The 576,716-nt window shown below is 44.4% G+C and overlaps 19 protein-coding genes and 4 long non-coding RNA genes across 43 annotated transcripts in view; 13 read left to right on the top strand and 10 right to left on the bottom strand.

Annotated features, from left to right (window-relative positions):
- Window positions 1–45,134, top strand: part of esrrga (estrogen-related receptor gamma a) — a 176,189-nt gene extending 131,055 nt beyond the window's left edge. For 4 of the 5 annotated variants that reach the window (XM_029125355.2, XM_029125354.2, XM_029125353.2 and 1 more), the window contains 4 exons: window positions 14,334–14,444; window positions 16,377–16,559; window positions 38,388–38,657; window positions 44,632–45,134. In XM_029125355.2, the coding sequence (XP_028981188.1) occupies window positions 14,334–14,444; window positions 16,377–16,559; window positions 38,388–38,657; window positions 44,632–44,876 (809 nt within the window). In that variant the 3' untranslated portion in view covers window positions 44,877–45,134. The remainder of the gene's footprint in view (window positions 1–14,333; window positions 14,445–16,376; window positions 16,560–38,387; window positions 38,658–44,631) is intronic. The other variant, XM_020053881.3, reaches the window with a different exon arrangement.
- Window positions 45,135–54,850: 9,716 nt separating this feature from the next.
- ush2a (Usher syndrome 2A (autosomal recessive, mild)) lies at window positions 54,851–271,664 on the top strand. The gene is given in 85 exon segments (XM_034297424.1): window positions 54,851–54,953; window positions 55,841–56,715; window positions 61,645–61,810; window positions 74,555–74,693; window positions 77,282–77,345; window positions 77,477–77,578; window positions 78,202–78,388; window positions 80,224–80,423; window positions 83,562–83,783; window positions 85,808–85,901; window positions 95,642–95,837; window positions 96,552–96,682; window positions 97,710–97,840; window positions 97,842–97,906; window positions 103,880–104,169; window positions 105,269–105,677; window positions 107,243–107,432; window positions 111,839–112,002; window positions 113,649–113,807; window positions 114,085–114,313; window positions 115,104–115,372; window positions 117,057–117,332; window positions 119,000–119,169; window positions 120,646–120,790; window positions 127,663–127,769; window positions 127,929–128,052; window positions 136,618–136,748; window positions 140,799–140,925; window positions 142,830–142,931; window positions 143,083–143,271; window positions 143,710–143,840; window positions 144,086–144,362; window positions 144,435–144,671; window positions 145,366–145,446; window positions 147,323–147,508; window positions 150,747–150,884; window positions 155,609–155,770; window positions 158,827–158,986; window positions 166,604–166,766; window positions 166,912–167,059; window positions 169,412–169,563; window positions 170,336–170,483; window positions 178,089–178,265; window positions 184,729–184,876; window positions 185,825–185,967; window positions 197,550–197,764; window positions 197,944–198,113; window positions 198,336–198,591; window positions 202,307–202,635; window positions 204,569–204,691; window positions 205,175–205,338; window positions 205,498–205,707; window positions 207,101–207,303; window positions 207,415–207,527; window positions 209,796–210,000; window positions 210,747–210,915; window positions 211,282–211,497; window positions 223,576–223,799; window positions 224,983–225,129; window positions 225,244–225,475; window positions 227,931–228,128; window positions 230,004–230,158; window positions 233,084–233,288; window positions 242,368–242,475; window positions 243,086–243,269; window positions 245,935–246,092; window positions 247,801–247,959; window positions 248,204–248,366; window positions 249,792–250,009; window positions 250,147–250,283; window positions 258,807–259,034; window positions 259,797–260,135; window positions 260,317–261,327; window positions 261,874–262,043; window positions 262,644–262,968; window positions 266,587–266,796; window positions 266,893–267,131; window positions 267,210–267,427; window positions 267,527–267,703; window positions 267,813–267,896; window positions 268,017–268,246; window positions 268,818–268,889; window positions 269,117–269,188; window positions 270,019–270,201; window positions 270,783–271,664. Coding segments are annotated over 84 exon segments (16,260 nt in total). The 5' UTR covers window positions 54,851–54,953; window positions 55,841–55,993; the 3' UTR covers window positions 270,873–271,664.
- Window positions 271,665–272,631: 967 nt separating this feature from the next.
- On the bottom strand, window positions 272,632–286,823 carry kctd3 (potassium channel tetramerization domain containing 3). Its single transcript, XM_034297474.1, has 19 exons — window positions 286,319–286,823; window positions 285,674–285,727; window positions 285,474–285,519; window positions 284,658–284,731; window positions 284,476–284,534; window positions 284,154–284,234; window positions 283,707–283,847; window positions 283,049–283,139; window positions 282,869–282,953; window positions 282,198–282,303; window positions 280,891–281,006; window positions 280,710–280,797; window positions 280,482–280,598; window positions 280,220–280,390; window positions 279,927–280,082; window positions 278,530–278,626; window positions 278,157–278,350; window positions 277,326–277,464; window positions 272,632–276,424 (listed from the first exon to the last, which is right to left on the bottom strand). Exons 1-19 carry the CDS (start codon window positions 286,387–286,389, stop codon window positions 275,752–275,754), a joined length of 2,559 nt encoding a protein of 852 aa, XP_034153365.1. The 5' UTR covers window positions 286,390–286,823; the 3' UTR covers window positions 272,632–275,751.
- A 575-nt stretch (window positions 286,824–287,398) lies between these two features.
- On the top strand, window positions 287,399–297,109 carry LOC105015730 (nuclear receptor-binding protein-like). 5 transcript variants are annotated; one of them, XM_020054195.3, is made up of 18 exons: window positions 287,399–287,493; window positions 288,985–289,336; window positions 289,440–289,562; window positions 289,924–290,028; window positions 290,188–290,277; window positions 290,417–290,457; window positions 290,579–290,673; window positions 290,822–290,905; window positions 291,020–291,078; window positions 291,221–291,319; window positions 291,451–291,583; window positions 291,696–291,786; window positions 291,922–291,972; window positions 292,967–293,102; window positions 293,222–293,275; window positions 293,391–293,454; window positions 294,956–295,011; window positions 296,264–297,109. In XM_020054195.3, the coding sequence occupies exons 2-18, from the start codon at window positions 289,136–289,138 to the stop codon at window positions 296,357–296,359; spliced, it is 1,578 nt and encodes a 525-aa protein (XP_019909754.1). In that variant the 5' UTR covers window positions 287,399–287,493; window positions 288,985–289,135; the 3' UTR covers window positions 296,360–297,109. The 5 variants fall into 5 exon arrangements, with proteins under 5 accessions (XP_019909754.1, XP_019909756.1, XP_019909755.1 ...); XM_020054197.3 differs by having other exon boundaries at window positions 287,403–287,493; window positions 289,091–289,336; XM_020054196.3 differs by lacking the exon at window positions 287,399–287,493 and adding an exon at window positions 288,124–288,256 and having other exon boundaries at window positions 289,091–289,336.
- A 1,378-nt stretch (window positions 297,110–298,487) lies between these two features.
- LOC105015732 (keratinocyte-associated protein 3) lies at window positions 298,488–302,377 on the top strand. Of its 2 annotated transcripts, none has more exons than XM_010879088.5 (7): window positions 298,488–298,662; window positions 299,588–299,772; window positions 299,866–299,925; window positions 300,843–301,040; window positions 301,649–301,783; window positions 301,870–301,983; window positions 302,286–302,377. In XM_010879088.5, exons 1-6 carry the CDS (start codon window positions 298,650–298,652, stop codon window positions 301,960–301,962), a joined length of 684 nt encoding a protein of 227 aa, XP_010877390.1. In that variant the 5' UTR covers window positions 298,488–298,649; the 3' UTR covers window positions 301,963–301,983; window positions 302,286–302,377. The 2 variants fall into 2 exon arrangements, with proteins under 2 accessions (XP_010877390.1, XP_010877391.1); XM_010879089.5 differs by having other exon boundaries at window positions 302,245–302,331.
- Window positions 302,378–305,543: 3,166 nt separating this feature from the next.
- On the top strand, window positions 305,544–328,756 carry LOC105015733 (frizzled-3). Its single transcript, XM_020054462.3, has 9 exons — window positions 305,544–305,797; window positions 319,528–319,724; window positions 320,043–320,508; window positions 320,636–320,935; window positions 321,416–321,667; window positions 324,078–324,226; window positions 325,301–325,412; window positions 325,512–325,699; window positions 326,061–328,756. Exons 1-9 carry the CDS (start codon window positions 305,558–305,560, stop codon window positions 326,290–326,292), a joined length of 2,136 nt encoding a protein of 711 aa, XP_019910021.2. The 5' UTR covers window positions 305,544–305,557; the 3' UTR covers window positions 326,293–328,756.
- A 5,573-nt stretch (window positions 328,757–334,329) lies between these two features.
- Window positions 334,330–340,016, top strand: LOC114840978 (gastrula zinc finger protein XlCGF17.1-like). Of its 5 annotated transcripts, XM_029125762.2 has the most exons (5): window positions 334,330–334,459; window positions 335,443–335,613; window positions 337,173–337,422; window positions 337,648–337,949; window positions 338,185–340,016. In XM_029125762.2, exons 1-5 carry the CDS (start codon window positions 334,457–334,459, stop codon window positions 338,305–338,307), a joined length of 849 nt encoding a protein of 282 aa, XP_028981595.2. In that variant the 5' UTR covers window positions 334,330–334,456; the 3' UTR covers window positions 338,308–340,016. The 5 variants fall into 5 exon arrangements, with proteins under 5 accessions (XP_028981595.2, XP_028981591.1, XP_028981592.1 ...); XM_029125758.2 differs by lacking the exon at window positions 337,648–337,949; XM_029125759.2 differs by lacking the exon at window positions 337,648–337,949 and having other exon boundaries at window positions 335,549–335,613.
- A 553-nt stretch (window positions 340,017–340,569) lies between these two features.
- On the bottom strand, window positions 340,570–342,803 carry LOC105015736 (transcription factor Adf-1-like). Its single transcript, NM_001310995.1, is given in 2 exon segments — window positions 340,570–341,623; window positions 342,609–342,803. Coding segments are annotated over 2 exon segments (600 nt in total). The 5' UTR covers window positions 342,742–342,803; the 3' UTR covers window positions 340,570–341,156.
- Window positions 342,804–343,138: 335 nt separating this feature from the next.
- On the bottom strand, window positions 343,139–350,460 carry heatr4 (HEAT repeat containing 4). The gene is made up of 17 exons (XM_020053847.2): window positions 350,430–350,460; window positions 348,521–349,280; window positions 348,165–348,346; window positions 347,924–348,070; window positions 347,593–347,796; window positions 347,289–347,432; window positions 346,679–346,855; window positions 346,297–346,466; window positions 346,061–346,165; window positions 345,827–345,945; window positions 345,563–345,743; window positions 345,305–345,374; window positions 345,000–345,189; window positions 344,823–344,901; window positions 344,575–344,728; window positions 344,338–344,399; window positions 343,139–344,059 (listed from the first exon to the last, which is right to left on the bottom strand). Exons 1-17 carry the CDS (start codon window positions 350,455–350,457, stop codon window positions 343,928–343,930), a joined length of 2,904 nt encoding a protein of 967 aa, XP_019909406.2. The 5' UTR covers window positions 350,458–350,460; the 3' UTR covers window positions 343,139–343,927.
- A 1,130-nt stretch (window positions 350,461–351,590) lies between these two features.
- LOC105015836 (transmembrane protein 151B) lies at window positions 351,591–357,192 on the bottom strand. The gene is made up of 2 exons (XM_010879275.4): window positions 356,751–357,192; window positions 351,591–353,497 (listed from the first exon to the last, which is right to left on the bottom strand). Exons 1-2 carry the CDS (start codon window positions 356,853–356,855, stop codon window positions 351,920–351,922), a joined length of 1,683 nt encoding a protein of 560 aa, XP_010877577.1. The 5' UTR covers window positions 356,856–357,192; the 3' UTR covers window positions 351,591–351,919.
- Window positions 357,193–357,790: 598 nt separating this feature from the next.
- On the top strand, window positions 357,791–370,666 carry rpap1 (RNA polymerase II associated protein 1). 2 transcript variants are annotated; one of them, XM_010879101.5, is made up of 25 exons: window positions 357,791–357,880; window positions 359,815–359,990; window positions 360,095–360,243; window positions 360,508–360,600; window positions 361,006–361,183; window positions 361,373–361,537; window positions 361,628–361,834; window positions 362,361–362,476; window positions 362,568–362,666; window positions 362,760–362,861; window positions 362,959–363,126; window positions 363,215–363,394; window positions 363,522–363,656; window positions 363,767–363,937; window positions 364,258–364,415; window positions 364,570–364,740; window positions 364,858–365,053; window positions 365,237–365,346; window positions 365,617–365,809; window positions 366,096–366,233; window positions 366,993–367,135; window positions 368,859–369,630; window positions 369,844–370,020; window positions 370,130–370,186; window positions 370,346–370,666. In XM_010879101.5, the coding sequence occupies exons 2-25, from the start codon at window positions 359,819–359,821 to the stop codon at window positions 370,493–370,495; spliced, it is 4,200 nt and encodes a 1,399-aa protein (XP_010877403.4). In that variant the 5' UTR covers window positions 357,791–357,880; window positions 359,815–359,818; the 3' UTR covers window positions 370,496–370,666. The 2 variants fall into 2 exon arrangements, with proteins under 2 accessions (XP_010877403.4, XP_010877402.4); XM_010879100.5 differs by lacking the exon at window positions 357,791–357,880 and adding an exon at window positions 357,993–358,122.
- Window positions 370,667–371,281: 615 nt separating this feature from the next.
- LOC105015739 lies at window positions 371,282–373,619 on the bottom strand. The gene is made up of 3 exons (XR_828397.3): window positions 373,183–373,619; window positions 372,508–372,612; window positions 371,282–371,356 (listed from the first exon to the last, which is right to left on the bottom strand). It is a non-coding gene; the product is annotated as an uncharacterized LOC105015739 (long non-coding RNA).
- A 12,608-nt stretch (window positions 373,620–386,227) lies between these two features.
- Window positions 386,228–401,734, bottom strand: LOC109616686. The gene is made up of 3 exons (XR_002197928.2): window positions 401,502–401,734; window positions 386,380–386,726; window positions 386,228–386,281 (listed from the first exon to the last, which is right to left on the bottom strand). It is a non-coding gene; the product is annotated as an uncharacterized LOC109616686 (long non-coding RNA).
- A 17-nt stretch (window positions 401,735–401,751) lies between these two features.
- Window positions 401,752–459,542, top strand: ltk (leukocyte receptor tyrosine kinase). 4 transcript variants are annotated; one of them, XM_010879103.4, is made up of 29 exons: window positions 401,752–401,987; window positions 419,835–419,924; window positions 423,328–423,483; window positions 423,810–424,038; window positions 426,335–426,474; window positions 426,586–426,714; window positions 429,864–430,013; window positions 430,703–430,803; window positions 431,017–431,177; window positions 431,406–431,500; window positions 433,334–433,432; window positions 433,835–434,009; window positions 441,659–441,809; window positions 442,002–442,121; window positions 442,385–442,601; window positions 443,082–443,264; window positions 443,833–443,931; window positions 445,514–445,666; window positions 445,821–445,934; window positions 448,941–449,127; window positions 449,384–449,474; window positions 453,288–453,352; window positions 454,470–454,599; window positions 454,992–455,089; window positions 455,634–455,726; window positions 456,002–456,103; window positions 456,235–456,369; window positions 456,788–456,878; window positions 456,964–459,542. In XM_010879103.4, exons 1-29 carry the CDS (start codon window positions 401,933–401,935, stop codon window positions 457,960–457,962), a joined length of 4,608 nt encoding a protein of 1,535 aa, XP_010877405.2. In that variant the 5' UTR covers window positions 401,752–401,932; the 3' UTR covers window positions 457,963–459,542. The 4 variants fall into 4 exon arrangements, with proteins under 4 accessions (XP_010877405.2, XP_010877406.2, XP_019909895.2 ...); XM_010879104.4 differs by having other exon boundaries at window positions 445,824–445,934; XM_020054336.3 differs by having other exon boundaries at window positions 442,445–442,601.
- Window position 459,543: 1 nt separating this feature from the next.
- Window positions 459,544–470,593, bottom strand: itpka (inositol-trisphosphate 3-kinase A). 2 transcript variants are annotated; one of them, XM_010879102.4, is made up of 7 exons: window positions 469,912–470,593; window positions 464,279–464,378; window positions 463,796–464,009; window positions 461,664–461,868; window positions 461,131–461,232; window positions 460,673–460,744; window positions 459,544–460,525 (listed from the first exon to the last, which is right to left on the bottom strand). In XM_010879102.4, exons 1-7 carry the CDS (start codon window positions 470,323–470,325, stop codon window positions 460,316–460,318), a joined length of 1,317 nt encoding a protein of 438 aa, XP_010877404.1. In that variant the 5' UTR covers window positions 470,326–470,593; the 3' UTR covers window positions 459,544–460,315. The 2 variants fall into 2 exon arrangements, with proteins under 2 accessions (XP_010877404.1, XP_019909897.1); XM_020054338.2 differs by having other exon boundaries at window positions 464,279–464,375; window positions 469,912–470,325.
- Window positions 470,594–473,166: 2,573 nt separating this feature from the next.
- On the top strand, window positions 473,167–474,944 carry LOC117595606 (agglutinin-like protein ARB_02240). Its single transcript, XM_034297426.1, has 3 exons — window positions 473,167–473,245; window positions 473,603–473,688; window positions 474,258–474,944. The coding sequence occupies exon 3, from the start codon at window positions 474,366–474,368 to the stop codon at window positions 474,942–474,944; it is 579 nt and encodes a 192-aa protein (XP_034153317.1). The 5' UTR covers window positions 473,167–473,245; window positions 473,603–473,688; window positions 474,258–474,365.
- A 4,566-nt stretch (window positions 474,945–479,510) lies between these two features.
- LOC105015743 (gap junction alpha-10 protein) lies at window positions 479,511–482,260 on the top strand. The gene is made up of 3 exons (XM_010879107.3): window positions 479,511–479,811; window positions 480,282–481,810; window positions 482,209–482,260. Exons 2-3 carry the CDS (start codon window positions 480,329–480,331, stop codon window positions 482,245–482,247), a joined length of 1,521 nt encoding a protein of 506 aa, XP_010877409.1. The 5' UTR covers window positions 479,511–479,811; window positions 480,282–480,328; the 3' UTR covers window positions 482,248–482,260.
- Window positions 482,261–482,876: 616 nt separating this feature from the next.
- Window positions 482,877–515,861, bottom strand: LOC105015744 (transcription regulator protein BACH2). 2 transcript variants are annotated; one of them, XM_010879110.3, is made up of 6 exons: window positions 515,769–515,858; window positions 515,575–515,669; window positions 491,672–491,947; window positions 487,888–489,408; window positions 485,900–486,106; window positions 482,877–485,692 (listed from the first exon to the last, which is right to left on the bottom strand). In XM_010879110.3, exons 3-6 carry the CDS (start codon window positions 491,933–491,935, stop codon window positions 485,198–485,200), a joined length of 2,487 nt encoding a protein of 828 aa, XP_010877412.2. In that variant the 5' UTR covers window positions 491,936–491,947; window positions 515,575–515,669; window positions 515,769–515,858; the 3' UTR covers window positions 482,877–485,197. The 2 variants fall into 2 exon arrangements, with proteins under 2 accessions (XP_010877412.2, XP_010877411.2); XM_010879109.4 differs by having other exon boundaries at window positions 515,575–515,861.
- Window positions 515,862–521,288: 5,427 nt separating this feature from the next.
- On the bottom strand, window positions 521,289–528,548 carry LOC105015746 (mitogen-activated protein kinase kinase kinase 7). Its single transcript, XM_010879114.5, has 15 exons — window positions 528,169–528,548; window positions 527,948–528,030; window positions 527,517–527,627; window positions 527,206–527,271; window positions 526,980–527,025; window positions 526,455–526,593; window positions 526,231–526,355; window positions 525,955–526,083; window positions 525,619–525,749; window positions 525,426–525,513; window positions 524,481–524,614; window positions 524,150–524,285; window positions 523,942–524,003; window positions 523,648–523,763; window positions 521,289–522,932 (listed from the first exon to the last, which is right to left on the bottom strand). Exons 2-15 carry the CDS (start codon window positions 528,011–528,013, stop codon window positions 522,761–522,763), a joined length of 1,521 nt encoding a protein of 506 aa, XP_010877416.1. The 5' UTR covers window positions 528,014–528,030; window positions 528,169–528,548; the 3' UTR covers window positions 521,289–522,760.
- Window positions 528,549–528,635: 87 nt separating this feature from the next.
- On the top strand, window positions 528,636–546,063 carry rab3gap2 (RAB3 GTPase activating protein subunit 2 (non-catalytic)). 2 transcript variants are annotated; one of them, XM_010879111.5, is made up of 34 exons: window positions 528,636–529,132; window positions 530,768–530,844; window positions 531,002–531,125; window positions 531,486–531,567; window positions 531,837–531,884; window positions 531,996–532,071; window positions 532,180–532,281; window positions 532,369–532,468; window positions 534,826–534,924; window positions 535,131–535,279; window positions 535,730–535,809; window positions 536,966–537,055; window positions 537,235–537,374; window positions 537,611–537,806; window positions 538,023–538,166; window positions 538,308–538,390; window positions 538,484–538,548; window positions 538,650–538,740; window positions 538,920–539,044; window positions 539,568–539,784; window positions 540,030–540,127; window positions 540,248–540,353; window positions 540,456–540,616; window positions 540,710–540,884; window positions 541,050–541,214; window positions 541,311–541,417; window positions 541,905–541,971; window positions 542,059–542,129; window positions 542,254–542,289; window positions 542,896–543,042; window positions 543,261–543,476; window positions 543,561–543,869; window positions 544,206–544,370; window positions 544,822–546,063. In XM_010879111.5, the coding sequence occupies exons 1-34, from the start codon at window positions 529,024–529,026 to the stop codon at window positions 544,972–544,974; spliced, it is 4,173 nt and encodes a 1,390-aa protein (XP_010877413.3). In that variant the 5' UTR covers window positions 528,636–529,023; the 3' UTR covers window positions 544,975–546,063. The 2 variants fall into 2 exon arrangements, with proteins under 2 accessions (XP_010877413.3, XP_010877414.3); XM_010879112.5 differs by having other exon boundaries at window positions 528,638–529,132; window positions 542,896–542,970.
- A 252-nt stretch (window positions 546,064–546,315) lies between these two features.
- Window positions 546,316–555,384, bottom strand: iars2 (isoleucyl-tRNA synthetase 2, mitochondrial). Its single transcript, XM_010879115.5, has 21 exons — window positions 554,831–555,384; window positions 554,434–554,556; window positions 554,124–554,277; window positions 553,828–553,976; window positions 552,996–553,045; window positions 552,683–552,883; window positions 552,466–552,581; window positions 551,673–551,842; window positions 551,444–551,534; window positions 551,205–551,356; window positions 550,866–551,026; window positions 550,522–550,624; window positions 550,298–550,391; window positions 549,156–549,264; window positions 548,972–549,074; window positions 548,714–548,839; window positions 548,380–548,618; window positions 548,111–548,256; window positions 547,802–547,992; window positions 547,515–547,659; window positions 546,316–547,101 (listed from the first exon to the last, which is right to left on the bottom strand). Exons 1-21 carry the CDS (start codon window positions 555,089–555,091, stop codon window positions 546,956–546,958), a joined length of 3,030 nt encoding a protein of 1,009 aa, XP_010877417.2. The 5' UTR covers window positions 555,092–555,384; the 3' UTR covers window positions 546,316–546,955.
- Window positions 555,385–558,257: 2,873 nt separating this feature from the next.
- On the top strand, window positions 558,258–559,451 carry LOC105015748. Its single transcript, XR_828398.2, has 2 exons — window positions 558,258–558,404; window positions 558,823–559,451. It is a non-coding gene; the product is annotated as an uncharacterized LOC105015748 (long non-coding RNA).
- A 6,509-nt stretch (window positions 559,452–565,960) lies between these two features.
- Window positions 565,961–567,225, top strand: LOC109616642. The gene is made up of 2 exons (XR_002197882.1): window positions 565,961–566,062; window positions 566,554–567,225. It is a non-coding gene; the product is annotated as an uncharacterized LOC109616642 (long non-coding RNA).
- The last annotated feature ends 9,491 nt before the right edge of the window (window positions 567,226–576,716 follow it).

Below are 576,716 nucleotides of genomic sequence, written 5' to 3' on the forward strand. Positions count from 1 at the left end.
GTAGGGAGGGAGTCAGGGAGGGAGTCAGGTAAATAGTGAGTGAGGTAGGGAGGGAGGGAGTCAGGGAGGGAGTCAGGTAAGTAGTGAGTGAGGTAGGGAGGGAGGGAGTCAGGGAGGGAGGGAGTCAGGTAAGTAGCAAGTGAGGTAGGGAGGGAGGGAGTCAGGGAGGGAGTCAGGTAAGTAGTGAGTGAGGTAGGGAGGGAGGGAGTCAGGTAAGTAGCAAGTGAGGTAGGGAGGGAGGGAGTCAGATCTCAGATGCCTTTCCTACGCTCTTCCCCAACCTCTAGGTCCAGACAATGTTTTTCACATACTGTACACACACATACTGTACACACACACACACGTACACACACACATGCCTGCACACACTCAACCTGTATTCTAGTGTCCTGTTAAACCAATCCTTTTTTTGTATGAGTTCTATCCACCTTTACCGCATTAAATCCTATTTAGTCCCTAAAAAGAACCACAAAACGCTGCTCTGCTGTTTGCCCGTGTGTGTGTGTGTGTGTGGTGGGGGTTTGTTTCTGTGTTTGTGGCCTCCGCCATCAACCTAAACCTACTCTGTCACGCCAGCGTTGCAGATACCCACTGCCCCCCCTTTATACACACGCATGCATACACACAAACGTGGATCACACACACACACACACACACGCCTTGCAGGTACCCAAACCTTGTCCACTGTTGCAGACAGCCACGGTTTACCCCATTCCAAATGCATATCCATCAGAGACAGTGCTGTTCTGTCTGCGGTCACTTACACAGTCAGTCTGACATGAGCAGAACCTACATTTAATTTGTGTGTGTGTATCTACGTATGTGTGTAGGTGCGTGTATATGTGTGTGTGTGTGTGTGCGTCTGTTTTTCTGTGTGTGTAATTGTCACTCTCATGTTCTGCAAGCTGCTTCTCACACTGTAAGTCAATCAGGTAGATATGTTAGACAAACACACATACAAACACACACACATGTACACACATACACGTACATACACAAAGAAAATCGAACATATACAGAGACACATAGAGACACTCCCAGATACACAGACACACGGTCTCCCCTCATTCCTCCTTGTAAACAATACGGCTGGATATAAAAGGAGGGATACACACCCCACTGATCATACTGTGGAGAGCCGGAGTCAGAAGTCAGGGTAAGAAGTAAACATCAAAATCTGAAAGGGATTGGAAGGTTTAGAGGTGGGATTAAAACTCAACGGATTTATTAATGTTTGAGTTAAGTTTAGAGTTTGGTTTTAAGGTTAGGGTTGTTCATACATTCTATATGGTTAAGGTAAGGGTTAAGGTTTGGGTTAGGTTTAGGTTTAGGGTTGCTCATACAGGGATGTGTGTGTGCTATGCGGGATGTGTGTGTGTTGTGAGGGATGTGTGTGTGTTGTGAGGGATGTGTGTGTGTGTTGTGAGGGATGTGTGTGTGTTGTGAGGGATGCGTCTAGCGGTTTGATGTGGCACATCCTCCCCTGAGCAGCCAGACAAATAGCAGCCTTTTGTGTGTGTGCCCGTGGCCTCCCTCAACACATACATCACCACGGCCCTCTGTGGCAACCCCATTTGTTGTAAAGTGCTTGAATTTAATACTGGGGTCCCGCTCTACATATGAATAAGGGTCATTTGGAAAATTGATTCATCAATTTTCTTCTTTTCCCCCCATGTCTCTTTTTGGGAGGCGGTCGGGTGCGTGTGGGGAGGGGAGAGTTAAACTACAACAATGAAAAAAGGTTGTTTGACATGAAAACAGCCTCCACTGTGTCTGGCTGCTGGATCACTGCTATGGTATTGTTACTTGTTGGAGGGATATCACTTTCTCTCTCTTTTCTCTCTCTCTCTCACTCTCTCTGTCTTAGCATTTTGACTTTTATTACTTTAGCTTGACCCTTTCAGTTAATATACAACTTTCGCAGTTACCCTTAATGCGTCAGAAATGCTTTGGCGTTTACATTCACAGACAATACAACACCTATGTAAATTTAGCATTCTCATTGAACTCTATGCCTTTAGCTTAATATCGCCATTCCATTTACAATATCACTTTGGTATAGCAATGGCCCTACATTTACAATACAGTTAGCGCACCATTCCCTGTGTTTGTGTGTGTGTGTGTGTGTGGCTGGGTGGGTTGTGTGTTGTGTGTACTCTGTAATATGATAATATAGCCCCTAAAGGGGGTTAGCCTCTCAGCCTGGTCCTGCTAGTGATGTCTGGGGACGTTCATTGTGCCTGGCTAGTTCTGTTAGCGTCACGGCTAACTCACGTTGTCATCACCCTTGCTGCTGGGAGGGAAGATGGACAGTGGGGGGCGGGGGGACGGAGGGGGGTCTTGGGGGTTATTTGTGGCGGTCCAGCAGCTCCCCCCTCGAGGGGAAGATCTGACTGAAATTAGCCCTGTCCCGCCCCGGGGGGAGAGATACAAAGAGGGGGAGGTGGGAGGAGGGGGTCAGTAAGCCAAATCAGACAGGATAGCCTTTTACCTCCACCCCTAACCTCCCCTACGGCATGACACCACACACACACACACACACACACACACACATCAGCCTGCCAATGATCTTGATCTCTCTCTTCTCCCTCCTTTCCTTCCAGCACCTCCTTCCTCCACTCAAAAACCTTTCCTTCCCCTAACACCACCTCTCTTCTTGCCCCACCAACCTCTCCTTTCCCATCACCACCTTTCTACTCCACCCAACAACCTCTCTTTCCCCAAGATGCTCTTCCCTCTCTCATGTCTGCCCCCATGGCAACCACTGCCACAAATCCCCTTAAAGTAGATGGCCATGTTTCCCTTCTTATTGCCACACACACTAAACCAACCTGAAATGTATCCCCTCTTCATACCAACCGACTTGCTAAACCCGCTTTACCACAGAAAGGGAGAGGAAAGGAGGGGAGAGGGGGGATGGAGGAGAAGAGGGGATCGGAGGGGTGAGGAGAGTGAGGAGTCTGTGTGGAGAGATGAGATATTTTCTGAAATTCATTCCCCTGAGTCTTGCTTAGGAGCGAAGCAGGAGAGAGTGTAAGAGAGGAGGCAGTGATGGGAAATGTACACCTCTTTCACAAGTACAGAATTAAGACTACTTACTGTCTCAATGTGTGTGTGTCTGTCTCTCCGTCTGTATGTGTGTGTGTGTGTGTCTGTATCGGTTTGTGTGTGTCTGTGTCTGTCTGTCCATCTGTCTGTACGTGTGCATGTGTGTCTGTATCGGTCTTTATGTGTGTGTGTCTGTCTGTCCATCTGTCTGTACGTGTGCATGTGTGTCTGTATCGGTCTGTATGTGTGTGTGTGTGTGTGTGTGTGTGTCTGTCTATCCGTCTTTATGTGTGTGTGTGTCTGTATCGGTGTGTGTGTGTGTGTGTCTGTCTATCCATCTGTATGTGTGTGTCTGTCTGTCTATTGGTCTATGAGTGTATGTGATTCAGACAGCAATGCAACACATTCACACACACTCACTCATGGGACCAAAGGAGAGGATATCGCCCTGTCCAACTGCTACAACTAAACATGTTCACTCACCTGTCTTCCTCTCCCGCTATTTGTCATCCAATGTAAGTGAGGCTGAAGACATGGACGAACAGGAGGAAGGACTGTTAGGGGGAGACATGGCAGGTGGAGGTCCATCCGTGTCATCTCACTGCCTTCTCGTAGTCTCATTCATTTAGTGTGTCATTCTCACACACGTACATCCTGCCAGCCTGTCCTCTCTGCTTCACATGCACACACTCCCAATTAGTTAGATCACGTGGTGGGTTAACACTACTACACACACACACACACACACACACACACACCCCTGCGGTATTCCCCCTCTGGCAGTGGCTGTCCGGCAGCGTTTAATGAGGTCATAATGATGCGTCAGCCAGAGAGAAAGGTCGAGGGTGGGACTAGCGAACACGTTCTCCCCTGGCTTCCAGCAGAACATGAGACACACCTCAGTCTCCCTCTACCCCTTCACTCCCTCTACCCCTTCCCTCCCTCTACCCCTTCAATCCCTCTACCCCTTCACTCCCTCTACCCCTTCACTCCCTCTACCCCTTCCCTCCCTCTACCCCTTCCCTCCCTCTACCCCTTCACTCCCTCTACCCCTTCACTCCCTCTACCCCTTCACTCCCTCTACCCCTTCCCTCCCTCTACCCCTTCACTCCCTCTACCCCTGCCTCTATTAGGGGTACATAGCCCCCCCCCCCCCCCCCCCCCGTTTGTCTTAAGGGTCTCTTTAGGGGCTGTAGAGTGGGATGAGGGAGATTTAAAGGGTCCTCTGTTTCTCGTCACCCCCTAATAAAGCTGTGTGGTCCAGCCAAGCAGGGGTTTTAGAGACATGGAGGGAGGCTCTCAGAGCATTATGGCTGGATTTGCTTCCCTGTCTGCTAACAGCCCAGTAGGAGCTACCCTCTGATATGAGTGTCTTAGAAGTAGACACTGGAAGGCATCCAACGTGTGTGCGTACATGCGCGCGTAAGAGTGTGCATGTGTCTTTCACAGATCCGATCTCTATCTTCTGAACACCCAGCATTCTGAAGCCCAAAAACGGGATGTTTTTATCCAGTCACACACATTAGGGGTTGAGCATTTGGGCCAGAGCTGGGAGGGGCGTGTGTGCCCATGACTGCTGCTTTCAGTGTGTGTGTTTTTTTGTTTGCGCGTGTGTGAGTGTGTGGGTGTCTGTATCCTTAGCCTAGCAACATGCAGGATATTTATCCGGAAAAAAATCTATTTCTTCCCAAACAGCTAAGATTCAGGGGATAATTTTCTCTTCTAAGAACAGAGAAAGAGATAGATAGATTGGAGTAGAGGGGTAATTAGATGAAGGGTGGAAGGGGCTAGTTAGTACAATATAGAGAGAATGGGCAGGATAGTTCTAAAAAGAGTTAAATATAGTTTAAAAAAAGGGAGAGGTCACTAGTTAAGAAGGTTCTCCATCCCCATCGCCATCTAAATGGCTGCCAGGCGGACACATTGAACACATCGAAACACTGCGAAACACGTACACACACAGCCATGCCCACACACACACACACACACACACACACACACAAAGCCACACACATAGCCACACACACACACACACATAGTCACACACACACACTCACACACACGGCCACCAGCCCACGGGGTAGTGCTCCAATGATCTGTTCTCATTTCAGCTCACGTCTCTGCCCATGAAGACACACGCACACCTCTATTTTCATCCCCCTCTCCCTCCCTCCCTCCCTCCATCCTCAGTTCCTTGTCGTTTACCAGTCGTCACAAGACAGGGAACAATATGTCACTTTTATACACTACAATAAACACCAGTATGCTAATGGGAACTGTTAAAGGAGTGGGATATTGAATTAAGTGTGTGTGTGTGTGTGTCGATGATTCACGTTGGATATTGTTAATTCTCTCTGACTTCCCTGCCTGTCTTTCTTTAGGCCACATAAGCCTTTGTCTAATTCTATCTATTCAGCCCAACACACACACACACACACACATTGTGTAGATTTAAACAGGGGCCATTGTCTAAGCCTATCTAACAGTCCATCAGACGGACAACCCTGATAGGACCTGTCCTGTGTTATTACATCAACAATAGAAGAGGGAGGGAGGGACACCCAGTTCACACCTCAGCCTCATAACAACATCAATTACCATAAAACTACGGACTGGCCTGGTCTGACCTCTCTCTCTCTCTATATATATATATATCGTAATCTCTCTTTCCATCTCTCAATCTCTCTCTCTTTCTCTGTCTTTGTTAAATTGCCCTCCGTTTCTTTCTGTCTTTGTCTCTCTTTCTCTTTTTGTCTCTCAGACAAGGATACCCCCTTCTCTCTTGGTCATTTTATTTTCTTTCTCCTTCCCTCTCTCCTGGGTGGATGTGCGAGAGTGTGTAGTGTAGATAGGAAACTATCCATGCATTCATTTTAACTAAATGATCTGACTGTCGTTTTATTGGATGGGTGAGGAGGCTTGATATTATAGAGGTAAATAGATACATAAATAGATAGACAGATAGACACATTTCCTCATAAATTCTTTGATTGCTAGTATGGCTCCTCTTTAAACACCAACACACAAACACACACACACACCAACACAAACACACACACACACCAACACACACACCAACACACACCAACACACACACACACCAACACACACACAGGTCAGCCTTTCACCCGAATGACAGTCTTCCGACGGTCATCTGAAATCAATTCCGTCTCCTCTCCTGTCTCTCTCTCTTTCTCTATTTCTCTTTGTTGTTTTTTTCTACAAAAGCACAAACGTCTCAATGGCATTTCACACACAATCCTTCAATTTTATAACGCACACACACACACACACACACACACACACAGTGATTCTTGGCTGGGGTAAAATCCATGGTGATCGGATCAGTGTGGATCGTAATATGTTTCCTCAGCAATATTCCCACGCTGGGAATGATTCTCCTTCATCACAGTGTCTATTAAGGCAGCGGGATATCTGACAGCCTGTTGTGTTGTTTGTGTGTGTGTGTTTGTGTGTGTGTGTTTGTGTGTAGAACGTCCCACTGCCAGGCATCACCCACCAAAATGGTCCAACCAGGTGCCATGCAGGTCTGTGTAAGTTTGTGAACAAAGCACAAACCTGGTGGTTTGTTGTTGTCCCGGGACTAGAATAAAAAATAGATGTATTCTGGGTTCTAATACATGTCGCTGAGAACCACTTCCTAAATGACAACATGATAACTGCTCCTGAAGGCCGAGATGGCCTCCTGAACAAACGTATCGGCAGCTTGGGCAGCTCAAATTGCATTACAAAATAACTGGAATTTTCTATAAATTCCTGGGCGTTCCTAAAATCCTGAATGATTCCCGGAACTAGCAAGGAGTAAGCAGAAATTCTGTGATTCACCAACCAGGATTGTGGAAAGACCAGGGAATAAATGAGGATGTTGGAGAGGAAGGCGAGAGGGATGAGAAGGGATGATTGGGATGGATGAGACAGAGAGAGAGAAGGGATGATAAGGATGGATGAGACAGAGAGAGAAGGTGTAGCTTGTTGAAATGACACTGTAATTACAGTTGGATAAGGAAAGCAGAGCAATTCAGCCTGTATTTTTCTTCTTCTTTCATATCTCTCTCTCTCTCTGTCTGTGTGTCTCTCTTTTCTTCTCTTCCATTCTTTCTTTGTCTCTCCTTTCTTCTCTTCTTCCATTCTTTCTCTGCCCCTCCATTCCCTATACCTGGACATTACCCACCCCCAGCCCTCCTCCCTGCTCCTCCTCTGTCCTGGTCATACTTTACATTTGAAGGCTCATTTGTTAGGAAGGAATGGTCTCTTTCTCACTTGTCTTTTCCCTCTTTTTTTGGGCTTTGGAAATATAATTTTTAATTTGATTCATTTAGATTAAATCATTAATCAGGAGTGCGAGTGAGTTAATTTGCTGGAAAATGAATGAGGTAGTTAGAAGGTTCTTTATGAAGTGAGCTCACTGTGTGTGTGTGTGTGTGTGTGTGTGTGTGTGTGTGTTTGTGTGTGTGAGAAAGATAGACGGAACGGGAGAGAGAGGACGAGAGAGGGGAAGAGCAATACGTGAGAAAGGAATGGGGGGAGGGTCCTCTCGCTAAATTACCTCTCAAATGCGTGTTACCATATTTGATCCATATTTGTGTGTGGCGCATTGGTGTTCATTTCATACCTGATACGTGCTGACGTTCCTCCACCCCTTCATACCAGGCAGTGTGTTAGCTCCCCTGGAGTTAAGAGCCTCTTGACCGTTTGGTGACATGGGCCCCCTCTGTACCTGTTCTGTCAGCCCTTCTGCTGCCGTAACACACACACACACACACACACACACACACACACACATGCACACACACACACACACACACACACACACATATGCACACACACACACACATGCACACACACACACACACACACACACATTGCCCTGCCGTGGCTCACATATTGGAGGTTAAAGCGCTCTGCCTCTCTCTCCCTCTTACTCTCTCCTTCTATCATACTCTTCATCTTCTTCTGCCTCTGAGAGGATTTTGTAGATGTGTAGAGATGGATACGTATGGCAAATGCTGTCAGGGATGTCAGAGCCTTGTTTCTGAATGATTATGTGATGGAATCAGGATGTGGAGCAGTGAATTCTGTGTGTCATCTGGTTTGGTGGTGATCCCACATCCACACGCTCTCACCACTTCCTGGTGTGTTTGCTAAGTCTCCCTTTTCCCAGGAGGCAAATCCTTATCTGAGAGCAACTGGAACGCAAATGGAAATCTTTCCCTCCTTCATAACATCCTGGATCCTACCTGCCTACACGAGCACAAGGTTTCACAAATTAAAATTGGAATGTGACGTTTCCAGACAATTACGACGTTTACAGGGGGGAAATGAGTCTTATGAGTCTCAATGTGCACACCTAAACCGTGACATCCCAACCCATCACCTGTGTACGGCTGGTTCAGGTTATTCTACAGAATTCTACTGGGTGCCAAGTAGGGCTGCAGCGGTACACATATGCATTACTGTTCGGTACGGGGTGCTATTCACGGTTCGCACAAGAAGCCCATTACATGATTTTTTTTTACACAAAATAAATAAATAGCTACTCTATGTTCAATGACTGTCTTCAATAAATCAGATTGATATGAATATATTCTGTATATAGTTATTCTGATTAAATAAGAGTCAACGCCCATGTCGTAATTAATGTAGGCATTTTTGTAACTTTTCCTACTTATTGAGCCTAACCCAGAACACAGCTTGATCTACAACGGCGAGTGGTGGTGATGAGTTAATAATAAAGTCCTCCAGCTTCATTTAAATCTCCAGTTTGGCAACATTCTGGCTTCCCAGTGGGCTACACAAAGGATGTACAGAGAACTGTTGATAAAACATTAACTGAATATGTCGCCACTGCTCAACAAAAGTTACCCCACTGCTAACACTTCTGTCCGTGTTGCATCTTTTGCCAATTAGTTTGGATATTTTTTTTCTCTGTGCCGAAAACATACCGTACCGTGACCCTAGAACCGCAGTACGTACGGCACTGTGGGTTAGGCGTACCGTCGCTCCCCTAGTGGCAAGTGACTCATTCCAAGTTAAATTTAGAGTGGAGGTTGAGAAAAAGATTCAAACAGAAAAAGAACTTGGTGTTTGAAACTCCTTGGAGTTGGAGTCTGCAGCTTCTCTTATGGTGCTGACAGTTACCAAATCATCACCTGTACGAACTACCAATACAGACAGGAATTTGGCTCATCTTATTGGCCATACATACTGCTCCTGCACAAAACACAGTGTTTGGACATTAAGACTTTCCAAAACCATATGCTGGACAAATAAAGCCCTAAAAACACTCAGTGGACATAGTAGCCGGGCCTCTCTGCATTCTGTATGTGTGTGTGTGTGTGTGTGTGCGCTAGAAGGAGAGAGGGAGAGGAACCTGTAGCGCCAGCTTCAGGGATTAGTTCCAGTGTTTAGGCTAGGAAATAATCTTCACTGGATAATTCACTGTCCCCATCCGTCTTAAACACGCACGGCACCCGCACACACACACACACGCACACACACACACACACACACACACACATGCTAACCATTGATGTCTTAATAAGCAGTCTTTACTTGCTGAGCGGAGAAGGGTTTTTTCTCTTTTGTACATTTGGTTTGTGTGTGTTTGTGTGTGTGCGTTTGTTTAGGTTTTGGTAACCGTGGTGTTTGTGATTGAGGCCCTGCTCTGTCTTTCTGAGTGCCTGGGTCCTACCTCAGGCCTCCACGGGACCCAGGACGCACCACTCTGCTGTCTGACACAAACTCCCACTGGGCCTCTAATAGAATAGACAGGCAGGATGGAGAGAATGGAAGAGGAGAATAAAGGGAAGGAATGAGAAAACAGAGAAACACACACAGAGACTTTGCAGCTAAAACAAATCAGACTCCTGGAAAGCAGGAGAAGACCTTCCTGATATGGAGAGAGGAGTGGAGAGGACAAGGAGAGGAGCGGAAAGGAGAAGGAGCGGATAGGAGGAGAGAAAAAGACTGTTAGAACAGGTTGATATCCCCATGTATCTTTTCCTATACTCTTCCTCTCAACTCTTCTGTTTCTCTCGTTTTTTTCTGTATTTCCTGATATAAAATAGCTCATCTCTTGGCTTAGCTCGGGGCATGATTAGGATGCCTTTCGACCGGCCGAGTGTGTGTGTGTGTGTGTGTTTGCATGTGCATGATAGAGCTAAGGTGGGGAGATAAGGCTTTATTTTGTAGCGGTGGGGGCGTTTTTTCACTACAACATGAGGCTGTTCGCTTTTCAGGTGGATATGGGAAGAGAGGACAGGGGGATTAGAGAGGAAATCAGAAGAAGGGAAGAGAAAGAATAGAGGAGGGGATGAGAGGAGGGGAGGAGGTCAGAAAGATGCTGGACCAGATGAAAGGATGGATAGGGTATTGACAGAAGTCTATATAAGGCTTGGCAGGAATGTTGGGTGTGTATGCAGGCCCTAAGTGGCACAATTCCCCTAGTGTTTTAGCAGACACACACACACACACACACACACACACACAGTGACATGATTCCCCCAGCGTTTTAAGACAAACCACAGTGGTAAACATGCTCTCTGTCAGCCAACGCTCAACACATACTTAGATAAAATCACAGAGACTTGTCTGTTTCACTTACTCTCTCACTTTCTCTCACACACACACACACACACACACACGCACGCACACACACACGCGCAGACACACGATCGCACTCTCTCTCTCTCTCCCTCTCTCCGTCGCCACATATTGTTTAGGTAAGAGGGTGGCTAGCCTTGTAGTCCGGGGGGCAGAGCGGGGCTGAAGACTTGCTGCTCGTAAAGAAAAAGGAAAAAAGAGAAGGCGTGAAGCTCGCGCTTTGTATGCTTAGAAGCCTTGAGAGCAGGAGAACGGGTGTATTTGTCGGAGGAATGTCCCCAAAGCCCTGCGTCTGTATGTTTCAGATGGGGGTGCACGCACACTTATCAGATCTGTTCATCACCCTTACCTAGAATAAAGCCACCCCCACTGCACACGTGCACACGCACGCTTTCATGCACACGCACACTTTCATACACACGCACACTTTCATACACACGCACACTTTCACGCACACGCACGCCTCCCCTCCTCTTCTCTGTTCCTCCACTCTCCAGCTCTCCAGGTTTGTGTGAATTATCTGTGAGAGTTAGTCCCTCCCCCCCACCTTATTCTCTCCCTCCCTCATTTCCTCTCGCTCCTCCTCCCCTCCCTCCCTCCCCTCCCTATAAATTCACTAGACGCCAGAAGGGATTCCACCACAGCTATGAAATCCTAAACAACCTCTGTAAGGTCTTTATGGTCATCTGTGGTTTTCTAGTAAAGGCCCAGAAGAGGAGGATCATTTAAAGGCAGAGCCAGAGGAAGCTCCAGTCACACAATAGGCCTATCTGCCTTCTTAATTAAAACTGTAAAGTGTCTTGTAATCTGGCTCAGATTTATAACACCATGAAATGAAGTTTTGTTTCAGTCAATACTCTTGCACTCTCTCCATTTTCTCACTCTTCCATTTTAGCTCCTCTCTTCCTGTTGCCATTGTCTCTCCCTCTCTCTTTTAGTCCCAATAATCTCTCTCTCTCTCTGTCTCTCTTCCTGTCTTTCTCTGGGTTAGGACACCTATACATGTTCTGTGTTGTGTAAATGCGGTCTCGCTGTCTCAGCCTACACTTGCATGTAGAACAGATAGGTCTGTGAGTGTGTTTGTACATGTTTGCATGTGTGTGTGTGTTTGCGCTTAAAGGAGGCTGTAAAGTTTCCTGGCTTTACCCTGTCTTGATAGGGAACCTGATCTGTGTAATAAAACGCCCATAAATCGCTGGGGAAGCCGTCCTCAGTTCGGATTAGATCAGTCTCTGAAACATCAGTTTGTGCTTTGAAAACCGGCCACAACGGACAGATTTCTGCAGCATGGGTTTGAATCTGACATACCACTCATTCACCAAAAACCCTCTCTATCTTTTACCATTTACCTGTCAAATAAAGCATAAAAATGTGCATGCTCTTCAGCTTGCTGGGTGTTTGAACACAGATGCTGTAAAATGCAGGTTCTGGCTCTGATGGTCGCAGGTTACATCCCAGTGTCAGGCCAAACCCACTGTTACATCCCAGTGTCAGGCCAAACCCACTGTTACATCCCAGTGTCAGGCCAAACCCACTGTTACATCCCAGTGTCAGGCCAAACCCACTGTTACATCCCAGTGTCAGGCCAAACCCACTGTTACATTCCAGTGTCAGGCCAAACCCACTGTTACATCCCAGTGTCAGGCCAAACCCACTGTTACATCCCAGTGTCAGGCCAAACCCACTGTTACATCCCAGTGTCAGGCCAAACCCACTGTTACATCCCAGTGTCAGGCCAAACCCACTGTTACATCCCAGTGTCAGGCCAAACCCACTGTTACATTCCAGTGTCAGGCCAAACCCACTGTTACATTCCAGTGTCAGGCCAAACCCACTTTTACATCCCAGTGTCAGGCCAAACCCACTTTTACATCCCAGTGTCAGGCCAAACCCACTGTTACATCCCAGTGTCAGGCCAAACCCACTTTTACATCCCAGTGTCAGGCCAAACCCACTGTTACATCCCAGTGTCAGGCCAAACCCACTGTTACATCCCAGTGTCAGGCCAAACCCACTGTTACATCCCAGTGTCAGGCCAAACCCACTGTTACATTCCAGTGTCAGGCCAAACCCACTTTTACATTCCAGTGTCAGGCCAAACGCACTTTTACATCCCAGTGTCAGGCCAAACCCACTTTTACATCCCAGTGTCAGGCCAAACCCACTGTTACATCCCAGTGTCAGGCCAAACCCACTGTTACATCCCAGTGTCAGGCCAAACCCACTTTTACATCCCAGTGTCAGGCCAAACCCACTGTTACATCCCAGTGTCAGGCCAAACCCACTTTTACATCCCAGTGTCAGGCCAAACCCAGGCTAAACCCACTGGTCACTACAGCTCTTTCCAGCTTTCTAGCTATGGCACCCCCTCTCAACCCTTAACCCTTATCTTGACTGTTACACCTTAACTTAAGCCTTAACCCTTATCTTGCCTCTTAAACCTTAACATGTAATCCTTAAACCTTAACCATTAACCTAAGACTTAATTATCTTACATTATTTTTAGCTGACCTTTACATCTCAACCCCTGACCCTTTACCATTACCTTGAACCTTCAGCCTTTAGCTGACTCTTCGTCCTTAACCCTTAATTTAACCATGCAGCCCTTAACTTAATCATTCAAACCGTACCCTTAATTTGACCAGCAAACCTTGAATTAAACCAATTCACAAAACTTAGCCATGTCTGAGTATATGCAAGTGTTTTTTCATCTGAGGAAGATAAATGGTGTGTGTGTGTGTTTGTGTGCATGCATTTCTGTGTGTGTGTGTGTGTGTGTGCACGTGTGTGCACGTGTGTGTGTGCGTGTATGTGTGTGTGTGTGAGAGAGGTTCTTTTTCAAACTTGCAGATTCAGCCCGTTGTCTCTGACAGCAGGGAGTTCTCAAGGGAGAATAGAATTTGACAGTGAGCGGAATCTTCCACTACACCTCCCTCTGGACCTCTGGTCCAGACCGTGTTCTGTCTCTCTCTCCTCTCTGTCCTGTTTCTTTCTCCTCTCTCTCTCCCTCCTCTCTCTCCTGTCTGCTCTCTCTCTCCTGCCTTTCTCTCCCCTCTCTCCTTTAAATCTCAGATCTCTCCTCTCTCTTTTCTCTCTGACCTCTCTCTTTCCACTCTCTCTCCTCCCTCTCATCCCAACATTAAAAGTGGGCCTCACCCTATCCACCTTTAAGTGGTAACCACGGAAACAGCCAATCCCCGGAGAGCTGTGCATAATTAAATTAGGGTTCCTTTGTGTGTCAATTAATTAAAGAGAAAGATAGGTCTTTAGGGTGGAGAGACCAGAGAGAGAGAGAGAGGGAGATGCTGAAAAAGAGAGAGAGATGGGGAGGAGAGATGAAGGTGTAGGAGAGATGGGGGAAGAATTTTTGCTGTGGGTGGGGTGGGGTATTTTTGCTGGGGGTGGGGAGGGGTATTTTTGCTGGGGGTGGGGAGGGGTATTTTTGCTGGGGGTGGGGAGGGGTATTTTTCACTGCTATTAAACCTTGACAAATGACCGACAGGCTGAGGCCACAGGACACTGGGATAATAATCACTGCAGCAATCACAACACACACACACATGTATCCCCAGCCTCTCTCTTCCCAGGACGAGGTGCACGCACGTCTGCACGTGTTTGCATCGGTCTGGTGTGTAACTGTCCGTCTCTTCGTCTGTCCACAGGGGTGCGGCTGGATCGGGTTCGTGGCGGCAGACAAAAGTACAAGCGCCGGATAGATGCTGAGAACAGCCCTTACCTCAACCCACAACTGGCCCTGCCGCCTAAAAAGCCATGTGAGGATGGACACAAACACACACACACACACACACAGACATAATGCAGGTTCTCCATAGTTACAGTATATATGTATGATTCTTCCTGGCCGGGTTTTCTGAAAGAGAAGTGGAGTTGAGAGACAACATTTTCACATGAAAGATATAGTGTTACAGTCTGAGATGGAAATTGAGTTCATCAGAGAGCAAGGCAGAGAGGGAAAGAGAAACGAGAGAAAGAGAAAAGAGAAAAAGTGAGAGAATGAGAAAGAGAAAGAGAGAGAGACATGAAGCAACAGGGAAACGGAGAGAGGGAGATGGAAAGAGAAAGAGAAGCCTAATCCGGATTAAATCCAATCTGGCAAAAACATCAAACCAGTGTTACCACTCTTTCTTTCTTTCCATCGTTCTCCCTCTCATTCTCTCTCAGCGGCTCTCGGCCGGTCATTGGGCAAACCCAGGCGCTCACTCCTTCACACACAGTGCTTACCAACTCTGTCCCTAAGCCCTTACTTAATGCTAGCATATTCTCATGGAGCTCAGTGTGCCCTGCTGCGGATACTGTAGCTGGGGAAATAATCAGAATAATGATTGGAGGGAAAATCCCATTAGGAATGTGTCTTCATCCCCACTGTTCTACTGCCAGTCAGCACACAGGCTTTACACCATACCCTCCATCCAACCAACCATTCCTCCTTCCATCCTGCCCTGATCTACTGCCAGTCAGCACACAGGTTTTACACTATACCCTCCATCCAACCAATGTTTCCAATATTGAATAGAAGTTGTTGATAAATCAGAATTCTGTCTTCGCTAGTCTTCACCGATTCGACACTTAATGTATTAACAGATGTTAGCCATTATCCAGTCCCCACTAGTGTTCAGATGAGAGTAATATCAGTCAGTGAGACACACCAGGGCTGAACACTATAGACCAACACACAGGCCTTGATAGATCCCAGTGTAACCCAGCCATCCACATTGATTAGCCACACATAACAAAGGATGGGGCTTTTGAAATGGCCTGGCATTGATAGTAATTAAGGAAACATTAAATAAGATTTAGCCACAGACTGATACAGATCTAGTCTAGCTCAGTCTTTCTGCCCTTTCTTTCTCTCTCTTTCTTTTTTCTCCCTCTCAACCCCCACTCCTCCCTCCCAGCCTCCCTCTCAGTCTCAGTGCTGGTGGTATATGGGATCCTTCACTCATCATGGTCGTCTGTTTGCATGATTAAGCAGCAGATTCATTTGAATACAGGAGTGAGGCTGCCACTAATTGTCCGTAGCTCATCTGCAGATGTGATTTCAGTGGAATTGTTTTATTTAACTTTCCCTGCGTGCTGTGTGAGAAACACTCCCCATTCCTACAGAGCACACCTTTTCAATCTGAGATAGTTAATTAATCATAGAATCCTTTGAAATTGTACTGCAGAAAAAGGAACATTTAAACAAAAGGAATCTACCTATTGTTTATGTGCAATGACATGCTAGAGGCAGTATTGTGATGTAGTCAAGCTGGTAGTCATGGTATTGTGTGCTGACTGTCTCTCTGTTGTGATGTAGTCAAGCTGGTAGTCAAGCTGGTAGTCATGGTATCGTGTGCTGACTGTCTCTCTGTTGTGATGTAGTCATGTGGTTGTCATGGTATCGTGTGCTGACTGTCTCTCTGTTGTGATGTAGTCATGTGGTAGTCATGGTATCGTGTGGTGACTGTCTCTCTGTTGTGATGTAGTCATGGTGGTAGTCATGGTATCGTGTGGTGACTGTCTCTCTGTTGTGATGTAGTCATGTGGTTGTCATGGTATCGTGTGCTGACTGTCTCTCTGTTGTGATGTAGTCATGTGGTAGTCATGGTATCGTGTGGTGACTGCCTCTCTGTTGTGATGTAGTCATGGTGGTAGTCATGGTATTGTGTGCTGACTCTGTCTCTCTGTTCTCTGGTGGTTACCAGTTCCGTTTGGCTGCCTTGCAGATAACAAGATCGTGTCCCACCTGCTGGTGGCTGAGCCGGAGAAGATCTACGCCATGCCGGACCCCACGGTCCCTGACAGCGACATCAAAGCCCTGACCACGCTGTGTGACCTGGCTGACCGCGAGCTGGTGGTCAATATCGGCTGGGCCAAACACATCCCAGGTACGGGTTTGAATACACACACATCCACTCATCCACACACACACACCCACTCTAAGACCATCTCAGGTGTGCATCTGATTGAGCTGAGAACTTGCAGGGTACAGATATTAAGCACGCTAAGCACATACCACACACACACGGACACAGGTACACACACACACACAAACGCCCATGCTCAGCTCAAGCACACACAAAATTCAAAAAATCAACACCAAGGCTGTGAACCATGTCTTTTCCCAGGTAAGACCCTCAGATGCTTCACCTCTCAGATCTTGTCATGACCCCTGACCTTTACTCCGACAAAACCTCAGGAGTACCTCTGACCCCTAAAGAGATTCAATATAATGACACTTATACCTTTGGCACGTGGATGAAAATGTAAACTTTTGAGGAATTTCATCCCTCATTCCTCTCCTCCTTTCTCTTGTCCATCTCTCCTTTTTCTGCTTCTCCATCTCTCCTCCTTCCTCTATCTCTATCTCTCTTCCTTCCTCTCCTCCTTCCTCTCCTCCATCTCTCTTCCTTCCTTCCTCTCCTCTATCTCCCCTTCTATCTGTCAATAATCACTGTTCCGTGTGTCTTCAGCAGACCTTTCTGTAAGCTCCTTAACACAGCCAGCTTGTTTACTTTTAATCTGACTCAAAGTTGTGTAGGTGTGCATACGTGTGTGTGTGTGTGTGTGTGTGTGTGTGTGCGGGTGTTTGTAAATACATTGCTGGTTCTGTGGTTTGACTGGTTTTGTCTGTGACGAGCTACGAAGAGGCAGGTGAACTCAGATTATTTTGAGTGTTACAGAGCATCGTCAGATTAACACAGGATAGATGAGGGTGGGCAGACACTCTACACATAGATTTTGTACAGGCATTCCCATCAATGACGAGATGCATTGATAAACCCACGAATACACACACACACACACACACACACACACAGGTGTGTGTTTATAGACTAGTACTTTGCTGTCATGACTATAATCAGACAATACACAGAGTGGAATTGTGAGCTGTAAAGATTGTCTGTGTGTGAGCAAAGATAGCTCCCCTGCTCTCCAGCGCGGAGAGATTGCTTGGTGCAGAGAGATGATAGTGTGATTAGACAGAGCAAGGCAATTCTGCCTTGATGGAGGAGGATGGAGGTCTTCATCTCTCGCTCCTCTCATCTGTGTGTGTGTGTGTGTGTTGGGGCAGAGTGTGCCAACACATCATCATGAAAACCATATGGATCTAATGCTGTCTAACACACACACACACACATTACTGAGGGTATCTACTGGTTACACAGAGCAGGACTGAGGTTCATCTCAGAGTGAAATATACCTCCTCAATATTTTCCATAAGCTACTTACCCACAGGTCATCTGACCCTGTGTAAACACACACACACACACACACACACACTAACAAACATTACCCACAGCCCTGCTCCACCTCTGCTTTCCTCAACCCCCTCCTTTCCTCATGACCGCAGTTGACTACCTCACACACTTTAGCGTGTCTGGACTTTCTATGCTACAGTAATTTTTTTAATCAAATTGATGAAGCCACCTTGCCTGCTTTCTCTGCCGTGGAGAGAGAGAGGGGGGGAGAGAGAGGGGGAGAGAGAAGGGGAGAGAGAGGGGGAGAGAGCGAGAAAGACAGGGAGAGTGGAGAGGAATATAAAGGAAAATAAAACTAGAACGAGAGAGCGGGCTAAACCATTGCATGGCTCATGATCCGGTCGTGCTGTCGCTAACAGTCGTAACAAAATGTCAGGCGAGCGCCACAGCTAATTTCTAGTCATTAGGTGTCTGCCGTACGGGCAACAATTTGTTAGGGTGGTTAGGAGGCGCGCTGACACCTCGGAGCTCCAGACGCTTAAGAGCCGACGGAGGCGCGGAGAAGGCAAATTGTAAACTAATTTAAACATCACTCAGTGTTACGAAGGCTGCCGCAGAGAGAGAGCGAGAGAGAGGGATGGATAACGAGACGGCCGCGTGTGTGTGTGTGTGTGTGTGTGTGTGTGTGTGCACACGCGTGTCGTTCGTCGCACTTAAACACACTCCGCTTCTCATCACGCCAGCCCCCGCGACATGCCACTACACACACACGCTCTCCCATCTGATTTGTTTTGTAATATGCTCAGGCTGGGATCCTTTAGGAGAGAGTGTGTGTGTGTGTGTGTCTCTGTGAGTGTGATCATTTACATATTGATATGACCTATGCAAACGTGTGATTTGCTATTACAAAGGAGACATGCTGACACACACACACACACGTCTGAGTATATATGGGATGTTGGCATTCCAACAGATGCTGCTTTAGGAGGATGATATGAAGTGAATGTGTAGAATTAAACATGTGAATTGCCTTGACTCTACATATAATGTGGATTAGTGAGGAATCTCATTTAGGGGTTTACCTCATTCACACTCACTTCGCGGGCATATTAGTCTGCGTGTCATGTCTTTGTGTAGGAGGACGGGCTGGAACGGGGGAAGGAGGTGGAAAGCAAATATTTAAAAAGGATAAAGGATAAAAAGAAATAAAAAATACCATTCAAAACAGCTTTGATATGTCAATAGAATTACTTCTTTCTCTCTAACCTGCCCCCCCCCCCATTCCGCTTCTCTCTCTCCCTGCCAAATATTCTCTCTGTATTAGGTCATCATAAAAATAAAAGAATGAGTGCTGTCATGCCATGGCGACATGTCTTATCTGCTAAACAATGGCAGGGACTGGTACTTGACGTGTTGGGGACATGAATGGATGGCGGTCTCCAACACTGCCTTTTCACCACGACGGCCCCTACCAACACCACCCAAACCTTTATGGATGGACAAATCGCTCAGGCTTCTCCCATTCTGTGACTCTATATCTCTGAACCTTTTCTCTTTTCTCTTTCTTTCGTTCTTTCTTTCTTTCCCTTTCAATTTGTCTGGGCAGGGGGATAAGCACGTGCTAACACAATATGATTGAGCTGTAGAATGGAGGCCTGCCTGCTTTAATCTCCTTTATGTAGATACTGAGGCTCTCTCCGAGGCTCTGACACAGTCCACTTCATTTCTACCCCTGCTCCCCCTCTCTCAGTGCTGTCCCGGGTTTCTGTAATAGTGTTTGAAAGAGCAGTGAGGGGCAGTGAGAGGGGGAGGGGGTGGAAGAGAGAAGGTGTGTGTGTGTGGGGCTGGGGGGGGGGGGTTCCCTGGTCTGATGCCAGAGTCCTGGGGGGTGTGTGTGTTAAAGTGATTATGGTTTTGGTGTTCAGTAACATTGTTGTGTAGCGAGGGATTAGAACATGGCTGTTGACGAACCTCGTTAAGGAAAGAGCTGCAGGTGCCTGTTCTAGCATGTCTCCACGAGTGTGCACGAGTGTGCACGTGTGTGGGTGTGATTAAGTTGTCACTATGATCGGCTAACCCCTATCTTCGGCTTAACGCACCCGCATTCGCTAGAGACAATAAGCATTAGAGGAAATATCCAGGAACAAAGCCACCTTCAGGCTAAACGCACGTACACACAGGCATATATACACACATATACACACACGCATCTTGTTGATGAAGTGTTAACAAGGTGATTCATAAAGGCAGGGAGGGGGGGAGGCAGAGGAGTAGGGGAGATAGAAGAGGAGAGGCAGAAGAACAGGGGAGACGGAAGGAGATCAATATAGTGTAGTCACTATATGTATCGGAGTATGTTCTCCTCCCTCAGGAAGCCTTCAGAGTACTAGCCAGTATCTTCTCACTATCAGGACGGATACATGCATTAACTCCTCCCACTCCTACACTGCCGGTCAGTCCAACCAGTCAGTCAGTTAGGCAGTCAGTCAGTCAGTCAGAGTGTGTCCTGCCACAGGGTACCTATTGATTAATAGAATGCCTCAGCTCCTTTTAGCAAATCAAATGTTCCGTTTGGTCTGGGTTCTCTGCTCTGTACTCCGCTGGGAAGCACAACTGAATTAACTTACACACAAACAGACGTGAGTGTGTGTGTTTTAGCGCGAGGCAGACAGACAGACAGACTGACGGACTGACAGACTGACAGACAGACAGACAGATAGATATGTGTGGGTAGGTTACTGATGATGTCAGTGTCTCTGCCTGTGGCTGCTCATTAATGTCTGGTGATGTCATCAATCTGTAAATTGGTCGTTAGGCTCCACGTGAGGCTGGCAGTAAATCACTGGCCCTGTGAAACTGTGCCAAACCCATTCTCCCTCCCTCACCTCGCTCTCTGCCTCGCTTTCCCTGTCTTTCAGCCTAACTTGCCCTCTCTCCACAGGTCTCAAAATGATATCACTCTGTCTCCAACTGCTTTTTTAGAACTCTTGACAGCCGACATTTCTTCACATCTTCACCTCCCCTGCACATTTCTTCTCTCAGTATTTTCTCTTTTGGCCTGTTTTACCTCGTCGCTCTTTCTCATTCCTCTGTCCTCCTCATTCCTCTGTCCTCCTTTTCCTCATTCCTCCATCCTTCTCCTCTTCCGCATTCCTCCATCCTTCTCCCCATCCTCATCCCCAATCATTCTCTTCTTCATTCCTCTGTCCTTCACCTCTTCATTATTCCAAAATGTTTGTCCTTTTCCATATTCCTCTGTCCTTCTCTTGTTCCTAATTCCTCTGTCCTTTTGCTCATTCCTCTGTCTTTCTCTTGTTCCTAATTCCTCTGTCCTCTTGCTCATTCCTCTGTCTTTCTCTTGTTCCTAATTCCTCTGTCCTCTTGCTCATTCCTCTGTCTTTCTCTTGTTCCTAATTCCTCTGTCCTCTTGCTCATTCCTCTGTCTTTCTCTTGTTCCTAATTCCTCTGTCGTCCTACTCATTCCTCTGTCTTTATCTTGTTCCTCATTCCTCTGTCCTCTTGCTCATTCCTCTGTCTTTCTCTTGTTCCTCATTCCTCTGTGATCCCCTCTTGTTAACGTTCAGACTCCTCTTTCCCCTGTAAGAATTTAAATTATATTTTAAATTGACTTTAAATCTTTTAATCTTTCTTTCCCATTCCATTAAATTACCTTCCATACCATTTTCTCCACAATCCCTCTCTGGGTCTTTCTGTCTCAACCTGTAATAACACTGTGAATAGAACCAATTGCAGTTGAAGTGGTTAGACATGGTACAGACACAGGTGCTAGTGCGTGTAGCATGCTAACTGTGCCAAAGTTGTAATGGTACGGTCAATGCTAATATGGCTAGCATGCTAACTCTGGCACAGGTCAATGCTGTGATGCATGTCCTCATTCTGTCTGGCAAGGCACAATAGGTCCGCTGTGACAACTATCTCATGCTCCCCATCTCGTGGTTACACACGCTATCACACACACACACACCAACACACAAAGTAAAACCTCATACTCCTGTCCCCTTTATTCACAGCTACAGTATCAGGGATGCACCACAGCCAGTCACATGACACAAAGGCAAGGTGACTTGTTTCTCTCACACACACGCACACGCACACAGTCACATACCTACCTGGGAAGATTGGTTGAATTATTTCCATATTTAGGTTGGAGATTTAGCCTATGTATAATATTGAGTTACACAGTGTTATATTTGCTAGATATTGTGTGTTGCATGTGTGTGTGTATGTGTGTGTATGTGTGTGTGTGTGTGTTGTCTGTGTCAGAGCCCTGATTAGTATTTATCTGCTAACTCCCTGTGCTGTCTGATTCCACATGGATTCCTTTGAGCTGTACGCTGCGTATCTTTGACCACATTAATCTGGGCACAGGGAAAGATAACACATTTAAAGAATGACGCGTCGTTTTCAAGTGTGCCGCGGTCTCTTTGCCGTGCAAACAAACACACAGTGTTTGCGGATGAATGCAAATATTGATTAAATCTAATTATCAAAAGAATATTTGATATCAGGTCTCGGAATGTGGATTAAGTTTAGCATTCTTATTATATAGAGTCTCTGCTGTTGATTAACCAGGTCTGCCAATCAGTCATCACGGAAATATCGCACATTTTTTCTCTTCCCTTCGCATTTGGTCTTTCTCCTTTTCTCCTCCTGTCTCTCTTATGGTTTTGTTTCTATCCTGTTTTTTTCATACTCTGTTATATGGTAGATTATCAATATTTCTCCTGCTTCCTGGGAACACACAAACCCATGTTGCCACACACACCAAAATCACATTTTGCCTATGTTTACACAAACACGCTCACCCACAAACACCCACACACACACACACACACACACACACACACACACAGCAAAGGTATATTAGGTGTGTGTTGACTGTCTGTGTCCGTTAACTGTGTTTACTTCATCTCCACATCATGACTCTGTCGCGACACATTTATTTTGCAAAGTCGAGAGCATCCTGACACACACACGCGCACACACACACACCTTGTTTATCTACCTCATCAGGTCACACTTCAGACCTGACACACACCCTATGCCTGAAGATTAGAATGACCTGACACGTGCACACACCTTTCTCCTGTGTGAACTGTCTCCAACACACACCTGTCACCTGTCTATGTGTGTCTGCATCAGGTTGAAGCCTGGGACAGCGGGGTCCGGGCCAACAGAGAGAGGCTGCCCTGTGTGATTGCCTGTGTGGAAAAACAAGGCATTATCGCTCATTTCTTCTCTCTTATTAGTTTGATTACATTTGCAAATCAAATCAATCCATCAGAAAGCCCAGGACCGCATCAGTGCAATCTGAAGGCCTTGGTAATCTCCATCTAATAATATGCAAATGTGTCACATCGGTAAGTAACCGATAAATCAGTGGCGTGTCTGCGCCAATCATTAAATATCACAATGAACCGTCCATTTTTACTATTTTCAATTTGCTGATATGCTGCTGGAGTATAAAGATAGATGGTTGTAATTACACACAAACCAAACTCCATTTCAACTCATCTTCCCCTCATGCACCAACACACACACTCCCACACACAGACACACACATACTCACACACACACATAAACACTCTCACACACACACACACACACACACAGCAGATGTACTGCGAGGTGGAACAGGCTTGTCATCGCATCACATTATTTCTGCCGGTTCATGCAAAGTTCACAGACAACCACCAAATGGCCATCGTCTCTCTCTCCCTCTCTCTCTCTTTCCCCTCCTCTCTTCCCTCCTCCCATCCCTCGCTCCAAAATAATAGTTCAGAGGGGGCATCCTTTCCATCAGGGAACAAGCAGGCAGGAAAATGGGATTGGAGCGAAACTGTCGGCCGGCTGTGAGAAGTTATAGCCTAACCAGGGATCTCCTGGATGTGTGTGTGTCTTGTCCTGGTTAATAATGATGTGAATGATTATGGATGTGTTCGGGGACGGAGGGAGGCCTCCGCTGAACCTCAGTGTGTTTCTTATGAATAAAATGATTGGACATATTTTAGCACCGGCCCTCATGCTTAGGTGACTTTGAGAGCCACGCGTAGCCGACTGCACCCCGCGATTCAACACCTGTTAGGGACTAAAGACGTCCTAGTGTTCTCTTTATTATTCATTTCACATTACTGTACTTTAGCTAATTTTGTGATTTTGTCGTAAAGATGAAAACACGTGGAGAACAGTGTGGGTGATGATAGAGGCCCTTACAGGACGGTGACTGAAGAGACCCAGTGTGGGTGATGATAGAGGCCCTTACAGGACGGTGACTGAAGAGACCCAGTGTGGGTGATGATAGAGGCCCTTACAGGACGGTGACTGAAGAGACCCAGTGTGGGTGATGATAGAGGCCCTTACAGGACGGTGACTGAAGAGACCCAGTGTGGGTGATGATAGAGGCCCTTACAGGACAGTGACTGAAGAGACCCAGTGTGGGTGATGATAGAGGCCCTTACAGGACGGTGACTGAAGAGACCCAGTGTGGGTGATGATAGAGGCCCTTACAGGACGGTGACTGAAGAGACCCAGTGTGGGTGATGATAGAGGCCCTTACAGGACAGTGACTGAGAGATGTGGTTGGCAGCTAACAGCTCTATTGTTAAGGTAATACAGACAGCTGTTCATTGTTATACTGCTGCTGTACAATAGGGCTTTACTGGTGCTGCTCCTGAACTCTGTTTTACTCTCCCCTCTCTCCCTCTATCCTTTTCAGCCTTTATCACTCTATTTCCCCTATCTCTCCCCCCTCTATCTCTCTTGGTCTCTGTCTCTATCTCTGCTCTCTTTCCTCCTTTCTCTCTATTTCTTTCTCAATAATAGTGGTTTCAGCAGAAACGTTTTTCAACTCAGTGTGGTTAATCTCTTAATTATAGAGGATGTCTTGTACCTCAAACACACACACACACACTGACACACAAACCCACACACACACACACACCATTCCATACCAATACCCCTCAATGGCCAGTCACACAGTCCCTCTCTTTCTTATTCCTTCTTTGAAATTTTAATCCAGATTCTAATTCTAATAGAGCTCCAGTGTGGAAGCTGTCCAACATATCCTTTTTCCTCCTCCCTTCATCCGTTCGTTTGAAAGTCCTTCTATCCTTTTGTGTTTCAACAGCAGCGCGGCTCTTTTCAGCTCCTCCAGGATGGGATATTGCCACTGGCTTTCCCTGGCAGGTCGCTACCCTCCTCCTCCCCGTCAGCGTATTCCTTTCATTCTCCTCTCCCCTTCTTTTCATCCCCCTCTCCCGGTGAGGCGGAGGACTGGATGGTCTCATTCAGATGGGGGGTGGGGGTTCTTGAGGTGCCTGGCAGAGCCCACCATGGTTATACGGGAATTGTCTGCGCCCTCTCCCGATGGCCCTGGTTTGATCAGCGTACGGGGCTACAGGAGCCATCACCTGGTTTGATCAGCGTACGGGGCTACAGGAGCCATCACCTGGTTTGATCAGCGTACAGGGCTATAGCAGCCATCACCTGGTTTGATCGGCGTACGGGGCTATAGCAGCCATCACCTGGTTTGATCGGCGTACAGGGCTATAGCAGCCATCACCTGGTTTGATCGGCGTACGGGGCTATAGCAGCCATCACCTGGTTTGATCGGCGTACAGGGCTATAGCAGCCATCACCTGGTTTGATCGGCGTACAGGGCTATAGCAGCCATCACCTGGTTTGATCAGCATTCAGGGATACAGCAGCCATCACCTGGTTTGATCAGCATACAGGGATACAGCAGCCATCACCTGGTTTGATCAGCATACAGGGATACAGCAGCCATCACCTGGTTTGATCAGTATACAGGGCTACAGCTACCATCACCTGGTTTGATCAGCGTACAGGGCTACAGCAGACATCGCCTGGTTTGATCAGCGTGCAGGGCTACAGCAGACATCCTCTGGCTGGCAGTTTGATGAAGATGTATATTGCTTCAGTGTGTGTGTGATTGAGACGGCTACGAGGTGGCTGTGTGTCCTCCGCTCCCACCTGCCTCCACACATTACGCCTTGTTTTGTGTTTCCCTGTGATCTGCATCCATCTGGAGATGCTTCGCTGGGCTCACACACACAAAGGCAGACACACACACACACACACACACACACAGAGAGACACAGACACACACATAGACTCACACACACAGACACACACACACAGAGACACACACAGACACACATACAGACCCAAACGCAGACAGACACACATTCAGACACACACACACAATGAGTAGACACACCTATCATTCTCTATTATTGTGGGCCCCCTGCACACACAAGCTCTGAACACACACACACACGCAGGCACACACAGACACACACAGACACACACACACGCTGGCCATTGCGGTAGCGTTTATGTGCAGGTTTCTATTTAATCTTGATCTGATGTTTCATCTGTGGGCAGCTGTATTGTAGCTGGCTGGGTGGCTGGGAGCTGGGGTTATTGTCTGAGCTTGACACATCAGTTTGGGTGTACTCCATCAAGCATGTGTGTGTGCATGCTCGTTGGTGTGTCTGGCTGTGTGTGTGTGTGTGTGTGTGTCTGTGCGTTCCTTCTTGACTTGCGTGAGTGTGTGTGCGCGCCCCATCCAGCCCGCCATGTGTGTTTCGCCAAACCATTGGCCAGATCTGATGATGACATACGATCTCTCAGCCTCCGTAATGGCTGTAAAATTTCATAATTACACGTCCTTTATTGCCATGCATAATGACCCTGAAGCAGTATGGAACAATTAATTAAGATTTTCAGCCATGGCTTTTTCAGAAATTAAAAGGTGCTCATGGCGGTAGAATGGGGTAATGTCCCGTCTTGAAAGCATTAAGGCCTCCTAGAAGAGAGGGGCTATCTCTCTATCTCTTTATCTCTCCCTGGCTCCATCACCTTTCTTTCTCTCTCTCTCTCTCTTTTTCACTCTCTTTCCATCCCCTTCATTCTCTCCACCCCATCTCACTCTCCGCCTCCCCTCTCTCTCTCCATCCCCCATAGTCTCTCTCTTTCTGTTGCTTAATCTCTCTGCCCCCCCCCCCCCTCCATTGTCTGTTTCTCTCTTCAGTGTTTGTCATGGCTGATCATATTTGAGAGTTTTAATCCTTAAATATGAAATTAATCCGGGCAGGCCGTCGATTCTCATATTGAAGAGATTAGGGAGTTTATTTCTAATACAAACACACACACACAAATATAATCTCAAATGGTTCTGTAGGGTTATAAATGGTGTGTGTCTTATTATTGTGGCTACAGTTAGACGGGTAGAATATTGTCGGAGGATCATGTTCTTAAAGGATAACCCCGATATTGATCGATAGGCTGTCGGATTCCAGTTAATTGATCAGTAAGGGAAAATGATTTAATCCCTGTGAATATATGTCCTGGCATCCCCTTGGAGACAAACACACACACACACTCCCTCCCAAACACACACACAGGTTCATATAACCTGAGCCCTTCACCCCTGTCTGCCTGCCAGACATTTTGGCCTTGCTCTTCTCTCCTTATGTTTGGAAACACAGGGACAGACGTCCTGTTGTGCTGTGTGTGTGCTGTGTGTTTGTGTGTGTGTGTGTTTGGGATAGAAGGTGTGAGAACGTGTTGAGATCAAATATGTCTGCCGGCATGTAGATGCAGCATCTTAGCGTAAACACGTGCATGTGTGTGTAAGCTTCTGAGTCGTGTGTACACATCCCTAATTCCCCCAACAGAAATCCCACCACACAGGGTCAGTCCTGCTGACATCAGCACAAAACTGACAAGGGAGAGGGAAAGAGGGAAAGAGAGTGAAGGAGGTGGAAGGAGAGGGAAGGAGAGATGGAAGGGGAGGTGGAAGGAGAGATGGAAGGAGAGGTAGAAGGAGAGGTAGAAGGAGAGATGGAAGGAGAGGTAGAAGGAGAGGTAGAAGGAGAGATGGAAGGAGAGATGGAAGGGGAGGTGGAAGGAGAGATGGAAGGAGAGATGGAAGGAGAGGTGGAAGGAGAGGTGGAAGGGGAGATGGAAGGGGAGGTGGAAGGATAGGTGGAAGGAGAGATGGAAGGGGAGGTGGAAGGAGAGGTGGAAGGAGAGATGGAAAGGGATAATGAAGGGGAGGTGGAAGGAGAGATGGAAGGAGAGATGGAAGGAGAGACGGAAGGGGAGGTGGAAGGAGAGATGGAAGGAGAGGTGGAAGGAGAGGTGGAAGGGGAGATGGAAGGGGAGGTGGAAGGAGAGGTGGAAGGAGAGATGGAAGGGGAGGTGGAAGGGGAGGTGGAAGGAGAGATGGAAAGGGATAATGAAGGGGAGGTGGAAGGAGAGATGGAAGGAGAGATGGAAGGAGAGACGGAAGGGGAGGTGGGAGGGGAGGTGGGAGGGGAGGTGGAAGGAGAGATGGAAAGGGATAATGAAGGGGAGGTGGAAGGAGAGATGGAAGGGGAGGTGGAAGGAGAGATGGAAGGAGAGATGGAAGGAGAGGTAGAAGGAGAGGTAGAAGGAGAGATGGAAGGAGAGACGGAAGGGGAGGTGGGAGGGGAGGTGGAAGGAGAGATTGAAGGGGAGGTGGGAGGCAGCTCTGTGTTCTCAGGCCTGGTGTGTAGAACAAAGTCCTTCCACACATGAAAGCATCTATATGGTCATTTGGCTCTCTGTCACAAATATACAAATGGACACAAACACTCAAGCACACCAAGAGAAATACTGACACGTTGATTCTCATCTTCTCCCTCTCCCTCTCTCCCCCTCTCTCTCTCCCTCTCTACCTCTTCTCTCCCTTGCTGGTTCTCGTCTTCTGCTTCACCCTTTTCCTTCTCTCTCCACCAGACTCTACCTCTTCTCTCTCTCTCTCTTCCTCTCACGTATCTATCTTCTCTCTCTCCTGTCTCTATCAAGTATGACAAAGGCTCCCAGGGAGGGAGAGGGGGTAATTAAAATGTAAATATTGATATTTTATTATTTCAAATGGCTCCTCTGCAACCATCTTAATGTCACTCCATCTGGCGTCTCCACGGAGACGGAGAGCTTTACTGTTGCCGGGGGACCTCGGCGACCAGCTCAGACCCCGGCAACCTGCCTCAGTGACGCCGCCAGAAGCCGCTGTCTGTCGTCCTTCCTAGTCTAATTAAGTCCGAAAGTGGAGCGAAAGCAAAAAACACACAGACGTTCCTACATGCACACAGACACACACATTCTCACACACATACACCTAGACAAGCACTCGCTTACACACACCCATTCTCACACACATACACCTAGACAAGCACACGCCTACACACACACAACTACACACACACACACAGGAATGTTTAGCATGAATCTGCAGTGCAGATTGTCTGTAATGTATTCAGTTAGTAAGGGGTAAGATTGATAATTAGTAGCAGTATTGGAATGAAGCAGGTCTGTCTGTCTCTGTACCTGATTAGAAGAGGCTGCTGCTCTCCGCCTCCTTCAGGCTACGGGAGAGAGAGGGGGTTGGAGAGATGGAGATAGAGGGGGTTGGAGAGATGGAGAGAGAAGAATAGATTTTGTTGCCTAGACAGTAAACACATGCCAGTCTTCTTGTCACTATGTGAAATGTATAAATATGCATATATGTTCAATCTGATCTTTCTCGGATTTCATTTGTATTTCATAGACATTGGATGAGAGATCATCTTAATCCCAAGTTATCTTTAATTTTGTGTTTTAATAAGATGACTACATTTTACAGTATGATATAAACATGTTGTATGTGTATTCCTCCACCACAGAGATGTCTATCATATTACCATGTGTTTCAGTTCTCTCAGTAATGGAAATATATTACCCAGTTCTACCATGGTCTCTGTCTATCTCTCTTGTACTCTCACTCAGCTTTACTGTGGATCTTCTCTCTCTCTCTCAGTCGGATGACAGAAAGGACCCCTGAGTGTGTTTAGGCTATCCCTGAGGAGAGCCTTTCTTAATGTTTATTCACTATGGGTCAGAGGTCAGGGTAGGATGGCCCTAGACACTGGTCCAAGGTCAGTCTGGTGGGAAAGGGTTAGATCTGGCATGGGTCAGGGGAGGAGCTGAATCCAGAATGTTCTTTGTTGAGAGTGGGGATCAGATGGGAGGGGATATGTTTTGCCAACGCCCACACACGCTGTCACGTTTGTCTTTCTTTCCTTGTTGGGACCTGAGACATAACCATGCCCCAGAAATCCATGTTCCTTATTTCATAGGCATAACTCTAACTTTAACCATACCCTAAAATGTACCTCATAAACCTTTCTGCCTAAACTAAACTTAGCCATAACGCCTAACCTTAACTGGCAATGCCGGAATCAGAAAATAACCCCAATTACAACATGTTGCCCAACTCCTGAGCCAGACCTGCCAAAACACCTTTTTCAGGTTTCTACCTAAATCCACCTAAATCCACCTAAATGTGGATCACAGACATTCAGGGGCATAGGTTTCATTATACATGAGTGGGACATGACCACCACACTTTTTGAAAATGGCATTTTGTCCCCACCACTTTTAATCAACAACTGTTAATATAAGAAAAGCTCAAACTGTAGAACGTTGCAGTGGCAGTATGGTAAGCAATTGTGTCATTCAAATCAGACTGGTTTTAGGACCACACGCAGGCACTTTGCTTGCGGTACAGTAGTTGCTGGATAGGTCTGGTTACCGTAGTAAAGGATACATTTGCAGCTAGTAACAGTAAGCTAGCTGCCTTTACCTCTAGCTAATTACCTCCTGTAACGTATGAATGAGGTAGATATTTATCTTATGTTTTTCTAAAACCGGCAAGGTGTTGTTAGGCTAACGTTATATTTGAATGATATTGGTACTTGCAAAATATATATTAGCTTGCCAGCTAACGTTATTTCGCTAGCTAGCAAACAGTCTACATTACACTAAGTTCACCTCATTCAAAGCTAGCACCGTATGACACCAGAGGACAGAGTGGTACAGCTAGCTAGCTATGAGACATTAGAAGATATAGCTAACTAATTAGCTTAATAGTTGATCTCATAAAAAGTTGGCTAACATTGTAGTTCCCTACATAAGTAGCTGCATTTGACATTTCAACCTACTGTGGGTCTTGTAGATCAAACATTGACATCTGGTTCCGCAGTCAATGTCGCTCAAGTTGTTCATGTAATATTAGCAGGATCAGAGGGTGACGTGAGAAGGTCCTTGTCATAGCAGGATCAGACAGCCAGGGAGAAAAGTTCAACGTGGAGCTGAGGGGAAATGTCTTTAAAGGTGCATAACTTAAATACAATTAGATATGTTATGTGTAGCCCATATCTTGAATGTTCGTATTTATTACCAGAATCAGAAGGATGTTGAGTCAACCAGTGTAGTCATGCATGAGAGTGGTGGAGCTTGGGAGGTGAGGTTGTGAAATTCAAATGCAGTACTGGCTAAATGTACATTTAGATCACATATCAACCACACACATTGAAATACAGAGGTCTGTAGTAGCTCTTCACTAAGAGCACACATCATAGAAAATAAGTTAAGTAAGTAATATTAAATTAAATGGAAGGAGGCTGTATTTTGCATGTTGTAGCAGAATCAATGAAATGTGTCCAATAGTGCACATACAGCATATGGCCAAAAAGTGTGTGGACACCCAACCATCACACCTCTATGAGCTTGTTGGCCATCCCATTCCAAAACCCAGGGGCATTTGCAAAAACATTTGTCCCCATTGGCGTAGCTATCCGGGGTGTGGTTGCATCAGGGCCCGCAGTGGGTGGGGGGCCCCGTGCTTGACCTCTATAAAATAGTTTTTTGTAATTTTATTTTATATTGTGTGTTTCTATGTGGTTATCGTAGTCAGACCTCAGGATCAGCTTTCCTTGCGTATATACCGCTTCACGATTTTTGGGGGGGGTCCATGTAAGACAGCTTGCAGCCCGGCCCGGCGTCACCACGCTACACCAGTGTTGTGGTTTTCCCCTTCACATTTAAAATCAAACCTACCCCCCTGCAGACATTCATAATCACACAGCGCACACATACTTACACAGCATTCACACAGTCACAACACACACACAATCTCGCACATATACTCAAACACACACACACTCCCAGAAACACACAGTCACAACACACACTCACTCCCAGAAACACTCCTGTACTTGAAGGACCCAAGCATCCCTGCTTCAAGGAATGTAAACGTGTCTGTATCTTCTCTATCCTTTTCTCAACCGCTCTCCCCAAAATCTATCCCTGAACTGTTAGGTCAGGTGTGTGTGTGTTTCTCTGTGCTTCAGATAAGAAATAAATAAAACAAGATCAAAGCAGTCATCAGACCGGGCCTTCAAAGACTATAGACGCTTAATACACACATATAGACATGCGCACGCACACGCACAAAACTTGTCTCCATACATAGCAGATACACACACACACGCTCTTAGGAGCGAGTCTTGAGTGGAGGGGAGGGGTAAAAGGAATGGTTAGGACTGTCTGGGGGTTGGACTCCACAATGTTCAATGGTCAGTCCGACTTGATATGTCTACCCAGCATGCCCTCTGGCATGATCTCTGCCCACATCTCTGTAGTGACTTCAGAGAATATACACTGGATTGGTTTCATCACAGGAGAATTCCTGGCGTACTGAAAAACTGCCTCTTCATAGCTGCCAAAGCTGAATTTTTGATCAGTGTCTATGTAATTCTATTCTTTCTCTCCCGTTGAATTGTAGATATTCTTATCAGATATTACTTTTGAAATTGTGACGGGTTTTGTCTGTATCATTGTTCTTCTAAATTAGCTGTGTCTGTTTCCTGTGTCCTCATCATCACTTCCAGCCTCGCTCCGTAATTGGGTCAGCCAGGGTGTGTGTCTGTGTAATTGTGTTTATGGCTGTGTGTGTGTGTGTGAACCACAGGAGGTCTGCCATTGCCTAGCCAATCACATGGTGTGTGTGTGTGAGTGTGTGTGTGTAGCTATTCTGGAGTGTGTCTCTAGACACACACACACACACAAACATGCACATGCTGTACACAAACATACATGCTGCAAGACATACAAGTTAACCTTTCATCACGAGTCCTGCTTGGGTGGTATCTCTTGCCCCACAGGCAGGAAGTTAGGTCATTATTTGTGTCAGTGGTGAAGGTATAGCCTCAGTGTTCAATGTTCTGACATGACTTTTGACCAGGTTTAGTTATTGTCCCTAAATCCTAATCTTCTACATTATTCCTAAACCCTAACCATAACCTGTGACCCGAAAATATATATCTTAGGAACACAGCGTTTCACCTGCTGCGGCAGCTTGACAAAGGGAAGAATTTGTTGCAAACGAATCACATCAGCTGTGTAAATAACAGACAATACAAAGCTAAAACATTCACAATCTTGTCAGGCGCTGCCAAAGCTGCAACAAGGGCCTGCTAGAATAGGCAACTTTATGAGCCCTGAACGCTTTTAGTGGAATGTTTACAGTGGGAAGCCCACACAGTGATGGACCAAGACAAATAATACACAAGAAATACTGGATCCGTGTAAAACAGGCGCCTCAGTCTGAGTGGTGCCGGATCCTGTTCTGAGCACTGCCCCTACCCTAACCCCTTACCCTAACCTTAACTTTTAGCCTAGGTCTAAGCCTGAACCCCGACTCCTGTGTTACTCTAAGACTTCACAGGTCTGTGAGCAGTGTGTCTGAACTGGCCTTAACCCCCAGTTGACTGTTAGTCTCTACTAGCTGGCCTCCTGTGTTGTGACAACCGAGAAGTCAATGACTTATTAGTGCTGCGTTGCGTTGCTGGTCTCCACAGAGTGTGAAACTCAGCCGTGTGTCACGGAATCACAGTAGATCCGGAGTACGCACTCTCCTAGTACTCGGTCCTGTCACATTATTGACGCTCAGAAACACAGACACACATACACATAGACACTCAAACGCGCACAGACAGACAAACACACACACTTGAGCATCATGATCAGTTATCAGCCACACGCTATTTCCCCTGCAACCATGAGAAACCCACATATAGCGTGGTAGAGACTGGTGAGTGGGCGGTTTGTGCACGTGTGTGTGTGTGTGTGTGTGTGTGTGTGTGTGTGAAGTGGGTTCTATCCTGAGGGGTTGTGTGTTTGTGTGTGTGTTGGTGGGCGGGTACACAGGCTGTTCAGCTGTCTGGGGTGTTAACGTGCAGTCAGGACTGATTTGGCAGACACACAGGCTGCAGGGTTGTGGGACAGACGTGTGTATGCGTGTGTGTGTGTGTGTGTGTGTGTGTGTGTGTATCGGTGCCCAGTAGAATGTAAGTCTGCATGAATGCACCTCAGCCTCTTCTGTCAGACCTTCTTGATGTGGCACAAACATGAATGTCATTTCTGTTTGCAGGTAACAGACACACATACATCCTGTACCCACACATACACACACTTACACGTACATGAGAACATCCGTAACCTGCTCATACAAGCACATGGAACATATATTGACAATGACACATGAGCAAACAAACTAACAAAACCAGATATAGGCTGTACTCACATACCATGCCCGACGTATAGAGCAGTTCACTGAGCCAGGAGATGGAGGAGAGGAGGAGGACAGGAGGGAGGGAGGAGAGGGGAGGGGATGGAGGAGAAGGCAAGGCCTACAGCAACAGCCCTCACTGAGCTTATGGTCATCTTTATAGAAAGCTGACTTTTGTGTGGCGTGAAGATGGATAGACTGGGTTTTAATGAAGTGGACACTATTTATCAAGGACACTGGTTTTAATTGAATCTCACCATCACTCATTAGATCACCTTATCAGTCGATTTCATAATCTTATCTAGATTAGAGTACACACATGATCGCTCATGCACGCACACACTCCCACACACACACACACACCAAAGGTTCCTATTTAACAATGAGAGACGAGGCAGAGAGACACACACCACACACACACACATCACACAGATGTCTCCGTAACAATGCAAGCCGAGTCACACTTGACAGGGAGGAAATGCAATTAGAGTTTAAAGAGTAGCTCTTTTGTGAAATGAAATCACAGGTATAAAGGGACCCCGGAATTCCTCGATCTCCCTCTCTCTCCTCCCCTCTCTCTCACTCTCCTTCCCGCTCTCCCCACGTCAATACCCCTCCCCCTCCATCATCAGCACTAAATTCACATTGATGCTCCTTTTCTTCGCCGTATCGATTGGCAATGAGAACAGAGATGCGTATCTGTTAATGAATGCGTCCTGAAGCAGTATTAGTATTAATCAGGCTGATAAGAAGAATTGGATGGCAGCACGGGGATGACAGCACGGGGAAGCCGAGCTACTGCCCCTGATAACATCATTGATGGACCTCAATAAAAAAAAGAAAAAAAGAAAAAGAAAAAAAACGTTCCTCCTTCCACTCAATAAACTAATCATGGTGCTTTTAATTATTGGTGTGGTTGGAGGGAGAGGAGGAGGGAGAGGAGAGATGGTTGACGATTGTCTGTGGAATGAGTAAATCTAATTATTTACCAATAGCGGTGTGTGTGTGTGTGTGTGTGTGTGTGTGTAGGGGGTTTGGTGGCGCACAGGAAAACCCTGCAGGCTATGGAATCAGTCCATCTGCCATGCCACAGCCTCCCCCCTCCACCCTTTTACAAAAACACACACAAACACTTCCTCGACTTTTCCTTACTTTGCCTCTCTCTGAGGTGGGACACAAACCAACTCGACTGTCTCTCCTCACCAAGGAGCTTCTACTGAATAACCTAACACTACTGTCTCTCCTCACCAAGGAGCTTCTACTGAATAACCTAACACTACTGTCTCTCCTCACCAAGGAGCTTCTACTGAATAACCTAACACTACTGTCTCTCCTCACCAAGGAGCTTCTACTGAACATCAACTCACCAATCCTCTTCATTTGGTTTCCAACCCTCCAGCACAAACCCACGTCTCCCTCCCTCCTTCCCCATGCCGGAGGAGGTGTTATACCTGTTTTGTGTGTTAATTTGAGCCATGCCAGCCTCCATCTCTTGTCCCTTCCCCTCCAGAGGAGTGGGGTATTAAAGACCCCCTTAAGAAATTCATCTTTAATCCCTTCTGATGATTTTATTAAGTAGTAGTGGAGGTGCTGCCACCTGGCTCGCACTGCTGCGTGTGTGTGTGTGTGGATGACACACCAACAGTGTTCCAGCCCTCCACAGCCCCTAATGTGATCAGAGATGTCACCAGTAGTGGATAATACATGAACAGTTGTTATAAACAATAGCCTGGAACTCCAACATAATGAGCTGCCTTGACACTAGTGATCAGCTCAGGAAGACAGTAAGATGACCCACTGCTCACACACACACCTGCCCTCTCAAATACACACACACACACCTGCCCTCTCAAATACACACACACACACACACCTGCCCTCTCAAATACACACACACACACCTTCCCTCTTAAATACACACACACCTGCCCTCTCAAATACTCACACACCTGCCCTCTCAAATACACACACACACCTGCCCTCTCAAATACACACACCTGCCCTCTCAAATACACACACACCTGCCCTCTCAAATACACACGCCTGCCCTCTCAAATACACACACACACACCTGCCCTCTCAAATACACACACACACCTTCCCTCTCAAATACACACACACACCTGCCCTCTCAAATACACAAACACCTGCCCTCTCAAATACTCATACACCTGCCCTCTCAAATACACACACACCTGCCCTCTCAAATACTCACACACCTGCCCTCTCAAATAAACACACACCTGCCTTCTCAAATACACAAAAACCTGCCCTCTCAAACACACACACACACACCTGCCCTCCCAAACACACACACACCCTGCCCTTTCAAACATACACATACCTGCCCCTCAACCAAACACACACCTTCCCTCTCAAACACACACGCACACACTTGCCTCTCAAATACACACACACCTACCCTCTCCAACACACAAACACACACACACACACACACTTGCCTCTTAAACACACACATACTTGCCTCTCAAACACACACACACCTGCCTCTCAAGCACACACACCTGTCCTCCCTAAAACACACACCTGCTTCTCAAACACACACACACACCTGCCTCAAATAGCACACACACACTTGCCTCCCAAACACACACACCATATAATCTCCAGAGGATTTTCTGCACAACAGATGTTAAGATTTGCCCATTCCCACTGTTGAATGTCTCAACTGAGAGCACACACACACACACACACACACACACAGAACACACACACACACAGTGCACTGAAATGGAACCAGACCTCTGACAGGTGTGCATCTGGACTGCCCCCTCCATGTTCCTTCATAAGGCTCCTCTAGACACACACACGCAGGTGTGAATGACCAGGTATTTGAGCAAAGCGGGGAAGAGGACAGCTGGGAGGAGGCTATGAGTATGCAGGTGTTCCATTAGGGAGAGAAAGAGATTTCCATGTTAGTAAATCTGTTCTGTAAGATCATACCCATTCTGACATCCTCCATTTGGGTCCAGAATATACATAATAAACACGCTGTCATCAGAAATAATCTGCAGCCAGGGAGTCTCATCACATGGTGAATATCCAGCCTGTTTATCCTCTTATACTGATGGAGATCTACAGTGAGATGTACAGGAAGAAGACAAAGGCATAGATAGATAGATAGATAGATAGATAGATAGATAGATAGATAGATAGATAGACACAAGAGAGAATGGAGTAGACAGAGAGGAGGAGTCAAGAGAGACAGGAGTAGACCGAGAGGAGGAGTCAAGAGAGACATGAGTAGGCAGGGAGGAGGAGTCAAGAGAGACAGGAGTAGACAAGGAGGAAGAATCAAGAGAGACAGGAGTAGGCAGGCAGGAGGAGTCAAGAGAGACAGGAGTAGGCAGGCAGGAGGAGTCAAGAGAGACAGGAGTAGGCACGCAGGAGGAGTCAAGAGAGACAGGAGTAGGCACGCAGGAGGAGTCAAGAGAGACAGGAGTAGGCAGGCAGGAGGAGTCAAGAGAGACAGGAGTAGACAGGGATGTAGTTTTTAGGCTAGCCATTAGTGTGAGGGGTGGGGATGGCTTGCATTGATCCATGGTGTGTGTGTTCAGGGGGAGATAAGGCCTCTCTGTCCCCAGAGGAGAGCCCTGGGCACTGGGCTAGTAAGGCAGAGGAGGCCCCTGGTCACCATGGATATGGGGTAGAGAGGCTGAAAGTACTTCCCCTGAATTCAAATCACGCATCAAATAGCAGTGGCCTCTTCCCCAGACCAGAACCACGAGGCACCAGACCCAAACGCCATCACAGCGCCACCCTCCATCCCGACCCTAAGCCTGTAAGAATGCCCCATCGTCATTGGTTTCTGACGACACAGATCGTGACCCTGCATCTACCGGGGGATGTGAGCCACTAGGTGGATTCTAACTCATGGGTGGAGGTTTTTCAGCCAGGCATGTCAAGTCTGTCCCTCCTCCGACCCACCGACAGACCCGCGTGGGGGAAGGCGGGACAGTGTAGTCCCCCCCGACTGTCCTACCGAGGCCGCAGTGAGTTTAACCCTTTACCTCCGCTCCCTCTCCCCTCAGGGTTCTCCACGCTGTCCCTGGCGGACCAGATGAGTCTCCTGCAGAGTGCCTGGATGGAGATCCTCATTCTACGGGTGGTGTACCGCTCGCTGTCCTTCGAGGACAAGCTGGTGTACGCCGAGGACTACATCATGGACGAGGACCAGTCTAAGCTGGCGGGCCTGCTGGACCTGAACAACGCCATCCTGCAGCTGGTGAAGAAATACAAAGCCATGAAGCTGGAGAAGGAAGAGTTTGTCACTCTCAAGGCTATCGCTCTGGCTAACTCAGGTGTGTACAGAGATGTGGTGTATCACAAACACACGCGCACATACAGCCTAACACACACAAACACACACTGTCCAATTCGTACTAACTCCGATGGGTTACTTCCTGAATAGCTTTTGGCCACCACAGTAAAATACTTAACGATATTGTAGAAAAACAGTTGGCCATAAAATCCCTGCAGTAATGTTATTTCATAAAAGTGTGTTTGTTTCCAGTGTTGTTAACGTCCTGAGCAGGACTGCTTCCACCTGATCCCTGGAATATCACTTCCATTTTATATATCAAATCTGATATTACATTTACCACTGTGGTAAAACATCACGAATCAGTCCCAGCGGTGTCCTGCTCCTGCTCTTACTGTAAAAAATATAAAACCAAAATACAATAAAACTATCATGTAGTGAAAGCTTTTTATCCAAATTGATGTAGAGCGTGAATAGCCCAAGTTCTGGTGTAGCTTGTACACCAGAACTCCAACCTTCTGAACTGCTGGTTCTCAGAACATCTGTGAGGACTCATCTCCTCACCGCCTCCCATGACACTCATAAGACACTCTGTCAAATAAGTGATTTAAAAACATGCACAAAACAGACACAAACCCACACATTCAGTACATTAAGACACATACGGCACACCTTACCATTCACATACACACACACACACACACACACACACACACAACACACCTTACCATTCACATACACACACACACAACACACCTTACCATTCACATACACACACACACACACACAACACACCTTACCATTCACATACACACACACACACAACACACCTTACCATTCACATACACACACACACACACACAACACACCTTACCATTCACATACACACACACACACACACACACACAACACACCTTACCATTCACATACACACACACACACACACAACACACCTTACCATTCACATACACACACACACACACACACACACACAACACACCTTACCATTCACATACACACACACACACACAACACACCTTACCATTCACATACACACACACAACACACCTTACCATTCACATACATACACACACACACACACCTTACCATTCACATACACACACACACACACACACACAACACATCTTACCATTCACATACACAAACACACCCTCAGGATTCATACACATATGACAGACCTTACCATTCTTACACACATGACACACCTTACCATTTACACACTTATGACACACCTTACCATTCACACACATATGACAGACCTTACAATTCACACACATGCGACAGACCTTACCATTCACACACATTCGACAGACCTTACCATTTACACACACGTGACAGACCTTACCATTCACACACACACCACAGAACTTACCATTCACACACACCACAGACCTTACCATTCACACACACACCACAGACCTTACCATTCACACACACCACAGAACTTACCATTCACACACACCACAGACCTTACCATTCACACACACACACCACAGACCTTACCATTCACACACACACCACAGACCTTACCATTCACACACACCACAGACCTTACCATTCACACATACACACCACAGACCTTACCATTCACACACACACACCACAGACCTTACCATTCACACACAGACGACAGAGCTTACCATTCACACACCCTATTCCCCACCTTCTCCTAGAAGCACAGCAGTCGCTGTCCCTTTTAATTTAATTAGCATAGTGGTCTCCTTAGATGCCTGTTAAATAAGGTGCGATCATTAGGACCCTGTGTGTCAATAACCGCCTCTGATGTCGTCCAGCATCGACAGCACCGGCTCTCCCGCCCTCACCCCCCACATCCCCCTTGGTGACCCCATCTTTGAACTTTATCTTGGTTGCCGGCCAGTAGTTTTCCCTTTAATTACAAGAAGGAAACTGTCAATAGAATCTGTTAAATGGGACGCAATGGACGGCTTGAATGGGAGGGCGGCTATTTGTTGAAATTCTCCTCCGCTCAACGTATTGACAGTTTGTTTTCTGGGGCCATATGTGCCGATCAATCTCAGGACCCAGCCACGCTGAAAAATGAAAGAGCAGATTGCTTCTGCTGGCCGCAGGATAACAGCTTACTATTTGGCAAGCGAGGAAATGTGGGGGATGAGTGGACAAAACAGTACGAAGCGGCCCCTTTGCCAGAAAGTGCACCCTAGAGAGGGCTTGGGCGTGTGACTCTTTAGAGAAATGTGTTTTTTAATTGATTTTGTATTTAAGAGTTCATCCATGCTGTCGATGATACAGATGGAGACTGATAGCAGCTGGACTCCTTAACTACAGTTCAAGTTGCAGTTTTCCTGTGGAGTGGATGTGTGTATTATTTTCCTGCTCGGGACACATTAAATACACTCTGGAAAAAAGAACCTGCTTAATGGTTACTGTTAGAAATGTTAAAAAAAAACTAACATGCATTAATAATACATTTGAGATGGGCAGAAACTAATGAAGTGAATGTTTTATCAAAACTATTAGATTGTCTGTTTGGTATAGAAACATAGGGGCCATTTATATAGTGATTACTATCTGTTTGCTATAGAAACATAGGGGCCATTTATATAGTGATTACTATTTGTTTGCTATAGAAACATAGGGGCCATTTATATAGTGATTACTATTTGTTTGCTATAGAAACATAGGGGCCATTTATATAGTGATTACTATTTGTTTGCTATAGAAACATAGGGGCCATTTATATAGTGATTACTATTTGTTTGCTATAGAAACATAGGGGCCATTTATATAGTGATTACTAGCTGTTTGCTATAGAAACATAGGGGCCAGTTGTCTATGGGCATTACTATCTGTTTGGTATAGAGGCACTGGAAGCCTGTGAACAATGCAAAAACAGAAAGCTAGCATTAGCATTTTGAAGGGCAGGGACACTAATTAATTCCTTGAATGCTAATCGTCTGCATTAATGATGGGAACCCTTAAGAAATGCTCTGGAACGTGATTCACATGTAATGGTTTGTGTGTATGTGTGTGTGTGTGTGTGTGTCTGTGTATGCGTGTCTGTGTGTATATGTGTCTAAACCAGTACCTGTTTAACCCCACTGCTCATTAGCAACATACTACATTAATAGAACACAGTTTTTCCTGCCAATTTACTCTGGGTCACACGTATTTCTACTTGTTATAATTGTCAACCTCTCTTTGGAGAAGTGCATCACTTTCCTATAAAGCTAAGAAACAGAAGTTATTCACACAATTAGCAGGACATGTTTGACTAGCATGTTAATTTAACTAACAGTCAAATCACATTAAGTCTCCTGTCACCTTAAGAGTTAATTGAATTCTCATTGATTCACTACTCTTACTCGTGGCATTTTATCTAACAGCAGTGGATGAACACAGTACAAAATGGTGGCAAATGTTTTGATCAGCAGGATAAGATTTTTACAGAGAAAAACAGCCACCATGTTGGAACCGAGCTATGTATTTAGGAATGTACAGACATCTTTACACCATTCTAAAGAACATTCAAGTTTTACAATTAAAATTATTTATTGTTAGTACTTGCAGTAGATACATGATGTGGTGTCATAGATACAGAATATTGTTAGTAATAACAATGACAATATAAAGAAAAATACTATATATTTTAGAGCATTTTTCCGTTGCTAAATAAAGACATTGGGGAAAGATTTGAAACCAGGCCTGGGCCACTGGACCCTAATAGGCCAGTATATATGGTTCCAGCCCAAAGTTTGGACACACATAATCATTCAAGGGTTTTTCTTTATTTTTACAAATTTTCACATTGTAGAGTAATAGTGAAGACGTTAAAACTGAAATAACCAATGGAATCATGTAGTAACCAAAACAGTCTAAAAACAAATCAAAATACATTTCAAATAGTAGATTCTTCGAAGTAGCCACCCTTTGCCTTGATGACAGCTTTGGACACTTTTGGCATTCTCTAAACCAGCTTTGTGAGGTGGTCACCTGGAATGATTTTCCAACAGTCGTGAAGGAGTTTCCACGTTATGCAGAGCACTTCACTCTGCGTTCCAGCTCATCCCAAACCATCTCAGTTGGGTTGAGGTCAGGGGATTGTGGAGCCCAGGTCATCTGATGTGGCACCATCACTCTCCATCTTGCTCAAATAGCCCTTAAATAGCATGGAGGTGTGTTTTCGGGTCATCGTCCTGTTGAAAAACCAATGATAGTCCCAAGAAAGTTTCATATTATTATTGGTGTCCTTCAGTAGTGGTTTCTTTGCATGACAGACAGAAAGTAGTAATGAAAAGTTAGAATTTAAAGAGTACCACAGTCTAGTACTGTTGATATCTACAGTATATCATGCGGCCCACTCACGGATCCTACAATTATATAGTGGAGATACAACGTGTGTGTGTGTGATAGTTAGATTGATAGCACTGCTGGCCATGCAGCCCAGTAAAGGTGTGTGTGTAAGCAGTTTCCTGCCAGGGGCTCCTGTCGGATCACAGGTCACTTTTCACACAGCCAAAGCCCCTGTCACACACTCACTCATACACACTGTCTCATACGCGCACAGCCAAAGCCCCTGTCACACACTCACTCAGACACACACTCACTCATACACACTGTCTCATACGCACACAGCCAAAGCCCCTGTCACACACTCACTCAGACACACACTCACTCATACACACTGTCTCATACGCGCACAGCCAAAGCCCCTGTCACACACTCACTCAGACACACAGTCACACACACACACACACAGCCAAAGCCCCTGTCACACACACCCATACACACGCGCACACACACACACACACACACACAGCCAAAGCCCCTGTGACGGATGACTGAGAGCTTGCTGTCAGAATTCTGGATCACACACACACGCATACACACGCGCGCACACAAACACACACTCACACGCACACAGAGGTAGATTACTGACCTAAATGCATAGCAGTGTTGTGGGGTCCACATCAACGCACATCTAATGAACCGAAACTAGAACCACTAATGACTAATACTAGAACCACTAAAACAAGAACCACTACAAGTACTAGAACCACTATTGACTAATACTAGAATCACTAGAACCACTACAAGTTCTACAACCACTAATACTAGAACCACTACAACTACAAACAATACTAAAACTAGAACCATTAATACTAGAACCATTAACACTAGAACCACTATAACTACAAACAATATAAATACTAGAACCACTAATACTAGAACCACTATAACTACAAACAATATAAATACTAGAACCACTAATACAAGAACCACTACAACTACAAACAATACTAACACTAGAACCACTAATAGAACCATTAACATTAGAACTCTTAATATTAGAAGAACCACTGACACTAGAACCACCAACACTAGAACCCAGCCACAAACCCTCTAGCTATAGGACAGCAGACTAAAACCAGTCGTTAGAGAGAATTTGTGTTTGTGTGTGTGTTTGTGTGTGTGTGTGTGTGTGTGTGTGTGTGTGTGTGTGTGTGTGGACCGTCCTGCCGCTGAGTGCATGGTCTTAGTGATCTCCTATCAATAGTTGACCTGTGATTATTATTTAACATGCATGTTCCATTGATCGTCTGGATTGATCGGGTGTCTGCTCTGAAGGCCAGTCTGCATTAAGTCATTATCCCTGGGGGAACACTGCTAAGGACAGGCTGTACACATACACAGGCTGCTGGGACACACACACGCATACACACAAACAGACACACACATACACAGACACACACTGTGAATGATCTGGTAATATAGGATGTTCATCCCACATACCTTGACTTTTTTCTTGGACCGCTATGTGCGCGCGCAGGATTGGAGCAGTGAAAAATGTCCCTGTAGCATTACCCTGTGTCTCTCTTTCTCCCTGTGTCTCCTTTTATCCCTGTGTCTCGCTTTGTCTGTGTGTTTCACACTCTCTGTCTCCGTGTCTCTCTCTTCCACAGTGATTACATGAAGCCCAGTGGTTTTAGTGTGTGATCCTCTCTCCCCTACAGACTCCATGCACATAGAGGACGTGGAGGCCGTGCAGAAGCTCCAGGACGTGCTCCACGAGGCCCTGCAGGACTACGAGGCGGGCCAGCACACAGAGGACCCACGGCGGGCAGGCAAACTGCTGATGACCCTGCCCCTGCTCCGCCAGACGTCCACCAAGGCCGTGCAGCACTTCTACAGCATCAAGCAGGACGGCAAGGTCCCCATGCACAAACTCTTCCTGGAACTGCTGGAGGCCAAGGTCTGATTGGCCAACCACGTCCACGTCCTCCAATATTTTGGTCACATCATGGCTCCTCCCATCGACCCCTGTAACCCCACATGACCCTCGAACACCCGAATCTGCCGCCCACTGCGAGAAATGGACGGGACTAACCTCTGACCTTTACCCACTGACCTGTGTCATAGGGGAGACACTAACACTGAGACGGCACCTCGGCTGGACAGTAAACATGAAACAAATCAGTTACCATGACAACGGGACTGTAAACTATTGACTATTGACCACAAGTCACTTATATATATATATATATATATATATATATGTATATATATATATTTATATATATATATATATATATATATATATATATATATATATATATATATATATATATATATATATATATATATAAATAAGAATGATTAACAATGTGATTATTGACTATTGAAAATGTTTAAACAGTGACTTTAAAGAAGACAAGAAGGTGACCGCTCTGGTCGTCTCAGTAAAAGAAATACTGTAAAGCTTTCTCAACTTCTCAGTTTCCCAACGCAGTTTTCACAGGACGTGCTGTTGAAGAAGTAAAAAGGAACTGAACAAAGACTTTTGTGGACGATTTTCACGAAGTGTACCGAAGGAGACTCGCCCTGCCAAAGGAGGGAGATGCATTTACTGTCAGACCCCAATACTGATACCCCCACTGGGTCACCAGGCCCCCTAATGACTAGCACCAGAGCAGTCTGAGGAACAGTCTTGCCCACTCACTGCAGTCTGGCCTGCTTTACCACAGTATTCACACACACACACGCACACACACACAGACACATAGTGTGCCAGCCTAGTACCAGATCGTTGTCATCGCCCCAGCCTTCCCTTTGGGTTTGTGGTTTTAATCACTTGCAGCCATCTGACACCCTGTTTGCCCTTTTCTGTTAAGTCTTCCAGAGAACTGGTAGGCATGACCTATTGGTTTGATTATTATTGGAACCTTTTCAGGGAGACACTGAAGCTTTAGTCACTCATGCAATATGACAGGTACGGGAGTGCTGATGGGACGGACTCGTTTATTTATTGTGGTTTTCCCACTTGTTTGGTCTTATTTTTATTGAAATAAATAAGGGTGTAAATATATGATTCGGTCATCATATATGGTCTACATTATTATTTTGTTCTGTTTATATTGTGTTAATAAGAAATCAGTAAATATATGTTTTTTTCTATCAGCTTTACCACTTTCAGCAATTATAAATGAATATATATGGATCGACTTTTATCTTCTCCGAGCAATAGTCATTTTAAAGGAGGGTGCATATTAACGTGTATGCAATTAATGTTTGTGCCAGTCTTCATTGGGGATATTAACATTTCTAACAGTTGTAGCTTCTCTCTCTGCGCTTGCCATAGGCTATTAGATTACATACTCGTAGAATCAAACTAACCCAAGGCTAGGGAAGCACCGTGAATGTGGACGCGAGCAGGTAACTCATGCATTTGACACTAAAGAACGCCATTGTACCAAGAACAGCAGTAATCTGTAGCTGAGATATAACACTGAACTAGCACTTAGGGAAGCGGTGGGACCTATGGAAAGAATGCGTTTGGGATTCCGTCCAGGGTTTTTGTACACAGATTAAGAACGCCAATATCCGTAATCTAGATGATGATGTAATCTAATATAAAATGGTAACTGGTTCCAGTTTAAAAGCTAAAGAACAAGTCAAGTAACCTTCGTCACTCTCTATAACGAATATGTCAGTATTATTAGTAAGGGGTATTTTCTGAACCTTCTTAACCATTGTATATTGTAAATTAACAGATTATAATTCTAACCTAAGACATTTTATTGGAACAAAACAAAGAAGAAAAAAAAAATACAAAAACAGAAAAATGTAGTTAAGCCTCTCAGTGTTTCATGTTTGCTGTGCTTTTTCTCAAAATGTTCCGTTTGTTGTTTTCTTTTATTTCAGTTTTCTTCCCTTTCCTTTATTATTCTTTCTGTTGCGTTCAACTCAGTATTGTGTACTTTCTCGTGGTGGTTCCAGTTCTTGTGCTGTGCGCTTTTTTTTCGACACAGGGTAGAAGTAGAGACAGCTGTGGATGTACGGACCCTCAGGAGATCAGGCTGGCGTGTTCTCACATACCTACCTACCAACTTACCAGGAAACATAGCTCTTCTTCCTAGCTGGTTCTGTTAGATCAACTGATCCAACATTATCATCATCATAATAATAACCTATACTGATGTAGAATTCAATAACAAGTATCTAGGAAGACAACATATATAAAAAGGGATAATTTATGTAACTCTTTCTTGTAGAATACCAATGTATATGTTAGGTTATAAATATGAGTAAAAAATACATTTGAGTATTTCCGAACAATAGCTGACTTTTTTTATTACCCTGCTGTACATATTGCCTTCCATTCAGAAACAGCTACGTTGTAACATTATCTAAACTTTTTGAGGTTGCAAAGGGAAATTCAAAACAAACAAAAAAAAGGTTTTGTCTTGTTTTGAAGTTCAACCTGTTTCCAAAACTCTCGCTTTAACTTTGTGTGCTTACTAAAAAAAAGAAAGAAAAAAAAGATTGACTAAAATGTTGTTATTTTCTAGGACTAATGGGGGGGTTTGTTTCTAATTACTTTTCTTCCTTTGTCCTGTTTGTCTATTCATCATTGGCTAAACAGAAGGAATTGAGCATGGTTTGGAGTTCTTTATTGAAGGTACTTTACTAAATTCAGACCTGATTGAATATAAAGAAAACCATACTCACTCTGAATGTTAAAGCTGTTTTTCAAGGACAAGTGTGGTTTCATTTTGATATCTAATGGCAGTTTATAATAGAGCAGCTAGATATGTGTCACTTTGAACTTGGTTAACATCTGACAGTGTGAAAAGCGCTATGATTTGGCTTCATCTGCAGTTCTGCATTAAGACCTGAATATTCACTAAAGAGGAAGACAGTAATGTGAAAGCTGTTGTCGGAAACATTTTGTCTGGTCTATCATTTCCATACATGACTCCTGGGAGAAAGGTGCTGTTTCTTCTCTATTTGTTTTTTGTTTTTAGTTGTTGTTTATGTCTAACTGTTTGTCCATTTTCAAACCAATACTATGTACTGCCCAATAAAAGGAGCTGAAAGAGAACGCAACAACCTCTAAGAGGTGATTTAAGCTGAACGCGACCTTTGCCAGTAGGTGATAAACCATCACGAGGGCATAGTAATTCTAACCACCATGTCGTGCGGTAAAACGTCGACCTGTTCATATCAGTCTACCGGCAAAGTAAGGCTGATTAGCTACACATTATTGAATGTTCAATATTCTTCAATAACCCCAAAGTTACTGTAACAACACATAATAATTCTCACAACCCCAAAACTGCTTGTGTCAATCATTGCCACGGACGCCGTTGGCCGACCAACCTAATTCTAGCAGCTTAAATCACGCTGTGATTTTGCTCTGTCTCTTTCAACACCTTCTATGGATCCTCTTTAAGATTGACAGGGGAGTGTTATTTAGCCATAATGAACGAGGACGTTTTTTTCTCCCAATGTGGTTTTTTGCCGTTTAAAGCAATATGACTGAGCAACAGACGGAAGGACAGATGTTGCACTTTTGTGTTTGAATTAGATCAAAATGCTGTATCTATTGGACTGTTTTGCAATTAAATGGTAGGGAATAAGGACATGTACAAACAACTGCTATTTTGCGTGAGAAGAAAAGGAGGAAAATAGTGAGTGTTAGTGCAGTATTTATTAAAGCTGAGGTGTACCTTATACCAACCAAACACACCTGGTTGTCTGACCTGCTAATGGACAAAAGCGTAGAGCAGGAATTGAGGTGGAGAAATAAAAACATATAAAAATCATAATTGAGAAAAAAAGAAAGATGGGATAAATCTTCCGACGAGGAGTTGCTGGGACGCTGTGTAGTGAGAACCATGTCCGTAGTTCTAGACGTGCCCTACATCCGTTACCAGTATATTTTTGTGACGTGTATCATACAGTGTGCTCCAAAAATATGTCCATTTGTGTAAATGTATTTATTTTACATTGTATATATTGTTCAATGCAAAAAGAGAGACCTATGATTCTGTAACTACGATCAGTTCAGATGTGTTACTCCATTTATGCCTTTCAGATAACGGTAGAGCAATATTAAAACATGCTTCCAGTTTTGACCTCTTCCTCTCTGCCGTGTGCTTCTTTACCACGCACAAATGGTAATATTCCAAACACAACACATTCAGAATCCACCACATGCCTGTGGCATCAGATACAGAAGAAATCATGGTGTGTCCTTGTCGTGCACGTGCAAAGACACACGCGCACATTGTCTGGGCCAATGTGACAGAAACTACAAGGCTTCAGTAGAAAGAGATGAAGGACACTTCCGAAGCACCCAGTTCTGCCAGGAGAGAGAGACAGAGAAGACGGACAAGGCCTCACTCCGGACTGACTCTGGCGCTTCTCACAGCCAAACCCCCAGCATTCAGACACGTACCACCCGGGGAGATGAACGGTCCTCCCTCCCAGGCCATGTTAAGTGCTGCATACATCCAGACCTGTCGGTTCCCTAGCTCTGCTTTCTCAACACCAAGCAGAAGTAATGGGCGCAGATATTTAATGTTCTGAAGCAGAAACGTTTAAGCCTTTTTGAACCGAGAGCGTGGAGACCTCAAGGCAAATATTTTTCAACAAGATGACATCAGTAGATATTAACAGCGCCCAATGGTGCCGGAGATACGTTGCTTGTTTCCAGTTTTCAGCCTCGCTGTAGCACATACATTTTCCACCCCTGCTTCGGAGTTTATTTATTTTATTTTATCTTTCGACCATTGATTCATTATTATGATACAATAAAAGCTACTTGAGCATTTCAGCTGCAGTGCTGTTATCGTTAACCTCGTGGAACGCTAATGACAACCACGCTTGACATTGCTAATGACAACTTTAACTCTTTACCCCCAGACCTTCACATCTCTAATGGCAACTTTAACTATTTACCCTCAGATATTCACATCTCTAATGACAACTTTAACTATTAACCCTCAGATATTCACATCTCTAATGACAACTTTAACTATTAACCCTCAGATATTCACATCTCCAATGACAACTTTAACTATTAACCCTCAGATATTCACATCTCTAATGACAACTTTAACTCTTTACCCTCAGATATTTGCATCTCTAATGACAACTTTAACTCGTTACCACCAGATAGTCACATCTCTAATGACAACTTTAACTCTTTACCCTCAGATATTCACATCTCTAATGGCAACTTTAACTCTTTACCCTCAGATATTCACATCTCTAATGACAACTTTAACTCTTTACCACCAGATATTCACATCTCTAATGACAACTTTAACACTTTACCCTCAGATATTCACATCTCTAATGACAACTTTAACTCTTTACCACCAGATATTCACATCTCTAATGACAACTTTAACACTTTACCCTCAGATATTCACATCTCTAATGACACATTTAACTCATACTGGCAGCTTTTAAGTTGGCAATGCCGCCGTATACTTTGATGTGATTTAAGAGTATGTTTATCCGTGGGGGGTGGTTGAACTGTGCAGTGTGATGTCTGCCCCCCCCCCCCCCCCCCACAGTAATATTGGGGTGAGGCTCCTGGGGTGTTATATCTGTTATGGGGGCTGTTATCTGTGAGGTGCTAATGTGCGCGGCTTCACACTGATGCCGTTTTGTCACAGAGTGCGGCCATTTTACGTCTCAGTATCAACGCTAAGCCTCTCCTGGGCTTCACAGGCCTGGTCACATACACAGTGGTAATGGCCTTTAACAGTTACCCCTCCCAGGACACACACAATCCAACCTAGAAAAATCACTTTTTGGTGTGTGTGGATAAAGAATGTGTGGCAGCATGTAAGGTCCTGCATGTCTTTTGGAAGTGTCTTTCTGAGGAGAGAGTTGTAAATTATAGTTGTAAACTCTGAGTAGACATTTGTCAATGTTTTGGATTATCAATGATCTATGTATCTGTGTATTTCGATTCTTTTCAGACATTTCTACGCTCTACCTGACAGGACCGTGAGGAAAGGCAACGGAGACAGCTTAGGAGTAATGAGACAGATTCTAAAGAAGCTACAGTGTATATGTGTACCAGGGACAGAAGCTTAGACCACTGGACCAGCCAGGGACACTTGATTGATGATTTTAAGCAAAAGAACAAATAAATTGCCCCATTCATAACTAAATTGGCATGTCGTAAAAGTGCACACCACTTTGAACTCTGTCAAAGCTGTTACCCCGACGTGCACACAGACATAGACAAGGGCAAAATGTCTTGATTCAGAAGAGTTTAGAATGCCGCCACTGTGATTACAATGAGCTTGCATCATAACTTAACATTAAGTTGACGTTAAACCCACAGGAATGAGATGGTCTTTTCATGGACGTCAAAGTCTTTTCGTGGACCGAAATAATCAATGCCTCCAGAGGATCTGTGAGTGCTGCAGTTATCCACTCTTCTCCGGGTCCAGCTGTCTGTACGGTCAGTTTTAACCAGAATGACATTCTATCACATTCTGTCTGTCTCTTTCTCTTTTCAGTGATCATCCCACCCCTCCACTCCATTTTTCTCTCTGTCATTTCCTCTTATATATCTCTATCATTCCTTTCTTCGTTCCCTCGATCATTCTCTCCTTTATTTCCTCCATCACTCGCTCCGTGAAGGCTCTAATGGTTTGTGGCTGGCTGGGGGAAAAGCCTCGGGGAACGTTGAGGACTACTTAACACTGAAATGTTAACTAGTGGATCACTCACTGGTAATTAATGGGCTTTAGAGTAAAAGGCTGTTCGACCATCTCCTACCACCTCGCTCTCTCTCTCCCTTTCCATCCCTCACTCTCTCCCTCCCTTTACCTCAGGATTGAAATGGATAGTATGGCCGAGGGGGCTGAGTTAGCCGGCATAAGAGGGTCACACCGCCAGCGTTTATTTGCACTTAAATGTTTTACTCTCCATTCGATGGGCCATTAATTTAGTTAGTGCACTTTTATAAATAGTTTGGTGTGTCATTGTCAAGTGAATTAGTGGCACTTTAAACCCTTCACTAGGGGCCCCTACAGCATCAGAAACGGCCGTAACCATTGGGTAGATAGGCCCTGACTGGCTCCCCGGGATGATGCACTTATTGTAAGTCTCTATGGATAAGAGTGCCCGCTAAATGACTGAGTGCTAAATTGTAATTTTGAGACTATCCTTTTTACAGTGTTTCATTAAGGACAGGAGTGTATCTGTAGGCCGCATAGCTATTGACACTGACACATGGCCCCCAGGATGGACGGTCGTTTATTACCGCGCACTGGCCACCACGACAAGCTCAACAATCAATTACTCTTGTGCATTTTCCCCCGAAACGCCACAAAGATGTTGTCCAAATGTAGTGTATTTTTTTTGTTTTGTTGTGTTTTATAAACCCCGTAATGTATTACATTCATAATGGAACATTCCAAACTCATAATTGAGGGGCAGGCACAACTGGACAGAACAGCTTAGACCGGGGGAAACTTGACAAAGCTGAGATAACTCCAGTGGACTCCAGAGTCACGTGGCTGTGTTTTAATTTCCCTAAAACGCTGACGAGCCGGGGAGGGAGAACGGCCAGTCGGAGCCTGTGTGAAGGCATAAAAATGGCCGCCTTGCACTTTCAGCAGCAGGTTAATGTCGACTGTGCGCTGGGTGCGGAGGTGGGGGGTTAATTCGGTCCCATGGAAACTCAGCAGGAGGGGGATTTCTGAGCACGGGCCTCGGGGGGGGGGGTGAACGTCTGATCCCTAATACAAAGCTGAAAACACACAAACGCTCTGGACATACTGCCTCTGGTATTATTAAATCACCGCGGGTACAGCAGTGGCATTTGTGCGTTGTTTCCGTGAAATGTCTGTTACTACTGTTGGTGGCTTACATGAAAGGTTTCATTAAATAGCTCTCGTAAATACGGCCAAACCCAGTGTTTATAATTCCACGTGTGCAATTTGAATGTGGACGCGGAGGATTTGTAATTATACATGTTAGGTAGGTGCGAGGATAAAGAAATGAGAGCTAGTCCAACAGTTGACAGGAGTAGAAGTGGGCGATGAAAAAATAGAAGACTTAAGAGGAAAAAGAGAGATAAAATGAAAGGGGGGGGGGCAGGGGAGGGGCAGAATATGGGCTAATGCAAACACAGGACTGATTGGGTGACTATCTCCATGGACCATGGTGGAGATAATGTTAATACCATACCATTCCCCTACCTACAGAGAGAGAGAGAGACAGAGAGAGCGAGAGAGAGAGCCTGGATGGGACGCGACTGACAGACTGAATGACAGACCGAGGGGCTTAGGAAATCAATGGCAGCCAAATCACAGCCTGACGTCTAATTCAGTGGCACGCTATCAGGGACTAGATAAAAGTGCTGTGGAACGTATAACATTTCCATAGGCCTGCCTAATATTGTGTTTGGATAAAACGAGGCCATCAATTTATTCTACTTCTCTTAATCAGTATCCAGCAAATGACATTCATACATATTCATGATTATTTTGACAGGAAGGAAACGGATAGGCGACATTAGGCCTACATTAAATATTACTCCGCTGGTTAAGCCTACACGCGGAAAATGATTTGGTGATATGAAGTTAATATAGCTAATGAAAATCAATGTGTTTTTATTCGGATCCTGGGTTAAATGAGTGTTAGCGCTTTAACTAACAGAATTACAATAATAATTCACTAGTACAATATACTGCACATGGTACGAACACATTTTCTATAATATTGTGTTTTTCATCTTTAATGGCCAATTGAGAGTTCAAACTTAGCTCCAAGTGTCTGCTGGTTGGTACATAGACCTCCAGGATTCCATACTTACCAACTGAAGAAGAGGAAGAAAGAAGGGGCATAGCATGGGAGGAGGAGAGGAATGATCGAGGAGGGCAGTAGGGAGGGAGAGGAAGACAGAAAGAGAGAAAGGAAGAAAGGAATGAGTAGGGAGGCCTCGGTGGATGTAATATATTAATAGCTAGGGCCTCCCTCTTCCCCCCCTCCTCCCTCCCTCCCTCTCTCCCTCCCCTTGGCTGAGCCCCTAGCTGCCTACCCTGCATGGTATTGATTATTAGGCAAGTGCAGTAATCTTCTTAAGGTCATTAGGAGCACTTAATTAAAAACTAGTTAGACTGCTTTTGTTCACCAAAGCAATTGCAGCTGTTCAAACGCGATTAGCTGATAACAAACTTGTCTGGAAATATAAGGGCCATTTGAAAAAAAATTTTTACATAATTTGAATGCCTAACTCTCTGCCTTGCTATAATGTGTGTGTGTGTGTGTGTGTGTGTGTGGGGGGGGGGGGGCAACAGTATTTCCCCCTTATGTATAGCTTATGGAAACTAGTTTGTTAAACAACCTACAGCCCATGGGCAGGTGGTGGTTAATCTTTAATGACAAAATAAATACTTGTTGGTTGAGGTATTTTTTGTTTTTTTGTTTGACAGCTTTGTATATTGGATTTGCTAAATCAAGGGTGCAGACACTCAGGTTTCAGGGCAGTCAGAGTGGCATTGTGGAAGGTTACTTGACCTCAGTGGCATCAGTGAGCATGATACATTTTGTGAATCGCCTTCTTTCTTCCTGTATCTTAACATACCAGTATGCCTTTAACATAAACTTAGTGTAAGGTCCCAATGTCATTTCCCCTTTTCATGAATTTCTTGATAAACTGTATTTATTTGAGTTGAGTTGAGAAATCTTGGCTGCCATGGTAAATAGAACAGACCCCGCAGCCCACTCACTTCGCAGTTACAATCCTCTACCCAGCTAATTGTTCCAGCTGCAACACCTGAACCAACCGAGTATTGGTCTGTAGTGTCCACACCGGGGTTACCATGACGACCACGGGTAGCGTTCCTTCCTACGCCACGAAACTAGTCTTGTTAAATCCCATACGCACCGCTCGCGCTCAGGGGGAGTGGGTAATAGAACACTAGTCATCTCTCCTTCGCTACAGGCAGGGGGTAATTAGCGGACTCACATTAGACTGTCATCGGCCATGTTTGTGCTTTTATCAAGGATATGACTGGTGGGTATTATTTCAGGGTAGCTGGTAAACTCAGCGGATAACCCATTTTTGTGTTTTTATTACTGAAGTTCCTCCTTGCTACTTTGGTACTGTCTGGAGCAGCGCGCTGACCAGATGGCAGCTCGCTGTAATCAGCTTTGCGTGAGGACAGTTTCCACCACGCGCTTCCTGAGTGTGGTAAGATAGGTGCGAACTCGCTGACTGAAATTTTGATTTTTTTATATCTAAATAAAAAAATATCGATACAATACTAGGCATAGTATAGATTGTGTTTTTGGAAAAGGCGCATTATGTTATTAAACGACGGAATATTGAGCGTGTTTATGTTGGAGTGACTGTCTGCAACTTGTTGCATGATGTTGGCTGTGCGCTGTCGCTGGAAGCCGTGAAGCTTGGATAGCTTCCACTATTAGCGATTGTTATGTTCTGCGGATTGACCCTTTATGCGATATTCACATTCATAGAATATTACATTTTTAATATATGTAAGTTGTGTACTAGACGCGTTAATAACGTAGTAATTCAACATCAAACCCTATACACCTTCATATCAGAAAGACATGGATATTGGAGCTCGGCTAATATATCAGCTTCTCCTAAGCCCCAATTTCCCCAAATCTCAGAGAAATGGGGCATTTAAGCATCACAGAGAATTGAGGAAATCCCTAGATATAACAGCAAACAGGACACGTTCTGTTCAATTCAACATCAGGCAGAAAGGAAATGTTCCAAATCTGTTTAGCTTCCCCTCCATCAAACCAAACATAATAGCCTTGGGCAGGGACTAGGCTGCATCACATTTCCCTCTAGATTCATTTTATGTCTGACTTCTCTCCTTCTCGTGTTCTCGCCCTCCCTCTCTCCCTCTACTTTGTATTTTTCTCTAGGTCTGTGTTGGGGTGAAATCCAAGCTATCATGTGAAGGCTTTGGTTGAGAGTGTATGTGTGTATGGATTGTGTGTGTGTGTGTGCGCGTTAAGCTACGCTGCCTTACCAAAGGCAGTGGTCTGTAAAATGTCAGCTCTGGGACCGTGACCATCATGACTTATTCAGTGACTCGGCTTCTGGAGGCTACCAAATCAGACGGACCGAGCCGGACCTTACTAAGCGCAAGGAAGAAGGAGAAGAGTGAGACAGGAAGAAAAAGACGAAAAGGAGCGAGAGGACAAAGGCTGGTGATAGAGGGAAGTGAGGCCCGTTTGAGAGTGGAGACAGAGGACACAAAAGGAAGTGGAGGGAGAAGTGGAAAAGTGGGGCAAAGGGACATAAAAGAAGAGCTAAGAATTCCTTCCTTACTCTGGCTCCATATCCTGGTCCTCTGCCTCACCTTTGACCCCACAACCTCCCAGGGTCACTTCCCCCGGTTGGAGAACATCGGAGCCCACAAGCCCATCACCCTCGCCCCGGCCCGCTCCACCTGCGGCTACCCTGAGCGCACCACTTTCTGCCTGAGCTCCACCTCCCAGGAGGAGCTCCATAACTGCCAACAGGCCTTTTGCAACCAGGAGTGCCCTTACCGCTCCTCCACACCACCGTATGCGCCTCTACTACTCCCCACACACTGGGGGACATGTGTCACCCAGGACGGGCTCGACTCTAGCCCCTGGTCAGAGCGGGTGGGAGAGAGGGATGGATCCAGCCGGAGTGTGATATTCCGCGTGACTCAAGGAGGTTGTGTGGCCTCCCCTCCTTCTCAGAGTCTGGGCCATCAGAGCTCCTTCACCTTGGCTGTGTGGATCAAACCTGAGGCTCCTGGAGACATGTGAGTATGAGTGCTGTTCGTCTTTTCTTTCTTGTCTTTCATGCGTTCATGTTGTTGAATTGCTCATGGTATGGTGGTGTCCAGACATTAGAAAACAAGTAGACGTTGAATGAGGACAGAACATCCAGAGCACCACAACATAAACAAAGACTGAACGGTATTTGAAATGTTCCTTAGCCTTGGAGTAGTGGTGTAGACAAATCTTTCATTGCATCATACAGGGTCTGCAAATTGTCTGCCAGTATTTTCTGATAACATACTGCATTCATCTTGCCATACATTTTCACAAGATTCCCCATGCCTTTAGAGCCCACACACCCCTAAAACATAACTAAGTCACCACCATGCTTCACAGATTCAGTGGGGATTCACTATAGGTCTTGTTGACCTCTCTCCATACATAGCGCTTATGGTTGTGACCATAAAGCTCTATTTTGGTCTCGTCACAACAAATTACAGTGTGCCAGAAGCTGTGAAGTGTGTCATGGTGTTGTCGGGCATATTGTAACCAGGCTTTTTGTGGCATTGGTGCAGTAAAGGCTTCTTTTTGGCAACTCGACCATGCAGGTCATGTATCGCCGTATTGTGCTCCATGAAACAACCTTTTTTTCTTTTTTCAGAGCATCCTTTATTTTTCCTGAGGTTACCTGTGCGCTTTTCTTTGTATCCTGAACTATTCTTCAGTTTTGACTGAAATCTTTCTTGGTCAACCTGACCTTGGCTTGGTGTCAAGAGATCCCCTAAAGGTCCACTTCCTAATAAGTGATTGAACAGTAAAGACTGGTATTTTCAAGGCTTTTGATATATTTCTATGTACTTTTCAATCTTTATAAAGTTTCATTATCTTGTTACGCAGGTCTTTTGACAGTTCTTTTCTGCTCCCCATTGGTCAGTATCTATCCTGCCAAGTGCATCCACGTGAGAGCTAACGTGAGAGCTAACAAACCCATTGACTATTTATATACATACACCAATTGCAATTTAAAAAGCCACAGGTGTATGAAGGACAAACAGGGTATGTAAACTATTGATCAGGGCCATTTGGGTGATTTCTGTTATCATTATGATTTAAAAAGGAGCCAAACAACTATGTGATAATAAATGGCTTCACATGATCACTATCCTTAAATAAAAGACCAGTTTTTTTGCATGATCAGTCATATTTTCAAAATCAATGCCAAAATGGGTATGCAAACTTAGGAGCTCAACTTTAAATATGCTTATACTTGTACATGTTTCTGCACTCCTGTATTTGCACTTCTGGTTAGACGCAAACTGTACTGTTCAATGACAATAAAGTTGAATCTAATCTAATCTAAATGCTGTGGTCTGGTAAGGGAGTCACATAGATAGCTCTCACGGTACCAGTTACTCACACATCTCTGGTAGCTGACTGGCAGCGCTCCATCCGTCAGTCACGCCGGGCCGTGTTCATTTTGAATCCCTGTCACACCTGTTGTTTGACATGTGGCAGTCCAATATGGCCGCCATCAAAGAGGCTAGATGAAAGGCTCCGTGTCAGTATACCCGTCTGACCCCTTTCCCTCCGAACACGTGACCACTGACCACCACAGACGCCCACAGTAACGTTCACCACACGGGATGTGGACTGCCTATTCTGTGACCGGCAAACAGCCTACAGTTTTCCAGCCTGGGTAGGATGTCGGATATTCAGATACAGGCACTGCTGGTGTTCTACCACTGCCACGCAGATAATGAAGAGACATACTACAGTCACTAGATTATAAATTAAAGTAACAACACAGGAATTCCAGGGATCACTACTGCACATGTGTGTGTGTGTGTCTGTGTGTGTGCATGCTATAATATCTGCAGCTGTTTCCAGTTTAGATCAATGAGAAGAAAATTGCCCTTTGTTTGTCCACTGTAAAGAAAGGACATCAACTCAAAGAGCACTTTGTTTTCCCTCCACATAGGAAGGTAGTAAGAGGAGAGGGGTAGAGGAGGACAGGGGAAGTAAAAGGGGAGAGGAGGACAGGGGAATGAAGAGGGGAGAGGAGGACAAGGGAGAGAGGAGGTGAGAAGAATGGCGGGGAGAGGGGAGCAAAGGTAGAAGAGAGTAGCAGAGAGGCCAGAGGAGAGGGAAGATAAGACTGGGGAGAGGAGATGGTACAGGAAAGAGGGGAGTGGATCGGAGGGAGAAGCAGAGAGAGGGGAGTGGAGAGGGGAGCAGCGAGAGGGGAGCAGGAAGAGGGGAGGAGAGAGGAAAACAGATGGAGGGGAGTGAAAAGGGGAGCGGAGAGAGAGGAGTGAAAAAAGGAGCAGAGAGAGAGAGAAGCGGAAAGGGGAGCAGAGAGAGGGGAGCAGGGAGAGGAGAAGCAAGAGAAAAGCCCAGTAATCAAAAATAGATGATTGCCATGATTATTGTTGTGGATGTTCAAGTGCTGGTACTAAGTTGTAAAATAATGTTTGTGTGTAGAAGAACCCCAGATGATCAATCTATAGATTTATAGATGTCATGAAAGGATAATTCACTTTTTCCAGTTTTTATACTGTTATATTTAACTTAAGTTGTACGTTGATTATCTATTTGGAATTTGCACTTTTATTTTAGATAATGTTGAAGGTATAGTCTGTTTATAGCAGATTGAGAAGTAAGATCATGTTGAAGGTGTAGTCTGTCTAGCAGGTTTAGAAGTAAGATAATGTTGAATGTGTAGTCTGTGTCTAGCAGGTTTAGAAGTAAGATCATGTTGAAGGTGTAGTCTGTGTCTAGCAGGTTTAGAAGTAAGATCATGTTGAAGGTGTAGTCTGTCTAGCAGGTTTAGAAGTAAGATAATGTTGAATGTGTAGTCTGTGTCTAGCAGGTTTAGAAGTAAGATAATGTTGAATGTGTAGTCTGCGTCTAGCAGGTTTAGAAGTAAGATCATGTTGAAGGTGTAGTCTGTGTCTAGCAGGTTTAGAAGTAAGATCATGTTGAAGGTGTAGTCTGTGTCTAGCAGGTTTAGAAGTAAGATCATGTTGAAGGTGTAGTCTGTGTCTAGCAGGTTTAGAAGTAAGATAATGTTGAATGTGTAGTCTGTCTAGCAGGTTTAGAAGTAAGATCATGTTGAAGGTGTAGTCTGTTTATAGCAGATTGAGAAGTAAGATAATGTTGAAGGTGTAGTCTGTCTAGCAGGTTTAGAAGTAAGATAATGTTGAATGTGTAGTCTGTGTCTAGCAGGTTTAGAAGTAAGATCATGTTGAAGGTGTAGTCTGTGTCTAGCAGGTTTAGAAGTAAGATCATGTTGAAGGTGTAGTCTGTGTCTAGCAGGTTTCGAAGTAAGATCATGTTGAAGGTGTAGTCTGTGTCTAGCAGGTTTAGAAGTAAGATCATGTTGAAGGTGTAGTCTGTGTCTAGCAGGTTTCGAAGTAAGATCATGTTGAAGGTGTAGTCTGTGTCTAGCAGGTTTAGAAGTAAGATAATGTTGAATGTGTAGTCTGTGTCTAGCAGGTTTCGAAGTAAGATCATGTTGAATGTGTAGTCTGTGTCTAGCAGGTTTAGAAGTAAGATCATGTTGAAGGTGTAGTCTGTGTCTAGCAGGTTTCGAAGTAAGATCATGTTGAATGTGTAGTCTGTGTCTAGCAGGTATTGAAGTAAGATCATGTTGAAGGTGTAGTCTGTGTCTAGCAGGTTTAGAGGTAAGATCATGTTGAAGGTGTAGTCTGTGTCTAGCAGGTTTAGAAGTAAGATCATGTTGAATGTGTAGTCTGTCTAGCAGGTTTAGAAGTAAGATAATGTTGAATGTGTAGTCTGTGTCTAACACGGCCAGAGAGAGAGATGTTTTATTCTCCACTTCTCTTCCAGATACCTAGAAGTATGCCAGCCTCAGGATAGAATGACACTAAAATAATGTGCACTTACCCTAGATGCTCAAACGAAACACACACGCACGCACGCATGCACGCAAACATACACACACACCCCCCCCCACACACACACACACACAGTACCTACTTTTCTAGTTGTGGACACACATTTCTATGTAAGTGACACACACACACAGGAAGACTGGCCCAATTCTAACAGCCATAAATGTTTTCCAAAAAGTTGTCCCTTCCCCTCTGCCCTTCCTTTGCTTTCTCAAGTCAGTTGGAGTGAAATGAATAGGCAGGCTGGATAGGACCAGACTACACACACACATACCCACACACACACATACTCACACACACACACACACACACACACTGGTGATTTATTAGGCGTGTTGGCCTGTGTTCATAAAAAGCCAGAGTTTCCCATAAAATGTGTTTGATGGTGTTTAATATGACACAGAGTGTGTGGGTGGCCGCCCCTCTAGATCACAATAAGAGCAGGGTGAAATCATGTTAAATATGGATATTACGTGTGTAAATGTCACAGTGATCCTCATGGGTTTCTAATAGTGGATCTTCCCCCCTCTGGAAACTCAGTCACCCATGGATCAGGGGTCTTATTCCAACCCCTGGCCCTGTTCCGGGCGTAAAGAACTTCCAGCATAGCCCCACTTCCAGCCCCACTTCCTGCCCATTCCTGGCTCGAACCAGGAACCCCTGCCTCACGCACTTCATCGAACGCTTCTTTTGCTTGCACCACTCAGAACCTAGAGCCTGAGTGGCACGAACTTGGACGCTTGAAGGGATTCCATGATGTTTGGGATTTTGTCAAATGTCTTACCTGCCCAGAGTATCTGAGGGATTCACACACCACATGCTACAGCTTGTGGTTTCATCTCGGTAAAACCAGATTTTCTAATTATTCAGACAGACAGACAGCTTGTGATGATTCCTTGATTATTTCATGTGCCTTAAGGATGGCTTAGAACAACCGACTGCCCACAGTTTAGTTTTTGATCATGTGGCACAGACAGAGAAGAGTTCAGAGGAGAGCAAGGTGTGTGTGCTTGTTCCTTAGCCTTTCTTTCTGTCTGTCGGTCTGTCTCTGGTCAGGATGGTGCTGGAGAAGAGTTCAGAGGAGCGCTTGGTGTTCCTGTTGACCGTCTCTGAGTCTGTGGTCACTCTACGGTACGGTCAGTCCGGTGGTCAGGTCGTCTCTATGACCTTCAGCACCAAGGGCAGACTCACAATGGACAGATGGACCCACCTCGCTCTACAGGTAACTGCTACCTTACATATCTACCCTAAACTAACCTACCCATTGACATACTGCACTACCCAAAACTACCCTACCCTAAACTAAGCTACCTAAAAACATACTGCCCTACCCAAAACTACCCCTACCCTAAACTAACCTACCCAATGACATACTGCCCTACCCAAAACTACCCTACCCTAAACTAACCTACTCAAAGACATACTGCCCTACCCAAAACTACCCTACCCTACCCTAAACTAACCTGTACCAAAGACATACTGCACTACCCAAAACTACCCTACCCTAAACTAACCTACCCAAATACATACTGACCTACCCAAAACTACCCTAAACTAACCTACCCAAATACATACTGACCTACCCAAAACTACCCAACCCTAAACTACCCTACCCTAAACTACACTACCAAAACACAATACCCTACACTAAACGACCCTACCTAAAACAAAATACCCTACCATAACTACACTACCCTACCCTAAACTACTCTACTCTGAACTACCCTGTTCTACCCTGTCTTAATATATATTGTATCCATGTCCATGGCCACTTTTCAGCAGCTAGGCAGTAGGAGTTTTGATATAAATGTGTTAACTGAGAACCACAGCATGTCTGTGTTAACCCGTGTCACTAGTCATCTAGAGGCTGGAGCAGACATGTGGACGGGACGGGGTGTGGGTTTATACTGGGAAACATCTGCTTGGGACCAGCTGTGGGGGCATAGGCACAAACACACAAACACCTACACACTCGCAGGTACAAACACAGAGAACTACATGCACAGGCTCACATTAATGCACACCCACAAAACACCCCCACACACACACACACACATATACACTGCCCTTCACACTATATAGTATGTGCATCTACTACTGTGAAGAATAACAAGATTTAAAACTTGGAATGGTTTGAGGTAATCTTTATACAGTATATCCCTGATTCAAATGTGTTGTACTACAATCAAAAGGATATTAATACAGTTACCATGGAAGCCATTGGCTCTGTTTACATAGATTAGGGTCTTTTTTTTTTTAAATGACCTGACAATTTGTGTTTTCAATGGAGACCCAAGTATTATTGTGATCCAGGCCTGTCTAATACAGACTCTCCTCTTGGTTTTGACAGCTCGTGGGCTAGCTACCAGGCACTGTGTTATGCCATACTGCTGTTATGTCTGTCTTTATCTGCCTGTCTGTCAGCCTGCATGTCTGGCTTCTGTCTTCCTGTTGGTGTTGTGGTGAGGATGAGATCTGTTGTGACCAAACGGAGAAGAATAACGTGGTGCTTCTTGCCTGTGGCTAACCTGACCTCTGTAGGCCCAGATACTGCAATGGTGATGGTTCGTTTGTAGGCCCAGACACTGCACTGGTGATGGTTCGTTTGTAGGCCCAGATACTGCACTGGTGATGGTTCGTTTGTAGGCCCAGACACTGCACTGGTGATGGTTCGTTTGTAGGCCCAGACACTGCACTGGTGATGGTTCGTTTGTAGGCCCAGACACTGCACTGGTGATGGTTCGTTTGTAAGCCCAGACACTGCACTGGTGATGGTTCTTTTGTAGGCCCAGACACTGCACTGGTGATGGTTCGTTTGTAGGCCCAGACACTGCACTGGTGATGGTTCGTTTGTAGGCCCAGACACTGCACTGGTGATGGTTCGTTTGTAGCGCAGCGTCAATGCTCCAATACAAACATTATACAATAAAACTACTAGGTAATTGAGTAGCTTCAGAGGCACTTTACATGTGTAGACACACACACACACACACGCTCACATGCACGCACACATCCTTGTCCTTTTGACGGATTCAAAAGATGAAAACGAGATGAATAAAAAAAATACAAAAACGGTCAAACAGAATACAACATTACAGCCCTGCTTGGAGGAAGGGGCTCCGGGGAGAACAGAAGGAGAACAGGAGGAGAAAAGGAAACTGCCATCCCTAGGTGCATGTCCGATGTGATTATGATAACGAGGGAGTGAAAAGAGGAGAGGAAAACGCAGCCTGGAGGAAGGAGAGAGTGATGGAGGGGCGGGAGGGAGGGAGGGAGGTGGGTGATGTGACTCCAAGGCATTTTGCTATTGGGGGGTTTCAAGGGCTGGTGTGTGTGTGTGTGTGTCACCTCACCGACCTGACTGGTCATGACAGGGGTTATTGTTGTTAATTTGTCGGTGGGACAGGCGACTGCTGTAATACACATAAAAGCTGGTGATGAGAGTGGGATGTGGGAGTGAAGGGAGGGGTTAGGCGGGGCAAGGAGCGAGAGGATTCATCTAGATTTACATTAGTTCTATAAATTCTATCATATCTTTTTTCAAATAATTATTCTACTATAATTATTATGTAAAATGTGTGTTATTTTTAGAATCAACACTTTATTTGCATCCATATATCCTGATGTATCCTAATATGGGTGAATATCGATAACATTCGGTCAAAATTTGTATATCTTTTTTTATCTTTATTCATTTTTCTCTATAAAAGTGTGGGAATTTATGATTGGGAAATATAGGGTAACATAATCAAACACTTGAAAATAGATAACTGTTGTTTTCCAATCTAAAAAACTGCCTCTGTCAGGACAGGTGAGGAATACTGGCAGTTTTTGTCACTTAGAACACACGGAGGGAGAGAGAGAGAGAGAGAGAGAGAAGGAAAGAAAAGTAGAGAGAAAGACAAACGAAAGAGCAAGGAAGTGAGAATGAACAGAGTTAAAGATGTAAGTTCCACCAGAGTTTTCAGTGTGTCAGTGATGGAGGGTGCCTGAAGGTCCCTTGAGGCTGTCTCCTTTGTGCCTGTCTAAATCAACGTTATCATATTGGTGTATTTCAGACATCCTCCACTGCAAAACAGCCAACATTAACATTTAACTGGCCTTTCATATTGACATTGCTTTCCATCAGTGACTGAGTTCAAGGACATAATAATAATAATAATTATTATTATCAACATAATAGTTATTGGCATTTATATTCTACCAACTGAGATACTCAGTTTGCTTTACATCCAATTCCTTCGGGATTTACTCCATCAGTCAGGCCTTAATGTTTGAGTGGGTACATGGAAGCCCTCCTGAGTAAAAGCTCTCTGCGTGTATGACTCTCAGAACATGAGGAATAAGCGTCCAAATCCAACTAATCGGCCTGAATGCGAAGTGCTACGTCTGGCAGCTCATCACCGGATGAATACCATCATCTACGGTGAAGCACGGTGGCAGAAGCACCATGGTATGGGGATGCTTCTCAGCGCCAGGGACTGGGAGACTGGTCATGGTTGAGGGAAGAATGACTGGAACAAATTACAAAGAGGTCCCAGAAGAAAACCTGATCCAGAGCACAAATGACCTCAGACTCTGTAATTGTGGGCTTTTGTGTGTTGATTGAGGGCAAAAAAGAATAAATGTAGTTGCTTATAAATTAAATGTATAACTGTCACGTTTTGACACCTCATATGGATCATGGACACCTGTTCTGTTGCTTTATTGTCCTCGCCTGTTTCCCTGGTCACTGTTCGTATTTAATTGTTCCTCTTTTCCTAGTTTCTTTTTGGTCTTTTTTTGATTTATAGTCATATGTAACATTGTTCTGTCTCATCTAGTTGTCTAGTGTTTGTTTTGATAAGTTCTGGTACTTTTACTAAATGTCCTTTGTTCTCCATGCGCCTGTGTTCTGCCTCCTTAGCATTACAATTACAAAACGAAATGTGGAGAAAGTGATGGGGACTGAATACTTGCTGAAGGCACCGTGAAACACACCTAATTTACCACTAATGTGTATCACCTTCATGGGCAATGCAGTTTTCACCACACACCTGCTTTGTGTTGGGGAGGTGAGGAGTGATATTGCTGTATTGTTAGGTAGACTTGATAAGAATAGGGCCAACTTTGTGAATTGAGTCCCATGCAAAAGAAGGCACACCCTTCACAGGCCAATCAGTCACCTTCAAAGGCTAAGCAAATGTGCACGTCCAGATTATTGTGTATGGGAGTTGTTTTAGAATGGCGGGTGACCAGAGTGGGAGGTTCTGTTAATGATCTTGCCTGCACATCTTCTTGCCCTGGAGTCATGAAGGACCTCACAATCCAGGTCCTCTCGGGCGGATGCACATCCAAACCAGGTGGTGGGGAGGTCAGGATGGAGTCTTCCATTGATGTGTAGAGCTGGGTCAAGATAAACTGGGCAACAAAAACAATAAAAGACTGCTTCTACAAGTGGGCCATTCTAAAATTTGCCTTCTTGGTTGTGGCTTTGATGTCGGCCTCCCACGTGAGGTTGTGGGAGATGGTTTACATAAGTTTAGATGATTCAGGCGGATCTGTAGCTGAGCCTTAAGCCCTAGCAGGAAAGGTGGGGGGGGGGGGGGTTCTTGAGGTCCACCACCACCTCCACGGTTTGACTGCATTGGGCCACCAACCAGTCGACCTCTCAACGATACGTGAACTCACCATCGTTAGTGATAACACCATTCAGATCGGTATCATCCTAAAAATGTGCGTAGTTTGACAGGTTCTGGAGGTACGGTCACGGTGATGAGGGATGAGGGTTCTGAAATGTGCTTTCCCATCTTTACGTGTTGCATCCCTGTGCTCAGTAATCCACCGATAGAGGGAGCTGGATACGTTTAGCTGGGAGAGTTTATGTTGTAGTAATTATGTAGTGTTAAACAGTCCCCTTGTGAACATCTTTGGGTTGTTGAGGTGTCGGAGGTTGTAGTGTAAAGCCCATGTTAAAAGAGTGTTATGGTCATGGTTTGATAGCATTATGGTCATGGTGTGGTAGCATTATGGTCATGGTGTGGTAGTATTATGGTTGTGGTGTGGTCGTATTATGTTTGTGGTGTGATAGGGTTTTGGCCATGGTGTGGTCATGGTGTGGTAATGTTATGGTCTTGAGGTGGTAATGTTATGGTCATGGAGTGGTAGTGTTTTGGTCATGCTGTGGTAATGTTATGACCTTAAGGTGGTAGGGCAGCAGATACATTGACTGACATTGTAGCTGGCTTACTGGGTGCCTGGAGTTTCAGGTAACAGAGTGAGATGAGGACAGTCAGGTCAGGTGAATGAGAGCCGCTGAATGAGAGCAGCACAGACTACCTGAACACCGGATAAATGCACAGGTGAGACTTGCCTGGAGGGCAGGAAGTGTTGGACTGTACGGTAGCTTTGTTGACACATGTTTCTTAACACTGTGCGTTTGTCTCCAACTGGACAATAGTGAGCACAGAGATCCAGCGCTCTGCTCTGCTCTCTCTTATTTTCTCCTTTCTCGCTCATCTTCTCTTCAGGGTGGATGTGGCTGCTCAAAGAAAGTCCGCCGAGCCATCGTCTACCCTTCATCCCACAACCTTAATGAACATTTACACGCGCAATTAGACCTGCAGCCCCCCAGTCCAGGAATATAGTGGATACTCTGAGACACCAGTTCATTAGACACACACTGGAGGAATGGGGAGAGATCAAGAGATCTCTCTGTCTCTCTCTCTCTCTCTCCAGGGGATGTTGATGTTGGCTAGGATGTACGGTCTCAGGCCCCCTGCCCCAATGTGCACATGCCTCATCACCTCGCACTGTATACCCTCGCACACCCAGCCAATCAGCCCCTACTCCCTCCAGCCCTCCGTCCCGTCAGCCCAAACACTCGTCCCCGCCCCCCACCGCTGCGTTCCCCTGCCCCCTGGCCTGAATACGAGGCGGCATTGGCTGGTGGCTCTGAAGGAGGGGGGGGGCGTGGAGGGGTGAAGAGGCCTTGTGGCACGTCGTCGTCATGGAAGCCAGAGGTTTACGCCCCGGCCTGTTAGTGACGCTCTGCTAAACTGGCGCACACGCACGCATTAACGCACACGCACGCATTCACACACACACACACACACATGCATTCACACACAAGTTGGTGTGTTTAATGGTATTTTCCACACAGCTCACATAACTCCCTGCCACGTGTCGGACTAGGCAGGACCTGCTATGCTTAAGTCAGAAGGAGAAATGAGGAGGAGAGAGGGAGTTGGGGAGGAGGGCAGTTTGGGTGGGGTTAAGGGGGTTCTACCTGGCATAGGGTCAGACCCACTCCCTCCCCCCGCCACTCTCGCTGTGCCCACATGCCACCCAGAATGACAGAGACAAATTGACAGTCTGACTGAAGGTGAGGTGTGTGTGTTGGTGTGTGTGTGTTGGTTTGTGCATGCCTGCGTGCGTAAAGTGTGTGTGTGTGTGAAGGTGAGGCAAGGTTGCGGCGGGCGAGAGAAGCGGGCACCTTTACGCCAGCCCTCTGTCCGCTGGCAGGGGAGGAGAGAGGGCATTGGCCTGGCATAAATTACACTCATACACCTTCAGAGAGAAAGGGGGAGATAAGAGAGAAGGAAAAGAAAGAATGAGAGAAGGGAGAAAGAGGGAGGGAGAGAGAAAGGACAGATTAATTCAGATATATTTTGTCCAGCTTCTACTGTTACAGAACATTACAGAACAGACCATTACATAACATTACAGAACAGATCATTACAGAACATTACAGGACAGATCATTACATAACATTACAGAACAGATCATTACAGAACATTACAGAACAGACCATTACAGAACATTACAGAACAGATCATTACAGAACATTACAGAACAGACCGTAACATAACATTACAGAACAGATCATTACAGAACATTACGGAACAGACCGTAACATAACATTACAGAACAGAACATTAAAGAACAGACCATTACATAACATTACAGAACAGATCATTACAGAACATTACAGGACAGATCATTACATAACATTACAGAACAGATCATTACAGAACATTACGGAACAGACCGTAACATAACATTACAGAACAGAACATTAAAGAACAGACCATTACATAACATTACAGAACAGATCATTACAGAACATTACAGGACAGATCATTACATAACATTACAGAACAGATCATTACAGAACATTACAGAACAGACCATTACAGAACATTACAGAACAGATCATTACAGAACATTACAGAACAGACCGTAACATAACATTACAGAACAGAACATTAAAGAACAGACCATTATATAACATTACAGAACAGACCATTACATAACATTACAAAACAGATCATTACAGAACAGATCATTACATAACATTACAGAACAGACCATTACAAAACATGACAGAACAGATCATTACAGAACATTACAGAACAGATCATTACATAACATGACAGAACAGATCATTACAGAACATGTCAGAACAGACCATTACATAACATTACAGAACAGACCATTACAAAACATTACAGAACAGATCATTGCAGAACAGAACATTACAGAACATATCATTACAGAACAGAAAATTAGAAAACAGAACTTTACAGAACAGAACATTAGAGAACAGAATATTAGAGAACAAACCATTAGAGAATAGAATATTGCAGACCAGAATGAGACAAAGAAGCCCAGTCTCAGGCCCTGCGTAGATGGGTAAACTGACACAGGGCCCTCTGGAGATGGGTGAACTGCCACAGGACCCTGTGGAGATGGGTGAACTGCCACAGGGCCCTGTGGAGATGGGTGAACTGCCACAGGGCCCTGTGGAGATGGGTGAACTGCCACAGGGCCCTGTGGAGATGGGTGAACTGCCACAGGGCCCTGTGGAGATGGGTGAACTGCCACGGGGCCCTGTGGAGATGGGTGAACTACCACATGGACTGTGTTTTAGATTTGAATGGCTCTGTCTTGTTTCTAGTGTTTTAAAGCATCATGCCAGCTAACAGACAGCCACAGAGCTGTAGGCCTCGCAGACATTTACACATTACCCTTCATATTACCCTTCACATTACCATTCACATTACCCTTCACATTACCATTCACATTACCTTCCAGTCATAAGACATGATGTGGCTGCAGATGGATCAGGGTGGCAGGCTGACTGGGAATGACCACACCAACCTGCTTGGAGGGATGAGGTTGTACGTGGGACCGGGAGGTGATTGATTTCTAATCAGAAGTTGACAGATTTGAAAGTCTGTGTGATTTGTTTTCCGGTCCTGTGATTTGTTTTCTATCCTGTGTGTTGAATAGATACGTCCAACATGTTTGGATTGAAGGGACAGGTCGCGGTCAGCATTAGGGATGTGGTGTCATGTGTTGGGTTAGGAGTGGTTCTGGTGTAGCGCTGGGCCAACCTACAGAACCTGCTGGGTCTGAACCACAGAACATCATCATCTGGCAGCCCATACTGCTCCTGTCTGGTTTCTGCCTGACTACTGCATGGTTACCGGGTTACTGCCTAGTTACTATGTAGTTACTGCCTAGTTACTGCCTGCTTACTTGCTTAATGCCTGTTCTTTTACTGTTTCAGAAAGGGTTAGGGGTATTTTTAAGCATCTCCATTGAAATGTTTTTCTCTCAATTACATCTCAGTATTTTAATCATGGATTCACACAAACACACTACACACACACACACAGAACCTCCATACGTGCCCTAGGGAAGGCACTGAATATGCATAATAAATGTGTGTGTGTGAGGGGGGGGTCAACATTTCTCCTCATCCTCTGTGTAGCTGTGACGAGGCTGGCATCAAGATAGAAATAGAGGCTATAGAAGCCCCAGAATGGAGGTCAGTTGAGAAGAAGAGGGGAGGAATGACAGAGGGGTGAAAGGTGAGAGAGAGAGAGAAGATGGAGGGATGGAAGTCTGCCGTCCTGACCACACAGCCATGGTGCACTGCATCCCATCTTGTTAGTGCAGATGATTTCTGCGTGTCCCCATCCCACCATAAAAGAATGCGGGGGTATGCTTTGTGCTTACAGGAAAAGTCTCCCTGGAGTTATAGCCTTTATTAAAGCACTGACACGTCCTCTTATATATGTGGGACTCTTCCCTCCACCCAGAGACAATTTTCTTTTCTTAAATAAACTGTCATGCTAGTGTTAATATATGGCCCGGGCTCTCACAGCGCTATGGGGCGGGCGGTGATATAAAGCATGTATATGCTGAAGTGGTAATTGTATCTTTAGTGTACTTGAGTAGAACAAATGTGTTTCTCCCATGGCTGTGCTAATGTGATAAAGGGAAAATTGGCTGTTCATCAGAGCTTCTACTGAGACGAGGGACAGGAGAAGAGAGGGAGTGAAGAATAGAGAGAGAGAAAGAGAGAGAGAGAGCGAGGCCTTGCGTCTTCCTAGTCTGTATACTTCCTTTACAGCATTTATATCCACCTTGTGACATTATTCCACCTTTCTATATGTAGTCTCCCCCTCTCCCCTCCTCCCCTCCTCTCCCCTCTCACTCTCACTCTTGTCTGTCTCTCATTCTCTCCTTCACCTCTCAGTCAGTGATATTTCCGCTGCTTTTTTGGCCCAGCTATATAGTAAAACGTGATAATGTAACAAATTACTAACAGGAAAACATTTCTGCTTCATTTAAATGATAAGGCAGTCACACCAAGCGGACGGGACCATAAATAAAACATGGACAGGGTTGTGTGTGCGTGGGTGTGTGTGTGTGTGTGTGTGTCGTTGCATTGCCTCAACCAGGTATCAGCTGTGGGGCACCAGCACAGGAGGATATCTCCATCCCTCCATCCCTCTATCCCTCCATGCCTCCATCCCTCCACTGAGTGTCTCTCTCCGCTCTGACAGCTCTCACTGCCCTGGAATGAGAGTGTGTTATCAGTGAGTGGGGTGTCAGTCACAGTGCAAGAGGAGAGGGGGGTGAGGCAGGGGTGAGGGACGGGTGAGGGGGGGGGGAAGGCGGTGCCCTTCTTTATGAGCTGGGTCAGAGGAGGCTGCGGAGCCTTGTTTGGAGTGTCAGGGACACAGGCCTCTCTATCTCCTGCCCGCGTGTGTGTGTATGTGTGCGTGTGCGCGGCAATGTTTGTGTGTGTCAGGTGTCTCTATTGAACTAGTGTCATCTGCAAGGCAGCAGGAAAGGGCATCTATTCAAATGCTCCAGTAATACCCACTAATATCATACATCCTAATAGAAATCTTAAGCTGTCCTCCTGTTCCCGGCCTGTTTGCACACTGATGCATTTACACATCCTTAGCTGAATGCATTTATTGTAACACGCTCTGAATAAGACTGTCAGCTGAAGTGCAGTAATGCACTCCCTGTGTGTAGCATAACAATCCAATGAGAGGGTTTTTATCCTACGGTAGATTTCCCCTAATGTATCAGAGAATACTTCAGCCGATTGATTATGTTGTATTGTTAACCGGGGGCTTCAAACACCGAATGCTGATTGGCTGGAAGCCATGCTCTGTAAGACTGTATACCATGGGTATGACATCACTTTTTATCGATCTAACTGAATTATTGGTCACATACCACAACCCTTGTGCCTTATTGTTGAAATATGAACTTCTCCGTCCGGTAACACACGAAGAATGTATTGCATAGGCCCACGATTAACAACGAAGGATGTGATTCTAGCCAATAGCCACCGTGTTTGGTCCAAAAGTAAACAGAAAGATTGTTGGTGGACTGAGAGATCTGTTAACGTTACCGAGATGCGGATGAACTTCTCTGCTCATAACACTCGTCCGCGGCTCCGCAGGTGATAGAGTCGGGATTGAGGCAGAGGAAGAGCGAGAACATGTCAAGGAGCCTACTGTTATTATTCAGCTTTGTGTAGGTGAATATACCATTTATACCTCATTTAGTATGAAAGGCTCTCTGGACACTGATTAGGGCTGATTCCAGCCCACAGTCCACTCTCCGTCTTTCTTTCTTGCTTGTATTTCAGTACATGTAGGGTATAAATTAAAATGTTAAATCATTATTTAAAATAAGCCACATATCAATCTCCTTCTTCTCTTTTATTCTAAACACTAGTGTAGGATGAAAGAGGTCCAATCGGCACAGAGACAATCCTCCTGTGACTTCTGCTCTCCACTGATGGAAAAATATTGCATGTAGTGAGGACTTATAAATGTCTAGTGTTGCACAATAATGGAGAATTTCCTCGACGTTGTGAGGCACAGGAAGTATTACATCCTCCTTTTTAGGATTTCTGAGAATGTTTTTCAGACCCCCCCCACCCCCGAGTCCTAGAAAATGCCCACAGACAGTGAGTGTAGTCCCAATAGAGCACAAACTATTATAAAAACTGTAAAAACATGGATCACAGGTGTTCCCACAGCAGGAACAGCCGTATCATTCACACTGACATTGAGCCTCAGCTATGGTTACTACCTAAATGTCACTTCCTCAGGTTTCACAAACGCGCTCTCAGCCTCTCTGTTTCTGTTTTTCCTCTTTGTGTGTCTGTCTGTGTTGGTCTCTCCCTCTCTGTCTCTGTCTCTCTTGTCCTGTCTCTCCCTGTCTCTTTCTGTCACTCGCTATGCTCTGTCTGTCCCGGGTCACGTTGATGGTCCATATGCCTGAGCGCACACACACACATTTAGGAAGCTGTTTGAATGTCAGTGGTCGGTGCTCAGTGAGTCATTAAAAGCTTTCCACTGATGCTGGCCAGGCCTCAGGTTAATCTGGGCATGTGAAACACACTGTTCTACTGCACAGATACTACAATGCAGTAACAGTGAGAGAGAAATGAGAGAGACATATGAGACAAATGTGAATAATAAAAACATTTGACACATTTATTTAGATAAATTATTTCCTGTGTTTCAATGTGTGTACAGGATATTGTTTGGACAGTTTGCGACAAGTCGCGTATGTTTCACATATATTTCACGTTCCAAATAATTTAGACGACGGGGGAATTTAAGGAAGGAGGCAAGCAAAATACAGGTGTTAATCTGGTCCTCTCTACCACACCTGCTGTGAGGAGAAAGAAGAGGAAGAAGGACAAGAAGTGGAAGAAGAAGACGAAACTCCTGTCTCCTCGAGGGTTTTTGAAGTAACAGTAGTTGGGAAGAAGAGGAAAAAAAACATTTCCTAAAACTAACAAAGGAGTGCTGGCCAGAGTTTCAAAGGGGTGCGTGGCGCTAAGCAGGATGAAGCTCTTCCCAATTCATTTACATCACCTTGACAACGCTTCAGATCTCCACGCACGCCATTGGCTGGTTACAGATTCCGAGAGCAGCCCTTCTCTATACCTCCTTCTCTTTCTCCTTCTTTCCGTCTCTCCCTCTCTTCCGTCTCTGCAGTCTTCAATCAGCCGTCATGAAAGTGCCAGGCTTAAGTAGTCTCCAGACAGACAGGCAGTTGTCGAGTCGACGCCGCCTTGCCTTTATCCCCAAAGGCGTTTTGGGCCAGACTTATTTCCCCTGCACCTTTTTCAACTCTCTAAAGAAGCGAGGAGAGAAGAGGCTGATAGAAAACACATGTGAGAGAGAGGGGGAATGCGTTGGAAAGAGAAATAGAGGCTTTATCTGTGCTACCAGAGTGCACGCTGGCAGACACAGCATGAGAGGGAGAGGGGGACAGTCGGAGAGAGAAAGAGAGGGACATTGAAGTTTTCTAAGGTCTATAAGCGTCTTTTTCCCGAGTTTTGATCTGAAGGGAAGCAGTCGCTTTCACTCTGTCTGTGTTTTAATATTCATGGCCGGGGTGCAGAGTGGTTTTGGTCAACAGGAAGCTCATTTGTGGATGAGGTTTTAGCCTGAGGGGGGATGAACTGGAAGATTATCCCTATTTATAATTCACTCCCAGCGTCTAACTGACTGGCAGACTGAAGGCTGAGTGCTGCTGGGCTACACAGTTAACACCCCTCCCTCTGCAGGAACTTCAGGAGGTTCTGATTGGCACACGCACATAGTGTGCATTCTGATTGGTTCACAGAGTGTTGTTGATGTTTCAACAGGTGCACGGCAAAAGTGTTAGCCTCTTCCTGGATGGGCTAGAGGAGGACGGCACGCCCTTTGACACCCGACCCCTGGCCTCACCCATGTCGGACATCAGAACAGACGGCGCCATCATGAGGGTCGGGCTCGGCTCCAACGGTAACAACAAGATAACACTGGATGCGTACATATCTACAGTATGCGGTACTCTGTTGCCAAGGGATGCACTATGTAAACGCCTGTTGCTAGGAGCGAAGTTAAACATGCTTGTAGATCCGTTGAACCCAATGGTGGACAGATACTGCGCTAGAGTATGGAAGCATCACACAAGAAAGGCTTTTAAACAGTCAATCAGATCCTTTTGATTTCCTTTACGCCCTCTCTCAGAGTCAATAGAAACACAGTGCAGACGAGCTGCTCTACAGAGAATATGACCTCTTTCTGTTGCGCAACATAATTAGAAGTTGTTTCCACTAGAGTCTTCCTGCTCATCTGCTATTGAACGGGTGATTTGCACCCAGATAGCATTTGATCAGCACATGATCGGATCAGCATTACTGCGATCCATGTTATTGATGAGCTGTATGTATCGTTCACCCACACTAGTCTGTGTTGTCTCCAGAATGCTGATCAGTGGATTTAATCATTAGAATGTGATCAAACTGATTACATTGATTGATTAAAGACCAAAGGAAGATGCTTGGGTTGGATTTTTGTCATGAAAAACCCTTTGAATGATCTCTGTGGTAATGGTCTTTGAAGACAAAGTAAGAATTCTCCCACCATGCCTACAATGAATACAATGTGCATCCAGGCTGCATTCATAACTATCTTGATGGTTTTAATTATTTTTCATGTAAGAGAACAAAAAAACACTACAGAGACAAGACAACAAGAAAACAAAAAAGATAAACGTAACAAAAACCAAACAATAACAATTCAAGATAGCAACAAAAAAAGATTTAAAAAAAACATAAAGAAAACAATGAATAACAAGACATAAAAAAATCATAAAGCTTTGTCAGGGCTGATCTAGAATTTCATTGTTTTTTGTCCAAGTCAGAACTTCTTACCAGTTTCCCACTTAAGATTGTCACTTATTTACATCAGCTTTGGTTACATTCCCTCAACCATGATGGACAATGGTGTTCACTCATGAATGAAAAATCAGAAGAAAATAAAAACACGACAAAGGATTTGGCAATCGAAGAGAGTGAGAAGAGAAAAAAGAGAACTGGAGAACGGGGGGGGCGGGGGGGGGGGGGGTTAGAGAAAGGCTTTTAGCGCATCATCACAATGCTCAGTGTTTCAGTGGGCTTAATCCTGTTTCCACACGCTAAAGAAGCCCTCATCCAAAGCCCTGGGCTGTACAGATCTGTTCTTCTTCCTCCTCCCCTGTCTACATCTCATCTCTCCACACACACATAAACATGGCAGGCCTTCTGACGCTGTGAGGCCTTCTGAAGATGTTCGCTGTAGTTGTGACAGGTGTGGAACAACAGAAGTTAGCTGGGCATGGAGCGAGTCTTTGTTGGGGAAGAGGAAAGACCAGACTTAGCTGGACTGGGAAAAGGCATGCCTCTATATCTCCTGTGCTCTTAGTCTCTCTGTTGTAAATCTCTCCATGTGTTTGGATCCACTCATGTCCTGATGCTGAACCCTCTCGGATGCTCTCCTCTGGTTGCCAGCAGGCTACTGCAGTCTGCTACTGCTTGTCTACTGATACTGAGAGGACATACACGTGTAGCATCTTAATTTGACCCAGTCTGCTACTGCTCCTCCACTGTTACTGAGAGGACATACACTTGTAGCATCCTAATTTGACCCAGTCTGCTACTGCTACACTTCTGTGGAAACATGGCCAATGGAATAAGAGTCTAGAGTCTGGTCGTATGAACAGAGATGAAGTACCCAGGTCTTCCTAAATTCTCAGCAAAATGACGATGACAGAGACCAATAACAGGGACAAGGAGACAGAGGAGAGACCCAAGGATAGAGAGACAAAGAAACAGAGTGAGAGACAGCAAGAAGGAGAGACAGCGAGAGGACAGACAGAGTAAAAGAAGGGACACAGAGAGAGAGAGAGAGAGAGAGACTGAGAAAGAGAGGGAGCAAAAGAAAGACAAAGAAAAGGAGAGACAGACAACATGGGGAGGAAATTACAAAGACATGTAAGGTCAGAATAACCGGGAGGTTATCGGTGTATCTCTCTGTGGTTGTTTCTGTTCCGAGACCTGTCAAGTGACACATGCTGAGCCTACAGACCGGTCACATGTACATTACTCTGCTAAAGAAACCAAACAGTCCTCTGATCAGTAACCTGTACATTACCCTGCTAGAGAAACCAAACAGTCCTTTGATCAGTAACATGTACATTACCCTGCTAGAGAAACCAAACAGTCCTCTGATCAGTCACCTGTACATTACTGTGCTAGAGAAACCAAACAGTCCTCTGATCAGTTACCTGTACATTACCCTGCTAGAGAAACCAAACAGTCCTCTGATCAGTCACATGTACATTACCCTGCTAGAGAAACCAAACAGTCCTCTGATCAGTGGGAATAAAAGGAAAGATCCCCTGATCCAGTGGGAATAAAAGAAAAGATCCTTTGATCCAGGGGGAATAATAGGAAAGATCCACTGATTCAGTGGGAATAAAAGGAAAGATCCCCTGATCCATTAATGACCTTGGATCTGGCTACATTGACCTGAAAACACACTCTTCTGTTCTGTCTGCTCCTCACCAGGGTCACACCAGTTCATAGGCAGGATGCAGGACCTGAGGTTTTATCCCAAAACGCTCACCAACAGGTGAGAGGGAGAATGGGGCGTTTGATACGATTTAAATGGAATGAATGTAATACGGTGTTGCATTGCCCTTCATGTAATTAGCTTCTGCTAAGTATTCTTTTGACGCCTGAGCCTGTGTGTCCTCCCTCCAGAGAGGTGGAGGAGGTGTATTCAGGCCTGCTGCCCCCACTCCACGTCCAGTCAGAGTGCCGCTGCCCCCCCAGCCACCCCAGGGTGCACCCCCTAGTGGAGAGGTAATGTATCAAACACTATGGATGGATGGATACATACACTGGCGATGTGCACAGGGCCTTGCAGGGATATTCAAACCCCTGACCAGAATTACATTTTGTTTTGTTAAAAAAAAGAAACGGTCACTCAAAATGCATTATTGTTTGGTGGCATTGGTTTTATGTTAGGAAACATTTGTGAGAAAAAATATGAACTGAAGTGTTGCTTGCATTAATATTCAACCCACACAAATGTAAAATAAACATATTTCGCTGCAATAACAGTCATTTTGTAAGAAATGTCTGTAGCGGTTTTGTACCAAGTGCCAGAGTGAATTTTTCTGGTGTTCAGGTACTGTATTCCCAACGCGGTGGAGGACACCACTAATAAAATATCGGATTGGTGTTCAGGTACTGTATTCCCAACGCGGTGGAGGACACCACTAATTATATATCTAATTGGTGTTCAGGTACTGTATTCCCAACGCGGTGGAGGACACCACTAATAACATATCTGATAGGTGTTCATGTACCGTATTCCCAACTCGGTGGAGGACACCACTAATAAAATATCTGTTTGGTGTTCAGGTACCGTATTCCCAATGCGGTGGAGGATACCACTAATACAATATCTGTTTGGTGTTCAGGTACTGTATTCCCAACGCCGTGGAGGACACCACTAATAACCGTGTGTTGAGGCTCAATCTGGACGCCCACCCTGTCAGCTACATGAATGACCAGGACCTGGGAACATCCTGGGTGTCCAGTGTACTGACCGGAGAGGAGGACCAGGGACTGACCATAACGATAGACCTGGTCAGCGGACAGTACCAGGTGACTGGACTCTCAGTTTTTACTGTTTGTTTTGTAACTAACAAATATTGAACAGCATCTGATTACCAAAGCCATAAGCAGTTGTTCAAAGTAGAACTAGTGAAATGTGTTTGAGGTATTGCTGTGTGTGTGTTAGGTTAGAACGGTGTGTGTTAGTTAGGTAGGACTGTGTGTGTGTGTGTGTTAGGTAGAATGTTGTGTGTTAGACAGGACGGTAAGGTTTGGACAGTACAGCAGGCTATCTGTCTCTCTGCACCTGTGATGGATGTTTGTGAGGTGATCTTCAGCCAGAGGAAATCTGAGACAGAGGCTTCATCCTCCTCTGTGTGTGAGCACAACAAAGCGCTTTACAGAGAGATAGGGGAGGGGGTTATGGGAGTGTGTGTGTGTGTGTTAAATTTGGGGCTGTCCCGACACGGCTTCTCAGCTCAAGTCCCCAGATAAAACATTGCCATCTCCTCTCTGAGACTGTGTGTGTGTGTGTGTGTGTGAATAAAGCAGTGTAGCTCATTGGACTCCATGCTGTGTGTGTGTCAGTGTCCCAGTGCTGTACTGATAGTAGATTACCCAGATTCTCCTTGTGTGCTGTCTGACTGACACCCACATACACACACCTACCAGGAATGAGTCAACATTTTCTCCATACTGCCATTTTTGTTTTAATTTCCTAAAAAATAATTTTAAAGTTACCGCCCGTGTAAATAGCACTTTTCACCGACTTAAACCCAAAGAAATCTCTGAGCTGGCCAATCAAATCAATTTCCTTCCATCAACACTGTGTATGATTGGCACACGCCCGCCTCGTTCCTTTGTGCTGCTCCCACAACATTCCAATATATAGACAAGCTGCTTCATTTTCCTAATTCTGTGATGTCCAGTCAGTGATTATGACCCTGCACTGTCAACGACTGGCCAGCAGGACTGGGAGAGTCCAAGATCTCACTGCTAGGAGACACACCTTGAGTTGTGAACCCAAAATCCACCACTGAGCTTGCCAGAGCGCAACCTGCCACAAGGAGTCGCTGCACAGTGATTTGACAAGGCTGCCATGATTTTTTTTGTTTTGCTCTTCTGGGGGCCTTGGGATTGAGGGCATGTGGACTGGGGGCCTATTGACCTGGGGGCCTGGGTGCTTGGGGGCCTGGTTGTTTGAGGGTCTGGGGGCCTAATGACCTGGGGGCCTGGTTGTTTGAGGGTCTGGGGGCCTAATGACCTGGGGGCCTGGTTGTTTGAGGGTCTGGGGGCCTAATGACCTGGGGGCCTGGTTGTTTGAGGGTCTGGGGGCCTAATGACCTGGGGGCCTGGGTGCTTAGGGGCCTGTGGGTTTGGGGCCCGGGGTCTGGGGGCCTTACATCTGGGGGCCTAAAGACCTGCGTGCTTCAGCCACCAAGAATTCTGGTCCCATGCCTCCATATCTGAAATTACCATGGCACTATTGTATCATTTCACTTCTCATAGTATTCACGGATAAATGTGATTACAGAACATACATATTTAATGTTGGAAATCTGTTTCAAATTTTTTTTGGACCAAACTGAAGACAAATTCATGTACATTTATCCCAACCAGCGACCTCCCCCATGTTCATAAGACAAATACATGTGCATGCATCACCAAGTATTATGCTCTTAAATGACAACACACTCTTTGTTGATAAAAGTCAACAGTATAGTAGGAATATATAAACGAATGGATTTGGTTTCTCAGGTCTTTTATGAATGATAACATTTAATATTTGCAGGCAACAAAATCACATCCTACTCCAAGATTAGCGAAACACTACATTTCATAGGTTTACATTTACAACATTAATGTGTATTTCCTGTCTGGCATAGGTTTTTTATGTGATCCTGCAGTTGGTCAGCCCCCAGCCAGAGAGCTTGCGCATCCAGAGGACCAAAGGCAACAGCAGCAGTAACATAGAAACAGAATGGCTAGACTGGCAATACATGGCCAGGAACTGCAGCCTATTCGGTCTGCTAAACAATGGACCTCTGCTGAGACCAGACTCTGTCAACTGTCTACAGTTTCCTACGTAAGCGCTCACTGTATACTTCAACTGTCTATAGTTTCAACTGTCTATAGTTCAGTCGGTCTTTAGTTTAGTCTGTCTATATTTTCGTCTGTCTCTAATTTCTTCTGTCTATATTTACGTCTTTCTATAGTTTCGTCTTTCTATAGTTTCATCTGTCTATAGTTTCATCTGTCTATATTTTTGTCTCTCTATATTTTCGTCTGTCTCTAATTTCTTCTGTCTCTAATTTCATCTGTCTCTAGTTTCAACTGTCTATAGTTTCAACTGTCTCTAGTTTCAACTGTCTATAGTTTCAACTGTCTATAGTTTAAATTCTGTCAACTGTCTACATTTCCCCAGGTGAGGAGTCACTGTAAAGGCTCAACACAGCTGTCCTGTCCAATCTGTGTCAGGGTGGCCTCTTAGAGGCTTTAGGTCTGATAAGGACAGTGCCTTGAGGGATAGTAGCATAGTGCTTGGGAGCTTTAAGGAGCAGTTCTTGAAGTAGACTCTGAGCATGAGTTTGCATGTGTGCGTGTTGGGGGTGTGTGTTTTGTTAGTGTGTCTGTGTGTGTGTGTGTGTGTGTGTGTGTGTGTGAGAGAGAGTGGGAGTGAGAGAAGGAAGCTTTCCTGGCTAGACTTGGCAGAGTTCCTGACAGAGCGTTCCAGACTCCAGATCTGCCTGGAGACGCGTTGCGAGCAGAGCAGGGCGAAGTACTGAAGGACTGAAGGAGCTCGGCTGGGAATTTAACACAGAATCACACAAACACACTTCTAGGATCTGGAAGTGTTTGATCTCTGCCAATCATAGCAGTGGAATCCCACAGTGCTTAGGTCACAGGGTCTCTCTTTCACCTTATTGGCTGAACATAAATTCCTCTTTGAAATGAAGATTAAAGTGATGATTGTAGATTTCATTTATAGCAACACTGGGTTGGACGCGCACCGTATCCTATTCAGTCATTCAATAGCTACTGATGTTATTTGCAGTAGTTGTTTCATGTTAGCTACAGTAGTTGTTTCATGTTAGCTACAGTAGTTGTTTCATGTTAGCTACGGTAGTTGTTTCATGTTACAGCTGTTGTTGTTAGTTAGGCTGTTGTTGTTTATGTTAGTTACTGTAGTTTTATGTTACATTAGTTTTAGTTTTATGTTACAGTAGTTGGTGATATTAGTTACAGTAGCTGTTGATGTTAGTTACAGTAGATGTTGATGTTAGTTACAGTAGTTGTTGATGTTAGTTACAGTTAGTTACATGCCTCTTTCTATTTTAACTGTTGGATTCAAATCAATCAAAGTGAAGTGTCAGCCCTCCTAGGAAGAACCAATCTTTGAGTGATTTCTGCATTTACAGAGGCCTCTTAGACTTGTTGAAGAAATGACATTAGATTAAGGGTGAATGGTACATTTTGGGGTTAAAGTAAGGACCTGAGATTAGGGATGAGGTTGGATTTTGGAGATGAGGTCGGTCAAAATCGGATATTTAAGGGGAATACATTTTAATGTCCATGTTTGGGTGTGTGTGTGTGTGTGTGTGTGTGTGTGTGTGTGAGTGTGTGTGTGTGTGAGTGTGTGTGTGTGTGTGAGTGTGTGTGTGTGTGTGTGTGTGAGTGTGTGTGTGTGTGTGTGTATTTGTGTGTGTGTGTGTAAACCGGTTGATTGTGTTTGGAGCAGATGCTTGCCAAAAATGTAAACACTTACCCCCCCCCCCCCACCCCCTCGCACAATACCGACACCAGTGCAGACCTAGGACACAGGCACAAAGACAGAGAGTGATGAGACAGACTGTAGTGAATTATGCAGTAGGGGCAGCACCTGTCATTTCTTCTCTGAGGTAAAATGACAAGTTACTGGGACAGTACTCTCACTAATGCCCTCTGAATGAACCTGCACACACACCTGAACATACAAAAACACACAAACACACCTGAACACACCCACACACCTGAACACTCATACACCTGAAAACACACACACCTGAACACACACAAACCTGAACACACACACACACCTGAACACAGGTACACCTGAACACACACAAACACCAGAAGACCCACACACAAACCTGAACACACATACACCAGAATAAACACTCACCTGAACACACAAACCAGAACAAGCACACATTTATTTATAAAGCCCTTTTTACATCAGCAGATGTCACAAAGTGCTTTTAAAAAACACCTGGCCTTAAACCCAGTGGAGCAAACAACAGTAGTGTTGAATTTCAGTGGCTAGGAAAAACTCCCTAAGAATGCCAAAATATAGGAAGAAACCTAGAGAGGACCCAGGCTCAGAGGGGTGACCAGTCCTCTTCTGGCTGGGCCAGGTGAACATATTAAGATTACAATTGTAATAATTGATAAATGCATGTGGGGTGAGTCAAGAGTCTATTTAAACCTAGTCAGAAGCATAACCTGATGGACAAGGACAGGGACAACACAGGGGAGGGGGAGTTGTCAGCACAGTAGCAGCTGAAATCATCAGGCATCGTCTCGATCTGCAACACAACCAGGAGGACTCTGGACAGGGACAGCAACGGGTCCCCCAAGCCAGGTACTCCGCAGATGTGGGCCAGGAAGTTCAAGACGGGAGGAGACTGGGAAAATTCAGAAAATGCATTCCTCATATCAACAAGGATTTAGAGTGGAGAAGGAGAACTTAGAGGAGAAGGAGAACTGACCATACTCCCCCAGCACAATAATATAGCAGCGTAAGACCGTGGGACTGAGACAGGGGGGTCCGGCGACACTGTGGCCCTATCTGGGGGAGGCCCTGGACAGGGCCCAACAGGCAGGAAATCAATCCACCCACATTGCCAAGCATCACCCAAAGGGACACCCACCAACAGCAACCACCCTGAATGAGGGCCGAGTATTGCCAGCAGAGTACAGCCCAGTTGCACAAGTGTGCGTCTGAGGGCAATACTCCACCCCAAACTGCCCAAACAATTATTTCCATGTAAGGCTGCATTATTCACTGGAAAGTGTTGACAGCTTCATCTGCACTCATAATTAAAAAAGTGAAATTTGGGCCAATACTGGGTGTGCACGCGGGTGCATCTGACTGGGACAAGACGTTAACCCACTAGCACACACACACACACACACATACACGTTATACACGTTATACATTCTGTAATGTGTGTGTGTGTTTCAGAGACGTCCCGTACTCCCAAGGTAACATCACATTCAGTATCTTGACCCCCGAGCCCAACCTGCGTCCTGGCTACAACGACTTCTACAACACCCCCGTCCTGCAAGAGATGACTCAGGCCACGCAGGTCAGGATCCATCTGAGCGGACAATACCACACGCAGGAGGCAGGGGTGCCCCACCGCCACCGCTACTATGGAGTCAGTGAGATCACAATCAGTGGAAGGTGAGACGCAGCTCCTTCTGCCTGTCGGGGTAGCCGACTCTGGTCCTGGATAATTTCAGGTACTGGGCAAAGTGAACCCATTGATCAGGTCTGTGATACCCCACTGGGTACCCCCCAAGTGTTACCCCATCACACAGCAGATAACTTTTCTGTGCGAGTGATCATGTTTTTCTGCCACGAGAAAATGACCAGGCTTCCGGGACAGTTTCATGTTGTCATGTGGTCAGAGGTCATGGGTTTGTGGCCAGGGAGCCCTGGCGTGCCGTCCCTTCAGATGCCTGTATCATATTAGTTTATTAGGCCCTTTCAATCAGCCCCCACATTAACCAAGGTCAGGCCTTTGACACACACTCTGCCTAGTGTTTGTCGGTGGACAGTAGTGTATTGTTATCAGCCCTGTAATTCAGTATTGTAATGTATTCCTCCTACTGCGGGCCGCTACAGGCACTCAATTAGTGTTGCGCTTCTTTTTTCTCTCCTGCCCTCTGTCCGTCCCTCTGTCTCTTTAGCCGTGGTTTGGTGTTCCCGCTTTCTCTAGAGCCGCAGTCCTCCTGTTATTCTCCTGTATGCACTTCTTCATTAAACACCCTCTGCTCTTATGACTATGGTAATTATGTCATTATAAAGAAGGCAGTAATGTCATCCCTCCCACTCCCTCTTCTCCATTTCGCTTTCTCTCGTACTCCCCATTTCTTTTTCTCCTTAATCTCTCCTCTCCTCACTTCCTCTGTTGTGTTTTCGCTACACCCGTGTCTATTTTCCCTCCTGTGTTCTCTCTCTTTCTTTGCCTCACTCTCTCTGAGTGGAGTAAGCGTCCGTTGTAATTATGGACAGGTTATATTAAAGAGATTTTGACATACTCACATCTTCCCGTGGCTTCACTCAGATTTTCAGCTGCATGCCAACCAACAACCTCTTCCACTTTCTGCCCCACCTCATCTTTCCCTCTCTCTCCTTCCCTCTCTCTCTTCCCATCTCTCTCCCCTTCTCTCACTGTCTTTACCTCACTCTCTGCACCCCCCCCCCCCCCCCCCCCCTTTGTCTCTTTCTTTGTCTGTTTTGCATGTCAGACACGTGTTTAGGTTTGCAAGATTTTGCAAACTTTCCAAAATACTAGTTGGAGGGTTTCTGGATTTGAGTAAAACTAGAGGATCTGAGGATTCTCAGGATTCTATACACAGCATGTTGGAGTTGTGGAGGATATTGTTCTGTTGTTTTGGAGTCAAGTTGATATTTGGAATTGAAATGTGCTTGTGTGTTGTGTGTGAGTGTTGAGGTTTTTAAGCACCTCTCTATTCAGATGTGGTAACACTAAATTTCTTTGGTTGGGGGAAAGAGGGGGAGAGAGTTAGGAAAGCGACAGCATCTAAATGTGTGTATGAATAATTAACGCAGTGACCTGCATTAGTGTGTGTGTGTGTGTGTGTGTGTCTGAAAGAGAGAGAGATTGAGACATGTCAGGTAGGATGTCGTACATTACAACAGGAGTCTGATATTTCCACTGGCATTTATAAATGTTGAATGGGACATCCTAGTAGTGAAATGAAGAAATAGACAGAGAGAGAAGGAAGAGCGAGAGGAAGGAGAATTAAGGGAATTGATAGGGAGTTGAAATTAGTGATTACTACATTGACTCTAACTAACTAAAAGCAAAAACCTCTGGATGTTGAGGTCCGCATGGTTCTATTGAAAATGAATATTCATATTGATGGGGGAAAGAAATTGAAAAAAACTTGAAAAATAAGAAGATTTTACCTGGAAATGTAGCTTTTTAATTTTCCATATTTCAATAATCCTCTTATCCTTACTGAAAAATTTAAGAATAGGAGGATGCCTAAAATATTCTGTTGATCTGAACAATGTATTCCTGTTGTTTATAGTTTATATTGTGACTAAAGTATTTTAATTTCAATGTATTTCACTCAGATTCCCGAAACTCATTTGAAACGTTCATTTGACATTTTGCCTTTCCCTTCCTCTGTTTGTGTCTCCCTCGGTCTGTCTGTCACCCCCTCTGCCTTCAGGTGTGAGTGTCATGGCCATGCTGATGACTGTGACACCAGTGGGGCTCCGTACCGCTGTTCCTGTCTGCCAGAGAGCCATACAGAGGGTTACAACGTGAGTCACAAAGACACACACACACACACACTCACTCACTCACAGACACACAAACTCACGCACAGACACACACACACACACTCACAAACTGACACACACACACACGCACACACACACTCACACATGCACACACACACGCGGGCCTAATGGAGTGAATAACTACTGTTGCCTACAAGACGGTAGAGGGTGAATGGTGAAAGACGGTGGAGGGGGGGAGAAAGATGGTGAGAGGGAGGGATGAAGGAGGTGTAGAGGAGAGGGAGGTGGTAAAAGCTATGGTAAGTGGGACATCAATGTTGGTGGCTGTAGCCTCTAGCGTTGGGAGGGGGGTTTGGAGGATACACCAAAAGTCAAAATGCAGTTGTAAGAATTCTGTAGATGGTGTTTGTGGCGTACCGACCGTGTCTGGGGAATTAGATGGGGGCAATACAAAGCGGCCCAGGCCGGGCGGATAGATGGGTGGGACCGGGCTGCCTTGTCTCGTCAGGCTCTTGTGACTTCTTGTGGTATGTCAGGCATCTGCAAGCTCAGTTGTGGTCGCTTGCTCATAGACGATCTGTTCAACTCCAGCTGCATTGGTGCTGGTGAGCGCTTCCTGGTAGAGTGAGACGCATTATAATAAGCAGAACTCTATATGGTTGTACCAAGACCGTGACATCTTAAAAATGACGCAGCGAGATAGCCAATTCCATACAATAAATGTTGTCAGCATTCTCTGGCAAATCTGAGTGTGTTCAACTAGCCAGTTTGTTGAAATCCTCTTAATGGTCTTAATTTAAATGTAAAAGAAGTTTCTGGAGAAAAATATCTAATCTATAGAAAGCTATTTGCAATATATACATATTTAGTATTTATTTTAGTAATATTACTTTAATAGACCTCTTTGTAAAAATTGCATTATTTTTTATTTACTACTTTTGCCATTTTGTCTTCATAATGTGAATATTGGGCTTTAACTGAGATTACCTGTGTCCATAAAATTCCCAAGGGAAAAGAACAGACCATGTGAGCCTCCATATGCAGGTTTTTTACTCCTGATGTAGGAATAAATGAATGTAGCGATCTCTTGAGCTTAATTTCAAAGCAACATTAACAGGCAATTCACTATTAATTGCCTAATTCCTCTTCTCTCTTACTTTCTTAGATCAGCACTGCATGTTTCAGTTGATGACATTCAACACATGCAGTAGCTTACCAGATTGCTAATTGACAGCTGCAGTGGAATATTGAATCACACGGAAACCACATTTTGGAAATAGCCTGCATGAAACCATCTAACAATGTATCAAAACAATTTGCAACAATATGCAGTCACCTTGGCCAGTAAGATAGCTACAGTACTCAGGAAGTCTTATCTAGTTGGCTTGTGAGCATAGCAAAACATTAATTTGACCACAAAAATTCACACTGCCATCAGAAAGATAGGAAAGAAATAGTCCGATGTTGAACTAAGTTACCAGAGTCAGGGACAGAAATAACAGTGGAGTCCCCTGGTGGCAATACATTTCGTCAGGTTCACTGTGTTGCTGTGTAAAGACAAATGTGCAGAAATGCACCATCCCTAAAGAGCCTTGTGCTGCTGCTGGCAGCACAGCTAGCTTGCCTGTCCAGAGCAGGAATATTCCAGATCCAATGTAGATACATTTCAATAAACCCGAGGCAGCAAAAGGCAAAGGGCGAGGCGACCACAGCACAGCATTTTATGGCTAATGGCTAACATTAGCTAGCTGTCACTCTGCTTAGTGGGTTCCTCTTTATGGCTTTGACAATAGTGCACTGTGGGTAGTTATGAAGATTTACAACAGCATATTATTTTCTGAACCCCAGAAAGTTACTTTATTTTTAGTTATTGGTAACCAGATCATGATTAAAACTATGTTAACTGAACACACTAAAATACCATGAAACAATTCTGGATTTTCCCTTAAGTATGCAGTCTTGGATTTCCACAGAGCCTGTTCATTGGTTGGGACTTGTGTAGCACGACCTGGACCTGCTACATCATTTATGAGGGCTGATGAATGAATGACGACGAGGCCCAGGCCTCTGTCAGACTCTGTGTGGGGTTGTTGATGTTGTCACTGACACACAACTGCCTCCCAGACCCAGATGGTGGACATGTAAACTGCAAATACCGCCAGATTTACCCATACCCTAACCCTGAACCCTGTATGGGGTATTCCTTTGGTACACTCGCTGACGCTCCTGTGGGATACAGATTGTTTTATTTATTGAGGAAAAATGTCTATAAGACTTGAAAACTGGGAACGATCCGGAGGCAAATAGATGATACAGATGATTTTAACTCCTGAAGGTTCTGAGTTCAAATCCGTGCAGAGACAAATGTTTTTTGTTTAACTTTTGAAAGCGTTTCCCAATCCCAGGAATGAGACTAAGTTGGTATAGTCCGGTACGGCGTCCCCACGCAGAGTAAATAGTGTACCGGTAAAATATTAGTCTATCAAAATAATTCAAAGGAAATGCCAAGAAAACGTGAGACTGTGTGGCCCTCCACTACCCTCCTGGGTCCCAATCCAAATAACGTCTCAAATCGACCAGAACAATGACACTCCCACAGCATGCACCTCTAATGCCCCCTCTCTCCTACTGTCCCCTCACTCTCCCCCCTCTCTCTGACTCTCCCCTCACTCTCCCCCCTCTCTCCTACTGTCCCCTCACTCTCCCCCCTCTCTCCTACTGTCCCCTCACTCTCCCCCCTCTCTCTGACTCTCCCCTCACTCTCCCCCCTCTCTCCTACTCTCTCCTCACTCTCCCCCCTCTCTCCTACTCTCCCCCCTCTCTCCTACTCTCCCCCCTCTCTCCTACTCTCCCCTCTCTCTCCCCCCTCTCTCCTACTCTCCCCTCACTCTCCCCCCTCTCTCCTACTCTCCCCTTACTCTCCCCTACTCTCCCCTCACTCTCCCCCCTCTCTCCTACTCTCCCCTTACTCTCCCCTACTCTCCCCTCACTCTCCCCCCTCTCTCCTACTCTCCCCTTACTCTCCCCTACTCTCCACTCACTCTCCCCCCTCTCTCCTACTCTCCCCTTACTCTCCCCCCTCTCTCCTACTCTCCCCTCCCTCTCCCTCTCCATTCTCCATCTCTGTATCAGTCTGGGGTAATTCTAACAAAGCTTTCACATTAAGAACTAAAGGATTTCTGACTAAAGATTTACATTCATAACTAACAGGTTGTCAACTAACAAATGTACCTGTTTCGAATAGAAAACATACTCTTGAAGTAAATCTGTGTTTGTGTGTATTTCTATGCATGTGTGACTGTGGGTGCGTGTGTGTGTGAGTGTGTTTAGGTCTGAGAGCTTCTGTCAGTGTAATATTGGGACATACAACAGCCGGCTGTGGGGGGGTTATTAGCTATGAATATTGTATATGTCCTGTACAGTTGGATCGAGGCCGTTCCGTCTCCACCGCCCCGCTCAGCTGAGGAATTTCCACAGTGACATTAAAATGGTTGAGATGGTCAGACATCTGTCAAGATGATCAGGGGAGACGAAAGAGCACAGGGTCAAGACACACACACACACACAGTATATGCTAGACATCCGCATGTGCACACACACACACACACACACACACACAGTGTGCAGAATCCCAGGTGTATACATAATGTAACATCCACATTCTTATTCTACTTCGGTTATGGTTGGAGGTAGGTGACACCAAGTCAGGGGACGATGAGGAAAGACACGAGGAAGAGTGGCTGGCTCTAGGTACATTAGAAAAGAGAGAGGCAGAGAGATGTACTGAAAGAAAGAGTGAGAGAGGGGCGGAAAAAGTCTGAGAGAAACAGAAGGAAGGAGCGCAAGGCAAAGGGAGCGATCTCAAGGGATTAGACCAAGGTTCTTAATTGGTGTGAAGCATGTAGAGTGCTACTGTGCACCCCCTTACAGTATTCAGGTTGTAAGATCACTGGACACCTACATAAGGCTATGAATGAACTAAGAAAACACAAATTGAAAAACCATTAAAATGCAGCTCAAATGTATTGAATGCATATTTAATTGAAACAATTGCACTTAAGACAGGGAGATGTGAGGTTAAAGTTGGATGACTTTCCTTTATGTCCTGAAGAAAATGAAAAACAATGCATGCAGGGCCGAAGTAGGCTGAAATCCAGATCAAATCTTTTTGGTGAAATCCTAAATCCAGTAACCACCTCTCATGTCATTACTAAGCCTTGCAGTACCAAGAGTTGAGTGAAGGAATCCCTGTTCTAAAGTCTCTGATTGGAATAAACCAAAGGACAACACTGTCAAAACTATGTTAGTTTGGAAAACAATTCTGTGTAAAATAAACAGTTTCCCATGGCAAATCTTTTGATGGTAACTGATCAAAACCATAAAAGAACCGTGACAAAGTGCAGGCACTGTGAGCCTTATAGAAGACACAGGAATCTGACTCCCTGCGGTGGAAAGACAGAGCAGTCACTACCAGAGCAGTCACTACCAGAGCAGTCACTACCAGAGCAGTCATTACCAGAGCAGTCACTACCAGAGCAGTCACTACCAGAGCAGTCACTAACAGAGCAGTCACTACCAGAGCAGTCACTACCAGAGCAGTCACTACCAGAGCAGTCACTACCAGTGCAGTCACTACCAGAGCAGTCACTACCAGAGCAGTCACTACCAGTGCAGTCACTACCAGAGCAGTCACTAACAGAGCAGTCACTACCAGTGCAGTCACTACCAGAGCAGTCACTACCAGAGCAGTCACTACCAGAGCTGAACTTCCTGACAATAATATGAAACTGATTGAGAGTTTAATTTCCCCAGATTCCAGGCTTCAGAGACCTTTTTGATGACAAACAGCAGCTCATTCTTTTGGTGGAGGACACAGAGCTGGTCAGCAGCACACTGCATGTCCCCACAAACCCCTCAAAACATTCCTTATGTCGTTGTTTTTATTGTGATATGTATGTTTTTTTTTGTATTCCCTTTAATATTTTTCTTCTAATTATCCCTTCCCTTGTTAACCTTCTTGATTATGATTATTACAAAGCATACTCTTTCCAGAGTAAGCGTTTGACAAAATTTACATTGTTACATCATGCCAACAAAGCAACCTGAGAGAGAGGAAGGTAGTGTGTGCGTGCATGTGTGTGTGTCTGGGTGACGTAGGCCATGTCTGTCTGTGTGTGTCTCATCCACAGTGACAGTAAGTAGAGGCCAGGCTCTCTGTTGGCAAAGCAGCTAAAGCAGCAAATTTCTACCTGCGAGAAAGGTTAACTTTCATACACACACATACACACACACACTTGCGTATACACACACCGACCGCACATACATTCACACGGATGCCACGACCTTTCCAGGGGAAGCGTGAAATTGGCCCTTGGTTTCAGAGTGGGGTTAGATAGAATCACGACCAACACAGTCTGAATGTTGACATCTCCATTAAGCTAAACTCACACTCAGCTGCTTTCCTCCAGCAGTTTAACACAATGTGATTATTCCTATACCTTTCTCTCAGTTTAGCATTATCAGTTACATACCTCATCTCTCAGTTAGAGATTTACGGTAATGTCCTGTGCTAGGTAGCTCTGATTGCAGTAACTAGTCACTATTTTGGCAGTTTTTTCTGTCCTTATATTATATAGGGGAAACTCACTTAATTCACTGCCATATGTGGTGATGAAACAGCTGCCATGTTGTTCCCTTATATAACCAGACGTCAGTGACCTAGTCATTATGGAGAGGATGCCCAGGAATAATGTGACCTTATGTGATGGCCAAGAACTTTAGTATCTCACAATAACATACATTCCACAAATACCAGGAAGCACTATTGATTTCTACATGAAGAATGTGTGCTGCAATCCCAATCAGCTATAGCTCGACACATCTTAATTAGAACGGGGACAGAGGAATGCCTAAAGAAAAGAAAGAAAATAACATTTATCTTTCATTTGCTATGCTAATGCGTGCTGCTCACATAGGCAAGAGAGGGGGGAGGGATGTGAGGGACGGAGGGAGAGACAGAGAGAGAGAGATGGAGGGATGGGGAAGAAAGAAAGACACGTATAGTGGGATTTCTCTTGGAAGTGAGGAATGAAAAGCAGCTTTGATTTGTGAAGCGGTGAGGAACAACGAGAGCCAGACAACGCATGCTAATGGAGGCCTGTTTCAACTGGCCAGGACGTCTGCCTGTGAACACACACCTCCCCAGACTACCCGTGTAGTGTGTGTGTCTGTGCGTGCGTGCGAGTGTTTGTGTGTGTGTGATGTCTCAGGAGAATCTCCCCGCTGCTTCATCAGATCCACTTAATAATCACCCAACAGGGGAACAACTGTCCAGGATCTGTTCAAACGCATGCACACACACACACACACACACACATACACACACAAACATGCACACCACGCACACAGACAGACATTCACACACACACACAGACACACACAGACATACACACACACAGACACACATAGACACAGACATGTACACACAGACACAGACAGACATACACACAGACACAGACAGACATACACACAGGCACACAGACACACACACACAGACATACACGTACGGACACACATACACACAGACAGACATGCACACACTGACACAGACAGACATACACACACGGACACACACACACACAGACATGCACACACACACACATATAGACCCGGACACACACACACAGACACACACACAGAGATATGCACACACACGTACAGACACACACAGACACACACACACACAGACACACACAGACACACACACACACACACACAGACATGCACACACACACACACACTGACACAGACAGACATACACACAGGCACACAGACACACACACAGACATGCACACACAATATCTCACAAAAGTGAGTACACCTCTCGCATTTTTGTAAATATTTGATTATATCTTTTCATATGACAACACTGAAGAAATGAGACTTTGATACAATGTAAAGTAGTGAGTGTACAGCTTGTATAACAGTGTAAATTTGCTTATCCCTCAAAATGACACAACACACAGCCATTAATGTCTAAACCACTGGCAACAAAAGTGAGTACACCCCAAAAGTGAAAATGTCCAAATTGGGCCCAAAGTGTCAATATTTTTTGTGGCCACTATCATTTTCCTTAACCCTCTTGGGCATGGAATTCATCAAAGCTTCACAGGTTGTCCTATTCCACTCCTCCATGACGACATCACAGAGCTGGTGGATGTTAGAGACCTTGCACTCCTCCACCTTCCGTTTGAGGATGCCCCACAGATGCTCAATAGGGTTTAGGTCTGGAGACATGCTTGGTCAGTTCATCACCTTTCCCCTCAGCTTCTTTAGCAAGGCAGTGGTCGTCTTGGAGGTGTGTTTGGGGTCGTTATCATATTGGATAACTGCCCTGCAGCCCAGTCTCCGAAGGGAGGGGATCATGCTCTGCTTCAGTAAGTCACAGTACATGTTGGCCTTCATGGTTCCCTCAATGAACTGAAGCTCCCCAGTGCCAGCAGCACTCGTGCAGCCCCAGACCATGACACTACCACCACCATGCTTGACTGTAGGCAAGACACACTTGTCTTTGTACTCCTCACCTGGTTGCCGCCACACACGCTGGACACCATCTGAACCAAAAAAGTTTATTACTGGTTCCAGTAATCCTTGTCCTTAGTCTGTATGTTTTCAGCAAACTGTTTCCGGGCTTCCTTGTGCATCATCTTTAGAAGAGGTTTTCTTCTGGGACGACAGCCATGCAGACCAATCTGATGCAGTGTGCGGCGTATGGTCTGAGATTGACAGGCTGACCCCCCACCCCTTCAACCTCTGCAGCAATGCTGGCAGCACTCATACGTCTATTTCCCAAAGGCAACCTCTGAGTATGATGCTGAGCACGTGCACTCAACTTCTTTGGTCGACCATGGCCTGTTCTGAGTGGAACCTGTCCTGTTAAACCGCTGTGTGGTCTTGGCCACTGTGCTGCAGCTCAGTTTCAGGGTGTTGGCAATCTTCTTATAGCCTAGGTCATCTTTATGTAGAGCAACGATAATTTTTTTCAGATCCTCTGAGAGTTTTTTGCCATGAGGTGCCATGTTAAACTATCACTGACCAGTATGAGAGAGTGTGAGAGCGATGACACCAAATGTAACACACCTGCTCCCCAGTCACACCTGAGACCTTGTAACACTAACGAGTCACATGACAACGGGGAGGGAAAATGGCTAATTGGGCCCAATTTGGACATTTTCACTTAGGAGTGTACTCACTTTTGTTGCCAGTGGTTTAGACATGAATGGTTGTGTGTTGTGTTATTTTGAGGGGACATCAAAGGTACATTGTTAAACAAGCTGTACACTCACTACTTTACATTGTAGCAAAGTGTCATTTCTTCTGTGTTGTCACATGAAAAGATATACTCAAATATTTGCAAAAATTTGAGGGGTGTACTCACTTTTGTGAGATATTGTACATAATTGAAGCCTTTCTAATCAGATTAAAATGAGGAAACATTACTTCTTGTACAACTAAAGGATCTCCAGATGAATATTAATAATATATATTCCTTAGCTTGCCAAAACAGGACTGCTTTCTTCAGCTGACAACGACAAAGGAACTAACTGACAGAATGTGAAGCAGGCTAGATAATGCCATCTCACTGATGCCTGTGTGTGTATGTTTTAGGTGTGTACATTCTGTGTGTTTGTGTTCTGTGTGTGTATATGCTGGGTTTGTATATCTTGTGTGTATGTCCATTGTGTGTATGTTCTCTGTGTATGATCTGTGTGTGTATATTTTGTGTGTGCATGTTCTCTGTGTGTATGATCTGTGTGTGTATGTACAGTATGTATATGTTGTGTGTGTTCGGATCTGTTCTGTATGGGCTGACATCCGTGTATTACAGTGTATTATATCCATGTATTATTCAAATCTCTGTCCAGATGTTAGTGGGTGTGTGGTTGTTGTGAATAGTGCTCGTGGTGGTCCCTGTATTTGTTGGGGTGCCCCCCCGCCAACCAGAGGCCTATCCACACAGCAGGATGCTCAGCCCCAATCTGCCTCGTTGAGTCTTCCTCACCCCGTCTCTCACCCTACACCTTTTCCCTCACTCCCCACTTCCCTCCATGTCTCAGGCAGACAACGGCGTAGCACAGGTTGGTGTGTGTGTGTGTGTGTGTGTGTCATCAGGGAACCCCTTGTTTTTTAATACATTATTAATCATTCCATTTGATGCTCCTCTTGTCCACCCTCATTTGTTCTGACTGCTGAACAGAATCAAAGACCATCGGCTCTGCAGCAGCAACGGCAGAATAAAATCCTGCTCCCTTCTCCTTCTTCTCCGCCTCACACCTCGACATGCTTGTTTTGACATAAAAGTGGCCTATTTTACGGCACTGTTGTTGAAAGTCACTTTTAATTTCTCTTCCTGATTTCCCTGTGGCGGGTCCGTACGTTTCTCTGTTAATACAGGAGAGTGAGGCCTGCACTTTGATGTATTTATAGCATGTTGGCAACACAATGTATGGTCTCCCTGTCTAATAAAATGTACACACGGGAATATGTGGTTTGTGTTCTTTTCTGCTGTGTTGTTCTCTGTCGTAAGATGTCACCTGTTTTTTTATCACTAAAAGATGTCTTTTGAAGCAACCGTTGTGTTTTCATAGATTAGAACAAAACGCTTACTTACGGTGACGGAAAATGTGTTTGATGTGAAATTGTTTCTTTCGTTTTGTTAATTAATGTGTGTTTGTGTGTGTGTATGTGTGTGTGTGTCTCAGTGCCAGCGCTGTGCTCCTCTCTACAACGACAAGCCCTTCAGGTCAGGTGACCAGGTTCAAGCCTATAGCTGTCAACCATGTGAATGTCATGGCCACGCCCTCTCCTGTCACTATGACATCAATGCCGACACCCACCCCACCGAACACTACAGGGGAGGGGGAGGGGTCTGTGACAATTGTTCACACAATACTACAGGTATTTCACCAGCACGTACACTCCCTTTCTCGCATGTACAAGCATTTCTGAACACACTTTCACACTGACACAAATTTCCCTGATTGTACAGAGGAGACTGATTCCAGGTCCTCTGTACTTTATATAATAACGAAATGATTCAGAAAATGTCTTCAACTGCCACACCATCCACTCCCTATCCTCACCCCTCCATTCACTTTGACATCACCCCCTCATCTCCCCCTCACCCCTCCATTCACTTTGACATCATCCCCTCATCTCCCCCTCACCCCTCCATTCACTTTGACATCATCCCCTCATCTCCCCCTCACCCCTCCATTCATGTTGACATCATCCCCTCATCTCCCCCTCACCCCTCCATTCACTTTGACATCATCCCCTCATCTCCCCCTCACCCCTCCATTCACTTTGACATCATCCCCTCATCTCCCCCTCACCCCTCCATTCACTTTGACATCATCCCCTCATCTCCCCCTCACCCCTCCATTCACTTTGACATCATCCCCTCATCTCCCCCTCACCCCTCCATTCACTTTGACATCATCCCCTCATCTCCCCCTCACCCCTCCATTCACTTTGACATCATCCCCTCATCTCCCCCTCACCCCTCCATTCACTTTGATATCATCCCCTCATCTCCCCCTCACCCCTCGATTCACCTTGACCTCCTCCCTCATCCCCTCCCTACCCTAACCACTTTTGCTTCACCTCCAGGCCGAAGCTGTGAGTCCTGTGTGAGTCAGTTCTACAGAGAGCTGTCGGTTGACCCCGAATCTGAGGACGTGTGTCGACCATGTGACTGTCACACACCTGGCACCATCAATGGCAGTCTGGAGTGTGACCCAGTAAGCTCTTCCTCTTCGTCCTCTCCCCTGTCCCTTTTGTGGGCATAATCACTCACATTGATGGACACCCTTTTTTTGTCCTCTAACTCCACCTTGGTCTCTTATCATTCTTCCTCATTTCTTCTCTTCCTCCTAAATGCCAGGTTAGCTTATCTTCTTCCTCTCCTCTTCTTCCCGTTATTTACTTTTTCCGGTTCACCTCAGACACTTTGATACGGGTGGGAGGAAGTGTCTACATATGTTGTAAAGGAAGTGTTGGTGTTCCTACAGAAAATCATGTGGTTTATTTAGATTATTGTAATCATTTGCAGATTTTTCTTCAAGTGTACCTTTTTGGTCCCTATGTTGTCATAAGCCATTTTGTAATTCTCCAGATTGCTTCCAATCTTGAAAATTGAACATAGGATCAAATGTCGTCTGACGTATACCTCGGCAATCTGTGTTGCTTCTTATCGCATCAGTCACTTTAATTAGGAAGTAAGTTGAGCCAAAGCAGGAGGAGAAATATACCTTAATCTTCGACCTCAGTCAGCTTGCAGGGTCCCAACCTGCCAGTAGTAGTCGCTAGAGTGGGATGGCCCGTCACCTCCAACAAGAGAAGAGAAAAGTGCACGCTTGGGAGGGAGATTATTGTCTACAATTTTGTAAGATTGGTTTGTATGCCATGCACTTCTAATGACAGACCAATACAAACAACTAACCAACCAAACAGCCTCTTAGGTGCTATGACCTGCCTAACATCATCCTGCACCCCCCCCCCCCTCCCCCCCAAATAAGCGAGGTGAAAAGTATCCCAGTAGGATGAATCCTAACTGCCCATCCGTAACATGCTCCCACAATGCACCACTGGTCAGGTGGACTAATTGGGAACGTCTTCTTTCCATTCCCCACCCTCCCATCTCTCCACATCAACGCAACGCCCCCCCCCCCCCCCCCCCCCCACACCCCTTCCCTTTTCATCTCTCCTACACTTCCCCCACCCCACCCAATCTCACCCTCCCCTCCCTCCTTTCACCTCCATTTCTAGGTTGGGGGCCGGTGTAAGTGCAAGAGGCGTGTGTCTGGCAGGCGGTGTGACGCGTGTCAGGTCGGATGGTACGGTCTGCAGCCGTGGAGCCCCGAGGGCTGTCTGCCGTGTGACTGCAGCGCTGCCGGGACCCGGGGCGGGGGGGGGCACCTGTCACCAGCAGTCAGGACAGTGCCACTGCAAGACACACGTAATCGGTACGTAGCGGGGTAGCACGTCCAGGTGATGTCTCCAGTTAAGAGGATTCATGGGAGGGCCCATTTCATGGGTCCCGTGTCTGTTCCTTGCTGGTACTCCCGCTCTCTGTCGCTCTCCTTCTGTCCTTCACTCCCTCCCTCCCTCCCTCCCTTCTCTCCTGGTCGGTTTCTCTCTGTGTCTCTGTCGTTCCTGCCTTTACCAGCGTTCCCTGTCGCCACTTCTGTCTCTCTCTTTCTCTCTCCAATTCCGCCTCTCTAAGAGAACGGGGTGGGACAATTGGTTGAACAACGTTTATCCCGTATGCAGAACATTCCACATGCAGTACTGTTCATCATAAACATGTTTTTTTTTTCTCCATATTAATGGAAAGTAAGGACATCATTTATTGGAAGTAACGTGAAGAGTAGCTGGTATGTAAGATGTATTATTAGATTGTTGAGAACTCAGCACATTCTTGGTCAATTTGTCTGTTTTTTTTTGGCTTCTCACACACACACACACAGGCATGGACGCACATGCGTGCAAACACACACACACACACACTCCTTTTCATGAAATGTCTTACTTGAAGCAGCCAAAAGAAAAAAATCCTCCTCTTCCCGGCCATTCCTTCCAAGCCTTCCCAGGTCCTTTGTGATAAATCTGCTTCGTTTTCCCCCCGAGTGTCTTTGAAGACTCTCGTATGAAATGCAAAACGAAAGCTACTCACCACACCATGTTTATTGCAAAGCCAGGATATCAAGGGCTACCTCATTCTGATTCTCTAATTCAATGCCAAGTTGATTAGAACAAACGGCCTTGGCCCCGCGTCATTTTCACGCTTCTTACAAGACCCCACTCTTTTTGGTTTGTTTGTTGCTCCCACAGGTATTTTTCTGAAATTAGATTTGATTATGGCAATTTATTACTGGCTGGCTGTCTGAGGGAGCAGTGGTGGCTTTATAAGGACAGAATTTATCAAGTGGCCAAAGTGCAGTGTGTTCATAATAGACTTTGAAATGTTTGATGTATGATAGTATTATACTGTTCGGTGAGGAGCAGGAGGGGCCAGGGGGAGGGGTGAGGGGGGGTGATACATGGAAACTATAGAGATACACTTGTGTGCGCTCTCATGTACACACACACACATACAGGAAGATGGATGTATACACACACACACACACTTCCATTTATGTATTATTTAATGGTAAACAGTAGTGCTGACCTAGATAGTTACATGATTACTCTTATTTAATAGTAACTAAGCCACGAGAACATAAAACAACTATAACTGTAGCAACATTAATACAGACAAACTCTGCCGCTATCCTTGTTGAATTAGTTAGTTGAGTGTTAATGGCTGAACACGGGGCTTGTGGAGGTAAGGAAGTACACAACTGATCACTATCCACACTAAATTACATATGGAACACTGAATTACAAATGGAACACTGAATTACAAATGGAACACTGAATTACAAATGGAACAAAACAAACTGTTAATGTAATCATTTTGTGACTCCAGTTAATTTGCCTTTATTATTCTAATGTAAACCCAAGCTAGTGAAGATATCCTTTTCAGTGTGAATTCCGTGCATAACAAAACAAACTTGAATGTGGAGAGAATAAAGCCAGTGGAGAGCTGTGACCTAACACTGCCTCGAGTGAACTTTTTTTTTTTTTGATTAGCCAGCAAAAGTCTGTTAATGCAAATGTTAGTAAAAATCTGATGGACTGCCCTTAATCTTCGCTAGCTAGCGAACATTATACTAATTCCAAACGTCAAATATTTTCCTATTAATTCATTGGTTTTAGAAATCATATTTAAATCCACAGTAATATACATTCAAAAAAATCATCAGCTTCCATTAAGGATGCTTTGGGTTTAATACTCAGTTGGACATCAGTTCTCAATCAAAAGTTTAATACTCAGTTGGACATCAGTTCTCAATCAAAAGTTTAATACTCAGTTGGACATCAGTTCTCAATCAAAAGTTTAATACTCAGTTGGACATCAGTCCTCATATCAAAAGTTAGATTATGATTATATTTGCAGCCCATGAATAGGAAGGATTATTTCATAAACTCCAATTCTGTAACTATGAAACCATAATAACTAGAGTACCATCCCATTCTGTGATCAGAAAAACCACGATAGCTAGATCACGATTCCATTCTGTGACTACAACAACCGTGATAACGAGATCACAGTTCCATTCTGTGTTCAGAATAACCACAGTAACTAGATCAGAGTTCCATTCTGTGGCCACAACAACCATGATAACTAGATCATAATTCCATTCTGTGACCATAATAACCACAATAACTAGATCACAGTTCCATTCTGGGACCATAACAACCACAATATCTAGATCACAGTTCCATTCTGTGACCAGAACAACCACGATAACTGGAGTCCGTCTCCAAGACAGAGACAGTCCTATGTATTCCAGACAGGGTGTATATCAAGGCATTATTAGTGCTGTATCCATCACCATCACACACTGGCCCGTTGTTCATTTGCACCATATCCATCACCGTGCCACATCACACGTTTAACACACCGGACCAACCGGCAGTTTGCAATATGGGTCGGCGGAAATACATTAATATCTATAAATTCATTAAACAGGTTGTGGGCATTGGGGTGGGAGCGGAGCTGAAATGCCAAGTGGCTGGGGCTCTGGTACTCCAGCGTCTAAACGGCATTGCCCTGGGGCTGCCAGGCTAACATTAGGGATAGATTGCCTGTCAGGGAATAGCTATGGCATATTCTAATAACCAGCGCTGCCCGTGCATATTTTATATACTTTAATACAGCCCCAGAATGACGCGAGTAGGAATCCATGTAGACTATACTCCACTTATAGGGACTAATACCACCCTCTCTCTACCGCGCTGTTATTTTTATACAAGTCTCTCTCTCTCACTCTCCCTTCCTTGTAGTTGTTAATTTATTTATTTTCTCTCAGTGAAATTAAGTGCTCTGCCCGAGGAGGGTGATCCATCATATAAAGACGACCTGGGCTAATGATGGCATTTTTCTGACTTTACACACACTCAGGAACACACTCACAAATGCACATGTACACAAATGGAAAAACGCATGGCACGCTTTCTTCACTTATTTCCGTGTTTATTTAGCGGTCCTTCTCATTCTCCGCTTCTGGAGTCTGGAGGGTCATGTAGTGGTGGTGGAATCTAGAGCCTGGTTATGTAGTCTGAAGAGTGGTTGTGGAATCTAGAGCCTGGTTATGTAGTCTGAAGAGTGGTGGTGGAATCTAGAGCCTGGTTATGTAGTCTGAAGAGTGGTTGTGGAATCTAGAGCCTGGTTATGTAGTCTGAAGAGTGGTTGTGGAATCTAGAGCGTGGTTATGTAGTCTGAAGAGTGGTGGTGGAATCTAGAGCGTGGTTATGTAGTCTGAAGAGTGGTGGTGGAATCTAGAGCGTGGTTATGTAGTCTGAAGAGTGGTGGTGGAATCTAGAGCCTGGTTATGTAGTCTGAAGAGTGGTGGTGGAATCTAGAGCGTGGTTATGTAGTCTGAAGAGTGGTGGTGGAATCTAGAGCGTGGTTATGTAGTCTGAAGAGTGGTGGTGGAATCTGGAGCGTGGTTATGTAGTCTGAAGAGTGGTGGTGGAATCTAGAGCGTGGTTATGTAGTCTGAAGAGTGGTGGTGGAATCTAGAGCGTGGTTATGTAGTCTGAAGAGTGGTGATATAGTCTTGAGGCTTGTAATGTAGTCTGGAGGGTGATGATGTAGTCTGGAGGGTTGTGATGTAGTCTGGTGGATGGTGACATCGTTTGGAGGGTTGTGATACAGTCTGAAGGATGATGTAGTCTGGTGGATTTTTGTGCATTCACCTGCAAATAAAAATGACATGTTCTTTGAGATTATTGCTGCAACAAACGGTCAAATCACAGAGCGATGGATGCCTATCAAAGATATTTTTCTTGGAATTTATAGAGGTTTTCAAAATGCTGTGCCCGTTTTTGATTGGGAGGTCTTTCCAAATTTGTTTTGATTGATTGCCCCCTCTATTTTTTCATGCCCATTAGTTTTATAAAGGGATTTTGTCCTTCGCAATAACTTTTTAAATTGGCATAGTTGGTAAATGAGGCGTTTATACTGGTTTACAGGGTCTCTGTGTTTTTGGTTTGACAGAAGTCTTGGCTGTTTTTAAGAAGTTGAACATTTCTTTCAGACAGTTTGATTAATTTCTTAATCAGTTGCTAAGTGGCTAAACTAATACCTGCTTTGTCTTTCCAAGTTTTCAAATAAAGGGTATTCAGGACAGGTGCCAGAACAATTTATTTGAATTGGCATATCTATTTTATTACTTCTTACCTGTTACTTTATTTGATATTTTATTCAATTGTATTAATTAATGCCTATACTGTTGAGGAAGTTTGGGAAACCAAGCATTCCATTGCCAATAACATGTTAATGTGTAATGATAAATAAACATCTTTTATTTTTTTTACATCTTTAGATGTTTTTTTATAAATGTGATTATGGAATGATTAGAAATGTTTGAAATGAGTGTCATTCATCTCAAAGTTGACTACAGTTTCCTACATTTTTCATGTGTCAATTTGGATTGATACATAGGTCTGTGTCCGTGTCGGTTGGGATTGATTAAACACACAGGCAGTGTATGCCTGCTCAAAACACAGACCTTATTGGAAGAAGATGAAACAATCCCCAATGGAAAAAGAAAAAAAAAAGGAATGTTGAAATAAAGTAAAAGCGGTTTTGCCGCTAAGTATTATGGGGGTTATGATGCGTTTACTATTTCTCTCTGTTGTCTCCTTAGATCTCTGTTGTTTCCTTAGTTCTAACCTTTAGGTTTCCATTAACAAAGCTGTGCTACCTGACTATTTAAACTGATCCGGAAAAGAGACTGAAAAATGAATACACATATAAATGACTCTTTCTGAGTTGTCAGTTTATTTTTTCATCTTAAGCCAGATGTATGTTTTCCTTTTCCTTTCTGATTAATTCAATAGATCCTTTTTTAACTACATTTTGTCTCCTGAATCTCTGCCATATTTTACATCAAGATGTTGCACTGAAGGTACAGTGAACCTCCTGTAATTATTTGAAGGAATGTTTGTACGTGTCCTCATGTACAAACCATTAGTTAAAGAGCAGAAACGTTTAATGCTTTAGCGCCTAATGTGTAAGGATGCTATACTGTGTTAAGAAATGGAAAGCTGTGAAAACTGTGGAAATATTTGTTATCGTTGGGAATTTTCATGTGTTACAGCAGGTTATGGACATACATACAATATTCATAAGTAATAATTGTAAGCTTTAAACCCTTACACCAAATGCATTTATTTTTATTGTCTTTTATGTATAAACGACAGGATATTTCTCCATCAGTATTATCTAGGCCAGTGGTTCAGAGTTTATGCCTGGGGTTTTCTATTCTACCTGTTCGTTAATTGCATTCAAGAGCAGTGGGGTGACTGGGGCCAGTAGTGATGTAGAGCTTGGGGCTCCTTGGTTGTTGGGGAAGGGTCCTGGGACTCCTGTAGTATTGGTCCGAGTCTTTGGGTTTTGTATGGGCATTGGAGGGACTCCCTTTGTATGAGTATTGGAGGGTTCTGTCTTTCAGAGCTTTTGTCAAGAGTCTTAGTCTGTTCCTGCTAAAGTGCACATAGACATGTGACACATAGACATCCTAGTGTTGATCCTGTCTGTGACTCGCTCAGTCACGTCTGTCCTAGAGAGAAGAGTGGCAGAGAGTGACATTGGCTGATGGGAACTCTTCAGTCTCTTCAGTAGCTTCTTGGTGGCCAGCATCCGTCTGAGCACTCCCATCTTGAGGGACATTTATTGTTTTATTTAAACTCAGTATTAGAATGGTATTTTTATCAGAAGTGTGACAGTTACCGCCGTTGCTGCCTCAGAATTCTCTCTTTTTGTCTTTGTTTTTCTTTCTGTCTTCCCCCGTCTGTCTGTCCTTCAATCTGTTTCTATCTACCAGGACGTACTTGTGACAGGTGTGACTATGGCTACAAGCTGTTGAACTCCTCCCACCCTGATGGCTGTGTGGGGTGTGACTGTGACCCGGTGGGGTCCCTCAGTACCTTCTGTGATCCGGTGGGGGGCCAGTGTGAGTGCCGGGCGGGTGTGAGTGGCCAACGCTGTGACTCATGTGCCAGAGGACTGTATGGCCTCCACCAGGGGGCCTCCTGTACCCCCTGTCTCTGCTCACCGGACGGGACGGTGCCTGGGACTGTGTGTGACCCGGAAACTGGGCAGTGTGTGTGTAAGGTCAGTGTGTGTGTAAGGTCAGTGTGTGTGTAAGGTCAGTGTGTATGTAAGGTCAGTGTGTGTGTAAGGTCAGTGTGTATGTAAGGTCAGTGTGTGTGTAAGGTCAGTGTGTGTGTAAGGTCAGTGTGTATGTAAGGTCAGTGTGTGTAAGGTCAGTGTGTGTGTAAGGTCAGTGTGTGTGTAAGGTCAGTGTGTATGTAAGGTCAGTGTGTATGTAAGGTGAGTGTGTGTAAGGTCAGTGTGTATGTAAGGTCAGTGTGTGTGTAAGGTCAGTGTGTATGTAAGGTCAGTGTGTGTGTAAGGTCAGTGTGTGTGTAAGGTCAGTGTGTGTATAAGGAAAGTGCATGTGTGAGGTCAGTGTTTGTGTAAAGTCAGTTTGTGTGTAAGGGCAGTGTGTGTAGTGTGTGTGTAAGGACAGTTTGTGTTGAAGGACAGTGGCCCTCATTTATCATTATTGCGTAGAAACGGGCGTATATGTTGGCGTAAGATTTTGCTTACACTCCTCTCACCACCTGAATTATGAAACTGTGCGTACCTTTAAAATCCAGGTGTACGCAATACCTTCCCTTGATAAATGCCACGGCTGAAAACGATCGTCATTAGAATAACACGCCCCTATATATTCAAGTCTCCGCTTCCCCCACGCCCTCATTTTACGCCATGGACACATGGAAGACGGCAAAAAAGAGAAACTTCTCTGACGTGGAGATTGAGACAATCACCAGGGAGGTAGAAAGAAATAATTATTATTAAAATATTTTAGTTTGTCAGTGCGTTAGGATTTTGTTTTCTGCGCATTTCCGCACTAACTCAAAACGTGCGTACACCACCTCCTGAGCTGGCGTAGGATTTGAGAGTGCCGTACGCCAACGTCCTTATTGATGAATCTCAAAGTCACCGTGGTTTTGGGTGTACGCCAGTTGTACGCTGGAAATTTGGTGTACGCACTTTTGATAAATGAGGGCCAGTGTGTGTAGTGTGTGTATGGACAATTTGTGTGTAAGGACAGTGTGTGTAGTGTAAGCTGTTGACAGACTTAGATTAAATGAAAAAATTTAGTGGGTTTATTTAAACGATGTTTTTCTTCCCATTACTTTAGGAAAACACAGAGGGTCGTCGCTGCGATGTGTGTCGTCGTGGTTACCACAGTCTGGACAGGAGGAACTCTTTGGGGTGTCTTCCGTGTGTGTGTGACTCCCGTGGCACCCTGGACGGTGGGGTGTGTGACCCGGTCACAGCCTCGTGCCCCTGTAGAGATGGGGTCGAGGGGGCACAGTGCACACACTGCTCTCTACACTACTACAATGTGACCTCCGACCTCTACAACAATACCACACATGACCTCTACTACAACTCAACCTTTGACCCTCTAGGGGTATCCCAGGGGTGTGTTCCATGTGTGTGTGACCCTACTGGGACGGTGGATGGGACGGTGTGTGACCCGGCCACGGGGCAGTGTGTGTGTGTACCCACACGTTACGGACGGGATTGTGGTCAATGTCGCCCAGGTGAGGTTGTGTGTGGTCTGGTGAGGTTGTGTGTGGTCAGGTGAGGTTGTGTGTGGTCTGGTGAGTTTGTGTGTGGTCAGGTGAGGTTGTGTGTGGTCTGGTGAGTTTGTGTGTGGTCAGGTGAGGTTATGTGTGGTCTGGTGAGTTTGGGTGTGGTCAGGTGAGGTTGTGTGTGGTCTGGTGAGGTTGTGTGTGGTCTGGTGAGTTTGTGTGTGGTCAGGTGAGGTTATGTGTGGTCTGGTGAGGTTGTGTGTGGTCAGGTGCTGTACTGAAGGTTTGCATCAAGTACTGTATACATTGTAGTAATATATTATAACTGTATACGGGAAGTACTGTATACATTGTAGTAATGCATTATAACTCTAGAGGAAGTACTGTATACATTGTAGTAATACATTATATCTCTATAGGGGAAGTATTGTATACATTGTAGTAATGCATTATAACTCTAGAGGAAGTACTGTATACATTGTAGTAATACATTATATCTCTATAGGGGAAGTATTGTTATATTTAGTAATACATTATTACTCCATAGATGTAGGGTTAGGGTTTAGATACATCAAAAACACTGAGGGTGTTCTGAGGGAGTTCAGCACTGGGAATGATGACAAGCTGTCCTCCTGTTTACCACCACACTGTGGGCCCTCCCCTTTCATTCCCTTTGTGTGGGTCTCCTCCACTTCCTCCACACTCTGTCAGGTTCTTTCTTTCCCTGATGGATGGATGGATGGATGGGCCCTGGCCTGCCGCTTTCTGTCCTTGGCTTCTGGACATGTTTTTGAGTGTATTTGTATGTGCGTTTGTGTCTGGGTGTGTGTGTGTGTGTGTGTACATGTGCTTTGTCTGGGGGAATGATGATGAGTGCTTGGCATTCACTGTGGGCATCAGCGTTTAGCTAGCATAGCTACAGGCCATCCCTCATGTGCCCCATGCCATCTTACCCATGGGCGGTTGGGGCTCCGTTGCCTGCTGCCAGTCCCGGTCAACTGCCCCTTAGGGGGCCAGACCGTGGCATCCCCTTCTACTTCTTCACCTCAGTGTCTGTGTGTGTGTGTGTGCGTGTGTGTGTGTGTGTGTGTGTGCGTGTGTGTGTGTGTGTTGGCCAGTATCAGTGGAGCCAGTAGTAGCAGCTGCTGTATTGTGTTAGTAATGGAAATGAACAGTCCGGCAAACACACACATACACACACTCCTACACACGTATACGCACACACACACACACACACTCCTACACACTCTCAGGCCCTATGGTAATTAGGAGACGACCTATCCAGTTTAAAAGGAAATATTATTTTCCAAACGTTATCATTGATTAAATTAGGATCGTTTAAACATTCTCCTGGGTCCTCACTGCTGACTGTTGCATAGTCATAACTTGTTTCATAGGATCAGGTATTCCCAGTCTGTGTAATCTTATGTATTATGATCTGACGGGTAGAATGGATCCCAGGTCAACACTACCACTCTGAGACTCTGAGACGGTGGTTGGGTTGGCCAGAGTTGTGTTGGCTCCATGCTTTTCGGACTGTTTCCACTGGTTAAGGTTTGTCTCTGATATTTCAGGCTACTTCCTCTCTGAGACGGGGTCCGACGAGAGGGCGTGTGTGGAGTGTGAATGTCACCCAACGGGCTCGTCCGGGCCGCTGTGTGATGGCCATACGGGGCAGTGTGTGTGTGTTGATCTATCGGTGGCAGGACGGAAGTGTGACCAGTGTCCTGAGTTTCACTACGGCTTCAACCCTGGCCTTGGCAGGTAAGACGCATGACTGACACGGTCACCCACAGCACGTACTGTACCAAACCACACTGACCTCTACCACAGACACCCACAGCACGTACCGGACCAAACCACACTGACCTCTACCACAGACACACACAGCACGTAATTGGACCAAACCACACTGACATCTACCACAGACACCCACAGCACGTACCGGACCAAACCACACTGACCTCTACCACAGACACACACAGCACGTACCGGACCAAACCACAGTGACCTCTACCACAGACACCCACAGCATGTAACTGTACCAAACCACACTGACCTCTACCACAGACACCCACAGCACGTACTGTACCAAACCACACTGACCTCTACCACAGACACCCACAGCACGTACCGGACCAAACCACACTGACCTCTACCACAGACACACACAGCACGTAATTGGACCAAACCACACTGACATCTACCACAGACACCCACAGCACGTACCGGACCAAACCACACTGACCTCTACCACAGACACACACAGCACGTACCGGACCAAACCACAGTGACCTCTACCACAGACACCCACAGCCCGTAACTGTACCAAACCACACTGACCTCTACCACAGACACCCACAGCACGTAACTGGACCAAACCACACTGACCTCTACCACAGACACCCACAGCACGTACCGGACCAAACCACACTGACCTCTACCACAGACACACACAGCACGTAATTGGACCAAACCACACTGACCTCTACCACAGACACCCACAGCACGTACCGGACCAAACCACACTGACCTCTACCACAGACACACACAGCACGTACCGGACCAAACCACACTGAACTCTACCACAGACACCCACAGCATGTAACTGTACCAAACCACACTGACCTCTACCACAGACACCCACAGCACGTAACTGGACCAAACCACACTGACCTCTACCACAGACACACACAGCACGTACCGGACCAAACCACAGTGACCTCTACCACAGACACCCACAGCACGTAACTGGACCAAACCACACTGACCTCTACCACAGACACCCACAGCACGTACCGGACCAAACCACAGTGACCTCTACCACAGACACCCACAGCCCGTAACTGGACCAAACCACACTGACCTCTACCACAGACACCCACAGCACGTAACTGGACCAAACCCCACTGACCTCTACCACAGACACCCACAGCACGTAACTGGACCAAACCACACTGACTTCTACCACAGACACCCACAGCACGTACCGGACCAAACCACACTGACTTCTACCACAGACACCCACAGCCCGTAACTGGACCAAACCACACTGATCTCTACCACAGACACCCACAGCACGTAACTGGACCAAACCACACTGACCTCTACCACAGACACCCACAGCACGTAACAGGACCAAACCACACTGACCTCTACCACAGACACCCACAGCCCGTAACTGGACCAAATCACACTGACCTCTACCACAGACACCCACAGCCCGTAACTCGACCAAACCACACTGACCTCTACCACAGACACCCACAACACGTAACAGGACCAAACCACACTGACCTCTACCACAGACACCCACAGCCCGTAACTGGACCAAATCACACTGACCTCTACCAAAGACACCCACAGCACGTACCGGACCAAACCACATTGACCTCTACCACGGTGGATACATCATTAGTCAGTCAATAGATGTAGCATTAGAGGCTCTCTGCTGTCAGTGGGAACATATGGCTTTGGAGATCCAGGTAGTTCTAACACAGCACTGCCGACCACGGGACACTCATCTGTTATACACCATTCGCTCTCATAATGATACATCTCCATTTTTCTGATCATTTAGGTGTGTGTGTGTGTCTGTGTGTTTGTGACTGCGCGCGTGTGTGTGCATGCACAATTTGTTTATGTGTGTTTGTGTGTGTATCCATGCACAGTATGTTTATGTTTGTGTGTGTGTATCCATGCACAGTTTGTTCATGTGTGTGTGTGTGTGTGTATCCATGCACAGTTTGTTTGTGTGTGTGAGTGTGTGTGTATCCATGCACAGTTTATTTATGTGTGTGTGTTGCTGGATGACCTTCATGGCTAACTGTGTGTGGTGTATTAAGGCAGAGATCTGGCTGTGACTGAGATCTCTTAGGTGTGCGAGGACCATACGCTGTGTTTTCATTACATCATCATCATGTCTCTCTGGCCGTCTGCCTCGGTGTCTACACACACCTTTTTACCCAACCTGCAGAGAGGTAGAAATAAAAAATAAATCAAAGAGTGAAGAAAGCCATGTAGATGGAGAGAGATTAACCTGTAGACGAAAGAGAAAGAGAAATGGAGCCAGAAAACAGAATGAGGTTGTGGAGGAGAGAGAACGAGAACAAGACAGAGACAGAGAGAAACAAGGAACGGAGTCAAGAGAGAGAAGGAATGACAAAGAGAGGGGGAGAAAGAGATGGAGTATGAGAAAGAGAAGAGGTGAAAAAGAGGGTGCGAGAAAGAATGGGTTGAGAAAAAGAGAAGGGGAGAAATTATTCGTCTGGGAAGATGCAAATGCTTGTCTTCAATACATCAACAACAGGCGTCCTGGACAGCAGAAACTGTTAATCCATACACATGGTGAGGAACGGGTGGGTGCTTGTAAGCGTGCGTGTGTGTGTCTGTGTGCGAGCGCTTCTGTGTGTGTCTGTGTGTGTGTGTGTTAACGATTGGTTGAGCCCCTCCCTCACTGCGTGTAAGGATGAAAAATGAAGTCTTTAAACTGATTACTAGGGAAGACTTTCCGGTATCAGGAGGCTGAACACACTAAAGATTTCTTTATCTAAATATTATAAACTCATTTATCCTCAGCCAATCAATAAGCCCATGCATCTTATTTGGTTTGTCCTGCTCTCCGCCGTGCGGTCCCGTTGATCCAATGGCGTTCGGTTAAAACCTCTCTGTACGGCTATGGGATATCTCCTGCCAGAATAAATGACAGAATATTAGGTCTGCCTAAAGCCTTGTTCAGGTAATCATTTAACCTTGGGGGGGAAAATGAGCTTTTCTTTCTCAACAGAGTGGATTATTATACACAGTTATTATAGGCCTGATCTGTACACACACACACACACACACACACACACACACACACACACACCAACACAATGTCATTAAGCTGTTTACCTCACAGAGCGGTGTAGTTTACTCGAGCCTCAGAGTAAATTCAGAATAATCAGTTTCTTATTCTGATTTATAGTGTCTGCTCCTCGGTCTTTATCCTGTGTGTGTGTGTGTGTGTGTTTATGTGTGTGGCTATATGTGTGTGTGAGAGAGAGAAGGAGCGAGAGAGGTCGCAGACCCCATTCTAGGAAATGCAGAAAAGATGCAAATACGGGTATAAGGGATGACATTTATTACATTTGTTACAACAAGACCTGCACGCATAGCAGGAGGTTAGAATATTCTACTGTGGCGTGAACACACGCACGCACACACACACACACACACACACACAGGAGAGTTAGTGTGATGCCGGGTGTTTTCTTTCTCCTTGGGAGAGGAGTGAAGGTCGAGTCGTGGAGGCGAGTGGGAGTGTGTATGGACGTGTGTGTGGGTGTGGGTTGGTGGAACCCCCAAAGCTCCCTGCAGTTGACAGGACAAATTTGCGGCTCGTTAAGGGGCTGTGGCTTTTCACGCCACGAGAGGGAGGGTGTCAGAGCGTGTGTGTGTGTGTGTGTGTGTGTGTGTGCTCCGTTTGCATGTGTGCTTGTGTTTAAGGGTGTCAGATTGTGTGTGTGTGTGTGTGTGTGGGTCTGTGTGTGTGGTTGATGTGCATGTGTGTTTGTGTTTAAGGGTGTCAGATTGTGTGTGTTTGTGTGTGTGTGTGGGTCCGTGTGTGTGGTTGATGTGCATGTGTGTTTGTGTTTAAGGGTGTCAGTGTGTGTGTGTGTGTGTGTGTCTGTGTGTGTGGTTGGTGTGCATGTGTGTTTGTGTTTAAGGGTGTCAGTGTGTGTGTGTGTGTGTGTGTGTGTGTCTGTGTGTGTGCTTGGTGTGCATGTGTGTTTGTGTTTAAGGGTGTCAGGCATTTGGCCTGCCGATCACCCAGTCAAAGCATCCCAGTGGGATATCACCAACATTGTGACAGAAATCCCTGATCCCTACACACACACACACACACACACACACTGGGGAGGGGGTGTATAGGGGAGTGTGAAGGAAGGGGAAGGGGGTGTTAAGGTGAAGACCTAGCGACACCTCTTTCCATCACCCAGCACGCATATCCAAGCTAACACACACACACACACACACGGACACGGACACACTGTTCCTGTGTGAGCACAAGGTTAGCTTGGATAGGTTGGACATTCACTTTTGTAAATTTCCGTTTGCACATTACATTATGTTGACTTTCTTGAACCTGAATGGTAATGTGCCGGACCACTGTCGTCTCTACTGCCCAGGTGCCTGCCATGCGGGTGTGATTTGGTCGGCGGGGTCAGCAGGTCGTGCCACCCAGAGACAGGAAGATGCCAATGTAAGGCCTTGGTGACGGGGGAAAAGTGTGACCGCTGTGTACCTGGAGCCAGTCACCTGGACCCAGACAACAGCCTGGGCTGCAGCAGAGGTACTGGAATGCGTGGCCGGCCACGCTTAGGCCATGTTTCCAACATGATGCAGTGCTTAATTCCGAAAAAAAAACACTCAAATAAACATGTATCTACTAGAGAGATGTAGAGCTAACGATACATTATCGAGAACCAGTAGGTAAGAAAGGGGAGTGAATTTCTGCTTGATTGTAATCCTTCACTGTGCAGTTTTGCAGTGAAGATCCTTCATTTTGTTGCATTTTAAATATTGCTAAACGTTTTTGTGTTTGAAAGAGTTATATTTCTGAGTCTCTTTTGTGGTAACTAACGTTAACCTTATTCTTTACCCAGCCACTTTCTATGAAATTAAAGGCAAGCTAACTAGCTACAGTACTAAGTTTATTGTTCCGGTAATATGCTATCGCTCGTAGCTACTCTACTAGCATTTTATAACAGTGAACAAGTTTTATTCCCGTCCTGCCTCCAGTTATTTCAGTATTAAGTAAGCTGCTGGACGTAGGTGCTCAAAACATGCCCAGGTCTGAGCCTGTGAGAAATGCAGTTTGATGCAGTGTTTAACCTGATGAATGATAAAGGAGGATTGACAGGGAAGCTAGTTGTTATGAAGTGACAGAACTCAAATCCGCCACTAGATGGCAGTGAAAATCAAACTACTTTTAACAATGATATGTACTTAGGGTTTCCGAAATTGTGGCACCTGAACATTTGACAAATCGCATTTTAGTTTACCCCGACATTTGAAATGCTGTGGTCATTCATAGGCATGGTCTGTGCAACCAATTAGAGATTCCACTTAAAGTGCACTGACTGCCTCAAATTAGATTCACAATTTGGTAATTAATTTTAACAGAACAGAAATTAACCTGTAAAATAAAGTGTGATTATTTCCATTGCCCAACTGTTTGTCAGATATGCAACCATTTTCTGCCACTCTGGTCTGGAACGGTCTTGTTCTTCCTTTTTGGCAGCAGGCCTTAAAAAGCACCTGTCAGAACACAGAACACAGAGTGCCTCTACTCAACACTCAAGCTGGTCAACGTTTCCTGTGATGAGTTGCTGCAGTACACATTTGTGTGTGTGTGTGTGTTTGTCATTGTATGTGTTTATTTGTGTCCGTGTATGTGTGTGTGTCATAGGATGTGTGTATTTGCATGTGTGTGTGTGTCATTGGATGTGTGTATTTGTGTGTGTGTTAGTGGGGGAAAATTCCACCTCCTGTCCTTTCTTAGTCTAGGTGCTTTTGAGTTAGATGCAAAGGGGGACACTAACTCTGCATGGATCACACACACACATATACACACAGACACACACACACACACACACACATACACATGGACATACACACACACACACACACACACACACAGGCACACAGACACACACACATATACACACAGACACACACAGACACACACACAGACATACACACAGGCAAGCAGAAACACACACACACACACGTTGAGTTAAACTCACAGAGAGTACTCTGGGGTGCTCTTAGCATGTTAAGAGACTCCACATGGATCAAATAGAAATTAACCTGCAGTGTCCCTGTGGTGTCTCTGAGACTTTCCCAGCAGTTCATAATGTTGTTTTTATTTCGCCGTGTCTCCTTACCTTCACGTTTCACTTCCATTTCAAAATCCCCTCCGTCTGTCCCTCCCAGCTCCTAGCCAGCAGCCTGGCCCAGAGGGGTTAGTCCTGAACTCCACCTCCATCCGTCTGACCTGGGACCCCCCCGATGCCCCCAACACAAACGCTCTCAACTACACACTGCTCCGGGATGGGCGAGAGATACACACCTCACACACACACTATCCGTTCAGTAAGTGCACACTACACCATGGAGTAGGTTTGTATTGTTTAAAAGGGGGGGGGGGCGTCAGTGTATCCCAGGATTTTCACTCTTTTCCAGGGGGGTCACACTGACCTGTCTGTAATAATTCTACACCCCTGCTACACACTCACTCACTCACACTGCGTCTTCATTAAGTATACACCACACACATACACACAGTGCCGTGTCAGTAAGTAGACACAAACACTTCATTCACATGCACACACACACACACACACACGTGACTCTCTGATGTGTGTCCTAGGGCCTGTAACCTATGTGGACGGTGGTCTGAGTCCATACGTAGACTATTCTTACCGTCTGGTGACATCTAATGTTAACGGTCAGACGGCGAGTGCCCCGGTCAGTTACCGGACCCTGGCCGCCATACCGGACCCTGACCATATCCACCTGACCCTGGTGGGCCGGCCTGGACCGACAACAGCCAGCCTCAAATGGACCCGACCGCAGAACACAACGGGACCACTGGAGAGGTAGTTTGGACTCATTACGTACCCCTGTCTCTGCGTTCTGTATGTGGGCTCTAACTCTGGGGTTCCTACTTCTCCGGGGAACCCCAGCCCTTCCGGGTATTTTAGTTACTCTAGAGTGAGCACCCCTGATTCAATTCATCAAATCATTAAAGCTTTGATCTAAAATGAGTTGAGCTAGTACAGGGAAACAACCACGCTGTCCTAAGTCTTGGAGTCCCGGGCGATTCGGAACCACTGTTCTACCTAATGTCAACGGTGAAACAAACACCAGGAACAATAGTGATGACCATTCGAGGCTTCATTACCGTTCTTCTAGCAGCTGGATAATATGGTAGCAGCGCTGACTCGGATTTTCCTTTTTCAAAATTAAAGCCATCATTGAAATATATAAGGCAATATAGTTATCAATCTTGTCGGTATATTTTAGGTTTAATGTCTGTTCCAATGTTGCTCTTGTTAACTACATTGCCTTAAACTTCAAGGATGGCTTTAATTATAATAAAGAAAATCTGAGTGCTGCCACCATAACGTCCTGCTGCCAAAATAACGCCAATGAAGCCTCGTTTGACCATCACTAATGACCATCACTAATGACCAACGTACTATGCAGAGATGCTGAGAGGATTAGATAACAGCATGACGGTACCTATGACCTGTCCCATGATGGAATGTTCCAGGTGGAATGTCTGACCATATTTCTTACACCTTTCTAATCTCCCCATGTGTCTACAGGGTAGAGGAGGGTTTTGGACAGGATTGTACTCTCTCTCTTTTTCTCTCTTTGTGTAAGGTTTGTGTTGGTGTCAGTGGAGGCTGGAACTGGTACGGAGCGTGTCCACTACACAGGGCTAGACACCCAGGCTGAAGCTACTGGCCTTTCCCCCTACACCCGCTACAACCTCACCCTGCAGGCCTGCTCTAATGGGGGGTGTACCTCCACCCCTCCCTTCCCCCTCCTTACTGCCTCCACCTCCCCACAAGGACAACCCCCACCCATGGTCAACGCCACGGGACCCCACCAACTGCATGTTGCTTGGGACCCCCCTGTCCGGCCTAATGGTACGACCTGAAATGTCAGTTCAACCACTGCCAATTCCTCTGCGTTGGTATGATCCTACATTTTAGTTGCAGCATGTCTCTGAAGTTGCAGAAATCAGGTTTTTCAGTTATCGCAGTCAGTGGGTTTCCTGGAATCAGGAGGGAATAAACACCAGATTCAGGAATTCACCAGCTAGGTTTTCTGGAGTTCAGTGGAGAGGCGATGTCCATTCCAGTTGAAATCAGAGGGGCTTGTAGCCTATTTGAGCTTGTCCTAGAGGGAGAACAGAGATCAAATTACGATGAATATTGTCTGCGACCTGTGCTTGTGATGTCCATTTGGTCTTGGTCAAGGTGCGTGCTGCTCTTTTCTCATTGGCTAACATATCCATCATCCGGGATCAGAACGTTTTGCCTGGGAAGTGGATGGGCATTTCCTGGATCGAGATGCATCCTCTCTGCTCTCCGGCCAACGAACACCTCCCATTGAGAAAGCATTGGAAAATAATAAGAGCTCAACTCCAGGTGCCAGTTTGCTGTATCCTGAGGACCCTAATGGAGCAACACGCGTTCACCTTATTGTCCCCGGAGACCGGCGCTCCCTGTCGTGTGTTTGGTGAACACAGAGTTCTGTGGAGCGCCTCCAAGGCTCCTTATTAAGCCGTCTGTAACCACTGGCACGCTCCAACGTTTTCATTTACCGCGTTACATTACATCTCTCCCCGAGGCACAGTCAAACGCGTGTTGTTCTACGAGACGCTGCCACTGAGATCATTTCTCATATTCTGTTTTTAGTCCATGTTTTAAAAGCAGCCTTGCCTATAACTGTTACAATAACTGCCATGTTCAACTGGCTGCGCTGAAAGCAGACAAGCCACTCGGCGGAGGATGGAGTCTTTGAAGTGGTAGACTGATTGTGGGCATCAGGGAATGCTGAGCGAAGGGGAGAGAGACAAAATAGAGGGAAAGGATAGAGAAATACATACTCAAGTGTGAGAAAGAGAGAGGAAATCGGGAGAGGAGAGAGTGAAAAGGTAAAGACAGATGGAGAGGAGTGAGAGGAATAAAGTGGGAAGAGAGAGAGGAAAGAGAGGTGAATCAGAGGAGAGAGAAGAGAGAGAACTAGAGGAGAGAACTAGAGGAGAGAACGAGAAGAGAGAATAGGGAGATAGAGGAGAAGAGAGGAGAAAGAATAGAGAGATATAAGAGGAGAGAATAGAGTGATATAGGAGGGAGGAGAGAGACTAGAGAGATACAGTTGGAGAGAGGACAGAAATATTTTAGAGTAGAGAGAAGAGATATAAGATAGAGAACAGAGAGAGAACTAAGAGAGAGAACTAGAAGTATGATTGTTTCTATCGTGTTGTGCTCTGCCTGCCTGCCTGCCTGTCTGCCTGCCTGCCTGTCTGTCTGTCTGCCTGCCTGTCCCAAGCCCAACCCTCTCCATTCATTAACTGCCACACTAACCCTGATGACTAATGTGGATGTGTTGATGAGGTCTGATTCTCCTGTGGATGGAGATTAATTGAAGAGCATAATGACATCAGCTACATGGTGGTGTTAGGATGGGGAATCAGAGTGTCCTGTGCTGCAGTCACTGTTGCTGTGTATTAATGTAGGGAGGTCTCTGAATCTGCCCGGTCTGGGGCTGAATAATATCAAATTAAATGTTGTCACAGTCCCTCCCTTGTGTCTGCCTCCGTAGGTGTTATTATACGCTACGAGCTCTTCATACGAGGGCCAATGGAATCACAGAATGCCACGAGCCCCCCGCCAGAGCGCAGAGTGTTTGCGAGCGCTGGTTGGCTGGACCCACGACTCACGTCTGGCTTGGCCAACGAGAGCGCTCTGCCTCCTCCTCTGGGTGACGCCGTGGTAACGGACCTGCAGGCCTTCTCCACCTATCAGCTGAGAGTTCTGACCATCAACATGGCCGGCAGTGTGACGTCAGTCTGGACTACAGCTCGGACACAGGAAGGGGGTCAGTCAGACACACGTGCACACACTCAGAACACCACGCACATTCTCTTATTATGATTTACGCATTAATCGTTTGTGGTTGCAGGTCTTTGCACAAGGGTTTAAACCTAAACAGTTCAGGCTTCATTCAAACTGGTTTGAGATAGTGTAGAAATAAATAATAAATACAACACCATTTAAGAAGCCTAGTATCCCGGCGATGGGCGATGATGTCTGGGTGGTGTAATCTATGGACTGAGGGTCTTTTGGGCCGAGGATCTTTAGGACTGAGGGTCTTTAGGACTGAGGGTCTTTTGGACTGAGGGTCTTTTGGACTGAGGGTCTGAGGCTTGTGGGTCTCGATCCCAGCGCTGCGCCGTGTCATTTTAAGTTGACCATATAATAGGTCTTTATTAGATGTCTCGGTGAGCAAATTGCTATTATGGAGGTCTAGATTTAGTAATCATCCTGCATGCACACACACATGCGCAAAGACAGGCATGCACACACACACACACACACACACACATGCTCGAGACAGACAGAGAGAGAGAGACAGTTCCTCTGTTTCTTGAGTCCTGTGGGGGTGTGGTGGGGTCTGTGACAAACAGGAGGGATAATGGCTGGTGGAAGACGTGGGGTGGAGGAGGGAAGGGGAGATGGGGGAGACGGAGGAGGGAGGAAGAGATGGGGGAGATGCAGGAGGGAGGTTTCTCATTAAAGCACTATAATTCCAAAGAGATGAAATGGCTCATTAGACTAGACTGTGCCCCCAAACAATACTCACAGCCCTCTCTCTGACTGTAACACAATGAATCACATTACACACTGTGTGTGTGGTGTGTGTGTGTGTGGTGAGTTCAATTGGTGTGTGTGTGTGGTGTATGTTTGTGGAGCATGTGTGTGTGTGTGTGTTTCTTACTGCTAGCCTGCCTCCACATTTCACACATAGCAGGTAAGTCTGGTATGTTCAGTGGTTTCAGAGAAATGTGAGAGATGGGGTAGAATTGGGGAAGACACACGTTTAAGATTACGGTTGTGATGTGGTCTCCGGTATGGTGTGTGTGTGTGTTGTGTGTGTGAAGGTGTGTGTGTGTGTGTGTGTGTGTGAGGGTGTGTGTGAGAGTTTTGACTGAGGCTCATTAAGCAGTGTTGACAGCTCCTGCTGCTCTACATTTGCATCTGACATCCTTAGGATGGTATTTTGCAGCATGTTTGGAGCGTATTCTGTACAGAGGAGGTGCTTTACAAGTGCTGTCTCTCTTTTCTGAAAGTGGAAAGCAACTAGGGGTAATCTCAATTTATTTTTCCTCTCTCGGTCTCTGTCTCAAAACGGATTCTTTATGGAGATACTTCATCTCTTTCTCTCCCTTTGTCTCTCTTTCTGTTTTTCTGTCTCTCTTTCTGTCTTTCTTTCTCTCTCTGTGTGTTTCTGTCAAGGTAGCTGCGTCAGGTCGACATGTTGTGAAAAACATTGTTGTATTTTTTTTACACTGGGCGTGTTTCTATTTGACAACATCAAGCCGCTGTACTGTACAGTTATTACCTGTCAACCTGTGTTCGTTGAAGCCCTTCACAGCTGGTTCAGGCGATATTTATAGGACCGCTGGGATTGAAGTATTTCATGACAAAAGGAAAGACTTGGAGGGAAATGACTTTGAATGTGTCTGAGTGTGTTTGTTCTTACAGCTCCAGTGTCTATGGCTCCTCCCGAGGTGACAGCGGTGTCTTCATCATCCCTAAACATCACCTGGAGGTCAGCGCGGAGTCAGGAAGCCAGAGGGGAAGTCACGGAGTACAGGGTTAACATGATCACTGAGCAGAGCTCAAACCCTTATGAACCTCCGGTTATCGAACAGGTAACCAAACACACACACACAGACATGCACAGTCACACCTGGTAACACACAACTGCGCGCACAATTACACGTGAATGTTTGAATGGTTTTTCCTTTCTTGTGAGGACCTACAAATTCCCATTCATAATCCTATTTTCCCCATGCCTGATCACTAATCGCAGTTGTAACTTTTACCCTAACCCTAACCTGTATAAAAGTAAGTAGAGTACATACTAGACCAGTACAAAAAATTGCCAAACGTCTAATCCCTGTCTGCTATTAGCTTCATAGGTACACATTGATTCTACTTCATTTCCCATAAAATAAATGGATCTTTAAAACACCCTACTCCTCTCAGACAGAAACAGCCAGACATATCAATGCACAGACAAGACGTGTGCTCGCCGGCTCAAATATATACATGTCCCTCCTCAGGTAGCTAACCTCTGAAGGTTATGATGTCACCACCTACACCACTAATCCCATCATGCATTGCCCCGTGTCACCGTATCTCCTCAGAGTCCCTCCGGCTGTCTTTAACGAGCTCGTCCTCGACAATACCTGGTCTTAATGAGCTTTCTTTATCTAGGCGGTAATTAAGGTGATACGTGGTGTGAAAGTGCGCGGTGCTGTACAGGAGGATCAGTATCGCTGATGCAACAGGACAGGGATGTCTACTCAGCTGGCGCCCAGGGAGGTCGACTCCTCCCAGCGCCGTCCTAACGGGACACTGGTTCCCCTCATGTTTGGCCTCCTCAGGTCCCCTGGTCCCCCCCCCGCACCCCTATGGCCAGGCAGATACCTCTGTACGGTTACAGCGCCTGTTTGTACTGGTATTGAATTAGATGTGTACAAAATATAGAACATCCATGCTGGAGGCCTTTGGCGGTCCGTCCGGACCACTGCCTCCGTGGCACATGTACTGCTTCAGCATGGGTTCGAAACCGGTCCGCTGCGTTGTCAGGAAGAACTCTGGTCGTCAAGGCGGCAGTGAGGCCTGAAATGCATCCATACGTTTATATTTACTGGGCCATTTCGATGTGTCCGTAAGCTCTGTTGAGCCATGATTGTGTTAGCTTGGGTCTTGGCCAGGTGACCTAACCTGTTTCCGTCCATCAAGATTCCTTGGCACAGATCATTATCACTGGTCATCTGATTCATAACTGGGGGTACCTGAACAGCGCAGCGGTAAAGTCGCATTAGCCCAGGGGTCCCGGGGAGGGCAGCACAATGGGCCAGCTCCATATGGATTTGAGGGGTTAGTGATCAAATATGGCTGCTTGCATCGTCCTGCTCTAGCGACTCCTTGTGGCGACTTGGGGACCTGTAAGCTCCAGTCTAGACTTCTAGATTGACCAAGCAGCAGGAGAAGGACCAGAATTTCATTGGATTTGCTTGAGAAAACACACACTTATTTCTATTGAAATTATATGGCCTTTAAGGGTCATGTGTGGTTATGTTGTGGTGCTTCCATCCCCTCTCATTGTGTGGTCCCAGGTGCTGTATGTGACCAGTCCATCAGAGCAGGTTTTCCTGGCAGAGGGACTGGAGGCCTACAGCAGATACAGCTTCACCGTGACTCTGTGTACCCGACTGGGATGTGTGACCAGCCCCCCTGCCTCTGCACACACACTACCTACAGGTACCACACACACTACCTAAAGGTACCACACACACTACCTAAAGGTACCACACACACACTACCTACAGGTACCACACACACTACCTAAAGGTACCACACACACACTACCTACAGGTACCACACACACTACCTAAAGGTACCACACACACTACCTACAGGTACCACACACACTACCTAAAGGTACCACACACACACTACCTACAGGTACCACACACACTACCTAAAGGTACCACACACACTACCTACAGGTACCACACACACTACCTAAAGGTACCACACACACACTACCTACAGGTACCACACACACACTACCTACAGGTACCACACACACTACGTAAATATACCACACACACTACCTACAGTTACCACGCACACACTACCTACAGGTACTACACACACACACTACCTAAAGGTACCACACACACTACCTACAGGTACCACACACACACTGCCTACAGGTACCACACACACTACCCACAGGTAATACATGCAGGTAACACACATTACCTACAGGTTACATACATACTACCTACAGGTAACTCGTGCACACTACTGATACTGGTAGAAGAAGGCAGTATGTATGCACTGTCCCTGTTATAGTGATACTGGTAAAAGGTCACTGTATGTATGTACTGTCCCTGTTATAGTGATACTGGTAGAAGAAGGCAGTATGTATGCACTGTCCCTGTTATAGTGATACTGGTAGAAGAAGGCTGTATGTATGTACTGTCCCATTTATAGTGAGACTGGTAGAAGAAGGCTGTATGTATGTACTGTCCCTGTTATAGTGATACTGGTAGAAGAAGGCTCTAAGTATCCACTGTCCCATTTATAGTGATACTGGTAGAAGAAGGCTGTATGTATGTACTGTCCCTGTTATGGTGATACTGGTAGAAGAAGGCTGTATGTATGTACTGTCCCATTTATAGTGATACTGGTAGAAGAAGGCTGTATGTATGTATTGTCCCTGTTATAGTGATACTGGTAGAAGAAGGCTGTATGTATGTACTGTCCCATTTATAGTGAGACTGGTAGAAGAAGGCTGTATGTATGTACTGTCCCTGTTATGGTGATGCTGGTAGAAGAAGGCTGTATGTATGTACTGTCCCATTTATAGTGATACTGGTAGAAGAAGGCTGTATGTATGTATTGTCCCTGTTATAGTGATACTGGTAGAAGAAGGCTCTAAGTATCCACTGTCCCATTTATAGTGATACTGGTAGAAGAAGGCTGTATGTATGTACTGTCCCTGTTATGGTGATACTGGTAGAAGAAGGCTGTATGTATGTACTGTCCCATTTATAGTGATACTGGTAGAAGAAGGCTGTATGTATGCACTGTCCCTGTTATAGTGATACTGGTAGAAGAAGGCTGTATGTATGTACTGTCCCATTTATAGTGAGACTGGTAGAAGAAGGCTGTATGTATGTACTGTCCCTGTTATGGTGATACTGGTAGAAGAAGGCTGTATGTATGTACTGTCCCATTTATAGTGATACTGGTAGAAGAAGGCTGTATGTATGTATTGTCCCTGTTATAGTGATACTGGTAGAAGAAGGCTCTAAGTATGCACTGTCCCATTTATAGTGATACTGGTAGAAGAAGGCAGTATGTATGTACTGTCCCTGTTATAGTGATACTGGTAAAAGGTCACTGTATGTATGTACTGTCCTGTATGTACTGTCCCTGTTATAGTGATACTGGTAGAAGAAGGCTGTATGTATGCACTGTCCCTGTTATAGTGATACTGGTAAAATGTCACTGTATGTATGTACTGTCCCAGTTATTGAGGTATGGAATAAGAGGTAATTTACATATTAATATGAATTAAGAGACCATAATGGAACGTGTCTGTCAGGGAATTAACTACCTCTGGATAAGAGTGGGGGGCAGTGAGGAGGGAGAGAAAAAAGCAAGAGTAAATGGACAGTTTACAGGCTAGGATATGAAAAATAGTTGCCTCACTGTTTTGCTAATCTTTGTCTTTATTCTGCACACTACAGCCACAGCCAAACATGTAATGATCTATATTGCACCCTTTTCTGTGATATTCCGGTCCTTATAAAAAAAAAAGAAAAAAGATTTCTTGAATTATACCTTTACTTCCCCCAAACAGAAGTGTCAGAATAGTTGACACCCTTAAAACCTGCACTTCCAGAAGCCTTTCTTAAAGCATCTGAGTGGATTGGATTAGAAACGGGTGCTGAAACAACATACTTTATAGGAAATATGGTGATGTATCTTTAACTTCTTGGGTCTTTTCCACCGGTCTCAAGATGATAGTTTCAGCAGGATTGGGCCATTGTTTTCAGTACGTTCTTCACCCTGCCCTTGCAAGCATAACACCACTGACCCTTGTTCCCTAATGTTCATGAGATTGAAGAACACATTGGACGGGATTCTAGACCATTCTTCCATGTGTAATCTTTCTGGATCTCTGAGATTCTTTAGTCTGTGGTTGTGGACTGGCCTTTTCAATTCAAACCATAGGATTTATTGAGGTTCAAAAAGTACTTTTGTACTTTTGTGTTTTTTAGGAGTGCATACAGTGAGGGAAAAAAGTATTTGATACCCTGCTGATTTTGTACGTTTGCCCACTGACAAAGAAATGATCAGTCTGTAATTTTAATTGTAGGTTTATTCGAACAGACTGACAGTTCTTTTGTGTTTCTTCCATTTACAAATAATCGTACCAACTGTTGTCACCTTCTCACCAAGCTACTTGGCAATGGTCATGTAGCCCATTACAGCCGTGTGTAGGTCTACAATCTTGTCCCTGACATCCTTGGACAGCTCTTTGGTCTTGGCCATGGTGGAGAGTTTGGAATCTAATTGATTGCTTCTTTGGACAGGTGCCTTTTATACAGGTAACAATCTGTGATTAGGAGCACTCCCTTTAAGAGTGTGCTCCTAATCTCAGCTCGTTACCTGTATAAAAGACACCTGGGAGCCAGAAATCTTTCTGATTGAGAGGGGATCAAATACTTATTTCACTCATTAAAATGCAAATCAATTCATAACATTTTTTACATGTGTTGTTCTGGATTTTTTTGTTGTTATTCTGTCTCTCACTGTTCAAATAAACCTACCATTAAAATTAAAGACTGACAATTGCTTTGTCAATGGGCAAATGTACAGAATCAGCAGGGGATCAAATACCTTTTTCCCTCACTGTATATTTGCATGAAAGCTTGCTATTATGATGAATTAAATGAACAAATTGTGTTCAGCAGGTATAAAACATTTGTCCCTTCTGACAAAGGGATTTAGTGCCATATGTAAAGAAGTTGATCTACAATGCATTTGCCAAAACCAGATATGTTTTAACATTATTATATTTATGTGAGAGTTGTACTGTAAGCAGACGAGTTGGAAAGAAACTCGTCTGGATAAGAGATGAAGTGTCTGTGTGGATTTTAAGGAAGGTTTTACTCCTGGTTGCCATCTCCAAAGAGAAGATATGTTGTTTTGTATTAGTCTTCTCAATCATACTTGGAGGAATAGAGTGCCACAAGCCCATGTTTGCGGAGCATCATGAGCTGCGTCACACTAATAATAATCCAATCATACATAAGCACCCATGCCCCCCCCCCCCAACCCCAAACACACACTCAGTTCTTCAGCTGTGACACTGGTGTAACCAGGAGGGAAATTCATTGTGCATGGTAGTGAAAACAATTTACTGTTAATTACAAGGAGAAAAATGTGGTGTAGCACACATTCCCTTCTGGCTATGAATCATACACACACACACACACACACACACACACTGTCACATACACTCACAGGCTCACTGGTGTCTCTTGTAGATTTATAACCAGTACGGAAGTAGGATGAATTAGGCACCTTTATCAACTGAAACAAAAATCACTGGGACTCAGACCAACTCTGACTGGTCTGCTCAGTGTGATTAACACACACACATGCTCACACGACATATGACATATGTCAGTCCAATATATGAGCTCAACGCACCAACACACACACACACACCCATATAGTGTCACAAACATGACCCGAACACATACAACCTGCACAGAGAATAATCCATATTGTCACATATGAACCAAACACACACTCGTCTATATTGTCACCCACGTGACCTGAACACACACTCGTCCAGATGCTCACATATGGTGCGGTCCTGCTCTGTACATGTTTATTTCTTAGAATTTTAGATGCAAGTATGTGCAGTTCAGTTCTCTATCATGTAAATACAACTATGAGGGGATCACTTTGTATGGTTAGGGTTGGGGTCCAAAGTATTTCATTGTCTGTGGTCTTGGAAAAAAGTTTCAAGATCGTGATGATTTCAGTGTTTTTAAAGTTTTGATTTTATTTATGTAAATTCATTTCTGTTGCACAACACACAGGAATTGTGCAAATTGAACCCATGAAACAGCCCCCCCCCCAGACAGCCTCGTTTTAAACTGCTTAGACAAAACTCATTGTTGTGTTTGATGATTAACATATTGATATTTATCGTATGTCAGCCTTAATTGTACGTAGATTGTTTTGCACGGTCTGATCAAAAGTTGGCTTTCAGTTTACACACACACACGCACACAAACACACACAGACAAACAAACCCAACCTGTTGGTTTGATGCATCCGAAGCTGTCTGTGCCATTATCCATGTTGTGCCTGTCTTGTGCCAGATCTTAATGTTGATGATAGCCATTTATCCATTCTTTATCCAGGGTTTTACAACTGTTTAGACAGCCAATCCCCATCACCGTAACCCTGACGCCCCATTACATCGCATAACCATCTGTTCGGCGGGAGGAGACGGCATCTGGTTACACACTTTTATCTCACTTCAATTATATTAGATTCTCCAAATGCACATGCACACAGGAAATGAACCCAGTTGGTCTTGAATGGGGTTTAGTTTGGGGAGGGGTCCTTAATGGTTATGCAGGGAAAAAATGTTGGCGTCTCCCAAAGCACTCTGGGGTAGGGAGGCATACGGCTCCTCGTTTTCTCGTCCCCTTTCTCTCTCTTTTCCTCGCTGTCTCTCTCTCTTGCTCTTCAATTCTTCTCTGCCTTGTTTCCAGCAGTTGTATCCAGTGCTCGTTGTATATAATTGAGATTGAAAGTATTTTTTTATACAACTTTAAATGACTTTCACCAGATTATATTTTCCATAAATAGCTGTAAATATTGGAAAATAAGCTTGTGTTTAATGCATTAAAGTAATGAGAAAGATGTATGTGTGTGTGTGTGCATACTGTGTGTGTGCGTGCATGCGCGTGTGTGTAAAGCCCACAGTGGCCGCGAGAACAGGCTCTTACCACATACTGTAGTATTGATCAGGTTGGAGTGTGAACAGCTAATCAGCCACTGATGGTAATGTTTTATGTATCCTACATCCATAAAGACTTGCACTACAAGCTTAGCCAGCCCTTACACACACACACACACACACACACACACTATCACACACACACATTGCCATGAACCCTGCCATGCATATTTCTCTTTTCAAGAAGCCAGGGGGATAATTATGCGTAAATCAATAGTTGTCCTGGTCTGGAGAGGTTTTACCTGTGTATTACAGCACATTTACACCAGGGATGAGTAGCACCATAAAGAAAAAACACAAAACACTCTACCGGGCCTGATAATTGTTCTCCAGGAGTGTGTGTGTGTGTGTGTGTGTGTGTGTGACTGTCTTTCTGTGATTTAGCTGCTTCATTAACATGTTGAAGGCAATATTAACCTTAGTGCCGGACGGTTAACCTTGTTGTCGGAGCGTCATCGAGTGGAGAGTGTGTGTGTGGTGGGGGGGGGCTTTTATCAACCCTGATGTGGTGGCCTAGCGGTAAATACATGACAGCATATTAGCATCGCAGAGTATTAATTCACATGCACACACATACGCACGCAGACACACACGCACGCACGCACACACATATGCACATACGCGCGCACACACGCACGCAGTTGATATCAGGGAAACACCCTTGGCTTCTAAAGAAGACTGTCCCAGGGACATTTCGTTAGCTCTGTATGTCCACAGGTGTTTGACCAAAAAAGGCAATTTTCACTCCACTGTTTCCGACTGGAGCTTCGGCGCGGGCGGGAAAACCACTCAGAACTTCTCAACCAGCCACTGAACTAATCGCCAATGCCACTGTTCTACTAACGCACCTCACGTCTCAACGCCAGCTCTCCACTAACATACGTCCTGAATCAAGAAATAACATGTGGGGTGGGGGCATAAAAGATAAACGTTCCACTGAGACTTCACACATCTTTTATTAAAGGAGAGGGAAGAATGTTTTAATGACATCAGAGTTTCCATTATATAGACTGTATGGATATTGATTGCCGGTAATTTATGGTGCCTGGACTGAGATGGGCCGGCAAGAAAAGACATCCACTTCCCATTTACCTGCTTTATGAAGCCCTGTGTGTGTGTTTGTGTGTGTGCGTGTGTGGGTGCACATGCGTGCGTGAGCATGTGCGTGAGTGTGTGCCTGTGTGTGTGTGCGTGTGTGTAGACGTGTCACTCCAGGGTAATGGACTCCTTTGACCATAATGTGGGACCATTTAAACCATTCCCACATCACACGTGTGGCGCCGGGATGTGCTTAATGCACAGCTATCTACTACACCCCCCATCCACCCAGCACTCTTTTAACTGTTTTATCTCTCCAAGCTGTTCGGCACAGAAGCAGGCACCTCTGAGGTAGATAACCACTGTAGGAGCCATCTGAAATAGCTGAACAACACTCGGGCCAGTGGAAGGAGACGATCGACTCAGGGCACTTCTACAAATGCAACGGCCCTCTTAAAGAGGGCTTTGTAACAAGTAGTTAGCCTGCTCCACCTTAACCCTTGTACGTTTGCTCTGTCTCCGCCTCTAGCTCCAGCAGGTCTCTCTCCCCCTCGGCTTAGGCCAGTGAATGGGACACTGATGGAAATATCCTGGGACCCCCCCTCTCGGCCCCACGGACCCCCACCCCTCTACCAGGTCTGCCTGTCATCCACCTTAGATGCTGTCATGACGGACCACTGTGACATTATTGCTCCTGTTTCCATTCTAGTTGTGGTTTACAGTATGTCCCTTCTGTTGTCCTTTACATAATCGACCCTGTCGATTTACTTCTGTTTGAACCTTGACCTTTTCCAGGTGGAGCGAACTGACGTCTCTCTGTCTGATCCTGGTGAGCCAGTTGTTATGGGGACCAGGTTCCCTGGGAACTCATACTACCGCTTTCCTAATGACACACTGCCTGTCAACAGTGACTTCACAGGTATGTAGCGACAATAAGTGCACACACACACAAACGCACACACACACACACACACACACACACACACTCATTCACATTTTTCACACACTTTTTTCACCTAAAACCTAGAAATACATGTTCCTTATCCCTTATACTTTAAACATTATGTTTAAAAACAGCAATTAGTCATATGTTTTGGCAAATTTTAGTCATCTTTGTTAGAACATGGGGTCCCCTTAACCCGAACGCACACACACACACACACACACACACACACACGCACACACACACATGCAAAGTCATGTCGGTGTGCGTCTCCACCAACCCATCTAAATGAATGGTTTGTATATTATTAAAAGACTAATAAATATAATTGTTTATGGTTGCTCTGCGTGTGTTCAGATGGATGCTGTCTCCGTGGTTGTCCCAGCTTAGTGAAGGACTTCCACACAGAGACAGAGGACAATTACCAAAGCGTTTACTCACATCACTGGAGAACCCAGCTCCAAATGAAAACATGTTCTGCTTCATCGGAAAATGAAACCAATACATCCCCTGTCTGCCATTTGTTTCAATTATATTATATATATTTTAATTAGGCCTAATGCTAATCAGATGTGTGTGTGTGTGTGTGTGTGTGTGTGTGTGTGAGTGTACTTCAGTGTTTCTGAATTAAATATATAACAGGGATAAAAATGTCCAGACAATTGTGCTTAAAATCTGAAAATGTTGACTAATAGGATTAGGGTTAGAATCCAAACTTGGTTAGGTTTAGGCATTACGTCTAAATTAATTTTCGGTACAAATGTTGGGACTTGTTGAGGTCAAAGTTAGGGTTATGTTGAGGTTTAGTTAGTGTTAGGTTTAAAAAAGGTTTATGGTTAGGGAAAGGTTTAGGGTTAGGATAGCCATAAGTAGGATTTGTTTAGGAGCAATCAGCTCTGTTGTACCCATTTAGAAACGTGTGTGTGTGTCTGCGCAAATACGTATGTCTCCATCACATTGCTGGATTTTAGATCTTGTTCAGCATGTTGCTCTTGTTCCTGTGTAACTCATTCAGTAAGTACTGGAGATGTATGTATTGGTGTGAACACACCACCGTTGACTCCCTTGTCCCTCTGCAGAGCAGGACAATATATCACTATATATCATGATATATCACTGTGTCATTATATATCACGATATATCACTATATATCACGATGTATCACTATGTATCACTATGTATTACGATATATCACTATATGTCACGATATATCACTATATATCACGATGTGTCACTATGTATTACGATATATCACTATATGTCACTATATATCATGATATATCACTATATATCATTCCATACTAAAGTAATGACAGACCCTGGTGACCTTGCCTGGTGTGAAGACTCACAGCCATGTGCCCTTTAACTCTGCTAACATCCAACAGCTATTTCCTCTTTTCTCCTTAAATAATGACGCGGGATAAATCTTTATAAATCAGCACCAGTCCTCAGTCCTGCTGCAACTAATTGATCAATGGCCACATTTAGAGAAGGAGGTTCGTCCTTGGGCCTCACGGCATCACACCCACACACACACACACACACACTCACACACACACACACACATGTACACACAAACGCAAGCTTAAAGTACACGCAAGTGCACATGCAAGAAAACTCACATAAGCGTGAACAAGATTAGCTGTTTGGGATCGCAGTCCACAAAGCCTTCATCTCCATGCTCAGTATTTACGAAATGTGTGCGTGTCAGACTGAAGAACAGAAGGACGTTTTACTACATTTCTTCTAGACTATGTCTCTTGTCAATGTGTATGCACTGGCAGCCCTGGGACAGCTTGAATAAAGACAAACAATGTTTGGACTGGCTTTGTAAGAAGACTTAACTGTTTTGAATTAATAAATATTTGGATGTTTTGACCGGCTGGGTTTTTGACAGTTTAAAGAATTGATTGGCTGTATTACGAGTGGTAAATATTTTTTGTGGTTATGATGAAACAGTGAAATGTTTCGACGGGCTGTATTCCAACAGGTTTTGACTGGTTATGATCAAATAGTTACATGTTCGACTGGTTATGATAAAACAGTTAACCATTTTGACTGGTTGTGATAAAACTGTTAAATATTTAAACTGGTTATGTTAAAATACTGCTTTGACTGGCTATAATGAAAGCCTAATAATCGTGGGTTCGTATCATACCTTTGGGATTCACTGGATGCATTCACAATCATTCTCACCATACACATACTGTACCTTCACACAATCAATGCTAACGTCATCCCCTACATCCAATTGTATCTGAGGAAGCGCACGCAACACCAAACAAATCAAAGAAAAAGCAGATTAAAAATGCACCGTCTGAACAGCAGATTGATCAGAAGGGGAAACTCATCAATGTTTTACTGCAGCCAAATGGGCTTTCTGTCTTAAATCACTCATCATCATCTCTCGCATCTACTTAATGCACTATTTTAGAATATATTTTAGATTATTAATAACGTGATGTTTTCATGTTTCCATAATTTGTTCATTTAGTTTATGTATTCCGTTTCAGGGAATATGGAATGGATCTTGTCGCTTGTCTTTGAGAGGTCAATGTGCTTTATGCTAAGTCTGGGCTCCAATCAAGGAAACATTTTCCCTATGAAATCAATGCCTGAGACATGAATAACTCCTGAGTGCATGTTTCCATAATGGATTCATTCATTTAGTGTCTAAAAAACTAGACCTATCCCTTTTAGTACGAATATGAATTAATTTGTTTTCGGATTGGACTCCATGGCTTTGTAACCAGTCAAATCCCAACATTTTGAGATGTACTGAAGTTAACTGATTTTGTCAACTTAATCATAAACAGTGTTTAAAAAAGGAGCAAAAAATGAGAAAGGAATAATGTATCCTGACTCCACACACTCTGCTATCGTAGCGCACGGAAATGTTAAATTATACAAATTATTTTCCTTAATTAATTTGATTGATTGCGGCACGGAGGTAAAGTGGAGGGAAAACTTTACAGACATCATTAGTTTTTCTCAATTTAAAGATTAATCAGTAGAGCCTGGGCTCTTTAACTCTGTCATTTGTATATTTAATGGGCTGCTGCAGAATCTATGGTGGTAATTAGTGCTAGTCTCGCTCTCATTAATACGACTGGGCTGATTAATGCTAGCGCTACGCTAACATGACTGGAGTGATCCGCGAGCTGTTCTGACTAGATTACACCAGACGAACCTTGTTTGTTTGGCATCATGACGAATAGAATAGTCCTCAACAAAGGATAAGGATATAGAAGGATTCAACTAAAGACAATGTGTTTGTTGTTTTCCTTTCAGAGATATAATGGCATTTAGGATTGTGTTGCAGAGTGAGTGTGTGGCGACTGCTTTTTAATCTTCCACTGTCGGCTCATACTGCTTCCTACATGTAATAAACACCAGTTATGATATCTATAATTGCATTGCAGATAACATCGGAAATCCTTATTAAAACAAATAATCTCCAGATGAGTTGGAATCATCAGTCAGACTTATATTCACACAGACTAGATCTGGGAATATTGACTGTACACCATTAAAACAGGCGTGTCTGTTTCCATGAATGTGCGTTAGTGCGTGTTTCTCTGGAAGTACTGCGTGCGTGTGTGTGTGTGTTTGTTTGTTTGTGTGGGTACTGCGTGTGTGTGTGTGTGTTTGTTTGTTTGTGTGTGGGTAATGTGTGTTTGTGTGTGTCTATACACTGTAAAATGTGTATCAACGCTCACATGACACTACTAAAGAACAATGTTGCATTCCACTTTACTGTCAAGCAAGAGTCTCTCTTTCTGGTCTCATAGTAAAGTTTCTCTCTGGTCCTCCTTGTTGAATCTGTCCACATCTCCTTGTGGAAGTCCTCCTAATTGAATCCCATTCTGGTCCTCCTAGTGAAGTATCTTTCTGGTCTTCAATGTAAAGTCTCTCTTTATGGTCCTCCTGGTCTGTCTCTGGATCTCCTGGTAGTCTCTCTGGTACACATAATAAAGTCTTTCTCCCTGGTTCTCTTGGTGGAGTCTTTCTCTGGTTCCCCTTGTGTCTTTTTTACACTGGGCTCCCACAGCTAACCATGCCTAAAGAACCCTGGTTCAGCAGTGAGAGGCCAGAACAGAATGATCCCTGAAACATTTGTGTATCTGACTGATGTAACTGGGTGTGTATGGGGTCCACTGAGTAGTATGTCCCCTTGGGTGCAAACCGTTCATGAGCCTCAAGAATAGACTTCAGATTACACTTGCTAAAAACATCTAAAAAAGCCAGCCCAGTTCTGGAACAGCATTCTTTGGACAGATGAAATTTAAGATTAACGTGTACCAGCATGATGAAAAAAGTGTGGTGTTAGGCTTGGAATGGCTCATGATCTGAGGCATACCACTTCATCTGTGGAACTCGGTGGAGGCTGTGGGATGACATGGGCATGCATGGCTTCCAATGGCACTGAGTCACTAGTGTTTATTGATGATGTGACAGAAGACAAAGGCAGCTGGATGAATTCTGAAGTGTATAGGGATTATTGTCTGCTCGTCTTCAGACAAATCCAGCGAAGTTGATTGGACTGTGCTTCACTTTAGAGATGGACAGTGACCCAAAACATGCAGGCAAAAGCAACCCAGGTTTTCTTTAAGACAAAGAAGAGGAATATTCTGCAATGGCTGTGTCAATCACCTGATCTCAACCCGACCGATTGCTGTAAACCAAACATAAAGCAGAAAGACCCACGAACAAAAAACAACTGAAGACAGCTGCAGTAAAGGCCTGGAAAAGCATCACAAAGGAGAAACCTAGTGTTTAGTGACATCCATGTGCTCCATACGTCAAGCAGTCATTGCCTGCAAAGGAGTCTCGCCAGAGTATTAAAAATTAGCATTTTATTTATGATTGTGTTAATTTGTCCAATTGCATTTGAGCCCCTGTGTATGAAAATGGTTTCATGAAATAGTCTTGTATTTAAGCTGAAAGTGGGCACTTCAATTGCATCTCGGTTGTTTCATTTCAAATCCATAGTGTTGAACATTGTGTTGAAAATAAAAAAATTGTGTCCAAATATTTCCAGACCATACTGTAGATAGATAGAAGTATTCACTCCCTTTGGACTTTTCCTTGGACTTTGCCACTGATCAACACAAAAAGTCCATAATGTCAATGTCTGCAAATTGTTCTAAATTAATTGCAAATACAATTGAAAACAATTGATTGCATACATATTCATCCCCTTCACCATGACACACCTTTAATGGGCTGTGGTGCAACCAACAGTCTTTAGAAGTGTAACGGGTGGTGGTGCTGGGCAGCAGGGAGCGCTGGCGGCTGCCCCCAAAAAAAATGTCCGGGGGAAACCTCTGGGGTGCTGCCAGATGAGGGATGGGAGTTGGTATCACCCTCGGCCTCGGGGAAGATCCGGGACCAGCTGGCACAGAACAGAGTCCCACTCGAGCAACCCCTCCATGGCGTCCTCGTCCATGGAGTCATACTCTGTATCCGACTCTGAGTCATCGGGCGAGAGGGAGGTCGGAGAACCAGTCCCCCTGGCAGGAATACTCCCCTCTCGTCCGCGGGATTGGCTGATCCTCCCCGAAGAAATAGCTGAGACGCCGGTATTCCTCCTTCGGGCGTCTCAGGCTTCTCCCATGGCAACTGGTACTGGTCCATGTGGCCACAGCAGTTTTGCTTTTCTTGTTCGTTGCTTTTTTTTTGTCCGACCTGCTGGTTCCTTGCTGGTCGATCATTCTGTAACGGGTGGTGTTGGAGAGGAACCAGGTGCCGGCGGAATAACGTTCGATGTTGACTTTTAATTGAAACAAACACAGAGTACAAAGCAAACGTAATGAAAGTAAAGGGGCTGACTTTAAACAGCAAAACGGAAGCATTGACCGGTTACATGTGGACATACAACAGCAGCAACAACAACAATGATCAACAAGTGAGGGGAGGGGAGGAGAAACATTTAAACACATACTAATGGAATGATTGGGACCTGGTGTGAATGATTGAAGACATGTGACACAAAACCAGTCTGGAATGTGTTTGTGGAGTGATGGGAACTCGGGGTGCACGGCACGGTGGTGCTGATCCTCACCGTACCGTGACAAGAAGTAATGAAATTAGTTAAATGGGGTCTAACTTCATTTCAGGTTAAATACACCTGTCTCTGGGAGGTCACACAGTTGGTTAGTACAATTCATAAATAAAATAGGATATAAGAATATTTCCAAGGTTTGAATATCCCCGGGAGCATGTAAAGCCCCCGGGAGCAGGTACATATTTTTAGAGAATCTTACACAACTGTGAGTCTGTCTAGAACTGGGCCTCCTCAAAAACCAAGGGTGAGAAGGGCACTTTTTAGGGGAGCCACAGAAGGCATGTGAGAGACTCTGAGACTGTGGAAGACACTATGGTCTGATGTGACCAAAATAGAGCTTTTTGCCCACAATGCTAGGTGCAGTGTTTGGCAGGAGCTTTACACTGTACATCATCCTGAGAACACCATCCCTATTTTTAAACATAGTGGTGGCAGCTTCATGCTATGGGGATGCTTCCACAGCACACAGGACCTTCGACTGGGATTGAAGTTTCATCTTTCAGCACGACAACAACCCAAAGCACATAGCCAAGACATCACTGGAGAGGCTTTGTGAAAAGTCTGTGAATGTCCTTCAGTGGTCCAGTCAAAGCCTGAACCTCAAACCAATTGAGAATATGTGGAAAAATTGCTGTTCAGCACCCCATCCAACTTCACAGAGCTTGAGCAATTTTGCAAGGAAGAGTGGGAAGAAAATGCTGTCCAGATGTTCAAAGCTGGTAGAGACTCTACCTGCTCCCATAACTCCAAAGACTCATGGCTGCAATCGCTGCCAAAGGTGCATCTACCAAATATTGACTAAAGGATGAAAATACTTAAGGAATCAATCATTTTCTGTTTTGCATTTGTTATTAATCTAGAACAGTTTGTAGATGATATTATGAGTGGACCTAGATGTCATCAGAAAATGGGAGTGAAGGGACACTACTCCATTCATTCTGTACACACCCACATTCTGTACAACAAAAACCATATCTCAACTGGCTTCTCATCCACTCACAGCACACAGCATTGCCTGTGTCACTAACTGCAATGGATCTGTTCCTCTGTGTGGGTGGGACCCAGCTAGGGGCAAGTTCATCGCCATCACAACACTTCCTGGATGTCAGTCTGTTTCAAGACAACGGGGTCTCCGTGAGTCTGAGTGAGCGTACAGTCTGAGACGTGTTGATGTCCTTGTTGGGGGCATCATCATGTCAGCAGGTTAAAACAGGCTTCCCCGCTCTGTCATGGGGTCTGTACTCTCCCTGGCCAGGTTCTAATGTGTGCATTCCGCTAGGCTACAGGTCCTTCCAGGAAGTGTGTAACGACAGCATGTGGCCAACGTGCCCTGATACTGAGAAGGTTAATGAAAGAAGCAAGCACTATTGCCCTGATGTCATGCTCTTATTCAGAAACCGCAGCATGTCTTCTCCTAATGTCGTAGCGATGGAGAGATGGAAGACCGATGAGAGAGAACGCAGGAAGGAGAGAATGGGTGATGGAGAATGAGAGGTTAAAGAGGGCTAATTTGACGTCACATATCTGTCATGGCCCCTCGTGTCTCAGTCAATTCAAGGTCACATATGTGGATGCCACTTAGTGGGACATGTGACATGCTGTGTCTTTCTGTTGGCTTGGTTTAAATTCACTACGTTGTTAAGGAGTCACTGCAAGCTGACCCTCTTGTATATTATGAGAGTACTTTATATTAGTGCTTTGGGTTTTCTTTTGACCAAGTTTCTCAGTTCTCATCACATTGTGTAGAACATCCAGATTCGTAATTCCTCCAAATTCCACTATGACGCTGTTCCCAAATAAACTGAGCTCAGAATTCCCAGAGTGTTCCTTGCATGCGAGTCAGGGATCTAAAGCAGGGATGAAGGGATATAGATGTAGGGAAGGAGAGAGAGAGACAGAGACAGAGGAGAGAGCAAGAGGAGGAGAGATAAAGTTGTCTTCCGGGAGTCTCCTGTCAGGTCAGAGGGAGTTGGACGTGCCTTAGAGAGCTGCAGCTCTACCTCCTAGATTAACTGCAGATTATCAGATTAACACACAGAGACCAGTCAGAGATTAGACAGGAGGAGATGTGTTTAACCTGAGCATCCAGTGCTCCCCTGGAGTCTTAATGGAGTCGTTTGACTGAACACATTGTGAGATGCACACGCACACACACACGCACACTCACGCAATGACCAGCACGCACACACGTCTGAATGGAGACATGAATACACATCTGGGATAGTGTGTTAGGTCTTCAAAGCAGGATTTTTTTGTATCCTAAATTTAGGCCATACACGTAGGCTCGGGGGAAGTGGGTTTAGGAGAGTTACACACACACGTACTGTGGATTTTGGCGGGAGCTAGGCAGGAGTGTGTGAGGATTCCCCTGAGACACTCTCAACTCGTCTACACATGCACAGATCTTCTCCTTTTATATCCTACTGTACGTTGTCCCTCTGATAATACCGTGTGTCTCCTCCCCCCTCCTGTAGGTCTTCGCTTGAGCTTCAGAACACGTGTGCCAAACGGCCTGCTCCTCTGTGCTCTGTCTCCGGGAAACCAAGAAGAGTACCTAGCTCTGCAGATCCGTAATGGACGCCCCTACTTCCTGTTTGACCCACAGGTAGCAAACTTCAGAAATCATTTCATCCCCTCCCACTTCCTTTTGACTGTTCCTGTATGTATTTAAAAATTATATATATATATATATACAGATCCAGAAAAAAAAAGAGACCACTGCACCTTTTTCTTTCCTTTCCAAAAAAGTTGAAAAGGAACGTTTTGAGTGAGCATTGAATTTGCAGTGGTCTCTTAATTTTATCCCTTCTGTTTCTCACTCAAAACCTTCCTTTTCAACTTTTCGGGTGCTGAATATGTATATATATATATATATATTTATACATTTATTTTAAATATATATCAACATACTTCAAATGATGCTACTTGCTAAATATGGCCGTGACTCAGGTCTGTAAATGGTTTTACAAGTCTGGAAAATAATTCAAAATAGATTATCAGACTCCAGTTGAGTCACTGATGGTTTCTGAATGCATGTGACTTATTACAGCCACATCGAGTTCCGATGGGAAGGAATGATGACTTTTTCATCTGATTAATCGGCAACCTCTTCTTTTCTTCTTTATTCGAAAGCACCAAACTTTCAAAGTGTGCTGGCGTTAGGATTGGCCTCCAATTAACTTGTTCCCCCCAGCCACGATGTGTGCATACCAATGGCAAGCTAATTAAGCAACAGCAACACACGCACACACCCAGACACAAAGGCGCACACACATGCACTCAGACAGGAACACACACACACACTCAGACAGGAACACACACACACACAGACACTCATACAGACACACAAGAGTCAATTGCTCTGATGATGAAAGCGATGATGGGAGATGATTTTAAACGAGCGTACGTCAGACCAGCAATCGCCTCTCCTCCCCAATAACCCCTCCCCACACACATGCTCGCGCACACACACACACACACACACACACACACACTGAATGAAAAGTCCTCTTCCTTCTGCAATGCTGTAGCAGCATTCCCAAACACATTTAGTTAGGCTAGTTTGGTAATTAACACTAGGAGTGGTGTCACGGCCGATTAATGTCCCCTGATAGCTCCCCCATTAGTTCCCCCATTAGCCAATTCAACAGGCCTAATGGGATTACCACCACGGGGGACCTAATTTGGCGTGACACAGGAAACTGGTATGCTCCCCCCGCCACCACACACACACACTTTCTAATGATGGAATTAATGAGCATTTTATGAAACGCTGTCTCATCCAGGAATGTTTAGCTACAGTAGTGTTGGAGCTGTCAGTAGCCAAGCCTCGTCTCTACCCTTTCTACTTCAACTGGTTAGTGATCACTGGTTAGGGACAGCTGGTTCGGGTTAGTGAGTGCTAGTTAGTGAGTGCTAGTTAGGGACCACTTGTTAGTGATCATTGGTTAGGGACAGCTGGTTAGTGAGTGCTAGTTAGGGACCACTGGTTAGTGAGTGCTAGTTAGGGACCACTGGTTTGTGATCATTGGTTAGGGGCGTCTAGTTATGGATAGTGACTGCCAGGTAGGAACCAACGGTTTGTGACTACTGGTTAGGGACAGCTGGTTCGGGACCACTGGTTAGTGAGTGCTAGTTAGGGACCACTGGTTTTGGGCTGCTGGTTAGTGATATTCGATATTCGATGTCAATGTTCAGTTTTCTAAAGAGGCATCTGTGGTAAATGTGTAACATCTGTATAATGTTTGGTCTGAAACCTGGTCGACCTAAAGCCATAATGGTCCACACACTGTGAATATCTCATGGCGTATGCAGCGAGCGTTTGGCACCTGTGTTCATATAGCGTTTGCGTGTTGAACGTGCTGACCGGGCATTTCCCACTCACCGTAGGTAAAGTTAGTTAAGAGATGTTGAGCCTCTGTGATGTTGAGTGTGTGACAGTGCAAATGCCCTCCGCACACATTCTGACATTAAGGCAGAATGAATAGGTGGTGTGAAAGTGGTCGTGGGCCGGTGTGTGTGTGTGTGTGTGTGTGCGTGTGCTTGTGTGTTGATGTGTGTGTCACCGACCCTAAAGTCAATTCCCCTTGTGGTCTATCTAAAGTAAGAGATTGGGTTCGACCCTCCCCACCCCCCCTGCTGGTTGCCAAGGCCGGCTCCCCTAATGGCAGATGGGTCTGTGTGGAGCTGCACTTTGGATAAGTGCTATTTATCTGGAGACCGGAAGTGGACATTGCTATCTCCATCAGTTTTCACTCCCAAATACACTTTATTAAAGAGAGAGGGGGCAGTAGGGCTCACGCACGCACACACAAACACACACACCCGTACGACACATCTACACCTTTTTTTCACTATTAGTTCGGAGAAACGGGAGATTTACCCTTTCTAAGAGTGTGTAATGTATAACAGCCACACACATACACACTAGCATGCACAAGCACTCACTCACACACACACACACACACACACACACACGCAGACACACAAACATTAGTTTGGCCATATAGGTAATGAAAGTGAGGACTGGGACCAGCCAAGCAGCCCAACAGATGGACAGATTGAGAGACTGAGGTTGGGTGGTTGACTGGAAGACCCTCTGATTTCATAGGACCTTGATGACCGGGTTGGGGCAAAGGAGAGACGGGGGAGGGTGGAGAGGGAGAGACAGAAGGAAGGAGGGGGAGAAGGAGGGGACGAATGAGAGAGAGGGAGGAAAAGAAAGAGAGGGGCAGATGGGGAGACAGAGAAGGACAGGGAGAAGAAGAGAGGGAGGGATAGAGAGGGAGGAGGTGGGGTGATAGAATGGGAGGATAGGAAGGAAAGGCAGTGGGAGGAGGGGTGGAGTAGTACAGAGTAAAGGTGTTGGCAGTGGGAGGAGGGGTGGAGTAGTACAGAGTAAAGGTGTTGGCAGTGGGAGGAGGGGTGGAGTAGTACAGAGTAAAGGTGTTGGCAGTGGGAGGAGGGGTGGAGTAGTACAGAGTAAAGGTGTTGGCAGTGGGAGGAGGGGTGGAGTAGTACAGAGTAAAGGTGTTGGCAGTGGGAGGAGGGGTGGAGTAGTACAGAGTAAAGGTGTTGGCAGTGGGAGGAGGGGTGGAGTAGTACAGAGTAAAGGCGTTGGCAGTGGGAGGAGGGGTGGAGTAGTACAGAGTAAAGGCGTTGGCAGTGGGAGGAGGGGTGGTGTAGTACAGAGTAAAGGTGTTGGCAGTGGGAGGAGGGGTGGAGTAGTACAGAGTAAAGGTGTTGGCAGTGGGAGGAGGGGTGGTGTAGTACAGAGTAAAGGTGTTGGCAGTGGGAGGAGGGGTGGAGTAGTACAGAGTAAAGGCGTTGGCAGTGTGAACTATCAACTGGACTGTTAAACAGATCTCATTAACAGTTGATGCAGCATCCTGCATATACAAGGAACACAGTGGCATTATGACCCACTCCCAAATGAGTTAGAAAGAGCTGAGTATCTGACATGATAGGGTCTGGACAACTACTGTCTACCCTTACCCACAGCAGGAGAGAGACGGGGAAACACAGAGATAAAGACACACACAGAAAGAGAGAGTCCAAGGGAGGGAGATTGTAGGGGAAAGAGATGGTGAGAGAGATGGGGGGGGTGGGGCAGAGATGGGGAGAGAGATGGGGGGGGCAGAGATGGGGAGAGAGATGGGGGGGGCAGAGATCGGGAGAGAGATGGGGAGAGTGATGGGGAGAGAGATGGGGGAGTGATGGGGGGTTGTCAAGCTCCTTGTCCACCCCTGTCCTACTGTGTTGTGGTTGTAGTTAAGTAGACTTGTCTGCTGTCTACTGGGTAGTAAAGGTGCCAGGAGGCTGATATACCTTGGCATTCATACATATATTGATCTTATCATTAAATCTTCATCACACAGCAGAGATGCACAGCTTTGTTGTATGTGTGTGTGTTTTTCAGTGGCTGTATGTGTGTGTGTTTTTCAGTGGGTGTATGTGTGTGTTCCAGTGGGTGTAGGTGTGTGTGTCAACTCTTCTCCCTCTCTGCAGAGTGCCCATCTCGCCTGCTAAGTGCTGATACAGATGATGTCATACATACTTCAAAAAGACAATAAAAAAACATCTCTCTCACACACACCCACCCACACTCCACACAAACTGCAGTGTGTATTTGCGTGTGACCTCTGTCTTCTCCCAGGGCTGGGCTGTGGCAGTGGGTGTGGAGGGTGACGACGGGAGGAGCTACAGTGATGGCCAGTGGCACAGCGTCATGGCAACCAGGAAACAGGCCGTGGGAACGATCATTGTGGATGATCAATACCAAGGTAACACTCTCCATGGGTACGATAATGGTGTGTATGTGTTGGTGTGTGTTAAGCCTAGGCTCTCCTCTTCTATTGAGGTATTATCCAGGTTAATCTGAGTCACCATGTGTTTGATTACAATAATTAGGCTACTCTACATCTTCTTTCTGTATATGGACCACAGGAATGCAGTGTGACTGAGTGTGTGTGTGTGTGTCCATGTCTTTGACGTTCTCTCTGATCATGTGTTTCAAACATAGAGTTCAAAGTCAGGCTAGAGCAACAGTTGTCCAGTAATGACTGTTTTTCTGTATGGAGAACCATCCAACAGATTACCAACAATAAACCGAAGGCTCCCCCAGCTATAGATGACCCCTCACTGCAAACTACCCTTCACTGCAGATGACCCCTCACTGCAAAACTACCCCTCACTGCAGGCAACCCCTCACTGCAAACTCCCCTTAACTGCAGACGACCCCTCTCTGCCAACTACCTTTCACTCCATATGACCCCTCACTGTAAATTACCCTTCCCTGCAGACAACCCCTCACTGCAACCACCCCTAACTGCAGACCACCCTTCATTGCAAACCACACCTAACTGCAATGCTGTCACCCCTCCTCCACACCAGTGACTGTCCCATTAACACTGCATCTGTCAACTGCAACTGTTTAAGTTGTCAGACTGACTGTGAGTCCATGTACCATGGAACGTTTGACCGGCTGGTAGCTCGTGCTGTCAACACAACCTGGAACTTATCTCAGACTAAACAGTACAGGTGCTGATTTCAGAAAACACCACTCTCCTTACCCACGTTGGGATTTAGGGCTCAGCTGTTAGTCTGGAGAACATCGTCTCCCAGCAATTTCAGGTGGGAGGAAGGCATCGCAGGTTACCATGAAGGCCAGCGGGTGTACTGAAATCACCTGGTCATTCTTCATCCCGCTCTCCGTGTCAGACGTAGAGCCCATCCTCACCTCTATGAGGACTGAACTGCAACACATTGAACGGTCTGCAGTGAGAGTTGTCGGCTGACACTTATCTTCCATCCAGGAAATATCAACACCCCCCCATTCCCCAAAATCTCCACAGGTAGATTGAGGGCAGGTAGTTTGAGGGCAGGTAGATTGAGGGCAGGTAGACTGAGGACAGGTAGTCTGAGGACAGATAGACTGAGGACTGGTAGTCTGAGGGTAGGTAGTCTAAGGAGAGGTAATCTGAGGACCGGTAAACTGAGGACAGGTAGTCTGAGAGCAGGTAGATTGAGGACAGGTAGTCTGAGGGCAGGTAGACTGAGGACAGGTAGTCTGAGGACAGATAGACTGAGGACAGGTAGTCTGAGGGCAGGTAGACTGTGGGCAGGTAGACTGAGGACAGCTAGTCTGAGGACAGGTAGACCTAGGGCAGGTAGACTAAGGACAGGTAGACTGAGAGCAGGGAAACCTCCAAACTGTCAACTATAAAAACCTAGTCCAATCAAAGTCACCATGCAACTAGATATACTGAACTGATACTTTAAACATGTACATACATTCTACATCCACAGGTTGTACGTATATTCAACGTCCACTTTGTGTAGTTGTGTATTCTGTGTGTTAAAGTTTGTCTTCCACTACCAGTATCATGTACGGTAACGTAATGTGCTTCTGTCAATAACCTCTGTACTTCCCTGCGTAGATGTGTACATTATCTATATGTAACTAATTATTTTAACTGTGAATAGTCCCCTGGCTCATCATCCTGTGTAATATGTCCTCATTGTGTATTCTGTCCATACATGTCTGCCAGTGGCAGCACCACAGCTCTGTGGAAATGTACTAAGAGAATAAACGTTTGGATTCCCTCTGTTTCTTTCCCTCCCTTACTCCTTCTCTCCTCCCCTCTTTCTCCTGTGGCCTTCCTCCCTCTTTCCATTCATCCTAAAGCCAAGGCGTCTGGGTCAGGTGGCAGTACCATTATTGGGGAGAACACAGGGGTATTCATCGGGGGGCTTCCAGAGGACTTCACTTTACTCAGACAGGACTCAGGTAGGTCTCTACAGAATCATGCAGAGTTAGCTTGACTCTAATGTTATATTGTAGTATGGAAACATGATAGTTATCCCATTAATGTCCAAAGCCTCTCTGTCTTATTCTCTGACCATTGTTCTCTTCTCTCATTCTTTCTCTCTTTTTCTAGGCGATACCCAGTTAGTGAAGCAGGGGTTTTCTGGTTGCCTTAGAAACGTGCAGGTGAAGATGAGTGACAACCCCTCTGAGGTGTGGCAGCCTCTTGATTGGTCCAGAGCCATAGAGCGAGTGGGGGCCTATGAGAGCTGGGAGGGATGTCCCGCCCACACGGAGGAGGGGGCTCACTTCCTGGGGCAAGGTAAGAAGTGACAGATGATTGGCTCAATCCCAAGTCAACCCTTTACACCCTGTGTGGAGGTCTGAGTGGATTGACTGGTGTAAGCAATATGCTAATAGCTCCAACTTGCCCTTTGACAGGCTAGGTAGAAGTTTCACTATAATAGTAAGATCAATGCAATCTTCCCAGATATTTACAAGTGCATAGGGTGTGGGACATAGGGTTTCTTTGGAATCGGGTCATGGTTCTGAACCTTGAGGCCTCAGTCAATATATTGGCTAACTGGCACTTTCAGGGTTTGATCAAGAATAAGGAAATCAAGTGATATTGTTGGCATCTCCATATCCTCTTTTACCTTTGTAACTGGCCACCGTGGTTTGTGGAGTAAAGCTAAGCAGACAGTTAAGATTCTTGTTAGCATCGTGGTGGAGTGTGTGTTTTGTGTGTTTCCTGCGACAGGGTACTTAGAGTTGAGTCCGGAGGTGTTCAGTGGAGGACAAGATTTTGACATCTCCTTTGAATTCAGGACGGACCAACTCAACACTCTACTACTATTCTCCTACAACACACACTCTTCTGATTATATACTGGTGAGCATATACACACACATACACACACACACACATACACGCAAACTTGTTTTACTATACTTGTAAGGCCATTTTTGGGACCTAAAGTTTATTTCCATTAAATATCCTCTTTTCTGTAACCCTTAACTCTAACTTAACCATATACTTAACACCCAAAATCTAAACCTAAAACATAATACTTAATCTTAACCTGATTCCTAACTCTAACCCTAAACCCCAAATGCCTACTGACCTGTCTGTCCCAGGCTGAGTTGGAGGGAGGCATGCTGTCCCTGTTTCTGTCCTGGAATGGTCACATGACTGAATTGAGCATGTGGGCGGGGCTTAGCTACTGCGACGGGGGCTGGAACCAACTGTCATTGGTCAAACAAGGGTCTGTTATCTCGGCCTCCATCGGTGATTGGTCAGAGCAGCTGAGGGGACTGGCAGAGGGAGAGTTTCAGCTGGACTCACCCCTCTACCTGGGAGGAGTTCCTCTCAGAATAAACCATGAAGCTCTTATCAGCCATAGTCACATGCATGGTAAGAATATACACACACAGGCAATTCCATCAACACACACACGCTCACATCTAACCCCCTAACTTCTCTCAGGTCTGGGAGGGTGTGTCAGAGGCGTAAACATTCGGAGGGATCCTGTTACCATTCCTACTGGTGTACTGGGGGTTACTGCTGTTAGTCTGTCTGCTGCCCTCCGCCGCTCTGTCAGGGTGAATATGGACGGATGCCCAGCAACAGACAGTGTCTACCGCTGCCGTGGAAACGACTCTGTCCTGGTGTACACAGGTGGGGAGACCCAGAGCAGAGACCCAGGAGGACAGCCTTTTACAGGTAACACACACTGACACACTCACACACACACACACCCAGAAGGAAAGCTATTTACAGGTAACACACACTGACACAAACACACACACATCTGGGAGGACAGCCTTTTACAGGTAACACACACTGACACAGACACACACACCTCGGAGGACAGCCTTTTACAGGTAACACACACCTTAATAAACACACACACAAGCCTGAGAGGACAGCCTTTTACAGGTAACACACACCTTAATAAACACACACACAAGCCTGAGAGGACAGCCTTTTACAGGTAACACACACCCTGGTAAACACACACACACCTGAAAAGTTAGCCTTTTACAAGTAACACACACCTGGATACATATTCTCACACCTGAGAGGACAGTCTTTTACGCCCTGTGAGCCCATAGAAACACAGCAGTAATTTCCAGACTTCATTTCCTCAGAGTACACCTGTCTACCTGTCAGTCTGTTGAATATAGTACCTCAGAGTACACCTGTCTACCTGTCAGTCTGTTGAATATAGTACCTCAGAGTACACCTGTCTACCTGTCAGTCTGTTGAATATAGTACCTCAGAGTACACCTGTCTACCTGTCAGTCTGTTGAATATAGTACCTCAGAGTACATCTGTGGAACCTTCCGTATGTAATGATTGTGTGTGCGTGTGTGTGTGTGTGCATGCGGGTGTGTGTGTGTGTGTGTGTGTGTAGAGTACCTTTACAGGGTGGTGGCGTCTGGGGTGGGAGGATGGTCAGCAGGACCCTGGGAACGCGTGCGCTTCCGGGAAACAGGTAATCATGGAAATGATTTATCAGGGTTCTGTGTCTATCTACTAACCGATGGAACGACAATGCTCTTTACACGGTGGAAAGACTGAGAGAGAGAAAATAGAATAACACAATTGCAGGGTCTCTCTCTAACAGAGCTCCATGGTATTAGTTAGTGTCAGAGTTTTCAGGCATGCCCGTTCTCCATCCTGCTTTATCGGGCCAGTGTTCTGGTTCCCAGATGAGATGGAGAGTCCTGATAGCTTATCACCTGTCCCAGAGCCTCAGCAGCCCTGTCAAACACACTGGCCTGTGCAAATGGGAGCTGTGTCATTGTGGCCTGGGAATGGTGTGTCTGTTTGTCTGTGTGTGTGTGTGTGTGTGTGTGTGTGTATCTTTGTGTGTCTCTGTATGTTGTTTGTGTCTCTATGTGTCTGTTTTTGTCTGTGTGTGTCTGTGTTTGTGCGTGTGTGTCTATTTTTGTCTGTGTATGTTTGTGTCTGTGTGTGTCTGTTTTTCTCTTTGTCTGTGTTGGTGTGTGTGTGTATATGTTTGTGTGTGTGTTTTGTGTTTGTTTGTGTGTGTTTATGTTTGTCTTTGTGTGTCTATGTATGTTGTATGTGTCTGTATGTGTCTGTGTATATCTGTGTGTGTCTGTATGTGTCGGAGTGCGCATGGGATTTAATGTGTGTGTATGGGTCCTTTCACATGGCACAATAAGGGGAATTGGGGCCCATAGATAAAACCTGGAACACACATTATACAGATCCTACAACTGTAAGGTGATATAAATCATACGACTGATTTTGCTCCATGTTAACTGAGATGGATAATCCTGGTATAAGGGGCCACTGGAGGCTTTCCCTGTTCCTCCAGTATTTATGTTAAAGACTGTTGACCCGAGACGACCCGCTTTTACCCCAGCCATGCATAAAACCCACACACTCCTGTTACATCACATCATCACAGAGCTGTTGTTGTGTCTGCCCAGGCCTCGTCATTAACGCCGAGAGAGGGACAGAGTGGGGATTTAGGTGGAGAGACAGAAGGTAAAAGAGAGGAGAGAGAAAAGAGAGGGAGAGAAAAGGAGAAGAGCGGCTGATTGCGGTGAAATATGGTCCAGAATGAATGGTGGATGTATTAAATCAGGGCTGAAGAAGTTACAACTCTAATAAATTGTATTTATGCTAATGGTTAGATATGATTTACCAGCTCTATTAAAATGAAGAATATGTGGGCTGCTTTTCTTTAGGCACTGCCTCTACCACTCTCTACCTCTCTCTCTAACTCTCTCTCTACCTCTCTCTCTAACTCTCTCTCTAACTCTCTCTCTACCTCTCTCTCTAACTCTCTCTCTACCTCTCTCTCTAACTCTCTCTCTACCTCTCTCTCTAACTCTCTCTCTACCTCTCTCTCTACCTCTCTCTCTACCACTTTCTACCTCTCTCTCTACCCCCTCTACCACTCTCTACCACTCTTTACCTCTCTCTACCTCTCTACCACTCTCTACCACTCCCTCTACCTAACTCTCTCTACCTATCTCTCTTCACCTCTTAACCTTTCTCTCTACCACTCCCTCTTCCTCACTCTACTTCTTTTCTGTCTACTTTCTACCTCTTTCTCTCTCTCTCTCTATTTCTCTAACTCTCTATTCCTCTGTTTCTCTCTCCTACTCTTCCTTTTTCACTCATCCTCTCTTTGCTCCTTTTCTCATCTATCTGTCCCAACCTCATTGTTTTGTTGTAACTACCTCCCTAAAATGTCCTTTCCTCTGTCCTGGTCCTTTCTCTTTATCCCCTGTATTCTGTGCTATTGTCTCCTTTGTCCTTGCATGTCTTGTTATTGTTCTCTTGTCCCCCCACCTCTCAACATTCTCCTCCTCCACTGTTTCTCTGTCCAGTCCCAGAGATGGTGGCTCCTCCCTTTAGCATACAGAGTGGGAGTGGCTTCAGTGTTCAGGTGAGCTGGGTCCCGCCCCTTCAAGTGAGAGGAGTGATTGACAGGTACGAGCTGAGAGCCTATAACCTGGATCATCCTGAGTTTTCACCTGTCGCTGCTTCCCACCCATCTACTGGAAACCTCACAGGTAAGACGCACACACACGGAGAACCCAGGGCTGTACAGTCAGACAAACATGATGCAGTTTCATCCTATGTGGCACAATTGAAAGGAATTGCATTGACATTGTCCCAGCTGCAGTAATGCCATTCATTGTTGCTTGCAAAACAATTCTGAAGTAAGTGCAGTTTCCATGTGTTCTGCCACTAAATGCCATAAACCAATCTCACACATATCTCAAACAGCTACTATCCAATCAACGCGTCGTTGAGGGTGCCACCCTGTTTAGCCACTATTGGCCAGAAAGCGAACAGGGTTTTTCCGGCATGTGCTTGCCCTGTTCGTGGCGTGTCTGATCATCAGCTGATAGGAGCTACGGTCTTGCCCCGTGTGCCTCCATAAACATCAGCTCAGTGCAGCAGTTGTACCTGTTACACTGCCAACGGAAACAGAGCAAGAGCGTCACATGGATCTTTTGGTTCCATGTGTGAAACACAGCAGTAGGGTGCATTTATCAAAGGCCACTGATTCCTCTTTTGCCAGAAGTGCAATGAAATGACCAGATTCGCTATTAAAGGACAGTTACACTGAATAAAATATTCATCGCAAAATCATAAGCCAGGGAAATTCCAACTGAGAAAAACACTTTATTTTAGAAGTCCCCACACCCTGTAGAGTAGTGTATTGACCCTTATTTGTCCAGGTATATTAATGTCATATCTGAAAACTTATATCTGAAGTCTACAATAGACATATGTTTATAGCATGTTTTCAGCTCACAGTTATTGTCCATAAATGACCTGGCTAACTGTCAGCAATAGAGACAATTACAACTTTACCTGTTCAATTTAATTGTGCTCCTAAATGTATCAGTGTGCCTCGCGATTTTTCAACTTACGAGCGCGTGTTCCTCATAGAAAAGGCCAGTGTAGAGCGCTGAAAGCCACACACGCACACACACACACACACACACACATGTGCATACACGATGTGGGAAAAGCAGGACTCAGGGTGTGAAGGCTGTCAGGAACCAGAGCTGGTCCTGCCCAGATCCCCGTGATGTCATATCAGAGAACTCTCTCTCGCTCTCTCTTTTTCTTTCTTTTCTGATGAGGATGGTGGCTCCACGATTCGTCACTTCTCCCATCCTCTCTGCCATGTCTCTGGGCAAATATGAAGATGGGGCCCTTCTCTCCTCCTCCTCCGCCTCCCTCTCTCCGTTCCTCTGGCACACATTAAGGCGTGCGGTGATAAGGCCGTCCTAATTTATGATGGCCCTGACACCCAACGCAGAATTACGCCGACAGATAAAAACACAGAAAGCAAATGACTGTGTAATGGGGGTAGAGTGGGGCTAAGGCCTAATGGAATTAAAAGACGGCTGTGGAGAGAAGGAACGAGAGGCCGAGGGAGAGGGAAGGGGAAAAAAGAGAGGCAAAGACACCTGGCCAATTACAGCGCAGCAGAGAGGCTGTTTACCGCCGGTTGTCCCGCGGCCCTGTTGCCACGACAGCCATCTATCCGCCCACTGATTACCATAACGTCCATCGTCATGGACCCGAGCCAGAGAGCCACTCAGAGATCTCCCTCACACCTACCTTTCCTCCCTCCACTCCTCTCTCACCCCCCCCCCCCCCCCCCCCCCCCCCCCCCCCCCCCCGCCGTCCATCCTTCTCTCCATCCCTTCCCCTGTTCGACCTCTTCCAACGGGAAGCCTCGATGTTTCAGATGATGATGAATTTAATAAATAAATCCGGGTGATTTCAAACTGTAAAAATGAATTAAGCGGGGGCACTTTCCTCGGTCCGACTGTGTGTAATTTACAGTGGCCAGTGTCCTGGTGAGAGTAGCCTATTTATACAGAGGAATGAGGGGTGAAATGAAAACTCTAGGAGAAATAGAGGAGGGAGAGAGAGGGACGGAGAGGAAGGTAGGGGAGAGAGCAAGAAGGAGAAAGGAGTGGTAGAAGGAGAAAGGAGGATGGATATGTTTTTTTCTTGTCCCCTTCTAAGGAGGCTGGTCGTGTTTATCTGTCTTTGAGACATCTCAGGTTCCAGAAAGAGGATCTGCTCCTATTTATACCTGGACAACACTGAGACACAGTGACACACAGCCTGCTGACTTCCTGGGTCCCTCCCTCCTCTGTAGAGATACGAGACGGAGAAGGACACTCCCCTGGGGGCCTTCCCTGGAAAGAAACAGATAAAGAGAGAGAGAGAGAACGAACAGGAGATGAAAAGTGAGAGAGAGAGAAGGGGTAGACCTCTGAGGTATTGATGAGTGCAGAAATGAGAGGAGGAAGAGCGGAGGAAGAGAGTAATGGTTTAAAGGAAAAGCCGTATTTAGCAGGAGTCACTCTGGCTGTTAACTGCCACCTCCCCACCATCAAAACCCATGTCTCCACCTGTCTCTGTCGTCACTAGCTTCTAAAGCCACAGGAACAATGTGTCTTCTTAAAATGTGAAAGCCAGCCTACAGTAGCTTTAGCTTTTACTTTAATCTTAACCATAACAGTTTTAACCCTTAACCTTCACCTTAACATATAACCTTCACCCTAAACCCTTTACCTAAACCCATAACCTTTACTTCAACCCATAAGCTTTACTTCAACCCATAACCTTTACCTTAACCGTTTTTCTTAACGCCTAACCTTTACCGTAACCCTCTTTCTTAACCTTTAAACCTATCCCTTAACCCTTTTCCTTAACCCTTAACCATGACCTTTAGCTTAACCTTCACCTCAACTACATGGTTTTACCAGTGTTCGTTTCTGGTTTTAACTTTGTGGCTATAGAATCTTGTGAAAACCACACGGTCCCCCACCATCTCTCATCCTGTCTCCCTCTCTCTCTATCTACCTCTCTTTTTTCTCTTTCTCTCTCTCTGCCTCTTCCTCTCTCTGTCTCTTCACTGGGTGAGTAATGTGTTAGATATCAGTATTTGATAATGAAGCTGGGGCTTATTAAGAGAACTGATGGCTATATTATGCTGAGTTTTGGGAAGCTTACACATTTAGTCCTTGGTAACATCACTCTTGTCCCCACAGAAGCCCCAGAATGTTGAATAGAATACAGGGACATATGCTTTCCTGTCCCTTGTCCCATTTCTTTCCCCCTCTCTCCTTCTCACTGTCTCACTCCCCTTTACTTTGGCTTTGCATTGTATTTGTCATCTTTTTGTGTTTTTTTTATAGAGAATTGTTGATTCATATACCATATATGACAATGTGACAGTCTTTCTTTCTCTTTCCTCGTGTCTCTGTCTAGGCCTGTTGGAGGGGCTCATTCCGTTTACCCGCTATGTTGTCACGGTTACAGCTTGCACCCTGGCCGGCTGTACTGAGAGTCACCATGACAATGGTAGGGATGGAGACGTGAGATGGACCATCACTACTCCGGAAGAGGGTACAATCAAACACACACACAGACACACTCCTGTGATGAATGTTAGATCCAGGATACAGTGCATACGAGGGAGGGACATCTAAAATGGTCTGGATCCATTTACTAGAGCCACTCGGCCCATTCTAAATGACTCATTGCACTAAGACTATAATCACTCCATCGTTTAGGAGGTGCTGGAATGGATGGATGTGTTTTTGTGTGTGTGTGTCTGTGTGTGTGTGTCTGTGTATGTGTGTGTGTGTGTCTGTGTGTGTGTGCGTGTGTGTTTGTTTGTTGCGAGGGGACAGAGAGGTGAGTATGGGACTGCAAACCACCGTCATCTCCTGTAATGTTGCAAAATAACTGGAAAATATATGGCAATCTATGGTAACTCTGGCAAATTCTACTTAAATATGCTTTAAATGGTACAAAGCAGGTGTTCATATTTCTCATTGGTATATTTATTTAGTCATCTCTTTATTCCTTCATACGGGATGTGACTGAGGGCACGGCGATAGCTGCTTAGTCAGGTAGGGATTTGGGTAACCAAGGGAACCAGGGTGACATGGTTTGACAGGAGGAAGGACACTGATAGGTTGATATTTCTTGGAATGGCTCTGGGTGAGTTTAATTTATTGGTGCGCTGGAATCATAGAACAAAATATTATCGTAACATAACATACCATAATGCACAAATCAAGTCAACAACATCAGTGGCCAATGGACACAGTGGATGTAATATAATTCCCACATAGAGGCAATAGAAAGATAGGAGGCACAGCTCAATGGGTAATACTAAATTACCCCCCAAACTAATATAACTCCAAACATCAAACAGTAAGTCTGTGAATAAACATGTAATATTAGAGAGCAATTGTCTACAGTAAAAGCATTCAAACAAAAAATACATGGGTTTTACTTTACCACGTTGATACATGGATGCAGATAAATGAATCAAAGGTTTTGTGGAGTTTTGCTGGAGAGGCTGGCAACAATTCATCCACAGGTAAGAAGACTGAGGCCTTTTCCATTGCACTTGCTCCTAGCTGCCATTTAACGAGGTAGGAACCAGTGGCCCTAAAGCAACACGTGAAAAAGTGACCCATTTAGCAATGTAGAACACAGGCTCTACTAAGCTTTCCCTACATATATATACTAAATATATATTTATACAGTTAGGTATAAAATATTTGGACACTGACACAATTTTCATAATTTGGGCTCTGTAAGGCACCTCAATGGATTTTAAATGAATCAACTGAGAAAGCAATTTAAGTGCAGACTTTTAGCTTTAATACAAGGTGTTGAACAAAAATATAATATGAAACATTTAGGAATTGCAACCATTTTTATACACAGTCCCCTTATTTTAGGGTCTGAAATGTTATTGGACAAATTAACACTATCATAAATAAAATAAAAAAATTTATACTTGGCAATGACTGCTTGATGTCCGGAACACTTGGATATCACCAAACGCTGGGTTTCCTCCTTTGTAATGATTTACCATAAGTTTTGTTTTCAGCAAGTGAAATACATGCTTGATCGGGTTGAGATCTGGTGATTGACTCGGCCATTGCAGAATTTTCCTCTTCTTTGCCTTAAAAAAGCTTCTGGGTTGGTTTTACAGTATGTATTGGGTCATTGTCCATCTGTAAAGTCAAGCACCGTCCAATCAACTTCGTTGAAATTACCTGAATCTGAGCAGACAGTCTATCCCTATACACTTCAGAATTTATCAGGCTGCTTCTGTCTTCCTTCTCATCATCAATAAACACTACTGACACAGTGCCTTTGGAAGCCATTCATGCCCATGCCATCACACTGCCTCCACCGTGTTTTACAGATGATGTGGTATGCTTCGGATCATGAGCCGTTCCTTGCCTTCTCCATACTTTTTTCTTCTCACCTTTCTGGTACAGGTTGATCTTAGTTTCATCTGTCCAAAGAATGCTGTTCCAGAACTAGGCTGGGTTTTTCTTTACCAGGGAAAGAATCACAACAATCATCCACCACTGTTGTGTTTCGTGGACGTCTTGGCTTCTCTGTTGCAGAGCTCACCAGTGCATTCTTTTTTTTCTCTGTGGACTGTGGATTTGGCCACTCCTAATGTTCCTGCTATCTCTCTGATGGAGTTATTTTTGCAACCTAAGAATGGCCTGTTTCATTTGCATTGAGAGCTCTTTTGACCGCATGTTGCGGCGTTCACAGCAAAAGCTTCCAAAATTCCACACCTGTCCATGAAACAGCTTTTGAGTCAACTGTCAATTACTTTTGGTCCCTTGACAATGAGGAGCTACATACTAACGAGCTGTGATTCCTAAACCCTTCTTCCAATTTGGATGTGCATACCCTCACACTAAAGCTGAGAGACTGCCCTTTAAGCCTGTGTTAATTGTTTAACTGTAACTTGAATATATTTTGGTAAACTAACAAAATAACACAATTATTATTTTGTTAGTGTCTAATTATTTCCAAACCTAACTTTATCTTTAGTCGATATTCTCCATGACTGTCTAGTTGATAGTTGAGTAGATGGTTTCTCATGTCCAAGACAGATGGTTCAAGACAAAAAGCAAAATCTTAAAATTAACAAAAGGGTTATTTTCAATTAACTCAGTAATTCTTCCAAAATGTTTTGATAATGCTAACATTGACAAAGAAATATGCGTAATGTGTTTGCTAGGAGTTTGCAGTCTTTATTGAGTATGTCAAGTGTTTGCTAGGAGTTTGCAGTCTTTATTGAGTATGTCAAGTGTTTGCTAGGAGTTTGCAGTCTTTATTGAGTATGTCAAGTGTTTGCTAGAAGTTTGCAGTCTTTATTGAGTATGTCAAGTGTTTGCTAGGAGTTTGCAGTATTTGTTGAATATGTCAAGTGTTTACTAGAAGTTTGTACTATTTAGTGTGTCAGTTGTTCGATGAATGTATGTGTATGTAATGCAGTGTGCTGGATGATGGTTTTCAGTAATACTCTGTAAATCTAGATAGGACACTGATGTTTTTTATGTATTATGAGGAGGGGAATGGGGTGGGTATTGAGAGGTTAATCCAGACCTATTTTCACTGTCTTGCCAGTTAATAGCTGCAATAGTGATCAATGTTCTCTTTAATTGCTCTTCCATTGTTTAAGCAGTGGACTGTCATCACAGTGGTTGGATAGTAGATTAACACAGACAGATCACTCTGAGGTAGAAGACCACTTGATTGGACAGGAGAGAATGAAATAGAGAATTAAAAAAAAAAGCTCTCCCTTTGAAAAATGGGAGTTGGGGGGGGGTTGGAAAGGCAATAAGAGAATGAGGGAGACAGAATTAAGGAGATAGAGAGGCTGAAACAAACAGAGGGAATAAAGACAGATTAATTGTCACAGCTGATTATAACCCTCCATCTGATGGAGTTGGCCGCTCTGTCTTTCTACTTGTCTTCTCACTCCCTCTTCAGTAGAATCTGCTGTGTATAATTATATCTAGAACCCCTTGTTAAGGGTGGTACTGAGAACCCTTTTATCTTTGGTTCTCCATATGACCATCTATGAATGGTTCTACCAGCCCTATAACTCTTTTACAATTGAAGAATTTTTAACTATATGTTATGTCCATATAATAAGACTTTCCTATGAGGGTTTTACCCTAACACAGTCATGTTGGGAAACCCCTGGTCCACAGGCCACATCAAGCCTGCAGGTCATGTTATGTTGGCTTTCAAAGCCACGGGTGATGGGTAATTCATATTGGAATCCTAATAGAGGTAGAATATATTACCAGCAACCTGCGCTGAGTATAACAGTCAGGGCAGAGTATATTACACATTATGACTACCTAAGTCATCTAAACGGGATTAACCATGATCTAAATAAGAGGTGCAATAAATCCAAGTGCATATGGATTGGTTTTGATTGGGAAACCGTTTTTTAACTTTATGTAACATAAAATGAATCAGCCAATCAATGTACTGTACAGGATTTGCCTTCATCAACGAGCCCTTTATTCCCCAAAACGTTTTTGTTTTTAGAATGCTAAAGGTTTTAACTGCAGGCCATTTACCTTATAAATACCTTGACCTCCCACATAGGCGTTGTTTTAATCAAACCCTCTCCCTGCAAACCCTTTTGGAACCCTTTGTTCTCAGTGACACACCTACACAGGACCACACCTCTGGGCTTTTGACCCTCAGTTTGGAGCAGGTCGGGAGTGGGGCAGCCTTGGTGGGCTTGACGAGGGGTCCGGAGACTGTATGTGGCTGTACAGTGAGCTATGCAGGCAGCTTTTCACGCCGTCGTCCATTAATCTAGGTTGAGCTAAATAGCCTTGTTTAAGAGCTAATATGACGCCAGGGGTCACTGTGCAGTAGGAAAATCAATTTGAAGTGGACGTGATTACAAAAAGTGAGATTATGGTATCGATTCTAGCCGAGTGAAATTTAAACATGGTTCTCTGTCAGGAGATACCGCAGGAACAACTTGACACTCTGTTTCTCTCACTCCTTCTTTCTCTATATATTTTCCTCTATCTCTATTCTCTCTCTCTCACCCACACTCTCCGTCCTGATATGGTCCTTGGGAGCAAAGCCCTGTATCATATTGTTTTTCCATCACTCCTCTGAATTCAATAATCTGGTGATGTCTCTGTATCTTCTGTTGTGAATGCACTTCTATTCCTTTCTATTCAATTCCTTTTTTTCTATCATGTTACATTGTGCTCTATTATGTCACATTGTGAATGTCGATGTCCCACCCGTTTTTCTAGTTCCAGAAGAAGTGTACCCTCCCAGGGCAGTGTCAACCCCCTCCTCCCTGGATGTGTCCTGGTCCCCCCCTGCCAGACCCAATGGCCTCATCACTGACTACCTGCTATTCCACAATGGACAACAAGTCTACAGAGGAGCCAACACACACTTTAATATATCTGGTGAGAACTGAGAGAAAGAAAGATAGAGACATGGAGAGAGAGAGATTGAGACAGAAAGAGAGACACAGAGAGAGACACAGAGACACAGGGAGAGACACAGAGAGAGACACAGAGGGAGATAGAAATAGAGACACACAGAGAGACACACAGAGAGATACACAGAGAGAGACACAGAGAGAGACACAGAGCGAGACAAAGAAACACAGGGAGAGACACAGAGGGAGACACAGAGGGAGACATAAAGAGAGACACACACAGAGACACACAGAGAGATACACAGAGAGAGACACAGAGAGAGACACAGAAACAGAGAGAGAGACACAGAAACAGAGAGAGAGACACAGAGGGAGACACAGAGGGAGACAGAAAGAGAGACACACAGAGAGAGACACAGAGAGAGACACAGAGAGAGACACAGAGAGTGACAGAAAGAGAGAAACACAGAGAGAGACACAGAGGGAGACACACAGAGAGACACACAGAGAGACACACAGAGAGATACACAGAGAGAGACACAGAGGGAGACACAGAGAGTGACAGAAAGAGAGAAACACAGAGAGAGACACAGAGAGAGACACAGAGGGTGAGTATGTGTGTAAATAGTCCTGCCACTGCTTCCCAGAGCAGATTGTGGACGGCTGCATGAAGTGGGAAGAAAAAACAAAATGGAATGAGGGATTAGCATCTGAAAGAGACAGAGAGCATTTCTAACTTGTCAGGGGAATAACCCACATGCACACAAACGCACACACACCGGGGAATAACGCACACACACCGGGGAATAACGCACACAACCGCACACACAACAGGGAATAATGCACACAACCGCACACACAACGGGGAATAACACACACAACCGCACACACACCTGGGAATAACGCACACAACTGCACACACAACGGGGAATAACGCACACAACCGCACACACAACGGGGAATAACGCACACAACCGCACACACAACGGGGAATAACGCACACAACTGCACACACACCGGGGAATAACGCACACAAACGCAAACACACGCACACACACTGGGGAATAATGCACACAACCGCACACACACCTGGGAATAACGCACACAACCGCACACACACAGGAGAATAACGCACACAACCGCACACACACCGGGGAATACTACTGTGAAAAGCTCCAAAGAGCCTTGACGACTGTATGGGACATGTCAAACTGGAGGGTAGATCAGTAATACCGCTTTGCCACGCCACACACACACACACACACATCATGAGGTCAGTGCATGTGATGTGGTGTTAATAGTGAGTGTGCTTCAGTATTTTCAGTGATATGTTAATTCAGTCTGGTCCGTTATGTCAGCCTGTCTCTGTCCATAGTGTTTGGGACGATTTTGGCTGTTGTAATGATGAGAACAGCAGACTATAGACATTATGTATTTAGATTATATTGATTAACTCACACTGGGGAAACATTCACTTGCAGTTCGTAGCTTGTCAAGGTATTTATTCTGTGTGCATTCTGTATTCAGTACTGTACAGTACTCCAACCCTATAGTGATGTGTTTAAAGTAAAAAGATCAGTACACCAAACCTATCCTGATGTAGATATCAGTATTCCAAAAGTATACCGATGTGTTTAGATATCAGGACTCCAACACTATCCTATAATTCACTGTACAGGACTTATATTTCTTTCTCATGCTCTCTTTCTTACGTTTAAGTGTGCGTGTGTGTGTGTGTGTGTGTTTGTAAGGGTGTAGGTGTGTGTATGTGTGTGTGTTGGCTGAGCATTGCAGAGGACTCCCTGCTGGGAGTTTGGATTCCCTGGAATTCTCTTTTTGCTCTCCCTCCCCTGGTTTCTCTACATCCTCCCTCCCTCCTCCCCCCTCCCTCTCTCCCTCCCTCCCTCCCTCCCTCCTTCTCTGACTGTAAAGGATTTCCTCTTCAAGGAGAGTCTCTTTCTCTTTGAAACGCACTGAGCTCAATCAGACGGCCAGCCTCCTGCCTAACACAACAAGCTACAAATCAGACCACCATGCACTCTGTGGTTTGGTGTGTGTGTGTGTGTGTGTGGGTGTAGGTGTACCTTACAATGCCTTGGTGTTCAGACCCCTGAACAATCCTCTACATTTTTCTGAATTGGAAATGTACAATTGAAATTTCGTTCTGTTTGATATTTGATTTTAAAACACTGACACAAAATGAATTATTGCAAGGTGACATTTGGAAATTATTTGTAAGAAAAACAGAAAAACTGAAATGTGTTGCTTGCATATTGCGTATTTATGTTAATTGCTCCTGATTTTCATTTTCTTGAAATACAAATGAATGCATTATTAGCCCAATAAATACAAATGAATGCATTATTTGCCCAATAATAGGCTGCCTTAATTTAGCACCAAAGTAAGCCTGATTATAAACCTGCTGGTCCATTCATCTCTGTAAGTCACCTTCATTACACCTGTGCGTTTCATGAGTTCTTTAAGAAAGTATTTAGCAAACTTAATAACAGCTTAATCTAAGAGCTGAACAGCACACAATTATCCTACAAATGCAGTGATAAAGTGAAGAGGTAATGGAGCTTTCTGGAGCGGTACAGGAGTGGGTTCTGGAGTGGTGCTGGAGTGGGTTCTGGAGTGGTACTGGAGCGGTACTGGAGTGGGTTCTGGAGCGGTAGTGGAGCAGTGCTGGGGCAGTACTGGAGCGGTAGTGGAGCAGTACTGGAGTGGGTTCTGTAGTGGTACTGGAGCAGTGCTGGGGCTGTACTGGAGCGGTGCTGGAGTGTGTTCTGGAGCGGTACTGGAGCAATGTTGAGCCACAGACTTCTGACCCGCTCAGATATCATTCCACACTCCAGTCAAATCAGGCTTGGTGTGCTCACATACTCTGGTACCAGCATTGCAAATAGTTTTGGAGTGATCTTTGCCCGATCTTCTTGGCAGATTTGCTCCAGGTTATATTTGTAATGTCGATGTCCCATTTTCAAGGCACTGTATGAGTGTTGGTATGTGTGTGTGTTGGTGATGAAGACGCATTCATTACAAAACACAAATGTGTGTGTGTTTGTGTGTTTTGCATTTCAGGTCTTGAGGTGTATTCTCCCCATGTGTTAGTGCTTAGTGTGTGTACGGAGGTGGGCTGCTCTAATAGCTCCCAGGTCACCGTGCTTACCTCCCAGCAACCTCCTGGAGACATGGACCCACCCAACCTCACCATACTGGACTCCCGAACCGTCCACATACAGTAAGCACACACCCACGCCCATCTGCTGTGCAGTACACACATATGCATGCACACAAACGTCCATAAACCGGATCGCACAACCTAAGTTACTGAATAATAGTAAAACAAAACAGCAATAGAAGTTGGATTGCTGTAGGATAAATAATTTATGTTATGAAATGTGTTCTGAGATATCTGAAATCTGATTTGCTCAAATTGGTTTAGAAGCCTTTGACAATTCCCTCTTAACTCCAATGTCAGAAGAATGCTAATCCCTCAATGAATTAGTATGTGACGTCTACGCACCAATACGACAGTTCCTAGCAGCCTGGGCAAATTTAATAAAAAACACAGTTGACTATTTTTCTCATCTCATGTCTGTAACACCAGTCTTCCAATGAGATTCTCTAAAAAAGAAAAGATGTGCACATGCTAACTAGCTACAGGATTTTAGTACTCTCATCCCTCTTATAATAATGTTCCTTTTTCGTCATGACCGGATAGCTAGCTATTAATCTACACAGAACCAAAATATAATATAAATAATGACCACAAACTTCCATTTGGGTTATAGTAAAATCCAAAGACTTGAGTAACATTCCTGCAAGGAAATGACATTGTCCTAGGTGCGGGATTTCTAACTAGCAATATGGTCTATGTATGCAACTTATATAACAGGACAATTTGACGTTTTTTGGGATAGATATATGGGAAGTTTAATGATGATGTACAGTACTGTCTGTAACATAAAGCAGCGCATACCTGCATATCGTATTCGTATCTTTTCTATCTCAGGAAAAATCTCACATTGTAGCATGTTGTAGATGTATTTCAATAAATAGAAAAATAGCTTAAATAAATGCAAACTCTGCTGCTTTGCTGTTTTGGTGGCAACTCTACAGACTGTTAGCCATATAATAGTTGATTAGCAAACACAAGGCATTTTCACTGACAGCCGGCTTGGCAACTGAAACATGAGAAAGAATAAGAGTTTACTGAAGCAGTCTTAAACATGTGTGCCAATTTATTTGAAATGTTTTGGTAAAATAAGTATTCAGACCTTGTTACAAATGATCAGGAGAATAAGGTAGGCTTTTTCTTTGTGGCGTAGTAACATGGCAACAGTCAGTGGAGTCATAGGGGACACTATAATGTTAGACGATAACCACGCTGTCTCAACTATTTTATTTAGCTAAAAACACTAAAGAAATCTTCAGACTGTTTATTGCCAGGGAATCATCGCACACCTCAGGAATGAAGCTACTCGGCCTGTGGCCTCATGTATTTTCACACCGCTGAGGAGTGCAGTTATTCCCTGGCAATGCCCAGTGTGTATTAATGCTTACTTACTGTACCTTAATAAAACGTCATTATTCCTACATTTGTAAATGTCAATAAGCAATCTCTAAATAGTAGATTGTGCATTTTTACACAATGCAAATTGGCTCCAGTGTACAGTGTTTGTGTTTGTTTGTGTGTGTGAGTTTTGTGCGTCTATGTACTGCTTAAAGCAGCGTAATTCAGTCATAAACAACTCCATGTGTCATTGAGTATGACATCTTTAGAAACACTGTGGATATAGGTAGATAGATGGGTTGAGACTGGATGGCATTGACTGTCCTTCAACACTAGACAAAGTAAGAGAAGGAGACAGGGGACGAAGAGGGAAATAAAAGTTAGAGTGAAGAGCTAGAGGAGGGACGAATAAAGAGAGGCTGCGGAAGGGATGACAGGTAATATACAGGTAAGAGAAGAAGGATACTGTGAGAATGGGTGTGTACGCGTGCGTGCGGCAGAGTGTGTGTGTGTATGTGTGTGTGTGTGTGTGGGGGGCAGAGGGTGTGTGTGTGGGGCGGTGGGGTTGGGGTGGGCTGACTGAATGACAAGGCAGACGGTGACCTTCTGCGGTCCTGTTTAGCATGCAGAATATTCTCCTGCTCTTGACCTCTCAAGAACTGTATGTATGGGTCTCTATATCTTAGTGTGTGTATGTCCAATCTGGCCCTCTGTCTCTCAATCTGTGTGAAAGCCATTAGAGCTCCTGACCGCCATCACTTAAGACCCACCACAGGAGGGCACCGTGCCACACACACACACACACACACACTCACAGAGCCGGAGGAGAGGAAGGAGAGGGTGAATGAATAAAGAATAATATAGAAGAGTGTATGCAGACAGTGTTATAGAGGGGGAGTAGGGCCAGTAGGTTAGGTTGAGATGCACTGATCTCTCTCTCAGGGAAATGTCAGCACTTTACTGATGATCACACAGCAGGACAAGGACAACACATAAAGGAGATACAAGTCAAGTACACACACATACACACGCACACATTTTTACCTGGTGGTCCTATCCAGGGTGGCTTAGGTACATTATCGATTGCGTACATTTACTACCTCTTTTTACGCAGGATAGGAATGAGCCAATTGGAAACTGGGGGTGATTAAGTGGCCGTGCTGGTATGAGGGGCCAGATTAGGCATGTAGCCAGGACATGGGGGTTAACACCCCTCCTCTTACTGTAAGTGCCCTGGGACAGTGACCTCATAGAGTCAGGACAACAGTTTAATGTCCCATGCGAGTGAAGACACCCTACATAGGGCAGTGTCCCCTTCATCGCCCTGGGGATGCGCGACTAGAGAGGAAGATAGAACAATACTACATGGAGGAAGAGAGGAAGATGGAACAATACTACATGGAGGAAGAGAGGAAGATGGAACAATACTACACGGAGGAAGAGAGGAAGATGGAACAATACTACATGGAGGAAGAGAGGAAGATGGAACAATACTACACAGAGGAAGAGAGGAAGATGGAACAATACTACACGGAGGAAGAGAGAGAGATTGATTACGGAATGGAGAGATAAAAAAAGAATTGCAGAGAAGAGCATAGAAAAGAAAACGTGCTTTGCTGTAATTTGGCATTACAGATGATATCGCTCTCTCTATCTCTCTCTTCTTAGAGCCTGTTGGCCTGTTGGCTGAGGGGTATTGCCTTGTTAGCAGAATCCTATACAGGCGAGGTGGAGGGATCATATGTGTTCAATACTCTTTTGTTGTGTTGCAATCAGCTGGTGAGAAAGGTTGAGAGGGCTAGCTGCTGGATATGCACAAAACAATATCACACACACATACTATACACATCCCGTTAACAACTCTCCATGCTGTATATGGTAGATGGGAAGTGTACAATCGGACGTTTGCATTAGCTACAGAGTTCAATCATAAATGCACATTTTGAACACAGTGTCTCTAGGAGGATCTGTTCAATGGTAACTGACGCTTTGACCCGCGTAGGGATGGCCAATATTAAGGTGACTTAACCAATTAGACCAAAGATGGTCTGAACTCTGGAGACTGTTTGTTTTTTGAATGTATCGAACCCATGTGTCTAAATCGTTCATCTGTTTAGCGACTACGTTTATATTCCCATTGAAATATGTGTCTTAACGCTGCTTTGTAACTCCTGTTATAGTGTGATGTGTTGCAGCACCAAACTATCTCACCTGAATCAAGCAGTCCAGGGCTTGATAATTAGTTGCCAGGCTGATTCAGGTGTGCCAGGGTGATTCAGGTGTGCCAGGCTGATTCAGGTGTGCCAGGCTGATTCAGGTGTGCCAGGCGTATTCAGGTGTACTAGGCTGATTCAGGTGTGCCAGGCTGATTCAGGTGTGCCAGGCTGATTCAGGTGTGCCAGGCTGATTCAGGTGTGCTAGGCTGATTCAGGTGTGCCAGGCTGATTCAGGTGTGCCAGGCTGATTCAGGTGTGCTAGGCTGGGTTCCCTAGGAGAGGTTTGAGATCCACCGAGCTAGAGAAGGCACCGTCAGCAGGGATTTCCTGGTCTCAACACGTTCTAGCACTCCGTCACCAAGCCACTCTTCCAACCAGGAAGTCTGCTCTCTCACCTGACCACCCCGGTTAGCTTAGCAGGAGCCTGAGTTGTCTATGAGCTGCCAGGAAATCCCTGCTGACCATGCTGGGTGTTTTGCATCGCCTCGGGACTGTCCATCCACTGGAAAGCTAGAGGCACCGTCAAGGGTTAATTACTTTGCTGTAGTCGTTAATTGTACACTGGGTCCAGGTGAATGGCTACTTCGTTTTTTTTAACCCAACCCCTCCAAATTAGAGAGACGCAGGGGGCTACCATGGTAGGCACCCGGGGGGGATGTTAGGGTCAAGGACACAAATAAACAATGTCACCTTGCTAGTATTTGATCCAGCAACCTTTCAATTTCTCTGGTCAGATTCTGCAGATTCTAACTGCCATGCTTGTACTGCAACTTTGGAGGCATCGACACATTTTTGTAGTGACATTTTCAATCAGTAGGGTTTTTCAGTACATTTATCGTGAACCATCCCTTTAAATTTGTTTCATCTTTAATTAGAATTGTGTTTACAGACTCACTAAAACTAATGTAGAGGATGGGTTGAGAATATTAGTCATCCGTGAAAGAAAGTTTATCTAATAAAAGCTTTTGGCTTCTTTACATCACCAACTTTGTTCAAAAAGAAATTCTCCAATATTTTATTTTAGATTAGAAAAGTATGAATAAAAATTCACATGTGGAGAGACTTTATGCAAGAAAGAAAAAAAGAATACAGTATGTAAACCCATGGCGATGTTGAAAGATTAGAGGGCTAATAGGGAGAATTGCACAAGGCCTGGTCTAATGCCTGTACTGATGACATGGCCAAGCATCAACTCAAGTGTTGGACAAGGATCCAAACTGCTTGGTCTCCGCTCCGTGATGAATAAATTAGCCTACATGTCTTTATGTTCCGTGATGAATAAATTAGCCTACATGTCTTTATGTTCCGTGATGAATAAATTAGCCTACATGTCTTATGTTCCGTGATGAATAAATTAGCCTACATGTCTTTATGTTCCGTGATGAATAAATTAGCCTACATGTCTTTATGCTCTCTGATTAATAAATTAGACTACATGTCTTTATGCTCCGTGATTAATAAATTTGCCTACATGTCTTTATGCTCCGTAATTAATTAATTAGCCTACATGTCTTTATGCTCCGTGATGAATGGAATTAGCCTACATGTCTTTATGCTCCGTGATGAATAAATTAGCCTAAATGTCTTTATGCTCCGTGATGAATAAATTAGCCTACATGTCTTTATGCTCCGTGATGAATAAATTAGCCTACATGTCTTTATGTTCCGTGATTAATAAGTTAGCCTACATCTCTTTATGCTCCGTAATTTATTAATTAGCCTACATGTCTTTATGCTCCGTGATGAATAAATTAGCCTAAATGTCTTTATGCTCCGTGATGAATAAATTAGCCTACATGTCTTTATGCTCTGTGATGAATAAATTTGCCTAAATGTCTTTATGCTCCGTGATGAATAAATTAGCCTACATGTCTTTATGCTCCTTTTATTAAATCTGATCCACTGTTGTGATCCTCAGCAGCAACCACACAGCCATGACAGTGTTTTCAGAGGAAACAAATGGAAGCAAATGAATGGAATTAGCCTAAATGGGAAGATGGGAAATGTGTGCTTTACCTACTGAAGTTAATTAATGGTACAGTGGCAGTAGAATCAATGTTAGAACATGGCGTATACGTACACACAGCTCCATTTCTTCGATCTCCACCCAAAATAAATGGCTCTCTGAAGCACCTGTTGTACTTCAGTGTGAAGTCAGGATATGCATCTAGATTTAAGTACATGAAATGTAAATTAGTTTTCAAATAAACCGGTTAGGAATTGGCTTCAAAGCTTTTTTCATTTTAAAATCCTTTTACATTAAATTCATGATATGCTTTGTGCCTTTCTGAAATATGTTGGAGAACTACAACCACAAAACATTGCTGCGAGGTGCCTCCATTGCTCTGTCAACCCTTACAATATTAGACTATTAGAAATCCATTAAATGTTAGAGAAAGACCCTACTGAACGATTATGAACATGAAACATCATATTTGTTTTCAAAAACATTAATTAAAAAAAGCATTATGGCCTGGAGCCCACTGTAAAAATGTGCCATTTTGCAATTACTTACAAAGAAATGTTGTGGCAACAAATTAAAAATGATATTATTAATACTTAGTACATTGTCTTAATTTTTTTGGAAAATGAATTAGTTATTAAAAATTACTGAATTAAGTCCAGGACTCATTAGTTAATTTCAGGATCTATTTCTGTTGGTGTTAAACAGCAATTCATTTAGCATTAGCAGGTATTGTTGAGCAGTCTTCTATCATCATTTAGTAAGCGTATCAGAACTGCCAGCATCACACACATACGGCATTTGAGCGCGTGATGTTAAGCAACTTCCTGAATTGGATTTACTGTGTATGGAAATGCTTTGCTGGAATGAAATGATCAAATTATTTAAACACCTTGCATTTTAAGAATCATTTAAACAACTATCATACTGCCTGGAAATACATGGGTAAAATGCCCTGACCTGCTTATATAAATATAAATATATATAAAGACCATAATATATTTAATATAATATAATAAAATGAGTAAATTATATATTTTAATAACATACTGAAATGTCATGTGAAATGGCACAACCCCTGTTGTTTTTACACACTTGGGACTTTTCTTCTTTATTTTTGAAAGAAATAACTAAAACAGATTTTTTTATATGAATTGAAAAAGTCATTGTTTAAAAACTCCCCTCTGCACCCACTGTGATTGGATGAATCACTGCTACTACTGATGCAATATAAATCAGCTGAGTCATGTGATAGATCAGTTAGTCAGACTAATTGCACAGTAACACACTCGCCAGTCAAACCGACCAATGGATGCATTCATCATTTCTCAAAATGGCCCCCACGTATTTGTGCGACTTGGGGGTGTTGTCTGTGGTGGTGGGCGGTTGGGTCTCTCCTGAGATCAGGAACGATTCCAAATAGTGGTGCTAAGGGGCACGGCCTCTTGGGTCTAAGTGAATGGCCTTGAATGGGTGTTTAGGTCAATAGCAGCAGGTCAGGAGCACATAAATGCCTGTAATGTTTCGTAAATGGATGATTGCTATTACAATTGACATTGACTGGTAAATGGCTAAAACTTGTCAATAAAGATATTGTATCCAACGTGTGTTTGCTTTGTTGTCTGTGTCATGAGGGGGAGATTTCACTTTGGGTTTCTGTGGTCAGTAAGAATAGAGCACCACGAACCTAGTCTCTCTCTGCTCCCTCTCCTCCCTGCCTCTGCTCTCTAGGTCCTCCCTCTCTCCCCCCGCTCTCTCCTCTGTCCTCCCCACTGTGTCCTCTGTCTGGCTCTCTCTCTACTCTGTCTTCTCTCTCCTTTCTCTCTTCTGTCTCCTCTCTTTCCACTCTCATCTTCATCTCTGTCTTCTCTCTGTCGTCTGTCTCTCCCAGACCCCCAGATAGCACTGTCTTCTGTTGTATATTTAGTCCACAGAAAGTCAGTGTGTGTCTCTGTTTTGTCTCTGTCTGTCTTTTTGTGTGTCTGTGTCTGTGTGTGTGCTCCTCTCACAGCCAGATGAGCACTGTTTGAAGAGCCAGGGGTTCTCTTTGACACACCCCAGTCTATATGAGGTCTGGGGTTCATACATGGGACTGTTGTTCCCGTGAGCTGTGGCGGGCCTGTGTGAAAGTTCTTCCATGCTAAATGTGTCGACGCCCCCCAGGTGGTCTCGCCCCCGTCAGGTGAACGGTGTGTTGCAGTACTACTGTTTGTACCTGTCATTGGAGGGGGCGGAGCCAGAGTGTGTGTATAACACCTCAGAGCTGTTTGAAGACCACACCGTCCGTAACCTGACGCCAGGCACCACCTACGGCTTCATGGTCGCTGTGAGTACACGCGCATACACACGCAAACACACACACACACACATGTCATAAAGAGACCTTCATAGTGTATTCTCGTTTCATGTAAAATGCGTAATGGCTATATTGTCGTTTCATGTCAAATGTATCAAACACGCCTTGTGTGAAGGCGTGTACGATAGGGGGCTGTTCTGCCAGCGTTTATATTGAGGCCCACACAGAGGAGGGTACCCCAGAAGACGTCCCTGCCCCCTGCGTCACCGCTCTCTCACCCCACGCCCTCAACATCACCTGGACACCCCCAGACACCCCCAATGGTAAGGAGGTGGAGATGGATGGTGAATTAGGGAAAGGTTGATCATTTGTACACGGATATGTTTACCTGTGGCTGTATGGTGTTATATTTTAGTAAATATACTAGACATGTATGCTATAATGCATGTAGATATACTATACTAGAGCTGCTTTAATATGCGTAAATATTACTTTATAGTGATGGGGCTGGGAGAGGTCATGTGATGCGCTGCACCTCTGAAGTCTTTGGTCAAGTGAAGGATCATAGGGGAGGGAGAGGTTTACAAGGGATATGGTGTACACACTCATTCAAACACACAAAGACACACACACACCCAGACACACACAGGCACACACACACACACACTTGGTATTTGCACAGACACACTACTCAAGCTGGAAGAAATGTCCACACACTGACAGTGACATTTTGACAGTTGCAAAGTAGGAAATTGAGTATGTTCAGAATATTCCACTCATCTCATAGACACTTTTAGTTTAAGTGATTGCAGAAGTGTGAGTGGGAGGAGACGGTGTATATCTGTGTATCTGTGTTTCAGGAGTGTGTGTCTGTGCGAATGTGTGTTCGTGTGTGTGTTAGGGGAGTAGGTGTCCATTTGAGAAAAAGATGGAGGGAGAGATAGAGGAGAGAAAGAGAGAGGGAGAGAGCAAGAGAGAGAGAGAGAGAGAGCGCGAGCGTTGGTAAGTACCAGCAGCTGCTTCTTTAAGTGGATGGCAAGTGCTCTCTTTTGACTGAAGCTGTGAACTGCAGGCTGGGAACACATAGGAAATAGCTGCCCACTTCACTCACTGGAATATACACTAAAATGGGCACGCACATTATTCTGTCTTCAAGTTCACCAATGTTTGATTGGATGTATTCTATTTTGAAAGTAGCATGTTAAAACATAGTACCACTACGACAACATATGGTTTGACCAGAACAACCCATGTTTAGTGTTTATAACAAAGAGGACATCACATATGAACTGGCTCTGAATTATATATGACAAAGCTGGGTCTGTCGCAGCACAGGTCTGGGGATACTCAAAGACAGCATCACCAGGTCAGGATTTATTTGCAAAAGTAGAATGCTCATTTACTGTGTGCAGTAACATTACTGTCTGCTTTTCTCTCATAGAAAATTCACAGAAAATAACAATAATCTTTAATTTTTATTAAATGTGATTGCATTTTGTTTCCATATTTTTTTATTGCTAACATGTCTTTTTTTGCATTTGTCTGCCAAACAAGGATATAAATGCAAATGTTTCATTAATAATAGTAATTTAAAGACTAAGAATTGGAACTGCTGAAAACGTCACCCTTGACAGACATTTGAAAAAGCACTGAATGCCTAGTTTCATGTTCACTGGATGTGTATGCAAATTTTTTACATTCACTTCTGCTCCGTTTCATGAAGGTGCCAATACTTGTTGAGTTGACTGTACTGTGTGTGTGTGTGTGATGTGTAACATGTGTGTTTGTATAATATGTGGTTTATATACGGTGAGCGTATATATGTGTCTTGCGCTCCATAAACCTGCGCCGCCTATTAGATGTGATAAATAACAGCATCGCTAATCTGACAGTCATTTAATATTTAAAAAACCTTCATCACAATTACCCGATTATCCCACACTTAAAAGGCCTTCTTAAAGGCTTTCATTCTTATTAAAGGATGCACCGTATTATTCCATTTGGCTGGCTGTTAGTAATATAGAGTCAATATGGCGTCTCTTGCCGTTTGCCTGGTTCCTCACCACTAAAAGTCTGGAGGAGTTTTTCCCAATTTTCCTGGGGATTTGGATAAACCCACTGTGGATTAACGTGTGGGAAACACAGAGACATCAGGAGAATAAGCCTGTTATGTATTAGGCTTCATATCAACCTGGGCTTATTACAACACTCCCAGCCATGGAACACTGGCGTTCTCTGCTGAACGGCACCCTACGTAGTGCTCTGGGGCCCATATGACCCTTATCAAAAGTAGGGCCCTAAACAGGGAATAGGGCGCCGATTTAGGGTGTGTTCCGGCTGACTGCTGGACGTATTAAGTGTGGAGATGTGTCACTGTCTGCTTTGCGTCTTCACTTCTATACATAGACAGTAGTGCGTTTCTGTGGGCGGATGCAGAATTAAAACAGAATAGGGTTTCACCACCAGCATGATCTTTTGATCCCGGTATGCATTTTGATGGAGGAAGGAGAGAATTCCACCCCATGCTGTTTCCTTATGGGACTCGAATAATCTTAGGATCATGTCTTGTGATTTCATTTACTGATAGGGTGTGTGTGTGTGTGTCTGTCTGTGTGTGTGTGTGTGTGTGTGTGTGCGTGTATGTTTGCATGTGTACACGTTCTCCTGGTCTCTAGGGGTGATTAGCAGCTACGGTGTCTGGATGAATGGTGTTCTGGTCCAGAACTCCAGTTCCATGTGGTACTGGGTGGACCACCTGTCTGCGTGGAGCCTGCACAGCTTCAGAATACAGGCCTGCACCGCACAGGGCTGTGCCCTAGGACCACTGGTGAGGACCACACACACACGCGGTCAGACGTGCACAGTCACACACTCTAACACACTCTCACACGCGCGGCGCCTTTAGTCGCATTGGGCACATTTACATTATCATGCTGGCGTATGTGTGTGTGTGTGTGTGTGTTTTTTTTCTTCTGTGTATGCGACCATGTTTGCCTCTGTGTGTGTCTGTGTGTGTATGCGTGTGTGCATGTGTGTGAGTGTGAGTGTGTGTGTGTGTGTGTCAGCTGGCAGGCGTCATAAAGGTGATCGATTCCGGGGCTCAATAAATGGCCGTCTGGTGACGATGACATTTGCTAGAAATGCCACTCAGGGAGGGCCTGGGGTGGGAGGGGCTCAGCTCCAATATGGCCAAACACACCTCATCGGATATACACATCTGCCAATGCGGCGCTGGGCGGGCCAGGGAGGAGGACAGAATAAGAGACAGGAGAGGAGAGAGAAAGAGACAGGAAGAGAGGGGAAAGAGACGGGGGAGGAGAGGGGAAAGAGACGGGGGAGGAGAGGGGAAAGAGACAGGGGGGAGGGAAAAGAGACAGGGGGGAGAGGGGAAAGAGACTGGGGGGGAGAGGGGAAATAGACGGGGGGGGAGAGGGGAAAGAGACAGGGGAGGAGAAGGGAAAGAGACGGGGGGAGGAGAAGGGAAAGGCAGAGGGGGGAGAAGGGAAAGAGACAGGGGAGGAGAGTCAGCGAGGGTTTGATTCCCTCAACTTCTATGACCAGTAGTCTGTGTGTGTGTGTGTGTGTGTGTGTGTGTGCAGGTGGAGACACGGACGTTGGAGATGGCCCCGATAGGGCCTCTGGTGTTGCAGGCTGAGACAGAAGGACCTCGCTCTCTGAGGGCCAAGTGGAGTCAACCAGCCAAACCCAATGGAAACATCAGCTACACACTGCTGTTCTCCCACACAGGTAAAACACACACTGCTGTTCTCCCACACAGGTAAAACACACACTACTGTTCTCCCACACAGGTAAAACACACACTACTGTTCTCCCACACAGGTAAAACAAACGCTGCTGTTCTCCCACACAGGTAAAACACACACAGCTGTTCTCACACACAGGGAAAACACACACTATTGCACACAACATAAACTTACAATGCATACTCTTATTAAAGTATGTGTACTCTTAGTACTACAGGCCAGAATCATATGGAAGTCTGAACCTGACATGTAAACATCAGTTGGTGTGAAATTAAGACCCAACAGCCTCCCTCTGACACTAGAGATGGGTAGATTCAGCAGAGTTCCTTTGTATGAGGCACTGCCAGAGCCCTACAAAAGGACCTCCAGTGGGCTACTGGTGTGCGTGTTTCTGACCAAACTATCAGAAACAGACTCCATGAGGGTGGCATGAGGGCCCAACGTCTTCTAGTGGGACCTGTGCTCACTGCCCAGCATCGTGCAGCTCGATTGGCATTTGCCAGAGAACACCAGATTTGCCAGGTCTGCCATTAGCGCTCTGTTCTCTTCACGGATGAGAGCAGGATCACACTGAGCACATGTGACAAACCTAAAAGAGTCTGGTGACGCCGTGTTGAACTTATGCTGCCTGCAACATCATCCAGTATGAGGGTCTGGTGGTGGGTCAGTGATGGTCTGGGGAGGCATATCCTTGGAGGGTCGCACAGACCTCCACATGTTAGCCAACGGCACGCTGACTGCTGTTAGGTATCGGGATGAAATCCTCAGACCCATAGTCAGACCTTACGCTGGGGCAGTGGGCCTCGGGTTCCTCCTGGTGCAGGAATGCCTGGCCCCATGTGGCCAGAGTGTGTAGGCAGTTGACAAAGGCATTTTGGTTTCCATTAACCATTTTATTAATGTAATTTTGTTCTCTACGAATTACACCATGTACATTAATGATTTTGATCATTGATATGTTTCATTCATCAAGACCCGATGTGTGATTTATTTGTTATTTTTTTTAGCAGTGTATTTTCAAATCCTCTATTAATGAGTGTCATGCATATATACAATTAGACTGTGTTTCACAAAAAGTAAAATATTTTATATACATTGTTATTGAACCAGGTAAGCGGAACATAAACAATATAGTTTATAGTTTACAGCAATTAGTTTTAGGCTTCTTGCTCAAGGATGGAACGGATGACCTTACCGGCTCTGGGAATACATCCGTGCCCCTACACCACAACTCCACAGCAGGTTCAGGAGAGTTGAAGATGGAGATGTGTCCTCAGATACACATCTTTCCCAGCCATTCTGCTTCTTATTGCACTGCTCGCTCAACCAGAAGATTAACCGGCCCAGGCAGTGGACTGGAGAGCTTTTTCCTGCCAATAACCACATTTGAACCACAGTGGCGCCCTGAGCTACTACAAGAGTTGCTAAAGCTTGATGACAACCCATCTGTGTCCGACATCCGTCCGGCCACCACAGCCATAACTGCTTTGCCCACTGTGGCATCCTCTACTGCCAATCAGGGACTGAGATTGCAGCACCGTCCAATCAGAATATTCTGTGCAATATCAGGATTCTCTGCGCACATCCATCACATTGGGTCTTACTACCCCGTGCAGGCTGGACACCCTGTCCTACCATATGGAAATTCAATCAATAAATACATCCTATAGTAGAAACAAACACATACACACACATGCATTTACACACACACACACACACACACACACACATACACACATGCATACAAATATGCAGAGTTCAGATGCATTGTACACAGGAACAGGTAAAACACACTCTGCACACTAATTCAATATTTGCTTTGAAGTGATTTCTATAATGAATTAGTATGGCGGTATAAAGCACAGTCAACAGCAACCTACTGAGCATGACAGGAATAAAGATTGCATCTCAAAAAGTGGATAAATAACGACAATTAAATGAAGACAGAACTGGATATTTTGCCTGTTGGTAATTTGTGTGGGATGTATTGTCAGCTATATTTGTGATGTAAAAAGTGCTTATTTGATGTAAGTTCTAGATGGGGGTTAAGTGCCACTTGGTCAGCTTATGGCCTGGAGTCACAGAGTAATCATCAGAGAGACACACACACACACACAAATACACTTACACACACATTTTCTGTTCAAACAAACTCAGTAAAGCAAATGCAGTACCTTTGGATAGTATTCAGACCTTTGGATAGTATTCAGACCTTTGGATATTATTCAGACCTTTGGACAGTATTCAGACCTTTGGACAGTATTCAGACCCTTTCACTGTTGCCACATGTTGTTGTTTTTTGGACAGATGCATCCTGTTTCCTTTAATCATCCTTGAGATTATTCTAAAACTTGAGTCCACCTGTGGAAAATTCAACTGAAAGATGCACCCCTGTCTATATACGATCTCACGCTTCACAGAGTATGTCAGGACAAAAACCAAGCCATGAAATCTAAGGAACTCTCCAAAGACCTCAGAGAATTGTGTTGAGGCATGGATCTTGGGAAGGTTATTAAATGTCTAAAATGTCTAAAGCATTGTCAGTTCTCAGGAGCACAGTGGGTTCCATCATCGTGAAATTGAATAATTGTGGAACCACCACATTTGGAACCAGCACGTTTAGAACCACTGCATTTGGAACCACCGCGTTTGGAACCACTGCGTTTGGAACCACCACATTTGCACCACAGTCTGGCCAAAGTAAGTAACCATGAAGAAGTGCCCTTGGTTTGGGAGTTGACCAGGCATCCAAGGGCCACTCTAAAAGAGTTTCAGAATTTCTCTGCTGTGATGGGAGAACAGGCCAAAAGCACAACCATCTCAACAGCACTCCATCAATTAGGCCTTTTTTGTAGTGGCTAGACGGAAACAACTCTTGAGTAAAAGGCGAATGACATGCTGTCTGAAGGACTCTGAGAACCAGGTACCGCTTATTACCTTACTAATGCCATACGGTGGACCATGGTGGAGGGAGCATCATGCTGTGGGGATGCTTCTCATCCCCACAGGGAGCAAAATACAAAGAAATTGAAGAAAGCCTCAACAATACCACAACAATGATGAAGCACACAGCAAAGACCACACTGGATTGGCATCGGGGCAGGACTGAATGTCCTTGAGTAGCCCAGTCAAAGCACGGATTTGAACCCCATCTGTGGGGAGATCTGAAGATCTTAGTTTACCGATGCGACCCATCCAATCTGACAGAGCTTGAGAGGATGAACAAGAAACAATGGAAGAAACTGACACATATCTCATTATGGGGTACTTTGATTATAAATCCAGTCTATAACACAACAAAATGTGGAGATAGTTAACAAGTAGTTAACGGGTGTGAATACTTTCTGAAGGCACTATTTGTAAACTGTATACTGTTTAAAATGGTTACTAAAGGCACAGAAGGGAGCAAAGAGGGGAGTGGAGGGAAGCAGAGAGGTGAGGAGGGCAGGGGAGAGGTGAGGTGTAGAAGGGGAGAGGTGAGGATGGCATGGGAGAGGAGAGGTGAGGAGAACAGGGCAGAGGTGAGGTGAGCAGGGGAGAGGAGAGGTGAGGAGAACAGGGGAGAGGTGAGGATGGCATGGGAGAGGTGTGGAGAACAGGGGAGAGGTGTGGAGGGGAGAGGTGAGGAGAACAGGGGAGAGGTGAGGAGAACAGGGCAGAGGTGAGGTGAGCAGGGGAGAGGAGAGGTGAGTAGAACAGGGGAGAGGTGAGGATGGCATGGGAGAGGTGTGGAGAACAGGGGAGAGGTGAGGAGAACAGGGCAGAGGTGAGGTGAACAGGGGAGAGGTGAGGAGAACAGGGGAGAGGAGCGGTGAGGGGAGGAGAGCAGGGGAGAGGTGAGGAGAGGAGGGAAGAAGAGTGGTGAGGAGGGGAGGGGAGTGAAGGTGGGTTGGGGAGAGGAGAGAAGGGGAGTGGAGAGGACGGGAGAGATGAGAGAAGAAGAAAAAAGAGAAGAAAGGGAGCCGAGGGGAGGTGGTAGTAATTACTGTAGAGATGGTCCTGGCCTCTCTCTCTCAGCGAGCAGCAGACCTGTGTGTTCCAGCATTATGGCTGTGATGTCTCCTTCACACAGGAACACACACATTAGGGCCAGAAGAGGCAGAGCCAAGCAAGATGGAATATTACTCTGGTTACCCAGGGTCTCTTTGAAACACACTGCCTTTATCTGTTCGACAGGATCTTTTTTCTGTTGTGTGCACGCGTGCGTTTTCCTGTGTACACCCAGTGATTTAGAAGATTGGGTACATTTGCATATCTTCATATTCAGGACCTTTGTTTTTCTTTGAGTGTCCCGCAGTAGCCCTCTCTGTGTCTTCATCACAGGACCCCCTCCTCACCTCCCCTCCTGTCCTCCACTCACCCCTCCTCCCTCCTCTCCTTGTCCAGACTAGGTCCTAGTAACAGTGTAATGTTCCTGTTCGTGTATTGTAGTAAAACTAGACCTTATGTCACACACAGCCAGGAGGGACCGATTACAAATGACAGGCCTGATCAATGGACAAACACACAGACACACACATACACACACATACACACACACATTGTGTCGGTGAGAGGGAGCTGTTCACCCTGACATGCCGGATCCAGAGTCCCAGACCAAAGCCAAGCATTATTAAATATTGACTTGTGTTGTGATTTATGTGAAGCGGTAGGAAGAAAGCTCTTTTTAACCCTCTCTATTGCTCACTGCTGAAAATCACTCTCTCTAACTCTCTCTCTCTCCCTCAGTCGGGAAATATAGCACTTGGCCGTGGCAGCCTTTTAGTCACCAGAGAGATGGGTCCAGACAGAGGAACATTGAGAGAAGTAGATAGCGTAGGTAGATGGAGTATAAAGAAGAGAGAGAAAGGAAAATCTCAAACAGATTCTTTCATGTTAACGTTTCATTTTGCAAACTGCCAACAGCAGGCAAGGTAAATTGGAGGCAATTATAAGATTTGGCGTGGAGAGCAGAACCAGGCTGGGGAGTGGTGGTGGGGGCTGTCTTGGGAAACCAACTCACATTAAATCATTAAGCTTGTTTATTTTTGCTTAAGCTGTTAAATTTTATCAGTAGTTTTTTTTTTTTTTTTTGCCTTCCGTGTTTTCAACGCTATTAGAAGATGAGTTGTGCCAAGTTAGCAGTATGGTAACATGGGAGTCCTTCTCTCTCTTCCTCTCTCTTTCATGCTCTGTCTGTATCAATCTATCTGTCTCCCTCTATCCTGTTATCTTTCTTTCTCTCTGCTTTCCTTATGTATTTCTTTTCCTTTTCCCCTTTCGGGTGTTGTACAGAGGAATGATGTGTTTTTCCTAAACTGTTCATGCCTATTGATTTCTTCATGGTGGAACATCTCAGACCGTTAGTTAAGCACAGGTTATGGTTTTTCAGTCCCCTCTCTATACTTCCTGTTACCTTGGCTCTCTCCTCTCTATACTTCCTGTTACCCTGGCTCTCTCCTCTCTATACTTCCTGTTACCCTGGCTCTCTCCTCTCTATACTTCCTGTTACCCTGGCTCTCTCCTCTCTATACTTCCTGTTACCCTGGCTCTCTCCTCTCTATACTTCCTGTTACCCTGGCTCTCTCCTCTCTATACTTCCTGTTACCCTGGCTCTCTCCTCTCTATACTTCCTGTTACCTTGGCTCTCTCCTCTCTATACTTCCTGTTACCACTGCTTTCTCCTCTTCTTTTTTCTTCCTCTGTCCTTACTGTCACCTTCCCTCTCTCCTGTCCTCTCTCCTCCTCTCTCTCTCGCTCCTTCCTAATAACCCTGTCTCTCTTCTCCTCTGCTCTTCCCCTCCTTCCATTTACCTCTCCACTCTTTCTCCCTCTCTCATTTTCATTTCTGTTAGCACCCCTTTCTCATTTCTATTCCTCCTCCCTCTCTCTCCCTACAAATCTCTTTAACCCGCAATCTTTCTCACTTTTCCTCTCCCCCGACTCATCTCTCCCTTCTCTTACCCCTGTTCTCCCCCCCCCCACACCCAGCACCACCCTCCACCTCCAGATCCATTGAGATCTAAGTGAAATTAATTCCTATTTAATCTGTGCACAGGCCTGTATATTTTCAGCTGGATTGCATTACTGTAAGTGGCAGTGGCTAGGGACCATGATGGCCGACCCCTAACCCACCTGCCTGTCAGAACCTGAGTGTGTGTGTGTGTGTGTGTGTGTGCACGCGCACGTGTGCATGTGCAAACGTGCATGTGCACGTGTGTCAGTGCACATTGGGTGCCAAAGTGTGGTGGGTTATCGATTTATCTGTAACATTTTCTTCAGCAGGTTTCTAATGAGAGATCATATATTAATCATGTGTCCAATATACAACTCTGTGCGTGTGGTTGTGTTCATGGTTTTCTACACAGATCAGAGGCCACAGGTTAAAACATCTTCTGACATGTTGATGGGAATGAACATCCCTTATTTTACTAAGTACTGTCACATTTCATTTTTCTTCTTCTATGTCTGCTTTAAACAGCATGAAATGCTAAAATATTAATACAGTCTTTTACAGTCGCTAACATGCTTTTGTCCAATCTGTAGTCACATTTTCAAAACTCTAAACACAATTAGCACAACATCCATCTGTTGCGTAGCATACTGTTAACACAATCCATGTTGTTTTCACAGAATATGCAGTCCTTTAACACGTTTCTAAAATGCTTACATTTTCTGTACATACAAGCTTACCTAATACAAAAATAATGGATTTTCTTTGTCTAATTTACAAATGCTTGCACACAGCATGCCAGAAATGAAGACCTAACGTTCAAAACCTTTAATATAGTATAAAGGCTCTACTTCTGCATCAACAGCAGCTCAAAAGCCGTATTGAAACAGCTGATCCACATTTTTGAATGAACGGATCATTGAAACATTGAGAAATAGCAGATTTACTGTAAGTTGTGTTGCATTTCTACATATTTGGAACCAAAGGCCATGTATGTCGGATCATTTGTGTGTCACTGGCAGCAATTCCATGTTGCTAATAAAGCTTTTACTGCAGCAAATCTGTCACTGACTCTTTTTTCTTAATGTACATTATATGAAGATGACTCATTCACTTTCAGATTGCAAAAATTGCACCCATTCGACACTCGGTCAAAACATGTAGAGTGGTTTACAGTAAAAGGCAACTGAATTATAAAAAGCAACGGATTTCATCATTTATTTTGTATGCAGGTAGAACTGAAACATGACAAGTAGTGCCGTTTTTGTAATGCTATCAACTGTTAGTATTTTGAAAATTTGTACTTCGACTATATGTTCTTCTTGGATAAAAAACGTGCTAGTGTTTTGTCAGAATGATCAGAGTTGAGTTTGCCGTGTTTTGATAGAGTTTGTGTGCAGTATGTAGTTAGTTATTTACTTTTAATTTTGAAATGTAGAGTTGGTACTTGAACAAAATGTGGTTTAGAGCAAAACATTTACTATTTGGCTAATTGTTTGATGTAGGTGTGTTGCTGTGTTAAGAGTTTAGATAAAGTGTCTTACGTATAGGGAATCACAAAAAAATTAATTAAAAAACACTGTAATACTGTTTCTTTCTGTATCACCTTCAATCTCTTTATCTCCCTTTAACGCCACCCCCCATCTCTGTCTCCAGATAATGATTATGATGGAGACGATCGTGGCGGTGTTGTCTATAGCAGTAATGTGGCAGGGAACTGGGTGTCTGTTGGAGGTCTCCAGCCGTACACCAACTACAGTCTTAGGATCCGGGCTTGCAACACCATGGGATGTGTGGACAGTCATCCGGTTAGCGTCGCCATGGCACCTACAGGTAAACAGCAATAGACAGTCTCCATGGCACCTACAGGTAAACAACAATAGACAGTCTGTCTCCATGGCACCTACAGGTAAACTACTATAGACAGTCTGTCTCCATGGCACCTACAGGTAAACTACTATAGACAGTCTGTCTCCATATCGCCTACAGGTAAACTACTATAGACAGTCTGTCTCCATGAAATTTACAGGTATACTACTCTAGACATTCCGTCTCCGTGGTAGCTACGGCTATATTACCTATAGACATTCTCTCTCCATGGTAGCTACAGGTATACTACCCTAGACATTGTGTCTCCATGGTAGCTACAGGTATACTATTCTAGACATTCTGTCTCCATGGTAGCTACGGCTGTATTACCTATAGAGAGTCTCTCTCCATGGTAGCTGCAGGTACACTGCTATAAACATTCTGTCTCCATAGTAGCTACAGGTACTGTACTACTAGACTGGCTGTCTCCATAGTAGCTACCGCAATACTTCTACTGGGAGCTTTTTAGCCAGTTTAATTGTTGTTGATTCTAATTATGACTTGTATGGTTCAATGTGTTGCATTTTACGAGCCTCTCTACAAATGGAACTAGTCACTTAACTTGTCGCTGGCTGCCTTTACTTAACATTCTCTTTACTTAATGGCCTGAAAACAGATTAACTTGATTTACACACCACATTGCCAGGCGTGGGAGGTGTGTTGGTGTGCGCTTGTGTGTGTGTATGTGTGTACAGTAAAGAGAAGCAGTCTGTATAATGGGTAGGGGAGATCTTTACTTCTGTGTCTTCCTCTGTTCTGTCTGTTATTCTCTCTTCTCTCTGGAAAGGAGGATGTGCAGGTGATGGATCAGTAAAGCATCTGAAACACACAGCTGGTTGTTGTCAGAGTTAACATTCTAATGTGTGTCCGGGATGTCCAATACACTGGTCTATAGACACACAGGCCTTTCATCTGACACCCTCCTACTGCCATTCTCTTTCTCTCTCTCCACTCTCATTCTCTCTCTCCTCTCTCATTCTCTCTCTCCTCTCTCATTCTCTCTCTCTCCACTCTCCCCATCTATCTGTCCCTGCTGTATATCTGAATCAATGGAAGCAGTGATTTCTTCTCATGTGGTGATATCCCTTCAAACATCGCAGGACTCTTATTACACCAATTTGATCACGCTCGTTTTTCCCTGTTCCCTCCTTTTCTCTTACCCTCTTTCAGGCGTTGTTTGAACGATAATCCATTGCCCCCCACATACACACACACCACATACACAACACACACACGCAAAGCAAACATACACAGACACACTCACACACAGCAAACACACATACACACAGATACACAGACACACTCACACACAGCAAACACACATACACACCACATACACACCAACACTAATCTTGGAACTGTATATCAGCCAAATCTAGAGACCATCTATTGCCCCTCTAACATGCATGTGTTTGTGTGGAAGTGTGTGTTTGTGTCTAATTGTATGTGTTCGTGTGCATGTGTATATGTGTGTGTGTGTGTGTGTGTTTGTGTGTAGGCGTTTGTTGTTGTGTGTAAGTGTGTGTGTGTGTGTTTGTGTATGTGTTGTGTGTTTGTGTGTGTTTCTGTGTAAGTGGGTGTGTTGTGTATTTGTGTGTGTGTGTTTGTGTAAGTATGGGTGTTGTGTGTATGTGTTTGGGTGTACGGGTGTGTGTGTGTTTGTGTGTAAGTGTGTGTGTATGTGTGGGTGTGTTTGTGTGTAAGTGTGTGTTGTGTGTGTGTTTGTGTGTAAGTGTGTGTGTGTGTGTGTGTGTGTATCTGTATCCATAATTGATTGGGTAGAACTGGACCTGATTGCCCATACTAATGAATCCCAGAGCTGTTCAGTTGTGTGGTATTACTAGGAAAGCCCACAGACTTACACTTAACGTCTGTCTCCTGTCCTTTGTAAACCACCATCTCCACTAAACAGGCAGCAGTAGGTCTGCTAATTTACACGTTTATTCCTGTTAACATATGTGTGTACACCTGTAAATATTTAGGTTTGTTCCTGTTAACATAGGCTTTTATTCCTGTTACCATAAATGTTTATTCCTGCTGATAAAGACATTTATATATAGGCACCACAAGGAACAACTTTAGGAAAACATTAGATACTAACCAAGTCAGATTGACAGCATAGACTAATACACAGGCATACACACACACACACATCACACCAACACACCCCCAGACAGACACACACACACATCACACCAACACACCCCCAGACAGACACACACACACACACACATCACACCAACACACCCCCAGACACACACACACACACATCTGCAGGTTAGCGTCACAAGCATTCGCACCACAACAGAAGCCAGAGTCTGTAAAGTTTTTTTTTCAGAAAAATGTTTCAAGTTCAAAACAAAGGCATGAGAAAGTATAAATTTTAAATACCACACTTATCTTCTTCGTATCTTCTCTCTTTCTCTCTCTCCCTCTCTCCTTCTATCTCCATCTCTCTTCCTTTGGCAGATCTTTAGACTTCTGTTAGGTGAACTGAAGCCTTGTCTCAATCTGTCCTTGTTGTATCAAAGAACAGAAGAGGCTGAGCTCCTCCAGATGGAGGGGGAACATAAAAGTGCATAGTTTAAAATGATTAGTGACACCTCTGATATACCTGAGAGGGAAGCAGAGCCGTGTGCCTTCTCTCTTTGTGTTGGGGGAAGCCAGAGGTTGGAATGAACAACTCTGTCAACTAGACACACAAAGAAGAAAACTATAGTCTCTGGACACACAGGAAAACACACATATCATGTCCAATCCCATGCCATTCCAAACCCAGGAACAGATCTGTCCAATCCCATGCCATTCCAAACCCAGGAACAGATCTGTCCAATCCGATGCCATTCCAAACCCAGGAACAGATCTGTCCAATCCAATGCCATTCCTAACCCAGGAACAGATCTGTCCAATCCAATGCCATTCCTAACCCAGGAACAGATCTGTCCAATCCGATGCCATTCCTAACCCAGGAACAGATCTGTCCAATCCGATGCCATTCCTAACCCAGGAACAGATCTGTCCAATCCGATGCCATTCCTAACCCAGGCTCATCTACATGGTCTACTGAAATGCTAGACTTTTTAGTCAGGTCCAAATGTGTTTTTATACCTTTATTTGTCCACAACGCTAGTTTAGAGAACTAGTTTTGCCTCCTCCTCAGTCGGAAAAAAGGGTGGCTTGCCCACTTCAGGTTGGTGGAGAGTGCCTGCCTCAAGTGGAGGAGTTTAAGTATCTAGGAGTCTTGTTCACGAGTGAGGGAAGGATGGAACGGGAGATTGACAGACGGATCGGTGCAGCTTCTGCAGTAATGTGGTCGATGTATCAGTCTGTCGTGGTGAAGAAAGAGCTGAGCCGCAAGGCGAAGCTCTCGATTTACCGGTCAATCTACGTTCCTTCTCTCACATATGGTCATGAGCTTTGGGTCATGACCGAAAGGACAAGATCCCGGAAACAGGCAGCCGAAATGAGCTTTCTCCGCAGGGTGGCTGGGTGATCCCTTAGAAATAGGGTGTGAGCCGCTGCTCCTCCACATCAAGAGGGGTCAGCTGAGGTGGCTTGGGCATCTGTTCCGGATGCCTCCTGAACGCCTTCCTGGGAAGGTGTTCCGGTCCCGTCCCACCGGGAGGAGACCCCGGGGATGACCTAGGACACGCTGGAGGGACTATGTCTCCCGGCTGGCCTGGGAACACCTCGGTGTCCCTCCGGAAGAGCTGGAGGAAGTGTCTGGGGAGAGGGAAGTCTGGGCATCCCTGCTTAGACTGCTGCCCCCGCGACCCGGCCCCGGATAAGCGGAAGAAAATGATGATGATGATGATGATGAGCTTTGCCTCCCTGTGTAACTATGTGGTAACCTGAGTTATTCTGGCACCAGCTGATTTAAATGTACCCTGTAGTGAGAGTCTAAGACCAGTAGCAACCCACTGGCCTTACAGCAGAACAGCTTCAACTTTTTGTCAGGTACTTCCGTATGCTGCTCATCACCACGGTTATGGGCTTATCTGCAACGACAGGGCAAGATGGATAATCTGCGTAACTAGCCCTCTGTTGTTCCACTTCAGCTCTGTCCCAAATGGCTCCATATCCCCTTAACGCTACACTGTACTACGCTAGATCTGGCCAGGAAGTGGTGTGCTACGCAGGGATGAAAATAGTGTACTACGTTGGGGCCCAGCGTGTGACTCTGTCGGAAGCTGCAGGCGGTGTGAGATACTGCAGTAGGTTTCTCCAGGTCGGTCCAGATGGATATACGGACAGAGCCTTTCACTGAAGTTTACCTAACACCACCCAAATACCACAGACACTCATTCTCTTAGGTTTCTCTCCCTCTCTCCTCTCACTCTTCTCCCCCTCTCTCTCTTCTCTCTTGCTTCTCTCCCTCTCTTTCTCCCTGTGTTCTATCCCTCTCTCCCTCCCTCTCTCTCTGCGTTGTTCATCTTTCCATTCTGTGTTTTGCGGTAATGGGAGAGCCGAGAATTATGTAAATTCCGTGCAAAACTAATTTCGGGGTGCTGACGTGAGGGATGTGCCTGACCCCGACCCACACGTGCATGTATACCCAGCCCACACCACCTCACCCCGTTCCATCCCACCCCATCCCACCTCATCTCACCCCACCGCTTCGCCAGGGAACAGGGGATCGGGGGAATCTTTGTCCTGTTTTCTTTCATTCTGTTTTGTGTTCCCTCCCTCCTCCACTGTGGTCTGTATCTCTCTCCCTCTGTGACAGATGAGTCCCCAGGGGTCTGTCTCTCTCCCAGTAATCCTCTGTTCCAGCGGCCATATTGACACACGTCTCTCCCATCCATCAGCACATTAGATTAACGCCTGACCACCAAATCACTTTATTGAGACGCACGGCTGGACGCAAGCGCTCTTATTTGACTCACACACACATTACTTGATTTCTATTTTAGCGTTGATCTTTTGCTTTGGTCTGTTGTTGTAGTTGTCCCACGTTGGGCCAGGTTCTGTCGTGAGTCCTATGGTTGGTGTGACGATGCGTGGGTGAGTCATGAACAGTAGCTGAGCTGAGGGGGTCCGTGGGGGACTGAGGGTGTCCGTGGGGGACTGAGGGTGACCGTGGGGGACTGAGGGTGTCCGTGGTGGACTGAGGGGGTCCGTGGGGGACTGAGGGTGTCCGTGGGGGACTGAGGGTGTCCGTGGGGGACTGAGGCTGTCCGTGGGGAACTGAGGGTGTCCGTGGGGGACTGAGGCTGTCCGTGGGGAACTGAGGGTGTCCGTGGGGGACTGAGGGTGTCCGTGGGGGACTGAGCCTGTCCGTGGGGAACTGAGGGTGTCCATGCCGTCTGTGCTGATGTTGATTGAACAAGGGTTTTTGCAGCCATGTTGGAGAGAGGGACACACACTCACGTGGACGGTCCCACACGACCACAAACACACAAATACATCCTCGCACGCACACATGCACATGCTCTCAGACACATAGACACTGTGAGTTGTATTGGCTCTCCAGCTGTGTGATTGGAGTGTCCGGCGAAGTGCAGCCCTAAGCAGATGAATCAAGATGTTTTTCCCGGCAGACGACTGAGATGTTTCAGCATCACTCTGGTCAACGCCGCTTGAAGTGGGGAGTTAAACTGAAGAGGAGCATTGTGCAAATGCAATGTTAATGAGGATAGAAGTGTTTGTGTGTGTGTGTGTTTTGTGTATATGCATACTTGCATGCGAAAGTGCTGGTGTGTGTGTCTGTGAGAGAGATGGTCCTTCATCAAAAGGAGTATCTGTACGGTCATGTAATTGTGGTTCTGGGGGTTATGGGTCATGTAAATCTGGTCCTGGGGGTTAAGGATCATGTAAATCTGGTCTGAGGGTTAAGGGTCATGTAAATCTGGTCCTGGGGGTTAAGGGTCATGTAAATCTGGTCTGGGGGTTAAGGGTCATGTAAATCTGGTCTGGGGGTTAAGGGTCATGTAAATCTGGTCTGGGGGTTAAGGGTCATGTAAATCTGGTCTGGGGGTTAAGGGTGAAACAAGACTAGCAGAACCCTCTTTTGAGCTTCCGTCTTCTATATCTCTCTATCTCTCCTTCCAAAGAGCAAACATCCACTCTCACTCCCTCTCTCTCTCGCTCCAGCGCTTTCTTTCTGGAAGGTTCTTTGTAAGAAGCGTCTTTGTTGTAGATCAGAGGGAGCGCTGACTCCTGCCACTCTCTGAATGATAATGCCCTATGAAGGAGGAGAGAATAGGAGACGGAGGATGTTGTCTTTCATTCAGGCCATAAGTCGTCATCTGGGGAACTAGCTGAGTTGTCTGTTCTATGGAGAGCCCAGAGGGACAAACAGCACGCTGTCATCATCTTTCTCTAAAGACCAATGGGATTAGTGGGGATGTGAAGATGTCAATGAAGAAACTTTTATTTTTTACTCTGTCTCTGCCCCCCCCCCCCCTTTCTCTCTCTCTCTACACAGCTCCAGATGGTGTGATACCACCGTGGGGTTCAGATGCCACCGCCTCCAGCCTGAAGGTGTTCTGGCTCCCTCCCGGCCGTGCCAACGGTCCTGGGCCACTGTACTACAGCCTGGTGATGAGGGCTGCGCCAGGTGCTCCCGTACAGCAGTAAGAGCTCTTACACCCCGCCACTGTCAGAGCCACATTATCCTGTTGAAAGCCACACAGCCTCTATAAGATGAAGAATGAACTGGGCTACAGGCGTGGGCTACCTGACCAGGCTGTAATGCCTTGGTGAAGGGGGATAGAGAGAGAGAGAGAGAGAGAGAGAGAGAGAGAGAGAGAGAGAGGGAAAGAGAGAATGAAGAGAGCGAGGGGGAGTGAACAGAGAGAGAGAGGACGTGTGACTGTGTGTGGGTGTGCGTCTAAGCGAGTGAAAGAAAGAGAGTGAGAAAAGACAAAGAGAGAGTGAGAGGAAAATAAAAAGAGAGAAGCGTAGAAAGGAAAAGATGAAAAGAAAGACAGAAAGTTGCGCCGCCATCTGATATGTATTCATTCCAGGCTTCCTGACAACAAATTGCAATTTAATCCAAAAAGAGGGGATTCTCATTCTGTGTTAATAAATAAATGACTAGGCCATGTATTATATATCAGCCTCATTCCCACATCCTCCTGAACGCCTCTCATTCTTACCCTGATTTATTCATTACGTCCTATACTATTCTACACTTCTATAGAAAGGCCTGGCTTGAGAGATTGGTGCTACTAGAACAATAGCTGACTGATTCATGTTTCCTTTATGCCAATAACCAGTCCTCATGTGTAGGGAGGTTTGTTAATTAATACTGGTCTGTGGGATAGAAGCAGAGAGGGACTGATGCTGTGTCATCCTAATCTGTTGACAAATGAGGATATCTTTTATGTTTTTGTTGCGCACTGTGCTTGACATAGAATTTAAGGACAACAGGTCCAGATTTTGTCTGTCGATTTTCTTTTTATTCCCGGCCACTTTTACCCGTTTCAGATTTTATTTTGGCCCGGCATGAGACCGACTTGTTTCCTTGCCTACTTCGGCTCATACTGCCATAATAAATGTGTCTGTGTGTTTTTCCTTAGACTGCTGGATAACGTCGCCGACACCTTCAGTCACACTGTGGACGGTCTGTCTCCATACACAGGGTACCTGTTCAGAGTGCTGGTGTCACACGCGTATGGAGAGACCGCCAGCAACTGGACCAGTCTTCACACTGCAGAGGACAGTGAGTACACACGCACGCACACACACACACAGCATGTTATGACAACCTACACTACCGTTCAAAGGTTTGGTGTCACTTAGAAATGTCCTTGTTTTCAAAAGAAAAGCACATTTTTGTCCATTAAAACCAAATCGCATTTTTCAGAAATACAGTGTAGACATGGTTAATGTTGTAAATGACTGTTGTAGCTGGAAACAGCTGATTTTCAATGGAATATCTACAAAGGTGTACGGAGGCCCATTATCAGCAGCCATCAGTCCTGTGTTCCAATGCCTCATTGTGTTTGCTAATCCACGTTCATCATTTCAAAAGGCTAATTGATCATTAGAAAAAAAAATTGCAGTTATGTCAGCACAGCTGAAAACTGTTGTATTGATTAAAGAAGCAATAAAACTGGCCTTCTTTAGACTACTTGAGTATCTGGAGCACCAGAAATTGTGATTTCAATTACGGTCTCTAAAATGCAAGAAACAAAGACGTTTCTTGTTTAGCCCAGGTCCCAGGGCCCTATGCTAAGGTGCTGTGTGAAAACTTGTTTAGCCCAGGTCCCAGGGCCCTATGCTAAGGTGCTGTGTGAAAACTTGTTTAGCCCAGGGCCCTATGTTAAGGTGCTTTGTGAAAACTTGTTTAGCCCAGGGCCCTATGCTAAGGTGCTGTGTGGACACGTGTTTAGCACAGGGCCCTATGCTAAGGTGCTGTGTGGACACGTGTTTAGCACAGGGCCCTATGCTAAGGTGCTGTGTGGAAACTTGTTTAGCCCAGGGCCCTATGCTAAGGTGCTGTGTGAACACTTGTTTAACCCAGGGCCCTATGCTAAGGTGCTGTGTGGACACGTGTTTAGCCCAGGGCCCTATGCTAAGGTGCTGTGTGGACACGTGTTTAGCCCAGGGCCCTATGCTAAGGTGCTGTGTGAACACTTGTTTAGCCCAGGGCCCTATGCTAAGGTGCTGTGTGAACACGTTTGAAGTGACCCCAAACGTTTGAACAGCAGTGAATAGTCACTCTATATTGCCTGGTTCTCATAGGATTATGTGCACGTAGAACACACACTCAAACGCATTGTTTTAAAAGTCACATGTTCTCAAGACTCTCACCGACATGAAGAGACAGAGAGTGAGGGGAGAAGGGCGGAGGTGACAAAGTGAGAGGGAGTGGTGAGCGAGGAAAGGAGGGGTGAGAAAGAGAAAGAAGGAGGGGGGTACGAATGAAAGAGGACAGGCTGGGTTGAGAGAGGGGTGAGAAAGAAGGAGGGAGGATGAGATAAAGGGAGAGGGAACAGGGATGGGGTTTGAGAGGGGATGGATAGAGGGAGGGTGTATATTATAGGTGTGCCGTGTTTGTAGGTGACCTAGCCAGTGTCATTGCTAGCTAATTGCTGTAATAGGATCACATTAGGCAGTGGAACAGACTCTCTCTGCAAAGTTATAAATTAATTAGTGCTACTCTATTATCACATACATTATAATTATAGCACCACTATTTGCATACATTCAGGATGCCTTGTATTACGGCCCATCACTTTCTCATTGCTATGCAGAATTAGCACCCCACTACACTCACACATACACACACACACACACACACAGATCTTCCTCAGTGGTGTATAAAGACACCTGCTTATACAGGAATTTTCTATGTGTGTGTGGGTGTGTGTGTGTGTGTGTTCTGCCCCTGCGAAAAGTGTACACTTATGGATGGTTCGGACAGTGGCCCTATCTGTATCTGTGTGCGCGTGGACAGTAATAGATTTGTAGTGCTGTGTCCATCGCTCAAAGCCCTCTCAAAGCCTGTGGCCCTAACAGAGAGAACATGTGTCAAACACACACCACCCACCCTGTTATATCAATCAACACACACACACACACACGCCGTCACACAAACTTGGTGGGTATATCATACACACACTAGTCTCTGGTGACTTTGAGAGAGTCATTGTATTAGCCGGAGTGTGTGATGCTATGATGTTTATTACCAGAGATAAGGCCTTTATATTCCATGTGTTGGCTGTGAAACGACACAACACTGCCTTTAAGAGCCTCCACGCCACCAAGCACTGGCTGGACACTGACACAGAGGATTATGGGAGATGCAGAGTTTTAGTGTCTGCAGGCGCTGCTAATAAACAGCCTCTCACATTCGTTCACCGCACACACACACACACACACACACATCAGGGTGAAAGAGTGGTTGGACAAATACACACTAAATGAATGGAGGAAAGGAATGGAGGAGATTCTTCAAAATAATGTGGCTTGGGAAGAGAGATGGAGGGAGGGAGGCTAGAGGACAGGCAAGGTGACAGACAGAGAGAAAGACAGACAGTCAGAGACAGAGACAGAGAGAGAGAGAGACCCAGAGAGAAACAAGCGGTGACAGACAGAGAGACAGACAGACAGTCAGAGACAGAGAGAGAGAGAGACCCAGAGAGAAACAAGCGGTGACAGACAGAGAGACAGACAGACAGTCAGAGACAAAGAGAGAGAGAGACCCAAAGAGAAACAAGCGGTGACAGACAGAGAGACAGACAGACAGTCAGAGACAGAGAGAGAGAGAGAGACCCAGAAAGAAACAAGCGGTGACAGACAGAGAGACAGACAGACAGTCAGAGACAGAGAGAGAGAGAGACCCAGAGAGAAACAAGCGGTGACAGACAGAGAGACAGACAGACAGTCAGAGACAGAGTAAGAGAGAGACCCAGAGAGAAACAAGCGGTGACAGACAGAGAGACAGACAGACAGTCAGAGAAAGAGAGAGAGACCCAGAGAGAAACAGGCGGTGACAGACAGAGAGACAGACAGACAGTCAGAGACAGAGAGAGAGAGAGACCCAGAGAGAAACAGGCGGTGACAGACAGACGTAGGGAAGACAGGGCCTTTTCCTTTCCATACTTGCTCTAGGGCTACATTGTATCCATGTTTTTAAATAGCCTTAGTTTTTTATACGTATCTCTTATTTCGAAATGGGCTCAGGTCTTCTATCTTGACTTGAGGCTCCGCAAGGGTCTGTCCTACATACAGCTTGCATACAGGACCGAGACGCTCACACAGGATCTGACCAGTCACAGGCTGGCACACACAGGATCTGACCAGTCACAGGCTGGCTCACTCAGGATCTGACCAGTCACAGGCTGGCTCACTCAGGATCTGACCAGTCACAGGCTGGCTCACTCAGGATCTGACCAGTCACAGGCTGGCTCACTCAGGATCTGACCAGTCACAGGCTGGCTCACTCAGGGTCTGACCAGTCACAGGCTGGCTCACTCAGGGTCTGACCAGTCACAGGCTGGCTCACACAGGGTCTGAACAGTTACAGGCTGGCTCACACAGGGTCTGAACAGTCACAGGCTGGCTCACTCAGGATCTGACCAGTCACAGGCTGGCTCACACAGGGTCTGAACAGTTACAGGCTGGCTCACACAAGGCCTTCAAGCTGAGCAGCCTAAGGCAGCATTTATTTTCATCAACCCGGTCTATGTACTGTCCTGCTGTCAGGCGTTCTGTATCCAACGCCAGAAACAAGCTTCCGGTTCGTGTGTTATTTCATTCCATGTGATGATCCAAGTGTTCATCAGGGGCTCCCAGCACTGCCCGAGGAAGATGTTCTTTAAGCATACACATACTATTCTCACAATTAAAGGTGGTAAGGTTCATTATCTTATTACCGCACATTTGTAATCACACAGCGAGTCAATAAGTGAATTACGCAGCAAGCCATATAAAGAAGTGAATAGTAGAATACACAGTGCTGAGAGTTGTGAACTGAAGGAAATGCATTGAGACGGCCCAGTGTGATTCACATAGCCTTGTAAACCATTGTCAGGCACATAACAAAGTCAGGCCGCGATCACTAGCTCTCATTCAGAGAGTAATCGTAATGATGAATGAATTCTTACACATGGAAGGGATTCTTCTATTTTTTCCACTAGTTAGGTGGAGTACCTCATTGTCCTTGAAGTACAGAGTAGTTTCGGTTGATTTAAAAGTGTGTGTTCACCAGGGTTTCATTAAATAAATGAATTCTATATGTAGTGTCATTACGGCTTCTTTCTGCTTTATCTGTCTCTCTGTGGAGATGGCGCGAACACACACGCAACACAGCTCTCCTAATGCCGGCAGACACACGCGCGCAACACACCTCTCCTAATGCCGGCAGACACACACGCGCAACACACCTCTCCTAATGCCGGCAGACACACACGCGCACACACAGCTCCGTTGTCTTCTGTCAGTGTGTGTTGAGAACAAGGGTTTCACCTAGCCAAGACAGATGAGATCTTTAAGTATTCACAAGGGTGTCTCATTTCCTCTTTTTATCATTCCATTAAAATTTTATATCCATCTTTTTAATGTAATTTCATCCATGAATTCTTACTTCTCCGGCCTGACAGATAGTCCTGTGAACATAAACTTTGCCATGTTAGACAGCTCCTTTTGTCTGCTCTCGTGTTCACAGAAAATAAACGTGTGGGTGTGTGTGCGTGCCTGCGTGTGTGTGAGGTGAGAATTATTTTGTAGAAATCTCAACCTGTTATCATTTGCTTTGCTAAAGCAGGACTACTCTCATGCAAAATATCATTATGAATGGTTTGTTACCAACAGCTGCGTTTTCATTGCAGTGATGTCAACCTGAATACAGCCAATTAAATTGAAAGGAATATGAGCACATCATCATTACAATAACATATTATATTCAGTTGTGGCATTAAACTAAATATCTTATTCAATGCTGCATGTGTGCGTTTGTGTGTGTGTCCCTACATATTTCCCTTCTGTACCATAGATATTATTTGACTTAATATAGACGGTACAGTAAGCTAAGGTTAACCGTGACAGAATTACAATAGAGCAGATATACAACACAGCAGATCCCTCCTGTATACCCTAAAGATCTGTTTTTCATTATGTTGCAGATTACTGGAAATGAATTGAACACATTCCTACGGGGAACGAGCGTACGCTCTTAACTTTCCTCTGTCCGTAAAACCCTGTAATTTGTCCTCTTTAACATCAGCCATCCTGCTCACCTTCAAAAGCCTCATCCTCTCCTTTCACGGACCTCCGCTATGCTAAAAATAATCCCTAGCACCTCCCCTGTCCCCCCTCCCGGCATTGTCACTTGATTGTGTTATTACTATGCTAACCAAATCCTTATAAATGTGATTTAAGGCTTGGCGGCGCACACTCTTGTTTTGCCTTCTGCTGTGGCGATTTACAACGCGAGGGCGGAAGAAGGAGGGATGAGGGAGAAGGAGGGATCAGGGAAATGGAGGGATTTCAGATTGGAGGGATGAGGGAGAGGGAGGTGGTTGGGGGGGTGAATCTAGCAGGGAATGGAGGGAAAGGAGGAAGTGAAGTGATGGAGGGATGAGGGAGTGGAGAGATGGAGGGTTGAGGGAGATAAGGAATGAAGAAGAGGAGGGATAAAGCAGATGATGAAAGGAAAGATGACGATTGAAAGGGAGGCGGGATTAAAGATAGGAGGGATGAAGGAGAGGAGGGATGAGGAAGAGGAGGGATGAGGGAGGGGCCCTCTAAGTATTCCTATCGTCCCACCACTACATCTGTTCAGCAGCCTGATTGGGCTAGAGTGGTGTTATTGCAGTGTGTTCTTGCCTGCTCCTGGAGAGCAGTAAAGCATCAATAAAATAAAAAGCACCTGCATCTTAAATGAAATTTCAATTGAAAAACTTAACAGCCCTTCAAATTGCAGAATTTAACACAGACCAGTAAAGCCTAAACAGTCTGGGTCCTATGTGCTGCTAGCCGAGGAGAAGAGGGTGGATGGTGATGGAGGGAGGGGGGGTGATGTGTGTGTGTGGTGTGTGTGTGTGCCTATACATTTTTGTAGGGGGGTGTGAGGGGAATGTTCAAGGTGACTTGATTGTTTCATGTGGTAAAATTATTTACAATTAAAGCATCTCCAGAATGTCTACAGGTTTGCTGTGATCCCTTAAACAGACAAAGGCCTTTTCCTACACAGACGGAGACAAAATGTAAATTTACTTAGCATGTTCACTAACTTCAGTTCCCATTGTAATGCATTAGCCGAGACAGGGTTTGGTTGGCTTTCTTTGGCTGGCATTCCCATTGTAATGCATTAGCCGAGACAGGGTTTGGTTGGCATTCTTTGGCTGGCATTCCCATTGTAATGCATTAGCCGAGACAGGGTTTGGTTGGCATTCTTTGGCTGGCATTCCCATTGTAATGCATTAGCCGAGACAGGGTTTGTTTGGCTTTCTTTGGCTGGCATTCCCATTGTAATGCATTAGCCGAGACAGGATTTGGTTGGCTTTCTTTGGCTGGCATTCCCATTGTAATGCATTAGCCGAGACAGGGTTTGGTTGGCATTCTTTGGCTGGCATTCCCATTGTAATGCATTAGCCGAGACAGGGTTTGGTTGGCATTCTTTGGATGGCATTCCCATTAAAATGCATTAGCCGAGACAGGGTTTGGTTGGCATACTTTGTTCGCAGCTGTACAGTCTGAATGTCTCAACGTACAGTCTGAATGTCTCAACGTACAGTCTGAATTTCTCAACGTACAGTCTGAATGTCTCAACGTACAGTCTGAATGTCTCAACGTACAGTCTGAATTTCTCAACGTACAGTCTGAATGTCTCAACGTACAGTCTGAATGTCTCAACGTACAGTCTGAATGTCTCACGTTTAGCCAGTAGTCGAAACGTGATATTTTTTTAATATTTAACTAATAAGCGTATGTTAGCGACATTTAATCTTATAATCACAAAATCTAGAAACACAATGTTTACCAAGTTGAACATGGTATGTTTTTTAACTCTTAAATGTATAGTTCAGTTTAAGTGGTTTCACAACATTCTCAGTGAATCTACATCATGTACATTGCTGACATATCCTTATAATTATAAAAAAAATAGTTGACCCCTTTAAACGCATTACATGTTTAAACAATGAGATCAAACCAGATATGTCTCCTGAATTACGCAATAAGGATTTATTTTTTCGTACTTACGATGATATCTCCAGTGAACCATTTCATTAGGAAGCCTTATGCTGCGTGAATTGTGAACATGTGTAATCAGTAATACATTTATAGCGATAGACTATGCATTTACAGCATCTTTATGGATCATTTATTCATTTACATGAATTTGATTAAATTATTATGACATTACTAGTCATAATCATTTGGTGCCTTGATTGTCTAACATTTATAGCGGATTTATTAGCATGTAACTCCCTAAAACTAGTGTCTGGAGTTGGCTAGGTTAGGATTGTTACAATTTATAAACACTTTGTAGGCTACATTATTTTTCGTGGCAGGATTTTGACCTAACTACATCAGATAAGTACAAGAGGCAAAACAATTCTAAAAGGTATTCTCTCCAAAACTCCAGTCTCAACCAGGACTTCAGACACATTCACATGGACAGACAGACTGGAGAACTGAGACAGGTGGTCAGACAGAAACAGACAGACAAACAGACGGGCAGAGCCTCCTTGGTTATTCCTGGCATCTCCTGGACCTTTGTGGTAATTGAATCAGGGAGAGTGCTGAGTGGAGCAAGCATAGAAAGCTGTTAACCCAAAGGTCAACCCTGTGTATTGTTTATTTATCAGGGCTAGGAGAGAGACTAGGAGGCAGGCTAGGGGAGAGACTAGGAGGTAGGTTAGGAGAGAGACTAGGAGGCAGGCTAGGGGAGAGACTAGGAGGCAGGCTAGGGGAGAGACTAGGAGGTAGGTTAGGAGAGAGACTAGGAGGCAGGCTAGGGGAGAGACTAGGAGGTAGGTTAGGAGAGAGACTAGGAGGCAGGCTAGGAGAGAGACTAGGAGGCAGGCTAGGGGAGAGACTAGGAGGTAGGTTAGGAGAGAGACTAGGAGGCAGGCTAGGGGAGAGACTAGGAGGCAGGCTAGGAGAGAGACTAGGAGGCAGGCTAGGGGAGAGACTAGGAGGCAGGTTAGGAGAGAGACTAGGAGGTAGGTTAGGAGAGAGACTAGGAGGCAGGCTAGGGGAGAGACTAGGAGGCAGGCTAGGGGAGAGACTAGGAGGCAGGTTAGGAGAGAGACTAGGAGGCAGGTTAGGAGAGAGACTAGGATGTAGACTAGCAGAGAGACAAGAAGGTAGACTAGGAGAGAGACTATGAGGCAGACTAGGAGAGAGACTAGGAGGTAGGTTAGGAGAGAGACTAGGAGGCAGGTTAGGAGAGAGACTAGGAGGTAGGTTAGGAGAGAGACTAGGAGGTAGGTTAGGAGAGAGACTAGGAGGCAGGTTAGGAGAGACATTAGGATGTAGACTATCAGAGAGACAAGAAGGTAGACTAGGAGAGAGACTATGAGGCAGACTAGGAGAGAGACTAGGAGGTAGGTTAGGTGAGAGACAATTAGGCAGGCTAGGAGAGAGATTACGATGCAGACTAGGAGAGAGACTAGGAGGCAGGCTAGGAGAGAGACTAGGATGCAGACTAGGAGAGAGACTAGGAGGCAGGCTAGGAGAGAGACTAGGATGCAGACTAGGAGAGAGACTAGGAGGTAGAAATTAAGAGAAGTTAGAAGGGAAGAGAGAGGTTAGGAGAGAGGCTAGGAAAGAGGTTAGGAGAGAGATTATGAGAGAAGCTACAGTGAAAGTTGCTGGGATGTTGGAAAAGGTTTTGTGGTCAGATGAGACCAAGATATATGGATTCACCTTTCAGCAGGACAATGATCCCAAGCACAAGGCCAAACCAACATTGTAGTGGCTCGAGAAAAAATAAAACAGTGACCCAGTCAAAGTCCTGATCTCAAACCCATTGACCGTCTGAGGCGCTACAGTTTAGTTCCAGTTTCGGGTTCATCCATCATGGGGAGTTTCCGGCTCCGAAAACCATCAGCCCCAGCAGCTGAGGTTCTGCCCAGTGGTCGGTTCTGGGGCTGCTTCTCCAGGCTGTTCTTGGTTCCTTTTTTCCTCATGTAACTTTTTGTTTGTATTTTGTTCCTGATGATGTTTGTAGATGTTTGTTATGAGTGCCTTTGTGTAAATGACTGTGTGCGTGGGTGTGACCTATTATTAGCTGCTAAATAACTTTGCTGTAGGTGGTATGGTCTAGGTGAGTTAGGTGTTGGAGGGATTTAGGTATTATGTATCAGGATGATTTAGGCATTAGGTATCGGGATGATTTAGGCATTAGGTATTAGGGTGATTTAGAAATAAGGTAGTAGGCTTAAGTACTAGTTAGGTAAGATACTTTTAAGTCAACCGCAATATATAAGGTCATCATCATTTTTTTTGTCAGTTCCCATGATATCAGTAGGTGTTTTCTCACACTGCGCAAAGGTCTACATTGGCCTTGTCAAAATGTAGTAACTAATGAGGGGCCTCCACCACCCCAGTGGGGTGTTCGCCTAGACAGTACATCCCTACCCTGGCAACTACCCCAACAACGCAGAACACCAGCATGGAATGGACCGCCGAAGACCCCTGACATGCGTCACGACCGCCCTGTTGTTGGCCCTCCCCAGTGGCTGCTGGTCAAACAGTGTTGCTCGACAATGCAGGTTTTGCGGCCAGCTCTGTCTTGCAGTGGCTGTATGGCTGGAGTGCGAGGTCTCCTTGGCGTACGGGAGAGGGTAGCGGAGGCATAACAGGCTGGCTCCACTGGGGCTGTAGTTGGATTGGGTGTTGGTTAAAAGGTCCACCCTGATGGATGTTTATGCTGGGCATCACCTTGGTCCTGTTGCCTCAATGACACAGCTCCCAGTGCGCTGTCGGCTGGCGCCGGGGGTTTGCGTGTCCCCCTGAGGGAGGCTGCCGTGGCCTGCCTCCTTTAGCGTTGTGCTTGGCCCGGCTTGGGGAGCGATTGTATGACCCCGTAATGTGTCCTGCCGAAGTGACAGACTGTGATTATGTCTGTAACTCCTGTTCCCTGAAGGAGGGAACAAGGTACGACTCGTCATTGGCCCCACGCCATCAAGCTGCAATGACGACCTGAATCAGATTGCTGAGGGGCAAATCGAGGGAAAGTCTGGGTTTCCAGTCAGGCTGGAGTCCTTAATGGCCTTGAAAGGCGTGACTGAATAGTGAGTACCGATGTGCTCAAGGCAGAGCAACTACCGCCTTCGCTCCCTCCTCCAGGGAACCAGGGTTATAAACAAAAGTTTGCTCTCAGTCGGTCACTCTGGTACGACACGTTGCCGACTGTTGTCCGCGGCATCGGCTAACTCTGACAAAAGAACACCAAGTCTGTGTGTGTTTGAGATCATGTTGTTCGAAAGTTTGTGGGCATTATTATAAAAATGACTGGAGCTATTTTACACTAGGTGTGTGTGTGTGTGTGTGTGTGTGTGTTTGTGGAGGAATTCTGGCGGTAGGCAGTGTTGTGGGAACCACTCATAGGACTGTGACAGTCTTAGAATTTATGCTAGATAGGAGCCTTTCCAAAACATCTAGTTTGTTTGTGGAAGACCCATTATGACTGCAGTCATTCTTTTCTTTTACTAAAGTACTCCAGGATGTAGATCAGTGCTTCTGCAGTAAATCACTAACAGCAAAAATTTAATATTAAAGAGTATCCAACTAATGAAAGCGTTTCGACAATATGCCTGTAGGCCTAATAGTAGCTCAAAATATGTCCCCTGTGCTTCAAAGATTCCTGTGGCTACACTGCCCCGCTCATTCCTGCACATCTTAGTGCTGCTACAGCTTTAAAGACAATTGGAAAGAGGAGATGGAGACAACTGTTCATAACCAATACCACAACTTCTGCCATTTGATGATTTTTTGTCAGTATAAAACAAATTTGCTAAAACATAGTTTTGTTATGAATACATTATATATTTATGAATATATTAACACAGTGTTGGCGATTATATTATTTTCATGACGGTTTTCATCCATAACCGCCGGTCTCACAGTTTTTCAATTACCGTCACAGCCCAAACCACTCAGAGGAAATGGCCAGTTACAAACTTAAGTGATTACAATATCTCCTCAGATTCCCCAGCACATAGTTTATATCCCTGCCCATATAACCTCCATTGAATAAATCCATAAATATAATTTGCTGTGTGGTCGTGCCCGAGCGTTCTGCTGGCCCCTGGCGCTCGCTAAATGAGCTGATTTGCACATTGTGTGTGTGTGTATGTGTGTGTGTGTGTGTGTCGTCCATTCTAATCCCTGGAATAGGGCCCGCCAAATCACTATTTGTCCTTGTGATGTCACTCTTGACGTTCGGTTGTCAAATGATAATTCCGCCGTACATATCCCCCTCTCTTTTCATCTCCTTTCTTCTGATCGCCTCACAGAAACGTAGGCGCACACACAAAGACACACACACAAACGCCCGTGTTCCAGGCTTTTCTTCTGGATTGAGGAAAAAAATTATAATCCCTACTCTTTGTTTTTCTCTTTGTTCTGTTGGAAATCTGTTGTCTGATTAACAGGTCTGTTGAACACCTGTCCCAGACCATAGGATCAACACAGTGATAGCAGACAGACTGGATTTAGTGTTGAGGGAATGAGTAAACAGCCAGTTCAATATGGTTTTACACGTCAGGGGCAATGAATTCATGAGAGAGAGTAAGAGAGTACGCCAGGTAGAACCATTCTGAACCTTTGGGGTCCCCCCCCCAGGTCCAGGACTTTTGGACCCCCCTGTGGTGTCAGCCCTTCAGCCCCGTAATGTGTCGGTCTCCTGGGCCCCACCAGCCCAGCCCAACGGGGTGATCACCCACTATGCCCTCCGACTCGGCTGCCACGATGACTCCGGCAGCGTAGCTACAGTACCAGGCAACACCACCAGCTACACCCTCCTGGACCTCCAGCCCTTCAGCCTCTACTGCCTTCAGGTGGGTGGCCGCACCAAAAGAAAACACACGTGGCGCTTTTGCGGATGCATTACGGTTAGTTGTGAACATCAGGAAAATACACTGGAACACCTTAACAGGCAGTTGAACGTTGTCATTAGCCTGTACATTGACAATAGGTGCCCAGTCCACCACTGACCCACCGTGTGTGTTACTGTTAGATGGAAGCATGCACCCAGGCAGGGTGTACCGTCTCCGGGGAGTCCCGGGCCTTCCGCACCCCCTCTGCCGCCCCGGATGGGGTCCCGGCCCCCCGGCTCTACTCGGACACCCCCACCTCTGTGCTTCTGTCCTGGGGAGCCCCGGAGAGGAGCAACGGAGAGCTAGACGGGTGAGACATCCTAACAGGACATGCTGACGTGGTCGATCTCTGAAGCGCTACTCATCGCCGACTCTTAATCGTCGTGCGTTCAGCCTCGTAGCCCTGTGCAAAGAGAATGTATTTGGTCTGGTCTCGTCCTGTTTGGAATTGGATCATTACATCATGATGATTATAGTAATAATAACTATAACCCTGACTCCTGTGTGTGTGTGTGTGTGTGTGTGTGTGGAGGTGGAGGGTGGAGAGGAGGCTAAGTGGTACTGAGGAGGTGTCCACAGTGGCCAGTCTTCCCCCAGCCCCTCCTCCCCTCTCCTTTTTGGACCACTCCTCAGCCCTCAGCCCCTGGACCTCATATGAGTACCGCCTGGTGGCCAGGACACAGGCTGGAGCCAACGCTAGTGCCTGGGCTAACATCACCACCAGACCCTCTCGCCCGGCCGGGCTTGCCCCGCCTGGGGTTGACGTCCTGGGGCCGGACTCGCTGCAGGTGTGTGATTGTGTAGACGTGTCGCGTTTGGTTTGCGCCGCTGTTAGCGAAGCAGTAGCCGAAGACACGCCAGCGTACACAAGGGCAATGTCATATTGGTATTCATGTGCCTGGTGATAATGAGCAGTTTCTTTCTCTCTTTTACACGCTTAGCACACACACACGCAGCACGCACACTCACACACTCAGACACTAAACTCAAGGTCCCCTTCAGGAAGTAGTCGGGGTCACGACCCTGTCTGTACTTGCTTCTTCTCTGTCAGCCATATTAAGAAGTTAGCGGTGGGGGTTAGGCAACACACTAGCTAAGCCTGAATGAAGACGTCTAAATGAGCCCAATGTTTCACGCCCACCCACACACACACACACACACCCACACACACACAGATACGCACACACACTCTTCTGCTAATGCTAACTGCATGAAAATGCTAATGCCCGTCATAATTTTAGACACTCCCATTTTGTCTCTGTAGCACAGCGATGCTTTAAGGGTCAGAGGCCGCTGTGTGTTACTGTTGCTTCGTAGTTCAGCCTAATTACACGCTTCCTGTTCATATCTGACCTTGATAACACAGAAAGACGACTTCTCTTTTCTATCTGTCTATCCCTCGCTGCCGTGCTCTCTATCCTATTTACTTTCTTCCTTGCTTCTGATCCTGTCATTCTCTCCATCTCTTACTTTCCCTCCTTCTTTTTCCTGTCTTCCTCTCTCTTAAAATGAAAGAAATATATAAATGAATATATAATGGAATCCTAAAATCCAACCGGTTTACATAATTGATTACTTTTCACTCCATCCATTTAAGGTGATATAACCCCTAGCAGTGGTGCTTCTGGTTGAATAAAGGGATCTCCAGCGCGAGACAGAGGGAACCAGCAGGGCCTTGGCTGCATGACAAACACCATTCAGGGGGAATTTATGTCACCAAACAAGCTTTGCAGCTTAGCTCCTCCTTTTGTATCGACACATTTTGTTTCTGAAACTCATACACAGACGCACACACCCTCAATCACGCGCACACACACGTATAAACAAACACACACATTTCTCTGTCTCTTGTCAGTCTTGAGAATGTGCCAAAAACACAGAGGAGCCGGTGACTTCAAACAAAGACGACATTTACATAAACTACTTTGAATAATTAATTTTCCCCAACCCTGGCTTCTATTTGTTGTGGAGTTTTTTTCAGACTATTTTTGTTTCATTAATTTGTTAACAGCTGCATTTACATGGCTAACGAGATGAGAGGAGTTACACGTGTAGGATGCTGTCACTGGCTCTGTTATTTGCATATTCAGCAGTTTATTTATTTACAGACAGCCTGTGTGTTTGCCTGGCTGTATCTCTTTGTGTTTGGGTGTTTATCACGGCGAAAACACTTGGGCCTCCTTCAGTGTAATAAGTGCTTGTGTGTTTATTCACGACTAGCAGTGATTTGCTACCTCATTCATTTTATTACCTCCATTCATTAATTTCTGCTTTGTCTTTTTGTTCTCTTTAAAACATTTTGGTCACTTGCATAGACAGACCAGACACCTAAACAGACATACTGTATATACAGTACAGTGCAAATGTCTTAGGCACCGGAATATTAGGTCACATATTTACTGCTATTTAATGCTCTTTATCGTTTTTTAGTTTTTCATTTTGAAAAATTTAATTTAGCTATTTTTTAAGACATTTATACTGTACAGTACTGTGTGTATACAGCTCCGGAAAAAATTAAGAGACAACAGCACTTAAAAGTTGAAAAGTAAAAAATATATATTTGATTATATCTTTTAATGTGACTACACGGAAGAAATTACACTTTGCTACAATGTAAAGTAGTGAGTGTACAGCTTGTATAACAGTGTAAATTTGCTGTCCCCTCAAAATAACACAACACACAACCATTAATGTCTTAACCGCTGGCAATAAAAGTGACTGCACCCCTAAGTGAAAATGTCCAAATTGGGCCAATATTTTGTGTCAGTATTTTGTGTGGCCACCATTATTTTGCAGCACTGCCTCCTGGGCATGGAGTTCACCAGAGCTTCACAGGTTGCCACTTGAGTCCTCTTTCACACCTCCATGACGACATCACGGAGCTGGCCAATGTTAGAGACCTTGCGCTCCTCCACCTTCCATTTGAGGATGCCCCACAGATGCTCAATAGCGTTAAGGTCTGGAGACATGCTTGGCTAGTCTATCACCTTTACCCTCAGCTTCTTTAGCAAGGCAGTGGTCGTCTTGGAGGTGTGTTTGGGTTCGTTATCATGTTGGAATACTGCCCTGCTGCCCAGTCTCCGAAGGGAGGGGATCATGCTCTGCTTCAGTATGTCACAGTATGTTGGCCTTCATGGTTCCCTCAATGAACTGTAGCTCCCCAGTGCCGGCAGCACTCATGCAGCCCCAGACCATGACACTCCCACCACCATGCTTGACTGTAGGCAAGACACACTTGTCTTTGTACTCCTCACTTGGTTGCCACCACACAAGCTTGACATCATCTGAACCAAATAAGTTTATCTTGATATCATCAGACCACAGGACATGGTTCCAGTAATCCATGTCCTTAGTCTGCTTGTCTTCAGCAAACTGTTTGCGGGCTTTCTTGTGCATCATCTTTAGAAGAGGCTTCCTTCTGGGATGACAGCCATGCAGACTAATTTGATGCAGTGTGTGGCGTATGGTCTGAGCACTGACAGGCTGACCCCCCACCCCTTCAACCTCTGCAGCAATGCTGGCAGCACTCATACGTATATTTCCCAAAGACAACCTCTGGATATGACGCTGAGCATGTGCACTCAACTTCTTTGGTCGACCATGATGAGGCCTGTTCTGAGTGGAACCTGTCCTGTTAAACCGCTATATGGTCTTGGCCACCGTGCTGCTGCTCAGTTTCAGGGTCTTTACATTGTAGCAAAGTTTCATTTCTTCAGTGTTCACATGAAAAGATACATTCATATATTGACAAAAATTTGAGGGGTGTACTCACTTTTGTGAGATACTGTAGCATGTGCATTTATGTGTGGTATGGGTCAAAACATGACCTCATCATCTCATCAGGGCAGTCAAGATCCTCTTTCTAATCTAACACTCCAATTCTCCACAAGCTGCACTTTTAAATTTTGTTTTTTTAGATGAATCGACTGGGCAGAATGGCAGACTGGAAGGCTGTGGTCGCTACATAGCCTACGTGCTCTTGTCATTGCATGGAGCAGTTCCATTACTGCCCTTTCATTATTTTAGTATGGAGCATGTTGACCTGCTGGGAGGAACCCTTTTAAAATGGGATGAATGGAATGTTGAATCTGCCACTCTCGTCAGTGTCAGGGTCTCTCTCTCCCTACCTGTCTGTCTATCTCTATCTTTTTCTATCTGTCTCTCTCGCTGTCATGCATACACACACACACGCATAATTCCGTTACATACATCCACGTGTACTTGTAGACGTTTGCACGCAGGCAGACACACACACACACAAATTACATAGACACACTGTACAATACATCATCACTTCCTAGAACTCATCCATCTAAAAGTGTTACTAAAGTACAGAACAGTCTAAAGGGCCAATCACAGTCCTTGCTCGGCACATTTCACCTGGCACTCTGGGAGAGAAGATTAATTGATTATTAGCCACATACTAAAAGCCTTCAGTGTTTTAGTGTTTAGAATGATGTGTATGTATGTGTGTGTGTATGGGTGCACATCTTCCTTCTTAAGGTCACCTGGTCCCCTCCAATCATTGCTAACGGACAGATCAATCGCTATGAGATCCGCCTTCCTGACCCGCGCGTATCCCATGATGACCTGTCGAACCTCAGCCTCACCGTAACAGACCTGGTGCCCTACACCGATTACGAGGTCACCGTCCTGGCCTGCTCGTCTGGGGGCGCCCATATTGGGGGGTGCACTGAGAGCCTGCCCACTACCGTGACTACCCTGCCCACAGCTCCCCAGGACCTTGCCCCACTAGCAGTGGTGGCCGTTAGTGAGTCCTTCCTGGCTGTATCCTGGCAACCTCCTAAGAGGCCCAATGGACCCAACATCAGGTAAATGTTTTGGGGTTTCCTGGGCCTAAATGTTTCACTGGCCACTAGGCCACTTAGTTTGGAAAAGCAATAGTACGAGTGTCCATCAATTACTATGGACTAATATTAAATACCTACTTAGCACTAGTAACTAACACTTACTTAGCACTAGAATCAATTTACAGCACTTCAATTCAACATCTACTTAACACTAGTATGCCCACACCATAAGGCTCCTCAACCAGCAACTCTGGTCTGTGGATCACATGTACACTTCATATGCTCTGGTCACTTTCTGTGTACATTAGCACATCTTAATGAATCCATTTATAGGCACATATGGGCTTTTAAGATTTCTATTCATACTGTCCATATTCCCATTGAAATTGCTTCTAGTCACATTTGTGATGTATATTTTGTATTTTCTGTGATTGTGTTGTTTTGTATATTTCTTTGCTTTCCAAGACACAAGAATATCATTGTTCAGAATGACACATATTCAGTGCACTTAAAAGACTTTAACCAGTGTCTAACATCTACTTAACACTACTTATCCATCTACAGTACTTAGCACTACTATCCAACACTTACCACTATTATCCAACATCTACTTAGCACTACTATCCAACACTTACTTACCACTATTATCCAACACCTACATAGCACTAGTATCCAACACCTACTTAGCACTACTATCCAACACCTACTTAGCACTATTATCCAACACCTACTTAGCACTACTATCCAACACCTACTTAGCACTATTATCCAACACCTACTTAGCACTACTATCCAACACCTACTTAGCACTATTATCCAACACCTACTTAGCACTACTATCCAACACCTACTTAGCACTATTATCCAACACCTACTTAGCACTACTATCCAACACCTACTTAGCACTACTATCCAACACCTACTTAGCACTATTATCCAACACCTACTTAGCACTACTATCCAACACCTACTTAGCACTACTATCCAACACCTACTTAGCACTATTATCCAACACCTACTTAGCACTACTATCCAACACCTACTTAGCACTAGTATCCAACACCTACATAGCACTAGTATCCAAGCAGTATTTCTCTTAATAGCCTCACATAGTCTCCAGTGACCCAGACAGAGACTTGAGTTAGCATGAGTGTTAATTATCTAAGTCGTTATCTGTGTGTCTGAGTATGTACCACTCTAGTTCCTTCTCTGCTCTGTTCACGATTAAGCCCTAAATAACACTCTTTTTCAGACCATTAAAATTCATGAGTACTTTCCCCTCCGCAGCTCAACTCTGCTCAGCTCATCTCCCTGTGTTTGTTTAAGTGGGTTTATTATAAAAGATGGAATTAAGGCCTGCTCTTCTGATTACTGCCCACGTTAAAATCAATCACTGGTGAGGGACAGAAAATACTACCACAGGAAGCATAGGAGAGAGAATGATGAAGATAGAGGGGCAAATACAGAGGGAGGAAGAAAGAGAGAAAGAGACAAAATTGGGGAATGAAAAGAGACTGCAGACAAGAAAATTGGAGTGATGAACAGAGGGATACAGTTACAGGGAAGGAGACAGAGAAATAAATGAGAGGGAAAGAGAGGGAGCAGGAGTTGAAGGGAATAGAGAGAGGGGGAGGAAAGACTGTGTGTGTGTGTGTGTCTGTGTGTGTGTGTGTCTGTGTGTGTGTTTGTGTGTGTGTTTGTGTGTGAGTATGTCTGTGTGGGTGTTTTTGCGTGTGTGCGCGTGTGTGTGTTTGTTTGTGTGTATGTCTGTGTATTTGCATGTGTGTGTGTGTATGTGTGTTTGTGTAAGTCTGTGTGTGTTTGTGTGTGTGTTGGTGTGTGTGCATGTCTGGGTGTGTGTGCGTGTGTGTTTGTGTGTGTGTGTGTTTGCGTGTGTGTGTGCGTGTGTGTGTGCGTGTGTGTGTAATTATCCATGTGTTTGGTCGGTCCTCAGATATGAGCTGCTCAGACGTAAAAGCCGCCAGCCCCTGGCTGTGCAGCCCCCGGCAGATCTCCATCGCTGGTTCAATGTTTACGCCGGAGACAAATTGTTTCACCAAGATAAAGGCCTTAGCAGGTGAGATTACCAAAATTAGCTCTAGAGCAAACTGCTGCCACTGTGTACAGAGCCGTTCCGCGCTCCGATGCCATCTTTTAACGCCGCTCAAAGATACATTAAGCAAATATTCAAAGAATTAAATTGTTTTGCGCTAATCTCTGGCTGGCGCTCGGCAGCAGCTGTGTTTTTTCCTCTGTGCTTGCTAAAAGGCTTCTCTCTCCACTGCTGACGTCAAGTTAGACACTTTTAGATACATAAGCAGTTTAAGTAGTTTGATGGGTTTTTGCTGCGTTTCTGGCCTAGATTGTACATGGTAGGAATATAATGGGCTGCGGAGTATGTGTGTGTTTGCCCGTGTTTCTGGTAATTATTCAGCAGAAGCTTAGATATTCCAGAACAGGGTGTGTTTTTGGTACATACGCGTGTGTGTTTTTTTTTATGAGTGTGTACGTGTGCGTGTGCTGTTTTCTAACCCTTGCCTGGTCCTTTCGGGCTCTGCAGGTTCACTTGGTACCAGTACCAATTGCGGGTGTCTAATGATGTGGGCTACAGTACAGGGGAGCTGGCCACGGGAGTGACCCTGGCTGGGGTACCCCTCAGACCCCCCACTCTGACTGCCCAGACCATCAACCACACATCCATCAACATCAGCTGGACACAGCCCTGTAAGCAACTCGGAATACACTTGAATTAGAATCTAGAATTAGAAGTACATGAGAATTACTGCTCCTATACTCTCGATTAGCCCACTGGAGCATCTTCCGTATATGAGCGTGCTGACATTGAGTTCTCGGTCGACATCTTTGGGCTCTTCCGCCGTTCAGCTCTGCAGGACCTCCAGGGCGAGGCGGAGATGTACATCCTCAGCATCCAATCCTCCCGCCTCAGACGAACTCTAACCTTCCCAGACGCCGTTCTGTCCGCTATGATAGGTGACCTGCGGCCCAACACGCGCTACACAATTTCCCTGCAGGTCTCCAATGGCGCTCACAACGCTTCTAGTGCAGAGGTCTACTGTACTACTGAAGATGGAGGTAAGAGGTGTGTGTGTGACTGTGTGAGTGGCTAAATTACATACTATTAAATGTCACATCAAGACAATGACCAATGGTGTACAGTTTCATATACCATGGCTATCAGCCAATCAGCATTCAGGATTCAAACCACCAGGTTTATAAGACATCATAGTCCACGAATCAAGTACGTTTTTATGGCTATAATTGCGTTAGTAACTGGTTTATAATACAAATTTGCCTGTATACCATGGCTAAGCCAGGACCTCCACAAAGACAGATTGGGCAAAGAGATATTAAGGCAAAGAGATATTGGGCAAAGAGATATTGGACCAAGAGATATTGGACAAATAGATACTGGGCAAATAGATACTGGACAAAGAGGTATTGGGCAAAGAGATAATGGGTATATACCACACACCGTTGTGCCATATTGCTCAATTATAATCTGATATAATCTTGGTATTTGAACTCTATTTCTGTGCTCCTGTGATTTGGAATATTGCAGTATGTCAGCTGACAATTGTTTTAGTGACATTGACACCCAACATGAAAAATCAGACCTAATCCCAGAATAAGGACTAAACTTACCGAAAATAAACCCTTCTTTCCTCCTGACTTCAACTGAAAATTCAATATGCTTGTTAACAATTTCTATGGTGCAGGTTCTGATCCCTTTACCTTTACTTTCTTCTTTCGCCATATCTCTCCCTTGCTCTCTTTATTTCTTTTTCTCATGCTCTCCTTCTCTTTCATACACCCACAAACACACACACACACATACACACACTCGCACACTCCCTACCTAATCAGATCTGTGTAATGAAAGGAGCATTAAAACATTAGAAAGTCGTTAGCTCCTAAAGACAGGCCACAGGTCATTTCACTTAGAAGCTGCAGGGGTCCTTACATTATTCTGCTGCCACACAGCCAGAGCTCTGTAACCACTGTTAAACATACACACATGCAGTGTGAATATGCATATACACAACCAGGTCTAAAGGCTTATGCAAACCCAGAGGTTATTCAAACTTGGGGGTTGTGATTATTCAAAGGGCCGAGTTCAGTCTTGGGTAGATCAGAGTTGAGTCTTGGGTAGATCAGAGTTGAGTCTTGGGTAGATCAGAGTTCAGTCTTGGGTAGATCAGAGTTCAGTCTTGGGTAGATCAGAGTTGAGTCTTGGGTAGATCAGAGTTGAGGCTTGGGTAGATCAGAGTTCAGTCTTGGGTAGATCTAAGTTCAGTATTGGGTAGATCAGAGTTGAGTCTTGGGTAGATCAGAGTTGAGTCTTGGGTAGATCAGAGTTCCGTCTTGGGTAGATCAGCGTACATGTTCACCGAAGGCAGCAGCTTAGACCCTGAACCAATCTATTGTTTTCTTTCCTTTGCCTGTGTGTGTGTGTGTGTGTGTCCAGAGCCTGAGGGAGTGTTTCCTCCAGAGGTGGTTCCAGTGAACAGCAGTGCTGTGCGGGTGTTGTGGTCTCCCCCGGTAGAGGCCAACGGAGCTGTGACACGTTACTCCATCTATCTGGACCAGACTCTCCATGGATCTACTGGGAATGCCTCAGGGTCGTACGTACTGAAAGGTCTACTTCCCTTCACCGTCTATGAGATACAGGTACACGCACATACACACACACACACACACACACACACACACACTGGACTTGTGGTGTTGCTGGTGAACTGCGTGGAGTGTTTCTGCGTGACAGCCCGGTGTGTTTTACAGGTGGAGGTGTGTACTGTGTATGTGTGTGTGAAGAGTGACGCCACCCAGGTCACCACGGTGGAGGATGTCCCCGCAGACATAGCCCCCCCACACACACAGGTGGTCAGTCCCAGGTAGGTGAAGTCTTTTTGTGTGTGTGTGTATGTGTGTGTACGCATGTGTACGCGCGTGTGTGTGCAACTTGGAACCAGATCAATATCTGTATTTGTTTTTTGTCCAGGCAGAGAAATGTCTGAAATACTGTATGATGTCGAGACAGACACTAGAGTCTTATTACATTTAGAGACTGTCAGTTTGCTCAGGTGCTGAATATGGGGGTTCTGGACGGGTGACTAGGGTTAACCCTAACCCTAACACTTTGTTTTTAGTTTTTCCCAAAACTTTACCCTTACCTTAAAGCAATGAATCAACCGTAACCTCTTACCATAATAATTAACATATTTCCCAACCATAACCTTAACCCCTGAACCACAATACTTAACCCTAACCTTAATCCCCTACCATAATACCTAACTCTTACCTTAACCCCTAACCCTAATACCTAACTCTTACATTAACCCCTAACCATACTACCTAACCATAACCATACTACCTAACCCTAACCATAATACCTAACCCTAACCATAATACCTAACTCTTACATTAACCCCTAACCATACTACCTAACCATAACCATACTACCTAACCCTAACCATAATGCCTAACCATTACCATGCTTATGCAGGGGCCATGCAATATGTACAATATGTAGGCATTTGCTTTCACGTAACCAATCAGCGTACAGTTTATTTCCAGGGGACAAAAGGTGTGAATTAACGTGAGACTGTCAGATTTGGTTTGAGTGTGTGTGTGTGTGTGTGTGTGTGTGCGCCCGCACACATTAGCGTTCTTGCTCACATGCTTTTGTGTGATGCGGGACATGGCAATCTACTTGTCATAATCAGGTGGTGTGAAACCACAGATGGATGGTCCTGACATGGCCTCTCTCTGGTCTACATGAGCCCCAAACACTTCATTCAGTCGCAACGCTACACCTGCCAGAGGGGAATCTAATCAATAGCTAATTCATTAATTCTGAAGTGAGCCTCCTCCAGCTGAAATAAAGAGGAGAGTAGGGAGAAAGACGGGGCAGAAGGAGACACAGAGAGGGGAGAATGAGAAAAAGATAAGGGGAGGGCAAGATAGGGGAGAAAGAGACAGGGGTAAGGAGAGGGGAAAAGAGGGAAGGAGACAGAGGTAAGGGGGAGACAGGGCAGAAGGAGACAGAGGTAAGGGGGAGACACGGCAGAAGGAGACAGAGGTAAGGGGGAGACAGGGCAGAAGGAGACAGAGGTAAGGGGGAGACAGGGCAGAAGGAGACAGAGGTAAGGGGGAGACAGGGCAGAAGGAGACAGAGGTAAGGGGGAGACAGGGCAGAAGGAGACAGAGGTAAGGGGGAGACAGGGCAGAAGGAGACAGAGGTAAGGGGGAGAGGGCAGAAGGAGACCGAGGTAAGGGGGAGAGGGCAGAAGGAGACCGAGGTAAGGGGGAGACAGAGGTAAGGGGGAGACAGGGCAGAAGGAGACAGAAGTAAGGGGGAGACAGGGCAGAAGGAGACAGAGGTAAGGGGGAGACAGGGCAGAAGGAGACAGAGGTAAGGGGGAGACAGGGCAGAAGGAGACAGAGGTAAGGGGGAGACAGAGGTAAGGGGGAGACAGGGCAGAAGGAGACAGAAGTAAGGTGGAGACAGGGCAGAAGGAGACAGAGGTAAGGGGGAGACAGGGCAGAAGGAGACAGAGGTAAGGGGGAGACAGGGCAGAAGGAGACAGAGGTAAGGGGGAGACAGGGCAGAAGGAGACAGAGGTAAGGGGGAGACAGGGCAGAAGGAGACAGAGGTAAGGGGGAGACAGGGCAGAAGGAGACAGAGGTAAGGAGAGGGGAAGTTGTAAATCAGCTGAAGGTTTGATTTAAATAAGATGCAGCAGATCCTCTTTTACAGACACCAGAAAAGCACAACACTCTGCCTTTATTCTATTAAGATGTATACTGTCACACACACTCACATTTGTCCATGTGATTTCTGTGGATAAACACTTAATGGAGTAGAAGTGTGTGTCTCTAGTGTCTGTGTGTGTAAGTCTTCATTTTCGATCACGGTGAGAGTATATCTGCCAAAGATACAGGAGGTAAAAAGAGAAAAATCAATATTTGAAGTGTATAAAGCACAGACGTTGACAGCGTAACTCACTGAGGGCCACCCCGGCTGCAGGGTGGAAATTACACCCCTCATATCCATAGTTACTTATTTCTTTCCGTCCCGCACCCCACCCATCTATCTCCCCCTCCCTGTCCCTCCCTCCCCATCTCTCCCACCCTCTAACTCTCCCATGTCTCTGTTCCAGATCAGTGAGGGTGGAGTGGTCGTCTCCCGGCAGGCCCAGTGGTATCATGCTGGGGTACGAGGTGTGGAGAAGGGCCCTGAGGCCCTGTGAGGGGGCTTTAGGGGTGACCCAGGAGGGTGAGGGGTCAGAGGTCAAGTGCTCCTACATTCAGTGCTCCGCCTCGCAAGGTGTGTGTGGGATGTCCTGCTACCAGCCTCAGAGACAGGTAACTCATTAATATCAATATATAATGTATTAACTATATACTGTGTTATAGTCTTATTGTGTTATATTGTGTTATTACACTGTATTATACTGAGCAATTCACATATATTGTATTATTGTACAGAGATGTTACCTATAGAAATGTATAAGAGAATAGTGACAGAATAGTGTTACATAGAACAGTAACCTAGAATAGAACCATAGAATAGAAACATAGAATAGTAACTTTTAGGCATCAAGGCCCAGGTGTGCCTGTATTGGACTGGAGCCACCCTGGGTAGAAACTGTGGTGTGGAGCTGTGGCCCAGCAGACAGTCAGAGGTTGGAATATGTTTTAATTATGGGGGGGGGGACAGTCGTCGTTACCTCCCACCAATTGTTTTCACTAAACAGATTAACTTGTTCTCTGACGATCGCTGCCATCCTCATGTCATGGAACACTGTGCCAACTTGGCACGCTCCGCACGCTGGTTCCCTGTCAGCGGAGGAGTCACGTAACGCACACACACACCAGGGAGAAGATAACAAAAGAACACATGTGTAGAACACAGCCTTCGTCCCATCCTACCACAGATGGGCTGAGGCGGGCCGCCGCTGTCCACCATGAGCCGTACGGACGGTGGCCATTTTTGACCAGCTGAACACAGGTGGAGGGAGCAGGGCATGTTGTACACCGCTGATTAACTCTCTCTTTGTGTGTTCCTCTCACTTTCTTCCTGTGTGTGGGTGTGTGTGTGTGTTCTCCAGGTGTGTTGTGATGGTGTGGTCCACTCCACTAAGCCACTACACCTGTGCTGTGAGGGGCGTTACCTGCCCATGCCTAACTCCTCCTACACTGTGTGTTGCGGAGGTAAGCTCCTCCCACCGCTTCCAGGTCACCAATGCTGTGGCGGATTCTATGTTCCCGTAGCCATGGGTGAGTCCCCACCCAGAAACATCATGTGTCTTAATGTTGTGTTGAAGGATCCCTTAAGCTCTGAAATGGATTCGAAAATGTGTAGTTTCCTTTTTAGCATGTCTGTCGTTAAACATGAACTTTGGTTTTCCGTCTGTTTCTGTTTTGTGCCTCTTCAAAGCATTTCCAAACACCCTGAATACAACACACACCCTCAAAAGAACACACACCCTGAATACAATCCACTCCGGCGTTTTGTTTGCGTGAACTTGAGTTTTCCATCTGTTTCTGTTTTATGCCTCTTCAAAGCATTCCCAGAGGTTTTCTTAACTTGCCAGCAACGAGAACAGAAACTGATCAGGCCCCGCCGTCCTCTGTTCCCCCCAGGTGAGGTGTGCTGTCCTGGCCTGGGACGGGTGTCGGTGGGGGCCGGGGACACCTGCTGTGGGAATGAGCCCTATTCCCCGTCAGGGGGGCAGCTGTGCTGTGGAGGGGGTCTCCATGATGGCTACAGGTCCCAGTGCTGTGGGGGGGCAGTCATAGAAGATACCCTGGTCTGCTGTGGAGATGCCGAGAGAGGAACGCCATACACACCTGTATCAGGTCTGTAGATACAAACGCACCCTGAATACTACAGACAACCTGAATACAACACATCCTGAATACAGCACACAACCTGAATACAACACACACCCTGAATACAACACACCCCGAATACATCACACACCCTGAATACAACACACACCCTGAATACAACACACCCCGAATACATCACACACCCTGAATACAACACACACCCACAATACATCACACCTTGAGTAAAACACACACCCTGAATGCTACACACAGTGATAACAGCAGTCCACATCCACACTACATTTCACCAGAAGTTGAGCCTCTGTGGTCCTGAGTGACTTTAGAATGACACTTGAGAGAGAGGTGGGAGGAGAGGAGGGTGAGGAAGAGGAAGGAGGGGAGAAGGAGGGAGTTGCTCTTTTTTGGGGTCGTCTCTCTCCTGTGGTGCCTCTGAGAGCAGGCCCCCAGGCACAGATGGGCAGGGGTGTGTGCGTGTGTGTGTATGTGTGGGCGTGTGTGTGTGTGTTTGTGTGCAAGTGTGAGTGTGTGTGTGTGAGATGGCCCACGGTGTCAGACATCTTTGTCACAGCAAATGATAGAGCGAGCAAAGGGGTGGCACCGGCGAGGGCACTGCCAAGCTCCCCGCAGGACACACACACACACGCACACACACACACACACACGCACAAAACACACTGCGGCTCACACACTGCAGGGGTAAAAGTGCACACACTGCCAGACACACACGCCATTCATCACACAACCAATAAACAACGGCCCTCTGACGATGTGTTCTATAGTACCATCAGTCTTTCCCTCACAGAGGCTGTCTAGGTTTTTACTCTACCATAACTTAGTCTACTTGGTAGTGGTCAGGACCTCCCCGAACCAGGGAACAAGGGGTGCTCAGTGGAACCCTCCGGTTTAGTGAACCTCCCGTGGAAAACTCTTAACAACCTGCGGAGTTGTAGCACAATTCTCAGCGGTTTACACATATCAAGTACTGACTGAGGTATTGTTATATTCTCATTTAATACTCTCCATCTCCTCTTCATCCCGCATCATTAGTGTTATTCCTCCTGGAGCAAGCACATGCTTACTTCCTCCTCTCTTTTTAGTCCTGCTTATCTTTACTTCTCCACTTCCTCCACTCTTTTTAGTCCTGCTTATCTTTACTTCTCCTCCTCTTCCTCCTCTCTTTTTAGTCCTGCTTATCTTTACTTCTGCTCCTCTTCCTCCTCTTCTTCTACCACCTCGTCTCCTCCGCCCCCCCCCCCCCCCTTCTCATCTTTCATTAGCGTTAGCTCTCCCAGTGAGAGCATATGGTATGATGGATAGTTGGGCTAGCTCGGTTAGTGATGCTAAAGGCCATTTGCCGGGTGCCTGCGCTGTTGGAGGGCCCGGGGCCGCTGCTCCAGGCTCGACCTGAGCGTCTGCTGCTCCCCACAAAACACACACACAGACACACACACACACACATAGACACTCACACAGACACAGCAGCACCTATTATAGGATGGACTACTTAACCTTGGCAGCAACACTTTTAACAACACTCTGAAGGAATCGTCCGCTGAGAAGTTAACGTTCAGCTCAGCCTCTGTTGGGAGTTTCTCTTGGTTGTTTCAGTTTTTTGGCATGACTCTGGGAAACAATGAAAGTTTGACATCTTCAAATGTTAAAGGGAGATATATATATATATATGTGTGTGTGTGTGTGTGTTTGTTTGTGTGTAGAAAAAAATAAAAAACACAGAAAGAAACAGCTATATAAAGCTTTAAATGAGGAAACTAACATAGACAAGATGGAATGAGAAAAGAAATTGACAGAGATGGGGTGAAAGAGGCAGAGACAGAAAGGGAAGAGGGAGTGTCCATGTGAAGGGTGTGCTGTGGTGGCCAGCTGATAGGCGATAGAGGGTGATGTGATTATCGGGTCCCTGAAGTGCGATCTATCACACATTACAATCCAGTCTGTCAAGAACCATACACACACTCCACAGGGGAAGAGCAATGCTGGGAGACGGACCGTCTGCCTACACACACACACACACACATGTGTGTATCCTCGGGCAGGGCTATTGAATTTGAGCAAGGCGAAGAGGGGAAATTAGAAAGGTGAAATAGAATAAAAGAGATAAAATAAATGTGATCAGTTGAAGCTGATCAAGGTAATGTGGTCTAAACAGCAACATCAGCCTTGTGATTTATTTATATATTTAACCTTTATTTAACCGTGCCAAGTTAGTTGATAGCCAGCCCTCAGGCTCAACAACGACCAGACCGCAAACAGTAAAAGAAAACAGTATAGTTCATTATAATTACACAATTATAAGCACAGTAAATATGGTCAATATTACCATTTGAGGAGTAGCAAGCTGTTTGACTTGGAAATAATAATGACTTAAAAACATTTAATTCCCTCACTCACAATTTCAGATCTACGCATGAGGGGCTCTGGTTTATGGCAACAGCTAAGAGCTGTTCTTAGGCACAACGCATTGCGGAGTACTTGGACATAGTGCCTAGCCGTGGTATTTTGGCAATATATCACAAACCCCCAAGATGCCTTATTGCTTTTAAAGCCAATTACCAGTGCAGTTAAAGCAGTTTAAAGTGATGGCATACCTGTCCTATACAGTCTCATCTTCCACGGCTATCACCTAATACACATTCGCCGCCTCTTCCATGTTACATACTGCAGCATTTTGCATTCAAAATTTCACAGCAGGTTACAGAGTCAAGGAAAGGACAGCTAACATTTGTGATATACTATACAGTATAGTATGTTTATATTTATGTTAAACAGCTCTTTCAGTCAGTCTGCATTTTACTGTTTGTGGCAGAGACGATTAATTCTCTTTATGTTTGTCTCTAACTTTGATCCACACTTACAGTGTGACAAAAAGCAAAGAGAAGATTTCCGCCGTTATTGTTTTCACACAAATACCATGTAAGCCTCCATTTACTTTAGCTTTTCTACTTTGTTTTGGTTGTTTAGCGGAATCTGGGCCGTTTGGTCTCCTGCCGCGACTAAGTCACTTTCCCTCCGTTTGTGCGTCTCCATAACCGCTCCCCCGTCATCAGCCACCCTTAAGTTACTACCTCTCTGTGTGCAGTTCCCTAACTGTTCCCCCCCAGCCGGTGCAGTGTGAGCACCAGCCCAAACGTTCAAGGGCAAATCTGAATATCTTTTTTCACTGTTTAAGTGTTAAAAGCCTTTCGGTCCAGGGGTGTTATCTTAACACGACGCCATCATCAGCCAGGGTGAGGAAAACGGCTATGATGCTAAAAGAAAGACGACGGAAAAAAAAAAAAACGAATAATCAAATACATTTTTCAAGGACACTATGACCATTTGCTGGAGGAAATTATCCCTGTAGTTAAGAGCTCAGCCTGAACCCGACAAGATGAGGCTTGGACTGTGTGTGTGTGCGTATGGCTTAATCATCCCTAATATGTCCTCGCATTGTTCTGCCAAAACCTTCTCCACTGTTAACTTATAGACAGACACACACACACACACACAGGCAGACAGACAGACAAGCATGTAGACAGACAGTGTGTTCCAGAAATTATCTGTCTAGGGTGTTTTAAATGAGGACGTGGAGAGTGAACAGATGAAGACGTCTGTTTTTAATGTGTTTATGATGATGTCTTTTCTATTGAGTTATCTGAAAGCCCCACTACGTCCTCCAGCCATTACATTAGCATGTAGCTGTTAGCCGCTAGCTGTTAGCTGCTGTGTTGGAGACCCAAGGTTAGAGTTGAGCTGTGGATTCAATCAAACACTAATCACAAAGTACAGGGGAAATTAGGGACTGTTGCCAAGCCGTATGAAATTATGAAAACACTCTGAAACAAGCATTCACTCTGAACAAACTCTGAAACAAACATTTGCTCTGAACAAACTCAGAAAAAAACTTTCACTCTGAACAAATTCTGAAACATGCATTTTTATGTGCAAATTTCAGGTGTGTGTCTGTTTTTCCCAAAGATTTCAGCTCTCAGGGAGAATGAGGCCCAGGGATAGTTACATTTATAGATTGTGCCGACCTCACACCTCAACTGCAGTGTTACTTCAAAATTGTTGGGATACTAAAAATATATGAAAATAAATAATGTTTCTGTCACAAAGAAATGTCTACATTTGGAGTATAAGCTATTGTGAGATGCTACATTTACATGTTGTAATACATTTTGGTAGAGGAGTAACTGTTTTGTTCTCTGCAAAGCAATAATAAGCTTATTATTGGCTGATATCTATGTACTACTTAAAGGAAAAATCCACTGTTTGGGGCATTTTTTCCATCTTCCAAGATAATTATGAATGATCGCAGGTGTTTCATACATAATTATTATCCACAGCAGTATTTGAGAGATATTATGCCAGGATAGTTTGACAAATTACATCAGTGGTTGATTGGAGTTGCTGTCTGATCTACTGATGAATGGAGTTGTGTTTTTTAGCAATTATTGTGGCCTTTGTGTTTCGCCGATTGCTCGATCACACTTTGTAATAACAGACACATGTGTTTACTTAGGATTTGTTCTGGTCTGGATGTCTGCAGACGTTGAAATGAAGGCCCAGGCCTTGACCAGTAGACACCGGACAACGCTTTAAAAGTATGTGACGTTTGTAAAGACAAAACAGGGAATTATTTGATTCAGATAGTTGATGTGATACAAGATTATTCTGTATTTAATCTTAAACATTTGCTTTTCCCAGCACATTTGTTGGCCAATAATTACTTCTTATGGTAGAAATGTGTTGTTTTGGTCAATGTGTGGGGTGTTTCTGAAAGCTGCCGTTGTACTTTAGTGAACAGTTCACCCAGGCATTGCCACAAGCACAGGAAGTGCATGAGCTTTAGCTTGATGCAAGCCCTTCATTGCTCATCAGAAAAGCTAACATTGTGACCATTTGACCCGAGTTTATTGCAAAACACTTCATATGTTATATCTTGCAATCGATGATGCTTTCCAAATGTATACTGTTCTCTGTGACGGAGCATTTCCTTTCATACAGGTATATTTGTAGTGTTCCAGTATGTTTGACGTAGTGCTGCAGGGAGCATGCGAGGGTCACATGATCTTCCTGAGGGAGAGAGATGGGCCCTTCAGGAGACAGTCCCACAGCCCGTCAGAGAGGGACGGGCTGAGGGACCCATTTCAGATTGGTTGTTTTCGTTATTCCCCTGTAGACCTACAAAACAATCACACTTTAGCAGATGTAGACGTTGATTTTAAGGCGTTGGTTTGGAGCCATTGAGCGGCTTACCGTAGAATGTTCTGTGGGGGGACCTGGATGTTCAAACAGATTATACTACACACACACACACACACACACGCACACATTCACACACACACACACACATTCACACACACACACATTCACACACATTCACACACACACACATTCACACGGAGTGCAGCTATGAGAGGAGATCGATACAGTAATATGTTGGGTGTCTTTTTACCTGTGCTTGGCTGCTAGCCTCTCTCTCTCCCTACAACTTTCCATTCCTCTCCTCTATCCTTTTCTCCCTCCATCTCACCCTCCCTCCCTCCATCTCACCCTCCCTCCCTCTCGTCTGAGACAGGTTTAGGTTAATACAGGGACAGCTGCCTGCTGTGTCTGTAGGGGATGCTACACAGGTAATGGTGTAAATATAACTGCCAACCCAGCCTTTCTGTCCTGTCACACACACACACACACACACCAAACACACACATCACACACACCAAACACACCAAACACACCAAACACACACACACTTTCCAATAGCCAAGTTTCACTACTATATTTAGCATGCATTCCTGTGTACTCCGCTTTACAGGGTGGACTGGGGCGTGGGGCAAACCCATACACCCAACCGATCCAACCAGACACCAAACACACACACACACCAACACACTCACACACACACACAGACACACCTACACACAACAAACACACACATACCAAACACACACACACACCAACACACACACTCACACGCAAACACAGACACACCTACACACAACAAACACACACATACCAAACACACACACACCAACACACACACACAGACACACACACACATACCAAACACACACAACAAACACACACACACAGACACACACACACACACAACAAACACACACATTCCAAACACACACAACAAACACACAGACACACACACACACACACACAGACACACACATATACCAATCACACACACACACACACACACACAACAAACACACACATACCAAACACACACACCAAACACACACACACCAAACACACACATACCAAACACACACAACAAACACACTCACACAGACACACACACACACAAAAAACACACACATTCCAAACACACACAACAAACACACACACACACTGTTATTTGTGTACGTGTATCTATTTTACTAGACTTGTATCTGAAGTCAAACCTCACAAACGTGTGTGTATGTGTGTGAGTGTGTGTGTGTTTGGTGTCTGGTTGGATCGGTTGGGTGTATGGGTTTGCCCCACGCCCCAGTCCACCCTGTAAAGCGGAGTACACAGGAATGCATGCTAAATATAGTAGTGAAACTTGGCTATTGGAAAGTGTGAGCAAGGCTATTTCTGGAATGTGACTGATTGCTCCCTGCAGTGTCTATGACTTTGAGAGTGTAGTGTGTGAGTGTGCACGTGTGGACATGTTGCCGGAATGCATGTGTATGAAGTTAAACGCAGGCTAATATATTCAGGTATTTAAAAGTGTTTCGTTTGTTTTAAGTTGGGGTTTAGTAGCCGAAAGGCTGGCGTAATCCGCGCCACACGTTTTTATCAGTTGTTCATTGCAGGCTAAATATTTACTTCTCATTAAGTGAATGGACCTTAATTCACACAGTCTAAGCACCTTCTGTCAGCACGGGTCCCCTGTGCTCTAATGAACGTATGCAAATCCATCATCCATCTGAAGATTAGCCACAGCACTGTGCTGAACGGTGTGTGTGTCTGTGTGTAAACATTAGATGTGTCTGTGTTGATGACAATACAGAGGGATTGGGTTTCTGTTGAAAGGCTGATATGAAAAGAACTGAACTTGAGGTTTAGAGGAGATATCAGACTGTGGTAACTACCATCCCTCTCGTTTTCTCAACACCTCCCTCCCCTTTTCTCTCATTCCCTTCTTCACCTTCTCGTTATGTCCCTTGTTCTTTCGTTCTCTCTTGTTCTCTCGTTCTCTCTCATTCTCTGCCTTCCTCTCTGTATTTCTGTCCCTCTCTTGTTCTCTCTTTAGTTTTCTTGCACTTTTTCTGTCTCCGTAGTTCTCCTTCCCTCGCTCTCTCTCGATTTCTCTTGTTCTGTCTCTCCGTCTCTCCTGCCTTGATAGAAGGAGATGGAGGAGGAGGTTATCAGGGTTAGGTTGGATGCAAAAAGTTGAAAGGTTACTTTAAACACCAGGTCAGGGAAAGTTCACATTTCCCTCTCAGAAGAAGTAGAAAAATATTGGAAAATATTAGAAAAACTGCCATTAAATAAAGGGCATCTAGAATAGAAGCAAGGTCTGGGACTTGTGTGTGTGTGTCTGTGTGTGTGTGTGTGTGTGTGTGTGTCTGTGTGTGTGTTTTTCACCACGTGTAGTGATCAATTTACTTGAGAAAATACAACTGTAAATGTACAATGTTTCCAAATGCTCCTTTAAAGTTGCCATTGACCTCTGTACAATTTCATGGTGGTGCCATCTTCCCTACATTTCTCAATGACGGTCTTCCCAGAGTTCCTTTCAAGAAAAATATCCTTTAGATCTGTTATTAGGTCCTTAGGAGCATCGCAATGAATTGCAGGTGGGACCTAAGGGCACAGCTTTTTATATTTAGGGCTAATCAGAAACACTTGTTTCAGATGATATCACTTGTTTGTGTATGGGTATCTATTTTACTAGACTTGTGTCTGAAGTCCTCACATATAGTACACACACAGTCATTTGGTCAAACCTCACAAACAAAATAGCCTATTTCAAACAAAGGGTTAAAGGCTACGGTGTGTGTGTGTGTGTGCGTGTTTTTGTGTATGTTTGTCTGTGTTTAAGGGGATGGGGGGTTGCTGCTCTTGTGGAGGAGAGGAGAACGCTATTTTGGAAAACTGTTGAGCTGTTTATTTGCAAGTCATTGAAGCCGAAGTGATGCGCCCTGGGAATCGCCATGAGCCCCGCTTCGCAACAGCTGCCGTCCCTAAGTGAGTTAGCGAGCGTCAGACATCTTTATGTCACGGCAGCATGTGATGGATGCCGCAACGACGGAGCTGCGGAGCCTGTGTGCGCCACAGAACAGGAGAGTCAGCCGCAGTCAGCCGTTAGGCGTCTGAGTGAAAAGAGTGCACGGATTAATGGCTCTGTCGTAGTTCATCTGTGCAAAGAATGAATGCTGATTGGAGGATTAAGCAATTAGCCATTTATCACTGTGGAATGAGGTACCAGGGTAATTAAAGTAGTGGTGGTTTACCCACAGAGGGAGCACACCGCTCCCTCATTGTTAGAATAACTAACAGACATATGGAGCTAGAGAGGTTTGTGTGTCCTGTTAGAAAAACTAAAATGGTTCCGTGTTAGAATGAAAGCACAAATCTGGAACTAGATAGTGTTCTGTTTTAAATTATTAGAGGTAAGGGGAACACGAAACCCAGGATATAATTGTTTCATTTGGTTTTTCCATATACGGTTGCTTTCAGAATGATTGCCAAGGGGATACATTAACCTGCTGGAAAGTGAAAGGTCTAAATCAACCAATTAAGAGTGGCAAAGATAAAACCCCACCTGATCTCTCTTTGATAACATTAGATTATAGTATTAAATTAATAAAAGAAACAAACCTGAGGATTCACGTTAAGCTTTGATTTAGATGTGTGGGTCAAGTAAATTCAACATTACTGTTGTTTGCTCCTTGGGGTTTAAGGCCGGGTGTCTCTGTAAAGCACTTTGTGACAACTGCTGTTGTAAAAAGGGATTTATAAATAAATTTGATTGATTGATTGATTGAAGTATTGCATTCTACTTTCCCCGGAAAAGTTGGGAAGTATTCACATTTAGAAATGTTCACTATATGTTTGCATTTGGAGTGATTCACTTCATGTACCCTGTCGCATATATAATGTTATACATTATACAGTGTGTATGTATCTGTATGTATATCTGTGTGTGTGTGTATGTGTGTGTATATATATATAGCTCCGGAAAAAAATAACAGACCACTGCACCTTTTTCTTTCCTTTACAAAAAAAATGAAAAGGAAAGTTTTAAATGAGGAACAGAAGCGTTCCATTTTTAGTGGTCTCTTAATTTCAAACCTTCTGTTCCTCACTCAAAAACATTCCTTTTCGACTTTTTGGAAAGGAAATAAAAGGATGCACAATTTTTTTTCCAGAGCTGTATACAGTATGTACAAAAAAGGTTGTGTGTGTGTTTGTATATATGTATACATTTGTATATATATATGTACAGACGGTTCTTGTGCTGATGCTGCTTGTAGAGGCAGTTTGGATCTTAGTAGTGATAATTGCAACTGAGGACAAGTTCTCCATGCTATGTGTATCAGCACCCAGCAGTCGCAGTCTGTGAACTTGTGTGGCGTACCACTTTACGGCTTAGCTGTTGTTGCGCCTAGACATTTCCACTTTGCAATAACAACACTTATAGCTGACCAGGGAAGCTCTAGCAGGGCTGAAATGTGATGGACTGACTTGTGGGAACTGTGGCAGACTATGAAGGTCCACGCTGAAGGTCACAGAACTCTTCAGTAGGGCCATTCCGCTGCTGTCTATGAAGATTGCATGGTTGTACGGTTGGCTTTATTCACCTGTCAGCGAAAGATGTGGCTGAAAAAGCACCTTTGGCCATGTGGTGTATCATGATATTGTAATCTCTAACAATAGCCCTCTCATCTTGTCTTTTAGACTGGGTTATATTGTATTTTGGAAGTGTGTAATCTCCCTGTTTTTCAGCTTAGTCGATTCTGACTTCATTAAGGCAGAGATCATGCAGAATCTCGAAGCATTCAAGACAGTTGAAACCCTAAATAATGCTCAAACTCCAGGATGGGTTCCCTTGCCATTTCTATCAAGATCTATTAGAGAAGGGATCTAGGTTTTCCTAGACATGCATACAGATTCTGAATGTAAACACATAGTATATTAAGGGGTTTGCCAAACCTCCTTGAGCCTCCCCAGAAGTTTCAGTCATCAATATTTTGACTAATTGTGTCATGCGTGCCACTTCAGAGTGAATAGAGAAATATGAAACATCAGGGAAACTCTATGAGAGTTTTGGTAAAATGTTATATAGAGCTGTTTGGCTTTTTTTTAAAACACTGCACTATTCTATAATTACAGAAAGGTATGCCTTATGTTAGAATTACTAAAAAAATGTTGAACTAGACTGGGGTCCATGTTTTGTAAAAAATTCTCCACAGATCTAGAAATTATTACAAACACAACAGGCCTTAAGCCCAGAGGCCATTAGATCAGTTGTAAGCTTCAGAGTGACACATGAAGACCAAAGAACAGTGAAAGATATTATGCTCTCCGTCCAAACATCTTCAGATGAACAGAAGACATTATTACATTTTAACCTTGCTAGTCAAGGTTGAGGTGTCGCGGCAGAGACACATCACACGTCCCTGTCAGGGATGTCAGCTCAACATGCGTGTCCCTCCCCCAACATTCTACACACAGCAGCAGTGGGGCTACTTTGAATAATGGTATAGCTGAATAGTTGTCCTACATTTTTCACGTTCACATGTTCAGTTCACACTGTTAGCAACCGTCCTATGGTTGTGAGGCATTCCTTATGTATGTGTTGATCTGTTTATCTATCATTGACCTGTCACCTTTCTATCATCTGTTTGTCCACGTTATGCATGTTGTGTGTGTGTGTGTGTGTGTGTGTGTGTGTGTGTGTGTGTGTGTGTGTGTGTGTTAGTGTGTGTGCCACTGTGCCGTAATCATGTCAGGCAGTGGGGCCATGCTGGTCCAGTCAAACTGCATTAGTTACAGCGCCTTTAGAGGAAGAGAGAGAGAACGGTTGAGAGAGGGCAAGACAGGGAGAGAAGAAAGGAGAGGAAACAAGAGGGGAAGAGAGAAGAGGAACAAAGGACAAGAGAGTGGGATAGATGGAGGTGAAGTCAAAGGGGGAGAGTGGAGAAGTAGAGGGGGATGTTGGGTAGTGTTGATGAGCTGGAGAGAGGGGTGTTGGGTTGTGTTGATGAGCTGGAGAGGGGGGTGTTGGGTAGTGTTGATGAGCTGGTGAGGTGGGTGATGGGTAGTGTTGATGAGTTGGAGAGGGAGGTGTTGTGTAGTGTTGATGAGCTGGAGGGGGGTGGTGTTGGGTAGTGTTGATGAGCTGGAGGGGGGTGGTGTTGGGTAGTGTTGATGAGCTGGAGAGGGGGGTGATGGGTAGTGTTGATGAGTTGGAGAGGGAGGTGTTAGGTAGTGTTGCTGAGCTGGAGATGGGGGTGATGGGTAGTGTTGATGAGCTTGAGAGGGGGGTGATGGGTAGTGTTGATGAGCTGGAGGGGGGTGGTGTTGGGTAGTGTTGATGAGCTGGTGAGGGGGGTGATGGGTAGTGTTGCTGAGTTGGAGAGGGAGGTGTTGGGTAGTGTTGCTGAACTGGAGATGGGGGTGATGGGTAGTGTTGATGAGCTTGAGAGGGGGGTGATGGGTAGTGTTGATGAGCTGGAGGGGGGTGGTGTTGGGTAGTGTTGATGAGCTGGAGAGGGGGGTGCTGGGTAGTGTTGATGAGCTGGAGAAGGGGGTGATGGGTAGTGTTGATGAGCTGGAGAGGGGGGTGATGGGTAGTGTTGATGAGCTGGAGAGGGGGGTGATGTGTAGTGTAGTGTTGTGGAAGGCAGACTCCGACTCAAAGAAGCCGCACCCGTAAACAGAACAGCACAAGTGTCAAAGCTACGACCAGACACTTCTGGGAGTCCCAGGCAGGAAGGCTACTGTCACTGGCCCTTAGATACACTGGGATACACACACATGCACATCCTCAGAGGAAAGTCCTGTTATTTTCCTGACTTGGTTTAGGGGGGTCCCGTGTTTTCACATAACAGCTAACGGTGTGTGTATCTCCAGGTCTGTCCTGCTGTGGGGAGGACTATGTGAACACATCCACGTCTCTCTGCTGCGTCGGCCATGACCGTTCACCCAGAATGCACTCTGCTGGGAATGGGACGGTGCGTCTGCAGTGCTGTGGGTCGGAGGTCATCAACCAGGAAGAGAAGTGCTGTAATGGGTTGGGCTACGACCCCGCCCGGCATGTTTGTGCTGACAGAGTGTCTCCGGGACTGGTGATGGAGGTAAGGATCACAAAGCGCTCAGAGATCATCCGTCTGCCTTTAGCTCTGTGTAGGAGATAGGGGAGGTGTGCCCAGGATCTCATGTGCCTTTGGTCCTATAGAGCTGTTAAATGTCTACCCGACCCTGTTTGTGGAATCCTGGTTTGAAATAGATGTGTCAGAGGTTGTCCGCCATGTGGGATGACAGCAGGTCTGAATGTCCTCCTATACAAAGTATACATGCAAGAACACGCACACACTCACACACTCCTCAGGAGCTGGGGACCTGAGCCATAGCCCATTTATCAGTTGCTCCCAGGCCGTGATAGTGTGTTCCTATCCCAGCATGAGAGGAGAGGACTGGGGAGGGACTGTCATTATTTCCTAATGATGTCATTAAGGAGCAGCCAGACCACTTACACACATACACACACACAGGGGCTCCACACATGTTCGCACACACACACACACACACACACAGGGGGTCCACATATGTTTAAACACACACAGTATACAGTACTTACCATGCCTTCCAATAAACAGTGGCAGAATATCACAAACTAACATACACAGAAGGTCATAAATATCACATATATGCTGAAATACAAATGAGTAGAATTGGTTTTCAGGGGGTGCCCTTCTCAGAGAACCATCTCGTTCTTTTGTTCCCAGTAAATCCAACAGAGGCAAATGTAATTCTTTATGATTTCTAGTGTGGGTGCAGCATGCAAGTGACAGTGCAAGTGTGTGTGTGTGTCTGTGTGTATCTGTATGTCTATGTGTGTGTGTGTGTGTTTGTGTCTGTGTGTATCTGTATGTCTGTGTGTGTGTGTGTGTGTCTGTGTGTATCTGTATGTCTATGTGTGTGTGTGTGTGTGTTTGTGTCTGTGTGTATCTCTATGTCTGTGTGTGTGTGTGTGTGTGTGTGTCTGTGTGTATCTGTATGTCTATGTGTGTGTGTGTGTCTGTGTGTATCTGTATGTCTATGTGTGTGTGTGTGTGTGTCTGTGTGTGTGTGTGTGTGTGTGTGTGTGTGTGTGTCTGTGTGTGTGTGTGTGTTTGTGTGTGTGTGTGTGTGTGTGTGTGTGTGCATGTGTCTGTGTGTATCTGTATGTCTATATGTGTGTGTATCTGTATGTCTATGTGTGTGTGTGTGTGTGTGTGTGCATATTGGATGTCTAAGTGCAGTGTGTGTTGTCTCCAGGCCCGGTGTGCTCCCAGTGTCCTTTGTCCTGTGTCTGCTGCTGCCACCTCCTACTGTGGCTCCTGCACCTTCAACACTACCCTCCACATCTGCACCTGGCTCCACAGCACACACACACCTGGAACCACACACACGCCTGGAACCACACACATGCCTGGAACCACACACACGCCTGGAACCACACACACACCTGAAACCACACACACGCCTGGAACCACACACACGCCTGGAACCACACACACACCTGAAACCATGCACACACCTGGAACCACACACACGCCTGGAACCACACACACGCCTGAAACCACACACACACCTGGAACCACAGACCTGAACTCACCTCATGCCACCCGCACACTCATGACCTCACGCAGACATCTGAACTCAGGCAGCTCTGTGTCCACACCCCCTCCGTCCCAGGACAACCCAGCCCTCTGCTCCCATCCAGAAGATTTGATCTACAGTGGAGCGGCCGACAGATACAGCTATACAGGTACGGCCAAAGATGGTGGATGTTTGTTTTTCAAGCTTTTCACATCGCATTTGTTTTCAAGCTGAGCACGCTTTCCCACTGAGGGGCGGGGTCAATAATTAGACCAGAATGGCCCCACCTTGATTGGAACAAAAGGAGCAAATCGGGAAAGCGTTCTCAGCGTTGGTTGTCGAGGCCAATCAGTGGCAGCCTGGCCTTTTCAAGGCGTTACAGCAGCTAACTGATAGTGTAATGTGGCATTGGAGACCATTTCCGCTCACACGTCCATACATACTGTACCTACACACACGCTGAAACATCTGCTTAAGTGAGTGTTAATGGCTGGAAGTCATAACTCTGCCGCTGTCATGGCCCTGCGAGTGCCATTGTACAATTACAACTTTGGGATGGTCGTTTAAACACCACTTTCACAGTTATTTATCAAGTCAGAGGTGGAGACTGTGTTGTGTGTTTGCACTCTTTCTGCAAGTTATTTATTTGGTTAGTAACGTCGGTTTAATCAAGACTAATGGTTGAATGAGGTGTGTGTGCGTGCGTGTGTGTGTTGGCATGGGGCGGACGAGAGGAGAGTGATTCTAGTTGACGCTGTGACACCATCTGGGCGGAGGAACATAAAGCTGTCGCAGCCCCGCCATCCACCAGATGTTTCTCACGCCCATGCCCACGCGCACACACCACACACACCCCACACACACACACACCCCACTCACACACACACCCCACGCACACACACACCCCACACACCGCACACACCCCACACACACACCACATAGACACTCAACACACATGTCCGTACGTTTGAAGCAAACATTAGACTTACACATCAAACGAAACATACAACTTACACTCGTTTTGCATGAGACTTAAACCACTAGGCAGGTGTACTCCTTACATTTGGTTCATCCACCTTAAAGGAAAGAGTGAGCCAGGCCAATTAACTAATTTATAATCACCAACATCAGGGTTTCGAATAACACAAGATTGTCAAACACATGCATACATAGACTCACATTTTGGGTTTTACTATATTTTTGGGTATCCACCCTAAATCTAATGCCAAATTCTAGGTTATCCTAAAACTGGACCCACAAGGTCAGATTTGTCTTTATGTACTGCCCTTGTGGGGATGTAAAGCATTTTCCCATGCCAAATCCTGTTTTCCCTATCCTCCAACCTTCAATTATAACCTTAACTGTTACCCAAAACCCTAACTACTCAACCCTAACCCTAACTCCTCAAACCTAACCCTAACTACTCAACCCTAACCCTAACTCCTCAAACCTAACCCTAACTACTCAACCCTAACCCTAACTCCTCAACCCTAAACCTAACTCCCTAAACCTAACTCCTCAAACCTAACCCTAACTACTCAACCCTAAACCTCACTCCTCAACCCTAAACCTAACTCCCAAAACCTAACTCCTCAAACCTAACCCTAACTACTCAACCCTAACCCTAACTCCTCAAACCTAACCCTAACTACTCAACCCTAACCCTAACTCCTCAAACCTAACCCTAACTACTCAACCCTAACCCTAACTCCTCAACCCTAAACCTAACTCCTCGACCGTAACCCTTAATTCAAACCCTCTTTACTCTAATCCTGACCCATACACCAAATGGGCTTTTTTCTCAAGGGTGAATTTTGCTTGTTTTACTGTCCTCATGTGTGTGTGGTGAGGGATTTTCAGTCCTCACCACACACACATTCACACACACAATCACACACACACACACACACACATGCGCACGCTGCAAGTATTGTCCAGGGTGTAGTGTTTAAACAGGGCCTCATCTTAAATGCTGGCCTGGGACTCTGCTCTTTATAGCCAGTGCTCTTGCTAACAGAGACACATAGACAGTGTGTGTGTTTGTTTTCCATAACACTCTCCTGTGGGCCAGTAAAGGATCTACCCCACATATGTTCAAGGTCCCGATGCAGCCGTAAGTAATTCTTTATGACTATATGTGGGTGTGTGTTTATGAGGTTGAGTGTGTACTGGCTTTTGTCACCATGAGACAGCATAACTGGGTTTTACGGTCGTGTTGCGGCAGATTCTGGACTGCCACTTTGTCGCGTGATGGCCCCTCTTGAGGTCATTGGTCACTGACTTTGGTGGTTACTTCAGCTGAAATAGTTTGTTTGAATGATTTTCAGATTGGACAAATGGGCGCGTACTGTATAGCCAAAAGGAGCACCTCATGAAGTGGTTGACAGAAACCCTAACTGGTGGTGTTTCTTCCAGAATAACACATTATATAAATATTGACATAACTCTAGTCCCACGGAGACTGTAGGCTATGAAATGAATAGGGATTACACATTATCTTGGTCATTCTATAGACACACTAAATAGTGCTTGTGCACATGTGCTAGACCAGTACCTGTCAGAAATACTACCCTTGGTGTTAGTGTTTCTAAGTGGTTTATGAAGTGGTCACATCTATACCCCAGACTCAAACTTGGAGCCCCACACCACTTACGAGTACAGAGTGGTGGCGTGGAATGGTTATGGGCGTGGCTCCAGCAACGTCACCATGGTGAGGACCAGTGAGGATACACCTTGGGGACTGGCCCCGCCGCGCTGGAGTCGCCTAGGAGACCGTGATGATGTCGTGCAGCTACATTGGCAGGCTCCTACCAAGCCCAATGGTGAACCTTGACACACACACACGCAGGAACACGCACACTAATACACAGACACGCACACTAATACACAGACACGCACACTAATACACAGACACACACTAATACACAGACACACACTAATACACAGACACGCACACTAATACCCAGACACGCACACTAATACACAGACACACACTAATACACAGACACACACTAATACACAGACACGCACACTAATACACAGACACACACACTAATACACAGACACGCACACTAATTCACAGACACACACACTAATACACAGACACGCACACTAATACACAGACACGCACACTAATACACAGACACACACTAATACACAGACACACACTAATACACAGACACGCACACTAATACACAGACACACACACTAATACACAGACACGCACACTAATACACAGACACGCACACTAATACACAGACACGCACACTAATACACACACACGCATACTAATACACAAACACGCACACTAATACACAGACACACACACTAATACACAGACACGCACACTAATTCACAGACACACACACTAATACACAGACACGCACACTAATACACAGACACGCACACTAATACACAGACACACACTAATACACAGACACACACTAATACACAGACACGCACACTAATACACAGACACACACACTAATACACAGACACGCACACTAATACACAGACACGCACACTAATACACAGACACGCACACTAATACACACACACGCATACTAATACACAAACACGCACACTAATACACAGACACGCACACTAATACACACACACGCATACTAATACACAGACACACACTAATACACAGACACACACTAATACACAGACACACACACTAATACACAGACACGCACACTAATACACAGACACGCACACTAATACACAGACACGCACACTAATACACACACACGCATACTAATACACAGACACACACTAATACACAGACACACACTAATACACAGACACGCACACTAATACACAAACACGCACACTAATACACAGACACGCACACTAATACACACACACGCATACTAATACACAGACACACACTAATACACAGACACACACTAATACACAGACACGCACACTAATACACAGACACGCACACTAATACACAGACACACACTAATACACAGACACACACTAATACACAGACACGCACACTAATACACAGACACACACTAATACACAGACACACACTAATACACAGACACGCACACTAATACACAGACACGCACACTAATACACAGACACGCACACTAATACACAAACACGCACACTAATACACAGACACGCACACTAATACACAGACACGCACACTAATACACAGACACACACTAATACACACACACGCATACTAATACACAGACACACACTAATACACAGACACACACACTAATACACAGACACACACTAATACACAGACACGCACACTAATACACACACACGCATACTAATACACAAACACACACTAATACACAGACACACACACTAATACACAGACACTCACACTAATACACAGACACGCACACTAATACACAGACACGCACACTAATACACAGACACGCACACTAATACACACACACGCATACTAATACACAGACACATACTAATACACAGACACACACTAATACACAGACACACACACTAATACACAGACACACACTAATACACAGACACACACTAATACACAGACACATACTAATACACAGACACACACACTAATACACAGACACTCACACTAATACACAGACATGCACACTAATACACAGACACACAGACACACTAATACACAGACACACACACTAATAGACACACACAGCTTTTCAGCAGTCCGCCTCTGGTTCCAACAGGTCACATCAGCCACTATGTGGTTTTGCGTGATGGACAGGAGCGTTACAGGGGAGGAGAGAGGAGCTTCACAGATGTGGGCGGGATCCTCCCCTTCCAGGAGTACCAGTACCAGGTCCGGGCCTGCAGCACCGCCGGCTGCACGGACAGCTCACAGGTATGACAGACTCACTTCTGACCTTTGACCTTTGCATGTCCAGATGAAGTAAATGCTTACTTCATCTGGACATGCAAAAACATTGCGTGGCCTAAAAGTTCATGCACTCTCATAATGTTCACCCGACACATCCAGAAGAGGCTTGGCCAACTCCTCTCTAGGTTTCTTCCAAGGTTTCGATCCTACTAGGGAGTCTTTCCTACCCATTGTGAATCCAGGGTTGTGGCTTGCTCTTTGGGGTTTCAGGCTGGGTGATTGTGTAAATACACAGTTTTATAAAGCCCTTTTTGCATCAACTGCTGATGTGAAAAGGGCTTTATAAAATAAATGTGATTGATCATATTACTTACAAGGCCCATTTCCTAAGTTAATAGATAAGGTATTAGCAGGAATGCAAGTACCCAGCAATGGGCTCCTAGAAACAGTGCACTATAGAGGAAATAGGCCTGATTCTGGCCCCCTATTCATTTATATAATTCACTGATTCCAGATAGCTTTTCATTTGGGACACATTAAATTCTGTCTTCCACAGAGTCTATTTCACAGACTGATCTGAAAGCTTCAAGTCTGGTCCACATTCTTTCTGAAACCTTTAAGTCTGGTCTACATTCTTTCTGCAACCTTCAAGTCTGGTCAACATGCTATCTGAAAGCTTCTTGTCTGGTCCACATACCCTTTGAAAGCTTCATGTTCACTCTACTTACATTAATCTCTGAAAGCTTCATGCCCGGTCTACAAATTTCCCACTACCTGGGAAAAAATGCACAATTCAAAACTCTGGAGAAAGGAAAGCTTTAACTACTGTTGGTTAACTGCCTCAAGATGAGCGGCTCCAGTCCTTTGAATTTCTTGGATGGGCCTGGATGGGTTAATGTACTTGAATGTTTTTGAAAAAAAAATTTACAGTAGTGGAGAACCTCATTTTACACAACATTATCCCCCAATATGATCATCTCCTGATGACTGTTAAGATAATCAGGGCTTCATTGAACTAAGTACCACTCACCCCACTCTCAAGTACTTAAGTAATTTAGCTGTATCACTTTAGAAGAGGCAAGGTGCTCCCTTGATGTAGAGAGAAAAGCCAAACTCTGCAAATGAAATACATGATCACTCTTACTATAAAAATGTATATGTTAGCTGCATTTGTAATGGCATCTCAAAAGTACATTTTCATTATTTTTTTTTGACTGTGTTTAATCTCAATATACACCAAATTCAGTACTGTAATTGTGACTGCTCTTTGTTAAACACTTATATGATGTGTGCTTGTGTAGATGTTTAACATTCTATGCCTTGGTTTCTAAACGTCTGTTTATGTAAGTTGTGTTGATGATTATTGGTTTTACTAAGCCTGTTTTCTCCCTAATTCTGTGATAGATTTGTGATTAAGGCGTAGCCTGGGCCAGTCAGTGTCAATATATGTGTCCGATAGAATTCTGGTTCTTATCACAGAGCTCAATCAACCAGGACGTCTACACTGGAATCCTTACACGCCAGAAGGAACGCACACTCTCCAGTCTTTCACCTCCACTGAGCTCACATGTTGCTAGAGCATTGCTAGAGTCGGGGTACTGGAGTTGTAGAGTTCGAGTTCTACGAGTACTGAAGTTAGGAGCAACTGACCTTTAATGTTTTACCCAACAGAAGGTCATGATATGGTATGTTCATGTCTGAAGCCATGTTACCAGCCCAGAGTTGCTCTCTCTCCTCTCTTCCTGTCTCCTCTCTCTCTACTCTCTCTGGTGGGTTCAGGACTGCTGAGCTTACATGATATTGCTGATAACGGCTTAATGGCTTGAGAACAGAGGCCCAGCTATCTAGCTGGGACTCCACAGATATCACACAATAATTAATTTCTCTGGCTTATAGGTGATGAAAGCCCCAATGAAAACTGTCTTTCTGGCTTTTGGCTAATTTTAGATCTAATTATGTTTCTCACAGCACGGCCTCCTGTCCTGAGACTAGGCAAGTACACAAACCGTTGAGCCCAGTGAGACAGAGGTGAGAGGGAGCAAGGAAAAGGTAGAAAGTGAGGGAGGAAATGAGTGAAGGAAGGTAGGAAGGAAGAATGATGGTAGGACTGTATTCTCTAGATCAAGTCTACACACACACACCCACACACACACACACAAACAAAAGAGTGAGGTGAATTAGTTTGTACACCTGTGTGGATTGGCCAAACAGGCCCAATTATGGCCTAACCTGACCTAACCCAATACACCACAGCAATTACCCCCCCCCTCCCTTCCGCCCGAACACAAACACTGGAGCCACACTGATGTAATCTGGCTAGACACTTAGTGGGCCAGGAAGAAAGATGGTCCTTCATCTCCTTCCGCCTCAACGAGAGAGAGGGGCCGAGAGAGGAGAGAGTGGAATGGGCCGGCGAGGGAGAAAGGGGGAGATGGTAAAAGGGGGAGACAGAAAACAGTTGAATGTAACAGTGTAGGTGAAGAAGGGGGAGCGCGGGGGAGGGAGGGAGGAGCACGGTAACTAGCTGTTGTGGTCCTGTCCTAATAGTAGTTCAGGGTGTGGGACAGGACGGAGAAACGTTAGTGACATTCTATTAGACCAGGATATCCCCGCTGCTATTACAACCAGATTGCCTGGTAATTCTCTTAGCTGGCTCCACACTCACTAAGCATTCACAGCCGGCTGCAAAGTTCACACACCTATCGTCGTTGGTGGCGTTTGCGGCGGCGCAGACATCTCTGCGATGTGAGCGTAAATGTGATGACTCCCCGGGTGGTCTCCGCGCGGCACGGGCCTCATAACCCATTGGCGTAACATTTTCCAAAGGTCCCGTTGGCCGAATGTAGCCAGGAGTGACTGACAGGTCAGCCTCTTGGGGACGACAATGGAAGTGTTGAACCTTTTAGTGTGCTTCCAGGTGGCCATTTCACGTGACGTGTTTTTGTCCAGGTGTTGGTTGTGACAGCCCAGGGCGTTCCAGAAGAGGTCGGGTCTCCCGTGGTAACAGCTCTGGGACCCACCTCTCTAGCGCTCAGCTGGGACCCTCCTTCTAAAGCCAACGGCATCATACGACAATACCACATCAACATGACTGGACCCGGGAGAATACACGCACACACTCCACTGGACGGACCTCTCAAATATATCGCTACAGGTACTGGACTCACACGCACGAGCGCGCGCACACCCACACACTATGCTACTGTCCAATGCAGACAAAACCACCACTGCACATTAAACAGACTGACTGTCCGGGATGTTCTTGAGGTGTGATTGATTGACGAACTGCTTACAACTCCACTCAACCCACACACACACACACACACACACCTTTAAAAGATCAATGACATTGTTTAGATGATGACATGCTTTCATTCTGCACTCCCTCTTTTTCATCGTCGTCTCATTTCCTCTCCTGTCTCTTTCCTCCAATCCTCTCCTCCTTTTCTCTTCTCTACTTCCCCTCTCCTCTCCTCCCCCCTCTCCTCTCCTCCCTCTCTCCTCCTCTCGTCATCGCTGTCCAGTTTTATTTATGCATGCTGTTTCTGGAAGTAATCTAATGACTGAATTTACACCGGATTCCCGCCACAACCCGGCCCCTTTCCTCAAACACACAAACAAACATGCACACAAACACACACACACACAGGCACTCACATTCTACAGTCAAACACACTAAGGCCTATGATCTCTGCTACTTCATTCACAACCACACAAAGAGACATACTGAAACACAGCATTAGCAAGTTAACCCACACACAATCCCTTACACACACATACACACTCAGATAAGCTCTCCTGCTTTCCCTCTCTCCCGCACACACTCACACACTCACACTCACTCACAGACACAAACTCACACACACATTCTGTCTCGTTCACTCTCTCTGGCAGGGCTGGTTGATTTGTGGGGCTTCTTTTATCTGCCCAGGAGAGCAGGCGTGAGGCTGGCCCCATGCCATCCGTCACACACACACACACACACACACACACATACTGAGAATTCTTCTGCCATATTGGTCCTGTTTAAACCAGACATGGCCTCCTTCTCTATATGCCATAAGCATGACTGTCCTAGAGACCTGAACTTACATTATTTCTATTGTGGAGAGAAGGAGGAGAGTATCCACCCCCTTCCCCACCAGACACCAATAAGGGAAGGTTTGTAACACCTCCAATCTGCACCACATGCTAACTTGAGTGTCTTTGGTAGGACGCAGAAATGAATTGTCAATTCGTAGATTTGGGGAGGGGTGTAGGGAGACAAATTTAAGATTAGGATTTAAGATTAGAGGAGTGGAAAGGTGAATATGAAAGTGGTGTTGTGGGTCAGGTTTCTGAGAGGTGTATAGGAAAGAGGTCAGCGGTTAGTAGAGGGTTTAGGGGAGATGAGGTCAGGGGTTGGGGGAGATGAGAGGTTTGGGGATGGGGACATTGGTTCCCTAGGTCTCCTGGTGAATCCTGACAACAGGCTGGAGTTACTGGAATTATAGCCTCTCAGGAACGTTGTGTTATCTGAAGATATTTCCCAGTTTTCCAGTCAACACTACACACAGGATCCTAGGCGCACCGGGAAAACACCAGGATTTGCCAAAGCTGGTCCCTGTGTGTGTATGGGGATTTGGCAGAGCCGGCACTAGCAAGCCCATTGAGCTTTTTGTGTGTGTTTGCATGTGTGTGTGGGGTGGGACGACACACTGCTGGCTGGTGCTGACAGTGTAGGTAGCGTGTGTGTTTAAAGGCTGGCAAGCGGCTTATGCCAGGCAGTCCCACTGCGGTGCCCGGCCAGTATCCAGGGTGTGGATTTGTCCGTGTGTGTGTGTTTGGCAGGGCTGTGGTGTGCCAGCACTGAGCCTGGTACTGGAGCGGTGTTAAGCCTCTGTGAGACGCCCCTGTCCCTCAGCGAGTGCCTGGGAAACCCTGTCTGTCTCACCAGCCCAATTTGCTTTTCTCTCTGTTCCTGTTTCCCTCTCTCGCTCCCTATACTTCTGTCTCTATCCCTCACTCCCCCACCCTCACTCCCCCACCCTCACTCTCTGCCCCTCATTTACCCCTCCCTCTGCACAGCAGTCTTTTTTGTCTACATTTATTTTACTTGATTTTCCCTTCTGACTTAACGTGTCTCTCTCTTCCCTCTACGCTTCTCACGTTCTCTCGTCCTCTTTCTCGTGCTACCCCCCCCTCTCTCTCCCTCCCTCTCTCTCTGTCGTTCTCACCCTATATTCCTTAATTCAATTTCAATTTTATTTCAGTTGCCAAAGCAAATAAAAAATAAAAAAATTATGATAAAATTAAAATGTAAGAACAAAAACAAAACGCAACCCTGTCTTCTTTTCTCTTTTTCCTCCCACTCTCTCTCTTTTTCTATCTCTCTCTTTCTATCTCTCTCTCTTTCTATCTCTTTCTATCTATCTCTCTCTTTCTATCTCTCTGTCTCTCTTTCTATCTCTCTTTCTATCTATCTCTCTCTTTCTTCCTTCCTTCCAGTATTATGGTGTTGGGTAAATAGGATACTACCTTGATACGACCATACATTGGCCCAAAAGGAATTGTGTATTTTTTGTTAAGTAACTAAATAACTGCAAATTGTGTGTAATGTCTCCAGAGGTCAAGACCTCTTCAAAACAACAAGAAAGACATACAAATGAAATGTCATATGAATAGCTCATGTTAAACATTGAATGTAGCTTTGGACAGTGGTGGTCTTATTCTTCACGGCCCAGGGCTGAGCTGTGTGTCCTTAACATAAACCAGAGTGTGTGATTGCTTGGTCGCTTGCACACACACTCACACAAACACACACACACTGTGACTTGCGTACAAGCGACAAAGACTCCTTGTCCTTTGTTATTGTAATGAATAATAGCTAAATAAATGACAGACGTTATTAGTAATAGTTTTAAAGTGACAACCCACACCCCAGGGGTAGTGTGGACTGAAGGATAGAAGAAAGAGCGGAGCGACTGAGAGGTGGATGGATGAAGAAACGTTTTACATGAAATATGACCGGAAATAATTGGCCAGCTTCTCATGTTTAATGTTTAATGCCACATAATTCATTTTACCTTTCACAATGTTATAACATTCCTAAGATCCAGCATGAAATACATCACTATGTATGTGAATGTTTCTTTAAAACCATACATTTTATCACTGGGAATCTGGGCAATTAAAAAAAATAAATACAAATTTACTTTTGATATCCTATAGGCATTGTAAAACATGATCAAATCAAATGAAGCATTTTTATATATTTTTAAATATAACAAGCAAATATGTGTTTTTATTATGCAGTATATAAAATATCACTGTTGATTTGAGTGAGAAGAAAAAATCACCACATACTATGTGAATCGATGATAAGTATTGCTATCATTAGTGTGTATGAGTTATTGCTCACAATTATATAGATTATATTATTAATCATGCGTTTAATTGGGCATTTGTAAGAGCATTATTAATTCATTACAGTAGGGAACATTCTCTTTTATTTATGCTTCCATCTGCCTGTGCAGTTTTACTTTTCTATGAGGATATTTACATTATACTGGACATTTAGTTTCTATGTGGATATTTACATTATACTGGACATTTAGTTTCTATTGGGATATTTACATTATACTAGACATTCAGTTTCTATGTGGATATTTTTATTGTACTGGACATTTAGTTTCTATGAGGATATTTACAGTATACAGGACATTTAGTTTCTATGTGGATATTTTTATTATACTGGACATTTAGTTTCTAATGAGGATATTTACATTATACTGGACATTTAGTTTATATGAGGATATTTACATTATATTGGACATTTAGTTTCTATGAGGATATTTACATTATACTGCACACTTAGTTTCTATGAGGATATTTACATTATACTGGACATTTAGTTTCTATGTGGATATTTTTATTATACTGGACATTTAGTTTCTATGAGGATATTTACATTATACTTGACATTTAGTTTCTATGTGGATATTTACATTATACTGGACATTTAGTTTCTATGAGGATATTTACATTATACTGGACATTTAGTTTCTATGAGGATATTTTTATTATACTGGACATTTAGTTTCTATGAGGATATTTACATTATACTGGACATTTAGTTTCTATGTGGATATTTACATTATACTGGACAATTAGTTTCTATGAGGATATTTACATTATACTGGACATTTAGTTTATATGTGGATTTTTACATTATACTGGACATTTAGTTTCTATGAGGATATTTACATTATACTGGACATTTAGTTTCTATGAGGATATTTACATTATACTGGACATTTAGTTTCTATGAGGATATTTACATTATACTGGACATTTAGTTTCTATGTGGATTTTTACATTATACTGGACATTTAGTTTCTATGAGGATATTTACATTATACTGGACATTTAGTTTATATGAGGATATTTACATTATACTGGACATTTAGTTTCTATGAGGATATTTACATTATACTGGACATTTAGTTTATATGAGGATATTTACATTATACTGGACATTTAGCTTCTATGAGGATATCTCCAGTCAGGTTAAAAAAGTATGAGCACATGATAACTGCATTGTAGACATTTTAAGCCTCTTACCTCAGAGAAAGGGGAAAAAAGCCCATCCCACCTTGGACAGTAGTTACAGACACATTGACCACAGTGCTCACACTTACTTTAATATTGTATCCACTATTTTGGTGTTGTTTATAATAGTGACATGGGAAAGGAGAACTCATATTTCATTTAATAATGCTTTCCTATTTACAATGACCCCAAAATGTGTTTACGAAACGAGAATTGCCTTAATGCTGACAGTGGAGTGAAATAAATGTCAAATTTATTTTTTAGAGGAACTGGAGTATCTCGTTTAGCCTGGCTGATAGCTTCTCTCTGGTCATGTTTAGTCTTGTTGGTCGCCCCCAACCAGCCTAGAGCTACCGCTGTGAATCTTATAACAGCAACTGATCAAAAGACCTTTATTCGACCAGGTCACCGAGGAGGACTGGAGATGCTAAACGCTGCTGAAACACAAATGGAGAGAGAAGGGTAACGCAGGGAAATAGCAAGAGAGAAGGAGAATGAGAGAGTGAGGGAGGACTGAGAAAGAGTGAGATGAATGTATGAGAAGAAGGAGAGGGATGAGAGAGGGACCACTGTGAGAGGGGGAAGGAGGTGCAATGTTTGCTTGGTATTTAGTATTCTTTCCCTTTTAATTATATACATTTTTTTCACTGTTGTTTTTTATTATAGGTTTCTTGTTTTCCACTTCCTCTAGCAATGTAAAAAGGTTTCCCTTGGAATTGAATTGAGAGAAAGAGGGAGGGATGAGAGAGACCGAGAGAGAGGGGGAGAGAACAGTTTGAGAGGGAGAGTGGAACCGGGGGTAATTCAGCTGTGTGATGTCAATCCACTGTATTTCCTCATCCCTCCTCCCCCGTCTGTTTCCAGATTATGGGAGCAGAGGCAGGGCAGAGGGGTGGAGGAGAGGCCTTGTGTGTGTGTGTGTGTGTGTGCGTCAAAACCTGGAGTTTTTTTTAAGGGTCCTCCCAAAACTCTGACGGACATACAGACAGATAGTCAGGGCACTAAGCCGCCGTTCACAGGAAGCTAACTCTTAATTATTTAGAGGTGTTATCAATGCTGCAGGAAAACACAGGTCTTTTATCTCTCTCCCTTTCTCTCCATCACTCTATCCAAGCTCTGTTTTGCTGTTTAACAATTTCTGTTCTACTGTTTAACAATTTCAGTTCTCTGTTTCTCTTCTCTCTTTCTGTCTCAGGCATGAGACTTGGAGCCCTACAAGTATGTTCTCATACTGTCGAATGCAAACAGGGCATAACAATTTAAAAGAAAATATCTTTCCCCTTGTTTTATTACCACACACCTCCCTTCTTGTGGACACTACTGTTTGGGTGAAAGTTACGACATTGTTTCACTTTTTTGCCGGCCAGTTACCCTCCCCTGCCCTCCCTCCCTCCCCTACCCTCCCTCCTTGCCTGCCTGTCTACCTACATACCTGACTGACTGCTAAAATGACGTTCTCTTCCGTTACGTTCCATTTCTTTCTTTGGTAGAGTCTTTGGTCGGCCATCTTTTCAGCAGGGCAACAGTGCCCCCTTGAGGTCTTGTGAGGAAGTGTCATTCCAGTCGGGATTCCGCTGATGAATGTGTGTCTGAAAGTGTGTGGGGGGGATAACATCTGTATTCTTTATTTGTGGTGTTAGCAACGTCGCCTAGAACTGATGATACATAAATACATGGTCAAGCAGTGAATTGCTCAGAATGACAACAAATGACATCACATTATGGTAGTTAACGACACCCCCAGTCCAAGCTGTGACACGTTGCCTGGTTACTGTGACACCCCCGGTCCAATCTGTGACACGCTGCCTGGTTACTGTGTAGCGATGCTTTAACGTCACCAGTCAGATTCTATCCCTGGCGTTTAATATGCTTGACGGGGTCCTTTACTTAGCCCAAACCCAGCAGAACGTTGTGTGAACATTGATCTGGGGTTGGGTTAAGTAGGGAGGGCTGTGTAGCATGTTAACTAGCCTGGCCAATGGAAGTGCGGTACTGGTTTAAACAACATCGCAGGGAGGCAGATATGCATGTCTGCTGCTCCAGGCTGACTGACCCTGTACGGACAGAAGGCTGGCTAATCATGTCTCTGTCTTTAGGAGACAAAAAAGGCTAGACAAAAAGACAGGGAGAGATTGTTTGAAATTGTCTTTTATTTCCCTTTATCAATTTAGAAAAATAAGGGACACCTCAAATGTTGGGAAATTGTGAGAAATATATTTGAAACACAAAAATAAGAAAATGAAATATTTGTAGGAATAGCGTATTGCTATGACAATGACTATGAATATATTTGTTTTAATCTCTGCGATTATTATTCTAGATGTTTGGGTTTGTTAATAGCCATTGTTAATAATTGTTTCAATTAGAAATTACGTGGTTAGATGTGTGTCATTATTTCATTCATGTACTGTAGAATAATTACTTAAATTACTTACATTTAGAATATGAATATCACAATGAACAGTGCCTTGCAAAAGTATGCAAAACCCTGATCAATTCTTTTTTGTGGGGTTGAGTAGATGAGCCATCTGTGAGCATACAGTATCTGTCTGTAAACCATCAATATTAGCATAATTTCAACTCCAAGCAATTTTTATATTATACTGAATTGCAGATGGTATATAAAACATTTTGCAAAAATGTACACTCAAAATCAATTATTGTAAGGTGACATGTATTATGATAGGAAATATTTGTAGGGAATATACAACACTGAACTTCTGTAAGGTGACATGTATTATGATAGGAAATATTTGTAGGGAATATACATCTCTTAACTACATTGCTTGCATAAGTATTCAACCCCTGTGCTAGTGAGTCTCCTAGTTTATACACACTGAAGAAATGACCCTAAAGAGGACAGAGTTACAGTACCTTTGACCTCAACCTGTGAACCATTAAAGTTGCTGTCAAATCCTCTGGATTAAAACTACACTGTTAAAGGATCATTGGTGATATTGTGAATTTAACGAAAAATCGACACCAAAGTGCATTGTATGGAAGTTAATGTAATATAATTATACATCATTATAATGCGTGATTAAATGCATAATTTAAAAAAGAAAATATTTTGTGTTTGGAGCACAGTTGGAACAATAATCAGGAATTGGAAGCAGGACCCCACTCTTAGGAGGAGCAGACACAAAAATCCAACAAAAATGGAAGCTAATAATGTTTAGTATTGTGTGTGCGTGTACAGGCCACCAACACAATGCTGTAGTCAGAGTATGGCTGAAGGCTTGAAACACACATGCTTTCTTATAGATGCTTCTCACCAGCAGGGTCTGGGCATCTGGTTAAAATTGAAGGAAGGATGGAAGGAGCAATATACAGGGAAATAATACTAGAAAACCTGCTTCAGGCCACAAATAAAAATTACCTTGGGAGGAAATTCACCTTTCAATAGGAAAATGTTTCCAAACAGAAGGTCAAAACAACATTGGAGTGGCTCAAGAATGAACCATGTAATGTCCTGCAGAGTCCTACAGGTCAAAGTCCTGATCTCAATCACATTGGGAATATGTGGCACTATTTCAAAATTCAACCGGAATAACCTGAAAAACATCTGCAAAGAAGAATGTGACAAAATCAGTCAGCTATGTGCAAAGCTGCCACATAATTACCAAATAACTTAATGCTGTCATTGCAGTGAAAGATATATCTACCAAATATGAATGTGTTCTGGTTTAATACTTATGCAAGCAACACATTTTTAACATTATTTTTATTAAAACAATATTCCCAACATAAAACTAGTGTTAAAATAATGCATTTTGAGTGTGAGTGTCAAACAATTGCCATCTTATTTATGTTGATGGTGTTCATTCTAAAAACAGTCACTTTAACCCGAACAGAGTGAGTATTAATTGTAATGGTAATTTTACTGTTTGTCCCTCACTCTTTTAAACGTGGTAAGGAGGAGTATCTCCGAGTTAATGTATATAACAGACAGCGATAGACAGAAAGAGACAGACAGACAGAGACTGACAGACAGACAGACAAAGACTGACAGGCAGAGAGAGAGAGACAGACAGACAGACAGAGATCGAAACAGACAGTGAGAAACAGACAGAGGCTGACCAACAGACAGAGAGAGACAGACAGACAGACAATCAGACAGAGAGAGAGAGAGACAGCCAGAGACAGACAGATAGTGGGTATACAGCCTGGACATAAATCATTGGGAGAGGCGCTGTAATGTTAATGCATACAGAGGTATTGTAATTACAGTAGATCAAACTGATGGCATTACAGTGCGTCTCTTTCCTGTGTCACTGCTCGTCTTAACGTTGGTTCATTATTGAGTTATGGTATGCATAATTTAACATGGAGCGCCTGGATCCTTCCCCAGTCAGATGGCGATGGGATGCTGAAAAGATTATAGGGCCGTGTATACGGGGCTTTCTCTCTCTTTCTGTGTCACTCCCTCTCTTCCAGCTCTACTTTTTTTAGGCAAATCTCTTCTTTCGGTCACTCTATCTGTTTATCACTCTCTCTTGCTGTCCAGTAATTTTATTCTCGCCCCTTCTCTGACTATTTTATTTAATCACACTTCCTATCTCTGTTTCTGAAGTGTGTGTCTTTACATTTGTATTTGTGTGTAGGTCTTTAATGTTGTCTGTGTGTGTGTGTGTTTCTTTCAGGTCTTCAGCCCTACTCTGACTACAGTTTTGTGCTGGTGGCCTGTACAGCTGTGGGCTGTGGAGTTAGTCAGACATCTACAGGACGCACCCTGGAAGACACCCCTGCAGGTACACATGTACAATGATACTAAACATTATCAGCTTCCAATATTAAACATTATCTGCTTCTATTATCTGCTTCCATTATCAGCTTCCAATACTATACATTATCAGCTACCATTATCAGCTTCCAATACTAAACATTATCAGCTTCCGTTATCAGCTTCTATTATCAGCTTCCAATACTAAACATTATTAGCATTAGTTATTGGCTTCCAATACTGAAACTTATTAGCTTAGATTTTTGGTAAACTAAACATTATATGCTTCCATCATTAGCTTCCAATACAAAACATCATTAGCTTCTATTATCTGCTTCCATTATCAGCTTCCAATACTATACATTATCAGCTACCATTATCAGCTTCCAATACTAAACATTATCAGCTTCCGTTATCAGCTTCTATTATCAGCTTCCAATACTAAACATTATTAGCATTAGTTATTGGCTTCCAATACTGAAACTTATTAGCTTAGATTTTTGGTAAACTAAACATTATATGCTTCCATCATTAGCTTCCAATACAAAACATCATTAGCTTACTTGTTGTTTAACAGAACAGTATTATCTTCCATTATTAGTTCCCATTATTAAACATAATCAGCGTTCCCCCCTCAGGAGTGTGGCACAGCCCTAGACATGTGGTGGTAAACTGTACAGCAGTTGAACTGTACTGGGACCAGCCGTTACACCCCAATGGACTCGTGGTCCGCTACCGGCTACTTCGAGACGGTGTTACTGTCTTCACCGGAGACAGCGAACACACCAACTTCACAGACACACAACTGCAACCCAACACCAGGTATGGTAACACACACACCACCCACCTCCACTCACTGTAGCCCCCCCTCCTCCTTGCTCCGTGTGTACAGCTTGTGCACAGATCATGGCAGATCTGTGGCATTGTGTTACGGGACAAAACTGCACATTTCACTGTACATCACCGTGGCCTTTTATTGTCCTCAACACAAGGCGCACCTATGTCACGACCCTGCTTTTCAACCAGCTGGTCTACACATTGCATTTATATTGTAGTTCACTGTATAATTTCCTAAATGTGTCATTTTGGTAAAAACTTATTTTCTTTCTCTCTCGCTTTCTACCCTCCTATTTCAGTCCTCCTGTTCCTCATCCTTCATCCCTTCCATTCTCGTCCTCTTCCTTCACTCCTTACGTCCATCTGTGCCTCATCCTTCATCCTTCACGTACTCATCTTCCTCAACCTTCATCCCATGCTTGTCTTCCTCATCTTTCAATCCCTTTCGTACGCCTCTTACTCATCCTTCATCCCTTCCATCCTCCTGTCCCTCATCCTTTATCCCTCCGGACGTCTTCTTCCTCATCCTTCATCCTTCTCATCCGTTTGTCTGCCTGCCATCCTCTGGGGAGAAGACATGTTTGACGTTTAATTTTCCTAAATTCCTGAAAACACACTAGCAGACAGACACACACACACTTTGTAATTCTAGATAACCTGCCAGGAGGCATACTTGTCCCAACCGCTCTCTCATTTTCTCTCATTTTCCCATTCTACCTTTTTTTTCTCTCCGCCTTTCTTTTCCCAATTTAGCTGTGCACCAAGAATTACACAAAGTGCACTGGGCCTATTATCCCAGAGCTGTTTGTGTGTGTGTGTGTGTGTGTGTGTGTGTGTAAAGTGGTCTGCTTCATGGTCATTGATTATTTATGACAATGTTGATTAGCTGTCACTTAACTCTCCAGAGAAGGAAGTGTCTGTGATGACGGGGAATTAACCTCTCCCCCCGGTCTGCCCCCGGAACACACACACACACACACACACACAGACACAGACCTATACACCCACACACAGACACACGCATGTATACACACATATGCACACACTTCCTCTGATATCCCACAGAGTATTTACACTTACCTAGATTCTGTACTGTTGCGAAAATGTTCCGCCTGAACTCTGTTTCTATAAACCTCTTCATCTCTCTTCTTTCTCCCCCTCTCCGTTTCTCCTCTTCTCTCCGCTTCTTCCTTTCTCTCTAATATTCTGTCTCTTCCTCTCTCTCTAATATCCCACTCTCTTTCACCCTCGCACTCCACCTCTTTCTCTCCCTCTCTTTCACATTCACTCCCTCCCTCTCTCACCCTTTCTGTCTCCCTCTCTCACCCTTTCTGTGTCTCCCTCTCTCACCCTTTCTGTGTCTCCCTCTCTCACCCTTTGTCTCTTTCTCTCTCCCCTCTGTCTTTACGTGATGTAATTGTAGTATTCTATATGAAACATTTGACAGTGACAAATCTGATTCTTTTAAGTGTTTCATTGGGCTGGTCTGACCTCTATATAACTACTGATAGGGCCTCTTTCAAATGGACTGTGCTGGAACAATAGCTAATGTACAGCTATTAATGTGGTTGTGTGGACTTTATAGAGAATTAAAAGCTTTTAATGTTAAATGTGTCCCACTTACACAGCTAATGTAGGCCCTAACACCACTGGCCTACCTCTTTAAAAGGCAAATCCGTCCTCTAATATCATTAATGGGCATGTGCCATTTGTGTTGTGTGTGGAAGTGTGTGTGTGTGCACGTGTGTGTGTGTGTATGCGAGCGAGCGAGAAAGAGAGGTGTTTTTAAGGCCTTCCAAGTGCCTTCCCATTATAACTGCCACAGGCGCGTGAGGACGTGGGTTTTAGGGCTGTCTTGATGGGGGGGCAACTATACAGTGGGTTCAGTGTCAGAGTCTGGTGTGCTGTTGAAATGAATAAAACTTGATGGCATTCGCTTCATTAACATACCTCTAGGAATGGGGACAATGCTTTGTACAGTAAATATACTATCTATATTACTATTAGAATGTGGAGTCAGATGCAGGTCTGGAATAAATGAAGAGACCACTGCACCTTTTTCTTTCCTTTCCAAAAAAGTCGAAAAGGAAGGTTTTGTGTGAGGAACAGAAGCGTTCAATTTGCAGTGGTCTCTTAATTCACTCAAAACCTTCCTTTTCGCCTTTTTTGGAAAGGAAAGAATAAAGGTGCAGTGGTCTCTTCATGTTTTCCAGAGCTGTATGTTTCTTTAGGCATCTGTGTGTTGAAGTGTCCGTGTCCTGACAAACTTGTCCTCCCTAGTAAAATGATTGTGTGTGTTTGTTTATGCATGTTTTCCTGTTATATAAAACATGGAAAATAATGTGAAGTGAGGACATTTGGTAGGTAATGTCTTCACTTTGACAAGACATTTTATGTGGTCTAAGTTTAGGCTGAGGCTTAGAAGTATTGTTAAGTTTAAGTTTAGGCATTAAGGTTTAGGACTTAGGATTAGCTGACGTTCAGGCATAAAGGTTAGGTTAAAGTTAGGGTTAGTTTTAGGGGTCAGGTAAAATAGTTATTTTAATGGAACTAAACTGCTGGTCCTTACCTTGACAGTAATTTTTTATTCTATTTATTCATTTTTTATTTATTTAAAAATATATATATTTCCCTCCTGTCCGGTTGTCAGATGTGTGTATATGTTGGAGGCCAGCACAGGGGGCGGTAGTGGTCTGAGTGACAGGCACATCGTCCAGACACCCGTCTCCTCCCCTCTGGGAATCCCGCCCCCTTATAACATCACTGTGTCCAGCCCCCACTCTCTGTCGGTCTACTGGACAACCCCAGGTAAGTCCCGCCCCACCCAATCTGGACGTTGGGATGTGTACGCTGTGCCCCTCTGTATGTCCCTCAGCCAACCCTGGAGTCCGCTGGCTCCCGTTGTCATGCCGATGGTATGAAGGATGAATGGCACGACAGCTATAGCCAAGAGATCGCTAATGTAGAAATCATCAAGCTGTCTTTTTCTTACCAGTGATGCGGAAAAGCCTGCCCTCGTGTGCTGCTCCATCAGTGTCCAATGGCTGTAGGATCACATACTGGACTGCACGTGACATTACCAGAGCAAAGACATGTGACCCACTCAACCTGTCAATAAGGCTATCTTTGATTTCCTGCCCTGGCACCCTATTCTCTATCCACACACACACACAGAGACACACAGACTGCGTTAATATTCCCATCAGATGTGCCTTTCCATAATTCACGCCAACTGTAGTCTGATAGGTCATTCAACATTCATGAGTTCCAGGATGTGTTGAGAATGGCCTGATTATCTTAACAAATGAAAAACTTAAATTATTCACCTTTCCTCATAGCTTTCTCCCTCAGCAGATGTAGCTTTCTGACGAGACACGCACGCACGCACACACACACACACACACAAACACACACAGAGACACACACACACAGGCCGTGTTACACCCTACTTTGATCTCTGCCTTGCTGCCAGAGAGGTCCAATGTGCACTCTGCTTAAGTTCTATTATTTACAACTAATCAGCAGCTTTACACTTTCCCACTTTTAACTCCACACAGAGCCTAATCAGGAGTAATGGCAGCCACAGCAGCCAGGAGAGACCCTTCAGTAGCCATCTGTCACACACACACGCACATGCTTGAACGCACGCACATAATCACACACACACACACACACACGCGTGGGTGCGCACACACTCTCGAACGGTCCAGCGGTCTAACCAAGCGTGAGAGAGCAGGCAATGCTTCCCGTCTTTGAGAATGAACCTGTAATGACAGTAGAATAGCCTGGCTGCCGAGGTGTCTGTGTGATTTCCCCTATAGCAGACCCTGTCGACCCCCTCAGAGTAAACACACGTAATGAGAAGATAATATTTAGAGATGGATTACCTCAGGCAGACAATCATAGCCCGAGCCCGCAAACACACATGGCCAAACACTCACAACAAAACACGCACACACCCGTAGCCAAACACTCACAACAAAACACACACAAACTATTTTCTCCTTACACACACACACACACACACACACACACAGGTGTGTAGTTGGGGTGAGAGTGGATTTGTCCATACCTGACCTCCCATATCTCTTCCACAGCTCTGCAAACAGACAGAGAGACAGACGGACAGTCTCTTGGTTCATTTGCTCTCGGTTCTCATCCGTACCAGTCACTCTATGATCCACTGTCCCTCTGACCATGTTCAGCTCCTACTAAATTACCCACAATGCCGTAGTAAATCCACCGCGTGGCGGGCATTCGTGGCCAAAGGCAGGATAAATCAGAGTTCACTGATTGGTCAATGAAACTGCGCGCTCAATATTCTATTTCTTCCCTATGTGCATAGAATGTGTGATGCAGATATTCCTATTCATTTGATCTGTCAGTTATCTTGCTAAAGTGCTCTGAACAGACACATGTGAATACAAAGCATGAATATAAATTATTTCTCTGGCAGATTTTAGAACTCTACCCCTCGCCTCAAGGTTTCTCCCATTGCTCTCTCCTTCGCTCTCAGGTGTGTTCAACACCAGCCTTCCTCTGTCCTACTACGTCCTGTTGAATCCAGGAAGTGCAAGGCCTGTGACGCATGCGGTGGGGCAGGACCTGTACTCCAGTGTTTCTGGACTGGAGCCCTACACTCAGTACCACGTCAGAGTCCAGGCCTGCCAACCAGGTACGGGTCTGGGAAGAATGGGGACATAGCAACCTGGGTGTTTACGGCTGACTCTACAAGCGCTTAGGGACTCTGACAGAACGGACAGTGAAGAGAAGTTAGGCACACGGTAGGTGGACTAATGTTGTCACTTTTTCTTTCCATCTCTCTTTCTCTCTCCATCTCTCTCTCCATCTCTCTCTCCATCTCTTTCTCCATCTCTCCCTTTCCATTTCTTTCTTCATATCTCTTCTTCATCCTTTAGAAGGGTGTGGTGTGGGTGAGGGTTTGTTCGTCCGTACCTTTGAGGCCCCCCCGGAGGATCTAATCTCTCCCACAGTGACAGCAGTAAGAGCCCAGGTCGTCCAGGTCCTCTGGACACCACCCTGCAAGCCCAACGGACTTATCACATCCTACTTCATACACAGGTGATAACCATTTATATGCAGGTGATAATCATTCAAATGCAGTTAATAACCATTCATACACAGTTAATAACCATTTGTACACAGGTAATAACCATTTATACACAGGTGATAATATTCAAACACAGGTAATAACCATTTGTACACAGGTAATAACCATTCCTACACAGTTAATAACCATTTGTACACAGGTAATAACCATTTATACGCAGGTGATAATATTCAAACACAGGTAATAACCATTCATACACAGTTAAAAACCATGTGTACACAGGTAATAACCATTCATACACAGTTGATAACCATTTGTACACAGGTAATAACCATTCAAACATGGTTAATAACCATTTGTACATATGTAAAAACCATTCTAATACAGGTATTAACCATTTATACACAGGTAATAATCATTCATACACAGGTACAAGCTCTTAAATACACTGGTAATAATGCTTTGTAAACAGTAAACAAGAATTCATATACTGGCATTAACCACTCATATGCAGGTAATAACCTAAACGTAATAACATCTTTGTGCACCTTACATTTTAGTCTAGAGGTTTGTAGTGCGTGTTTAGTCTACCTGGAAGACATGATGTTAGTGTTTGTTTCCAGTGTAGTGTTCATAAGTGTTTAGTCATGTATTTATATTGATTCAGCTTTGGCACTGTGTCTGTCTGGTGTGTCTACTGGGTCTGCTTGTGTATGTGTGTGTGTGTGTGTGTGTGTGTGTGCACATCTGTGTGTTTGTGTATGTTTGTCTGCAGTCAAGGTCAAGTGTGTGTTGTTGACCATTGGTATCTGTATGCAGGGTCATTGAGTATTTAAGCCCTGATAAGTCCTGTGGAAATGTCATTAGCATACAGGTTGGGGAAGGAATCCTAACTTCACACCCAGACAAGGAAGTTAGAACTTACTCAACCAGACAGAGTTCAGTGGTGAATTTGCTGCCAAATGTGTTATATGTTCAGTGGAAGTTGGAATCTCGCTTAGGCCCAAAGAAGAGCTTTCAGATCACACATGGCACATACAACACAAACAAACACACACTGTCTGTCCTGTCTCTGTATTGGACTGTACATTTATAGATGTCTGTCCTGTATCTATATGTGATTGTACATTTATAGACTCTGAGGGATGTAGGGGCAGAGCCCCCTCTCTCTTCCTCTCATTTTCACCTCCCTGTACTCCTCTCTCTTCCTCTCATTTTCACCTCCCTGTACTCCTTTCCCTCTCCTCTCTTATTCTCTTCTTTCTCCTCTTGATCTTGCCTTCTCTCCTCATTCCTCTTGTTCTTTATTCCTCCCTTATTCCTCTCCTCATTCCTTCCTTTATCTCCTTCACCCTGTCTTTTTCTATCTCTATTTAAAAAATTTTTTTTAGAAAAGGCTGTTGTGTAACAACCTTCCTCTCCATGTTTCCTGCCAGGCGACCTATGGGGACTCAGGAAGACCTGCTGGTGTTTATCTGGTCCAATGGCCCGCTAGAGTTCATCGACGTCAGTGATGCCCTCAGGCCCTTTAGTCAGTACCAGTACAAAGTCCACGCCCACAACTCCAAGGGCAGCACCCACAGCGAATGGGCTTCAGTCGTCACCATGGAGGCGGGGCCGGAGGAAATGGCTCCTCCCTTAGTCACACCTACAGGTGAGCACCAACGAAGACAGAGCTGTAATGCACCTAATAAATCCCCAACCGAGAAGGAAATGTGGTTTTGGTGTCCGACGTGGTTGTCACTGTGTGTGTGTGTGTGTGTGTGTGTGTGCGTGTGCGTGTGCTTGCAGGTGCGTACTCAGTGCAGGTGAAGTGGACACAGCCGAGACAACCCAATGGAAGGATCTCCCAGTATCGCCTGGCTTACAGGAAACACCTGACAGACCCCACGCTCCACCCGTCTACAGTGATGGCGCTGACTGTACCGGTAACACACATCTTACACTCATGGGTCTCTGTGTTTGGTGGCGTGGATGGGCCGGGCCCTGCCTGTGGTGCAGGTGCCATCTGTTTGCCGGTGAGGGGCCTGCAGGCACACACACACACTAACACACACGCACGTATATTAACAGACACACTAGCACACACACACACGCACTAACGCACATGCACGTATACTAGCACACACACATTAACGCACACGCACGTATACTAACAGACACACACACTAACACGCACGTATACTAACAGACACACACACTAACACACACGCACGTATACTAACAGACACACACACTAACACACACAGCCAGGGGTTCTTGTCCTCCAGGGTCCTTCCCACAATACACCACGCCAAATCTGCTCCAACTCAGAAAATAACTCTATACGTGCCTTTCACACACACACACACATATACACACACAAAACACACACAGGTCCTCCCCTGCTGCCTGTCAGCCAGTTTAAATGTAACCTGGCAGCTCAGTAAACATCCTGACATCACTAGAACGCCACGCCAACGCCAGAACGCCACGCCAACGCCAGAACACCATGCCAACGCTAGAATGCCTCTCTGTGATACCATCACCTCAGAACGCCACGCCAGCACGGAAAGCTCGGCGCGTGTGTGTGAGAGAGAGATCAGAGGAGTTATTCACTGATTCCAATTGACTGTCCTGGCAGGTGTTCTGTTTGGGATTTGTGTTGTAGCCGTCTGGTGATACACTCTGTCTCCGTACCTCCGTTTCTTCCATTGAGTGTATGTGTTTGGTAGTGAGTGAGATACGAAAAGGCAAGAGAGGGAAAATTAGAGTGAGAGAAGAAAGGGGGAGAGTAAAAGAGGGAGGGAGCGAAAGAAAGAAAGAAAGAAAGAAAGAGGGAGCAAATAGAAAAGAGTGTAGAGTGTAGAGAGCACAATGGAAAAAGGTGAGGGAGCTACATACATCTTGTTTACTCCCCCCTCTGACCTTTGTGTTGTCAGTCATAATTAATACAACATGTAAATACAGACCTTTAACCTCCTCATTTATATGGAACAGTGTGTGTGTGTGTGTGTGTGTGTGTGTGTGTGTTTGTTTGTGTGTGTGTGTCATTGATATGTAGTGGCCACAGTGCCATCACGGTCATTTGTCACACTGGATGCGTGATCTTAGACTCTCTCGATAGAAAGAAAAAGAAAGAAAGGCAAACAACAAAAAGAGAGACTGCAGTAATCTCCTGTATTAAAGTCTTCAGGCTTTAGGCTTCTAGATAGTCATCATGCCAACGTGTGTGTGTGTGTGTGTGTGGGTGAGTCTGTGTGGGTGGGTGTGTGTGTGTGTGTGGATGAGTGTGGTTGTGGGTGAGTGTTTGTGTGTGGGTGGGTGTGTGTGTGGGTGTGTGTGTGTGTGTGTGTGGATGACAGATACAGTGGTTCTCAAAAGTGTTAACCCCTTTGGATGTTTCCACATTTTATTGTGTTACATCCTGAAATCAAAATGAATAAAATTTATTTTAGACCCCAAAACAATGTCAAATTGAAAAATAACATCTGGAAAATTCTCTGAATGAATTACAGTTACCAAAGGTCCCATGCAACTTGACAGAGATGGGGCAATTTAGCAAAAATGAATGTGGAAAGCTGCTAGAGACCTATCCAAAGAAATCAATGATTGTTATTGCTGCCAAAGGTGCCTCTTCCAGATATTGACTAAAGGGGGTGAATATTTATTCAATATATTCTTAGCTTTTTTGTATTTTAAATTCATTCAGTTCATCAATCACTTTGACATTGTGTTATTTCTTTTTGGTTATTGTAAGGTTTTTATTTTTCATTTTTCCCCCTCGAAGATTTCAGTTTGTTTTTCAATTGAATTGTTCACAATATAGGTCACATTAAAAGTGGAAAAAGTTCTGACATGATTTATCTTTACATCACAAAAACCTGGCAGGGGTGTGTAGACTTTTTATTTCCACTGTATATCTCCCCTGATCCCCACCGTACAGCTCCTCCCCCACACCTTGGATGGCTCCTCCCCCATACCTTGGTTGGCTCCTCCCCCCATACCCTGGAAGGTTCCTCCACACACCATACGTTTCTTCCCCAAGACTGTATGGCTCCTCCCCCACACCCCATACAGCTTCTCAAACCTCAGGTGGCCCATCCCCAATACCCTGTATGGCTTCTCTCCATATGCTAGAAGGTCCCTCCCCTGTACCCAAGCTAGCTCCTCCCCCACACCTTGGTCGGCTCCTCCCCCACACCCCGTAGCCCTTCCCTCGCAACTTGCTTTAGCTGCTGCTCTTCATCTCATGTGATGCAGCTCCTGCCTCCTGCTAATGAAGTAGCTCAAATATAGATAATACATAAACATTACTGCTTTGTTTCATTATGTATCTGTTCAAGGAAAAACTAGATTTTATGTGGCAGATTTTTCTTAATTAACAATCCCACTTCGAACGCTCCTGATGTGTTGTCTGGTGTAGTTCTCTAATCATATAGTCTGACAGGCCTCAGAACAGATGGGTTGATGTTCTCCTCACTAATGTCCACTACTGAGAGGGAGAAATGCAATAAGCCTGTGTGTGTGTGTGTGTGTGTGTGTGTGTGTGTGTATTGATCTCTGGCTGGGCTGGGAGCTCCTCTCTGTGCCAGGGTGGGTGATTAATGGGGTCGTCATGGCGATTGGACGGAATGAGGGTACGGAACGCAGGCGGTCCGCCCCGCCAGAACCCCTTTGCCCGCCTGGCACAATGTGGGCACAAACACACACATTACACACACACACACACATTACACACACACACACACACACACAAATTACACACCAATCGAGAGGTTTATAACTGAATTCCAATTCCGTCCTAACTTCCGGTTAAAGATCTCTCTGGTCTCTGTCCTGCCTCACTTCTCTCTCTCTCTCTCTCTCTCTGTCTTTACTCTTCTTACTTCAGTTCTTCCCCTATTGTCCCTATTTTCCCATGGCCATCCCTCCCTCATCCATCCATTCCTCCCACCCTCCCTCCCTCTCGCCCTCCATCCCTCCCTCCCTCCCTCCCACCCTCCCTGTCTCTCCAGATGTTTACTCATGGCCCCCGGTGAAGCCATATTAATACTTATACATTCCTACACTACACCCCCCCCCTCCCCCCTCCTCCCTCTCTCTCCAGATGTTGTGTGCGGTGCCCCTGGGGTCCGTGGTGAAGGGAGATGTATTAATACATGCGATTGATCAGATCAGGACCCCAGACAGTCATCATCCCAGGGACCATCTGGCTACTGTTCGCACGCCTTCACCCGAACACAACCTGACACCGCATTCATCTGACGCAGCTACCGCTTGCTGCCGCCTAGCACTGTGTGTGTGTGTGTGTGTGTGCGTACGTGTGTGTGTGCGTGTGTGTGCACTGTGCTCCACCGCCAGCCACCAGGACCTGAAGGGTGCAGAAATTAAGGTTACTACACAAATTGAGCCATATGGTCTAAATATTTCAGAGCTGAAATTTACTAGGCAATAAAAATGGCTCCTGCCTCTCTAATGGTGTAAATTACAGTTTAACCACGGCGCTAATGATGTCCTTCTGCTGCCCGTAACCACTCTAACATGAAGGACATTGTTTAAAAAATACCCTGGAAAAAAAAGATGGGGAGAAGGAAGGAGGGGGTGGGGAGGGAGAGAAGTGCTAGCAGCATGTTTACAATCTGTTAGTTTACCATTAAGAACAAGGAGGAGAGGAGAGAGAGAGAGAGAGAGGAGAGAGAGAGAGAGGGTGAGAGAGGGTGAGGAGAGGAGAGGGAGGGAGAGGAGGAGAGGGAGAGGAGAAGAGGGACACCGAGGGTTGATCGGTGTTCTGGGCCACATCATCAGCCCTGTGGAAACACAGGACATCGCCCGCTCAGATGGAGAAGTGAATGTGATCAGTTGTGTGAAACTGCCAAGTCATAGAGGTAGGGCTGAAGGTCAGAGGTGACACGAAGGGCAGGTTACGGTATTGTCACAGGTCTCAGACATATGACCCCGATCGGAACATGACAGATGGCAAGCTCTTCGTTTCCATCTCTCTCATTTGCCTTATTGTCTTTTTCTTAACCTAATCAGATATCTTTCTCTGAAATGTTCTGTCTCTTTCACACACTTTTTTTCTCTTCTACCTCTCTCTTTCTCTTCATCCGAAGTTTCAGTGACGCATTTCCTTTAAATGTGCTGCCTCTAGGAGAAAGAGAGTGGAGATAGAGAGATACAGGTGAAAAGAGAAAAAGGGGGAAAGTGAGAGGGGTAGGGAGTGATGAAAAGGAGAGAGGGCCAGAGGGAGAGCGTAGTGAGTTGAAGAAAAAATAGATTTTTGCCCTTGAGCTCAATGGCACAATAGAATGAAGAGCCCTGAAGGACAGAGGAGAGAGGGAGTGAACCAAGGAGCCAGACTCTAGGAGGGTAGAGGCCCCAACCCCCACCCTTTGCTCCTGTACTCAGGCTCTGATTGGAGGGCACTCAGGGTGATTGTCTCACACAGGCCCCTTGCATAAACAGCAAATAATCATCTACAACAACCAAAGCACTCCATTTCCCTCTCCCTCCATCTCCCCCTCTTTCCCTCTAACCATGTCTCTTCAGAGCTCCCTGGTTCCCTGGATGTGTTCTGAGAAGATGTTGTATGCATCAAGAGGAGTGTGTGTGTGTTTGTAGTGCTCTTCACTTGTCATAATGTGTGTTTATTGTAATGAGAGTTGACGATGACACTGTAGAGGAATGTGTGTGTGTGTCTGTGTATGTGTGTGTGTGTGCTCCACGACTTCACGATAACTACCTTCAATCAACATACATTACAGACAACTGGACTGAAGGGAAGATGTGGCGTAAACCTTCTAGTAGGGCCCTTTAGGACAAAGAGCTACACCATTATGATGGAGAGAAGCCAGCAGGACTCTGTGTGGCTTTGTGTGTGTGGCTTCGTGTGGGTATGTGTTTGTGTGTGTGTGTGTATGAAGTGTGACATGAGTGTAAAGAACTGATAATAGCGTTCAGAATGAGATGGTAAATGTCAAAAGGGATTCGTCAAGTGTAGACACCATTCACTATGATCCTCACAGCTATGAGGGCTGTCTCTTAACACCAGGTTATTACCATGCACTTTAGAAAGAGCACTGAGTGTAACTGGTTGTTTTTATAACACACAAAACATTTCCCATGAGAGAACCTCAGAGAATGTATTCTAGCAGTATTCCTATTGTGCAAGTACAACGTTGCCAGTTGGTTTGAACAGGACCCTAGAAGTGATTTTCTGAACCAGAATAGCAGTGGTTGCTGGGTTGTTTGGTCATCCGACTTCTCAAAGACTGAGTGTGTGAGACTCACTCTAAACACAGTGGACTGGGTCTGGGACACTGAGATATATCTACACACACACAATCACACACACATAAACACACACACCTACAAACACACACACCATAAGGTCAGGCTGCAGGGTAAATTATTAGAGAATTCTAAACAGGCACATTCTGGCTGCCCCAGCTTCCTGGGCCTGATGACCCATCCTGGGGCCTAGGGATGCCAAAAACAATCATGGCTACCAGTGTGAACCAGGCATGCCCAGAACGGACCTCCCAGCAGACACCTCTCCACCCTCTGAGCTGGAGACATGCAGCCTGCCCTGTGGCACTGTGACGGCATGTTCATATACATACAGACGGAAATGTGCTCAGGACACGCACCTAAACACCCACTAATGCACACACACTCACAAATTCACACACACACATTTACACACAGACATACACATACGCATTCTCACACACACGTACACACACTTGGCCTGGGTTGTGTGTGTGTCTGGCATGGTGAGTTGATAGCTGTGTGTGGTGGGCTGTTTCACCTCAGGAAACTCCAAAACAATTACTGCTCAGATGGGGCTGGACTGGCTGGCTTCCTCTCCAGCAACACTTCCTACTGCTGCGTTAAATAGGCTTTACATTTCGTGGAATTAGTTAGAGGTCTTCCTGCGTTCGACTGGGATTTCTCGAAGGCTGCGTACCTCTGCCGTTTCGCAAGAGATGCAGAGAGAATCCATGTTGTGCCAAAACACAGCCAGGCGCCTTAAACTTCCTTCTTTTGAATAACGGACTTCTCTCTCTCTGTGTGTGTGTGTGTGTGTGTGTCCATATGCTAATGGAGGTCCCAGCCCCTCCTCTCTGGTTTCAGTACTGTTCTGTGAGAGATAATCAGCATAATTATTCTGACAAATACACATGCTTATTCTTAATTAGTATCATAGCCTGTCCCTGCCCGCCCCGTGCCTGTCCACCTGCATCACACACACACACGGGCGTGCTCGCGTACTGGCCAAGGGAGACCTGTACATGTAGACGAAAAGAGAGCGAGAAAGACAAAGGGAGGTAGAGAATGAGGGGGGCTTTGTTACAAGGCGTAAGCTAGTCCGCTTCCATATGAAGAAGATGGGAGAACTCTTTAATGTACATCAACGGGGCCTGTGTCGGTCTTCTCTTTGTCTGTTGTCCATCCTCTCACTCCGCTCCGCTCCCACTCGTCTCCTCTCTTCCTCCCTACTTCTCTCCTCTTCATCTTCCCTCGTGCTCCTGTTTAGTGACCTTTTCTGTAAATATCAGGGTATGCCTCAGCTCTCAGAGAAACAGGGGTCCTTATTTCACATTGACAGACATGAGTGTTTTAAATTGAGCCAACCATTACCCACATTGAGCACATCCCCACCCACATACATCCACACGCATCCACACACACGCGCACACACATTAATGAAAAGTTAAACACATCCTCTTGTAGACATCTAAGCTGTAAACATTTATTCAGAAATCTATAACAGAATCAATTCTCTTAGTCGTTTTTTAATGGCAGTCTGTAGAAGGGTGTGGGCCAATGTGTGTGTGTGTGTGTGTGTGTGTGTGTGTGGGGGGGGGGGGGGTCTGTTTGTGAGCCCGTTAACGCAGTGTGCCAGTGGTTTTGTAAAAGTGTTTGATTGCATTGCCATCTAGGGGCCGAGGAGTCTCTACGCTCAAATAAAGACACCCCAGCAGCTGTTGGAAATGACAGTGTGCATATGTTAACAGTTTTATGGTCCGCATGTGCCTCACATATCTGTGCTAAAGGTAGCATTCTCGCTCTTTTATCTCATTCTCCTTTTCTCTCATACTCTCGTTCTCTCTCTTTTCTTTCTCTCTCCGAGAGTTAACTGCTGCGTTTCTCTTTCTCCACAGAGAAGGTTGTGATTTTAAAGGATTACCCTTTTGCTCGCCCTCTCTTCCCCCTCTGCTCGTGACGGGGGGATCGTTAATCCTGTTTTCTGTGAATAAAAAAAAAAAAAAATGTCAGGAAATCCAAGCAGCGTTCTGTTGTCTGTGCTGTGTGAGTTAGGGGGCGGTAACGCCTCTCTGATAATGTGTGTGTGGAGGTTTTATTGCTGTGATTGTGGTGGTGTCCAGAGTTCATATTAATCTGGGTTTGCACCAGGGAACGAACACACTGCATGCTGGGCCTTAGGAAGGGTTTCATCTGACACGCGTGCACACACACATTCATGCATGAACACGCACAAACACCCTTTCACCCTTTCACACACTCTATTCTGGGGACAGAAATTCCACAGACGTACACGTTGACATCCCCGTAGTGCTCTCTGTGTCGTCTCTGTGTCGTCTCTGTGTCATCTCTGTGTAGTCTCTGTGTGTCATCTCTGTGTCGTCTCTGTGTGTCGTCTCTGTGTTGTCTCTTTGTCGTCTCTGTGTGTCGTCTCTCTGTGTCGTCTCTGTGTTTCGTCTCTCTGTGTGTCGTCTCTCTGTGTCGTCTCTGTGTTTCGTCTCTCTGTGTGTCGTCTCTCTGTATGTCGTCTCTCTGTGTCGTCTCTCTGTGTGTCGTCTCTCTGTGTCGTCTCTCTGTGTCGTCTCTCTGTGTCGTCTCTCTGTGTCATCTCTCTGTATCATCTCTCTGTGTGTCGTCTCTCTGTGTCGTCTCTGTGTTTCGTCTCTCTGTGTGTCATCTCTCTGTGTCGTCTCTGTGTGTCGTCTCTGTGTGTCGTCTTTGTGTTTCATCTCTCTGTGTCGTCTCTGTGTGTCGTCTCTGCCCTTAAAATAACTCTGTGTTGATAATCAATTATGGAGCCTTGCGTGGCAGTCTACTCTGAGACTTGGACTTGGTTGGGCTCGGCTGGAGAGATGGGGGCGTGTGGTGTGTTGGGTCTGGGCTGTGTGGTACTGGTAGAGAGGGCGTGGCACGTGTTTGGAACCAGGCCTTTAGAATTAACATCACCCTAGAGATGTGATTGTCTGCCTGGTTTATTTGAGCGTGTTAGTCCAGGTTGTAGGACAGCGTGCGTGTTGATATCCGCCCCTGGGTCAAATCCCGTTACGTTGTGTTTGTATTGTTTGCTGTGCGTCATAGTTGAGTTCTGCTCTTTGGAAATACATGGGTGAATCCTGGGATGCTGTACTTACCCACTTCCTGTTTTCCCTCTCTCTCTATATCCCTCCCTTTCTTCTCCCGGTTTTCCCTCTGCCCCTCAGGGCGGTACTCGGCAGGCCAGTGTGTACGGCTTGGAGCCGTTCAGTGTGTACAGCTTGCGCGTGGAGGCAGCAAACGGGGCGGGCCGCGTCTCCAGCCCCTGGGTTAGGGTTAGGACCCTGGAGGCGTGGCCCGCTGGGCTGTCCAACTTCACTGTGGAGCACAGAGAGCAGGGCCGAGCATTACTGCTGACCTGGGACCCACCTCATACACCTAACGGGGTTATCACGGTACACACACGCACAACATATACACGCACACGCATTCACATAAACATGTACAATAAAAAGACCCACCTAGGTTGTCATGGTACACACACAGACAGATATATATACACACACAGACATATACACTCATAGACAGACATACACATAGACATATACACACATAGAGAGACATATACACATAGAGACATAGACATACACATAGACAGACATATACACACATAGACATACACACATAGACAGACATATACACACATAGACATACACACATATAGACATACACACATAGACAGACATATACACACATAGACATACACACATATAGACATACACACATAGACAGACATATACACACATAGACATACACACATATAGACATACACACATAGACAGACATATACACACATAGACATACACACATATAGACATAAACACATAGACATGCACACAAAGACAGACATATACACAGAGACATACACACAAAGACAGACATATACACACAGAGACATACACACACAGACAGACATATACACATAGACATATACACACATGGACAGACATATACACATAGACATATACACACATGGACAGACATATACACACAGATTGAGGATTGCAATGCAAACATGCGTATTGTGTTTAGAACCAGAACAGTTTGCACTATGTGTAATCATCAACTCTTACCCTTACAGAGATACATTCCTCACAGTAGACATGCACACCTCCCAAACCCTCTCTCTCGTACCTCTCGGTATCTTTCTCCTCCAGGGTTATAATATCTACAGTGAAGGGAACCTGGAGTTCAGCGGTCTGTCTCGCCAGTTCCTGTTTCGACGCTTAGAGCCCTTCTCCCTGTATTCGCTGATTTTGGAGGCCTGCACCTCCGCAGGCTGTTCCCGCACCCCTCCTCAGTCTGTTACCACGGCGGCAGCCCCCCCCAGCCATCAAACCGCCCCTGTGCCCCGCGCTGTTGGCCCACACAGCATAGAACTAACCTGGACCCCGCCCACCCAGCCCAATGGACCAATAGAAGAGTATTTCCTGCTGGGGCGAAATCTGGATGAGGGGAGGGAGAGGAGTAGTGAGGAGGAACCCACTAGTGCTAAGGTCTGTTTATTCACCGTCTCAATCCTTTTACCCATACAGGCAAAAAACAATAGGAAACATTCCATTCCCAGAGCAGATCCTATCATATAAATCTGTCTGTTGAAGTTATAGCACCATCAGTAGCTGCTGGATGTAAGTCCATTATTTAATTTTATTTATTACACTATGTTTCTTCTGTCAGGTTCTCTTCCGTAAAAGTTCCGCCCAGGCACCTAGTTTGTCCCACACCGTGACGGGCCTGAGGCCCTGGACCCAGTACCAGTTCAGCATCCGCGTCCAGAACCCCGCCGGACACGCGGACAGCCCCTGGGTTACTGTGAAAACCAAACAGGCCCCCCCGCGCGGACTGAAACCCCCCTCGGTCATCCACATTGACGGGGAGCCCTGTAAGCTTCTGGTGTCGTGGAGCCCACCACAGGAGAGTAACGGGGTTCTTTTGTCTTACAGGATCCAGAGAGACAACGTCAGTTTTCCTTTTAGTTTTGACCCCAGTGTTTTCAACTACACAGATGAGGACCTGTCGGCCTTCACCCCCTACAGATACTCTGTTACAGCCTGCACGACTGAGGGCTGTGTCACTAGTCCTGAAACACATGTAAAAACAATGGAGACTCCCCCCACTGCGGTGGACTCTCCCAGCACGACCCACATCACAGCCCATAGTATCAACGCATCCTGGACTGTTCCATTAATCCAGAATGGGGAGGTGACGCAGTATGTGCTGAAGGCCAATGGAGAGGAGGTTTACCATGGGAGGGACTTGTCTGTGGTGATGTCAGGGCTACGGCCGCACACGTTCTATCAGCTTGTCCTGTTGGCTTGTACCAACGGGGGGTGTACCCCTAGCCCTCCCACACTGGCCCAAACCCTTGAGGCCCCTCCTCATGGTTTAAATTCTCCCTCCCTCAAAGTCACCGGCCCCGAGTCCCTTGAGGTCACCTGGCGGGCGCCGGAACAGCCCAACGGCGTTGTCACTGGTTACGAGCTCCGCAGGGATGGCCAGGTGATCTATGTTGGCACACAGACACATTACCATGACTTTGCGCTTTTGCCGAGTGTGGAGTACAGCTACAGCGTGACAGCCAACAACAGCCGGGGAGCGGTCACCAGCGCCGTTGCCAAAGCCAGGACTCACCCATCAGCGCCCTCCGGTGTTGGGCCCCCCACACTACAGCCTCTGATGCCAGGGCAGGTCAGTGTGGGTGGTGGTAGGAAAAACAATATTAGAATTCCAAACACATTGTTGTAGTAGCACGGCTCTGACGCCACCTCCTCGCATGTCAGATTGTTATTAATATTTTCCAGAAATTAGATATCAGATTTATTTTTTATATCGTAATGAATTGGGATTGCATGGACAAGACAGACCCTACACCAGCAGTATGAGTCTTGGTGGATAATGTTGTGAGGGTGGAGTCTGAGACATTCTTGTAACATTATGATAATTCTGTGATAATGTTGTGAGGGTGGAGCAGGGGGCTAGTTTCTAATGTTGTGTAATTGTTTTGAATGTGAGGTTGGAGTCTGAGCCATTCTTGAACGTTATGATCATTTTGTGATAATGTTGTGAGGGTGATGTGGGACTTAGTCTCTAGCATTGTGAGAGCATTGTAAAGGTGAGGGTGGAGTGGGAGCTAGTCTCTAACATTGTGATAATGTTGTTATAATGTCATGAAAGTAAGGTTGGTGTGGGACCTAGTCTCTAACATTGTGATAATGTTTTGATAATGTCGTGAAGGTTAGAGTGTTGTGGGAGCCCCCTGCCAGACCTAACGGGGTGATCATCAGATATACTGTGCACCAGAGAGACCCAGCTGTGACCTCAACACGCAGCTTCCTGTTTGAGTCAGGACACAGCGCCTTCTCTGACCGCTCCACCACACTGCAGGAACTGAGGCCCTACCACAGGTGGGTCACTCTAACTAACCCCTGACCTTTAGCCTAAGGTCGACAGAGAGAAGGATTGAGAAAGCACATTGAACTACTGCACACGCACTGAAATAGTAGCAAAAAGAAATGGGTTAGGGTTAGGAGAGAAAAACAGAGAAAGACCCAGAGAGAGGAGAGTGTGGCAGAGGGAGGGGAGAGAGACAGAGGGCCAGATGGAGGTAGAGAGATGGAGAAAGGGAATCAACCTTGAGGCAGTGGTCATGTCTCCATCTCCCTGTTCCTGTTCCAGACAAAGGCACTGGGTCAGACAGAGGGCTCTGTGTTAGTGTGTGTGAGTGCATGTGCGTGTGTAAGGTGAAATACTGATAAGAGCCAGATAATAAAAGCTCATCAGCTTTATCATCTAGAGATCACTACGCTTCCTCTCAAATGACCTTCTCTCCCTTCTATTCTACTTTCTTCCTCACCCATCTCTCTCCCTCTTTTATTCTGTCTCTCTTTTCTTCTTTCACTATGTTCAATGTAGAAACGTAGCATTATATAATATTGACTACATTTAAGTAAGAAAACATGTTGGACATTTAAGGGCCTGCATGTGTGTGTGTGTGTGCACATCAGGTACGAGGTGAGAGTGGAGGCGTGTACAGAGCTGGGCTGTGCTTCCAGCGACTGGGCATCCGTGCTGACACTCGAGTCTCCCCCTACTGGACAGAATGCACCACTGCTGGAGCTACATAGAGACACCAGGGGCCTACAGACTGTCTTCATGCTCTCCTGGTCCCCCCCGGCCCAGCCCAATGGTAGAATCCTACATTATGAAGTATATAGGAGATTGGGTCAGAACACTGAGGTCCATGGGGGTGCCCCTGTGCTGGTGTGTAGGAATGCCTCCACGTCGTGCCGCAATGCTGGTCTTCTGCCCTACACGGACTACCAGTACCAGGTAGAGTACACAGTCTGGTCACCACAGTCTGGTCATCACAGTCTGGTCACCACATCTCTGGTCATCACATCTCTGGTTACCACATATCTGGTTATCACAGTCTGGTCACCACAGTCTGGTTACCACAGTCTGGTCACCACATCTCTGGTCATCACATCTCTGGTTATCACAGTCTGGTCATCACAGTCTGGTCACCACAGTCTGTTCACCACATCTCTGGTCACCACATCTCTGGTCACCACATATCTGGTCATCACATCTCTGGTCACCACATCTCTGGTCACCACATATCTGGTCATCACATCTCTGGTCATCACAGTCTGGTCACCACATCTCTGGTCACCACATCTCTGGTCACCACAGTCTGGTCACCACATCTCTGGTCACCACAGTCAGGTCACCACAGTCTGGTCATCACAGAGGCCTACTTTGCCTAGAGTGATTGCATTGTTTTGTTCCACCCCACCACAAAACGATTGGAAAGCTCTGTACATTCTGTCAGTACTAAAGATATTGTATTGCAGAGCCTCCCACAAATAAAGTCACAGACATACATCCTATGTAAGTAGTGGCAAATAAAGTCACAGACACACATCCTATGTAAGTAGTGGCAAATAAAGTCACAGACACACATCCTATGTAAGTAGTGGCAAATAAAGTCACAGACACACATCCTATGTAAGTAGTGGCAAATAAAACATGCAAGCACACACACACACACACACAAGTTTGTACAGCTACCCTCATGGGGACCAGAAAATAGAAATTGCATGCTCCCTTGCCCTAGACTTAACCCTAAACCTAACCATAATCTAACCCTAAACCTAACCCTAACCTTAACCTCAATAAAGTAACATTTATGCCTAAACTTTACCTAGATGTAATGCCTAACCTTAACCCTAAACTTAACCAACAACGCCTGGACCTTAAAGAAACCCCAATTCTAACTATAAAATCAATTGTAAGTTTGACCCTAAACCTAAACCCAGAGCCGGAAATTTACTTTTGCCTCACGGGGACCGGCAAAAGGTCCCAATGAGGTCAATTCATTCTGGTTTTACTATACTCATTGGGACATTTGGTCCCCATTCGTTCAGTAAGACCTAACCCACACACACACACACACACACGTCCACCCACCCTCCCTCACCCTCATTCAGACAGGTGTTGTAATGCTAGTCCATATTAATGTGGAGGTTTGCGTGTTTTCGCTAATTGACAGGCTACCCTTTAGAGCACAATAACATTAGCATCTTGCCTGTCAGCGACGCAAGCTGAGGGCAGAGCCACGCTCTAATTGATTGAGTTTGCCTGATTGTTCCGTCTTATTTACCAGCCGTAATTTATGACAGGGGGAGGCGGGGCTGAGAGATGACGGGCGGGCGACAGCGCCATTAATCATTGGCACACAGCTCTCGTCTCTACCATCGAGCCAATCGAATTAGTCGCTTGCCCCACCTTGATATGTTGTATCGGAAAGACCTTTTTATGTGCGGTGTGGGTCATGATACGGTTTGGCCGTGGTTCTGCTCTAAAGTTTATGTTGTGTTTCACCACAGTTTGAGCTGTTTGTGGGTTATCCCCCTTCATCGTGAGAGAGGTGAAGCAGAGTACCATGGGTAATTTCTCCCCGGCAACACAGGGAAGGACAGAGTCCCAGAGAGCACAGGGAGAGCAAATTAGCTTAATTAGCTTGGGTCGTCATGTTTTATTGACAGGTTTATGCCAGCCTTTAATTACCGCCCACTTTCACACAACTTACCCTCCGACCCTGGTCTCCACGGCGATGACACTGCTCAGCCGGCCAATCAGAGAGCTTGATGTGCATCTGCGTGCGGCCGAGAGTCAGTTGACCAACCAGAGAGCTCGGAGGGAGTCCAGCCCAGCTGGGGTAGATTTTTGTTGCCATGGCCCCAACGATGCTATATTTTTATTTTCTGTGTAACAACCTGGACCGGAGACAGTGTGTCAGTATGCGCGCGGTGTGGAGGTCGTAAAATGTCTCTAGCTCTTACGAGGACACAGATATGTCTCTACAGGCCAGGCTTCTCCTCTCTGTATCCAGGGAGAAATGGCCTTACCAAGGAGAACAGAGACAAATACGTTACCACTTTCAAACCCAGGACTCTGATAGCATGACATCACACTGTTTTATCAGTACAAACACGCCAACACAGTGAAAGCTGTCGGACCGAAGCCACAACAGTGTTTGCGTTTCCCTAGCTACGTTGAACAATGGCAGAAACCTCGTCGCCATGTCTCACTCACACACACACACACACACCAATGCCCCCACCGCCCCCTTAACCTTTTCTCCATCTAGGTGACAGGATGACCTTTACCTGACCCCTCCCATCTCTGCCCTTCTCCTGCCGGTGCTGACGTTCGGGGAATGCCGAGCGTTGGAATGTGAATGTGTGTTCTCCTTCCCCCCCCATCAGTCCGTCTCGATCCTCTCTCAGATCTATCATCCTGATTGATCACGGGGTAATTGGCTATTATTGAGGCTAATTTAACCCTATCGGCTACCGCATCCATCTGCCGCCTCTGCTGCGCCGGACAATCTACAAATGACTTACCCATGCAAATCTCCACCTGTCTGACCCTGAGTACTGTTCCCCTATAATTACACTAGCACTGCCTGGGAAACAAGATTAGCCTGCTGAGTGCTAGGTTGGGAGGTGTGTGTGTGTGTGTGTGTGTGGTGTTTGTGTGTGTGTGCGCGTGTGTGTGTGTGTGTGTGTGCGTGTGGTGTTTGTGTGTGGTGTTTGTGTGTGTATGCGTGCACGTGTTTTCCTTGATGAAGGTGAAATGTAATTGTCATGTAGATGCGTGGAGAGGAAGCTGCATTGGTGAGTGCTGTGGTTTGTCTCATTACTGACGACTTTGACTGATGGATGGATCTTGGTTGGAGACAGAGGGAGAGAGAGTGGTGCAAGAGAGACGGAGAGAATGAATGAGAAGGAGAGAGAGAGATGAGAGAGAGAGAAAGGGAGACACCCGAGGGTTAAAGGTTTTTAGGTTCTATGAGCAGGACATGGCAGCACACTGGGGGAAGATCAGGGCTTGTTTATGGTGAGAGGCACTTTCCCTCTCTCTCGCGCTCTCTCTTTCTCTCACTACACACTGTCTCCTCTTTCTCACTTCCGTTATGTTCCACTCTTCTTCTGTCTTCATGACTCTATCTCTCATCTCACTGTCTTAATGTCATCCCCTCTCCCTTCTCGAGCGTCTCCTTCCATGAGTTGTGACAGCTCTCCAGTGAGTAGGTGAGAGGCTGACAGTGGACATCTTCCTTAGGTCACCTGTGGCTGGCCTCTCACGCACACTGCATTCTAAAGCTGTACGTACACACGCACGCACACACACACCCAGAGAGGTACAGTGAGTGAAGTGGACTCTGGTGATAGTGATGTGATGGGAGTAGACTTACAGCCTCGGTAGCTGGTTTAGGTATGTTGGCGGAGGACTTCTGATGTGGCAGTAAAGGGACATTTACCCTGGTTTTCAACTGTATTAGTGCCTTGAACAAAAACCCGTAGATTTTGTTCACCGATAACTCGCCTGTCTCAAACATAACATCACCCTAATGTATTGTTTAATTTTTTGGATTGACAGGTTTGGGCAGTGAATTCTGCTGGACGCTCCGGAAGCCCATGGGCCAATGGGAGAACAGGCCCCGCCCCTCCTGAGGGTGTAGGCCCACCCACATTCCTGCGTATACTAGCAATGTCAGCTGTAGTTAACATCCCGCCCCCCACCAGACCCAACGGCGTTGTCAGCCTCTACAGGGTGTTCTCACAGGACCCCGACGCCACACAAACTCTGGTAAAACACACGTGCACTTTCGTCTCTCTCACTCACTCACACACACACACTGTCGGGGCTTAACACACACTCTCCTCGTCTTTCTCCCTGTCTCAGCTGTCAGAGGGGACATCTCGTCAGCAGACCCTCCACGGTCTGACTCCGTACACCCAGTACAGAGTGGGAGTGGAGGCCTGTACCTGCCACCAGTGCTGCAGCCAGGGCCCCCTGAGGGACCTGCGCACTCTGCCCTCCTCCCCGGCGCAGCAGCTGCCCCCCCGCCTACTGGCTCTGACCTCGCGATCGGCACAGCTGGAGTGGGACGAACCGCTCGCCCCCAATGGAGTCATAGAAAGGTGAGGAGACAGAGAGATAGAGAGACTTCTCTGTGAAACGGGGCTTCTGTCATTTTGGTGTCTCTTTTCTCTCTCAAGCTGTGAGCTGCACATTCGTTCCTCCTGCCCCCAACCTCCCCAGCCGCTCCCATCCCCCTGTGTGGTAGGGCAGACAGAGACCCTGTTCTTTGGACGCGGCAGGAACTACAATGTGACAGGTCTACAGCCGTACTCCAATTACCAACTCAGAGCCGCCTGTTATAACAACATGGGCAGCACGGCCTCCAACTGGACCACTGTCACTACTCTCACTGAGGGTAAGACGCTTCACCTCTAAACCCTGATCCCTAGGATTTAACATCTGACCCCTTGTAACTGTGCCTCTCCACCCTCTCTCTCCCCCTCTATGTCCCTAGCTCCTCAGTATATCTCTCCATTTGTGGTGTACAGTAACCTGACCATGGTGTGGCTGGACTGGAGCAGCTGTTTCTCTCTGAACGGCCCTCTGAGAGACTTCACCCTGACAGACCACGACCAGAGGGTGTACACCGGCTTCCACAGCTACCTACATATACCACGCACTTCGGAGAAGAGTGAGACACCCCCCTCCCCCAGACAGACAGACAGACAGAGAGGCAATATGTTTCCAAGGGTTTCATTCTATAGAATCTCTCTCTCCTTGTCTCCTTCCTTCTCTCCTAGCCCTGTCTCTTCAGGTGACATGTACTACAGATATTGGCAGTGCCAGCACACCTGTCATCAGATACAGACCTGCCACGGGCATAGGTGAGACGCGCTCACGTCCACCATGTGTTTTTGACTTCCCGACACAGACCTTTTCTCCCTAACCCTTTTCCTCAGCTGCCTAACTTTGATGTCCAACCTCTAACCTGGACTCTTCTCCAGGCCCGGCGGGACCCTCCACAGGAGATAAGCATGGTGTGGGCTCCCAGGGACCTCCGGTCCACTCTGAGCTGTGGTTTATCCTCCTGCTGGCTCTATTGGGCCTCTTGCTCCTCGCGGGGCTGCTTGGACTAGTTCTGAGGAGGGCCCTGAGGAAAGAACCCTTCATTAGAGAACGCCCCCCGCTTGCCCCCCTGCAGAAGAGGAGCGGGGCAGGAGGAGAGAGTTACATGGTGAGAGAAACACCCAAACCTCTCCTATCCCATTTCCACAGGTTCCTCTGTAGACCTCAAATGAATTGTTTAAGAGGTATTGATGTGATATAATTGCTTCAGAGATCTTGTCATTGTTAATACCTGTCCATATATCTTGTTAGGGACTGTTTTCTGACACTCTAGATGTGTAGTCTTTTAATAAATTCTCTCTTCTGTCACAATGACTTCACTTCAGCCTAGTGACCACTAGAGGGTGAATACCTACTAGGTATTTTGTAGTTGCAGACACGCCATCCTATAGTTTTGAAATGCTTGTAAAGAAACTCCTACCTGTTTTCAATACACATTAACAATACAATACAAAACACAATAATAATTATTTTACCCAGAATACATTTGACTCTTCACTGTTTCAGGAATTGTCATTGTTCCTTTTGCCGATTTCTCTCATTATTTCTACCTGCAAAGTTGAACATTTTCTGTATTCCATAGTTCCCCGTTCTTCCCCTTTGCCCTCCTAATTTCTTCCTCTCTTTCTTCCTTGCCATTCTCCTTCCTTCTTTTCTCCATCCCACACTCCTTTTCTCAGAGGCCACTTTCTGACATGTGTTCTAAGCACTACTCCAGTACAGTGCTCCTCACTGACCTTTCTGCTGTTGGAGTAAGCCTTTATGTCTCTCTGTCGGTCTGTCTCAGTGCCTGTCTCTCTGTCTCATCCCGTCTGTCTCTGTGCCTGTCTCTCTGTCTCATCCTGTCTGTCTCTGTGCCTTTCTCTCTGTTGGTCTATTTCTGTCCCTGTCTGTCTCTGTGCCTGCTGTCTCAGTTTCACTCCTCTCACACACACACTCTCAGACACAACGCTGATGTCACACACTGCCTCTGTCCCAGCAGTTTGAAACAGTAGCGGACAGTCTAGAGGACAGCAGCGTGACTCTAAAGAGCTACTCTATGATCTATGAGGTAGGAGGTGACAGAGAGTGTGCATGCAACCTGCCATATAATGCACCCTTATGGACTGGTTGGGGAGGCAGAATATTTGCATGAAATCTGCCATAAAATGCTCCCTTATGGACTGGTTACGGGGGACAGGATATTTGCATGAACTTTGCCATATAATGCACCCTTATGGACTGGTTAGGGGGGACAGAATATTTGCATGAACTCTGCCATATAAAGCATCCTTATGGACTGGTTAGGGGGGACAGAATATTTGCATGAACTCTGCCATATAATGCACCCTTATGGACTGGTTAGGGGGGACAGAATATTTGCATGAACTCTGCCATATAAAGCACCCTTATGGACTGGTTAGCGGGTACAGAGAGAGTGCATACCATCCCAATAGTAACCCTCACACACTTTGCAGGATGAGATCTCATTGTCAGGGGTGAGCAGGGGGGAGAAGACTGGACTGGTGAGGGATGAGGAGGGGTGAGGTGGGGGAGATGACTGGACTGGTGAGGGATGGGGAGGAGTCAGGTGGGGGAGATGACTGGACCGGTAAGGGGTGAGGAGGTGTGAGAAGGGGGGAGAATACTGGATTGGTGAGGGTGAGGAGGGGGAGATTAGTCTTAGACTAACACATTTGAGGTGATTTACAATCAATTGTTTTCCCAGAGATTTCCTGCAGGGTGATTTGATTTGGCTCTGTCCATTGGTTCAACATGTACGCTTTGACCCTCATAGTGACCATGGGGTTGTGTTTCTCTCAGTGTCTGGGTTCCTGTTTTAGACGTGTGGGATGCTTCTGGTCCCTTGGTGTGTAGCTGATGATTTCTCCCAACCCCCAGGGCCTGACAGACAGTAAGATTGTTGGCGGTGGCTCACGGTTCAGCCCCATGTCGGTCCTCCGGGTGCCCGGCCAATCACAGCTCAGCCACGCCTACTCCCAGAACTCCTTGCACCGCAGTGTCAGTCAGCTGATTGATTACGACAGGAAGACTCCGACAGAGGCGGGGGGGGATTCTGGACTGGTGAGAGGGACAAGGGGGAGGGAAGAGGGGTAAGGGGGGGAGATGACTGGACTGGTGAGGGGGGAGGAAGGTAGAGATGACCAGCCTGGTGAGGGGGAGGAAGGGGGAGATGGCCAGCCTGGTGAGGCGGAAGAAGGGGGAGATGACCAGCCTTGGTGAGGGGGAGGAAGGGGGAGATGACCAGCCTTGGTGAGGGGAAGGAAGGGGGAGATGACCAGCCTTGGTGAGGGGAAGGAAGGGGGAGATGACCAGCCTGGTGAGGGGGAGGAAGGGGGAGATGACCAGCCTGTTGAGGGGGGAGGAGAGGGAGAGGACTAGGCTGGTGAGGGGGGAGAAAGGGGGAGATGACTAGGCTGGTGAGGGGGGAGATGACTAGACTGGTGAGGGGAGAGGAGGGGTAGATAAAGGGAGTGGTGCGGGGGAGATGACTAGACTGTTGAGGGGGGAGGAAGGGGGAGATGACTAGGCTGGTGATGGGGGAGGAAGGGGGAGATGGCTAGACTGGTGAGGGGGGGAGGAGGGGGATGATTCACACTGATTATCCGTAATATATTTACTGAGTGATGTTGTTTCTTTTGCAGTATGTGGAAGATGATGAGTTTGTTGAAGCCATCAAAGCCTTCAGCTCAGTGAGGAAGGAACACACACTGTTCACCGACACACATCTCTAGCTGGAATCCACACACCTACATACCACTACCACCAACACACCAACACAAAACATCAACCTTGAAGTCAAGTTGGAGATCCTTGATTCAAACCCGGAAAGCATCCCAAGCTTTCTGAAATTCAATAACGTCATCATTGTTTTATGCCAACTGTGATAACCTGGAAACAGTTAAACATTTTAGTTAACTTTGCGAAGCATGTAGTCACTGTGCCTAGTAGACATAGGAGGAATAAAATTTTCACTGCAGATGATGTTTGTGACAAGAGCGTATTTAAGATCAGTGAAAAAGCCAACTGTTTAGTAAGTATTTTAAATAGGTTTGCATATGTATTTTACAGTGTTTGGGATGTGGCTGACGATATTACGTGTGGTGATATATTTGGTTAATATCGTTTTAAACAATCATGTACAGCAGGTTTTCTTGGTACGCACACTGTAAATAATGTTGTTTTTGGTTTTTTACAGTTTAAAATGACTAATATAGATTATTATACACAGTGGATTGTTTTATTTGCTCACATTCATTAATTTTACAGAAATCCATTTTCTTTAACACAGTCTTGTATCATCTAATTAATCAAAGAACTATTTAAATCCTTAAACCCAAACAGCATTTGGTTTGAGTAGACGTCCAGTAGAGAGGACTTCAAATATCCAACGGTGGGCTGTACAGTTGAATGGTCAGTGTAGTCGAACTTCGACAGGTAATCCACTAGATATACAGTGGATATAAAAAGTCTACACACCCCTGTTAAAATGCCATGTTTTTGTGACGTAAAAGAATGAGACAAAGATAAATCATGTCAGAACTTTTTTCCAATTTTAAAGTTACCTATAATGTGAACAATTCAATTGAAAAACAAACTGAAATCTTGGAGGGGGAAAAATAAAAACCTTACAACAACCTGGTTGCATATGTGGGCACACCCTCTTATAACTGGGGATTTGGCTGTGTTCAGAATTAACCAAATACATTCAAATTCATGTTAAATAGAAGTCATTACACACCTGCCATCATTTAAAGTGACACTGTTTAATCACAAATAAAGTTGATTTTCCAGACATTTTCTTAGTTGCATCTCAGAGCAAAAGCCAGGTCTGCAGAGAGCTTCCAAAGCATCAGAGGGATCTAATTGTTATGCAACCAGGTTATTGTGGGTTTTTTATTTTTCCCCCCTCAAAGATTTCAGTTTGTTTTTCAATTGAATTGTCCATGTTATAGGTCACATTAAAAGTGGAAAAAGTTCTGACATGATTCATCTTTGTCTCATTCACCAGAACCTGGCATTTTAACAGGGGTGTTGACTTTTTATATGCACTGTATGTTCGAGAATGCTTTTTTTATTAAATTATTTGAACATTGTGTTGAATTTGACTAGAAATTTTTCTATGCCTCCATGAATATTGATGTGAAGTAAATGTTGTGGTTATGTGAGATAAAATGTGGTGTGCTACTACTTTTATTGGTGTTGTTGTATAACTGAACTCATTGGCCAGGATGGAATCAGATCACACACAGGTTTAAAGGCAATGCTTTCATGTTTGGTAGGTGAACTTTAGGGTACAAGCTGCCCTGTTAGCTCAATCGGGAATAATCTTTAAAAATGGCATGTTTTCCAAATCTTCATTAGGATGAAATCCTGGCCTTTATACAAACTTATTGACAACAGAAACAACCCCATGGAAACCAAAGGATCACTGGGAGGCTACTTGACTGGGTGTTGTAAGGTTGGCGCTTGAGGAAAGACCCGGACAACATCTGATATACTGGGTTACTGTGTTTTAATCCATCAGCACAGACTGGAGACGTCAGAGGACAGAAGCAGCAATTAGAGTTACAGAACACATACACACACACACACACACACACACAGTCGTACCTATTTCGACTCAAACGGAGTGACACAACTAATATGAAAGCTGGTACACTGAGACGCTGACAGAGATGTCCCCAGCAGGTGAACTACATGCTTTTGTCAGTAACAGGGTTATGAGGCGCTCCAAACCAATGTTAAAATCACACTAAACTGAGGGAAGTTTTAACACGGCTTGGGTACGTGTAAATGTAACAGATTGGCATTCATGTATCAGTCTCCAGCGTTGGCGGTACCTTGAGTTCACGCAAATCCACAGTGCCCTCTGGTGGAGGCACGTGCTACTACCTCAAAAAAACAACAGATCCAAAGAACTTAGGCCCACCATTCAACTAGTATTACTCACGCAGGGCAAAGAGGACGGTATTACAACAAGCCACGTGTCGGTCAGTCTGGTCGTTAAGTCCCTCAAAGGGACACACCAAACCAGCAGTTAGAACTGTGTCCTAACTCAAGGACATCATTTTGACAAGGGCACAGTAGCCGCATATTCACCGGCACCGTTCACAGCTATTGTGAAGGGGGGAAAAAAAACACTTTTCCAAAGTAAAAATAGAGTGATTGTAGCCGACAGCATGGCCCTTGGTGGCTCACACATTCAGAAGCAGCAACGGCTCTTTATTATAGTCATAAATCACACAGCTATCAGATGCCACATTCGGTTAACAAAGTTGTTAACTTCTCTAAAGGGAAGGTTATGCTGTGGAGCGACCAGCGTGCTTCGGAGTGTGTGACAGACACTGTCTGGGACAAGAACACACACATGACAGAGGCTACATCCAAAACCTGAGTAAATAATTAGTAGATTCAGGCCCGTTAGTGCTGAGATGTACCAAAAGCCTGCATGCCTGGCCACCTTATTATACCCAGTTTTACAATACAAGGTAGCCAGGTTTGTGTGCCAACACTGAACTGTAAGATTCTATGGTAACATGGTGCTGTGTCAGTCTTCAGACTTCATCTCACATCCTAGTTACACTAGCTAGTCAGTTCTGAGATCAAACAACATTGCAGTTGGAACAAATCAATAAAAGGCTGGTTCACTCCAACTCAACTCTGGATTTTAAAGCCAGTTCCACCTCGTTGGTGAACTGTTCCACTCGGGACACCAGGTGGGTGCAATTCATGACCAGGTAGAAAGGAAAAGCAGCCCACTCCTTGTAGAATAAGAGTTGACCAGCTAGGAGAACACCATAGACCAGTGGTACTCAATCCTGCTCCACCAAAACGGGCAGACTTTTCGTGTTTGCACACTACACACTTGTTTACAAATCATCAACAACGGAGTTGTTAATTTGAAAAAGTTGTTAATTTAAATGTGCTAGGGCAAAACCTCTGCACCAATTTGGGACCCCGTGTCCAGGATTGAGAACCAATGCCATAGATCAGTAAGCATTAATGCATATTATTTAAAGCAACATATATATATATATTTTTTTTTACATACCTGTCTCATACAAAATTATATAACAAGCAACATAAATATATCTATTTCTTTTCTTAATATCTGGCTGAGGTGGAAGTGTAAACATAGCCAGGGAAGAGACATGGTTTAGGCCCAGGTTCAGTCTGATAGCATTTATGCACCTTTTAAAGACAGCGTTCAAAGTGTTTGTGGAGACTGCGTTCACGGTAAACGTTGCATATGTTGGCTCAATCGGAAATTAACCTCAAATATAAGACAGCTTTAACATGGATCTAAATCATTAAAAAATATAGAACAGGCATAATTCCTCAAGGTTAAATATTCTCTCGTACTAAATAAAATATTACTTCATTCATAGCGCAAGTGCAAATGCAATTTAGATACAATAAAATATTAATATAGCTTATATGGGAAACAAACGTATGTCACAAACAACAGCAAATATGTAGATAGAGTAACACACATTTAGATGCATCAGCACGGTTACATATGTTTTGATTATGTAGGTATATTCTTCATGTAGCATCAGGCTGCATATTGGATTTACATCTTTGTACATTTCTTGGTATGATCTCATTCCACCTCTGACCGAACCTCTGTCTAGGACCGACTGGGTCAACTACAAAAGGTGAGCTTCAGCTAGCTTGCAGGTCAGAATTTGACTTTAGGGACTATTCTATTGGTCCTGTTGACACGGAGCTCACGTTACGCTGTATGTTCCTGACCAGGGTAGGGCCTTAGTGACAGGGACGGGGGATGGTTTAGGAAACGGTCGGAAGGACCGTGTCTCGGCGGGAGTTGCTGTTGGGTGACAGGAGTGACCATGATAGCAGCGGTCCAACCTGCGACCCGCTGGAAGGTCAGCAACACACACAAACTGCCTTCAACCTCTGGTCTGGTTCTAGATCCTCTTGATGTCACTGAAAGGACAGCTGAGTATTTTTCAAACTCTTACGTCAGAGAAGGCACTAGAAAATATCTAAAGAAACAGAATGCCATGCAAAGTCACTTTGACCTTCAGTGGAATAAGACGTGTCTGGTTCAATAAAGAAATGACAATGAAGATATTCACTGTGTAGTGTAGATCTCATTCTGGTCTAATCTGAGTGTTGGGTCAAGTTCCACAACGTGCAAACCCAAACTGTGATGAAGTGTCACAAACCACACAGGGAAATAAAAACCCACAGCACTTAGTGTTAATATTCTAAATTCTAAAACTAAATATCCTAACAAAGTCTGACTGATGTCATGCGTGAACATTTGCAACAAACTTTGAAGGAGCACAAACTGTATAGGTACCAGATTAAAGCCATGATGGGGAGATACAAGGAGGTATTCCTAGCAACTTCCAGCCGGGGTCAAGTTTCTTCCCCTTGGAATACAGAGGCTTTATTTCGGGATGTCATACTGTGACAGGATGAGGTCTGCCTGGGAAATTACCCTTTGACACAGATCTTAGGTCAGTTTATTATGTTTTCCTGGTAATGGCTGAGGTTAGGCTGGTCCTAGATCCAGTGCTTACCTGAAGCTGTTGACTGACTGACTGACTAGGGTTAGTGTGTATCAGAGCCGTCCGTCACTTACAGGATGCTGTCCTGATTGGCCGGTTCGCTGCATTTCCTGTGTCTGGGGGAAGTGTTGGCTAGTTTGGTGGGGGACGGGGAGGCAGTGGAGGAGGAGTCACTGCCGCCCGCATCATACCCCCCCGAGGGGAGTGTGGAAAGCTGAGGAACTGGTGGCGCCCTCTTCCTGCCCAGTAACACCCCCTCGAACCCTCCCTTCTTCCTCCCATCAGACCTAGCCTCCGCTCCTAAACCTAGCCCTGCCCCCTCCTCCTCTGATTGGACCCTGCGACGAACATCTCCCCCGGGACTGTTGGGTGGTTGCCGTGGCGATTCTGAACCACCTTCTGGGACGGTGGCACCGCTAGTGACCACAGCGGTGTTACCGACCAAGTAACCATTGGCGCCGTTTGCCGTACGGCTTGCCCAGAGCTCCATGGCAGAGCCCCTTCGATCGGCCTCCTCTCCCCCAGCCTCACACAGCGAACGGGTTCTGGGCTCTGCGCCTGCCCCCTGTCCCGGAGCCTGGTCAGGGCTCTCGAGCAGGCCCTTCCCAAGGGAAAAGCTCTGGAAGTCTCTGTAACCGTGGAAGGACTCAGTGCGGCGGGCGCGGGCCAACAGGGGGCTCTCTCTGTAGGGCCGCAGGGCTCCGTAAGTGGCCACCTCTGGGATGGGGTCCTGCAACTGGAGGCTGAAAAGAAAAGCAATGGATGTCAAAAGGAAACCCATTTAGTATTTCAGTAGGTAGCTCATTAGCAGCAGCCAAAGCATCAGCTACACATCCAAGGGTCCAAAAACAACAAAATACATCATAAAACAGGCTGGTGGGGAAAGACAGCTTCTTCAGAAGATATTCACACTCCACTGTTTCTGCATTTTGTTGTGGTGTGGACTTTGTGGATTTAATATATAATTCATGAAAAACAATTGTGTAAATTATTTGAAGGTGAAAGACTGGAATATCTCATGCACACTATCAAGATGACCCTTTACCATGACACTCTAAACTGAGCTCAGACGCATCCTGTCAATGATCATCTAGGACTTGAACGTCCACCTAACGCATATTCCATTGTTTGAACATAATTTATAAGGTCCCACACTTGGCAAAACTCAAGCTATTGTGGAATCATGAGGTCCAAAGAACTCTCTGGAGACCTCAGATATAGATTTGTGCTGAAGCATATATCTGAGAAAGGTGATGAAAAAAATCCTAGAAGGGCCTTGGTCAGTCAGGAGAACCTGTCAAGTAGCACAACTGCCTCAAAAGCATTCAATCAATCAGGCCTTCTATGGTAGAGTGGCTAAACAGAAGCCACTCCTGAGTAAAAGGCATAACACCTGAAGGACACTAAGGACATGAGGAAAAATATGATCTGGCCTGATGAGACTTACATCAACCTATTAGGCCTGAACGCCAAGTGCTACAACAGGTGAAAAAACAAGGTACGGCTCTGAGAGAAAAAGCCATGAAGACTGAAGTGCACAGTTACAAACAACATGCAGTCCCAGACCCAGGCGTTCAGTCCCAGACCCAGGTGTGCAGTCCCAGACCCAGGTGTGCAGTCCCAGACCCAGGCGTGCGGACTGACCTGGAGCAGGATCCCCGGAGGCGGCTGTGCTGCAGTACCGAGGGGGCGGGACTGATGTTGGGCGTGGCACACCGGGAGGTGCTGAGGTCACACTGGTCCAATAGCTGCAGCAGTTCCTCCTCTGTGGGACCGCCCACTTCTGTCAATCAAAGACAAGATTTGTCAGCCTCAGACGAATGGTGCAAGTGTCAAGAAGGTTATTATAAACCAGCTGAATGTGTCATACGCGTAAGACATTGCATATGTTTGTTATGCTCTGACTGCATTGGTAACCAGTTTTATAAGCATTAAGGCTTTTCAAGGGCTTCCGGTATTTTGCCACATGATACTTTTTGCACAGGAACAGCTCTGAGCTGTTGTACAGTCATGTGAAAAAGGATATGCACCCCCCTGGAAAGCTGTCTTTTTTGTTTACATAATTTTGACCTATGGATATATAATCTTCACTTCAACACTATTAGCCGATAAAGAATTGCTTGGAAAACGGCTTTGTAAACCCTCCCAGACTCAAGGACGTCAATAATCTTTCTTCTGAGGTCCTGGTATAGGTCTTTTCATCTTGTCTAGATGTGTTACCACAGACCCATATAGTTAAGACTAATCCAAGTTTCTAATCTTTATTGAAGGCTGGTCCCTTCAAGTTACACTCTAAGGATTTTCTAATTATTTGCACCTGTTTTGGTTCTCCTGATCCTAATTTTCACTCACTCAAACACACACACACGCACACTCCTCACCATCTTCACTCAAACACACACACACATACACACACACACACTCCTCACCATCTTCATTCAAACACACACACACACAAACACACACCCTCCTCACCATCCTTCTTCTTCTCTTCTTTCTTATTGGCCAGGTCCATGGCAGTGGTGAGGTCCCACATCTGAATGCTGCCGTTACTGTGTCCAGTGAACAGGTACCGCCTGGGTCTGGAACCCATCCTGCTAGAACCTTCACACTCCCTCACCGTGAAACACGAGATGGTGGTCCCATCCACAGATGCTACCTCACAGATCCTAGCGGAGCAGGACGGAAAACATCAAAGCAGAATCCAGTAGTGGTGTTTCACTGTGGGTTATTACTGTGTACTTACTACACTGTGAAGTCAAGTCCCAAACTGTGTTCATACTTCATTCCCTTGGGGTGAACATTCCTGTCAAGTGACTTTGTTTACCAGCAGACTTCAGTGGCTTACCTTTTCCCCGTGGAGGAAAGACGAACAAACAGCTTGTTGGTTATGGGGATGACTTTCTGAATAAACACCTGCTGGTCATCTCTCTCCCCAAACGGTCCTGAGACAAAAACACACACCGGTTTGTCTAACTTCAACACACCAGTTTGTCTCACTTTAACGGTACTGGCTCTGTGCCCCCCCCCCCTCCCCCGCCAACAACCCAGTTCTTCCATGTGTGTTGGCTCACCCATTGGTTTAATTTTACGAAACTTTCTCCCTCTGAAATTACAGGAACTACCATTGCTTCTCCACCCCTCTGCTTCTCCACCCCTCTGCTTCTCCACCCCCCTGCTTCTCCACCCCCCTGCTTCTCCACCCCTCTGCTTCTCCACCCCTCTGCTTCTCCACCCCCCTGCTTCTCCACCCCCCTGCGTCTCCACCCCTCTGCTTCTCCACCCCTCTGCTTCTCCACCCCTCTGCTTCTCCACCCCTCTGCTTCTCCACCCCCCTGCTTCTCCACCCCCCTGCGTCTCCACCCCCCTGCGTCTCCACCCCCCTGCTTCTCCACCCCCCTGCGTCTCCACCCCCCTGCTTCTCCACCCCTCTGCTTCTCCACCCCCCTGCTTCTCCACCCCCCTGCGTCTCCACCCCCCTGCGTCTCCACCCCCCTGCGTCTCCACCCCCCTGCTTCTCCACCCCTCTGCTTCTCCACCCCCCTGCTTCTCCACCCCCCTGCGTCTCCACCCCCCTGCGTCTCCACCCCCCTGCGTCTCCACCCCTCTGCGTCTCCACCCCTCTGCTTCTCCACCCCCCTGCGTCTCCACCCCCCCTGCGTCTCCACCCCCCTGCTTCTCCACCCCCCTGCGTCTCCACCCCCCTGCGTCTCCACCCCCCTGCTTCTCCACCCCCCTGCGTCTCCACCCCCCTGCGTCTCCACCCCCCTGCGTCTCCACCCCCCTGCGTCTCCACCCCCCTGCTTCTCCACCCCCCTGCGTCTCCACCCCCCTGCGTCTCCACCCCTCTGCTTCTCCACCCCTCTGCTTCTCCACCCCTCTGCGTCTCCACCCCCCTGCGTCTCCACCCCCCTGCGTCTCCACCCCCCTGCGTCTCCACCCCCCTGCTTCTCCACCCCCCTGCGTCTCCACCCCCCTCCGTCTCCACCCCCCTGCGTCTCCACCCCCCTGCTTCTCCACCCCCCTGCGTCTCCACCCCCCTGCGTCTCCACCCCCCTGCGTCTCCACCCCCCTGCTTCTCCACCCCCCTGCGTCTCCACCCCCCTGCGTCTCCACCCCCCTGCTTCTCCACCCCTCTGCTTCTCCACCCCTCTGCGTCTCCACCCCCCTGCGTCTCCACCCCCCTGCGTCTCCACCCCCCTGCGTCTCCACCCCCCTGCGTCTCCACCCCCCTGCTTCTCTCACCAATATCGTTTCCTGAGGAGTAGCTGCCGTGACTCTCCACCTCCTCCAGGGAGAGGATCTTAAATGAGGCCAGGGGGGTGGAGCCAGGCTGCGTGGAGATCATGCCTCGGAACCGCGTCACGGTCCAGGTACGCACATGGTTGTTGTCAGCACACACTGACGGACGGACACACACACACACACACACACACACAGCATGTATACACTCAACCAACTAAGCCTCATGGATATCACGTTGTGGCTTCCATAACAACTGAGCTGAGAAGTGACAGGCCAGTTCCTCCGTGCCTTACCTGAGACCAGGTGTTTCTCAGAGAGCATGATCTTAGTGACAGGAGAGCGGTGAACCGTGAAGGTCTGGAAGAGCTGGGGTCCAGAGCCGACTGTCTCTGGGTGTTGCACTATAACTCTCACGGCTCCAGAACTGGTCCCATACGCTATCTCTATCCAGTTACCGCTGATGCCTAGGGAGGAGACGTAAGAGGGAGAGCATGCACGCGCGTACGTATGCACGCATGTACGTCTGTTTGAGAGAGTGCACGCGTGTGTACTCACTGGTCTTGGGAGTGAGGTAGACACTCAGTGCAGTGATGGCATCGTTAGATGGGTCATGGTACAGCTCTGTTACCAACAGATCATTATCCTTCATCCTCAGAGGGAACTTCTGCATGTCTGAGGGGAGAGGGGACCAGTAATATTCCCTTTTCTATTTAGTCCATACAGGAAACAATCCGGACCTGACATTTATTTGTCAGGTGAATGGAACCGAGCCGTGTAGTTTACCAATGTAGTAAATGGAGCCGTTGTTGCAGCCCAGTAACAGGAACGACCCGGCCGTGTCACAGCTGGTGATGGGTACGACATCTTGCACCTGAGACGGAAAAAAGGAACGGTTTAGCTGTAGCTCTGTCTTTCCCTCCCTTACACACAAACACACACTTTGAAACCCACTCTGTGTCCCTACCTGCCAGTGTTGTGTAACAGCGTTCCAGACCCCCACCTTCCCAGTGTGACTGGTGGCCACCAGCTGGTTCCCAATGAAGAACAGGTGATCCACAGGAACACCCAGGCTAAACACACCTACACACAGTCAACACACAGTCAACACCCAGGCTAAACACACCTACACACAGTCAACACACAGTCAACACCCAGGCTAAACACACCTACACACAGTCAACACACAGTCAACACACAGGTCACACACAGGTCACACACAGTCAACACACAGTCAACACACAGTCAACACACAGGTCACACACAGGTCACACACAGTCAACACACAGTCAACACACAGGTCACACACAGGTCACACACAGTCAACACACAGTCAACACACAGTCAACACACAGTCCACACACAGGTCACACACAGGTCACACACAGGTCACACACAGTCAACACACAGGTCACACACAGGTCACACACAGTCAACACACAGTCAACACACAGGTCACACACAGGTCACACACAGTCAACACACAGTCAACACACAGTCAACACACAGTCAACACACAGGTCACACACAGGTCACACACAGTCAACACACAGGTCACACACAGGTCACACACAGGTCACACACAGTCAACACACAGTCAACACACAGTCAACACACAGTCAACACACAGTCCACACACAGGTCACACACAGGTCACACACAGTCAACACACAGGTCACACACAGGTCACACACAGTCAACACACAGGTCACACACAGTCAACACACAGGTCACACACAGGTCACACACAGGTCACACACACACACTTGTCTAACTGGACTTTCCGAGGGATCCAAATATACTCTCAATAAAAATCCTATTTTCCCTGCTGCCCCAAGACTGCATCTAAACTTAACTTTTAACATAGCTATTAACCTCCAACTCTAATTCTAACCCTAAAACTTACATGCTAACCATAAACCCCAAGCCTAACACACACACACACACACACACCCATACCCATATCATACACACCCATACCCATATCATACACACCCATACCCATATCACACACACCCATACCCATATCACACACACCCATACCCATATCACACACACCCATACCCATATCACACACACCCATACCCATATCACACACACCCATACCCATATCACACACACCCATACCCATATCACACACACCCATACCCATATCACACACACCCATACCCATATCACACACACCCATACCCATATCACACACACCCATACCCATATCATACACACCCATACCCATATCATACACACCCATACCTATATCATACACACCCATACCTATCTCATTGCCACTCTCTCCATCCTGAATGCTCCACAGGATGATGTTGCTATCAGAGGCAGCAGCCACCATCTTATCCTTATCACCATGGGGACCACCTACCACCTTCAAAACAATACATGTTATTGACAAACTTTTTTCGAGAAAACAGTTTTAATTATAATTTAGGGAGGTGTAGGTATAGCAGTATAACAGAACCATGTGAATAGTATTTAGGGAGGTGTAGTTATATCAGTATAACAGCACCATGTAATTATTATTTAGGGAGGTGTAGGTATAGCAGTATAACAGCACCATGTGATTATTATTTAGGGAGGTGTAGTTATAGCAATATAACAGCACCATGTGATTATTATTTAGGGAAGTGTAGTTATAGCAGTATAACAGCACCATGTGATTATTATTTAGGGAGGTGTAGTTATAGCAGTATAACAGCACCATGTGATTATTATTTAGGGAGGTGTAGTTATAGCAGTATAACAGCACATTGTGATTATCATTTAGGGAGGTGTAGTTATAGCAGCATAACAGCACATTGTGATTATTATTTAGGGAGGTGTAGTTATAGCAGTATAACAGCACCATGTGATTATTATTTATGGAGGTGTAGTTATATCAGTATAACAGCACATTGTGATTATTATTTAGGGAGGTGAAATTATAGCAGTACCTTGGCATTGAGAGCTATTCTCTCTATGGACCAGTCCAGGTAGGGACTAGAAAACACCTGCTGCCATCCTGAGGATTCCTTTATTCTGGAGGGGAGAATACACCAGCGTTAGTACACACACACCGATTCATAATGAGTATCAACACTGAGAACAGATCTCCCTCCTAGTTCCAGTGTTACCTGTAGCAGATGACAAAGTGTGCATAAGCCACTACGATCCAGTTATGATGTCCAGCTACAATCAGCACTTTCCTGGGGTCCACCACAGCACCTGGAGATATAACAGCACTGTACCTGGTCTCACTTAGGCAGAAGGCCAAAATACATTGTGGTCACGCCTCGTTTTCGGTTCAGAATTTCACAATGACTTTATTTTACAGTATATTCAGGCTGTAGGTGAAGTATAGACTGGTGAAGTCAATGGCCAAAAGTATCTCAAAAGGGGTGGGGTCTTAGTGTATATCAGTGACATATCACAACTGATCAAGCCAATCAAATCCATGTTCAAATGCATTGTTCAACTTTTAAGAACCAACCATAACCTTTATCACAAAAACATAACTTTAAACCTTACCATGGTTTATATAGCTAATTATTCCCACTCAAAATCCTATTTTCCCTGACCCTAAACACAACCATAACCCTAAACCTATACTTAACACTAAACTTAATTCTAATCGGAACCCCTTGACCCAAAGACACCCCTTTTGCCATGGGGAACAGTCACCAAAAAAAGAAAATGACCCTTGTTTCACAATCGACAAGTGATATCACTAAGGATTTATGTCACACACACACTCATTGGCTTTTTATCAGCCCTAAATACCCTCTCTCTCACCCAGTCTGTGTTGCCCCTCAGCTCCGGGGGGCCCGGGACAGGTTCGGGGGAACCCCCCCTCTGCTCCACTAGAACCCGGCCTATCCTCGGGGGTGGGGCCAGAGACTGCAGGTGTGGGGCTTGACTTACGTGCTGGCAGAGCTGTGGGAGAGACACATCCATCACTGTAGAATCTAACCCAGTGCTCCTCAACTCCGGTCCCCCACCACCCCCAACAGAGCATTTTTACTGTAGCCTGTGACAAGCACGCCCGATTCAACTCGTAAAAACACGTGCTGCTGGGGGGCACTCAACGACTCAACCCAAGTTTGAGACCACTTATCTAACCAATGAACTGATGAATCAATAAATCGGATTTATCCATGAATAGCGCATTTTCTGACAAAGAACACTAACAAAGACCCAAGTGTGTAATACAACAGAGAGGCCGAGCGTGAAGAGACCAACCTGGAGGAGGGAGGTATCCATGGAACAGAACACTGCCACAGGAGGAACGTTCTATCTCCTCACAAAGCAGCAGCCTTCTCACTGAAGACACCCACCAGAACACCAGACAGACATTCAGAAACACCCCAAGAACCGGACTTATTAAGCAACCAAAGTCGTTTTACAGAGTGGCATTGAGCAAGGTGTACATCCTTCAAGGCTAACAGGTAAGGGGACGAGATCAGATGGTTCAGCTGTGGTTATTTGTGTTGTACGTGGAACAATGCAATACCACAGCACTGACAGTAATATCATTAGTTAAGTTAGCGGGTTGAGGCCATACCTAATGGCGTGATCCCATAAAACTCAGCTTCATGACGGAGAATGTTAATGTTCACCCCCCTAAAGAAAGAGAAGAGAACATTAGTCAGAAGACCTCTAACCTGGCCCAAGATGCAGACCCATAAGGCAGAGCATATCTGTGCTGTTCCTGAACGTAGGGTGGGTGAGGTCAGGCATTCTTACCTTAAGTCTAACTCTTTGGTTCGAAGGAAATTCAAGATGGGTGCAAAGGCAGTTGGGTCCCTGTCAATAAATATCTACAGGACAAGACAACATTTAGAAAACGTGTGTGTGTGTGTGTGTGTGTGTTTGGGGGGCGATCTGGTGGTCCAATTTACACACAGCACTATCACAGCATCCCGCTGTTTCAGACTAGGCAACATTCCAACTCTTAATATGCTGTTTTTAAATTGTTTTGTCTTATGGGTTACAGTGTATGCAGCTTTGTAGGCCAGGACACCCTGGATGAAGACATGCCAATCACAATGTGGCCCATCTGGTTAATTGAAATAAAAAGTTCATAACACTACAGCCACGCCACAGGAGTCCCACTGCCTTGTCATCAGCATCCGGTCAATGTGACATTCCACCTGCCACACCAGCAGCCTGTCAGACAAATTTGAATTGATCCGGGGCAATTGTTGATGCTTATAAGCTGCCGTTGGAGGTAACACGGCTCGAGCAGTGCAGCCGCTGCCATTGATTTTAATGGAGGCATTCCTTATTGGCTGTTGGCAACGCCTGATAAGGGTGTATTGTAGAATGTTTTTCCCCATTTTTTTTACTAAAAAAACATTGAGGGGGGGTCTCCCGGGTGGCGTAGCGTCTTAACGCACTGCATCAGAGGGCTCAGGCACCCATCACAGTGTAGGTTTGAACAATGACTGTGCCACTTCCTGGTGTGTAACCAGAAATCACATGGAGAGGATGGCAGGGATTTCCATGGTTTATGAAACATTGAAACATGTTTGTTTGTAATATTAGAAAGACAGAACTCACAGCTCCAGTTTCATCCCGAAGAGTTGATATTCTCCCACTCAGCAAACTGAAACATACAAAAACACAGTTAGTCTCATCTCAGATCTTTCTTCCTAACACTGTACAATATCAAGTTAAAAATTATTGGGAGAACAACATGTGAGCTAGGTAACTTTTGCTGTAGCAAGAGCACATCTTAGCTCGGATTACGAGATATGTACCTAGAGAAGAATGAGTCTGGGATCCACATGAGAGTCTGTCTGGAAGTGCTGAACCTGAAAGGAAGGTGGGAGTGTGCATACCTTAGAGCTGACTGAGGCACAAATAACAGTAAACAACACAAAATTATAGATATTCAAGGACAGTGTATTGCGGGTATACTATTTTTGGTGAATTTCCATAGGTTTCCAATTTCTTCTAGTCATATTCATTCGAAAAGGGACGGTGAAGGACAGAAATCATCAATACAGGTATAGTATTTCTAACGCCAAGGTTGAGTAATGTTGCATAAACCATAGCCTACACACATTATAAATTATGGAGAGTGTTTACTACTGGGATAGCATTTGACCGGAACACGAGCATCGTCGTTTTACTGTAAATGCATTACACATTCGCCTATGAAGCTACGTACGCGACAGACCATGGCCATTAGCTGCGCCCGACTTTTGCATCAATGTAAACATGCCTTGACGATGCGAATGCGTGTAGCGTGTTTTTTGGTGCATTTGATCGCACTCGAACTCCATTTACTGTCGTCTGCTACATTATGTCAACCTACAGAGAAAACGGTCACGCTGGCTGTCAGTTCAAGACACACTGCCAGTTATGTTAGACTACATTAGGCTGATAAAATCATATAATACCTTGTCCCACCAACGTTCAGTTGGATAATTTCCCCCATCCCAGATGTTAAATTGTTGCCATTCGCGGCCATGTTTTCACCCCGTCCCGTGCTTGCAGATCACTCGTAGCCAGCGGATTCCGTCCTGTTTCCAGTTCGTAGTGGCAATCTCCAGTTTCCCCCTTCAGCTCCTCGCTCCCCCACGTCCTTCCAAGCCTCCATAAAATGTTTTACTTCCACGCAGCAATAGCACCCACGTTACCGGGCATATGCTACAGTTCTGTGTAGCTATTGCATGGCAATATAATGCCAGGCTAGTCTCCCCGTCGTTCGCCGATAGACAGGTTCCTATCCATGTGTTTGTAGTGTAACGTATACGAGATTCTTCTGAGCTGTTTTCTGTGTCGTGAAGTGTCTGATGTGGTCTTGTCGAAGAAACAGTTGCCTCTCCCACTACGTCATCCCATATCTGGAGCCCGTAGCCGAGCCAGTCTTGCCAACAACCACTTCGGTCACTTCTATGAAAGGAAAATGAATTGCGTAATAGCGTGAAGCTTTAAGGCCTATATTTGATGTTTGGAGTATTCAAAACATGAAGGAAGAAAGTGGGTTTAAAATATATATATATGATATTTACATATAATTGAACATTGCATGTCTAAATAGCCTACAGTTTATTTTGAAAAATAAAGACTTAGCATTTCTCAAATAGTCAAATAGTCCAGCAGAAAATATTTGTAGCCCTACATCAACAAACACATAAGGAAAAAACATAATTGATTAATTTATTATGAGGAAAGTGAACAGTGTTATGAAGGCTGCCTGAAAGTCCTATCAAAAATGTCAATTATAAGCCTGCATTCAACAAGTATTTTGTACCCATGCAAGATTTATGCCATACGATCCTACTTTGAATGATGTGAATAGCCATAATTAATAACCTCATAAATGAAGGGAATATTTTTCCAGAAGACACCAGCTTAGATATGATTGATGTGGACTAGCCGGGTTACGGTTGTTGACCTCTTGAACCCTAGACCGTGACTTGGAAGAGCGTTCTATTAAGGCTGCGCTTTATATGCGCATACTGGTGGTCTTGAAATAGTCTAGTTCTGAAATCCTGCCTGTTTCATCCGTTTTGGCAAAAAGGGATACAGCTCATGTTAATGTCCTGCTCCCACTGAACTGAACACCAAGGTTAGTACCCAGATCATTTTAGAAGTATTGTAGCGTCTGGCAGGGCTCGCTACAGTATTGTTGTGCACTTCAAAAAGGGTATTTGGGTCGACTTAAAAATGTCAAAACTAGTTAGATTACTTCCCTCTCCATACTGCGGTCTGCAGTATATGCGAATAGAGAACACTGATACAGACTTAATTGAATAGATTTTACTACTTGGGTAGTTCACTGTGACCACCAATACTGTTATTTTATTATTATATACCACAAGTAATTTATCCTGTAAACTGCAGTGCTACTGCTACGCAATCATTTTTGAAAGCAATTTTTTTGGCAACGTGAAATGCAAACATGTGCCTGCCGTTTGGGAAGCAACTCAGTGGTAAGCACCTCCATACAATACAAGCGCTCTTGTCATTAACACCGGCATGTCCTTATGTATCCCAGGTGCAGTATTGGTCACTATGACATCCAGATGATGACCACTGTTCAAAGTTATATCACTCTCTAATCAAAATATACATAGTGACAAAAAAATTTGTATGTATGCTATCTCTCGGTTGGTACATTTAGACAACATACCTTTCCTAGTTTGCTAGTTACAGTAGATATTAGCGATCAACTCACTCAAGAGTGAGAGTGTGACGTCACTTTGACATGAACCGTATCCCTTCTAGCTTTGACCCGCTCCTCCCCTTTTCTGACTAGCTTGGTAGCGATTTAATTTACACACTGCAAGTTTTTTTTTTTATAAGCAAGAAGTGTTGTCAATTTCTAATATGTAAGTAGTAAATTGTGTCTAACAATATATCGCATTCAAAGTAACACAGTGATGAAAATACTGGAGTTTATTTGTAGTACCTAGCTAGCTAGCTAACCAACTAACTGCATGACGAAGTTATACTGCTACCGGCTTATATCCTGTAGCTAGTTAGCTACTTTGATAACATTAGCTAAGTTATTTTCACTTCAGTTAGCTAGTTAACGTTAACATCAAGCTAGTAGTTTTATCGGATGTAAAGCTCATACTAACTATTTTTGGAAAGTGTGTGGTTTAATACGCTGCCTTTTCCTTGTAAAGTTATACTGTACAGTACATAATTTTCTACTTCACTAAGGACTCTGCCATGGCTAACTTCACCTCGAAGTGAAAGTTGATCAGTTTATCAGTTTTCCTGATTTTGGGATGGACAGCCGGCTTTAAGCTAACTTCAGTACAGTAGCTGTTACCTAAAGCTACACGTAAATCGTTTACTGGAGTGCCTAGTACTGTACCAGCTGATAAGTAGCTATAACCGCCCACCATAACAACTGCGTATTAAATAAACTACAGTAGCTATTTTTCATTTAACATTATGGCAAATGTGTTGTTTTTGCTGCTATTCCTATAGCTAGAAGTCCTACAGCCAGTCGACCTGAAAGAAGTGGTTTTATAAAAAACTCATTGAAAATGACGTTTCATGTTACAGGTAGCTAAGGCTTGATATTAAGTCTCCTGTTTGCCTACAGTTCCTCATAGCCCCCAAAGTGTGTGTGTTTGTGGACGAGGGAGTGTAAGTGGGGGCGCCTGCTACAGTTTGAGAAGAGAGATCAAATAGGGCATTCTGCATCATAGCCCTCAGAAGAGGACAGACCCTGTCCAGAGATCTGAGTTTCTGTGATGTCAGAGGGAGAAGGTAAACCAGTCCAGGCTACGGAAGCCAAGGCCGAGCCGGGCGCCCCCAATGTCCAGACACCGGCGTCGATCTCACCCCCTGTGTCAGGGCCTGCTCCGACAGAGGACGAGGAGGAAGAGAGCGAAGACGAGTCTGAGATCCTGGAGGAGAGCCCCTGCGGCCGCTGGCAGAAGCGCAGAGAGGAGGTGATACGGGGACATAATTAACCATTATCCGTCCGTTAGCTCTGTGCACATTGGTTCATGAATGGCCTTAATCAATGTCTCTGCCCTTTGAACTCTCCTCCAGGTGAACCAGCGTAATGTCCCAGGGATAGATGCGGCTTATCTTGCCATGGACACTGAGGAGGGGGTGGAAGTGGTCTGGAATGAAGTCATGTTCTCTGAGAGGAAGAACTTTAAGCTGCAGGAGGTAGTATGCATTTGAAGCTGCAGGATGTCTGGTTTCAACATCAACATGATGCCCAGTTTGATATCAGACCGACTTTATTTATTACGAAAGCAGTACTTGACCTTACCTTCAATTGACACAATTCTGGCCTACCGCTGTTTCAGCGCACACTCTCTGTCTTTCCAGTTTTGTATTCCAGGGCAAAATAGCAAAAAAAAAGGCCTGGAAATATATCTTCATTTTATTATATCTTTCTCTTCTGTGTCTCATGCTCTCTCAATTAGGAAAATGCCTAATAAGCCTTGATCACTGATACAAATAGTTGTTTGGCTACTACAGACCCTGTTTACTTGCATGTTTCTCATATCTATCCTCTTAACAGGAAAAGGTGAAGTCTGTGTTTGACAACCTGATCCAGCTGGAGCATCTTAACATCGTCAAGTTTCACAAGTACTGGGCCGACATCAATGACATCAACCGCGCCAGGGTGGGTTTTGACATCTTTTCTTGAGGTCAAGGACTGAACCTGTTTGTGTCGCATCTTGCCTCGTCTGGTGAATATAGTCGGGATGAAATGTGATTGATCGGTTGTGGCATCATTTGAACAATTATGCTTAACAAATACATTTCTCTATCCTTACCGTAGGTGATTTTCATCACGGAGTACATGTCTTCCGGAAGTCTCAAGCAGTTTCTGAAGAAGACCAAAAAGAACCACAAGACCATGAATGAAAAGGTGAGGATGCCACTGTATGTCTGGGCCAACAATTCACAACACAGCAGCACATCTGTGGATCGATGCATGGCTTAGTTTACACGTTATACGTTTCTCCAATCTCCATAAAGGATGTTCTGATGTCTTTGTTGTTCTTCAGGCCTGGAAGAGATGGTGCACCCAGATCCTCTCAGCGCTCAGGTCAGCCTCCATAATACACACATGCCAAAACTGAATACAACCCTGACAAGGTCAAATGATACCAACAATGTTTTTGTTATTTTTAATACTGATTTCCATTATTTCTGAACTGTCTTGGCAGTTACCTCCACTCCTGTGAGCCCCCAATCATCCACGGGAACCTGACGTGTGACACCATCTTCATCCAACACAATGGACTCATAAAGATAGGTTCAGGTGGGACTGGGTTCTTGGACGCTTTTACGCAAGAATGCCACTGCAGGAAGATAAAAGCATCAGCAAATTGTAAAACTGTACCCTGGCTAAAGGCTCCAAGATTATGATAAACTGTCTAACTCCGTTTATTGGTGTTTTCTACCTGCAGTGGCTCCCGACACCATCAACAACCATGTGAAGACCTGCAGAGAGGAGCAGAAAAACCTGCACTTCTTCGCCCCTGAATACGGAGGTAATTTTATTATTAGGCTGTATGTTTGGATATGTCTGGGTTTATAAATAATGCATATGTTGGGGGCTGGGGAAAACAACACTGTTTTCTATTGTCCATTTTACCCTCCTGCAGCTGTTGCTGATGTCACCACCGCAGTGGATATTTATTCCTTTGGAATGTGTGCCTTGGAGGTGAGGTTGGACTCTAAATGGGGAACCGGGGCTGTTGTCAGTGTGGGCCAGGACTTATGTGGTGCTATGTATCCACATGTTGTGTTAGTGCTGCAGCATGTGTTGGATCGGTGGTGATGACGTGCGTGCGTGTGTTTTCTAGATGGCAGTGTTGGAGATCCAAGGAAACGGAGAGTCTTCGTATGTTTCTCAGGAGGCCATCAACAATGCCATACAGTCACTGGAAGACCCCTTACAGAGGGTAGACCTTTCAAAGTTTCACGTACACACGTGACTGTGTGTGTGTGTGTGTGCGCGCGCGCCCGCGCGCATGAATTCTAGGATTTTACCTGAGGAGCGTGTGTTTGATGCATATGCTTGTGTTCCCTGCAGGAGTTTATCCAGACGTGTCTGGAAGCCGACCCGTTTAAGAGGCCTACAGCCAGAGAGCTCCTGTTCCACCAGGCTCTGTTTGAGGTTCCCCTGTTAAAACTGCTGGCTGCACATTGCATTGTCAGCCACCAGCGTGAGTCATTCACTCACTCACCAGTTTGGGTTTTACACACCAGAGACACACACGCAACACACTGCATTGACAGCTACCTGCTTGAGTGCCCCTGATGTTCTTTCCATACCAGATATGATCCCTGAGAATGCCTTAGAGGAGATCACCAAGAACATGGACCCCAACCTCATCATCGCTGAGATAAAGGAGGGTGTGCAGCTCAAGTAAGACCTCAACCGGCGCTCTCATTTACCTACATACATATTCGTACATATTCAGCTTAGTAAAACACAGTTGACTTTAGACCTCAGGGTTTGTTCTTCAGAAACCTGTGTGCTGATCCTGTTTCTCCTCGTCAGGTTGTCTCAGTTTCCAGCCCTGGAATTGGACAAGTTCCTGGAGGATGTCAGGTGAGGAACTCAGTCTCTGCCCTGTCTATTAACCCATACCATCAGTAGAAGACATAGCCACACACAAAAGGGAAACGTAGACTGTTCACGGTTTGTAGATTGGAAGCTCATGTTAAAAAGGTTAAATTACCACTAAGTATGACAGTGAGAGGACCAACATTTAGTTTCAATGGTTTTATGTTCCACAAAATAGAAACCGTAAGGTTAGAGTGCACCTCATTTTGAGGACTTGACCATGTGCCAAAGCTTAAACATTGTTGCATTTCTTTTAGGAAAGAAGGTGTTCCACAGAGTAGCTATTCCATAATGGTATCAGGCAGATTGGGAGGCCAAGGGTCTGAAATCATAGGGGCTATGTTCATTTTTATTATGGTGGTGGTTAGTCAGTCTTAATTTACCCACAAAACAGCAGAGAACCATGTGCAATGGTCCAATGCTTTAGCTTCTGGTTACAGGAACAGGGAAAATGAAGGAATCATTACTTAAATATTCATGTTTATTTTATTACCACCTACACCATTCAGACAGACCAAGAAACTTTAAGAACCGTGGTTGGTGAATTGTCTCAGTATGGCGGGTAATATCTGTCCGCCTGCTGCTCTAGTGCTAAAAAGCATCCTGTAGTACAACATATAACCACTGGATGGCAGTATACACAATGATGGTAACCTTGTCTGGTCCGAGGTAGACAACCCTGTTCCTGGTACTGTAACACTTCAGACACCACACCTGACCAGCTGACACGTTCATTTGATTCTGTACCCCTGGTCTAGCCCTTTCCCCAATTACAAATATGGCTAAACGTGTATGTGCAAAAGACAATACATTCCGTAGCTCGCAAAAACATCCCAGAGTGCTCTTAGAGTTTAGTTTAGAGTTTATTAAAAAAAGTTTAACCACCTCGGGTCCTGAATTCAGCCTCAATAAAAGGAGTGTACTTCACGTGTCTCATGAGGAGATCTATGCAACCCCTCCTGCCTTCCCTACCCAACAGGAACGGCATCTACCCCCTGACAGCCTTTGGCCTGCCCTCCCGCCAGCAGCCCCAGCAGTCACCCGTCAAGTCCCCCATTGTCACCCCCTCTGTCAAGTCCCCCACCCCAGAACCTGCTGAACTCGAGACTCGCAAGGTGAGGGAAGCATGGGGGAAGTGGGAGGTCTGTCCATTCTCTGGCCAACATACTGATTCAGTAGCGGTAGGTTTCATTAGCGGAGTACCTTTCTGAACGCCCCTGTGTCTAACCTGCAGGTTGTCATGATGCAGTGTAATATCGAGTCGATGGAGGAGGGTGCCAAACATCACGTAAGTTGCTTTCGTTTCTTCCTTTTCCAGTTCGCTGAGTACTTGTAGACAGGTATGTTCTAGAGGCCCCGTCAATGAAATGTTTAACGTTGTCCTCTTCCCCTTCCTTCCACAGCTGACACTACTGTTGAAGCTGGAGGACAAACTGAACAGACACCTAAGCTGTGACTTGTTACCCAGTAAGAAACGAGAAATGGAGCCCCACACAGACATGTCATTGTTTTGGCCGGGCTGGGGGTTGGAGATCCATGTTCAACTGAGAACTGTTATCTACTGTAGCCAAATGTCAGGACACCCTGCTGACCAAATAACCTTACACTTAACTGTGTTTCATTTATGTAGTTGAGAAAGTTATGAAACACTCCACCAAACAGTAATTGCCTTAAAAACTGGTTGAGCCAGCTTTTAGTTTTGCTGACTACTCCCAATGGAATCTTTCCTCGCCTCCATTGTCCGGCTAATTTCTCAGTCCGAGGCTCCATCTGTTGGTCATTTTGGGGGATGTAAAACGATGTAACCATTTAGAGAGTCAAAGCCAATGGCAACTTATGATTCAATTTTTTCTGATTTACCCATGTGTTCTAATGCTAGCCCAACCCTTTGGTTTCTGAGACCAATCAGATGGAACGCATCGGTTTCCAGGACCAATAATGTGGTTTGGTTGTTTTTGCAACCCAGAAGTCCTCCACCTATGGATGGTGAAAGGCATGGCTCCCTTTATGACATACATAACCAAACACTGCGTTCTACAATAATCCAAAAAGTAGACCTAGTGAATTAGTATATGACACTGTTAATTTGTTGCCCACAGTTGATGGCGCTGTTAATTGTCAGCTGTGATGAAACCTTTTCACCACAGTTCTCCTGTAATAATAGCCTGTCAATCTGCAGCCACTTGCACTGCTCATAACTGTATGTGAGCTACGTCTTACAGGCCGGTCCTCTCCAGATGACCCATGGGCCTCCCTGGGACCAAGGTGCCCTGGCCAGACAGACCTTAATTCTCAATCACACTGTGACCAGTCCGACTCAAACTATGTTGTCGACGGGGGTCAGGAGAAGATGACATGGCCATGTAGCATTCCTCTTTGAAAATGGCAGGTTTTAGAAGTAGAGTTATTAGCTGTAACCCTCCCGGCACATTTGTCTTGTGACCAGACACCGGTTCTGCCCTACAGAAGTGTAACCCACCCCAGGCTTACCCACAGCCAGGGGCCTGCTCCTGTGGAGCTCGTAGCTCCTGGCACCAACCCACTGTGCATGTGGACGGGCAGACATGCTAGGAGGCCCTGCATAAGAGGCCATATTACGATTCCCTAGACGGGACAAACATCACTATTGTTCTCTATATCGGTCAGCTGCTTGGAACGCAAATCTTTCTGTGGCAAGCAGAGAGTGAGTGAGCGAGCGAGCAAGCGTGCATGCGCATGCACGTACGCACACACACACTACATGCATGTCTAGTGTCGCAGGCCCGCTGGTTAGGAATGGCAGGTGTTTGTGGATGCTGCTGGCAGCTGACACTCCCTACTGAGAATAGTCTCTCTCACGCACATTTAGATGTATGCAAACGCACTCGGATCTCCCTACACGGACACAGCCGTATACTGGAGGAAAGAAAACGGGCTGAAAAATGTGTGGGTGTGCATGCTACCAATGACCCTGTGTTCTCTGTTTCAGATGAGAATGTACAGGAACTGGCTGTTGAGCTGGTCCAACTGGGTTTCATCAGCGAGGTAAGAGTGGATGGGTGTTTGGGTGCTAGAGTGCTGTGTGTGAGTGTATATATGTTGTAGATGGCAGACCAGGGACGGTGAGAGTGGATAACTGCAACTGCTTATTGGAAGGTCACATCCTACACCCATTCTAGCTATAACCAGCCCCTATAAACACACACACACAGTACCAGATAGCAGCTCCTGCTCGTGCCTCTACTGATAAGATGGCTGTTTTTAGATTCCTATTTTATGCTTACAGTAGTGTGAGAAAGTAAGCACACCCTGGAATGTTGTCTTTTTATTAATTTGTTTTCATATTTTTTTACATGGATTGTTGAGCTAATCGTTTATTGCTAAATGTGATCCAAGTCAGCAAATCACTCCAACTTTCTTTTTTTACTTTAAAACCATTTATGCAATTAAAATGCAAAGGAAACACAATTTCCTTATGTGGAAAAAGTTAGTACACTCCAACCTTTACATCACATAAAATGGCTTAGATTAGAATCAGGTGCACCAAAACAGGTACAAATAATTAGAAAAGCATTAGAGAGTAACTTGAAAGGGACCAGCCTTCAATAAAGATTAGAAACTTGGTCTGGCTTGGTTTCAACCATATGAGTGTGTGGTAAAAAAATGTCAAGATCAAAAGACCTATCGGCCACCCTCAGAAGAAGGCTGAATGCCCATGAGTCTGAGAGGGTTGACAAGCCATTTCCATTCAAGTCAAAGTTCATTATTCTGTTGTCTGACAGATAATCTAGAAATGGAGGAAATCCCAGACCACTGGCAATCTACACAGGACAGGTTGTTCCAAAATATTATCGAAAAGTTGCTCATGGAAATCTCTAAGAACCCCTGGGTCAAATTTAGGGATCTTCAGTGGCCAAGTCAAAGCCCAGATCTCAAACCTATCAAAGTGCTGCGGGAGGACTTGAAGCAGGCTGTGAATGCAAGAAAGCCCTTGAAAATGATACAATTGAAGCAGTTCTGTAAAGAAGAGTTGGCAAAAGAAATCCCTGTCACCATTCAGTCGCAGTGGGAAAACACCAGCTATTGTAGCTTGGGAATTACTTATATTTTCTTCAAAATGACATTACATATTTTATTTCATTGCTTATTTTATTTTATTAGTCTTACCTTTATCTGTCAAATGTGTTCACATAATTCTAGCACTGGAGCATGACAATCTATTACCCATAGTTCACTGCGAGGCTGTTCCTATCCAAACGTTCGTTAATTAAGCTTACCTGGTTTGTTTCCCATCCAGGTGGACCAGAGCAGAATAACTACTGTGCTGGAAGAGGCCTTCAGTAAGTTCTTCACCAGGAACGATTCCCTCAACCCCGTTACTGTTTCCTCGTAACAGGATCACCATGGACCATCGATCCAGTAACTCATAGATCTAAACCCACAACTGTACTTCCTCTGTTACCCCCAGCCACCTCACACTCCTAACCCCCTCGACTCAGCCCTAGTCAGAGTCATTGAACCCTTTCCCCCAAAGCCTTGTGGGATGTCATCTGTTTTTCCGGAGGGCTAATGAGCTTTATTATGGCACTGCCAGGGGACAGTTCCACATAGTTTATGTCGTCCTCTATACAAAGTAGCAACTTCTTTTGGACAGGATGCCACCACAGTTATCATGTCAGTATTAATTATTTGTGTACTGGAAATGTATTCGTCATCTGCCTTCTCCATGGCTTAATACCCCATCGCCTTACATTTCTCTGCTTCGGTGTGGTCTTAAATGACTGTGCATGAATGTCCGCAGTGAACATAACTATCTTCCCAAACTCTGTTGGTGAGCTGTGTTTGGATTCATACCCGTGGGGTAGAGGCAGTAGAAGATCTTTATTTGTGTCACGAATGTGTCATTATCTTTTCCAATTTGAAATAGTTTAATGTGGTGTTAACTGATGGAGCCACACGCTTTTGGAGTCTGAGCCAATAGTCCGGGAAAGGCAGGATTTACAGCCTGTCACTCCAAGCAGAGGAACTAGCTGAATTACTTACTAGAGATGTCCAATGGCTGGAACAGTATTTTAAGAGGTGGTAGGGTTGGTGTACAGTATTCATTCCTTTGATTTGTTCTCATATTTGTAAAAAAAAAAAAGATAAAAATAATTACGTTGTTAGCCCAATCTTATTTCTAAAAATTTCTAATTGAATGGTTTCCTTTTGACTTTCATGAATATAATGGCCATTGAGAAAATGTGTATTTGTTGTAAACAAGTAAGGGTAAAATTTACTGTAGAATCCAAAGAGGAGTTTGCATTTGAAGTCCTAAAAATAACTGTTGATTTCATATATATATATATATATATATATATATATATATATATATATATATATATATATATATATATATATATATATATATATATATATATATATATATGAAGACAAACGGTTAATCTGTTGGCCTGGCTTTCTGACTAGTACTGCTTTAGCCAGAAGCAAAACATTTTATGATTTTCAATGCAGAAACAGTGGGGTACAGCGTTGTGGAAATGTAAACCAATATATACTATAAAACAGTCATACCTCTGTCCTCTGTTAATTGTTTCTATCTGCAACGTTTTGTACATTGCACCTTCCTGAGCGTGACCCAGGCTAAGCCATGATCCACTAGCCTTTCTAGTTTACTCACCAGCCTCTTTTTCCAAAGCTGCATTATCAGCCTAAAGAATGGTGGAAAGTTGAGTAAAACAATGTTTGTTACTGGAAACACTTGTTTCTGTATATCAGTGTCTACTGTGAAAGTCTTTATTTTGGCTGGAAGAACAGCAATAGCAAAGCACTCAACTAGATCCAACTGTCATGAAATGTTTTGCAATTACTGTAATGTTCACAATGTGTTTACTTTTTTCTTTTTACTCTCAAATCTGTATCTCTACTTTGTAAGGAGCACTTAGGTTGCGTAGTGGTTAGGAAAGCTGTATGTTCACGTTTTGCAAACCTGGTAGGGACTGAAAACTCTCACAGGGATAGTAAAACCAGGAATATTGTTTTCCTGTTGTGAACCTTTCCCTGAGGGAAACAAAGTATTTTTCCTGCTTAATGGTTAGGTTTAAAGTAGAAGTTACAATTAGGGTTAGTTGTTAAGTTTATTTTGTTTTCTGGGGGGTTAAGATTAGTGAGTATATGATTTTGAAGGGGAATTTTTGTCCTCGTAAGGGCTGAAGATTCCTGAAGTGTGTGCGTGCGTGTGGTCTAACAAGTGTGCGCCGTCAAACAATTGTAAGACGGTCTTTGCAAGGAATAACTTTCTGTTTCTTTTTTAAATGGTTTGGTATTTTCTATTGTTAAATAAATATGTAACGCACAGTGCCTGAATGTTTCATTACTTACTGAATCTTGATGTGTAATTAGACAATATTGACAGTAGCATGTATATAATGACCAAATTTTTTCACGCTTACGGTTGACAGATGTTAACCTAGTACGAATATTTGTTTCCAATCCACTTATAAAAACACACCATTAGCGGGCTCCGACCTTTGACCACACATGAACTTCCGCTCGACAGGTGAAGCCAGCGACATCACCGACAAGGAATAAGCAAGGAAGTGCTTCATGAAAGCACTGGCCATTAGTTTCCCCCCCCTCTTAAGAAATATATATATATACATTGAGGATTATAAAGCAAGGACATGTGTGGTTTTGGTAAGTGAACTAAGAAATAATTTGGTTATAATGGAGTAGACTTTTTACATTTTAGTTTCTGTTGCTTTTGCGAGTTTACGATTCGTTTTAGCCAACTCCGGTTGTTCGTTTTAGGAAAGTGAACTGATAATCCACTGTTTTCTATGTTAAATCAGTTTAACGTTGGTACAGTTAGATTCGGTTGCGCCAAAGTTTCATGCATCTTTGAATAAACTTCCCCATCGTGTTGGGCTTTAAACCAGCCAGTCGACCAGTCTTGTGTTTCATTAACATTCTTCACCGTCTTGAAGTTACTACCAAGAAAATAGGTACCCACTTTTATAAAAAATATTTTTGTAATGGTAAACTGCGCATCTCTAAATTGTGATTCACGTCTATCCACCAAGACATTAAAACCTGAGAAATCAGTCCCCTCAAGGTTTTTTTGCAGCTCTTCATGAGAAAAATGTATTTCCGTCCTAGGAGTTCAGGAGTTAGTTTAGTGGAAAACTTAGTGTTAGAATAGGGGTTACTTTTAGGTTTAGGCATACTGGTTAGGGCTAGGTGTTAGGGTTATGTTTAGGCTTAAACGTTTAGTTAGGCTGAGGGAATAGGGCTGTGGAATAGGGAACATGGATTTGTTAAGGTTAATTTGAGTTAAGGTTAGGTCTCAGATCCTCCAAGGATATAAAGGGGTGTGTGCGTGTGCGTGTGTTGTGACATCAGTATTAATTTTAGTTGAACTGATCTTACATGCAATGCTTTTTCACCAGGAACATTTGATTTACATTCAGGAAGTAATTAACATTCCGAATTGACTGAAAACGAAAATGTTGTTGAACCCTGTCATTTTCGGCAACAACTTCATTACCACGGCCAGTGACCCCATGTTCCTGTGTCACACAACTTCATTACTACGCCAAGTGACCCCATGTTCCTCTTCCAGATAAGGAGACGGGTCCCGGGCGATTGATGAAGAAGGGGTTAACCCTGATCCTGGTGGGTCACATCAACTTCATCCTGGGAGCCATCGTCCATGGCAGCATCCTGCGTCACATCTCCAAACCCGACCACAAGATAACTACAGAGTTCACTGCTGCCAACATAATCTCGGTTACCTCTGGACTGCTGGTCAGTTGCAGAACTGTATTGTAGTTTCCTTTGTGATGTTCTAGATAATAAAAAAAATGAAATGAACATGTCATTTCTTTTTCTTTTTTTCAGAGCATTGCAACAGGGATCATTTCGATATTGGTGTCAAGAAATCTGTCAGTTTGGAAACTGGTGAGACCATCATCAATAGAGTAAAAATGTTAAGATACAGTAAAAACCATTAAAAGCAGAATCAGCAGTTTAAACATTAAGAATTCACCACGCCCCTGTTTCTGAAAGGCTGAAGAAAGAGACAGTAAATGTGAGGTATTGTACTGCATTGTAGTTTGAGCCATGTTTTAAGAGACAGTAAATGTGAGGTATTGTACTACATTGTAGTTTGAGCCATGTTTTAAGAGACAGTAAATGTGAGGTATTGTACTACATTGTAGTTTGAGCCATGTTTTAAGAGACAGTAAATGTGAGGTATTGTACTACATTTTAGTTTGAGCCATGTTTTAAGAGACAGTAAATGTGAGGTATTGTACTACATTGTAGTTCGAGCCATGTTTTAAGAGACAGTAAATGTGAGGTATTGTACTACATTGTAGTTTGAGCCATGTTTTAAGAGACAGTAAATGTGAGGTATTGTACTACATTGTAGTTCGAGCCATGTTTTAAGAGACAGTAAATGTGAGGTATTGTACTACATTGTAGTTTGAGCCATGTTTTAAGAGACAGTAAATGTGAGGTATTGTACTACATTGTAGTTTGAGCCATGTTTTAAGAGACAGTAAATGTGAGGTATTGTACTACATTGTAGTTCGCGCCATGTTTTAAGGCTACATAGGGTTTTACAGTTACTTTGTTTATAAACATTGTAGTAAAATTAGGCTAAGCTCATGAGGCTTAAGCAGTTTTCTTCAGAAATCACTGGATGTATATATAATGAATTCCTCCAAATATCAATTTAGCAAATCCAGGTTGCCACTTTAGGTCAGCACTGATCACATACCTCTTCTAAAATGTTTCTCCATCCCTGACTTTACCTCTTTTTCTCCACCACCTATCCCGCCTCATTCTCTCCCTCTCATCATTCTCAACTCCAGCACATAGGTCTCTTGATTAGTTCCTTCCTGAATGCCTTATTGTCAGCGGCCTGCGGCATTGGGCTCCTAATGGCTATCAGCCTCACCATTGCCAACCAGGGGCAGGGCCTCATGAAGGGCTGCAACTTCACTGACATGCCACTCAACGCCCGCTCACCAGTCAGTGCAGACTGCCCCTTTGACACCACACGGATATATGTAAGTCTGTGACTGTCTCCATCTCTGTCACCAGATATGGTACATACGAAGGGTCTCCAAAGTATTCAGCCCTGAATGGGACATTTTCACATTTTATTGTTGCAACATGAAATCAAAATGGACTAAATTAGGTGATTTGGCCACTGAACAACACAACATTTCAAAGTTAATGATTAAATAAAATAAATATAAATTAAATATAAAACAAAATAATTTACAGCATATGTATTCACCCCCTTCAAGTCTCTACCAGCTTTGTGTATCTGGAGACAGCAATTTCTGCCCATTCCTCTCAGCAAAATTCTCAAGCTTTTTCAACTTGGATGGGAATCTTTGGTGAGCAGAAATGTACAACTCATTCGGGTGTGCCATAGCAAAGAGGGTGAATACATGTATGATCAGTTATTTTCTCTTTGGCATTTGCAATACATTTACAACAATTTGTATATTTAATTTTTTTTTTTTACTTAGACCTTGTGGAATTTTGTTGCATTAATCAGTGGCAAAAAATGTCAGGTTGTATCAAAATAAATGACCAATGTGGGGGGAGGGGTCTACTTTCCAGAGGCCCACTGCATGTCATACTCTGACTCTCAATTCCTACCCAGGACACCACCTTGTCTGTGTGGTTCCCATGTGTTCTACTGGCAGGGCTGGAAACAGGACTATCTATCTGGTGCTTCGTAGTGGGACTAGTACTGAGGGGTCTGGGACCTTGCTCTCACACATATCTTAAAGAAAAGGTAGCGCACGCACACACACACACACAAACAAACACATACACACACAAAATGTTGTTCTCCCTACTCACCCGTGTCGTGTCTGCTAGTTGGAGGAGGAGGCTCCCAACAGGACATCAACAGATCCAGAGTATTCACCCCAGGGCCGAAGTCTTATTGGACAACACTCCGCCTACGCTTAGTGGTCTGCCCTAGACCAGGAGGTGAGGAATATTAATCATTCCTAGGGCAGAAATCTGCCTCCTCTCGTTTCCTTTGGCCCTTGGTTGGGGGGGGGATCATATTTGTGCTTGTCTATAAAATCCCAATAACACTGTCAATTGAGTTATATTACCTTCATTACAACTTTAACAATTATAGGGGAGATCATTTGTGTCCCGTAAACAAAAATGCTACCTTTATTCAGATCTGCCAAAACAACTGTATTTTTAAATGGGGCTGAAGTAACGTCCCTTCTCTCAAAGGTTTTATGATGAAGGTGATAACTGAACCTTGTCCTCTTCAGAGGGACCTCCCTGATGTCTTCAACGCCCCTCAAACCAAAGATTCTGCCTCTGAGAGTCGCAGGATGGGAAAATGACAGTGTCTCTGTTCACTGCTGCCACAGATTTTCAGTCCATCTTTTCAAAATTCCATTGTATTTTTCACTAATACATGCCATGTAGAGATTATTTATGGATTAATATTGTCTTGATAGTGTTTAACTAATTACATTTATGTAACAGACATGATTGTATGTAATCATGCTTTGCATTTGTGATGCTTCATGTTTTTTGGGGTGTTTTTTGCTAATGATTTTCATATTCTTAACAGCAGCAAACACATATATGAAATGTACCCATTGAATGTCAGCTAAACCAAAAACCTTTTTATTTTGTTTTAGTGTTTAAACAACCAATCTCAGCAACATAGTTTTATTTAGTCAATTCTATTTTGTATACATATAATGATCTGCTGCCTGATCCACAGTATTGAGCTGGTCCTTTTTTTCCTGCCCTTGAATGTAATGTGAATAGGAACACCAGAGTATATATACATCTGTAGCTGGGCTGGGCTCACCAGGCATAAGTCATCAGCTCAGCCATTAAACGGTTAATCTGTTATCTGGGGTGGGGTTAAATTGAGCAAATTGTGATTTTTGCATGCAGTGCTAGCTAATCAGTTGAGCTGTGTGGAGGAGGGGGGGGGGGCAGACAGGCAATGTTGATATAAGGAGGTGACTGTCACTGTCACAACAAAGGGGATTTTCTTCGCGTGCCCAGCTGAACGCTGTACCTCTTTCAGTGCTGCTGTGTTTTGGTTTTACTACTACTGTAGAGTGGTTGGAGTGTCAAACCAGTGTCTTAAAAGTGTCTTTAGGATGAGCTGTATTTGGATCAGTTTGAACTCGGATTTTCTGAGCTGTGATGTCACAATGTGGTGGATTAGTGTTCTGTGTATAAAGGTTTGGTTAATTTGATGTTATATTCAGGAGATTATAGTTTTCTGAGGTTGTTTATTATATTATTAGAAATGGATTACATTTAATGTCCATTTAGACGAAATTAATTCCAAGCACATTTCATTATTCACCATTTTTTCTGCTGTATTTTTATACGAAGTTGCATCAGATTGTTTTTGTTAATTTTGTATTAAATTAAGTAATGTAGTTTTTTTTTTTAATAATAAATAATCAGTTTTAAATCAATGTTAACTATTCGATTCATCCGTTTCAACCTTGTAATACCATTGTGCAAAAATGCTAGTAGGCACAATGGAGCGGCAAGGTAGCCTACGTTAACAGCTACTGAATTTTGCGCTGCAGACCCTCCAAAATACCCCCTGTGAATAGGCTCCTGGTTTGGAAACTGGCATTGTATAGTATCTGAAGTGAAATGACCGAAAGGTTTCTAAATATACCATAGCCCACAAGAGGAAAAATTTGTTGTTCTGTCCCTATGCAAGGCAGTAAACTATAATTGCTCCCAAGTCGATTGTGAAAATAAGCATGTTTTTAGTAAATTACCTGGTAAATTTACGGAAGAAAATGCAGTTAGAGCCAAACTACATGCCTGCTGTTTTTCGTGTAAAGGATCTACTCTATACCCAAAACGACATTTAAACAACACTGGACACATTGAATTTCTCTGCAATCAGAAAATAGCGAACAAGGCTAATAGATTGTTTTCCGTAACGCAATCCGTTGACTCTTTGACTGCGCGCTCTTGCTCGAAGCGCGCGTCCGGGCGGGGATAAGATAATTGCATGGACTTGGAAGCACAGCAGTAGCAAGCACTGCGGATCCAAGTATTATTCCAACTAAAGGTGAAGTTTTGTTTTTTTCTCTATATGCATAATCGTTGTAAAAATGTATTTTCATGCACAAGACGAGTTATTCATTTGAATTGTGTGTTCTCGTTCGCCAGCTAGCTGCAATATGTTTTCACTGTATTTTTTTTTATCATGTCACGTTTGCGAGTAAGGAAGCTATTTAATATTTTTAACAGTTATTAAAACAAGCCAATGCATCATTTGTTTTGGTGTCTTAGCTTCCTGTGTGAAGAAAAGCACAGCTATGTAAGAGTACGCGAGCCGTAGGTCAGAGATTGTCAGAACACCGGGCATGGGCTTGGGGCGAACGTTAAGGTATTATTACGCTAGCTAGCTAACTAGAATAACTATTAATATTGCATTTGATTACATTTTGTTGGCATTGACCGGTATATCTGAGTGTTGACATAGAGAGGTTGCTGTATATTCTTACATTACTCAGTTTAAATGGTATTTCTTTGAGACATCAGTGACATGGTAATCAACCCAGTGGTGCGAAACATTGCGAGAGCACGCTAGTTGCCGGGCCAACCTAACACAACCTTGCGGCTAGGGGGATGGGTCGGTACGTGGGTCGGCTTGCAGGGGGCAAATTCAATTGGAAATAGAGTGGACTAGGACAGAATGCCTGGTTTGCTAGGCATGTTATATCGAATTGACTAGAAGGGCGTGTGCGCATCCAGAGCAACGCCCCTTAAACATGATTGTCCTGCAAAAATAAATACAACTTGTTCTGAGTAACCTCTACATAGAAGGCATAGAGAAGTATCATGCTGAAATCCAATCCAGTATTTACCAGTGACGTAGAACTGTCAAGTCTTTAAACCCTACCAATGACACAATAGCAATAGATATAATGTTTAAATCAAATCGAACAATTTAATATGATACGGGATTGTGGTAATAATAATGAAATTCATGTAAACTATTAAATAATGTCATTTATAGGTTTTCAATAAGTTCTATGGGGAATTGAGGGCTTAGGTTTTGTTGCAGTTTTTTGGGACCTGCGTTTTTGTCACCGATGCAGAGGAATTTCATGCCACATGTCTTAGCGTCGTTTTGTGTTTTCACCTTGCAGGTCTTGCCTTAAAGTGCCACTGGATGGGTTTTGAAGAAACATTGAAGACTTCTAGTAGACAGTCTATTCATTTTTTGGCCAATTGGAGGTTGGACCATAACTGCGTTGGAGGTTTGGGGGGAGACAATGAAAATTCTAGGCCGATGATCACAGCCCTCCAGCAGGTACAGATCCAGCCGGAAGGCCTGGCGGAAAGAGGCAAAGCTGTGTGGATCCCGCAGCCAGACAAGGTGCATTCCCCCCAAGGAATGGAAGCAGCACGACTCTGCTGTGAGCTCCACAGATCTCCATGGAGTGATTGTGGAGAAGAGGAGTAGCCCCTTTGTTCTCTCGTCCCTGTTTTTCTCTCTTCATCCCTCTCTCCTTGCCACTTGGTAATATCGAGGATGAGAGTGAGGTGGGACTGTAACAGAGAGCGGGTCATGCCTTGGTCGCTCTTCCTGGCCTTCCTCCTGGTCCTCTGCCCCCAGGGCCTGTCCATCCATGCTGAGAGAGCCGAGAGTCACAGTACCTTTACCTGTGAGCCTATAGGACTGCGGATGTGCCAGGACCTGCCTTACAATGCCACCTTCATGCCCAACCTTCTCAACCACTACGATCAGCAGACTGCCGCACTCGCTATGGAGGTACCTGTGTGTGTGTGTGTGTGTGTGTGTATTAATTAATTAATGCCGTTGCACTGGGATCCTGTTTTATGAACAGAGACGAGGTTTGTAATTTGACCGTTTAGGCTGCCATAGAAACAACTCCGGTTACAGGCTGCTGTATCCTCCTATGTTTTGTCTGTCTTCAGAATGAATGAACAAGGACAGGTTTTATAAGTCAGTGACTAGCCTTAGTATACCTGTATTTCTCACAGGATGTCAATGCTTTTTTTTTTTTTTACATTCACTTTTTTTATCATTTAGCAGATACTGTTACCCAGAGCCACTGACAGATTGGCAAACATTTTAAGATGGGTGGGACAACCTTCTTTCTGTAGGGTTTTGTTCTGTATGGTTTCCTCTATCCTTCTGGCTTTGTAACTGAATCATCAGATGATTTGATGTGAAATTGTCTTTCACTATCAGGTGTGTGTGCACAAACATGACACTAATAACTCCAAAAATGTGACTATTTACCTGTATGGAGAATACAGTCACAGCTGAAAGGCGTTGTGGTCGCGTGACAGAGGCGTTTTATAAATCGCCTTATTTCTGTCCTCTGCATTATATTCTTGCATGATGATGATGGTGATAGTCATGATCATGGTGATGACATGACTCCTGCAGTCAATCACTTATGCAAATACGGCCTATTATGAATAGCATAAAAGTCAAATCTGGTTCAGAAATATTTATCATATCCTGCGCGTTCATTCATTTTATGCAGATTTTGTTTTGGTGCTGAATTTTATCAACATCTATTAATGAGGATTGTAGACATACAGCTGTTGTTTGATTTCGATGTAACCCAGTAAAGAAGCACCCTAAGCTCTACCCTGCAGCCGGGGACAGTAGCTTTACAAAGTGTGGTTGTTGCAACAAGAGGAGCTGCAGTGTGAGAGTGTGCTTGTTGTCTCTCGCGGTCGCCCAGGCAGCGTCAGCCGAGGGCTCTGGCTGTGGGAACGCCCAAAGGAAATATACTAATATCCCTCTCTGGGCACCGCTGGGTGTGTGTTCCCGTGTGTTTTCCAGCTTGTGGTGTGTGTGTGTGTGTGTCTGTGCCTTTCTGTGTGGGTGTTTGTGTGAGAGTAAAAAGGAGAGATACGGCCTTGCGCTGCAGGGTGCTGCTTCGACGTAATAAAAACACCAATAACTGTAATTTAGCAGGCAGATGAATTTAGGACGACTCACAGCAAACACGCAGCCCAGTCACAAGCGCAGCCCAGTCACAAGCGCAGCCCAGTCACAAGCGCAGCCCAGTCACAAGCGCAGCCCAGTCACAAGCGCAGCCCAGTCACAAGCGCGGCCCAGTCAGCGACACGTGGTTTCCTTCGGGGTTCGGAGCCCCAGTGTTAACCATGCTCGGGTAATGCCATACCTTGTTGGAAAAACACCTACTGTGTGGATTGGCTAGGTGTGTGTGGCTTACATCTGTCTCCAGAAAACCAGGCGTACACAGTGCCGTTAGGGAACAACATCCAATTAGAACAGCAGGCGTTCTATTTAGTAGAGGATTAGTCCTGACTGAAACAGTGCCGTGTGAATGGTTGTAGAACTTCAGCTGAACCCTGGTTAGAGTCCTGTGTGGAAAGCTGTGCGCTGACGCCGGGAGACCATCTTACCAACCCTCCCAACCTGAACAGAGCTGGCCAATTGTACGGCACTCTACTGGACTCCTGGGCTACACAATGTTTTCGAACATTTCGTACTTTGTACTTTTTAAACGTAATCACACCAGAGGACAAATTAACAATTAAAATGTATTAATCGGTTAATCGTTTTATTTTATTTTTGTATGTTTTTCTTCCTATTTTGTACTTAAATGTCAACCGTTGTGTGCCTAAGTGCTTGTGTCCTGCAGCTCTGATTGGTTCACTAGTATTCCTATGGGATTGACAGCAGCTCTATAGGTGCCAGCTGACATTATTCACCAGTGTTAACTAGCCACTAATCTGCCCCATCGCCCCACAATGGAGGGATTGATTCTCAGCACAGAACAATTCTCTCTCACCCCACACTGCAGTCAATTAAGCCTGAGGAAGTCAGAGAAATGGAAAGGGCTGCAGAGAAAGAGGGGAAAGAGTGTGTGAACAGGCAAATGAGCTCTTGAGTGACAACAGAGCGCCTGATGTTAGCACCCAAAGCACCCCCTTCCCACACACGCGCACAAACACACAGCGGTGTATGTGTGTGTGTGTGTGTGTGTGTGTCAGCCAGGGGGGTGGCCAGCTGTCCGAGGGTGTTAAGGTCACAGGGGAAATTGGGCATGATGACTTCACCCGGCAGTTGGCCTGGTCTGGCAGGATAATAATAAGGATATTGAATTATTAATAATGGACTGGTTTGACTTCATGCAGTGGTAAACCATCCCCTCTAATAATGAGAGACAGAGAGAGACGGAAAGAGAGAGGAGGACAGAGAGAGTGACCGAGAGAGGAGGACAGTGAGAGTGACCGAGAGAGGAGGACAGAGAGAGTGACCGAGAGAGGAGGACAGAGAGAGAAAAAGACAACGCAATACCTCAAATAATGTGTCCAGCTGAATTAGGATTAATACCACTCATCAAAATCCAGGAAATTCACACCAAAATGGCATTTGTCTACAGATTAATGGACCGAGAGTAGAGCCTCTGAAGCCAGCTGGTTCTGTTCATAAAGCCAAACAGACATCACATTGACCCAAACAAATGTGGAAAAACACAGAGTTTGACTGAAAGGAAACGAAAACAATGCAAATTGAAATGCTACGTTGCCCTAAATAGAAAGTACACAGTCACAGGATGCCTGACCACTGTGAAAGACCCAAAGTTAAGAAAAACATTCACTATATACACACTAGATGAGCATGGCCTTGTTATCAAGATTTGCCGCTATAGTCCGACCTGGTTTCTGAGAGATGTGTACACTGTCAACAAAATGAGATAGAAACAGAGCTGCACTTCCTAACCTGACAAATGTATGACCACATTAAAGGCACATCGTATATTGCAATCACAGCAACAAGCTTTGTGATGTGTTGCCATGAAGAAAGAGCAACTACTGGAGCGTGAATAATATTGTCAACATAACCCATAAACATGTCTTTATTTTCCCTTGTCATTCTCACTTTTTTACACATTTTTACAACACAGTATATAGCCTGTAACAAAACATTCAAGATGCCTAAATCCTTTTTGTCACTATGTGTGTAACATGATTTTATGCTTATTTACCACTTGTTTTGGCAATGTAAACAGATGTTTCCGATGCCAATAAAGCCTTTCAATTGAAAAATAATTTAGAGAGAAATAAGGAGACAAATGAAGTGAGTTATATATACACTCACCTAAAGGATTATTAGGAACACCTGTTCAATTTCTCATGAATGCAATTATCTAATCAACCAATCACATGGCAGTTGCTTCAATACATTTAGGGGTGTGGTCCTGGTCAAGACAATCTCCTGAACTCCAAACTGAATGTCAGAATGGGAAAGAAAGGTGATTAAAGCAATTTTGAGCGTGGCATGGTTGTTGGTGCCAGATGGGCCGGTCTGAGTATTTCACAATCTGCTCAGTTACTGGGATTTTCACGCACAACATATTTCTAGGGTTTACAAAGAATGGTGTGAAAAGGGAAAAACATCCAGTATGTGGCAGTCCTGTGGGCGAAAATGCCTTGTTGATGCTAGAGGTCAGAGGAGAATGGGCCGACTGATTCAAGCTGATAGAAGAGCAACTTTGACTGAAATAACCACTCGTTACTACCGAGATATGCAGCAAAGCATTTGTGAAGCCACAACACGCACAACCTTGAGGCGGATGGGCTACAACAGCAGAAGACCCCACCGGGTACCACTCATCTCCAAATAGGAAAAAGAGGCACGATTTTTTCAATTTGCACGAGCTCACCAAAATTGGACAGTTGAAGACTGGAAGAATGTTGCCTGGTCTGATGAGTCTCGATTTCTGTTGAGACATTCAGATGGTAGAGTCAGAATTTGGAGTAAACAGAATGAGAACATGGATCCATCATGCCTTGTTACCACTGTGCAGGCTGGTGGTGGTGGTGGTGTAATGGTGTGGGGGATGTTTTCGTGGCACACTTTAGGCCCCTTAGTGCCAATTGGGCATTGTTTAAATGCCACGGCCTACCTGAGCATTGTTTCTGACCATGTCCATCCCTTTGTGACCACCATGTACCCATCCTCTGATGGCTACTTCCAGCAGGATAATGCACCATGTCACAAAGCTCGAATCATTTCAAATTGGTTTCTTGAACATGACAATGAGTTCACTGTACTGAAATGGCCCCCACAGTCACCAGATCTCAACCCAATAGAGCATCTTTGGGATGTGGTGAAACGGGAGCTTCGTGCCCTGGATGTGCATCCCACAAATCTCCATCAACTGCAAGATGCTATCCTATCAATATGGGCCAACATTTCTAAAGAATGCTTTCAGCACCTTGTTGAATCAATGCCACATAGAATTAAGGCAGTTCTGAGGGCGAAAGGGGGTCAAACACAGTATTAGTGTGGTGTTCCTAATAATCGTTTAGGTGAGTGTATACCATACCCAGTTGGGACACACCCATTCAAGGGTATTTCTTTATTTTTAGTATTTTCCACATTGTAGAATAACAGTGAATACAACAAAACTATGAAATAACACATATGGAATAATGTAGTAAGCAAAAAATTGTTCAACAAATATGTATGTATATATATATATATTATACATTTCAATAACACTTTTTTAATTATCGAGACAGAGAGAAAACGGAGAGCCAGAGAGTGTGTGGGAGGTCTGTCTCTTCCAGAACCCCACAGTTGTTCTCTTCTCAGCAGGTCTGTCTTGCAGCATGGGGTCCTGGCTGACTCTGACTCTGCCATTCTAATCCACTGCGCTAAACCCTGGGACCACCGGGTCCTTAAGACACACGGCTACCTTGTGTGCTGGCACGGCCGATGAATTGGGTGATTACACCATTCAAAGTCGACGGGAAGCCTTCATTATTTAATCTTAAAAGCCTTAATTATCTTGCCGTTTCTATAGAGCTTAGTAAAAATACAGGGAACAATAGGAACGCCAGTGAATTTCCACACACAGCCTTCACTCAACAGTGAGATGGCACTAGTTAGCCAACCGCTTGCTCGTTGAGAGGGATCCGGCATGCCCATCCATCTACAATTAATGGAAATAGCTTAATGCTAGCTAGCAGTTCAACGAAGATGATGTGCACATAAACAACAATAACAATAAATTGCCTGATTTGATAATGATTAACAGTGGTGCCCATAAGTATTTTTTTAATAAAAATGGGCACCATAGTTTATTTTATTACTTCTAATTTAATTGTTGTAGCCATCGATCACCCTCATTAACAATCCCCTTTGAAATAAAATACATTTGCTAATAAAGTTCACATACCTCTAATATAGGCTACTTGCCTGCAGTAATTGGCTGGTATGATCTTAAATGTGCTAACTTTCCTTTTATCTTTGACCAAAACTTTGGCAAGTGCTTTTAAATAAGGCAGGTCTACACAAGAATGACTGTATCAGATAGATTTAATGAGTCTCTGATCTGTACTGCACATCTTCCTTGACATGTTTGGGCATTATTCTACACACTGGCCAATAATTGTAATTAACTCTGCCTTCAAGCAAGAACAAATTCAATTTGTTCAGGATAGACCAAAGCACATTAGAGTACAGAAAGTATAGTTTAGGAAAACAGTATAGTAAAGTACATTTAAGTACATTATCGAGTGACATGGCTGTTTACATCTTTCTACATATTTAACTAAAAAAATACGCTAAAATAGTTCATAATGTTGGAATTCATACATCTTACGGAATTTGTAAAACACTATTAAGATACAAGGAAGGAGGAACAGGGAACAGTATGGCAGCTCAGAGAATCTGATTCCAGCTTTTAGTCAAATAGTTGAGTCAGAATTTCACAGAGAACATCACTATATTGAAATAAATGGAGTTTGACTGGGGACATATATAAAACATATTAAACCTTGTCAACACAGTGTCCTGGCCTATATGTTAGGCCGTGTTCTGTTTGTCATGTTCTGTCGCCACGTGAACAACCCATGAATTAGCGACACCAATAAAACAGTACGGTAACTGCATTTCGTTGTACTTGTTCAGTTACAATAAATCTGAATCTGAACATCCCGGATTGTGTGAGGCGCAACCCTACGTGACGATGACATCATCTGTGGCTGGAGGGCTTTGTTCAGTAGAGTTGAACAGGACCCTGATGTGACAGCCAGACGTATGAGTAGGTACAGTAACATTTTTAATGTCTTACATCAGGCTGTCGGATTCTTTTCTCATGTCTGATTCAACTTATCCTGTTGAGGCTTTACTCTTAAACGGAAGCTATGCAACACAATGCTCTTTCGGCCGGGGCATTGTGGCGTAGGATTATGGCAGTTTGTTTTTCAAAACCTCGGTGGTTTAAGTTAGGCTTTTGACAGGCGGCTTGTTCTCTTGTCCTAGATCTGTGCTTAGTTCCAGGTTATGTTCATGTCATTGTATGAATTGACTCTAGTCTCAGGTTGTAGTCAATCTACATAGATCTCTACACACCCCGACTCCGATAATCTGGAGTCATGTTCATTTCCAAAGACTGGCTACTAGCCCACTACTTACGAACAACACTATGCCCGCTGCTTTGGAAACCTGCGGCCACTGCTTGTTGGCAGTTGGTTATTAAGGTGAAAATATGAAGGCCTGCCGCGAAGACATTTCCTGGCTTTTTTCCTTTGGTTTTCCTGGCTGTCCTTTTTGTGTCTGTCCGATCCTAGCTAGGAAACCTCGGCTTATGTCTCCCGCCTTGAAACGTTGAGGCCGGCTTGCAATTTGGCGCTGGCTGTGATGGAGCCATTGCAACATAGGAGGGAGGCTAATCTGTGGTTGTGTGATGCGCACCAGATGGAGGCGTTGTTGCGGCAGGAGCTGTGTGGGTGGTACTGTTTCTGTGGGGGTTTTGCGGTCGGGGTGACATGATGAGCGCACGCACACAGTTTCACAAAACGGAACACTTTCCCTCTATTTCCTTCTCCCTCCTCTCCCTCTCTATCTCTCTCCTGTGTCCTCTCTCCTCCCCTATCGCTCTGCCTCACTCCATGGGTTTTTATTGCCTCGCCTTACGGATGTGTGCATAAGTGCTGCCTGTGTGTTGTGAGTTGGCGTGCGTACATGACCTCTGACCTGCAGTGGGACGAGGACCGTCGGAAGCGTAGTCGTCAGATTGGCCTGTTCCTCCTCATCAGCAGTTACCATGGAACCCAGAGAGGGAATGCAGACATGAACGCCAGCAAGAGAGGAGAGAAGAGGAGGAACTGAGAGGAGGGGAGAAGAGATTTCAGGAGGGGGTGTGGAAGGAGGATGCTGAGTGGAGGGATGGAGAAGTGTTACAAGAAGGAGGAGGGGAATGAAAGAGGAGGAGGATGATGGAGGGGTTGAAGTGTTCCTAGGTTGGAATGCCAGGAAAAGCTCTTGTTGGGTCCGGACTGAATGATTGAGGGATGAATGAATAAATAAAATTAACGAATGAATGCATTGGGGAGAGAGGGAGTGTGGGAGAGGGCTGTCTTTGATTCCCTCTCTTTTCAGAGACAAGTGCAGATTAAAGTGTTGGTCCTGCTATATTTATGACCAGCGCTCTGTCTCTAAAACGCGTGGGAGAGGAGGGAGGATGTGGACAATAAGGTTATGGAATGGGAAGTATAGAAAATGTCTAAGATGCAATGATATTGAAGTAACAGGAAGGAATGGGAAAAGTTATTCTGACCCAGATAGGATGACCGCAAGAATGACAGGGAGCTGCCGCTTTAGGGTGGTGAGGAGAAAGAAAGAAGAATACAAGGACATTATTATAGAGAAAGGGTTGAAAGTGTTCTGACAGGGGTTACACTGAAGGCAGGAATGTAGTTTCATAACACACACACACACACACAAAAATAAAAGCCTGCGCTTTAAAGACTCAATCCATAGGCTGACTGCTCTGTCCAAACATAGAGCAGAACAAAGGCAGTAAGGACACCACTAATAGAGCACATTGGTCTTGATCCTTGGTTTACTTGTTGGTAGGATAAGACTAGTGGTTCTCTGGTTGTCAGCCAATAGGATAAGACTACAGTGGTTCTCTGGTTGTCAGCCAATAGGATAAGATTAGTGGGTCTATGGTTGTCAGCCAATAGGATAAGACTACAGTGGTTCCCTGGTGGTCAGCCAATAGGATAAGCCTACAGTGGTTCTCTGGTGGTCAGCCAAGACTTCACAGATGGAAGTCAAAGTACATACGTTGTGACTTTTCACGGAGCAGCCATTTGACTTCTGGTATTTAAGTTCACTGTAACTCAGACCCCATGGTCATACTGTGTGGGTGTGTGTGTGTTGAGCTGTCACCATTGTCAGTGGCTGTACGGTGCAGTACAGACCAGTCACCTGACCTAACCACAGTACAGAGGGATAATCACACTGCTAATGACAGCTTTAGGAAGTCAGCTGGTGTGCGTGCGAGTGTGTGCGTGCGTGCGTGTGAGAGAGACTATGGCAGGCACAAAGCTCAGTAAATGGCAGGTTCCCACATTCTAAACACCATTTCCTTTGACTCTCTAATCCACAGGGGAACTGGCATTATTGGTTCTTCCTCTTTCTGTCTTTTCTCTCTCTCCCTCCCTCTCTGTCTTTTCTCCCCCTCCTTCCTTTCCCCTCTCCCTCTATCTTTTCACTCCCTCCCCCTCTCTCTTTTCTGTCTTCCCCCCTCTCCTTTAAGCTGGAGACATTATACAGGGCTTCTGCAGACTTGGCAAACTGTCTTTCATAAGACCCAGTGCACACACAGTTCAATACACAGACACACACACACACACACACACACACACACACTGCTCTCTGAGAAGCACCTGGGCAGCCTTATCATGTCTACAAAGAGGGAGGGATAGAGAGGTGGGGGTGTGAAAGAATTGCGTGAGAAAAGGGTGAGAGAAGGAGAGAAGGGCGAGATAAGGGTGAGAGGAGAGAAAGCGAGAAGAAAAAAGGGAGCCTGTGATGAATGAAGGGCAGAAGGCTGGAAGACAGGTGAAGAGAGCGGTCTGAATGTTACTCTTCCTGTACTATCCACCAGCGTCCCCCTCAGCCTCTGCCCCACGGCCAGGGACGGGGAAGGGTCCGCTGGGTGTCTACGCCCGACCGCCGTACTCTCCCAGGCCCACCGCGTTGCCCCTTACAGCCCCCGGTCCTCACCACTCTCTCTCTCTCTTAGTGGTGGGACTCACCAAGGTAACATCCATTCAACCTTTCTTTGCACAAGCCGTGGCTTCGACCGGAGAGAGAGAGAGAGAGTAATGTAATCTGTCTATTGGAGGAGGAGAGGAACAGACAGGGACGTTTTTTCTTTTACCCCCTGCCAAAATTCCCTCCCCGTTTCACCTCCTCTCCTCTCAAACACACACTCCATCTTGTGCCTAGCACTCTTCACCTACTTGAAGTTGTCAGCACAGCACACAATCCTCTCCCACAGAGAATTCAACATTTTAACTATTTTAAAATGGGCTATCTGTCAGAGAAAGTCTTTCGATAAATGAGGGCAATCTTTAAGGGAAACAAGTTTCAAATGCCTAACTCATCACAGTCCCAAAACCCCCCCCACCCATCTACAGCCATGACTAGCTGAGTCAGTGGCGTATGAGGTTAGAAATCTATAAACACAGTTAAGCTCTACACACCGGTCAGATTAGATGCGCTCAACATCTACCTGGCTACTCCAGTAATCTGAACTCACTGTTCCTGCAGCCATCCTGAGACAATACATGGTTTCTACATTATCCTCCTGGAAGGATCCTTGTGACAAAGGCAAAACGGGCCGTGAATGGATGCACAGGGTCATCGAAAGGTTCCAGATGCCCTGGGTTTGTACCAAGGGACACACTGTGTGCCAGGACAACATTCCCCAGACCGTCACACCCCCCGGCAACGGGCTGTATGGCTGGTACCAGACGGGGCGGGCCCCATGATTCGCGATGCTCACACCAAATCCGGACTCTTAGCTCGGACTAGGCTGTGTACTCCCACTGCTCGTTTGTCTAATTTTGCAGATCGCGTGTTCATTGCCAGGGACCGGTTCTTCTTGATTTCATCTGACAGGGGTGGAACCTGGAGCCCTTCCGTGCAGTGGATCTGTGGTTCTGCACGCCACTGTTGCACTGGGTTGTTATCATTACACGCGCCCCCGTTTGCGGCGGGCCTGTTGGCTTGCGCGGTTCTCGCCATTCCCCTTCAACATGTCTCACGTTCAAGCTGTTGACGCCCACGGCTCTGCCGCCCACCGGATGTTTTCTGTTTGTGACTCCTGTCATTGGCTGTGATGTACCTAATAAACTGTCCACTGAGTGTCCTGACCCTTGTGCTGAGGGAACACGTGCCTGCAATAAGAATACATGGTTGTCTCGGCTAGCTACCTTAAGACACAGACACTGTAAGTAACCCCGGCTGTGAGAATCTGCTGAACGGCTGAAATATAAATGTAACAATTTGGTAACAAAAAAGCTTCCCTGGAACTGGACGAGGGCCGGCCAATCCTGATCTAAAGCGTTCATCCTCATCCCTAAGCCTAAGGCCTGCTTTAGGGGCCTTGGCTTTTGTCTCGTCTGAAGTGCTCTGCGTACCGTGATAGCGGAACAGAAAAGAGACACACACACACACACACACACACAAAACCAAGATGACATGAGTGGAGATTTGAATTGGCCATTCTTCCAACGGACAATCCAACCACTTAATGTCAATATTCTACGCGTGGAGGGAAATGGGTTGCGATGTTTCTGACGGCCAGGCAGCCAGTCAGACCCCATCAGACTCACTGGATCACATCGGACGGAGTGATGGAGGAACCGTAGGAGAGCTAGCGAGGAGAGGGGGAGATGGAGAGGGGGCCAGCCACATGCATGCCAACACTCAGGGGTAGAGTTAGGCTACCCAACACACCCACGGTGGTAGAGAGAGAGGCTACCCAACACACCCACGGTGGTAGAGAGAGAGACTACCCAACACACCCACGATGGTAGAGATAGAGACTACCCAACACACCCACGATGGTAGAGATTGAGACTACCCAACACACCCACGATGGTAGAGATAGAGACTACCCAACACACCCACGATGGTAGAGATTGAGACTACCCAACACACCCACGATGGTAGAGATGGAGACTACCCAACACACCCACGGTGGTAGACATAGAGACTACCCAACATGGACACACTGGTAGAGATAGAGACTACCAAACACACACACAGTGATAGCGAGGAACTAGTCGTGCGCATAGCATGAAAACACACTGGTGCAGAAACAGGCCACTGGATTGACCAGTGTTACACAGTCATGCAGAAAGAGAGCTGCGCTGGATGCTTCTGTGTTAAGTGTGCCCCCAGGCTCCTGTTAGGCCATTGCACTCAATAGGAATAGTGTGTGTGTTTGTGTCAGGAGTTGGCAGGACTGTCTTTGTGGTTGGGCATTAGGAGAAGTGGCTGAGGCTGTGGCTATTCCAAAAATAACACTACCTCAACATATTAAAATAAAACTATATTAACATACATATAAGAATGACAGTGTGTGCATCATATGGTGTCATTAACCACAACACTGAATTCATGTGAACCAGTTTCCCTTGCACCCTAATTAGGGGAGATCCTTGAGAAGACCTGATTGGGACAGCAGTTTTTAAGGAAGGATCTCCCATTCAGTCACTCTTGATAGGTAGAGCAGGATGGGACCAGCTGAACAATGACACACACACACACACACACACACATCTAGGGCTTTACATTTGTTGCGCCAACATGCTCAGCTGTGTTTTTCAGTTCGCACACACACACACACACACACACACAGGGAGGTTGTTCTGATGATTTGTGCTGCCATGTCTGGGATCTCTTGCATCGCTGCACCCATTTGCGGGTGGGACATTATTTCTGCCGCACAGATCTGGAGCAAACCAATTGAGAGCGATCAAAACAAATTTCAAACACGATACGGAGCCTGACGGGAGCACGCTCGCACACGCACACGCGCAGGGAGTGTGGGCTCCTTTTATTCCTCTGCATTTGTCTCCGCTCATTACAGACACATAATGCCTGAGCTGAAGTCATCACCTCCAAACCCCCCCGCCCCTCTGTCTGGAACCGTTGTCGCAGTGGGCCGGGCCTGGCGTGCTGTAATCACACCAAACAACGTCTCTGGCTCCGTTAAACCGTCGTATAGGATGTTCTTCTATCGTAGACGTCTAGACAGATATATCTAGGCAATTATAGTATTTATTTGGGCTGGATAGGTTTGTGCCTATACCGCTGAGGTCACTGAGTGTAGAACCTGCTGTATGTGTAGAGGGGGGCATTGTGGCGGGAGAGGGGAGGAGGGGTAGAGAGTACTAATGCTTCTCTGTTTTCTGTTGCAATCTTATAGAGACTTTCTTTGTCTTTCTCTCTTTCTATCTCTCCTCCAACAAGTCACAGTTTACCCTCAGGCTTATATGAGCGTCACACACGCACTACGCGCACACACGCACACACACACGCGCGCAGACATACTCACTCCTGTTCTTAAATTACACGAACGTATTCATTCGTGCGTGCGTGCGTGCGTGCGTGCGTGTGTTCTCTGGTTGCTGTGAGCCCTGACATGCCTAAGTGTACCGATCCTTTTCACAGCATTGAAGTGGTAGACACGGCAAATTAGTAAGACTGCGTTTGTGCAAAGTGTTTGTTTTTGACGGTGGTTAGATAGATTACCAGGTTGTGTGTGCATACAGACAAAAGCACTGGAGTAGCTAGCTAGGGGCTAAAGTAGGAATGGGCAAACCCTGTTCTCCTGGCCTTAGTTTCTGCTGTTTGGAATCACATTATCTCAACCATAAACCAGGCTAGCAGCAGGAGTTCTGGCCCTAGTAATGTTTCTTAGGGTATGTGGATTCTCATAACCAGTACAGACGATATGTCTATATTTATTTAATACAAAGAACATAGGACATAGTTGAACATAGAAAGCTAAACTGAACATGGAAAACCTAATAAAACCACTTTTTAATTAATGGCTTCATGGCTCGTGTATAAAATAAGATCAGTATTGCATAATGGTGGTAAGGAGCAGGCCTACCACTCAGACCAAAGTTGTCTGTCCCTTCCAGATCTGGCCTGTCTATCCAGGCTGATGCGACGCTGTGGTTGGTTGTGGCTCCAGGCAGTGATATTCACTGTGTGACCTAACTGTCCTCTCATCTGTCGGTGAATATTTCATAGCCGGCCTAAATATTGATGGTGCCTCTGACAGCAACGTTCAATGTCTGTCAGTTTCTCTTTCTTCTCTCTTTTCTCTGTGTTTTCCCTTATCTCTCCTCTGACAGCTATTTAGAGATGAACAGGCGCCACTACGGATTTGTTGCTAGGGACAACTCGTATTAAGTATTTCAAACTGATTTCCTCTACAACCAAACATTAACTTTAGTGAGCGTAGAGGCAGTGTTGTTGGGGAGAAGGATAGTGAGAAGGATAGTGCACACGCGTTAAAACATTTACATTTAAGACTACCCCAAGCTCTGTAACGTGTGACACTGGAACTGTGTTCTGTGCGTGCGCATGCGTGCGCGTGCGCGTGTTTAAATCATTCTATATGTTGGTGTATATCTCAAACTCTCCTCTCCCTCTCTCAGCCCTTTCATCCCATGGTGAACCTGCAGTGTTCAGAGGACTTGAGGATGTTCCTGTGTGCTCTGTACACTCCGGTCTGTATGGAGTACGGCCGTGTGACCATGCCCTGTCGAGCCCTCTGCCACCGCGCCAAAAGCGACTGCCACAAACTCATGGAAATGTTCGGAGTCACCTGGCCTGATGAAATAGAGTGTAGCAGGTAGGTTTGAGACTTCCCTTACATTGACCTTACACACCACTGTTAGCCCCTCCTACACTGACCTAACGGAACACTGAGCCCCTCCCATACTGACTTAACAAAACACTGAGCCCCTCCCACACTGACCTAACGGAACACTCAGCCCCTCCTACGCTGGTCTTACAGAATACTGTGCCCCTCCCACACTGCCCTAACAGAACACTCAGCCCCTCCTACCCTGACTGTACAGAACACTGAGCTTTTCTCTACTTTTCTAATAAAGCTCAGCACCACCTTTTGCTGACTGTGTATCCCTCCTTCCCTTCTTTCTTCCCCCAGGTTCCCAGACTGTGACGAGCCCTACCCCCGTGCTGTGGACCTCCAGACCAGTTCAGACCCCACAGACATCTCTCCCATGTCCGTCCACAAGGACTATGGCTTCTGGTGCCCTCGCGAGCTCAAAATAGAGCCCGATATGGGCTACTCATTCCTGGGCACACGCGACTGCTCACCCCCCTGCCCCAATATGTACTTCCAGCGCCCGGAGCTCAGCTTCGCCCGCTACTTCATCGGCGTTGTGTCAATAGTCTGCCTCTCGGCGACACTCTTCACATTCCTCACGTTTCTTATCGATGTCACGAGGTTCCGCTACCCTGAGCGGCCAATAATCTTCTACGCTGTGTGCTACATGATGGTGTCGCTGGTCTTCTTCCTGGGCTTCCTATTGGAGGACAGGGTGGCGTGCAACGCCTCGAGCCCCGCCCAGTACCGCGCGGCCACCATCACGCAGGGCTCCCACAACAAGGTGACCCCATTGTCATCCATTGCCTTAGTTACCGTTTGACAGGTACACTTTCCCAGCAGAGAATGCAAATGTCTCTGACATTCCAGATGGTTCTCTGAAGCCTTTTCCTCTCCTCGGCCTCCTCCAGGTGTGCACGTTGTTTTTCATGGTGCTCTACTTCTTCACCATGTCGGGCAGCGTGTGGTGGGTCATCCTCACCATCACCTGGTTCCTGGCGGCCGTGCCCAAGTGGGGCAGCGAGGCCATCGAGAAGAAGGCCCTGCTGTTCCACGCCTGTGCCTGGGGCCTCCCCGGCTGCCTCACCGTGACCCTGCTGGCCCTTAACAAGATCGAGGGCGACGGCGTGAGCGGCGTGTGCTTCGTGGGCCTTTACGACGTCACGGCACTCCGCTGGTTCCTGCTGGCGCCGCTCTGCCTCAACGTGGCGGTGAGTGTTCTCCGGGGGTTCTAGAACACCTTTTTCTCAGGGTTCTAGAACAGAACCCTTCCTAACCACTACTTCAGCTCAAGGTTCTTCATTTGGTTGTGAAAAGGACAGTGCTTGAAGGAAGCACGAAGGAAGCCGCTTTTTCTTGATTGTGACATATTTGGCCATGTGTGTATTTCATTTTCTACACCTGTTCAGTAACAGTAACCTAGTTTATTAAAGACAAGTGAATTGTAGGTGCTGATTGAAGGCACCAGTCATTAACAGGCACCTCACACTATTTCCTGACCACTCATGTCAATAAAGAAGCTCCCTTCCCTGCAAGATGGGCTCTAATCTGGTCCGTGTTTGTAGGGGTCTGGTCAGGTGTCTCTGCTCCCTGTGGGCTCGGTGGCGCTGCTCTGTCAGTTAGAACACTGAAGACATGTTGATGGCCCTTTGTTCTCCAGTCTGGCGTCATCCCTGTGTCTGCGCCTCCAGGTTGGCGTGTCCCTGCTTCTGGTGGGCATCGTGGCGCTGAACCGCGTGCGTATGGAGATCCCCCTGGAGAAGGAGAACCAGGACAAGCTGGTGAAGTTCATGATCCGCATCGGGGTGTTCTCTGTGCTCTACCTGGTCCCCCTGCTGACGGTCATCTCCTGCTACCTGTACGAGCACAGCTACCGGTCAGTCTGGGAGACCACCTGGGTCCAGGAGCGCTGCAGGGAGTACCACATCCCCTGTCCTTACCAAGTACGTCCCCAACCCGGTCTAATCTAGCCCAAGACTAAAATGCTCTAAGATTCTCTCATCATGTTTAGGTTTTATTCTGTGAGGAATTCTTAATCTGTTTCTGTACTTTATCACCTTTATTTCTGCTTTTGTAATGTGCATGCCATGCTCTCTTTCTTCCTCTCTGTTTTTCTGTCTTTATCTCTTAAATTCTTCTTTCTGTCTTTTCACTTCTTTCTGTCTGCTAGGCTCTCTGTCTTTTTTTTTCTGTACTAAAATATCTAGTATGTTGCTGGTGTGGTATTACCAGTCCAACTCTATGTCCACTTTTCTTTACACACACACAGACACACACAGACCGGTTGTATCTGTACTCTTCCCAACCCATCTGCACGGTATCAAGTTTTGTCCTCTAAACTCCCACCCAGTTTGTGAAAGCTTTGTAGTGCTCCCTCTTAATTATTAAGCACCTGCAGTGTGTGTGTGTGTGTATGTGTGTATGTGTGTATATGTGTGTATGTGTGTGTGTGTGTGTGTCTGTTTGTTTGAGAGGGTATGCTGGGGGAAGGGAAAGAGGAGTCATGGCTTCTCTGATTCTCTCTCTCTCTCTGAGGGCTTGTTCGGTCACGCTCAGCTGGCTGTATTGTGTGATGTCTCTGTAACTGTTGTGTGTGTGGGTGGGGGGTGGGGGGGGGGGGTTAGGGTTACGGTCGGGGGGGTGGGGGGGGTGTAGTGGAGAAAGAGCTGTTCTACGCCGTCAGGGACTAAATGAATAACTGAATATAACATCTGTGCTCACACACAGTGTCTTTGTTTCAGTGCACAGATGACCAGGTGGCTGTAGCCTTTAATTGTGTCGGGCCATGGCACTCAATATATGACTTAAAAGTGTGTATTGCTCCGTAGTAGAGAGAGGTGCGTTATTAGAGACGTTGAGAAAGATGGACATCACAGCTGCAATAGCTCACTGGAATCCAACTGTTTGTCTTTCTGCGACGTGTTCCTCTCCAATGTCTCTCGGACTCTTTATGTCTGTCTCTTATAAACATGGCATGGAGTGGAATTGATTGAAGTAACATGAGCAGAGGTGTGTGTGTGTGTGTGTGTGTGTGTGTGTGTGAGACAGCAGGTGCCAGTGCTTATATGTCTCAAACGTCACTGTATCCGCCCTTGTGCGTGAATGAATGTGTCTATCTCATACAGTGTGCCTCTCTGAGAGTACATACTCAGAGTCAATCTGGAATTCCGTGTCATCTGATCGCTTTGCCGAAGGGAGTGTGTGTGTGTATTCATTACTATACTTGTGAGAACCAGAAGTCCTTAGCAACCCCATGGTAAATCTGGGCAAGGCAGGTCCTTTTGTTATTTTGGTCATGGGGTTAGGGTGGTATTGATGTTTAGGGTGTTGACTAGGTTTTGGGGTTAGGGAAAATAGGATTTTCACTTGGAATACATGTTTCCAAAAGGTCCACACAAGTGTGTGTGTGTGTGCTCGCGTACGCATGTGCATGTGTCTCAGTTGGTAGAACAGGTCTTGTGGTCCTGGCTAGGGGGCCAATATGAAACTACAGCTCTAGAAAAAATAAAGGGGCCCCTGCACCTTTTTCTTTCATTTCCAAAAAAGTTGGAAAGGAAGGTATTGAGTGAGGAACAGAAGGGTTAAAATTAATAGACCACTACAAATTGAACGCTTCAGTTCCTCACTCAAAACCTTCCTTTTCAACTTTTTTGGGAAGGAAAGAAAAAGGTGCGGTGGTCTCTTCATTGTTTCCTGAGCTGTAGATGCACTCACTCCTGTATATCACACCGAAGAACAGCGTCTGACAAGTTATACGTTAATGGTTGTACCACAAATTGGGTTATTTCTTGCCAGCCCTTCCCTTTTATCTCTGTGTACACACTCCCTGATCCCTACACACACACACTGTGTTCAGCTGACGGTGGAGAGTATGAGGGAGAATTATTGAATGATTGTGTGTATGGGATGAGGGTGGGGCAGGACAAGGTCGTTGGTCACTGATTCAATGTCTAATCACTCTACAATCACATGAAATGACTTAGAATGAGGAAGTAGTCATGATGAATCCACTGGCTGATCATGATGAATCCACTGGCAGATCATGATGAATCCACTGGCAGATCATGATGAATCCACTGGCAGATCATGATGAATCCACTTGCTGATCATGATGAATCCACTGGCTGATCATGATGAATCCACTGGCTGATCATGATGAATCCACTGGCAGATCATGATGAATCCACTGGCAGATCATGATGAATCCACTGGCAGATCATGATGAATCCACTGGCAGAATGTTCCATTTTCAGGGACACTGGGTGTTTGGGCACCAGAGTTTAACCACAGAGAGTTGGGTTAGGAGTCGCATTGTCTTGTGATTTCTTATTCTGTGTGTGTGTGTGTGTGTAGGTGGAGCAGACCAGTCGTCCAGACCTGGCCCTGTTCCTCATTAAGTACCTGATGATGTTGGTGATGGGGATTCCCTCAGTCTTCTGGGTGGGCAGCAAGAAGACCTGTTTTGAATGGGCCGGCTTCCTCCAGGGTCGCCGACGCAAAGAGTAAGAACCGGGTGTCTGCGTTTTCGTGTTGACATGGACGTTTGGAATTATGGAACCATTTATCAATACGCATTGGCCCCTGATTCAAGGGTTTAAAGTAGGAGTGAATTGATCCGCCCAGTCTTGTATGGTTTTGCTCAGATGCCTACATACACAATTGACATATCATTTATGGGGACTGAATTGTCAGGTTTAATATATTTGAGGGGACTTCTAGTCAACACATGCATAATACAACCAAGATATCACACACACACACAGAATCACATCAGTTTGTTCTTGTAATTTATCTGTATCATGCAACATTTTTATAGAAACATATTCTGTCTTCTTGAGTGGGAAAGATGCACATCCATTTGTAATGTATTGGACTCACTACAAAATATTAAACTGAGTTTGATCGACATGTAAATATGAAAATGTAATTTGAAAACAGTTCAAAAGCCTGTGAACACACTTCCAGTAACCCCGTCTCCATAGTGATTAGGTTATTTCCCAGCCTGTTCTCCCCCTCATTAACAGATCATTAACCCTTTACTCCTCTCCCACTTGCCCCATCCTCCTACCCTACTTCTCTCCACCCATCTCTCATCCCTTTCTCATTGGTACCCTTACTCCATCTACTCATCCGTCTCTCATCCCTTTCTCATTGGTACCCTTACTCCATCTACTCATCCGTCTCTCATCCCTTTCTCATTGGTACCCGTACTCCATCTACTCATCCGTCTCTCATCCCTTTCTCATTGGTACCCTTACTCCATCTACTCATCCGTCTCTCATCCCTTTCTCATTGGTACCCGTACTCCATCTACTCCTTCTCTCCTTACTCCACTCTCCGTAATCCCCCACTTGCTCCCATTCCTCCATCTCACCCTGCTCCCATTCCTCCATCTCACCCTGCTCCCATTCCTCCATCTCACCCTGCTCCCATTCCTCCATCTCACCCCGCTTCCCTTCCTCCATCTCTCCAATCCTCTCTCCTCTCACCTTCCTGTCCTTCCATGCCTCCCTCTCCCTTATCACCACCTCTTCTCCCTGCTCTCCTCCCTCCCTCCCGCCTCCTCCCCTCTGTAGTAGTGGGGTAAATGAGAGCAGACAGGTGCTCCAAGAGCCAGACTTTGCACAGGCACTACTGAGGGACCCCCACACCCCCATCATCAGAAAATCACGGGGAACCTCCACTCAGGTAAGACGGCCCCCCTTGTCCTTCCCATAAGCAATGACTTTAACAGTGATATAATAAGAAAGGACATCATTCTAAGTAACTCCTGTTCCTCCCATGTAGGGCACATCCACACACGCCTCCTCCACACACCTGGCCATCCTGGATGAGCCTGACAACCCTAGACACGCCCCTGACGACAGTGGACCAATCCCATCGCTGGGCCACGCCTCCTCCACCCGCAGCAAGGCTGGCAGTATGCATAGCAAGACTAGTTACCATGGCAGCCTGCATCGCTCCCGAGATGGACGGTAGGAGACAGAGAGATGAGGTGTTGAGGAGAGACAAATACAACATTATGAACCTGTTTTAGTAAAAGAACCTCACGGGATCATTGACAGCAGACAGCTAGTATTCTGCTATAAACAGTTCTATGACTAAGTTAAAAATGTATGTTCATATTATAGGTCAGTCTATGTATTGGTTACAATGGTAGTTGAACAGTATCTATATATTTTCTCTTGAATGTTTTTTTTCCCCTTTGGACACTCTTGAAAACGAGATGTGGCAAAATGTGAAATAAGTAAAACCCTTCAGTCAGAAAGCACACCTGTGTTCCACACAAAGCACCGAACCGCCGCTCAGAAACGTTGTCCCTCTCTCTTCCCACAGCCACACCCCCTGTAGTTACAGAGGCGCAGAGGAGCGCAGTACGCACCTCCATGGTAGCATGCCCCGCCTCGACCATCCACTGTCCACTCACAGCAGCCTGCATCGGCTGGACACACCTCCTCGGCATAGCAGCCAGCGGGATCTTTCCGTGGGCCCAAGCACCCTTACCACACAGGGTATGAGTGACAGCCACGCCACTAACCATGACGACAACGATGGAGCTAGCGCTTGACTGGGAAACAAAAAATGACTGGAGGCTGCCAGTTGTCACGCCTTTTGATGGACCCATAATACCACTCGTTGAAAATGAGGGGGTGAGACAGCCTTTCACAGAGGTTGCTGACTAGCGAGTTGCTAATTGTTCTACCCTCAGTCGGTGGGTTGGCCTTTGACTGGGCTCCTTAAGGAGGAGAAGGCTACAGAGACAGAGAAAGCCCACCGAGGATGACGGGATTGTGTGTGTGTGTGTGTGTAGACAGATGCACACAGAAATACTCTTGAGATGAGATATTAATGCCTGTGTGTTACGGTGCTCTGTGAAATGAGACTCTTGTTACTTTTTTATACTGTGAAGACTGATTGTGAATACTGCTGAAATTATTTTTGTTCATGTGCGTGGCGCGTGCTTACTTGTGCGTGTGTACATTCAGTACGGTACATTAAACTGAACTATACTCCCACCTGGTGCATAAAAAGTATAGAAGTGTATGAGTAACTAAATGCGTTATAAGAGAAAAGCCTTTACTTATTTAGACAAAAGTCCCTCTTTGGTTATTGGTAACTAATAAGTGGTTGAATGTTCAAAGTAAATTAGTAGGATGTGTCCCGTCATTAATTGCCATGTTTCATCGAGGATACTCATTAACATCATCACATGGAAGAGTTAATGGAAAATTCTGCCACACGATGCTTCAGTCAGCTTTTGTTTTGTCAGAGGAGGAAAGCATATTTCAAAACAATATGCAACTCATCTTTTTATCTATAAATTGTCTTGCACTAACTTGCTTTTGAATTACTTTCCACATGTATTTTGGCTTTCATCTCTGGTAAGGTAATTTGCTTGATGATGCACATGGGGGAAAGGGCTGCTGTCATTTTGTTGTCCACATTTACTATGGGCAACCTTTTCTTTATTACCTTTGAACCTTTTAAAAAGGAGAGAAGAGATGATATAAGAAAAGCCTGAATTCAACCCCAGGCCTAATCCCCTAAACAATTTAGGTCTGAAAGGATTGTAACTGACTAAATTAAATGTTAATTCATACTCCTTAACTTTAGATAGAATACATTTATTATAATTATTTTGCTTAAGCACTGCTTAATTGTTGCCAGGAGTTGATTTGTGTTTGAGAAAGTGAGGGAACGATAGACAGGAATGGGAAAATGGAGGTAGTGTTTTACTGCTTCAGATTTAATCAGAGGAATATGGGGATTTTTTTGAAGGAGGGTGGGAAAGGGGTTTACTGTATATAAAGTATTTACTATTAACAAAGAGCTGTGTAAAACGACAGAGCACCTGTACCTTAAACAATGCAAGACAGAATTACTGGTAGAATACACCGAGGGAGGAGCTGCTGGAGAAAAGAAGATGGAGCTTTGATCCTGTGTTCTACTTTCGTCTCTCTCTGTCTTTGTTCATCTGTTCTTCACTCGTGCACATAGAACCGCGTGGTGTTACAGTGCTCATTACCATTGGATGGTCTTCACCTTAGCCTACCTCACCCCAAGCCCTAGCCTTACATGTGAACTCACTCAAACACGCACCACAATTTACACTGAACCCACCCTTGCCTCCAACCCAGCCTACCTCACCAGTCAAAAGGATCCTTTACACCTGCCTCACCCCAGTCACTTCAGACTGCTGCTCCTCCTACTTTATATTTCACTGTGTGTGTGTGTGTGTGTGTGTGTGTGTGTACAGACACTGTCGATATGCTCCTGAGTTCTCCTTTGGTGTTTTTCTGCCGGATGCTAAACACCCATGATGCTTCACCACACCACGTTGCTCCTAAGAAATGTGTACGCTGGATGCCTGGAGATGTGCTTCTGTCTCCCTGTGTCATGTCTTTTATTCTGTTGTGTGTTACGGACCGAAATGTCCATCAGGGATCGGTTTTGTGAAATACGTTTGAAAAAAATATGCAATGCGCTTGTGAGGGTTCCAGCTGTCGTACCTTAATATAACCACATGGTGTTTGGTTTCTGCCTGTTGGGACAGTGCCTGCGTGTTTAAAGGTGGACAGAAGTGTTTTGTATGTTGTGTTCCAAACCCCAAATAGCTGTGTTCTGTGCCTGCCAGTGTAAGTATTCTTAACCTCCCAGTTGCCTCCTAACTCATTCAGTTACTTGCCTTCTGTCTCTAAAGTTCTCCTACTTACTCTCGAGGTATGCTGTCTTCAATGATTGGCAACAATTTATGTCACTTAGGTCAAAAGCAAATAAAGCCCACTCAAGAACATACAGCATTCCAAGACTAAGGTTACCAACTCCTGCACTATGGCTTACTCTGTTTTGGGGATGATGGACAACCTATATCTACTCCATTTTGCTACTTTGCTTTCTCTGTGCATATCAAAGCTTTCCTATAAAAGAAGAAAATAAAAGATTGAGCACTTTAACTATGTGGCTAGCTCTGTCTGAATGTGTATAGACGTTAAGTTGACTTGATGAGTAATCCAAGAATATTAAGAATTCAAATAAAGCTTTTTGTATGAAATGTGTTGTGATCATCTCTGTGTCTCTCTGGTTTGTGGAGCAAATGCTCTACTCAAAAGCACTTTTGGTGTATTTTTTTTAACTTGATATTAAAATCAACATAAAATAGAAGACAGCAGAATGCTACATTTTCTTAAAGGCCCAGTACGGTCAAAATATACTCTGTTCAAAAAAATTATAAAAGGAACACTTGAATCACACATCGGGCTTGATGAAGGAAATATATTAAAGATAGAAATCTTTACATGTAATTGTTAAGAACAAATATAGGTATGTCTAGAAGCATGCCCAAAACAATGGTGTTCTCTGGCAAATGCCTATCAAGATGCACAGTGCTGGGCTGTGAGCACAGGGCCCTCATGCCACACTCATGGAGTTTGTTTCTTACAATTTGGTCAGAAACATGCACACCAGTAGCCTGCTGAATGTCATTTTGTAGGGCTCTCGCAGTGCTCCTCCTATTTCTCCTCGCACAAAGGAACAGATACTGGTCCAGCTGCTGGGTTGATACCATTCTACGGCCCTGTCCATCTCTCCTTGAGTAGCAGCCTGTCTCCTGGTATCTCCTCCATGCTCCTGAGACTGTACTGGGAGACACAGCCAATCTTCTTGCAACAGCACATATGGATATGCCATCCTGGAGTACTGCCTGTGCAGCCTGATGGGCTGCACCTCATGCTACCAGTAGTGACAAGGACACCAGCAAAACTAGAGAAGAATCAGTCAGGAAGGATAAGGAGAGAGCAATTGTCTGTGGCCACTACCTCCAAAACCATTCCCTTTTTAGGGGTTGTCTTGCTGTTGCCTCTCCCCATTGCACCTGTTGTCATTTTCACTATATGACACAATGAGGTCCAAATAAAGCTGTATTGATGACCACCCAGCAAACAATATTACGTTGTCACGACGTAGCGAGACAGTCCATTTTCGTACCGGTTACATACCTATCTGACGTTGCAGCAACCGGAGAATTGAAGTTCCTATTTTGTCATTTCGTCACCTGTACGTCGTTACGTAATTAAGGATGCCTATTTGTCATTTGCTGACCATTGGCAGGTTTGCCCTCTCAATGAACTGCCACCTTAACGTGGTGGAGGGGTTTGAGTATCCGAGTGACCCTAGGAGCTATGTTTTCTGGGGCTATATGCCCCTGGTAGGGTCTCCCAAGGCAAACAGGTCCTGGGCGACGGGTCAGACTAAGAGCGGTTCAAAAACCCTTTAATGATGGAAACCATTTTGAGGACCGTGACGTCGCCTGGTATGGCGCAGCCGGAGCCCCACCCTGGAGCCAGGCCTGGGGTTGGGGCTCGTATGCGAGCGCCTGGTGGTCGGGCCGGGCTCAGCCCGAAGGAGTGACGTGGGGCCGCCTTCCCGTGGGCTCACTACCTACAGGAGAGACCATAAGGGGTCGGTGCGTAGAGGATGGGGCACTTGAAGGCGGGGCCTCAACAACCCGATCCCTGGACACGGAAACTAGTTCTAGGGACGTGGAACGTCACCTCGCTGGCGCGGAAGGAGCCTGAGATTGTGCGTGATGTTGAGAATCACCTCTACACACGGCTTGGGCTCTGGAACCATACTCCTTGAGAGAGGATGGACTCTTCAACACTCTGGAGTTGCTCATGGTGAGAGGCGGTGGGCTGGTGTGGGTTTGCTTATAGCCCCCCAGCTCTGCCGCCGTGTGTTGGAGTTTACCCCGGTGAACGAGAGGGTCGTTTCCCTGCGCCTACGGGTCGGGGATAGGTCTCTCACTGTTGTTTGTGCCTACGGGCCGAACGGCAGTGCAGAGTACCCGACCTTCTTGGAGTCTCTGGGAGGGGTGCTGGAAAGTGCTCCGACTGGGGACTCCATCGTTCTACTGGGGGACTTCAATGCCCACGTGGGCAACGACTGTGACACCTGGAGGGCCGTGATTGGGAAGAACGGCCCCCCTGATCTGAACCCGAGCGGTGTTCAGTTATTGGACTTCTGTGCTAGTCACAGTTTGTCCATAACGAACACCATGTTCAAGCATAAGGGTGTCCATCAGTGCACTTGGCACCAGGACACCCTAGGTCGTAGGTCGATGATCGACTTTGTTGTCGTTTTATCTGACCTGCGGCCGTATGTCTTGGACACTCGGGTGAAGAGAGGGGCGGAGCTGTCAACTGATCATCACCTGGTGGTGAGTTGGATCCGATGGCTGGGGAGGAAGCTGGACAGAGAGATCTTTAACTCCCACCTCCAGCAGAGCTTCGACTGGATCCTGAAGGAGGCTGGAGATATTGAGTCCGAGTGGACCATGTTCTCCACCTCCATTGTTGAAGCGGCCGCTCTGAGCTGTGGCCGTAAGGTCTATCGAGGCGGCAATCCCCGAAGCCGGTGGTGGATACCGGAAAGTAAGGGATGCCGTCAAACTGAAGAAGGAGTCCTATCAGGCCTGGTTGGCTTGTGGAACTCCTGAGGAAGCTGACAGGTACCGGCAGGCCAAGCGGACTGCAGCCCGGGTGGTTGTGGAGGCAAAAACTCGGGCCTGGGACGAGTTCGGTGAGAGAATGGAGAAGGACTATCGGCTGGCCTCGAAGAGATTCTGGTAAACCGTCCGGCGCCTCAGGAGAAGGAAACAGTGCTCTACCAACGCTGTTTACAGTGGAGGTGGGCAGCTTTTGACCTCAACTGGGGATGTCGTCGGGCGGTGGAAGGAGTACTTCATGATCTCCTCAATCCCGCCGTCACGTCTTCCATTGAGGAAGCAGAGGCTGAGGGCTCAGAGGTGGACTCGTCCATCACCCGGGGCTGAAGTCACTGAGGTAGTCAAGAAACTTCTCAGTGGCAAGGCACCGGGGGTGGATGAGATCCGCCCTGAGTACCTCAAGTCTCTGGATGTTGTGGGGCTGTCTTGGTTGACACACCTCTGCAGCATCGCGTGGCGGTTGGGGACAGTGCCTCTGGGATGGCAGACCGGGGTGGTGGTCCCTTTTTCTAAGAAGGGGGACCGGAGGGTGTGTTCCAACTACAGGGGGATCACACTTCTCAGCCTCCCCGGGAAAGTCTATGCCAGGGTACTGGAGAGGAGAATACGGACGATAGTAGAACCTCGGATTCAGGAGGAACAGTGTGGTTTTCGTCCGGGCCGTGGAACACTGGACCAGCTCTATACCCTCTACAGGGTGCTGGAGGGTTCATGGGAGTTTGCCCAAACAATCCACATGTGTTTTGTGGATTTGGAGAAGGCATTCGACTGTGTCCCTCACGGCATCCTGTGGAGGGTGCTTCGGAAGTATGGGGTCGTGGTTCCTTTGCTAAGGGCTGTCAGGTGCCTGTACGACCGAAGCAGGAGCTTGGTTCGCATTGCCAGCAGTAAGTCAGACTTGTTCCCAGTGCATGTTGGACTCCGGCAGGGCTGCCCTTTGTCGCCGGTTCTGTTCATAATTTTTATGGACAGAATTTCTAGGCGCAGCCTAGGTGTCAGGTTTGGGGACCACACGATTTCTCTGCTCTTTGCGGATGATGTTGTCGTGTTGGCCCTTTCAAACCAGGACCTTCAGCATGCACTGGGACGGTTTGCAGCCGAGTGTGAAGCGGTTGGGATGAAAATCAGTACCTCCAAATCCGAGGCCATGGTCCTCAGTCGGAAAAGGGTAGCTTGCTGACTTCAGGTTGGTGGAGAGTTCCTGCCTCAAGTGGAGGAGTTTAAGTATCTAGGGGTCTTGTTCACGAGTGAGGGAAGGATGGAACGGGAGATTGACAGACGGATAGGTGCAGCTTCTGCAGTAATGCGGTCGATGTATTGGTCTGTCGTGGTGAAGAAAAAGCTGAGCCGTAAGACGAAGCTCTTGATTTACCGGTCAATCTACGTCCCTACTCTCACCTATGGTCATGAGCTTTGGGTCATGACCGAAAGGACAAGATCCCGGATACAGGCGGCCGAAATGAGCTTTCTCCGCAGGGTGGCTGGGCGATCCCTTAGAGATAGGGTGACCAGCTCGGTCACCCGGGAGGAGCTCAGAGTAGAGCCGCTGCTCCTCCACATCGAGAGGGGTCAGCTGAGGTGGCTTGGGCATCTGTTCCGAATGCCTCCTGGACGCTTTGCCGGGAAGGTTTTCCGGGCCCGTCCCACTGGGAGGAGACCGCGGGGAAGACCTAGGACTCACTGGAGGGACTGCCTGGGAATGCCTCGGTGTCCCCACGGAAGAGCTGGAGGAAGTGTCTAGGGAGAGGGAAGTCTGGGCATCTCTGCTTAGACTGCTGCCCCGGTGACCCGGTCCCGGATAAGCGGAAGAAGATGGATGGATGGATGGCAGGTTTGCAGTATTTGATTATACAATTCTTATTTTTGCACTAGCAAAATCAATTTGGTCTAGGTACAGCTACTGTAGCTAGCCTACCTGTTACCTTCTACTCCTGGTCCTCTGCTTCATTAACCATATCCCATTAACATGGTGGTTCTATTTTTAAAATAAGACTGAGTTAACTTTTTTTTCTGAATTATATTCCTACATTCCACAATGTTCCCAGCAAACAATGTTGCATTGTCATGGCGTACTGACAAGGTAACTTATATTTGGAACCAGTTAGATAATGATCTTACATAAATACAACCTGAAATGCAATTTATTTAAAGTAACCCTTTTGTAATTTGTGAAACAATATTTTGTACCAGGTATTTTAGTATGTCATAACAATTCTTTGCACTTAAAAATTTGTATAGTCATACATACAGCTAGAATAGGTACAGTTAAGATAATTTCTGTCCAGTCAACATATCTCACATGACACTTCTCTCAAACTTTGTGTTTATCCACTCCAACTGTCCCATGCCCTCTTAAAGGTGCACAACACAATTCAGCATTGCTCTAAACAGATTTAGTTTTACAGTGAGCATGTGAGGTATTACGTATACATTTATTCTATCGACACCTTTCCAGATATAAATATGTCAATGCTATTAGATCATCAGTCCAGGTATTTTCTCCTAACAAAGTACATGACATAATATAGAAGAGCCCTATATGAAATGTAGTAAAAAAGAATATAACATTTACAAACAATCAAGAAAATGTATGTAATTGAAAAATCCTTTTATTGATCACCCACCTCACACTCTCCCAAGTTGGTCAATGTTACAGAAATTTAAATCAGAACTGTGTGGAACTTCAAAACAAACAGAAAGGATAAACAGGAAATCCCATCTAGTTCACTACAATTAAATTGCAGGTCTTCAATGGCAATAATGAGGCTAAACAATTACCTTTTCCACTAATAGAGTTATTTCCTTCTCAAATTACTGAAATTGAAGTCCAACTATCAACTGAACACATAAGAGATATTATCAAAAAGCTCTTAGAAAAAAGGTCAATATCCTAATTTTCACAATTTGAGATTGTTGTTATGACCTTGAAAAATCAAACAAAATAGGGAAGTCACGTTTTTAACTGCACTGGACCTTTAAAAAACCATACTGACTCCAGTCCAGTAGGTGCCGGTGAAAACAAATCCTACCTTACAAATTGACATATGCTTCCGTAAATATATATATATTTTATATATATATATATATATATAAAAAGTTCGTTCGTACAGAACTTGCGCATTTCTACGCATGTGTCTTGGTTTCGTGGCCTTGCAGTTTGGCTTTGTATTTTTCTAAATGAACCAATAACAAACATACAACTCTAAGAGGATACCGTGATTTCATTAACATGGTAAGAGAGCAACATATTGTTTTCAGTGCGTTACTAGCTAGCATATAACTAACTAACGTTAGCTAAAGTACCATTGCGGGAAGGTACTTTCAACGGGCATAAATGAATCCGTCCACTACACTAGCGTATAGATCATATTTGAATGTACTGTAAGCTAGTTTCGTTTGCAACTAAAGTATGATCTCCCTATTAACATGTCTGTTGTGCATCGTTACGTAAGTGGAGACGAAACAAACCTACTCAAAAGTATCCGGCTTGGTAAAAACAGGTTCCTGTCAAAGGCATGTGTATTATCTCTGTTGACTCTAAACATAGGACTCGAATGTGTCACTTGATTTTAACAAACATAGGCCCACTGAAATTTTCGGTAGGCCCACTGAAATTTGTTTAAATGATAAAATTTCAGCATGGTGGCAAGAGAGCCCATTCTGTAGGAACGTTGCAGTTACAAGAGAGACCCTGAGAAAATTTGTTTTGACCAGTCATGTACAAGTGCTGAAAACGATTTATAGCACATTCCCTATTTGAAAATAAATTGGATAGCATGTTTTGAAGGGAAAACACATTGTGGGATAGTTAAAGTAAATTGATTCGGACGTGGTCAGCGGGGTTTCAGGAAGCGTACAAAAAAAGAATAGTGACAGGCGGGCAACGTCAGCCTGTCATCCCACAGATTTACGAATATTAGAGACTCCTCCCAGGCTTGATCATCTTTAAGAACATTTCTTGCAATTCTGAACATTTTCCCATGGAGCTGCGAACAATGATACAGAGAACATTGCTCACACGTTCAGCATGTTGCATCTTTCCTATGTAATTATCGTAGCAATATTTTTTTCTGACAGTGTTAAAGTTACTTGTCTGCTACTTTTGCTGATGTTTGCAGTTATACCTTTTCAAAAACGTAGGAATGGATTACATTTGAATGCCGGTTATAAGCATTGCCGCTATGAAAGGCAATTCTGATGTTTTTATTACTTTAGGATTTTGAGGACAGTGCCAGTCTGTCTCATCCCAGCTACCTTGATTCAGAACCATCTGTGTCAGTGGTTGCTAACAGTGAAGCTCAGTTCACAATACCTCCTCTAGATATGCTGTTGGAAGATTGTATCAATCTACTGGGGCCAAATCCATACTCTGTGGAACTTGTGGAGGTAATGTAATAAGTGTACATTGCAAAATGGAGTTAGACTGTGTTAGTTAAGCATACCTATTAAACCCACATACCCTTTAAGCCTACTACCGTCTTTGGATTGAAATCTAAAAGGCATTTTCTGGTATTAAATGCCTCTGTCAATATGCAGTACCGGTATAAAACGTGTGGAAACACCTACTCATGCAAGGGCATTTCTTTATTTTTACTATATTCCACATTGAAATATGAAATAAAACACATGGATTCATGTAGTTTTCAAAAAAGTGCTTAACTAATACACCGATCAGCCATAACATTATGACCACTGACAATCAGTGAATAACACTGATAATCTTGTCATCATGGCCCCTGTCAGTGGGTGGGATATATCAGGAAGCAAGTGAACATTCTGTTCTCAAAGTTTATGTTTAAGAAGCAGGGAAAATGTAAGGATCTGAGCGACTTTCACAAGGGCCAAATTGTGATGGCTAGACGACTGGGTCAGAGCATCTCCAAAACTACAGCACTTGTGGGGTGTTCCCGATCTGCAGTGTTCAGTACCTATCAAAAGTGGTCCAAGGAAGGGAAAGCTGTGAACCGGCGACAGGGTCATGGGTGGCCAAGGCTCATTGATGCATGAGGGGAGCGAAGGCTGGCCCTTGTGGTCCAATCCAACAGACAAACTACTGTAGCTCAAATTGCTGAAAACGTTAATGCTGGTACTGATGGAAAGGTGTCAGAACACACAGTGCATCACAATTTGTTGCGTATGGGGCTGCGTAGCTGCAGACCAGTCAGGGTGCCCATGCTGACCCTGTTTCACTGCTGAAAGCGCCTACAATGGGCATGTGAGCGTCAGAACTGGACCACGGAGCAATGGAAAAAGGTGGCCTGGTCTGATGTATCACATTTCCTTTTACATCACGTGGATGGCCGGGTGCGTGTGCGTCACTTATCTGGAGAACACATGGCACCAGCATGCACTATGGGAAGAAGGCAAGCCGGCGGAGGCAGTGTGATGCTTTGGGCAATGTTCTGCTGGGAAACCTTGGGTCCTGCCATTCATGTGGATGTTACTTTGACACCTACCACATACCTAAGCATTGTTGCAGACCATGTGCACCCTTTCATGGCAACGGTATTCCCTGATTGCAATGGCCTCTTTCAGCAGGATAATGCATCCTGCCACAAAGCAAAATTGGTTCAGGAATGGTTTGAGGAACACAACAATGAGTTCAAGGTGTTGACTGTGGGATGTGCTGGAGAAAGAAGTCCAATCCACGGAGGCCCCAACTCGCAACTTACAGGACTCAAAGGATCTACTGCTAACGTCTTGGTGCCAGATACCACAAAACACCTTCAGAGGTCTAGTGGAGTCCATGCCTTGACGGGTCAGGGCTGTTTTGGCGGCGAAAGGGGGAGGTGGGTCATAATGCATAATGTTATGGCTGATCGGTGTAAACACCTGGCATTTTCTCAGCCAGCTTCATCCACATATTCCCATGAAACCATGGTTCAGCTGGTTGAAGTTTATAAATGTTCATCCATCAATGTCCGTTTGTGCTTTCTATATTTTAGGACTGCAAGGACAGTCCCAGGCTTTCTCTTCCCCACAAACCTGATCCCAGTTCCCCCCTGAGGAGCGTGACTGTACTGTTGGAAGACTGCAGGAAATCACTGAGTCCAGGGTGCAGTAGTGGGGCTCCAAGTGCACTGTTGCCTCTCAAGAGAGTTCAAGTACTGCTGGAGGATTGCAGGAAGATGCTGGGGCCAAACGCGCAATCAATCGAAGTTGAGATTATGGACAGAAGAGAATCAACTCATTCAGGTAATTCATTAGCCACAGGATGTAAGAGGATGATGTAATACTCCATTCCGGTGTTGACAAACATTTTTCTGGATCCAGTTGATAATGAATCTTATATGAACACAAGACAGGGAGTAGTAAGCTCTGCATGCCACACCAGAGCAGTAGCCAATTTTGTGTGGCAAAGTGAGAACAAAACACTTTCTTTTTCTAAGTGATGAAGTGAAATATTGTTGGTTGGATTAGAAGGTTTGGGAGCTAGCCCGCCTGTGGCTGAGCTAGGAACATCTCGCCCGCCTGTGGCTGAGCTAGGAACATCTCGCCCGCCTGTGGCTGAGCTAGGAACATCTCGCCCGCCTGTGGCTGAGCTAGGAACATCTCGCCCGCCTGTGGCTGAGCTAGGAACATCTCGCCCGCCTGTGGCTGAGCTAGGAACATCTCGCCCGCCTGTGGCTGAGCTAGGAACATCTCGCCCGCCTGTGGCTGAGCTAGGAACATCTCGCCCCCCTGTGGCTGTGGTAGAAACATCTCGCCCGCTTATGGCTGAGGTAGGAACATCTCACCTGCCTGTGGCTGAGGTAGATTAAAAAGACTGCGCAGAAGAATGTTGGCAGAAGTAATCGATGGGACCTACCACAAAAAGTGTTTTGTGTCTATTTTTTGAATAAAATGAGAATAAAATACAATGTAAAATGTTTTTATTTTAATGTTGATTGGGCTTGTGTTGTTGCTGCACTTGATGCTGACTTATTTGTATAACGTAAGATCATCTCACTCTCACAGGTGGGAAGCCTAACCAACATGGAGGGTTTGGAGAGAGCTCCCCTACACCAGCAGAATATGCAAAGAACTCATCTGCAACAGAAGAATATAAGGAGAACTCCTCTGCCTCAGCGGAATATGTAGAGGAGAACTCTGCCTCAGCGGAATATGTAGAGAACTCCTCTGTATCAGTAGAATATGAAGTGATCTTATTGGCACCAGCTGAAAATGGAGAAATGTCTTTACCTATAGAGGGTGGAGAGAATTCATCTCCATCAAATGTAAAATGGGAGGATGCAGACAAAACAAAAAGACCACACCACTGCTCTCAGTGTGAGAAATGTTTTAAAACACTAAATTGTTTAAAAGTACATCAGAGAATTCACACTGGAGAGAAGCCTTATCATTGCTCTTATTGTGGAAAGAATTTCACTCAGCTTGGTTACTTTAATATACACCTGCGACAGCACACTGGAGAAAAGCCTTACCGATGCTCTGATTGTGATCAATGTTTTTCCCGTCCTGACAGTTTTAAGTTACACCAAAAAGTTCACAGAAAAGTTGATACTCAAGAGAAGACTTACCACTGCTCTGACTGTGGGAAGAATTTCTCTCGATCAAGTTACTTTAAGATACACCAGCGAATTCACACTGGTGAAAAACCCTTTCACTGCTCTGGCTGCGAGAAGCGCTTTACTACTTCGGCTGAATTAAAATTGCATGAGCTGGTACATTCAGGAATAAAACCGCATCGCTGTGCTGACTGCGGTAAGAGTTTTTCTGTGCTTTCTCGATTACGAAGCCATCAATTTATACATACTGGAGAAAAACCTTTCTCCTGTCAACAGTGTGGAAAATGTTTTTCTGAGAAATTTCGTTTGCAGACACATGAGCAAATACATGCAGCAGAAAGGGCTTTTAAGTGCTCTGATTGTGGGAAGGGTTTTGCCTTAAAAAGTTACTTAACAATTCATGAAAGATCACACACTGGACAGAAGCCTTACAAGTGCCCTGTCTGTAACAAGGAATTTGCACGAGGCAGTAACTTAATAGCACATAAGCGAGTACATACTGGAGAGAAGCCTTATCCCTGCTCCTTTTGTGAAAAACGATTCTATACATCTACCGATCGAAACATTCATCAGAGAATTCACACAGGAGAGAAACCATTCCCTTGCCCTAACTGTGAAAAAAGCTTCTGTGCAAAGGTTCAACTAACGTCTCATCAGAGAGTGCACACAGGAGAGCTTCCTTACTCCTGCTCTGAGTGTGGCAAGGGCTACCCACACCTGCAAAGTTTGAAGTACCACCGTCAAAAACAACACAAATTTAAAAACTCACCACTGAAAAAGGATAAGAAGAATATTGCATTAAAAATAAAGTAACATGCTAAATTTCTCAATGGTTTTAGTTTATACTGGCATTGGGCTTTAAATAATTGTGTTATCTTGGTTGACTTGTTACAGGTTGACCGTATATAAGATACAAATATATAGATGTTATTTACTGAGCTGTATTTGGCAATGTCCATTTATATATAGGATAAAAAAATACCAGGATTTCCATATAGGTAAAGCTGACTAATGCTAGCTTAGACGACCATCCAAAACATTTAAAAATCTGAGGTTGGAGTCCAAGTGTGGATGTCATATTGTCTGAAAAGATATTACAATTTGTAAGGAAATGTTTTTGATCCCTGCACCACTGTGTCAAGGCATCTCCTGTGTTTGTAACAGTGTTGCAGTTGTTTTGTTATCAGGTACTGTCTATTTATAAATAAAATACATTTCCAATATAATTTTTTGGGAAAATGACCCTGAACAGAATTGATGCTGAGACTGGATTGTCTGTGTACTTCCTGTATTCACTGGAATTTAAATTAAATTCAGCCCAATTTCTTACAACTGCACGATGAAAACAATAGTTACATTTGCATTCAGACTTCTACCTACTACTTGCTACGTACATATCACATCTTCCCTACGAAACAAAAAGTTTTGTAAAAACCTACAAAATATATTCAGGAAATTATATATTTTTTAACTAAATTATGATTATGACATCCTGAGAATGAAATAACACAAATTGTGACAATTATAATGCTCTTTCTGGATCTTTTACATTTTGAATTTCATTTACACGGCAATGAGCTTCACAGCCAACGGATGGAGTCACAAGAGACAATTTGAGCAAATAATCCCACTTGCCAAAACTGGTCAATTTGCAGTGGCAAATACAACAAATACAACATCACAACCTGTGCTCAAGATCAGATTATCTTTTACTACTCATCTTTTGACCAATCACAAAAAAATATCTTCACATTAGTGATCTGACCTTGGGTATGTAAATTCAGCCATCGTGAAATAAATCCAGGAGAATTTGAGCACTTCAAAACTGAGTGATGGATGGGGCAGCATATAACCACAACTTTTATTAGACTGCACAAAAAAGATCTATAAAGCAGAAAGAAATCACATTCAAAAAGGAAAGACAAACCAATTGAAAGTCAAATGAGAAATGCATGTTCTATGATTATTTACAGAAAATGTCAGCTGCAACTTAGACCATGAACCACATTAACTATATGCCTACAAGTATACAAGTTAATATGCATTCAATATTTTTAATGAATAAAACTCAAAGTTACAAACATTTTAATGTTCTGAACAATCTCCATGTATTTGTTAGTATAAATTAAGTATTAATGGTATTTTACAGCAGCCCTCCACAAACATTAGGCTTTAAGAAAAAATGATGGGTGTTTATACAGGTCACATTTATTAAATAAATCTCCTTCCTGTTCATCACTCAAACACTGAAATAACTCCAAGGGGTTCAAACTCAGGACTTTGCAAGTTTGGGGTCAGCTTTTAAAGCAGTCTTGGAAACATATGGTAACTTTAAAAATGTATGAAAAATTTATTTACAACATTTTCTGTCATAAGAGTCACAAATCCTTGATACAAAAAAAGTGATCAACAGAACATAGACTAGTCTGCATCCTCAAATTCAGCATCATGAATGAGTTGGTGAAATTTCAGCTTGATTGCACATTTCTTCTTGTAAGGCAACCTCTTCAGGTGAGGAAGTAGACTCATGAAAAACATCTCATCCTCATTGTCTCCCTCTCCAGCGGTTTGCCATGAATCTTTCCACGTCATCTCGTTCAAGTTGTTGTCCAAAGGTGGTGACATCTTGGTGTCAATCACACTTCCATCAAGATCAATCAGTGCGTCAGAATTGCTAGTTGTCTCGTCTTTTACATCATCAAACTCCTCCGTGCTGTTGTTGCCTCCCGTGCCTCTGCCTTGCTGTATGAATGGGATCAGAAACGCCATTAGCTCACTATATCTCCATTTTTTTAGGACCTTCCCTTTGGCACCACGGATCCTATCTGCTTTCACTTTCCTTGTGAAAACATCCCTCAGATTCCTCCATTTCTTTCGGGCATCTTCCTCTGGAACAATAAAAGAAGGATATGCAAGTTAACCTCTGACAGTATGTTTTATTTTTAACCTTTCCTCATGGCTATGCCAGAGTATTAAGAGCTTTATGGCACAGTCTTTTGGATGAGCTGTGTTTACAACCAGTCTGTGGCAACACAACACTAAGTATGGCTAACATAAAAAATATATGGATGATGTAAGACCAGTCTAATAATTACTACATTCAGGCAAAAGCCCCTGTTTCTGACGTTTAAAATGGGATTCTGAGTGAGAAGAAAAGGGCTTGCACTGCCTCATTAGAGTTAAATTCTTAGCTAGGCTAACGCCAACACTGGAGGTTCCTCTGAGAACGTATTGGGATATTAATAACCCCCAGGTCTAAATAATTTGCCTGTTTAAAAAGGCTACAATCATGCATAAAATGGAGTGGTACATGCGTCGAGGTCCAGATTGCAACACCACTGCTAACTTATAAGGGTGGAAGCCCTAAATCGTGATACAATGTTAAACACGTCACATAAAGTTACGCCTTCTATCCATCTCTATGGTGCCAACTCAAAAACTGATTCACCGACCTAGCAAGTTGATGAGCTAGCTATATCTAAAATATGTAAACAAACCGCGACACGCAGCCACAATGGCACAACGAGGCAAGTAAAATCAAGACAAGTAAAATAAAACATATATCCAACTAAAACCACGCCATTAATAAAACAATAAAGAGTAAAAACAACTACAAACAACCAAAACTTACAAGATAAACATTACTGTAGCTAGCTAGCTAACAGTAACAGCGAGTCCACATTTTAGGTAAATTAACGACGTTGTTCGCTACAAAATATAGCAGGTTACCTACACAATAGTCAGATACATCCAACTAAAATACTTGTTAGCCAACGATGAACAAGTTTGGTAGCTAACGCTCTAGTAACGGTAGCTAAACACTATAGTGCTAAAGCTAGTAAGCTACAGTAACATTAGCTAATCAGACCATACCTTTAAGTCCCAATTGTTTACCCACAGCCTTCCATGCATCAGATTTTTTTACCGGGTCTCTATATGAAGTCAAAGTTGAGTTATATAATTCTGGATAGTCTGAAACTGCTGAAATAATCCTTTCTGCAGCCATTCCAAGACCAGTTAGTAGCTACCTACCTAGCTACGTATACTAGCCAGACCCCTGATCTGTCTGAATCCAGTGGAACTGAGCACTTCCGAGTCACCGAGTTAGGGACTCCAGGAATCTCATTCACCATGGGGCTCTTTATCAATCACGTGTAATCAGAAATCTGTGCGTAAACCACAGCTAGGATCTTTTCCTGGCCAAGTGAGAGATTTATCAATATGAACGTTTAATTAACGCACAGCGATGATCATACAAGCAGTGCCAAGTGCATAAAATCTTTGTGACCGATGATCATTTTATAAAGTACTGGATTTGCCAAATTTGATCTTATTTAACCTTTATTAGAGGAGTTAAGTAAATTGAAGAACAATCAATAATTAGAAATGAAGAGCAATAAAGACAAACATATTGGAATAGAACACTCAGTTACACATGAATGCAATCATTTATAAAGGAATATACTTGCCAACCTTTTTGAATTTGCTAAAAACAAGTCATGGATAAATCATGATAGAAATTTTAAAAAGAATGGTACATATCTTACAAAGGCCTATATGTCTACACATTTACAATCCCTTCCTTAATTATCATCTCTATACTCCAAACATCTCTATATCATCCCTATACTCCAAACATATCTATGTCATCTCTATACTCCAAACTTCTCTATATCATCTCTATACTCCAAACATCTCTATATCATCTTTATACTCCAAACATATCTATATCATCTCTATACTCCAAACATATCTATATCATCTCTATACTCCAGATCCTGGCCCAGGATCCTAGAGACTTCTGTCCAAATGTGCGGAACTGGCGGAAGACTATGGGTTCAAACTTTGACTTCATTTGCCAATAGGTACCCAGCATCACTGGCATTGACAAAATTGGGTTAGTATACCAACAAGGACGGTCAGTTCCACAACACCTTCCCCCATGTGTCTTTAACACCCAGGCACTAATTGCTATGCTTTTACATTGCTGAGGGACAGCTTAGCATACAGAACTAATAAGCCTAGCTGAACTGGCCCAATACCTCACTGACTCATGCAGAATGTAGGTAGACAGCCACAGTACATTTCCATCAATGAAGGGTCAATTTGTCAAAACTTTCTTGATGCCTTTCTCAATCCCTATAACTACATGTGTTATTTTTTATTTTTTATTTTATGTGGCCATATTTCTATTACATATTTTCATCAGTTTCTTGAAGTGCTGAGGTTTCGCAGTTGCCCCATGACGCAGAGTTTTGATGATCTTGATGAGGAGATGAAGAGAAATGGTTGACAGGGTTTGATTCTAGGGTGCAATCTGAAGACTAAAGAGAATACGAGAGTTCTGTTAATTAACAACATCCGCTAAGCATCTGCTTTCTCTCAATACTATGGATGATATGACTGTAGTCAGATTTGTAAAATATGTTACTGTTTTGTAAATCATTCTAGGGGGGTGTTATGTAAATCGTTCTAGAGGGGTATTAAATGTAGATGGATATGCAACTTTTTGAATACAATCAAATAAACGTACAATAAGGTAAAACAGTGTTGTTCTCTAATTCTGCAGCAAGACTACAAAATCAAAGAAATTAGGTAATACCTGAGTCTCAGATGAAACAGAGGAACAAATCAACCTCATTGTGGAAGGGTAATGTCTGGGCCCTAAAAAAAAAAGCAGAGAATGTGTAAAATGTTTTTCAATTTACCTTGAAAAAATATCAATATATTCAATGCAGTCAGTAAACTGTAAATATTGTAAATGGTGGGGGGAAAGATTTCTCTGAAATGTTGATTTGATCTTTGACTTATTAGAACTGGAAGTCAGTCAGTCACTGACCTTTGTAGCGTTCCTGCAGTAGTTGTAAGACTGGTGGAGTGTCTGTCTGGCTCTCCTCACCCTGGTACTTTGTCTGTTGCTGGTACATGTCTGCCAGCTCCTCAATCAACAGCACTTTGTCTGTGATGATGCTCTTGGTGCTCAGCCTCTGAATCTGAAATAAAAGGACGACCGAGCTGATGCCCTTTCAGGTTGCACCAAAAAAACACAACTGTGCCATTCTCCAGGAAACCATGAAACACCTTTACCTGATCTTTGATCTTGTGGACCATGCCCTTGTCTCCTTCAAGGCTGTAGCCGTAGTTTTTTAGGAGCCCCTCTATGTGCCTTGTGGACAAAGACGATGTTAATGGATAGGGTGACTCTGTACCAGCACACCTGACCCAGGGCCTGAAATATGGATCTTCACCCATACTCTGCCTCACCTATGGACCTGGAGGTCGGGTTCCAGAACAAAGCGCTCCTGCAGAAGATGTTGCAGCTCAAGTCCTTTCACTCTGAGGACCTTCAGGGCTTCACAGGCGGCGATGCGTACCTGGGGCTCCTCCTCATGGTGTAATACCCAGAGGAGAAGGTCATGGAGGGTTGGTGTGAGGCAACCTATCGTCCCTGAAGCTGACAAACGGTTGCAGTGCCTGTGCCTCAACTCGTCCACATGTCTGCTTTCATACACTGGACATGTTTGAATACACTTTAAAAGAGCATCTTGGGTTTTCATTACACTGCTTACCACTGATTGCTGCAACTTTAACCTCCCATGCCGGGTCATTCTTCATTAGGTGAATCAACTGGTTCAAGACCTTGAACCAAAAAGTAATGAAATGATATTTTCACACCTGAAGTCCATGGTCTGAAAATGAAGTGATATTGCCAGACAAGGTCTGGCTTATAAGATAACAGCTTATAGGAAACAGGCACAGGTGTTGTTAGGTCCAAGATATAACTGAAAAAAATATTTAGCAAACTGCCATCTGTCCTCAACTCTCACCAGGCTGTCCTTCATCATGAGTGCTGCAGCAGTCACACAGGCCTGTTTCCTCACAGCCACAAAGTTGTCATTAAAACATCTCAGAAAAGCAGGCAACAGCTTGGCCGTCATGATCTGTAACTGACCTACGAGGATGAGAGACTCCACCCTGCAGGAGGCAGTACCTTCCTCCAGCTTATCTCTGAAACAGACAAATGAATGAGGTTTCATGAAAAGCGATGCACTCTGTTCGGTTCATGTGAGACAGCCACACTAGTCTGCTACCTCAGCCCGTTGTGCACAGCTCTTCCTGCTCCTAGTTTTCCCAGGGCCCGGGCTGCCATCTGCCTCACTTCACCGCTCCAGTCGTTCCACATCAGATGAATCAACTTGTTTGTAAGGTCCTAAGTACATAATTACATATCAATACCACAATTTCGGGGTTTGATTTTGGACTCCACAAAAAGCCTAGCATTAGGAGCGCAAGAAATATAAAACATGTGAGATAGTGAGAGACACCTTATTAGCAGGATTTTTCAACCGGGAAATAGTTTTGCAAGCCAAGAGTCTTGTCCTCCAGTTGGCGCAATTCAAGTCCTCAGCCAGCAGGGAGTGAACTAGAGTCTTTAAAAAGAAATGTCATAGACCAGAAAAGGGACATCAGTTATTATGGATTTGCTATGAAGTTTAAACGTGCTGAACACACTCCCTGATTACATCATTTGGTTTTAGCAGGTCAAACTGGTGTAACGCACCGTCTTGCTGCTGATGCTGGCCAGTAGAGAGGCTGACTGCTCCTGATCGCTGTGAGTCCCGCTGACTAAGCGCTGGGAGAGGAGCCTCTGTATGACCGGTCTGCTGGCGTCGCCCTCCATGGCCAAGCACTGTGCCGCCACCCAGCTGTCAGCGCCTAAACACGTAGTGTCTGACCCAAAACACAGAATCACTGAGGCCAGTCAGTACACTCCGAATAATAAACCCACGCGTGACCGCTATTCGCCCCCAAAAAGTGTCGGTGTGCGATTCACATTTTACACACATTATTTTCAGATGTGCGTTTTCACACAGACCTACGACTATCTTAAGGTATGAATAGTCATGAACTGTATTTTATAACAAAGACGACCTGACCGAAACCTTGATCTAGTTCACGCCGGAGGATTTTGCGGGCTCTGGAGCCTGGTGTCCCCATGGCGTACTGGCACACTGCTGCTGCCATCTGAACTCTCTTCACAGGGTCTTCCAGAGCCCGGAGGATGAGTGGCTGAAGCTCCCGTGGAACTGCCAGGATGTCCCAAAGGTGGCCATACTGACCTGTGAGGTTTCCCCCAAAACAAGTGCTACACATTTTCATTTTCCGTTCCATGTCTACTCTGTGTGCACAGGCTTACACACAGTCAAACATAAATTAAAGACAGAAAAGAGATGGCTTTGACTGTGGCACTAGCTGACGAGAAATTTGCCAGCTTTGCCCGTGGAGCGGAGAGGCTTTGTCAGCAGGGATTCCCATGTCTCATAGCACTCTCATGACTCACTCAAGCTCAGGCGCCTGCGAAGTTAAAGGCTGTTGTCAGGTGAGTGAGCGATGGCCCACGTGACTCAAACAGTTGGATGGAAGAGCAATGTGGTACAAAGCAGAATGGCTGGGAGAAGATGTGAAAAGCTTCGGGATTCGTTGCAATAAGTCACGGACATAGATATCATTTGGATGTTAAAATTGAAACAAATGAAAAGATGAGATGCTAACCTGCGTCTGGAGGATGTTGCTCCTCCCTCGGCCTGTTCACTGCCCCTGATGCACAAGTGGCAATGGCCGAAATGCGAACCTGTATGTGCAAGTCTGTGAGGTCCCTCTTCAACCCTTCAATAGTCGCACTCTGCCAGGTGTTCTCTACAACAGAAAAGAAAGATGAAAAGACCAATAGAAGTGGTTTTGAGGAAGTGCTTGTCCACCAAGTGCGTGTCTGGCACGTACTAAAGGTACGTCTAATGCTACCATGTCATAAACCATCGATAGAAAACCTCTGTATTCGAAGGCAAGCAAGACCTACTCATCTTCCAGGCGCTTCTCCATCCCTCCACTGCGTAGCGTAGCGAGGAGAGCTCAGGCATGGGGTTGTAGAGGGCCTGCCGCCGTGGAGACTCTGTGTCCTGCCCGCTGTAGTCAGGAGGTCTCATACACACCTCTGTGGAATAGTCAGCTGTGGTTGGCAGGTCCACCCACCGTCGAGCACCTTTCTCCAGCCGCCGCATTCCTAACCAGAGGACAGGCATTTTGCCGCACCCACCCATTGCATCCTAACCAGTGTATGCTAGCTACTGTATAAACTTTGATTTCACTAGAATTGTAATGTGAAGCCTCGTATGTATGTTCTCTCTCACTGTGCGCGGTTGCTGGTAAAGCCTTCGTCCACTTATCTGGACTGCCGGGGAAAATCTCCTGAAGGTTCTTTTGGTACTCTGAATTGTTGTCCATGATTATGCGACCGTGTTTCCGTGGATCATGCTGATGAACCTGTTTGGCTATTCCTGCAACAGACATGCAAGCCAAGGCAATATGGTGTAAAATAACCAATGTAGTGAATCTGCTGTTTCACTTTGTGTTTCGAGAGAAAGGGTGTACCAGAAAACAGCTCCTGTTCAAACTCGTTCTCTAAGAAGACATGGCCTCCAGCACAGGGTTTGAGGCTATCCTGAAGACGGGGAGGTTGATGGGTTTCAATGTGCTTGACTGCTACAGTGTTGGCAGTCTGGTTCAAAGCCCCAGACTTGCTGCATGCGGAGGGAAGACAGTAGCCTTGAACCCTGTAGCAAGATAGTCAATTAGAAATTGAGAAGGTCAACATAAAACATTAAGACAAAAATAATACATCTGTCAATGTCATTAAAAAATGTTTAGGTGATAGCCTATTTGAGGATATTTGTTTGATAGGGACTCAATAATATTCTTTGAAATATCTGGTTAGGTTTAGTCTTTGCCTGTAGTATACTGGAAGAGGTGTCTCAGCCATGCTGCTTCTAAGAGAATGCTTATTTTCAGTTTGCTTGGGGAGGTCTTCGTCTCCGAACAAATCCTTCTCACTGACCACATCCGTGTCACTGGCTGAACCATACTGACCCCTCAGCTGTGCCTGAGTTTTATTCTGGACCCGATTTAAAATCTTTTGACCATCGAACCACTGAGCTGTGTTGTCGATCGGTTCCTTCAACTTGATCTCGTCCCAGTGGAAGGTCTTTGAACAGTCCTTCCTGCCTCCTGTAGATGCTTCCTTGAGACACTCTCCCCGTAGTCCGGTGCTTTTAAAGGACTCCAGCAGTCCCCCCTGATGACCAGGAAGTGTAAAGGAGTCTTTGGCTGTCAATGGAGCAAGCTGGGTTACTGACTTCCAGTGGCTTTTCAATGCGGGGAGCAGAGAGGGAGGATCTGGGAAGCCTTTGGTCTTGGCAGGATTGTGGGGTGAAGGGTTAGAGGGCATACGTTTGACTGTTTTTAACATTGTGCTCCTAAGATTGCCCCTTGGTGACAGATTTCCCGATGCGTTGAAAAGCCATTTGAAGTCCGCTTGACTGTAAGGTACACTGTCCAGCCCCATCTCCAATATAACATCTTTGGAGAAGGTGAGACCGCAGGTGGCATTGTTGAGCAGTTGTCTGTAGAGCTGCTGGCCTCTCTGATTTTTTAGATGGCCCACCTTTGATTTGGTGCGCTTTATGAAATCCATCTTGCTCAGTGTAAACTCTTGTAGAACATATCATGAAAAAGAAAAGAGAAATTGAGTGAAATTCATGTTGCTGTGAGGTACGTGTGCGTATTGGACAAAGTCTATTAAAAAGGGATGATAATGTCAGTCCATGAGCCACGTTTTTTCCAATATGGCGGCCAAACAACATTATTGAGTATTATATATAGTTATATCTTGCTTTACTATTCCTCTATGACTTTTTACTGCTGAAGACTGAGACATGGCCTCCAATGCACATTTTTCCAAGCATTTCTGTTTCTTATCACACTGCTAACTCAACCAGGACGTTGTTGCTGGCACCGATGCACTGGAGGTAAATACATTCCCCGGGCCAGCAACCAGGACTGAGTTTGAAGGCGTCCAAACTTGCCACAAAACAATGTGCCTAAGATTATTTTGTTCAACCCTCTGACATAGCCTCTGGTCACTGTCAGTATGCAACCAGGATTTGAACATTGGACCACAATGATACCGCTTTCTCTGCGAGGCAGTGACAAAAAACACTCTGTGCGCCTCCCTGAAACATAATTTTAGAATATACAGGCAAATGAGCAAGATGTGGCATGTCAATAAATAATTCACAGGATTGTGGGAAGAATGTGCCAAAAGGCTGACTTAAAATTTGACTATGGAAGATTATGAACTATTATTTCAATATACCATATTCAAAAGTCTCTTGACCTGAGCATCCCGGAAATGTGTGTGATGGATAGCTATGAATCTAGCCTTTCCATGGATATGAAAGTGTATATATAAGGTATAACTTCTTGTATACTCACAGTAGTTGTTTAGTGTGAAACCCCCATGGAAAAATGTATGATTTGAGAAAATCCCAAATGTTACAATTGCTGCACTGCAATCACAAATCTTTTAACTCCAGACCTTAAAGAACTTACAGAACAAGTTTGTTGGCTCATCGACTTTGTTAGCTAAGTATCTCAACTTGATTTTTTTTATGAATCATTACGAATATATTTACAAATTTGTTAGTGCAGCTGAGTATCGTCACCCAATGAGAGAACAAGCTGAAAAACCTAGCTAAGACTATACAGTAGCTATGTTGACACAGCTAATCTGCTCCCCTACATTTATGTAGCAATAAGATGCATTTAAAACCTTTCAAAACATAAATAGCCTGTAGTTACCTGCATTATTTCTCGTCTCTGTGAACATACATGTACACATTTATCAGCTGTTGACCATTTGTTGTCATGGCAACAAAACAGTTGGCAGAGTTCTGCTGTCTTTGTTCCATTCTATTGCTATGGTAGCACCATTGTAGCGATAGTGTAACAACAACCAACAGATATTTTATGCTTACACAAAATAAATAACATTAAATGCCTGTTATTTACAGTCAGTTTCCTTTAAGACTCTCGCAATGTCTTTATTGCTCTCTGTATGCTTTTTTACATTTTTTTCCCATCAACATTTAATCCAAACAAGTTTTTTTTTGCATTATAATCACTATTAATTACCAATATTATTTGATCATCAGTACATTATTCTATATCAACAATTTGTCCTTAACTGCTTTGGAATCACACACACTTTTCAGTGTAACTGAGAATTGGTGTATGTATCTCAACATGCACCCATGTTAAAGGCTAATTACATGTAGGCCGCCTATGTTAGCACTTGAACATGGCTAGTGTTTGTTATAACTAGGTATAACTGTATTATTCACTCTCACATATATATGCATGTGTTTGTGTGTACGTGTGTGTGTGTGACTTCAATTGTGTTGTTGTTTTTAAGCATCTGAAAGGTACATCTAATATCTGGAATATTCACAGCAGACCATAACATATAAGAAATCTATTAACAGGGCACAGGGACACAAAACATTGTTAAAACAAATATGATTCAAGTATCAATAAATGCAACAATGTAACATCCAGTGGTCACAAAATTATCTTCGCAATAATAAGATAAATGTTGAATAAGAATTTTAACAACAATGTAAAGTGACATAGACACCTGTTATTACCTTTGTAATACAGTTAAAATGGTTGCCATAACATTATCATTTATAAAATGAGTTCAAATAAAGTTACGCTTTCTTGTAAACCTGCGCATTAATATGACCCTCAGGGCACAGTGATAGCTACTGACACTATGTCATCCAGTACCACACACCTACTCCTCATTATAATGACTTGACACTAAGTTTGTTCCATAACAAACATGCAGAACAGAATATTTTTTTCAATATTGATTTAGGTCAGGCAGCTTGATCTGTTTGACTTTGGTATTTTCTTAGAATTAATTTATCTTGAAACTGGCAATAACGACTGGACCAATAATTAACATTGGAATTTCCTTTATAGGCCACAACACAAATTTCTTTTCCACCGTGCCGTTTCGTCTGACACAGAAAAAGGCAAGCTGGCATAACGTCATATGCACAGGCAGGACTCAGAGCTAATCATCGCTAAATTGAACATTAAAATCCAGCCCTTTAATCTGACTCACAAACGGGTCTACGGCAGTACAAATACAGGGCACACAAGAGGCAGAGAAACTCTACAGCCCGTAAGTGAGTCTGAGCACGCAGAGGAACACCGTTTCAGCGCCTTTGCTCCTGGACCCCCCGCCACCCTGATATACCACTGCCGTGTCAGAGCGCTGTCCATCAGAGAGACGTCTCCAGGCAGCCAGACCCCCGGCGCACATAGTAGCGGCGCACATCCGCGCTGGAGTCGTCACTGCCGCAACCCTCGGGACGATGCACGATGAGGACGGGGAAGAAGCGCGCGTCCCGGTAGGTGGGCGGGCTCTCGTTAAGGGCCAGCTGGCTGGAGTAGGAGCGGCAGCACGGCTCCTCCTCGCGACAGCGCTCGGTCAGCGTGCTACTGCGGCTCCTCCACAGGCCCACGGTGCGCCGAGAGCCGTACATGCGGCACAGAGAGAAGTGGGAGGTGTCGAGGGAGAGGCGGGAGTGGAAGGCGTGACGGGAGAAGATGGACGAGCAGCTGGAGCTGGCGGTGGCCCGCCGGTGTCCGACCGCGCCACGAAGCTGACAGCAGTGCTCGCAGTCCCGCGCCAGAGTGCCGTAGCTCTGGGCCGGGTGGCTGTCCAGCAGAATGCAGTTAGAGGAGCCGGTGTCGTCGGCCGCGCAGGAGTCCGAAGCCCCCTGGTTAATCTGCATGGCCTCTGAGTAGCTAGGGATCAGCTGGCGGTTGGAGCGGATGTGCCACTCCAGCTCAGTGCTGTCCACGGTGTCCACCCGAGGGAGACCACTCCTGATGATGGGCATCTCCTCCTCTGCTGGGGAGGGGCTGCTGAGGCTGTACTCCAGCCCGAAGAGCTTCTCAACGTGGTAGTGGACGAAGGCCGTACGGTATTCCGTGAGCACCCTCAGGGGCCAGGACAGCATGAGCAGAGCGGCGCACCAGAAGGCCACCTGAGAGGTGTACCAGGGCAGCCGGTCAGGGTCCACGTAGGCTATCAGGTGCTCTTTGAAGTCCACGTTTTTCAGTTGCATCCCTTCCCGAGCCTCCATGTAGTCATCCAAGCCCTCGATCTCGGAGAAGAACCTGGCCCGCTGGTTGAGGTAATTATTTTCTGGTCCAGACCCGGCGAAACTGAAACACTTGGTGAAACAAAGCCTCGTCGCCGGGTGGCTCTCCAGTCCGCGCAGGTTCCGTGAGACGTCGCGCATTCCACAGCGGCTGTAGTCGAACTCTCCCTCGCCCACGTGCGTGTTGACCCGCTCGTGGTAGACCTGATTGGTGGTGTACGCGTCCCCGTTCCGGTAGCGAGTCACCTGTCTGGTCCTCCGGACGAAGTGGTAACTGATGGCCTTCCACCACACACACGGACGGGCCTGCTGCATCCGCAGAACCCGCTCGTACACGCTGTCCACATCCGCCTTACACTGTAGCTCACTGCGAGCCCGACAGTGCCAGCACTCCACCAGGTAGAGCACATAGAGCGTGAGCAGGAAGGCCAGAGGGATGTAGACGTAGCCATCAGAGCAGGGGCTGTCTTGGTAGATCATCGAGCGGCCACCTACGCCGGCCCCTCTGAGGGAGGAGATGGGGCCTGTCAGGGAGGTGACGGACGAGTCGAAGCTGAGCTTGGTGACTTGGGTGAGCTGGCACCACGCCACGCCGCCCAGGCAGCTGTACATGAGCAGGGAGAGCAGAAGGCAACGCCAGTGGGACTCCCGACACATGCAAGAGCTGAGGGACTGCTTCACGGGCCGCTGCTGCAGGAAGAAGAAGCAACAGAGGAGGAGACATGCCAGGGCTAAGAGAGCTTACTGTAACTTTGAATCGGTATGGTTGTGGATGATATGTAGTCGCTTTTGAACATATTTTAGAAGTTATTTAAAGAAGAAAACACAGTTTGAAGCACCAACAGAATTCCCTAGGGAATCTCTAATAAATGTACAAATGCATTTTTTTTTAAGTTGCCTCCTGCCTGTGACGCCATGGCTGATGAATCAATTTGATTATATGACTGTGTTGAAGGAGAGCGGCTTCACAGTGTTGGCTATGTGATTAACCTATACCGATTAAAACGTTTTTAACAGGGCAGAAAGCCCTGTTCACATGAATAATAGATCTGTTGTATATGAAAGAGAATGGTAAAACATGACACAAAGTGGGTACACAATACATATGATACATCAAAAAGCTTTCCTCAGCACTGTATCGTCCACTCCCCACTTTATGTTACCCCTAACCTTTCTGGAATCTTTACATGTAAGCATGGACCATGTCCAACAGGACATTTGTTTTCCCAATACCCCAGTGACATCATCTATGACCTCACCCTGCTGCTCAAATGAACATTGCTGTTCTACATTATACACAGAATCAAACACAAAGGTCACTGGATTACACACTGTTTAAACATTTATACATACTATACGATGACTGTCAAGTGCTTAGTGCAGCAACCCAGGTCTGTGCTGACCTCTTCAGAAATGCTCGCATTTGCAGTTCTGACTGCCAACTAAATACAGTGTCTGCTCTTCAGTACAGGCATTCTCAGGGCTCCTCTGTTTGGATCCAGTACAATGAGACAACTGACCAGAAAAGGTAAATCAGGATTGTTAAATATACAAACACATAGGGAGAATAAGACTGTGTTTGTTGGTTGTTTATACCGCTCAACTGACAACATGGTAAAAGTGTCATTGTGGTCTTTTTCTCCTCTGACAATAAGTGTTGCTTCATGCATGAATGGTCTCCTTGAACGATAAGTGATCAATGGACAGCTCAGTCGGCGATTCACCGCTGACCCGTGAGACAATCATCGATCAAGTTCGTTCACCATCTCTGAAGTAGCACACGCAATGTGGGTCAGATTCAGCGTGATACTGCTACTGTCCAATTCACTTTGGAACTAAAGGCAGGTGTTTCACATGATGGCTATGAACCTAGCCTGACCAGAGAGAAATGGCCTTTGTAAGTCAAAATAGTGGTTTTCATAGAGCACCCTCGTAAATGCCATAGATTAGCTGGCCCGTCTGGGACATACGTAGTTTTGAGGTAAGAACAACAACTTCCATAATGTTAAGGTCTCCCCTATATGTTGTATTTCACAGTAGGCTGCAGAAAATCAATGACCCAGTTGTAATCCATGTTATTGCAGCCTGACACTCTGGGGGCAACACTGGCATTTTGAGGACATTGTTTAGAGGGTCCAAAATGCAGGTGATCAGAATTGCATGTTTGAACTTCTGCACACATACAGGCTTTGTCTTCTATGAGTTCTATATTTTAGGAAAATACACATTTCTTTAATACACGGTACATCAGTGATGTTTTGGTTGAGATAATGGTATGGCTGGATGTCACAGAGGTCCCATTTTGCTAGTGGACATATATTTGACTTTTACCCTTAAGTTATGTTAGGGTCAAATTGACCCGTTTTAAGACTTTGATAGGTCTGAAATACTGTTTGGGTTATTTAGATCTGCATGAAACTTGATGATATCCTCAAGATTGTGTTTATGAACATATAAAACGAAAGGCGACCACATTTTATTTTATTTGTTACTATTGGAACTGAGCTTTTCTCACGGGAAAGGATTTGTTGTGTAGTGTGTGTGGAAGGACCAAGGAAGTACTGTTAATAAGCTTCCTGTGGTGATATCACTTATAGGGCTTGCTAAGGACACTGTCCATGCGTTACTTTGCAGACTACAAGTCCAAAAATTAATAAGCAGCTAGCTTGTGGGATACAAAGACGGGTATAGACATACTCCAAGCAACCTTGTCACATGAACGATTTCAGTTTGTATATTCTCCAAAATAGTTCACTTCGATTAATGTGACACAAGACAAGCACGTCGTGTGAGAGTCAAAAAGCATGTCGTGTGAGAGCCTTCCCAGAAAACTAGCCTCTGTGAACATCATCATGGTTTACTGTGCAGAAGATGACCAGCCCTGCTCCATCTGATTCCCTAACTTTCGATTTGTGTGTAACATGTTTTGACCTGAAACATTGATGTTGTCATTATGATCATAATATCTAGACATATTATTAAGCAGGACATTGTCTAGAACATTTAAAAGTATTGGTTCATTTAGGGTGCCCAGATGTCCCGGTTTCCGCGGGATTGTGCCGGTTTCAAGCTGGGTGTCCCGGGTTCCTACAAATATTTGTAAAACACTAAAATGTCCCGGATTCTAACATTCACTAACAAATTGTCACCACAATTAAAATAATAATAATAATACTGTAATGTCGGAGCCAGACAAACAACTGTGTAGAACTGCGTGGCAAAGCAACAACTCTCATCAAAGCTCAAAGCGAAGCCCCGCTCTACCAAACACAAGCACGCATGATGACCAAAATGCGTGTATAAGCGCATACATGTTGCATGCATTAACGTGCAAGAGTCCCAGTTACATTTCTTTTTTTGGGATAAAAAAAAAACAAGAGTTAATCAAATGGTAAATGTGGGGCTTTGTTGGTGGCTAAAATATCAATAGTGAGTAGCCTACCGTGTTGTGATTTAACACCCCGGGTCAATTTGACCTGCTAACACAATATTAACATAACACTATGAAAACTATGTTAACTATGAAATTAAATGTTTTTTTTGCTGGTGAATCATTTGGAATTCCATTATTAGACTACAGAGAACAAACACTGGGTTTTGTGGAATATCACTGTTGCATTCAGTAGGCTATTTCAATCATCTAGGTAGAGGATTTAAATAGACATGAAAAGCAACAATCAATTTCAGAAACGTATCAGCCCACAGGTATTGATTGTGTGCCTTTTTGAAGGCTGCCGGCTGCACTTGTTTGCACCAATGAAGTTACCTTTACACAAAAAAAATAGGCTAAAGGGCCTACCCTACAAGGATATCAGTGATATCATTTTCATTAAAAAGACAAATCCATTATGGGTTTTTTAAGGATGAATTCCCATTATGGTGTTTTCAGTCACAGCGTAGCCTACATTACATTTGATTGAAGGTGTTGTTGCACTGAACTCACCTCCTCGAGTACATCCACGCTGGCCGGTCCATCCTCTCCATCATTGGGGGTGTTGTGCGCTGTGTCCTCTGCAGTGGTGTCAGTTTCCAAATCGAGAGAGAACATGCTGCTGTCTGGACATGACAGAATCAAGTCCAAGCTTCCCTTAGGCTGCTGCTCTCTTCTCTGGTCCCCAATAGAGCTTCAGATAATCTAGGCTGGAGCCAAGGCAAATGGGGATCCCGCTTTAGGAGATCCCATCGCTTGAACCCGGGGGGCGGGGACGATTTGACCGCAGAGGCTTGCCGATACATTCACAAGCAGGGGAAAAAATGACATGTGAAACCCCGAATCACTGCAGGTTAAAACGCTGTCACATGTGCGCGCAATAATAAAATTAAATAGTCGGATTCACTGTAAAATGAATCACCAGAATAGCCTACTGCGGGCAACATTGTAGCTTGAAAATGATGTCATTGGGTTTTCATTTGCAAAAAAGCATCACAACATTTTAAAGGAAAAATTATTTATGCGCACTACACAGCATCCAATGGTGTGGGTGCAGCATCAGCATCTATGGACCCAGAGAAAGTAGACGAGACTGTATAGTCACCCCGCGAAATAGACCGGACTTGAAGTAATCTGGCACACCTTGTCTCTGCAGCCATACAGCCATGTAAAGAACTAGGATTTTTTTTTTCTAAGTGCAGAAAACACATACTCCTTTAAAGTAGACTATTTTTTTACCTAACACGTTTATTCTTTTTCATTGTCATAGTCATCTTCATAATCATCATCATCATTATAATGAAGACATTTAACTTACATGCCTAAATAATATCCTTAGCCTATTTAAAGCCTTAAAACAGGTTGAAAAAGATTCACATAAACTACCTAATTAACTGTTTAATTTTTGTTATTTCATTTGTATGCGTGTTAAGGTCACTTTTCAATTGACTTTTACGTGCGTAATCGATATCCCAATATAAATTTTGTTTTGACCGTTATGAAATCTTTTATTTTGAAATAAGTGTGTGGGCGTCACACTGATGTCACAGGAAGTTGCAAACTGTCTATTTCGTTTTTTTGTTTGGTTCGCACGTTGTATACTTATTGTTGTGAATATTAACTCAGAGGATTCCTCATTGAAGGTGAAGCCATAAATTGATCGTACTTTTAATTATACTTTTCAAATGTATAACATTGTAACGGTCACGGTTAATGCGGCCGGAAATGCTCAGACTAGATTACTGGCCAACTACATTGTAACGTTATGGTTAGCTAGCTAAGCATCTTGCAGCGATGAACCTGATCAACAGCTATGTTTCCGATGTGCAGAGCCTGTAAAATAGCTACAGTGTTCTAGACTAGCTACATAACGTTTGTAGCTAATGTAAGTTAGTTAAAATTGCTTTCACATTGTAGGAGAGGTGTTTAGGAGTTACAGTAGACTAGCATTCAGAATTTCGTGTCTAGGTGTGCGCAACTCCGGATTTCTGCACAGGAAGAGTAGATAGGCTATTAAAACCAAATTTTGGATATCTAGACTTTATGGTCTTATCTTTTTGATAATGGATTCTTTTGGTACTAAAACCATATTCCCAATGCAGTTAAATGGTGATGAAAGTGAGTGGAAAATATATTTACAATTAAAACCAAACCCGGTTTTGAGATTTGCAGACTGGCCAAACTTCTGATACATTATTGATAAATTGTATGCTTATTGAATTATAAGCATTTTGCTATAAATGAACACATGTAGTTCAGAATCACCAGTAATTGCAACCATAGATTTAGAATGATTAGAACAGACTTCCCTATTCAAGTAAATCATGTCATAATGGATATGCTGATGACCATTGCAAGTGAAGCAAAGCCTGAAATAAATCACCACTTTTTTGTGAGGATGTTTTAGTTGCACTGTTTTACATGTAGTGGTTGGCAAAGGGGTTTTGTACTTTATCAAGCAACCTTTCAGAAGAATGACAAATTGAACCAGTCACCCTGCATATAAAACAGGATGTAGCTAATATACCTGTTTTGCCACGGGACTCCAATGTTACCATTAGTGTCCTTCTAAATGCAGCTGTGTTCAGCTGTCCAAATGTTACAATATAGCAATAGCGGTCAAACATTTTGGCCTTTCTACAACGTATTTGTAATAAGATTCCTAAATATTTTGGAGAAACAATTCTACAACCTGAGGGAAGACAAGAATGATGGTTAATAAAGTAGATATGCAATTTGAGTAAACACGTTGGCTTTAGCAGGTAATCAAGTCATTAGTGGCTGACAAGCTTGAATAAAATGTATGTATCCCCAATTCTGTTTTCATTTTGTCACAATTTGAAATAACAAAGTCACAGTCACTACTGAGCAGTAATTTGGCTATTTATTCAGACTACTCACAGAAAATCATTGACAGTGCAGTGATATCATAACTTGTTTTACATTAGCAATGGCATCATATTTACATTTGATTGAGAGCACAGTGGAGGAGTGACACTATCTGATATTGATATTAAATCTGTTGAAAGGGCCTGGAACCCATCTAATTCATAATTTTTTCTAGGGGTTGCAACTCTAAGCTGAATTTGACACCCTTCAGAATAAGAGTGCCTTGATTTTTCTTTTTAATTTCTTGTAGCAAAAAAAGAACTTGTTCTTTTAATTCAAGTCAGCCTTCTACTGAAAACGTCAGAAGGCTGTTTTCAGCATTACTTATATGTGGAGACTTCCTATAGTTTCCCTTCATGGCTGCAATGTGGCCAATGTAGAAATGTCGTTATTTCCTTGTGAGATAAATGTTATTTAAAAAAACATGGTGTTAATATTGTAGGGGATCATTAACTTAACAAGTCAAGAGTGAACCTCCGACATCTGGAGCGGGGAGGGGGCGATGTTTTTAAATGAACCATAACGTTTTTGTAATTCACGTATCTTGCACAGTACGGGAAAAATCCAATCTGCAGCACCTTTTAAAGCATTTTCGGGTTCACTCTGTGTGCAGCCAGCATGTTGTGTGAATCCCCACCATGTGTACCACCGTCAACCTGTTGGTGTTGCATGTCTCTTTAATCTTTAGGGCGATGATAAAGCGTCCCAAGCCCACTGACTCCGAGGCCGACATCCTAAGAGAGCAGGAGAAGTTCCTGGCCTCCGGGTCCCCATCCACAGTCAATGTGGTCAGACGACCGGACAAGAGAGCAGGACAGTCAGGCGGGGCTGATGAAGACCAGAGAGATGTGGTCACAATCCAAGGTTCATAATCGCACAGGCTGTCATCACACATCATCTTGTTGAATAGTCGATGGTGGTGGGCCAAACACAATCTTAATGAGGTGAAACTCTACATGTTTCTTTAGATCTTCCAGATGATCTCCCCACTTTGACTCCTGCTCCTCCCAAAAAGTCTCGCCTCAAAGGCGAGCGTGTTCGCTTCGAGGATGAGGACCCGGAGGAGTTGCTCGACCGACACGACACTCACATCAGTGCTGTTCTCTCCAAAATTATTGTGAGGGACACTCATAACTGTCTGCTGAGCAGAGCCACGCGCCGTTCCGTGGTTGCATTCAGTCTGACAATTCTGTTGACAAACGTTATTTTACGCAGATGCAAATGTAGTGAAACGGGCAGGTGCTTACCTGAGTTTGTCAAATGGAAAACTATTTAACAAGGGAGATAGCTCAGTTTGCAAAAATAATCCACAGATTGAATGCATCCTGTTAGTGTCTCAAAAACACCCTCTCATTTTACCCTCTCTCTTGTCTTTTCCTAGGAGAGGGACACTAGTTCTACTCCTGTGTCCTTACCAGCATTCACAAGCCTGGCTTTTCCCAAAGCTTTCCACCGGCCTGAGATGGAGAACCTGGTAGGAGCTAAAATGCCTAATTCTGCATCATTTTGACTATGTTCACACTTGCAGCACAATTCTGATGTTTTCCTGAAGGCCAGTCAGTGACTGCTTGTGTAAAAACACCCAAACAGTTGAAGAGCTAAAGATATGACAGCGTTTAACAGAGATGACATGCATTAGTAAAGTGCTTTAAAGAATGGAAGTGTAGCCCCTGGTGTTGTTCAAACAGTATGTTTCGTCACTAGTTCTGGATGCACGCACACACACACCGCCTCTAACCTGCTACAGTTTTCTGGCCTGTGTATTCCAGCGATTACAACCACAGATTCCGGCACCCGACTCGGAGTCGGCATAGGTTCGAATCCAGCTCGCTGCGCGTTGACTTCCACCCCCTAATAAAAAAATAATAATTGTCATTAGGTTCCAACTAACGGTCGTAAGAGGAGCATTTTCGCTAGACAGACTGCAGCACAGATGATAACTGAGGAGAAGACTCAGTGTGCGCCAGGATGGATGGGCCCAACTTCTGGACCCGGTGTCCTGAACCTTTCTCCAGAGTGCTGCGTGGAGGTGGAAGCTCCTCCCTCAAGACTGGACAGTAAGTTACCGGAGTTGGAATTATTCATGCTGTGAACTTGGAAAGGCTGGTACCGTGTACACTCTGCTGAGTGTATTGATGTCTATTCCACGTGACATAAGACGTCCTGTTTATTTTTGTCGCACTTGGGATTCAAGCCTGCTGATACTTAATTGATCAGTTTGGAAAACCTGCACTCTCCTCTCCCAGGATTCAGCGCGATGGCGGGCCCTAGGCTGGTGTCTGGCCAGGGACTGGGGGGGCCAGGCGGTACAGCGGAAACTCTGCAGATCCATCAGGAGAACCAGGCCAAAATACAGGCCATGTCTAAAGACCAGATCCTGGAGGAGCAGCAGAGGCTGTTGGTCCAGCTAGGTAGGCAGACGTCACTTATCGTTTCTTGTGCTGTGGCTACATTGTGAGACTTTTAAACCTTTTATCGTGTTTTGCACCTCTGCTTGTCAGATCCCAGACTGGTTGACTTCGTGAGGTCTCGTAAGGCAGCGGGAGGCTCCGCCCCCAAGTCCCAGGATGCCAGAGGCAGGAAACCACATCTTCAAGAATCCGTCGTGACAGGGATGGACACAGAGAAGACAGTGGAGGAAACAGCGGAGGTAGTGATGGAAGAAGAGGAAGATGAGGAAGAAACCGCCCCGCAACCACCAATGAAAGGTAGAAGCATTTTGGCAATGTATTGTAACTCCATTATTAACAAGCAAGAGAGCCTGCCTCTGTCAGTCTTGGAACAACTGGATGTCTGCCAACAGCTTCTGCTCTCCTTTCAACTAATTGCGTAAGTAATTCTGTGTTGCAGAAAAAAGAATCCTTGATGCTCCATGACTGGAATACGAGGGCTAAACATTGATTTAAATCTGCCTGATTAGCTGAAAGCCAGCCTAGCTCTGATTCACTTTGTGTAGTGGAGATTATGGCACAGACGCATGAACACGGAGCAGGAATGACAGTCTATTGCTGGAACACTGTATTTAGGATTGTTATCACTGAACATTTATTCTCCATTACACAGATTAGAGAGAAATGTACTTCTGGGTCATTTCAGTAACTTCAATTTAAATTATTCTGAAACCTTAGAGGGCACGTTTGGATGTGGACCCAAACTGCGCTCTCATTTCCTTGGCATTGTGAAGCACTTTCCAAAATGTACTAATTGGAGTACTAAAGATGCATTGCTCCCCAGAGGAAGACCTTCCCATCAAGCCTCAGAAGGACTGGGTCCACATGGACAAGTTGGAGCCAGAGAAGCTGGAGTGGATCAGGGATCTTCCTGCTCCCAGACGGAAAGGAACCAAGATGGTATTAACTCCTGTTTAACATTGAGGCGATGCAGAGAGGTGGTGTGTTCATCTGCTGAACAAAACGTCACTATGTGTCTCCGTGCTGACAGGCCATGCAGGCTCGATTTGACTTTGCTGGAACCCTGATCCCGCCCACGGAGGACCTGCCCACTCACCTTGGCCTGCATCACCATGGGGATGAGCCTGAGGTCAGAATAGAGCACTAACACACACACACATTCCCCTGGTTGTGATGCCGGTGAAAGATGCGTGCTGACTTTTCCGTCCCCCCTCCCAACCAGCTGGCAGGTTACTCCCTGCAGGAGCTTTTCCTCCTGTCTCGAAGTCAGCTGATCCAGCAGCGAAGCCTGGCCCTCAGCACGCTGGCCCACGTCCTCACCAAGGTCCTGCCTGTCACCCGTTCGCAGATCACCCGGAGCCATTCAGACACTGGGTCTGTGTCATTCATTATCTGTGGTCGTGCTCCTGTTGTCCCACCAGGCCCGAGCCGGGGAGTTTGCAGCTGCCCTCAAGGGCAGCGTGGTGTCCACCCTGCTGGATGCCGGCCTCCTCTTCCTGCTGCGCTTTTCGCTGGACGACAGTGTGGAGGGGGTGATGTCTGCCGCTGTGCAGGCGCTCCGGGCGCTCCTGGTGTCCCCAGGCGACGAAGTAAGAGAGGACTTCAGGGAATCAATCCCGTGGTTTTGCGTGTTGCCGTAAACTCATGGTAAAAAAAAAACCCGTCTGTGTGTCCCAGGAGTGTCTGGACGCCACCCTGTCATGGTTACACGGGCTAGCTTCCTTTCCTCTGCTTCCCACCGCTGAGGAGGAGGAGGATGAGGAAGACGAGGGCCTGCCGGAGGTCATGAGAGAGACGGCCGAAGAGAAGGAAGAGAAGAAGACTGATCACGACGTGGCAAGGCATGATGTTGTGAAGGTGATGCAGAAGCCGCGCCGTGTAATCTTGCTGACAGTCCTTACTGGCACTTGATTGTCTTTGCGCCCTCTGGAGAAACACTGTTCCAGGGATGGATGCATTCTCACAAATAGTTTTTCTGTCCCAGGGTGTACTAAGGATGAAACTGCTTCCACGGCTTCGCTACATCCTGGAGGTGGTTCGCCCTTCACCCAAGGTGGTCCAGGACGTGCTGGCAGTCCTGATCCGAGTCGCCAGGCACTCTTCCTCCGCGGCCACTCAGGTAACCTCCCACGCCGCCCCGGGGGGGCATATCTGTCCGCCACTCAGGTGTCATCACCCCAACACAGGTTTCCCGGAGTGATGTCAGCTGGATGTGTCCTGTCAGAGCAGGTCTTGGACTGCCCCCGTCTGATGGAGACTGTGATGTCGGAGTTCGTGCCCTGCTCCTGGACCGTGCCCGCCTCGCCCAACGCCCAGCCTGTGTACGGCGTCCCCGTGGCCGATGCTGTGAAGCTCCTGCGGGTACTGGCCTCCGCTGGCAGACACGTCTGTGCCAGGCTGGTAAGTGTGGCCGGAGGACATTTTTCCTTGGTCACTATGCCTTTAACACTGTGGTGGATGGCGTTAAATGAACAGAAGCTAATCTGCTACTGAGACAGTAAATTCAATGTTACTTCAGTGAGCTAGATAGTTTAACTACTGCAGTGGGTGTATTGTAATTTGGCTCTTGTATGTTCGGCACTAAAGCTTGAATCCTTAGTCGTTTCGGGGCACCGGTGCCCATATTTTAGAATCTTAGGTTGCACGGTTTAATATGCGAATAAAGTGGTCCTACCACAGAGACCAGAACTGTCAGGTAACCACGACTGTTGTTCCCCCAGCTGAACTCTCTGGGCGCGCGGGAGTGTCTGTCTCGCCTGCTGGCCCCGGAGCCTGCGGAGCTGCAGCTGGAGCCGGGGGAGGCCCTGCGGGTCAGTACGGAGGCTTACTGGCTCTGGGCTGTGGCAGCCAGTTACGGGCAGGCCTGCAGCCTCTACGTGTGAGTCACCCATCCCCAGTCGGTAACCCACTGGCAGTCACACAAACATCTGTGGGATGGTCGGCCTGTGTTGGATGGCCCGAAGTGACATCCGATGAGCAGGGTTTTCCCCCGAAACAAACTTCCTGTGAGTGAATCCCTCTCCCGTCTCCAGGGACCTGTACCCCGTCCTTGTGAAGGCGTTGCAGTCGGCCCCCTGGCCCCGGTCCCCGTCAGACCCCCTGCTGTCTCTGGAGCTCCGCAGGCACCAGGCTCTGCTCACTCTGCTCACACACGTCACACACACGGCCGGCTGTCATCAGGAGCTGCAGGCGGGGCTGGTCAGGTAAGAACCAGGCGGGGCCTTTAGCGCCCCGACGCTTCGAATCGCTTCACGCGGAATTCCGCTTTGTGTTGATGTTCATTGGATTCCACAGTGCCAAAACCTATAATTTCACTACAGTTCCCAGGGGGCCGAGTGTCCTCCCCCGCCCCCAGTGACATGGGGTCACGTGATGGGTCTGCAGCCCGCTGTGCTGGGGCTGTTGAAGGGCTGCATAAGGACCCTGGGGGACCCTGTCCAAAGGGAGAGCACTTTGAGGCTGGTCCCTTCCTACCTGCTCTACCTGGGGGCCTTCTACTCCCAGCTCTCCCTCCAGGTGAATGTGAAAACCGTAGCAGTATGAAAGGGCAGTTCACACTTCCTTCTCTCGTTGCATCGTTTTCCTACCGCAGAACACACGGAAAAGACACGTCCACTGTGTTGCAATCACTCTTTTTCTCTTACAAGGTGCTTTTATTTGAGTCTAGTCAGTAATGTGTCTCCCTGCCAACCCTTTCAGAGGTCGTTCAGTCCGGTGGCGTGTCTGCAGGAGCTGGAGAAGCTGACTGCTGAGGTTCTTCTCCCCCTGCTGTCCCACGAGGCCGTTCACAGCCTGATTAACAACCTCCAGTGAGTCCCGTCCACTTAGCGCCATAGACCTCCCGTCCACTTAGCGCCATAGACCTCCCGTCCACTTAGCGCCATAGACCTCCCGTCCACTTAGCGCCATAGACCTCCCGTCCACTTAGCGCCATAGACCTCCCGTCCACTTAGCGCCATAGACCTCCAGTCCGTGGTGATTCACTTTCTGCCGTGCTGGCAGGGGATGTTGCTGTGTCTGTACTACAGCTGCCTCGATGCAGCGTGATGACTCTCCACTGTGATCTGTGTGGTTCCCAGGTCCTGCTCAGCCGTTTGTAACCCCCAGTCCTGCTCTCCCAGCCCTGAGACCGTCCCCAGTCTGCCGGGCCTCGGCTGCTCACAGTGGATTTCTGGCGGTCTGGCTGGAACCAGCTCCCCTTTCCCCCTCGTCACCTCCCTCTGCTACCTCCTGGACACTCTCATCAGCCTGCACAAAGGCTTGGTCCGCAAAGTAGGTCCTTGTGAAGTTGTAGGTGCCATCTGGTTTTGAGGTGGCCTCTGGATGCATACTGTACCTCACATTAGTGTGGCGCTTCAGTTGAAAGAAATATATGCACCACCGCCACCTAGTGGTTGGTTCTAGGAAGTGTATTTTATTTTTTTGACGCGATACCTTGAAGTAGGCTTGTAGGACAAGAACTTATCTCTCAACTGAATTCCATATTTGACTGAAATGAGAAGGAAACATTCACACTGTCAAAAAAGGAGCAAGCACCAATTTGTCTGTCTCTCTCCAGTTCAGCTCTCTGCTCCTCTTTGAGTCTGTGCTGCGTTACCTGCGTGCCTGTGGCAGAGCCAAGCCCACCCCGTCTCACTGGATCCTGCGTCATGAACAGCACCTACTGTTTCTGCTGCTGAAGCTGTCCATCAGGCTGGTAGGCAACCCAACCCTGCTACAGCGTTAGGCTACGTCATGTAGAATCAGGGCCTCCTCAGAACGTTTGAAGTAGGAAATAATTTTGTCGCAAAAGCTACGGGCCCTGTACCTCATCTTGTCCTGGCGCTTAGTTCCCCAGTAAAGAAATGCATCCGCTTCCCCTGGTACATACAGCTCCGGAAAAAATTAAGAGACCACGGCACCTTTTTCTTTCCATTCCAAAAAAGTAGACAAGGAACGTTTTGAGTGAGGAACAGAAGGGTTAAAATTGAGACCACAGAAAATTTTATGCTTCTCACAACTTTCCTTTTCAACTTTTTTGGAACGGAAAGAAAGAAGTGCAGTGTTCTCTTAATTTTTTCCGGAGTTGTATGTCAGACAAATGTAGATTAAATACAGCTGATACAGGTAGTTTAAAAAAAGCAAAGACGTGTATTTTAAATCCATCAGATGCATGTAGTTTAAATCCGTCAGATGCATGTAGTTTAAATCCGTCAGATGCATGTAGTTTAAATCCGTCAGATGCATGTAGTTTAAAGCCGTCAGATGCTGGTAGTTTAAAGCCGTCAGATGCTGGTAGTTTAAAGCCGTCAGATGCTGGTAGTTTAAAGCCGTCAGATGCTGGTAGTGTAAAGCCGTCAGATGCTGGTAGTTTTAATTTATCAGACACAGGTAGTTGACCGTAATCGTAGTCTTTGTGTGATAATATGATGAGGTTCTGCTTTTTGACTAAGCTGTTTGTACTGAATGTTTCCAGGTTCCCTCTGACCCGGAGGTGGCAGTGCATGCAACCCTGTTCCACCACACGTCTCTGGTGATGCTTCCCTGGCTCCTACCTGGCAGTGAATTCCTGGCTCATGAACTCATGTCAACCATGGTCTTCAACAAAGACTTCATGCCGTGAGCCCTTTTTTTTTTTTATTTTTAAACTGTCTCCATTACTCAGTAGTTCAGCAGTCAAATACATTAGAATGTAATGGAAGTGTTTACAAGAAGCTTTTATTATTATAAGCTGTATTATAAGGTTTTAAGTGAACAGAATTTTTGCAACTAGGAAATGACAGAGAGATTGCGCTTACCCACATCTAATTGAAGGTACCGTGATGAGAATGTCTTTCAGTTAAAGATAGCCAAGCTGATATCTGATAAGGTATCATGATGTGTAAGAGGCCTTTTGTTTATTTCAAATCCCAGATAATCATGGTTGAGTATGCCTGTAGTGTGCAGGGATGACTCTTGGGCATTCATATAAAAACTAGCGCCATAATCTAACAAAGACAGAACATGGCTGCAACAAGGTATTTCCAGACCCTATAACGTTGCTGATTAAGTGTAAATATGTTGTTTATGGCAGCCGTGTGCTGCCTGAGGCAAAGTCCAGCAGATTCAATAGACTGGTTTAAATTTACACCGCATCTGGTCTGCTAACGCAAACCAATTTTTTTCTGTAAATAAATTCAGATATCATGCTATTTTGTTTTGGCTTTTCCATTGTCTGCATTTAATTGCTTTAGAAATTTGAAGCAGGTTTTCAAAAGGTAATGGCTAAAGTCTGGGAGCTTTGATCTCAAGTCACAAAGTGCACTTTTTTTCATTTTTTTTTCAGAATAGGCCTTTGTGTGGACCTGGCTTCAAACAGTTGATTTTCCTTTAGGTGGTTTGAATATTTATCAAGAGCAGATTAGAAAAACCAATAGGCCTACTAATGATCCCATGTATGCTTTTTGGGTGAGCTGTTGAGAACATATGGAAGCTGTCTGAACAACTGAAAGCCTTCAGTGGCGATGTGTTATGAATGTGGTCAGTGATGTTGAGTCAGAGGACTGTGCCGTCCTTTTAAGACCAAAGAAACACTATGTAAAACAAATTCACTGTGAAAGGATTTTTTTGTTCCGGACAGGCATACATTTCTGATACTCCATGATAAACTGATGAACGGGCCTGGTCTTTTGCCAGGAAACTAAATAGCGTATTAATTATCTGTGACCATTACAACTGGACCAGATGCTGTTCCTTTATCGGGTGGTATGACTGTGAGTCATTTCAGTTTTCAAATACGTTTTATCGGGGCTAAAATAAGCAGTTGGTAGCCAAGTGGTTGGAGCTTCTGACCAGAAACTGAAGGGTGGCTGGATCAAATCAAATTACTGTAAACCCTAGGCTTTTTGTGAGCCAAATCTAATAGTAGTATCTCACCATTTAAATAAATATAAATACATATAAATGGAATGATACATCTATTAGATTTGGTTCACAAGAATTCCTAGGTCTACCAGTAATCATGATCTTCGACAAAGATATTATCCTTAAGGTTAGATTTTTTTCTAATATTTTGTGTGTAAGATCAAGTTGATAAACAACAATGACATTTTCTCCCTCATGTTTACCAAGGGAGGGGACAATTATAGAGGGACTGTATTTGTCATTTCTGTAAAAAGAGCAAGAAAACAATTCAGAATGGAAGATAAGTTAACTCTAACTGGCATAGGACATCTAAACCAGTATTCTGCGGGGGCATAACCCCTGACCTTTTCCCTTCTGGATGCATCACAACTGATTGTTTTTTACTTCAGGTTAACTCAGTACTGTATAGATAAACGGTTCCCTTTTCCACGTCTTCCAGAGAGGGTCAGAGTGGAGGCCCCGAGGCTGCAGAGCTGTCTGAATTGCAGCTCCAGGATCGCCCCTCTCCTTCCCTTCAGACCCTGGGTCCTCTGCTGAGGGAAGCCTGTGTCCAGCTGCCCTCCATCCGGGGCTGCTACCTCTTCCACCTGGCCCACATGGAGCCTGCTGTCCTCTCCTCCCAGGACTACCACCTGGGCCGGACGCCCTGGATCAACACCCAGCTCCTCCCGGGGCTCACCGGACCCTCCCTACCGTCCGATTGGCCCTTCCTGCCCCTCGTCAGTCTGTACGAGCGGGCGGGGGCTCCGGATGGCGGGGGCCAGCAGGTGGAGTCGCTGCCCGCTGGTTCGGTGCAGTCGGTCACCTTCTGCCTGCAGTGGCTGTTGCTCCTGGAGGTCTGGAGGGAGGAGGCCCTCCGGGTGGTGCTGCCTGTTGCCAAGCTGGCGCGTCTGGCCTGTGTCTTCCTGAGCTCCAGTGACCTCTTCCTGGAGAGACCAGTCCAGAGGCTGACCTGGGCTCTCTTCAGGCTGCTGACAAGGCCGTCCCGGCTGGATGCTCTGGACGTCAACTCCCCTCCTCCGGGCCTGGCCTCCTTCGACGACCTCTATTCTGCCCTGTTGGGACAGTTTGAGGCGGTGTCATTCGGTGACCACCTGTTTGGCTGCTTTGTCCTCTTACCCCTACAGAGGCGCTACAGCGCCACCATGAGGCTGAAGCTGTTTGGGGAGCATGCGGGCCTGCTGCGCTCCCTGGGGGTAACACTGGAACAGGTGAGGAGGAGGCTTGAGTGTTTGAGGAACAAATGCAGAGTGTTTGAGGAACACTCTCAGGTTTGAGAGCGTTCCTATTTTAACCACCATTAGAGGAAGCTCGCCGACTCTTGTTACTTTTTGCAACAATTCTGCCAATTTATATATAGTAGAAATTTGATGTAGTCCTTTTCTGTGCTCCTCCTCTGTGGTCCTCCCCTGTGCTCCTGCAAGCTGGCCATCCCCATTGAGAGGTTCACGTCACCCCCAGAGGATTCTCTGCCTCTGCTGCGCCTCTACTTCCGGACACTGGTGACGGGGGCACTGAGGCAGTGCTGGTGTCCTGTGCTCTACGTGGTGGCGTTGTCCCACCTCAACACCTTCATCTTCTCCCAGGATGCAGGCCCCCAGGTACCAGCTGGACTCTGTGTGTGGACCATGATCGTGCTGGCTTTTATGCATGCTAGGTGGAGTTCGGTTTTTCCGCCGGTCTGAAAAGCCTTTGTCTTTGTCCGTCCAGCAGGTGGAAGCAGCCCGTCGCAGCCTTCTGAGGAAGACTCACTACTTGACCGATGAGGTACGCTCACTTTCCCCTGAACCTCCTCCTCGCTCCCCCCACCCTCTCCTTTACTGTCTTCCACTCACCAGACAGATGAGGTATGCTCACTTTTCCCTGAACTGTCTGCTCATCTCTACTCTAATCTGGCCGCCCCCCCCCCCCCCCCCCCCCGATTAGGTGCTGAGGAGCCACCTGCTGCTCTTCAGGCTGCCCCAGAAGGCCTCTGAGCTGGGCTTTGACACCTTCGACCAACTGCCTCCAATCCGGCAACGCAGACTGGAGAGTGTTCTGCTTGCCAAGGATGCGAGTGATGTTAAAGTGGAATGAGAGGAGGGAAACAAATGACGGTTTTCATCTGATGTCGAGGTTACCAGCTCCGGGCCTGCTTCACTGGCAACATTCAGAAAGAATGAAGACAAGTGGTAAAGGGTGCTTGGAAGCCTCTGTATCAAAACTGTGAAGGTGGTTTGAATAAAACATGCTTTTGTCTGAATATTATTTCAGCACTCGAGTGTTTGATTTGTCGTGTTCTAGTGGTTCAAAATGACTGAATATGCAGGAAAGGTTTTGATCAGTTGCCACACCAGAGCACGTTTCCAAATTATGTAATGATGTCGCTGCAATTTAGTTGTTTAGAAGTTAATGTTGGCTCCACTTCTGCTTAAATTCGTAAGCCAATAATCACTGACATTCCCTTGCATTCATCTGAAATACGTACTTTTGAAAGTGGCCATAAACTATAATTTGGAAAGTGACCACAGGCAATGTCAAACAAAAGGCTGTTTGTCTCTTAACCACTGGGCTAGTTTACCACTGGCACTGGACTAATCCATAAGATATAACGAAGTTGTCCTTCTGTCCCTTTATAATCTATCTACAAATGTGTCCTTGTCTACCTCTCATCTTCCTTCTGACCATATGTTCCCAATAGAATTCCATTAATCTGTGTTTTGTATACCACACATGAACAATCTTACAGCTTTTTCTGGCTCATTCTCTTACAATTTATTATACTTGTTTGAGTTGGCTGGGATTTTTGGCCGTGCGTGTTTCACTGACCATGTACGTGGATAATGTCACTTTGGCGTCCCTGTGGATTGCATCCCTCTTTGACTCGGTCTCTTCCTATCCAAATACCGTGCCTTCAGAAAGTGTTTGCACCCCTTCACTTCTCTCACATTTTGTTTCCTGAAATGGGGTTAAAGTTGATTAAATTTTTTGTTAAAGCTCAATGCAAAATACCCTGTGAAAGTGAATCAATCAATCAAATGTATTTATAAAGCCCTTTTTACAACAGTTGTCACAAAGTGCTTTACAGAGACACCCGGCCTTAAACCCCAAGGAGCAAACAACAGTAGTGTTGGATTTCAGTGGCTAGGAAAAACTCCCTAAGGCCGAATTTTAGGAAGAAACCTAGAGAGGACCCAGGCTCAGAGGGGCGACCAGTCCTCTTCTGGTTTTGCCGGGTTTTTTTGAAAACGTATGAAAGGAAATATTAATGAAACAGTATTTTCATTAGGCAAGACCTGCTTAGTAAATACATGTTAGAAAGGTCTTTAGCAGTGATTCCATCCTTGAGAAACCAATGACTTTTAATAGAATGTGTGAAACTTGCTCAATTGATTGTGGATAATTTCTAGTTTTCAATTCTTGTCATAGATTGGCAGATTCAGGCCAAAACGTTGACTATGGCACTTGGAAATGTTCAGTGTAGTCTTTGTGAATAAGTGCGAGTTTTTGCCTTTTGTGTTGTGGTTATTGTGCTGTAAAAAGGTGAATTTGTCTCCAGGTACCAGGTTTTCATCCACCACTTCAGTCCATGTTGATGACCAGTATATCAGGAACATGCTGCAGCCACTCCTTAAATTAAAGAGTGGTACTCAGATTTGCCCTCAAAAATACTTTATTTTCAGGACAAAATAGTTCCTTGTTAGTTGTAGTATTACTTAAGTGCGTTCTTGTGTTGCAAAATGACGCATATGTTTTCAATATTTGTTTCATTTTCTACAGGCTTCCCTTTCACAGTCAGTTAGTTTAGTATTTTATTCACTGACCAGAATGTTTTTGATCCATCTATGCAACTGTTTTTGAAGTGTGTCTCATTGTGCAGTTGTCCAGCGTTTCGCTTCCTTCAGGTGGTTTCTCAATACAAAGATGGAATCTGGTAGTTAATACACCATTCAGGGTTCAACGGGATAGTCAGTATGTGGTTGCCGGAAAAAATTAGACTTGACATTATTTTCCATAACGAATTTTCTTTTTGACATATCGATTAGTATGTCAGTGACAGCACATCTGAATACTTGAATTCACCAGATCTGAAGATGGGAGTCGCTTACGAAAATTAGTGGTTGGTTGGTCGCTTTCCTCCTTTGCTTTGTCCTAAATGTCTGCACGCCAGCATGGGAGAATAATTAGAACCAATATACCTCCAGGTTCTTGTTCTGTATGGGCAAATGGAAAAACTGCATGTACAGTGATATTCATAGCACAAAACATTTGTGAAGGACTCTACGTTAGCTATCACACTGTTCCCTCCACGTCAGGTCACGTTTCACGTCGGTTCCCTTGTTAAATTTGTTTTTATAAAAAGCTGTTTAACACTGTGGTACGAGCATGTATATAATGCTAGCTCCCGAGACCTAATGCACGAACATTACATTTGATACATTTTCCCTGTGAAATGTTACTGCTATTAAAGGTGTGGAATGATACACAGTATTGTTTTCTCCAGCTCTATGCAGTGGTGAGCATAACATCACAGAACATTTGCGTCATTCAGATAAACTATTAAGTAAACTAATCTAAATGTTTGGTCTCTGGGGAAATCAGAGTGGCAAAATAACTCTAGAAGTCTATCTCTCTCAAAGGATGTTACAATAATTAGATTAAAAAACAAAAACAACAGATGATTTCTCTTTTCTCCCTGCTGCTATAACTTTGTTGACCGTATCCTAAGACATTACATATACACAGCTTGAGCACACGCAACATTCCCCAGAAATGAGTCTCACCTGATTTATCCCTTCTGTTTTCTTCCAGGAGCTTGAATATTTTCCATTAAGCCAAAAATAATCCCAGAAGGCTACTTATATTTTAAGAGAACTTCAGTGACAAAATGAATCGGCCACTAATACATATGTTTAGGCTCTTAGATTTTAAATCTATTCAGTTAGAATAATACAATTAGTCATGCTGATAATGCTCAGTCACTTATTGTGAAGTTCCTATCTAGTATTTAAGAGTTGCTTTGGATTTAGTATGAAAATTGTCTTCATGCCAAGTCCCCATACCATCACTGCCAGGAACAACAGCAACATGGAAACGATAAGTAGTGAGACAAAACTGTTGTTTTTGTAAAACAACTTCATACGCTGTACAACATTTTTCAAAGTGTTATGTTCTGCACCATAGTAGAATTGGCTTTTTTCTTTTTATCTATAGTGATGGATTGTTTGAGCAGGGTTATCTAACTCTGAGTTCCAGAGCACGCTGCTTTTCTGTTCAACCTCATCATTAACTGCATCCACCTGGTCTCCCAGGTGTGAGTATGTCTCTGATTATAGGGTTACAATGAAAAAAATGGAGTGGAACTGGTTTCAAGGTTGAGTTGGAGGGGGTTTGAGATTTTTTCTCCATTGGCCCAGTGAAGTGGTATGTCGTTTACATTTGCACTTCATCCTGTATGTAGTCTATAAAGAACTTGAATTCATGGTAAATTTTTCCTTTAACAGCATTACAGACTTCAGTACACTTTAGCCACTGCTAATTAACAGAGCGATCATTGTGATCTTGTTAAATATTTCTGTTTATTAAAATCAGGCTTAAGAGAGCTGCCAATTTCAGCCTTGAGGTTTACGTTTGCCTCTGTATTCTATTGGTGTCCGTCACCATGAGGACCAATTAGGTGTCAATGAAATTCTAGGAATCCATTATCAGGATGGATAATGTAATACAATAAAAAATATCAGAAACAACTTTTTGGCCCGTCATTGTAAAGGGAAAGCACTTCCTGGTTGTGGATGACTGAGAAATGCTTATCATTAAAGAAAGAAACCAAACAACTGTCAGATCTGGGACACATTCCAGGAGGTGTGCGTGGATGACCACCACTATCATCCACTACAAAAGCTACACTGCAGGGGGCTACAATGCAAGGTAGTGTTGACATATAAGTCAAAGTTTTAACGTTCAGCATTGTGATGGTAAGGTGGTGCTATGGAGAAAACAAAAGAACTGCCCAGGACCCACAGCACATAATCTCATCTGTGAAATATGATGTAGGGGTGGTTATTCCATGACCATGTATGGCTGAAACTGGTTCAGTTATGCGGTATGAATTCTGAAGTGTGACTACATAAACATCTTGTCTGCCAAAATACAAGCGACTGCTTCTGAACTAATTGGACACTCATCATGCTGCAAGACTGACCCCAAACATACTGCCATGACAACTGGGGAGGTTTTCAGTGCCATAATTTGGTCTTTACTGACCAAATCAGTTTTATGACTTAAGTCCAATTGGACCTCACTTTAATTTACTAAAGAACAGAATTAAAGAGAAATGGGTAAGTTCAGCCATCTAGCGTCTACAAGGGAAATAGCAGAAACAATGAATTAACTCCAGATTGCCTTAGAAACTAACTAGCTAGATTGGCAATGTAATTAACCTTATACTACTTGTGGTTTGGAATTATATAGCCTATCCTTCCCTTAGTATAACTGACCAAGCGAGCAAACACTTTTTGTATATATGTCTTATGTTAGAGACGCAGGGCAGGGAAAACTTCCTAGGTAAAGCTTTAGTAGCTAAATAACTGCTTGCTGGCTTGGCATTCTAGCCATAAATAATCAAGAGAAAATCACTGGGAATATGTTGAATCTGCTAAATTTGAAAATGCAAACAATATAACTATTTGGGAAGTACTCAATTTCAAATATAATATTTCCCTGATACCGTTTAAACCAGAGATACCTCTTGCTTAGAAATCCCTGATTTATAATGAGCATTTTTGTGCTTTTGTATGGTGGAAATCTTACATTGCTCCTTTGAAGACAATTGTGTGGTGGATTACAGTTTATCATGGCCAATAGTATGAAGAACCATCTAACATCAACATTCTTTTTTTATTTTATTCTCCTTTAAGCATCCAAACCATTGCCTGGGACAAGCAGAGCTGAATGGATGAGACCAACTTTGTGTTCATCAGGAACAGCAGTCCTCCAGGTGTCATTTCTAATAAATAAACACTCAGGGACTTTGTTTCTGAAAGACCACTGTACGGAGATGCCTGTTGGTACACAGACAGCTACACTGGCAACAGAATCATCCCCTGGCTCTACTTGTCTATAAACCCTGACATGGCCAGCAGCAATTCCAGATTCCAACTATTCCAGATGGCACCTAGTGACGTCAGGAGAGACATACGACATGTGATGTACAGGTAGGTATGAAATATTTGAACACTGACACAGTTTGGGCTCTGTACGCCAACACAATGGATTTGAAGTGAAACATACGAGATGCAATTGAAGTGCAGACTTTCAGCTTTAATTCAAAGGGTTGAACGAAAGTATTGTATGAAATGTTTTGGAATTCCAACAATTTTCATACACAATCCCCATATTTCAGAAGCTCAAATGTAGTTGGACAAATTAACACAATCATCATTAAAATGTTAATTTTTAATACTTTCTCAAGAATCCTTTGCAGGAAATTACTGCTTGAAGTCTGGAATTCATGGAGATCACCAAACATTGGGTTTCCTCCTTTGTGGTGCTTTGCCAGACCTTTACTGCAGCTGTCTCCAGTTGTTGTTTGTTTGTGGGTCTTTCTAGCTTAAGTTTTGTCTTTAGCAAGTAAAATGCATGCTCGATCGGGTTGAGATCAGATGATTGACTTGGCCATAGCAGAATATTCTTTGCCTTAAAAAAACTATTGGGTTGCATTCGCAGTATGTTTTGGGTCATTGTCCATCTATAAAGTGAAGAACCGTCCAATCAACTTTTCTGAATTTATCTGAATCTGAGTGGACAATATATCCCTATACACTTCAGAATTCATCCAGCTGCTTCTGTCTTCTGTCACATCATCAATAAACACTAGTGACCCAGTGCCATTGGAAGCCATGCATGCCCATGCCATCACACTGCCTCCACCGTGTTTTACAGAAGATTTGATATGCTTCGGATTATGAGTCCTTCTAAGACTTCATACTTTTTTTCTTCCCATCACTCTGGTACAGGTTCATCTTAGTTTCATCTTTCCAAAGAATGCTGTTCCGGAACTGGGCTGGCTTTTTTAGATGTTTTTATGGCCTATGTCTAATCTGGCCTTTCTATTCTTGAGGCTTAGGAATGGTTTGCACCTTGTGGTGAACCCTCTGTATTTGCTCTTGTGAAATCTTCTCTTTATGGAAGACTTGGATAATGATATGCCTACTTCCTGGAGTGTTTTTCACTTGGCTGGATGTTGTAAAGGGGTTTTTCTTTACCATGAAAAGGATACTACGATCATCCACGAATGTTGTCTTCCGTGGACGTCCAGGCCTGTTTGTGTTGCAGAGCTCACCAGTGCGTTCTTTTTTTCTCAGAATATACCGAACTATTGATTTGACCACTCTTAATGTTCCTGCAATCTCTCTGATGGAGTGTTTTTTTTGCAGCCAAAGAATGGCCTGTGCCACTTGCATTGAGAGCTCTTTTGACCACATGTTGTGGGTTCACAGCAACAGCTTCCAAATGCAAACGCCACCCCTGGAATCAACTCCAGACCTATTACCTGCTTAATTGATGAATAAATAAAGAAGGAGTAGACCCCACATGTCTATGAAACAGCCTTTGAGTCAATTGGCCAATTATTTTTGGTCCCTTGAAAAAGAGTGGGCTACATACAGTATTAAAGAGCTGAGAGACTGCCCCTTAAGCCCATATTCATTATTTAACTGTAACATGAGTATATTTTGGTAAACTGCCAAAATAACAAAACCTGTGTCAGTGTCCAATAATTTCCAGACCTAAATGTATATCAAGCTCACAAATTCAGTGTTCTGAAAACCATTGACCCCCAGTGCCATGTTGTCGTGAGGTCCAGTACGGTCCAGTAGGGTGTGCTGTTTGGGCATCTGAGGACTCCAGATGGCAGACACTGGGCCAATTGACCCTGTCCTATGAGGGGGCCAACAAGCCTCAGTCTAAGTGGACTAAATTGGTGTCACCAGGTCCTAACGTCATTACCCGCGGTAGTAATTCAGTGGGACTGATTATATTAGTTTGAGGACATGGTTCTCCAGCGATGGACTGGACTCTCAACAAAGCCGACATTGAGTCCAAGTCATTCGCACTGCAGTCCGAAAAACAAGGATAGAGAATGCATAGTCTCCATTACTATGATTTTGGCCACATACAGTTGGGCTTCTGTCTGTGTTCCTAAAAGAATATGGTGTCTCACCACAGCAGGTATTGTCATTTGCCAACATGGAATATAGAGCATTGTTGTCTACCCCATTACAATGTTGAAGTCAGATGTGCATATGCTATGTGTGTTTGTGTTACTGGCGTTGTGGTTGACAGTGGCTGAGGCTCTGTCTTTTCACTTTCAGGATAACATGATAGGCGAACTCACAAACATACACAGACTGAGTTTAATTACCGCTTTGCTGGGAATTAAACTGGGACAAGCACTCTGATTTAGTTAGTGGCCAGTCTTGTCATGCAACTGAGAGAGGCAGACAGAGTCTGAAAGTTTCGCTTTTCTGTCAGGTGTGTGCATCAATATAAAACCTTGAAGTTATTTATGTCTTACAGGTTGCTAACACCTCCTCCACCATTGGCCTTGTACGTATTTAAAAATGTTTTCACTTAAAAAAAAAAAAGAAATATCACATATTGCTGCCCACCCCTGTTTCTGACATGTTGATTTTCTCTCCAACTCTAACTTAGCACACCTGATTCTAATAATTAGCTGGATGAAAAGCGTAACCGGGTTAGTCGCATATGGGGTTGTTCAGTTACAGTACAATATGCTACCAAAATGTATAATACGTTAGAAATCTGCTAAAACGCTACTGAAACGTATCATATATTACGAATGTTACTAAAATGTATTGTGTATTATGAACGGCTGGTCTTTTCTACTTGGCATAGGATAATATATTTTTCAGTTTACATAAAATTATTTACATATGCCCCCTGAGACAAGTCTGGAAAGATTGATTGCCCACCCAAAGTCCATTCTAACAACACTTGGTTAATTTGTCTTCATTTTGAAAGCCTTTTATGGGTCCTTTTGAAAAGGTGAAAGTCATGAAAACCCTCATGATTTCTGTGTTTACATGGAAGAATGAAAAAATTGTATTAACTCAATAGTAAAAAAATAATTAAATGGTCTCCCTGAAGAACTAGGCAGCCCTGGATCTATAAGTACAAAATTAAAATATATATTTAGCTTCCAGTCAATATACTGTATCTACACCAGGTTGAGAGTCATCTTTCAAATGTAATTGAAACTACATTGGCAGCCAGAAGAAAAAAGTCTGAAGGTGCTTGCCCATCATCTTTATTGCCCACATTGGTGGTCATTGTACAGTAGGTCTAACTGGTATGTTAGATTAGGTCAGTTAACACTTCATCAGCCTCTGAAGATCAGAGAAACACTGCCCTGTTTGATTCAAACCACAGGTTTTCAATTGATTTCAAGTCTGGCCATTGCATGTAGATGTGGTCAATTCAAATTTTCTTTGTGGATTAAATGTGTTTTGGGGGTTGTTGTGCGGTCATGTATAATATGTATAGAAAACACATTGTATATGTGACCCATGCAGGACATTGCCCGTGAATGAATACAATTGAATATATTGTTTTCCGACTACAAAAAGAGCGAGGATGAGTAGAAAGAATGTGCTAGCAAGCATTGTTAATGGATGAGTTAACTGGCAAGAATGGGTGTGGGAGTTATCCATCAAAAGGGAATTACATTATACCAGGCATACAGCTAAAATGACAAGATAGTACGAGTGATCGCAAGGCATGAAACGCCACACCCACCAAACATCCCGGGGGAAGTGAACAGTGTCTTTAGTTTACTTTACTCTCACTAGGTGCTGTTGACAAATAGAATACGGTTAAAGTTCATGTCTAATCAGATAATGAGAGATGCAGAATGTGATGACAGCAGCTTCTCTGCTCTTAGCAAAGGAGCCAAGGTTCCAGTCTGGAGGCATGCTTTTGAATGTACCTACATTTTGGAGTAGGTTTGGAGATTATACATGCCTTAGTGGCTCACAAAAGGGATGATGGGAGTTAGTAAACAGGGTTATTTTCTTACGGGATGATGTAGCTGTGACCACATTTTAGCCCCCTGGTTTCTTTCTAAAATAAAAGCAACAAAATCTTCATTAACTTGTAAGGTTGTCTGATTCTGAAAATGCCACATGAATTTGGTGGGCTTATTAAATGTTTCTTCTGTTTGGCCTTTACCATATTGTACCGTAAGTCTTATGAAACCTGAAATAGCAAGATATATTTGCTGCCTCAGTTTAGAACTATTGATTGTTTGTTTTTTTCTCAACATTTTCAAGCGCAGACTATATCTGTCATCTGATGATATGTATTACACAGGTTCTGGCTGTCACTTAATTTTTATAGCCTCTGCAATAACTCAAGATATTGGAACTAGAAGGTTCTATCTGAAAATCTTGTCAAAAATTAGTCATTAACATAAGTTGCTTTTGAAGAGGGACCTTCACATCTGTTGCTTTGAAGGTCGTTTTAATAATGTGGTTTCGATTAAACCTTATTATGCAAAGTGATGTAACTGAATGAGAAAGAACAAACAAAACTGTTCTGATTACGAATTACAAAATGGTGCATTAGTGTCTTCACCCTGTAAGCAGTTTATGGACAAAGTGTGACAGGAATGCATGCTTTGTTTTTTTTCCCATGGCATTGTTTATCAATGCTAGGATTTCAAGTCCAGAGACATGTGTTTGCATTTTTCTCATATACAAATCATCTAAATGAGTTGTGAATCTCAATAAAACGTCCATGCAGATTATTTTAATATGACCTACATACAATTTTAATACTGGTACCATGATTATGTGACATTAATAGTGAAACAAATCCTATTCAAATTATGGTAACAATATACAGCAGCACTTATTTTCTTTGTTACAATTACATTATTGCAAAATGTTTATACTTTTCTTCTGAATAGCTTTGCTATTAAGTGCAGTTATTGCTGAATAGAGAGAGAACAATTTGGTTCAGAAATGTAAATATGTGATTGTAAATACTAACTGATTCTAAGGATTTTGATACTTACCCTTAAAGTAAGGACCTGAGTGGATTATGAAAGAAGAATTCAGTACAAAACAGCTGAAAGGTCAAATGTATAACTACAGTACCATACTAATTCATAAATAGAAAACAATATAAGATGTACGTCTCTCTTCAGAAATGGCCCTATAAGCAATGGTTTAGCCTCCCAATGTACCACATTCCTCAATCTATTCTAGACCAAGGATTTCCTTATTTATGTAATGTACTATTTTATCTGGAAGCACATAGTGATCTACACACCACCAATGGTAGATATAAAAGGATGAAACATGAAGCTCTAACCACTATTCTCTCCGTGCGCCCCTGCTATATTCTTTATATGCAAGTAATGTCTACAGACCACTACTTCATCAACAGAACACAGGGTCATGATAAGGATATACGTTTCCTACCAGCATAAATAGTTTCTGGCTAACATCACTGTTATTCTGTTACTTAAGTTACAGTGCCTCTATTAGGCCAACAAATTACCTAATGTGTGAACATTTTCAACTAACTCTATTCCCAGTGTGCTGAATGTATAAAAACATAATTGAGTCAAAAATCTAATGAATTAAACAGGATGGAAAGCGACGTATTGGATGTTGTTTCTGCTACTACCGTTATTAATCAAATGTTAAGTCAACTTTTACAGCTGGTAAAATTACAACTATGTTTGATAAAAACAGCCATCATTTCCCAGAATTCTCTATTGCACTTTCAGAATTGTTTCAATTCTGAAAATGTGTTTCAATACCTGCGTTTTTACGTTTACATAAAGTAGCTTAATGAATTATAGTCTACACAAGCATAAATATCATACATTTTCCATAGATGATCTTTCTCCCAATGTCTGGGAGAAAGATAACTCAGTTTGTTATAAATGCATTTTGCAGCAACCAGAGTTTCCTTGCCTAACCCTGGTTCTAAGTACCAAGAGCATTATAATGGTAACAAGCTGTGATGGGTTGGTGAGTTTACTCATCGTTAGATAAAAAAAATAAGTTTTCTGGCCTTACAACCCTATCGCAGCTGGTTGCTTCAAAAGTGTACATAGACTCCACATCTTGATTTTAAACTGTAGATTGGACCGGTATGTGAATGGAAGCCTGGCTGACATATCAGAGTAAAGCCTTTGATACCAGCTGGACCAGGAACACAGAGCAAACAGACTGGCGGAGAGAGAGCTAGCAGAATCCTAATTTCATGGTGATAGTCCGAGCCTGTCAATTATTTATCAGCCGACTAACAAGGCACTATGCTTTCCAAGCAGGGCCAAGTGGGAGCGTGGGGGCTCAAGCTTGGGCATGAAAGTCCTATGATTGTCGAGTTACAACTTCACACGGCTGGGGGAGAATCTATAATAAGATAGAATATTTTAGGCTTCACCATCTCACCTCATCTAGAACATTGGTGGAAGTTCCCTGGAACACACAGAGTGGTTAGGCCAACCTTTCCCCGCTGCGTGGTCTCAGCAGATCACTGGTGGTTCAGCCTGTGGGGTCCCGTCCGTCAGGAGGGCTTTGCCGTTTCCCTTGAATCAAGTTAATGCAGGAAATTATGGCAAAACAAGGTATAGGATGTCCTCGTAGCCCTCTGGTATACTGTGGCTGTTCTGAATGGAGCCTAGTTATTAATTAGCACCAGAACCCCTTTCACTCTTGCAACAAACCAATGATAGAAACGTATCTAATAATATAACTTGTGCCGGATTAGAGCTTCCCCTAAAATGATTCAAACGAAAATGACTCTTCAGTGGATTCCATCCCAGAGATGATTATAAAACTTGACACTTCGTGGGGGTGTTTTGATCTCTGTTGAAACTACTACTGTATATTCCACACACTACATCTTTAAGCTTGACATTTGGTACTTAGGATAAAAAATTTGCCCTTCTACAAAAATATTTCACTGGGAGTGCTGAGCCAAAAGAAATATCACTGATCCAAATAGTTAGTGAAAAGAGTGAAGCGGGCAGCACATCCCATAATTAAAGCAATATTGGTGGATTACTTACGTGGCACTTTTTCTGGCACACATGAATGGCTAATAAGACTTCATCAGACAGCTCCACACCCATGTCAAGGGCAGCAGATTTTTAAACTGCAACAATTGCAGAAGTTCCTACATTTTGATAGTGAAAAAAACATACTGTGTTCATACACCCCTTTCCATTGCCTGTTTACAGCTCACACAACTTGCAATTTCGCAGTTTTTCCTATGTCCATTTTTTATTGGGACTTGCAGGTCATGGCTTGGAGTCACAGAGAAGCAACATATAGCATTATAAATGGGACATTGCATTGATTTTATAATGACCCATCACACCTTTAATGGCTAATGACTAATTGAAGTTTTAATGCACATTAAAAGATATCGTAGACGGACAACATCAGTGTGTCACTTCCTCATCATGTGAGTGATGGCGAACATTGCAGGACAAACTTAATGAATCCGTGCCTGCAGCGTTTGGCTCCATGCAAGTATCAATATTTATCAGGCCATTAAGACAGTCAATATCTAAGCGATCATTTGGGACAAGAGATTTCTAATTAGATAATTGTTTAACACTGTTCGCTGTCTCCCCACTTCCCCACCCTGCTCTCTCACACACACATACACACACACACACACACACACACACACTCAATGTGTCTGTCCCTGCACGCAGCCTCAAGGCAGGGGGATAATTTAGGTTAATGAATGGGAAAACTGCAGAGGGAGATATAAAGAGCAGTGTTTGTGTCAGCTGAAGGCTCCCTGGGCAACAGACATTGATCTTCTGTGTGCTTTAATGTCTATCAGGGCTACATTGGGGAGATCATGCTTTGGGAATTAGAGGACTGAGGGCACCAATTAGAGCTGCCATCTGGCCTGGCAAACTGTGTCTGTGGCAATCACTGACTGAACTGCCCCCTGTGTCTGTGGCAATCACTGACTGAACTGCCCCCTGTGTCTGTAGCAATTACTGACTGACCTGCCCCCTGTGTCTGTGGCAATTACTGACTGACCTGCCCCCTGTGTCTGTGGCAATCACTGACTGACCTGCCCCCTGTGTCTGTGGCAATCACTGACTGACCTGCCCCCTGTGTCTGTGGCAATCACTGACTGACCTGCCCCCTGTGTCTGTGGCAATTACTGACTGACCTGCCCCCTGTGTCTGTGGCAATTACTGACTGACCTGCCCCCTGTGTCTGTGGCAATCACTGACTGACCTGCCCCCTGTGTCTGTGGCAATCACTGACTGACCTACCCCCTGTGTCTGTGGCAATCACTGACTGACCTGCCCCCTGTGTCTGTGGCAATCACTGACTGACCTGCCCCCTGTGTCTGTGGCAGTCACTGACTGACCTGCCCCCTGTGTCTGTGGCAATCACTGACTGACCTGCCCCCTGTGTCTGTGGCAATCACTGACTGACCTGCCCCCTGTGTCTGTGGCAGTCACTGACTGACCTGCCCCCTGTGTCTGTGGCAGTCACTGACTGACCTGCCCCCTGTGTCTGTGGCAGTCACTGACTGACCTACCCCCTGTGTCTGTGGCAATCACTGACTGAACTGCCCCCTGTGTCTGTGGCAATCACTGACTGAACTGCCCCCTGTGTCTGTGGCAATCACTGACTGACCTGCCCCCTGTGTCTGTGGCAGTCACTGACTGACCTACCCCCTGTGTCTGTGGCAATCACTGACTGACCTGCCCCCTGTGTCTGTGGCAATCACTGACTGACCTGCCCTCTGTGTCTGTGGCAGTCACTGACTGATATACCTCTCTTTGGCTACAGCTATCACCGTCTAACCTATATATTAATGTGGCCAAAAGATAAAGAGGCAATGTGTAAAAAACGAATCAAGCATTTGATCGAACTGAGCCCTTAAATAACATACTACCCTAGAAAAGTAAGTACTGCATTATGTGTGTTATGAAAGCAAAATGGGCCTTCAACCTACAGAAAGTTCCTGAAAGTCTTCCTTTTTGCAATTTGTCATTGGCTTGTTGGCTAGTGTAGTTCACCTCATTCTAGCTTTCCCCTGATTTCACAACCAGGCCCACTACCCTTTTTTCTCCAGGTCTGAACAAACAGGACAACCCACTGCCTTGTCTCACCCACACAGCAATGTTCCTTCAGTTGTGTGATACAGGCAGTGAGCAGCACTGTGTTCTCTGGCAGGACCACGCTGTGAGACCAACAGCAGCCCTTCCTTCTGGGTGCCAACTCAACACACATTGGTTTTATGCCCGAACAAATCTGTGCATCGTTCCATGGCAACTCTGATTATTTATATTCATCACAACTCATGATTGATTTCACTCTGATTATTTCTATTCATGATACCGCATGACTGATTTCTCACAGATTATTTATATTCATAATAACACAGGATATATTTATCTTTGATTTCAATGAGATAGGCCTGTATAACCACTAATACAAACTATGTAATCGTAAAGGCAGAGATAACAATTTAGTCCAAAAGCTCTAGAGTACTTGCATCACAGTGTGATATTTTGAATGATCTGTCGCTATTTTCACTGTACTTTTTTTGTGAACTTTGGTCAAATGTTCAGTAGATTAGCTTACATTGAATATACAGTGAGTTAGATATTTGGATATTTTGAATGCTATGAAAAATATTCACTAAGGACAAGGACGAACGGTAAGGTCATATGATTGAGAGATTGAGATGTTTTTCTCAGTGGCCAGGGATAAAATGAATGGTCAAAGTTGTTTTAAAAGTTAAACATTTGTTTTACATAGCATACATTGTATTATGGTACTTGTACATTATGCTGCTCAGAGTGTCCAACCAAAACAATGATTTATGTTCACCCCAGGACAGGAAATGCATTAGAAACGCACAGTCATTCCCAAACACCCACTGTAGGCCTACCATTAGTGTCCATCACATGTGCAGTGGCCAAGGTTACCTTTTTTTTTTTTCTTCACTTAATGAATTTAATGTGAACACCTGCTTTTCTCCGAGAGAGTTACCACAAGAGTGTAGTAATATCCCAAAGAGCTATTTACACACATCCAACATGTAAAAACACATCTGGGGAAGCTTGGAATGTCGCCTCCGCCATTTGCCCTGCGTTCTCTCCACCGATAAACCTTTTGTTGTGAGGAAATGCCTACTTGTAAAATATCCATTGGTGTTTCAGAGTTGAAACTTGACCCTGGAGAGAATCGTACCCAGGCGAGAATCGTACTGTAGTTTGTGATGGTTCTTTGGAAGTCAAAACACCTCGGTTGCTCCCTTTTTCTGTCTTGCGGTCTCAGATATCGTTGCAGCATTAGAGTAAGAAATAAATTCAAAATTTTAACCGACCTTTGTGAGAAGAATTAGATCCATCCCTCTCGACATATTTGAAAAGCAGGGAATTGTGAAACAAAGTGAAACTTCAATGGAATGCTCTGCCTGTAGTCATATTCTGGATGTGGCATTGGACATCAGGGGAGAAGCATCCCATTAATGTTTAATGTTTGATATGTAAAGCAGTGGCGCAAGATCTCAAATATTCTGCAGCTTTGACATTATTTTATTTTGGATGGGGGGGGGCATTTTTATCCAGACACAGTGTCAAAACATGGACACAGATCACTTATTCTTAGACCGTAATTATTCAATCCCAAACAGCAAAACTGTTTTTACATATTTTTATTTGTAAATATAATGTCAAGCCTCTTCAACCTCTTCCAACATAGGTTGAGCAACAAGCAAAAATCCTCCAGAAGAACCTTCTCTTTTTGCATAGAAAACATAACCTCTCTCTTCACTGTTAATGGTTGTTGTGTTCTAAAAAGGACAAAAAAAACCTTAGTTCTCAGTTGGGGCTGATGTCTATCGGAATGAGTCACATCTCTCATACAAAGGGAACAGAGAAAACAAATTACCTTGTGATTCAACCTGTTGAAGTGAGCAGTCAGTTCCTCTATGTTTGGCATTTCCAAACTTGGAGGAACTACGGACTTTCAGTTGGAAACCTACACTGGCTCAATGGATTCCTCCAGCTGCTTGTATAAATAGGTTTTGATATCCCTGCAGAGACTGTTACAGGAGCCGCTGAAGAACTGGTGAAATGTGTGAAAGCTTTAACTGTATACCACTGAACAGGGTGGGCCATCGCTCATTGTCTTGGGCAGGTGACATGCATGATTGCTGAACCACTGTTGTCGGTCAAATAGGACCCCAGCCCGGTGAACAAGTCCAGAACCACAATATGTGGGCCTTGCTGTGTGACCTGGAAGGGGAGAAGACATAACAGGCACACAAAATGCTCATTCTTATACGTTTTTCAAAGTGAAACTGTAGGTAATGTTGTTACTGAAAATTGTCAGCACTGTTTGCATTATAACCATTTATAAAGGGCTTGTGGATTTACACATTTTGAAATAACTCTTGATAAGGTAACTACACCCAACACGTTTAATCTAAAGAGTACTTTGTTTTAAAGGTGTATCCCACAGGAACCCTCCTTTGTCTTAGGTACTATAATTCATAGGAAGGCTCTAATATTTATTACCATTTATTATTATTTTTGAGAAGGTTTCACTTTGTAAGGCTCTAATATTGATTAAAGTTTGTTATACCTCTGAGGAAGGTTTCACTTTGTAAGGCTCTAATATTAATTAAAGTTTGTTATACCTCTTAGGAAGGTTTCACCTTGTAAAGCTCTAAAATGTATTAAAGTTTGTTATACCTTGTAAGGCTCTAATATTAATTAAAGTTTGTTATACCTCTTAGGAAGGTTTCACCTTGTAAAGCTCTAATATTAATTACAGTTTGTTATACCTCTTAGGAGGGTTTCACCTTGTAAAGCTCTAATATTAATTAAAGTTTGTTATACCTCTTAGGAAGGTTTCACCTTGTAAAGCTCTAATATTAATTACAGTTTGTTATACCTCTGAGGAAGGTTTCACCTTGTAAAGCTCTAATATTAATTAAAGTGTGTTATACCTCTGAGGAAGGTTTCACTTTGTAAGGCTTTAATATTAATTAAAGTTTGTTATACCTCTTAGGAAGGTTTCACCTTGTAAAGCTCTAAAATGTATTAAAGTTTGTTATACTTCATAGGAAGGTTTCACCTTGTAAGGCTCTAATATTAATTAAAGTTTGTTATACCTCTTAGGAGGGTTTCACCTTGTAAGGTTCTAATATTAATTAAAGTTTGTTATACCTCTTAGGAGGGTTTCACCTTGTAAGGCTCTAATATTAATTAAAGTTTGTTATACCTCTTAGGAAGGTTTCACCTTGTAAAGCTCTAATATTAATTAAAGTTTGTTATACCTCTTAGGAAGGTTTCACCTTGTAAAGCTCTAAACATTTTTACAATTTGTTATACTTCATAGGAAGGTTTCACCTTGTAAGGCTCTAATATCCTTACTACTCTGTTGAGAATTTCATTTAAAAAAAAGGAAACTTCTTTAAACTCTTATGCTGTCTAGAAACATCTGATTTCATTTATTCCATGGCAATAACATAACAACAGACCACATGAAATGTAAGAGCAGCTCTGACAGATCAAATTGCTCTAAGAGGAATAAACAAATCATTTCCATCTGTTTGTCCCAGTGAAATAATTTAGAAACCTGCCAGTGGCTTTCTGATGGATTTACAAGGACAATATGTAGCGTAGAAGGACGTTTACCTTATGCTGTCATTATTTTAGCCTGTTCAGCTTATGTGGGCCCCTGGGACTTTCATAAAATGTGGTTAAAATATCCATGCAAACAACCAAAACATTGTAATCATGTACCAAGTCTATGAAACCACAATGAGTCGAATCAGCCTCAAGCATTACAGCTGTAGGAGGATAGATGGTTAAAATTGATCCTCGAAAGAAGGACAGTAGTGGTGGTTAGTTTGGCCAGAGTAGCTGGTGAGTGTGCAGGCTGCCACTCTGACCATCACGCCAAGACAAGAATCAGTACTTGACACTTCCCACCTTACTCCTTCAACATCCCCCACAATGTCAAGGAAAGAAGCCTTATGTCATATCAGACAGCTTTCTTGATTACTTAAGGCAGAGAGGATTTCTGCTGCTTTTGCTTTATTTCAAAGCCAATAGTTGGACGGGCCCAATGGTTGGAGGACAAGCCGATCAATTACTCTCGTACCCTCACGTTTATTAATCTTGCACACCACGCTGTTGCCTTTCCCTCTGACGAGAGGAAGCGCTAACCTTATACAGCAGAGTGCACATAACCAGTTGGGACAGGGATATTTCCATCAATGGGTGAAGATACTGAATGTTTCATCTTGCCCCGTGAGAATTAGTTTTGGGCTCCATTACAATGGGAGTCACTGTAAAATATGTTCTTATCTTAAAATATATTTTCAGATTTTGAAACATAATTTAAAACGAACGGTATGTTCTCTCTTATTCAGTCGGATTTTCAGTTTGCTTCCTGAATAAAGTAGCTTCAATTTGAATTGACCCTTTTTACAGGGCAACAGGAAACAGTCAATATCTTCTCCCAGTGATGGAAAGTATCACAGTCCCAACTAGAGACAGATAATATCTAATCAGACAGTGGTGAAGAGTGGATGTGACATTTTCTTGCTAAAAGATCCCCATGCACAATACAATTTATGAATTCTCCACACTGGCATGGATAATCTATTCAATATGTTTTGCTGAAGTCTGACAGATACAATAAAATGTAAAGATAGTTTCCATTTGAACCAACACGTGCAGCATTTACTGCAACTGTAAACTCAAGTCCAGAATTTTAAGTGGAAACAATAGACATCTGAATTCTTTCTGGACCTCAAAAACACTAAAGATTTTTTTCCTGATATGTAGGAAAATTCTCAGGCAAAAGGCTTATCAAAACCATGTATCTTGTAATGCTCAAGTGTATGCAACCAATTTCTGGCCCATTTCTCATCAAGGAAAGGCAGCATTCAACAAAACCACCCTGGCCCACTGTTATGCCCATCAAAAGTCCCACTTTAAGGTTACATCTTTAAAGTGGGACTTTACAAAGACTCGTTTCAGACTAGACTAGCAAGACAAGGATTTCAGATATCATGCCAGAATAAATGATATCATGATTACCTGTTTAAATGACACTTCATGCCAATTTACAAGCAAATAATAATAATAAAAAAACAGACGTTAGCAAAAGAAATAACAATAACAACAAAATATGCTAAGTAACTTACAGCTTCCCATGGGAATCAGACCCGCAACCTCTGGCTTTCCAATCACCATGCTCTGCCTACTGAGCTACATGGGACTGCCGTTAATTGATTGTCAGCCACAGGTAATCATATATACTGTACATAACTATTTACACAGAGTAGATACATGACTGTGTTTTTCGGTGGAGGAGTGCGTGGGTGACATTACGTGAGCCCATTTATGCAGAGTGGGTGTAGGTGGTCAGTTTGATGGCTTGGATGTAGAAACTCTCAGCCTCTTAGTAAAATGCTCTGGTACAATGCAGGGCTGAGAGGGGTCTTTAGTAATGCAGTGTTCTTTTGTTCTGAATCGTTTCAGGTGGATATCCTGGATGGATGGGAGCACTGTTAGTCCACATTATGTCCTCTAACCGGTTACCCAAAAATAGTTTGCAGTCATCTGAGCTAGCCAGCCAATCAGCCAGGATTGAGTTGTGAAAATGTTGTGGTTATTAAGCAGACTAGGTTTAATGTACTTGCTTAAGGACAGAAAACAGAGTTTTCCCCTTGTGGTGTAGTCAGGCTTGCAGAAATGTGGTTACTGATCAGATATTTGAAATGATAAACTGCTGTTACCAAGAGCCTAACGATAGTATGAACCCACAGAATGGTAATACAACAGAAGACCTTTGCCATCATAAATATTGACTTACATACTGCTTTGGGTCATCCAGTGTAAACATTGATTGTTAGAGTTGGCCCGAGTAAGCAACCATAGCCTGGGAAAGCAGCACCAAGGGGCCTTGATAGCCTTAATCAATTTCTACAGGTTTGCCATGTTCTTGAATAGAAGGCAATGCTGCAGAAAAATTCAGTAATTTGCCTTATCTGAAAATATGCTGAATTTCAGGGTAGGTGTGGATGGATATAAGATAATGGGGTAGGGTGAAATAGTATTCCTGGAAAAGTTATGGTCAGTTTTGGAACAGTTTGATTGTATTAGTAGTCTACTATCATTTTCTCCCTTCCTCTTTGCAGTATGTTAATACAACAAATCTTTGAAGATTCCAAAATGTCTCTTTTCCTAGTGACTTAAATTAAAAAGAATAAGGAAAGCAATGGCCAACAACCTGAGCTCTGAGCATCATGGCTGCCATTGGACCTGGCTTACTTGTCTCTCTTGTTGAAAAAACTGCTGAGAGCAGCAGCAGATTTTGAAAAGTACAGGAACCTCTTCAGATGCATCTCTGCTCAGATGCAACGAATGCTTCTAAAGCTGTTGGACAGAACTTTATCATGTAATGTAACAGGACTACCCAAACACACTGCTTCAGCTAGGACAGAGTTTTTCAGAGCCAATCCCCAATGTGAATTCAAGTGAGCATACCTTTCAAATGCTGAAGGCCAGATTGAAGCCCAAAAAAGCCCAGAAACCAGCTGGAACTGAGAACCGCCGAGATATTGGTTGAAGAGTTCAGGAAATCCAGCCAGAAAACGCCACATATTTGTTTAGACATTTATTGGAGAGCTGCACAAGAATACTTTTACAGGTGGCATTGGGTTCTGCTCCTCTGGGGTAACTCACATGGTTGTGTGGTCGATACTACTAATAACTATATCAACACCATAATATCTTTAATAACAATCCCCATAGGCAATGGGCGGATTTGCACTCGCATGCTAGTAAGACCAGTGCACATCAGACTGAGTGAGTAACCTGACGATTAAGTAGTCAGTATGAAATCTAATACTGTGATAGGAGCGATCCCTGGCGTCAGCTGATATGTCCCTGACCAATGACCACTCAGGTTTCCTGGCTATGCTAATTCATTGCATGCAAATGATATGTGATTAAGCACAAAACATGACTCCTGTATTGAACATAAAGTTAATATGTACAAAACCTTTTATAATGGTTCAACTAAAATGGATTAAACAAAATTTAAAAAAGCTGACAGTCTGACAGTCTGTATCAACTGTTGGAATGTAGCCAAAAACAAACAAATTGTCACGATCCAAATATTATTTTTGTTCACTGCAATTTTCTTTCATAATTTTCCATTAAATTATGGAGACTTTGTAAAGTGTTGTTATATAAAAAATGACAATAACTTCTTTAAGTTATTCTTTAAATTCCAGAAACAGACTTTTGGAATATAAAGAGAAGTAGAAAACAAAAAGAATTGTGTCGATTGCCATCATCCCAATATTTACGAATGACACTTATTTGTCACCAGATCTCGGATACAACAAAGTTACCAAATCATTGAGTTCACTGCTTTGTAAACTTTGGCGAGTAAAATCTCATGCTATGATTGATTCACACTGCTGTGACAGGGCAGGGAAACATGCTGTCACGTTTTCCAATCATGGTCCAACAAGTCTTTGAGAACATAAATGTAATGGACATGGGAAAAGAGGCCTGAACACTTGTCTCTCAGAACTGTTCTTATTGATGTTATAGGCCCGTGGCTGTTACAGTGTTTTACGGTTTGCATTAATGTGATCTTTTCTATTGTGTCTTTAGAGTCCTTACTGATGAACAGTGTAGGTAATCTGTGCATACAGTAACCTTCAGTGTTCATAATTAAACTGTGATTTGTGCATTGTATCCACATCCTAGATAGACCCAGAATACTTTATTTTATTTTGTGATTAACTACTTATGGACAGTTGCATTTTGACAAGAAGCAGTAGGTACAAGGTCAGAATGTCATTACTCCAGGTACGTTCCTTGCTATTTGTATAGGAAATCTGGCATTCTCCAAAATATGTGAATATTTTAAGTGAATAAATTGAGTCTGCATCTGCTATTGTTAGGAACCTTAAATGAGGCAATGCAGCTCAATAACAATATTACCGTAAAGCAATCTCCCAAGACGTGCTCCCTCATGTGGGGTGATTGGCTGTCTCAGTCCCTCTGTGTGGGTCTGTTTGTCTGTGTATTTGTGTACGCGTTCGTGTGAGTTCCTTTGCGAATTTTATGTGTGTACGTGTTATGAGTGTTTATAACTGTGTTGGCCATGGAACAACTAAGGCTCTACTGTCTCATACTGATGACATCAGCATGAGAAGCATTAAATCCGCTCAACTCTCCGCTTCCTGGCTTTGTGCCCAGACTTGGTAATATGTAGGCTTTCCCCATCAGTCTCTTGTTTCTCGTTGATGGATTAGTTTCTGCTGCCTTTATGAGTGGTGGGGCCAAGGCGACCCCTTTTAGTGCCGGATAGAAATGAAGATAGTAAAGTGACATCCAAATTTGGCAGGTCCTTGCTGCTTTGCAGTTTTAGAAACGAATACAAGTTTGTCTCATTTGATTTGATGCATAATTATGTAGGACACGGTCAGTGTGATCAATAAAAGGAAGGCTTGATTGAGGCCCTTTGGATTATCACATTGGGTAATGGATGTAGAAATGGTAAACAAATCCTATGCAAAAACTGTATTTAATTTAAAGTGAAGATCACACATAGTATACAGGTACACTGTACGTTTACTTGATCCATTTTGCAGGACCTACTGTGTATGCAGTGTGTTTAGAAATGACAAATCTTAGCTCTCCTTGACATTTTTGACTGTAATGAAAATGGACAAATGCTGGAGTAAAAGATATATTCCATTACTGGCATCACGGAGTGTCAATGTCTTATTCACACCTCCTAGCCAGCAGTTATATGACCCTCTGACTGAAAGTTGTTGCTAGGAGCAATACTCTGTTGGTCTGTATCCAGAAAGGCAATTTTTACACCGAAACACACACACACACTGATCTACACGCTAACACACATCCTCTTACTTGCTATAGTTCTAGTCCAACATGTTTCAATGCCAAATGAGTGACAAGAGACTGCAGAAAATCTTTATATCCTACTGTCCAAAGGAGTGCTCTTCCACTTCACTCTCCTGAGTGTGATCAGACGTCTTTGGGGACATTCTACCTCTGTGTTTTGTTCATGAATTTGGAAATGGATCTTGCCCCAGTAATCTTTCTGTCTGTTGAGATAAGGATCGGCTTTGGATTTTGTACTAAATTTTTGTGAATTTGCTTCAGGTTAGACGTTAGAGTGTAACAAAGAAATGCACTGTTTTGCCAGACGGAAATTAAACCCTGTAATTTTCTTTTCACCGGTTTGTTTCTGAGTATTCTCAAGAGTATCTCAAGTCAAAAACATTCATGTAGGGGTTTGGATTGAGAAGGAGTTAGGGCTTATTCTGATAAACATTTCTTACTGTTTTCAAAGAAGGTCTCTGAAGACCTCAACAATTACTGTTGTCAATTATCTCCATATCTCCATATACAGTATATGATTCTTTCACAACTGGCACAGGAACCAAAGAAGAGAATGAAGTGACCTGGTCTTGCTTTTGCAGAGGTTCAACCTATGCAATGTTACACATCACAACTTCACAGAGGTGATAAAGACGGATGATGGGGAGCACCCTGTGCCAACACCTCCGAAATCCTTGGGAACAATGTTGATATGACTTTGGGGCCTCCACTATGCAAATGAATCTGACATGGTCTAGACATGGACTAAACAGCCTGTAGCACATTACATCCCACTGCTGGATTGGCCCCAAAACTAAGCAGGAGCTCTCTAGCTTGCAGCAGAGGTGTCCTGGCTCTTTCTGGTGCGTGTTGTTGTCAGTGCAGCACCCAGGTGGGTGCTTTGGGTGTCTGGAAAAGTGCAACTTACAGCGGGGAGAACAAGTATTTGATACACTGCCGATTTTGCAAGTTTTCCCACTTACAAAGCATGTAGAGGTCTGTAATTTTTATCATAGGTACACTTCAGCTGTGAGAGACGGAATCCAGAAGATCCAGAAAATCACATTGTATGATTTTTAAATAATTAATATGCATTTTATTTCAGGACATAAGTATTTGATCACCTATCAACCAGTAAGAATTCCGGCTCTCACAGGGAGGGCTTAATTCTTTAAGAAGTCCTCCTGTTCTCCACTCATTACCTGTATTAACTGCACCTGTTTGAACTCATTACCTGTATAAAAGACACCTGTCCACACACTCAATCAAACAGACTCCAAACTCTCCACAATAGCCAAGACCAGAGAGCTGTGTAAGGACATCATGGATAAAATTGTAGACCTGCACAAGGCTGGGATGGGCTACAGGACAACAGGCAAGCAGCTTCGTGAGAGGGCAACAACTGTTGGCACAATTATTAGAAAATGGAAAAAGTTCAAGATGACGGTCAATCTCCCTCAGTCTGGGGCTCCATGCAAGATCTCACCTCGTGGGACATCAATGATCATGAGGAAGGTGAGGGATCAGCCCAGAACTTGGTCTAAACTCCACTCGCCGTGGTTGGAGGAAGAAGAAGAATGAGTACAACCCCAAGAACACCATCCCAACCGTGAAGCATGGAGGTGGAAACATCATTCTTTGGGGATGCTTTTCTGCAAAGGGGACAGGACCTCTGCACCGTATTGAGGGGAGGATGGATGGGGCCATGTATCGCGCAATCTTGGCCAACAACCTCCTTCCCTCCGTAAGAGCATTGAAGATGGGTCGTGGCTGGGTCTTCCAGCATGACAACGACCCAAAACACACAGCCAGGGCAACTAAGGAGTGGCTCCATAAGAAGCATCTCAAGGTCCTGGAGTGGCCTAACTAGTCTCCAGACCTGAACCCAATAGAAAATCTTTGGAGGGAGCTGAAAGTCTGTATTGCCCAGCGACAGCCCCGAAACCTGAAGAATCTGGAGAAGGTCTGTATGGAGGAGTGGGTCAAAATCCCTGCTGCAGTGTGTGCAAAACTGGTCAAGAACTACAGGAAACATATGATCTTTGTAATTGCAAACAAAGGTTTCTGTACCAAAAATTAAGTTCTGCTTTTCTGATGTATCAAATACTTATGTCATGCAATAAAATGCAAATTAATTACTTAAAAATCATACAATGTGATTTTCTGGATTTTTGTTTTAAATTATGTCACTCACAGTTGAAGTGTACCTATGATAAAAATTACAGACTTCTACATGATTTTTAAGTAGGTAAATCTGCAAAATCGGCAGTGTATCAAATACTTGTTGTAACAAGGAGGCGCGTGGAAGACGCGCGCCACCCCTCCCGACGTGGTGTTCGGCGCACGTCATCGCCGGCCTTCTAGCCACGCCGCTCCTCCTCCCACGGCACTGTCATGTCTTGTTATTGCACACACCTGGTGTCCATTCCCTCATTAGGTCGCATATATAAGTTCCTGTGTTTCCGGGTGTCTTTGTGTGGTATTGTTCTATGTTCAGTTTGTTTTGGATTTGCTGTGCGCAATTGTTATGCGCTATTTGAGTGCTACCTCCTTTTTGATAGAGGAACTCAATACACATACTTTGACTGCCTCCCTGCATTCGTCTCCTTTTTTTTGCATACACACCACGAAGACAGACTGTGACACTTGTTCTCCCCACTGTATATATAAAAAAAAATCATAAAATTGCATGGTAAGCAGCACATTTTTATTTAACTGTGTATAATCAGCAAGGACGTTTGATGGATATTACTTTGATGTTGTCTAAGAAGTCAGTTCAGACACACCCTGTATTCATGTGGAACCTGATCTATTTGGCATTTGTCTGAACCATGGATGGATTCAACAATCGAGTAGTTCATTCTCATCATCATATAGCTAGAAAATAAAGCGCTCGTCCAGTTCCGTACGCGTCAGCTATGTCATTTTCACACAGCCTCGTATCACATTTCTGTATGTGATAAGGCCAAACAGAAACACAACTATCTTACATCTACCGCTGCTTAATTTGCTAGCAACAACATATCAGTCAAAACCTTTAAATGTCTATTCTGACAAAGCTTGGCTTCATTTCTTTGTCCTAGCCAAACACCGTCTATCCATGAATACCTTCATGGAACACAATCACGGATGCAAAACTATTTGTCCACACAAACTTGTCTGTGGATTCTGTTATTAAAATGGACAGTTATTTGCCTGAATGCACTCTGTAAGCTTTATGTGTAAGCTAAATGGTTTTATTTAAAGTGGAAATCCCAAAACCCATCTGAAGGGTTGTGATTGTACAGTACAAACATAGGTATATGTAAGCATTTCTAGAATCAAAATTTTTCAAAGAATGAACTGATTGCATTAATTGAATCAATGTTGTTGTTAGTGAATCACAATTGATATCTCAACTCATATTTTTATATTTTAATGAACAAGTTTATATGCTTAGTTTAGCATCCAAGTTAAGTCCAAATCATGCAATGGGAGCAGTGTCTGAGAAATGATGTGTAGCTAATTAATTTCTGTTGATCACTGTATGTCCCCCTTGGGCCAATCAGTTAAAAATGTTTAATGTCTGATCTCTATGGTAAGACACATCACTCATTCAAGATTTGTCTAAATTGGGCCAGTTGTGTCTGAGATTCTGTGCAAGACGTACATACATACATATTAATTTGTGTATAAAAAGTACCAGCATGCTACCCTCTGTGTACATACTAACAAACTGAGGTGAATCTGACCCAACTAACTTAGACTGGACACTTTAGGATAACCTGGCATTATCTGCTACCTTGAGAGATTGCAAGCTTCTTATCGCCAGAAATTGACTCTCACTAGTCAGTAAATAGACACTGACTAGTTTGTAAGGTATTTCAAAATCATTTGATTTTAAAGCTTCACAAACAATGCATCTCTGAGAACTAGGCTACTTTTATTATTTCACACAAAACATTACAACAGCACGGTAACACCTTATTTTGCGAGTCCCAAAATGTTGCATATAGATGTTCTACAGAATTGTCTACTGACTATCTATAACATTTTAACTAACCATCTACAGTACTAACCCAAACCCTTACCCTAATCCTAACCCTAATTCTATCCCTAACCTTAACCCTTACCCTCAACCTTATTCTAAACCTAACCCTAACCTTAACGTTATTAAGCAGTTGTTTATCAACCAATAGTTTATTTATAGTTTGTTAAAATATTTTGATAGTATTACTATCTATAAAACTACAGATGCAAATTTGGACTCTCAAAATAATGTTCAACCCAGCACCTGTTTAAATACTTAGAGTTAGGTCCGGAAATATTTGGACACTGACACAATTTTCATAATGTTGTCTCTGTACACCACCACAGTGTATTTGAAATGAAACAAGCAAGTTGAACAAAAATATAATATGAAACATTTAGAAATTGCAACGATTTTCATACACAGTCCCCATATTTCAGGGGCTCAAATGTAATTTGACAAATTAAAACAGTAATTAATAAAATGTTCATTTTTTATTCTTTGTCGAGAATCCTTTGCAGGCAATGACTGCTTGGAATCTGGAATGCATGGAGATCACCAAACGTTGGGTTTCCTCCTTTGTGATGCTTTGCCAGGCCTTTACTGCAGCTGTCTTCAGTTGCTGTCTGTTCATGGGTCTTTCTGCCTTCAGTTTTGTCTTCAGCAAGTGAAATGCATGCTTGATCTGGTTGAGATCAGGTGTTTGACTCAGCCATTAGAGAATATTCAAATTCTTTGCTTTCGCAGTATGTTTTGTGTCATTGTCATCTGTAAAGTGTAGTGGCGTCCAATCAACTTGGCTGAATTTGCCTGAATCTGAGCAGACAATATATCCCTTACAAAAACCTTACAAAATAACATAACTTGTGTCAGTGTCCAATTATTTCCGGACCTAACTGTATGTCGTCAGTTATGTTGTTAAACTTTGAAATTAGTGCATTTTGTTTGACATTGATTTTTAATTGAAAAAGATGGTCCTTTAAAAAAAGAAAGCCTTTTCACATAAAAAAAAAAATATTGTTTCATCTCAATTTGAGGTTCTCTAGTTGTATAATAAATGTTTTGTGTCCTTTTCTGTGTGGAATTGTGAAAGGAAATATTCAGAATAATTTTTTATTTGACATCTACAGTGTTGAAGATTGCTTTTAAAGACGTGATAACCTGACACTGAGAAATTGACTGTTCAACCAGTGACGGGAAATACATTGAAGAAGACATTTCCTGACAGCACTGTCTTTGACTATTATTGAATTAAACATCAAAAGAGCCATTTCCTGTTGACTCTCTGTGGTAGAATTTATGCATGTATTTCTCAGTCAGAAACAATCATCTGGGTTTGTAACCCTAATATATTGTCTAGTCATATCTACTGATATCTCCCAGCGTTGACTGTAAGCTAAAGGTCAGGATCGGTGCTGTAGTTACGGTAAGAATGCCACATTAGCCATCTTTGTGAAGGGAGATGCGGGCTGCTGTATGATTCTTGCAGGGAACATCGGTTATACTTCCCACGAAAATTCTGTGAATGACTGATGGGGCAAAATTTGGTTCAAATAAAACTAAACAAACCCTTGGCATCATCTGATTGATCTCCAGCCAAGCATTTTATACATCTTTAGAGACTGTGCTAAAATAGTTTCATGCCAGTATATGGTTTCCACTGTGTGCCAATCACTGCACATGGCTGACATGCAAAACACATGTTTCGTTGATGTATAATGTTACGCTGGGAGGGCACAAGGACTTTACCCAGATGCAAATATTCCAATTAAATCCTGTTGTTGCAAAGGACATCTGTGTTCTCTGTGACGGTCCAGGGCATTGCCTGACTGAAGGACAACGTGGGAGAAATACCATACATCCCACATCCACAAGGAAAAATACTGCCCAAAGGCTTTGTGTCTGGACTCATTTTAAACAACAGGTAAATCAGCTGATCGGTCAGTAAAAAGGTCAAACACAGTTTTGCAGCTCTCTAAAAGGTGTAGAGCACCCATGAAAATGCTGTGCTGTGCTGCCCTTGCTGGTACCACTAAACTGTACCTTGTGAAAAATGCCTTCTAATAGAGTTGACAACCATGATACTTATTTCTTTGTCAACAAGTGGGGTTCCCCATAGAAGCCAACTGGCAAAAATATACCCAGCACTCATATCTAGCAATCAATCCAGCACTTCTGTCATAAATCATGATCCATGCTACTGTGAAAGGATTTTAACAGTTGAACAACTATGCCCTGAGGGAGTAATTTAGAGGGTCAAAACAACGTTTCAATCACAGAGATGGCACTGGTCTGCCCCTCTGGCTCTTTCCTTTTCGGCATCCCTCCTGCTGTGTGTGGAATGGGGAAGAGAGCGGTTGCCGTCTGACATTGTCAAACCTGTAATTTGAATCCTCTAGACCTTCAGTCCCTACCTCTCATGCCGCTAATATGCTGGTCTTTGTCTCAGTCACAAGAATAGCACTGGAAATGCAGCAGAAGAGGTCCTCATAGATATTTCATGGGAGAGTGAAGTTGCGTAAGCATCCACATGTTATATGTTCCATCATGGCCTAGTACTTTGGCTGGGGTGGAGAAATACCAGGCCTGGGTCTACCGGGATCAATCTTTCTTACGCTACTCAATAGACATGCAATGCATTTGAAATTGAATTGGAGCTGCTCAGGAAGGTCTTGCTTCTGACTGCACTGAGTGAATTTGACAGCTTTAAATGGCGAGGCATTGCACTGAGAGGTGCCCCGTAAATATTTCCAGGGCGCATAATGGTTAGTGGGGGGTGTGGTAAATATGAAACAGCCAGCAGCTGTCAGAGACATAATTTCCACTTTAATTAAAGAATCAAGATGGACTGAGTTGGGTTAGTTGGTATGAGGACCCGAATGCCCCTGGTTTTAAGGGAACTCTTCAGCTTCTGCATTAAATGAGGACCTCTCTACGAGATGGTATGTCTGTTAAAGAACCCCAAGACGAAGCAGGTAATTTAAATTAACGGTGACCTGATAATTCAATTGGGCAATTAGATTTAGGGTTATCCTGAGTGATGACTACGGTCACATGTCGGTCTCAGAGGCATCGCGCTGGGACCCCAGTCGGGGGTCTAGTCAATGATAGGCTCAATGATGAGCTCAAATTGCTCAGTATAAATGACATAATGAAGTAAACTCTGATTAAGCATGCATGTCATATGCATGTCATAGTGTATATAGATCCAAGTCATGTGCAATTACACATTCTTTATAAAGTTTCTTGCATAAGCTTTTGTCTTGACAATGTTTGCAGTGTGGTACCAACTTTTGTTTCAAGATGTCTGTCCTTGACTGATATATGAGCAACTTGGCACACCATCTCCATATGAATATTTATTGGTTGACAGTGCCCATATTGTTTTCGGGACTAATCTAAATTATATTGAATTGAGAGACCTTTGGTTGCTAGATGAGGCATAATATGTTTCGTGATGATTGGTAATTCAATTCCAGAACAGTCGGATTTTAAGTGGTTTTTCACAAAATTCTAAATGGCAGAAAATCCATAATAGCGGACGGATCCCTGGGGCAAATATGTTACTTATGAGTAAAGAAACCTATGTGCTGAATTTCATGACTTTAGATAAAAGACATAATCTTGCGGAGTTAGTTCTTTAATTGCTTGTTATAAACTGTGTTGTACTGTCGGCTGAAAGCGATGACATATTAAATTTACATTTCAGTAATTTAGCAGACGTTACGGCAGTGAGTAAACATGTTCATGCATATCCTTTTCTGTCACTTTTCCCGTCCTCTTTGCTTCAATAAGCTGTTTGTCATGACAATAGGTGCTGGGTTTTTGGCATATGGCCAAGAGGTATCCATGCACACCTTCGCTTTAATATACCACTGTTTATGTGCCTAAGCAGTGTTATATTGGCCATATACCACACTCTCGGGACTTTTTGATTGATTACAGTACAATGTAAAAAAAAATTATTTAAGCAAGGATCTCTACGGGCAACGTGCACCATTCACTCAAGTTTCTGTAAAATCAGGCCATGCTGTGTCTGAGATATGGCGCGTGACGTACAGGCGGACGCACTGGAAGATGCAGATCCACAATACTGTAGCGACAATACTCACCCAATGTCATCTCGGAGAACAACGATGGCCACGCCGAGCGAGGTTCAAGCCCTTTAAGCAATGCACCATACATGCCCGAATGATGTGCACAAATGTATGCAACTACACATCCAGTATGTCGTCACGGGCGTCAGGACCCATTTCTGGGTAGGAAGAGGTTAATAAGAGAGACAGAAAGTGAGGGGGAGAGACCGAGAAAGAGGGGGGAGTTTGTCGCCAGTTCGGACTCAAACGCTGCAGCATCAGCATCCCTATTTATTGTTTCAGCAAAAGGGAGTGAAAAACTACACCCGCAAAGAGGCTGCGCGCCCTTGGAAATTGTTTATCTAAAAGTGTTTCTGGGTTTTATGCTTCTGTTTACACGAAGAGGTAAAAGTGGCAAAATTGCAGAATAGGGACCTTACTTTCTAGGGATCCTTCCTAAAGGAACCATGGATTATATAAGAAGATACACTTTAATTAATGTCCTAGTCAGCGTTTTGATAGGTAAGTAACATTGTGTTTTATTGGGCTATAATGCTGCGCTGAACGGCTAATGAGCCAATTTCAGTATTTATTTTTATTTTGCAGCTTTTAGCTTTGGTTTGGTGTGGTTAGGCTCAATAGACAACTTCATTCGAAGTTCCAACAGTTCCCATTCTCGCGGTCAGGAGACGTTTTTCTGATAGGTATATTCACCTTATTGTGAGTCTGTTACATATTTTCGAGAAACTTGCATTGCAAAAAAGTGTACAGAATGTTAGAGTAATTTCAACTGTTAACAAATATATTAAGAACGTCTACGTTTCCATTTGTTAGGAACGGTTGTAATCAACTTGAACTTAAAGCTTTTAATTTACATTGGTAAATAATGTAATCGACTGAAATGTTCACAACCATTTTGCGACCTGTCTCCAGCTCAACTGTGCTTAACATTACTCCGATTGAATTCCTTGTTATTTGACCCTGTGATACGTGACACTACAAAATTGGAATAGTGCTGGATTGTATCACAATAATATCCACATGATTAGATGTCCATGATTTTAAGATGTAATGGTGGCTCTTAATTTTTTCCTTTATTGTCGTTACATTGGGCAAATATTATCAATCTTCGCAACCAGTAATGTAATGTCTCGATCAGAAAGACACTACACCACTGTAATGTCCTGGTGAGCTTGCTGTACTTTTATTGTAGCTGGGTATTTCTGCATAGTGGGTTTTTGTCGGGGGGAGGGGTACTACGTTTACACACACCAGTCGCCTAAGTGCCTTATGAGGTATAATTAATGCACTACGACACACTTCTGTGCCTTTTGATTAGCTTAATCAGTAAGTTAATATGACATCAAAACACTCATGTAACATTCATGAAGTCCAAAGGCAAGTGTAATCAGAATTATTAATAATACTGTTTTTTAATATTAAAAACGTTTACAAATCATCGTTGGTGATTTTGCTCCTATAAGTGGCGTACTCCTTTACAGTTCTATAAAATACTTATAGTTTATAGAATATATTCAGGTAGACAACCGTGGCGGAATATTCCCTAGATCACTGAAGTAATTAACATCACATCAACATCAATCGTAAATTCAGAACAAATTAGTAATTACAATGTAATTCATTAGAGTCATGGGAGATTTAAAGTCACTCTCCAGTTTACCTGGTTATACAGTCAGTTTAATGTGAGAACCAGACTTCTTTTCACAAACTTTATTACTCTGAAGGCACCACTGAAATGATGCTGATCATTTCTATGCAGGTTAAAACTGAAGGGATGTCTGCTAGATGTGCCCCCATCTCACACTATGCATTGCACTTTATTGTAATATGTACATTCATTTGCCAACTAGATATTTGTTGGGGTTGAAAAGAACAGTTCATTTAATGAAGCAGAAGAAGTGAATTTCAAGCATTTAAAAAATATGTATGTATTTAGACTTAACATGTAATTCAGTGTGACAACATCCAAACAATCGCTGATTTGTAGTCTGCACATTTGTGCATATTCTTCTACACTGTCAGGTTCTATTTTCTATGCTGTGATTGTGCTGGCAGCTTCTATAATAGGACTGCAATGATTTTCTCAATATTCAAAGTACAAGTCATTGGTTTTTCTTTTCACAATAATGTTTTCCTATTTGGTAATAATGTCTGTCTTGTCTTTTTAGGTAATTGGATTTTTAAAAAACAAATTTCTAGCTATAGAAACGTATTCAAATGTATGTTAACATTCACCTAACAATATCCCAGCATTCAACAGTAGACTTTGAAGATTATCACAGAGAAGTTTACTTAACAAAAGGCAAAACATCACTCAAAAATACCTCTGTCACAAGCACCATTATTTGAAATAATAATGTTGACCTCTGTGGCACAATCAATTAGGCCCAATATGTTTCCTAGCATAATAATCAAAAGGGAATGTTTCCACGTTAAAACGTAGCCCGTGTTTTAACCTTAATTTCATACAGTCTATTAACCAACATCAGCGCAAAGCCTTTGCATCTCACTCTAAATAGGAAGGCCTATGCATTGTTTGCATTTTACTCTTGCTTTTAGTTTGATTGAAGAAGCAACTGCCAGTAAGGAAGAATCCAAACCTGATTTAAAGTTACTTAAGGAAATATCATTGATTCATGTCCATACAGAAACCAAGGGACCCTTTCACTGGAATTGTTGAGATTCTGTAGTTGGCATTGCACTGTAAGCCTTTCTGTCCACTGTAGAATTTCTTCTATAAACAAGAAAAGGAGTTTCAATTTCTTTGTGTTTTGTTAAAAATAAAAAGTTCCCCACCACAGGCCTGCCAAATGAACGATAGAGAAATGTTCCAGAATAAAAAAAATAGCTTTTATTTTGTATAGGATTCTTTTGTTGACCAAAGGTCTGAGTAAATGGAAATAGCTCTAGATTCAACTCAGTTTTACAAAACAAGGAAAGAGCTGTTGGTGTGGCCATTATGTTCAACTTGAATAGCAATAATTGGCTCAACAGATTATCCGGTAAGAAGGCAACAAAATGGCTGATTCGATTTCCCTTTTATAGAGCTACGAAGGAATTCATTACTGACCCATAGTGGTGGACCTTCTGATCTCTCTCTCCACAACCTGGTTTCAGGAACCTACGTAGGCTATTTTACGAAAATCCATGGCACATTATTTCGTATGATATGTGACATTATGTTAGGTTACATTGCAATGTGCCACCAAAATGTATGATACATTTCGAAATTATTAAAATGTACGAATGCCAGACAAACATATGATTTTTACGAACGCTATGAAAGCCGATTTTTTTAACAAAATGGTTGACCTGTATTTTGAACCGGCAACATTTGGATGAGGGAGAAGTCGCCTTGCCCTCTGACCTACACTAGACATGAGGAATTAGGATGTGTAACAGCAGTAGCAAGGTCACTAGAATATGTTATAAAAGCATTTTATCGTTAACGTTACGTTAGGCATCACAGCACTGGGGTTAGGGTTAAGGTTTGGCCTACGGTTAGGAAACAAAAAAGATTAGGTTAAGGTTTGGTTAAGGTTATGTCTCACAGCTCTGGGGTTCAGGTTAGGGTTTGGGTTAAGGTTAGGTATCACAGCACCGGGGTTAAGGTTAGGGTTTTGGTTTGGGTTAGGATTACAAAGAAAATCACTTTGTTGTCACTGTGACAACACCATTTGCCAAGGAGCAGTGGGTAGTGCCCTCTCTAGGATGTGGAAGGTCGCCGGTTCGAACCACGGTTACTGCTATTTTTTTCTCCATTCCGACTCTAATGTTATTTCACTGCGCATAATATATCTTACGAAATCCCCTGCCTAAAATGTATGTAAACTAGTCTACGTCATCCTTCTGAGAACAGGTTGCTCTCCAATAATAGCTAATAATTGTTTTTGGGGAAATGGAAGCATTATCGGACAGCATGAGGTAATCACTCTATATAGTCTCTGAAATCTACTGCCCATAGCAGATTCACATTCATTTCAGTTAGATGTAATCTAACTTAGTTTTCTTCAGAATGTATTTACAAGCTGAATGAGTTAAAGGCTGGTTGCCTTTTTCTTGGAACAGGCCCGATGTGTAATAGAAAAACTAAGGTTGACCCTGACATGACTTCTGCCTTGAAAACATGAGTAGAAAAGTTAAAAGTTTTATACAGGCCAAAGCTCCTGGAGAAAATCTCTTTCGGAAGTTTGTTTCTGAAGTTAGAATACTGCCAATCAGTCTTTGCGTAGAAATATGCACAGCACTCTATCATATACATTAAATGATCGTGGCAAGATTACCATGGCAAAAGTCTTCAGTAATTCCCACACAGCCCATGTGCGCGTTGCTTTAGGTTGCTAGGTTCCTGCTCATTGACAGGACCATAGACTCATTGGAAAGCCGTGCAACAGTAATGTTTCAGTTTCACTACGGAGAGACACTAGATCAGAGCTCCGCCTGCTCCGCTTCATAATGCTTCTGGTGTGACGTGACGTGATACTGCAGCTGTGCGTGTTACTGTAGGCCCAAGGCTGCCCAGCTGCCGAGCTTCTGGGTGGAAGAGCTGATTTGGCCATTGTGAAAACATGTCTGTAGTGTCATAGCAGATTCAATATAATAATAGCTGGGTCAAAAGGAGGGACCCGACACATAACATAACATCCATATCACTGTAGATATTAACTACCCAGTAGGAGGCAGGAATTTGGGGATCGGGAACGTGGCAAGAATGGATGCTCTTTAACGGTAGACCAACCTCCAAATCCTCACTTTGATTTGTTATGATGGCTTCTCCATTGGGTTGTTTACTTCACGCATCGTCAATGTAATTGAACAGATGGGCTGTATGTGTAATTAGTTTGCTGTTCTTCCTCAATGTTGTCTTAATTTACAGTTACGGCAAAGTGTGGGAAGGCTGTTAAATAAAGAGAACGGCGATGGAAACTCTTTAAGACTCAAGGTCATTTAGAGAACAGCAAAATTCAACAACTTTTGCCATTGATGGAAATAATTTGGTATTAATGATTGATGGCCTATTTAGATGAAAACAATACACTAATTAATATACTTATGTAATAAGGTAACTTGTATTAATGACAATGTTTTACGGTCTAATGTGCTTTACAACTGTTCATGGCATGTTGAATTTTATTTCCCAGTTAATAATTTCTAGATGTACAATCAAGACAATAATGACCGCATGGTGGAAATGGATTTTCTATATGATAACGACTGTAGCTGCTTGAAAATGAGATGTAGTCATGTTATCAGTTAGTGTTTATGTTATGGGTAAATGAATGACTGAAGCGGTTACATATATTGTAAAAAGTGCTAGTCTTCTGGCAAATAAAATCAACTTCTGGATCAAAAAGTAGCAGACTGTTTTTAAGTATAAAGAAGTTGGAGGCGGTAATTGTAATCTCTGCTGTATGTTTTCTTTTTCTAGACAACCACTCCGCTTACCGGGAACGTTGTCAAACGTTGTCAATCAGTGCACTTATCCTTCCAACAAAAGAGCAGAGGGATCCTCTGGGTGGTCTGTGGGGATGAGAGAAGTGTAGCTGTCATCAGCACTCTGAAACATCTTCTTTGTGTTTTGAAAATACTCTGCTCACTAAATCCCAGGTATAGGAGTAATACACATTTCGTAAATCCTCTTTCACATGTGAGGAATAATTGCTGAGCAATGAATTGGGAAAAGGACAATCGATGTAATGAAAACAGGCCCTTTCAGTGACGCTACGGGACAAATCAGTTAGACTTGTTAATTAATTTCAAGGATCCACACTGTTTAAATGTGAAAAGAAACCTGTTATTTACAGTCCTTTTCTTTATTAAATATAAATGTTTGATTGATATTCCGTGTGTTGTATAAGGACAGGTTGTATCACTACATACGTCAAATGACAACAATTACACTTACCAATCTGTGCAGGCTATGAATAGAGCATTAGACATAGTGGACACAGGGTCAAGACCTTGAGGCATCACCAAAACTATGTTTGTCCATGACCATGAGGTCTTGTCAAGTTGTTTTTGAAAGAGTGAATAAATGTGTGTCTGTTTTTGATGAATCTCTGATATACAAAGTCATTGCATATATTTCCTGGAACCAAGAGCAAAACATTTAAAGTTCTCAGTTTTCCATGCGTTAATGGGAAAGTGCATCTTTGATTGGGTGAGTGAATAGATGGGGGACAGAGAAGTGTCTGGATGGTTTGGGCTTTTAGTGAAATGGAAGGACAGGGGTCTATGGGAGCACTGCGTCTAATTCAAGCCTAGCTGCAACCCATTAAATTATCAATTGAATTATGGAGGGTAATTTTTTGGGGGGGAAATGGCAAAAGCCCGTTAAAGATTCATTGCATATGAATAGGTCCTTAGATGTTAGCGGGAAAATGAGACGCCTTTTACTCCAGCAACAGAGCAAGTATTTTGTTAAAGACTTTCAGTGCAATTGGCCATGCGGTCAAATGGTAATTCTGGGCATAAGAGGATCTGCCAGGTTGTATTATAGTTTATCTAAAAAAAACCTAAGAGGGATTTATAACAGGCTAGAGGCCCAAGCATTTCCTCCTTATTTCTGGGGTCAGTCCATTTCTGTGGGATCCTCCTGAATATCCTTGGAATATTGCAGAATTTTCGAAGATAATTCTGTTGCAATGTTATTACTTGAAGATTGATAGACATCAATTTCTCGTGAGTTTACCTCTGGGTTGTTGGAGATTTTTCTCTTGAGGATATCTTTAATTGTAAGAGCCCAGTCTCCTGTGTATTTGAAAATCTATAGCATTGTTGATGTGTCAGACTGTCGGGTGGATAAAATCCTCATCTAAATTCCTATTAAATTCCTACCGCCAAAGGCAGCCAAAATGTAGTTTTATCATATTCTGCAGCAGCTGATTAAACTAAAAGTTTTCTTCTGAAAAGCTGCTTTTATCTACATAATGGTAGTAAGGTACCTTATTGTTACCAACGAAAGGCGCATGAAAATATTCTTAAAGTGGTAATCCACCCAATAACAATTGTTAAAGGGATAATCCACTGAACGAAACACATATCATGAATCGTCTGTCAGTTTGGTAAAGACCTTTGTTCCATCACTAACTAAAATATACTGGGTAAAAATACTGTAAGTGGACCATTAGTTAATTCACAAAATTTTATAAATGATTAAAAGCAATAGCTACATACAGTAGTTCACGTGCTGTATATACAGTATAACAGATGTTTACATATTTTTATGCCTTTAAATCAATTCCCTGGATTTCAGATTACCTGCTAAATCAGCCAATAGATGTTACAGGCACATTTGTCTATATCAACATGACCTTGTCTCCAGACTGTAGTGGATCATTTACTATGCCGTGCAATTTGGACCTCAACATTTTAGCAAACATTATTTCATGTTTTAAATGTACATTATGTTTATGTTTGACTGTGAGAAAAACTAATTTCTCAAAGTCTGGCACTTTCCACCATGTTAGGGACATACACATAACTAGCTGAAAGCATTAGCAATGTATGTATTCAGCAACTTTTTCAAAGACATCAAATGTCCTATCTTCTATCACATATATTGCACACTTTTTTCTTCACTGTAATAGTTGAGTAAAATCTGTGCATTTTTCCGTTTACTCAAGTGGTTTTCACCTCTGTGTCTCAGCCATTTAAGATATGACAGGTATGTAATAAGCATTACGTGAAATCTTGTAGACCCTTTTATTTAGACACAAATTGCTTCATTAAGAACTAAATTAATGAGAAAAACATTCCTGTTGAGTGGCTCAGTGAGAAGCTTAAGAATGCAAACAGTGTGCTAGCAGTTCATCTGTCCTAGAACCTAATAGTGTTGCTACAGTACAGTGATGCCTAGAAACACCACTGGGGATCAGGCGGCCTTTGGCCCGTCAAATTCTTGTAATGACAAGAACAGATGTTCGTTCAACAGATGTCCTGTCCGCTTTATCAGTCCATTGTCTGACTCGTTAGTTTACTTTTCTTCTTTCAAGATACTTTACTCCTTAGTCTCAGAGAGAAGAGAGCGTGAATTCAAGTTCAAACATAACTGCTTGAATCAAAAGAAACAAAATGACTCAGAGTCAGATGATACTGTGTAGATGAGAAGGGCTCACCAAGAAAACCTTCCAGAAAGACTAATTCAAGGCAGAGGAAAGTTGGAGCACTCAACAAAAAAGAAAGACAGATTTATTTTACCTCACAAATTGCTCTTTGTTCAGCCCTCTTGGTAATTTGATCACTGTTATTGAGTGCCAGGGCTTTCCTTTATTTGCTGAACTGTGGCCTCACCGAAACCCCATTCTGTACAGATATAATACGGATGTTGAAGCTTATATTTTACAACCCTGTTTCCAGAAAAGTTGGTATGCTGTGTAAAATGCAAATAAAAACAGAATGCAATGATGTGCAAATCATCCATCCTTATATTTCATAGAAAATAGTACAAAGACAACATATTACATGTTGAAACTGAGAAATGTTATTGTTTCTGGTAAAATACATGCCCATTTTGAATTTGACGTCAGCAACAGATTTAAAGAAAGTTGGGACAGGGGCATGTGTACCACTGTGCTACATCACCTCTTAACAATAGTAAGCATTTGAGAACTGAGACCAATTGCTGTAGTTTTGAAAGTGAAATGTTTTCCCATTCTTGCTTGATATCGGACTTATGCTGCTCAACAGTTCAGTTCTCCTTTATCGTATTTTTCATTTTATAATAACCCAAATGTTTTCAATGGGTGACCGGTCTGGACAGCAGGCAGGCAAGTTTAGTACCTGGACTCTTTTACTACGGGGCCCTGCTGTTGTAATACATGCAGAATGTGGTTTGGCATTGTCTTGCTGAAATTAGCGAGTCCTCTTCTGAAAAAGATTTTGTCTGGATGGCAGCATATATTGCTCCAAAATCAGTGTATATTGTTCAGCATTAATGGTGCCTTCACAGATGTGCAAGTCACTCATGCCATTGGCACTAATGCACCCCCATACCATTATGGATGCTGACTTTTGAACTGTGCGCTGATAACAAGCCAGATGATCCTTCTGCTCTTTAGCCTGGAAGATGTGGCATCCATGATTCCAAAAATAATTTCAAATTTTTATTTGTCAGACCGCAGGACAGTTTTCCACTTCGCCTCAGTCCATTGAGCTCAGGCCCAGAGAAGGAGGCAGCATTTCTGGATCTTGTTTCTATCTGATTTATTTTTTGAATGGTAGAGTTTTAACTTACATTTGTGGATGCAGCGTTGTACTCTGTTCACAGACAATGGTTTTTGGGAAGTGTCTGTTTTTACAGTTTTTGCCAATTTCCTATACACGGAAAGCTTAGACAAATGGATGTAACCAAAAGTACAAACACATTTTCTCCTTTGCACTTTATTTCCAATTCTGCAACACACTTTACACATTTGTTTGCAATTCTGCAACAAACTTTGCAAAACACTGCACACAGTTTTTTACATTACACACTTCATTCAAGAATGACATCTCTTGCAATTAGAAAGGGAAAACATTAGAATGCAAAACAGTAGAATGCAAAACATACCTGAAATTGACAAAACCTACACACACACAAAAAAACACTTATAGAGTAGATGAACACCAACTAGTCTGAGCCTAAGCACTACATGTAAATCTCAGGTATGCTCTCCCATTTTGAGAGAACTTTGCAAACATGGAGGCAGCGAGAGGAAGAGAGAGCAAGGAAGAATAGAATAGACGGAGACATGTTTCTGACGTTATTAGGGCCACTTTGTGCAAGCAATGGAAGAGGCATGGAGAGACATTGAGGTGGATACGGAAGGACTGAATACGGAATGCAAGGTGATATTTTCCCTGTTGCATAGCCAGGGATGACATTTTCCCCTTTGCTTAGCCAGGGAAGACATTTTCCCCGTTGCTTAGCCAGGGATGACATTTTCCCCGTTGCTTAGGCAGGGATGACATTTTCCCTGTTGCCTAGCCAGGGATGACATTTTCCCCGTTGCCTAGTCAGGGATGAAATTTTTTCCGCTGCCTAGCCAGGGATGACATTTTCCCCGTTGCCTAGCCATGTATGACATTTTGTCCGCTGCCTAGTCAGGGATGACATTTTCTCCGCTGCCTAGCCAGGGATGACATTTTTCCCGTTGCCTAGCCTGGGATGACAATTGTGTGGGATGTGGATGAGGTGGCCAGAACCTAACAGAAGGCAGGATCCATGAACCATCCACCTCATCCCTTACAATCCCTGACAATAATTACAGTAACATTTTGTATTGATTACTATACTGAAATATTACTTTTCTTTGTTTTTGTTGTTGTAAAAACCTGCAATGCCTGACAAATAAGCTGTATGTATTTTTTGAATCCTTTCTATTTTTTTGTGTTCACTGAAATGTGAGTAGATGTACTGGAACAATTATTAAGGTATATTTGACATGGAAGTGAGACGTTCTCTTAAGTGTTGTGTCTTATCCGGCTTGTGTGAGTTCTGACACAATTAGCCAAATTCCGTGTGAAGACAACCAGCAAAAACAAATGCAGTGCTGCCTGAGGGCCCGAAGATCACGGCCATCCATTATTGGCTTTCATACAGAGATTTCTCCAGGTTTTCTGAATCTTTTAATTATTTTATGTACCGTAAATGATGAGATCTTCAAACTCTTTGCAATTTTACATTGAGAAACGTTCTTCTTAAAATGTTGCACTATTTCCCTGTGCAGTCTTTCGCAGAGTAGTGAACCCCTCCTAATCTTTACTTCTGAAAGACTCATCCTCTTTGTGATGCTCTTTTTATACCCAATCATATTATGGACCTGTTTCCAGCCTAATTAGTTGTCAGATATTCTCCCAGGTTTTGTTTTAGCGTTACACAACTTTTACAGTCTTTTGTTGCCCCTGTCCCAGTTTTTATGAAATGTGTTGCTGGCATGAAATCCAAAATGGGCATATATCTTTTGACAAACAATAACATATCTCTGTTTCAACATTTGATATGTTGTCTTTGTGCTATTGTCTAATGAATATAATTGGTATTCACGGGAACCCATAATGTCCAGAAGTAATTTCTATGTTATTTAAGGGAATACATCATTTCCAGAAGTAACTTCTATATGTTATCCAAGGGAATCTATAATGTCCAGAAGTAACTTCTATGTGTTATCCAGGGAATCTATAATGTCCAGAAGTAACTTCTATATGTTATCCAAAGGAATCAGTAATGTCTAGAAGCAACTTCTGGATGTTATTCAAGTGAATCAGTAATGTCTAGAAGTGACTTCTGGATGTTATTCAAGTGAATCAGTAATGTCTAGAAATAACTTCTGGATGTTATTCAAGTGAATCAGTAATGTCATGAAGTAACTTCTGGATGTTATTCAAGTGAATCAGTAATGTCTAGAAGTAACTTCTGGATGTTATTCAAGTGAATCAGTAATGTCTAGAAGTAACTGCTGGATGTTATTAATAGGAATATTATTTTTGCTAACAATGCATGCATCTCCTCATGATTCTATACTGAAGCTTTATTTGTGTTTATTTTTTGCTTTTACAGTCAGTACTTAATATTTTTATCTGACGAATTCTGAAAGATCTTGACGAATGAGTGATAAGACAGTTACCAGCTTTTTATTTTTCCAGTAGTGGAACCATGGTCCATGCCTTTTAGCTCCTGTAAATTGCACATGCACTGTCAGCATTCTATTATTAGGCAGTCTCTCTGGACATCCCTCTGACTGGGTGATGCCCCAGTGCTCCTTGACATCCTGCAGAGCTTTTAACACCAACATCTGTCAGACGTCTGTAAAGCGTTTTCTGGATGAATTGACAGTGGATGACTAAAACAGGATATGAACAGTGTCAGTTACGAATGATGCCGAGCACCCATTCTAATTGAAGTCTCCAACAAATCCATGCCCCAAGATTTGGAATGGATTTAATTAAAACAAGATTGGAACAAAATGTGTCCCTTCTAAAGATCTTTTCTGTTATTGATTTAATTTAAATACAGATAATCTCAAATATTGACACGGCTCATTTAGTTGGTTGAAGTACAATCTAATGAGAAAAACACAGTGAGAATGTACTAGGTTGGGAAAATATATCTTTTAAGTCCATTTTGTGTGGCAACACGATTATTTTGCAGTATTGCTGTTTGTTCTGTTTTTCAAAACTTGTCAGAGCATGAAAACTGTTAGGTGAAATTGAACACATGTAAACAATTAAAATCACTCAAACGTACCCAAAAGGCTGTTATTGAGAATAACATTCGACATTGTTTCCAAGTAAGGGTTTTTGGTAGTGTGTGCCTGGTACACCAGATGCTACCTTTGAAGTTTGATGTGGTGCATAGCATCAGGGGTTATGAACCCATGTTTGCATGACATATTTTGTGGAATCCCTGATTTGTCCTTCGACCGCGGGGCCCTCGTTTCCCAAAATATTGGGCTGTAGTGTTAGTTGACATTACTTTTCTCCACTGGGACTTAGGGGGCTTTAAAACCTTTCTGAAGCAGTTAATGACTCATCGAAGGAGAAAGGATGTTAGAATAGGTTTTTCTGCTCCACGATGCACAGGTCTGCATAGGAGCTTGTTGGCAGCTCCTTGGCAGCTTGTTGCATCTTTGGAGTTTCATTGGCTAAGCTTGTCAGGCTATGCCTGTTATATGTTCTGCTTTACCTTTTCAGCAAGCATATGGCACAACCTAGGCCTGAAACACCGGTCCCACTCTGAGGCTGAGACCGCACTAGTTAATGACCCAGATAATCCAATCCTGGTGTGTCAGAATTTCCTGGTGACGGATTGTGTAATTTTTTTTCATAATTTTTTTTATAGAGCCAATCTTAGGCAGCCATCTTGAATTTGGTCCACACGTGACATTAAACTGTCAAACGACGCTTCACTCTAAAAATTTATTTGCCTCATTTAAAATGCCAAAAGCCAGCCACAAAGCCCACACCAATTCAAGATTTTGTGTCGTCTTCCTCATCTTTTCTAATGGTTTGTTCTTCTATTGGACAAACTGTTTATTTTTTGTTTTATAGCATTTGAAAGTCTATGACATGTAGTCTGAGAAGATACATTTTTGTTTGATTTTCTTTGACAATTTGTAATACATAAATAAAGTTATAGCTAGCATTTACCTCAATCAGTTGAGGAAATGAATATAACAAGAATTGTGTCCATTATGGTCTTTATTAAAGGGCAGGTCCTAGCACAAGGTGACATACAGTCATAGCACCATTCTAATATTCAAACAAATTTCCAAAAAAATACGCTCCACACAAGCTAATCCCTCCACTAGTGCAGGCTAGCCTAAGTTAGTTAGTTACCGCATCTGACAAGAGTGTTTTAAACCTTCGTTTAAAACAAAATGTGTTATGATCTCTTAAATTGAGAAGTCAGCATCACTGCCTATAATGGCATGAGAATGGCAGTCTTTTATTATACTACAATACCTAGATTTTACATACTGGGAGACTGTGCCATACCAAATTAAGAAGGGCCAATATGAGAACAAGGACTAAGATTCAGTGTAATGCTTAGGAATATTTTCTCTGCCATTTGTTCTTAATGATTTTTTGGGGAGCTACAACACCATAATGTGCAAGCATATTCACTGTGTTTCTGCACACTAACAATTTTTAAAGTATTTTCAATGTAGCGTCATTGAGAACATCATTGAGAACAACCTGTTGCATTTTGGCATTGATTTTGAAAATATGACTGATATGATTTATTTTATTTAGGGATAGTGATCATAGGAAGTCATTTATTATCACACAGTTGTTTGGCTCCTTTTTAAATCATAATGATAACAGAATAACATTTCTCAACATAAAGGGGATTTTGGTGCATAATAGCATTAAAAGATTCAGAAATCTCTGTATGCAAGGGACAAGGCCGAAAACCAGAAGCTCCATAGTTCTCAAAACTAGTTTCATACATTACCTATTAACATCCAAACCAACAACAGGTAGAATAGGATGGCAACACAGTGACTCCAAAATGGTCCTTGTCAGTGCAGTTCGTCAATCGCAGAATAACCATGAGCAGTTCTACTTTAGGCCTACTATAATGTAGCTACTGAAGCTTGTAGCCAGTGAAGCTTTAGCCTTTCCTGAACAAATCCTAAGGCCTAGTTTGTTTGACTGTATGGCTCTAAGAACTAAGCTATTTAACAACCGTCAGTCAGTAAGAAACATTTGCTCTTCTTGGCCGGCTCTGCTTATGCGGTCGGGTAAATAGCCTGGTTCTGATTGAATAAAAATTTAATTGTGAACACTAAAATATATCAATAATTGCACATGTCAGGAATACAGTAATATGATATCTGTATTTATCATTTATAAAATGTATAATGTTTTGCAAAAGCAAACCACATTTTAAAGCACTCCAAAAGTAAATGTTTTAAAAGTTTCACAGTAGCCATAATTCATACACAAATTGGCATTGATCTTGTTTTAGAAATAAACTGTCCATTCAGTACTTTGCAGTACGACCTCATTTAACTGCTTTTAATAAGAAAATGACTTCAGCATGGTCAATGTAACTCCGTGCAGCATGTTTTTTTTTTTTGGTTGGGGGTGCAGAACAGGCTTTCCATTGTTTCATTCAGGCGTCAATCTGGAAAATGATGTGATCCAAGCAGTGGCTTATTTTGATTGTCTCTTTTGTCTAGTCTTGTGAGGTTGAGTTATGTTGAACCACTGTGGAAACCCCTCTTGCTGTTAGTATTTCTTCATCCTAATTAGACCGTGATTGTTTGTCACATGATCGGTCCATTAACCCCCAGGGCTCAGATTTATGGCCTTGTGTCCTGTTTCCTGCCCTCTACTCCACAGAGCTAAAACTGTCATGTCAGTTTATTTTTGTATCGCTGTGTAGTAAAAATTAGGTGATGGTTGTCCGCAATTCGACTTGCTTTCTATAATTAACCGTAATACGCTGCTGATCTATTTTAATAACCCTAACAGGGTTTTCTGTTAGGGGAGACTGCGAGTCGTCAGACTGCAGTCTTGAGTCAGAGGGCTCAGGAAACATGAGGACGGCTTAATTCAGGTCTGTCAAAATAAGCCTCTGAGGATTTAGTGTAACGCTGCTGATGAAGGACCCTGTTCAGAAATAAGATGATGCAAATCAAACGGAGCGGTTGGGAGGAGGACGTGGGCTTTCTGTGGGCTGGGTATTAAGGCAAGCCACTCACTCTAATGTTGTTTAAATAGATTATCCTGCTGGTGCACTTATTCTTCTGCTTTTCCCTGGGTCTACAGTACTCTGGAAAACAGAGAACCCAACCGTGTTCCCCTCTGCCTTGTCTTTTATATGGCCCAACTCTGAATAGTATGTATATACAGGGGATCGACAAAATAACAGAAAAGACACAAGGAAAAGGACTGCTACTTTGAAGTAACTTAATCGCCATTAGAAAGTATGTCACATTAGGTTGATTGCTAATTAGCTGTACTTATGTCTCAGCTATGAAAAAGGTCTGATAACATGAGGCAACTAACAGGGTACTAAAGAGGCCAAATTGTCGATATGCTGGTGCATCATACACAAGAACTGCAGACTTTTTGAATGTGTCAAGGGGAACAGTCTCAAAAGTCATGATAGCATATGATAAACATGAACAAACTGCATTTGCAAAGAGGAACAGTGGTCACAAGTCAAAGCTTACTGATTGGGATAGACGAACGCTTACCAGGATAGTTGCTCAATGCCCCCAAATATATACCTTCAAAATTACCACAGAACTAAATCAGCACCTTAATGACCCAGTCATAAAACACTAGACATTGTGAGCTTCACAAAGCTGGAATCTATGGCCGGGCTACCATATGAGGCCATTCTACAGGACCAGGTGGACTCTATGGTACAAACACTGTTCCCTCAAGATGTTTCAGTATTCCAGGATGACAGTGCCCACGGATAACACAAATTCAGTGTGGTTATGTCAACGACGTCAAACTCCTTCCACGGCCTCCACAATCACCAGATATGAACATAATTTAACCTTTATGGAAAGATCCACACACACCAATCAGCCATAACATTATGACCACTTGCCTAATATTGTGTAGATCCCCCATTTGCCACCAAAACAGCCCTGACCCGTCAAGGCATGGACTCCACTAGACCTCTGAATGTGTGCTGTGTTATCTGGCACCAAGACGTTAGCAGCAGATACTTTAAGTCCTGTGAGTTGCGAGGTGGGACCTCCATGGATCGGACCTGTCCAGTGCATCTCACAGATGCTCGATCGGATTGAGATCTGGGGAATTTGGAGGCTAAGTCAACACTATGAACTCGTTGTTGTGTTCCTCAAACCATTCCTGAACCATTTTGCTTTGTGGCAGGATGCATTATCCTACTGAAAGTGGCCAATGCCATCAGGGAATACCGTTGCCATGAATGGGTGCACATGGTCTGCAACAATGATCAGGTAGGTGGTACGTGTCAAAGTAAATCCACATGAATGGCAGGACCCAAGGTTTCCCAGCAGAACATTGCCCAAAGCATCACACTGCCTCTGCCGGCTTGCCTTCTTCCCGTAGTTCATCCTTGTGCCATGTGTTCTCCAGGTAAACAACGCACATGCACTTGGCCGTCCCCTAGATGGAAATGGAATATGAGGCCATTCTACAGGGTTCATTAATCAGACCATGTTACCATTGTTTGGCGCTTGCAGCAGTGGACAGGGGTCAGCATGGGCTCCCTGGCTGGTCTGCGGCTGCGCAGACCCATATGCAACAAACTGCGATGCACTGTGTGTTCTGACACCTTTCTATCAGTACCAGCATTAACTTTTTCAGCAGTTTGAGCTACAATAGCCCATCTGTTAGATCGGACCACACGGCCCAGCCTCACTCCCCACGACCCTTGGCCGCGGCCATGACACTGTCACCAGCTCACCACTTTTCCTTCCTTGGACCACTTATATGTACTGACCACTGCAGACCTGAGCTGCAGTTCTGGAGATGTTCTGACCCAGTGGTCTTGCCATTACAATTTGGCCCTTGTCAAAGTCACTCAGATCCTTATACATGCCCATTTTTGCTGCTTCTAACACATCAACGTTGAGGACAGAATGTTCACTTGCTGCCTAATATATCCCACCCACTGACAGGTTCCATGATAACGTCAGTCTTATTCACTTCACCTGTCAGTGGTCATAATGTTATGGCTGATCGGTGTATCAGTGTAATTCACTTCACCTGTCAGTGGTCATAATGTTGTGTTATGATCGGTGTATATATACTGTATATTTATAAGTATGTACACACATTTTGTTAGATTCTGAAAGCCTCTATGCATTAAATCACACTTGTTCTTGGATGCCGACTGTGGTAGAAAATATACCAGGAGTGAAATATGGTGTCCAGAATTTGTTTTCCCAAGTGCTCTCTTGAATGTGAAACTCACTTTGAACAGGATTTATAAGTTCCAGTTTGATCCTCTCCATCCTCATTTAACTGAATAAGTGTGGAGAAGCCATAGCCACAGGGTTGACTTGATAATTAAATTCGGCTGACATTACTGAAATCCAAAGCGGAAGCATTCCTAACTACTATGATTAAGAAAAACGTCTTAATGTTCCATCTTCTATAAACAAGCTACATTTTTTATCACCAAAACTCAAACACAGGCCCGGCTTTTGTTTTTATCATCAGGGTTTAATGTATACATGATAGTCCAGAGAGAATGTTATGAGCAATTGTGGTATGATTATCTTATAATTTCCCCGTTTCTCATGAAAGCTATTTAAAATAAATGTGTAATGTAAACATTTCAAAATGCTTAATCCATTAAATGTATCATTAATGGACAATTGAGTTTTTAATAACCAAAACTATATATAACTTTTTTAGGGTTTAACAATGTGTTTTAAACACAGGTGCTGAACACAAATTACATCTACCTACAGAAAAGTGTATTCATCCATTAGATTCCTAATGAGACTGTAGGATTATAAAAACATCGGTAATTTGTCCACATTCATCAACAAAATTCATATTTAACAGGTTTAAAGTAGGTCTTGTCAGAGAACGTTGAGTCGGCCACCAATGCTTACGTTTGGTAGCTCTGATTCTTTTGTCAGTCATCTTCAGCAATCTACTTGTTACTTGATTGAACTGTCTGCTCATGCAGCTGTGTTGATCTACAAGCCCCAGGGTAGACAATATCTCTCATCTGAACTTTCAATCGGAATGACAGCCTGGTGTCCCGCTGCCTAATAATCATCTGCTGTCAACAGTGTTGTTCTGAAACACTAGGGACACACAGTCAATAACAACAATCATGTAACCACTTGTTTTCTTTCCTCCATCGCTCCCCCTGTTCTTTTTCTCTGTCCCTCTCAGTCAGCAGCTCCAGTCATGCTCTTCTAGACACGTCCCTGGAGGAGAGCTTTATATTTACCCATCAGTCAAGTTCTGAAGATGAGAGCCAAAGTAAGAGTCTTCAAAACCACGCCAAGCTGTTTGTCATTAGGAAGCCTGGGGAAGAATGCAGAACATATTAACTTAATCACATAGAAGTCCATTCCATATATTTAGCATTTTTAAGTGTGCATGGAATTTCGACCTGTTTAGTGTCGTTAATGGTCATCGTATTTTTGCATCCAAAAGAAGAGCAGTGTGGTTTGACTCCATTAGGACCATCACAAAACTCCCTCCACATTCATTTGGGTTAGGTTGGGATTTTTAGATTCCCCATGTTAATTATGGAACCCCTAAATATGCCTCTTTTCCTCTTCCAGATTTACATTCCCTGGTCTTCTCTGATTTAATTGGAGTGGTTTTACAGTTTGTACAATCGTTAACACACCAAAACTGATTCTTTGAACAATATACATGACAGCATTTTGTTATATTCCAGAAGGGAAGAGCATTAACCCCAACCTTCAGCCCCATTTGTAACTAACCCAGTTACGCTTTTCATCCAGCTTATGATTAGAATCAGGTGTGCTAAGTTAGAGTTGGAGAGAAAACCTACAGGTCAGAAGATCTCCAGGAACAGGGTTGGGCAGCTCTGGCCTGTGTGATATACAGTACTGTCATAAACAGGACATGATTGCCATCCACAGTAGTACCAACACTGGCAATGTCTTTCAGCATGGAGCGGGATAGACAGCAAGGCAGAGGAACAGGGCCAAAACTACAAACTAAACTGGTCTTAACAATGCTGTGGCTGAACACCTCATTGAGCTTTTCAATGAAATTGTGTGTGATAATGTTAGGTTACAGCATTCAGAGGTGATTCAGGATTGGTTTTGGGCCAATCCCTGGTTCCTGAACCTAGACCCGCCCCCCCATAATCTCCTTTTCATGATGGAGATGGAAGGTATATGAAAGGTCTATGGAAGGTCTATGAAAGGTCAATAGAAGGTCTATGGAATGTCTATGAAAGGTTTACGGAAGGTCTATTGAAGGTCTATGGAAGGTCAATCCATGAGTATGTCACCCTCCTTCAGTCTATGGATAAGTCATGTCATGACATCACTGGTGACCAATGTCACGTTTGGATTTGCCATGCCAAAAACGTATTCCTGTGGTGCATGAAAAATTAAGATATTCATTGTGACGTGGACAAGATATCATGGCCAAATGCTGAAGACAGAATGGATGCAAATTTGTGTAGTTTGTGCTAAACAATGACATTTGTTTTATGTCTTTGTGATAGTATTTGTTCCAATTCATGACAAAATGACAAAAAACATAAATTATTCTAGAAGATGTCTTCATTGATCACTTGATTGTGGGATAAAAATTATGGAAATTATGTGGAGAAACCATAGCTCCAGTGTTGACTTGATAATTAAATTCAGCTGATGTTACTGAAATCTAGAGCAGAAGCATCCCTAACTACTATAATTAAGAAAAATGTCTTAATGTTTTGTGTTTTACATTGCTTGAACTACATTTTTTAGTCCTATACTAGGCTTAATCCATGTCTGGGAAACCGGGCCTACATGTTTAGAGAAATAGTCAAGAAAAATTATTTATACTAATTTAACAACATTTAAAATGTTGCCTGCAATGTTGTGTGAAAATATCTGTACCTACTTTGGCCCTACTATGACCCTACCGCGACCCTATTAGTGTAAAACACAGTTTGTACCTCGTCTTCTCCACCCGCCATATGGTTGTGGTTTCATTATGTAAGAAGTCTGTGTTTTAATAAATATGTTGTCAGTTTTGAGAAGTGTGTTTATAGTTTTGAAAACATTTAGTACACTTTCAGGAAATGCTTGTTAGCAGTTTTGAAAAACTGCTATATGTTTTCATTTACAAATCACCGGTTGGTAGACCTAATAAGTAGTTCCCTGCAAGAACAAATGTGGTCACTGGCTAGAGAATGAGCTCTTTGAGGTTTTCGGCAGAAAAGTCCTGGTTAACTGAGCAGTGTGATAGGAAGCAGAATGGCACTAGAAAGACACGTCCTGATTGACTATTCCTGAGCATGTTCATCATAGTGAAGAATCTGGCTTAACGAGTCAGCATGGTAAGAAAAATTGGCCGAAATCCTCTTTTTGAGAGCTTCCTGTTGGTTTTCAACTTGCTCACCTGATTCTAGGAATTAAGTGGATGATCAGATTATTTACAACTGGGGTGGGAGCAACAACATACAGGAAGGGAGTGCTCCATGAGATTTGCAGTTTCATTAGTTGATGTTGTTAGTGTTTATATGCCTGAATGTATGTAACAGTTATGTATACTCAGCTTTTATTTGACACCTAATTTGATGTACTCCAATTTACCTTTCATTATGGTGATTATGGGTCTTTTTAATATGGTTTTGAATGTTACAGTTTTTCTCGTTTGCAAAGAATCTTTTAATGAAACTGGGGTCTAGTTCTTTTAATGAAACTGGGGTCTAATCTAATGCTTAAATACAAAACTTTAAACAGTATTTCCATTTATTTGAATGGGAATACAAAGAACTATAGTTTTAGATAAAACCACACCATCGTTATTGACCTTAGTAAATGGACAATCACTAAATCAAGCTCTCTCCATGAGGTAGGTTGGACTGCGGGTCCAGCCCTAAGTCAATAGATCAGCTGAATCAATAGTAAGAATAGTTACAATGCTGTGCCTAATTGTATTTCAGTATTATTTTATTGTATACAGGACAATATACCATATGCATACTGTTATTGCTTTGTTTTTACAGTGATATGTTAGCCTGGTTTTCTATTTTCATACTGATTCAGTATCATACATGTATACAGTATCATGGAAAAGCTTTTATTTCTGGTTATTCATCTTTTGAGTGACATTCGTTATGCATTTTGTTCAGTAAAATAATTGAAAGGAAATAGAATACAGTCTGATAATACGTTAAATTCTAATTATAGTGTCTACTAATGGCACATGCATATTCAACTGTGTAAAGTTGTTAGGATACATTTGATGCTTGTAGTTAGTATTTATTCGGCCACTGTGTAATGATTGATTAAAATAAGTTTTCATGAGAGGACAAGTTGTACATTTTGATAAAAGTAGTTGATTTTGTGTAATGTCCTTAATGTTTTCCAATTCTTAGTGCATTTTGCAAATCAAATTTTATTATTTTCTTCAACAGTGTTTCAGTATTGGCCTGCATGTTAATGGCCTGTTTTGAAAAAATTAATTCTGGTTGGATAAAACCGCCCAGGTATTTAAGAAAGGTTCATCTACCTTTTTATGTTTTTACTTCTCATGCAAGGAATTGACTGGGGAGTGGAGAGCCTCCAGCACCTTCTTCCCAAAGGGGATCCTTCAATAGAGGGACAATTTGTGTCAGGAATGTGTGTCCAGTCTTCATTGTCTGTGTTCGACCTAACGAGGCTCTGTTTCCTCCCCTCAACAGTGACCTCCTGTGATTTTGAGACTCCTTGCTCCTGGACCTTCTCCAATCACAGCATTAGAAATGACTGGAAGATCGTGTCACCAGCACAGCAGTCACGCAGATCCAGCACACAAGCAACGAGGCCCGTCAGTGATCATTCAGAGGGGAGCTCTGATGGTGAGGGTGGAATCACAGTCAAAGCAAAACACCATGTGTGTTTATCATCTGTCCTAGGGCGGTATAATTAACAGAGATTTAATGAAGTCGTGGAGTTGAGTGCTCGGGGGAAACAGCCAAGAAATGTGTATAATACCTTTCAGTTCATCTGTCATTGTGCCACTGGATAATTTAGAATTTGAATGATCTTGATATCTTGTTTCGCTTTATAGTTAACAGAAAATATTGCTTTCTTTTAGAACACAAAATATAGTTCTCTGTGGGTTTGGTTTCCAGTCCAGTCCCATTAAATGAGAAAAAGATTTTTTGTGCCTCTGCCATTCTAGGTCATTTCCTGCTTTTGAGTCCGCCCACTGCATCCAGGGTGTCTGGACAGTGTGAATACCACATCACTAGTCCAGTGGCTTACAGCAGTGGTCCACTGTGCCGTCTGCAGCTGGCCCGGTTTGAGTCAGGGCCCAGTGCTGGAAACCTCTCAGTCTCAGTGAAAGCCGTCAACTCGGCCTCCGTCCTCAGCACAACCGCTCTTAGGGCCAGAGCCAGGGGTGGCGCCAGGTCAGATATGGTTTTACACTGAGATTATATGTTCTTGTTTGCTCGTTTGTTTTGTTTCTGATTATTTAATCATAGTAATTATAGTATCTATGCGGCACTGTAAATAGAGTACACAACATTCTTAGTCATGATCTCTGTTAGGGAACTCAGAAGTCAAGCAAGTACAGAGAACACAGCATAATAGCGAACGTTAGGAGCCTATTGTTGGAGTGAAGCAGTTGTTCCCACACAGACAGATCTGCCATGCTGGTTCTTGGGATGTTGACATACAACAGGCTTTATACAGTATCTCACAAAAGTGAGTACACCCCTCACATTTTTGTCAATATCTTTTCCTGTGACAACACGGAAGAAATGACACTTTGCTACAATGTAAAGTAGTGAGTGTACAGCTTGTTAAATAGTGTAAATTTACTGTCCCCTCAAAATAACTCAACACACAGCCATTAATACACCCCTAAGTGAATTGGGCCCAGTTAGGGCCCAATTAGTCACCTCCCCGGTGTCATGTGACTCGTTAGTGTTACAAGGTCTCAGGTGTGACTGGGGAGCAGGTGTGTTACATTTGGTGTTATCGCTCTCACACTCCCTCATACTGGTCACTGGAAGTTCAACATGGCACCTCATGGCAAAGAACTCTCTGAGGATCTGAAAAAAAGAATTATTGCTCTACATAAAGATGGCCTAGGCTATAAGAAACTGAGCTGCAGCACAGTGGCCAAGACCATAGAGCAGTTTAACAGGACAGGTTCCACTCAGAACAGGCCTTGCTGAGCACACATGCTCAGCGTCATATCCAGAGGTTAAGAAAATGTGAGGGGTGTACTCACTTTTGTGAGATACTGTGTATGGCATAGACATACCGGTATAACCATTCACATGGAGACAGGTCAACGGTATCTATTGTTCTGCCAATGTCCTTAATATTGATCTAATGTTAGCATCTAATTTTAGGCCCATCCATTCTCAGACCAGATAACAGAATTTGGTTTCCAAATGCAGACTCTGAAAATTATTCTTGACGTAATTGGTCTGGACAGTAGCAGGGAGGTATGGACTGTGGCTATGCAACAAGGTTATAACCCTAGCCTTTTAATTTGTAAAGTAATGTCACCATTATGAAAGCGGATTTAAGTACTGGGTTTGAAGATGACAGCGCAGGGGATGACAGAACACCTTGTTGGCCACTGAGCGCCAGACATACTGTAAAAAAACGGGATGGAAATGAATTTGTCGTGGTGGAATGGTAATGAATTCAGCTCCACAGTGTTTTATGATGTATTTAGTTTCTATGGTACCATATGACAGGTTGGCCAGGACCTACTCTTACAAAACCTGATGTGTTAAATCCTGCTCCTAAGAGCTGAGATATTCACAGACGTGTTCAGCTTCTTTAATTGTCTTTGATAGTCACATCTATCTGAAACTCTTCTCTGCTTTTAGTCAGTCCATACCGTCTAAATGGGTTTGGGAGTGTCCTTTGTAAACTAGGTAGTTTCTAAACCCATTCGGGTGGTGTTATTCTGCTAGGTTCTCTGACAGGTCTCAGATAAAGGGATTAGAGAATTACAGGATTTCTCGGCTCTAAACGAAAGTGGTTTATGGCACCATGCAGGGGAATCTTATAGCTCCTATACTGTTGTTGAGTTTACGGTCCTTGAGGTGGTTTTATGTAGGAGCAGACCCAACAAACCTGGAATATTCCCACTCCCCAGAGCACAAGCTACGGGTTATACTTAACATTAGGATAATTCCCTCTTTCACTTTTTTAAACAATATATTTTTGTTTTTTCAGATGGTGTTTTAAATTAATTATCTTTGGAATGTCTTGCTAACATTCGTTAAAATGTTGTGCAAAACATCTGCAACAAACACCAGAGAACCAAACCTTCTAATTTGGGTGTGAGGTAATGCAATGTAAGAGCTAGTGACGTTTTTAGGTACAACCGCAACAAAATATGAGAACAACGTTCCCAAAATGTTCTTGTAACATCAGGCAAGTATTTAACACAAACATTTCTAATCATCATCAAAACTGGCCAGTTTTTGTGGTATGAAAAAATCTTGAGCAATATAACAGTGAATCTTCTGTGAACTTTTGTATGTTGTCAAGAAAGACAGTTGGTTGAGCAGATGTTGAGATCATGATGCACATAAGATCCCTGAACACCTGAGTTTACTCCATCCTGGAGCTAATATACTTTTATCATGAAGTAGAATATTTAAATACTAGAGATAATAAAAGAGATCACACACACACGTCAAGATGTCTATAGCCTCTGTTTGCTTGGAGCAGTGCCCAGTGGGAGGTGCTGGAGGCGGTGATTGGAGAGGTGGGAGATCCGTTCCAAGTGGTCCTCCTATACTCTACCTGCCTGGGGAGTGATAGAGGCTATCTGGCACTCGACTCTCTGGAGCTCGTAGGCTGTGACGTAGGTGAGTTCAAAACTACACCATTAAACATCAAACGAAACATATCTGTGAAATGATTTCAATGTTTTGATATGACTGCGGACTAATCCAGTAACAAACCACGTGAACCTCTAGGTCACCAAAACCCAGAGTGTGACGAGAGCGCTTCTTTCCACTGTGACATCGGAGGCTGCGTTGACAAGACCAGAGTGTGTGACTTACGCAGTGACTGCCCCCTAGGGGAGGACGAGGGAATCATCTGTGGTGAGTCCGGGTTCATTCATTTCAACGGGGGGGCAGCGGGCACCGCTATGAATCATCTGTCGGACCGAGCTGTGGGGTGGGTGGCGTGTGTTGGGTTGTGTTGCTTTTCCTTGCGGTCAAAAGCGCTCTCTGAGATTCTGACTGTGCCGCCCATTGCTAACATCAGGTCGCGAGGATTGGGTAAAACGAGTTTCAGTAGAAAGTTATTTTTTTCTGACCATTTTGAGCCTATAATTGAACACACCAACCCTGATGCTGAAGATACTGAATTAGTCTAAAGAAGGTCAGTGTTATTGCTTCTTTAAAGAAGGTCAGTTTTATTGCTTATTTTAGGTCTTTGTATGTCTACGTAGATATTCCATTGAAAATCAGCCATTTCCAGCTGCACCATTAACAATGTCTACACTGTATATCTGATCAATTTGATGTTATTTTAATGGAGAAAAAACAAGGACATTTCTAAGTGACCCCAAACTTTTGAACGGCAGTGTACGTTCTGTCACGTATCAGCTTGTGGAGAAAACGGTCATCCAAAAAGAAAATGTTTATCTTAAAACATTCTATTATGTCTGTTAACCTGGGAGATAAAGAGTGTCAGAATCTGAAGTTTTTTGGTTTGGGGTTCACATAAATGTTCATTGGAATAAATTAAGTCCATTATAAATGAGAGCGTGCCGGCAGCTGTGTCCTGTAGCAGTGAAGCCCTCTGACCACATTACGCCTCTGGAGGATGTGGTTAATTAGATCCCCCACTGTCTTTCCCCTACTCTATTTCTGAGCTCCATCTTCATAATAAGTCACTCCATCTACAACCCTGTTTCCAAATAAATTGGGATGCCTTGTAAAATTGGAGTGAAAACAGAATGTGATGATGTGCAAATAATTTAAACCCTATATTTAATAGAGAATAGTACAAGGATAACATATTAAATGTTGATACTGAGAAATGTTCATGGTTTCTTGAAAAATAAATGTCTACATTGAATTTGATACCAGCAATATGTTTTAAAAAGCTGGGACGGGGCAATAAAAGACTGGAAAAATTGTGTAATGCTAAGAAAAACCTGGTGGAACATCACACAACTAGTTAGGTTAATTGGCAACAGGTCAGCAACATGATTGGGTATAAAAAGAACATTCCAGAGAGGATGAGTCTTTCAGAAGTAAAGATGGAGAGGGGATCACCACTCTGTGAAAGACTGCATGGGCAAATAGTGCAACAATGAAAGAAATCATGTTTCTCAAAGTAAAATTGCAAAGAGTTTGGGATCTCATATTCTATGGTACATAATATCATAAAAAGATTCAGAGCATCTGGAGAAATCTCTGTACGCAAAGGACAAAGCCAAAGATTTATATTGGATGGTGGTAAACTTTGGGCTCTCAGGTGGCACTGCATTAAAAACAGACATGATTCTGTAGTGGAAATCACTGTTCTGTAAACACACTTTGTTGCTCCATCCACAAATGCAAATTAAAACTCTACCATGCAAATAAGAAACCAAACTTAAACAAGATCCAGAAACGGCGCTGTCTTCTCTGGGCCTGAGCTAATTTAAGATGGACTGAACTGGAAAACTGTCCTGTGGTCTGACATATCAAATTTGAAATGATTTTTGGGAATCATGGACGCCGCGTCCTCTGGTCTAAAGAGGAAAGGGACCATCTGGCTTGTTATCAGTACACAGTTCAAAAAACAACATCTGTGATGGAATGTGGGTGCATTAGTGCACATGGCATAGATTACCCGAAGGCACAATTAATGATGAACAATATATACAGGGTTTAGAGCAACATATGCTGCCATCCAGATTACGTCTTTTTCAGGGAAAGCCTTGTTAATTTCAGCAAGACAATGCCAAACCACATTCTGCATGTATTACAACAGCATGGCTCCGTAGTAAAATAGTCTGCGTGCTAAACTGACCTGCATGCAGACCAGACTTCTCAGCCATTGAAAACAAACGAAAAATTTGACAAAGGAGATTTCAAATCTTTAAGCAGCTGAACACCTATATCAAGCAAGAATGGGAAAACATTCCACTTTCAAAACTACAGCAAATTATCTCAGTTCCCAAATGCTTACAGAGTATGGTTAAAAGAAGAGGTGATGCAACACAGTGGTAAACACGCTCCTGTCCCAACTATTTTGAAACGTGTTGCTGGCATCAAATTCAGAATGGGCATGTATATTTCCAGAAAAATAAAATGTCTCAGTTTCAACATTTCATATGCTGTTGTGATATTGTCTATTGAACATAATGTTTAAATTATTTGCACGTCATTGCATTCTGTTCATTCTGGTTTTATTTAAATTTTATGCAGCGTCCCAACTTTTTTGGAAATGAGGCTGCACTTTTCCCAACCCCCCTAGAATAAACTTACTGTGGTACTACTGGCAGGGTTGATGCCACTTGCATTAACAGTATTAAAGTTTAAGGCTATGATAAATGGTTTGACTGCAGGCAGTAGTTTGGCCAACAGTAAGTGCTTTCCTCTAAGTCCCTTATGCTAAGAGAAAAGTGTAACAGCCACTGGATCGAAATTGCATTATGGGCCAAGAATGTGTCAGACGTGTCAGCTGGAATCCTCCCGCTAAAACGTTTCTTTGGAACGATCTTTGCGGGAGTTGGACAATTCTACAGTTTCTCCTGCCCAAGAAATTGAAACACCACTTTTCGACTGTCTCTTCGGTGATGTGCTTTAAAGTACACAAGTGTATTGAACAATTAGTGTATTGACAACATGAACGTAAAGTTTAGCGCTTGCAGCACTTACATCAATGCTCACATCAACACAATCATAAAATTCCTCTCATCATTACCTCAAAAGTGCAAAGCATGGTTCTCACATGGGCACCGGTAACTCCATTTAGTTATGAAATCCATAAGGCCTGTTGAGTAGTCACACCCCAGAGAGATGACATGGATTTACCACAAAATAATTCTGTAGCGTTTCTTTTACACAATCCATAGTGACTGCACTCTGGTGGAGCGCCAAAGTGTGTATAAGTGGTGTTCTTTATCCCAAGGTAGTCCACGGACAGTGAGTCTGTGTTATCAGTTCCTGAAAGCCTTTGTTGATAATAAAATGAGTTTTTATCCACAGTATCATTGACGTGTGTTGCTGTTGAATGTGTCCTCGTGCAGATTCAATGCCCTATGGAGCCCTCTGTTCATTTGAGCTTGGGACCTGTGGCTGGTCAACGTCCAATGAGCTGCCCTCTTGGAAGAGAGTCACTGGGAAGGAACTGAGACACAGTGACCAAATGCTGGGTTCAGCTCTGCAAAACACACAAGGTAAATGTTGCAAAACACTCCAGGTTACTCCAGGTTAACCAGGCCTAAAATAGGCGGTGTAACACCTTATACGGAAAAGGGTTTAGACGCCTTCACGAGACCCTGAGATACATAGCAGTCGGTGTTTTGCATTTTTACACTAGGCTGTGAATTGCTTTTCATTTGCATAGTGAATCACTAAGTATACTGGATACACTGTGTAATGAGAACATTGCTACTTTTTGCAACCCTCTTGTCATTTGTGAAGTACAGTAGAAACAATAGACGCTCTCCATTGATCTTGATTTTATACTCCAGGACTTGGCTTAATCTTTATCCCAAAATCAGTCCTAGGCAATCTGTTTTTTTAGTGAAGGAGTTATGCTCTGTGAGGTTGTCAATAAATAGAATGACATCATCAAGTTTCTTTGTTTTTCTAACAGCATGACGTGCTCTGGGGTCAAACGTGTCTCGTTGCTGCTGTATTCATTTCCATAATTAAACTGCATTTCAGTAGCTCCAGTTGATCTCAATCCAAATTGGAAAGTGCTGTGCCAAGAAAATATTTCTTGTTTTCGAGCAGAGGACTGAAAGGCTGTTCTCTTCAGTGCTTTTTAGGTCATGTCTGTTTGACATGACCTGAAAGACATCGAGGGAGGCTACATTGATGTCAGCCTCACTCAATGTTATGGTTCATGTCCTGTCCCCAGGACACTTCCTGTTCCTGGCCATACGAGGAAATAGCTCTAGTCATGAAGCATCTGCCCAAAGTTCCTCCTTCCCTCAACCAGTGTCTACCACAGCCTGTCTGGTGAGTTATGTAAATGAACCCACCTATTCATACTTCCTCAGGGATAAGACAATTACATTGGATATTCACATCATTTAGCAGACATTCTTAACCAGAGCAACTAACATCAGTGAGGGCATGCATTTTCATACATTTTTGGACTGGACCCCATTTGGATAAAAAGAACGGCATTTAACTAAATGTAACTTCTCTGCTTGGTATCTCCGTCTGCAGTTGCATTTCTCTCTGTACCTATATGGGGAGTTTAATGGCACAGTGCTGCTGTCGCTAGAAGAGAATGGCTCCACCAAGTCCCCCCTGGTGTGGGAGAGGTCTGGGCCGTGGAAGGACAACTGGCAGGATGTCACTCTGCAGCTACCTGCCCTCCTTAATGGGTGCCCGAAATATTCTCCTAAATTACTGCCCAGAGGTGTCTAATCGTACAAGCGTGTGAAAGCTCAGGGTTGGAGTTTATTGTAGTTCATTGATTATTATGACTGTGCATTTCACGTTGGTATCTGGTAAATAAATATGTGTTTTTTTCTTATTAACGAAAACTACAATTCAATCTGGATGTAATAACATACCGTGTTTCCTAGCATTCATTGTAGTGTATTGTCCAGGTTCCACCTGAAGGTGAAAGCCCTGTGGGGACCAGGCTCCAACGCGGACATTGCTCTGGATGACATCGCCCTGGGGGCTGCATGCTTTGAAACAGGTGAGCTCCACCATTCAACATAATCTATACTGAACAAGGGACTGTAGCTTACTCTGTGCCCAGAGCATCGTGGGTAACTGCTGTCATGGATATTTGCTGAGCTACTGTTACAAGTATGTACACATGTGCCGACAGGGTGGAAAATGACTAGGTGCCATTGCGCTCTGTTGCGTTAGGTCAAGTGGAAAAGTACTGAAGTGATTGTTATTAAACATAAACACTTGCTGTTCTACTCAAGTCCAAGTACAAGAAGGGGAACTGTGGCTAACAGTTCCTACAGATCCTGAGGCGCAGCTCTATCTCGCACATAAAGAACAGGGTGTTGAGCGCAACTGTTGAACTGGTTAAAACCTGCCTGAACTGGATAAATGTTCTTAGGAGTTCTGGGTTTCTGTGTGGATCACATAGACACGCCCTTATGGCTATTTAAAGGAACGCTCTGAGCTCCGCCCCAGAGTATCTCATTGGACCTGTACTGTACTGGACCTGAATTCTCTGTGCTACCTGCCTCGAAGTTCCTGTCGGTGAACCTTTATTTCCACCACACTGTACTCTGGTTTTCACATGTTGTGTTAATATTTTTAAGTATTATTATCTTTCAAACAAATGAAAAGAGACTAAAGTCCCTTCATGTCTTAAGATTGCATTTACTGCTGGAGAGGGGCCTCTTTCACAGAGATAAAGCTAATTAAATTGCTTAAAGGTCAACTCAGCGCTGTCTCTGAGCGAGTATCGCTTATATCACTGAATCATGGCGTCCACCTGAGTGTTTCCATGACATTAGTGTAGGTGGATCCATTCCGAAGCGTTTGTGTCTCGTATTAGGTTGTACACAGAAACATCCAGTGGAGAGCCCTCTTCAAGTGCAGCTCTGTCCCTATGAAGACCGTTTACAATGTACGCCTTAAGACAGAAAACACGAGGCCCGTTGAAGAAGGCCCGAAAGACAGGGAGGAGTCTTAACCCAGGAATGATGCGCACACATGCGACGGCTTACCGCTGTCTCCAGCACAGCTGGACATCTCCCCTCCAGGCCCAGTGATCCACATGCTGCCTGATTGTTTCTGAAAGGGGTGAGCCGACGTTGAATGCTTAACCCCGGGGTCGAAATCTGCAATCTGACTGTCAAATCGGGCGCCAACAATGGTTTCCAGTATCGCTCACATTAATAACAAGCTCGAGCACACACGTCTTTGTTTCCGTTGATTCATATCCATAACAAAGCCGTTAGGTCAGATGTGTCTGGGACGGACTGACGACGTTGGTTCTATTCAAGTATTGTACACTGATGTGGTCATGGATGCGGCAGAGCTGGCAGAGGTATGGCTGGTCTTGCGGAAGGCTTTTTGTTCTGGTGGCTGGAGGTCGGCTGTCTGCGGGTTGGCTAGGTGTTGGTGGCACCACACGGGCGCCCGTTTGGCACGGTGATGATCGGCGAGCGGATTTATAATCCCTATTACACTGTAATGTAGTGCATCTCCAGATTATCCAGAATTCCACGGCTGAGTGTTGCTCCAAAATCATAAACTCCTTGATCATCCCCCTTCTAACACTTTCATGTCGTAGTACCTATCTCCTTTCTGTCAGTCTGTCTTTCACTTTCTGACTGTTTATTTGGCCTCCATCGTCTCACACCCCAGCTCCCTGCAGATCATGTCTTTTTATCTGCTCAACTCTGGAGCTTTAACTGCTCTCAGAATAACAAACCCTCTATAACCTGTCGCAGTCTTTGAAGAAATCATGATAAATGGGTGATGTATGGAGTAAGGTTTTTCTGGTCTGTGTGTGGACTGTGGAGATGAACGGGCCTTCCTCTCGTCTCTTTCCTCTCAGATCTCAACTCCCTGCTGCTTGGACACAGATTCTTCCATGAAATGGACTCCATCAGTGAGCAAGATTTCTTTGGCCCCCTCCCAGAGCCCTCTGCCTCAGGTATACTGACAGCTGTTCCGTCAGAATGTACTTTGCATTTGAATAACCAATGGCCTTTGGCAGGGCTATTTTCCATTAATGTAATTTACTATGATTTCCTCGACAGCTGTGCCACCATATGTCTGTCTGCTTGTCTCTTTTCCGTGGATCACAGAGTTTGGTTTTGGTTGACTGACATGTGACTGGTGTGTCTGTCTCCTCAGTCATGTGACTGGCGTGTGTGGCTCCTCTCCTCTGTCATGTGACTGGCGTGTGTGGCTCCTCTTCTCAGTCATGTGACTGGTGTGTCTGTCTCCTCTGTCATGTGACTGGCGTGTGTGGCCCCTCTCCTCAGTCATGTGACTGGTGTGTCTGTCTCCTCACCTCAGTCATGTGACTGATTTGTCTGTCTCCTCCGCTCAGACATGTCCCTGATGACCTGGTGGTTCACCTCCTGCGGGGCCAGTGGCCCTCGGGGCCCCACCCAGGCCCAGTGTGACAGCTCGTACCGCAACACCAACGTGAGCGTCACCGTGGCCAAGGACGGTCCGTTGAAAGGAGTGCAGACCTGGAGGGTTCCAGCTACCAACAGATACATGTGGGTGCAAGTTTGTTTTAGGAATGTGGAGAAGCTTTTCTTTCTTTACTAGCGTATGCATTTTTCTTACCATCGTGTGACTCTAGTAGAATGCTTGAGAAAGTTTGTAAAGTGTAAGATGGTAACAAAAAAAATGGCACCAGAAGGCGTGCACGATAGACTTGCTGTGTACAGGGAGAGCCATTTCAGATCCAATATGCGGAGTGACCTGGTCATTCAGGCTTGTTGGGATAGTAGTGGAAATATACTTAACATCAGCAGCAGCGTATGTACACAAGACCAGGAGATCAGAAGTGCCCAGCGATCGAGGGCAGTTCAGGGCTGTACCAATCGCTGAGCAGCCTGTCAGGAAGCCCTAAATGGTACAGATATGGAACTGTAGGCTCTGAGGGCCCGTGCTGAAAAGTGGAGGAATAGGCCCTAGTTTTCTTTCCACCTGTGTTACTCTATTGTCCACATGGACACCAATGAACCCAAAGCTGTCTAGCCACTCCATTTCAACCCCAGTTGATGGGGGCCGTTGTTCCAGTCCTCTGACAGGCTGAAAATAGTCGTGCATGCCACAGACAACTTATTTTGCAATGGGAACACTCTTGCGCTAGACTAAACAAGCCTCCGAAACCATTATTGCATCTGTACATCAGTATTGACAGCTAGGAGAAAGCAGCACAACCTCTACATCAGTATTAACAGCTGCCCGGAAGCAGCACAGACAAGTTAACTGATTAATACAGGTTTAAACCTTAATGTCACGTACCTGCTAGACCAATAGAATAGTAACACGTTTCTGGAGTGTAAAAAAGATTATCACACCACAAGGAGATTGACGTTAGTGCAACATCAGTGCATCCTTCTGAGCTGTGTGTGTGTGTTATGTATGCGGGTTTTACTAAATAAAGAGCTACTATATATTTTCCGTTTCTTTAGGATTTGTCCTTAGCTTATGTATAACATTGCTTTACGATGATCATAAGGTAATTGATTTAGCAATTTAGCAATTTTTCTAATTTAATAATTTTATTAATAATTGATTTATTTTTCTAATTAGATTATTTGAAAAATACATCTAAATGGCCTTTACATTTGCACATTTGGCAAAATGAATATTTTTATAAAAGGAGTTTTGTTCCCTTTATTATTCTGTTTATTTGTACATCTTCTCTAGACCCATACTTGACCGTGTTCTTATTTTAAGGCTTTTTCAGTAATTGAGTCTTTCTGTTTAAATGCCTCCATTAAAATATCTCTTCTAAATGTGATTGTGACGGTCGATATGAGACATGCTTCCATCACCAACACACACAGAGCTATTTAAACAGAACTAATTATGTCAGTTCATGTCAGTGCACAATGACCCAGCATTTTTCCCAGCAAAAAACATTTATGTTACTCTATCCATATAAAATACAGTTCAGTAATCTATGGACATGGCTTTGCCAGAACAACAAAAGCTGTTTCTAGTGTTTAAGGAATCCATAAGCCAACCAGATCATAGGGTGCATGTGTGCAGCAAATGCGTCCACATGGATCTGTGTTCATTTTTGTGTACAGTGGGGAGAACAAGTATTTGATACACTGCCGATTTTGCAGATTTTCCCACTTACAAAGCATGTAGAAGTCTGTAATTTTTATCATAGGTACTCTTTAACTCTGAGTGACGGAATCTAAAACAAAAATCCAGGAAATCACATTGTATGATTAAGTCAATTAATTTGCATTCTATTGCATGACATACATACTTGATACATCAGAAAAGCAGAACTTAATATTTGGAACAGAAAACTTTTTTTGCAATAACAGAGATCATATGTTTCCTGTAGTTCTTGACCAAGTTTGCACACACTGCAGCAGGGATTTTGGCCCACATTTTGGCACCATACGGACTTTCAGCTCCCTCCAAAGATTTTCTATTGGGTTCAGGTCTGGAGACTGGCTAGGCCACTCCAGGACCTTGAGATGCTTCTTACGGAGACACTCCATAGTTGCCCTGGTTGTGTATTTCGGGTCGTTGTCATGCTGGAAGACCCAGCCACGATCCATCTTCAATGCTGTTACTGAGGGAAGGAGGTTGTTGGCCAAGATCTCGCGATACATGGCCCCATCCATCCTCCCCTCAACACGGTGTAGTCATCCTGTCCCCTCTGCAGAAAAGCATCCCCAAAGAATGATGTTTCCACCTCCATGCTTCACTGTTGGGATGGTGTTCTTGTGGTTGTACTCATCCTTCTTCTTCCTCCAAACACGGCGATTAGAGTTTAGACCAAAAAGCTATATTTGTGTCTCATCAGACCACATGACCTTCTCCCATTCCTCCTCTGGTTCATCTAGATGGTAGTTGGCAAACTTCAGACGGGCCTGGCTTGAGCAGGGGGACCTTGCGTGCGCTGCAGGATTTTATGACGGTGTAGTGTGTTACTAGTGGTTTTCTTTGAGACTGTGGTCCCAGCTTTCTTCAGGTCATTGACCAGGTCCCGCCATGTAGTTCTGGGCTGATCCCTCACCTTCCTCATGATCATTGATGCCCCACGAAGTGAGATCTTGCATGGAGCCCCAGACCGAGGGAGATTGACCGTCATCTTGAACTTCTTCCATTTTCTAATAATTGCGCCAACAGTTGTTGCCTTCTCACCAAGCTGCTTGCCTATTGTCCTGTAGTCCTGTAGCCCAACCCAGCCTTGTGCAGGTCTACAATTTTATCCCTGATAAAATGTTTATCCCTTACACAGCTCTCTGTTCCTGGCTATTGTGGAGAGGTTAGAGTCTGTTTGATTGAGTGTGTGGACCATAGATTGTATATATAATGGACGACGCCCTTTCGCTCTTTTCCATTGGTGAAAAATGAAGCCACCAGTGTCCTGATACGGCGCGGACATCTTGGACTTGCGTCTGCGCAGATAGCGATCTTGGGACCAGTTCTGCGCAGTAGTTATGCGCAGTAGCGAGAAGGAAGTAAAGCCGTAAAGCCGCGAAATCAACGGCGCCACCCCTGTGCCCCGCCCTCACTCTCCCTCGCAGAATGCGCATACCGTAATCAATCGCAAGTCCAAGTACAGTACAACCTTTGCTTGTTAAACCTAGACGATATGTTATAGCCTAACTTACATCATGTTTAACCTTAATTTAGAATAGGCCTAATACAAAAATAATTGGTAACTTCTAGCTAACGATCACCTGCTAGCTATTAACATGGCTGTTAACGAGGCTTGTTGTCTTTTAGCTAACGTTAGCTAGCCCATTACATTTATTTACTAATTAAATAGCTTATAAATGTAACTTACCGAAAAAAATTCAAAGATCGATTGGAAATGCCAGATCGGTTAGCACAATGTACTGCAGAACAACCCATTATGTCCGTGTGAAATTATATCAATTATAGAAGTTTAGAGATTAAATGTAAAGTTCCAATCTCCTCAGTCCTCCGAAGATTCAGTGGCTCCTCGGCTCAGATAGCTGTCAATCCCAGCTGTGAATCACGACGTCACACCACCGTTTTTAGAGCATTAAATAACTAACTAAAAACAAACTTATTTTAAAAACAAACTCTTGAATTTACATTAGCGTGATACAAACTACAGTAAATGACAGAAACCAGCTTCGGAAAAAATATATTTGAAGGGTAATTTAATTGTTTAGTTGATCTCGCGTCCCATTGAATAACATGGGGAGGGCGGGGTTTATGACCTATACTGGGACCACTCACCAGGGGGCGATCGAGACGTTTTGGCTTCACTTTTCAGGGCTTGTGCGGCACGCTTGGTGTGGACAGGTGTCTTTTATACAGGTAACGAGTTCAAACAGGTGCAGTTAATACAGGTAATGAGTGGAGAACAGGAGGGCTTCTTAAATAAAAACTAACAGGTCTGTGAGAGCCAGAATTCTTACTGGTTGGTAGGCGATCAAATACTTATGTCATGCAATAAAATGCAAATTAATTATAAAAAAATCATACAATGTGATTTTCTGGATTTTTGTTTTAGATTCCGTCTCTCACAGTTGAAGTGTACCTATGATAAAAATTACAGACCTCTACGTGCTTTGTAAGTAGGAAAACCTGCAGAATCGGCAGTGTATCAAATACTTGTTTTCCCTACTGTACATGTGGGTTTGCAAGGGGTTGAACATTTGGGCAATATGTAGATGGTAGGCATTAACACATAGAATATAATGTATACAGTGTCTTTTCCAATAAAAGTAACAAAGAATAAATGCATCAGCGGTTTTAAAGCCTTTTTAAAAGTTCATTGATTTTATTTAATCGCCGAAGCAATTGTTGTGCAGAGGAAGTACTCCACAGGCCTTTGTTCTAAACTTAGTAAAAATAGACTTCAAGAGCTAAATACACTACTCAAAAAAATGAAGGGAACACTTAAATCACACATCTGGTCTCGATAAAAGAAATACAAAACTTTCCAAAAAAGTTGAAAAGGAAGGTTTTGAGTGAGGAAAAGAAGGGTTAACGCTTCTGTTCCTCACTCAAAACTTTCCTTTTCAACTTTTTTGGAAAGGAAAGAAAAAGGTTCAATGATCTCTTACATTTTTCCAGAGCTGTATATTAAAGATCTAAATCTTTACTTTACATTGTGTAATTTGTTGAGAACAAAATGATGTAACAACGTCAATGGAAACCAAAATCACCAACCGATTGAGGGCTGGATTCAAAATCAATTGAAATCACAGGCTGTTCCAACTTGTCATATCATAATGTGACAGTAGTGTGTATGGCCCCCATGTGCCTGTAGTGTGTATGGCCCTCCTGACAACGTCTGGGCATGCTCCTGATGAGACGGCGGATGGTGTCCTGGGGGATCTCCACCCAGACCTGGATCAGGGCATCAGTGAGCTCCTGGACAGTCTGTGGCGCTACTTGGGCAGCGCTGGATGTACCAATACATAATGTCCCAGAGGTTCTCAATTGGATTCAGTTCTGGGGAACGTGACGGCCACTCAGTGGCATCAATGACTTTGTCATCCAGGAACTGCCTATACACTCTGGCAACATGAGGCCAGGCATTGTCCTGCACCAGGAGGAACCCAGGGTCCACTGCACCAGCGTAAGGTCTGACGATGGGTCTGAGGATTTCATCCCTGTACCTAAAAGTAGTCAGTGTTCCGTTGGCTAACATGTGGAGATCTGTGCGACCCTCCAAGGATATTCATCCCCAGACCATCACTGACCCACCGCCAAACCGGTCAAACTGATGATGTTGCGGGGCAGCATAACATTCACCACAGAGTCTTCAGACTCTTTCACGTCTATCACATGTGCTCAGTGTGAACCTGCCCTCATCTGTGTAGAGAACGGGGTGCCAATGGCGGACCTGCCAATTCTGATGTTCTTTGGTGAATGCCAATCGAGCTGCATTGTGCTGGGCTTTGAGCAGGACATTGGGCCTTAATGCCACCCTCAAGTTTCTGACAGTTTGGTCAGAAACGTACACCAGTAGCCTGCTTGACATAATTTTGTAGGGCTCTCGCAGTGCTCCTCCTGTTCCTCCTTGCACAAAGGAGCAGATACCAGTCCTGCTGCTGGGTTGATGCCCTTCTATGGCCCTATCTGTCGCTCCTTGTGTAACTGCCCGTCTCCTGGTATCTCCTCTTGATCTGCTCTTGAGACTGTACTGGGAGAAACAGCAAACTTTCTTGCGACGGCACATATGGATGTGAAATCCTGGAGGACCTGGACTGCCTGTGCAAACTGAATGGGTGGCAGGTACTGCCTCACGCTACGAATAGTAACAAGGAAACTAGAAAAACGCAAAACTAGAGGAGAATCAGTGAGGAAGGATAAGGAGAGAGCAATTGTCTGTGGCCACCACCTGCAAAACCCTTCAATTTTTGGGGGTTGTCTTGCTGTTGCCTCTCCAGTGCGCCTGTTGTCATTTTCATTTACACCAAAACGGATGACATTGATTAACAATCGCTTCTGCTTCCTAACTGGACAGATTGATATTCCTGAAGTTTCATTCACTTGGTGTTATACTTTGATGATTACGTGTTCCCTTAATTTTTTGGACCAGTATACATGACAGTGTCACCAACAAGGACTACAGCAAATGCAGTACATGGTGAACATTGTCATTTAAAAAGTCATTTTCAGTATTGGTCAGCCTGTGCCATTTCATGAGAACAGCTTTTACAATGTTTGAAGTGATGGGCTGAAATCAGTCTTCTATGACAAGAAAACATAAATGTAGTAGTCTAATTACACTTTAATGACTCTTAATAGCAAAGTTATCCGATTATTTTAGTTTGTGTCTGAGTAAAGCTTAATTCATACTTCCAGCAGAAAGGGGTTGCATTTTCATTATTTGTGTGTGAATTGTGTATACTTTTTTTGGGGCAGGGGGTTCGGCAGTATGCACACAAGATCTATTTCCTGGCTTTCTTTTGCCTCTCTTAAGTGCGCACACTGAAAATGTTGTCAAAATGTGCGATGTGACTAAGGTCCACTGGTGCCTTAAGACTTGGGCAGAGGTTGATGCGTGACTCACTGGCTTGAAGCATATATTAGCACATCTGCGCTCACTCTCTCTAATCTGGCCCCCACCAAGACAAGACTTTGAACAATTTTATTGTATTTGCTGGCCTGGTCATGGGGCATTATTTCAATGAGCTAGATGTTATTGTAAGGGGCTGAGGAGAATCAAGGAGACGGTGTGCTGCTGTTCATTATCATTGCAATGTTGTTGTTCTTTTGTTTGGTCGTTTATCTGAGCTCTGGTTACAGTGACACTACACAAGTATCTTCATTTTTCAACCATTCTTTCAGCTGATCATAAATTTTTTTCAGCTGATCATACACGCAGGTCTTCCTCTTTCATGCATGTCCACTGTTCTGGCGCAAATTCGCCTGCAAATGTGCTGCCTTTCCCCAGGTGGCTGCTTATGGGCGTATCCGCTGTGGGTGTTCGTTTTCCGGCGGGGAGGGCTGTTGATATCTCTTTTGTCAAAATGTTTTAATTTAACATGAAATCGACCATTTTTCTCACTCATAACCAAAATAAAAACACACGTAATAATATGCACTATGCTAGTAGGCAACGCTTTTCTGTGGCGCTGCCATATAAAACAAACGACTCAATGCTAAATAAACACAGCACATTTAACAACACAGAGCTAACTTATAAAACTGACCTGAGTCACCAACAATTCCCACCATTCTCCAATCCTTATTGTGCTTGTCCCCGCTATGATTGGCTTTTCCTCCAGTTGGTAGCAGAATGTTTCACGTGGAGCAAAAATTTTTCCCATGTGCCATTTCTGTACAAAGACGGACCAACAAGGAAGACGTTTCTTGTTTATGAAAGACTCCACTTCCATTGGATAAACGCCTGGCATTAGCCAGATTCGTTTGCATTATATTGACCTTGGCCCAACTTCTTGATGCGCCGGAACAGCTCAAACGGCCGCGCTTGCCTTCCCAAGATGCTTTGCGCAACCGTCAACAACGCCTTGACGCTATTCATAGAAAATGAATTGTATCCGTCCGAGGCCGCGGTTAGGCCAAGGGCTGTCAATCGTCTGATTCACAACAGGTCAGACTGGCTTGGCTTTGCTACTGTAATTAACTGAGTAACCACTGTCATAATGCTACCCGAACATCTAACATGACCTTTGGCCTCATCACCTGACCACTCTCCCCTACTCAGGATCTCAGCCTATGGAGCAGCAGGTGGCAAAGGTGCGAAGAACAACAACAAGCGCTCCCATGGTGTCTTCATCTCTGCCATCTTCCCTCTGGAGAAGGGAGAGGTCCTGTACATTCTGGTGGGACAGCAAGGGGAGGATGCCTGTCCAGGGGTGAGTAGAGGGGAGAGTTTGGCCGCCCCCACGCCGGGGTCGTGACATTACTGGGTGGATGACCTGCTGTTCTAATGTTTGACTGTTTCCGTTTCTATTCTGTGTTATTTCTGCTACTTCAGGTGCTACCCTGAAAGTGTTACTGACAGCCACTTTCTCCCTGATCTAAACACATCTCATTTTCTTCTGCAGCGAAATCCCCTGACACAGAAGATCTGTCTAGGGGAATCTTCCGTGATTGAAGACGAGTTAACTGGGGAGGAGTGGGCGGGAGGTGGAGGGGGCGGTGGTGGCGCTACCTACATCTTCAAGGTGAGTCCTTCTTCTCAACCTAACTCGAGTCAAATCTTTTCTGCCTACACCCGTGCCACAAAATAAAAGCCACGATGGAGTCCACCAGAAGCGGATGTCGCTGTGATATATGAACAGATTGAGCAACTTCCAATAACTTCTAAGGGCATTCTAAAATATTTTCATCATGGTCTTTCACACATGTAGTGTTACAAGCTGTAAAGTGTTTTGTTAAGTGGTTTGTATTCTTGAACCTACGGTACCAGCTGTATCATCTTTTAAAGCCGGACCCTAACTGGAGGTTGAAGTGCTACTTTGCTCCTATTCTGTCTGACCTGTGCCAGATGGACGGCGGGGAGCCAGTTCCTCTTCTGATAGCCGCTGGTGGTGGAGGGAAGGCCTACCTGGAGGACCCAGAGAGCAGCCTGGATCAGATCCCCCTGGAGCAGTATGAGAACAACACGGTGGCCTCCAGCTCCAACGGCAGGACAGGAGCTGCAGGTTGGTTGGGTTGCGCACAGTTCACCTGCCCGTGGTTGCGCCACGCTTTAAGACTCCCTTCACAGAGGTTACTGCCTGTACCCTGAAAACACACAGCCGTTGTGTATTGTTCTGCTGAAGCACCTACTGCAGCATGTGTCTTCAGACAACGTTGTTTCGGGGAAAGGCAGGAGAGTTTATTTCAAGAAGCGGGCCCCTGACCCTTAATGAAAAGTAAACAGTCTATGGACTGGTTGTCCTTTGGGTTTCCTCTTCACATTGGTTTGAACCTTTATTAGAAAACCTGTGCTGTATATGGCAGTAGTGAGTCAGAGAACATGGAGGAGATTGATGGAACATTCCTGATAAATCCTACCTGACCGGTAGGGTCTTATGAGTCAATATCGGCCAAGTCTTTGGCAAACATCAACGGAATGCATTTTCAGAGGGAGTGATGGCTAAACCAAGATGGCTTTGCGTGTGTGAATTTATTTGATGCAGGCGGAGGTGGAGGCTGGAAGGACATATCCAGCCTCCCGTGGGCAGGGAAGTCTCTCCTGGAGGGAGCTGAGGGAGGTTCCTCCTGCCCCCAGGCCTTATCCAAGCTGTCCTGGGTCACCTTTGGAGGGTTTGGCGGAGGGGGGGGTGCCTGCACGGCTGGTGGAGGAGGTGGCGGATACAGGGGTAAGCGAACACACACACATTTACAGTGTTCACACTCTCCTCTGTGCTGCTCTGAACAGTTCTTAAAGGATTTATGGCACTGGAGCGTCTGGAGCCTCGAGCTGTGATGACTCTGTCAGGATATTTATGCTGGAGAATTTACATGGGCCCCGGTGAAAGAGGCTGGCTGATAACATCTTTCATCTCTATGCCTAATATTGATTTAGTAGCTGTGGAATGGTATCAAGCTCGCTAATAATCACCAAAATGAAAGCCTGTCACTCAAGGCGCATTGAAAGTTCCACAAAAAGATGAGTATAGGAATGTTTGACAGTGAAGAAATAAAAAATATAGATAATTGAGCCCCTCCTGACCTCACTGAAGAGCGAAGGCGGCCTCGGAGGTCAAAGTAGTTTGAGGCCCTTCCTCTGTGGAGTTCCTGGTTCCAAATGAGGATTGACAGTTTTATTGTGAGCAGATGTAGTTAATAATAAGCCATTCTTGTCTTTAGCTAAAACACTGGCTTTTTAGGGGAGGAATCTCTTTACAATCTCTTTTAAATTTGACAATCTGCTCGATCTAAATCAAGGAGGTGATGCGGCACTGACCGATGACATCACAGCGGGTGGTCAGGATGGCATCTCCTTCATTCATCCCATGGGGGAGATATTTCTCCAGCCACTGGCAGGTAAGGCCTCATCCCCCCTAGTGTCAATGCAAAAAAAATCTCAACCTCAAAAGAAGAAAATAATGCTTCAATCAAGCAAGCAACATCTGCCAATGGGTTGAAAAATTGTTGCTTGGAAACAGACACAACCTTGTGTAAAGAGGGTAGATAGTCTATTTCAAGTTACACTTTTTCTTAATTGCCTACATGCTGGAATTTGAGACACTGTGACCAGAACCTGAAAGTGTACCTTATCTTACACCAATTCTGCACAAATACAAACACATTTTTGTTCTGTATGAATACCACTTTACAAATACCACTAACTGTTTGCTAAGATGTATACAGTATTTCAGAATGGAAAAACATTCAGTTCTTGTGTGTTTTATATTTGAGTGTGAAAACATTTTACAACAGGCTACTGTATGAACAGTCTGTAGAGTAACACTGAAAATGCATAAGGCCTACTGATAAGGTTACCATAGTAGTGTTTTCCGTTCATCATAGTGTTTTCCATTGGGCACATCAGTGTTCAGTTGGTTCTTAGAAATGTCTACTAATTAGATGGTGAGTGTCTCATTTGAAGACAGTATTTCATTTTGAGAAGACATGACATGGTTTTAAATGCAATGTTTGCATTTGCATGTGATTTGGGTTTTGTGTGTGAGTTTTGAGAAAATTAGCCGTTCAGAGCCGTTGAGAAAAACTGCAATTCTTAGATTTAAGATAATATTTAAAGTCTCAAAACTTGTCTCAGATTTGTTGTCTAAATTAGACTATGTAGTAGGTTTTAAGAATTGTATTACAAGAAAATGTTCCTCAAAATACGGTATCATCCCATGGAGAAAAGGGGGGGGATTCGGGCAACAACATGCAGTGACACTATCATCTATGTGTCTTTGGCCCCTGACTAATTCGGTGGGAGAAGTAGGGATGGAGGCCTTAGGCCTTGGACATCATTAACTAATTAAGGGCCTCACGGATCCTGTTGATCCTGGTGATCCTGGTGATCCTGGTGATCCTGGTGATCCTGGTGCCATGTTGTCTCCCAATCCGTCACCGTGAAAGAGCAGGCAGCTGCTCAATTCTTTACTGCACGGCACAGTCATTTCTGGCCATAGCATGTGCTGCCAATGCAGCCCCTAATACAAAGCAGGCCTCTGTGTGCTGGCAGACATCAGGAAGACAAATCTATTTACCCACGGCCGGGCAGTATAGAGCATACAGGGAAATCAGGATTAGTTATAGTTGACCACAACATGCAGATGCTTGTCTATCGTCCTCTGTTGTCCTCTGACGTCCTCTGTCATCCTTTGTCATCCTCTGACGTCCTCTGTCATCCTCTGTCATCCTCTGTCATCCTCTGTCGTCCTCTATTGTCCTCTGTTGTCCTCTGTCATCCTCTGTTGTCCTCTGTCATCCGCTGTTGTCCACTGTCATCCTCTGCTGTCCTCTGTCATCCTCTGACGTCCTCTATCGTCCTCTGTCATCCTCTATCGTCCTCTGTCATCCTCTATCGTCCTCTGTCATCCTCTGTTGTCCTCTGTCATCCTCTGACGTCCTCTGTCATCGTTTGTCCTCCTCTGTCATCCTTTCCACTCAGCCATGGAGAGCCATGGAGATTGTGAGATCAAAGTGCAGCTCAACTGCAGCCACTGTCAGACCCAGAGCTGCAAGCGGGATGAGGACACTCGACTCATCCTCTGCCTGTGTCACGACGAGGAGGTCCTGGCCAGTGACAACGTCACCTGCACAGGTAACAACAGGAAACTGGATGTTGTTTTGGATCGTGAATGAAACAAAAGACGCGGAACGTCCTCGCTATTGGTTAATTTTCTTAGCCACATTGCTGTGATCTGCGTGGTTCTCCATCCTCACCTCTGCTGACCCTGACCTCTGACCTCCCCCAGCAGCGCCCCAGGGCCTCGCCCCAGACAGCCAGCTGTCCCTGTCCGTTATCCTGGCTGTGGTGGCGTCCACCGTGGTGATGGCGGTTGTCCTGACCTGCGCCAGCCTCACCCTCAGTAAGAGACTCTTCCAGTTCTGTGTCGACTCTGTGCCCTCCACCTTCCATCGCTTGTGAGCCACGCCTCTCTCCACGGCGATGATGCTGTATTTAACTTTATGACAACGAAAGCATCCTGAAAAAGGCAGGACACTTAAAACAAGCTGTGACATTGGATGAGAGTGAACGGTGGTGGTCCACGATTCAACCCTGCAGTTGAACTCTAGGAAGATCATTGTAGACAACGGTAGAGATTGGATCCGGGAACATAAAATCATCCGTAGAGTGACAGAGCGAACACAAATGGTGGCCCTTTTTAGGTGTTTCTGCATATCATTTTGGGAAATTGACATTAACAAAAATTGGGTTTTTAACCTGCCAGCCCTTGGGCATTATTTAAACATCAAGCCTGGCAGGGAGTTTACTGTAACTTTCAACTGTGATACACGCCAATTTTTCGGAAGGGCTTAAGGGATCGCAGTGAAATCGACCACCTTTCACTCTTGCACTTTATTTCACACCACAACATCTGAGAGGTTCCTGCCGGAGTGTAGGGGGGCGGAGTGTAGGGGGGCGGAGTGTAGGGGGCGGAGTGTAGGGGGGCGGAGTGTAGGGGGCCGGAGTGTAGGGGGCCGGAGTGTAGGGGGGCGGAGTGTAGGGGGGCGGAGTGTAGGGGGCGGAGTGTAGGGGGCCGGAGTGTAGGGGGCCGGAGTGTAGGGGGCGGGGCGACCTGCAGGCTGGTTGCCTGACACATTGGGAGCGATCGTCTCAAGTGGGTACAAGAACACATACTGTGCAAACCTATCTACTCAGGCTTCAATGGGCTCAGAGGGCGGCCATCTCCGCATCCTGTAACGATTCTGACCCCTCTATTATCATTCTATAATCACATGGGTTTATTTTATTCCGAGGTGAAACTTGGCTTAATGCTAATGATCGCACACAAAGCTTGCTAAGGGAGTCATTAGGGAATTAGGAAAATGACTGCTATTAACCTTTTGAATTGAACATTTCATATGGATATTCTGCTGTGGAAACATTGAGGGGCTGAGGATGGTAATCTATACTAATAGTAGTGCCTAACTGCGTCTGATCAGTGGTCGGGGAAGGATCACTATCATAATAAATAATGAATGCTGCTGCTCTATGTTACGTGTGTATCTCATGCTCCAAGAATTTACCACTTGTCTTATTAGGTTTGTGGCCAGAAATATAAGCCGCTGAGGGATTATTTGACATCTCTCTTTGCACTATCTCTTTTTGACAACCGTGTGCTGCAGTAGTGAGAGTGAAAGGAAAGGCTGTTCAGGTGCCTTCTTCTCCAGCAAGTGCTGATTAAAGCGTCCAATCATGGAGTGTCTTACCATGACAACATGTCAACTTAAAGCTTTAAAAGAACTGTCGCGGTGCATCATCACTCTGGATCCAAGAATTACTGCCTCACTGTGAAATTGATCTACTTAAATACCCGTGCTACTTTCATATGCTGAACAACTGTGTAATGGGGTTAATACTAACAATAAATATATACTATATGTCAGGATAGTATTGGGTGAGCATATAGGATATACATAACTTATGTGATATCTGTATATTGTTTAAGACAAAAACCATGGTCAAATTCTGTCCTGATTCACCATACAAACTGATATTACCAAGTATTAACTTTCCCCCTATGGTCATATACATTATAAATGTTTAGAGTTTTACTTGTGCACTAACTGTAAAGAAACATGCCATGGCTGAAGTGCAACTGTACTTTTTTTAATGCTAAACAAATAAAAGCCGTAATTTACTCAGAGCTTCACTGTAGAGTGAAAGTCACTTTGGGGAGAGATCAAGCAACTTCTCCATAAGCCTTCAAAGGAAGTGATGTCAGAGCTGGTTCCTGTCTCCAGCAGTGTCATGGTTCAATTCATTATTAACCACTGAAGTGCCACACATTAGCGCTTCAGATCAGCTAGGAAATGTAAAGGTCATTTCCGATTGAGCCGAAATGCGAAGTGTTTAAACAGAAAAATGACATCTCTGCCAGCACAGGGACATTTCCTTTACGTCACCACCAAGCTGTAAGGCTGTGGAACAGTTCCCTCTATATCCAAGACACACAACATGCATAACACGACACACACAAAGACCTTTGCAGCTCCACCGTGGCCTGGCAAGAGGACTCCGGGTAGAGACAGACCTCAATTAACAGTGTCTCTCCACCTGAGTTCTCCCACATGCAGGTTGGTAGTCTGTGCACGGCCCCCTCCCACCCCCCCCACTCCTTTCCCCGAGCTTCGCCTCTGTGTCTGCACCTGCAGCTCGACGTCAAGGCAGAGGGCACCTCTCACCTCCACGCATCGCCCCCCAGGGCCCGCACCCAGCCCCCCCCCCCAGGCAGACTACCAACCTGCATCGGGATCACGGGCCGCCTCCACGGAGGGTGAGTCCTCAGTCCTCCAATCCCAGACTCAAAGCTAGGGCCAGAGGCCAAATGTTAAAGGTCAAAGCGCAGATGTTAGAGGACAGACATTACAGTAGAATAAGGCTGGGATTCAATCCAGTCACTGAAAATAAATATTAGGTCATTTACAACTGAGCCAAGATATGTAGTGTGTGCTGTGAATGGGTTCTTGGTGAACCTGGAAACATTGCCTATAGTGCTTATAGTCCTTGATCGGCTTGAATCCCGGCCTAAGTCTATATGGTTGATGCAGCTATAGGTTTTTTTTGTGTCTCCGATAGCTACAGCATAGTCAGTTTGAACAAGAGGACTCCATCACATAACCAACACTACCGTAACTTACCCTACAGTAACCAACACACTATTACAGCACCTAACGCTACAGTAACTAATACTACAGTAACCAACATGCTATTACAGTAACCAACGCTGTTGTAACTAACCCTACGGTAACCAACACACTATTACAGTTACCGATACTACAGTAACTAACCCTACAGTGTCAAATGCTACAGGATCCAACACAGTAACACAGTTACCAACACTACAGTGTCCTCCTTGTTTACTCTACAGTATACTACCGTAAGAAGAACCAACCGCACGCGGTTAGGCTACATCTCCAGAGTCCAGAATACAAGCTGAGTAAGATCCGGTCATCAACCATCATGACAGACTACAATCCCAACTACTGCTTTGCTGGCAAGGCTGCTTCCCTGAGCGAGCTGAAGGAAGTACCACGCAAGAATATTACCCTTCTAAGGTAGGATCCACATACAGTAGAGCGGACTGAATGGTACCTGTGGGACCAGCCCAAGCCTTTAGGAGGCCCTGGGGAATATTTGTTTCGGGGCATTGGAGCTAGCACTATTGTCAATGTTTAGGACCTGGATGGCCTGTTTTCTTAAATCTCTCACCTTTTTCTTCAATAATTTAAATGGATCCCCTTTAAGAAATGTGCTTTTGAATGCATCATTCTTATTGTAGCAGCATGCTCATGGTTTGGTGTGTGTCCGCAGAGCGTTGGGCCACGGAGCGTTTGGGGAGGTGTATGAAGGCCAAGTTTTGGGGATGAATGGAGAGAACACAGCCATGCAAGTGGCCATAAAGGTCAGCTTCTTTTCCTCCGGCTCCATTACTCCTCCATGACTAAGAACACAGGTCATTTATCAGAGGCTGTACATATGACTGAATAGCCAAACACCAATGGTAGAGAAGAGAAAAGCCAAAGGGTCTTTTTTAGTTGGGGGGCGGGATTAAGCTCAGCCTTTGATACTGACAAGCTTTTGGCGAAAAAGAGTATTCCTCTGTGGTAGTTTCCTTCATTATATGCACTGCTGCAAGACTTGCCTTAAGAAAGGCTCTGCGTGGGATTGGGAAGTCTGAAAAAGGTCTGCAGTTTGCCTCTGCATCTTAAGTAAGAGTGACGTACAGACCTATAACCTAACAAAGGAGATCAAGTTGTTGACCTTTAAATAGACTCTGACACTGATCTGAAGGTTAGTTTCACTGTTTAGCTGTGACACAGCCTGTCTGTTAATATGGCAGGATACTAATCAAATAAAGACTTATTAAAGTCTGATGTTATTTCACTCTATATTTCCTTCATATATTTATTTATATATACAGTCGTGCTCATACGTTTGCATACTGTGACAGAAATGTTGGCATTGATTTAGAAAATATGACTGATAATGCAAAAGAAAATTAGAATATTTAAGGATAGTGATCATATGAAGCCATTTATTATCACACAGTTGTTTGGCTCCTTTTTAAATCATAATGATAACAGAAATCACCCAAATGGCCCTGATCAATAGTTTACCCTTGAATGTTTGTCCTTCATACACGTTTGACACACACAGGTGGGAATGGAAATTAAAAGTGAATTTCCCACACCTGTGGCTTTTTAAATTGCAATTGGTGTTTGAATATAAATAGTAAATGGGTTTGTTAGCTCTCACGTGGATGCACTGAGCAGGCTAGATACTGACCAATGGGGAGCAGAAAAGAACTGTCAAAAGACTTGCATAACAAGGTAATGGAACTTTATAAAGATGGAAAACTATATAAAAGGATATACAAAGCCTTGCAAATGCCAGTCAGTACGGTTCAATCACTTATTAATAACTGGAAAATTTGGAGATCTCTTGATACCATGCCAAGGTCAGGTAGACCAAGAAAGATTTCAGCCAAAACTGCCAAAAGAATTGTTCCGGATACTGAGAATAATCCACAGGTAACCTCAGGAGAAATACAGGCTGCTCTGGAAAAAGACGGTATGGTTGTTTCAAGGAGTACAATACGACGATACTTGAACAAAAATTTGCTGCACGGTTGAGTTGCCAGAAATAAGCCTTTACTGCGCCAATTCCACATAAAGCCTGGTTACAATATCCCTGACAACACCTTGACACGCCTCACAGCTTCTGGCACACTGTAATTTGGAGTGACGAGACCAAAATAGAGCTTTATGGTCAAAACCATAAGCGCTATGTTTGGAGAGGGGTCAACAAGTCCTATAGTGAACAGAATGCCATCCCCACTGTGAAGCATGTTGGTGGCTCACTGATGTTTTGGGGGGGTGTGAGCTCTAAAGGCACAGGGAATCTTGTGAAAATTGATGTCAAGATGAATGCAGCATGTTATCAGAAAATACTGGCAGACAATTTGCATTCTTCTGCACGAAAGCTGTTGGACTTTCCAGCACGACAATGACCCTAAGCACAAGGCCAAGTTGACCCTCCAGTGGTTACAGCAGAAAAAGGTGAAGGTTCTGGAGTGGCCATCACAGTCTCCTGACCTTAATATCATCGAGCCACTCTGGGGAGATCTCAAATGTGCGGTTCATGCAACGACTTTGCTAGACCTGGAGACATTTTGCCAAGACGAATGGGCAGCCATACCACCTAAAAGAATTTGGGGCCTCATAGACAACTATTACAAAAGACTGCACGCTGTCATTGATGCTAAAGGGGGAAATACACAGTATTAACAACTAAGTGTATGCAGACTTTTGACTTTTTTTGTTTTGTTTTATGATTGTTCCATTCTGTTATGACCTACAGTTGAATGTGAATCCCATAAGAAATAAAAGACATGTGTTTTGCCTGCTCACTCATGTTTTCTTTACAAATGGTACTTATCTAAGGGTATGCAAACTTTTGAGCACAACTGTATATACACCGATCAGCCATGACATTATGACCACTGACAGGTGAAGTGAATTAAACCCATAATCATATTATCATGGCACCTGTCAGTGGGTAGGGTATATCAGGCAGCAAGTAAACATTCTGTCCTCAACGTTGATGGGTTAGAAGCAGGATTAATGGGAAGTGTAAGGATCTGAGCGACTTTGACAAGGGCCAAATTGTGATGGCTAGACGACTGGGTCAGAGTATCCCCAAAACTGCAGCCCTTGTGGGGTGTTCCCGGTCTGCAGTGGTCAGTACCTATCAAAAGTGGTCCAAGGAAGGAAAAGTAGTGAACCGGCCACAGGGTCATGGGCGGCCAAGACTCACTGATGCACGATGGGAGCGAAGGCCAGCCCGTGTGGTCCAAGCCAACTGATGAGCTACTATAGTTCAAATTGCTGAAAATTTTAATGCTGGTACTGATAGAAAGGTGTCAGAACACACAGTGCATCGCAGTTTGTTGCATATTGGGCTGCATAGCCACAGACCAGTCAGGGTGCCCATGCTGACCCCTGTCCACTTCCGAAAGCACCTAAAATGGGCATGTGAGCATCAGAACTGGACCACGGAGCAATGGAAGAAGGTGGCCTGGTCTGATGAATCACGTTTCCTTTTACATCACGTGGATGGTCGGGTTCGTGTGCGTCGCTTACCTGGAGAACACATGGCACCAGGATGCACTATGGTGAAGAGTGTAAGCCAGCGGAGGCAGTGTGATGCTTTGGGCAATGTTCTACTGGGAAACCTTGGGTCCTGCCATTCATGTGGATGTTACTTTGACATGTACCACATACCTGAGCGTTGTTGCAGACCATGTGCACCCTTTCATGGCAACGGTATTCCCTGATGGCATTGGCCTCTTTCAGCAGGATAATGCACCCTGCAACAAAGCAAAATGGTTCGAGAATGGTTTGAGGAGCACAACCACGAGTTCAAGGTGTTGACTTGGCCTCCAAATTCCCCAGATCTCAATCCAATCGAGCATCTGTGGGATGTGCTGGACAAACAAGTCCGATCCATGGAGGCCCCACCTCGCAACTTACAGGACTTAAATGATCTGCTGCTAACGTCTTGGTGCCAGATACCACAGAACACCTTCAGAGGTCTAGTGGAGTGCATGCCTGGACTTGTCAGGGCTGTGTTGGCGGCAAAAGGGGGACCTCCACACTATTAGGCAGGTGGTCATAATGTTATGGCTGATCGTTGAATTTTTCAAGGAACAACATTTGATATTTTGTCTTTGTACTATTTTCTTTTGAAAATAGGGTTTAAATGATTTGCACATCTTTGCATTCTGTTTTATTTCCATTTTACACAGTGTCCCAGCTTTGATGGAAACAGGGTTCTGTATATATGTGTATAATTATTGTTTTACTGTTCAAAGTCCAAAGTCCAAGTCCATATTATGATTATTTAAATGTTACATTATTTAAAACTCATTTCCACAGAAGAACAATACATTTTAAATAAATTGATTACAGTAGTATTAAAGCGAAGTAATCAAATGCAAAATACTGCAATTGCACATAATGTAGACAATAAGATTGCGCTGGACATACTTCAATCATTGATTTCTGAGAAAAACTGGTGTGAAAAACAACTATAGTTTGCTGGGGTGATTCAGCTGATAGATGAATGCTATGAGGTCTCTGTCAGTTGGTCTCTCTGGGCATCTGAAAAGGGCTTGATTGGCCTGACTGCCTGGTGTTACATTTCTGCTCCACAGACTCTACCGGAGATCTGCTCCGAACAGGACGAGATGGATTTCCTGATGGAAGCCCTGATTATGAGGTGCATTGGGCTGGAACGCGCAGGGCTCCATCCACTTCCTCCTGCACTGCACACACACACACACACACACACACACACATCAGTACCAAAGATGTTTATAACTAACCCAAGATAGACCAGATGCTGTTGTAGGAGTGTAGGACCTGAGTAGGAGGTGGGAACCGTCAGGCGCAAGCTAGCGAGATTCTATTGGCCCTTCTGATGACCCTGTGTACTGTACAGTGGATATAAAAAGTCTACACACCCCTGTTAAAATGCCAGGTTCTTGTGATGTAAAATAATTGTTTTTCAGTTGAATTGTTCCCATTATAGGTCACATTAAAGATGGAAAAAGTTCTGACATGATTTATCTTTGTCTCATTCTTTTACATCACAAGAACCTGGCATTTTAACTGGGGTGTGTAGACTTTTTATATCCACTGTATGTAAATTATTTTCATAGGGAATGCATACTATGTGAAGCATGTCCAAGCTGCAACTATAATTTACAAAGGCGCTCTCTCCTAAACACCCCCAACCTTGGCTACAGATAAAGTCTACAAAAGTCTTATCCGTTCTATGGATCAGAAATCTACTGTAGATGAGCATTTTTCATTGAATAGAAAATCAGCTGCATGTCAACTAAGCTCCATCCCTCTTCATAACCACCACACTGCCCTGGCTTTAACAAGCAGATGCTTGAGGTTTAGACGACCAGAGGTCCATCTGGCTGCTAGTTCTGTTTGCCAGTACTGACTGATTTTTGCTTTTTGACTTCGCCTTGGTTCCAGTTTGATTATAAAAAATAATTGTGTTTCTATGAAAACTGTTTCAAATGACTTTATTTTTTACGTTAGCCGCAGGATGGAATAATGACAAAAAAGTATTTGTGGGGTTGGTTATGTTCCCTACCAATCATTTGATTCCAGCTTGCACACATATTCCAGTTTCCTTTTCTGTCTTGTCAGTTAATCCATTAACCAGTTGTTGTAAATCATAGTGAGTCAGGTCATTGGGTAACATCCAGAGGGCCCGTCGCTGATTCCCAGGACCTTATCTCACCTCCAAATCGAGCCCTACTGAAATTTGATACTGCCAGGCTGGCAGGGCATTCACCATCCTGTCCATGTGTTCACAGTAAGTTCAGCCATCAGAATATAGTGCGCTGCATCGGGGTGAGCCTGCAGATTCTCCCTCGGTTCATCCTCCTGGAGCTGATGACTGGAGGAGATATGAAGAGCTTCCTGAGACAGAACCGACCCAAAACGGTTCGAAAGCTAAACACAAAAAGTTCCTGGTGGATCTTAACCTGAGCTCTTTATGTTAAAACGTCAAAGGACCCTTTTTTAATGTTCTTTGAAGAACAATTTGAAGAATGTTTTGAGGGTAAATGTTCAGGGGACTGGTTCTTTAAATGTGTTTTATATTGAAATATATTGAAAAGTTTTTATTTAATACCCTTTTAAATGCTTTATTTGAGAACATACTATATATGGGTCCCCTACAGTTTCAATGTTAGGAAACACTAAAGAACTACATAAAATGTAGCTTCTTAAGACAGATCCTACCAAAAACTGTCAGTGTCAAATTGTCTCTTAACTGTATATTTTTGTTGTATGTCAGTATTAATGTTGTTTTTGTGTGTGTTCTTTGTTTTTAGAGTCAGAGCTCGTCCCTCACCATGCTAGAGCTGTTACACATGGCCAGAGACATAGCTTTTGGCTGTCGCTACCTGGAGGAAAACCACTTCATCCACCGGTTACTACAGTTACCAACTTAATTTGACCGTTATTCACACCAGTAAAATAATTCTGCAGCAATGAGATATTTTTAGCGGTTATATGGATTATAATGAATGGACATTCTGTTGGGACTTGATAGTTTTCTGTTAGAGCAAATCATGTCTTTTGAAAGAGTTATTTAAAAATGTCAAGTTTCATATAAATCTCAATAAAATACTGCAAGTTTGCAATTCCAGCAACAACAAGATAATCAAATTAAGATATTTTCTTCAAAGAAAAATATTAGTGTATTTCAAAGAACTCCTTTTAATGGTTCCTCAAAAATGGAAAGAACCTACCCTATCAAAAAGAGTCCCTTTACAGTTCTTCAAAAATGTATTTGAGGAACCATTGAATAGGGGTTTTTGCTTAACCTTTTTAAAGGGTTCATCTAATAACTTACAGTGGTTTTCAATACCGCAGTTTTATATGAAAAACAGCTAAAAGCTACTCCAAGACCCTTTTAGTTTAAGAGTATCCGGTATAGAAAGAGGTGTAATATGTTGTTGGTTGTGTTTCAGAGACATAGCTGCCAGGAACTGTCTGCTAACCTGCCCTGGGCCAGACAGAGTGGCAAAAATAGGAGACTTTGGAATGGCCCGTGATATATACAGGTAACAGTTAAAGCACGACTTGCCTCGTCCCAGTAATCGCACCTGGTTCTCCTCAGCATTCACCAAGTCCCTTAAGCTTCATGACCTGGGAAGTTTCTCTCCCATTTCTCTCTTGTCACAATATTCCTACTTACATGTCAGGTCTGGCTCCATAACGAAGACCCAAATCCCATTCATGTACCATATTACCGTACAGGTTAACGAAATATTGACCTCATAAGTAAATGTTAGTGACGGATTTATTGACGACAACCGTGAGTCATTCTGCTCCCCAGGGCCAGCTACTACAGGAAGGGTGGCCGAGCCATGCTGCCAGTCAAGTGGATGCCCCCCGAGGCCTTCATGGAGGGCATATTCACCTGCAAGACTGACACCTGGTAACCCTTCTACCCCGTTACCATGGTTCTGAACCGTAGTCAAAAGACCGGTACCCAGGGCCGGAGCGGATGACACGGCAGCCGATTTCTCGTGTCCGCTCTTTAACTTGAGCTCTGCTCTCCCTCCGCAGGTCGTTTGGGGTACTGCTCTGGGAGATTTTCTCCCTGGGCTACATGCCTTACCCTTGCATGACCAACCAGGAGGTTCTGGAGTTTGTGACGAGTGGCGGAAGAATGGACCCCCCTAAAAGCTGCCCCGGCCCTGTGTGAGTGGGTCATAATGAAGTGACACATGAGTTCTTGGCGCTGTTGCAAGGCTACAATGCAGTTCTGACAGTTAAAGTGGCTCTGCATTGAACACGTGATTTACATAACAAAAGGCTAATCTCAATAGATGGTCCCGGTAGCTCATGACTTCACTTAAGTGGTGCATAGGGAGGCCTGCATCACAGTACAACTGGGGGGGGGGGTGGGGTTCATTCACCTCCAGTGCATGTTTGTTGACGTGAATGGCTTGGTGGTTTTAACTCTCCTGCACTGGCTGTGGAGTTAATAAGATGAGAACACAATAATGAATTCGACATTACGGTCAGTCCAACTTCCTGTCAGTCCAAACATAGATGTACTGCTGCTCCCCGAAAAACGTCAGTGATTGGTCTGATTTTCTCCCTTTGTCTTGTCTAGTTACAGGATCATGACTCAGTGCTGGCAGCACTGCCCTGAACACAGACCAAACTTCTCCACGATCCTGGAGAGGATCAACTACTGTACTCAGGTACTGACCCACTGGCTACTTTAACACAACCCATTCCACCGTTCATATTTACCATGCTCATTCTGTCTCTTCCCCCTATACCCAGGACCCTGATGTGATCAACACGCCTCTGCCTGTGGAGTACGGGCCCACCGTGGAGGAGGACCTGAGCCGTGTGATCCGCCCCGAGACGTCAGGCAGTCTGAGCCCTCTGCTGGCGGCCTCCCCAGACGTCTGTCTGCAGCTCAGCAGCGTGGGTTTGGGCCTCAGCCTGGGTCCCACCCCGCTCCCCCAGCCCCACAAGCCCCGTTTGCTGCTGCAGAGGCCCCAGCAGCTGCCTCAGGAGGTGGCCTCCTACCGGGAGGCCCTGGAACCCTCCTGGGCCGAGTCTGTCCCCGCACCGGTTCCAGGGTCCTGCCCTGGGGCTTGGCTCCACCCCGAGCCCCTCCACCGGCCCTGCTCCAGGAACAGCTCCCTCTCAGGCAGCCAGAGGCTCAAAAACAAGACCAAGAACCTGTGGAACCCCACCTACGGTTCCTGGGTGCTGGAGAGCTTTGGCCGGGGGAAGACGGCCCTGTCTCACACCCAGTCGATGCCCCTGTCGACGGGGTGCCAGGCCCCCCAGGCCGCCCCCACAACCCCCGAGGGCACTGAGTCCGGCGGCATGGCCTCCTTGTCCCCCTCCCCGTCCCGCCAGCCCACGTCTTGTCCTCAGTCCCATGGTGCAACTGGCCTCTCGTCTTCCCGGAAGGACCCACACGGGGGTGCCGGCGGGGGCCTGAGCGTGGACCTGGCTAAGCTGCAGAGCTTCCCCTGTGGCAACGTCAACTATGCCTACGACGAGCAGAGCGGCGAGTCCCAGAGCCCGCCACCGGTGGTGCCCAAGGCCCCGGAGTCTAGCGCCAACGCCCGCCGTGCCCCCGGGGCGTCCGTCCCCGGCGCGGGCCTCGGCGGTCCTTCCCCCGGTATGCCCAAGCTGCTACTCAAGCGCCACGCCAGCTACGGGCACGAAGACGTCAGGAGGCACGCCAAACCCGAGAACTCCATCCGGGACCGAGACTCTGGCTTCTCCCTGTCCGAGGACCTCAGTGTCACACCCGTCTAAAACTGGAACGGGGCCCACACCTCACGCGCACAGCAACCATTTTGACCAAATCGTTCTCATTCATTTACGTTGCTCCATTCATTTGTTCTGGTACTAGTTTTCATAATATGAGCGTTGTACTAAGTGTAGGTTAGAGAACTGTATGAGACCGTAGCAAGAAAACCCACCAGTTAACGGACAGAAGACAAGGTGGCATGTTCCTTTCCTGAAGGTGGATTATGGTACAGCCCGTGAAGGACGTCACCAGCACAGAAGCACATCCAGGCCTTGGAGGATTTCCATTCAAATGTGGTGTCTCGTCTGCCTCGGAGACCCATTCTCTTTTTCTCCCCCTCTGTCTGTACAGTTAACGTTTAGGTTTACACTGGAATGAATGACTAGAATTTACTGCTAAGTCAATACTGTGAAAAACGCATTGGAAGTTCTGGTTACCTGTGCAGTTTTAGGTAAGGCGGAGAGGATATCTGTGGTGTTCACAGGATACGGCGTACATGCGGTAATGTGACCTTGAGATAACAACAATGACTTGTGCCACCTACTGTTCTCTTTTAAGCAAAAGTGAATATATTGTCGTCATTGGGATTTCGTAGATAGCATTCACATTTAGTAAAACCCCCACATATTTTCCTTTTTACTGTATTATACACATTGTCTACTAATACTTTACCCTCTCTGTGTGAATTTAATGTTAGTGACTAGCTTCACTTTTTACTGAAGAGATTTCTAGAGAAACCAAGAGAAAAAAACTGCATTAGTGGGGACTCCTCAGTAAGTTGTCCATCTGGTTCCTCCACAGATGCTATCACTACTGAATTTCCCCTTTTTGCCACACCAAAATGTTGTGACATTGGAATTCCTTAAATAGTACTAACTAATTACAGTTGTAGCAGTAACAATTCCATTGTAGTGTTTTTTTTAAATCCCAGATTTAAAAAAAGTAGTCATGCAGATGACTCATGTATATGTATGTGTTTATTATGTAACTTGTAGTTGTAGTTGATCACTGCCATTAGGTCTGCTGGAGTGCTTGCAGGATTGGGACGTAGTACTCCACAGTACCTCATAAATTCAGCAGGGGGCAGAGTTCTCACATGAAATACCAAACGGTTACAGCTTGTATTTCACTTGAGGCCTTGGCTGTCGTTTACTTTTTATTTACCAGTATTCGTGACGAGAGAACATTTTTATTTTCATGAGCTGTTGTTGAAGCACTATGGTCGGTGATGTTCATTTTACATGGTGAATTACACTGAAATGAAGCTTGTTTTACTGCATACAGTAGGTAAGGATAGTGTTCCATTGTTCAGTTATGCACTTTGTAGCCAAGTCAAAGTCTACCGACAAGTCCTGTCAGGCTCTAGGCACCTATATTGTTTTTTGCTTTAACCTAAATACTATTTTTATTTTGTACTTTATTTCATATATTTTCTTGTGTATTGTGTCATGCCATCGCGTCAATAAACCTCTTGGGTTTCGGGTTCGTAGTCTTGTGCCTCTACACACAGAAGAACAAATGTTAGAAACTCTATGCAATATGTTTGTTTGTGTATACTCCAAATAAATGAAGAAATATTTCTGTCCTTGGTGTTTTGATAAGTGTTTTATAATATGTCAATAAAGAGTTTAACATGTCAATCCCAATACACAATCAGTGCTAACCCATTGGGACAAGGCAATAGTGTTTTTCTGAGGTTAGTCTCACAGACTGTCAATACGCAATAATTGCTAAAGGTTCTGATTGGCTTATCATTCATACTTCCTTCGCAATTATTATATGATCCTAGAGATTAATTGGTGTATGTAACTGTTTTAGAACACACCAGACCTGATGTCTTTATATAGTTTGAAAACAAAGAAGTTAAAATACCACGTGCTTAACAATCAATACGTAAATCTCATAGCACTTTGGAGTATTTTAGACTTCCATTCTATAGTCATCCTTACGTAGCCCGTATTGTATAGCGTCACACACTCACAGGTTAACCCCAATAATGTATACAAGACCTTTTTTTTCACCAGGCACAGATGTGCAAGAAAAATTAAAAGAAAGAAAAACCTCACTCCCTTGCCTGTGTGCTACAACAGGTTCCAGACGAAACAGCATTGTTTTCAACCATACTCACTCTGAACAATGCACCTTGTTGTGCTGCACACAGCAGGTAGCTAGGTACGCGCTAAGTGTGATTTCTACAGCAGGTAGCTGGTATACGCTAAGTGTGACAGACTGGGGGGCTGCACGCTACAGCCACTGTGTCGTATAACTGCAAGCGTAGTGTAGTCCATCTCCCTCCCGATAGTCAATTCGCTAGTCCGTCTGCTAGTCCGTTAACGCGCTCCGTGACTAGTTCCTTGACTAGTTCCTTGTTTTGGTGAGAGAGCCCAGCGTCCTCATTAGGTTGTCCAGTCCCCACATGTAACCGTCCTCCCGGTTGCCCTCCTCCCAGGGGATCCAGTGGTTCAGGGTCTGTCCCTCGGGTAGTGCCGTGGTCTTACCGAAGTCAATCAGCCACACCTCGGCTCGCTCGGTGTGGTCGTGGATGAAGAGAAGGGAGCTGCCTATCACCTTGGAGAGAGAGGGGTGCTCGTTTAAATGCAATAAACCGTTATTCATAGTTTTCACAGGTGAGCTTGTTGGATGAGATGTTTAACATTTCGAATGTGACGGACAAGCAGGACAACGAGCAGGTGGACTTCACCTGAAGCTCTTTACCTCGTGTCTTGCGAAGAATTTCGATGACCTCAGGGCTTGTTGAATTGTTGCCAGTTTGGTCTGGTAGGTATTCTTTATGAGAGGGGGAGAGAAGTGGACTATGAATACTTAAGCTGAGATGTGAGGGAGAACAGGACTTTGAGTACAGTTGAGGCTTATGAACCTCCCTTGGTGAAAGGGTCAATGGATGTTAGGTGTATATAGAGCTAGATCCACTCAGGGTCTAATCTACTGCAGAGAACATTAACATGCAGATGACTCACTTTACTGAAGTATTTAACAACGTGTGTGTCACTGTTCGTGACATCACATGTTTATCTCCCACGGGGAGAGGTGAAGTCAAACCAGTTGGAGGGTTTTGTTTTTCCTTAGAGGATGTACATGTCTGAGGCTCAGCAAACCACACAGAATGAATGCGGACGGAGCGTAGTAACTGGTAGGACCAGTTGTGGACCTACAAGTATGCTGGTGTTGCCTCCCACAAAGTCCCTGAAGACTTTGGTAACATCCTCCGTGGACCGCGTCTTCTTAAAGTCTGTGTGACAGGTACCGTCGGCTTTCTGGGAGGAGGAGAAGTACATGGGTCCATTAGAGGAGCTGTCCACGTGTGCACAAGGGTAGATTCCTCAACATTACTGGGTGTCACGTTATTTGAAGCGTGGGGGTGCCAAAATATGTAATAACACACTAATTATCATGTTATACCAGCTAACATTATTGCTCATATCCTTTCATAACATTCTAATAACACTGTAAGTTATTTCATGTAAGTGTGAAAACCCATAAAAAGGTCCAATCCAGGGCAAACCATGTCAGAACACTATGCAGGCTTAAGAACCAGATGTTACTGTCTACATTTTATTGAATGAACATCAAAAACACATTAACCACTGAAAGGTTTTATGTCACATCCGGTTCAAATATGATCTTGGGTCGGGACTGAACGGGGCTGAACGGCTCCCTACATGTTGATATACATGTAAGTACTTGCCTTGATGCCCTCAATGCGAAAGCCAAGCGTGTGGGTGGAGCTGAGTGTTTCCCTCCACTGCATGTAGCGGGGCTTGGTGACAGCTTTCTGGAGGTGCTCCTCTGGGCTGGGGCCCTCACTGTCCACCTCCAGCATCTTCTCATACAGGTCCCTGCGGAGCTTGGGCCGATCCCGCGCCCGCACCAACTCCTCCTCCAGATAGGTCCTGGCCAGAGGGGAGACAGGGAGGCGGTGAGCAGGGGCGGTCAGGACGTTGCAGTGGGTTTTTTGTGCGACCAGTTGGCTTCAGAGACCACGTTAAATTACGTTACACTGTTGCTGGGCTCCAGGTTCAACAAAAGGCACGTGAAACTTGGCCGACAAAAAGGCGAAGGGGCGGTCACGTAAATGCACTGTGAATGTCAGTTTTATTCTGCCAAGCGAACTTCCTTTGTGCAAAAGAAGGAAGCCAAGGGGGGACTCCGGAGTTCACAGGACGCCTGCTCGCGACAGTGTGTGAAAGTATGAGTGTGTGTCTGCTGTAGCTGAGACAGCCTGGGTTAATGTGGTGCGGCTGGTTGTGTTTGTGAAAAGGGAGTCTCCAGGGACACCCTGTGTCTACACACCACTCCCCCGTACGTGTCTGTGTGTTTGCGTATCTCCATGCTTGGTGTGAGGGTGTGTTTTTGTGTGTGTGTGTGTGTGTGTGTCAGCGTACTAACGCCTGCATGCGAGTGTGTGTTTTCTAGCTGTGCACAGGAAACACTGGGCCTCTCCGGGTGCTATGACAACCCCACCTGCTATGTGAGGCAGGAAGTCCTCAGAGAACCAGTAACTGCAGGTGCTTTATTCAGAGCAAATAAAACACAGTTACCGTACCAATGGTTTGCTATCAATGGAGCTGAATAGGGATATACATGGTTTCCAGGGATTTTCGGTAGTCCGACATTCGAGTTACACATTGTTGCGCCCATTCCTACAGCAGACATGAAGTATTCTGCTTGTTATTTAAACAACGGGGCCCCGGGGGGTGTGGTTTATGCTAATAAACCACAGCTAGGGGCTGTTCTTATGAACACGGCAGAGTGCCTGAGTGCCTGCAAACAGCCCGTAACCAGAGTATATTGACACGAACCACAAACCCTCAGAGCTGTGTTATAGCAATTACAAACAGTTTACTGATGTAGTAAGAACAGTAAAAAATTATTTGTGTTGTAATTCAGGGAAAAAAGCAATTAGGCAGGACACGAGGGGGTTGGTTATATGGATAATAGAGTTACCAATAACAAAAATGTGATGTCATACCGATGGTATCTGTTCTCATATGTACCACGGCCATAAGCAATCAATATTTAGGATTCAAACCACCTGGTTATTAATACAGAATCGACCGAGTGCTGCTCCCTGCACACAACTGCTCCCTACCTTATACTACTTCTCCCTACAACTGCTCCCTACACACTATTGCTGCTCCCTAGTCACTACTGCCTGGTCCTGACACACCACTGCTACTCCCTACTTAATGCTTCATCTCCCTACAACTGCTCCCTACTCACTAATACCGCTCACTAATCACTACTGCTGCTCCCTACACACTACAACTGCTCCCTACTCACTACTACCGCTCACTAATCGCTATTGGTGCTCCCTACTCACTACTACCGCTCACTAATCATTATTTGTGCTCCCTACTCACTACTACCGCTCACTAATCACTATTGGTGCTCCCTACTCACTACTACCGCTCACTAATCACTATTGGTGCTCCCTGCTCACTGCTCCCGCTCACTAATCATTATTTGTGCTCCCTACTCACTACTACCGCTCACTAATCATTATTTGTGCTCCCTACTCACTACTACCGCTCACTAATCACTATTGGTGCTCCCTACTCACTACTACCGCTCACTAATCACTATTGGTGCTCCCTGCTCACTGCTCCCGCTCACTAATCACTATTGGTGCTCCCTACTCACTACCACCACTCACTAATCACTATTGGTGCTCCTTACTCACTGCTACCGCTCACTAATCACTATTGGTGCTCCCTACTCACTACTACTGCTCACTAATCACTATTGCTGCTCCCTACACACTACAACTGCTCCCTAAACCCCACTGCTGCTCCATACTCAGTACTGCTGCTCCCTTACCTTACTCCCATCTTGCAGTCCATAATGCTAGGTCTGTCAAATTTGACCAGTAGATCGGTCATATGCAGGAAGGGTTCGCCATCCGTCTGCACAACCCCACGGAACCCCGGCACAAAGTCCTGGAGAACATCTCCCTGCAGCCTCTCGAAACACTGCTTCTCATTCTCTGAAAACTTCTTCAGAATGGTGCCTTCACTGCCAGCTTTAAAATTTCCTTGAAAAGAAAGGCACAGGCTTAGTGACAATCCAAAGCAAACTACTAACATTTTCCAATTTCAAAGGAAATCTGCAGTTTGTGTGGAATGGGTTGTTATTGTATGAAACTGCCCGGTAGTTTACAGCACTGAGTCTATGTCCTCTGTTCTTTATTTTGTGTGGTAGATGTTAAGTACAGTACATAGGCATCATCTTACATCAGTGATTGGCTGCTAGGATGATCCGGAGGTGGGTCAGAGGTCATACACACGATGACTGCGTTTTTACCTTTGTGTCCGGCTAGCTGGACCCAGGACAAGCTTCTTCTCTGGGAGGAAACAAAAGGCCAGTTGACGATGGTCTTCAACTTCCACCAGGGTTTGCTCTGCTAAAGAAGGACACAGGAACAGTTAGCTCTATGGCTACGGAGTATCTTGTCCATTAACAACCGGTCTGAAACACTGACCCCCCGAGACAGCATTCTCTAGTAGGGTGGTTATAAAGCAATAATGATAATTATCTGGTATAATGATAAGAATGTGTACTAAATCTAATTCATGACCAAAGCAGGCCCTTCCAAATTGGCTTTGTTTTGGATTGATGCCAGAGTAGAAACTACATTTGTGGACATTCATATTGTAACATTGTCCTAGAACAGGAATTCTATAGGAGTGGTTTAGCACAAACCCACTTCACGACCAGCTGGGGTGTGCCTCCCTATCCATGCCAAGGGAAAAACCTAATGCACGTTCATCGTGGTGCCACGTTAACCATAGCTTCAAATCCACATCCCCGCTCAACCATAATCCAGACTTCAAACCTAAGCCAAACCCTAGCTTCCTGACCTTTTTTAGAGCACAATAAGTGTCACTTTTTTGTAGCATATATTAGTAGTCTTATGCTTTCCCCCTCTAAAGCAGTGTTTCTCAACCCTGCTCCTGGGTGCCCCCCTGCCCTGCATGTTTTAGATCTCTCCCTGCTCTGTCACACCTGATCAGCTCATTATCAAGTCCTTCATGAGTTACAGTGGATATACAAAGTCTACACACCCCTGGTTCTTGTGATGTCAAAGAATGAGACAAAGATAAATCATGTCAGAACTTTTTACATCTTTAATGTGACCTATAATGTGAACAATTCAATTGAAAAACAAACTGAAATCTTTGAGGGGGAAAAATAAATAATAGAAAACTCACAATAACCTGGCTACATAAGTGTGCACACCCTTAAACTAATACTTTGTTGAAGCACCTTTTGGAGTCTATTAGCATGGCACATCTTGACGTGTCAATATTTGCCCACTCTTCTTTGCAAAAGCGCTCCAAATCTGTCAGATTGCGAGGACGTCTCTTGTGCACAGCCCTCTTCAGATCACTCCACAGATGTTCAATTGGATTCAGGTCTGGGCTCTGGCTGGGCCATTCCAAAACATGAATCTTCTTTTGGTCAAGCCATGCTTTTGTGGATTTGGATGTGTGCTTTGGGTCGTTGTCGTGCTGAAAGGTGAACTTCCTCTTCCTCTTCAGCTTTCTAACGGATGGTTTTGTGCCAAAATTGCCTGGTATTTGGAACTGTTCATAATTCCCTCCACCCTGACTAAGAGAAAAAAAGGCCCAAAGCATGATGCTGCCAACACCATGCTTCACTGTGGGTATAGTGTTCTTTGGGTGATGTGCCAAAAAGTTAAACCTTGATTTCATCAGACCATTAACACATTTTGCCACGTGCTTTTGGGGGACTTGATGTTTGTCTTTGCAAACTTCAGCTGGGCTTGGATGTTTTTCTTTGTAAGAAAAGGCTTCCGTCTTGCAACCCTAACCCATAGCCCATTCATATGAAGAATACAGGAGATTGTTGTCACATCTAGCACAAAGCCAGTACTTGCCAGACATTTCTGCAGTTCCTTTAATGTTGCTGTAGGCCTCTTGGAAGCCTCCCTGACCAGTTTTCTGCTCGTATTTTGGGAACTGCAGAATGTCCATGGGATGTCCAGTTCTTGGTAATGCCTCTGTTGTGCCATATTTTCTCCACTTGATGAGAAAATATCACTGTGTTCCATGGTATATCTAATGCTTTGGAAATTATTTTGTACCCTTCTCCTGACTGATATCTTTCAACAATTAGATCCCTCTGGTGCTTTGGAAGCTCTCTGCAGACCTGGCCTTTGCTCTGAGATGCAACTAAGAACATTTCAGGAAAATCTAAACTTTATTTGTGATTAATCAGAGTCACTTTAAATGATGGCAGGTGTGTAATGACTTCTATTTAACATGAGTTTGAATGTGATAAGAACAGTTATAAGAGGGTGTGCCCACATATGCAACCAGGTTATTGTAAAGTTAAAATTTTTCATTTTTCCCCCTCCAAGATTTCAGTTTGTTTTTCAATTGAATTGTTCACATTATAAAGTGGAAAAAGTTCTGACACGATTTACCTTTGTCTCATTCTTTTACATCACAAAAACCTGCCATTTTAACTGAGGTGCGTAGACTTTTTATATCCACTGCATCAGGAATGTAAGGGCAGGGTACAGAAACACTAATCTAAAGCTAACCCTAGCTTCAGGTCCACATTCACACTCAAACCTAAACTAAGTCAGAGCCTCCTCTGCAAACAAATTGACCTGCTTGTTATATATCATTTCCGTGGAAAGCGCTTCCACCAACCCTAGCGGCTGTGTATGGTCACACACGACTGAGACACAGCTGTCAAGTGATTTGCATTAAGACGCAGTCATGGAGATTTTGTCCAAAGACGTGGACGATTCTTGCAAAGAAGTGATGACGTTGATTCCCCATCTGTGATGAGACACTGAGTCACACAAGTTCAAAACAGACACACTCCACAGACTGACAGGGAGCATGTGCTTGATGATACGAAGCTGAGACTGTGTTTCTTTCTAACGGAAATTATTTCAACACAGAGGTAACTAAATGTGGCAATAATATGCCGATGACAAAGATATTTTATCTACTGGCATTCAGGACTATGACTGAGAGAGAAGTCACTATTCTGTATGCTGAGATTGAAGTAAAAGGAAATGGTGACTTGGTCACGGGCCATTGTGAAAAAAACAAGTAACTCTGAAATGTCAAGTGATGTGGTCCACTTGCTGGTGTTTTGACAAGGGGTATGAAGTTGAGTTGGTGTTTAAAACTGCCAGCGTTGTGGGTTTCAAATCTCCACACAAACTAATAACAATCATCGGTGTTCTTTTAAGTTATAACAATATTAAGATTAGGGGACATTGATAGTTAGTACCTTTTTTATTTTTACCCATAATCCTACACAAGCAGTAACTGAATTTGGATTCCTGAAGTAGATATTTGAATTCATGAAAAGACATGTTTGACTTACATAGCGACATGAGGTGTGTCTCCCAAATAACAACTTGATGTTTGATAAAATTTTTTTAAAAAAAGTTTATTTAACCTTCTGTTCAATTAACACATTCCTGGCTTTTTCTGGACACACCTTTGTTAAGGCATACTGTCGTTGACAGAACGATGGAAAACAAGACGCCTACTTTCAGCTGCAAATGGAATGCACTACACTTGAACTTTACCAATTAAAATTATATAACAGTAACAAGAACAGGAAGAAAAGGAGTGTCATTACTGTATGAATCACTCAAGCTGTTCATTTTCCCAGCAATAATCTTTCAACCTGGCTTATTCTTATATGAGCACTCATTAGCATACATGTTACAAATTGCTGGTGCAAATGAATGTGATGTCCTCAAAAGCTGAAATAGAAAGATCAGACAACCTAGTGTACAAAACAGTTTTTTTTTGTGTGTTTAAAGGTCAAAACCTAAATGTAAATATGGCTGTGTTGGGCACATAACCATTCCTCCCACGGGGGGTGGCTCACAAAGTAACTTTAAGGGCTGACTAGACACTTAATGTGCTATAAAAAAAAAATGGGTAGCAAGGTAATGCAATCGCCATTTTCCAGAACAGGGAGGATCCTTTTACACAACCATTGTTTCTTTTGAATGACTAGATCAATAAAAGGGTCTGTAAGATCAATAAAAGGGTTGGGTAAGTCAACTTTTCAAGTGGGTTGCCACACTGCCCAACCCCAGTCGAACACTGAGCAGCTAACTTGACTGTGTACACAGCCCAACCTACCCTTCCAGCAGGGATCTGTGTTCCAGCATGTGTACTCAGTGTGTTTAAAGGAAACTGACAGCCACCAGCCTTCTAAGGAGATGTCTGAGCATTGCCCTAAAGAGGGAGATGGAGAGGCAGGTGTCGGCATTCACTGTAGCTTCAGACAACCAGAAAATTGTCGTCAGCTTTGGGGATATATTCCATCCAGTGGCGTAGGGGACCAGAGGCCCTGGAATGTATATACCAAATGTAGTTTCTGTGTTCCTAAAAAACACATGGGGACTCAGGTGAATGATTGTGTCAGTCTTCAAACCTGGTGTATGTTCAAGGATCTGAAACAACTGTGTTGTCCAGAAGTCGCAAATGTATCGCTATTTCGTCTTAGCAAGTCATCCATCTAGAGAACTAAATTAACGTCTACCCTTTTCACTTCTGTGTGTGTTCTCACATTCAACTCAAAGCATGATTGGAAGGTCACCACAGGAAAGAGGAAATGACCTTTAAGAAAAGCTTATAGTTAGCTAACTGACATGATCACAAACAAGACAAATAATTCATTGGAGTACTGTCTGAAGTGTAAAGAAATTGTTGCAAAATTGTTTATCGGGTGAACCCATTGGAGGAACCCTTTAAAGAAACTTTTTGGGTTCCATGTGCAGCTCTACTGGGTCAGTTTTTTTTTAGTGTCTAATCAGGGTCTGTAATCAGCCAAGTGATCAGCACTAGCTGTTGTTGAACATTAACAAAATTAAAAGAATTGTGCCTTTTTCACTCAAGGTGCATCACTGTTACTGAACAATTCAAATCAAAACACAAACTAAACCAGCTTAAGGACAAGATGCACTGCAGCTTAATGTCTTTTGTAAGGATTTCTCGACGGCTAATACATAAAAGAAAGGATGTTGAATACATAAACCAGAAGACTAAGATCCATTAAAAAATGAATAAGCACAGCATTCATCAGAGAAGAGACATATGTTTATAGTTATCACACAACACAGTGCAGAACTACAACCTAACCCTCCCCCTGCTCTTGGCATAGTGTGAAGGAGTTCCAGTTGTGTTATGATTTAAGCCCATATAACTTAATATATGCTCTCAAGATAGTGAAAGTATGAAGGTCAACACAATCGATCAAATAACCAGCTTGATGTTATAACAGAAAACTAAATAATGTTTTTCATCTACCACGTCTAACCCATTTTGACTTTAAGTTAAGAAAAAACTTATATTAATTTCAACTATATTTAGTATGTAGAGAGATTTTTTTTATTTCCCTTGGCGCCCTTTAAGAATGGAACTCTCAACACTGCAAGTGGCGTGCTTTACCAGCAGACCAACAATGAGCAACAACGAGCAACTACTAACATTCAACCTTAAAAGTAAATTGCCATATAGAACCTAAAGGGGGTCTTTGGCTGTCCCTATATAAGAATGCATTTTGGTTTCAGATAGAACCTTTTAGAACCCATTTGTCTTAGTGTGGCGGTGTACTTGTAAATGTGTAGACCGAAAATGTATGGATGACAGGACAGAATTGTTTTCCCATCCATAACAGAATCACATCACATCTAAGGTATGCTACTTCTTGTAGAGTCACTTTCAGTAACCTACCACCCACACACATTACTTGTTGTTTTCACTCGCTACAATAATACAAGGTCTGTATAAAATGCCATAATAAATCTGTCATAGTTTAGCCTTAGCCAGGAACTGGAATAGGGCAAGCCCCCTGTGCTGTCTATAGAAAAGGGTGTAATTACACTGTAATAACAATGACTTCGTTCAACGAAGTACAGTACTCACTTCTCCCGTGTCCTCACACAAATGTTCTAACGTGATATTGCCCTTGCTCTTTGTCTCACTGTCACTCAGAATGTCGTCTTCTGACTCTTCGTGCACTACGGAGGACCCTGTTGAGGAGATAGAGGAGCTGGACATCTTCCGTCGCAGAGGACCGTCCACCTCAGCCCAGTCCTCCTGCTGGATCTCCCGCGAGCTTCCTCCATCTGGAGTTATTGTCACCTGCGGTACAGTTAGCACCTCCATCGTAGCGGTTTTGCGAGTTGAGTTAATCTCAGCTAACCTTACTTCTGGTATTTGGCAGAGTTCATCGTGAATCTCGGGTCCTTTGCGACTTGTTCTGCGATCTTTAACAAACCCCTCAGATAGCCCTGCCTCCTTAGAGGACTTTCGCCTTTTCTCCCTCTCCTTCGGCATTTGGTTGAAGAACGGAATGTATGCGCGCGAGTGAGCACAACTGATATTGTGTAATCCAAAAATGTATTTTACATTAGACCTACTTCAAAAGGCTTAGGCAACTATCCGACAGAGAGACATTTTACGGTCATCAGCAGTCCAATGTGCTGACTGTTGTTTTGGGGAAACCCTCTCCTTGGCGCGCACAGCGTCGAGCCAAAAGCACACAAACTCACGTTTATCTTCCGCATTGATTGCGTCTCTCTTCCGGACTGAGTGAAATCTGTACGACTAGCCCATACCTTTTATTGTGAATTTTCATGTTACTTCCTCGTTCGGTCTCGCACTTCTGTATGACAGCCTATAAACCAGAGTTGGGCGGATCACTCAAAGAAATACTGAGTTGTTTTGATTTCAAAACTGCTTAGTTACTGCCAGGCGTTAGGGCCACTTTGGTTTCTTAAAAAACAGAATAATAATAAAAAAGAACATTTGGGAACTGGGATATTGATGCTGGTGTAATGAGATTTAGTCCATCGACTATCCTGCAAATCCTGGACAGTGGCCAGCTTATTGTAATCACCGGTTTGCGAGTAAAAAGTTCCTCAACATATTAGATTTACCACACTTTTATTCACTTTGTCACCAGCGCTCCCTTCTACAGCCTTTAGAAATAGGACCTTTACACTCGCCTCAACTGGTCCAACCTCAGACCTATTGGTTCACCTTATTTAGATGTCCCTAATTAACAAATACATTAAAATACATTTTGTAGGTAGGAGAGATAAAGATTAACATGTATCAGAGTGATGGCTTGGACAAAAGAAATTAAAGCTCAAGATCTACAGCATATCACCTCATCTGTGAAATAAGGTGTTATGGCTTTGGCATGTATGGATGCTGCTGGAACTGGCTCACTTGTCTTCAGTGATGTAACTGTTCACAGCAGCAGCAGAATTAATTCTGAAGTGTACAGAAACATCTTGTCTGCTGAAGCAAAAGCTTCATTAGGACTGCACTTCTTCATGCAGGAAGAGAATGATCCCCAAAATATACAGCCAAAGGCAAAATTGTGGAAAGTTCTTGACATTCCGAGTCAATCTCCAAAGGTAAATCAAGTTGAAGATGCATTTTATTTGCCAAACATGGGTTTTAAATGGGAATGACAATGAATATCTACAATTTGTTTAAGTTCATACATTTCTTCAAAGTAATTGTTAGACTGTCTCAAGGAGACCATGGGCTTACAGCAAAGCCAACGAGCCATCTTTGGAGGAGATGTTGAGTTAAACATTAAACTCTTTTGGAAGAATGGTGTTCCATCCCTCCAGTAGAGTTCCAGAGAGGGGTACAATCTATGCTGAGGTACACTGAAGAGCTCATGGTGGCAAAAATACATTTTATTTAGATGGCTGTGGTACATGCCTGGCAGATCATCACCGGAGAAATCCTGTAGCCAGTTATCTGTAGCGACAATGGATTGCACACTTCAGGCAGTTATGACATGCAGAGGATCTGCAACCAGTAACAAAAATGTTATTGTGCATAATGATTACAAATCCAAATACACCCTAAAATGGGGACTATGTACAAAATGTTCTATATTTTCCACATGGTTAATTTGATATGGACAAAAAATATTTTCAGCTTAAAGCAGGCAGTCTGCGTTTTACCATTATGGTGTCACTTCAAATCCAAAGTGACAAAATGCAAAGCAAAAAAAACAAACATATAATAAGAATATGTTGTTAGGATATGCGTAAAAGTACGCCTGTCCTTAATGACTCTTCGATGCCTACAAAGCCTATAATCACAAATTAGGCGTCATTTGGGAAGAGAGGGAAAAAAGGGGACCAAAAGACATAGTTTACCCATTCATGCAACACGACTGGCCGGGTCACAATAGGACTTGCGTCACTCGCCCACTCATAGAGGTTCTGGTTCGGGAAGTACAAGTGAATGTTTGAAAGGGGGAAGTGGAAAGGAGGGTTCCACCGCCACAGTGGGGAACTTAGGTTTATAGTAAGTGATCTGTCTGATTCCTTTTCAAACAAAAGAGGGGTCAGTGTCAGTCAATTTATTTTCCAGCCTGGCTCCAAAATGCCTTTTTTTTTTACCTGAACTAAACACTTTCTTGGCCTCTCTAAAAAATTCTACGTGTCTGTTCTTGGGGGCTCCTCTGTATTCGAGGAGAGAGGCCTATGGGCAGAGAAGTGAGGCCTATGGGCAGAGCAGAGAGGCAGATGGGCAAGGAAGAGAGCTCAATGGGCAGAGAAAAGAGCCCGATGGGAAGACCAGAGAGGCATATGGGCAGAGCAGAGAGGTTGATGGGCAGAGCAGAGAGGCATATGGGCAGAGCAGAGAGCCCGATGGGCAGAGCAGAGAGGCATATGGGAAGACCAGAGAGGCATATGGGCAGAGCAGAGTCCAGTCTTCTTCCATTGCAGTGTCTCCTTGGCTCACCGGTGAGACAGACGTGGTTGGTCAGAGATAAAAACCTTTTGATGGGATTCAGATGTATGTAGGATGTGATCATGTCAGTCTAGTTGTATGTGTTGCCATTATTTAACTTGAATAGATCCCAAAAGTGCTTTATTGCACAAGTGCAGATCACAGAGTAGGCATGTCCTGACATCAACTAAAATGCTGTCTTGCCAGCTTGTGCTTGACTCTGTCCGCCTCTTTTCTATCTAAAGGAATTAGTACATCTCAATAGCTGACCAAGTATGGCAGAAACTATGACATAACAGAGGGCATCACCAGACCATCTCCTTGAATGATGGTTTGGGAGGATGGTTGCCCAATCATCAAGACTCAGGTGAAAGACTGATTAATAAAATAAATGATGAAACTAATACATTTGTGATAACAGTTAATCTTTTTTTTCAGAACTGTCAAGAGAATACAGCGGTGCATTTATTGGTAGACATACATGTGACTGGTAATGGGTATTTTTATTGTTTGAGCTTTTATTGCAATTGTCATTGTGTGGACATATTTGTCTCCTTTCCTCATATTTTGTGTTGTACATGAGGGCCACTCATTCTTAATTGTTAAATAGTTGTTTTATTTTTGTAATGCAATTATATTGTTAATTGCAACATAAAATAATAAAAAATACAAATCCTGCTGGAGACAACACATGTTCTGCTCTATTGGGCCTCACGCGTTGCCTCTTTGTCGTAATTAAACGCAGTTGGCCTTCAAAGCTGGCCTCGACTGTACCAACCCACTCTTGCTCAGACGCCACAATTGCCACCCTGCACATGAGACCTCTTTCCATCTCTATGATCAACAGCAATAAACAGGCTCCATTCTTACGGCTCCTAATCTCTACTGACATCTAACGGCAGCATCCAGAACTACATGAGAATCACGTGACAGGTGGGTGTCTCTCAAACGTTTTGTAACACAGCTGGTGTTTCGTGAAACCGATTGCTCATTAACTGCAACATCTTTAAAATCAGTAATCATATTCTGGCATTTAAAGATAAAACGCATGTTTTCCCTATAAAATGACAATAGCTATCTTCCACCTACATTTTGAGTTGGATTTACACTAATTTCCCTAACCTTGATAAAAAACATTTTTTTAATGAAAGCATTATGAAAACGCTGCCTGCTATATTGCTTAACAATTATACAGTTTTTTACATGGTGTACAAGGTAGAGAGTGTTCTTTTTTCCATTAATGTTTTTCAAGCTTATCAAAAATACATAAAACATAATAATAGACATTTAGTAGATTCACTGTATTTTACCATATATTTATGGTAGTAGATTTACCATGAATAAAGGATTTAATTACAGTGTACCTATTCAAATTGGACTCCCTCCCGGAATCAGAAGAGGATTATTTGCGCACCTGCTGCCAACCTTGAAAGTTGAAGCCATTTCTTAGGCTCCACTGTTTTGACACACTTTTATCTCATTCCCCATGGTCACCATATTAGGCAAAAAAATGACAGTTGAAAATCGGTAGAAAAGTCAACGCTGTGGGGGTTCGCCAAAAGCATAGACAAAACCTGTTGTGGATCAGGGTCATCACCACCATCTCCACCATGATCATCCCCACCAGGGTCATCACCACCATCCCCACCAGGGTCATGACTACCATCCCCACCAGGATCATCACCACGACCCCCACCAGGGTCATTACCACCATCCTCACCAAGATCATCTCCACCATCTCCACCAGGGTCATCACCACCATCCCCATCAAAATCATCACAACCATCTTCACCAGAGTAATCACCACCAGGGTCATCACCACCATCCCAACCAGGGTCATCACCACCATCCTCACCAAGATCATCTCCACCATCTCCACCTGGGTCATCACCACCATCCCCACCAAGATCATCAACACCATCTTCACCAGAGTCATCACCACCAGGGTCATCACCACCATCCCAACCAGGATCATCACCACCATCCCCACCATTGTCATCACCACCATCCCCACTAGGTGCATCACCACCATCCCCACCAGGATCATCCCCACCAGGGTCATCACCATCACGCACACCAGGGTCATCATCACCATCCACACCAGGGTCATCACCACCATCCCCACCAGGGCTATCCCCACTATCCCCACCAGGGCCATGTACCTGAACAAGACCCTCCCTAGAGGATAGAACGTAACTCATAAGTGTCCAAAGAATGGGAAAATGAATACCAAAACATCACATTCAGAACCACTTTGACATAAAAATTGCAACAGGATAAAAAATCTAATAAACATTAGGGTTAATGGATTAACCAAAAAATCTAATAAAGTCATTTGGTTTATTATCGTGGCTTCGTGTCCTGAAATGACAGCTATGCCCTCTGGTCTGATAGTGTTTTCATGTTTCACAAAGGGAAAGAGCTTACACACATGCACCATTTTAAACCACTTTTGCATTGTTACAACCACAAGAGTAGATAAAGGGAATATGTAATATATTTTGAATGCATCAAGCTACGTTCAAAGCTTCACAACATTGACAGGATCAATCACCACAGCAGAAAACTGTCACATTTGATCCTAATTTAGTATTATGTTTGCTTTAAAAAAAATTCAGCAAACCATAAAATGAAACAATATATCTTTACGCAGACAGTTTTATAAGCTGGCAAATTTTCAACTGCAGTCCATGTGTTACAACCATGGACCCAAAGAGTCAATCACTATCTATGTTGGGATGATATCATCGTCTTAACCTACAGTTTTGCCATTTCTGATAATTCCTTATAAACACAAGGCTAAGATAACCAGTCAAAACAATTAAATAATAAACAATATCCACAATGCATCAACGCCATCACCTCATTGAATTTGAAGGGGTTATAGTTACTGAATAGTTAAAGAAAGGTCACTGTTGCCTCGGGAAGAGTTAATGCGGAGCCTACGAAAATACCCCAGTTAAGTTTAGGTAAGGGATCATGGCAGCCACCATGCTGGTAGACAAACCCAGGGGGACCAGCGGTGCAGGCAGAACTCAGGGCAGAGCAGGACAAAGCTGAATTCCGGCAGCCAATCATCAGTCAGGAGGAGGAGTTGGAACCTCTCAGGGCCAATGGGAGCACGGAGATTAGATGCCAACTGTGGTTGACAACATGAGTTGTGAGGGTTACTACAGGAACAGCCCCCACCAACCCGCCACCCAGCCATCCAGCGGACAAACAACTGAAGCCTGAAGGCTGTTATCTCGTGCCAGAGCACAGAGCACATGTGCCAGTTAGCAGTAAATGAGATCCTACTGTACAGCAGCTATGGATCTATAATAACCTGACCATATCTGTAATGGTTTAATTACTGCACCTCCCCCGCTCACTTTCACACTCTATCTCACTCTTTTCTTTCTCACACTCTCCATCTCTCACACTCACACTCGATCTTTCACCTTCTCTCTCTCTCTCTGTCTCTCTCAAATTCAGTATCTGCTAATGGTACGACTGGCTTGTCAGTGTTGCCAAAGTAAAGCGATACACATAAAAAACCTTTCAAAAAGAGCAGCCAAAACAACAACATGAATACTAATGTATAAAATATAAAAAATATAAAAATCACAAAAAGCTATCTATAGTAATTCAGTAACACAAAATTAACATATTGAACAATATAGTATATTCTATACAATTACTTGCACGTATCGTACATACATACAGCTCCAGATAAAATGAGGGGACCACTGCATGAGGTCCCCTAAATTAGGTAAAAATTAAGAGACCACTGCACCTTTTTCTTTCTTTTCCAAAAAAGTTGAAAAGGAAAGTTATGAGTGAGGAACAGAAGCATTCAATTTGCAGTGGTCTCTTAATTTGAACCCTTCTGTTCCTCACTCAAAACTCACTTTTCAAATTTTATTGGAAAGGAAAGAAAAAGGTACAGTGGTCTCTTAATATTTTCCGGAACTGTACATACACAAAACAAATAAAACTATATCCAACAGAGAAATATAATGCTCAATATAACAACCAAAATAAAAATGTAGATATTTGGGGAAGGTGATTGGAAAGTGTTCTATCTATGTTGACCACTATGGTTACATAATGTTTTGTCTGGCCAACCATGGTTTTGGATTGCATCCAATATCAGTTCCCAAGGCCATGAAGATACATTTTGTATTTAGTTAAGGTTTTGGCTCATTTACCCAGGTCAAGCATTGTCTTTCCTCACTCCGGTAACAGGCGATTTATGAATTCCATACCTCAGCTGCCAAAATGTTTCCCTTAGGAACAGATGGTTTTAGGAACAGACCATTTTAAACAATAAACACCTCATGCTGGTATTACCCATCCAATGATTCCTCTGGGTGTTTTGTCCCATCATGTGTATTTTGACAGTAATATTGGGTCCAGTGTTTAAATGTCTCTCCCTCCCTCCCTGTCTCTTTTTCACTCTCCCTCTCTTGCGCTCTTTGCCTGTGTGAGTCATTCTCTCACTCCCCCATTTCTCTTTCTGCCTGTCTGTCTCTATCACTCACTATTTTTTTCTTGTTGCCTGTCTCTCTCCCTCCCTGTTCCTCACTCTGCATGCCTCTCTCCCCCTCATTCCACCTGTTCACTTTGAAAAGGGTTTGTTTTTTATATCTTGTTCTGTTAATCAATTAATCAAGGCTCCTCCTTGATGCGTTCCCATACACATTCCTGTACATATATATCTGTGAGTGCTGCCTGCCTGTGTATATGTTCTTCATTGATCCCATCGTTGATTAAAGGGTTTAATGAGCCCTGGGTATCGTTAACCTTTCATAAACCATTCTGTGTGATCCTACAGCGCATTACGTGGTGAGCACTAAAAGTATTGACGGGCGGCTACGGTACAACACAGACCATCCTCACACGACCTCGCCGTTACAGCACCAGCGTCAGAGCGTTGATTGGACCGTATGTGAAATTCATGAAGAGGACAAAATCGAGAATGCCCTTAGATATCCTTGGTGAAAGCGATATTCCTTGTTTTCAGGTGAACCCACATCCTGTCAGCTGGGCATTTGCTGACAACATTGGGGAGACTGTTCGCACAAAACAAGGTCTTCAGCCACAACTTAATAGAGGCAGAGGTTTGAGAGGAGATTAAGTGAATAGATTGAGTGCCATTAACCAGTGTTTATGTGTGGATGCTGTCTTTATTTTTTCAGTACCACTGCACTGTGCTGCTAGGCAAGTATGCGATGACAATGCTGCCATCACCTTGTTGACGTTTGTTCGGAATGGTCAACCTGTGCCAGCGAACGGAAGCAATCAAATCATGGGCACCACTCCACTGTGAAATATATATTTTATAACACTTATTAATACGACCAGCCCAAAAATATAGAATGACATTTCTGTAAGGCTCAATAACCACAACAACGAGGGAACAATGAGGGCAAATGTTTAAATGCATATTGCTTCCCTCAAAGAAAACAATCACTGGTTTTCACCCACAATCACAGGTATGGAGCTAATCAAATCAAAACGTATGGTTGCAGGCCTGGGCATCTGCAGTACAGATACACAACAGCCCAGCTCCTGTGGACTTCTGGCTAAGCATTAGATGAACCCGGTTATGTAATGCAATGTCCCTGAAGTGACATCTGGCATTTGCTGTCCAAGCTTCTGCAAGGGAAAATCAAATCAATCCTCCATTGACTCGGTCAGTGTGCAGTGGAAAGCTAATTAAAGCCCTGAGGCTGGGCTGGTCTTTTTATTCCGCCGTAGCAGAAACTCAACTACTGTTGTGTACTATTACTTAGCTTTGGTATGGCTAGCTGAGTATACTCAACTCCACTTTGCACAGAGTTGCTGAGCGATGAATGGATGCGCACTGCTCAGATATCGCAGGACAATCTGCGTTTTATAAAAAAATAATAATAATATATTTGGAAATTATGGCTATTCTTTGGTTAAAGAAATGGCATAACCTTTGAGAAAAACAGCATTTTGTGACATCAGTCCCTGTTCTCATTACTAATTGCTCCTCAACTCCACTTCGTGAAGCAGAGCTCAGTATCCTTCAGGAATGGGAAATATAATCGAGACCAAACCAAGTCACACAAAAGTCACTAACTCATCATAATAAAACTTAATCCTTCAGCCTGAGCTGGAGTACAGCATTTGGGGCACAGGATCCCAGACCGATTTCCTGCTCTGGTCTCGGACACATTTTGCAACGAGGCTTAGAGTAATGTCTATCCTTTAAACGGCTAGACCTCCAGAGGCACATAGTGATGTTAAAAATATTTACAATAAAAAAAGAATTGGGGCACGTCCTGCGTGCTTGTTTGATAACCGTGTTGCTCCAACAGTTTTCAGCAGTTGAATTGGTATCTCTGGCACCATAATGTTCTGGTTCAAAAGACAAACCATCATGGGGGGGGGGGGGGTGGTTAGGACACCCACTCAAAAAAAACAAATATTCCCCATGCAGCTATCTATGAAATGGGACATGACTCATTGAACCAGTGTGTCTGGCCTTATAGATTATACATTCGATTCTCAAACATGGGAGCCGTTACATAACTTTGCCTAAAACGGCCAGTGTCTTAAGCTCCTAATTAGGGTTAGCGTAACACCTAAAGGGCCTGAACAGGGAAGTGGGGGGCCTTTTGGGAAATAAAAAACATTGTGTGCACAAATATACCCTCTCCAGCCAGAGCGCGGGTTATTGATGAGGTTAGAGGGCACTGGCTCGGTTGGCACTGTGGGAGCAAGCCAGGGGTCGGGAGGGGGAGGGACGTTGCAGGCAGCGCTCAACAATTGCTTGGCAAGATGTGCCATCGGGCATTGTCCCTCCCGTCGGTGGCGGATCAATCGCCACATCCTGTGAACCCTGGAACAGCACCACGGGAAAACACAGGGCACACTCTGTGTGGAGGACTGACTGACTGGCCAGCCAACCCAGGCAGAGATGTGCTTTTGCGAAAGGCTCAGACTGAGGTTTCTCCATGGGGTGACCATACCAAGCATGTGATTTTGCAACTGGGAAACATGATTTGCATTGAGACGCAAAGAGAGTATCCATACCATTGATATGTAAGTGATTTTCTTCTGCTTTAAAACTATGCATTGACAAAACAAAAAACTAAATATATATTCTGTTCTTGCATGTTGCAGTTAAATTGTACTGCATATGTTTTATCTAAGTTAAGGTAAAGGAGAGGAATACAACAAATGCCTGGACTGACCACAGTGAAATTCATTCTGATTACGTAACCAGTAAAGGAAAAAAATACGTGTCACATACAATTCAGAAACCTATAGTGAACTATTTAGGCAACAGTATATACAGCCTAGTAGGACCAGGTCTAACTTTACATCAAATTAGATCTGTTTTCTTTTCAAATTTCTTGCCATTTAGTGGCTTTCTATCCATTGCCCTCGTCTTGGTTAATACGTCCATCCGTTCAGTGCAGAGCGAAGACACACACTGCACGTTTTCAACCGCCATCTAGACACTGTCAAATGGGAATACGTGATTTTTTTAAATCTCTCCCTTTCCCCAGAGTGTGGACATGTATCGGTAGAGACCAGTGAGCCTTGAGCAGAAACAATGGGGGACTGGAACCTGCTGGGTAGCATCCTGGAGGAGGTTCACATTCACTCCACCATCGTGGGCAAGATCTGGCTCACCATTCTCTTCATCTTCCGCATGCTGGTGCTCGGCGTGGCGGCGGAGGACGTGTGGGACGACGAGCAGGCAGAGTTCATCTGCAACACCGACCAGCCTGGCTGCAAGACCGTCTGCTACGACCAGGCCTTCCCCATCTCCCTCATCCGCTTCTGGGTCCTGCAGGTCATCTTCGTGTCCTCACCCTCGCTGGTCTACATGGGCCACGCGCTCTACCGCCTGCGCGCCCTGGAGAAGGAGAGGCACCAGCGCAGGATCCAGCTGAAGGCGGAGCTGGGGGAGACGGAGGCGCCGTTGGAGGAGCACAAGCGCATCGAGAAGGAGCTTAAGAAGCTAGAGGAGCAGAGGAAGGTGAAGAAGGCTCCGCTGAGAGGGTCCCTGCTGCGGACGTACGTCATCCATATCCTAACACGCTCCGTGGTGGAGGTGGGCTTCATTATGGGCCAGTATATCCTGTATGGCATCGGACTGGACCCCCTGTATAAGTGCGAGAGGATGCCCTGCCCCAACAGTGTGGACTGTTACGTCTCCAGGCCCACAGAGAAAACCGTGTTCATGGTGTTCATGATTGTCATAGCCGGGGTGTCCCTCTTCCTGAACGTCATGGAGATATCCCACCTGGGCATCAGGAAAATCAAACAGACTTTGAGGGGAGACCAGAGCAAAGCAGACGATGACAGCCTGGTTTACAGGCCGAAGAGGAAGTCGACGATACAGCACTTGTGCGTGATGAGGAACCTGTCCACCCACAACGGGCCCCTGACTCAGACCGCCTTCAAAGGGACTCCTGGGCCAGACCCGGACCCCGCGGACCCACCCCCCAACTACATCCCCAACCACACTGTGTCCAGGCACAATAGCGTGGCTCCGGGCCAGTACCTGGCCAACTGCACCGGCTTCCAGCCCCATCAGCAGGTCCAGCAACGGCACCCCAGCCACGGGATGTCTCCCAGCCGGCACCTCCAGGGGGCCCGGGAGAATCACGCCATCGCCCCGGTGGACCAGCCATCTCCGGCCTACGGGGGATCTGTCGTAAATAGGGACGGTGACCATGGTAACGTGCAGGCCCAGCAGATCCACCACTTGCAGCCTCAAGACCACCACCAGCCTGGCCACATGGAAGTACCTGCGCCTATGGCAACGCACAGACCAAGTGTCATGGCATCACATAGGCCCAGCTTGGCCCAGAGGGACACGGACCCAGAGGAGAGGCGGGACTCAATGGGAAGTGACTTCCCCTTTCCCAACCCAGGGAGGAAGCAGAGCTTCATGTCTCGCATGCCCTCCGAGAGCATGTCCACCATCAGTGACTGCAGCAGCAACTCTGTACGGAGCTCTGAGTCCGAGCTGGGCGAAATGGGGGACATGCCCGTGATGGCCCCACCCGGAAGGAGAATGTCAATGGCAAGTAGAGTCAAAAGACAGGCCACCCCTGAACGGGCTTGTTTAGGGAGTCATCTGTCCCCCTGTCATTTGTGGTTTTAGCAGCCTATCATGGTTACAGTTACACATGAGCATGACATTAGACTCAACAAGGGGAGGTGAAGGGATTGAGAGATAGAGAGGGATAGGGAGAGATAGAATGAGAGATAGAATGAGAGATGGAAGGAAAGAAAGTCTAGATCTCACCAGTAAAGATGTAATAGACTGCAATAATTTTTTTGGATATATAGATATTAATATACATATATGCATATATGTGCATACATACACGTATATGTATATATATATATATATATGCTGTATACGTTTTATAAAATCTTACAATAAGAAAGTAAAGATAACTGTTGTCTCTCTTTCAGAGTGTTTTCTTGGACATCTCGTCTATCATGAAAAAGTGAAGGGGGACCAGAACAAAAACAGGACCCGAGAGTTGCCTCCAAGTGGAACCACACACAGGAGATATCAATAACACATGGGCACATCATCGATTGGGACAGAAAGAGCCTTCAGCCCAGGCAGAGCCACGGGTGGGCAGAGCGTCGGAGTGCTGTTTCCCGTTCTATTTCCAATTCAAAGCACCTTAAAATGTCCACAATCTCCAAAACAAGTGACTTTTCATGTGGCGGATTGTGGCAGAGAGGGGATGGGATTGTGCACATCAAGAGTAATGCCTGAAATGTGAAAAGGTACAATTATTGGGATAAACGAATGTTTGTGAGCACTGCGAAATCATGGGGAGTGGAATGACGTCCCTGGAGAAATGTGTACATGCTTAGCGTTCACTTTTATAAATGTAATATTTAGCTTCACCTTTTTTTTTTTATGTCAGAAATTCAAAAGGAAACGGTGACACTGGTGGACGTGTGTGTCTGTAGCTGTTTGATATACAGTCTTATCTTGACATTAAATGCTTATTTACTAAAAGTGAAAATCACTTTTTGTCATTGTCTTTGATTGGGCTGCATTATTATCCTAGATATCTAATATAAAAACAAAAATAAAATAAAAAAACACAAAGAATTGGCACATGCTATTTGTTTTAATCCATAAACAGAAATGGTGTCATGACAAAAAGTTTTTTTTTCCTCCAAAACATTTGCATATCAAATGAACAGAAACAACAGTTACACAATATTTACAATGTAACAAAAACTCAGGCAATTTGAACATTCAAAGATAAAAAGGGAGAAGCAAAATTGAATCTGCAAATAACAGTCATATTGCAGTTTCCTTTAATGACACATAAAAAATGTCCCACCAAAAAATCTACTATTACAATAATAATGACCACTATGTAAAAATAGAAACACCAAATACAACTTCATCCTACAGTACAACACAGTCCTCGACCCAAAATGAGAGGTATGCAGAATTTTACAGGTAGATAAGTGTGAAAGTCCATAATGTTCAGACGAGGCATTGCCTCTGCATACACTTAGGCTGGGATTCACTCAAACCTGCACTGTGGCAAAATAACATCATCAATGCACATTAAGAACAAATGCAATGTGTCTTTCTTCAAAAAGTAAACAATGTGTTTGTACTCAAAACAACCGTATTTCATGGTTTAGACAGAATGTTGTTTTCCCACAGTATGGTTTTTAATTGACACCTTCCATTCCCTTTCACTTGAGTTTGGCCTCGGAAACCCCTAAGGCAAGACTTGGAGCTGCACTTTTCAAATGTTAAAATCTTGTGTGAACATATCATTTACTTGCAATTGTATACATGTTCAGCTTGAAAAACGGTTAAAAACGTATCAATCCGATTACGCAAAGTCTCTTGTCATGGAAAAATCTTTAAAAAACACAAACAGGTAACACAGACATTTGTAAACACTCTCGCCTCTTTTGAAACATCAGCTTAATTTATGCTAAATAAGGACATTGTGAATCATGTAACACACAAATACTTGTCTTTCATCCAAACTGTCAATAAAAACAACAACTATTAAAAATCAAGAGAATCAATTTTAGGACTCTGGAAGTTTCCAGGCCTTCATTTTGTGCCAACACATTCTCCCACAGAACCATTGACAAAATAAATAAGGTAACATGTTCATATTTACTTCTCTAATTAAAAAATAACCAAGTGGGATGATCAGTATATTCAGTGTACTCAGAGTAACAGTGCATTCTGTGGAGTTCTGTCATTGGTACTTCATACTACGAAGGAAAATAAAAGGATGTCAATTGGAAAGAAATCACAGAAAATGAAATTTCAACATTCCTAGATAAAACAAAGAAACCACTGAGCTAAGCCTGATACATGCTACAGAACTACCTTTCACAACTGAACTGAGTTTGGCATTACTATGGACCAGCAACTACTTAAGCACATCTTCGAATTAGTTTTCAACAATCCACTTGATTGGGACAAGTTTAGAGGATAAATTGCACCCCTGCGTTTAAGAATTTACAAGGATTATCAAGCAAGGAATACGTTGCACCGTTAATCTACATCCCAATACTTCATCACATGTGATTTACGCTAAACGTTAAGGCTAACTCCTCGGTCCTCAACACTACTTCATCACTAAACATGGGACATTTCTACCCCTAAAAGAGCTATATGGTTCAGATAAGTATGATAATCCTTGACATATTGGTTGAATATAAGTACCTTTCTTGGAGGTTTTCATTTCTAAGTGCCGATGTCAATCCATTTGGTAAGGTAAATGACATATGATACCTCCAGGAGGTTCTGAATGGTGCAGTTCAATTCCCATTACCCTCTTTAGCTAACATAACGTTGAATCTTGCATTTCTTTTTTTCTTTCATTCTTTCTATCTTTCACCACAGATATTATTGTGTGCCAAATGCAAAAGAGGAATGTACACAATCAACCATCTATGCAGGGGGAAAGAAAATATTTGAAATTATAGTTGAAGGAAACTTTGCATATGCGAGCTAGTTCATTCAACTCTCAGCTGTACAGGAGAACCCTTCAGACGCACACTTTGTAACGAAATAACTTTTTACAGAGACATTATTAAACATTCAGAGGAATTCCTGAGTTTAACCTCCCACTAGAGAGAGGGAGGGTGGGAGAGAGACAGAGAGAGCGGGTGGGGCAGAAATAGAATAGGGAGAGACATATAATGAGAAAGAGGGAGAGAGTGAGAGAGTGTGAGTGAGAGAGCGAGAGGGGAAGCTGCCAGTGCTTTGCCATGAGGAGACTGATAAGTCCATTAACCTGTTGAACAGTATTGCTGATAAGACACTGTAGTGCCGTCCTTTCAAAAACACAGATAACAAATGTACTTCAAACTTTATATGTCAAGGTAGAGATGTGTGTCATAATAGCAATAAAAGACAAACAGTCGCGAGCTGTTGGGTCGTCGCTAGCTAGGTACAGCTCTGTACAGGCTGTTCTTCTGTTGTGCATTTCTCAGTCATCTCCTGACAGAAGTCCACCGAAACAGTGGGGCTACACACGACCGGAGACGCTCCAGGCTCCAGGGTCGACTCGGGGTCCACCTGCCCCACGACGAGCACCTCCGTCTCCCCGCCGATCCGCCTCCCTGCTCGCCTCCCAGCTCCCCTGTCCGCCAGGCTTTCGGAGGCGCAGTGCGACTTAGATAGGCTGCCCTCCAAGGCGGGGGAACCGGGGCTGGAGGTCAGGTCGATGCTGGCCGTGACGTAGATGCCGTCGGCGGCGGAGGCGGGGCCAGTGGGTGCGTGCGCGGGGGGCAGGGAGTGGGTCTTGGCAGGGTTCGCCTGTACCTCCCGGCACACCCCCTGCGACACAGCCTGGGAGAGGTAGGAGAGGTTCTGCCAAAGCTCGCCCATACACACCTTCAGCTGGTTCCTCTCACTCAGCAGCTTCTCCTTCTCATGCACCTGCAAAGGCACACACACACACACACACACACATGAATGTTGTGTGTACCTTGAGAAGACAAAAACCTTACACCGTTAGAAGGCAAACATGTGTAAAAGGTACATGAGCCCAAACACATCAACAGAAGACAGTCCTAGAGATGCAAACAGTGAGGAGTTGCTAGTTTCGCGGCGTGATAGCGTCAACGTCAAATCGGGGGGGCGCACCAGTTTGCGAATCTCCACCTCCAGATTCTGGATGCAGTCCAGTTTCCTCTTGCGGCAACGCTGGGCGGCGATGCGGTTTTTACTGCGCCGCCGGATGTCGTGGATGAACTCCAGCTGCTCCGAGGTCAGTTTGTGCATCTTTATCATAATCTGGAAGTCATTGCGCGGAAGATTGGTGATCTGATCCACCGGGAAGGGAAGTTTGACCTGCCAGACATAGAAGAAAATGCACAGATGAATTGGAAATGTGCTGTACAGTCTTTTCAGTAGAAGGTGTCTAAGTGTTATATTACAACACTATGCAATGTAGCATTGTTATTCATGTTACAGAAAGGAAATGTACGTGCTTGTTTTATGAAACTCTCCCAGACTGAAACAGTGTCACACACACACACACACAACGTCGTAGGATCGTATTGTATGTTGGTGGTGGTGGTGGTGGTGGTGGGGGGGGGTCAGGGTCAATGTGTCCCAGGATTTTCACTCTTTTCCAGGGGGGTCACATTGACCAGTCTGTAATATTGGGGGGGTCATGACCCCCCCACCCCTAATTCTAAACCCTTGTATGCACGTGCACAAAGACACATACCGACAAACACATTTGAAAGGAGCACGTTTCTTACCCAGCCAGCCCACTAGGTGACACTGTTCTCCTACCAATTACAGCCGGTTGTTGCCTGTTCAAGTCACCACATATTTAAAGCGCGGCTATAAATCAGTCCCTTGTAGTAGAGTCAACAACGGTGAGAGGGAAAAAAAATGCATGTACGCAGAACTGATGGAAAGTACGCCGAAGCATACCAACTGACTGACATCCTGAAACTGACGTTGGGGAACCTCTCTCAGAACGGAACTCCCACTACAATCAACAGTTGTCTCGTGTGATGTTCTGAATTGAAAGTGCTACCATTCAGTGCTTAATGGGGCGGTGCGTACCGGGCGACGCTCTCACATGTGTCTCAGTGAAAGAGCTGGGGAGAGGCAGGGGACAGAGGGAGTTCACTCTGCTTCAGATGTGACCTTGAGGGAATGGGGGGAGGGGGGGCTTCTCTCTCCACCACCCCCCACCACCCCCCACCCCCCACCCCCAGATAGACTGGATAGATATCTATATATAGCCTTGACTCAAACCAGTTCCACAATAAGGTTGGGAAGACAGAGTGAGCTTCAGACACAGTCATAAATCCTGTCTATCTCTCTCTCGCCGCTGTTCTGGTTTCCCTTTTTAACACTGCCTTCCCCATTCACTTCATTAAGCTCTACTCTGACTGGGCCAGTGCTGAAAAGTAGGCCTTATCTGTGTCAACTGGTGTGTGCGTTTGTGTGCATGTCTGTATGTGTGTGTGTCTGTGCGTGCGTGCGTGCACACATGTATGCAGTATTATATGGGCCAAGTTGTGGCCCTGGTACTCTGTCACCCAGCAGGGGGCTTGCATAGTGGACTGTCCCAGTTAGGAGGCTCTAAACTGGGGGAGTGAGCCAGATGGCAGGGTACAGGACACAGCACCTTCCACCCGGCCACCGATCATCCTGGAGTGTGTGTCCGTTCTGTCAGAGCCAAGTGTGTCAGCGATGAGAACTGGTATGAGCATACAGACGCGCACACACAAAACACACACACACCATTTTCAGATTTCAGTGAGGAAAATGGTCAGAGCTTAGAAAAAATTTAAAGCTTTACGATTCATTCATATATAGTTAATTCTATGGTCTCATAGCAACACCATCCAGCAGATCAGGGAGAACTGAAGATGGAAATCCTTCCTCCTAGCCACCTGCGCCAGGACTTCCTGCTTTATTTTATCAACCAGGAAGTCGCAAGGGTCAAAGTTTATAAGGCCACTCCATGGCTCCATGGCTTTTTAGCTTTAGAGAGGAATAGCACCGGTGACAATCTCACAAAAGGCCACTACTTTACTAAACTAAAAAAAGTATTCGGAAAGCATGGGACGCACATTTAGTTTGGAGCACTGCCAGAGAATACTGACCTCGGGGCCTGGTTCTCTGGCCGGGCCGCATTCACTGTCCCCCTCAGAGAAGGACCCGGATTCATCACTGGAGTTGGCCCCGTACGAGCCCCGCTCACACTTGATCTTGGTGCGGCCCACCACCATCCCAGCATGTTCCCTCTGCTCCCCCACTAGGCAGCGAGCCAGGCCAGACCCAGAGCACGGGGAGGAGGAGAACTCAAACTGGGGTAGGCTGGAGGGCGAGCCCCCGCTTCCCCCGTCCTCCAGGTAGGAAAAAGATGAGCAGGAGCTGGAGGTGCGTGTGCGGGGTTCGCAGGGAGGCGAGCGGGGGGAGATCTTTATGGCCAGAGGGCAACTGGTGGTGGGCCGTGGTCGACAGGCCGTGGTCGGCAGGAGGTCCTGGAGGGCAGCACTGGGGGTGATAGAGGAGGCGGAGGAGGGCAGGGGAGAGTATGTCTGGTGAAAGGGAGACTGACTAACACCTGTCCACAAGGATTTCGAGGTGATCTCCATCATATCTTTTTCCAGGGACTTCCGGTCGGAATAGGAATGAGACGCCGTTCCCAGCCGGTCACTGGCCCCTGGGGAGAAGATGACACTGCTGCGGCGATCCAACTCTGCTTCCTGTCTGCCGACTCCATCTGATGGGAGGGGCTTCATGGCCAACCCCCCTGCCAGCACCTCCATATCCATGACAACTGGCAACACTGTCCTGAAGTCCCTAACCCCGCCCCCCTGAGATGACCCCCCGTCCCGTTCCGTGTCTCTGTTGTGGACCAGTGAGAGTCTGTTGGTCAGCAGCGGCTGGTTGAGAGGACTGGTGGGCAGAGTGCTGGCTGAGTTGCTGAAGTCCACGACGCCCCGCTGGAGGTAGGAGCGCAGGCAAGAGGGAGAGCTTCTCCTAGTGGGACGCTCTGAAGGCTCCAGCTCCATCTCCAGGACATCCTGACTGTCCTCTGACAGCCCAGGGGGGCTTTCCTCTCCCCCTGAACAGGGCTCCTCTTTGATTCTGGAGGGGGAAAGGGGGTGGGTGTGTCCCACTTGGCGGCTGCCGCCGGTCTCTAAGGTTTCCGGAGAAGCTGAGGAATGGCAGTGCGACGAGTCGCCGTCATCGTGTTCTCCATTGTGCTTTGTGCATGCACTCTGGCGTTTCCTGTATTTGGGGCAACGTGGGATGTCAGAGGTCAGGCCGCTTGTGAGCGGCGTGAGGGCTGAGTGATTGGGCCGCCGCCTCGTCGCTGAGGACGACGTCACTTTGGGTGTCTCAGATGACACGGAGCCTCCGCCTCCATCCTCCCCCGCAATGAGGTCTTCGGTGTGTGTCGACGGCGGCGGCTCCGCGCGGCAGAGGAATCCGTTGTTGTGATCAGTGGTGTCACTGTGTAGCTGGGCCTGCAGGAAGCGGAAACACGAGTCCTCGAGGTTGTGAACGCCTAGGAAGTCAGCACAGCGGATCACTTCATGGATGTTCTCTCTGCTCAGAACCAGCTTGGCTGTGTAGGCAAACTGAAGCAGCGGAGAGAAGCCCCTGGCTGTGACCTGATAAGTGGAGCAGAGGACAGAAGACCGTGTTAGCATATGTGGTGCTGTTGGCCGTCCTGGGGATGTTGTGAGGGGAGTGTTACAATCTGCTGCTTGCACACATAGTTAAACAAACCCTGTCGCCTGGACTAACCATTCATGTTTTATTTAGACAAACAAGAGAGAGAGAGAGAGAGAGGGAGTAAGGGAGTGAGTGAGAGAGAGAAAGAGGAGAGAAAGAACGAGAGAAAGGGAGACAGTGAAAAACTTTATATCTCCCATGTACATTTCCTTCCACATCTCCCCTCTACATCTCCCCTCCACCTCTACATCTCCCCTCTACATCTCCCCTCTACATCTCCCCTCCACCTCTACATCTCCCCTCCACCTCTACATCTCCCCTCTACATCTCCCCTCTACATCTCCCCTCCACCTCTACATCTCCCCTCCACCTCTACATCTCCCCTCTACATCTCCCCTCTACCTCTACATCTCCCCTCCACCTCTACATCTCCCCTCTACATCTCCCCTCCACCTCTACATCTCCCCTCCACCTCTACATCTCCCCTCTACATCTCCCCTCCACCTCTACATCTCCCCTCTACCTCTACATCTCCCCTCTACATCTCCCCTCCACCTCTACATCTCCCCTCTACATCTCCCCTCCACCTCTACATCTCCCCTACACCTCTACATCTCCCCTCTACATCTCCCCTCTCCACATTTCCCTGCCACCTTGACTATCCCTCTTCACTTTTCCCTCCCAGCCCCTCTCTCGTCATCTCTCCTGTTCTTGCTCATAGTAACTGATAGCCAGCAAGGTTGGTGTGTGTGTGTGTGTTTGTGAGTGTGTGTGGGTTTGCAACCACACAGCGCATGCCTGCCAGTCTGTGAGTGTGTGTTTGTGTGTCTGTGTGTGTGTGTGTGTGTCAGGGGCTGGGGGGAGGGACAGTGCCGTTAGAGTGCTGAGTGTTCTGAGAGTCTATTTTCAGCTAACATCAGCAGCTGTCTCCTATGCCTGCAGCAGCATGTCTTTATGAACACACAGAAACCAGGCGAGACGCCTTTAATGTTACTACCAGCCTCACTAATGAGGACAGGGAGAGAAAGACAGGAGGGGAAAAAAGAGGAAGAGAGAAAGAGAGATACTACAAAGCAAAAGAAGAGGCAAATGAGAGGATGGATGGATAGGAAAGGAGTCCGAGTGAGAAAGAGAGAGCATTGTGCTGCACAGGAGGAAGGAGGCTAGGAGGAAGGAGGTTAGAGAGGAAGGTGGCTAGCAAGAAGGAGGCTAGGAGGAAGGAGGTTAGGGAGGAAGGAGGTTAGGGAGGAAGGAGGCTAGCAGGGAGGAGGCTAGAAGGAAGGAGGCTGGAGGAGGAAGGAGGCTAGGACAAAGGAGGCTAGAAGGAGGGAGGCTAGGACAAAGGAGGCTAGAAGGAGGGAGCCTAGGACAAAGGAGGATTGGACAAAGGAGGCTGGAACGAGGGAGGCTAGGACAAAGGAGTCTAGTTAGGAAGGAGGCTAGTTAGGAAGGAGGGAAGAGGAAGAGGGAAGATATCTAGAGAGAAGGAAAGAGAAATGTGAAAAATAAGCAACGCTTTCTAGTCATTAGAGGATGGATTTTGACACCACGTGAAGTGGTTCAGTCGTTGATAGTGATTATTGTATGAGGTAGAGTCAAAGAGACATATTAATCACATTGACAGATCTAGGACATTATATGCTAATAGCAGCCAGTAGGATGTGAGCCGGGGCTGTTCCGTCCGCGATTAGTTACAGCGGCGGAAACGGAGGAAATATAACGTATCACTGCATCTGAAAATTCACACAGGGTTTTTAGGACTCCTGCCAACACTAGGCCAACAAGCCACGGAATGCTTCACTTTGACAACTGAGCAAGTTACAAACTGGGTAACTTATTGCCTTTGTAATGTCACACAAACCTCTCCAACTACCCCCCCCCACACACACACACACACACACACACACACTTTCTTTCTGGCAGATGGATGAACACAACAGACAGTGAACCACACAATCATTTTACATTCTCATTCTCTCCCTCTCACTCCCTCTTCTTGACTCTCATCCTCGATCTCGTCATTTCTACCTTACCAGGACCGAAAGGTGTGTAACGAAACAGCATTGTTTTTTATAACAATACAAAAAGGGCCACGCCCAGCGGTGCAGAAAGTCTGTTAACATCAGGGGTACTGACGCTTCCTCAGGCCGTTACGATGGACAACATACATACACATGCACATCATTGGCTGCAACCCACCTTGTCAGGCAGGCTGATGATTGGCTCTTGCTCGGAGTGGGTGTGTCTCAGCAGCACCTGTAGGAAATATCTGCTGCTGGCAGCCAGGACGGCTCGGTGAGCCCGGACCTCGGTCCCCTCCACCAGCACCGTCACGTCACACAGGACGTCCTGCCGCCGCTGCTCCTCCAGGCTGAGGAGGACGTTGGCACAGTGCACCGTGGACTCATACACGTACAGGGGCGCCTCCCTGGGCCCGGGGTGGACCCCCTCATCCACAGACATCCCGCTCACGCCCTGAACAAAACGCACACACACACACACACACACACACACAAAATGAGTTCTGGCTGAACCGGGAATTCATGGAACAGAGGCGATCACTTAAGAGTTTGTATGCAGTAGATCACATTGACAGATCTAGGATCTAGGACATCATGCCAGTGATGTGCATGATCAGCTATCTCAGGTTTTTACTGACATCTCTGTCACCGTGCATAGTTCCACTGTGTTTTCAGAAAACGACTACTGTGCCTGTACCTAAGAAAACACCTATTTCATAACTCAATGATAAGCGACCTGTCGCTTTGACTTCAGTCATTATGAAGTGCGTGGGAAAAATGCGTTATATCATGTATTGAATGTATGTATTCTGTTACTCTTGACCCATTACAAATTGCATACTGTTCCAATAGATCTGCAGACGACGCTGTCTCACTGGCTCTGCATACTGCTCTAGTATACCTTGAGAAGGAAAATACCTGTCAGAATGGTGTTTATAGACTACATCTCTGCTTTTAAAACAATCATACCATCCAAGCTGGTGTGGAAACTCAGAGGTCTTGGCTTGGGTAATTCTGTAAATCTGTAACTGGTCATTTGATTTTCTAACACGCAGAAACCCATTCATCCACATTAGTTCTTAGGACCGGCGCCCCTTAAGGTCTGCTGTCTCAGCCCCTTTTTGTACAGTTTGTTCACACATAACTGTGTTGCCAAATATGACAACAGTATTGTACATATGCAGATCACACTACAGTGATTGGGCTAATATGCAACAGGGATGAGAGAGCCTATAGGAGGGAAGTAGCAGAACTTACCACATGGTGCCTTGACTCTTTTTAAATGTCAATAAGACAAAATACATCAATATTGACTTCAGGAAGAACAGAGTAAACCACATTCCTCTTTCTATCAATGGGTCATCAGTTGGTATTGTTGATCATTTTAGGTGTCTGGGTATACACATCTCAGACAAACTCACACGGTCAGTTAACACAAACTGTGTCCTCAAGAAAGATCAGAAGAGACTGCACTTTCCAAGGCATCTGAAAAGTTTCGGCTTGAGCACCGAAGCTCTTCTGGATTTGTATTGCGGTACCATAGAGGGAATATTGACAGGCTGTATCACAGCACGGTTTGGCAACCTGACCGTTTAGGACCACAGACTTACACAGAGGACTGTCAGGAAAGCAGCCAAAATCATTGGCTCAGAACTACCACAACCTCATAACCTTTACACTACTCCCTGGAAAAGGAAAGCCCAAAACATCATTAAAGACACTAGCCACTCTGCCACGCCTTGTTTTCTATCCACCCATTTAAAGAACGATACCGGCGCATTCAATCGCACACCACCCATCTTAATATTCATTTCTTTCCACAGGCAGTTAGGCTGCTGAATAGCTGATGCTGTGTATTTATTGCACTGTATTCATTACACTTCATTGTTGTATAGTATTTATTATATTGAATGCAGTGTCCCTAAATGTCGTGTTCTTGTGGACGTGTGTCCTATATGTAAGGCCAGAGAGAGACAGAGTACAAGGATTTCATTGCACTTTAATACACAGGACAATAAAGTTGAAATTATAGACATACAAATAGAGATTTAAGAAAATGCATGAAGAAGTGCATTGTTAGAGGTAAACAGCAGACTTTGTGATAGCTGGGGTTACTACAGTGTTGTTATTCTGTCTTATGCCCACTGTATTTATATGATGTTTATAAATAATATCATTTCAGTTGTGGTGTTTGTTTAGAAAGAGTACATTGGAAGCAGCTATTTATAAGTAACTATTTTGAAAAGGCAACAGCCTGTTCTGTATTCTGTGTTTTTGCTTTGCTAAAACATACACAGAGATATCTTATCGGTTAACCAATACAGACCGTTTAACCACAGAAAACCAATGCCGTCATACCACCAGTGTGAAATGTCATTCTGTAAAAAAATCCCTGACCTATGATGAACTCAAAGCTCTTAATAAGGCCCCAGAAGTCCCTTAGAAAACCAGAACACAGTGATCAAACACATTTTGAACTTCAATATATTTAAGACTTAAGGTATTTTTTGTTGGTTTTGGAACTTTCTAGTTTCCAGTTTAGATTTTGTTTATCATAAATAAAACAAATGTAAAAAATAAATAAATAATCATTTCATGAAAGTGTTTGTTCGTATCTTGTTTTAATCTTAATTTTATTTTACTTTGAATATTATAACCATGTTGATGACAAAACACAGACATCTTTTTATCACATTTGCACTAATGGCTTCAACAGGGGATCCTGGATTCAACAGCTCTACAAAGGAACATGACATACTCTCCAAAGACATTCCCCTCACCGGAGACACACAGACACTATAGTTACGTCTTGATTGGCATTCATAGCTCAGATCTCTGTACAAAAACACTGACCTTTTTGTGTGCTGATACCGAAGACAAAAAAATTGTGTCATTTAAATGTGTCATTTTACCACTTCTGTCTTGAAACTGAGTTTGTGTGTTGCTTTAAATATGTTTGCAGATGAACAGACTCTTTCACGGGGCACGGTGTGCTTGGAAGACAAAGGCAACGTTTTGATTTGGCCCCAGAAACACGTCAGAAATGATGTCCTAGTATTGGAAATGCTCAGGAACTCGGCACCACACTGACTAAAAGAGGTGCAAGGCGGAGGTATTTCATTGTGCTCCTCTGAATGCCGGAGCACTTAAAGCTCATGTAGCCTGAAGACAGCTGATGGTGCAGTCTGTCTGCCTGGGCCGCGCGGGCACCCTCATCCGTGCACGCCCGGGCATGTGCATGGGTGTACTTCAGTGTGTGTGTGTGTGTGTTTGTAAACTCATTACACTTGGATGGGCTTCTTTCTGCTGAGTCATGCTGCGTGTGTGTGTGTGTGTGTGTGGATAAGGGGGGCGTGGGAGGGGGGTGATCATCTCAGAATTCTAAATCATCCACTATTTTCCCTCTGGGCGCCTATATGACTGGGGGGGGGGTCTCACAGTAGAAAATAACAGGCTAAGAGGAAGACAATCACCCTGCATGTCTCTCTCTATTGTATCTCCATAATAGACTGGGATACCATTACAAGGTGTTCCCTCATCACATAAGAGATTATTACAGAAGATGCATCCAAACATCTCGTTTCTCTCCGCCCCCATGTCAACACTGACATCTAGCGAATATCTCCATCACAGTTTGGTTCAGAAGGACTACAGCCACGAACTTGATTTCATCCGTCCGGATCTTCATTTCGCACAATAAGCCCACTGAAATCCTCTCGTTGTTAGGGTGCTACAACCCTGACCGGAAACCAGATACACGCTGCGTTTTTCCGTCGGCCTGTCAGAAGTTAATCTCTCACGTGATCTTTCCGTGTGTGAGAACAGACAGACATTGTGTGGATAGGGACGCGCCGTCTCTGCCGACCGTCAACAACACGACTCCCACTGACAAAGCATTGGGAGCATCAGATACAGACGAATGAGGGTCCCAATGTGGCCCCGCGCTAAGCAGGCCAGAAGCAGAACAGAACCTGTGTCTCCGTAATCGTGGGGCTGAATGGAGGACAAAACGTCGCCGTTATTTCCAACAAGCCGCTATGATAATGACGGGGCCACAATCCGGTTACGGCACATTTACAACACCTTTGTGAGTCAGACCGGCAACACCAGGACACACCATCGCAAATGAGACTAGCTCTGGCTGTTATTTTTGACACACGCACATCGGCTGTCAAATTCATGGAATCACCACCAACCCTTTTTTTTTTTTTTTTTTTTTTTTACCGGCTTTCGGTTAACAAGCAGTTGCAGGTTATTTCATCATGCTGTCTGTCTGTCTGTCTGCTGTGTGGGTGATGTACTTCAACTACATATTTATGTGCCAGCGCCCGGACAGACAGCGTGTAGACAGACAGGCAGCTAAAATCTTACAATCTGCAAACTGTATAATCATTACTCCAGGCTTCTGGGAGTCCAACTGTTAATACTTTATGAGAACCAGGGGAGAAGAGTGTATCCCCCACCTTACCCCTTCCTTCTCATCCTCTCTCCTCCCTTCATTTTCTCCTTCTAGCATGTCACAGCTCTGGGATCATATTGGAGATAATTGATCTCGGGCTGGTTCAGTCTGAGGGTAGGGCTCCGTGGGTGAATGAGGCTGTGAATGGATGTAGGGCATGACTACGTGTAGAACAACTGTCTTGTCTCGGTTTGCCTTGGTGACAACGGATACAAAAAAATACATTGCTCAATAATATCATTATTCGTGTTATTCTTCAAATGTTTTACACTGACTCTACAGCTCTATGTCATAAAAGCTACCAAACTGAAACCAGCTCTCAATTGTGCAGACTGCTATGACTCGAGCTGCTTGAGAATGTAGTTTGCAAAATTATAACAATATTTTTAATGAGCCACTATTGCAATAGACTTACTAAACCAAAAATTTGAAATGTATCTTATGCTTCACCGTTCAAGTAAGCAACTCCAAACCAACGTTGATATGTTCAGAATGGCCATAAAATGGTCATACCTCTTGCACAATCAAGCTATAATAGCAACTTTTATGCTTTAAGGCTATTCTAACTGAAATTATATTGACGTTTTATAAACAACAGACTATTTTAATCAAGTCACATTTGCATAATTAGCATTAATTAACTCTATAACAGTATCTCTTGAACTGCTCAAGCTAGAGAGATAAATCAAACTTTTTCACATGTTTAAGCTGTCCTAACATCAAGTCGTTAAAGTTTATTAACTATGATATCACTTGGCGTAATTAGCATAATTCACATTCATTAACCCTAAAACAGTATCTCCAGAGCCGTTCCAGCTGGAGAGACCAAACCAACATTGTTTCATATTTCTATGCTGTCTCTACTTAACAATTATGTATCCAGTGTGACTATATTAATAAACCTAAGTTACATAATTAGCATAAATTAAACCCTCAAACAATATCTCTTTAATCGTTTAAGACACCAAACCAACTTGGTTTTATATGGTTAGGCTATACCATTTAAAAATGTGTCAATGTTTATAGACTATGACTACATTACAGTATGTAATAGGCATTATTAACATTGACATTCTAATTTTATCTATTGAAGAATTCAGGCTTGAGTGACCAAAGAAACTTGGTTTCACATGTTCAGCCTATTCCAACTACAAAAACATAACTTTTTTTTGACTGACAATATGAATCAGTCAAATTTGCTTAATTTGTGTTTTTATCAATTATTACTGTATTGTTTAACCAAACCAACATTGTTTCAGATGGTTTGGCTATCCCAACTTCAAAGTCATAAACGTTTACAGTGAACAAGGTGGCAAGCACACCATATAAGCACACTGTAAATGTCTTTTTTCTAGTTGAAATAATTATTTTCATTATTAATAAACTAGAGTGCAATCAAATGTTTACTGTGTAGGCAATATCAAATAAATATCAGAGGTCATTTTAATATACAACAGACTGATAAAGAATATGACAATTGTTTTTCAGATAAAGTGATTATCAGCTGGAAAATACACTATTGTTATCATTAAGAGCAACTACTCTATCAGACAAGTGAAGGACTGTGTGTGTGTGGGTGTGGGTGACATTACAAAGGCAATAAACAAACATATTAACAAAGGGCACAATGGGAGGGTCCCCCCAAGTCCCCTTTGTAGATTACTTATGAAGCTGTATCAGCGATAACAATTAAATATTAAACAGCTCCTCTGGGCCACAGTGTCTCTGCCTGCTGTGCAAATGAACAAGATCAGTACTTGATAGCACAGCTGTGATAGCCATAATAAAGCTTCAAAATATCAACTTAGAGGTATGGCACCAAGGCGCACATCCTCTTCCATAGTACCAACATAGTACTAAAAGCAAAAAAGTAAATGTAAAAACATCCCTGTGTCATTATTTGTCAGGGATAAAACATTTATTCATCGAGCTGTGTAACCAAACAATGGATTCTCTCAACCACTTTCCGGACCAAGAATGAACAGAAACTTTTGATTGATTCAGAGGGCAGTCAAATAACAGGTCAGTGTTAGTGGGGCCAGCCTACATTCCACCCAAGTGCATCCATCAAACAGCCACCCAAACGTCTCGGCCGCACCCCTCAACCCAACCCAACCCCTGAAGGGAGAGGGAGAGAAAACACACCCTGGTGGCCATCTCAACATCTGATAAGAAAGTCAACCAGTGGGTTTATTAGCAATGGGGCGTACATTATTTATTAGAGAGCAGGGGGAGTGAGGACCTGTCTTCCTCTGGGCTGGCAGGGTAATATTAATTAACTAACAGTAATAATTCAGGGCTCTCTACTTGAGGGCGGATGGTGGTTCTGGTGTATGTTACCCAGCACTGACTAGCGCTATGCCCTACTTCCCCTGGCTTCTCTTTGCCCTGATTATGTCTTATTTGCAACTCACCAGAAAGTCCATTTGAAATAAACAACTTTTTGATGGTATCCCCTTGATCTAAACAAAACTTTCCACGCGTTCATCCATGGATGAGATGAGTTCAGAACGGGACTTGGTGGACCTGAATGTCAAATTACAGAGGTGTCACCTAGAAACATAAATCGGAGAATGGATCCATCCCTTCAAGCAAGCAGTTAACAAGCAGTACCCCTTTGAAATTGAAAATACATTTGAATGTAATTTTAAATCCTCATTACTACCACAAATATAAAGTTGCCCCACCCGTCATCAAAGATTAACTTAAATGTTCATGTCTACTCTATTATTCATATTTATATTGAAGGGTTCCTCATGGAGGATTTACAGTACAATTTAAAACAAATGATACTCCCATTGAATCAACATTGTTGCATGTGCGGACCTCAAACAATCTTTGTGATAACAAAGAAATTGACATGATCGGGGTCCTTCCCTTAGGAGCTTCTGGTCTGAAATGTATCAATGACATCATTATCTCTATTTAATAATACCTCTTTGTTACATAGTCAGGGTTATGGGTTCTCACTTTCAGAAGGTCGGTGAAATCTATGACATAATGTCTTCTGAGGCCATACCGAGCACTGCAACTCTCAATCTTATTTACTACTATAAGTCACCCTGGCATTGTCAAGTGAAATTGGATTTACTGCAAACGAGCTCCATACCGGCCCTCCAGACAGGATAATGTCATATTCAAGGGTTACTTGAGATGCAACTGAAGGGCGAGTCAACCTATGAGCAGACCAGCCAGTTCAATAAGGAGCCCGATTCATTTCAAATGGACTAGGAAGGAGCCACACGTCATCCGTAGTTCGTGCATCCTGAGGAGGGATCCATCATTAGGTGTTGTTCACGATTTAACTACGGAACAGAAAGAAAGAGCGAGCGAGAGATAGGGGAGGAGCAGGAGTGTGTCATCAACTCCACTCTAGACTTCGACATTGTGGCTCCCAAACTTGGCCACTGACTATCAATACCCACTTTCACCATGTTTGCTCCAACCAGCACACAGAAAAGCCAAAGTCACAAACCCACACTATTGCTCCCAGACCTCTGGGCTGTCATAAGCAATAATATACTGAGGAAACTAATCTGTACGGTCGCACTGAAACTAAACACACTTGACAGTTCACATGGCCTACAACTGACTCATGCAATCCACACTTCAGACACCTTCACAGAGCCTAATGTCTCCCCATAATCGATGTCAGGCAGTGACTCCAGTTAAATGTGCCCGAGCAGAGCCTCTCCCTCAGAGGGCCTGGGTAGCTGTCCCCCATGGGTAACGGCGCGGTGGTGTCGGTGAGAGGCCGTCTGTCCACGCTAGCCGACCAGCCCGTGGGGGGAGCGTGGCCAGTCGCAGTGTGGCGGGCCACAGAGTATTTTGGCCGTGCGGCGATGACTAAACGGATCCAAACCGAGAGGGGCATGAGGAGTGAATCATAACTTCCCACAGCTCAGTGGTGAGCTACTCACAGACCGGATTAAGCCCCGCCCCAGGGTGAGTCACCATCACAGCCAGTATAAAATGGTCGCCTAACAGACAGCTCAGCTGGCTGACCGGCCATGTGACAGAAACACACACTGCCGCGCTGGTCAGGAATAACTCAGCGCGCGCGCGTGTTGGCGTGTCCACACGGCCGCTTCGTGCTTGACGAATGCCAGGTCAGTGCATACAGCAAACCTCTCGCCGAATGAATTGGCTCTGCCTCAAAAAACTGCAAGGACCAGCGAGTAGGATTTCGCCCGTGCAATTCCCGCAGATGCTGTCCGCACATGCGGAATTTGGTGGGCAAATTGATCTCACAATAAACGCCGCCTAAAACGCCAAAGTTGCGTGAATGAGCAGGCTCGTCCAGGCGTTATTGCTAGGACCTCGTTTTACGAGAGCCACTCCATGCGCCCTCATCGTCTGTGTCAAGATGGTCCCTCCGTCATGTGACCACCCACCCCTCGTGGCACCTCGGCAGTCGCCTCAGCACACGCCAAACTGCCTCCGACCAGAAATGGACCAGATGAATTCCCAGATCCAGGGGCCTGGTTAGGAGAGAGAGAGCACAGAGCACATTCACAACTGGTCCCTGGGTGAATGTGTGTGGTCCACTGCCAGAGATAGAAGCACACGGGGCAGGGGGGTGGGGGGGGTGGGGGGGCGTGTGGCTGATCACATTTCACCCAGAGCCTGGTGATGACCTCACAACAGCCTGCATGTGTGTGAGCATTGGGAGAGAGAGAGAGAGAGAGAGAGAGAGAGAGAGAGAGAAAATAGAAAAGAGAGAGAGATTGAAATCAATCAATTGGAAAGGACACTAACCTCCTGAGACCCTGTGTTCGCATATGAGGACACTATGTTTTAGCCTTCCCACACCATGTCCTGCTTAACTTAAACCTATTGGTCTTACTAGAGGACAGTTGTCTGTGCCACTCTTAGATATCATACTGATCAGGTCCTACCAATCCCGAATAGGTAAGAGAAATTAAAAATGCATACATTGTCAAAGCTCAGGTCTTAGGAGGCTAGAATGCAGTCTGCAGCAGCCTGCCTCCACAGGACCTGGAAGTCAGATGTACACTATCGGCAGATGATCGGGCACTTCTGTCCCCAACCAAGGAGGTCTTCCAGCTGCACTTAGAACTCCAACAAACATTCTGCCAGACTTGAGTCCCGACGGTGAAGCTCTGACACACGAATAATGAAAAAAATGGTGACAGAAATGGTGACAGAAGCACCGATATTCCACCTAGATGCCACTGACCTGGATCTGGGGCAGGCTAATATTTTGGCTCCGGAGCCACATTGGAATTTTTTAATTTAGATACTTTGCTTTTAATTTATTTGCGGTTTATTAACGTCATCTATAGGACCCTTATCATTTTCTTTTGTCGAATCCATGAGGGTATCGCCCACGCCTGCCCTATATCTGCCTGAACACATCAGTAAGGCTGGGAACGATCAGAGAGTCAAGGGAAGAAGGGTCATTCAAGTCATCAAAAAGAACATAGAACTTGACATTCTAATCAACATCTGTCTAAGAATACTCCAATCTGTTATAGAACCCATTCCTCTTTATGGTTGTGAGGTCTGGGGGTACACTTACCAAACAAGAATTCACAAAATAGGACAGTCACTCAAGTTTCCTCAGAGTAGAGTGCAAAATCACAAATAATGTGTGCAGATCAGAAGACTATACTACTAATCCAGAAAAGATACAATACATTTCATAGCTGCCTCAAGGAAAGCGATTCTTAAACATTTAACAAAGCCCTCATCTATGGAGAGATTAACCTGATGAAGAGGCTCCTCAGCTATCTGGTCCTGGGGCTCTGTTTACAAACAAAAACAAACCACACCGAACCCTAAGGGAGCAACACAGTCAGAACCAACCAAACAATAAGACAACTATTTAAACCCTGGAAGTTATCATACAAATACAAAGTAAATTGGAATTCTATCAAGCCACAAACAGAGAGTACAGACTGGCAGCATATACCTGACCACTGTGACAGACCCAACATTAAGAAAAAACAAGACTATGTACCCACTCAGTGACCATGGCCTTGCTATTGAGAGAGGTCGCTAGGCAGACCTGGCTCTCAAAAGAGAGGCTTTGTGCATACTGCTCCCAAAGAGGTGGAAACTGCTCTTCCTTATCTCCTGACCACATGAGACACACATATTTCCCAAACGTTTACACTCATAATGTCTTTTTCCTTTTGAAAAGGGGCGTGTGTGATTTTTTTTTTTGCTTATTATTTTCCATTTGCTTTGGAAAAAAAAAAAATACTAGGGCTGTCAAACTTAACGTTAACTTGTGTGATTAATTGAAATGCTTAACACCATTAGTTTTTTTGTTGCCTTTAATGCATTTTTCTCTTTGGAACCTCAGAACTTCAACTACAACAGAGTTTTGTCAGATAGTGCTTGACTTGGTGGGAGTTGTCACTTATTGATATGCAACTTTTAAAGTATAGAGAGTAGCCTACAGTTCATCATGAACCGTGTTTTCTCGGCACTAGTGTGTGAATCCTGCCTAGCAGCATGTTCACTACTCGTATGTTACAACACAGCCTGTGCTGTTCCAAGTAGTCAGAAATTGGAATTATTATGAGCAAAACAGCCGTGCCTCCCATCTGACCCTTTGCACAAACCGGTCTGGAGACGCTGGGTGTGCGTGAATCCACCTGTTGCAAATAATTGCGATTAACTACAGACGTTTATTGCGATTAATCCCGGGTTAATTATCTTAATTGTTTGACAGCACTAATAAATACATTAATTTATACGGAGTGAGAGAGAGATGGGTCGAGTATGGGAATGTGGTTTACAAAAATTAAAACATAAATACACAAATTGAGATACATTTTAGAGTCTGAATCACACCCAAGATAAGGTACATATTAATATCTGGAATCTACCCAAAATAAGGTGTGGGTGAAAGCAAAAAAGGTCGTGGAGTGTGCGAATTCCCCAACATTCAACTACATAATATTCTTGATGTCCCATTCACAGAGCACTAATATAAAATACCAAATATCTGCAAATTTAAATAAATGGAAATGCCATCAGTGGTGCGCACTCCAAGTCCTGTGGTTAACAGTGCAGGTCATGAACAACAGCGACATGCTTTCACAACCCATCACGCCTACACAGGACAGCATCCGATTTCAGATTAAGTGGAAACAGTCTGGGGGAGTGAAGGAGGTTTCGGGCTGTGATGACAGAGAACAGTACTTTAATGTCAACGTGAGGGAGGACCTGGTGAAATATCACATCAGTGAAAGTCCAGAGGAAATTAAGTACCAAAAAGTGTAAAGAGGTAAGAGAAGTGAGACAAAACCACGGGGTGATTTTCATTAAATACACTCTGGTATATAAAGGGAGAGGGGGAAAAAAACTAAAAGGAGCTTGAGTCTGACACCTCTAAGATTGCAAGGAAATTATCCATTTCCCATCAAGCCTACATGGACAGGACTGGGCATTCAAATACACTAAAACAATCAGTTTCAACCAACAACAATTTAATGCAAACGTGTCTTTGGATATTTTAGCATTTTGCTTACGTTCAAATTATTAAATTATTAATATTGATGTGTGGTGATGAAATCCACATAAATAAAGAAAAAGCCAGACTGACAACAATGACAGTGGGAAACCTCTTATTTTGACAAATTAGCCTCAAAGGGAATAAGGCTGTGCCAAGCAATTTCTTTCTGTGGGATATTTAATTCAGTGGCTTCAGACTAACATTTGCTGCAGATGAAAACAAAAAAGTACATGTGTGGGTCGTTGCACACCTACAGGGTTTCCACTGAGTTATTAAAACAAGATAAGAATGTACGCAATGACCTGATCTGAACCGTGTCCAAAAAGTGTGCTTTGACAACCTATTGACCCGTCACAATCTGTAAATGTACCCTGTGAGGGCAGTATCCTCACTCAGATTAAATATTTGGGTCAAATCCCGCGTGGACGTCAATGAGACAACCCCAGTACACACGTGCTGTGGCCCTAAAAAACAGAAGACGCTGTCTCTTTATCAAAGGAGTCAGAGCATAAACCACTCGCACACGGACTGAACCACCTGGTTCAGGGAACAGTGACATGGTAACCAGAACCCAGGAAACATCTGAGAAGAAATCGTCTTAAGAGTAGATATACTGCCCAACCCCGTCTCATCCCACCATCTCTCAGAACACAGAGATGATGAAAACTCACCCAAATAAAAGCTGAGGAGGATTTGGCGACCAAGTCCCAAACTCTGATCTTCTTTGTGTATATACATTATACCTGTCCTGACCAGAGCAGGGGGAGTTTCCATCCATGTACTAGAAGTCCATTTCCTGGCTGACGTCATTCACTCTCCCTTCTTTCAGCTCAACAGCTGACATCATTTATGTCCTTGGGTCTTTAGCGTCTCCATGTCGGGGGACTCTCTAGGGTTTCAGGTAAACTCAAGTGTTAACAGAACATGATTAGATGTCGCCTCTGTGAACTCACGCTATGGGAAAAGTCTAGGACATCTATTGCCAACACAACCGTTAGAACCTAGAACCCACCAAATATAAGGTACATTTTAGAGACTGGAACCCACCCAAAATAAGATGAGGTAAAAAAATGTAATAATCCTCAACAATGCTGGCCTTCCTTCCAATTACTTCATCCTCTCAATCAGCCTCTCCGGGTCTCGTTCCCAGACACTTCTGCTCAAATCTAAGGTCTAGCGAAAAACTGGGACCAACTTGGCCTTCTTTGTCCAATAAGAAAGCAGTGAAAACTGCTGTGTATAACAGCCATTGGTTTAATTGGCGTAGTCTACAGACCAATCAACTCCCACAACACGTTCTCCTACGTGTTTTGTGCATCCATGCTACATTGCTGTGTCGTAAAGTTGCTATGGGACAGCCGGGAGCACACGGCGCAGCGTCGCTAGCACTGACTCACTGCGTAACTTGATTCATTAAAACCTGTTCATTATGATAAAACCCTGTTGTAGGCAATTACCCAGTAGTATTAAGACGCTGGCTCAGACTAGACCGGACGAAATCCAAGTGTTTGTTTATATGATCAAACAGAAACGCCACACCTTGCTCTATTTTGACTAACTAAAAGTAATAGATGGCAAATACGTTATACTCTAATAGAAAAACACAGTCTTTCCCTGAAGGCCAGCTTCGAATGGAAGGTGTTACAGGCTCATGTGTAGTGTGTAATAGCCTGGGGAAACCCATTCACGAACACTTCATAATACCTCCCAGTCCTTCTAATTACTGTACCTACCAAAGTAATGGCACTAAGCCAAAAGAGCATCATCTCAGGACCTTCACAGCTCAGTCTGCGTTGATGAAGGATGATGAGAAACATTAACGCGAGCCCCCTAACTGCCTTGTGTCGTCGTGAAATGAGCAGATTATGCTCCTCACATATCACAATTAACCAGAAACAGCATCCATGTCTCAATCATTATCGTTGATACGTTCACAGCTGCCCAAAAGATTGCAGGCTTTCCACAGAGGATTGTGTAATGGCAATCTTTATGGGGGAACCCAAACACAAACCAAGCTGTCACATATTCAATGTGAACGGCACTGCCGCTGGGGCTTCTTGGGACTTTTTATTTGACCAGGGAACGAGACGCACAGTGTTCCGTGGCTGCAAGCATTCCAAGCAATCCTGAAATTCCTATTTCGGTCAGTCTGTAGGAGGATACAGCAGTTCCAACCTAAGCTTGTTTTCATATCGGAGGGTAAAGGCACGGTAGTGTATGCCTGCCTGCAAGCATGACCAAGTGGTTGTTAATTCACCTCCTACTATAATCTGTCCCAGGGCCGTCAAGGCTCAAAAACACTAATCCCCTCACATCAAAGACCAAACCACGGCTCCTTTTAGTCACCAACATGTTAATGAATGTGGAAGCATAATAATGTGACAAGACAGGTGTAGCCTCCACCACACACTCGCACATCCTTTAGTATTGGCTGATTATTCGTTACAGTCAAGAATCCGCCAAAACAAACATCTTTATGATCCTTAATCTTATTTTAAAACAGAAGAGGAGGGGGGAAAGAGTAAAAGAAATAACAAAAGAGAAAAAGACCTTTCATCACTCCACCTTCCCTTGATCAGAGGGGTAACAAAGAAGGCGGGAGACATCACATCGCGTGGTCAGGAAAGGTAGCTGCTCAAAAAATCCTTTTGGAAATAATGTTGGAAATCAATTTACATTGGGTCAACGTGAAGGATTATTACACAAGAATGTATCAACTGTCACAACAACTGCTGTAAGTTTATTTTGGAAAAAAAAAGAATGCGCGAGGAGAAACGGACCAGTACCCTGTTCTTTCCACATTAAAATGAAAAATGGCAAACCGCTGAACGGGTGATAAAACATAAACAGACCAGAGCGATGACCTGTGTTTGTTTTTGTTCACTTGATTGGAGTGGTTTTCCCTCTAAATGACCCCTCGTCCCTCGTGGAGCACATGACCCTACGTCACAGAGTCTGGCCGGCCGGCTGACTGAGATAGCGCAGCTCCCAGGAGGAAGCTCACGGCCCCACTCAGGTTCACTGGGTTCAGCTGGTTAATGGCTGACAGCCTGTAGCATGTAGCCCCACTTAAAGTGCATTCCAAGGATCCAGCTAATTCCCTCTGCCTGTGTTCCTTCCCATGGTTCCGGAGGATTCCAAGCCTGCCTGCTTGCCTAATGCCTCTCTCCGCATGAAGCTTCTCAGGGGTTTCCTCTTTTCCTCTCTCGCTCACACACAAAGCTTGATGCGTTTTACAGTCCCAGTCCTTTATCCCGCCGACACGTTGTCTGGTTTTACGCGGGCTCTTTGACTGCGAGGCTATTTTCATTGTTTTGCCCGGTGGCGCTATGACTCATTCTCAAACCAAAAAAATAAAACAGTCTATCTGCATCCGGATGTCTAGAAACAAGCAATAGAAAATGGGAATAAACAACATGGGATTTGGCTTATCTGGTGGGCCCACCCATGGAACGCATGGATTACTGCACCCCCCCAAAACAACAAAGACCCGTGATATGATCATCTCACCATCTGCCCCAGCACCGTTAATCGGGCCCTGCCATACCAGATGGGTTGCCAGATCTATGGCAAGGTTACCCAACCCCACCCTGCAGCCATGAGCGTTGCCAGTATTAGGTTGGAGTACCAAGACATTATAGTAAATGTAAAATCAGACTGGCCTGCTACTGGGTTAGTTGGTGAGCAATCAAGAGGGCTTTTCTGTTAAACCTAAACACCAAATGTGGAGGTCTGAATTCTGCCTATAAATGCTTACAAATTGAGATTAGCAGGCATAGGACATCTGCATTGTATGCATGAAATGTTTGGTGAGTGGTCTTTGTTAGGGTATGGGTTATATAGGGACTTGAGGTGTTATATGAAATGTTTGGTGAGTGGTCTTTGTTAGGGTATGGGTTATATAGGGACTTGAGGTGTTATATGAAATGTTTGGTGAGTGGTCTTTGTTAGGGTATGGGTTATATAGGGACTTGAGGTGTTATATGAAATGTTTGGTGAGTGGTCTTTGTTAGGGTAAGGGTTACATACAGACTTGAGGTGTTATATGAAATGTTTGGTGAGTGGTCTTTGTTAGGGTAAGGGTTACATACAGACTTGAGGTGTTATATGAAATGTTTGGTGAGTGGTCTTTGTTAGGGTATGGGTTATATAGGGACTTGAGGTGTTATATGAAATGTTTGGTGAGTGGTCTTTGTTAGGGTAAGGGTTACATACAGACTTGAGGTGATATATATGTTATATTTACATCGTACATTGACCCGCACGGAGATGACATGCAAGGCACACCCATTCGTATGTGCTTTACTCTGTTGGCCCAAAAGTGATTGGTTCCTTCTCACTAAATTCTGTTCATTTCTTAAGGCCTCATCTGACCATGTATGACAGGCGTTGTGTTGACGGCTGTTGTGTTGCCTACTGTAACTGCCATCTTATTTTTGTGGCTGTCGGTACCTTTTTGCCATTGTTGTAGGCTGCGTGAGGCGTGACGTTTTTGAACATGTGAAAATGTCTGGTGCCACCCGGCGATCTCTACTTCTCAGAGGAACAGCTAGTCATAGGTTTTGACTGGGACTTCTCGCAGTTTGGACAGCACAAGTCCTTGCTAAAGAACTTTTGACATGTCTTCATTAATCAGCAATAAGTAGATTTTTCTCCTTTCATGCCCATTTGTTTATCTGTACAGGTAGTGTATGTGTATTTATCTTATATGCTAATATGCATACATATAATAATACATTACCATAATTTGTAGACTCACAGGCAACAACAGCCAGGTGCTAACAATTGAAAAATAATGTTTACTTTGATGGGCAAGGGAGACATAGCTTGAACTATTGGACCATGTAGCTGTCACACTGATTCATGTTATATCTGAGGTAAAGTAGCAGCTATGACTGCCCTTGGGATGGACAGTGATAATCCGGTGAAACTGACAAATGAGGTAATCCCACACTGGACAACTGAACTGTATTACCAAAATATCATCGGGGGTAGCTTACATGGCCAGCTTTTTTTTCCTTGACCAGGGCAAATAGGTTAGCAGCATTTACAAGACAATGTTTGCAATATTGACACATCGATTTCCATGTCATCACCGCATTTGCTGTCATCAGTTCAATTATGGAAAATGGCTTCTAGCTGAAATACCTGTCCACTCTTTCATGTATAGAAGAGTTCTGAAGAAATTCCTCATTTAGTTATTGCTCACCACATCAAGGCACCTCCAAACTGTAAATGACATAGCTGCATCTAAATGTACTACACTGATATTCCAATTGTGTACATCATCAATATCCCATTTTTATTAACCTTTAATTAACCTCCTAAAGGGTGGAACAGAGGCTGAAGTAAACAACACACACCACTCCATGCACATATGCGTCTTCCCTCCATAGAGCAGGATTCAATTTCCACCTCAAAAACCATAGAAAAACATGTAGGGAGATTTATATTCTCATTTTAAAGAAATATATAAATTGCCCTATAGAGACTTGGAAATACAATTGCATGGCAAATGTAGCTAAATATTTATGGGGGGAAAATGCTCTGCCATCATCATCATGTCAACTAATGTCATTTAGATGGCAGTGCTTGCATCAGCTAACAGTAGCTTGGATAGTTCAAAATAACTAGCCATACTTACTAATGCTAGTCATGTACCGCACATTACTTGGGCAAAGAAAGAGTATGGTTGAACAAAGTGAAAGGTGGAGTAATGTGGAGAAATGTTCTTACAAGGAAATCACTGGTATAGTAGAGCCAGGTCAAAGAACTTGTAGTGTAGTTTGATGTGGCTACCTCACTCCAAATGTATGCAAAATAATGATATTTTGGTGCATTGACTTGGAAAACATAAACATTTATTTTGGATAAAAGTCCATTTTAAAAAGGGGCAATTTTTACGATTTTTATTGCACTACTAGAATAAATGACTAGAAGACATTTGCAGAGAATATTTTAAGCTAATGTTTCAACAAAAAAAAAATCTACAAAACAGTTCTAAGTGTATGAGATATTCTCCATTGGATAATTTTCTTGCTTGTCTTTCTGTGAGATTGCACTAACTTGTAGTCTCCCCGATATACAAGCATTATTTTCACGTGGATTCGCTAATAGTATTCCAGTCTTGTTAGATAAGGGAAGTACAGGAGGAGACAAGTTGTGTCATTGTTAAAAATGCCTCCATACAAAACAAAAACACATCCAGTTCAGTGAAACACCACAGAAATAACTGGCCAGACAGTAAAACTGAGCGATAGTAGGATCCATATTAGTGTACCAGGGAGGTATTCACATCTCCCCATATATCCTCCCTGTAATAGATTCTGACAGTTACATAAATCCACATATACAGTACATCTAAGGGAGATACAACTCCTTCAAAGTGGCCTTTAGTTCATTGTTTCTGTGCATGTAGTTTTTTTATTTTTATGATTTCGTTCTGTTATAGAGGAGATTGGTTATAATTTTGCATTTGGGCATTGCATTTAGCATGGCCCGTGCAATGGATGAATCTAAGCTGCAGTCCCTTGCGAAAGACCCCCGACAGAACCATGACCAATTCTCCTGTGATGGCCAGTCATGGTTTCTATCGTGTCGGTCGTTACGTTTCTATATTCACTGTGGTTATGTTCTAGTTTGCTTGTTTCTATGTTCAGTTTAGTTTCGTCTTTGTAATTGGTCTCCCCTGTGTCTCATTAACCCCTAAGTCCCTATTTAAGTTCCTCCTTCCCTAGTGTTTCTTGTCGGTCATTGTTTCATGTGACGTTTGTGTCCTACGTCTTTGGATGTTTCCTGATTTGCCTGGAATAAACACCCCTTAAGTGAGCACCTCTGCGCTTGTGTATGGCAACCCTCCGTTAAAAGTGACACCTCCCATATATAAAATAGTTAAACTGTGAATCACTTATTGGAAGCTGCTATTGGTTTAATGTAGGGAAATACTTGTAAGAAAATACGAAACTGAAATAAGATGCTTTTTTAACCCCTTTGCTGTAAGAAGCTACTAGTTTAAATGAATGATTAAATAAATTGCCCTATCTTGGACACAATAACCTTACCATTGGCCACCCCATGTGAATCATTAAAGTGACTTCAGATACACTTATTGATCAGAATATTTTCATGAAGATGGTTTAGAGCAGAGGTGTCCAAACAGTTCCATGGAGGGCTGAGTGTCTGCAGGGTTTCACTCTCACCTTGATTAATTAGGTCAGTAATGCTTTAGTTTCTACCCTCACCTGGTTGTTTAGGTCTGAACTGGGAACCAATTTATAGGAAAATTAAACCTGCAGACACTCGGCCCTCCGTGGAACCGGTTTGACACCCCTGGTTTAGAGTGTTGTTTATTAAGGAGTAGCACCCATAATCCACTCTAGTTAGCTAAAACGACCTGAGAGTAATTAGGGCTACCTGTCTTTTACAGGGACAGAATGTCACATATTTGCTTGGCCAGGTCTGGGATTTTATCAAGCAACATTTCAATTACTGGTTAGTGGCTCTGGTCACATGGAACCCCAAATGGGGTGTTCCATTACATGTTTAGAAACATTTGCATAAAGCATGGTAATCAGTGACAGTGATGATTGGATACAATGTGATAACACATTTCTCTCTGAAGCAAAACAAAGTCTTCAAAAAACAGTGAGGTGGATCAACCACAACAATAGAAACAGTAAAAATAAGATTGCATCTAAAAGTGGCAGAGTGTTGAATTCCCCTTTAAACGATCAGAACAGAGATAAATCCTACAGAAATTAAACAGTTAAATTCAACAGTTAAAACCTCAGGGGATTCCCTTGTGAATTCTGGTATCCTCTCAGATTTTCTGTGTAAATTGATAAATCAAGCTAACAGTGATGGCGTGCTTAAAGTGGTATGTGAAAAAGGCAAACACCCAAAAGAGGAGGGATTGACAGGTAAGAAAAAGGAACACAAGCAAAAGCAATGCCTATTGAATGTGATGCACTTGTTGAGCAAATTCGAGGCCATGGAACAGCATGCATCAGGAGGTGCTTTAATGTGTGTAAAGGAACCCATCCCTTCACACTGTGATTAAAAGATAAATTTCTGCTGTGCTAGTGACACATTTTTCTTATAGTAAGGTGAAAGCACATGGATTTGTCAAATAATGACTGAACATTGGCACAAACGGCTAACACATTTTCATCAATGGGTGTACTTTCAAACATTTCACATTAAAACGCGTATTTTATGTAACGCAGGATTTTGATGGACTACAGGTTTCTAATATGAAGGTTTTCTGACAGTCATATGGGTTACAGGTGCAACATGGACAGAATCACATGAGACACAACATATACTGAGCACGCTCCATTACAACCTCCACTCCACTCACATGCAGAATGTTAATGGAAGAGAGAGAGACAGAGACACAGAGTGATCGAGGGAGCATAAAGAGACAGGGAGGAGAGGGGGGAGGAGAGGGGGGAGGAGAGGGGAGGAGAGGGAGAAAATACCAAAAAGAGGAAAAGAAATAAAGCAGCGATAGCAAAAGATAGCGGGGGAAAAAACTGAAAACAATAAAAGAGCTTAATGAAAAGACAGGGACATTCATCTCAGCCTCTCCTCACAGTTTGGTCTGTCTGCCCTGGAGCAGCTTGGCACTCTCCCATCCCCAGAGACAGTCTGTCCCTATCACCTTGGACGGCTTGATGGGAGCGATAATGGGGAGAGGAGAGGAAGCGTCGTTTCCGACTGCTTTTCCTGAATCTCGGAAAACCTCTCGCAGAGGAGAATCCTGACGGCCTCGGTCACACCCCGTGCCTGACTCCTACTACGGCGAGCACAGTAAATTATACATGCCCCTCACAGGACGGCCTGTCCTCTGCACAAACCAGAGGCCTGGCGCCAGACGCTGTGTGAAAGGACAACTTGTGAGGTAATGCCTCACATGGACTTATTACAAATGAAACGCATGGGTTGTGTACTAAAATGCCTGATTTGGTTTCTCAGTGGGGTTTAATGCGAAACGCTGGTTACGGCGCTGTCCGCATCACGCAGACCGCCTCCTCGCCCGTGCCACAGCACTGATTCATAATGTGGTACCGAAATTAGCAACACAGGGAGCCCTTCTCAGACAGACAGCGTGTCCACAGATGTAGATGTGTCAGAAGGATATCTCCAGTGGTGAGTGTACCGTACTGTGTGAACGACCACGTCAACCAGTGTAATTGTCCCCCTGTTCATTCCCCTCGTCAGTCAGTTCCCATGTCCCCCGTCAAGCCCTGTGCTGGCAGCCTGACCCAACCCCATTCAGCCTCCTTCTGGGGTCCTCTTTCCCAGGGTTCTACAGTGCCCATCTCTGTAGCTGAACTCAGATGACTCGCTTACAGTGTATTTGGAGGGAAGGCTGACTTTTAGGGCGTCCCGGTGGGAATTTCGTCGGTATGCATCTTTCTGAATGGATGTGGTCCGGGTGAAGGACTGAACGCACTTGGCTGACGTGCTTTAGCTTTTCATATAACCAGGACTTCACTCTCACTAGCACACGCAGAGTGTTGAAACACAGTACACAAGTTGTGCATATATTTCTCTCTGTACAGTAGAGCAAATAACTGCTGGCATATGACCGGCAGCTCCTTCCTGTCTATAATGAGCAGCGTCCTGACACTGAGGTTTTCCATCAGCCACAACCAGGCATTTTCCCATCTATCTCTGTCTGTCACGAACGTGCACACATGTGTGTGTGTGTGTGTGTGTGTGTGTGTGCACACTCGGGTGCAACTAGTGGTGGCAGGCACATTGACAAGGCGATGAGGTATCCTGAGCAACCACCACGAGTGGAATCTCAGAGACACACACACACACACAGGCCGACAAAAACACACATAAAAGTCCCTCTGGCAACGTCCTCACATGACGGAGCTAAGATTAAAATAGACCTGTGTTCAGTTCAACCAGTCCTTGTATACCAGACACTGTTTACCATCAGGGCCTCAATCATTCTATACAATACATAGCGTACACCCACAGCCTATATCTCAAGCCCGTATCTACAGCCTACATCTACAGCACACATCTGCATCTACAGCCCAGAGAATACCATATGTGACCGTCAGAAATCTCCTGTGAGATTTCTCCGTGATTTATTTCACTTTTGTGTAAGCTGCATGCTCACAGATCTTGGGTGTGTTGCTCATATGACAAGGCAGAGAGATGTTACCACAAGTAAATCCTGTTATTTTAGCGATTGACAGTGACAATACGCCTCCGTACATATACAGCACAGGAAGTGTTTCACACCCTCACACTCTCCTCCCAACCACCTGAATGCCTGTCACAGGATGCTAACCGCCAACATGAACCTACCCACCCCACAACACACACACACACACACACAAACAAATGTCATTGAAGTAGAACACATACCACAGTTGACACAATTTTATCGGCTTTTAATGTTATGCTTGCTGTGTTTATGACGTTACATTGTTCAGTAGATCACTAATTGTGGTTATTGGGTTACATTACAGACAGTACTGTTTAAAGTAGTGAGGTTATTTTGAACAGGTACAGTAGCTTCAGACTTGTTTAAGTCACATACTAATGAAATGCTTTAGCAGCTTTCCTGAATATTGAATATATGACTTCATCGTGTTTTGTATGAGTGTTAATGTGTGTGTGTGTCTGTGAGAGAGCACCGACTAGGCAACTTCCCATGGTTCACTGGCCTTGGCAGATTGACAACAACTATGGGTCACCCAAGTCCCACCTCCTCCTCCTTTACCGCCCAACACCACACACACGCACACACACACGCACACACACACACACACACACACTTTCCACCTTTTATTTCTAAACAACAAAAACAAACTATGTAATTTTGCTTCCTCAGAATCCACACTAAGGTTAAACTGGGGAAAAGATGTTGAGTGACTGCTACACCCAACCCGCCTTTCCCCCTGTCATGTGAGGGAGAGACCTTAAGCAAGGAAGGCAAGTGACCTTAGTAATATGCCTTGGAATTAAACAAAGGGGTAGCTGTTCAAAAACGCATTAAACAACAAGGCAGGGAAGGACAACAGTTTTCATGTTAAAATATTATTACATAAGGGGCGGACCTAAGAAGGTTTATTCATGGGACTGAAACTAAATCGATTACACTAAATCAAAAAATAGACAATCAACGCAACCCATCCATGAAGCAGATTAGGACATTCAATAAGTGATCTGTTAAAAATAACAATTTATTCTGCGTCTGTAAGATTTATTGTCTGCTTTAATTGGTGTTTGTGGCACTAACACGTGGGTAGCAGAGTGACATAGCCTTGATACAGTTCACTATGGAAATTCTCAGCAGCAAATTTCCATTGCGGAGCCAGTTCACCAGAACATCTTTGATAATGCACACATTAACATGACTGGTCCGTATGAGTTTATGTATTGCTCTGCGTGTGCGTTCCCTGTGTGTTCCGGTCTAACACTATTCTAATGAGTTTTTATCACTCAGCTCTAGTAGCCTATCTGTGTGTACAAAGGCAAGGTGTCAGAGCGTGTCGGCGGCTTACTGACATCTGCATGAGCAAAAACACTTCCATGTGTTGTAAATTCTCTGTTTTCGTGTGTTAAAATCAGTATTCTATCATTCCAAGTCATTATATCATAGAAAATTGTAATAAATGGTCCTTCTAGAGCCGGCAAGGGCGGGAATTCGAGCTACGCGACGTGATCCTTTGTCCCTCTCCACCCCCCTCCCTTTCCACAAAATGACAGTGCCCTTATCGTTATGGAAGCTCGAGTCATGTTGACCACGCAGCGACCACCCAGCCTCTGCGCTTTGACCGTTCGAAAACATGCCCCATAACAAAGCGCACTGTCACCGCTCAGCACAATGGGACACCTCAAGGTGTAGCGAAATTAAGCAGATTCGTGCACTAGATGCTGATTACCAAACTAAAAAAACGCGCCTCTAAGCATATTTAGACTACGCATTCATATGTAGGATTTTATATCAACATAGAACGTTTATGGAAAATGTAATGCATTGAGCGTCAACATCAGCAGGAAAATACTGCAAATGGAACAATGCAATAAAGGGACAAGAAATGCAGTCCAACCAAAGCCATAATGCCATTAGCTATAGGTAATAAATCAGTAATAATCTCACCTTAACTTTCCCGTTTCCTTGCACGTCAGCGCTTCGTCGGTCTTTTACAAATTAGAATGATTCCACATGGTGACTTCAGCTGCACCCCCTCCAAACTGCTGAAAGCGCGTGTTTAGCAATAGTCATCAATGGTTCGTATTATAACCCGTAAAAGCGTGGTTACTCTGTTACGATTGATTTTCTGTGAATGTTACCGTTTTTGTCTCTGAAAACAGCGTGCAGCTTCCTCCTGTTTGTAGCCTATCGCTGGTATGAAACGCCTTCTCCCAAGCGCTACATTGTTGACATTTGAGCACTGACGTCACCCTGTCCCTCATTCACAATAATGCGCTGGGCAAAAATTACGCTACAGCCCCCGTCAATTTTACGATTTACTCCAAATAAAATGCGCATTTAGTGTTGGTGAATTGTCCTTACCGATTCACCGCGGAGGGAGGATCGCTATGAATAACATATTACCAATAAATTATGATGAGACTATGAACCTTATAGGCTAAAGGTAAATAATTATTTAAATAGCAGAATCTGTGTAACCTTGATACTAACATTATGCCAGCCATTTAAAAAGATAAACTACAAACAATAACATTTTGAAACAAGAATAATACGTCTTTCTAAAGCCTCTAAACACATTTACATATTAGGACCACATAGAGCAAATCATCAGATGTCTCTATGTGTAGCAGAAAGGCTCGTCAGACGTACAGATCCATGACTGACTGTCTGGCACTGTTCACAAACCTATTTTCCATGACGCTACTAAAACCCTACATTATCATCATCGTGTGATAACATTGGCTATAAAAAAATAACACATTATAGTATACTTAATGTATTCCTTATTCATCTTGTTTATATTTCCAAAATAAATTAAACAGCAGAAAGTGAGAAGGCCCAAGGAAGTAAACAACGTCCATTAATAATAATTACAGCCTGGCGTCTGATTTCAGTTGTCGCAGGCTGAAACAGAAATGTTGGGTGTCCAGGGCCCCTTTTTTTTATAATTATTATTTGGACATGATTGTGGATCTACACATATATTTAAGTAATTTAGCAGATGTTTTAATCAATAATAATAATAATAATACATTAAATGTGCAGCACTTTTCAAGGATCCAAAGTAACTTTACAAAGTAGCAATTATACAAAAGAGAAATCCACGTTGACTTAAAATGAGATTTCCCTGAAAGCTGTTATTCCTAAAAAGTTTGTCAGGATATTTAATAAACACAGTCAGATGTTTATAAAATCCTGAAAGAATCCTAAATGGGTAAGGTCAGCTCCAGCACAATGACCCCTTCTTCATGTTGTCATTTAATTAGATGCAACAAGCCAAGTCATAACCTGAAAATGTTTGTACTTTTGATTAATTAAAAATGCACAATACAGAAATCAGTACTTTCGTCCAGAACCATAAACATCCAACTAAATATTCTTGATAGACTGGGCTAGGATATATATGCTTAAAATTGTCTAAACAGGAAACATGTAAATGAGTGAAATTACTTAAATATGCATTTCTGTTAATCATGTGAATTAACTTAATCTATCAGTGTCAGACATACATATTTTTAATGGTTGTCAAAGTTTTCATTGTTTAATGCGTTTAAAAGAGGTGGTTCTACCAAATTACATATTGGATTCTATATCCAGTTACCATATATGGGCGAGTTGTACACACAATGAATGCTTTGGTTTAATTTCTCTGTCACTGTCATCAAATGCACATTTTCCCCATCCAGGTCCTGCAGTCTTTCTTTTTCTTACATCATGTCCAAATCCTTTAAAGGTATTTGAAATGGAGTGTAACACTATGTAATCAATGATAATTTTAACATGTTGCATGGCAACATAATATTGGAACCATGACTAAAATCAAATAGGTTTCACAAACGTCGGAAAATCCAAGTACTGATATTACAATGCAAATGTTAGCTTTACAATCTACATCAGATAGAGTTTTTAATTTAAATTGTATTAGTATTTTGTTAGCATGTAACATTACTGAATATATGCACATTAAGTAAATTAAAAGTATTTTTCCCATATAGATGATGATCTTTTTCATCATGTATTTACCCCATATAGATGTATATAATTTTGTGTGTATTTTCCGCTTTTAAAATTAACATCATAGCCATTGTATTATACTATGTAAATGATATGGTCTATTATAAAATATTGAATGCCTGTCTAGCCAATCAGTATTCAGTACAATGTCATATCATGTATTATTTTAATTAGATATTAGAGTAAGAAACTGAGAGGAAAAATTTAATTGCTACTTTTTTCCACCTGAATGAAGGAAAGAACTCTTTAGCACAATGAAAGACATTTTCCATCAGACTTTGTGGAAAGACAGTGGGTTAGAGCAATTAAAAAGATCAGAATAAATTTAGCCATTTTCATTTGTGCTTTTCAAATGAATAGGTTTATTAAAATGTGTATTGAACTTTACATTTTAGAGGACAGAATTACATCTGTTTTAAGTATTTGATGTCAACTCATTCAGTGGCTAACCCCCCAAGACCCCTTATTTGTTTCTCAGTATTCTGAAGAACAGAATTTAATCACTGTAATCATTCTTTAACAACTGTTCTGGATCTAAGAAATCACAAGTGCTTTTTAACATTTTGTTTTGTAAGATCTTTAATAAATCTCTGAGCTACACTTTATATAAATTATCAATTATGAACAATCATAATTCCATTCATCATTTATGGACATGTTACATAATGTGACGTATGATTCATAGGTTACAGCAGACATGAGCCTCTTGCCCTCTCTTCTCTGCCTTATGTAGGAACATATTGGTTTTGTAGAGGCTGCTTTAATATAGTATGAACAAGACAGCATTAGTCAGGCAGAGGGAGCGTGATTTCTAATATAGAGACAGCAGATCCCCAAGGAGCTGGCAAGCTATTACAATTTTTTTAGGTTGCCACAGTCTTGCTTCTCATAGAGCCCATTTATTTTCCCTGTGTGGTATTCAGATCGGCCCACATTCTCAATGTCAAAAGATATAAATAAGTAGAGCTGATTCTCACTGCTACAGATGGACATGGTGTTATATGTGGTAATGCAATGAGCCAGTGATGGTGATAACATTTTATGCACCCATTTTAAATGTAATGTAAAATTGCAGGCATTGAATTAAATACTTTTTCTTTTAAATCCTCAACGGTTGTTTTAGTAGTCATGTCCACATACAAGCCATGTTGCACATCTGCAACAGATATTGGGGACAATGTATACAACTGTGGTGGTCTTGTGTAGCTCAGAGGGTAGATCATGGCTCATTTAATAAAGTATGGCTCAGTTGGTAGAACATGGCTCAGTCAGTAAAGTATGGCTCAGTTGGTAAAGTAAGGCTCCGTTGGTAGAGGATGGCTCAGTTAATAAAGTATGGCTCAGTTGGTAGAGCATGGCTCAGTTAGTAAAGTATGGCTCAATTAGTAAAGTATGGCTCAGTTAGTAAAGTATGTCTCAGTTGGTAGAGTATGGCTCAGTTAGTAAAGTATGGCTCTGTGAGTAATGTATGGCTCAGTTAGTAAAGTATGGCTCAGTTAGTAAGGTATTGCTCAGTTAGTAAAGTATCGCTCAGTTAGTAAAGTATGGCTCAGTGAGTAATGTATGGCACAGTTGGTAGAGCATGGCTCAGTTAGTAAAGTATGGCTCAATTAGTAAAGTATGGCTCAGTTAGTAAAGTATGTCTCAGTTGGTAGAGTATGGCTCAGTTAGTAAAGTATGGCTCTGTGAGTAATGTATGGCTCAGTTAGTAAAGTATGGCTCAGTTAGTAAAGTATCGCTCAGTTAGTAAAGTATGGCTCAGTGAGTAATGTATGGCACAGTTGGTAGAGCATGGCTCAGTTAGTAAAGTATGGCTCAATTAGTAAAGTATGGCTCAGTTAGTAAAGTATGTCTCAGTTGGTAGAGTATGGCTCAGTTAGTAAAGTATGGCTCTGTGAGTAATGTATGGCTCAGTTAGTAAAGTATGGCTCAGTTAGTAAGGTATTGCTCAGTTAGTAAAGTATCGCTCAGTTAGTAAAGTATGGCTCAGTGAGTAATGTATGTCACTGTTGGTAGAGCATGGCTCAGTTATTATTCCATGGTTTAGTTGGTATAGCATGTCTCAAAATTGGTGAGTAGTACATGGAGGTTGCAACGCAAGGTTTGCAACGCCTGGGTTGTGGTTTTGATTCCCACGGGGGACCAGTAAGGTGGAGGGTAGAGTTAGAAAAAAAATGCATACTGCATAGTGCATGCTAAAATGGAAAAAATAACATATAAAAGGATGACGTGCTATTACACAGCTAAATGGTCAAGTCAAAGAAACTGGAGACGCTGACTTACACTGGAACATAACCTGAATTGAAGGAGATGTTTCCTCAACTATAAAAACATGAGAGCTCATGATAAAAGGAAGTGGAGGACTAGGCTAAGCCACACTGGGGGGCTTTAAGGAATTAGTCTGTCACCAAACCCTGCTGTCAATTCTCTCCTTTCCTCTCCTTTCTTTCAAATGAGAGATTACAGATGACACTACAGTGATAGACAGGCTTGAAAAATGTACATTCCTGCGTGGGCAAGTTGGTAGGCAGGTAGCTGGGTTCAGACTCAGTCCAATGTTTTGTTTAAAGCTGAGTGATTGCATGGAGGCATTCATAGAAGATGAAATCAAACCACCATGTCAAATTGTTGGGAGCCGGGAGTCTCATTGCATCCAAGATTATCATACTCCTTTTTGACCTAATTAAGATACTGAAATGCGGTGGTAACTATGGAAACACTTCCAAGTAAATTGGTTTAGCAAAAACATTATGAACACAATGTGTGATACATACTGCACATAATAAAATTGATATAATTTAAACAATTCACTTTAAGGGAGAAAAAAAATCTATCAAGACTATTCAATGTGTGGGTAAAACGACTGTGGTAATTCATGGAAGTTCATCATCCTGTGCTCACCACAATCCTCCAGTTTTCAGAGAACAGCACGCAAACTCCAGGAAAAAAAAAAAGAGAGGAATGTTCAGTGTGATCTAGATAATGCTGTTAAACACAGAATTAAACAGAGCTTGTTTCAGGAATGTCAGGAATGACAGAGTGAGATCATTCGCCAACACCAGCCAGGGGTGTCAGTCACTACATAGTGGTTCGACTGTCATCTTCGCAGCACTGCAGACAAAACAAACCCTCTGTCATCACTTCTAACTCGCAGACAAAAACACACTTCGGTGTGTACAGAATATATACAGAACAAATCTGATTTTGTTTTATAGTTTACTTACGCTTCCCTTTTCTTCCAAGCTCATAAGTCTATTCGGTAATTTTGATAAGCACACAACAACGGCACTTAACAGTTTTCCAATAAGAGGCCACCAGAATTATCTTGAATGCTTCAAACGCATTACGGAGAACTAACCTGAAAAAAAGATGATAAACTGTGTGGTTAGAAACCTGAATGCTGATTGGCTGAACATCTTGGTATATTAAACTCTATACCAGGTGGATGACATTTTAATTGTTTTAGTAACATTGGTAACCGGTTTATAATTCAGGCTTATGGGGATAATCTGCGATGTGTTGTGCCCAAGACCAGCTCTTAATGGTATTTTGGCAATAAACCACAACCCCTGTGCTTTACCAGATACTTAAATCAGTGATTGAAGGGTGTCACCAAGGTTAAAAACATAAGGATGAAGAAATAATCAAAATTTGTGCAAATATATTTGTTTAGACAACTTTCAAAGACTATTCTAATGCCACTGAAATCTAAATGAGAATCTCTTTATGCAACAAAGTATACAGGCATTTCTAAACCACGTGACACACAAAGCGCAAATAAAATCTGAAAGAAAGGCTACGGCAAAAAACGAAATACATAATGTCCGTCGTACAAATAATGAAAGAAAGTCTTTTCTGGAGTGCATTACTTTTTTAGTGAAGTACTTTTGAAATTCTGAAGATATACAATCAAAAGTCAAAACGCTGTTACAGAAAATATAGTACAGAGTGCGATACGGCCTAAGGCAACTTGTGAAAACACACAGAAGGCAAATAAAGCAAATCAAAGTGTATTACATATTGATAGAAGTGCTGGGAAAAGACCAAATGGTTATTCCACAACCAGCACATAGACACTGAACACTGTTGGTGTGTATACAAGTGAAATACTGACTATAATGAACAAAACAAACCCCAATAACGGGTGAATTGTGGGGTGGAGGCATTCTCACTGAGGTCGTCTCAATGAAAATATATTTTAAAACATAGGCAGATAGATCTCAAAACTATAATAAAAGATTGCTAATTTTCCAAACATGGTTAGGCATAGCTGGGCTCCTTAAAATTCATAAAAAGAATGTTCCATTTGAAATACTATCATCACTTCCGATGACCCATTGAATAGATAAAAATATACACATTTAAAAAGACAACAGTATGTGTGAAATAACATCACTGCGTTATCTCCTCCATCTCCCTTCAAACTACAACCGAAATATCGTAATCAGGGAGTAATAATAAGATGAAATACCACTCTCACTATTAGAACTTCTACAATAACCTGCAAAGACAGTCATCTGCCACAAGACAGGAAATATCTTATCAACAACTCTCTACAAAAGCCTTTCTCATATCACACATATACTTGGGATGTCACCAGCTACCAGAGAGATTCAATTTACAGGGCTTCGCTTACTTCCTCAATGCACACTGGTTCTCTGGCAAAACAAAAACAACTACTGAAATAAACTGAGCTGTTGAGACATCTTTCACCACACAGATGTACTGAATGTGGTTTTGGGTAGTGACAGGTGAAGTATGTCATTACTGCACAAAACAATGAGGAACTAGGGCCTGAGGGGAGACACGCTTAACTGTGTAATCTACTGTTAACTGTGGATCAGTTGAGGCTCTACAAATGATTTGTAATTACATGGCCTTCCTCTTTGGCCAGTGATCCAATAACAGCTTAAGAGCAAAAAGGAGTTTCAGGGACTGGCCAGACTCTTTGGCTGCTAATCCTAAAAAACAAAAAGTATATGGCAGGTATATTTGACTGTCAAAACCAAAACAAGAATTGACAAAGGAGACATAAAGAATTGGCCAATTGACAGTCTCTCTAACTGCTGCTGATCTGAGGACAGTTCAGAGGCGACGAGCACGCATCAGTGCCATTCTAACTCTTCTGTTGTTGCTGATTCTGGATCCGCTCCAGCTTGCTCTTACAAATGTGGAAGTAGGTGGAGAGGCTCTTGTTCTCATCCAACAGTTTGTTGTGCTCCTGAACCAGACGAGATGTGTTCTGTTGCTCCCTCTCATCCTGGTCCAGCTCAGAGATTAACTCCTTCCTACACATTGTGGAGATTAACGGAGAGAGAGCATGGTCAATTAGAATAGCACACAATTACAGGAACTCTAGAACAAATTAATACATACAGTAAAATACTATACTGTTTTAGAAACAAGGCTATCAATTCTGAATAATTTTCTCATTGTGTTTCAAATAAACATCTGCCATCTATAGTGATAGGGATTTCTGGGTTCAAATGTGAGTGGTGAATTGCACATAAGATTGGTTTGGAGTGATTTTAAAAAAAAGTCTGGCACATTTTCCCCTCAAAGTTCCAATTGCTTGGTCTGATGTGAACACACATTTTGTTTAAAGGAACTAAACTTGATATCTCTGAGTACTAGTCTATTTATTAGGAAATGCAATGCTTATTAGTTGAGAGGGGCTAAATGCCTGATAGGTAACTGAATGTAACAAATTCTTGACCCAGTTTTTTTTTGCCTCTCCCTCACTAATGTCATGGGGAAAACCACACCAAAATAATATGAAAATAGGGGCACACAAGTCGTGCTTCTTTGTAATCACAGACAGATTTGACCTGAGCCGCTTCTCTACTAAACAAATGACTCAAATGTGACTTTGTTCAGGTATTTCTGTTCATTTGACACTTGTTATGCAAAACAAACCAGACCAAAAATATGAAAAATGTAAAACCACATATCAAACTCAGACTGGAACTACAGCTCAGAACATGTTTGTGAAAATGACCTTACTTTCTCTGGGTGAGCAGGGCAATTTCAGTCTGCACTTTCAGGTACTCCTGGGCCATCCTGCAGTGTTGCTCAAACACTGCCATGGACTCTCTGGCGTTAGAGAACGGCGCCAGGGGCTAAACAACCCCGGAAAGACACAAATCAGCGGTTAAAAACCTTTGAACCTTTGTTGTTTTCACCCCCGTTTGTACAACTCAGTATGTAAAACAATGCTAGTTGGTGATTGGTGTCAATATGATTTAGCGTCAGTCAGCACAGAAAATGAATGGAGAGAGGCTCGACCTCCTACAGTACCTGAAGCTGGTGGTCAAGTGTCAGATATGCCATGGGGATGGAGCTGTCCATACCATTAATATCTGAGGACAAAAGAAAAACATTGGTAAGCATAATACGCACATTGTTTTCTGTTTTATAGTATGCCGTGTGTTGAACGATAGTGCCCCCTACTGAATGAAACAGGGGCATCTTGTGACAGATATACAGTATATACAGTAACTCATACCCGAGGGACTAACAGGCATCCGTATCTCAGAGCCTTTGATCTCAGTGGGGGCAGGGCTCTGGGTACGCTCACGGTCAGGAAGGCTCTCCACACTTGCCCGTCGGGACAAGGACAGGCTGGGGCGTAACGTACCCACCTGGCAAGGGGCCGCAACGACGTAGCATTGGTATGGACGGGGGTGACATTTGTTTTGGATACATTTTCTGTCATTTCATGCTTTACTGGATAGGAAAGTGGTGAAAGATAGAGAGAGCAGTAGGAGGGATTCGAAACCATGCCACAGCAGTACATGAGATGTTGTGAGATTAGACAACAACTGCAACTGCCATACCTTTGATGGTTTGAACTGAAGTGGAAATCTAGCTTCAATGCTTTTCAGGGTGTCATCTCTTCCTTGAGAGTTCGTTCCTGGTTCCATGTTGGTTTCAGTCCTGTAGCTGTTGATAGTGTTATCTGCGTAGGAACCTACAGAAGATGGAAAACTATTCTCTAGATTTTGTGCCATAACCCTAACAGACAATCTTCCAAATGTTTTTGGTTTTTCATTTGCGCTCACAGCCTTTTCATATTTCAACAACTCTTGGCAGGCATGGAAAAATAGAAAAGAATGGTTACGGGTGACTGGAGGTGTTTCAAATGATTATGCACAGCAACATTCTGTACATTTCATGCCGGTAGAGTTCGGCCAAGGACTTCACTGGTTGATTGAGCTCACGGTCTGATCTACATGGTTTGTGGCAATCCTTTCGGCCTGTTTTGCAGATGGTGAGATCACACCATTGGGGGTTACAGCCATCGGACCTCGCTTAACACTATTTCCAAAGATACTGCCGGATGGCCAGGCTGACTAATGGTTAGTGGCTTTGTAAAGACCACAGCCTAAAGGCTGTTCACACCCTCAAAAGGGGGATTGGTCCTAGTTTTTACAGGTTTTCTGGAGCTCGCGATCTGTCCTTTTGGAGTCTGTGAAACACGGCTGCTTGTGATGACTAGACATCACTGTCAATTCTAAAATATTGCATTTCGCTTACAACCAGGAGATGAAGATGACCCGCTTCTACCAGTGAAATTCACCAACAGGCCGTCCACACCTTTCATGTGTTAGCAGCTAATTAACGGACACATACAGGTAAAAAGAGCAGACATTCTGCTTCAAGAAACTTCTGGAACAACTGAAAGAGTTGTAACTGCAACAAGAACATTTTCCAAAACCCTTACTAGGCATTACTTCAACGTGTTATTAGTCTCTGACTGTTTTCAGGCCTACGGGACTCGCCTGTGCTTGTGGACGAAGAGGAGCCACTCCGGCTGTTGCCTGGACACTGGTGGGGGTACTGCAGTGGTTCATCCGACCCTGGGAAGTACTGCCGACACACAGGGGGGGGGGGGGGCAAAATGACATCCATAACAATAAACGGGTACAGTGAGAGTCTTCCTGACGCTGTGAGAGCTGGGGGTTTTCACGGTACCTTCATGAGGCTTGCCATGGTGTTTCTGACCTCCTCCATGGAGGGCCTCTGGGCCGGCTCCTTGTCCCAGCAGTGGGTCATCAGGCCCTCAATGGGCTCTGGGAGATCCTTTATCAGGGGTGGGCGAGTACCTAGGAAAACGTACATGAGATTGGCATGTCTGTGTGTGTGTACTCGTTTATGTTATCCAGGTTTTAACCAAATAACTCAGTATTTTTACTTTAAACCTTTATCTGACTTTCCGCCTTAGCACATACATAGAAGTTTCTCTCGCTGTCTCGTCAATGTGCGCGTGCCATGAGCACACTAGGCGTCCATGGCTCTGCGACCCCTCACCTCTGTGCACAGCCCACATGATGCAGAAGGCCGATCCGCCGATCTCGTCAAAGGGCTTCCTTCGGGTGATCACCTCCCACAGGATGATGCCCCAGCTGAACACGTCGCACTTCTCACTGTAGTTACTACCTGTGCCACAGAGTCAGGGAGATCCAGACAGGTAAAGACACAGTGACACCCTCGATCGTGCTGTTGGGGAGGTGGCGTCATGGCGCTCAGACCGTTCTGGTATTCAAATGAGGGCTGGGGGGGGGGTCCTCGTTAAAAGCTACTCGCCTTCAAACACTTCCGGGGCCATCCACGCGGCACTTCCTTTGTTGTTGGTCATGTGAGTCTGGATGTCACAAGCTGTCCCGAAGTCGCAGATCTTCAACACGGTGCCACCCTGCACCAGCAGCAGGCTGAAACAAGGGCAACAACGGTTCAGAGAGCAACGGCACAACAATGTCCTTAGAGACACTGCGAGTGAAGGAAATGGGCAGCACAGGAAGGGCCCCTACTTGGGAGGTTTGAGGTCTCTGTGAATGAGGGCCTTGGGTTTCATGCCGTGGAGATAGGAGACTCCCTGGGCACACTGCAGACACCAGCTCATCGCATGGGAGGCGCTGTACTGAGGCAGGGGCTCGGCTCCATGTAGAACTGGCAGGAGACAGACAAAACAGTCAAGACAGAGAAAAAAGAGGGAGACAGAGGGAGAGACAGGGAACGTGAGGGAGGAGATTGTGGAGAGCAGAGAACAGATAGTGAGAAAGACGGAGTGAGAAAGAGAGGGGGGGGGGTGAGGAGCAGTGTAGAGAAAAGACAGTGAGAGAGGGAGCAGACAGCAGACTGTGGGAAACAGAGAGCACATCGACATGGTAATGGGCACAGACACCCACAGGTAACGGCTGAACAACACAGTGTGGTTCCCTCACATCAGAGAACCACAGCCATCTGCACAGAGGCTCAGCGGGAGGTTACACTCCCACTGAAACAACGCATTGTTACTGAAATACTGAGATGAAGTTGAGGGAGAAATTACTTACCATTGTATAATGACCCACCCTCTGCATATTCCATAACCAGACACACCTGTGGAATAAAACCAGAAAAACACTAGGTGCATGATATATCCAATACTAATAACATTATAATAAAACAGTCAGTATGTAATAATAACTGAGAAATTAGTAAGGGAACATGGGCCTGCAATATAGCATATTGCTGAATGACATTAAAATCCTACTATGGCGAACTCCTGAATGTACTTACTGGATTATGACATGAGCCATAGAGCTTTACAATGTTTGGGTGATTTACTCTGGAAAGCTGGCGGAGCTGGAGGAGAAAAAAGACACAGATCAGTTAAATGGATCTCACTGTCCACCGTCCAGTATACTGATTTACTGTTTCATTTATAAATTAAACTGGATATGATTTGACTGCCGCTACTGATCAAGTGTATGAAATTGTTAGTAGGATTTTAAAATGATGGACACTGTTTGAATGACAAAACTTATTTTACAAAATACTATATATACTACTATGTTTTTCAATACAACGCAAGTGGATTTTCCCAGTACCTCTACTACAAAGGCTTTCCTCTCAGATTCACTCTCTATTGTCTTAATGGCCACATCTTTGCCCTTCCATTTGGCCTTGAAGACAACTCCAAATGTCCCTCTGCCAACAACCTGGAGAAAAATCAAGAAACAAATAATGCAGGTCTGGCCTTGTAGCATGCTTTCAATGAAGATGTGTTTTCATCCCTGACCTTTCTGTAAACACTGAACAGACGGATTCCTCTGCTACTAACTAGTCTGTCTGGTGTTTTGGAAAGGGGTATCTTGGCTCAAACGTGGAAATTGGCATTTAGAAGGGACATGGCTGAACAGTAGTAAACGCCTCTACCCATTAGAGGCAAAAGATCTTTCTCTCACATACATGTTTTAATTGTGCCTCTCAGAAAGCAGGTTGTTCGGTGTGGGTAGATATCAAACCACACACAGCCTACCTCTTCAACTTCTATGTCCTCATATTCTATATCTTCGAAGGGATATCCAGGTGGCGTCTCAAGCATCTTGGACGTTGTAATGCCTCCACAGAGCAAGTAAAAAAACAATATTTAGCGTAGAAAAACGTGACACTTCTACGCAGGTTGCATTTTCATTGTACCCCTAGTTATTTCACAAAACAACGCCTCCGTTATCCTTTCCATTCGCTGTTGGAACATACATCAGGAAGTATGAGGCTGTCCGATCTTCGAGCGAGCCGCTGTTTCGAACAGTTAAGTTACATTGTATGAAAAGCGATCAAAGTAAGAACGGAACTGCGATTTATCAGCATTATGTCTGAGTAGTTTTGTTACATCCGACGTGGAAAACCCAATGTCGTGAAGAGCAAATTAATACGACTTTGATAGGCTTGGAAAATAACAGACAGGAGTTAAAACAAATGCTGTTTGTTTCATGGTTTGCGCAGTCAAATCTACGTCCGCAGCTATGGGGTGCGTTCAAGAACATTGGGCACAGTTACATATTATGACACAGTCGATGCTGTACCCCGAGGATGCATATATCCCAAGCTCAACCAATACCTTAAAGGGAAGTATCTCCCTTAAGGCCTGATATCACATCTTATAGTTTAACTGCCCCAAAGTAGTGATCAATTTTAAACGAGCGGTAGGTGTTTTGCATTCTGATCTTGAACAAAGCTTATTTTTATTGTTGCAGTTGCATTCCTGAATGATAGAGGGCGACATACACAGTATGTCTCAGTAAACGTTTCTTGGTATTGTATTTTACGGTTAGAGATGTGTCATCACCAAAACACTAAGTAAAGGGTGGATAAGTGAAATCTGACAGTAACAGAGAGTACATTTATTGTTCTAACGACATCTCTGGAAACTGTTACGGATAACAACAGAAAGGATCGCTTTGGACTCTTGTCTCAGTACTGTACTCCTAGATTAGGACTAGCTAACTTTATCATCCTGCAACGTTGTTGTTTCCCTGTTGGACTGCAGTTGCTAACTAGCTAGCCTATTGCTGGCTAATTCCCTGTATCCGCTCTGGTCGGGACGGGGTCGAAATGTCCTGCTGCCTGCTCGAGTTCTGTCGGGTCCAAGAACTCAAAGCAGTCCGGGAGTTTTTGTTCCAGAACCAGCAAAATACCTCTCCATCAGAGGATAAGAAAGCAGGTAAATTGTATCACAGTAATGTTCAGATTTGGGCTTGGTACTGACTGTAGGTTGCTGCATATGTGGCTGTTAATTTATGAGCAACTTGTGTGCTCACACAGCAATTACTAGCTTGCTAGAGTAGCCTCCACAATTTATTATAGACTTGCAGGACTATGTCGTATACTTTGTGTGTGTGTGTGTGTGTGTGTGTGTGTGTGTGTGTGTGTGTGTGTGTGTGTGTGAGAAATATACCAATTTAGTAACAATTAGCACAACTTATTGATAGTGTAGTGTTCTTGATCATTCAGTGGACATTCAATTATCATTTTTGTGTGGGTGACGTCACCTGAGATTCTTGCCTGTAGAATCTGACAGCTCTCGAGGTCGTACTTTATGCCCCCCCCCCCCCCCCCCCTGTTGTAAGTGCTACTGTAGACATGCTAGGTCACGGAATGTAAACACATCACACATACCAACGTAGATCTTTAATCAATATCCCGTCACGTCATGAATAATACAGTACAAAATGATAGCTATTATGCGCAAGTTGTACGGAAGGTGAAGTCTGGAGAACCAATTTGCTCCGCAGTACCAGCGTGAGGCAGACAGGGATGGCAAGAAGGAGGGAGGCGGAGGGAGGGGGATTTGCCCTTTGTGCTATGAGTCATCTTCCAGGAGGCATCTGAGCAGGTTACCGCATAATACTGGACAAAGGAAGACGTACATTATACATGGATATTACAAATACATTGTTCATGTATATTACACACACAGACACAGTTCATGCTTACTATACATATATATGTATGTATGTGTGTGTGTATGTATACAGTATCTCACAAAAGTGAGTACACCCCTCACATTTTTGTAAATATTTGATAATATCTGTTCATGTGACAACAATGAAGAAATGAAAGTTTGCTACAATGTAAAGTAGTGAGTGTAAACATTTTTAATTTGCTGTCCCCTCAAAATAACACAACACACAGTCATTAATGTCTAAACCGCTGGCAACAAAAGTGAGTACACCCATAAGTGAAAATGTCCAAATTGGGCCCAAAGTGTCGATATTTTGTGTTGAGTTATTTTGAGGGGACAGCAGTTTTACACTGTTATACAAGCTATACACTTACTACTTTACATTGTAGCAAAGTGTCATTTCTTCAGTGTTGTCACATGAAAAGATGTACTCAAATATTTACAAAAATGTGAGGGGTGTACTCACTTTTGTGAGATACTGTATGTATGTATAATATGCACAAATTGTATATGAATTAACTATATAACTGTATATGTATACACACACAGACACACATTGGCTATCAATGTGACTTCTGTCAATATCTCTCCTCCCACTCACTGATATTAATAGCATCTCCAACTTAATCCCTTTTCTTTTATCCTTGATGCTAGTCTCCATTAGTTTGAGCCAATCAGTTTCAAATATTGACAAATATGTTTGTCTGAGTGTGTGTGTGTGTGTGTGTGTGTGTGTGTGTGCGCGCGCGCTCTTGCATGTATTTTTGTGTGTATGTGTGTGTCATGAATCATCTAATTTGAATAATCATTTAGTATCATAGCCTGCTATTTTAAAGCTGATGATTTCAACCCCTAATTACTTGTGATTGCCTTCTCTCTCTCTTTCTTCGTCAGAGAATGAGCTGGCCTGGGATGACTCAGACTGGGGCTCGTGGGATAACCCTGAGGCCAAAGAAGAAGATGGCAACACGGTTAGCTTGTTTTCTCGGCACTCTTTCCCTTTCACTCCCCCTTCTAGCTCCCAGTAGCCTCTCTTCCAGTTGAACGTTCCTCATTATGCCCTTGTCCTGAACACTGAATCAGATCGCACCCTTCCAGAGCCATCTGAGTCCCTGTTGTGTTCCTCAGGGCATGGACGAGGCGGACAGTGCAGCCGTGAGCGCCCCCTGGCTGCAGGACTGTGTGGTGTCTCTGTCGCCCTGCTCTGACCTCATGGTCATTGCCAAAAACCACAAGGCTGTGTTTCTCTCGGGTATGTCCCCTAAGACACAGACATATCTTAAACATACATACCATGCTCTAATAACTTGAGAATATGTAGTCTTAGTAAGTGAACAACCCACTGAAAGCCAGTTGGTTGCACGCTGGGAAGTCACAGCTTCAAATTATTTGAACTGTTAGTGCAGTCAATCAACGATTGACTGCGCAGTCGTTTAGGAACGCAAAGCAAAGTCCTCGACTGAAAACACTGGTTTTCCTTGGCGCAATGCCATTGTAGCTCTTCACATCTGAATGCCTTTTATGTTCCCAAATACATCAGCACTCTCCAATGACACAGATACACTGCTGTTGATTGGGGGCGCATGTGCTGACATTCTGTCTTCCCCTGCAGTGAAGTGGCGGACAGATGACGGAGGCAGAGAGGAGATGAATCTGGCTGTATCCTGGAGTGGAACTCTCAGCACAGAGGAAGGGTGAGAGAACGGGGGAGGAGGGGTGAGAGAACGGGGGAGGAGGGCTGAGAGAACAGGTGCTGAGAGAACAGGGGGAGGAGGGCTGAGAGAACAGGGGGAGGAGGGCTGAGAGAACAGGGGGAGGAGGGCTGAGAGAACAGGGGGAGGAGTGCTGAGAGAAAACAGGGGGAGGAGGGCTGAGAAGGCAAGGAATGACAACACAAAAATGAAATGAGGTTCCAGACTGACTGAACGTGTGTGTGTGTGTGTGTCCGTCTGTCCGTCCACAGGGAGAGTATCAGCAGCGTCATATGTATACCTCTGGCCAGTCAGAAGAGGTAAGCCACCCTGTGTGTGTGAGAATATCAGGGTATGTTTTGTCTGTGTTCTATGGATACGTTGTAACCCAATCTGTCTGTGCGTGTCTGTGCGTGTATCTGTGCACTCAGGAGTTCCACCGGCCGGCCAGACTGGACCTGTGTTGTAGTGGGCTTCTCCTCCGGCTATGTTCGCTTCTACACCGAGGTACAGCACCGTTGGCGTGTGTTACCTGGATTGCCGAATGTCCCTGGGGGCTCTGGCTGCTGGGGTAGCGGTGGTGTTTTCTGACTGTGGTTTTGTGCGTTTGGTCAGACTGGGGTCCTACTCTTAGCCCAGCTGTTGAACGAGGACCGTGTCCTGAGGCTTAAGTGTCGCACCTACGAGATCCCTCGCCACCCTGGGGTAACTGAGCAGGTACGGCTGTAGCACACGTCACACACGGACCGTCATGTGGGCCTGGGGTCTTGGCACCATGTTTATGATCCGCTGTCTCTCTGCCAGCACGAGGAGCTCAGCATACTCTACCCAGCAGCCCTGGTCACCATCGATGGCTTCAGCCTGTTTCAGTCTCTACGTGCATGCAGAAACCAAGTGGCTCGAGGTACTGCTCTGTCTCTCTCACCGTGCCAGTGTGTGTCTGTGTGGGTCTGTGTGGGTCTGTGTGTGTGTGTGTGTGTGTGTCTGTGTGTGTCTGTGTGTGTCTGTGTGTGTCTGTGTGTGTCTGTGTGTGTGTGTGTGTCTGTGTGTGTCTGTGTGTGTGTGTGTGTCTCTGTGTGTGTGTGTGTGTCTCTGTGTGTGTGTGTCTCTGTGTGTGTGTGTCTCTGTGTGTGTGTGTCTCTGTGTGTCTCTGTGTGTGTCTGCCAGACAACACCTGAGTAAGGAACAGAACTACTTGAACAATATGCTCTGGACAGATGAGTCAAAGGTTGAGTTGTTTTGCCAAAACAAAACACTGCCTTTGAACAGAATAACTTCATACCAACCATAAAGCATGGAAGTGGTGGCATTATGGTTTGGGGTGCTTTGCTGCCTCAGGGCCTGGCCAATCTGACATAATTGAGTCAACCTTTAATTCCATATTGTACCAGGGAATTATTCAGGAGAAAGAACATCTGTCAATCGAGAATTCCTATAGAAATACTGTGGGTGGGTTTGAAGCGGGCTGTGCATGCAAGAAAGTGGTGGTAGTAGTAGTATTAGTTGTAATATTGTGTTGTTGGTGGTGGTATTAGTAATATTAGGTTGTTAATGGTGATTTTGTAGTAATATTAGGCTGTTAGGGACGGGAGTAGTAATAATGTACTAGTAGTAGGTTGGTGGTGGTAGTAGTAGGTGTGGTGGTGGTAGTAGTAGGTGGTGGTGGTAATAGAAGTAGGTGTGGTGGTGGTGGTGGTAATAGTAGTAGGTGTGGTGGTGGTGGTGGTAGTAGGTGTAGTGGTGGTAGTAGTAGGTGGTGGTGGTAGTAGTAGGTGTGGTGGTGATGGTGGTGGTAGTAGTAGGTGTAGTGGTGGTAGTAGTAGGTGGTGGTGGTAGTAGTAGGTGTGGTGGTGATGGTGGTGGTAGTAGTAGGTGTAGTGGTGGTAGTAGTAGGTGGTGGTGGTGGTAGTAGTAGGTGTAGTGGTGGTAGTAGTAGGTGGTGGTGGTGGTAGTAGTAGGTGTAGTGGTGGTAGTAGTAGGTGGTGGTGGTGGTAGTAGTAGGTGTGGTGGTGGTGGTGGTAGTAGTAGTAGGTGTTGGTGGTGGTAGTAGTAGGTGTGGTGGTGGTGGTAGTAGTAGGTGTGGTGGTGGTGGTAGTAGTAGGTGTGGTGGTGGTAGTAGTAGGTGGTGGTGGTGGTAGTAGTAGGTGTGGTGGTGGTGGTAGTAGTAGGTGTGGTGGTGGTAGTAGTAGGTGGTGGTGGTGGTAGTAGTAGGTGGTGGTGGTAGTAGTAGGTGTGGTGGTGGTGGTAGGTGTGGTGGTGGTGGTAGGTGTGGTGGTGGTGGTGGTAGTAGCAGGTGTAGTGGTGGTAGTAGTAGGTGGTGGTGGTAGTAGGGGTGGTGGTGGTGGTAGTTTAGGTGTGGTGGTAGTAGTAGGTGTGGTGGTGGTGGTAGTAGTAGGTGTGGTGGTGGTGGTAGTAGTAGGTGTGGTGGTGGTAGTAGTAGGTGGTGGTGGTGGTAGTAGTAGGTGTGGTGGTGGTGGTAGTAGTAGGTGTGGTGGTGGTAGTAGTAGGTGGTGGTGGTAGTAGTAGGTGTGGTGGTGGTGGTAGGTGTGGTGGTGGTGGTAGGTGTGGTGGTGGTGGTGGTAGTAGCAGGTGTAGTGGTGGTAGTAGTAGGTGGTGGTGGTAGTAGGGGTGGTGGTGGTGGTAGTTTAGGTGTGGTGGTAGTAGTAAGTGTGGAATTAGTAGGGGTGGTGGTGGTAGTAGTAGTAGGTGGTGGTTGTAGTAGTAGGTGGTGGTGGTTGTAGTAGGTGTGGTGGTGGTGGTGGTAGTTTAGGTTTGGTGGTGGTGGTGGTAGTTTAGGTTTGGTGGTGGTGGTGGTAGTAGTAGTAGGTGGTGGTGGTAGGTGTGGTGGTGGTGGTAGTAGTAGGTGTGGTGGTGGTGGTGGTAGTAGTGGTAGTACTTTAAAGTAAAATTAATAGCAGTAGTGGTACTAGTATCTGTATTAGTAGTAAAACTAGTTGTAGTACCACAGTATTTGTTCTATAATAGTAATAAAACTTTATTCTGTATTTGCTGTCTGGGTTGACAGAGTTTGCCAAGAAGGATACAGGTACTAAAACATGCACACAAGCTTGTCTTTGACACCTAGTATCAGTGTAGTAGGTTTAGTGTACTATTTTACTATACTATTACTCCACAACTTTTACTCATCTTTTCTACACTTTTCTATTCCTTAACTTCCTCTTCCTCCAAACCCTTTCTCTTAATCCCTAACTTTTAATCCTCCCCTCTGTTTCTCTCCCTGGCTCTCTCTTTCCTCCTCAGCTGCAGCGGCTGGTAGTGAGGTGGTCCAGCCTCCTCCTCTGGCCTATAAGAAGTGGGGTCTTCAGGACATGGATGCCATCGTAGACCACAGCAGCGTGGGTGAGAGACAGGCGAAGAGGGGGTCAGAGATGGACGTGTGGATTGATTGGGGCCAGGAGTGGGGCAGGGGGTGGGCAGGAGGTGGACAGGGGGTGAGAGAGAGAGAGAGAGAGAGAGAGAGAGGAAGATGAGAGGAACAGATTGGATGAATAGGATGAATAAAGCTTTTGGACCCCACTAACTGGATTCTCTCTGTCCCTCCCCAGGGATAATGACACTGTGTGTGTTTGACCAGATGAAGAACGCGTCTATCCTGGGGGGTTTCCATGCATCCGTGAAGGGCAACCCCCCTGCTATGAGTCAGCACATCACGGTCGGGGGAGGGCCCTACACAGGCTTCTACTACGCCATAGAGGTGTGGGTTGGAGGCTGCCCGGGGGCCGTCTTTTTCTCACCTCATGCACGTTCTGACTGAGGGCTGGTTTATATTACGAGTGAGAGAATTGAAACGTTTCCATTGACTTTACACCGGCTTGTCCAGGGCGTACCAGGTAGGACTGGCCGTCAGTCCAAAATCGAGTGATAAGCGTGCGCCGTTCACAGTTACTGTGTCCAAGACAGTTGTCCTTATTCTTGCAAATTTCTGGGGGGAACACTATCCAAAAAAAATGTTGCACACTACCTCAGAAGGTGGTGCCTAATGTATTGATATATGAAAATTTCCACAATAAAATAATATAGCGTCGCAAGTCTTTTTCCACATGTCTCGGAAAATGTAGAGTAATGTAAACAAGCCCTAAATGTCTTTGTTACTCTTACCCAAGACAACAGAATCAGCTTACGCACCGCTCCCCTCTCTCTCCAGGGCAGTTCCCAGCCCCTCCTCTCCCATGTGGCTTTGGCTGTAGCCAGCAAACTCACATCAGCCTTATTCAGTGCCGCCAGGTAGGTGTTTTTGTGTCCCTTTTTGTCTGCAAATGTGTGTGTGTGTGTGTGCATGTGTGTGCATGTGTATGTATGTGTGTGTCTTCGCTGAATCATGAACCAGCATTTCTGCAGCTTCACAGAACACCCAGTAGTTCAATATTTTATACAGTGGCTTTCTAAAGTATTTACCCCTCTTTGACTTTCCCACATTTTATTCCGTTACCATATGATTGTGAATTGATTTAATTTGTTTTTGCCACAGATCATAAACCAAAAATTTAGAATGGCAAATTGAAAAATAAAATCTACAACTTTCCTAAATTATTTACAAATTCAAAACAGAAAATAAATTATTGCGTATTCACGCTCATTAGTCAATATTTGGTAGAGGCTCATTTGGCAGCAATTATAGCTGTTATCACTTTCACTGAAAAGCATCCCCAAATCATGATGCTGCCACCCACATGCTTCATGGTACAAATGGTGTTCTCAGGATGATGTGCATTGTTAGGCTTGCGCCAACCATAAAATCTTCTTCTACTTGGTCTCAGAGTCTTCCACATGCATTTTGTCAAACTCTAGCCAACAATTGTTGTTAGTTTCAAAAAAAAAAATTGCCACTATCCCATCATGGTGACTTCTGTGAAGTTATTGCAGTACGCCCAGTGTCTCCCAGCTCAGCCGTGGAAGAAACCCCTTTCCGTAGCCCTCTAAGTGGCATCCCTGACCTGTTCCCTTCTCTCCCGAATACTCAGTTTTTAAGGACAGCCTGTTTTAGAATGATTTATGGTTTTGGTTTATTCGCTCCATTCGTTAACAATGGACTTGACTGTGTTGCGGGGGATATTTAATGCCTTGGAAGTGTTATTATGTCTCTGATTGGTGCTTTTGAAGAACCTTATACCAGATTTGACATCTCATTAATGACAACTCTGGATTTTTCATCTTCCTTTCCTTTTACTCTCTTATTACTCTGCCTTTCTTCTGTAATACCTCATTTTCTGTAATACCTTTCTTTTCCCTCTGCTTTTTTATTCTCTATTTTCTCTCTTGTCTGTCTCTCTCTCTCTCTCTCTCTCTTGCTCTCTCTTTGTTCTGTCTCTATGATCTCTCTTAACTCTCCCCTCTTCCTCTATGCTCTCCCTTTTTCTCTCACCCTGTCTCTGTCTGTCAGTGGTTGGCTGGGGTGGAAGAAACAGAGTGAAGAGGAGACCACTCAGAAACAGAGGCCAAAGGTGGAGCCTGCCACACCCCTGGCAGTCAGGTGAGCAACGCGTCACTAATTAGAAGAGCTAAGACGTTTTTGTTGTGCACACGATTTGCTGCGTGCAGCGTCACTTCCAGTTAACTCAATCAGTTTGCTTTCAGTTGGCTTCGTTTGAATGTCTAACACGGTTTGTGTCAGACGTTAAACTGACCGACCTTGCCCGTCCTCCTACACAGATTTGGTCTCCCAGACTCGCGCCGTCACGGCGAATCCATCTGCCTGTCCCCCTGTAACACCCTGGCCGGGGTCACGGACGACTTCGGCAGGGTCATGCTGCTGGACGTTGGCCGAGGGATTGCCATCCGCATGTGGAAGGGTGAGAGAAAGACACGCCTGCTTCCCGCTAACACCCGGTAACACCCGTTAACACCCGCTAACACCCGCTAACACCCGCTAACACCCGTTAACACCCGCTAACACCCGTTAACACCCGGTAACACCCGTTAACACCCGACAATACGCCACAGATCAGATGTGTAATGAAACCAATGAAAGCCCTCGGTGCGTCTCTCTAGTTCTGAGGTGGTCCTCCGTTGCCCTTCCGCCCCTCAGGTTACCGGGACGCACAGCTGGGTTGGGTACAGGTGTCTGAGGGAAGAGGGGAGCGCGAGTCCTCCCCCTCAGCTCCCCTCCCACGACGCCACGCCCAGTTCCTGGTGATCTACGCCCCGAGGAGAGGCATCCTGGAGGTGTGGGGCACACAGCAGGGCCCCAGAGTAGGAGCCTTCACTGTCGGGAAACACTGCAGGTACACACACACACACACACACACACAGGGAGACACACACACACACACACACAGGAAGACACACACACACACAGGGAGACACACACACACACACACACACACACAGGGAGACAAACACAGTTCTGATCATGTGTATCTAAACCATACAACCTGTAATCATTCCCTTGTCGTGTTTGTTTGTTTGTTTGTGTGTGTGTGTGTGTATGTGAACACCAGATTGCTGTATGCTGGCTACCGTCTGATGGGAGTTAATAGTGTGACCAGTCAGGGCTGGCAGCTCCACACACAACAGGTGTGTCTGTTTGACCCTGCTACCGGAGCCCTCCGCACAATCACCGTCCCCTTCCATCTGGCCCTCAGGTGAACACACACACACACACACACGTGCGCACGTTGTAGTCTGGGGCAGCAGCGGAATGGCAGGAGTGCGTTCCCCTGGAAGAGCCAACGTATGGAGTCGTTTGCCAAAGTCTGTTGTGATTCCATTCCCCCGTGACTCAGTGACAAGAAGAGTGAGAGGGCGAAGGACATGCACCTGTTGAAGAGGCTCACCGCGCTTCTGAAGAACCGGGAGCTGGACCCTGGTATGACCACAGAAAGATGAGGGGGTTGGGGGCACGGTACCACGGAAACAGGGATAACCTGAACAGCTCTTACATTTGACTGTCTCTCCCCAGATATACTGGAGAGCGAGGCCCAGAGTATACTGCTGGACATCAAACACCCTGCCATTAAGAAACAGGTCAAACGCACAAACACACGCACACACCCACCCACAGAGAGAGGTCAGCACATCCAGGGAAACTTTGTTCACAGTTCCTTATTGCTCTTTCTGTCCTTCAGGCTCTGGAGTCTCTGCTTGCCAATAAAAGTGCGCCTGTCTCCTGTCTGACCAGCATCACTGGCTCCTTACTGGCCAGTCTCAAGGCCCAAGGTGCCCTGTGCTTCTGGATGTTTCTGGAGAAGGAATATTAGAATCATGCACAGAAGATATTTGTATATAAATACTATATATCTTAATGCCTTTGTGTTTGTTAACGCCTGTGTGTGTCGTGTGTGTGTGTGTGTGTGTGTCGTGTGTGTGTGTGTGTGTGTGTGTGTGTGTGTTATTAGATCCTGAGGCAGTAGATGAAGTGTTGTTTCAGTTGTGTTCCTCCCAGCTGAAACTGCTCCAGCTCTACACAGACATTCACCAGCTCCACTTTACTGTGGATACCACAAACACACACTTTGAACCTGTGAGTAAAAAACCACCACACACACACACACACACACACAGATCCTGTGAGTACACAACCACCACACACACACTGAACCTGTGAGTAAAAAACCACCACACACACAACCACTGAACCTGTGGAGTACACAACCACCACACACACTGAACCTGTGGAGTACACAACCACCACACACACTGAACCTGTGGAGTACACAACCACCACACACACTGAACCTGTGGAGTACACAACCACCACACACACACTGATCCTGTGAGTACACAACCACCACAAACACACACTTTGAACCTGTGAGTACACAACCACCACACACACACTGAACCTGTGGAGTACACAACCACCACACACACACTGAACCTGTGGAGTACACAACCACCACACACACACACTGAACATGCATACATCATTTTGAGACTAAATAAACCTGCTTCATTTTAAACAGCAGGCAGATGCTGATTTGACAGCAGCTGTCACTGTTAAGACGTCTGGAACGACTCTTGTTGTTCTGCCTCCCTGATTCCAGTGGGAGGGTGCAGAGGGATTGGAGGAGGAACTGGCCCGTGTCTCCATCACCCTGCAGCGTTACACACAGCTCACCTCCGGCTCTCGACACTCCGTCTCATTCGCTCAGGACTCCCCCGACGCATCACTTCCTGTCCAGACCTTTCTGTCCCAGATGGATTGCGAGGGAGGGAAGATCAGTGTGGCCCCCGGGCCCGATGCAGAATGGACACAGCTGGGTACGGGGCAAACACACGTTATTAACAACATCTACATTAGACACGCTATTACATTTACATTACCTTTAAGTCATCTCGCAGACTGCAGTGAGTGCATTATCTACATATGTTTTCATATTGTCCCTCTGTGGGAATCGAACCCACAACACTGCGTTTGCAAACGCCACGCTCCTGCCAAATGAGCTACACAGGACATGCTTACTATCTATCGGTGCGTTACGGGTTTGACTTTTCCTTCCCTGTAGGGAGCTTCCTGTTCTGGGGCTGCCTGACAGGAAAGGTCCCTCTACAGAAGGTCTGCGATAAACTGCAGGAGACAGGGATCAGTCCACAGCAGCTCCTGGTGAGTGTGGGGGAGTACGGCCTGAGGAGGAATGAGGGAGAGAGAGATGTGGGTGTAGGAGAAAGTATTGACTGTGTGTTTGAAATTGAATTCAATGTGTGTGTGTGCGTTTGCCATCAGTCTCTGCTGCTGAGTGTCTGGCTACACAGAGAGAAGGAAGTGCTGAAGCGACCGGACACCGCCAGGCACCTGCACACTCTACTCACGGCACTCAGCTCTATGAAAGGTGAGCGCGTCTTCCGCCGGCTGTGGTCTTTGCCGCGTGGCCGCTAGCGGTCAGCGGTAGAGCTACAGTTCAGCGATGGGTGTTTCTTCTTCGTCTCATTAGGCGCGGTGGAAGAGTCTTGGGACGTGCAGTGTGTCTCCCCCTGGTGGCAGCAGGTGCGATCTGCGTGTGTTCAGTCCCACAGTGCCGCAGCCGCCCTGCTGGCTGCCATAGTGTCTCACCACGCTGCCAAGGCCAACATCACCAGCCTGGCCCAAGCCAAGGTAACACACACCCCGTCCACATGAAGGACTCATCCACTCAGTGTCCGTTTGTCATTTCTGCCTTGTCCCTGAGTGTGCGCGCGTGTGTTTTAGTTCCAGTCGGAGTGGGAGGCGGTGTCGTTGGAGTTGGAACAGTGGGCGGTGTGTGTGAGACAGCTAGAGGACGTGTTGGCTCTGCAGACACTGCTGTGTATGCCTCCCCCTCAGGGATCACCAGGGGGTGCCACACCACACTGCTCAGTTAAATCCTTGCTGGAGGGTGGCAGAGGTACTGGATGGATACTTGAAGATGTACAAAAATCCTTACATTAATAAATTAAAGGAATATCAGAGGGCTGGGATTGGTTGGAGTAATGAGGGGAAACTTTGCTTATGGCATTTAAACACATCAGCGACTTGTTGCCATTCTGCTCCTCGTTTTTGTCACTGTTAGGCGGTATAGCAGACAGTGTGGCTAAGTGGGTATTCAGGCAGGCCCTGGCCCCTGGACAGCTAAAAGACATGCTCCAGCAGAGGGGGGAGACTGACACCACAGAACAGCCACTCCAGGGGGAGGGAGAGAAGAGCCACGAGGATGCAGATTTCAACACGGCAGCAGGTGAGTGGGTTCCCCATTGGACACTAAAGACGATTCCTCCACATGGAGCTGTGTTCGTTGTTGAGGTATTAACAGAGTGGTCCTGTTTCACCCTAGAGCTGCTGGTGTCTGTATGTCAGCGTTTCCCAGATTCCCTCTCTCCTGACCTGCTGTTTGCCCACTGCTGCTGGGAGTATGTAGTGCAGTGGAACAAAGACCCAGAGGTTGCACAGATGCACTCACATCCATACACATTTACACAGGCACTCACATCCATAGACATTTACACACGCACAACCATACACATTTACACAGGCGCATCCATACACATTTACACAGGCACTCACAGCCATACACATTTACACAGGCGCACACATCCATAGACATTTACACACGCACAACCATACACATTTACACAGGCGCATCCATACACATTTACACAGGCACTCACAGCCATACACATTTACACAGGCGCACACATCCATAGACATTTACACACACACATCCATACACATTTACACAGACACTCACAACCTTACACAATTATATAGACACATCCATACACATTTACACAGACACTCACAACCTTACACAATTATATAGACACATCCATACACATTTACACAGACAATCACATTCATCCATTCACACCTATCTACATATGATTTAAGGTGTAAAACATGTTGTTTATTTCTCTCTGTCTGTTGGCAGGAGGGGAGGTATCTGTGTTGGGCTGTGGAACATCTGAAGCTAGTCTCCAGTCCTCACATCCAACTGGGTAAGACTATTTTAGTAAATGTACACTTTGTCCTCAATTTGTCTCTCAGTGGTTTGTGATTTAAGACAACTTCTATCTCTCTTGTAGGTATCTCCTCAATGATGTGGAACACGTTCATCGTTAAACGTTTTTCAGCTTCTGCTTTCCTCGTAGAAAAGGTGAGCTGAATGTGTTTGTGCTTGTATGGGAGAGGTTTCTGACGCATGGTGCTTCATGATCATGATCCATCAGGTCTCTGTAAAATGCTCCAAGCAGTCATCCGTTGTGGTTTCCTCTCCACAGGTGGGAAAGGCCCCTAAAGACCGCCTGTGTCGAAGGGTGAGCATCTCGGCGGTTTTCAGCTATATAGCTAAATCCAAACAGACCTGGGTTTACATACGTGTATATTTGAGTATCTGGTCTTTTCTGGTTATTTATTTATTTATTATGAAAAATAAAACATCTGCCGCATGGGCATCCTGCATCCCACAGCCGGCTGGTCTCTGAAACTGTTCAGGGGGGAGGCCAGGTTCCATTCATGATGTGGTGCTGTAAGGGCCACTCTTCCCTCTGGTCTAAATATCAGTGGTAAAGTAAACAGGTATCCATCCCAGGACACTTATCTTAAGAGCTGCGGTGTTCACACCAGTGCCCTGGCTACATGTCCGCTCTGTGTCCCGGGTGTATGTAGGAGCTGACAGTGTCAGCTATATTCTAAAGGTATTTTCAAATCAATTAAAATATGAATCTACTTTTCTTTCTTTTTTTTCGCAATGAAATAATGTCATTTTTAATGTATGAGAAAGCAATGGAGACATTTGAGAAAGTATTTTAACCCAGGTCTGAGTTAAATATCCGGGCGTCTTGTTGGGTCTTGTTACGCTGCGACGGTTGGCACTAGCCTGTGTGACACGTCTGTGGTCTGTCTGTGTCTTGCGTATTCAGGACGTGGGAATGGGAGACGCCGCCATGACGTCATTCATGGGCTCCTGCGTTCGGCTGCTACAGATTCTGATGGAGGTACAGATTAAAAAAAACGGATCGATCCATACAGTTGGACAGATTAAGAGGTTGACCTGCAGCACTGCACAGGTAAAGCGTGTTCCTCATGCAGCGTGTATGCACACAAGGGGCAGCATGCAATGTGCACGCCGACCTGCTAGCCAGAGATCTGATCACTTGCAGCCATGTGGCGTTCCTGCCGCAAACAGAAACACTCACGCGATAGTTTGTCCATGCATAGGTGGTAGGTGCGCCGGTGAATCTGAGAGTACTGCTCCTTGGTTATTCTCTGCCCCTCCCCCATTCAGGCGGACTCTGGGGTGGAGGAGGTGACCCCTCCGGAGCTGTGTGTGGAGGAAGTGTGGGGGGGGGCGGAGGGTCCTGCCTCAATAGCAGAACTGGCATTGGAGCAGAAGGGTGTTCATTACCCCCTGGTACAACACCACTGTCTCCTGGCCTCCCTGCTACACGCTGCTATGACCTTCGGCCTCCGAGTCAAACCACTCAGCCTTTTCGACAGCAAGGTGAGGCCAAACGCACGCCCGGGTCAACCAACACCGAGGAACATCTCGTACTGTGTCTTCACAGCAAGCCTCTTCCTCTTCCAGGGTAAGAATGCCTTCTTCAGAGACCTGGCGTCCATCCAGCTGATGCCCAGTGGAGACATGGACCCTGGCCTGGTCTCCATCCGGCAGGAGTTCCTCCTCAGGGTGTTGAACGCCTGGGTGAAGACCCAGGTGGAGGCTGGGGAGGGGGAGGATCCTGCCGCCGCCCAGATGGGTTGTGGGTCAGGGGACAAGGCGTGGCCCTCTCTGTGTCTGGACCTGGGGCTGTTGCTGCAGGTCAGCCCCGACATCCTGCTCAGGCACCTGGTCTGTGAGCTGTACAACCATGGCCTGGACGCCCGGGCAGAGCAGGTAGGTCATCAAACACTGGCTGGTACCTCAGTGCACATGGTTAATGGTTTCAAAGTAACATGAGAAGAGAAAGGAACGCTTAACAGGGACGAACGCGTGAGACAGACAAAAACATGAACTATATTACGGAAGGTGATACGTGCAAACAGTGCCGGCTCTAGCCTTTTGGGGGCCCTATGTAAAATCTGATTTGGGGGCCCCCTAGCGGTTGTTGGCCCCTAGCGGTGGGGGGGCTTAACCGGTCGCGTATGCCTCGAACCAGCCCTGTGTGCAAATGAATCAAATGATTACCTAAGTGAAGCGTGTGTTTTTGTGTTTGTGTTTTGCGTCCATCAGGTGATGTTGGAGGTAGAGGATAAGGACGTGTTGGGCTCCCAGCTGTTGGTTCTGACGGGCCAGAGGCTGAGCTACTCCCTGCTCCACAGTCAGACACAGACCCGGCCGGCCATGGAGCTGTTGGCACGCCTCCCACCAACACTCTGTACCTGGCTCAAGGCTATGGTGAGACGGACCTCAGTGTGCCATGTTATAGTATACCTGTACACGTTAGAACCTGTTTGTTCTAACATTATAGCACTTTTAATTACCAAGGCAATCGAAGAAGAAGCAACTATAATGTATCACCATCCAGTAACGTGTATTAACCAGTGTTTAGCGTCAAGGCTCAACACTGGTGTAACTTGTGTCGCCATAAAATCATCTGTCTGAAGCTGATAGACTCACGTGTAGCTGATGTTTGAAATGGCACGCAAACAGAAATACAGATTACAGTTTCTCTTGGCCCAAAGACTGTTTTCAGGGTAGGGAACCATTTAACTAGTCATCTAGCAAGTTTTCTTTGTCACCCCCATATTGTGGATCTGTAATTCAGTGTATAGGTGTGTTCATAACTGTTGGTATTAATGGATCTCTGTGTGTGTGTGTGTGTGTGTGTGCGCGTGTTTGTCTCCAGGACCCCAGTGAACTGGCATGCCAGTCTGTGCCCCTGACTCGAACCAGCAGGCTGGTTAGCCGCCTTATAGAGATTCTACCGGAAAACCACGGCCAGTACAGCCTGGCACTTCATCTACTGGAGGCTGTGGAAGTCCTGCAGGGAGAAGACTGAGGGGACGGGAGGGGGATCAGAGATGACAGAGAGGGGGAGCAGATACTGGGAGAGGGTACTGGGGGCGGGAGAGATTAGAAGCTAGAGAATGGAGACTAGATGGCTTCTGTGTAATTCCGGTCCTGCTCTCCTTGCTAGCGTCCAGGACAGGATCGACTGAGTGCTAGTGTTGAAAAATGTCCATAATCCTATATATTTCCTATCATGTACAGTACAGGTGCCCTGTTATTAAGAAAGAGAGGCTCATGTGTTGAGTTAGTGTTGAATTCACATTAATTGTAGGGAGAAAAAGAGAAATGGCTTTTTATTCATCTTTTTTGGTATCCAATGCTCACTCATCTTAGGCTTACTTAAATGAGAAACACATGGATTAATGTTTAAGTCTGCATTTCTGGAGGGGATATGAGGGTGTTGATGGGCTATTATGTTGGATATGTAATTTTCGTGTCACATTCGACTTTCTGTTCCTATCTCTCAGCTTAACCGATCAGCCCCTGTACGTACTGCAGTGTCCTCCCTGAGACTTACGATCCAGTCAGAGGGGCTGTATGTGCCATATCATTATTCAGAAAGCAACCCATACGTACACCTTGCCCGTCTCTCAGATTAGTGATGTGTCACATCCTGTTGAAAGTAGAATGAATAGGTCCTTCTATTTGTTCGATTTCTACGTGAGACAGACAGTATTGATTCTCTTGTTGTTTTTGGTTATTTAAACATGCTGAATACATCCGTGCGTTAGCTGTGCCTGTACATTATGTTCTGCTGAGATCTCAAACATGAGTGCAGACAGACAACGGAATAAAGAGTTGCAATGGTCTTCTTTCTGCCTCGGTAGAAGCTGGAAACACCGGTCATGACCGTCACCTCCAAACGGTAGCAGTCCAGGGCCGGGTTCAGTGTTAAAGGAACGGTGTGCAATGCTCATTTGAACAGAAACTACTGAATATTGTGGCCTTGGGTTGTCCAGCAGACTAAACATCTGCCTCTGGTGCACATGTATAGCTGTAGCATGGGTGTACTTTCAGCAAAATGTTCTCTTTCCTGTCTAATAAACCATACGGAAATAAATATGCAACCCAGGTTACACATTCTGCTGATGTTTAATCTGTAAACCATTTAGTTGAATAATTTTAAAGCAAATTCATGTACAGTAGGTCCCTATGAATTTCGCTTTTTTTTTTTTTTTTACACATTTTGATTAGCTCAATATACACACCCTCTAATACTTTCTACAGACTTTTTAGATGTTTTAATGTCTTGTTACATTTTGAGTGGCACTTTCTGTAAGTTCGAAGGGTGATAAAGAATAGTAATTATGACGTTTTAGTGATCGTTCTTTATTTAACAGACTCAATAGTTTACAGGGATAGGAGTATTATACAGATGTTTGCAAGTAAACATATGGAAGAGAAATCTCCAACCATGAATCATAACCTGTACATGAAATCATACTTAATTCCCGTTCTTCTTCATTTGTCACACAGTGACATGAGTTACATGACGTCCATTTCAACATTAATGAATACTAAAAAAACCCAAAGCATCCTGTAACCTCTTAATACACAGCCACACACACACACATGAACAACAATCAGACCTCGTGGCCCCCCCGAGGACTTGGTCTCCTGTGTCATGGGAGCCCTTGCGGACTCTCCATACATTTCCCTTTGCAGAAAAGATCCCGGAAACCCTCACGGATGTTTGCCCTCCGGGAAAGGCGTCATATCGACCTGAAAGGGATAGCTCTTGGACACAATTCTCTCATCTTTATCAAATAAAGAAGAACAAAACGAGCGCTTGGTTTTTCTGGGACCCTGTCCACCGTCCTTCCTTGCCACATGCAGCAACAACATGCCGGCGTCAGGTGGTACCCATATCCACACATGGTTGACCCCCCCCCGCTTTTCCAGGGTCAAGCTGACAGAGCGGGCTAAAGGGTTAATTTGCAGGTTGTTACGGGGTGCGGGGGCCGTGGGTATCACTGCGCTGGGGTGAGGACAGCCTGGCAGCGGGAGCACGGGCAGTCCGGGGATTCTGAAGTGTACCGGCGACACCGTGGGCACCGGGCCATGGAGGTGGGCACTGCTGCTACCTGATACGCGCTGTCCTCACGGATAACCCCGCCTGATTGGACAGAGAGACGGAAAGGTTACCAGGGGCTGTAATAAGGGAGATTCCCCAGGTCACACGCGGTAAACGTCATGCAAGGCGTCTAGTGAACACGACCAAGGTTATGGTAAAACCTCTAGTCAAACCGGTTCCATGGAGGGCCGAGTGTCTGCAGATTTTTACTCTCACCCTGTACTTGATTAATTAGGTCATTAATGGGTTAGTTTCTACCCTCACCTGGTTGTTTAGGTCTGAACTGGGAACCAATTTAAAGGAAAAACCAAAAACCTGCAGACACTCGGCCCTCCATGGAACTGGTTTGACACCCCTGCTCTAAAGGGTTCATTTTAGTATTGTAGCTATTACAGTAGCCGGTACTGGTAAGGTGCTAGCTTTAGCGAAGCGCTAGCAGCTTGGCTGGGACTCACCCTCCAGGTTGATGAGGAAGTTTCCCTGGCTGATGAGGGCGTCCGCATTCATGTCCCGGGGAAGAGCATTGGTCAGGGTGGTCCGCGATGACATCATCAGCTCCGTTAGCTGGGAGTAAGAGGAAGTAGGCTCCTCCTGCAGGGACTGAGATAGGAGACAGTTGGTGTTAGGAGGAGGTGACTTGGTGTCGCCTCCCTGAGATGCTCCCTGGGGGTCTGTCACATCCATTCAACTAGGGCTCAGCTACTGCCGTGGTACCGACAGACCGACCGACCTCCGCCCTTACCTCCATGAGTTCGAAGAGGAGGCCAGGCTCGATCTCAATGATCAGCTCATACTCGGCTGCGCTGCGACCATGTATAGAGGACAGGAAGGAATCCCTTATAGCACACGCCCCCTCCACAGCTTCCTCCAATCCTGGCCTTCTCCACACAGGGCTGCTTTTAATCCAGCCACTCCTGAACAGGGTCTCCCCCCCTGGAGAGGAATTGAGGAGGACTTTCAGAGTCACTCAAACACCCACACCCACCCACCCACACCCACACCCCCACACCCCCACCCCCCCACACACACCCACACACCCACACACACCCACCTTCATGTCCCGGGGTGTGTATGTACACCTCCTCGGCCAGGTGAGGCAGGATAGGAGCGATTGAGCGCGTCACTCCGTCCAGAACCTCAGCGAGGACCGTCTGACAGGACCGCCGAGCCAACGAGTTCTCCGGATCACAGTACAGCCTGGGACGGGGAGAGAGGGCCTATTAAAATCCCCGTACACCACTGTGTCAATGGTGCTGACGCCAGGCGGCGGTGAAAACAGCGTCATAATCGGTGGCGAAGCCATCCGGTAAGACAGCGGACCTGTCCTTGATGATGCTGAAGTAGAAGCTGGAGAGATCTCTGGTGATGAAGCCCTGGAGAAGACGCGTGGCCCGGCCTGCGTCAAAGTCATTGTAGGCGTCCGTCATCTTCATGCTGTAGTTCCGGAGCAGGTGTAGCAGGTACTGGTCGATGTAGTGCATCTCCTTAGGGTCCACCGCCTGGGTTCGAGGGTCAAAGCCCCGCAGGTTCCCCAGCATGAACTTCAGGGTGGCCCTCAACTGGAAGCACAGCCAGGTGGAGGATTTACCGCCGGAGTGTCGGTGAGGAGGACTTTCACACCGACAGGCCCCCCTCAAGACTCGGCGGGACTCACCTTGCTGATGTTGTCTCTGGCGGAGGTGAGCGCGGCGGGGCCAATCTGGACCTCGGAGAAGACGTTGGACTTCGCCACCCACCAACGCAGCACGTCTGCCCCGTAGGGAGGAGAGAGACTGGGGTCCTGGGAGAAAGACCGTGAGAGACAGAGAGATGAGGACCTGAGGGACAGCACCTCAGGACTAACAGTTCACTCCCCCAGGGGTAAGAGCATGGGTCTCTCCAGTAAGTGGGGGTCTCACCCAATGCCTCTTACCTCCCCTCCATTGATGACTGTATCCGGGTCTACAATGTTGCCTAAGGACTTTGACATCTTATCTCCTTTCTCACTGACCACAAAGTCGTGTATCACCAGAGCCCTGAGGGAGAAATGTGTTCAGACCGTTGCAGTGCTAAAACACAGATTCTCTTGCACACAGATATGAAGGTCTTTGACTGACTTGTAGGGAGCCTTCTTCTGCACAGCGACACTGGTGAGCAGAGATGACTGGAACCAGCCTCCTATCTGGTCCTTCCCCTCCACATACACGTCAGCCCTCCGGTTTGCCTCTGACAGAAGAGACACCAAGAAAGAGATTGTTGTGTTTTAGGTGGTTTGCTCCAACCAGTTAATACTGTCCAGTGGTTAGTATCAGGGAAACTTCATGGACTTCCTCCACAGAGGCAGGAAACATCTAGAGAGAGCGAGAGATCGCAGCAATTTTAACAGAAGTCATTGAGAAATTCGGGGTAGAAGTTAGAGTCCTCAGACAACAGCAAAAGTTTAAGCCATTAGTCTTTCAGGGGGGAGATTTTCTTTGGAGACAGATGTCTGACTAGTCATGAAGGAGCGCAGTGAGGGAGTGAATCCTAACAGAGAAACCATAACACACTCCGAGTTCCAACATGATGATGAAAAAAAGGGACGAAAGGTGGAGAGTCCAAGAGCTCAATGGAGAGAAACAGAAATAAAGAGGAGCTACAGAGGAGGTAATAAACGTGTGATAAGCTGTGAAGGGGTGACGTGCTGGGGGGTTAACCTGACACCATAGGTTAGCGCAGGGAAGCAGGGAGCCAGCTGCACCGTGACTCAGCTTCAGCGTCCACGGTCTCCATCTCTGAAAACAACGCAACTACTCACACGGGACACGGCACTGGCTGTGGTTTACATGTGTCTGTGTGGAGGAGGTCCACTTTCCTACATGACACAGCAGAAACATTCAGTCTCCATCAATACCTGACTGACAAACAGGCTGGTGTAAACCGGTGAGACCGTGCGAGTTCCTGACAGGGGAACAGGGCCGCGTGCTGATGGAAGATCACTACTTCAGTATATCAACTACCCACAATACACCTTGTTCCAGAGAGATGGGGTGACTTGGCATGTTGTAGTCTTCATTAGCGGTTTAGTGCCACGAAGACACCTAGCATTACGGTCTGTGTGAGAGTAGGTAAGTGAGTACCTAGCAAACTATTTAGCTGGGGCCTAACTAACATTACGCAACCTTCATACACAGCTTTGGATCCTAAGTGTAACAGCTAGGCCAGGAAGGCTAGTCAGTCGTACCCAACTTGACAAGTTCAGCTAAACGCTGAGCCTCACCTTCAAGAACAGCAGCCCAGGAGGTTCCACTGTCAAACCAGATGTCCAACACATCCTCACCGCGTTCATATTCTGTTAGGTCTCCTGCTTTACTCTGGGACACACACAATATGTTAACCCTAACACAGCGCTCAAACCATCAAACCAATAATGTATAGCCTGTGTGTTTGTGCCCTGTGAATGAGGAGCAGTGACACGTTCGGTTCCACTCCAAGGTAGCTCACCTTCTGAAGCACCTCGGGGGGCAGTAGAGATCCCAGGGGCAGTTCCCACCAGCAGTCACTGCCCTTCTCTGAGAACAGCTGGGCCACGTGAGATACAGTGTGTCTGTAGGGACAGACAGTACAGCGCTCGGAGCGGATCTCAAACCTCCAACGTCTGTGCTTTCTGGACTACGGTTGAATCGAAAACTCTGGGAACGTTGGGTCAGTCCTTACAACATGTTTGGTGTCAGGGGATTACATTCGGGGTCAACGTCAGAGTTTTGGGGGATTCATGAAAATATATATGTTGTAGTGGTGAACAATTGTTATACCTTCATTGTGTGTGTGTGTGCGTGTATAATAACCTGTTAATGAGTGGCTCTCCTGTCTCCTTGTGGTAGAACACAGGAATGGGCACCCCCCAGCTCCTTTGGCGGGAGATACACCAGTACGGCCTTCTGTCCAGATGGGCTAACAGGCTGCCCCTTGCGGACTCTGGGATCACACGGACCTTTGCCAACGCTTCCTACACAGTCACAAAGACAGGCTTCATTCTATAGAGGAACACCAATCAGGTTAGGCCAACCGGCTGTTTTGCGTGCACGTGAATGAGCACGAAGAAATGAAAGCAACTGCCTGACGGAAAGAGTCTTTCGCAGTGGCGTTCCCGGGTTTGTATGAGCGGTCCTGAGTTGGAACCCTACCTTGGCCTTATCTTTAAGGCCGGCGATGTTGATGAACCACTGCTTGCTGGGTCTGATGAGTACAGGCTGCTTACTCCTCCAATCATAGGGGTAACTGTGGACACACGCCTCCTCTTTCACCAGGGCCCCGGCCGCCTTCAGCATGGAGATCACTGCGGCGCAGGAGAACACACAACCGATTACAAAAGAGAAGCAGCGGCTGAACTACACCGGACACGGGTGCGTTTGTTCTCCTGTACCTGTGTCGTTGCCCTCCGCCATCACACGCTGACCCTGCAGCTCAGGCCCAGCCAACTCAGTGAACTGTCCATCCTCATCCACCAGACACTCCTGGAGCAGGGAAACACACTCAGCCATTCAGTTGTCACTGGAAATTCATGAAGCCGGAATGTTTGCGTGGACGGCTTATCAAGAAACAGAATGACGTCTAGGTTGAATATTGCCATTGTCAGTTCGCTAAGAACACACCACAGGTAGGTTAAAGTCTGACGCCACAGTGAAGTCCTCCATCCCGTGGGCAGGAGCTGTGTGGACCAATCCCGTTCCTTTGCCCATGTTCACATGATTAGCAGGAAGCAATGGAACATCCTTCCCGGGAATAGTGGGATGACAGCACACACCGCCCTCAAGTTGTGCACCTGGAGTTGGGATAAGAAGTGACAGGTGACGAGATGGTGTGCGTGTGTGTGTGTGTGTGTGTGTGTGTGTGTGATGGTTCTCTACGTATCACTCACTTATCTCAAGGCACAGCTAACTCAATCGCTCCCCAGCCCCAAAAGAATCATTTAAAATCGATTGTTTTCTGTTCCTTTTTTCTGTTGTTCTTCTATCGGACTATGTAGGCTATACATATTTAATTAGCTTTTTCTTTGGAAATTGTTTTTTGTGTATTTGTCATTCATGGCGTGAGCTAGGTCAGTACTTCCCTGATGTTATTTGTCTAACATTCTTACAAAGCCATCAAGAAAACATGACAAATATACTTTATTTCTCGACAGAGTCTGTGTGTCGGGAGAGAATAGTTTTGGTCGTCTGGGAAGTATTCCTATGGGGCAATACACGCACAGGCTGTCCGTTATAGCAGCATTGTATTTGTGTGTAAAGTCGGGTGAAGGCTTCAGAATTTCACTGTACCCATACAGTCAGGGCGGTAACGGATGGGTTATCAGGAATTGCGGACAGGGGTGTGGGTGAAAAAGCAGCTGAACCATGCATCACCAGTGTGTGTGTGTGTCTCTGTGTGTGTGTGTGTCCAGTTTACCTGTGAAGGTGCCCACACTCTCCAGCTCTGTGCCCAGCAGAGTTGCCAAGCTGGCAACACGGTCAGTGGCCACCAGGAGAAGCTGCGAGCCATCTGCCCTCTTAACAACAGAGTACCTGTGGGCAAAAAAACTGTATTCTCAGTAGCGGATCCAGTGAACGTGCAGTCTGTAGATGTCTGTAGATGTCTGTAGACGTCTGTAGACAGAGACACCTACTGAGCATTGGGCATGAAGCAGACAGCCTGGTTGGCTGGGATGGTCCATGGTTGGGTGGTCCACACCAACACAGAAATACTGCCCAACTTCCCTGCAATGTCTGCCATCTCAGGGGGCACGGTGGACAGGGCAAAGGTGGCGTAGATCGCCTTGCTTGTGTGCTGGGGGTTATACTCTAGCTCTGCTTCCGCAAGAGCCGTCCTGGGGGAGAGAGAGAAGAAGAATAAAGGAATGGAGGGGGAGAAGGGGAGGACGGGTTATGAAATATGTAGCGGACAGTTGAGATATGCAGAAGCCTCTCAGCACTGCCTACCTGGTGGAGGGAGACCAGAACACTGGCTTGTAGTCCTGGTAAATCAGACCCTAGAAATGACAACAGTTAGATCCTGAGATGTAGAGGGGAAACTAAGAAACTGTTAGATCCTCTGGAGAGGCCGGCTGATCCAAAAACAGAATCTAATAAAGTAGAAGGAAACGTAATATATTATAAACCAGGTGGTTAGAATCCTGCAAGCTGATAGGCTGTAAGCCATGGCATATAACAGCGGTTCTCAAACCTCTCCTGGTGACCCCCAACCAACTCTAGTTCACCTGAATCAAGTAGCCAAGGCCTTGATAATTACTAGACATGCTGATCCAGGGGTGCCAATTCTGGAGCACATCAAAGACATGAAAGGGCGGCGGTTGCCCAGGAGAGGCTTGAGAAACACTGGTGTATGAGACTGTACCAGAGGGGGTAAATCGCTCCTGCCGGTTTAAACTCTATAACATTTATAGAGTAAGACCGTACATCACACAGAGGGTGGCACGGTTGCTAATCCAGACACTTGTTATCCCACTGTTGGCTTGAGTAAGATGTACTTACAGTACTTCTACTGAGTTGCATGGTTGTTCCACCCAGCTATAATCAAATATTTCCAAATGTAACATTGAAAATGTGTATGATTTTTACAGTTTCAAATGTGTTGTTATCCGTTTTATAGTAACAAGAGATCAGCTTGGGCGTGTGTTACATGACCCGCACGCCACAGCTAAGGCTTCTACCCAGGCACACCACATTGCTTAGTGCCAAAAAGCAGCTATTAGCTGTGATATATTGGCCATAAACTACACCCCTTAGTGCCTCACTGGTTAATATATCCCACCTTGCTGTGCATATCCTGGAAGACCTTGAGCTGGGCTGCCTCATAACTACCATCAAAGGTGTAGTAGCAATTATCCCAGTCAGCCATCACTCCCCAGCGCTGGAAGGCAGCACGCTGCCGAGCAATCGCCCCCTCTGCAAACACCCGGGCTAGAGAAAGGAGAGCAGAGACAAGAGAGTTTAACACACACACACACACACACCTTTCTGTTGCTGTCGCCTGTTTTTTTTACCCAGAATACATCATCCATCCCCATTAAGTGACCCGTAAATGTGTGCCTTCTCTGATTCGCTGACCTTTTTGCCGGACCTGCAGAGGACTGAGTCCAGAGGTGCCCAGCTCGCCTAGCGCCTTCAGCTCAATTGGCAGCCCGTGGCAGTCCCAACCTGGCACATAATGGATGTGTCTGCCCCTCAGCATCTCGAAGCGGTTCCGGATGTCTTTTAGGATCTGAAACACAACAGCACGAAGGCTTCATAAAATGGGCCTGTGTTGCCAGTGACAGCCAACACTGATTCATTGACTTTACGCAATTTCATGTCTTTGTAGGAAACATGAAGACTCGACCAACATTGTACAGCTTTAGTGTCATCACTGAATGTGTACCTTATTGAGGGCGTGTCCCACATGTGGGTCCCCATTGGCGTAAGGGGGGCCATCATGAAGACAGTATTCCTTTTTGGACTTCCTGTCTCTCTGCCATGCATAGAGCTCTGCAAAGCCACACTCCTAGACACAGGAGCAAAAAAATCTATATACTGACTTATTATTGTGAAGTCATAACAGATGCAAATTGGATAATGTCAGCTTCTTTGAGAAAGGCCTAGAAAACAAAACAGAATAATACTCGTCGAACAGTGCCTGATCAGCAAATGTGTCTAGGTTGTTATACCTGACGTTTCTTGGCAACCCGTCTGACACTTCGGCTACAAAACATGTTGTTTACTGGAGAACTATCTAGTTAGCATTATTCATTAGCTAGGTATTAGATAGCAAATTGTACCCGTTGTATTTCCATCTCCCGTTCAAGGAGTTTCTGTCCAGATAGATTTGAGGGGAATTCCGTGCGGGGAAGCAGAACACTGTCGCGGTACTGCCCTGGTCCCTGGGTGGCTTTAGGCTGAACAGTGCCTTCGGAGCTGACATTTTGACAGCGGCTGGAGTTGAAGGAGATTGCGGAGTGGAGTAGAGCGCCTCTCCGGGTACTACAAGGTCTCCATCTCGCTAAATTCTGGGTCACTGAGGAGAGTCGGCACAGCAGCATGGAGAGTTTGTGTAGAGACTTTGTACTACACAAAAAAAGAAAGACAGTTTTGTTGGTTAATTCTGATACGGTGGTCTGTGGCCACCGCGACCTCTTGTAATGCTGAATGTATTTCTTCCGGAAGAAAGCATAACTACGGCAACAATGAAGGGACAAAATAATTGCCCTTGAATTGCGTTGTGGTAAATATATTTAATACGGGAAATGTCTCGCTATGTCCCATTTGTGTCATTTATCAGATGCAATATCCCTTCCACAGTAGACTGTATATTGTGAAGCTTTTGAAAAAAATCAAGGAGATAAGAGCTACTTTTTAAATACATGCAACAGACAAAACGAACATAGGCCTATCAAAACAGAACAAGAAGAAAGTGAAAAGGAAAAATTAAAGAAAACAAAAGCCACACCCCAAAAGCCGCACTCTAGCAATTTCCCAATCAGAGACGCAAATCATCAGACGCAACCTCCTCTGTGGTAGGCCACAAGTTTATAGACAGGCCCCCAGGATGACGAGAGGTCATTTTCCATGGAGGGACACAATTCGTTTTACTTTGAGCCCTAATATAAAAGTAATATTATTCAAATTTACTAAAATATATTTGAAAAGTAACCATACAACAGTCATTTTAACACAAAAAGATCCCAAATACAAGTGGCACCAAGTGAGGAGGGTATATGTGCAGACCGCAAATCGGTGGCATAACTTAATGTGGGGGTTCCTTAATATTAAGTTATGCCCATTGACGGTTTCCATTGGTGTGTTGTTTTCTATTTAGTGCATGCATTTATGAAGGAAGAATTACAGGGTCAATGAGAATTTCGGTTAGTGCTTCCATATGACAACCTCTAGCTATATATTTAAGATGTTGGTTATCGTATTCACTAAGCTCGCTTATCTACTAAATTCTTTGAATCTGAGATTCGAATAGCTTGCCAGTGACAGAAAACACGACAACACTTATATAGCTACGTTTAAAGATAGCTAGCTACGCGATGAGGTAGACTACTTGTTAACCAGCTCTAGTCAATTAGGGTTCATTATAACTAGCTACAGATGCATGATGCACCTGTCATTATATGCAAGCAGGCAAGATCTATTTTTTTTTGCCTAACATACACTATGTTGTCATTATTTAGACATTAAAAAAAAATCTTTATGCAGTGGTGTAAAAAGTAAAAGTATTTGGCTTTTTTCACCAGTTTTGGGAAGTTGCTAAGGATGAGCTGAATAACCTAAACAGAGTTCATAACTAACCACTGACCTTTATTTATCATAACTGACCTTTATTGATAATTTGCACTCTTCCTTTTTATTTTATTGATATCCGGTTAGTTTTGAACTCCCTTTAACTGGTTACTTAGATCTTAATTAAATACTTCCCTAAAGCAGTGAACACGGCCAAACCCAGTTGAGTACTTTTACTTTGTATACCTCTACTTCTATGTGATTGTTGTGATCTTTCATTTCAGTTGCCAAGATGCGTTGTTGACCTGGGGGATGCTGTTGCCTGGGTAAATGCCAACACGGGCCTGTTCTAAAACCGGGTACAAGTCCTCACCCCTGAATGATGAGGAAATACAGGGTGCTGTGCAGATGCTCAGAGAGGCCTCAACTCTAGAGGAAGAACAAGAAGCTATCCCCCAATTCATGTTTTTGTTTATTAATTTTGAAGACACTGACACATTCATGGATGAAATAGACAAAAGAGGACTTAGTGATAATATTGAGCTTCTCTGTCCATTATTTTTGTTGATGAGGATACCTATTAGCTGTCTTTAAACCATCAGCTAATGCTGGTTTCTACACAAACAAACAAATTACAAGATCCAGAAAACACTATAATTCGAGAGACAAGAAACATCAGTTGTTTAGCAAGAGTAAACTGGACAGTGTTTTGGAAGTGTTCACCTGGCCATACAACATGATAGGATGAAACCAAAGCCTACAGAATCTGGGCTAAGCTGAATACACAGTACATAAAGAAACAGTTTAGTTTTGTCAGTGTTGGAATGTAATGTTTTGAATATTTGATCGGTGATTAAATGTTTAATTGTCTAACTGGCATATCATTTAATATTGTATTTTTAGGTTATGCCATTAACACTTGTCTGTTGTGCTCTTTGGGACCTGTTCTACTTGTAATTTATGTTATTGAATCAACTTTTAGGATATTCCTCCCAACAAGTCCATAACCACATCATTACTCTTGAATTAAAATGTGCTTGTTCCAGGCACCCTGGAAAAAATTATATTTCTGTAAACAGATGTTGAACTGACCTCTACATGATGCAACATGTACAGCTCAGATCAACTATATTGATATTGCAATAAGCAGCATTCTCAACCATCAATCTCCTAATGATGGCCCTCTACTGTATCACATATAACTAAGCAATGGCTACTCAAAGAAAAACTGACCATGGCAGGCATGGTGTGTATGTATGCATGTGTCTGTATTATAACTGCACTCAGCAACTTTCTAAACCACCAGTGTCTCAATCTTGACTGTAACCAAAACATTTAAAACTATTTTTAGAGGCACTTCAGTCTTCAAATTAATACATTTCAGTTGTATGTTATCAAACAATTTTATTCCTGAAACAAAATACAATTAAATGGTTTTGGAAAATACCATTTCATTTTACATAATTGATACAAGCATAATCAGACTAGAGCGCTTTTTCAACAAGTAGTCAAAGCAAATACACTTTTGTTTTCTTTATCAATGCTTGAACCTAGTGTTAAATCTTGACAAAAGATATTGAATTAAATCACATGGACTCTGAAATAAAGTTGTAACGTTAGTTAACTCTTCTTTCTCCATTAGCACACTCAACGTAATGAAGTCATACCCATAAATGACACCTAATAATGGCGAACATCAGTGGGCGTAACTTAATATTCAGTTGGCGTAACTGAATATTCAGGAACCCCCATATTAAGTAACGGCCTCGACTTGTGGTCTGCAGATATACCTTGTTGGACAAAGTGGGAAAAATGCGGCATATATACGTAAAATAAAAATATATGTGTGTATATATATACATATAATATATATAATTAGGCGTGTATAAAATATATATATACACACACAGAATTAACTGGGAACCGCTGATATAATTTGCTAATCTGACGTCACATTCGGAAGGGACATAAAACCCCCAGTAGCTGTCATCTCATCAAACGCATTTAGTTGGAAGTCAGACAAGTCGCACATAATTAAGATTGGGGAGAAACGGAACAGCTAACATGACTACAATGGTGACGGTGTGCTTTGGCCTCATTCTCATTGCCATGCAGTCTGTATTACAGGTAATATATTTTTCCTATTAATAATTATATTTAAGCAATCCAGTGCACTGATAATTGGTTTCGGATGTTTTCAGTCAGTCTAGAATGCCAGTTAATCTGTTAAATATAGCTACACCATAGTCCGCTTTACCAATCTTGATGCCTCTTCCAGGCAGGTAGCGTTCACTGCGCGTTATGGACTAATTGAGGTGACAATTTCACAGCCACGGTATTTAATTAACCTAATTTTACGGCTGTTTTGTGAAGGACAGCCTATCCAAACTTCAGGCATGGGTTTAACCGGCCTGTGGGTTACCCTTTGTAATCGGGCGAAATTTGATACTGAATTATCCGTATTTGTTGAACATTCCACATTTTACTACTGTTGCTGTTGTTGCCCATTCTGTAATTGTCCGCTACGTGCCCGTATCTCTTTCAGGTCCACGCACAGATTACTACGAAGTCTCCGACCGTGACTACTAAAGCGGGTGTGACTTCCATCGTGAACACTACCACCGCCAGCCCCAAAGGAGACTGTGCTTCCTTACATTTCAGTTCTTTCACGCTCTTTATCCCTATGGCGGTGGTTGTTGTACTACAGGGACACGTCTAGATCTTCTCTGCACTGAGCATTGCCAAGACTAACCCCGGCCTTTGACGCACAAACCAAAAGCCACGTTATCTGCCGGGATGGCTCTGGGAGGGTTCAGTCGCACGAGCACACATTCATACTTAACCGAGCATTCATTTACGGTTCGTCCCAAAGAGTTTCCTACACTAATTAAAATATGGTAGGATACTTGAGCGGACTTGAAGGCGACTTTGTCTTCTGCACTTTATTTTGGATGTCGAAATCAACAGTTGTGTGAAGCGCTTTGTGGAAATCAAGTGCAATTTGTGGCATGTCCTTGTTTACTCATGCGACAGCAATGGATGTTTGTCAGAGCATTAGTAGCCTGCAGGAGAACTGCTTTTATAGATGTAATTGCATGTGGTTTCTGTTTAATGATTTGTATGCCTATTGGTTTCATACTTGAGCATTCTTGAACATTAAAATATGATCTTGTATATGCTGTCTGTTCCATCAATCTCGGCCTATGTTGCCTTCCCCAAGCAGGATTCTGACATTTCTTTCCAGTTCTGTTCTCTAGGGCGCCTCACTACTTGAGTGGTAGAGGGCAATGACGTATCCGCGCAAAAATTATTCCAAAGAGAAGCCACGTGGTTCCAAATTAAACACCTTGTCATAACGAAGTCAAAATAGAAAGGACTTATTGCTTTTCTGTAATCTTCACAAACATTTTACATCGCATGAATTAAATATTTACAAATGTCAGCCTATACGAGAATGGCCATGTGGAACGAACGGCTTCGCCTCAGGTCCACTGTTGGTTTTAACGTGCCCATTCGCTTAGATTGAACATCGTTTAGCTAAATTAATTTTTTGAAACCCATGATTGGATGAACTGATGCAGAAGGTTTAAAGCAGTTGTGGATTTCTGAATTACAAATATTTGCACAATGAATAAGGCAGGACAAAATCCGGAATGTTTGTTTCGATGTGTAGCTACTCGGGTCTAAACCCACAGACAATATGAAGTGCGAACGCACTGCATTTTGTAAATAAAATTTAATCATACGAGTTGTTACGCGGACAAACAAATGACATGAGTGAATCATAATACTGTCTGGGTTTTGGCAGCTGCGGGGGGAGTGATTTAGCATCGAATTGTATTGTGGTAGATCTTTTTATTGCAAGGGATTTGCAATTAGAATAGTAAATGTTTCTTTGCCATGCAAATGTTTCTTTGCCATAAATATTATCGCCGTCTACTTCACGGGCAACTTCGTAGAAAGGACGGTAGATTCCAGGTAATTTGGAAGTTAGTTTCAATCTCTTAAAATCATAAACAGTAGTATATTTAGGTTTTATTAGACATGGCTATTTATTGCTGTCAGTCACATCCATATATTAATGAAGAGGCAACAGGCGGTGATGTTACTGATTGGGTGTCCATTTGAAGGGGGACACGCCCTATTAACCTATCGTCACATTCGGTATGAGTATAAATCCCTCTAGTCTGTGGGTACATTTACATAGAGAAAGTTTGTTAACAGCGTTGTTTGCCATACGCAACTGGAGAAGGAGCTTGTAACGAAAATGGTGACAATTAACTTTGGAGTGATTCTCCTTGCCATACAATTTTCATCACGGGTATGAACTTTATTGTTGGAATTCAAGCCTATACTTTGCCGACAAATTAATATTTTTCTTCTGCCTGTAAGCATAGCACACTCCGTGTGCCTATGTCCCAACATCACGCAACGTATATTTGTTTCCATTAGTCATATGACCGTGACTTTTGCATGTGTACCTAATTCGTTTTTCTGAGGTCAATATATGGCGCGCTCACTCAGCTGTTGTTTTAGGTGTATGGGCAAAACGCTTTCACACCAGCTCCGACTGTGAATGAAGGAACTGAAGACACTGTATCCCCGGTAAGAATTGTGTTTTGGTGACTTGGTCTGTCCTATAGTGTACTGTTTGATTTATGAAGTCAATCCACATTTTAGGATATACATTCTGGGGAACAGTAACTTTATGCTTTAGGAAAGTGGTGTGGGGGTTCCCTGTTGCAGCAGTAGCAGACATTGAAGGCAACTGCATAGACCGCTGGGTCAACGGCCAATAATAACTTATGCATTATAACATTGCAGAGATGCTTTTAAGCCTTTTGTTTAGGATTGAAGCTTCAGCTTCAACTGACCTGGAAGCTCAAGTGTATCATTTGGTGTTGGGTGTACTAATTAGGTTCTCATTGACAAGGTAACAATGACTCTGTCAACTACCATCAGATCTTTTAGGGATGACTAAAGATACCAGAATTTAAGGTAATTTTGGGACTAGTGTAATTGCTGCTCTCCCTTTGTGGTACATGTTTGTCATTTGCTACAGTCTGGCATTTTCAGTGCTGGTTCTGTTCTCACAGCAATGACCAGGTTACTGTCACACTGGATCACAAGGAAGTGGCCAATGCTTTTTCTGTTGTAGGTCAACACCACCATGAAGGAGTCAAATATGAGTGGGGTATCAGGAGGAGTGAATTCCAGCATGACCACGGTTGCCCATGTCACTACCTCAAACTTGGTAAAGTGTATTTTGTTGGAATATGTTGCCATAGGGCTGTTAAGGTGCACTCAGGTCACTTGACCACCATACTGCAATTGCTGTGGTCGTAACCTTACATTGTTGATAGTTGACAATTGTCTTCAACCTCCTAAACTCGAGGGGCACTCTTTAAAAAGTGCTACCTCTGAAAGTAGCTTCTTGAGCTATCCCTCTCCAAGTTTACACCTGCCAGCTCATCCCCTCTATTCTCTTCTAGATCAATGGGACAACAAATTCCCCAGGTGTGAATGTGGATACTTCCGAAGCTGGTAGAGTGACTCCTGATGTGACCACAATGCCTCCTTTTGCTACAACGTCAGTCATCTCCAATCCCAAAGCAGCCAGTGTGTTCTTACAGTCCAGCTTCTTCACTGTGCTCATTCTTGTGGTGGGATCGCTGCTACAGAGCTGCTGCTAGAAGGCTCACCTGCACTCACTAAACACTGGCAAGTCTAATGGTTCTGTAAATGGGCAAACAATGTTTCTCAGAGCACATTTCTTATATATTTGCAAGACAGCATGTGTTTAAACTTCAGAGGATTTGGTGGAACTGGGATATTGAAAGCACAGGATCACTGTTATACTTTGTTCACTGTACCAAAGTCATGTGCTGTTCTTTCCTAGAAGAAACCTAGCTAGTTAAATTAAGCAGTGCAATTGATGTAGTTCTGTATTTTATTGGTTTTTCTTGAGGTTAGGTCTGTTCTTGTTTTAGACTAACAGGGTTCACTGGCTAAGACCTATGATGTGTTCACCACCATTGAGGCAGGCCATAATGTTTGATACACTGTTCTGACTTTGGGTCAGTGTCCAGCCAAGGGGTCATTTTGTAGTTTTGTTAGTTGGCGGTGAAGTTTCTGTGCACTTTCATTTGGATGCAAATTGTAATGTGGAGCTTTCTGGATATCTTCATCAGAACATGTCTGCTTGATGTACACTCTGATTTTACTTGTTACATTTATTTTAATTTTTGTTGTATTGATATTTGAAATAGACCTGAGTATTTATGTTCTTATACAATAAAGTGTTTAATATACTTGTCCTGGTCAACTGTGTAGATAAGGGAACATGTCCCGCCAGCTATAATCAGACCTGCAGCATGATTATTTTGACAGCGGCTGGTGCTGTCATGACCGCAACATTTATTCACAAACACTTCCTCTTTAGTAATTTTCCCTACAAAATAAGTGAGTTTATTTTTTTTGGCAACAATGCTTTATTTGGAGTTGTTTTTATACTGAATTTCTGAAATAATTAAATTGTGGCTTCCTTGACACTTCCGTGCAAATAAGAGACACTGGCTTTGCATTCATGAAACTAGGTAGGATGAGTTGGCATAGTTGCCTTTCCATTAATCTTTAAATGCCTATTTTTGCTGTTAACTTTCGTTTTTAGACTCTCTGATAGTGCTGTTTTGTTGTATACGGCTAGTTTAAATGTTTAGCCCTGCACACTGTAATAGCGTAGTCTACAGTCCCTCCAGCATGCAAACAATTAAAAATGCAATGTAGTATGTAAGTGAAAGTAGGCTGTCAAATAATTATTAGAATATGTTAGGCTCTGATGTGCAACAAAGAAGCAAATTAAAATAATACACGTTTTCCACTATGGAAAGAGGAAATAAAACCGGTTGTTAAAAGCATGACTCACACAGGCCGTTAATGGGCTTATTCAAGTCCTCTTATTTCTTGAGTTATTTTTATCCATTACGCATTTCACACGTGCCTTAGAAAGGCAGTCTGTGTTGCAAGTTGGTGAATGAAGACACTTGCCAGGTTAGGCCTTACATGTCAGTAGTACTGTATTAATCCAGGACATAACTGGACCCCGTCACTGGAATCATCAGGTATCGTCTTGAACACAAGCAGGAGGTTGGACAGGGACTGCAATAAGTCTTTCAAGCCTGGTACTCTGGAGGTGTGGGCCAAGACCTCAAGTTTAAACCGAGCAGGTTTAAGGAAAAATTCTAAAGTGCATTCCTCAGATTTACAAGAATTTACAGTGGAGAAGGAGAACCTACGGCAGTGTAAAAACCTTGGGGCTGAGAGGGGGGTCCAGTGACACTGTGGCTCTCTACCACTATATAAAAGACGTTTATAAAAATATGTTTTATATAGATACACACAGCCATGGGTCACAGACAGACCGTACATTATCACATCATGCTGCATTATATAGTGAATTGGGGGCATAATTGGGAAGAATCTGAAGACCACAAACTATAATGTTATGAGTCTATAATGTTTGCTAGCTTGAGGATTCCCACTAAACTAGCCTATGAATCAGCTAGTTTTGTTAACCCACAAACAGATGTGATAATTGTTTTGCAGCCCCTCACATTCTCCCTTGCTTTTTTTCCGATGTTCAAATTTATGAATGGTCAGAGAACAGGGTCAGTTTCTCTGAACTTGAAAAAACAGACAATGGATAAAGAGCAGTGAAACTATTATCCATTTTCCATCCATCCATCCATCCATCATCTTCCGCTTATCCGGGGCCGGGTCGCGGGGGCAGCAGTCTAAGCAGGGATGCCCAGACCTCCCTCTCCCCAGACACTTCCTCTAGCTCTTCCGGGGGGACACCGAAGCGTTCCCAGGCCAGCCGGGAGACATAGTCCCTCCAGCGTGTCCTAGGTCTTCCCCGGGGTCTCCTCCCGGTGGGACGGGACCGGAACACCTTCCCAGGAAGGCGTTCCGGAGGAATCCGAAACAGATGCCCAAGCCACCTCAGCTGACCCCTCTCGATGTGGAGGAGCAGCGGCTCTACTCTGAGCTCCTCCCAGGTGACCGAGCTTCTCACCCTATCTCTAAGGGATCGCCCAGCCACCCTGCGGAGAAAGCTCATTTCGGCTGCCTGTATCCGGGATCTTGTCCTTTCGGTCATGACCCAAAGCTCATGACCATAGGTGAGAGTAGGAACGTAGATTGACTGGTAAATCGAGAGCTTCGCCTTGCGGCTCAGCTCTTTCTTCACCACGACAGACCGATACATCGACTGCATTACTGCAGAAGCTGCACCGATCCGTCTGTCAATCTCCCGTTCCATCCTTCCATCACTCGTGAACAAGACCCCTAGATACTTAAACTCCTCCACTTGAGGCAGGCACTCTCCACCAACCTGAAGTGGGCAAGCCACCCTTTTCCGACTGAGGACCATGGCCTCGGATTTGGAGGTGCTGATTTTCATCCCCACCGCTTCACACTCGGCTGCAAACCGTCCCAGTGCATGCTGAAGGTCCTGGTTAGAAGGGGCCAACACGACAACATCATCTGCAAAGAGCAGAGATGAAATTGTGTGGTCCCCAAACCTGACACCCTCCGGCCCCTGGCTGCGCCTAGAAATTCTGTCCATAAAAATTATGAACAGAACCGGCGACAAAGGGCAGCCCTGCCGGAGTCCAACATGCACTGGGAACAAGTCTGACTTACTGCCGGCAATGCGGACCAAGCTCCTGCTTCGGTTGCACAGGGACCTGACAGCCCTTAGCAAAGGACCCAGGACCCCATATTCCCAAAGCACCCTCCACAAGATGCCGCGAGGGACACAGTCGAATGCCTTCTCCAAATCCACAAAACACATGTGGATTGGTTGGGCAAACTCCCATGAACCCTCCAACACCCCGTAGAGGGTATAGAGCTGGTCCAGTGTTCCACGGCCCGGACGAAAATCCATTTTCCTGTTTAAGATAGTATATTGGTTGGCCATCGCCATGAGGTACACAGACCATTGAGGACACTATATTATGCACTATAATGTCCTGTCTCTGTGAGGTCCTTTAGTAATCTTTCTGTAATACAATTAAAGGTTTCAATTACATTGTTTTAAGCTTTAAAACAAAATACATTCTGGCTTCCTCCTGGCAACGGGAATAGAAATGCATATATACATACATATGTACAAATATCCATACATACATGTACATATATATATATAAATATATATTCAGCTCCAGAAAAAACTAATTGACCACTGCACCTTTTTCTTTGCTTTACAAAAAAGTTGAAAAGGAAAGTTTTGAGTGAGGAACACAAGCGTTGGATTGGCAGTGGTCTCTTAATTTTAACCCTTCTGTTCCTCACTCAAAACCTTCCTTTTTGACTTTTTTGTAAAGGAAAGAAAAAGGTGCAGTGGTCTCTTAATGTTTTACCAAGCTGTGTGTATATATATATATATATATATATATATATATATATATATATATATATATATATATATATATATATATATATATATATATATAATACTACATGATTCCATATGTGTTATTTCATTGTTGTGTGTGTGTGTGTGTGTGTGTGTGTGTGTGTGTGTGTGTACGCGTAGGGCCTACTGTTTGGGAAACACTGATATCATTTGTGTTCAGAGGCGCGCTGATCTGACGTCACTTTCGGAAGGGATATAAAGTCCCCTGGTTTTGTCATTGGTAGTCTGTGAAGTTACGAAATACACAATGACTAAAATGGTGACGGCATATTTTGGATTTCTCATTGCCATGCATATTGTATTACTGGTAAGAACTTTATTTCACATTGACTTGCTATTGAAGGTATTAGGCTTCGGATGTTTTCATTCAACCTGATTTGATAGAATTCCAGAATCTGTTGGCATAATATACACTCGTCAAACGCAACTCTGATGAGACGGTGGCAGATTTAGGAAAGGGACACCAGGTGGGTGCAATTAATGACCAGGTAGAACAGAGAACCGGAATTCTCTGGCCCTCGAGGGTAAGAGTTGATTACCCCTGATCTACACCATAGGCCTACCTTAGTTTGAGACCAGGTTTTTGACAATCATGGGGACTCTTTCGACGTAGCAAAGACTCAACATTGACAACCAGATCATGTCTTAGACCGTGTCTTCGACGTTGGATTGTCTTGTGTAGGGTAGGCTATCCAAACTTGGGTTTAATACCCGTTGTTATTAAAGTGACGTATTGAATTATCCTATTTGTTAAACGATTCATGCACAGCCCACTACGTCCCTCTACTGTTGTTTCAGGTCCACGCGCAGACGAGGTCTACGCCAGTGACTACTAAAGCCGGTGGTGTGACTTCCAATGGGACCGCGATGCCCCAAGTTGTTTCTAAGACTACTACCAAACCGAAAGGACAAGGCGCTCCCTTCTACTCTAGCACGTTCACGCTGCTCATCCCTATGGCGGTGGTTGGTTTACTACATGGACACTTCTAGAGGGCTTTTCTGTACTGAGCATTGCCAAGAGTTTCACCTCAGCCTTTAATGAGCAAACTAAAGACAATCCTATGTGCAAGGGATGGAGTTGTGAAGTTTCATGCGCACGCGGACACATTCATTCTTCACACTGATTGGCTGAAGGTACGTCAAGGCGCTTCCTGTACGTCTTAATCTCGTAGGCTCTTCATGCTTGACCGGACATGGAGGGGGTTGTTTCGGAACTTTCAGACAACTTTTTGGATGTCTGAAATAAACAAATTTGTCAAGCCCTTTGGCGAATCACTGAATTGGTCTGATCTGTGGCACAGGTCCTGGTGTGCTCATGCAACAGCTTTGGATGTTTGTCAGAGGATTACTATCATGCAGCTGAGATCTACGGTACTTTTATTTATGTAACGCTGTGATTTGTTTAATGCTTTGTATTGGTTTAAGCTTTGAAATAATTGTAGAATTTCTGAATAAAACTGCCCCATCAATCGTTGCCTCCAAAGCCTTTCTCCAAGTACTCTACTGCTGTAACATTTCTTTCCAGAGTTATCTCTTGGGTGGTAGAGGGTACTATTGATTTAATCTATCCTGCAAATAACTCAAACGTGACAACTCTCATAATGTCAATGTTTGCCACTAACCAACATTTCTCTGCACTACTTTCTCCAGCTATGTGGCTATTAGTCAATCTATTGAAATGTATTGCCTGGAAAAATCTCCATTGGGTGTTTCTCCCTCTTCAAACCACTGAAGGAAAATGCATTAAGTTCCTCCCCTCTGACCTTTTGTGGCAATAACAGACATTGACAGTACAGAAATCAGGGCCTACAGTAACTGATATACAATGTTTTCTCAAGACCATTATAGTAAAAGGGTGCTGGTCTTCATCAAATTTAGACGCAGCACTGAAATTCTTGGTGCAACTGTTCCTGACAGTTGACACCTGGGCATAAGAATAGAGAACTGAGCTCCTGGAAATCCTGTCAGAATAAACAGACTAGAAATTACCTTAAGTGCAGAATCCTAGTTTCTTTGTTTTTTTTTTATTGGGTAATGTTTTATTTTAGCTGGTTCCAACCATGTTAGTAACTCTTTCACTGGTAAAGTGAAATGACATTGAAGAGTAAACCAACACCCACTGTGTTTAACAGCCATCAGTTAGGTCTCTTAAACTGAAGGATGTTCATCGTGTTTGGGGACACTATGCTATTTCTCTAAATATTTACCTACAGAAGTGACTTACAGCACTCCATAAGGGCATGATACCCCTGTCAAAGCCATGCGGCCAGCTCCCATCCAGTTCAAATGGAAATGTAGCGGCAAGTGTTTTTTGCACCGTGATTTAGTACTGGGAAGTCATTACTACCCTCGCCTATAACCAATCACAGGGGTCGCTGTTGTGTTTCGAGGGGAATCTCTTGGTTGGACGGCCAAAGTTGATCCCAATTCACCCTCCACCATTTGTAGGCAATCTGAATGAAAACTTAGGTCTAACTGCCCCTTGTGAACTACACTCACCTAAAGGATTATTAGGGACACCATACTATTACTGTATTTGACCCCCTTGCGCCTTCAGAACTGCCTTAATTCTACGTGGCATTGATTCAACAAGGTGCTGAAAGCATTCTTCAGAAATGTTGGCCCATATTGATAGGATAGCATCTTGCAGTTGATGGAGATTTGTGGGATGCACATCCAGGGCACGAAGCTCCCGTTCCACCACATCCCAAAGATGCTCTATTGGGTTGAGATCTGGTGACTGTTGGGGCCATTTCAGTGCAGTGAACTCATTGTCATGTTCAACAAACCAATTTGAAATGATTCGAGCTTGTGACATGGTGCATTATCCTGTTGGAAGTAGCCATCAGAGGATGGGTACATGGTGGTCATAAAGGGATGGACCTGGTCAGAAACAATGCTCAGGTAGGCCGTGGCATTTAAACGATGCCCAATTGGCACTAAGGGGCCTAAAGTGTGCCAAGAAAACATCCCCCACACCATTACACCACCACCACCAGCCTGCACAGTGGTAACAAGGCATGATGGATCCATGTTCTCATTCTGTTTACGCCAAATTCTGACTCCACCATCTGAATGTCTCAACAGAAATCGTGACTCATCAGACCAGGCAACATTCTTCCAGTCTTCAACTGTCCAATTTTGGTGAGCTCGTGCAAATTGTAGCCTCTTTTTCCTATTTGTAGTGGAGATGAGTGGTACCCGGTGGGGTCTTCTGCTGTTGTAGCCCATCCGCCTCAAGGTTGTGCGTGTTGTGGCTTCACAAATGCTTTGCTGCATACCTCGGTTGTAACGAGTGGTTATTTCAGTCAAAGTTGCTCTTCTATCAGCTTGAATCAGTCGGCCCATTCTCCTCTGACCTCTAGCATCAACAAGGCATTTTCGCCCACAGGACTGTTGCATACTGGATGTTTTTCCTTTTTCACACCATTCTTTGTAAACCCTAGAAATGGTTGTGCGTGAAAATCCCAGTAACTGAGGAGATTGTGAAATACTCAGACCGGCCCGTCTGGCACAAACAACCATGCCACGTTCAAAATTGCTTAAATCACCTTACTTTCCCATTCTGACATTCAGTTTGGAGTTCAGGAGATTGTCTTGACCAGGACCACACCCCTAAATGCATTGAAGCAACTGCCATGTGATTGGTTGATTAGATAATTGCATTAATGAGAACCTGAACAGGTGTTCCTAATAGTCCTTTAGGTGAGTGTATACTAACAAATTACGGAGGGTACTCAAAGTGCATAGGACAGCGGGGCTTGTATGGGATTCACTAGAGTACACTTTAGTTCCGCTAATAAACGTTCTGTTTTCTACATTATTTCAGCAAAAATGTAATGGCTGCGGTAAAAGTTGCATTGGGAGACTATACGGGTTTCATTCTAAAAACATGTACTCTGACCGCTACACCATTGATATGATAATACCGGGGGTTCCAATATACACTGCTCAATAAGATTAAGGGAACACTTAAATCACACATTGGATCTCGATGAAGGAAACATATTAAAGATCTAAATCTCTACTGTACATTGTGTAATTCGTTGAGAACAATGATGTAACAACGGTCAATCGAAACCAAAATCACCAACCGATGGTGGTCTGGATTCAAACTCACCCCTAAAATCTAAGTAAACCATTGAAATCACAGGCTGTTCCAACGCGCGTGAATTTCCTCACCGCAACTCATAATGCGGCTCAATAGTTTGTATGACCCCCACGTGCCTGTATGCACTCTTGATAAAATCTGGGCGGATTGTGTCCTGGGGAATCACCTCCTAGACGTGGATCAGGGCATCAGTGAGATCCTGGACAGTCTCTGGCGCTACTTGATCTCCCTACCCCTGAACAGGATACGTTGAAATACGTTGACTTCAAATCCAAACAACCATGTTTGCACGGTTTTGCAAATAAGTTAGGATGAAACCGAATAACTGAACATATCTACTATTTTCAGACGGACGCTCGCTTCAGAGTAATGTTCAAAGCATCAGACTCAACAGAACTTGCTGCCAAATGGAAACGAATCTATAACATTTCTTAAAGTAACGTTATTTGCCAACAAGCCCTAAAGCGTGCCTTTCCGAGCAGCGGCGGCGTTTTGCGGCTTGTATCTCTGGTTTTACATCCCAGCACATGGGCATTTACTCTGGTGACTGACAATTGGCCTAAATAGATAGATTAAACAAAATTGCGCAAGATCAAAACAACTAGCTGGAAACGGCCACTGGAGATCATTGTCACCCCCTCACTTTTAGGACAGCTTGGTTTTATTAATCTAACTGAATTATAGGCTACAACAATTACAGAGATTCATGCTAAATACCGTTGTATAATTCCGTTCAATGAATCAGACAAAAAAAATTGTGTTAGTGGCACATTTGAATAGTGGCATGTTGCAACTATACAATCTTAGGTTATATAAGAAAGAGGCATCAGATGTGATGTTACTGATAAGGAGGCCATTTGAAGGGGGGAGGTGTTTTTGGGGACACACCCTGTTAACCTGACGTCACTTTTGGTGGGGGGTTTAAAGTCCTCTAGTTTTCACCTGCATTTACCGTGATAAAGTTTGTGGACTGTTTGACATAGGCCAACTAAGAACCCTGCAACGAAATGACTAAAATGGTGGCAGTTCACATTGGATTCATCCTCCTTGCCATGCAGTTTGTCTTACGGGTATGTACTGCTGACTTTAAACCCACGTGTCCAAACATATTTTACGCTTTACCATTTATTTTGGAAATTAGGTAATTATCTCTAGATTTGGCTTACAAAGCTTTCTGGATATTACCTATTAAGCGGTGCAACAGGGTTTGGGGTTTTCTATTTGGATGTAGTTAATTGGAGGATGTTTGTTAATGAGCCCATACGAGTTCTCCGTCTACTAAAACACGAACGAATGGTCTCGGGTGTTCGGTTTGCCACCGTAATTAGTCACTCCGTTAATTAATGTATATGAACATCAAGGGCACAGCTGGCAAACCGATTCCACGGAGGGCCCAGTCACTAGGCGCTAGTGTATTATTTATTTTAATTATATTTCTTTTCAACTGGTGTCAAATCGAGGCCTATGCAACAGGTGAGGGGAGATCCCAACTAATCAGTGTTCAGTGAGTTCAAAATGGTAGTTGATGTAAACTCCAAATAAGACCGCTGAACTAAACTGGCACACTTCACAAAGTGTACCCTAAATGGATAAACAGTTTCTGAATGAACACTCGATTTTTCTGAGCAATTCATGTAATTTTTTGGGGGGAGGAGTTATGAAGTGTTGTGACTGAATGTAATGCTTTGATGTTTTGTTTATACTCTAGAACACAGGTGTCGAACCGGTTCCACAAAGGGCCGAGTGTCTGCAGGTTTTTGGTTTTTCCTATAAATTGGTTCCTAGTTCATACCTACACAACCAGGTGAGGGTAGAAACTAACCAATCAGTGACCTAATTAACCAATCAAGGAGAGAGCAAAAACCTGCAAACATTCGGCCCTCCGTGGAACCGGTTTGACACCTCTGCTCTAGAATATTAATATATCGCTGATGTAGTACTAATTTAACCGCACAATACAGGAATATTGAATCCTTCCAGATTTATAGCCTAATTTTGCCTTTGGAAGATGTAGGCCTGTACCACAGGACAAGCGTAGGCTATATAATAAAGGGGCATCAGTGGTTACGTTTCTGTCGTGGCCCACTCGGTGTTCCTATAGGCCCAATCCGAATTTAACGCAAATTATTATTTTTCCCTATAAATTTGTCGGATGACCGCGTTTTGAAAATGTTACCCACCTTCTTTGATAGCTGTGGCCAATGCTTAATCGGTGATTCGCCCCCTTTTGCTCTCCGGTTTTAGGTCTGTGGTCAAAACACAACCGCAACAGCCCCGGCCGTGAACAACATTACGACCGTATCGCCGGTAAGAATTGTGTCTAAGTTTCTTGGCCTGGCCTATATTTTTACCACGTTTGATTTGTAAAGTCACTCCCACTTAATACCAGACGTCCTGGAAAATACCTAATACATTTTGTTTAAGCATGTGGTGAGGTTTTCACTGAAAGGGCGGAAACCAGGCAGCAGTACCAGAACACCATTCGGATGAGTGCAATGACTCAACCCTTAAGGGTGTTAACTCATGGTTGCAATGGTACGGCTGTATGCAAGGCAGTGACTTTACCCTTTAAAATGTTCTTAAATATGTAATTGCTGAACTTGCGTAAATGTCATGCTGATAACTATTATAGATGTAGAACAGGTAATTCTAGTTTTCATTATTTGAATGTCATTCTCTATTTGGTATTGATGCGGAACCTCTTTTTGACTGACTAACAGCAAAATGCTGTAAAATGTAATATTTAAAGAGTTTTTACAGAATCGTAGTGCAGCTTTAAGCATTGAGGTTTTAGCTTCAACTGGTCTGGAAGACCAGGTCCGTAATTTGTTGTTGGGTGTATTAATAAGGTTCTCATTCACAAGGTATTGACTCCACAATCTGCCTTCCGTGATCTCATAGCAATGACCAATTACTGTCACACTGGATCACAAGGAAGTGGCCAATGCTTTTTCTGTTGTAGGTCAACACCACCATGAAGGACTCCAATATGAGTGGGGTACCAGGAGGAGTGAATTCCAGCATGACCACGGTTGCCCATGTCACTACATCAAACTTGGTAAAGTGTATTTTGTTGGAATATGTTGCCATAGGGCTGTTAAGGTGCACTCAGGTCACTTGACCACCATACTGCAATTGCTGTGGTCGTAACCTTTAGTTGTCTAAAGGTTTGTTTACATACGAGAAATTCTAGATGGACTTGTCTTGGTTGGCATTTACGTAGTGTTTGAATTTCCACCGGCATGTTCATATCATGCAGGATATTGTCAGTGAATCCCGGGAACGTTTTGTGATTATGCATGCAAAACTTGATACAGATTTGACTGTATTGTTAACCCTAGGAGAGCTCAATTCAAATGTGTGCCAAATCTGAGGGTAGCTTCTTGTGCTATTGATGTCTGCAGGTTTACACAAAATAAACTAGTGTCTTGAGTCCCTTTAAAAAAAAAAATGTATTTGAAAATGTAGCATGATGTTGACAAGCCCTCAGTCACTTAGCACTTCCAAATATTTTAGAATCACTTCTGTTTCAGTGGTGTAAAACTGGTTGTCTGCTGTCTGCCAAATTGGTGAGTGGTTTGCAAAGTGGGACTTGGTAGTTGGAAGGAGACTTCAGATGATGGTTGATGTGCCTGAGGGGCTCTTAGTGTAGCCCTAGTGTGGCTATGTGTCAAGTAAATCCATAGGAAACTTTTTAATTTTAAAATCAGACCTGACGTTTCCATTTTAGAGTAATGCTTGGCTTTTTGTGTCCTATGGTCAGTCTCAATCCCCTCTATTCTCTTCTAGATCAATGGGACAACAAATTCCCTGGGTGTGACTGTGGCTACTTCCGAAGCTGGTAGAATGACTCCTGATGTGACCACAATGCCTCCTGTTGCTACAACGTCAGTCATCTCCAATCCCAAAGCAGCCAGTGTGTTCTTACAGTCCAGCTTGTTCACTGTGCTCATCCTTGTGGTGGGATCGCTGCTACAGGGCTGCTGCTAGAAGGCTCACCTGCACTCACTAAACACTGGCAAGTCTAATGTTCGTGTAACTGGGCAAACAAATTTGCTCTGGGAAACTTCTGTATTATAAATTCTTAAAACACAGCATGTGTAACCTTAGGAGGATTTGGTGAGACTGACCGCTTGAAAGCACAGGTGATCACCGTTTTACTTTGTTGATGGGATTAATCACATGCTGTACCCATTGTCTTTTTTCTTAAATGATATGGCTTAAGTGGTTTCACCGAGCTAAGAAATGTGTGTCATGTAATGGTATGTTTAGTGGGTTATTTGAGGTCCGGTCTGCTCTGCTGCTTCAGACTACAATGTCACAATCGGTGAAGCAGGCCACAATGCTGACTTGTGGTCACACTGTCCAGCCAAGTGGTCATTTGGGGGTTTTGTTACTTAGATGGTAGAGTTTCTTGGCACTTGCAGTCAAATGCACATTTCTTTAGTTTGTGGAGCTTTCTGAATATCTTCATCACCACTTGATGTCTGCTGTCAGATTTTAGAAATGTCAGATGTTTCAATTTTAAATGTATTGATCTGAGATACCTGAAGAGATTTATTTTTCAATAAAATATGAAATTAAGATACTTTGTCTGAACTTTTTTACCTGAACTGTGTCAGAAATGGGAAGCTAAGCTCATGGGAGGGAAAAACCCATACTAAAGAACATTGAGTGTAACATTACCTGAAAAACTATGCTCTCAGATACCACTTACCTTTAGTGACTCCATGTTTTCCTTGACTTAATATTGAAGCTGTTGGGTGGATGATGGGCTTCGGCTGTTTTCATTCAGCCTTATTTGATAGAATTCCAGAATCTGTTGGCATAATACACACCCCTCAAACTCAACTCTGAGATGGTGGCCATGTTTGCCACAGTCTAATCAGACTTAGGAAAGGGACACCAGGTGGGTGCAACTAATGACCAGATGGAACAGAGAACCAGCAGGCTCTGGACCTTTATAGGGTAAGCGTTGATTACCCCTGATCTACACCATAGGCCTACCTTAGTTTGACACCAGGTATATGATCATGGTCTCTTTTGACAGTGTTCTCCTTCTGAATCGAGTCCTGGTGAACATCTTCAACGAGGATGTCGTTAAACAGTCTTAGATGTCGTATTGTCTTGTGTAGGATTCCTATCCAAACTTCACACACAGGTTTAATACCCTTTTACCACTGAAGTGATTTGAACTGTCCCTCTACTATTCTTGCAGTTGCTCATGCACAGTCCGCCATGTCCCTCTACACTCCTGTATCGTGTACATGCGTGAGGTACTACGAGGCCTACACCAGTGACTACTGAAGCCGGTGGTGGTGACTTCCAATGGGCCCGCGACGCCCCAAGTTGGGACCGCCACGAATCCGAAAGGAGAAGGCGCTCCCTTATACTCTGGGACGTGGTGGATAATAGAGGTTCGGGCTTTTAGCTGGGTCGCTAACTACAACTTGAAAATGACTATTTCCACTGAAATGTCTAAGGCTTTTTGATGAAACTTAACTTTCAAAGTTTATTTGTCAGATGCACCAAACAAAACGGCGTCACCCTGACCTGCATAATGAAATTATTGAGGCATGGCAGCCGACATCTACTTAGTGAGATTTAAGAATATAAGCAAAGAATAAAAATAAATCAACACTACACTAGCAGCAGTTTAAAAAGAGTACTAAACTAGCAGCATTCTGGGTAGTATTATTCAACATTATAGGTATAGCACTTATAACAATAGCACATATAACAATATAAACTAGAAGCAATTTGGTATTAAATATTATAGGTCCATATGAGAGTAATAAGCTTATGAATGGTGGCATTGCACACTACAACTACATAGCGAGAATGAAGAAATATATACACAGCAAGAATATAAGCAATAATATACATAACACTGCATAACACTAGCAGCAGTTTAAAAAAAGTACTGTAAACTAGCAGCAATATTGGTAGTGGTGTTGAAATGAAAGATATGGCAAGTCTGGCAGTAATGTACATAATGTAAACTGGCAGCAATGTTTGAAAGAGGTAGATGTATTGTGTATTATAGATAAATGTGTGTAATATGCTTATGAATGGTACATGCAAGGGAATATTCTAATGCCCATTAAGTGTACCTGAAAGGACATCAGAGCATCTGGAATGTTTGTGTGTGTTCAGTGTGATCATGGTTCAGTGTTGCTGGTTGAGGAGGCTTATGGCCTGAGGGAAAAAAACTGTGAGTCTGGAAGTGCATGCGCTGATGCTTTGGTAGTAGCTACCAGACGGCAGCGGTGTGAACAGACCAAAGCCTGGGTGGCTGTGATCCTTGATGATGTTCTTGTGCTTTCCTCAGGCATCTTGTATGGTAGATTCCTTACACAGAAGGGAGATGGCAGCCGATGATGCGCTCTGCAGACTTTTCCTCCCTGTGGAGAGACTTGCAGTCTGCAGTAGATGAGCCGAAGGCAGTAATGCAGCCAAAGAGGTGCTTTCAATGGTGCACATGTAGAAGTTTTTACAGACATGACAGATTTCTTGAGTCTCCTCAGGTACTATAGATGTTTTTGGCCAGTTTTCACAGCCAAGTTTGCTTGTCTGGACCAAGTGAGGTCGTCTTTGATGAACACACCGAGAAACCTGAATTCGGAGACTCTCCACTTCAGCTCCATCGATGTGTATGTCACGTCCTGAAGTCCACGGTCGCCTCTTTAGTCTAGCAGATGTTGAGAGAGAGGCTGTTGTCCTGGTACCATGTAGCCAGCTCTTTACCTCATCTCTATAAGCGGCCTTATTGTTGGAAATGAGACCCAGGATGGTGGTAGTTGGAGCTGTGTGTGGCCACGTAATCATGCGGGAACAATGAGTACAGGAG

Source organism: Esox lucius, chromosome 15, assembly GCF_011004845.1.
Source record: "Esox lucius isolate fEsoLuc1 chromosome 15, fEsoLuc1.pri, whole genome shotgun sequence".
NCBI classification, from domain to species: domain Eukaryota; kingdom Metazoa; phylum Chordata; class Actinopteri; order Esociformes; family Esocidae; genus Esox; species Esox lucius.

What these genes read in the sequence shown, in the direction of transcription:
- kctd3 (XM_034297474.1), bottom strand. Translation starts at nt 286,389, where the DNA reads ATGGCCGCGAATGGCAACAATTTAACATCTGGGATGGGGGAAATTATC. An exon ending in GAATAGCTCTCAATGCCAAG is followed by an intron (nt 282,304 to 282,868) that starts GTACTGCTATAA and finishes ATTGTTTTGAAG; the next exon opens with GTGGTAGGTGGTCCCCATGG. An exon ending in TGAGAAACACCTGGTCTCAG is followed by an intron (nt 280,083 to 280,219) that starts GTAAGGCACGGA and finishes TCCGTCCGTCAG; the next exon opens with TGTGTGCTGACAACAACCAT.
- LOC105015730 (XM_020054195.3), top strand. Translation starts at nt 289,136, where the DNA reads ATGTCAGAGGGAGAAGGTAAACCAGTCCAGGCTACGGAAGCCAAGGCC. An exon ending in TTGGAATGTGTGCCTTGGAG is followed by an intron (nt 291,079 to 291,220) that starts GTGAGGTTGGAC and finishes TGTGTTTTCTAG; the next exon opens with ATGGCAGTGTTGGAGATCCA. An exon ending in AAGGAGGGTGTGCAGCTCAA is followed by an intron (nt 291,787 to 291,921) that starts GTAAGACCTCAA and finishes TCTCCTCGTCAG; the next exon opens with GTTGTCTCAGTTTCCAGCCC.
- LOC105015732 (XM_010879088.5), top strand. An exon ending in ATCTGTCAGTTTGGAAACTG is followed by an intron (nt 299,926 to 300,842) that starts GTGAGACCATCA and finishes TCTCAACTCCAG; the next exon opens with CACATAGGTCTCTTGATTAG. An exon ending in ACACATATCTTAAAGAAAAG is followed by an intron (nt 301,784 to 301,869) that starts GTAGCGCACGCA and finishes CGTGTCTGCTAG; the next exon opens with TTGGAGGAGGAGGCTCCCAA.
- LOC105015733 (XM_020054462.3), top strand. Translation starts at nt 305,558, where the DNA reads ATGAGAGTGAGGTGGGACTGTAACAGAGAGCGGGTCATGCCTTGGTCG. An exon ending in ACATCCCCTGTCCTTACCAA is followed by an intron (nt 321,668 to 324,077) that starts GTACGTCCCCAA and finishes GTGTGTGTGTAG; the next exon opens with GTGGAGCAGACCAGTCGTCC. An exon ending in CATCGCTCCCGAGATGGACG is followed by an intron (nt 325,700 to 326,060) that starts GTAGGAGACAGA and finishes CTCTTCCCACAG; the next exon opens with CCACACCCCCTGTAGTTACA.
- LOC114840978 (XM_029125758.2), top strand. An exon ending in ACTCTGTGGAACTTGTGGAG is followed by an intron (nt 335,614 to 337,172) that starts GTAATGTAATAA and finishes TCTATATTTTAG; the next exon opens with GACTGCAAGGACAGTCCCAG. An exon ending in AAGAGAATCAACTCATTCAG is followed by an intron (nt 337,423 to 338,184) that starts GTAATTCATTAG and finishes TCACTCTCACAG; the next exon opens with GTGGGAAGCCTAACCAACAT.
- heatr4 (XM_020053847.2), bottom strand. Translation starts at nt 350,457, where the DNA reads ATGTTCACAGAGACGAGAAATAATGCAG. An exon ending in GAGAAGCGCCTGGAAGATGA is followed by an intron (nt 347,433 to 347,592) that starts GTAGGTCTTGCT and finishes TTTCTGTTGTAG; the next exon opens with AGAACACCTGGCAGAGTGCG. An exon ending in CCGGCGTGAACTAGATCAAG is followed by an intron (nt 346,467 to 346,678) that starts GTTTCGGTCAGG and finishes GTTTTGGGTCAG; the next exon opens with ACACTACGTGTTTAGGCGCT.
- LOC105015836 (XM_010879275.4), bottom strand. Translation starts at nt 356,855, where the DNA reads ATGTTCTCTCTCGATTTGGAAACTGACACCACTGCAGAGGACACAGCG. An exon ending in GCGTGGATGTACTCGAGGAG is followed by an intron (nt 353,498 to 356,750) that starts GTGAGTTCAGTG and finishes TTCTTCCTGCAG; the next exon opens with CAGCGGCCCGTGAAGCAGTC.
- rpap1 (XM_010879100.5), top strand. An exon ending in CTGTTCTCTCCAAAATTATT is followed by an intron (nt 360,244 to 360,507) that starts GTGAGGGACACT and finishes GTCTTTTCCTAG; the next exon opens with GAGAGGGACACTAGTTCTAC. An exon ending in CCCGCAACCACCAATGAAAG is followed by an intron (nt 361,835 to 362,360) that starts GTAGAAGCATTT and finishes ATTGCTCCCCAG; the next exon opens with AGGAAGACCTTCCCATCAAG.
- ltk (XM_010879103.4), top strand. Translation starts at nt 401,933, where the DNA reads ATGGATTATATAAGAAGATACACTTTAATTAATGTCCTAGTCAGCGTT. An exon ending in TGTCTACCACAGCCTGTCTG is followed by an intron (nt 430,804 to 431,016) that starts GTGAGTTATGTA and finishes CTCCGTCTGCAG; the next exon opens with TTGCATTTCTCTCTGTACCT. An exon ending in ATTTCTCCAGCCACTGGCAG is followed by an intron (nt 443,932 to 445,513) that starts GTAAGGCCTCAT and finishes CTTTCCACTCAG; the next exon opens with CCATGGAGAGCCATGGAGAT.
- itpka (XM_010879102.4), bottom strand. Translation starts at nt 470,325, where the DNA reads ATGCCGAAGGAGAGGGAGAAAAGGCGAAAGTCCTCTAAGGAGGCAGGG. An exon ending in GACTGCAAGATGGGAGTAAG is followed by an intron (nt 461,869 to 463,795) that starts GTAAGGGAGCAG and finishes CCCTCTGGCCAG; the next exon opens with GACCTATCTGGAGGAGGAGT. An exon ending in TTCGCATTGAGGGCATCAAG is followed by an intron (nt 461,233 to 461,663) that starts GCAAGTACTTAC and finishes TCCTCCTCCCAG; the next exon opens with AAAGCCGACGGTACCTGTCA.
- LOC117595606 (XM_034297426.1), top strand. Translation starts at nt 474,366, where the DNA reads ATGATCATCCCCACCAGGGTCATCACCACCATCCCCACCAGGGTCATG.
- LOC105015743 (XM_010879107.3), top strand. Translation starts at nt 480,329, where the DNA reads ATGGGGGACTGGAACCTGCTGGGTAGCATCCTGGAGGAGGTTCACATT. An exon ending in CCGGAAGGAGAATGTCAATG is followed by an intron (nt 481,811 to 482,208) that starts GCAAGTAGAGTC and finishes TCTCTCTTTCAG; the next exon opens with AGTGTTTTCTTGGACATCTC.
- LOC105015744 (XM_010879109.4), bottom strand. Translation starts at nt 491,935, where the DNA reads ATGTCTGTGGATGAGGGGGTCCACCCCGGGCCCAGGGAGGCGCCCCTG. An exon ending in TCATCAGCCTGCCTGACAAG is followed by an intron (nt 489,409 to 491,671) that starts GTGGGTTGCAGC and finishes TCCACTTATCAG; the next exon opens with GTCACAGCCAGGGGCTTCTC. An exon ending in AGGTGGAGATTCGCAAACTG is followed by an intron (nt 485,693 to 485,899) that starts GTGCGCCCCCCC and finishes GTGCCTTTGCAG; the next exon opens with GTGCATGAGAAGGAGAAGCT.
- LOC105015746 (XM_010879114.5), bottom strand. Translation starts at nt 528,013, where the DNA reads ATGCTTGAGACGCCACCTGGATATCCCTTCGAAGATATAGAATATGAG. An exon ending in GGAAAGCCTTTGTAGTAGAG is followed by an intron (nt 527,272 to 527,516) that starts GTACTGGGAAAA and finishes TTTCTCCTCCAG; the next exon opens with CTCCGCCAGCTTTCCAGAGT. An exon ending in GGCCCCGGAAGTGTTTGAAG is followed by an intron (nt 526,084 to 526,230) that starts GCGAGTAGCTTT and finishes TCTGTGGCACAG; the next exon opens with GTAGTAACTACAGTGAGAAG.
- rab3gap2 (XM_010879111.5), top strand. Translation starts at nt 529,024, where the DNA reads ATGTCCTGCTGCCTGCTCGAGTTCTGTCGGGTCCAAGAACTCAAAGCA. An exon ending in CAAGGCTGTGTTTCTCTCGG is followed by an intron (nt 531,126 to 531,485) that starts GTATGTCCCCTA and finishes CTTCCCCTGCAG; the next exon opens with TGAAGTGGCGGACAGATGAC. An exon ending in ACCCTGGGGTAACTGAGCAG is followed by an intron (nt 532,282 to 532,368) that starts GTACGGCTGTAG and finishes TCTCTCTGCCAG; the next exon opens with CACGAGGAGCTCAGCATACT.
- iars2 (XM_010879115.5), bottom strand. Translation starts at nt 555,091, where the DNA reads ATGCTGCTGTGCCGACTCTCCTCAGTGACCCAGAATTTAGCGAGATGG. An exon ending in TCTGCAGGTCCGGCAAAAAG is followed by an intron (nt 553,977 to 554,123) that starts GTCAGCGAATCA and finishes TCCTTTCTCTAG; the next exon opens with CCCGGGTGTTTGCAGAGGGG. An exon ending in TCCAGGATATGCACAGCAAG is followed by an intron (nt 553,046 to 553,827) that starts GTGGGATATATT and finishes TGTCATTTCTAG; the next exon opens with GGTCTGATTTACCAGGACTA.